The sequence below is a fragment of the Pan troglodytes genome, chromosome 1 (genome assembly GCF_028858775.2).
Source record: "Pan troglodytes isolate AG18354 chromosome 1, NHGRI_mPanTro3-v2.0_pri, whole genome shotgun sequence".
Taxonomy (NCBI): Eukaryota; Metazoa; Chordata; class Mammalia; order Primates; family Hominidae; genus Pan; species Pan troglodytes.
In genome coordinates this window covers 153,329,917-153,777,500 of record NC_072398.2, presented here as the reverse complement: position 1 = coordinate 153,777,500, position 447,584 = coordinate 153,329,917, and the positions used below count along the sequence as shown (strand labels likewise).

Here is a 447,584-nt window from a genome sequence, read left to right as displayed (position 1 = left end):
AATAGTGACTGGTCATATAGACACTTTTTAAATCTGCTTTGCTGGAACTTTTAATAAGGAATCTCTGATTAGACTTTTAAAAGCCTCTCCATTCCAGACTCAATGGTGCATGCCTATAGTCCCAGTTACTCAGGAGGCTGACGCAGGAGGATTGTTTGAGCCCAGGAGTTCAAGACTAGCCTGGGAAACATAGCAAGACCTCATCTCTAAAAAAAATACAATAAATATATATACATAAATAGTTAAACATAGAATTAAAAAATAAAATAAAGGCTGGGCCCAGTGGCTCATGCCTGTAATCCTAGCACCTTGAGAGGCCAAGGCGGGTGGATCACCTGAGGTCGGGAGTTCAAGACCAGCCTGAGCAACATGGAGAAACCCCATCTCTACTAAAAATACAAAATTAGCTGGGCGTGGTGGCGCATGCCTGTAATCCCAGCTACTCGGGAGGCTGAGGCAGGAGAATCACTTGAACCTGGGAGGCAGAGTTTGCAGTGAGCTGAGATCACGCCATTGCACTCCAGCCTGGGCAAGAGGAGTGAAATTTCATCTAAAAATAAATAAATAAAATAAAATAAAAATAAAAGCCTCTTCAAGCTATAAAGCTAAGCTAGGGACTTTGCATTAGACTTCACCTACCTATAGATTTAGGTGAATTCCTCATTTCTCAAGGCTCTCAAAATATTATCAGCCTCCTAGGCCTACCAGGAAGTGATGTTCCTTACTCACCTGTAAGGTTGGAATCCTTTGAAGCCAAGTACTAGTCTTTTTTTTTTTTTTTCTAAGTGGCTTTATTGGGTTCATAAAATCAACCTTAGTTCATTAAAGCTGTCTGGTTATATCTGATCCTATGCATATAATTCTCAAATATGACATTCTAGTCAAAGCCTTGGTAATATAATCAATGTTTCCAATTATATCATGTTACAAAGAAAATATATTCTTATTGATCTTATGTAAATAACTATATTGCCATGAAAATAATACTCAATAAGAGTTTCTGAATTTTGGAGGGATCAGGTAGGGAACAGATAAATGCTTCAAATCTGTTTCCAAAGTATACCTTACTAGATTGCTGCAAGCTATAACTAGCTTAAATAAAAACAGAAAAAGTGTTCTTCAAATCTGGAAAACAAAATATTAAAGCATTAATATAATGGTTTAATAAAGTCATAAAAATAATAATCATCCTCATCAGTTTATTTACTCCCACTAATTACTTCTCGTTGTGCTTAATCCTGGGTTAGAAGTTTTATGAATCAATCAGTTTATCCACTTGATTTTTAGAAATTCTTATCAAGCTCAGTGGTATGATCTTAAAGTTATCAGAAGCCTGCACTTGTCAGAGTCTTTTCTGTGAATCTCTTTAACGATAAAGCAGTTTTGTCTGTAGTTGATTTCAGGAAAACATCAGAGTAAAACAACTATCTGTGAATGACAAATGCTTTTAAATGGCCATGGTCAAAAATCTCATGAGAGATCATTACAATGCAATTGATAAGAAAATTTGGTTATTTCTGTGACATGCAACATTTTAAGATAATAACTAGGATTATGACTGATGACATTATACCAGGACATATCAGATTTCTAGAAATTTTATATAATTTCTTTAACACTTATATTAATAATATATATTCCTACAAATAACACATAACCCTAATTATTTTAATATCTCTCTTTCAGAAAGATAAAAAACAAATCTTTTGAGATTTTCCAGGGGCTCTCTGGAAAATCCCAAAGTTACTTTGAGGTCAAAAGCACTTTAGAATTTGATCCTGGGAGTTCAAATATTGTCAAAAATGTCAAAAGGTTTAAAACTCTTGATAAAATAGGATCACAGATCACTTTGAAACAATACTCAGTTATCTATTGTATTAGTCTGTCTGTGTTGCTACAGAGGAATACCTGAGACTGGGTAATTTATAAAGAAAAGAGGTTTATTTTAGCTCGTGGTTCTTCAGCCTGTGCAGGAAGCATAGTGCTGGCATCTCCTTCTGGTGAGGGCCTCAGGAAGCTTGCAATCATGGCAGAAAGTGAAAGAGGAGCCAACATATTACATCATAAGAGAGGGAGCAAGAGAGTTGGTGAGGAGGGGGGCAGGCTTTTTAAAGAACTAGCTCTTGCATGAACTCATTACCGCTCACTACCACAGGGAGGGAACCAAGCCATTTATGAGGAATCTGCCCCCATGACCCAACACCTCTGGCTAGACTCCACCTCCAACATCAGGGGTCACTTTTCTTTCTTTCTTTCTCTTTCTTTCTTCCTCTCTTTTTCTTTCTTTTCTTCTCTTTTCCTTCCTTCCTTCCTTTCTTTCTTTTTCTTTCTTTCTTTCCTTCTTTCTTTTTTCTGAGACAGGGTCGAACTCTGTTGCCCAAGCTGAAGTGCAGTGACACCATCTCAACTCACCGCAACCTTTGTCTCCCAGGTTCAAGCAATTCTCCCACCTCAGTCTCTCAAGTAGCTGGAACCACAGGCACATGCCACCATGTCCAGCTATTTTTTTTTTTTTTGGTAGAGATGGGGTTTCACCATGTTGGCCAGCCTGGAGGGGGTCACATTTCACCATGAGATTTGGATGGGACAGATTTCCAAACCACATCATCTATTTAACCACAGTGACAAAGATTTCAAAGACAAATACACAAAGTTGCATACTTGTAAAAATAAAACAAAAACTTTGCTCTTGTAATGTCTTTTGTGTTGTTGTTGAGACAACATCTCACTGTTGCCCAGGCTGGAGTGAAATAGTGCAATCATAGCACACTGTAACTCTGAACTCCTGGGCTCAAGCAATTCTCACACCTTAGCCTCCTGAGTAGCTGAGACTACAGGTGTGCACTATCATGCCCAGCTAATTTTTCATTTTTTGGTAGAGACCAGGTCTTGCTATGTTGTCCAAGCTAGTCTCAAACATCTGGCATCAGGCATTCCTCCCACCTCAGCCTCCTAAAGCATCGGGATTACAGGTATGATTCACCATGCCTGGCCTTCTTTCAATATCTTTTAATATTTTGTTTTCTTAAGTAATCAAAGACCTGATAAGGACAACAAGGAGCACAAAAAAATTATTTTGATAATTTGATTATTTGACAGGTAATGAAAACTCTTGTACAAAAATCAAGAAAACTTTGTTCTTTTAACAGAGAAAAGACCAAATTCTAGTTTGCTCTTGGCTCTCTCTCTGCTTCTCTCTTTTCCCACCTTTCTATATTCACTTAATTTTTGTCTTTTATTCTTCTCTTTTTAAAATTACAAAACAATCTTTAAATAACCTCTAAACTAGGATAAAATTATTCTCCTTTTCCCTCAACAAAATTCATCTTTTTATACCTCACAACTTTTCTTGCCAAAAACACATCCTACTTTCATTACGTTCTTTGCATACAGAGTTTTGTTTCTTGTTATTTCCAGTAGTTTTATGACGTATTTTTGTTTGAATTTTAACCTTAATAACCCTAATTCCCAGTAACAAATAGAAATAAGCAATTGTGAACTTCGTGTTGTGTACTAGCATTCTGTCATAGATTAGGCAAGTTGTGAACAAACCATTTCATAATTTCTGGAGGCGTAGGCCTCTTTCATAGCTTAATTTTTTTAATGTAACAAGAAGAACACATTATTAACAGGTCCAAATATCTTTTGTCTTTGTATCAATTAAGAAGCTCAAGTAGATGAACTTATATTCAGTAATTAATGTTTTGGTATTTCATCTTATTTGTAAATGATCTAAATATTCAATTAATATTTATCATTTAACTTAACATAGTATAACTTTAAGATTTCAAATTTCCAAAAAGATTTTGGAAACTATTTTTAAGCAGATATATTTTTATAAAACATAATCGTTATTATAAGGTTTATTTGTAAACTTTTATCCTATTTACATGTATTTAATTGACTTATTCTTTAAAATTATGTTTCAATTACTCATGAAAATTCCATGAGATATTAGACAAAGTTAGTCCTCATTTTAAGCTCTTTTTCTTATCGGTAATTTTTATAACCTATTAGGCAACCATCAAACATCATTGAAGCAAAGCACCAGAAAATTTAAACATATAGCTTTTTTCCCCTTTACCATCACTCTAGACATACATTAAGAAATTTACTTTTGTTGTATGTTTCATTTTTAAGTTGAATTTATAATCTTAAAAACTTAAATGTCAAACAGAGATAACATGGTTTGTTTGACTAGTAACCCCAGGTAGAAAAATATTATATATTTGAATTATATTTGACAACCTGAAGACATGCCTGTTTTTATTAAACCAACAAACTTGAGCTAGCTTTATTTACCAAAAATTATCCCACCTCATATGAGCTTGGAAAACATGTGAGTTAGTCTCTATATTTCTCTCTATATAAGCATTTATGTTTTTTTCTTTAAGGCAATTAAATAGAGCTCTTTTACAAGTTACTTTCGGCAATACCATCCAGGGGTAGAAAAAATATTATATATATCAACAATCACACTCATACATAAACGCATGGCCCAGATGCAAACAGAGATATTATAGCTTTCATTCTAAAATTTTAGCCATGAAGCAGGTATAATAACACAGAACTCACTAGTTTATCACTAGTTTATAAAAGAAAAGTTGGTGCTAAACTGTGTTTCAGGCAGATGGAAAAAGTTAAGTTCACCTGCTCAGATACAGATGACTTTTTAAAAATATTTGTGGAGAGACTTTTAAGATTTTTTATTTGCTTTTGATAGGTAATCTCATAGAGGCTATGAACTAGATTGGGGGAAAGGAAATGTTCCTCATGGTTCGGAGTTGTTTGGTTTTTAAGCCACTTTTTTCTGTTGTTTTTTTAGTTCCAGCTGGGCTGGGCATAGAAATTGTTTTAGTTAACTCCTCAGATGTTTACATTGTGAAGACATAGTAAGGTTTACATCTCCAGGGGACTGAGAAAAGATGTGGGTTTTCTCCAAGAAAGACTTTTGGAATATATTTGCCTATTATTAGGCATATAGGGTAATTTTTTCTTTTTCTTAAATATTTATATTACTTTGAGTGTAATGAGATGCTTCTTAGTGTTTCAAGACGGAGAGTGAATTGGTGTTGAGAAAAGGGGAATTGCTGAGGAGCAGTTGAGTATTATTTCAGAACGAGTGACTAAGAAGATGATGCTGTTTTTATCACAGATGGTGAATACAAATTGGGTTGTGAGGGCTAATAGTGAATTCAGTCTCAAACATTTAGAGTTTGAATTACTTACTTAACCTCCAAGCTAAAAACATTGGTCTATACTGACTTACTAGTAAAAGAGTCAAGGGCAAGCATCAATATTTGTAAGTCATACGGTGATCCATAAGTGATAATTCCATAAAGGGAGCACCTGCAGATCAGGGCTTAGGCAGAGAAACATCAAAAGCCAATGTGAGGCCGGGCATGGTGGCTCATGCCTGTAATCCCAGCACTTTGGGAGGCTGAGGCGGGCAGATTGCCTAGGTCAGGAGTTTGAGACCAGACTGGCCAACATGGTGAAACCCCGTCTCTACTAAAAATACAAAAATTAGCCAGGTGTGGTGATGGACACCTGTAATCCCAGCTACTCGGGAGGCTGAGCCAGGAGAATTGCTCGAACCTAGGAGGTGGAGGTTGCAGTGAGCTGAGATGGCGCCACTGCACTCCACACTCCAGCCTGGGTGATAGAGTGAAACTCAGTCTCAAAAAAAAAAAAAAAAAAAAAAAAAAAAGCCAACCTGAAAGGAAGCATTCAGTGAGGCAGAAGGACCAAAAGGGAGGTGGGAGGTGTGCTGAAGAAAACCGAGTAAGAAAAAAATCACAAGGAGAGAAGGAGTAAAGAGAGTACATACAACAAATGTCAGAAAAGGAGAGGCCTGGAAATCAGGGCTAGATTTGGGGATTCCGATGTCATTATTATCTTTGCAATTAAAAATCATTCTTCATTTTCCACAGAAACTGATGCAGAGCCTCATCAGTTTAACTTCTGCAACAACCAATAAAATTACTTACATGCAACTGGTATAGATAGATGTTGTTTTTATATTTTATGTTTCTGTTTTATGATTATAACAATTCCTTGTTTTACTTCCTGTTATTATTTTGTGTTTCCAATAGAAAAGGTTCAATTAAGTGGTTGAAAAGCTTCAGGAAGAAATTTAAGCTAAATTGAAATGAGGGAGTAACATCAGCAAGATAATGAAATGGAGGATCCCCTACTATCACTCCCTCCATAAAAATACAACTAGAAACTACTTAAAGACAAGAACACAACCCTGAGTTCACCACAATTCAAGGGAGAATTGAAGAAACCTCCGGGGCCCTCAGAATTGAGAGAAGCTGTGACAGGTATGAAAAATGGCTGTTTCAGACATTGCAGCCCCCTCCATCAAGCTGGCATAATGTCGCTCATAGAGAATTTTCCTAGACTCATGGTTTCTAAGGTAAGAAGAGGGAGTTGGAAGTGGACATATGATCTCCCCACCAGTCTGGGAATCTTCTCAGGAAGCCCACTTCTGCCCCATCCCATGGGAACAATTGGGAGTGTCAGAAGGGCTGACCAACCTGGGATGAAATGAGACAAAGAGTGGGACACTGATCATAGTGACTGGCACGTGGATCTTGGCAGTTAACTCTTCACTCCAATCAGTATGGACACCACATTGAAGAGACTGGCTGGCACCATAGTGCTATAGGGGACACAGTCTGTGAGAAGGCCTGAATCCCTGGACAGATTTCAACAAAGACTAGGTGTTCCCATGGAGCCTCCACTGGACCAGAAACAACTAGAAACGTTGGGATTGAGTTCCAGTGACTGCTTAAGTCTTCCACAAACTGGGAGACAGTGGCAGGGCAGCCACATAGCTCCAGAGCATTGTTAACTTAGTACTCACTATAAGTTTTCCCCACACTGGGAAATAGTGGCAGGGCAAAAGTTAGTTCCAGTGCAGTGATTTAGTTCTGGTACTCACTATAAATTCTCCCAAAAAAAAAAAAGAATATCAGCAGTTAAGTTCTGATACTAAGTAGTAAAGGTCAAACACCACCAAAGAACACCTGCAAGTAATGGAAGAGGTAGCTATCTCCTAAAATGTGCAGGTATTAAGGCAAACCCACAAGAATTGTAAAAACTCAGGGAAATATGACCTTACCAAAAGAAATCAACAAAGCTCCAGCAATGGAGCTAGAAGAAGTGAAGACCTAGGAAATGTTAAACAGACAATTCAAAATAATCCTCTTAAACAAATTTAGAGAATCATAAGAAAATATGGATAGAAAAAAAATAAAATTTGGAAAGTAACCCAGGAACAAAATGAGATATTTGACAAAGAAATAAAAGAAATAAGAAATAAAAACAAACAAATCCATTATTTCTAGGGTTTCTAGAAATAAAGAAACTGTAACTAAACTGACACAATAACTAAACTGAAAAACTCATTGGAAAGCTTCAACAGCAGACTTGATTAGAGAAAAGAATTAGCAAGTTTGAAGACAGCACATATGAAATTACCTAATCAGAGGAGAAAAAAAGAAAAAAGAATTTAAAAGCATAAAAAAGAACTTTTTAAGAATTATGGCACATGATCAAGCAAACTAACCTCTGCATAGTAGGAATTCCCAAAGGAGGCAAGAGAGAAAAAGGCCTAGAAGACATATTTAACAAAACAATGGTGAAAATTTCCCAAAGATGGAGAAAGAGGACACCATTCAGATACAGGAATCTTGGAGGTCATCAATCAAATTAAACCCAAAGAGGAAATCCCTAAGGCATATCACAATCAAATTAGCAAAAATCAGAGACAACAAAAATACTCAGTGCAGCAAAAGAAAAAAAATATTACATTAAACAAAGCACCAATACAGCTTTCACTGGATTTCACAGCAGAAATCCTACAGGCCAGGTGAGAATGGGAAGCTTGAAAGTGCTGAAAGAAAAAAAAAAAAAACTGTCAACCAAGAATAATGTGCCCAGCAAAGCTATTAAAACAAGAAGAGAGATAAAGACTTTCTCAGACAAACAAAAACTGAGGGAATTTGTCAGCACCAGACCTGTGTTACAAGACATGCTAAAGAGAGTTCTTCAATCTGAAAGAAATGGATGCTAATGTGTAACAAGAAGCAATCTGCAGGTATGAAACTCATTGGTAAAAGAAAGAAAACAGACCAATTCAGAACACATCAATAGTGAAATTAGGGTAAGTAAATGACCTATATCTTAAATATGAAGATTAAAAGACAAAACCACTAAAAACAATAACTACAATTTATTAAGAGATGCACAATGTAAAAAAAGTAAATTGAAACACGAAAAAGTCAAAATGTGGTGAGAGGATGGTATTAAAGTGTAGAGTTTGTTGTTTCTTATCTTTTCTTTGCAATAATATATAAGTTACTATCAGTTTAAAATAACTTATTATAAATATAAGAGGGTTTTTGTAAGCCTCACGTTAACCATAAAGCAAAAACCTACAATAGATATATAAAAATAAATAGCATGAAATAAAAATGTACTACCAGAGGAAATCACTTAACCACAAAGGAAGAGAAGTGAGAGAGGAAAGGGAAGAATTCACAAAACAACAAGAAGTCAAGTAACAAAATGGCAGTAGTAAACCCTTACTGTGAATAATAACTTTGAATGTAAATGGATCAAATTGTCCAACCAAAAGACATAGAGTGGCTGAATGGATTTAAAAAACAAGATCCAACTGTATGCTATCTACAAGTACTTCACTTAATCTATGAAGACATTCACAGACTAAAAGTGAAGGAATGAAAAAAGATATTTCATGCAAATAGAAACCAAAAAGGAACAGGGATAGGTTTACTAATATCAGATAAACTAGACTTGAAGCCAAGAGTCATTTTTAAAATGACAAAAAAGAAAGCCATCATATAATGATATAGGGGACAGTACAGCAAGAATACATAACAATTGTAAATATATATGCACCCAATACTGGAACACACAAATATGTAAAAAAGTTAATAGACTTAAAGGGAGAGATTGACTACAATAAATAGTACTAGGAGATTTCAACACCCCATTTTCAGTGATGACCAGATCACTCAGACAGAAAAGTAACAAAGAAACATTGGAGTTAAAATGAACTCTAGACCAAAGGAACATAACAGATATTTTATGTTATGTTATATTTTATTTTATTTTATGTTACAGATATTACAGAACATTCCATCCAACAGCTGCAGAATACACATTTTTCTCAACAGCACATAGAAGATTATCCAGGATAGATCATATGTTAGGTCCCAAAACAAGTCTTGACACATTCTTTAAAAATCCAAATCATATCAAGTGCATTTCTTACCACAATTATTCCAATTATTCTACCATTCTGGAATAAAACTAGAAACCAGTTTTAAAAAAAGGAACACTGGAAATTGTACAAACTCATGGAAATGAAACAACATACTCCTGAACACTGAATGGGTCAACGAAGAAATTAAAAAGGAAATTTAAAATTATCTTCAGACGAATGAAAATGGAAACATGACATACTAAAGCCTATGTAATATATCAAAGCAGTTCTAAGAGCAGTTCTGTAGCAATAAATGCCTACATCAAAAAAGTAGAAAGACTTCAGATAAACAACCTAAAGATCACCTCAAGGAACTAGACAAGCAAAAACAAACAACACTCATAATTCAGATAAAGTATCTATCTGAACAATACAAAAGATTGACGTAGCAAAAATTGCATTTTTGAAATAATAAATGAAATTAACAAAACTTTAGCTAGACCAAAGAAAAGAGAGAGGACTCAAATAAATAAAATCAGAAACAAAAAAGGAGATATTACAATGGATACCACAGAAATAGAGAATCATTAGAGATTATTATGAATAACTATATGCCAATAAATTGGAAAAACTAGGAAAAAAAAAGATTAATTCCTGGGCCCTTACAATCTACCAAGATGAAACCAGGAAGAAATAGAAAACCTGAACAGACCAATAACAAGTAATGAGATTAAAACAGTAATAAAAAGTCTCCCATCAAAGAAAAGCCCAAGATCTGATGGATTCACTGTTGAATTCTACCAAACATTTAAAGAAGAATTAATGCCAATTCTACACAAACTATTCAAAAATCTTAAAGAAGAAGGAATACTTCCAAACTCATTCTATAAGGCCAGCATTACCAAGATACTAAAACTAGACAAATATACAATTAAAAAAGAAAACCACATATCAATTTCATTGATAAACATAGATGCAAAAATTCTTAACAAATATCATCAAACTGAATTTCACAACATATTTTAAAAGATCATTCCATCATAGTCAAGTGAGATTTATCCAAGAGATGCAATAATGGTTCAACATATGCAAATCAGTAAACTTGATACACCACACTGACAGAATCAAGAATAAAAATTGTATGACCATTTCAATAAATGCTTAAAAAGTATTTGATAAATTTCAACATTTTTTCCATGATTAAAACTCTCAACTAATTGGGTATAGAGGGAACATACTTCAAAAAAATGAAGATGAATATGTGAAAAACCCACAGCTAACATACTGAATAAGGAAAAACTGAAAGCCTTTCCTCTAAGATCTGGAACACAGCAAGGATCCCCATTCTCACCACTTTTTCAATAGAGTACTGGAAGTTCTAGCCAGAAAAACTAGACAAGAGAAAGAAAATAAAGGACAACTAAATTGGAAAGGAAGAAGTCAAGTTATCTTTGTTCATAGATGACATGATTCTAGGTTTTGAAAACTTTGCAATTCCATGAAGAAACTATAATAACTAATAAACAAATTTGGTAAAGTTTCAGGATACAAAATCAACATATAAAAATTAGTAGCACTTCTACATGCCAGTGGAAACAATCTGAAAACAATCACTAAAGTAATCCCATTTATAATAGCAACAAAAAATTGAAATAGCTAAAAATAAATTTAACTGAAGAAATGAAACCTCTCTACAAGGAAAACTATAAAACACTGACGAAAGAAGTTACAGAAGACTCACAAAAAATGGAATGATATCCCATGTTCATGGATTGGAATAATCAATATTGCTAAAATGTCCATACTACCCAAAACAATCTACAAAGTCAATGCAATCCCTATCAAAACACCAATGATATTATTCACAGAAGAAGAAAAAAACAATTTTAAAATTTGTTTGGAACCACTAAAGACCCCAAATAACCAAAGCAAACCTGAGAAAAAGAACAAAGCTGGAGGTATTACACTGATTTCAGAATATACTGCAAGGCTATAGTAATAAAAACAGTGTACTGGCATAAAAACATACACTTAGGCCCAATGGAACAGAATAGAGAACACAGAAATAAATCCACATGCTTATAACCAAATCATTTTTGACAAAGGTGCCAAGAACATACTTTGGGGAAAGAACAATCTCTTCAATACATGGGAAAACTAGATATCCATATGCAGAAAAATAAAACTAGATTTCTATCCTTCACAATATTCCAATACCAAATATAAAGGGATAAAAGATTTAAAAATAAGACCTGAAACTATGAAATTACTAAAAGAAAACAGCAAGGAATCACTTCAGGACATTGGTGTGGGCAAAGATGTATGGGGTAAGACCTCAAAAGCACACACAATAAAACCTGGATATAGACAAGTTGGATTACATCAAGCTAAAAATGTTTTACGTAGGAAAGAAAACAATCTATAAAGTTAAGAGACAACCTACAGAATGGAAGAAAATATTTGCAAAGCATCTATCTGAAAAGTGATTACTAAACAGAATATATAAGGAACTCAAACAACTCAATAAGAAAAAAACAAATAATTCCATTTTTAAAATGGGCAAATGATCTAAATAGACATTTCGCCAAAGCAGACATACAAATGGCAAAGAGGAATATAAGACAAGTGTTCAGTACTGCTCATCATCAGGGAAATATAAATCAAAACTACAGTGGGATATCATCTCACCCCAGTTAGAATGGCTATTATCAAAAAGACAAAAAATAACAAATGCTGGCAAGGATGTGGCGAAAGGGGAATGGTCATATACTGTTGGTGGGATAGTAAATTAGGCTGCCTCTATGGAAAACAGTATGGAAGTTTCTTCAAAAACTTAAAATTAATCCGCAATATGATCTGCTGAGTATATAGCCAAAAAAGAAAGGAAATCAGTACACCAAAGAGATATTGGAGGAAGAAGCAAAGCAAGATGGCCAAATAGAACCCTCCAGTGATTGTCCCCACTACAGGAATACCAAATTGAACAAATATCTTTGCAAGAAAACACCTTCATAAGAAACAATAATCTGTTGAGCCTTCACAGTGCCTGGTTTTAATATGGTATCAAGGAAAGAGGAACTGAAAAGGATAGGAAAGACTGTCTTGCATTGGCTACACTACCCATCCCCCATCCCGGGAAATGCATGGAAAGAAAATCTATGTGCTTGGGGGAGGGAGAGTGAAGTGATTGTGGGACTTTGCATTGGAACTCAGTGCTGCCCTATCACAGAGGAACCCAGCACAGGGAAGAATTCTACCATTGCCCATGGAGGGAGAATATAGAATAGCCTCAGCCAGAGTAGAATCCTCTGCCCCAAAGAAGTTCCAGCTAGCTCCACCGTGGACTCACTACAGTGACCTAGAGTCCTGAATATATTTGAAAGGCAGGCAGGCAGGCCACAAGGACTGCAGTCTCTAAGCAAGTCCTGGTGCTGCACTGGGCTCGAAGTCAGTGGACTTGGGGTGCAGCAACCCAGTGAAACATCAGCTGCTACAGTTAAGGGAAGGCTTACATCACCCCTCCAAAAACTCCAAGCAGTACAGCTCAAGTCGACTCCTTCCACTTGCAGAAAAGAGAGGGAAGATTACAGAGGACTTTGCCTTGCAACGTGGGTACCAGCTCAGCCACAATGAACTAAAGCATCAGGCAGATTCCTGAAGCCCCTGATTCCAGGCCCTAGTTTCTGGACAAGCATTTCTAGACCCACCCTGTGCCAGAAGGCAACCCAATACCCAGAAGGCAAAGACCCAGTCCTGGCAGGATTCACCACCTGATGACTAAAGAACTGTTGGTCTTTGAATGAACAACAGTGATAGCCAGGCAGTAGTAACCATGGGCCTTGGGCAAGATATAGCAATATGCTGACTTCAGGTGTGATCCAGCACAGTCCCAGCTGTGGTGGCCAGGGAAGTGCTTGCATCACAACTTCCCCAACTCCAGGCAGCCTAGCATGGAAAGAGGCTCCTGTTTGGGGTAAGTGAGGGAAGAAAATGAGAGATCCTGCTTGGTAATCCAGGGGATTCTTCTGGATCTTACCCAAGCCCTCTTTGAGCCTGCAAGTGTCACAGTGTTACTGGGCTCAGGGTGCTCTCTAGTCCAGATACAGCTGCAGTGACCAGAGACTTAGATGACAACATTCAATTCTCTTTGAATATCCCAAAAGTCTTCTCAAGAAAGATTGGTACAAACAAGCCCAGACTGTGAATATTAGAATAAATACCTAATTCTTCAATGTCCAGGCATCAATAAACATCCATAGGCATCAAGACTATCCAGGAAAACATTACCTCACCAAACAAACTAAATAAGGCACCAGTGACCAATCCTGCAGTGACAGAGATGTGTGAACTTTCACACGGGGAATTCAAAATAGTTACTTTAAGGAAGCTCAACAAACTTCAAGATAATACAGACAAGGAATCCAGAATTCTATCAAAAATTTTTAACAAAGAGATTGAATCTTTTTTAAGAAATTAAGAAGAAATTCTGGAGTGGAAAAATTCAACTGACAAACTGAAAAATGCATCAGAGACTCTAAACAGCAGAATTGATTAAGCAGAAGAAAAAATTAGTGAGCTTCAAGACAGGGTATATGAAAATATACGGTCAGAGGAGAAAAAATTGAAATGAATAAAAAAGAATGAAGCATGCCTACAAGATATAGAAAACAGCATCAAAAGGGCAAACCTTAAGAGTTATTGGCCTTAAAGAAGAGGTAGAGATATTGAGCTAGAAAACTTATTCAAATAAATAACAGAACTTTCCAAACCTGGAGAAAGATACCAATATTCAAGTATAAGAAGGTCATAGAACACCAGGAAGATTTAACCCAAATAAGACTATCTCAAGATATTTAATAAAACCTCAAAGGTCAAGGATAAAGGATTCTAAAGGCAACAAAAGAAAAGAAGCAAATAACATACAAAGAGCTCCAATGTGTCTGGCAGACTTCTCAGTGGAAACCTTATAGTCCAGGAGATAGTGGCATGACATATTTAAAGTGCTGAAGGAAATAAAACTTTTATCCTAGAGTAGTATATCCAGTGAAGATTCCTTAAAACATGAAGAAGAAATAAAGACTTTCCCAGACAAATAAAAGCTGGCTGATTTTGTCAACAACAGACCTGTCTACAAGAAATGCTAAAGGGACTCCTTCAATCTGAAAGAAAGGGTTGTTAATGAGCAATAAAAAATTATCCAAAGTTACAAAACACTGGTAAGAGTAAGTACACAGATAAATGCAGAATACTCTAATACAGTGTGGTGTATAAACCACTCATTTACTGAGTAGGAATACTAAAAGACAAAACTGTCAAATACAATAACTACAACAAAGTTTTAAGAGGCAGAGTGTATAAAAAGATAAGAAACAACAAAAAGTTTAAAAAGTCAGGGGGATGGAGTTAAAGTGTAGAACTTTTATTAGTTTTCTCTTTGCTTTTTTGTTTTTGTTGTTTTTCTGTAATCAGAGTTAAGCTGTTATGAGTTTAAAATAGTTATAAGATATCATTTACAAGCCTCATGGTAACCTCAAATTAAAAAAAACCTACAACAGATACACAAAAAATAAACAGCAAGAAATGAAAGCATACTACCAGAGAAAAATCACTTTTACACAAAGAAACCGGGAAGGAAGGAAAACCAAAAATCAACCAGAAAATAAATAAAATGGCAGTAGTGCCATGTGGTCCAGCAATCTCAATGCTGAGTTAGAAAAGATAGGAAATTGGTACATCCAAGAGATATCTGCACCCCCATGTTTATTGCAGCACTATTCACAATAGCCAAGATTTGGAATCAATCTAAGTATCCATCAACAGGTGAATGGATAGAGAAAATGTGGTACATATACACCAAGCTGGTCCAACCCATGGCCCATGGGCCACATGTGGCCCAGGATGGTTTTGAATGCAGTCCAACACAAATTCATAAACTTTCTTAAAACATTATGAGATTTGTGTGTGTGTGTGTGTGTGTTTTTTTTTTTAGCTCATCAGCTATCATTAGTGTTAGTGTATTTTAAGTGTGGCCCAAGACAATTCTTCTTGCAATGTGGCCCATGGAAGCTAAAATGTTGGACACCCCCAAATGGAATATTATTCAGCCTGTCATTTGCAACAACATGAACGGAACTGGAGGACATTGCGTCAGGCACAGAAAGACAAATTTTGCATCTTCTCACACATATTTGGGAGCTAAAAATTAAAACAATGGAACTCATGGAACTAGAAAGTAGAATGATGCTTACCAGAGGCTGGGAAATGTAGCAGGGAGTAGAAGAAAGACTGGGGATAGTTAATGGGTATAAAAATATAGTTAGAGTGAATAAGATCTAGTATTTAATACCACAACTGGGTGACTTTATTTTTTTTTAAGTTCAGAGGTACATGTGCAGGATGTGCAGGTTTGTTACATAGGTAAATGTGTGTCAAGGGGGTTTGTAGTACAGAATATTTCATTAGCCAGGTATTAAGCCTAGTATCCATTATTTAGTTTTCCTGATCCTCTCCCTCCTCCCACCCTCCGAGAGGCCCCAGTATGCATTGTTCACCTGTATGTGTCCATCTGTTCTCATCATTTAGCTCCCACTTCTAAGTGAGGACACATGGTATTTGGTTTTCTGTTCCTACATTAGTTTGCTAAGGATGATGGCCTCCAACTCCATCCATGTTCCTGCAAAGGACATGATCTCATTCCCTTTTATGGCTGCATGATATTCCATGGTGTATATGTACCACATCTTTTTTATCCAGTCTATCGTTGATGGGCATTTAGGTTGATTCCATGTCTTTGCTATTGTGAATAGTGCTGCAATGAACACACACGTGCATGTGTCTTTATAAAAGAATGATTTCTATTCCATTGGGTATATACCCAGTAATGGGAGTGCTGGATCAAATGGCATTTCTGTCTCTAGGTCTTTGAGGCATCATCACACTATCTTCCACAATGGTTGAACTAATTTACACTCCCACCAACAGTGAAAAGCATTCCTTTTTCTCCACAACCTTGCCAGCATCTATTATTTTTTGACTTTTTAATAATAGCCATTCTGACTGACGTGAGATGATATCTCATTGTGGTTTTGATTTGCCTTTCTCTAATGATGAATGATGCACAACTGGGTGACTTTAGTCAACAATAATTTATTGTATATTTAAAAATAACTAAAATAGTAGAATTGGAATGGCACTAATATAAAGAAATGATGAATGTCTGAGGTGATGGATACTCCAATTACCCTGATGTGATTATTACACTTTGTATGCCTATATCAAAACATCACACGTACCCCATAAATATATATACCTATTATATACCCACAAAAATTAAAAATCGATTTTTTTTAAAAAACTGGTGCAGTGGCTCATTCCTATAATCCTAGCACTTTTGGAGGCCAGGGTGAGAAGATCACTTGAGATCAGGAGTTCAAGACCAGCCTGAGCAACATAGCAAGACTTTGCCTCTAAAAATAAAAATAAAAAATTAACCAGGTATAGTGGTAAGCACCTGCAGTACCAGCTACTTGGGAGGCTGAGGGAGGAGGATCACATGAGTCCAGAAGTTAGAGGTTGCAGTGATCTATGACTGCACCACTGCAATCCAGCCTCAGCAACAGAGTGAGACCCTGTCTCTATGAAATTTTTTTTTAATTTACAGAGGTATCTGCACTTCCATGTTTATTGCAGCATTATTCACAATAGCCAAGATGTAGCAGCAACCTAAGTGTCCATCAATGGATAAATGGATAAAGAAAAAGTGGTATATATACACAATGAAATATTATTCAGCCATAAAAAAGAATGAAATCCTGTTATGTGCAGCAACATAAATGGAAGTGGAGGACATTTTGCTAAGTGAAATAAGCCAGACTCAATAAAATAAATATTGCATGTTCTCATTCATATGTGGAAGCTAAAATGTTGATATCAAGAAGAAATAAGCCAGATTCAATAAGACAAATATTGCATGTTCTTATTCACATGTGGAAGCTTAAATGTTGACATCATGAAGATAGAGAGTAGAATGATGGTTACCAGAGGCTGGGAAGGGTAGGGGCAAAGGGGATATGAAGAGAGGTTGGTTAATGTGTACAAACATACAGTTATATAGAAGGAATAAGTTACGGTGTTTGATAGCACAGCAGAGTGACAAAAGTTAATAATTTATTGCATATTTCTAACTAGAACAGAAGATTTGGAATGTTCCTAACACAAAGAAATGATAAATGTTGGGGGTGATTATCCTAATTATCCTGATTTAATCATCATGCATTGTATGCTTGTATCAAAATATTACATATACTCCATAACTATATACAATTATTATGTATCAATAAGATAAATAAACAATAATAAAATCAAATTGGAAGTAAGTGTATATTTTCCCAAGGGAAATGGGGGAGGGGGTATGGTGGAGGTACTTCAGATATCTGAAAAGACAGATGTCCAAAAGCAAAAAGTAGTGGAGAGGTGGTAATTAGACCAATTTAGTGGACTGGCTAAAGGTTCTTTTATGAATGTTGTTGGCAGTAAAGCTAGAAAGCTCATTAGTGACAGAACACAGAAGAGCTTACATGTAAGACTGAAGATTTTTGTTTATTCTCCTGCAATATACAAACATGTTGTATACTGTATATATACATGTTGTATATACAAACATGAGGGATCCGCACAGACTAGGAAGTAAGGAAGACAAAGAACCAAACTACCATTAATGTGAGGATGGTGTGCAGTAGATTGCGGGCAGCAAGGCAAGTTCGTCTGAAGCCTTTTCCCAGTTAGAGAGAGGTCAGGTGAGAACTAGTCTCTATCAAGTGGAAGTTTCATCAATCAAGTCACATCTAGAGTTGGGACAAGAGACTGAAAAACAAATACTCTGTGAGACACTTAGACCCAGAGCCAGGCTAGAACACCCAAAATCTATTTACCCATCTAAAAAGCAAGTTGAAATGTGGAAACCAAGGTGTAGAGCCAAAACAGGGTAAAAGTAACCGAGAGATCCAGCCAAGATGGACAGGGCAGAAGGTGGCAACAGTAGGAAATTCCTAAGTCAGAGTGCAACTACTGGGCTAATAGGCTGCCACAGGCCCTTGGGGAGAGTCAGAATGCAGATGGGGTTGCAAATATAAGAGATATTTCAAAATAATAATGCATGAGATTTGATGACTGTTAGGAGCCAAAAGTGAGAATAATTGTCAATACCATGACCAGAAAAATGGTAATACCATTAACAGAAAGGTGGAAGGAAAGTGAGAGTTAGTTTTGAAAGGTGGGGAGAAGATGAAGAGTATGTTTTTGGACATGTTACTTTGAAGTGATGCTAGGTCCTAGTAAAAATGTCTTCATGGTCATTGAAATGTGAGATTGGAGGTCAGGATGGTAACCAGGCATTAGTTTGTATAGATATACCACAGGATCGTATAGAAATGCTTGAAGTTTCAAAAAGACAGAGGGTAAGAAGGGAGAACAATCAAGAGCCAAAATCAGAATCTCACTGGGACAAAACAGAGAAAAAAAAGTAGAAACAGAGAAAAAAGAAGTGACTGAAGTGACTGAAGAGGTAAGAAAAAACTTAAAGCAGACTGATGAAAAAGGTAGGAAGAAAATTAAAATAGATGAATGTAGTAGAACCTGGAGAGGAATATACAAATGGCAGTGTTCACTAGGTCAGAGTAGATGCCGTGGGATAATAGCTTCAGGTACTCACCAATGTGTCTTCCAGTCCCTTCTACATCCTCATCCTCTGCCCATTCCCCAGCACTTCCTCACATAAGTAGATCCCACTACTTGGTCAAGACATCATTGCCTCCAGGGGGTAGCAGAAAGAAATGGTCAACACTCATATTTTGAATTTCAAAGTAGGCTCTTGAAGTTAATAAGTTTTTGAGTTTTAAGAGACTGAGCTGTAGAACTGAGGTCTGGGATTTCTTCTTATAAAGAGCCAGAGTAATACGCACTTGCCGTCCTCTCAGAAGTTTCAAGAGCAGAAGGAGAAAGCTTAGTCCCTGACAGGTCCATATGGAAGGTCTTTTTCCGGCCCACTCCAAGAATTGGTCTTCGGGAAGTGTGGTGGATACCAGGCCCACCATAAAACTTTGGGGGATTTCCATAAAGGAATTTGTGTCTGCTTCATATGTGCAACTCTGAAAATGAAACACAGATGACCTCAAAGAAGTGCTTTGAACACAATGAGAAGAAGTAGTGGGACAGATAGCCTGATGGCAGCTCTGGGTTGTTCATAGCCCCAAAGAGGGATGAGGCTGACCAAACCTTCCCTTCGCTCCAGAGAATAACTTATACAAAGGAAACAGCGAGAGGCCCAAATATCTTATAGTCCATGAAGACCACATCTGAAGATACCAATGTGGACTGTGCAAATAGGAAACCAGATGCAGACCCAGTGTATGTGAGCATGCACAATTATCAGCCACCTCAGTAAATTCCAGAGCAGAATTCTCTGCTTATCCAATGCCATAATGCCATATGCGATGTCCCCAGTCCCTGCTCCCTCGCTAAAGGAGATGCCATCCTGGGAGAAGGGAAGAAAAGAAAGTGCTCTGAACTGGACTACATTTAAACCTAAATAATTGGGAAATTACTGTATTCTCCTGAGTTTACCTCAAGTAACAAGATAAAGCTTTCTGCCATCAGGAGGAAACAGGAGCTAGAAGTAGAAATGAAATTTAGTTATGGGAAAATAAAGTGAGTTGCCATTTTTGCACACATGAATTTGTGTCTGTGAAACTTGTATCTGCTACACATACAAGCCTAACAACTATATTGATCCATGAAAAATCACAATATTCTATTTTTGATACAGACAAAGGCAAAAAATGCTAAAAAAAATTAAGGACAAAATTGTGCTTAAGCAATATGTAACAGTGCTGCAGCATTATATATAAGGTTACGGGTGTTGGTGAAAAATAAATTTGCATTCTGTTGTATATAATTGATACATTCACTCAGTTTTTTATTACTGCTCTTCCAGCGATGGCTATAAAGGGTAGCAAATATCATTTGTACAGCTTAAGTATATGAAATACCATTCAATTTCTATTCTATGAATATATAAATGGAATCTCCCAGAAACAAGTCAATAGAATGTTTTTGAAATTACTTGAACAAAAGATCAGTTTTTACCTCAAAATATCATATCGTGGAAGAAGGTGCTTTTAAAAATTTATTCATTATTTCATCTGAGGGATGTAAGTAAAGTGTAGTGTAATTTAGACTAATGAAAAAAGCTTTATAAAGAAAATCTAACTCCATTTACTACTCTGAATTAATGTCATAGAATACTTATTAAGATAAAAGGAGCAGTGTGCTACTTCAGTGTCAAGCAGTGTTAGATTTAATCAATTTCAGATGTATACAACCCTGGCTTTCCCAGGCACCCCAACCAGATAGCAGAGAGGCAAGGGGGTGAGTATAGCAAAACTAGGTAATGAATGTAATCTTTGGTGCTGAACTTTTACCCAGCAGAATTACTGAAATTAATCGGTTTTGCACTGCAAAATTTCTCAGGAACCTCAACTCTCTTCTATTTTAGTGTTAATTCCTTTATCAGACAGGGGACTTACAGAGAGGTTCAGGAAGTCTTTGTTCCCCACCGTTTGCTCAAGAGTTCTAGTCTTACCATGCCATTATCAATCTAGATAGATCCCATCTAAATTTCTGATTAGTCCTTTCAGGTGTCCATTACAGAAAACCCATAATGGGTATGTGGATTAGTTCTACTTCTAGGTGCTTCCTATAGTAGACAAAATGTATTAACCCTAAAATACAAAAGGCATTTCCACTGCAGAAACCCAAAATCCATTCTCTGGCACATGCCATGATTCATGATTTATCAAAGCCTAGAAAGCTCATGCCTGCCAGGGGGCTCTCAGAATAAGACCACCATGCTCTCAGCCTCTACTTATCCAATGGCAAGAGTAAGGAGTGGAGGCAGAAAGACTTATGTCCTCTTGAACTCACAGTCCAACATCAGCAAACTCTTATTTTCTCAGTCTCTTCTGTCAACATTTCTCTCACCTTCTTGCTTTACTGTAAACTTGGCTCTCCCCAGAGCCCTCTCATGTGGTAGCTGTTTTTCTTTCATATTCTGAAAATATTATGCCTGCAGGTAACACAGAAGTAGGCGTCCTCCTTTTTTCACTCCAAATAATTCTCTTTTCATCCTCCCTAAAACTCTCTAACTTTGAATCTCATATCACCTGACTAGACAATACCATTGCCTCTTCTTGTTGCAGGCATCCACCAGATTTCAATTACAGCTCATGGTCACCCTCTTCAACATTATTACTGTCTTAATTCTTAGTGATTTCAAAATCCACATAGATGATCCTTCCAATACTCTAGCCTCTAACTTCCTTTACCTCCCCTTCTCCAGGATCCTGTTTATCACCACCATTGCTCATTCTTATGGTATATCTTAGACTTTAAAATTACCAAAAATTGCAACTCTTCCTTAACCTAAATTTCCACCATCCGTCTTCCCACCGCCATCTATTTACCTTCCCTCCCCTCCTATCCCCTGCCCTCCCCTCCCCTCCCTTTCCCTTCCCTTTCCTTCCCTTCCCCTCCCCTCCCCTTCCTTTCCCTTTCCTTCCCTTCCCCTCCCCTCCCCTTCCCTTTCCTTCCCTTCCCCTCCCCTTCCTTTCCCTTTCCTTCCCTTCCCCTCCCCTCCCCTTCCCTTTCCTTCCCTTCCCCTCCCCTCCCCTGCCCTCTCCTCCCCTCCCCTCCCCTTCCCTTCCCTTCCCCTCCCCTCCCCTCCCCTCCCCTTTGCTGACAGTCTCACTCTGCATCCAGGCTGGAGTGCAGTGGCACAATCTCTGCTCACTGCAACCTCCTCCTTGTAGGCTCAAGTGACCCTCCCATCCAGCCTCCCAAGTAGCTGGAACTATGGGTGTATGCCACTACACAAGGCTAACTGTTGTATTTTTTGTAGAGACAGGCTCTCACTTTGTTGCCCAGGCTGGTCTCTAACTCCTGGGCTCAAGTAATCTGCCTGCCTTGGCCTCCCAAAGTGCTGGGATTATAGGCATGAGCCACCACACTGCCACTATTTTTCTTAGAACCCTGTCTCCAAAGGTAAGATTTCTGACCATGTCAAAGCCAACAATCTACTGACTCTGCCACCTTTTCACTTTCCCTCATCTCATCAAGGTCCCCACAGCCCTCTTCCTGTAACTTAACGTCTGTGTTCAATTATTATAATCAGTTCTCTTATATTCATGCTTACTTCATCATGCTTCAGCATACAGCTTACATGCTTGGCTAAAGCCTGAACCTTGTTAAATCCAACTCTTGATTGATAACATGGTCACATCCCATATCGAATCCATTATCAAACATGTCTTCAGAATATAATCTAAATACAACTGATTTTTATCACCTCCACCATCAACAGCCTGGTTTTTATCACCTCCACCATCAACAGCCTGGTTTTTATCACCTCCACCATCAACACCCTGATCTAAGCCACCATCATCTCTCTCTGGATCTTTGTAATAGCTTCCTGGTTTCTCTGCCCTTGCTCCCTAGACTCTGTGCTCCAAACAGTAGCCATAGTCAATCTGTAAGTCAGATCATGTCATTACTCTGCTCAAAACACTCCAATCACTTCCATCTCACCCAGAGTAAAAGCTAAAGTCTTCAGAGTGACCTATAAGGGCATATCAAACAAATATTTGCAGTAAGTAAATATTTGTTGAATGAATGAACATGTATGCATAAGGGACCATTCAAAAACTCATCCATAGCATCTGGGGATGCCTTCTCTGTGCTCTCCTCCCTTCAAGGCTAAGAACTGCAGACTCAAAATGCATCTGACAGGCTCAAAATTGACATCTGATATACCCTCCAGACCATTAGTGGAATTTTTTTTTTTAATTCGACTTGAACTCTGTGAGGTCAAGATTCAAATGTTTACTTTTATAGCCCTATCACTTAACATGGTGCCTGGCTCAGAGTAGGCATGCATATATTTGCTGTGTACACTGCAAAATAAGATATGTTGGGGAGGAAAGGATCTATATAGAATTGGCAAACCTGCCCAGAGTGGTTGGAGAAATTTAGGAACCAACATTACATAAATAAATCCCTGTTGCTACTCCTCCTAAAGAGTACTGCAAAAAACTCTCACCTGAGAAAGATCTTCATCAGAAATTAGCAACTGCAATTTGAAGGGCCTACCCCTATGAATTTCCCATTGGGATCCACATCTGAAATTCTAGTCTGGTTTCTCTGTCCTTGATCTTTTAATCTGTGTGGAACTTCTTCCAGTTGGCAGTACAAAACAAACTTCCTGTACGTCAGTGTCAGTTGCTTTAGAGGATAACTGCCTACTCTTTTGGAATGACCCATTGGCTTCTCCAAAATGAATTTCATCTCTGTTACACAGTCTGTATTTTAAACCAACCCATCTTAAATGAATTCCTCTCAAGTGTGATGGAATATCGCCTAGGTATTTTTGTATGATATGGTAACAGAGACAAATAGATAGAAACTTCATTCTATTTACATAAAATAAAAGCATATGCTTTTATATTTATAGATACTTTCTGTAAAGAAAAATAAGACCCTACTAATAGTAGGTACCCTTTCGCAATGGGATAAAATGTTGGCATAGAACGTGAAAAAGTAGAATTTTCTTTTTCACTTCTATATCTTTTGAAATTTTAAATCCTTGAGTCTATATTCTTGATTTGTTAATTTTTTATTCAACAAATATTTATCAAGCATATAATGTGGGCAAGGTGCCTACTTGGCTAGACCAAAAGATAACTATCATTCAGCAGAAAATATAATTTCAACAATAAAAATCACTTAGTGTGCATGGACACTGGAATGTTTGAGAGGAGAGGAAGAAATCCCAGGATACGAAGAACAAGATTCTAAATTCAGTTTAGCAGAAGTTCCAGAAGCCAATAGATGTTAGTGAATATTTACCTGCTGCCACTGATGTGGGGTAGTAACTTGAATTTCTTCATTCACCCTTCACAGTGACATGGAATGTCAGGCTAGCATCTAGCCTGTGCTAGACCACATGCTGGATTCTTCTTTTGACCTAATAGAGTAAGGGGCCACCTGCTGCTCCAAGGAGGCAGGGGGACTCATGGTTCTCCTGCAATCAAACCCCGCTATTGCGTCCCCTTCAGCTTTACTGGGAGTTTTCACCTCCTGCAGATTCTCAGCACACTGGGCATACATACTATATCAGCTGGATTTACACTTTTCTTTTCCCCTAGAATAACACACAGAGGGGAAGGTCAAACTCTCATTCAATGGTGCCTTCTCCCATTAAATCCTCACAGCAGGTGTGCAGAGGAGCTCAATATCATCCCTCCCAGCCACACTTAGTGGTCACTTCTGCTTCTCAGCCTGCATGTCCTTGCTATCTGAACTCCTCTTCTCCTGCTAAAGCCCCTGCCTAGAGTTCTCTTCAATTTGGGAAGAAAGTTGTATTATTTGTATATTTTGAAAATAGCTTAAATTAAGAAAAATCCTGAATTAATCTTTATAGAAATTCTGCAGATGTACTTTGTTTCTGTGTTGCCTTGTCCACTGGTCTCACTGAAGCCACTTCACAATAATAATAACAGCTAACATTTAATGAACACCAATTCAAGCTTTGCATGTATTAACTCATTGAATACTCACAACAACTCTCTACAGTAGTACTAATTTTATCCGCATTGTTCAGATGAGGAAATTAAGGTATTGAGAGCTTGAGTCACTTGCCAAAGAGCATACGTGACTTGCTATAAAGGGCAGAGCTGGGATTTAGATCCCATCCATCAGACTCTAGAGTCTGCCTTCTTAACTAGTATACACTGCTTCTTCTTATCCAAAAATTAAAAAGAGATTTTTCTAAGAATAAAAAATAATGAAGTGGACTTTAGTTCATTGCAGGTTTTCAAAGTAAAATTTTGGCCAGCTAGTTTCTATTCCACATTGGTTAAAATACAATGACATATATATTACAAAGAAATTATTAATAAAAGATCCCCAAATCCTGCACAGGGGTGCAGGACAGTTTTCTCGGTGAAACTGCTTTGCGAAATTGGCACAGAGAGAACGGTCTGGTCTGGCAGAATCATGGCTCTAGGGCAAAGAAAGATGGGCAATACCACCCATACCCAGCCCAGAGGAGAGACACCAACCTGGGGCAACAGGGGCTGTACATGAAGCTGAATGATCTATGGAGAAGAAAGGGTGATGAGTGGGATGTAGAAACAGGATCTTGCTATGTTAACCAGGCTGGTTTCTAACTCCTGGCCTCAAACAATTCTCCTGCCTTAGCCTTCCAGAGTGCTGGGATTACAGGCATGAGCCACCATGCCTGGCCTGGAACTTAGCTTTTTACAGGGAGAAGGCCATCCAATAGAAACTATAAACAACAAACTGTCAAACTGTATAGTTTGTTAGGTAGTGATCAGCAGTATATAGAAAAATAAGACAGGAGAGAGGAATAGGAAGTTCTGGGGCAGTCAGGGAAAGGAGGTTTACAGTTTAAAATAAGGTTGTCAAGGAAGGGAAGGAACCACTGAGAAGAGGACATTAGAGCAAAGGCATGAGGAGGTTAGGGAATAGACCACATGGTAATTTGAGGGAAGAGCAGTCCAGGCAGAAGAAACAGCAAGTGAGAGGCCCTGAGAAAAGAACATACCTGGGGGGACCTGGGAATCACAGGGAAGCAGAATAAAGAAGGCAGAGAAGGATGGGAATAGTAGGACATAGGTCATGAGGTTAGAACAAAGGAGTGGAGAAGTATAGTTGTGTGTGTGTGTGTGTGTGTTTAAGGGTGGGTTACATAGGGCACTTTTGGCCACTGTAAAATAATTTTGGGTTTTTCTCTGATGTGTGATGGGTTTTGAGTAAAGAATGACAGGATTGGACTTAATTTTTGACAGCACCACTCTAGTTGCTGAGTTGAGAATAGAGGCAGGCAGCAGAAAGTGAAAGCAGGGAGACCAGCAGGAGGCTACTGCAAAAATGCAGGTGAGAAATGATGGTATTTGGATCGAGGTGGTGGTAATGATGACGGTGAAGAGAAGTTAGATTCTGGATACGTTTTGAAGCTACAGTCAACAGGATGTGAGTGATCAAAGAAAGATTCAAGAATAACCCCAAACTTCTGGCCTAGGCAACTGGCAGAATTCACTTGCCATTAACAGAGGTGGAAAAAACTTCATAAGGACTAGGAGAAGAGGGGATGATCAGGAAGTTGATTTAGGAATATTAAATTGGAGGTGCCAATTAGACTTTAGAGTGGAATTATCAAGTAGGCATTGTATACAAGAGTTTCTGTAGTTTGAGTAAATGTCTAGGCTGAGGACATAAATTTCTAAAGACTAAGGGCATATAGATGGCATATAAAGCCATGAGGCTGGATGAGATCACAAAGGGAGTGAGTCCATACAGAGAAAAACAAGGTGTCCAAGGGCTGAGTGCTGGTGTCTTTCACAATTAGCAGTCAGGGAGATGAAGAGGAAGCAATGAAATAACAAAAAAGGAACCATCAGTGAGGTAGAGAAAAATGTGGGATGTATTATTCTGCTGACACTTGAGTTTATTGCTAATTTGAGTATTAGATTTCTACATGATTCATATATTGATAATGTAAATCAACAACTGATTCTGAACTCCATCTGATTTTTTTCATCTGCTTTTAAAAAAGCAAATATGACACAAAGACAAGGTGAGGCAGAGCCTATAGCTAGACAGCACTCAGTGCTCATAGATGAGTGGGGAAGAGGGACTGACAACAGAACATTTGAATTTGCAGGTGTCTCAGAACATCCCGGAGTATGATTGCTATAGTTGTAACATAGAAGAGAGAGTCATTGTAATCACAGGCAGCAGAAACATCGGGGCAGTATTGAAATTGTGAGTACACATGATTAGGAGATCAGATCTGAACTAAGAAAATTCAGACAGAAATATTTTTATTTAAATAATAAACGATAGATATCTAGGTATAGGAAATATCTGGATGCTTTACAGCTTCTCTATTTTCATATCAATGGTGTGGGTTTGCATACATTATGTCATCCTGAACTAGGAAGCTTGAATGATGTTTTTGCTGTTTTTTATTTAATGGATGTTAGTAAACATCTTTTTTGGTGTAGAGAAATGCTATGGATAAATAGGAAAAATAAATTACCAGAACAAAATCTCAGTATCCTTTGTTATTTATGCGATTATAGAATTGGTAAATTATACTATTTTAGGAATACATTCTTGTTATTTGTTATTCTTTTCACAAATAGCCTGTTTTCTCCATACTTTTTCCATCTAGACATGTACCTATTCAGCTCTTTAAAAGGAATTAAAGTAATTTTTTGATGTTTCAGGACAAAATACTCCTACTAGTTTGGAGGAGAACTGGGAGCTAAAAATAATCTAATTGGCAACCTTTTGAGAATTAAATAAAAAATTCTCATCTCTCCATTTCCACTGTCTAAAAAACAAGTGTCAAGGATTTCATTAATGTCTAAAGTTTATTTTCACATTTTATTTTTATTTATTTTCCTATGATTTATTAAGGAAGTATATTTTAGCTTAAAGATTCTACAAAGTAATACCAATAACAAACAGACTTTAACCTCAGTGTGGTTCTTGGCAATGCAGGCTGTCTATAATATATAGTAGGAAAATTGGCTAAGAGATTCATCAAACCTTATTCATACAAAGCAAATAGTAAGCAGGGACCAGAGATTCTGACTTCCCTGTTACAGAAAAAGTAAGACTTGAGGGAAAGGTGGGGGAAAAAAGAGAAAGAAAAGTAACACAGCCACAGCATATAGTAATCATACTAATAGTAATTGCCATTGTTTATGTGTCAGGAACTGTATTTGAACTCTATGCACGTTATTTTTAATCCTTATACAATCCAACAGGGTAGCTATTATTTTATCTTTTCTAAAGATAAAGAAATTGAGGCAGATAGATTAAGCAATGTGCCCAAGACCACATACGTAATAGGTGACAGAACTGAGAAATGAAGCTGCTCCACTTCATTTCAAAATAGGCTCTATCATAGATCGTTTTTCTGCATCACACTACTTCTACAATACATTGCTTCTTAAAACAATGTAATTATTCAGACTTTTTGTGATCCAATTTTTTCTTTACTCAGTAATAATGTGTAGGGAGTCAGAAATCCAGACTTGAAAACCCAGCTATACAACATCAATATACATACTTTATTTTGTTTATGACCGTTCTAGACTTCCCCTGAACCCCTCATTCATTGTCTTAAAGCTTAGTGTCATATAATCATTTAAATACCCATTTGGGTAGTACTCAGTCTTAGATAAACATATATCAGCTCTTTGGCGGCCTTCCCTTGCCTCCCTTCCTGAAATCATCATCATGTGATGAGGGCAAGATGTGGCCTGGTGAGGATGTGACAGAAAAAACTTCTCAGACACCAGATCCTCTGCCTCCTCTGGTCTGCTGGATGATGTCCTTTGTTTAGCTGTTGCTTGACCTAGAGCTATTAGAACCCAAGATCTGAAGCTCATACAATTCATGATCTGGAATCTACTGGCTTAGTTAGGGGTCAGTCTCCCCAACTAACTCTGCCTCATCTCAGGGAAGGGAAAGGGATGAATGTATTCTTACTAGACTACCCAGGGTTACTGGATTGATGCAGTCTTTCCTGGATGTAACCACTGTGCTCTTTTATGACTGCTTCCACCAGTGTGGTGGCAGAGTTGTTGTCCCCTTTCTGTGATTTTCACCATTGATCCAGCTTCTGACCTACTGTCTCAGTATGGGATGAGTGGGGACCCAACAGACTCAGATCCCTAAAACTCTCCATGGTCACTGGTGGTACTTTGTGAGACTGGGCCTGCTCAGTTGGAGAATACCTATTTAGCATGAGGCTACATCCTTTTTATGCAGGGCCCCTTCCTTTTATGCTGCAGCAATCCCCAGCAAGCCTGTGCTCCCTCCCATCTCATAGACTCTCTGCTGTATCTCTTGGGAGTAGTGAGCTTGCAGGGAAAGTTCTTCTCTCAGACCACCTGGCTTACTACAGTGATACCATCTCTTGCCAGTGATCTCTCCCTCACTCCAATAGCCCTAGGGCAGAACAGCAAGCCCTGGGTCAGCAGACAACCACCAGGATTTGAGATGTCAGACTTTTCTTTTCTTTTTTTTTTTGAGATGGAGTCTTGCTCTTTCGCCCAGGCCGGACTGCAGTGGCCTATCTCGGCTCACTGCAAGCTCCGCCTCCTGGGTGCACGCCATTCTCCTGCCTCAGCCTCCCGAGTAGCTGGGACTACAGGCGCCCGCCACCACACTCGGCTAATTTTTTGTATTTTTAGTAGAGACGGGGTTTCACCGTGTTAGCCAGGATGGTCTCAATCTACTGACCTCGTGATCCGCCCGCGTTGGCCTCCCAAAGTCCTGGGATTACAGGCGTGAGCCACTGCACCCGGCAGAGATGTCAGACTTTTCTTCTGCTAGCCCCTCCGCAAACTTTAGGAGGGCATCTCTTGGCCTCCCTTCCTTCAGCTTCAAGAAAGGGAAGCATTTGAGTGTTTCCTTCTTTCCTCCATGAAAGAGGAGGAGATAATCCCTAAAACACTCTACTCTCCCAGTCCTCCGGGGCTTCTTATCTTTCTCACTGGTAAAGATCATCAGTTCAGTTTGGCTTCTTTCACCTGGGAATAAACCAGAAGTCTCTTACCAAGAACAGGGCCTCTGTTAAAACTCAGCACTACAAAGTTCAGTAATTTTATTCTCAATCAGGTGTTATCTCTTATAACCCCACACTATTTGTCACCTGGAGCTGGAAAAGGTCTCCCATAATACTTCACACTGTCCTGTTAGTCATCCAAAATGATGTCAAGTCATTTAAGATTCAAGACATTTTATTCATTTTTCTTCAATTCTTAATATAACTGTGTTTTTGTTTGTGTTTTTTTGTTTAACAGATTTCTTTCATTTCCCTTCATGTGGTGGTTTCCATTATGGTCACTGAAAGTTTGAAAATTTATAAAATAACTGCCTTCTGATCGTTACTGGTATTTTTTTAAGGAATAATTTTAATCAGATGCCGTTTGTACAAAACAGTTTTTCACAAAGCAAGCACAGATCATAAAACTCAGGTGTAAAAGAGATGTTACACATCAGCTGAACCAAATTTCTTCTTTTACAAATGAGAAAACTAAGACTCAGAGGGTTAAGTAATTTGGCCAGTGCCATATTGCTAGTTAATTAGCAGAGTTTGGTCAGGACTCCCTAGTCCTTCAGAACACATATAAATCTTGTGGCTGGAATTATTTGTGTAATTATGAATGTATAGTCTGACTTACTCCACCCCCAAACACACATACACACACACACTTAAGCTCTTTCCAGGGAGGAATTATCTGTTTTGTTCTCTGCTGAATCCCCAGTGCCTATCACAGGCTCTTGAATATAAATATCTGTAAAATAAAGGAATGAATGAATGAGTGGATATATTCAACAGATATGTGTGCAGATACTACTATTATGTAGACAGCAGTGCTTGGTTTGGGAGATGTAAAGATGAATAAGACAGGGTCCAGAAGAGAGGCAGACACAGAAACCAAGGGCACAGGAGCCCAGGGGAATGATTCATTCTGGGAAATTGTGTTTCTTCTGGTCCTGCATTGGGAAGACAGCTCTAGGGAATATGTATAGAGAGCTGCAGCCCTGAAGACCTTCATCACCTCCTGCAAGATCCAGCACATAGATCTCCACTCAAGACCTTGCACACTATTTCCTCTTAGACAATTGCATATTGCATTTCTGTTCTGTTTTATTCTAGAAGAGTGGCTCATAGTAAGTTAAAAATATACCAATGTGTCCACAATTTCAGTGGAACAGATGACTCACAGTTCAAATCACATGAAGGGAAATGATTATAAGTCAGCTGTGAACTTATTGGTTCCAGAATAATTTAAGGCACTAGCCTGCCTAGTTCAATGAAGACACTGGTGGAATTTTTTCCATATGTGGTTCATAATCACATGTAGAATTGATTTCCCAGTCTCCTCAGGAGCCTTTTGATGTTGCTATGTGGTGCTATAACATTAGAGAGGCTATGTAATAGGTTCAATATTTTTTCCATCAGTGAGGGCAGTGAAGGAGAGAGATGAGGTTCCTTCTTTTCTGTGTTCACATTCAAACTTCCAGTCATGGGGTCGTGAAGAAGGGAGTGCTCTCAGCTCATAATAGCCACTCAACAAATTATTACCAGATCCTATTTTCCTAACAACTAATGAGAAAGTGGTATGTGCCACTAATAAAGAATGGTGAACACTTCCCCAGGGGCATAAGTTATGCTCATCTATTAGATTTACCTTCTCTCTCCAGGAGGATGCCCAGGTTGGGCACTCCACCCTATGACTGAGGTAAAGGTGAAGGTGCAGCTGCTAGATGTAGAAACGGTTAAAATAGGAAACAAGTTTATATCACCAGTTCCCTCGTGCTAACATGGGTCAAGTATTTCAATGTGAAATGTCTCATATAGAAATTTAGCAGTGGGCAATGGCAATCAGCAGACTGTTTTCCAAGGGTCATTTGGGTAATATAAGCCTTCTGTATAGAGTAAAATAACTAAGAATGCTGGTTAAATGAAGATAACAGATAAATAAAGAAAAAATGCATATCAAATCTTAGAGAATATGGGAAATATGCAGCAGAGATATTCAATAAAAAATCTTTTGTTAATAAAAGATATACAATTCTAGAGAACCTGGAAAGTAAAAAATAAGTTCTTTGGCAGTATTAACAACAACAAAAAGGGGGTATTTATGCTATATAGTGTGTTTTGGCTGGTAGAGAGAGATAAACTGACCAAGATCTTGAAATTGAATGTCTAGAGGTGCTAAATCAACAGTGTTTTAAAACTCCTGCTAATGACCAATGCAGAAACAATACAAGAAAGCAAACAAAAAGACCTTTTGCTTCAGTGCACAGAGTATGAAAGTATATCTGTGAATTGGGATTAATACGGTAGAGTTGTTCACAGAGTTCATTGGAATCATTTGTACATATTCATATGTAAACTCATATTATACATAATTCAGAGTAGAGATGATAGTTTCTCCTGTGAGAGGAGGTAAGATTAGCAGTATCGGTGGACATATAAAACTATCTGCAACTGTCTACTGGTTTGGTTCCAGTACCTGTGCTCCTTGCCTAGTTGTTGATGACTGCCATGAAAGTGGCGATAGTTCACCATAAAATCATATTTACTCCTCAGAGAGCCTAGGCATTTAGTAGAGATCAATGACATTTACTAATATTTGCACAAACACAGAAAGTGAAGTTATTTTCGTAATAAATAATTTAAATTATTACATATTCTCAGTCCTTGAAATCAAACTTTCTAACAACAATGAGTACCAAATTGCTTCTATAAATAAATTTTTTATGAAGATTCAACATATTTGTTGGATGAGTGGTCTAATGGCATATGAAGCAAATTAGATTACAGCGAAATCCACTCTTTATTCAATAATTAAAACATTCCTAAGCTGTAGATGCTAACATATTTTCAAGCATTCAAGACTTTAGAGATATGGTTCAAACAAAAATAAGCCAACAAACCCATGTTTACTAAGAACCAGGGTAACAAATACAGCTTAAAAACACCCACTTTGAAGTTGCACATAAGGACTTATATCAGCTGGTTTTTATATCTGGTTCATTATCACCATTTCTAATTTGCTTTAGAATCAGCTTCCTGAAGAGAATGAGAAGGTAAATGTGGGGAAGTAGAAGTAGCAAGGGCTGACTGAGGGCTGGCCATGGAGAAAACTGATCATCCCTTTTCCACACTCCCTTAGGTTCTTTTCATTTCAAAGTGAAGATTGCATCAACACATCTTTCTCAAGCTCAAATGACAAACTATTGCTACAGTTATAATGTTTTTGATGCACTGATATTAATTACCATTCTTATTCTAGTACTCCATGTACCTTGCCTCATAAAAGCATATTTTTAAAAAATGCTACAGGATTTTATGGGAAGCAGTTATTTCATGATGCAGAAGCCAAGAAAGCTTTATGAAGAAGATGATATTTCAACAAGATCCTTGAAGCAGGAAGAATTTAGCCACGCAGAACTGGGGAGGTATTCCAGGCAGACAGACTACTCAGAGCATCAGACAAGTGCACCCAATCAATTCAACATGCATTTACAACGAGGGAGAGGGAGTAATGGTTAATGAGGATCAGGGTCTTCCATGATAGATTAAGAAATTCAGTAGGCAATGAATTGGAATTTGGAGGCTGAGAATTAGGTTTAGTTTCAACTCTGCACTTACCAGCTCAATTAACCCTCACAACAATTCAGTGAGCTAGGGATTAATATGCTCATTTTCATAAAGGAGAAAACTGAGGCTTGGACTCGTTAGTAAATTGTGGACATCAGATAGCTGAGTAAGAATGAGACAAGGCTAGAAATTATGACTCCACAGCCTATGCTGTTTCTACTCTGTTTTTATAGTCTCTTTAGTTTAGTAGCCTTTTCCTTTGGGGAGATCATGAGCATTTTGCCACACTGGCTATGACTTTGTTTCCTAAAAACCTAGCACAGTGCTTGGCATATAGTATGTGATCAATAAATGTTAGCTAAATGAAAGTATGGATATCTAGCAACCCATTGTCACGGCAGAACTGGAGCACAGAAAAGCCAAGGCTGAAGATAAACAGGTAAAAACGTCGCCTTCTGAGAGGCCATTGGTGTAACTATAAGATAGATGAGTTGAAAGGTGTTTAGAATACATTTAAAAAGTATTTAACGAATACTTCAGACTGAGCATAAGAATACTTTTTCCTTTTACTCTTATCAAATTGTAGATATGAAATGCCAGGGTGATTGTCCCCATGAAGCCACCAGGGCCATGTTAGGAAACACCTTCTTTTGAAAGTGGGTGCTCAGGATAACAGAGATATACAAAAACTTCTCTTCTGCTTTCATAAAAGTGACAGAGACGGGAGATAACCAAGGATCCCCGGTGAAATCCCACCTTCAAGCCTAAAACAGCCTGAAGGCTGACAGACCAGACTGCCGGTCCCAGATGAAACCCAGACCCAGAGGGAGAACTGCCCCTGTTTACCCACCTTTTCTCAACTAATTCTTTCTGAATAGTGCCCACATGAGCACTGGGGGGATGGGGTGGAGCCACAGGAATCCGTTCCTCGCGCAGCAGGGAGGAGCCTGGCCTCTTCAGCTCATGGGTGGTGGCCTGGCGTTCTGTTCAATCTGTGAGGTGGGAGCCTATTACCAGGACCTCTTCGTTTTTTGCTGAGAGCTTTCTTTTAATAAATTCTGCTCTTCTCACCTTTCAATGTGTCTGCATGCCTAATCTTTCCTGGTTGCAGGACAAGAACCTCGTTTTAGCTGAACTAAGGAGCAAAAATGTCTGCATCAAAAGTAGTTCCAACACTGAGACTTCCAACATTTCATTAGCATGAAATAATCTTAACAAATAGCACCTTCCAATTTCTGAAAATTACAAACAAGGATATTGTGGAAGACAAGAGGAACACAATACAACATTTCCTTAAAAGGAATATGCCATGGGCTTGTGTTATATTTTCTGGAGGTGAGATGATTAATGACCTCTGAGAATCTATTTGGAGCTTGTAATTTGAAAATAGATTAACTGATGAGAAGGTTTGTTTTGATCCAAATAATGGAAGTGTAACAACAGGCTAGTTTTTAGAAACGGCACGAACAAGCTCATAACAATCTTTTTCTGTCCTAATGATTGCGATTCTGTAAAACTGGTGACCAGGGACAGCTGGATGGGAAGGACACCTAGCACCAATTATCAGGGATTAGTAGGCACTCTATTTGTTTGATTTAAATTGCATCCTGTTTGTTAGCTACAGGCATGAGAGATAATCGTGAAGGCAATTCAAATACTCGAGCACAAATCCTAGTCATGAATAGAGAAACTTGGGTCTATAACTTGCTGCAATTAGTCTTCTTTTCCCCAACATCTCAAGATTAGTTAATGTTGATAGAATTTGAAAATGATAACCCTAGAAAATAATGGAGCAAATACATTTACAAATTCAAAGCACATCAAGCAATGGGGCTGCATATGCTCACAAAACAGAAGTAATATTTAAATGTATTATAAATTACTCAAATCATAATTTTAGAGTATTTATTATGTACATGATAAACTGCGTAAGGGTAAACCATGAAGACACATTTTTGGGTCAAGGCAGATGAGAAACACAAAGGTACATAAAGAAGAAGGCAGGATAGAGGTACAAGTAACATTCTAAAGAGGATAAAGGAAGAAATCACTTAAATCCATTAGGGCTAAATAAAGATGGCTTTTAGAGAGAAGGTTGCCTTCAAATGGAGCCTTGGAGGTATGGAAATATTTGACTAAGTACAAAACAGGAAACTAATTGTATTTATCAGGTTGGTGCAAAAGTAAATGTAGTTTTTGCCATTAAAAATAATTGCAAATGGCAAAAACTGCAATTACTTTGGCACCAATCTAATATTTAAGTGTAAATAGCCATGTGACGCTAGTGAGTACCATAATGGATGGAGAAGAAAATGGTGGCCACTCAACATTTTTGCACAAGAGAGGGACATTCTTGGAGAAATGTTTTAGTATTAGTTTTCCTCTGCACAATCTAAAATGTTGATTTATTTGGGGAAGGGACCTCTTTAACTTAATCACCACTCATATATCTCCAATAGATCTTTAATTTTATGATTTCATCTGATTAGAAAAACAGTGTAAATGTTAATTGTATTGCAGAAGGACAATTAATAGAAGAAACGTGGTTAAACAGACTAGCTAAAAACAGGAACAGATGGTAAATTCTGGTAAGTTTTAAAATTTTCCAGCACATCAACATGAATGCCTTGTGACTACTGAGAAAAAACACATTTTATTCCTTGGATGGAAAGATTTTATCTTACTCATCCTAGGCTGATTAGTGTATGCAACACTAATACATTGTTCATGAGACATATAGTAAAGACAAAAATAAGCAATGTAAACAACTCAGAAGGGCATACTGGTCCTGATACATATGTATGACTTAGAAATTTTAGGCCTCTAGGCTCAACAGAATTGCTGCTTGTCAATAATGATAAAAATAATAATATAATAAAAACTTAAATGTGTTATTTGCATTCTGTGAAAACAAATTTTAAAAAATCTGTTTTAAAAAATAATCTGTTAAAAATGATCTGTTCGTTTTTCTCTAAGACCTCCAAAAGCTTTTAGTTCTAAGCATATGTTAGAATATTTCTTTAAATCAAAACAATAATGTTTCTCTCTGTATTTTACCTGCAGCTTTGAAACTTAGAGGGTCTTTGGAGTTCAAGTTGCTCCCTTATTTATATCTATCATAGCCAAGTTAGGATTACTGGTTGATAGATGAAGACTAGATTTGATGGAATTACAGATTTCGCATGGGCAGGTAAAATATTCGTGCAGAATGGACACTGAAGTTCTAAAACATTTAAGTTGCAAGCATATCCTGAAGCAAGTGTAAATTCCCCTCTTCTACTTGCACAGAGGTTGTACAATGTGTGAGTCAACCTAACATGTAGGTTACCTTTAGAGCTCAAATGGCTGCTATAAGCCAAGGGTTGCAGATGAAAATGAAGAAATACGGTCAGTAAGCAGTAGGGAGAACCTACCATCTGCCAGACTCCCTTCAGAGCCAGTTGTCCTGTTGCTTCTCTGGGTTGCATAGAGTTCTTTACCATCTAACTATTAAATAATTTTGTAAGTTAGTAAGCCTCTTGAGGCCAATTAATTGTCTCCACACTATCCTCAGGCCAAAAACCATGAAGTCATACTTGAGGATTTCTTTTTCTCTCATATACTACATCCAAGCTGTCAAGAAACCCTATTTGTTCTATCTTCAAAATATATCTAGGATTTAACCAGTTCTCATTGTCTCTGCTGCCAATATTTGAGTCCATGCCTTCGTCACCTCACACCTGAGTCACAATAGCCTTCCAAGTGTTCTCCCCACTCCTACCTTTTCTCTCTTACCTATACCTAAACCAGCAGACAGAGAAGCCTTTTAAAGTGTAAGTCAGATCATATTAGTCTTGGCTTGAAACGTTTCTCTAACTTCCCATTAGAGAAGAACTGACAATGGTTTACAAGGTCCCAAGTGCTTTGGCCCCATTCCTCTCTGTTCTTCTCCTTCCTCACCCTGTTCCTGCTACACTAGCCTCCTCGCTGTTGCCAGAAAGTGCCAGGAATCTGCCCTTGCTAGAACATTTGAAGTGGTTGCTCTCTCACTTTCTCAAACCTTTGCTGGAATTTCACCTTCTCAATAAGGCCTTCCCTGACCACTCTGTATAAAACTGAAGCCAGCCTTCTAGTTCTCCTTACCCTCCTCTACTTTTTCTTTTCCCATGGTATTTATCACCATCTAACAACAATTTCATATACTTGTTTATTATATCTGTTGCAAATTATCTCCTGCTCCTAGATAAATGCTCCATGCATGTGTTTTATTCACCTACGCGCCTGACAGCACAGCAGTGCCAGCGATGCCTGGCACACAGGAGATGCACAAGAAATATCTGTTGACTGAATGAATTATCATAAAACACTATTTTCATTGTGACTCGTAAATCATGTATTTATACACCATTATATTTCTAGACATTACGAAGACATTGCTTGAGCTAGATTTTCTCAGCACCTAAACATACTCCTACATGGTAAATCAGGAATCTCTATATATGGCATTTACTCTTTCAAGCCATCATGGTGTAATTTTTAAAGACTTCAACATATTTGTTTTTTTAAAATAGAAAGTTTACTTTTTCCTGCTAGGGTACCTTTCTAAATTTCTTTGGCTGAGTCCTAAGCATTCTATAGATACAGCTATAGATATTTTATTCCTCCATTCATCTGTACCTATCATGACTCAGGGAAACATTCCCACCAAGAGTCTGAAGGATGCCTAGCCCTTTGGAAGTCCTAGTCATCATCCCAATGGTTATTCCTTTTTCTTTTCTTTCTTTTTTTTTTTTTTTTTTTTTTGAGACGGAGTCTTGCTCTGTCGCACAGGCTGGAGTGCAGTGGCGCCATCTCGGCTCACTGCAAGCTCCGCCTCCCGGGTTCACGCCATTCTCCTGCCTCAGCCTCCCGAGTAGCTGGGACTACAGGCGCCCGCTACCACGCCCGGCTAATTTTTTGTATTTTTAGTAGAGACGGGTTTTCACCGTGTTAGCCAGAATGGTCTTGATCTCCTGACCTCGTGATCCTCCCTCCTCGGCCTCCCAAAGTGCTGAGATTACAGGCGTGAGCCACCGTGCCCGGCCCCTAATGGTTATTCTTACTCCCATTTCCTCAGCTGCTTCCACAGAACAGACCTGGAGCCTCTGCCCCCTTGTTTCAAATCAACAACTCTGATTTTCGTCATCACTTATCACTAACTGATATGTTCTTGTTTATGTCCTTTTTTGTATTTTTTAACCACTATGTGATGTTGTCTATGCATTTTTATTTGCTTATTGTTCATCTGCACTTCTTACACACACTCTTCATAGAATTTAAGTTCCTTGACAGCAAGGATCATGTCTGTTATTCACTGCTATATCTCAGAACCTAGCACCCTCTCTCAAGGCGTGATGACAAGAGAGTCTATCCGAAGACATCCGACATGCAGTAACCATTTTGATTCATTATAGCTTGCAGGAAAGCGTTCCCAAATAAACAAAGGGCCAAGGGCCATGAGCCTTCTATATACCCACACATAGACTTTCATCACAGGGAATGAGAGGCCAGCTTTCCCACAGCAAGGATGTATTTAGTGTTCCTTGTCCTTTCTCTTTCCTCTCTTTTGAACCATTAGCTTGGCTTTTAAGCATTATATCTCTCTCATGTAGCCCCTCCCTACAAAGCCACAACTTCCTTTGCAAAAGTAATTATGAACATCTTCCTCTTTCACGCATCTCTCTCCACCCTGGCACACACCAAAATACACTAATTGTCTCTGCATAAGGCTACTTGAAAACTTGCCGTATCACCATTTACTACATTTTTCAGGCTATCTACAATTTTTAGTGCAGTGCAGTCTTTCTTATCCATTCTCTTTTGACAAGCAAGTTGCCAACACTTGTCCGGTAACACTAAAGAACACTTAGAATTATGCATTTCTTCAAGGGAAGACAGGTGAGCCATGCTCTGCCAGATTCTTGTCTGCAAAGGATGACCTTGAAAAGTCCTGGAGAAAGTGGCCTTTTCATTCCTGCGTGTTCACCTCCACTGTGCCTGCTCACAAAGGAAGCCTTAATGCCACGGACCATTGTACTTTTCAAGCATCATTGCATAGGGAAGAGACACTGCCTTCACTACTGCCATAGCCAATCTTAAATAAGCTAAAGAAATACTAGAAGTTGGGACTGTAAGTGAAATGGCATATTCTAAGGGCAAAAACCAATTTCCATGGAACTGAATTACCTGCCTCGTTTAAGGCAACCATATGACACACGGGTTCACAAGTGCTAAAACTTCATTTACTCCCTCAGGTAAACCAAAGCTGCACCTGTAGTTAAGGCTTGAGCTGCAGTTGTTTCCGGAACAAGAAATAGAACCAAGAAAAGATCTGCAAAGATGCACTTGAAATGGACATTCAGACTCTATAGTTTTTTAAAGCAGTGGCAGCGTTGCTTCTTTCTCCAGCCAGACCCCAGATACCAGTGCCTACCAAAGTGTCCTCTCTCACACACCCTCCTACAGTGTTAGGCTTTGTGGGAAGTTAGAGATCATATTCTCCGGGGGCAAGGACTATCTCCCAAATAGGCAATGTGAAGACATCTTAGCAGGGAATTGAGTCATCTTGGGAGCTAGGAGGAAGATGGGTTACACCTTGACAATGGTCTGCAGCAGGAAGATCCATTAACCATTATGCCTTAGCGCACCCACTCATACTCACTCATATTCCCCCAGGGGTGCTCTGATACGACACTGTCCACGGACTGCACACTCTTCAGGTCTAATTAATGCTGCCCACCCTCCCCACCTACTAAACACATTTGCAATTTAAGCATCTCTAGCTCTCCACTACCACCCACCTTTCTCCTCCACTGTCCCTTCTTCTCCATGGAGATAATTAACTAGTTGACTACTTATTAGTCCTTCAGTTGATTAGGATTTCAGGCTCACACTAAGGCCTTATCCTAAAGTCTATAAAGATTTGTGACACCGACAGGGTAAAAATTCGAAACCAGCTAGCAAAACTTTCCTGAAGGATAGAGATACTCAAGATCTAAAAATTATCTGAAGGGTTGGATTCCACACCATGAATCCCCTTTTCCCCCTTCCCCACAGCTCCCTATAGTGAAAGATCGGTAACCTTAGGAATAAATGATAAATCCTGTGACTATTAGGTTTTTCCTGGGAGTTCCTCGGGGACCCGGAGGTAACCGTGTATGTGCGTGCGAGTGTGTCTGTGTGTGTACAAGGTCCGGAGAAGCGAAACGGTCGCAGGTTCCTACAGACCCGGACCCTGTTCCCTTGGCCACCTGGTCCCCGGTAGCTGCATCCCTGGGCGGCGCACGCAGTGAAGCGTCGCGCTCTGGCGCCGGTGCCGCACCGAGGGGTATGACTACGACCCCTTGCGCGTGCCCGCCCCCACCTCCGCACCTCGCGCCAGCCCGCGCAGCGTGACCGGCAGCCGCCGCAGACCCGGCTCGGGGAGGCGCGGAGCGCCGCGCGCTGAACCGGAGAGGCGGGCCGGCTGCTGCCTTGCGTTCGCCACGCTGTCCTCCCTCCTCCGCTCCCTGCGCCCCACCCCTGGCGGCCGCGCTGCCTGGCAGCCCGGGAAGCCGCCGCACAGCTGCTCGGCGCCTGCAGCTCCGGCTCGGGGGCTGGAACCGAAGCGGGGGCGGCGGGAGCGCGGAGACCACAGCCCCCGGGGAGAGACGGAGGGGGTCCCTGGCCTGGGCGGAGAGGCTGAGCTGAGTGCGCGTGAGAAAGAGGGCTGCACCGCTGCTCGGCGCGGACTCTGCCAGCCCCAGCTTCAGCCCCGGCTCAGGTCGCCGCAGCCCGGGAGCCTCCCCGCTTGCGCCCCAAGGCACGCGCGGCACAGCCATGAACACCAACGATGCCAAGGAGTATCTGGCCCGGAGGGAAATCCCTCAGCTTTTTGAGGTAGGGCTAGAGCTGGCCGACGGGCGGTAGCATCCGGGGACTGCATCTCAGGGGTTCGGGTTGAGGCAGCCGCGCCCCGTCCCACCTTCCCCACACGGGGCATGTAATGAAAGGGCTTGCAGAAGCGCACTCGCCCGCTCCCCCGAGGGTAGTCGCCTTTCCCGCGGGTTGCCAGGGTCCTTGTCAGATGGCTGGGCTTAGAAGCCTGCATCTCACAGATCAAGTTTCAGTCTTCCAGCAGGGTTCTGAAAGCAGCCTGCTCCCATCGCGCCCCTCGGATGTGGACACCCAGGGTGGGCTGCAGACCGCGGCCGGGCCGCACTCTCTGGGGGCGAGGGCCAGGTCAGGTGGCTGCACTGTCGCCCAGCAGCGAGTAAAGACTCGAAACTGAGGGAGCCAGAGCCCTGGTCACTCTGCTTGTCGAGGGTCGGAACCCCTGGGGGAAAGAGGAAATGTGGACGAAGGCAGCCCTCCCTGGAGACAGCTTGGAAGAGAGGGATGAAGATGCAAAAAGCAAAACCCAACCTATCAAGTGCCACCTCCCCGGTGACAGGCCCCCAGCCTTGCTCTGCGCTTTCGCTGAATGAACTCCTGAGCACGTTTTTTCCGTTGCCTAGGAAGGGTTGGGCCGCAGGTTTCGCCAGTGCTCGACAACCCACCTGGAGATAGCGGGTCGGGGAGGGAGCTGCGAGGGGGGCGGACTCCTGTTGCTCAGTCTTCAGACCGCGGCGCAGCATCATCTGCACCGGGACCCAGGAATGGGGGGACACTTGGAGACTGAGAGAGAGGAGGCTCGAGGAATGAACCTTGGTCTGTTCTAAGCCACAACCCCTGTCTCAGGTCGTTTGGCTTCCTTTCCTTCTCTTTGTATTTGAATTTAAAAACATTCCTGAATCTCAAGTGCTTTTGCTTGAAGTAGGGGGGAGGAGGAGAAAAGAATAGAAGCAAGCCAGGCTTCCTAAGCGAGCTCTGAAAGGGGAAATCCATTCACTGCAAACCTCGTTCCCCATTTCTGAAAACGGATAGACTGATATCGTAAACTAAAGGTCATGAGGGTTTTTCCCCCCGGTTTGGGGGATTTGTTCTGTTAAAAAGAATTTTAAAGCACCACTTGAGAAAATAATTTTGCCTCAGTTTCCCTAAACTGTCTTTAAAATGGGTTGCCATAATTACAGATCTTCTTTTCTCTCACCTCTATAAGCCACCGTTTTCAGGTCATCTGAAGTCAAGATTTCCAGGTAAACCACTCACTGAACTCAAGCGTGGTATGTGAAGCCCAAATCTAGCAAATGTGTTACTCCTGCGTGAAAATAATTAGGTGGTGTTGCATAAGGACAGGTCTTGAGAATATGTGGGAATCTTAAGAGTTGTTCTTTTTTTGTTTTTATTTTCAAAAAGTAAATATGGAAATTAAGAGGCGAAGGTTTTTCTCACAAAGATTACTACTGAGATATATTTCATTTCTACGCTTCTAAAAGAATCATTAAAAACATCTGTAGGAGGACCACGTGATTGCAAAAATTCCTACATAGTACATCTTTTTTTCTTTGTAAATGTGGGTACTGTTTTTCCTCCTTGGTGGAAGGTAACCACAGAGAAGTTTGATAGTTTATTAAAATCTACACTGTGCATGCAAATAAGTTATGGCAGGCCTTTTTGTTAAGGTTTTATGTTTTTTATTTACTTTTCTGCATATGAATGGGATAAATAATGCACACCCAGAAAAGGAAGTCAACTTGCTTGGGTGAAATACAGTAATGGACTTAGATTCACTTCTGGACAATGAGAAGATGGAAGTAGACTGCTGGTGACCTCCAAAGGCTACATCCTTCAGTAAGACGAATCTGTGCTATGCGCAGCTCAAGAGGGAAGGAAAATCTGGCAGTTCTCCATGTGATTAGTGTAGACTGTAAAACTAAAAACTTTAGGTTTTTAAAATGGATTTTGCCTACCACAATATTCTAGGTGTACAAAGTTTAACAATTAGCTGTCTACTAAACACCAAGACATTGGCCCCAGCTGTGGATTTTAGACGCTGTTATAGACAAACTGACTGATTATTATATTGACGTATTGTCAGACAAGTAAATATATCTAACTGACCTTTTCAGATTTTTTCCTAATTTGAGACATCATGTAAGCTAAATGGAATATGGGATATCTCTGGTACGTTCATGTTTGAAATGTGTTTCCAGTTTTAGACTTTTTAAAACCCACTTTCTTATTATTTTGTCATGAGTTCTTAATTCTGGCTAACCTTATGGTGTGTATATTGATCTTGTAGCTTACAGCAGAGATTTGGCAATCAATTTGAATACTGTGGAAAGTCAAATTAGATTATTCAAGGTCTCAAAGGGTTCACTCAGAGACTGAGCAATAATATGTGCTGGTTGTCTTCAATCCCTGATAGTGGCTGGCTATTAGAAGAAAAGATTTGAATTATCCATGAAGGAATGGAGCTCATTGTCCCATTTTAAAATCAGTGCCCTTTGGTGAACCAGTATTGTTTAAGGACGCTGGAAATGTATATTTTCAGAAAAGAGTCATTGAGAGTGTTCACCCATTTCAGGCAATAGTAGGGATAAAAAGAGGGCATTTTGCAGAGGGCACAGAGAATCTCATGTTTTCTTTTATCTCATATCACGTTTCTGCAACAGGTACAGAGAAGAACATATGGGTTTTGGAATTGGAAACATTGAATTGAAATCCTGGGCCTAGGAGTTTCTAGTTGAGTAAACTAGAGCCATCACTAATATCTCTGAGCCATGATTTCCTAATCTATAAAATGGGGATAATAAAGTCACACAGGGCTGAGAATGCACTGGGTATGCAAATAAATATATGACACAGAGGCTTTTATTTATTAATGAGGCTAATACTGGCTTGGCGTATGGGAAGAATGTGAGAAGCTCAACTGCAATGTGTGTGTATATAGGACAGATTTTGACAAACAAACTGAATTGGATGCCCGGGTAATTTTTTCTGCTCCCTCTGCAATTGAACTTGGCTGATGGAGGTGCACACTCTAGCTTACTCTATTTAGGATTTCAGAAAACAAATGTACTTAGTGAGAATTGCCTACCATTCTGAGGAAATTACACAGGAAATAATTGAAAATAAAATACTGTATTTAAACAGATGTCAGCCCTTCAAAGGGTGTTTTGTATACTAACAATGTATATTGGTAAGAATAATCCTTTATGCATTTTCCATGAAATACTCTAAAGGAAAATATTTTGCACATCAGTCCAGCTTCCAGGAATCAGCATTTCCAAACTGGTAGCACTTTTAGAATCTAGTGCCAGTGACACATCAGACACCATGAACCAAAAAAGTAATAGCAAGATCATGCTTTGTTTCTTTTCCCCTCTGGAATCTCAGTGGATATCATAGTGACTTACTCTATGTCAAATAGTAATTTTTTTTTTTAGTCTCAGACCTAAATTTTTTTGAGTCTCAGTTAGACTTGAGCTTTGAGGGATTTTTTTTTTCCAGTTGGAAAACAGTTAAATATGCACCTACCAAATGCCGGGGAAAGCATCAGTATCTGGGGATTGAAAAATGAATTAGACTCACTCTGTGTTGTTGAAGAGCTTATAGTTTAGAAGAAAGACTATTGCATAACCGAATGGTTTCAGTATAAATGACAAGTATGATGTTTTATGCTGGATACCATGGGAACACAGAAGAAGGGGTTCACAGACAAACCTAGGGATTCAGAGAAGACTTCCTGATAGTAATAATAACTAAAACCAACAAAGTTTATTGGGCACTTACTATGTGCCAAGCACTTAATATGCACTGTACAAGTATGAAATTATTTAATTCTTAAAAAACTCTATGAGGTATTTATTATTACCCCCATTTTCTAAAAGAAGAAACTGAGGCTTAGAGACATAAAGGGTGGGTAGGAGTGAGATAAATAATGACCGGGGCATTTTCACATGCTGCATTTTATCTCACTGTGATGAAGTGAATGGCTCTTCCATTTTAAACTATCTAGTTGCCTGAATTGCTTAAGAGGCAGAGAATGCTGAACTGAAAACTAATTAGGCAAGAATTTAAGGGATTATTTTAATGACTCCATCAGATCGTAATTTCAACTCTAATTGTTTATTAAAAGACAAATGCAAAGGACAAAAACAACCAGAATTCAAAGATGAGCCATAATACTATTTTAACAAAGGTGGGTGGGGTCACGTGCAGTGGCTCATGCCTGTAATCCCAACACTTTGGAAGGCGGAGGTAGGTGGATCACTTGAGGTCAGGAGTTCGAAACCAACCTGGCCAACATGGTGAAACCCTGTCTCTACTAAAAATACAAAAAGTAGCTGGGCATAATGGTGTGCACCTGTAATCCCAGCTACTCGGGAGGCTGAGGCAGGAGAATCACTTGAACCAAGGAGGTAGAAGTTGCAGTGAGCCAAGATTGTGCCACTGCACTCCAGCCTGAGCAGCAGAGTGAGACTCTATTTCAAAAAAATAAATTAATTAAATTAAAGAAAAAACAAAGGTGGGTTTAAAAGATATTTTATTTGTACATATTTTGTTATATTTCAGAGCCTTTTGAATGGACTGATGTGTTCTAAGCCCGAAGATCCAGTAGAATACTTGGAAAGCTGTTTACAAAAAGTAAAGGAACTGGGTGGCTGTGACAAGGTGAAATGGGATACATTTGTAAGCCAGGAAAAGAAGACCTTACCTCCACTAAATGGAGGACAGTCACGGAGATCCTTTCTAAGAAATGGTAATGTATATGGAGAATAATAGACAGTTTTATAGTTATAGCAATTCTCTTTAAAACATGCCATATAGACTATACACAGTGATTTCATTTTTTGAGTTTACAAATGCCTGAAGTCATTGGATCACGATTAATTTTTCTCTGCTACTAATTCTAATCACTTCCATAAAAAGACAAACAAAATTACCTACCATTGTCCAACAATTCACTAGAGGCTTAATGAAATTTTTTATTACTGACTTTATTATTTTGCAAAATACATTACATTAGCAAACCATACATACATTTTCCTTAAAATTGCAAATAAGATTTCTCCAAATAAATGAATAGAATACGGGTATAATTGATAGTTATTACATAGCAGTTCAGCATTTTTTATTAGCTAGAAATAGATTTGGCTTACTAATATTTCCAAGTTCAGAGTTCATATTAATGCATCTGCATAAATGCATGTAAAGTTTATACTAGTGATAAAAGAAAACCTTCAGCCAAGTTAAATCTAAAGGAGTTTAAGTGAGCAATGAACAATTCACGAATTGGGCAACCCCCAGAAACACAGCAGATTCACAGAGAAGCCAGCGCAGCCACGTGGTGGAAGAAGATTTATAGACAAAAAAAGGGAAATGACGTATAGATATCAGAAGTGAGGTACAGAATGGCTGGATTGGTTACGGTTCAGCATTTGCCTTATTGAACACAGTTTGAACACTCAGCAGTGTATGAATGGTTGAAGTACAGCTGCTGGGATCAGCCAAGACTCAGCTATTGTTACAGGCGCATACTCCTAAGTTAGGTTTTCAATCTTGTCTACCTATTAAGCTAGGTTGCAGTTTGTCCACAAGGACTCAAATATAGAGGTACAGAGTCCTTCTCAGGCCATATTTAGTTCACTTTAACACTAGTTAATTTAATAAAAGTGTATTAAGCATCTACTGAATGCAATGTATTAATCTAACACATTAATCTAATCTAGGCATTTGGGTGCTATAAAAGAAGTTGGAGAAGTAAACTTGTTTAAATTTTAGGAGTTGTTTAGAACTGAAAACTGCAGTTCATTAGAGAAGATTTATGGTGTTTTGATCTCTTTCTGAAATATGTGCTTATCAAAATTAGGGGTTCAACATGAGCCAACCAGCCTTTCAGGCTCTAGATGAATTTGAGACGTATAATAGTATGTGCAAATTAGAATCAGTTCAAATCAGGGGGAACTAAATTCTGTTCTAGTGGCCAAAATCATTATATTTTCAAAACTGAAACCATTCTCAAAAATTGTACAACAAAAGGTTTATGCTATACAGACAGAACCTGAAATGGAGACAATTCTATCTGCAATGAATATAAGCAGGAAGCAATCTTGGTTGCTTAACCTTATTAGTCATGACCTACATGGATTTTATTTGAATGCAGTGTGGGAAAAAGCCATAGTGTGCTAATTTTCAAGGAACACAAGCAAAAGAAGGCAAACAGAAATAGCTTTTCCTCAGAAACATCTCTAAAGAAAAGAGTCCTTCACCATTCATGCAGAAGTCAATGATACGACTCTGACCAAATTTCCCACTGCTGCTGAGAAGTAATGAGATGTCTGAAACTGCTATTTAAAACTAATTTTAGAAACTTTCAAATGTTATAACGGACCAAAAAACAGAGAAATAGAAAATTTTTGATGTGACTATAAGGTAATAAGATTAGCATTCTGAGTCTTAGAGAGCAATTAATCCCATTAACGTACACGGTCTCTCACCACTGTCCATCTTACATAGGCAGGAGGTAAAATAACACTCAGCACAAAATAGCCATGTGGTTACATTCTATGGGAAGTCCTAAGGTAAGGTTGTGTCTTTATATACTTACTAAATCAAATTTACACCAAATATTTTTATTTGACCCTTAGAAACCTTACAATACCAAAGAGATTTTTCTCTTACCATACAATCTATTCATAGACCCACTTTCTGGTTTGATAACCAAGATGAGTCCCAGGTATAAAGTTCACGCTTTGTAAATCAGCAGGATTTCTGGTTCACTGAGAACAGCCTGGTACACAGAGTAGCAAATGAGCAGAATTGGAGTTTAGGACTCCAAACTGTGCAGACACAGCTTAGATGTGCCCTCTTTGTGGGCAGCAGGTACTCATGGTTGTATCTTTAGCCAGTTGCTGCTGCAGCACACCACTTAATACATTACTGCTTTAGTGAATAAATGATATTTTTGTGGGCTTGAACAGTTCATACACATCCCCAGCATACGGGAAGCTTACTTCCCAGGTTGTCGTCATACTTAATGTCTGGCTCCCTGTTAAATACATACCCCATACTTTTGTTACATCAAGGGGGGTAAATATGGGGATCTACTTTCTAAACCTTAAAGTACTAATAAACCTCAGGTATACATTTTAAAAATTAAATCTAAGAAGTTATGACATCTACTTAGTCGGAAAGCTGCTCTGACTGGGTGTAAAAGTGACTGCAACAAAATGAAATCTTGATGCTTCTATTTGATACTATGATTGTACACAGAAGATAGGCATGTGTCAATAGAGAATGGTAAGGACTGTGGTCAAACTAGAGAGAAGAACTAGAGAGAACAGTCATTGTTTAAAAACAGTCAAGTACACCTGTAGTCCCAGCTACTCGGGAGGCTGAGGCAGGAGAATGGGGTGAACCCGGGAGGCGGAGCTTGCAGTGAGCTGAGATCGCGCCAGTGCACTCCAGCCTGGGCGACACAGAGAGACTCCGTCTCAAAAAAAAAAAAAAAAAAAAAAAGTCAAGTACAAATTTTGTAAAAATGTCCAGCTGAACAAAACACATCTGTGGGGCTATATTGGGTACACAAATTGTGAGTTTGGAATTCCTGATCTAGCAGGATAAGCTAAAACAAGAATGGAAAATGTAGGCTTAATTTTCATTAAAATAAGATTGCATGTTAATTTTAGGTTCTCCATACCTACTGATACTTTACCAAAATTCCCACACAGGGATCTTTTAGTTAATCATCAAATACAAACTTTTCGTATACCTATGGTGGTAAGAATGTTGCATCACACGGTCTTGTATCTGAAAGGTATGCTAAAAAACGGAAAATGATTTCTAAACTGGTTGGTCCTGTAATAATACAATTCTGTTTCATGAAATGCTTTCTTCATTTGTGCTTTGAAGGTTTTAGCTATAATGTGTGGAATAGTTTATTACATTCAACAAAATTGCTAACTGCCCAGTATCTTAAAGCATACTGATTATTTCTAGAAATGAGTGATTCATGCATTTTTGAAAAAATATTGTCATAGCTATGTTAATGTGTTATTACTATGAAAAATTATTCTGTGAAATGAAACATTTTCATCATCTAATCAAGTTACTTTCCTAAGTTAAAATATGATAAAGCAAGGATTAAATTATTGGCTGACTGTCTTTAAAGCATTAAATATGAGGTAAGCATCCCTTTCTTTCTGCCACATGCATACAGTTGAATAATTATCTGTGAATAAGAGTTCTAATCCCATAACCCCAAACATTCATAGAGCCTGTCTTCCAGAATATCTCATTATCTTATATTCAACATGTCCAAAACCAAACACACTATATTTACTTCAAAACCAGCACTTACTTCTTTTCCTGTTTCCATGAAGTTAGCCAATAAGTCAGTTGGGCAATAAATTAACCATTTATTGAGTACTACTATGTGTCAGACATTCTTTTAGGACTGAAAATACAACCACCAGGAAAGAACAGACATGGCACCTTCCTTTGGGGACCTTACAGTCCAGCAGTGAAATCAAGCAGTAGAAATATAAGGAGGAGCACAATGGCACTATAGGAAAATCATAGGTTAAGGAATTAACCATGTTAACAAAGGGCTGAATCTAACCTAGCTTGGGGTTCAGGGTCGGCTTTCTGTAAGAGGTGATGTGCTTATACTTGGAGCAGAAAGCTAAGTGTGTGTTAGCTAGAGAAGGATGAAAGAGATTGTACCAGGGAACAGAGAAGAGAATTTCCTGAGGCAGACAAAGAGGCTGTAATTTGGTCAGGAATGAGAGAAGTCCAATATTGCTGGAGCAGAAAAGAGAGAGCAGAAAGATACTATATGAAATGCAGTATGGTCCTTATCCTTTTAGACTTGAAACCTGGAAATTGTTTTTGAACTGTCACCTCCTTTCATTTCTCATATTCCAACCCTAATCATATCCTTCAGATCTGGCCATCCATTTCCATTTCCCCTGCTGCCACTCTAGCCTAAGCCTTCATTTCTCATCTGTTGATTACTTTAACAGCCACCTAGCTGCTACTTTTTCTGCTCTTAGTCTTTCCCTGCTCCAATTCATTCTAACTAGCAGATTAACCTTCCTAAAACATATATTTCATTTCATTGTTTCCTTTCTCTTACCAACCCTCCCCTGCAAATCCTCCACTGGCTTTCTACTAGATTAAAGCTAAACCCTTTACCATGGTAAAGGATTCAGGGACCTCCACATTGAACCACGCTCTGCCCACCCATTTTATCTTCTGAGTTTTCTCTATGGGAAACTATTTCAGTAAGACGTTCTTTTTATTACTAATTCAACAAATATTTATTGGACACTGACCATCTGCCAAGCACAGTTCTAGATCCCAGGGATACAGAGCTCCAGACCGTAGGTAAGGCCCCTGCTCTCATGAAACTTATAATCCAATAGGAGAAGACAAACAATGAATGAATGGATAAATGAAAAAACTCTCAGATGGTGAAGTAGATGCTGTGCAGAGCATTAGAGTGATGTCCCTGAGACTCACTAGGAGGCTGCACTGGATTAGGAAGTCAGCAAAGTCCTCTTGCAGGAGGTGGCCTTTAAGGTAAAGTGTCAATGACAAGAAGCAGTCAGCCATGGGAGCAACAGGGGAAGAACATTTCAGGCAGTTGATTGTGGTGGCAAGCATGGAAGCAGGTAGATCAGTAAATAGTCTATTGTGATATTCCAGGTAAAATATGATGATGGCTTGGGAAGAGTTGTGATAGTAGAGATGGAGAGAAGCATATGCATTTGGTATATGTTTTGCAAATAAAGTCTTGTGAGTAGATGTGCAGAGAGAGGAAAAGAAAGTAATCAAGGATAATGTTTTGAATTTTGTCTAATGTTGGATGAACTGATTAAATTTCAAGGCAGAATAGGATACTGTTGTTGGTGCTTTTCCTGATGTAGCCCTTCCCAGCTCTTTCTAAAAGAGATCTACTGTCATCTGCAGACTACCCAGTGCTTTTCATGAAGCTAAAATGAATCTAGTGGGTCTGTGGTCAATGGCCTTATTTATTGTATCAACAGAGAATGGAAAGTTCTAACAGATCAACATCCCTGGGAGGAGATGTGAGCCTTATGCCATGCTAAGATACAGTAGTCATCTTAGCAGAATTCCTCATGGAAGGGCAGGTGGCCTCCTGTTTGCTTTGTGCAAGTGCCTTTTGGGTAGTTAGTGCTTCTCTGTGCCTCCTGGAATACTGACCCCTGAGGTAAAGAATAGGGAGCCATAAACTATATATCGACAACAGGTTGAGACCATCTCCCTGGTTTGGACTTGCCAGCCCTGTCTTCCGGTCCTTTTGAGTATGTCATTTGAATTTCTGACTCAGAGTCTTTGTACTGTTCCCACCAACTGTGTTATATTTCCTGCATTTCATCACCTGTGCTTGTCTTTCAAAGTTCAGGTCCTGCCTCCTTTGCAAGTCCTTTCTTACCACTGCAGCCCAAATGTAATTCATTAAATTACCGTGGTGCTTATCAGAGAGATATTCATTTTAACACTTATCGTGGCTGGTGTTCATACAGCTATAAGATATAAACATATAAGCTCTAGTTTATAAGCACTGAAGGGACAGGTCTACATCTTATTCTTATGCCAAATTACTCTTAACACACTAACGTATTGGCATGTTATAAACGGCAACAAATAGCAAATATTTGTTGCCATTGTAGATACAAACTTAAACTTTTACATCTTTTAATCAAGTAGATTAAAAATAATAAGTAAATTGATAAAGTAAAATTAGATGATGTTACAAGATATTCCAATTGTAGGAATTGTTTGCACCCTCCTACTGACCGTGACAGTACCTTAATTTTTTATTCATTATGCCACCAAGCCATTCCATTGGACCACAGTAGCATTTCTGGGTCGTAGTAAGCAGCTTATCTATATTTGTTGAATGAATGAAATACACAGTATATAAGCATTAGCTTTATGGACAGGCAGCTGCATATGCTTGTGAAGGTTATGTACTACATAACTCCAGAGAGCACCATTTGCAGAGGCCATGATGTATACAACCTACCAAACAAGACTAGGCAGTATCTGAGAAGGTTCCTCTTAGGGCAGAGGGCGGCAAAGTTTCATGAGCCAAGTTCATCTCACTGCCTGTTTTTATAAATGAAGTTTTATTGGAACACAGGCACACTCATTTGTTTATTATGTTGTTTATGACCACTTTCATACTACCATGGCCAAGTTGAATAGAAACTGCACGGCTCTCAAAGCCCAAAATATTGACTATCTGACCCTTTACAATAAAGCCTGCTGACCACTTAGGGAGACTTCTTCCAGTTAAGAAAAAAACAAACCCATTTAATTTTAAAATTGCTTTTACTAATTGTTTAAGTGTGAAGAGTGTTTTATTATGGTGTTTTTTCCTTTTCAAAGTTATCTTACTCTTTTGCAGTAATGCCTGAAAACTCAAACTTTCCATATCGGCGGTATGACCGGCTCCCTCCAATCCATCAATTCTCCATAGAAAGTGACACGGATCTCTCTGAGACTGCAGAGTTGATTGAGGAGTATGAGGTTTTTGATCCTACCAGACCTCGACCAAAAATCATTCTTGTTATAGGTATGAGGACAGAAAGCAAAAATTCTCATACCGTTGCTACCTTTGTTTATATATTTACATTTCAAAAAAGTAAATCATATATTATATGTGCAAATAGTTGGATAATGACAAGCAATAGAAACAAAAGCTCAAGGGACAATAAATGGAAATATTCTTAGTATAAGTTTCAATAAAATAGAAATTGTTATAATTATATAATCTAATGCCTATTGCATTTCATAGATTCCCAATAAAATGTCATAGAAATTCTCTATAATGAATCGAAAGTAATACCTTCAAGATTTATTGTCCTGTGGTTTTATTTATTTAATCTTGATCACAGATAACTGAGCCAATTGAAGTTTTCTGAGAGCTGAATGTGGTGGTAGTCCCAGCTAGTAGGCAGGCTGAGCCAGGAGGATCCCTTGAACCCAGGAGTCCAGCCTGGGCAACCTAGTGAGACTCTATTTCTAGAAGAAAAAAAGAAAGTTTTCTAAACATGATGTGATTTTTCCCCCTTTAAATCAACAAATTAAATTTTTACTCACTATTAACTTTAGAGGGAAAAATAAATAATAATATATTGGTAAAGATTCATATAAATGAATCTTCTTTATGGAAAATTGGCACCTATAATAAATCCAAAGTTTCACTGTTAAAAGACAAACAAATCTAATAGAATAGTGTTTTGCATAGCACATAACATCTGAGTATTAACCAAAATAACAATGATAATAGTTCATTTTAAAAGTTGCCACTATGAATCTTATGTTAAATATGGAATTATCGGCCCCGTGACATTTCACAAGGAATAGAAAATGAAAATGTTTTAAATATTTTTGAAAAATTCCTTTTTGGTCAAGGAGGGAGGATCACTTGAGCCCAGGAGTTTCAGACCAGCCTGGTCAACATAGTGAGACCCTGTCTCTACAAAAAATTTTTAAAATTAGCTGGGCGTGGTGACACACACCTGTAGTCCCAACTATTTGGGAGGCTGAGGTGGGAAGATAGCTTGAGCCCAGGAGTTCAAGGTTGCAGTGAACTCCACTGCACTCCAGTCTGGGTGACAGAGAGACCTCATCTCAAAAAAAGAAAAAAAAATTGTGGCTATTTTTGCAAAGTCTTTCTCAAAATCTATAACAATCATGAAGAGACCTGTGAACATGCAACATGTAGTCATTGTTTTCACATTCCAGTTAGAATCACCTTTCACAGAGATGACCAAAAGCAAAACTCTGGCATGAAATATTCAAAGCTGTTCTAGCCGGTTGCATTAACAGAGTGTCAAATTTATGGAGACCCCATGCAAGGAAGTAGTGCTTCAGAGGACATAGCAATGTTGGCAACTAGGACAAAAGCATGCAAATAAACACACCAAGCTATAACAAGAATTTAAGCTCACCAGACTAGAACGAATGACATTTGTACATTTTAAAGTGAAATGAAAATGAAATTGTAAATATATCTACCTTGAATTGTTAAAAACAGAATTACAGAAAGAGAGTTTAAAGTCAGTTTTTGAAGAGTTAAAATATTTTTATGGCTTTATGGTAGCCGCTGTTATGCCATAAACCTCTATTCTTGCAAGTGGAATACATTCTTTTTATGCTTAAAACTTTCAAGTCCTTACATAGAAGACAAGGAAACACTTAAATAAATGATAGAACTACAGATGAAAAATAATCGGGAATTATCTCATCATTTTATGATGAGATTTGTATGTGGACAGAACACATTCTTTCTATTTTGTTGTTCTTGCTGCTAGTAATAAAGTATTGGTCATTATTAACAGGATGAACAAATGGAAGCTCGATTGTTCATGAAAATGGTTTGATAGCAAATTAATCTTGTATAAAAGAGCACAAATATTTTTTGTGTGTACTATGAATTTTATATGAAAATGATTAAAATATTTCAGTAAACTAAGATCTTCGGAGAATATGTAAATACTCAAATCTCTCCTACTTCACATTTCTTTCTATTCAGTGAAATCAACTTGTTTCCCAAAGTTATGATTCTTGTTATAGGCTTACATGCTGTGTTGTAACATTTTATATATTACAAGAATGATGAAGAACCAATAAGTGTAAATAATTTCAAGAGGATTGAAACAAGGGAAGAAAGGAGAGGGTGGATCTTAGGTTGTCTGAGAGAATTGGGACAATTTTATGACTTTTATGGAATTATAAAATAATTGTACCTGAACCTTACAAATTTGTATTAGTTCCAACCTAAAAATGTGAGAGTGAGGTATAGATGCCCACGTGGTTTCTCTTCCAGCACTGCAGAATTTTTTTAAAGCTGGCTCTCTTGGAACAGATATGAATCTCTCTTATGTTAACGTAATCATAAAATTTCAGTGAGATGGACCCTAATATTTATAAGTTTTAGAGATAAGTGAACAGAACAAAATTAAGCCCATTCTGGCTTTAGACAGAAGTAAAATTAATTTGATAGAAACATTCAGTAATTAAGCTCATCCAACAAATTAATGGCAGAGAATATCTCTGTCAATTGTGCCAATCATATTTTTTGTTGTCTACTATTGCCTCCATTAGTTGACAAAAATTTTTTTTTCTTGAAAGTACAATAACATTCTCAATGTGTCTGAATTTTTTAAATTAATGGAGTATATAATCTCTTAGTTTGGTGGTTGTGATTAAGTGTGGAAATATAGTTTCTGAAAGATACCTGATTCTTCAAGGAATAAATCAGTTTGAATTTGCCAATGGAATTGGTCAGATAATTTTTTTATTTCAAGCCAATTCATGATTTGCCCATATATTAGTAGGTTAAAGCAGCTATTTAAAACCAAAACTTACTTTTGATTTAAAAAATAATCTCATAGAAGTCTTTAATCCATTTTAATTCTATTTTGCATATGACAAAGAGATAGAGATCTAGTTTCTTTCCTCTGTATATGGATATGTAGTTTTTCCAGCATCATTTATTGAAGAGACTGCTTTTTACACAGTGTGTGTTCTTGGCATCTTTGTGGAAAATGAGTTCACTGTAGGTGTGTGGATTTGTTTCTAAGTTCTCTATTCTGTTCCATTGGTCTATATGTCTATTTTTACATTGCATAAAACTCTAGAATTCAAAGGATATAAGGCAAGGACAGGCATGAGCAAACATTTCAAAAAAGATTTAAATAAGCTGTGTAAATACTGGTAGGCCTTTGTCTAAAAATAATGGTTACATTTCACCGAATTACACATTAACTCTGTTGGCATGGAATCTATTATTGTTATTTTGATCATTGTTTTTTATATTCCACTGATTTTTCTTTGATTACAGAGGGAAAAATGTTAGATTTTACATAGAAAAAAGTCAAGATTTCTTTCAACTACACTGTTCAAAAATTTTTTTAATTAGCTATTTGCTCAAATAGGTAGAGGAAAAACCTGTATCTCTCATTTAATACAGTTGGTCAAGACAGTTCTTTCCTTGACAAAGTCTCTACTTGCTTTACATTCAAAGGCAGCACTGAGAATGCCACAAATGGAACTGTTAACCACCCTGTCTTGGTGACACAGAATTTGCATCCCAGATGAAGTAGTAGTTGTATAAAAGGGAGGTCCTTATTGTATCAGAAGATCACAGTTTTGCCTGTTTTAAATACTAGGTGGTCCAGGAAGTGGAAAGGGTACTCAGAGTTTGAAAATTGCAGAACGATATGGATTCCAATACATTTCTGTGGGAGAATTATTAAGAAAGAAGATCCACAGTACCAGCAGCAATAGGAAATGGAGTCTTATTGCCAAGATAATTACAACTGGAGAATTGGCCCCACAGGTACTGCTGTATAATTATCTTTTATTCTGCAAAATGTTTTCATACCGATTGAGTATACCAAGTTTAACTGTGGGGTTTTTTTTGTCATCCTTTCTGTTTGTAAAAGGAAACAACAATTACAGAGATAAAACAAAAATTGATGCAAATACCTGATGAAGAGGGCATTGTTATTGATGGATTTCCAAGAGATGTTGCCCAGGCTCTATCTTTTGAGGACCAAGTAAGAATGTCTCCTTATATTTTAAATGAACTACTTTTTGCTTAAAATTTTGGGAATAAAAACAAAAAGACTTCTTGGAAGACTTGTGATGCTTTTGAATGAATTCTGGTCTGAAAACAGGCAAATACATCAGTATGGGTTGGCAGAAGGTCATTTCTTTGGCAAACACTTAAAAATTAAAGACAGTCTCTGCCAAAAGGAAAGATAACTAATAATAGAATTCATTTTATTGAAAAATGCAAATCTCTCTAAAATTTATTTCAAAATACTTTTCGTACAATTGTTTTTTATCTTGAATTACTAAGAATAAGCCTTATTCAGTACTGTCCAGGGATGCAAAACATTACCCTGTACTTATATTCATGCCAACTAAGGAAACTTTCTTCAGGTTGTGAAATACTGAACCACCTACGTAGATTAAGATAGGGTTCAGTTGCCAAAATTTGAGTAGGCTATGCCTGCTCAACCCCCAACACATCTGTTTTAAAGGAAAATAAATCAATTAAAATATTTTATATATCTATTTAAGCTTTGAAAAGCTTATGTTAATTGATTTTTCATTAAAAAAAATTAAGGCTGGACTCAGTGGCTCACGCCTGTAATCCCAACACTTTGGGAGGCTGAGGCGGATGGATGGCTTGAGCCCAGGAGTTCCAGACCAGCCTGGGCAATATGACGAAACCCCATCTCTACAAAAAAAAAAAACACACACACACACACACACACAAAATTAACCAGGTATAGTGGCGCACACCTATAGGCCCAGCTACTCAGGAGGCTAAGAGAGACTGAGAGGCAGGAGAATCACCTGAGCCCAGGACGTCAAGGCTGCAGTGAGCCAAGATGGCACCACTGCACTTCAGCCTGGGTGACACAGCAAGACCCTGCTTCAAAAAAATTTTCTTTTAATTACAGAAGTAATATATGCTCATACAAATTTTAAGACTATCTGTAAAACGTGAAAGTCCATCAATACCCTCCCATTCCGCTGCTCCTCCTTTCCTGAGAAATAGGAGTACTGTTAGGTTTGTTATATATTCTTCCAGACCTTTTTCTATACTTACATGCATACATACATGTATGGACACATGTGCACATGCTCATATACAAATGCATTCTAAATTTTTATAATGACTTTTCCAAGTTATATCAATGTTGAATGAGAGTATCTTTTTCTACAGACCCTTTCCAACCAGATACGATTCATGTTTAAAATTTTTGCAAACCTGATAAGTAAATGGCATTTTGTGTTTTAAATTTGCATTTCATGGGTTACTATTAAGGTTAAGTATATTTTCATACACTCATTGGCCATGTGTATTTCTTCCTTATGTGAATTGCTTGTTCTCCTTTGCCCATTTTTCTACAGACTTTTTAATCTTTTTCTTATTTATTTCAAGGAGCATTTAACATATTACAGATATTGTATTAAACAGTATTAGGTAAAATATGATGTCAGTTTATGCATCACATGAAAGAAGCCTGGAGTTGGGCAGTTCACGGCCAGGGGTAGCTTTACAAAACATTTTTTTGAATGTTCCCATTAACGGTTTTGGATCACCTATTGTGCTAGAATGTCTGCCTCCCCTTCTTAGGTTTCCTCTCCCACCATAAGTCCAGAAACTCTGGTGCTCAGTCAGCTTAAAGGCTTGGTTCTAATTGTTCTGGCTTTGAAGAGAGAAAAACTGGAAAATATCTGATGAAGTTTTGTTATTGCTGTTGCTACCACATTATATTGCTGTTGAAAGCGGGTGCTATAGCAGCCATTCCATGTGATTCTTGATTATTGGTAGAAGTGTGATAGGCAGGGAGGCAGGCATTGCCACCCAAACCTGGTTCTCCCACCCACATATTGAATGTGCTAAACTTGGTAGGTACAAGCAGATGAAGCTACTTGATTTTTTTTAATTGCTTTTTAAACATGCTATGTTGAATATCTTTCTTTTTTGTTGAATCATAACTCAGGAAGAGTCCCTGGCTTTTCTGGTGACTTAAAAAACATTAACAAAATATCTCATTTTCAGCTCTTAAAAAGTTCAGTCCAATCTAAATCAAAACTTTAATTTCTTATTCACTTTATATATCTGCTGTCCCCAGCTTGGACCAGATTCAGACTCAGAAAGCTAAGGTGGTGTATCAGAATCCTGAAATTCCTACTCATGTGACTTGCAGTAGGTGGGAGAGGGAGGGAAGAGAGGATTCCCTCCGAAAAGCATAACCCTCTGGTAACTCTCTGGATACCTGATCAATCTACATCTTCTCTTATGTAGCCTAGTCACGGGTAACAGTACCAATTTGGGGTCTGTTAGCAAATTCTATAGGATGGTCTGTTATCTCTATGTAGAATGAGCAGTAACTTACATTTATTGTTTTCAACCACACTTCTGAGGCTGAAAAGTTCCAATTTAACATCTTCTTAGGTTGACATTCCGGCAGCCTAGAGGTTCTTTGCCACTGTGGGCAGTACAGAGGTGTCTGAGGTCAATGTCATCTTTGCTCATCCTGCGGGAGTTAAGCGGGTGTGGAGGCAAAGCTGAAATGTTTATGTAAAGCAGTGTCAGGGTCAGCCCTGATTATTCTACACCCTGTGTAGGCTTAAGCTTCTGGGGTGTCTTTTTTTCTGCTACCACTTCTGAGACCAAATGTGTGGGGTCTTCCACACCAGTTCTCCAATTCTCCAACACCAACTGGGTGCCTAAGAATTCAGTTCAACTTGGACACTATCCAGAGTTAGTTCAGACCCCACAGGTTAAGAGCTTAGTTCCACAAGTCTGTTCCTGCTTCAGACATCAGTTGCAAGTCCCAGCAACCACCTGTACTTCTGATTGACAGTCTATAAATTCAAGGTTTCCATAACACTCTCCACAGGTTGTATAATTCACTGCAGTGACTCAGAACCCAGAAAAACACATTTAGTGGTTTATCATAAAGGATACAACTATATTTTTTTATTATACTGCATCTCCTCAAGGTTTTGCTTTAACTTAGTTTTTGTTTGTTTGTTTGTTAGTGCAAATGTAGGCACATACACACATGCCAACATTTTCCCCAAGATTTCCTCACAGATCGGGGGTGTGAGAAGAGGTGAATTTCTGGTATCAGCCATATATGGGTGATGGTCAGACCACTGTAACAAAAGGGCCTAACACTTAAATGGCTTTTAGGATGAAGAAGTGTATTTTTCTTCTTTTGGAATAGTCTCCATATGAACAGTCCAGCTTGACTGGGCAGCTTTTTCCTTGAGGTCATTTAGGGACCATGGTTCCTCCCAGGTTTTTCTGCCATCTCCTAGGACACTGTCACTGGCCGCGTGGTTGAAAAAGTGTTGTCATCACATATGGGTTCCAGCTGGAATGGAAGGGGAAGAGAATGTGAAGGTCTGAAGTCTCAGATCTGGAAGTGACATCCATCGCTTCTGCTCACAAGGCATTGCTGAGAATTTAGTCCTGTTGGAACTGAGAGGAAGGCTGGGAAGTAGAGTCCAGCTGGGCAGCCAGGTGCCTGGCAGCAATGCTATTACTATGGAAGTCTGGGAGAACTAACTAGCATCTTCTCCCACAGTTTGCCTCTCTGGCCATGCAAATGCTCGCCTGCTCCCTTCTTCCCACACATACAATGTACTCACTCACTCCCCAAGTAAAACAACCAGAGTCCCATCATTTAGTTCAAAAGTGGAGAATCTCTACTCTATATATAGTTTTCTTCATCAGATCTAGCTTTGACTTCTCATACTCAGCCACCTGGAAACTGAACTTCACGTTATCTTCCTTGTCTACCACTAATAAAGAGTGGAGGAGCAAGCCCAGGACAATGAAATAAAGGCTCCTATTCAAAAAAGGAAAGTTTGAGAATATACACAGTACTCACTGAACCATAGTGAATCCTGTTAGGCAGGGATTGCAAAGGTCCTTGCCCTGGCAGTTCCTCTGAGAAGTTCTTCCTTGTCCATTATCTGCATGACACATTGAAGTAGTATATTGGAGACTAATATGCTATCCTCTCCTTTTTTTTTTTTTCCTAAGTGACAAGATCCTTCTCTGTCAGCCAGGGTGGAGTGCAGGGGCACCACTGTAGCTCACTGCAGCCTCGAACTCCTGGACCACACTCAGCTAGTTTTTTAAAAACTTTTTGTGGAGACAGGGGCTCCCTGTGTTACCCAGGCTGGTTTCAAACTCCTGGCCTCAAGTGATCATCCTCTCTCAGCCTCCTAAGTGCTGGGATTACAGGTGTGAGCCACCGCAACTGGCTGAGACCTATTTTAAGTTAAAAAAAAATGCCTTTTTTGGCTAGAATTATGTTTATTTTGGTAAAAACTGTTTCTTTCCAAATTTGGTAGATTTCCTCTCAAAAAGAGGAAAAAGCAAAAAGCTTCCAGTCCGTGCTAGTAACTATATCATAAGTCCTTTTCCAGAGATAGTTATTAAGCTGCTTTCTTTTTTATCTTCCCGTTTTTCCTTTTTCTGTTCATTTTTATAGATTGAGGGTACAAGTGCAGTTTCATTACGCAGATATATTGCATAGTGGTGATTTCTTTGCTTTCTCATTTTAATGACAATTAGCTTGAGGCCATCTAAAACAGCAGGCTTGGGTAGAAAGGCAGCATCCTTAGTCTAGGTTTTGCTTCAGGGCTAGGTGCCCTTTTTTTTGGTGGTAGTCGTGGGTAAATGGGAATTCTTTTTGCAATAGCCTAATCTCCTGCTGTTTGGAGGTATACAGGCAGTTGGCTTTTTTAACCTTGTGCGGTCTTAAATTAGTGCATACTTTCTTTTTTCTTATATCTGCTCGCAAAGCAGTCAATTCTTTCTTGAGTTAATCTATTTCTTGTAATATGTTGCTAAACGCAGCAAAGAGCAGTCAGCGTACACAGACACTCTAGCTCTTTCCAGCCATTTCTTTAGCTATGGGCTCCATTGGAACATGACCTGCTTCCCAAGTTATCACAGTAATAATGATGTTATGCAATGACATAACAGGGGTTATCAACTTTCCATCCTAAAATGTCTGTGCCCTTACTACCCAAGCAAATCAACGTCACATGTTTTAGTTTTTTTGATATAGTAGCATGCCCCCACTTATGTAACTATTGGCTGTATTATTTAGAGTAAATCCCAGGTGCTATAATAGAAAGACACAATGACACAGTAGCATAATACAGAAACTTATTTCCCTTTTATATAATGGATGGCCTCACTGTGAATGAGGGGAGGGCAGTTTCAGTCCTCACATTCATGCAGAGATGCGGGGTTTTTTCCAGCTCATTGTCTTTCCAACTCTAGAGCAACAGCTCTAAAATTTTTGGTCACAGGACCTCTTTACACTTTTTAAAAATTATTAAGGACCTCAAAAAGCTTTCATTTATATGTGCTATATCTATTGATATTCACCATATGAGAAATCAAAACAAATTTTAAAATATTTGTTAAGTCCTTCAAAATAACAATAAATCCATACAAGTTAACCTGAATAACATATTTTTAGAAAAGTAATCATATTTTCTGAAACTTAAAAAGTGTTGAGAGAGATATTGCTTTATATATTTGCAAATCTCTTTAACTTCCAGCTAATAGAAGAGAGTTGTATTCTCATATCTGCTTTTGTATTCAAACTGCTGTGACATCACACTTCCTGTCGCCACTGCGAAACTCCACTGTACCTTTGTGAGAAAGTGAGAGTGAAAAAGGCGCATAATGTCATAGTGTTAGTAGGAAAATAGTTTTGACCTATGACCTTCTGGAAGGGGTCTTGACGATCCTCAGAGGTTTAAGAGCACAATTTCAGAACAACTGCCCTGGGACATTGTAGACATCTGCATGTTGAAAGCTAGGTCACTGCCATGGCCAGGTTCCAGCTGATTGGAAGGGGAAGAGAGTGCAGAGGATCTATGCTCAAATTCTTTTTTAAACTTTTTTTATTTTAACTTTTGTGGGTACATATTAGGTATATATATTTAAGGGGCACATGAGATATTTGGATACAGGTGTGCAGTGTGAAATAAGCACATCATGAAGAATGGGATATCCATCCCCTCAAGCATTTATCCATTGAGTTGCAAACAATCCAATTACACTCTTTAAGTTATTTTAAAATGTACAGTTATTATTGACTATAGTCTCCCTGTTTTGCTATCAAATAGTAGGTCTTATTCATTCTTTCTAACATTTTTTGTACCCATTAACCATCTCTGCCTCCACCCCCCGACACATCCACAACCCCTTATTACCGACCCTTCCTGGCCTCTGATAACCATCCTTTTACTGTCTATCTCCATGACTTCAATTGTTTTGATTTTTAGATCCCACAAATAAGTGAGAACATGTGATGTTTGTCTTTCTATGCCTGTCTTATTTTACTTAACATAATCACCTCCATCCATGTTGTTGCGTATGACAGGATCTCATTCTTTTTTACGGCCAAACAGTACTCCGTTGTATATATGTACCATATTTTCTTTTCTTTTTTTTTTTTTTTTTTGACATGGAGTTTCATTCTTGTTGCCCAGGCTGGAATGCAATGGCACAATCTCGGCTCACCGCAGCCTCTGTCTCCTGGGTTCAAGCGATTCTCCTGCCTCAGCCTCCTGAATAGCTCAGTTTACAGGCATGCACCACCACGCCCAACTAATTTTGTATTTTTAGTAGACACGGGGTTTCTCCATGTTGGTCAGGCTGGTCTCGAACTCCAGACCTCGGGTGATCCACCCGCCTCTGCCTCCCAAAGTGCTGGGATTACAGGCATAAGCCACCATGCCCGGCCTTATGTACCACATTTGCTTTATCCATTCATCTGTGGATGAACACTTAGTTTGCTTGCAAATCTTAGCTATTGTAAACAGTCCTGCAACAAACATAGGAATGCAGATATCTCTTCGATATACTGATTTCCTTTCTTTTGGCTATATACCCAGCAGTGGGATTGCAGAATCATATGGGAGCTTCATTTTTAGTTTTTTGAGGGACCTCCAAACTGTTCTTCCTAGTGGTTGGACTATTTACATTCCCATAAACAGTGTACGAGGATTCCCTTTTCTCCACATCCTCGTCAGCATTTGTTGTTGCCTGTCTTTTGTATATAAACCATTTAACTGGGGTGAGATGATATCTTATTGTAGTTTTGATTTGCATTTATTTGATAATCAGTGATGTTGAACACTTTTTCACATGCCTGTTTGCCATTTGTATATTGTCTTTTGAGAATGTCTATTCAAATCTTTTGCCTGTCTTTTGATTAGATTTTTTTCTATAGAGTTGTTTGCACTCCTTGTATATTCTGGTTATTAATCCATTGTCAGAGGGGTAGTTTGCAAATTTTTTTTGCAACCCACCATTCTGTGGGTTGTCTTTTTACTTTGTTGCTTGTATCCTTTGCTGTGCAAAAGCTTTTAAATTTGATGTGATCCCATTTGTCCATCTTTTCTTTGGTTGCCTGTGCTTATGGGATATTGCTCAAGACATTTTTGCCCAGACCAATGTCCTGGAGATTTCCCCCAGTGTTTTCTTTTAGTAGTTTCATAGTTTGAGGTCTTGGATTTAAGTCTTTAATCCATTTTTATTTTATTTTTGTATATGGTGAGAGATAAGGGTCTAGTTTTATTTTTCTGCATATGGACATCCAGTTTTCCCAGAACCATTTATTAAGGCAGAAAGAGACTGTCTTTTCCCAATGTATGTTCTTGATACCTTTGTTGAAAATGAGTTCACTGTAGATGTGTGGATTTATTTCTGGGTTCTCTATTGTGTTTGATTGGTCTATGTGTCTGTTTTCATGCCAGTACCACGCTGTTTTGGTTACTACAGCTCTGTAGTATAATTTGAAGTCAGGTAATGTGATTCTTCCAGTTTTGTTCTTTTTGCTCAGGATGGCTTTGGCTATTCTGGGTCTTTTGTGGTTCTATATACATTTTAGAGTTGTTTTTTTCTATTTCTGTGAAGAATGTCATTGGTATTTTGTTAGGGATTAGATTGAATCTATAGATTGCTTGGGTAGTATGGATATTTTGACAATATTGATTCTTCCAATCCATGAAAATGGAATTTTTTTTCATTTTTTGGTGTCTTCAGTTTCTTTCATCAGTGTTTTATAGTTTTCATTACAGAGATTGTTTGGTTAATTCCTAGGTATTTAATTTTATGTGTAGCTATTGCTCTAGCTAGGACTTCTAGTACTATGTTGAATAATGATGGTGACAGTAGGCATCCTTGTCATGTTTCCAATCTTAGAGGAAAGGCTTCAGTTTTTCCCCATTCAGTATGATACTAGCTGTGGGTCTGTCCTATATGGCTTTTGTTATGTTGAGGTATCCTCCCTCTGTCTCCATTTTTTTGAGGGTTTTTGTAATGAAGGGATGTTTAATTTTATCAAATGCTTTTCAGCATCAATTGAAATGGTCATGTGATTTTTACCCATCATTCTATTGATATGATGTATCATGTTGATTGATTTATGTATGTTGAACCATCTTTGCATCCCAGAGATAAATCTCACTTGGTTATGAAGAATGATCTTTCTAATGCATTGTTGAATTCAATTTGCTAGGTTTTTTTTGTTTTGTTTTTTTTTTTTTTGAGGATTTTTGCATCAGTATTCATCAGAGACATTGGCTCTTAGTTTTCTTTTTTTTGATACATCTTTCTCTGGTTTTGGTATCAGGGTAATACTGGCTTCATAAAATGACTTTGGAATTATTTCCTCCTCCTCTATTTTTTGGAATGGTTTGAATATGATTGGTAGTAGTTCTTCTTTAAATGTTTGGTAGAATTCAACAGTGAAGCCATCTGGTCCCAGGCTTTTTCTTAACTGGGAGATTTTTTATTGCAGTTTTGATCTTGTTACTTGTTACTGGTCTGTTCAGGTTTGGGATTTCTTCTTGATAAGTGGCATGCATCTCGGAATTTGTTCATTTCTTCTAGATTTCCCAATTTATTGGCGTATAGCTGCTCATATCAGCTAATGATCCTTGAATTTCTACAGTATCAGTTGTAATGTCTTCATTTTCATTTCCAATTTTATTTATTTGGATCTTGTCTCTTTTTTTTCCTAGCCTGGCTAAAAGCTGCAAATATTTTCTTTGTCAATTTCATTTTACTTTTCAAAAAACCAAATTTTTGTTTCCTTAATCTTTTATTGTTTTTTCATTTCAGTTTCATTTATTTCTGCTCTGATCTTTATTTCTTTTCTTCTACATATTTTTTTTTGTTTGATTTGCTTTTGCTTTTTTAAAATTCAGGATGCATCTTTAGATTATTTATTTGAAGTCTTTCCTGTTTTTTGATGTAGGCACTTATAGCTATAAACTTCCTTCTTAATACTGCTTTTGCTGTATCCCATAGATTTTGGTATGTTTTGTTTTCATTATCATTTGTTTGAAAATTTTTTTCAGTTTCCTTCTTAATTTCTTGATTGACCCACTGGTCAATCAAGAAATTATATTTGTATAATTATATAATATATCACATATATTTGTATTTTTTCCAGAATTCCTCTTATTATTAATTTCTATTTTTATTCCATTTTGGTTAGAGAAGATGCTTGATCTTATTTCAATTTTTTAATGTTTTAAGACTTATTTTGTGACCTAAAATATTGTCTGTCCTTGAGAATGATCCATGTGCTGAGGAAAGGAATGTGTATTCTGCAGCTCTTAGATGAAATGCTCTGTAAATATCTATTAGATACATTTGGTCCATAGGTGCAGATTAAGTATGAAGTTTCTTTGTTGATTTTCTGTCTGGAAGATCTTTCCAATGCTGAAAGTGAGGTGCTGAAGTCTCCAATGCTTCTTCTGTGTTCTCCCTCCCCTGGCACCCAGAGAGGCTCTCAGAACTACACCGCCACTTCCAGGGATGAGGGAGGAGTGGCATCTGCAATTTAGGACTGTTTTTTCTATCTTGTCAGTACTTCTTTCAGCAATATGAAGTTAAAACCAGGTACTGTTAGTGCTCACCTGGTTTTCGGTTTTCATGAAGGTGTTTTTTCTATATAGATAGTCGTCAACTTGGTGTCTTTACAAGAGGGACGATGGTGGAGCTGTCTATTCTGACATCTTGCTCCGCCTCAGGTGATGCTCAGTTTCTTAAGTCCCAGACACATCATTTCTCATGCTCCATTGATGAGAATTTAAGTCACATGGCTTTATCTCGACTGTAAAGGAGGTGGGAAATGTGATCAAGTGGTCAGTCATGGGTCTCTACAGAGCTGTTATCATGGAAGAAAGGAAAACAGGTTTTGATAGACAACTAGGAGGCTACCACAAGCCGCTTGCTGTGCATAGCGCCATTTTTCCTTACTTCTCAGCCCAAGAGCTGGACTCTCCCAGTCCCCAGGCCTGTCATTTTAAAAGAAGAGGAGGAGATAAGACTGTACTTATCTACCATAGTAGCCACCTGGCCCTACTTCTTGGCTTTGTATAGTAGTTTCTCCAGGAGATGGAGCTTGCAGTGAGCTGAGATAGCGCCACTGCACTCCAGCCTGGGCGACAGCGAGACTCTGTCTCAAAAAAAAAAAAAAAAAAAAAATCTTTTTCTCATCTTTTGGCCTGATTGTTTAAAGGTTAGTGAGGGGAAAGGAATCAAGATGGGCAAGCATGGGAAGTCTAAGATCTTTTCACTGCCAACTAAACATGCTGCTAGCCAAGATTTCACTAGATAGCCCAGAGTCCACAGTGACAACCTAAGCGATGTGTTTTTAAAAGGTTATAGAATTTCATATTTCATGGAATGGAAGTGGGGCGAAAAGGTGGATTTCCATAGGGAGGTTTTATTAACCAAGCAGTAAAGCTGAAACTAATAAGAGCTCCATGACGTTATTATTGAAAATGGAGTTCAAGGCCAGCCTGGGCAACATGGCAAAATTCCATCTCTGCAAAAAATACAAAAATTAGCTGGGTGTGATGACGTGTGCCTATAGTCCCAGCTACTCGGAAGGCTGAGGTGGGAAAATTGCTTGAGCCTGGGAGGCTGAGGCTGCAGTGAGCTGACATGGTGCCACTGCACTCCAGCCTAGCTGACAGAGTGAGACACTGTCTTGAAAAAAAAAAAGACAACCGAGCACCACATGTTCTCACTTATAAGTGGGAGCAGAACAATGAGAACACATAGACACAGGAAGAGGACCAGCATACACTGGGGCCTGCAGGGTGGTGGGGTCGGGGGAGGGAGAACATTAGGAAAAATAGCTAATGCATGTGGGGCTTAATACCTAGGTGATGAGTTGACAGGTGTGCAAAGTACTATGGCACACTTTTACCTATGTACCTGTGTAACAAACCTGCACATCCTGCACGTGTCCTGGAACTTAAAATAAAAATAAAAATTGAAAAAAAGAAAGACAATGAAGGAGGGAAGTCTATAGCAAATCTATAAACACACACGAACACTCAAATTGATCGTGATTAACAGTATATTCAACTGTCTGGTCCCAACTAATTTTCCAGTTTTATACACCTGTCTACACATTCGACATGCTGTACCACTTCCTGTTTTTCACAGTGATCTGCTCCTGCTCTTTCCTCAGTGCTATTTATATAATTCTATAACTTGCTTTTATCACTGTGCATTCTGTTTTTGAGCCTATCTGTGTTGATACATATAGACCTAGCTCATCCTTATAACGATTTCATGTTACACTCTATAAATACATTATATTTTATTAGTGAACTTTCATGTTGCTTTAAAATTTGTTTTATCATCAGTACTTACCTTTTTATTTTAGGTTATCTGATGGATTAGAAGTGTTTCTGTATCACTATTTTAATTTGCATTCTTCAAATTACTAGTGAACTGAAACATTTAGAAATGTGTTTTTTGGCCACTTGTATTTCATTTTTTGAGAATTTCTAAAACATAACCCTGCCCCCACTCTTTTCTTGTTAGATTGTTTGAGTTTTTAAAATCGATTTGGATGTTCTAGATACTAATCCTTTGCTACATATCTTATAATATTTTCTTTCATTTATATTTTTTCTCAGTCATGTTCAAGATATGTTTTGTCCTGCAGAAATTTTAAATTGGAATTGGTGTATTTTTCATTATTTTCCCTTTGGCTTTTGCATTTGGATCTTAAGAAAGTGTTCCCCATAGTCTCATAAAAATCTTCTATAGTTTTCTAGTTATTTTTAGTTTTGTTTTAAAGGTCCAGGTATTTATTCTATGTGCACTAATTCTTTTGCATAGTGTGAGGTAGCAATATAACTTTATTGCATGTTTTGAATGGAAATGAAAAATGTATTCAGTGGTCCAAAGAACGTTTGTTGACTTGCGCATCTTTTCCTTCATTGAAATGACTTATTCCTGTATAGACACTGGTCTGTATATGGTTTCTCTATTCAGTTCTTTCATCTGTTTATATATTTCTGCACCAATATCATGGTTCTAGTTGAAGAAATCTAAATTATATCCTGATATCCAAAGAACAATCCCACCCCTTCTGTTTTTTTGTTTTTTATTTTTTTTTCTTTTGAGACAGAGTCTTACTCAGTCGCCCAGGCTGGAGTGCAGTGATGCGATCTCGGCTCACTGCAAGCTCCGCCTTCCGGGTTCACGCACTCTCCCGCCTCAGCCTCCCGAGTAGCTGGGACTACAGGCACCCGCAACCACGCCCGGCTAATTTTTTTTGTATTTTTAGTAGAGACGGGGTTTCACCGTGTTAGCCAGGATGGTCTCAATCTCCTGACCTGGTGATCCACCCGCCTCGGCCTCCCAAAGTGCTGGGATTACAGGCATGAGCCACCGCACCCGGCCCTGTTCTTTTTTAAGTTAGGTATGCCTATACATTTATTCTTCTTTATAAATTTTAGTATCAGTTTGTCAGATTCTGCTGAGATTTTGATTTGAATTTCAATATAGATTATATTATGTATATAGATTAATTTTAAGAGAACTCACATATTCCCATCCATGAAGATTGTCATGTCACTCTGTTTATTCAAGTCTAGCTTTATGTTCTTCATTAAATAAGGTTTTATAATTTTTCATATAAATATCTTGTATGGTTTTGTTAGTTTTGTTCCTAAATATAATCGTTTATAGGTTTGCTACTATTGTGAATGAGCTACTTTTTTCTAACCAATTCTTAATGCTCCATCTTTATAGAATTATTGTTTGTGTTTGTGGGTATGTCTGTTTGTCTCCCTAGACAGCCTTCTCTTCTGTTCTCTTTACGGCACAGCTGACTCATTCATGTTGTAAACTTCCTTCTTTTCTTCTTCCCTTCTTACCACTGCCACCTTCAGGACCCTCACACCTGCCTGCCAACTTAGAACATTCCTTTACTACACTGAGTTCTATTAAATGTATGTTGATTTGAAGTGGCAAATAAATATTTGTGTCATGGGTATTCAGAAAAAGGAAAGATTCAAGTGGCTGCATAAAAAGTGATCTTGAGTTTAATTTCTGAGATTCTTATTTCTCAGCTCCTCATATAAATCAATAGAGTTAATTATAGCATCAGCAAAGTATAGTAGTTTGACTCTCATTCAATGTGTACTACTGGCTAATTTATGGACCCTCTTGAAGCCTCGGTGTTTGCCTTTCAAGAATGAGAATAATAATGTCTCACAGGATTATTGTGAAGATTAAATGATATAAAATATCTATAGTTCTAGTACAGTTTGTGGCTCATGGTAAACACTCAATAAAAGAAAGTCGTTATTGTCGTTAGACCATATTAAAGATAAACACTCCATAGACTTATAAGGAGAAGAGCCAACTCTTCCCTTTCTTTTGTCAGAGCTTTTTCCCCCTGATACTGAATCCATTACTCATTGTCAGAGGCTTTGAAGGCAGAAGAACCAGGTTCCTTCTAGGGACTGTTTTTCAAATTGGTTGATGAAACCCTTAGAGGCCACTTTGAGGTGTTAAAGGCTGCCCAGAACAGTTCTGATTTTGTTCTGTTCTGAGGTTCCATGTAAGACTTTGAAGAAGGTTTTCAACTGCTAAGAATGGCTGGAAACCACTCTAGTGATCTGTCAGCTGGAGTCCTGGGACATTCACACCGCTGGGCAAGAAGCATTTAGAAGCCCACTAATGAGCACATCCCATTTCCCTCATCCCTTCCTCCCCTACAGCTCCTGAAGCAAAAAAGAAATAATAATTCATTATTTGCGGCCAGAAGGGATGATAATCCAGAGTTCCAAAATAAGTCCATGGTAGCAGAAGTAATATTTAGGAAGTACGTGCCAAGTGCCAGGCACCTAGCTGTGGTTTAAATACATGATTATAATTCACGTCAATTCTGTGAGGAAGTTGTTGACAATCCCGTCTCTAAATCAGCATTGGGTGGTCTCACTTCTTCTAGGTACATGGATATGGGTTGAGTTGTATGGTCGCTGTGCCCTTCGCCATAATCTTCTATCAACTCTGCCTTCTAAGAATTGGTTCCTAAAGCAATCTAAGGCTGGACATGGTGGCTCATGCCTGTTATCCCGGCACTTTGGGAGGCCGAGGCAGGTGGATGACTTGAGGTCAGGAGTTCAAGACCAGGCTGGCCAACATGGCAAAACCCTGTCTCTACTAAAAATACAAAAATCAGCCATGCGTGGTGGCACATGCCTGTAATCCCAACTACTTGAGAGGCTGAGGCAGGAGAATCACTTGAAGCCAGGAGGCGGAGGTTGCAGTGAGGCAAGATTGCATCACCACACTCCAGCCTGGGTGACAAAGCGAGTCTGTCTAAAAAAAAAAAAAAAAAAAAAAAAGTCCCTTAAGCAATCTGGTTCATTCACATCACCACGGATGCAATCAGCACAGACAACCACAGAGCTGAGGGGTTCTTAAATATGCATCTTGGTTTTATATATTTAGTGTAACCCAAAGTCCCTCCATTACACGTACTGTCTTTTTTTTCCATCCAGTTTTTCTTCCAGTTTTTCCCTCTGAGGGGTTGATCCCACAGTGCTGCCTTCTTCCCTGTCCTAATTAGGCTTGTATATTCACTTCCATGTGATTTTCATGTGAGGAGTGGTTTGGTGTCCCCAGCTGCCTTTTAAGAACCTATGCAGACCTTCCTTCATAATGATGCTGGCTAGTTCTCTTCCAAGTGTGTACCAAAAAAATTATTTCTGTGACCCCAAATGTTGCAAAGATCCAGACTTCTTCTTTCTATTGTATTTATAGACACTGATTGATGTTAAACTGATCTGGTTTTTCCACCATTTCTGTATTTTTTTTTCTGTTTTTGGTACAAGCAAAGTATATTGTTTCTACAATAGTATTTATATTTGAATGTATACATTTTATTCCTGATTTTTATCATGTTATCACTTTACTCCCCAAGATTAGCTGTCATTATTCCACTTTACAGGTAAGGAAACCAAGGCTCAGATGATAACTTGCTTAAAGCCACCAGCAGGCAAGAACAGAGCTAGGCTTCCAATCTTGGAGGGCATACAGACTCTAGACCACTAGCTTTCTCTAACCTTGAGGTCACAAACAGGCAGCCCTGAGGCTGAATGTGGGCTGCAGACAATTTTTTAGGTGTGCACCAAATTTTAAAATTGGGAGGTTACCAATTCAAAAGCAGACTTTTGCTTTTCTTGAAAATTTTGGAGATTTGGCAGCTTTGAGTCTACATTCCTACATGTGTGTAGTGTCTGTTGTTAGGCAAGGTAGGTGCTCCCCAGTTCACAGCAGCTTCCCTCCCTCCCTAGCCCGGCCCTCTCTCTCCTTTCCATCACCAACCTGGTCCTTATAAGGCGATGGAGTCCATACTCTACAGCACACCCTGTCCTCCCCTGTCTCAGTTATGGCCCTCTGCTGGCAGAACTGGGTTTGTGGGTTTGCTTTCCGTACCCTGTGGTACCATGGCAGCTGCTGCCGTGATTCTTAGGATCCTGTTACTTCTTTTACTTCTTTTTCAGTACAGCCTACGCCCTCAGACAAAGATGCCTGTGCAGTCAGATCCTCTCCCTTACGCTGCTCCCTGCGGGGTATGTCCAGTCCGTCAAGATTCCCCCTAAAGACACAGCCTGTAAGAAAGCAGAAGTCTTTGCCTCTGCCTGCCACATATCTTCCGTGAGGCAATGAAGTACAGAGCTGGCTATTTGCTTGATGGACAAAGGGGAAGAGGGGGAGAAATAATAAAATAATTGTAGTCATAGTAATGACAATATTGAACATATATTGAGAATTTGCTATGTGCCATTGTTCTGAACCCATATATGTTAATATATTGATGTTAATCCTCAAAACAATCTTATGATATGAATAGAAGAGTTGTTCTAATTTTATATGTGAGGAGATGGAGGCTACGTTTTCAAGGAGGCTGGAGAATCTGCTCCAAGTCACATGTATCAAGAGGCAGAGGTGGTATTTGAACCAGGCTAAGCAGGTCCTGAGGCTTCAGTCTTAACTACCACCTACTTTTTTAGAAACATAGATTAATATGCCGGAATATTCTCTAGCTACAATTGTTGGGCTTTTATAACCTAAAATCAACTCATACTAAATGAATCAAACAAACGACAACCAAAAAAATAAAAAAAAAAAAAGACCAGGAGAATGGACCAAGAAATACAGATGATATAAACACAATACATTTAAAGATATTATTTTTTGTACTTTTTAATGTAGCTTAATTTTTTAATTGATACACAATAATCATATATTTATGGAGTACAGAATGATGTTTCAATACATATAGTGCATGGTGATCAGATCAGGGTGATTAGCATATCCATCATCTCAAACATTTATCATTTCTTTATGTTGGGAACATTCAATATCCTCCATCCTCCTTTTAGCTATTTGAAACTATATATTTATTGTTAAGTATAGTCATCCTACAGTGGCATAGAACACTAGAACTTATTTATTCAATCTAGCTATAATTTTGTAAAGGTACTGTTTAATTCTAGCAGTAGAATAAAGTGAATGGGAGAGAGGCGAACACCTGTAAGGTCCATAGTATTCCAGATTATGAAATGACACAGGTATCTCAGGAGAAGATGAGAGCTTTTCACATAATCATTCCAAGAAGTTTCATTTAACAACAGATATTTATTGAGATGCTATCATGTTCTAGGCTATTGTACTTTGTCCTGGAAACACAAAGATGAATGAATAATGTACCCTTACGGTAAAATACGTGTACATATAATCATGCATAATAGAGTATAAATACATACAATGATTAGCATATGGTCTCTCATTTTTTTAAACTTTAATTTCAAATAGACAACACATTTAGGTAGCTGAATATTTTAAGGATATAAAATTACATACACTGGAAACTCTCTCTTATTCTTGTCTCCAGGTACCTTCCCAGAAAGCAGACACCTTATCCTTCCAGAGATATTTTATACAAGGAAGCATGTGTATAGATTCTTGCTCTCACATTTTTGTTTTTTTCACTTAACACATTTGGATATTATTCGCCATACTTTTTTGGTCATGCATACTACCAGTAAGTTATTTGAGCCCTTAGTATACATTAGAAAGTGAATTATAAAACATACACAGAGAATATTTAAGAAGGAGAAATGAAGGTGAAATAACCAATAATTTTAGCAATTTATATTCTATTTTAGTATAAAAATGATTTTATCTCACTAACATTTTAAGCACAATGTGATTTAAAATGAAACTACTTTGAAGAAACTTGGTTAAAACTTTATGAAATAGGATTCAAAGATTTGATTAAAAACTTTATGAGACAGGATTCAAAGGTTTGATTAAAACTAAACTGATTGGATAGTGATACTTGATTTTATTTGTTGTTTTGTCACAAAAAATAAAATGTGTCACAAAATATGTAGATCCTATGTAGGCGACAGGTGACTGATACAGTGGGCGCCACAATGTCAGTCTTTATGCCGAAGACTGGTGAAGCTTAATTTATTCTGCTTGTTAAATTTAAAAAGTCAATTTGAACAGAAGATCTAATATTTCTTTTTGCACCCCAGTTTATCATCTCGAGCCATCCTCCTGGATGTGTGCACCCTACTTAAGGAATCCCGGGCTAGGGAATCGAACATGTCTGATACCAAACTCTCAGCAATCTTGTGGGGAATGACTGAAGGAATGGTTTCTTTAACACAAATTCAAACTCCTGTTGAAAGCAGCAGTTCATGGTGGTGCTTTTGTTTTCTAAGGTGTGAAGTATGCTGTTTATAAAAGTACTGATGCTTGGTGCTAGCAGACACAAAGCATTTTTACTACGATCATAGTGGAGTGGTCATGATGGGAAGGGACTTTAAAGCCCCCATGACCTCCTAAATGCCACTCTTACTCAGTTGCATTCCTTCTGGCTTCTTGAGTAAGACAGAAAGGACTCCAGGAATTGTGCTTAGGAAGGTTGTGGCCCTGGAGCAAACACAGCCCTTGTGAACTCCATTTGTCATGCATGCATTGTGGGATGAGAGACTGAGGCCTGCTGAAGCATGTAGAATGACTATCTGTTCATTTTTTTTTCTTTTTCTATTTGTGATTTCCTCTAGGATCTGTAATTTAGCCTCAGCATTGCCATTTAAGGAGTCTAAAATAGAGTAAGTTCTGAGTTTGAGTGAGTGAGAGTGGATATATGAAAAATTCTCAACTAGATAAATATGGTTTTTAAAAAACGTTAGAGATAAAAGAAAATTAACCCTCAGAGGGCTATCATCCTACTTGCATAGTGAATTGATTTGACAAACTCATAATTTGATTTGCTGTGCCTAAGGGAGACAAATTTGATTTCCTCCTAAGGGAGAGTGATTTAATTTTAATTATGCAATATGTTTTCTAAGCATTAGCACTTTCATGAAAATATTAAAAGAAAATGTTGATGCTTTCTCCTGGAACTAATGACTTAGCTTGTTTATAATTATTTAATAATTAGGTTTTGAAATTGATAATATGTTAGTAGAAGATGATTATTCATTTATTTTTATTGCAATTTGCTGTGATGCTACAAAAGACCATTAAAGTTAAAAGGCTGATGAGATATTTATAATTGCCTTATGCCAAGTGGAGAGTCAATATCCAAACTTTGTGTAAAGATAAAATTAGAGTCATCTTTGATTTTGCCATGTATATCAAGGCATGGTTGCTGCATAACGAATCAACCCAAAAACTTACTGGCTTAAAACAACAATATTTATAATTTCACGTGCTTTATATGGGTCAGGAAATCAAGAACTGCTCAGCTGATTGGTTTCAACTCAGCATCGCTTTTGAGGTTGCATTTAAATGGTGATTGGGATTGCAGTAATCTCAAAGTCTTCTCAATCTGTATACCTCATGCTTGGTTTGGGAAGACTCCAGCTGTTGAGTGCTGGAACAGCTGAGGCTCCTCAGGCATCTCTTCTCATCTCTCTGCATGGAAGTCTCAGGGTAGCTGGACTCCATAGCAGCTCAGGGCTCTAAAGGCATTAACTTGAGAGAGCCAGAAGGAAGCCCTATCACCTTTTGTAACCTAGCTTCAGGAGTCATACAGTGTCGCTTCTATCACTTTCTATTTGTTAAGAATGAGCCACTGAGACTGGCCTATATTCAAGGGGAAGGGAATTAGAATCCACTTTTTTTTAAAATAGGAGGAGTGTAAAAAAAACACTTGTTGACATGTTTTAAACCCCCACACCATAAAGCTCAATAAATAATAAATACCTGCCCATTTTTCACTTTGCTTATATGTGTCCCTTCCCTTAATTTTGTTTCTTGCTCATCTTTTCATGCCAGATGTTCAGTCCCATCTATTTGAACTTTTAGAGTCTTCTCTTAACTACCTTCCCTGTCCTCATTCTTTCCACATCTAGTCTGTCTTGTGTCCTGTGGCCAGACTAATCTTTCTGAAAGACCACTGCCATTAGTTCACCCCTTTGATTGAAAACCTTTCATGACAATTATTGTCCACAAATATGTTTCTCCTTCTATGGTTTGATTCAGAATCAAGTACATGTCTTGTTAAAAAATGTGTATTGTCCAGTCTCCCTGAGAGAATTACTGAATTAGAATTTCTGGTGAGCGGAACCCAAGAATCTGCAAGTTTACAAATCAGCAACTTTTAGTAAAGTTTATTCTTAAACACATTAGCATGCAAACTTTAGTCTATAATGGCACACAGCAAAGATTCTCAGCCATAAGCATGTTGTCATAGTTATGAAACAAGTGGTCTGTTGCGAATAATAGTGAAGCACTGAAATTGGAGCACATCCATCATTATCCCAATTGTATTAGTTCATTCTCACACTGCTATAAAGAAATACCTGAGACTGGGTAATTTATATAGAAAAGAAGTTTAAGTGGCTCACAGTTCCACAGGCTGTACAGGAAGCATGGCAGCATCTGCTTGGTGTCAATCATGGTGGAATCTTAAAGGGGAGGATGGCACTTCACATGGCTGGAGCAGGAGGAAGAAAGAGAGGCGGGGAGATGCTACACACTTGTAAACAACTAGATCTTGTGAGAACTTACTCATTATACAGGAGCAAGGGAGGATGCTGCTAAACCATTCATGAGAACTTTGCCCCCATGATCTAATCACCTCTCACCAGGCCCCTTCTCCAACACTGGAGATTAAAATTTGACATGAGATTTGGGCGGGGACATGATTCAAATCATAACATCAGTAATGTCACCTTCACTAGTCTTCACACTTTCTGACTGGAAGAGAAATTCCTTAGACTATGAGGAATTTCAAGTAAGATGGGTTCCCAGTATTAATGTCATTAGGTGCATGAGTCTCCATGGAATCACTACCCTAAACAATCTGATTTGAACAATCCGATTTGAGCAGGACCCGGCTTGTTTTACCAGTGTGCCTTCAATACACTTTGTTCTTGCTCCCTCACTGCTTGTCTCTCTTCAGTGGGTCTTTTTTTTTTTCTGCTTGTCCAGTCTCTCCTTCTCTTGGACATCTTCCTTTAGGACCCTAAGCGTTGGAGATTTCTGTCTACTCTCCACTTCTTCAGCAAATTATGTTACAATTTACAATATTTATATGATCCTTATCGTATAATGCTTTATATTGCTAATTATTAGTTCATCATATTGCTGTGTCAGGTTCCAGCAGGAAAGCAATGGCATACTCAAATAGGCTGAACAGAAGAGTGTTTAATAAAGGTGTGCATAGGACATGAGGAAAAAATGGAAAGGTATGCGTGGGACAAACAACAAAAGATAGTTCAATACTACAGGGCTGCTGGAAGTGGGTTCTGTTTCCATCCCAAGGCCTATAGGTTCAAGGAGGAGGAGTAGTTACTTGAACCTAGAAAAAGACAGATGTATGAAGAAAGGTTCCTTATAGGGGCCTTGACCTTTAGTAGAGAGAGGTAGCCAGCTCATGATGATTCCACAGGATGAGAGCCAAGGGAATAAATTTCAAGACTCTCCTTTCCTCCCTTCCTCTGATCTCCTACTGATGCTTACCGTTGGTCAAAAACAGCTGCAAGCCAGAGATCAAGAGAACTGATTTATACATTTCAGAAGAGTCATCAGGGCACAGAATTGGGGAGAGAATGGTAGAGTAGAGCTAGAGGGGCAAAGGGAAAATGGATAACACAATCAGATTTATTAAGGGCTGAAACTCTTTTATCTACTTTTTGTATTTCTCATGGCTCTGCAAGGCACTGCCCACAGCAGTTGTTCAATGACTGTGTCTTCATTCTTTTATGCCAGCACACACTGGTTTGATTCCTCCAGAATGCCTCATAAGGATGAGTGACAAAAGGCTGCCCAGTGGTAACATTTTGTATTTTCTGCACCAAGATTCACTCAAACATAAACTATTGTATTTCCTTAATTTCCAGGCCCAATTTCCTTAATTTCTTTAATAGAAAAGACCAGTTTCTTGAGAAAATGCAGAGACAGTTATAATTTGGATATCTTAAGTAATTGCCAAAAATATAAATTCAAATTAAACTGGCTGTCATATATGTTGGAAGTCCAAGATACTATTCTCAGATCCTACTGATTTAGTCTCACTGACTATAAGCACATTGCATTCTGTGAAGAATGATTATGTGTACAAGTGTGCCCCACGTTATGAGAAAAATGTTAGAGATGCTGAATTTCTAAAATGAACAAACAGGGTAATTGTTTATTCTACAGAAGGTGTATTAGTCCATTCTCATGCTACTATGCAGTAATACCCAAGACTGGTAATTTACAAAGAAAAGAGGTTTAATTGACTCACAGTTTTGCATGGTTGGGAAAGCCTCAGGAAACTTAAAATCATGGCAGAAGACAAAGGGAAAGAAAGGCACCTTTTTCACAGGGTGGCAGGAAGAAGTGCTGAGCAAAGTGGGGAAAGCCCCTTAGAAAACCATCGGGTCTCATGAGAACTCAGTATCATGAGAACAGCATGGGGGTAAATGCCCCCATGATTCAATTACCTTGCATCTGGTCCCTACCTTGACATGTGGAGATTTTGGGAACTACAATTCAAGATGAGATTTGGGTGGGGACTCAGCCAAACCGTATTGGAAGGATTTCTACCATAACGGAAAGATTAAAATGGGATTTTCATTATGTGGGTAGAAATAAGCATACTTCATTTTTACAAGAGACACTTTTTAAACAATTAAAACGCAGATTGAAAGTAAAGGATTAAAAAGGTATAACCAAGCCAGGTGCGGTGGCTCATGCCTGTAATCTCACCACTTTGGGAGGCCGAGGCAGGTGGGTCACCTGAGGTCAGGAGTTTGGGACCAGCCTGGTCAATATGGTGAAACCCCATCTCTACTAAAAATACAAAAATTAGCCAGGTATGGTGGTGCATGCCTGTAATACCAGCTACTCAGGAAGCTGAGACAGGAGAATTGCTTGAATCCGAGAAGCAGAGATTGCAGTGAGCTGAGATCATGCCATTGCACTCCAGCCTGGGTGTTGACAAGCAAGACTCTGTCTAAAAAAAAGGTATACCATGAAAACACTACACATAAGAAAGCTGGAGTGATGTTACTGACATTAAAGTAGACTTCAGACAGAGTATCACCAGAGACAGAGGAATACTCCATAGTGGTGAATGCATCAGTTCATCAGAAAGACATACAATTTATAAATGTGTATATACCTAATAAAAAGTTTCAATATCCGTGACTCAAAAATTGATAGAAATAAAGGAAGAAATAGACAAATGCAAACTCATAATTGGAAATGTTAACAATCTTCTCTCAGTATTTAATATTAACAACTAGGCAAAATACCAGTACAGACATAGAAAATCTAAAGAACAATAGACATGTCTAGAACACTGTATCAAACAACTGAATAATGCACAGTGATTTTGAGTGTGTATGGTACATTCACCAAGATAAACCATTTACTAAGCCATTAATACAAGTCTCGGCTGGGCGTGGTGGCTCACTCATAATCCCAGCATTTTGGGAGGCTGAGGTGGGCGGATCACCTGAGGTCAGGAGTTTGACAGCAGTCTGGCCAACACGGTGAAACCCCATCTCTACTAAAAATACAAAACAGCCAGGTGCGGTGGTGCCGCCTGTAGTCCCAGCTACTCAGGAAGCTAAGGCAGGAGAATCACTCGAACCCGAGAGGCGTAGGTTGCAGTGAGCTGAGGTCTCGCCACTGCACTGCAGCATGGGCAATAGATAGAGCGAGACTCCGTCTCAAAAAAAAAAAAAAGTCTCAATACATTTTAAAAGCTTGATGTTCTTTTTGATCATAGTAGCAGAAAAAGCATTTGACAACATTGAACATAAGTTCATTAAAAACCCAGCAAATTGGGATTGGAAGGGAATTCTCCTCTAATAGGGAGCATCTACAAAAACCTATATAGCTAACGTCATACTTAATGGTAAAATGTTGAGTGCTGCCCCCTAATATTGGGAATTGTGAGGGTGTCGGCTTTTACCATTTCTATTTAACATTGTTAAATAGAAGTAGTAAAAATTCTAAATAGTGGTCTGAGAAGTTCTAAATAGTGCTCTGAGACAAGAAAAAGAAACAAAAGGCATAATACAGGAAAGGAAGGACTAATATTGTCTATATTGTTGAAATACATGATTGTTTACAAAGAAAATCCTAAGGAATCTACAAAATGTGTACCAAAACTATTAGTTAAATTTAGCAAGGTCATGGAATACAAGGTCAATTTACTAATCAATTGTATTTCTATATATTAGCAGCAAATTTTTATGTACTATGAAAACAGGGTGAGCCGTGTCTAGCTTATTATTTAACTTTCCATGATGATTATTTCCTAAAATATTGACTGAGAAGAATAATATCTTTATTTTTAAAATAGCATTGTTTGAATACATAGTCATGGGTATTTGTCCAAATACGTGGATGGGATAGAGGGTGATATGCTTATGTTTGCATCAGAAGAATGAATAGTGACTAATTTACTAATGTGGTGAGTAGCCCTTGATTATAGGATTTAATCTGTTTGTAGTCCTTGGTTCTTTTTTTCTTCTTTTTTTTTCTGTGAGTCATGGCCTAAAGAAATTCTTTCCCTTCATTCTTTAACTAATGGTTTCCATGAGTACATTGATTCATAGAAGAGTAACTCAAGCACAAATTTTACCGGCTACTTTATCCGGCTTCAGGTGACTGGTGGTTCCTCCCTCTGGGGGTTGCTGAGTCATTGCAGAGGAAAGCAAACCTAGGCAAACAGAAGCATTTTCTCAATCAACTGATGCCAAAAGTACAGCTTTACCATGTGGAGATTCTTGGGATTTTAAAAAAAGCAAAAACAAAGACAAAAAAACTTTAAAAACGGTCTTTGAACTAAAAAAGATTGGTAGCTACTGATCTCATTTTGTAAATGAGAAAATTGAGTCCCAGAGAGATTAAATGACTGGCTGGAATTCACACATCTAGTTAACGTGAGAGCTAAATTACGCACCTTACTGTCTTTTCTCCAGTGCTCTCTCCACCCAACTATACTATCTCCCTAAGCAATGAAAAAGGTCGGTCTAGTCTCAAAGGACTGCGGTTTAGATTCAAAAGATCCTGTCTGAAGTTAGATCCCAAAATGCTCTGAGCAGTGGACAACATATTAAAGTGAATTTTTAATTTTCCAACTGCCCTATTTTGTAAGAGAGAATGCATTTAGTTTCACAAGTTCTGCGCTGTTTATTTCAAAATCTTTGTTTTTCTTTTCTTTTTTTTTTTCTTTTGAGACAGAGTTTCGCTCTGTCACCCAGGCTGGAGTGCAGTGGCACAATCTCGGCTTATTGCCACCTCCACCTCCCAGGTTCAAGCAGTTCTCCTGCCTCAGCCTCCTCAAGTAGCTGCAACTACAGGCATGCACCACCACGCCCGGCTAATTTTTTTTGTATTTTTAGTAGAGACAGAGTTTCGCCGTGTTGGCCAGACTGGTCTCAAATGCCTGACCTCAGGGGATCTGCCTACCTTGGCCTCCCAAAGTGCTGGGATTATAGGTGTGAACCAACGCACCCAGCCTGTTTTTCTTTATAGTCATCTCCTTATAACTGTTTCCCATGCATGTAAAAGAGTTTTTAAATAGCATATTGTCTGCTTCTTTTCTGCTGAGTAAATAAATTTGCATTTAAGAAAACAATTTTGAATTTATATAGGAGAAACATCTCCTTAAAAGTACCATAAACATTAGAGCAAATTATTAGAGCCAATCATTGATTCTTCTTGTCTGAAAAGTTTTAGGAATTCTTTAATATTATTTTTGTACATATAAACACTCAATATTTACTGAATGAATGATCGAAATGAACGAGCAAATGAATAATTAGAATGAATAATGGTTTAAAATCCCTAGCAGGCCTTTCCATATCTGAACTTCTTTGCTTTCTATTATAATTTAATAATAAGCCTTTTGGAAATTAACTCAAATATATTCCACTTGAACTACCAAATATTCTAATAAATATCATTCTTTAGTCAGTGTGTGTTTATGTATGTGTATGTGTGTGCATACATACACGTGTGTGTAGATAGATATAATACACACACAGAGAAAGAAATAGAGGAGAGAAATATTTGGAAAGGGTTTCCAGTTCAGATTAGTTTCTGTCCAAATCACTCATACATTTCCAAAAATAAGGAAACAATAAAGCACCAAATCAATAATCTAAAAATATCCTGTGAGAATGATTACATTTCAGTGCTCTGGCTCCCTGCTGGAGCAGAAGACCAGGGTGAAAGCAGCTGCTGCTGCTGCTGCAGCCAACAGAGACTCAAAAGTCTGGGTTCAACTCAAGGCACCAGCACAATTTGAAAAGACCCGTTCTTATAATAGCTATTGCCTTGTAGAGCCTTGGCAATCTACCCATTTACTAATGAGAAAGTAGGGTGAAGATTAGCCTGCTGAAAATGCCGAACATTAAGAAATGGCATGAACAATGTTAGGAAATAACTTCTCTGATTTTAATGAAAAATGTCTCTTCTGTCCACCACTGCTTTAAAAATTCAATTAATTAAGTGTGGAACATATTTTTAAAAAGTTCACCACCATTTGCGTGTGTGTGTGTGTGTGTCTGTCTTACTCATGGCTATAGAATAAGACTAAAACTAATTTTTGTGTATGCCTATAGAGCCACCTCATTTATGTGTATAAACCAATGGTGGCAAAAAGATTTCATCTTGTGTACCACATTCAAATTGCAACGACTGCCTAACCCAGTATGCTGAGAAGGATTCTGAAGCCGTATCTAAAGTGCAGTGATAATTAGTAATGATGATTCTCTGCTCATCCCAGATATAAACCCACCTGAATGGGGCCACACCCCCCAGGATGTAGACCGCAGAGTTAAACCATTTGAATTCTCATCTCAGATGTTCTAGAAACTCTGAATCTACCAAGACATTTATTAGATCTTTATAGGGAAAAAAAAAAAACCTCTACCCTCCTCCTGGAAGTAGGGTTGTAGTTAAAGGGGCATGGGGCGAGATGGGGAAATTGTTGAACAGAGACTGTTCCTGATTGTCTGAAGGAGACTTGATTTCATGTATTCTGCAGATCGTTTCATTGGGTAGTCTCTCGGCTTAGCTTCCTCTTCTGGATGTGATGGTGGCTACCAGGCCATCAGCCTCTAACTTGAAGCTTGAATTCATCATTCTCTGTTACATCAGAGCAATTTAGAGCTGGATGCCAGATTACGAGCTACTTTTTTTTTTTTTTTTTTTTTTTTTGAGACGGAGGCTTGTTCTGTCATCCAGGCTGGAGTGCAGTGGTGCAATCTCGGCTCAGTACACTGCAACCTCTGCTTCCTGGGTTCAAGCAATTCTCCTGCCTCAACCTCCTGAGTAGCTGGGATTACAGGCACATGCCACCATGCCCGGCTAATTTTTGTAGGTTTTTTTGTAGGTTTTTTTTTTTTTTTTGTATTTTGTATTTTTTGACAGGGTTTCACCACGTTGGTCTCAAGCTCCTGACCTGGTGATCTGCCCACCTCGGCCTCCCAAAGTGTTGGGATTACAGGCATAAGCCAATGCACCTGACCGCCACTTTTTAAATACAAAATGCAACTATTATATTTCTGGTAGTAGTAGAATAAAATCTCACTAATGAGTGATAGAAAGGTAATTTGATTATATCATCAGGATTTCTCACAGACCCATTTTTGCCTGCCAGGACACAACCTTGGATGTAACTCCTTATTTTCTTCCTCTCCCTACACAATTTTACGGGAAAAGCAGAGTCCTAAAAAGTTGCTGGGGAAAGACAACATGCCATATGATCATGTGCTGCTCACGTCGACCACAAGTTTCCAGACCTCAAGGCCCTCTTCTCTACCTCTGTTACACCCTGTGCTGGTCTCCATTTTGGAACTATATTCCAATATAGTGAAACTTCCATACAATTCCACTGTATTGAAATAACATTTTATGTGTCTGCTTCTACAATGGATTGGGAGAACCTTGTGGGGAGGGACTATATCTTGCCCATTTTGCATCTCTTTCATCTAGTGTGGTAGTTGGCTCATAGCAAATGCTTAGTAAATGTCTGTTGAACTGAAGTGGACACCTATCAGTGCATTTCCAGGTGGTTTTAGAACCATACTTGTCAGAAAATGTTTAAAAAGAAAAAGAAAGGAATGAAGAATAGTGAGCTAGTTTAACCTGTTAAAGGTACATATTAAACAATTAATAAATGTTTATGGATTGGAGTGGAAAAATGAGTGATTCTTCCTTAATGTTTCTTATATGTAGGATGTGCAAGAAAAATTTGAGAACAAGATGCACTAAAGATATATTATCAAATTATGGCTGGACTTTAGGTGTTACTTAATGCCTCAAATATTGGCTGATGATATGTTTAAATTATTTTTTCATTACCAATATGAAAGAGGAGAGTTATTCTGAGATAACTCTCTGAGATAAGCAGAGAGATCTGGTTAAGACCTAATGAATAGAGTGCAATACCATCACTCCTCCATCCATTAATAACTTAATAGCCTTATGAATTTCTTTGGAGACAGTCTTTGTGTTTGAGTGCTAAGAAATAAATGTGGATAAGTGTGAAATAGAACTATATTAAGCATGAATCTTCTTTTGAAGTGTTAGCTTCTTTCAGCTACGTAAATCAAAGTGACTTATTCCTAAAAAAAAGATACCAGTTTGCCTTTGGAATAACACCAAAGTTTTTTTTTTTAAAGTACTTTCATGTAAGTTTCAAATGGAAATCTTTAATAATGACATTTTGTGTCAAGTTTTTAGTCTATTTTCCATTCAGTAGGTTTGTGCATGAAGTATTAATGGTGCTATCACATAATTTCTCACTCTTTTGTATTCTCCCATTATCAGTTCACATTTAATATACTCTGGAGTTTTATTTTCCTCCAAGAAATGCTTTTAAAAGATTTGAAAATGTGCTTCTTCCTTTAAGAATGTCTAAATCACTTTTCTAATACTTCCTTTGAATGGATGCAATATGTCTGAAAGTATAAAATCCAGTTGTCCAAAGTAGGTAGATCAAGGAGAAATAACACTGTTATTTCTTTTTTAAATGAATACAATGAAACTAAAGATACATATTTTTAGTTAGCTCCAAAATTTTTTTGAAGATTAATTGCTATGCAGATTAAATAGGAATTTGGACCACATGATCTTTAAGGATTCTTCTCAATCTTTGCTTCCATGAATTCATGAACATAGTTGTCAATATAAGTCAGGATTGTGTTCACATACCAATAACAGAATCTCATGGGCAATCATTCCTATAGTCAATATCATGAATTTAAATGTTAAATGTTTGTAAGGAGGCAGGTAGAGAGAGCTGGCTTAGAAGTTTGCTAAATGGGGCAGGGTGCAATGCCTCATGTCTGTAATCCCAGCACTTTGAAAGGCCAAGGTGGCAGGATTGTTTGAGGCCAGGAGTTCAAGACCAGCCTGGGAAAACCAGGAAGACCCTATCTCTACAAATACATAAGTAAATAAATAAACTGGGCATGGTGGCATGCACCAGTAGTCCCAGCTATTCAAGAGCTGAGGTGGGAGAATCACCTGAGCCAAAGAGTTTGAGACTGCAGTGAGCTATGATTGTGCCACTGCATTCCAGCCTGGGCAACAGAGCAAGATCCTGTCTCAAAAAAAAAAAAAAAACACACACACACAAAGAAATTTGCTAAATGGTGACATTAACAACATGCTGAAGAAAGTCTCTGCAGTGATTTTTCTTGGCTGAGTCTGGCAACATCGGCCAACATTATCGTCCAGTCATTTGACTGCTTCTTAATAGACACTGTTTGCAGTTTATTCAATCATGCATTACATGCACTAGTAATGAGGAATCCATAAACTGATCACCATGAACCAGGCAGGCATAGCTCACCCCACAGGTGTAGAAACAGCTGATGTATTTTTTAACTTTACTCATTTGCCTTCATTTCTCCCTCCCCTCCAATTTCAGAAAGTTATTTTGTCTTATTGCAGTGCTGTTTGCCTAGTGTTCGCACTTACGGTCATAAAGATCATGTTTTACATTATATATTATTTGCCCTCTATTCATAAAGGGCACATGATTATAGACAGTTCAGGCTCATTAGCTCTTCCAGATGATCTGTTTGCCTCTAGTTTCTCCCCATCCAGTCTGCTGCCTGCACTGCCATTAGCACTCTAAAGCACAAAATAAAATATATTACTCCCATGTATATGAAACAAAACCCCAGCTGCTTAGCATGGAAGACAATGCCAGCCCATCTAGTCTCAGTCTACCTTTCCAGAACTTCACTTCTAGCTCATAATAGGATCCTAGTAAATACTAGCTGAATAAATGTATAAATAAATGAAATAGATGCCTGAATAATCAAGTTAGCAGTGAGGAAAAGACATCTTGGGGAAAAGAAATAGCTTTGTAACTTTACATTCATTTCCTTATTGTCAACCTGGTATATACTATTCATTAAAACTTCAGGCCAGGTGCAGTGGCTCACGCCTGTAATTGCAGCACTTTGGGGTGCTGAGGTGGGCAGATCACGAGGTCAGGAGTTCAAGACCAGCCTGACCAACATAGTGAAACCCTGTGTCTACTAAAAATACAAAAAATTAGCCGGGCGTGGTGGCGGGAGCCTGTAATCCCAGCTACTCAGGAGGCTGAGGCAGGAGAATTGCCTGAACCCAGGAGGCGGAGGTTGCAGTGAGCCGAGATCGCACCGTTGCACTCCCAGGTGACAGTGTGAGACTCCATCTCAAAAAAAAAGAAAAAAAAAACTTCAACCTTTTCCTCTTTATTAAAGTCCTATATCTTGAGAGCCTAATGTACCCCAATCACTCTTATTGAAATGAAGATTTGAGCCATAAAAATGAAGCCACAGAAATGTATGTTTCATAAACTAATTTTAATGATATATTTTTGAATCCACTAACGATATACTCTGTTCAGCAGATATGATTAATTAGGCTTCTGAAAGGACAGAGTAACTTAGTAACTAACTTATTTACTAAAGTAGTAGAACAATATGCATTTGGGGCTGTAAGAGATTACCACAGGATCATGGAAATTGATAGTGTCTTAGTTCCTTTTATGCTATTATAACAGTACCACAGCCTGGGTAATTTATAAAGAACGGAAGTGAATTTGGCTTATGGTTCTGGAGGCTGGGAAGCCTAAGAGGCTGTTGCCAGCGTCTGGCAAGAGTCATCCCATGGCCGAAGGGTGGATGAGAGAACACAAGACAGCAAAGGGGGCTGAACTCCCACTGTAATGGTATTAACCCAATTGCCTCCCAAAGGCCCCACCTCTTAATACCAATACAATGGCAACTAAATTGCCAACACGTGAACTTTTGGTGGACATACTCAAACAATAACAGATGGAGCGCAGCTTTTCAACAGGAAATGGCTAAACCACCAAAATAAAGTTTCATATACTAGTTGTCTCCCTCAGTGAAAAAAAAAAAAAAGCTTTTCTTTTTTCATTTTCATGGTTAATCATATTGATACACTTTGGATTTTTATTGTTGTTATTATTTTACTTTTAAATACCCTACAACTTCACTAAGGTCCCATCTTGACCACTCATTTCTGTGTAGAAAGTTTCTTATAATATAAAGAAGAGGTTAAAACACACTTTCATGGGTCCCATTTCCAGAGATTCTGGTTCAATAAAGCAGAATGGAGCCCATAAATTTGCATTTTTTAAATGGGGTGTTTCTGTGTTGCCCAGGCTGGTCTCAAACTCCTGGGCTGAACTGATCATTCCACCTCATCCTCCTGAGTAGCTGGAATTACAGGTGTGCCACTGTGCCTGGCCATATGAATTTGCATTTCTAACAGGCTTCTAGAGGATGCCTGAACAAGGGCAACTAGTGCAAGGACTACCTTTTCAGAAACAAAACCATTCCTTTGCTGTGAAACTTTGTTATCAAATCCAAGGGGAGTCCCAAAATGCTATCTGAACCACATGAAGAATTCCTTTTATCTGGGCTGGGGATAGCCTGGAGCCTGGGACCAAAGCTGACCAAAGCCTCCTCCAATCCTAATTTCACCCCCAGTCTCAGGTTGCCCTGCTATTGTCACAAAAATGTTGATTCAGGCAATGCTAGTGGAGAAGAAGCCAGGAACTGGAGCCAGAGAACCATGAACTCTGTCAGCGCTTAGCTGCCCAACAGAGGTCTTCTGAGAATTAAGTCAGGCAGATCTCACTAGCTGCATAGAAAAAGCAAGTTCAAAATAGAAAGATGAGCAGCAGACAGAAAGAAAGATGGATATTCTCCAGCCTCTTGGAGATAAAAGAGAGGCAAACCATACCTCTGCTCAGAATTGTAGCAGAGTGAAAAGTCTTTCTGACCAACTGTAGACAACTATTTTCTCCTCAAAAATGAAGAGAGGGAATGAGGTTGGTTATACGTGTGGCAAACATCTCCTGTGCAGCTGACATTTTCTTACTCTTAATGGAGTATTTTAATAATAAGAGTGTTTTTCTCTATTTTAAAGCAATCTATTTTATCAAACTTTTCTTTTATGGTTAGAGTTTTCTAGGTTCTGTTTGACAAATCCTTACCAACCCTAAGATATAGAAACTATTTTCTTATGTATTATCTTCTAGACTATTTATCATTTTGTCTTTCACATTTAGATCTGAAAATCCATCTAGAATGAATTGTTTGCATATCATATAATGTAGGGAGTCCAGAGTCATTGTTTTCCATATGGACATCCACTTTACCCAGTACCATTTGTTGAAAAGACTGTCCTTTTCCCTACTGCATTGCAGAGCCACCTTTGCCGTAAATCAGACTCCCATATATTTGGGCAGTGAATCTGTCTCTAGGTTCTCTCTTCTGTTCCAGTGTTCTACTAGTTTTCCTTACAGCAATACCACACTATCTATTGCTTTATTCTTTTTCCTCAAGATTGGCTTGAAGATCACCTTGGTTATTCTTGATCTTCTGCATTTCCAAATAAATTTGAATCAGCTTTTCAATTTCTGTATCCCTCCCCAGAAAACCTGTTGGAATTTAGGGATTACATTGAATCTACAGATCAATTTGGGAAAAAATGACATATTTTATGATATTAAGTGTTCCATCCATGAATATGGCACATGCCTCATTTTAAGTCTTCTTTAATGTCTACCAAGATTAGTATAGTGTTTTTGTACCATCCTTCATTAGATTTTCCCCCTAGGTAATTAAATGACTTTTTAAAATTTAATATTTTTATTTCCATTTTAAGTTATTTGTTGCTAGTACATAGAAATAAAGTTGATTTTTGTATATTAGCCTTATGCTAATATACAAAAATATAATATGCTAATATACAAAAATATAATATAATTATGCAGACCATGCTAAATTTGCATATTCTAATAGTTTTAAATTTTTCATTTTTATATATACAATCATATCATATGCAAATAACGGCAATTGTATTTCTTTCTTTCCAAACTTGTGTTTTATTTCTTTTTTGTGTCTTATTGAACTGTCTAAAATCTCTATTACAATGTTAACTAGAAGTGATGATAATGAGCATCTTTGTTTCAGTCCCGATCTTGAAGGGAAAGGTTTCAACATTTCCCAATTAAGTATGATGCTTACTATTCATTTTTTGTATTTGTTCTTTATCAAATGAAAGAAGACCTCTTGAATTCCTAGTTTGATAAGAGTATCATGAATGAATGTTAAATATTACCAAAGCTTTTTCCATATTTATTAATTTATTAAGATTATCAAATGATTTTCCCCTTTATTCTATTCATTTCATAAACTACAGTGCTTGGTTTTTGAAAGGTAAATCAATTTTTCACCCACAGGTTAAATCCAAATTGGTCATGATATGTATAATCCTTTTTACATATTGACAGATTCATTTGCTATATTATTAGAATTTTTGTGTCTACGTTCATGAGTGAGATCAGCCTAAAATTTTTTTTTCTTCTAATGTTGTTCTCAGGCTTTGGATTATGGTAGCCTCATAAAATGAATTGGAAAATATTCCCTTTTTTTGGTATTTTACAGAAGGCTTTTGTTAGATTGGTTTCTAGTACATTTCACCAGTGAAGCCACCTAGGTCTATGGTTTTGTTTTTGTGAGAGTTTTGAATTATGGATTTAATATCTTTCATAAATATAGAACTATTTAGACTTTCTGTTTATTCTTTTGTCAGTATGGAGAAGTTGAGTTTTTCTAGAAATCTGTTCTTTCTTTTTGAGACAGGGTCTCATTCTGTCACCCAGGCTGGAGTGCAGTGGCACCATCATGGCTCACTGCAGCCTTGACTTCCCCAGGCTCAGGGGACCCTCCCACCTTAGCCTCTTGAGTAGGTAGGACTACAGAGCACTATCATGTCCCACTGAAATCTGTTCATTTTATATAACATTTCCAAATTGTTTTCATAAAGTTATTCTTAATATCCTCTTTTAGCATCTTAAACTTTATAGAATATTTAGAGATTCATTTATTTTTATTTGCAATATTATTTGTGCCTTTTCTCTTTTTCTTCATTAGTTTTACCAGGGATTATCAATTTTATTAGTCTTTTCAAAGAACCAACCCTGTAGCTATAATATGCTTATTTTATATTTTATTAATTTCTACTCTTTATCTTTTCTTCTTTCTACTTTTTAGTAGACCTTAAAAGGTCTAAATTTTTCTTTTTTTTTTTTTTTTACCATTTTGACACAGATAGATCACTGATTTCAACCTTGCAAATGTTTTAGAATGTCACAATTTTGTTATAATTTAATATAAAATATTATTTTTTGCCATTGTGATTTTTCAACCCAGGAAATATATTATTAGTGTGTCATTTAATTTCTATACATGGGGATTTTCTAGTTATATTTTTATTATTTATTTATTTATTTATTTATTTTTATTATTTATGCAGAGCTTATTTCTACTATAGCCATTGATGATTATATGATTTCAATCATTTCAAACTTGTTGAGGCTTCCTTTATGGCTCAGAATATATTCAACTTTTATGACAACTTCTCTGTGTGTTTTTGAAGACTTTATCCTCAACTGGATGGTTGCAGCGTTATAAATAAATGTTGGTTTGTTAATTGTGTTGAAATATTCTATGCTCTAACTGATTTTTTTGCTACTTATTCTATCAGTTGCTCAGAAAGATATATTAAAATTTGCTACTATGATTGTGGATTTGTGACTTTCTCCTTTTAGTTCTGTTCAAGTTCGGCTTTAAATACTTTGAGCTAGCTTACTAGATCATGCAAATTAAAAGTTATTGTTTCTTCCTGGATAATTAAACCTTTTATCATAATGACATGGCACTCTTTAGCTCTAGGTAATACTTTTCTCCCTACAGTCTACTGCTGTGTTTGATATTTGTATAGTTTTACGAGCTTTCTGTTGTTTACTGTCTTCATGGTATGTTTTCTCATCCTTTTACCTTTAGCTTTTTCGCCTCTTTAAAGTGTACTCTGTATCAAACACCTCTGAGGCCCCACCTTATAACCTCTGAGTCCACCTTTTACTTAGCCGTTTTTGCTGTGACTAGCTTTGTGCCGGTGTAATGCGCAGAAACTCATGGTGTATGTTTGGCTTTCTGCCCTGAGGCACACATGCACAGGAGAACTCAGCCTAAGACACTCTTATGAAGAGCAAGTAGTTGAGTTTTGTTTTTGTTTTTATCCAGTTCATATTTTTTTAATTAAAATATTTATTCTGTTCAAATCTAATGTAATTACTTATATACTTGGGTTTAAATCCAGTATTTTACAATTTACCTTCTATTTGTTCCACTTGTTTTGTGTTTCTTTCCGCCTTTCTTACTTTTTTTGAATTAAGCAATTTTTATTTTTAAATCTCCACCCCCCCATGCCAGTTGATTGTATCTTATGTGACAACTTTTTTTGTGATTATTCTAGAGCAGGGGTCAGCAAACTATGGCCCATGTGCCAAGTCCTACTGGCTGCCTATCCTCGTAAATAAGTTTTATTGGAACACAGCCATGCCCATTATTTTGCTTATTGTCTGTGCTACTTGCACGCTACAAGACCATATGGCCGGCAAAGCCTGAAATATTTGCCATCTGGTCCTTTACAGAAAGAGTTTACCCACTCCTCTTCTAGAAATTATGGCATATTATCATTAACTAACTTATTAATGTCTCATAGAAATCAGTACTTTTACAGTGGTAAAGGTACAATTCCTGAACAAGTAAAAGATTTTAGAACAGTTGAACTTCATTTACTGCCTCATGATTTATGTACTATCTTTATTTGTAAATACTACAAGATACTTTTACTATTCTTTTATATGGTTAATATTTATTTAGGTTTACCTACATATTTACCATTTTCATTGCCCTTCATTCATTCTTCTGGGCCAACTTTCTATCCTGGATCATTTTTCTTCTACCTAAAGAATACTCTGTGATGTTTTAATTACTATAGAATTTCTGATGACAAATTCTCTCAGTTTTTGTTTGTTTGGAAATGCTGTATTTAGTCTTCAGTTTTGAAAGATTTTTTTGCTGGATATAAAAATGTAGGTTGGCAGTTATTATATATCAACACTTTAAAAAAATAGTGTCATTGTTTTCTGACTTTCATTGTTTCTTTTGAAAATTTAGCTGTCAGTCTAATTGTTGCTTCTCTGAAAGTAATCTCTCATTTCTTTTTTGGCTGCTTTAAAGATATTTTTTGGTCTGTCTAGGTTTTCAATTTTACTATGATGTGCTTAGATCTGAGTTTTCTGTTTATTATTGTTGGTTTTTGTATTGCTTCTTGGATCTGTGACTTGATGGCTTTTGTCAGTTTGGAAAATTCTTAGGTATTATATTTTCAAATATTGCTTCTTCATTTTCTCTCCTTTTCTAGAGCCTTCTAACCATGTCTCAGGTGTCTCTTTTGCTCCTTTCCATATTTTTTCTACCTTTTTCTTCTTTTGCTTCATTCTGGATTATTTTCTTCTGACCTGTCCTTTTTGTTCTCTTTTCATTTGTCTCTGTTAAACACATTCAACCACCTTAACGCAATAAGAGTTTGAGAGTATCCTAAATGAAATTTAGTTATCTAAGGGTGGTTCACACATACTCTGATGGTATACCATTTTGGAGTCCAACAAAAGCCTGGGGGTGGGGTTTGGTGTGGTTACTTTCTAGAGCCTCTTCCCCTGGGTGGGCCCCATATACCACTTTTTGTCCCCTAACCCTGTGGTCTGTTGAAAGCTCTGCCCAGAAATTATCTCCATGTTAAATGATAGCGAAGTCCAGTTGTCTGTCTTTTTTCCTTTTTTTAGAAAGTTTTTGTTTCAACTGTGATTTTCTCTTTTCTTTAGTACTTTACTTTCTGGTTTCTGACCGTTCAGCTTATCTGAATTATGGAGTCTAGACCTTCTAACACTTCTTCATAAAGAATAGGGCAGTCAAAAGTACTGACAGTTAAGAACAAGGAGCATTAAAATGAGCTCACTTTGCAGTCTGACACAATGAATATGTCTTTGCTTATACAAAGGCAGTCACAGGTTCTTTTAACAGAACAGTCATTCAAGTAAAGGCTTTAAAAATGGACAGAGGAAGATTGAGTTGTCTGTGTAATGAAAGAAGAAAAAAAGACTGAATTTGTTGATTCCACAGGAGAAACAATATCAATAATTTGAAAGTTTACTTCCGTGTAGACAAAAGTGATGCCTCAGTTTTTTTGGGTTTTTTTTTTTTTGTAACTTATTTATTCACTCATTCAATCAGCACATATTTTTTGAGAACATACGCTAAGGAAAAGGATGCAAAGGATCTTGTGACCACTGTTTTGTTTGCTGATACTTCTCAACATTTCACAGTGAATTTCTTAAAAACTTTCTGGGGTCTTCACATCTTTTAAAATAGAATGATGTCTGCTACTAAAGTTTTGGGAAAACATAAACAATTTAAGTATATTTTCCCTTTAAAATGGAGCACTATTGGAGAACATCAGGCCATAATGTATGCAGGGGTTACAAGGAATCCCATGAGCATCCTTATGGCTGGGGTGGAGCAGTCAGCTGATTACGCCTACCCGCTGTGGTGATCTTGGCTATTTTGTATTTTAATTTTTTTTATTCCCAGTCATATGTTAATTATCTATTTATCCAGGCCTAAAAACAGTGGAAATTTACTTCTCACAGTTCTGGAGGCTAGGAAGTGCAAGATCAAGGCACTGGCATATTTGGTGTCTAGTGAGGGCCTGCTTCCTGGTTCATAGCGGTCTTTTCTCTGTGCACTCACATGGTGAAAGGGACAGGGAATCTCTGGTTTCTATCTTATGAGGGCACCAATCTCATTCATGCTTTTTTATTTATTTGTGTATTCATTGTATGTTTTTTGGTTTGAGGTTACCATGAGGCTTGCACATACTATCTTATAACCCTTTTTTTTTTTTTTTTTGAGATGGAGTCTCACTCTGTTGCCAGGCTGGAGTGCAGTGGCGTGATCTCATCTCACTGCAACCTCCGCCTCCCGGGTTCAAGTGATTCTCCTGCCTCGGCCTCCCGAGTAGCTGGGACTACAGGCGTGTGCCACCACGCCCAGCTACTTTTTGTAATTTTAGTGGAGACAGGGTTTCACCATGTTGGTCAGGATGGTCTCGATCTCTTAACCTCATGATCTGCCCACCTCAGCCTCCCAAAGTGCTAGGATTACAGGCATGAGCCACTGCACCTGGCCATAACCCATATTTTAATCTGATAACAACACTGTTTGCATAAACAAACAAGCAAGCAAAAAGACAACTAATAAAAACTCTATGCCTTAACTTCATCCCATTTTTAAACTTTTTTGTTGTTTTTATTTATATCTTATGTCTTGTAAAGTTATCATCGTTATTATTTTTGACTGGTGCATCATTTAGTCTTTCTACTTAGGATAAAAGTAGCTTACACACTACAGCTACAGTATTATAATATTCTGTGGTTTTTTTGTGTGTGTGTACTTACTATTGCCAGTGAGTTTTCTACCTTCATATGATTTCTTATTGCTCATTAACTAACTTTTCTTTCTGGTTGAAGTACTCCCTTTAGCATTTCTTGTAGGACAGGTCTGGTGTTGATGAAATCTCTCAGCTTTTGTTTGTCTGGGAAAGTCTTTATTTCTCCTTCATGTTTGAAGGATATTTTTGCTGGATATGCTATTCCAGGGTAATGGTATTTTTTTCCTTCAGCATTTTAAATATGTCATGCTACTCTCTCCTGGCCTGTAAGGTTTCCACTGAACTAGTCATATGGCATTAATTTATACCAAGGAAAGACAGCAAATTAATCACAGTTATAACATTAAATAGCTTAGCAGATTCATTTCAAGGTCATCTTTTTCAGGCCTGAAGTTGCATTTATTGATCAAAAATCTTATGTATTCCACTCAATTTTTCTGTAAACCTAAAACTGCTTGGAAAAAGTCTAACTAAAAACATACATAAACAAAATGCAATTTTATTCAAAGTATTATAAAACCACATAAATTTCAAGCTGTCGCTAGTGTTTCAAAAGCCAATACCTGTAGTAAAAGACAAAATATAGTGATGATTGTAATTGTTGTAGTAATCCCACATAGGTAGAAGGCTATCCATGGCCTTACTGTGTCAAGGAAAGAGAAGCACTTACATTAACAGACTAAAATAAACACAAAATGTATTAAAGTAAAACATTTCAGTGCAAAATGCAAAAATTTAAAAATGCAAGTTTTTATCTGCATTCAATGCTGAGTTAGAAGTTTTTTCTTATATTTTAATATGCGTTATCACCAAACCAAGCACAATATATCATTTTGTTTGTCAAAAAAATTTCTTATGTAATTTATTTAAAGTAAATTTTAAATTATATCTTTTATTATAGTGGCTGAAGCTGGATGTTACTGATAATTATGTTAACTATGAATTTTATAACATAATATTTGATAAAAATAAAAGCTTTAACTTCAGGTAATCTCTTTATCATATGTCATACAAATACTACAAGTGATTCTCTAATTTTTTAAGGTTTCTCAAAAATGATTTGCATGTTGTTTAAAAATTGGGAAATACTAACTTCTGAGTTGGGAGTTTATTCCTTACTTTGCAGTGGGGAAAACTGAGGTTCAAAGGGATTGAACAATTTGCACAAGGACAAACAACGAATAGAAGGCAGATTCTAGATTCAAACTCAGTATTGTCTGATTCTACAATCCATGCTCCTAATCACCTTTCCTAGCATACGCCTGTGCTTACACAGTGGCAATGAGAATTGAAGACGAGACGCCTGAACAATGTTTTCTTTTTCTTTTTCTTTTTTTTTTTTTTTTTGAGACAGAGTCTTGCTCTGGTCACCCAGGCTGGAGTGCAATGGCACGATCTCAGCTCACTGCAACCTCCGCTTCCCGGGTTCAAGTGATTCTCCTGTCTCAGTGTCCTGAGTAGCTGGGACTACAGGCACATGCCACCGCACCCGGCTAATTTTTTTATTTTTAGTAGAGACGGGGTTTTGCCATTTTGGCCAGACTGGTCTCGAACTCCTGACCTCATGATCTGCCTGCCTCAGCTTCCCAAAGTGCTGGGATTACAGGCATGAGCCAATGCACCTGGCCATTTGAACAGTGTTTTAAAGACAAAATCAATAGGCAACAGTGATAACTTGGATAGATAGAAGTTTAGATGGGTAAGGGTTAGAATAGATACTAAGTCTTCTAGCTAAGAGATTTAGGAAAGGAGTGTTGCTACAATAAAAATAAATAAGTTGAGGTTTTATTTAGGTGGGAAGTTGCTGAGATTAATTTTTGGTCTTGCTGAGTCACAGGTAACATTCAGATGTAAATAGAGCTGTCACATAGACATTTGAAAACATAGAACTGGGTACTATTGAAAGTCAGTGCTGACAGTGTAGATTTGAACTTTATCAGCAAAAGGTAGTGGTTGAAACCAAAACAGTGGAAGGGCACTGAAAGAGTGAGAACCTGGAGAGGGAAGAGTATGATCTAAGCCTTGGAAAACACCCCCACTTCAGGGATCTGAGGAGGAACAAATGTGAGCAGAGGACAAAACAATAAAATAAAAAATAAGAAGTTAAAGGAGAACCAGGACCACATAGAATCATGAAAACTAAGAGATAGTAAATGTGGCTAAAATGTATTGAGCACCTGCCATGAAACATACATGCTGTGTATTTTATATTATTTAATCTTCATAATAACTCAAGGAGGTAGGTTCCTGTATCTCTATTGACAGATAAGGACATAGAGGTTTAGCAAGATTAAATTATGTGCCTGTCGTTCAGCTAGTAAGTCCTGGGGCAAAAAAACTGGAATCCATGTCTTCCAGCCTCCCAAGTCCATTTTTTAACTAGTGGTCTCCAGAGTGCACAAAGCAAACCACTGTGATATGGGAAAAAAATCATTAAAATTACAATAATAGAATCCCATCCTTTAAAAATTGTATTTTCATATATATATTTTACAATGTGCATTCTGCACTAGTATAGTAATACATGCATATCATATGTACATGCATAATTTGTAAATTAATAAGTAATTGCGGTGTATGCTTAAAACATTTACTAATGTGAAGAGGCAGTAAAACACTTTGGAGATTATTGCTTCAAACCACTATGCAAACTGTCTTTTTGCCTCGTCCCATTCTCAGTTATAAGCTGCATTCACTTCATGTAGTCGTGCTATGTTTTAAATGCAATGCTAGTTCTAATTTAGTTAAATAGAAACTTTTTACTTCATAGGTTCTTTTCATCCTACTTCTTAGTATTTTCTGAAATTTATGAAGACCTTTGGGCCTTTTAGTGCTTTGTGATAGTGAAAGGAACAGAGGCCTTAGACCAGACAGACTTGAGTTCAAACATTAACTTTTACTTTACTGACCATGTGATCTCAGACAAGTACTTAATTTCTCAGAGCCTCAGCTCATCTATGAAATGGAGATAACATTTACCTTGCAGATTGTTGTAAAATTTAGCAATATCTTTTTTTTTTTTTTTTGAGATGGAGTCTTGCTCTGTCACCCAGGCTGGAGTGCAATGGCACAGTCTCAGCTCACTGCAACCTCCACCTCCCAGGTTCAAGCAATTCTCTTGCCTTAGACTCCTGAGTAGCTGGGATTACAGGTGCGTGCCACCACCTGTAGAGACGGTTTCACCATGTTGGTCAGTCTGGTATTGAACTCCTGACCTCATGATTCTCCCGCCTCAGCCTCCCAAAGTGCTGAAATTACAGGTGTGAGCCACCACGCCCAGCCAGCAATATCTTAAGGAAACAGCATTGGGCCTGGCATACAGTAGATAATTTTTAAATGGCACCAAATAGTAATAATAACAATAGTACTTGTTTGCTGCAGAGAACATCTGTGGCCCAGTAGTTCCTCCCATCTAAAATCAAGTTGCATATATAATATTTTTAGCAAAGTTTGGCTGAGACTGTTCTTAATTCAACTTGGAAACTTATTTGAGCATATATAAAAAGTGTTGGCTACTGCATATGGCCACATGAGTTAGAGAATGCTATTTACATGGACTACAGTGGGAATGGCTGCTCCTGGCCTTGGGTAGAGCAGCAGCCCTGGAAATACACTGTCAAAAACATAGAGGGCCAAATATATGGCAGCCTCCACAGAACAAAAGGAAATGAATGCAGCTGCCCACACATGCATTAGTTGGTATGTTGAATGCCTCTCTATTTGTTGATGCTCTCCACAGATCTGTACCCCCGATTTGGTGGTATTCCTGGCTTGTGCTAATCAGAGACTCAAAGAAAGATTACTGAAGCGTGCAGAACAGCAGGGCCGACCAGACGACAATGTAAAAGCTACCCAAAGGAGACTAATGAACTTCAAGCAGAATGCTGCTCCATTGGTTAAATACTTCCAGGAAAAGGGGCTCATCATGACAGTAAGTTAGCTCGACTTTTACAAGTCCAATACAAGAGCGCTCTTTCAGATTTCTCATTAGCCCATGTTCTCATGTAGAAATCCTCTTTACCTTAAAAAGTGGCTTTTGGGGGGTACAGAACCAATGGAAAAAAATGTATCATTTTGACCTGATTTGCCTTTTTAAGCCATCATGTTTTTTAAAAAAACTTTCATTTTAATTTAGTTGATTTTTATGAAAGAAGATAAATTTTAACCTTGGCCAAAATTCTGTAGTCCTCAAGTAAAAAAGTGTTTTAAAGTAACTGTCTGGGTGATTGTAAGCAATATTTGTCCAGTCTCTCCACTCTTCTGTCTGTCTTTGGAAGCCTAACAAGATTGATAGACTTATAACCACACAGTTGATGTGGGTTTATAATAGATTTAAGCGTTGTTTGTCATAATGTACTACATAAAGAAATGAGATTCTGACTTCACAGAAAAAGTTTCCTAAGGGTTTGACTTGTCATAAAGAAGTGATAATGTATCAAAATGGGAGGTAGTCACCCTTCTGCTCCTTTGATACAATGCAAATATTAATGTTTTCCTAAATTTTTAGTTTGTTTTATGGCTAATGATATTCAATGTGCCAATGAAAGATGACACTGAATCATTAGTTTGTACAGTTTTTAGAATCTAGAACATTAGAGGTGAAGGTTCAGCTAAATTTATGATAATCACAACATCAGATTCCAGCATTAAAGCGTAGAGGAGACAAAGAGGATAATGGGTCATCTGAAGAAAGCACTTTCTGCAAGAGGACACTAAAACCACAGCAGCTGCTTGACAGCTAGATGGTGGCAGACCTTGGCAGAATCCTCATCTCAGCCCTCGGGCCCGGGCCAGTGGACCAAAGAGTTTTGTGTAATTGGGTTACAAGCCTCTGTAGAGAATCTAATCAAAGCGATCCATGCCCATCCCAATAAAAAGCACATAAAGACTTTTTTTCACAAATTTTAGGTAAATCAGCTGAAGCCCATCCAGAGAGCTCCTGTGATCTTGACAATTCCTGGGTTAAAACTCTCTTCATTAGACTAGGATGCCCTTAGGCCTGAAAGAGACAGACATGACATTTGAAGAAGAATTTCTTTGCAATCTTTTTAGCACCATAAAGAAATATTTAACGTGATTTGCTCTTTGAGTCAAAGTTGTCATGTCGCAGAGTTGTAAATCTGATCTGGAAATTGTTCACAATGCCAGGGTTCATATTTTGATCTAAAGCAGGCATTGAGTAATTGAAAAGATTTGGGAAAATCAGGGTGGATGCTTCTGTGGCTATGTTTTGTTGGGGTTATTGTTTGGTTTTTGTTTTGTTTTGTTTTGTTTTTTTGAGTTGGAGTCTTGCTCTGTCGCCTGGGCTGGAGTGCAATGGCGTGATCTCAGCTTACTGCAACCTCCACCTCCCGGGTTCAAGCGATTCCCCTACCTCAGCCTCCCAAGTAGCTGGGATTACAGGTGCACGCCACCATGCCCAGCTAAATTTTTGTATTTTTAGTAGAGATGGGGTTTCACCATGTTGGCCAGGCTGGTCTTGAACTCCTGACCTCATGATCTGCCCACCTTGGCCTCCCAAAGTGCTAGGATTACAGGCCGTTGTTTGTTTTTCTCACCAGTTACCAACACTAACTTCCACATTGTATCATAAAAAAAGAAATTTGCCCTACAAACCAAACCCCAACTGTAAGGTGCAGGGCCAGATTTAATTGATGTTTGTAAGGCTCAAAGGTGTTACCAGAGTGTCTCTGATTACTCCCTGCTTGTCACATTCGTCATCACAAGCAGAGCAGATTTCTCAAATGAATGCGGAGTGGATATTGTTAATTTACTAATATTTTGCATGGAGGTGAAATGCCATTGCCTCTAATTGAGGGAGTCAATAACAATGTGGATGACAGCCTGTAACCTCACTGCTAAAACCAAATGAGCTTTAAGATAAATGCTTCTAATTACTGACAGAAAACTTGCCTAGTAAAGTCGCCTTTTGGAAAGCAATGAATGCAAACACAGGCTAAGCTCTGGGGAATATAATTTGAAAAAATTTGACAAAGAAGCAAAACATGTGTCCTCTTTTAGAACCTGGATCATAGTTTACTGCTGGAATTAAAATATATTTGGTGACACTTCTGCTTTTAAAGATGAGTTAAATAACAAAAATGATCATTTGTATTAATAATAAGCATGTTAAGATTTTAATAAAAATCTGGGGGTTAATAGATCAAACCCAAATATTTCCTTTTCTCTGTAGTTTTTTTTTTCCTTTTCTCCCACCTGCCCCTCCTGATTCATTCATTACTCATTCAGTAAATATTTACTGAAAACCAGGATACTCTGCTAGGGGACGGGGTGCAGAGCTAAATAAACAAAGGGTAAGGATCTTTATTTTGGCACTGACATATTGCAGACACCTAGAACAGTACCTTCTCACTATATAGTAAGCTCCAGGAAATGAACAGAGCTTGCAGTGTGTGGAGAAAGAGACATTAAGCAATCAGTTATTAAGTGTGATGACTGTTGAGTTATGTGTGATAATTGTGATGGATTATTAAGTGTGAAAATGTGCAGGGTGTCCTCACATATGTCATGCACTGTTTTAGGGATTGGGATTCCCTGTGATGAATAGAATAGACTGTCTCCACACTCCAATAGCATTAATCACTTATCTCTGCACAAAGTTCTTAAGGGCCACAGAGACCATGTCCCTGTTTAGTCCAGTTGAGAAACTTCATGTTGGTACCCCTCTTCTCTGGGGCTTTGGTGTCTGAATCCTGTCACTTGGAATCTCAGTTCCATTGCCATTTAATAATTTCATGATGCCCTACAAGGTATAGCCTCTAGGACTTGATCTCTCTGTCTCTAAATTGGAGACAGTGTTACCTACCTCATAATATTGTTGTGTGGGTGAAATGAGAGAATATGTGTAACATGGTAGATGATGGTAATGCAGAGAGCGTGTTTTAAGATGCTCCATGCAGCCGCTTTGCCTGATTCAGATTCCAGCTGCACCACCTACCACCTGTGTGACTTCCTGCAGGTTACTTATCTGCTCTGCAACTCGTATGCCTTACCTGTAAAATAGGTATAATCATCAATCCTGCCTCAGTGTGATTATGAGGAGTAAATGGATGTCAAGAGCTTAAAACGGTGTCTAGAATGTTTTAAGGGTAAATGACATGATTGATATTATTGTACAGTTTTTATATTTCTTTGTCTTTCTTCCTTCCCCAACAAATGCTCATCTTTTAGAATCTACAGTAACCACTAGCAATTCTGTGCCCTTTGAGGGAACTCTGTTGCCTTTTCTCCAATACATAGGTTATTGAAGAAATCCAAAATGAATAGGTTGTAAAAACTTTAGACATAATTCACCTTTTTCTTTAAAAGTGTCTATTAATGAGTTATAAGTTTGACTCAGTGTCTTCTTTAGATTCTACATTGTCCGTGTAATCAAGCTACATAGTGGCTGTGTCTGAATAGTAACAGACATCATTCCACTCTTTTCTTTTTTACCTCATTGACTATATCTGTTGGCATATTTGACTAGAGAACAAACCCAGTTTGACTGAAAAGAAAGCCTAATCAGATTAGCCAAGAAAAACATGCTGTTGCTTGAATACTGTATCTTACTGACATAGTTCCCATTACATGGACTTCTTCATTTTTGTTCTTGTATTATACATGTCCATATGCAGTCATGTGTGCAAATATGAATGAAAATAATATGAAATCTTAAGGCTAGTATATTAGAAACTTCTTCATAGAACTTTCTCAGACATATTTATATGTTGTCTTTAACTTACCCTGAGGTTGGATGTAATTTCTCAATACATCTTTTACTGCTTTATGCTTGTGATTAAAGATTAGGATGCTGTGAGTTCCCAATGTTTGGCAGAAGATTTTTCTTGTAGTTAGTTTAGATATTGCTGGATCAAGGAAAGCTACTTTTACTATTGCTGAGTAAGCTGTGTCTCTTGACATTTTGGAGCACTTGGACTTGAAACTGTATAACTCTTGAATAATAATTTCCCTTTTATAGATTTTTACAGTTCCAAAAAATGTCTGTTTCATGATAATTTTTAATCTTTCTTGTAAAAGTTTTTTTTCAACTAGTCTTCATTTCCATCAGTCTCACCAAGTTGGAACACTTTTTTTCTTTTTTTTAAATTTATATTTATTGTACATGAATAAGTTCTTTAGTGGTGATTTCTGAGATTTTAGTGTGCCCATCACCTAAGCAGTATTTACTGTACCCAGTGTGTAGTCTTTGATCCCTCATCCCCCTCAGGAACCCTTTTCTAAGAAACAGAATTAATTAAGACAAGTCAAGTTTTTGTAAGTTTGATGAACTTTTTAAAAAATATATGCAATTTTGTTTATTTTTAAAGAAAAAGGTCTTCTTAAATTGTGCGGGAAAAGAAAGCTGAGATGCAATGTATATGTTATTTTTTCCAAAATGCATTCAAAACTTTGTGCCATTAGATGTTCTATTCAGCCAGAAAAACATGGATTTCACCAGGGAAATGGATATACACTTGTGTGCATTGAAAAAATGCTACTGAATATTGGTAATAATCATTAAAATCCATATTTAGCTTTAGACTGTGAAGTAAACAAATAGTCATTTTCCTTCTGGACTTTTTGTAGGAGTATAACTTGAAATCAGAGGTAAGCTGTGGTCACAGGATGTATGAAGAGGCCTACTAATTCATACGCAGGTTTACCAACTAAATCTCTTCAGCTGGGAAAGGCAGAGGCTGAAAAAAGGTTAAAATCAGGATTATTTATTGTTCACCAATACCAGGTTTCCTGGGAAGTGGTCAAGGAATGTGGGAAGGGCTACACTGGTATTTAGCAAGGCTGTATAGACCAATGTTTCCCTAATTTTAGTACTTACTAGACCAGAAAAAATATTTTTTAAGTAGGGGTGAGATTACTTTTTAATTTTACGAAGTGAAGGCATTAGAAAAAAACTCCCAATACTTGCCTTATTTTTCTAATTTTGCTGTGGATTGGGAAACACTCATCACAAACCAGCATCAGTGCTGGGAAACGACTGACATAGAGAGCACAGGCCTGTCAAACTACACCATTGTTTATTACCAGACATTGTCCCCAAGTCCCAGATAACCCCATTCACACTACAATTGCTTCATTTGCCCCATATCACTTCCTTCAAATTTGAGAATCCCCGCATTATGCATTTCAAATTTACCACTGAAACTATGCACAGTTGACCCTTGAATAACGCAAGGATTGGGGTGCCAGCTCCCATGCAACTGAAAATCCATGTATAACTTTGACTCCCCACAAATAGAACTACTACTAATAGCCTACTGTCAACCAGAGCCTTATCAATAACATAAACAGCTGATTAACACATATTTTGTATGTTATACGTATTATATACTGATTCTTACCATAAAGTAAGATAGAGAAAAGAAAATATTATTAAGAAAGTCACAAGCAAAAGAAAATATATTTATTATTCATTAAGTGGAAATGCATCATCATAAAGTTCTTCATTCTTGTTATCTTCACACTGAGTAGACTGAGGAGGAGGAGGAAGAAGAGGGGTTGGTGCTTCTGTCTCAGAGTGGCAGAGGTGGACCAAAGTGGACCATGCCCTTCAAACCCCTGTCGTGAAGGATCCACTGTAATTCCCATCCCATCAGATACTCCTAGCCAAAGGAAAAATAAGTAGGAGTAGTAAAAGTTAATTTAGAGAGAACTGCTGAATAATTATTTGTTAACTGACTTCACATTTCATAGGAACCAACACTAACATTTAAAGTATAATAATACATTTATCCCTAAACTCTCGACGTACAGCCATTGGTTAATTATCACCAACTCCACTTAGCATCACTGCACATATGGTGGAAATGGAAAGAAAAATAACCCAAAGGAGAAAAGAATTTTTTTGTGGGGGATAGGGTCTGGCTCTGTTGCCCAGGCTGAAGCGCAGTGGCGTGACCTCAGCTCACTGCAACCTCTGCCTCCCAGGTTCAAGCCATCCTCCCACCTTTGCCTCCCAAGTAGCTGGAACTACAGGTGTATGCCACCATGCCCACCTAATTTTTCATATGTTTTGTAGAGACAGGGTCTCACTTTGTCCCTCAGGCTGGTCTCGGACTCCTGAGCTAAAGCAATCCACCCACCTCAGCCTCCCAAAATGCTGGGACTACAGGATGAGCCACCACACCCAGCCAGGAGAAAAGAAAACTAAACAGCATAAACACTTATCAGCAACCCACCTAAACATAAGAAAAGCAAACAAACATTTGATAACAACTTGCCCAAACAAACCCATTCTCCTAAAATTACTAGGAAAAAAATTCTGTTACAGCTTCTCAATAGGTAAGGGGTTGATGAGTTTGTAATGTGTGACATAATGAAGCTGTATTTCCTTTGAGTACCATCACTTATATCCTGTTTGAGCATCCATTGTCATATAACCAAAAGCTCCCACTAATTCCTATTTCTGGATTTAGTGACTAAGAAAATAGTCGAGGAAGGGTTTTTAAAGGTTAATAGGAAAGGCCATGGAAGTATTCTGGAAGATATTTACTTAGGTGACAATGATATCTATATTCACATGGATATATGGTCCCCTAAATTGCTTTTCAGTTGCCAGAGTGTGTTTAAATTAAGTAAACAGTGCCTTCTGGCACAAAACCTGCTGCTGATAGAACCTCAGTGAGAGCCCTGAAGCAACATGAGAAATACCGTATCCATTTTTGACTGGAATAAAGAGCAGCTTAAAAGGAATCATATCCTCTGGGCAACAAGCACTTATCAAATCTTAACTGTGTGTAGAGCTGCCAAGATGGTGCCACTCTCAGAAAAGTCCTGTTGCTTCCCTAAGGAGCTTGCCATCTCTGGGGATTACCCAGTGTTGCCCACTTAATTTACCTATTTACATACCTATCTGTAATTTTGGTTTTAAAATATCCAGAACTAAATTGAAAAGTGAATCTGATTACTTTCATATACTGTCATTATTGTGGGCTCTAAAACCTAAAATACCGTGATCACAATTTCTCTTTCAATCTTTTGGATAGAAAGGAAAATAAAAGCACAGAGATAAAGCCATTTGCTCACAAAATGGCAACCCGCATATAGCAAAGTATATCATCCACTGTCCTGGGCAGCAAATTCTGCTGGTTCCTGAACAGCATCAAAACAACAGGAAGAACAAGCAGATACCACATTTATAGCTCATCCTGGCAATCTGTCTCTGTCATAAGCAACGCCCTGACTCACAACTTTTCCATCCCCAAAGCTCCCTCACTTCCAGTCGTCTTCACACCCCGTAGACAGAAAGCAAACCAAATGACTCAGCAAATGCCTCTCTCTCGAGGTTGGAAACTGCTGCTGATTATATGGCAGTCCTACTGTCAGCATCGGATGAGAAGAGCTCTTGCACCAAAAATGCAATATTTTATTGTGATGTTTTATACAGGTATTAACAGGAAAAATAAGGAAGAACTTTAAAAATGAACAACTTCCTCCCCCAACAGAATGTAAAATATTTTTCTGTTGATTTTATTATTACCGACACTCATAAAACAGGGTCTGAAGAGCCCCATGAACAATTTTTTAATCATCTTAAGTAAAAAGCAAGGCTCTCACATGATAACTATAAAACAAATAATGTGGACAAAATCGAGATAATTCAAGTGAAGACATTTGGAGGTTCACATTAAGAAAATTCTGTGTGTTCTCACTGTTCAATTCCCACCTATGAGTGAGTTTTGTCCTTGCGATAGTTTGCTGAGAATGATGGTTTCCAGCTTCATCCGTGTCCCTACAAAGGACATGAACTCATCATTTTTTATGGCTGCATAGTAACATGGCACATGTATACATATGTAACAAACCTGCATGTTGTGCACATGTACCCTAAAACTTAAAGTATAATAAAAAAAAAAATTCTGATTCCAAGAACTGTTACTGACAGGTCTATCTACAAATACTCTAGTTAAGGTCTGTGCTGTTTCTATGGGACTGTCTTCAACAATAGCTTGTCTTTTTAATTTTTTTAAAGCAAAAGAAAACAAATTACTAAATAGTTGGTAGCTGAATGTCATGTCATACTAACAACTTCCTATAAACTGCTGTTTCAACCCTACAGGTTCTATATGTATACACACCCACACACCCACACACCCACACCCACACACATATTTTTAGCTGGTTGATTCTCCAGGAGACACTCTGTGATCAGAACAATAATGCTGACAATAATGTCAACAAATATTCCAGACTTCAGAGTTAGGTCTTCATTTACTTTGAAATGTTTTACTAAGACTTACTGAGAACATGTGTAAGAAAATAATACTTTTGGTAATGTCCCTAGACTAAATTTTTTTCAGGTTTAAGGCCAAACTAATTGGAATTAATCAATATCTTTTAAAGAGACCTGGCACTATAGTTAAATTAAATGTCCCCCCCCCAAAAAAAGAAGACAAAATAAAAGAAAAAGAATAAGCATTTAAGGCTTGCCCGTCAGGAAAATACAACAAAATATTATGAATAGATGGTGCCTTAGGAAACAATAGCTAACAATTCCTGAATGCTTAATACGTGCCTAGTACTATTCGGAATGTTTCTGTTCTCACTTATAAGTGGGAGCTAAACATTGAGTACAATTACCTATATAACAAACTTGCACATGTACCTCTGAACCTAAAATAAACATTAAAAAAAACTAAAAAACAAACAGAAAATGTTTCACATACGATAACTCGTTATTTCTCACCTAATCTTGTTGGGGCAGATACTATTATTATCTCCATTTTGTAAATGAGAAAAACGAAAGCACATGAAAGTGTAGCCTACCAGGATCCCACAAGAGCAGTGGAGTCTCAACCCAGATCACACTGCTGGCCCCAAAGGCTGTTTTGTGATCATTCTGTTGTTCGTTCATCAAAATGCTTTCTCCAGGCACTTGTCATTTGACAGGCATCTCTATGCAGCTGTAATCTCTTCATTTCTGTTTTTTAGAAAAGAATAAATGGGAAAATTAATTATATTGGTACATTACATTGAGAAGTTTTTAAAGTAATTTTTGCTAGGTAATAGATGTAAAATAATTAAAATAAATCATAAAATTGATTAAGCACACATTAGAAGTGAAGAAATTATACTACAAATGGCCAATTGTTGGACCTTGTATTTTTGTTTATCTATACTACTATCTCTTTCTTACCTATCTCCTTCTTGCTCAGTCCTACAAATCGAACGTAAAACCAAGGCTTCAGTTCTGGGACAGGCAAAGCACTGTCCTTGTCTCCCTTAAGTCTTACGTTCCATTTCCCCATTATGATAGTCCTTTTATAGTCATTCATTCAAACCATTTTATTGAGGGCCTATGTATTCATGGCACCCTTTTCATCAGACAACAGTGATCCTCCTTTTACTCAACAGCTATCTGTTGACATGCCTGATCATGACATTTTCCCATATCCAGGGTACAACAGCAGGCACTGCAAGGAATACAGAGATGATGTGGAGCCAGATCCTGTCTTCAGGGAGTTTGTGATGCAGGCACAGAGATGATAGAAAGATAAATAACTTGAACTCAGCTGGAGAAGGGGTACGAGCCACCACACCGAAGTAATAGAACAGGCCAGGAAGAATAAAGGGCAGGGAGTGACTTCTTCCTGGAAAGATTAGGGAAGGCTTTCCTGGAAACCTTGACCCTTGAGAGGCAGGAAAGAGTTGGAACCCAGAAATAGGAAAGAAGGGCATGATAAGCAGACACGTGTAGAACAGAGTAGTGAGAAGTAGAAACCAGGGGACAGAGGTGCTGTCATCAAACTGAGCAAGGCACTGAAGTGCTAGGCTAAGGAGGAAGGGTTTTTCTGTTGGCAAGGGCCACACGGAAAGGCTTGGAGCATGGGAGTGACACAGCTAGAAATATTAAGCTGGTAGCTGTGTGTGAAACAGTGAATGGAGGAAGCATCTGGAAGAGGCGTGACAAGGGCCTGGACTGGAATAGTGACTGACACAAGGTTTTATTTCTCCTTAGGGCAGATCGGCAACCATCTGGCATGGATGGCAAACATGGGAGTAATTGAAAAAGTTCTCTGAGGGAAAATAGCACTCAAAAATCACCTGCATCATAGGCGTAACATACATTTTCCCAGTTTAACCATTTTGGTTTACCCTTTGGATAGTGTTCATGGCAAGGCTGAAAGGAAAGGAGATAGGGAAGGAAAGAGAATGTAATCAGGACTCTGACAAGCTAAAGCATTATCAAGTGACATTAAAATCCAAGCAAAGGGAGAGTAGAGTCAGTTGAATCACCAATTTTTCTTTCCACTAATAACTGTTTCAAAATAGTTCATTAAGTAAATTAATGAATTAATTCAATCATTATACATGGAACCATTTATTTTCATGGCAGACAGCCCTGCACATCTTGCAGCAGTGAGGACATAATTCCATTAAAGCACTGTGCAATAATTGGTCTTCACCAAAAATAAAAGGTTTGTTTCATTACAATAAAAGAATAACTGGGCCGGGCGCAGTGGCTCATGTCTGTAATCCCAACACTTTGGGAGGCTGAAACAGGTGGATTGCTTGAGGACAGGAATTGAAGACCAGCCTGGGCAACATGGCAAAACCCCATCTCTACCAAAAATACAAAAAATTAGTTGGGCGTGTTGGTGCACACCTGCAGTCCCGGCTACTTGGGAAGCTGAGGTGGGAGGATCACTTGAGCCCAGGAGGTGGAGGTTGCAATGAGCCATGATTGCAGCACTGCACTCCAACCTGGGCAACAGAGCAAGACCCTGTCTAAATAAATAAATAAATATATGAATAGCTATGGCTTAAATAAACAGGTTTATTTGATGTGTGTAAAAATATGTTCAGAGATGGACGATCTAGGAGTGGTACAGTGACTACATGGTGTCATCAAGGACCCAGGCCCCTTCTGTCTTTCTGTTCCAACATCTTTAATGCTTTCTCATAGTGACAAAATCATCCAGTCTACCTTCCACACAGAAAAAAGGTGAGATAGTAAAGATCTGGGAAGCCACAGCTATTGCCTTTCTTTAGGAAAGCAAAAGCTTTCCCATAAACCCCCTCTCCCTCCCTCATTGACTGGCACCTGTATCTCATTGGTCAGAAGTGGAGCATGTGTTTCCCCTACCTTCAGGGGAAGCTGCAAAATGGAGTTTTTAGCTTTACAACCTCTGATGTAGAAGAAGATAAAGGAGAAAGGAGCTAGAATAAATGAGTGAGCCAACCTACAATAACCACCAAAATGTTAAAAATAATCCTTTTTTCTGTTGGAAAAGATACGTAAAATACATCTGCAAGTAATTCTTTTTTTTTTTTTTTTTTTCTTGAGATGGAGTTTCGCTCTTGTTGCCCAGGCTGGAGTGCAGTGGCGCAATCTCGGCTCACTGCAACCTCTGCCTTCCGGTTTCAAGCAATTCTCCTGCCTCAGCCTCCGAAGTAGCTGGGATTACAGGTGCCTACCACCATGCCCGGCTAATTTTTGTATTTTTAGTAGAGACTGGGTTTCACCATGTTGGGCAGGCTGGTCTCGAATTCCTGACCTTGTGATCCGCCCACCTTGGCCTCCCAAAGTGCTGGAATTAAAGGTGTGAGCCACCATGCCCGGCCCATTTGCAAGCAGTTCTATGAAAAACGGTTAAAATAGAAAATGTGCTTAATAATATTAGCTACTTTTCAGTAAGCACTTTCAATATACCAGACTCCTTATTCATCTTATATCTAATTCTTCCAACAGTGTTTTAAAATTAATGAAAGAAACAGAGGCCCAGAGAGGGTCAGGAACATGCCATAAAGCCTGAAGCCAGTAAACAAGGGAGCTGAGGTTTGAAATAGATTCTATGTTAGAGGATCCCTCAGTTAATGATAGGGAATTCAACCAGAACTTATGTCCAAGTAGAGTTAAACACCCCTCTCAAAACAGCCAGAAAATATATTGATAATGCCTGTTAATGTGAACCTGCAGGTTTTTGCTGTTTGAGAAGCAATGATACCTGTTAAAAGGTGAACTGAGGCACAATAACATTTGAAAGAGTTTATTTGCACAAACAGCGACTGATAAATTGAACAACTCCAAGCTGGAAGTGGTTCAGGAGATCCAACCAGGGAACACCAGGGGAAGGCTTTTCTAGGGCAAACACAGAAGGAAGTAAAGAAAAGAAAATATTTGATTGGTTACTGTTATACAGTTGCCTTATTTGATCTATCTTGCTGGAAAGTCCTTAGTTAAATAAGTTATTTGGCAGCTTCTGATAGGTTAGTCTTAAGTTTCATTTTTTCTTTAATACAGGCATTTACAAGAAGTAGCACAAGTTTGGTTTATGTTTGCAAATTGAGCAAAGTTAAGGTCACTTATGAGACCTAATTGGCTTTATCTGCTCAGAGATTCTTCAAGTCTAGTCTCCATTTTAATTTACCTTTACATACTTAACTATTTTTTTTAAAAAAATAAGAAATTTGTTTCTAAGAGATGTGAAGAACTAACATACTGTATCCAGTGCAGCGCCAACTGATTTACACATTTTTAACTATTTTAATCACTCACCTCTGTCATGTAGGTATTAAAATTATTTAGTGCCAGCCAGGCATGGTGGCTCAAGCCTGTAATCTCAGCACTTTGGGAGGCCAAGGCGGACGGATTGCCTGAGGTCAGGAGTTCAAGACCAGCCCGGCCAACATGGTAAAATCCTGTTTCTACTAAAAATACAAAAATTAGGCAGGCATGGCGTTCCATGCCTGTAATCCCAGCTACTCAGGAGGCTGAGGCAGGAGAATCGCTTGAACCCAGGAGGCTGAGGCGGGAGAATCGCTTGAACCCAGGAGGCGGATGTTGCAGTGAGCCGAAATCGTGCCACTGCACTCCAGCCAGGGCGGTAGAGCGAGACTCCGTCTCAAAAAAAAAAAAGTTATTTAGTGCCTTGTGTGTGCCAGGTGTTTCTATTTAGATTATCTCATTTCAGGTAAAGATAGGGACTTGCTACCTTTTCTCAGATAAACTCTAAACTGTGCAGTCTTACTCTTGCCTCACCCAGTCTGCGTCTCACTCTGACATTACTCCTTGATCCCAGTCTGCCCTGCTTCACCCTTCAGACTCAACTGCTGTTGTCTTCCTCACTATAATGGGCTTCCCTTGTCTGTCTTTTTGCCTCCCACTCAGCTGGCCTCTGGAGGGCCCTTCCCCAGGCACAACTGCAGGATGCTTCCATCTAGTTTAACCCAACCTGGCAGGTGGGACACAGGCAGGTACGCAGACACGCGGCGTGTCTGCCGCTGCTCTGAGGGAGCCCATAGAGAAAAGGGAGGAAAGGAGATCAGTGAGTGGCCTCATTGCATCTGACCATTGTAATGATAGGAGGAAGGATGTACAAAAGGCTGCAAGAGGGAGTAAATTGCACCTGCCTTTCCATGATAACTCTGGTGGGACTGGATGAACTTGACACTCTGGAACAGAGATTATTCCATGCATTCAAGAAGAAATGAGGCATCTGAAATTTCTAAGTGGAGTTACAGCCGTTACCAAGTTCAGGATTGGAAATGGGAGTAAGTGGTGGGAAAGACAGAATCAAGAGATAAGCAGCCAGGGAAGGGAGTGGGGAATAAAATAAATTTTATCTAAACCATTCTAATTTCTTGTTGCTCTCTCCCTGCTCAACAACCCCACTGAGGAATTTAATTTAGCTCAGTATAAAATAATCTACAAATATATTCATTCATCAATTTCTTTTTAGGCAATTATTCTGAGATTTCTAGCTAATGGGGGGGGGTACTGAAAGATGTATGAAAATGTTGATTTTTGGCTTTAAGAGCTCCTATATGAAGTAAGAAAGCCAACTCTGAATTTAAAGGGATGTCTGTGGAAAGGAAGCTTGAATGTGTGTAAGTTGTAATGTGATGCAGGCTATTCTTTTCAGTAGTCCACTTAGTAGGGACTGTGCAGCCAGCGCAGTGCCAGACTGTAGTGGGTGCTTTGAATTATTTGTTAACTTAATGCATACATTAATGAATTGGACTACATCCGTTCATCCTAATAAGCTGAGAGCGAACAAGAACTTGTTTAGACTTCGTTCACTAGGATTGAATAAACAGCTTTTCAGTAATGCTTCAAATTTGAGCTTTCAAAAATTCATGCTTTCCACTGTGGCCTAGTCTCTAACCATTGCCAATTCACAGGTTATTTGAAGGTGTCAGCAACCATGAGAGATTTCTCAGAAAATACCACAGAGTGTTGCTTCAAAGAATTTCCACAATTGCTGTCAAGTTCAAGATCAAGGAGGAAAAATAGAAGTAATAGATTTTTTTGTAAAGAAAAAATCTTGTATCTTACCTGAAAGTTTAATTTCAAAAGATAAATAGTGCGGTGTATTATAAGATATTATTTTTCCTCTATTCTGAAACTTATGCTTAAAATCACTTGATATATACTTGATAATGTTTATTTTTCGTTTTTTTACCAAAGCTTTATTTAGAGTTCATATGTTCATGACAAATGAATTCTAGCAGAAGCCCAAAAAGATGATATGGTCTCATACAACTGAATGATTAATGCAGCAGTAATTTCCAACTAAATTCTGTCTGTCTCAGAAGATTTTGTAAAGCCTTAGGTGAAATCCTTTTGGCTCAGTGAGCAGTTGCTGGATGACTGCAGCGTACTTGTGATTGCTGGCTCATTTCATCGGTTCAATCTGAATTCTTAAAACAATGAAATTTGATATTAAAAATATCAAGTAGTGCATTTTCTAAAATCCCATGGATAGGTAATTCCACAGTTGTACTGCTCCACTTCATATTCTATGAAATGATAGCCCTACTTTAAAATTGTAAGAGAAGAGACAAAACATAGGAAACTTCAGTTATCTCAAATTTTCCTCTCTTACTTGTAGTTGTTCAAAATGGCATTCTCTGCAGCTAAGGACTTTTCCCTCTCCCTGCAGTCCTGATCAACCTCATCACCCTGTCTTGACCTGGATTCTTCTGGGAAGCCACCCTGATGGGGACAGATGCCCCCATTCTGAGGTCCCATAACACCCCATTTTGAGTCCATTCATGGCAATTATGTTATTTTATAATTCTACTTCTTTATGATTCTACCATCTTTCTGCTATAACTTTGTCTTTATAATACCACTGTCTGCTCTCCTTTTTATAATTCTGCTGTCATCATCAATATTTTATTTCCAGCAGCTGGCTTGCAGCCCATAAATTCACCTTCAATATATATTTACTAAATGAATAGACATTACTGGACTGTGAATTTTTTGATGACCCTCATTAAATACACACACACACACACACACACATATATATATACACACACTTAATATATATAGTTAATATATGTGGGGGAAGAAAGAGCAAAAACAAAGCCTGAAAAAATGTTTCCACTTGAAAACCATTTTTCAAATCTTCTCTGCAGTTGATCATAGGTAACACCTTTTAAGGTCTCTAGTCTTTAAATTGCTGTAAACATGCTTTGTTTTCATTTTAAGACTTAGATCTCTTGGTTAAACTGCACATCAAATTTTGACATTTTTTGCTTCTACACTCGCATAAAGTAAATTGAGATTCTTCAAATAGTGCAAATTTCAGAAATAATGTGTAATGTCACTGAAACAAAAGCTCTATAAGAGAAAGTATTTTGACTGAATTCTTTACTATTGTTTCTCAATCTCCTAGAACACTTGGTACATAGTAAGTGCTAAATAAATATTTGTTGAGCAAAACATAGATTTAAACCAACACCCTAATCACAACCTGGATTTGGAAACATAAAGAGAAGAATCTAGAAAAAATGAACAGGACTAGACAAGTGAAAGCAACTCTTGTCTATCAAAGGACAAAAACAGGGCTGGTGATTAAAAACTCAGAAGTCAGGGGCAAACAGATCACAGTTCTAGGCCATTCACGAGTTCTTGACCTCTTGCACAAGGTTTTGAAACTCTTAGGGCCTCAGTTCTACCATCTGAAAACTGAATCTCATAATGACTGCCTCTTAAGTGGGCTGTGAGGACTGAGTGAGAAAAGGTAATTAAAGAACTAAGCACAGTGCCCAGCACAGAGAAAGCACTAACAAGACACAGATATTCTTATTATTTTGATGAGATTGGCCTTGGTACTGTCCAGAAGAATTATTAGTGCTATGGTAGCCATATGTGCTATGTACTTTCACATACTGATTCTTTCAATGTATTGGATTTCTGACAAGAGAGAAATTCCCATAATCCAGTGGTATTTTTAAAATCTCAGGAAAGTGGCTCCCACAGCGCCTATGAAATCATGAGCTGAGAAAAGTGAACACAGCTTAACAGTCAAAAGAAGTGTTGCCAAGCCTGTCACCAGCTATAAAAGCCCTTCAGAAGCTATTTGATAAGCTCTTGTGTTGATTTTTTCTCTCTTCTGTCTTCTTCCGATTTGGCTTCCACTGTCTATTGATTTTTTTTCCCTTCTCTCTCTTTGAGCATGGTCTCAGTAGACACCAAGGACATTGGGTAGGACTGCCAATTTCATATTTTGTTCATGCCTATGTTATTCACAAACCTTCTCAATTTTTATTATATTCAAATAAACCTTATGCTGGTGAAATGTTGCAAGGGACTCAATGATAAATATTACATTAAGCAAAATGTACTTTGGTATGGTGATCCAAGGGCTGACTTTGAAGTCACAAAGACGAGGGTTTGAATTCTGGCAAGTCTCTTAATCTCTCTAAGATGAAATGTCCTCATCTGTAAAATGGGAATGAAGGTAACTGACTTGCAAGATTAATTAATGATTATAGATAATATATATAAAGCTCTCATATCACATGAGTGGTGAAATAAATTATATCTGTGGTTATTAGTGTAATCTATAATAGCATATACTCCAAAACATAAATGATCTAATCAAAATATGTGCTAAATAATGACAAATAATACCTTACATTCATTGAGCACTTCACTGAGCTGGACAACATCATGCAAATATGTTTTAGGAAGATGATAGGTACCTGGTGATCAATTCTCTTCTACTGCATGCTCAGTTATATCTAAGATATATCTATTCAAAGTGATGGATTCCATGAGAAACCTGAAATCCAGTTCTGAGAGCTACTCATTACTTTTCAAAATGACTAAATCAGAAGACAACACCAACAGCTACTTATTTTAATGAAGACATTTTTCAGAAGAAATGTCAACCACAAATCTGTCTTGGCAGTTGCACGCCATGTTATTTTCTATCATTTTACTTTTCAACATTGGCAAGCGGGAGCTGCCTGAAGGATGAGCAGCTTTCAAGTTTCTATCAAGAGGAGGAAAATGGAGTCTGTTTACTTCTGTTTTTAGTTCTTTCTATCTAAAAATCTTACAGTTCCTTTTTAAAACATGTAATATTTATGGAGAGTAGTGTGTGTGTGTGTGTGTGTGTGTGAGAGAGAGAGAGAGAGAGACAGAGAGATCAAGCATGTGCTCATCTATGGGTGGGTGCTGCTGAGGGTCAAGAATGCAGAAGAATGTAAGAAGAAAGTAAAAATCACCCATTATTCTGAAGCCCAGAAATAACCATTGTTATCATTTTGAGTCTTTTTCTGTGCAGTGTTTTTCTATGATATTTTGACAGTATGATGGTTGAAATCATATTGTACTCTGCTTTAAAAATTTTTTAACTTAAAATTATTCACAAGCATGTTTACAAGGCATCAATTGGGCAATTTATTTACCCCCAAAAGCCTCAGTGGTAATGACCCAGTGTTTCTACTTCACAGAGTTGGCATGAGGTTCAAATTAGAAAACACGTGAGAACCCTTTGTAAGTCACTTACAGAACACACAAATGAAATTATTTGTTCTCATCTCCATGTCTTGAGGAGTCAAAAGGTCCCCATTAATTAAGCAGCTGCAGAACCCTCTGCAGATCACTCTGAGGATCTAGAAAAGACCAAGACAACTATTGGTCTGAGAGTTTACAGAATGATCCCAGAGATAAAGCCAAAACATGAGAACATTAAGGAAAAAAGTAGAGGCTTAAACTCTCCTTTTGACACAAGTAGAATTTTGTCTTAATTACTTAAAAAGATTATCCAATACTGAATTCCTTCTATCCTTAGCTCTTTCAATTTGAAAATGAGTCATGCTTCAAAAAATTATTTTTTCTTACCTCAGACAAAATTATAATTTTACCTGCAATAATGTGATTTGTCAGTTGAATAGTAAGTTTCCTATCCCCTGAAAAAAAAAAAAAAGAGGAAAGAAAAAGCCTATTTTTGTAAATTCAGATTATTTATAAGGATTGGTTTAAATTAAAACCAGTGTTTTTACTGAGGAAAAAAAACTTGAACTAAAAAAAAAAAAAAAAAAAAAAAAAAGAAGAAGAAAAGGAAAAGAATAAAAGAATTACAGGCAGTGCATGGTGGCTCACACCTGTAATCCCAGCACTTTGAGAGGCTGAGGCGGGCGGATCACGAGGTCAGGAGATCGAGACCATCCTGGCTAATGCGGTGAAACCCCGTCTCTATTAAAAATACAAAAACTTAGCCGGGCATAGTGGTGGGTGCCTGTAGTCCCAGCTACTCGGGAGGCTGAGGCAGAAGAATGGCGTGAACCTGGGAGGCGGAGCTTGCAGTGAGCCGAGATTACACCACTGCACTCCAGCCTGGCGACAGAGCGAGACTCTGTCTCAAAAAAAAAAAAAGAATTATGAAAGAGAACCCATTAAGATTCTATTAATTTATGTTATAGAAAAAATTAAAACTATTTGTTTTCACCACAAGCATATAAAGAATATTTTTTCATAATTAACATGTTACTATGGAAAATCCATATGTAGTATGTTAATGCCTGGAAGTTAAAATGGTTTTTATATTTTTTCTTATCCTTTTCTACAAATTTTTTATATGTATTCTGTAAACTTTTTTGTAAAAACTTTTCTGTAAATTTTTAACATGTATACTGTTGATAATCTGAAAAAAATGGATAAAAATGGTTTAAAACAGCATATACTTCAAAGTAAAACATAACAGTAAGCCAGGCAGCTGAAATAAATGAGGAATGGGAGAATTCAGCTCAAACAGACAAAACATAGCAATATGGTGTCTGCAGGAAACCAATCAAATATTTGCCATAAGGGAAAGTGCATACATAACTTATTCAAACTTTTTATAAATCCTCTCCCTATGTAATTCGCTAGCTTTACTTCACATTATTTATTTGGTTTCATAGTATGTCAAACAGCTGTCAAATACAATGGCAGTGTTTTTTCCTGCCTTCATGAAGTCTACCAGGAATATAAAATATCAGAAGTTGTCCAAAGTTAAACAACTTTGTCAGAGCCAGGAATTGAATTAATAGGCCAAGGGACGAACCTTGAGTTAGCTGGAGCTGAGAGATAGATTGGTAAGGGACCAAGTAGAGTTTACCAATACTCAGAAGAAGATGAAGAATAACACAGGAAAAAAGGTCAAATGAAGCAGTCAGCACAAAGAGAGGGAAATGGATTTTCTTAGGGGCCAGCCCATAGAAAGCACTAGGTTGTTTTCCCATTCATTAATTCGGTAAGTATGCATTACCATTGGTGAATAGATTAGAGTTGAATAACATTGACTAGAGAGCAACAAAACATCTGAGCCAAAGCAACATCTTAGGACTGATAGAGGAAGAAGAGTTGGGGAGGGGAAGAGAAGGTGGTCAAAGATGTGAGAGAAAATGAGAACTGGGATATCATAGATGCTAATTTTAAAATGTTCCAGGGAGAGAAATGTCAACTGTCCAAAGTTGCTTCTCTGAGAAGTCAAGCAAGATGAGGACAGTAAAAGCCTGTTCATTTCAACAGCTGGCAGGAAGTTTGTGAGTTTTATCATCTATTGCTTGTTTGGTGGATTGACAGAGACAGAAACCAGGATGGAGTAGGCAGAGAAGTTAGGGGGGGTGGATGTCAGAAAATGGAGTTGGATGAGCAGATGCAGAAGACTAAAGACATCTGACTGCAAAGGAAAGAAAAAAACTAAGGCAGCAGTTAGAAGGGGAAAGGAGGAATGGAGAAAAGAGTTTTTGGTGTGTTTGTGTGCTTGTTTTGGTTTTGTATTACATTGGTTTTGTTTTTGGGAAGGAGAGACTTGAGCATGCTTCAGTGCTGGATGAAGGTACACATTTGAGAGGGAGAGACTGACTTTTAATCTGTGACTGTAAGCAGCCTTGTTGAAAAGTCTAGAATAGATCAAAACCAGCAATTCAACTAACTTCAACGAATATGCATTGTTCTTATGGGCCAGGGATCAAACATGAACAAGATAAACTCCCTACCTTTTAGAAGCTATAGTTTGGGGAAAACTTGCTCATAGGAAGGATATTCAGGCAATGGGCAGGAGGCCACATAATTAAAATGTGACAAAATACAGTCCAGAAGAAAATTACCAGAAAAATAAAGACCAATGCAAGCCCACAAGCCACCACAAACTCTCCCTTCTAGCTTGGCCTCCTAATGCTCCCTGTCCAGTTTTCCCATCCAGGCTTTGCTGCTCACTTGAGATGCTCTGGCTCTTCTATTCTACCTTTCAGATCCTATATTTTACCGTCATTCATTATTTCACCTATTTTCCCTGACTACTCAAGCCTCTACCAGTCTCCTCTGTTTCTAAATTCCTTTACTACTTAATGTTCGTACCAGACATTTTGGTTCTTAAGTATTTCCTGAGAGGCAATGTCGTATTAAGGGAAGGAGCTCTAACTTTGGTCTCAAAGTGACCTGGTTCAAATCCAGCTTCTATCACTTACTACCTGTAGGACCTGACAAGTACTGTATTTAGTTTCTCCATCTCTAGAATGGACAGAGAAGTTTACTTCTGACGGTTACTATTAAGACTAAGTGAAATAATATGTATAAAGCAACTATTAAGACTAAATGAAATACTATTAAGACTAAGTGAAATAATATGTATAAAGCAACTTATACAAAGTTTGGGCAACTTATACAAAGTTGTGTGTATCATGAGCCCGGTGTATTAGTCCATTTTCATGCTGCTGTTAGAGACATACTGAGACTGGGCAATTTATAAAAGAAAGAGGTTAATTAGACTCACAGTTCCACGTGGCTGGGAAGGCCTCACAATAATGGCAGAAGGCAAAGAGGAGCAAGTCACATCTTATGTGGATGACAGCAAGCAAAGAGAGCTTGTGCAGGGTAATTTCCATTTTTAAACCCATCAGATCTCATGAGACTCATTCACTATCACAAGAACCGCGCAGGAAAGACACCCCCACCCCCGCCATAATTCAGTCACCTCCTACCGGGTTCTTCCCAGGACATGTGGGAATTGTGGGAGTTACAATTCCAGGAGAGATTTGGGTGGGGACACAGCCAAATCATATCACCCTACTCTACTGTGGCATCTTGGGTAGGTGACTTACCATGACTGTGCCCCAGATTCCTCCTTATAAAAAATGATTCCTAATTGGTATCCATCTCATAGAGTTGTTGAGAAGAATGGGGCAATAAGAAGAATGAGGGAATACACATATGGTGCTTAGAACAGGACCAGGTTCTTAGGAAATAAATGTTTGTTGGATTTTTTTTTTTTTTACTGCCATTATGTTATCACAGTAAAGGATAGTTTACTTAAAATGTTTGCAACTCACCCTCAAGCAATATTGACATTCTTATTTTCAGATCATTTCACTTCAGTGAGCACAATGTTTTAATTTTTAAAAACGTTTTTGCATTCTTTTGATTTTTCTCTTATGTGGTTTAAAAAGTGGGCTTTATTATATATGCTTCATCAATTGTAGTTCAATACTTTAATACTTTAAAACCGCCATTATCTGTCCAAGCATATATTAATTAAATGACCTGGTCATTTAAATATATATCATTTAATGTCACAACTCATGAGCCACTGGAAGGATCACTATGGTATCAACTAATCTTTCTTCATAGCCTATACTTCCTTATTGTATACCAAAAATCCCAAACGATTATAAATAATTAAGACTCATAAAGTTACACATTATGCAAATCACAATCACTTTTTAAAAGCACCCCAACAGAAAACTTTCTCTAAGCAGGACATGAAGCATCAATGCACAGAAGAAATAGAAATAATCATCAAACAAATTATAAAAACTTGTTTTACAAGTCATCAGAAAAATCAAATCAGTAGTAAGACTCCATGTTTATATGTGTCAAATTAAAAGAGATTGCTTTAAAGCATAATGTTCAGTGTTGGCTGGTAATATAAATTGTTGCCACTTTGAAAAGTAATTTGGTAATATGAATCAAAATCCTTAGCCATGTGCATACCCTTTGACCCAATAATTTCACTCTTAGAAATCTGTCTTGATGCAATGACCATAGATAAGGATAAGTGTTTATGAAGAAGAATATTCAAACACATAATCACTTCCTTGGTGATCTCATTTACCCTCATGTTTATAGACATCCCTACACAATGCTGACTCTCAAATTTATATTTCCAAGCTTGACCTCTTCCTTGAACTCTGGACTCCTATATGCAACTGCCCATTGACATCTCCACTTGGATGTCTAATAGGTGTCTCAGGTGTAACACATACAGACTGACCCCCTGCCTTCTCAGCCCCCAACACATACAACCCTATGCTACTCCCAGTCTTCTCCATTTCTGTTGGTGGCACCTCTATCCTTCTACAGGAGTCTGAGCCAAAAGCTTTGTGATCTTTTTCAATAAATCCTACTGGTTCTTCCTTCAGAACATATCCAGAATTCCACTGCTTCCCACAGCCTCCACCACTACCACTCTTGTCCAAGCCACACCATCTCTCTACTGGATTCTTGCCATGGCCTCTTAACTGGTCTTCCTGCTTTCGACCTTGCCCTCTTGCAGTCTAGTCACATAGCAGCCTAAGGAAACATTTTTTAAAGTTAATAAGATGATGTCACTTTCCTATTTGAACCCTTCAATGACATTCACTCTCACTCAGAATTAAATCCAAAGTCATTCCCATGTCTCAGGAGGCCTTCTGTATGATGTGGTATCCTGTTCTCTCTATGACCTTATCAGCTCCTGCTTTCCTCTTTGTTTATCCCACTTCTTTCAGTGTCCCCCCCGCTGTTGTTAGAGGCCCCATGCACAATTCCACCTCAGGGCCTTTTGCTGTTCCCTCTGCTTCTATGCTGTGCCCTGATAGTCACATGACTTGCTTCTTACTCTCTTCAAGTCTTTGTTCAAATGTTACCTTCTCATTGAGATCTTCCTTGACCCACTATTAAAAATGCAACACCCCTTAACCACACTCCTGATCCTTCCTACCTGCTTTATTTTTCTCCAGGACATTTATTACTTTCTAGTATACCATTTCATTTATATTATTCTTTGTCTACCTCTTCTGGTTAGATTGTAAGCTCCATGAAGGCCAGGAGGGATTTTTTTTGTCTGTTTTATTCATTGCTGTGCAATGCCTAGAGTGGTGCATGGTACGTGGAAAGTGTTCAATAAATATTTGTTGAATGAGTTAATAAATTTACAAGAGCAAAAAAAGGAAATAAAGTCCAACAATAGAATTGTCAATTATATCATGGTACATTCAAACAATGATATGTTAATGGACATTAAGAATTAGTTTTCAGAGACTTTTAATACCATAGAAATGTATGGAACTAAAGATTATCTTAACACATTATACTTTTTAAGTTTTATTTTTTAATTGACATATAATAATTGTACATATTTATGGGGCACATAGTGATATTTCAGTACATGTAAGGTGCAATGATCAGATCAGGGTAATTGGGTTTTCTGTCATTTCAAACATTAATCATTTCTTTGTGTTGGGAACATTAACTATCTTCCTTCTAGCTATTTGAAATTGTATGGTATGCTATTGTTAACTATAGTCATCCTATAGTAGTATGTAACTCTAGAACTTATTCTTTCTATCTAGCTGTAATTTTGTAGCCCTTAACAAATCTCTGTATCATCCCCTTCCCCCTACTCTTCCTGGCCTCTAGCATCCTTTGTTCTTTTTACTTTTGTGAGATCAACTTTTTCAGCTTCCACCTATGAGTGAGAACATGTAGTGTTTAATTTTCTGTTCCTGGCTTATTTTACTTAACATAACGTCCTTCAGTTCCATCCGTATTGCTGCAAATGACAGGATTTCATTATTTTTTGTGACTGAATAGTATTCTATTGGATGTGTATAGCACATTTAGTTTATCCATTCGTCTGTTGATGAACACAGGTTGATTCCATATCTTGGCTTTTGTGAATAGAGCTTCAATAAACATGGGGGTACAGCTGTCTCTTCAGTATACTGATTTCTTTTCCTTTGGATAAATGCCCAGTAGTGGGACTGCTGGACCATACAGTACTTCTACTTTCAGTGTTTTTGAGGAGCCTCCATACTGTTCTCCATAGTGGCTGTACTAGTTTACATTCCCAACAACAGTGTATGGCCTACCCCTGTTTTTGCACCTTCACCAACATTTGTTGTTTTTTTTATCTTTTGATAACATTCATGCTACCTGGTGAGATGATACTTCATTGTATTTTGTTTTGCATTTCCTTGATGATTAGTGATATTGAACATTTTTTCATATATTTGTTGGCCATTTTTCTTCTTTTAAGAAATGCCTGTTCAGGTCAATGGCTCATTTTTAAATTGGATTGTTTGTGTTTCCGCTGTGGAGATGTTTGAGTTCCTTGTATATTCTGGATCTTAATCTCCTGTTGGATGAATAGTTTGCAAGTATCTTCTCCCATTCTGTAGGTTGTCTTTTTACTCTGTTAAAAAAAATTTTCCTGTCACCTGGGCTGAAGTGCAGTGGCACGATCCTAGCTCACTGCAGCCTCAAACTCCTGGGTTTGGGCAATGTTATACTTTGTTTCATCTTGAAGGAAATATAGCAAATTATTAACTCTGGTGTTCTGTAGGTCAGCAGTCCCCAACCTCTTTGGCACAAGGGACCAGTTTTGTGGAAAACAATTTTTCCATGGGGTTGGGGGATTGTTTCAGGATGAAACTGTTCCACCTCAGATGGTCAGGCATTAGTTAGATTCTCATAAGAAGCACACAACCTAGATCCCTTGCATGTGCAGTCCACAATAGGGTTCACGCTTCTATGAGAATCTAATGGCACTGCTGATCTGACAGGAGATGGAGCTCAGGCAGTAATTCTCCCTTGCCCACTGCTCTTCCTGCTGTGCAGCCCAGTTCCAGCAGGCCATGGACAGGACCAGTCTGTGGCCTGGGACTTGGGGACCTCTGCTCTAGGTGATGTTTCCAAGAGGTTTCTTTTATCTCTTTTGTAATTCTCTTTTATTTCTAAATATGCACATTGCTTTTATAATCAGAGTTTTCTTTCAAAAGCTATATAATTCATGTTTCTTTTCAAAAAAACATATAATGGCACTGCTTGGGCGATGGGTGCACCAGAATCTCAGAAATCACCACTAAAGAACTTATCCATGTGACCAAACACCACCTGTTCCCCAAAAACCTATTGAAATAAAAATAAGAAGACTGGAAAAAATGTAATGGAAATTAAATCATAATAATAATTATAGCTACTATTGATAAAGGGTATCAGAGACTTTATGCACAAGGGCTAGGTCTTCTATGCCCATTATGAAAGAGACAGAAAAAAACAAGTTTTATAGTCAGGTCCTACTTAGTTTCTTTAAGCCTCTATTTGCTCATCTGTGAACTAGCCTAACAATACCCCCAGAGAATTTCTCTGCAGATTAAGTGAGGTTAGGCATATAAAATATTTGGTCCAGTGCCTAGCACATTATAAGCCCTTGATAATTTGTAGGTGCTATTCCTATTTTTGTTTTGGTTGCCATCATTATCTCCCATATGTTTAACAACCCATAATTATAATATGGATAAGACTATTATATTTATAGAGATAAAATAATTTGTCCAAGTTCACACAGCAAGTGAGTGATAGATCCAGAATTTGTTTCATCCCTGCCGAGATGCAAAGCCCATGCCTGGTCTCTCTACCACACCATTCTACCTCTACCCCAGGAATAAGGGTTGCAAAGCTTTATTTTCACAGTGAGCACCAAAGTGTATGGTATCAAGTTATTCGTACTCAGCTGCCTTATTTTTGACATTCTCCTCTGGATGAATGTGTGAACATGAACCATATGTCTTAGAGTTAAACTTTCAGGAAAGAACATGTGATTTTCAACTTGTGGACAATTTTTAGTTTATAGTATCTCTACTCTTCAGTAAGGTCAAATCATAATGACAAGAGGTTGTCACTGGGCTAAAATGCTGGTAAATTACTCAGTGACTTAAAATTCGCTTTTAACTTATATATACCTTAAGCAGAAGACTTAGTATTTTTTCCATCTTTAAAATAAAGGTTTTTGACTCATATTAGCCTTCACCCATCATTGTTAAATGTCAACGGTCTACCTGTGAATAGTATCATCTTCACTTCAGAAATGCCAAGGCTCTGAAGCTATTTTCTGTTGGTCTTTGTTTCCGAAATTAATCATTCTCAGGCAAACTTGTGAGGTGTATTAAAGGAGGCTCTTTATTTCTTCCAATTGAATCATGAGTTCATTATTTAATAGTTATACATGCATCCTTAAGGATTAATATAGTATATGGGTTGAGTATCCTTTATACAAAATGCTTGGGACCAGAAGTGTTTCAGATTTGGGGTTTTTTTGGGGGGAGGGTGGGATTTTGGATAATTTGCATATACATAGTGAGATATCTTGGGCATAGGACCCAAGTCTAAACATGAAATTTATTTATGCTTTTTGGATTTCTGGTTTTTGTTTTTTGAGACAGGATCTCACTCTGTCACCCAGGCTGCAGTGCAGTGGAGCAACCATGGCTCACTGAGACCTCCCAGGCTCAAGCCATCCTCCTACCTCAGTTTCCCAAGTAGCTAGGAGCACAGGCATGCACCACCGCACCTGGCTAGTTTTTTTGTTTGTTTGTTTTGTTTTTTTGTAGAGACAGGTTTTCCCTATGTTGCCCAGACTCATTTATGTTATACATATATATGTTATATATATGTTATATATAATATATGTTATATATATGTTATATATAATATATGTTATATATATGTTATATATAATATATATGTTATATATATGTTATATATATGTTGTGTATATATATATATACACACACACACACACCTTATACACATAGCCTGAAGGTAATTTTATGCAATATTTTAAATAATGTTGTACATGAAACAAGGTTTGTGTACATTGAGCCATGAGAAAGCAAAGATGTCACTATCTCAGCCACCCATGTGGACAATCTGCGGTTGTTGGCATCACCATCATTCCTGACTCTGAATTCATATGCTAATGATAAGCAATCATTTTCTTACACTTACTCACACATAAGGACTTAATGGTAAAAAATATAGCATATCATTAATACAGTGAAAAAATAATGTGTTCCGTGTAGCTAAGCAGCACAGTAGCATCACCAGAATCCCTGTACGGGTTGAGCCTTCCTAATCTGAGTATCTGAAATCTGAAATGTCAAGTGTGGAATTTTCCACTTGTGGCATCATGGCAGCCCTCAAAAAGTTTCAGATTTTGGTCATTTCAGATTTTCAGATTAGGGATGTTCAACCGGAATATATAATCTTAATTTTATGATCCAGCTCCATTTAACAATTAAAGGTGGTTATGTATCACTCCTTAGTCAACCTATAATATTTGCAGTTTATGTCAAGTCTACCAAATGCTTGATTTATTTAAATGGTGCTCATTCATCCTTATTAAAACCCTTATTCAAAATGTTTGAGATGATGGATATACTGATTACCCTGATCTATTCACCATAAATTATATGTATCAAAACATCACTATGTATGCCATGAATATGTACAATTATTATTTGTCAGTAAAAAATAAAATTATATTTTAAAATGTTTTATTAAAAAATTATATTCAAAGGAGTTTTTGTTATCCACTTTACAGATCAGAAAGCTCAAGTTCAGGGAGGCTAAATAACCTTTCTAAAATCAGACAGTCAGTGATAAAGCCAGGCTTCAAACCAAGATCTGTCTAATTCCAAAGCCTCTGCTCTCCCCAGTCCACAAGCTCAAAATTATTGAGAAGAGTATACATTTTTATCAAGATCCAGTTTTAAAATATAGAGAAATATCAAACATTTTAGAGAAGTGTTGTATTAGAAAATTGTTTTTTCTTATGAAAGCAGATGCTCCTATTATTTTTCCCTAATTTTCTTCTTCAAATAAATAATACATACTTCTCTCTTGGAATGTTGTAGGTTTTCCCAAATTATTCATAGTAATACAGTCCTCTGTTGTCATCTTGATCTGCCATCACATGTATTAATCTTTTTGTCTCCTGTATCAACTGATCATGAGAGTTATATTAATTATGGCCTCTTTATATAATCCGAAGATAAAAATGGGACCATACTTCCTTTTGCATTATATACATTATAGAAAAATGGTAAATGTGAATTCTTTAAAATAAGAATGTACAATATTAGAATTACTTGTATTATAAAGAAATAGTATTTTACTTTAGAGGTAACCATTGCTTTCTAAAGGTAGGAAACATTTGAGTAGTTTCAAAAAGTGTTTTGACAAAAGCATTAAGGATAAATTTGTCATAAATTATTAAAGGAAAACAAACAAGTTTTAGAGTTAAGAGTGGAGTCATGCCCTTCCACAAAACGCACTTTAATGCCGCTGCCAATAAATGGCATTTGCAATATGGCATTTGCTATTAATGTGAGATAGCAGTTATATCTGCTTTGAGAAAGTCATATAATTTCTCCATGTTGCTTTCCTTCCCAAAGCAGCATCCAATGTTGTAGGGAGGAACTTTTCCCCGCAGCTCCTGTTCTGTCCTTGCAGAACAAGTCCAAAGTGGCAGGAGCTGCCTGCTGTGAGCCTGGGAGTAGAGACTAGACAGGTGTCTTCTAGAGGGTTCTGATCCCACCCTGCTGGTCCTCACCTGCTCACTCCTGTCCCAAGCCACGGGTACACAGCTTTTGTTTTCACACTTCACCTCCAGCTCCGTGGAGAACTCCAGCAGTGAGCTTGGCTGCCCTAACACTTTTCCCCGTAAGTCATTGAAAAGCTCAAATCTCAAAGCTGAAAGGAAGCAACTAACAGACAAACTCTGTCTCACAAACTCACACGCAACCTCAAAGCCCTACAGGCTCTCTCAAAGTAAACTTTCACACCATGCAGAAAAAACTACAAACAGACTTGAGGGGACTTGGATCACAATTTATTTTCCAACTTTTTGCATGATTACTAGATAATCCACCACATTTTAATGAAAGGGGTTTAAAAACTTTAAAGATGAAAATAAAAATGAAAATTAAAAAAAACTTTAGAGATGGATCAAGATTCTCAAAGGGGACAATGGATAGAATGGAATGGACATGACATTCTTCCTCTTGGCTGTTCTCCCATTTAGTACAGTCTCTTGTACTGGAAAGTCACAGAGAGTGGAAGGAAAGAAGTCTTTTACCGCACTGTGGGTAAAAAGTGAGTGCCAGACTCCAACCCCAGCCCAGTCCAGCTGGGCAAACCTGCCAAGCAGTGCCAGGCCAGCAGCTTGGGAACCAGATTCTGGGATCCTCCATCCCAGCTGCACATAGCTTCCAGACAGGCCAGGGCCTCCTGAATCATTCAAGTGCTCCTGAAGTTATTCTGGCTGTCCATTGCTATCCTAAGTTGACAATGAGTGCCGTACTTTGTTCTACAGCTTCTTTTGAAGTCTTTCTTACCAGTTATGCTTTCTTCTTTCTAAATCATTTATGTGTGGCTGGATGTCACATTTCATTACCTACTGACTCCATCCCATGCTGACCCAGAGAGGATGTGGGTATGAAAGGAACTATAAATATTTACACTCCCTTTCCATTTGCATGTCTTCACACAGTTAAGGCACATCCCCCTTGCAGTCAGAATTCTGCTTAGGCTCTGATTCATGGTAATGTGCTTTTATTCCTAACCACAGTTCTCACATGACCAGGACCCCTTCTTGGCACCATTTAGAGTCTTCCAAGGATATATTTATATGGGTTATTTAAAGGAGCAGTCCCACGCTGTCCAGGAGCTGGTTATCTAGTCTATCTATTCTGTATGCAAGAGGACAAAGGGGCTCAATATTATAATTTTCCCTGAAGCCAGGAGATCTCCAGGTGGAAGGAGTACTTTACAGCACTGGAGGTGCTATTTGGAAAGGGGGTTTCAACCCAATGACTCTATCAGGCCTGCTGGTAAGTCCTTCCCTATCTTGAGTACCTTAATCTGGTTAATTTTTTTTTCTCATGGCCACCCACCTCACAGGCATTTAATGGTTCACTTGAGAGTATAGTGCAAAGAATGTAGGCTTCCAGGTTGGGAAGATGTAAGTGCTGACCTCTGACTCAACTGACACTGGAGCAATTTACTGTCCATCTGGGTCAGCCTGCTTCTTTACAGGCAGAAATGAATAACTCCTCCTCTACAGGTTATTAGAAGGACTTAAAAAGATAAAGAGCTTGGCATTTAATAAATGGAAGTCTCTATGATTTCACTATTCCATAGATAGTATGCAGACTAAAGAATAATGGAGGGAAAAGAAATTAATAGTTATTAAGTTCTGATACTTATTAACACTCCTTGGAAAGATCCATCATGGGAGAAGGAAGAGGGAAGGAAGTAACAGAATTAGGTGATTTGATTGGTCAAACTGCTTGACCTCTCAGAAGTGATCTGTAGAAAGACTTGCACTTCCCCATGAAGGTGTGAGTTCATCTGAACTTTGGGGTTTCTTTTATCTGCTTCTGATTTTGTTTATCAATCTTTTTCCCAATTCTTACTAATGCAACATGTGCTGTTAGCATGTCCTTATCTTTGGTAAACCACTTCAAATAATACCACATACTTCTCATACATTTTTAATCACTGTCACTTACCAGACCTTGAATAATAACACTAGATTTAAAACAACAAAAAAATTCCTTGGAAATGTTACAGTGAATTTTAGAAAAGTGCTTAATGAAAATCTAACAACAAAAATTGCACAACAAATAGAAATGGATGCCATTTTCTCTTTCACAGTAAGTTATGAAAATGCAACCATTAACCCAATCATGATAATAATTTTTATGAGCCCTTGAACACCAAAATTTAGACATCCAAAGACTTCCCATACACCACTCTCACCTTTTTAATGGAAAAACAGTTATTACATTTCAACACTCCAGGAAATTAAAAGAAGAGGCATCCTCAACAAACTAGGCTTGTGGTTAAATCTGTATGTTTAATATTCTGAAAAAGAAGTATGACTCTTAGTCATTCTTAATACATTTAACTTACAGTGTCAAAATATCAATGTTTCCTAATGAGCTTCTAAACCTTGTGTTTTCTTTGATCAAGAAGAAGTATCTACCAAATCACTTTGGATATATAAGGACTCAAAATTACTCATGCAAAAAGTAGTATTGGGTAAAAGAGACTGGAAAGTCTTGTAGTCACCTGAATGTCACAATTTTCAAACATTTTGGTGTTCTTTCTAAATAAAATGTGTGTGTGTGTGTGTGTGCGTGTGTGTGTGTGTGTGTACATGTGAGATGAAAGCATCTTGTATATATGAGTTAGTGCCAAATATTTGTTCTTAGAATTTTAATGTGAGCATTGACCAGTGACAAATCCCACATAAACACCACTTCAGTGGCTGCCTTGTATTCTATTATAGGGATCTATGTCATTTGTTTCACCATTCTTTTATTCTTTGATGTTTAGGTTTCCAAGTTTTTAACCATTATAAAAATGTGACAAGCATCTTTGCTTTCTTTATGTCCACACTTTTAATTATTTTTTTGGAATTGTGTCTAAGAAGGAAATTTCAGATTATTTTTTATCCTCTTGATACATATTGCAAAATTACTTTCCAGAATAAGCTTGTAACCGTTTATACTCCCACCAGTTGTGTAGGAAGTTCCCACTTCATAACATCCTTGCCAGCATGGGCACTCTCATTTAAAAAAAAATATTTTACATTTGAGGCATAGACTTCAAAGATGAGAGTCTTAGATGCCATTTAGTGTAACCTTTTATTCAATAATTTGTCCTCCCAATGCTCTAACCGTAAATTCCTTGAAGAGGATTCCATGTTATCTATTACTATAATCCCCAATTGCTTACATATATTAATAGTAATACAGTAATATTTGCTGAGGTAGTGAGTGAATATGTGAATTAACATATGATTGAGGCCAGCTGCGATTGCTCATGCCTGTAATCCCAGCACTTTGGAAGGCCGAGGCGGGTGGATCACTTGAGGTCAGGAGTCGAGACCAGCCTGGCCAACATGGTGAAACGCTGCCTCTGCTAAAAATACAAAAATTAGCCAGGCATGGTGGCAGGAGCTTGTAATCCCAGCTACTCGGGAGGCTGAGGCAGAACAATCGCCTGAACCCGGGAGGTGGAGGCTGCAGTAAGCTGAGATCGTGCCATTGCACTCCAGCTGGGGAGGCAGAGCAAGACTCCATCTCAAAAAAGAAAAAAAAAAAACAAAAAATCATATGATTGAATAGATGTCCTTAACAGATAGTCATCTAATTGTGAGATCATTATTCAAAATTTAACTGTGTACTCCCTGAAGTAAATTGTAAATTTACTTTTGCTTTTGAAGTTACCATATTCTTCATTTTTTAAAATTATTGTGAAATCTTAAGCATTACACTGCAATAAGTATATCAGAAAAGCCTACTTAAAATATTATCCTAACATCAAAAATTGCCCAAGAAACTATATGTATGCCTTTCAGCCCATAAAATACATATATGGAGTAAATGTGTCATTTCTGAGATTTTCATTTAGAACACTGTCATTTCCCAACGGAATTAATTCTAGCTCATAGTCTGTAAGAACTCACCTGAAATTAGATTGGTATCTCAGCTTCTTTACTGAGGCATGTACCAAAAACATAGAATTAAGTTTTAGCCTCTTAATTTGCACCATTCTCAGTACTATCTCATAATAATTCAAAGTGGGTTTTTTTGTTCTCTTGGCCAAGCAAAATGCCCTTGGGCTTGCTTTTACTCTTTCTCTTTTACCTTACTTGATAGCAAAGTGTCCAATTAATTCTCCAAGTAGTTATCATGAAATCCTCCCAAATAGAATTTCCTTCAGATTGAAGTTCTCATTGCATTTCAGTTCAGTCCTTTTATGCCAATTGAGGTAATGCTTTTTTTTTTTTTTTTTTTTTAAGAACCAAGAGAAGGAAGCCCAAAGGTCAGGTTTAGTAATACCCCTTCCAAATATGTTTTATATTCCTGGGTCTCTTTTTCTATAAGTACGACTTTGTTTTAAAGAAAGAGTATATAGTAGAAAAACTTAAAAGTTGTCATTGAGGCTGAGGTGGAAAGATCACATCAGGCCAGTAGCGCGAGACCAACCTGAGAAGCACAATGAGACCCTATCTCTACACAAAATGTAAAAATTTAGCCAGATGTGGTGGCACCTATTTGTAGTTCTAGCTACTCAGGAGACCAAGGCAGAATGTTGCTTGAGCCCAGGAGTTCAAGGTTACAGTGAGCTATGATCTCACCACTAATCTCCAGCCTGGGTAACAGAGTGAGACCCTGTCTCAGAAAAAAAAAAAAAGAAGAAGAAGTTATTGAAAAATCAGTTAAATATTCACTACAGTTATCTGATTTTCTGATTTGTCCATTTTAATTATATTAGTAAATGCATTCTTACCAAGCTCTTAAAATTAATTATTTTCCTTTTGACACGGGCCTATGTACCCTCAGTAACAAGGTCACCATTTATTCTGTGCTTATTACGTGCCAGGCAATGAGCTAAGTGACTCATATTTATTATCTCATTTAGTCCTCTCAATAACGCTGTACTATAGGGTATTATTAGTTTCACTTTATAAATGAGGAAACAGGCTAGAGACACTTGAAGATACTTGGCCAAGTCACTGAGCTGAAGAGCAAGAGTGTTTTAATTGAGTCAAGCCAGGTCAGACCTTACGCTCATGATACTTGGAGGTAACACAGAGTAGTGCAGATCGTCAACCTAAAGCAGGAATTACAAAATAATTTTATCTGGCATGCCAAACTTGATCAGTAGCCCATTTACGTGCTGTGTTGAGGCAGGTGAACAATTTGAGTTCTATCAGAAAGAGTGTCACATACTGCAGTAAATGCAGGAAAAGGACATCAGGGCATGCATGCTGGGGATCTGCCATCCCAGGCCTAAAAGAAACAATATCAAGTGGAAATAAGAACAGCCTCAGAGCTGTACTTCCCTAGGTGCTGATGCTCCATGCCCCATCTCCTACCTTCTCCTTGGGCTTTGTTAAATGTGCCAAGAGATTTTCTTTTTACAATCTATAGGTTACAAATGTTTTGATGGACTGGATCTTCAGCTATTCTGCAAGTCTTCCTAGGTCCCTGTCTAGGAGTATTTGCAATATGTCATCTGTAGAGCTGGGAAACTGAATCATCTTAGTGCTGCACTCGGCCCTTTCCTCCTACAGCCACACAATAGAATGCAGCTCTTCAGAGACGCTGTGATAATCAAATAGATTCAAAGCATTGGTTGTGTATGGGAGATGGTGTAGTGCAAAGGATCATGGTTTGGAATTTGGAAGCCTGCGACTGACTCTTCACCCTGCCACTTGCTACATGTGTAACCTAATGACTGAACATCTGAACCCCTGTTTTCTCATCTGTGGGAATAAATAAATCATGTTAATATTTATTTCCCTAGGCCGCTGTGATGCTTAACTGAGAGAATGAAGGTACAAATGTATTGTAAACTATCAAGACCTCGTTATTAGAGATTGGTGTAGTAGCTAATGCTGATATTTTTAAAATGTTTAACAGTTTCTTATGCAAAATACAGCAGTAAAATTTATACTGCAGTGTCGAACACATTCAGCACAGCTTCAGACTCCTGGCTGTGCGTGAAAACTCCAAGAGGATACCACTGGTTTATGTCACTTGAGACTCCAGACATTGAACAGTAATTAGGGAACATGACAGTAATTTGATTTAAAGTCTGCAGCCACAGAGTTCAGGCTCCATCCCTCTCTCCATCATTCTCCCTGAGTGCAAATCCAGAGGGAGGGCAAGTAGGTCGAAGCAGACTCTGATGGTGGTTACTTACTTGCCAGAGATTAGAGAAATTGTGCCCACTAGGTCTACAGTAGTGCAAAACCAAGCCAAAAAGTGAGCACTTCAGTGCACTCAATGCCAAAAAAAAAAAACAAAAACAAAAACATGTCTTACTTTTTTTGTCATTACTGACTTCATGAGTAGTGCATGTAACTATTTCTATGGGTCTTCTCTTTGATTTTTTTTCTCTTTGATTTTCAAAAAGAACCATTAACATTTTAATGTTATATTTACTGAGAGGTTGCACGATATCAGCCAAAGTAAAAGGGATATGGATGAAATAAGAAATACAGAAGTCTGGCCAGGCACAGTGGCTCATGCCTGTCATCCCAACACTTTGGGAAGACGAGGTGAGAGGATCACTTGAGTTCAGGAGTTTGAGACCAGCTGGGCAGCACAGTGAGACCTCCTGTCTACAAAAAGATAAAAAAAATTAGCTGATCATCGTGGCTCCTTGGGAAGCTGAGGTGAGAGGATCACTTGAGTCTGAAGGTTGAGGCTGCAGTGAGCCAAGATGGTGCCACTGCACTCCAGCCTGGGCAACAGAGTGAAACTCTGTCTCAAAGAAAAGAAAGGAAATACAGAAGTCTCACTTTAATCATTAAGTCACACCATTAAATAACACTGGTCCGTACTAAAGCTGAAATAAGCAATTATATGACTCTACTTGAATACTTAAATAAATATGACAATAATTTGCCCCAGAAGTATGAAGCAGCTCCTCTCCCATCTTTTGTGGGCTGTTTCTCCCCTCAGATTCTGTGTTGTCTTTCTTGGTTTCTCTCTTGACTCTCGTCATACTCTTTATGGAAGCTCGAAACACATATACCAGACTCCCTGTCAGTGGGGTCCTCTCTACTTGGGTGTCACACAACCAACTGAGTTTAACACAGTTTATCCAAGACTGAATTTATAGTTTCTTCCCATCCCCAAACATGCTTCTTTCCTATGTCCCTTACCTCAATAAATGTCAACACCATCTCCTAAGATGCTTATGTCAAAAACCTCAGTCATGCTAGACCACCCTCTCTCACTTAGGCCCAAGTTCTCATCACCCCAACCTCTTGATGTCTCTTCAGGTCAGCCCCTCCTCATTAGTCCTGCTGCCACTGTTTTGATTTAGTCTCTTCCTCCCTCCCATGCCATCTTTTCTTGCTGATATTACTACAATAACTCACTGCTTTCCCTTTTTCTAGCCTAGTCCTTTCCAACCAATATCCACATGCTTCATGGGCAATGTGTATGATCATGTCACTCAACTGCTTAAAATCCTTTAGTGCTTTCTTATTGTCTCTTGGGTAAAATGAGGATCTCTTAGCATGACACTTAGGGCTACTCTATCATGTTATCTTCTGACTGTATAGAAATACTAATGGTTCCTTAAGCGGGTGATATAGTTCCATACTTCTGTGCTTTAAGAGATGTTCCTTTACATGCCTTGTTTCTTTTTTTATTTAATTTTTCTTGTTATCCTGTTAGCATCCCAGTATACCTTTGCATGCCTTTTCCCCTAGGAGAATGCCCACTGACTCTTTAAGCCTTAACTTGAATATCACAATCTTTACGAAACTTTTCTCCTTTGTGTTCCTATAGCAACCTGTAAATACTTCCTTGATAGCACTTATCATGTTGTTTTATTATGAATGTTTTTTTCTAAACATCATGAGACAATTTTATTCAAATTTCTTATATGCATCTCTAACATCGGGTATATGTCATCATAAAAGCCACTCTTTAAGTTCTCTTAGTTTTCCAGAATGCATGAACCTCACTTCCACGTAAGCTGTTTGAGACACAGCGCTTTAAAAATCCATGTAGGGTGTTATGAAAATTTTATCCCAAGTCTTGAATACCCATTTGAATAACATTTAATTTTTTTCATTCTTCTTATATGTGCATATTGATAATCTCTGCAATGTGATGACTTACATTGTAAGGTCCTTACACTACAGGTGAAGCAGTATAATAGTATTTTTTTTTTAGATGGAGTTTCGCTTTTGTTGCCCAGGCTGTATGCAATGGCACGATATCAGCTCACTGCAACCTCTGCCTCTCGGGTTCAAGTGATTCTCTTGCCTCAGCCTCCCAAGTAGCTGGGATTACAGGCATGCACCACCACGCCCAGCTAATTTGTATTTTTAGAAGAGATAGGGTTTCACCCATGTTGATCAGGCTGGTCTCAAATTCCTGACCTCAAGTGATCCACCCGCCTTGGCCTCCCAAAGTGCTGGGATTACAGGCATAAGCCATCGCACCAGGCCAGTATAATAGTATTTGAAGGCAGACTCTGATTAACTAAAAATTCATATTAAAGCAAGTTTGGATTAATAAAAAACCTGGAGAGAGAATATGTGAAAAAATATGCAGATGGAACTGAGAGAGCTCTCCAGGGAAGATAAAGGAGCTATTAAGGTAACAAGAACTAAGGTTGATGCAATTAAAATGTCAGGAATGCTTACAATCTCTAGGCTGAGGGGAGTTTTAGATAGGCAGGACAGCAAACTGCCGTCAGTCTGAATAGAAAAGAGGTAAAATAAACAGTATTGGAAGTGGGTTATTATTCCAGCTGTTATGTTTGAGATGGGCCTGCTTTCATAATCTTGGAGGTCTGGGCAGAAACACACCACAGCAGGCACAAGAGACAACATGCTGGGTTGCTGCTCTGTAAAAATCATGTTTCCTAATCCTGCTCCCCAGGCCCACAGTTTTGTGGCCAGAACCTGTCATGTGTTCTTTGATCTTTGTGGGTCTGGGGTGATCCAGCATGAGAGGAACCAGCGGTTGAACAGGAAGGAGCACTGTGTGGCAGGGGTCCCTTGCTTTGGGTAAGCCCTGGCAGAAAGCTTCCGATGGCTGTCTTCCCCATAGATAAATACCTCCCTTGCGATGGATGCAGTTGGCATCTTCAGCACCCCTTCTGGAGACTTGCCTACTGTGGTTCACAGAGCACATTAATCATCATCATTATCGCAGATCCCAGAAAGGAAGAGGCTTTAGGTTTCTTGCTTCCTTTCTCTGCTGGTAGCAGGTGACAGCAGAATTATTTATCCTTTGGACTTAGGAGTCCCATAGATTAGCGTCAGAGATTTGGCCTAGGACTCTGCACAGATTTAAAGGGCCACTGGTTGTTGTATTTAGTGTCCTTTGTTCCTAGTAACCCAGGTAACCTTCATGGTGGCAGTATGATCCCCTGATACTGCAGGAAATGTGAGGGTGAAGGAGCATGTTCTGTGTTATAAATTTATGACTTAATTAGTTACTTTCTTAACATCTTAGGTAGGAATTTGGGCTTAAGCAGGGCACATCTATCTTTAAAGAATACACAAGTTTTCCAAGTTGAAATTTGAAAGTAAAATAAATGTAAGGAACAGAAACAAGAGAGATTACATACTTCATTACTGCTGTTTGATCTCCATGCTTTCATTGCATGGTAATTTTTCTCAGATTTTAACTTGTATATAACATGAATCTAACAAACATAAATAACGTATCTGGGTCAGTATTTAACATATACATTTCGTAAAGGTCTTGAAAGCCAATGGGGTCTAAAACATGTTTGATTATTTATTGTAAGAAGGCTGGATTTTAAATCTGCTTCTGTAGCATCTCAACAGCTTGCAGGGTTCCAAGGAACTCATAATTATTAATGATAAATCCCGAAGTGTCCCACTGAGCCCACAGAGTAAAGAATGCTTGAGTAAAGAATACTATTAAGAAGGCAGACACTGAATGAGCCAGCTGAAATGCAAAGACACGAGAGTGCAATTTCTCTTTGGCATCCTCCTCGGCAAGGTGGGATGCCAGAAACAACTGCTGAGTACACCATCACGCCAGCCCTGGAGGTTGGAAGGATAATGGGGTGACAGGCAAAACCCAAGCCTAGAGCCCCCAGAGCAGTAATAATAGCTCACGTTTATCAAGCACTTGCTGAGTACCAGATTCTGTGCTAAGTACTTTATAGCCAATCCTCTCAAAACACCCCCATTTTTGAGACTAGAAAGGATAGGTAACCGCCTCAAGTCACACAACTAGTTAAGTGATAGAGCCAGGACTCTAGAGCCTGCATTTCCAACCAGTTGCACTCTACCATTCCCCACATTTCATCTGGAGGAGTCTCACTCAGTTCCTCAAATATTTATTGACATTTACAATGTACAACACATGTGCTATGCCCCAGTGGAAAACTGTGAACATATTTACTGATTTAATCAACAATCATTTATTAAGCATCTTCTCTGTACCAGGCACTGTGCTAAATAAGCACTGGGGAGTGCAAATATGACTAAGACATGATCCCTAACCTCAAGGAAAGTATAGACTAGTGTTGGGCACAGACAAGTCACTCAACAGTCCTGGGTACCATGTGCTGTCAAGATGTGTGCCGCAGAGACAAGGCCATCTAAGAAGGTCAGAGAAAGTCTCCAAAGAAGAGGTGGCCCTGAGCTGAGTCATGAAGGGAAGATAGGAATTAGCTGGGTGAAGTGTGGGGACCAAGGCATCCTAGCCAGAGAGAGCATGGAGGTGAAAGTGTGGCATGGTGAGGAAACTCCATTATGGCTGGAGTTTAGAATGAGGTAGGACTTTGAAGAAGTGACTCTGAAAATCCTAACTCCACTTTTCATTTTAATACTGTTAATGCTTTAAGCTTGAGGGTCTCTCGGAGCATTAATTCTCTCTTTCTTAAGCAAAAGATTCATTTTAGCACATGCTATAGATTGAATGTTTGTGTTCCCCCCCGAATTTGTACATTGGAACCTAGCATGTAATGGAATTAGGAAGTTGCTTCCACATCAACAACCTTTGGAAGGGGCTAGAGAGACCTTTGGGAGGTGATCAGGTAATACCCAGATGGCTCACTTTACCCTTCTACCCTGTGAAGTTATAGCAACAAGAATGTTTATGAACTGGAAAGAGGGCCCTCACCAGACACTGAATCAGTCAGTGCCTTGATTTTGGACTTCTCCTCCACCAGAACTGGGAAAAATAAATTTATGTTGTTTGTAACGGACCTAATCTATGATATTTTGTTATACCCAATGGGCTAAGACAGCCCAGATTCCAGTCACTTATTTATTTCTTCAACAGATATTTAACACAGGCCAGCTATGTACAAGACACATGTACAAGACACCATGCTTGGCACCAAAAGAACAAAACATGGTCCTGCTTTGAAAGACATCGTGTACAGGAGGGCAAGACAGACATGCAAACAAGCAGTAGCAAAATATTACTTTACTAAGTGCTCAATAGTGGGATATCCTTGACTTCACAAGGGTTTGCTTAACAGGTCTGAACAAAGGAAATCTGAACAATTGTCTTCAGCTTATAAATATTTGGGGTTCCCAGGTAACTCTATCTTATCATTACCACTCTTCTCCTACTATTACCCACTAGAGCATTCAGAGTTCTCTATTTTGTATATTCAGCTAAATTATAGAGACACTTACTTAAAAGTAACTAACATCTTACTAGGTGAAATAAATTCCACATTGACATGGAAGCAACCCTAATAAGGATGCTAGATAGCATGAAAATAAACAAAGTAGTAGATTAATGAGAAAAAACTTAAATGCATTATTGCTTGCCAGACCTCCTCCGCCATGCACATGCCACACCCCTCCACCCACCCTCTGCACAGGGAGAGGCTGCACAGGTCAAAGGTGGTTGCTGCATTGCCTGGAGATCTCGGGCAACCATTTTCACCAGTTCCTCCATGAACTTTTATAAAAAAGATTTTCAGACATTCTTTTCATTAAGAAATCTTTTTCTGCATTAAAAATGATATTAAGTCCTTTCAATCTTTTTCCCATAAAAGAACCCAGATCCTTTTACATTTTCTCGTAAGACCCATTTTATAATCCTTTAATTTTTTTTTTTTTTTTTGCTTATTTCTGTTTATAAATTATGCTCAAAATGCAAAACTGGAGCAAATGATATACCAGATTTAAATATTGCCATTTCCACTAAAGATGTAAAACACTTTTTTAAATTTTTCATTTGTTTTAGAGACAGGGTCTCACTCTGTCACCTAGGCTGGAATGCAATGGTGTAATCACAGCTCACTGCAACCTCAAACTTCCAGGCTCAAATAATCCTCCCATCTCAGCTACCTGAGTAACTAGGAATACAGGCACGCACCATCATGCCTGGCTAATTTTTAATTTTTTATAGAGAGAGGATCTCACTCTGTTGCCCAAGCTGATCTCAAACTCTTGGCCTCAAGTGAGCCACCCGTCTCAGCTTCCCAAAGTGTTGATATTACAGGCATAAGCCACTGCGCCCAGCCTAGAACACATTTTTGTATGTTTTTATTCTATTTTATCCCACCAACCATCTGTGGATTCTTGGGCAAGTCATTAACATCTTGGGGCTTTGGTTTCCTCAACTGCTAATAAAGAGTTAACATGGATACTAAGTACTGTCTAACAGATCTTCTAGCCTTCAAACCCTATAGTGATGGATGTTATTGTTAATAATAATACTCTTTCATCCAGAATCACAGTATTCTTGAGACACCTTTCATCTTGAGCCTAAATACTGCCAAGTTGATTGCTAAAAGTAAAGCTTGTTCAGACAACCCACTTATGGTCCTAAATAAAAGAAATAGAAAGAGAACAAATGAATATGTTCACAAATTCATTTGTTATACCTAAATAAAGTGTATCCCTAGAACATAGTTTAGTACCATATTAGAAAAACCATTATTATGATAAATGTCAGCAGAATGGTTCAAAAACATCATAATGAGTATTTGAATAGATTGCTTTAAAAGACATTTGATTAAAGTCGTACATTTTTCTGGAGTTTTTGAAAAGTAAAGTTTAAGCATAAAATTACTCTTAAAGTAATATTTACTGAAAATTAAGAGTCACTATACTTAACAAAAATATATTACACACATTTCCAAACAAAACAAGAGTACACTTTAGTGCACTCAAGTTATCTATATTATTAAGGATTCCTGCCACTGTGAGAAGTCATAAAAAATGGGGGATTAACACAGGAATAAAGAAAGACAAAGATTACCATTTGCAAACCATTTATGGTTAGGAAATCCAGGGTAATAAACTAAAAGCTATGTGTGATGATCTAGAAAATCTAGTAAAATGATCATAAAATGAACAATAATGAAGGAAAAGAGATGCCATTCCCCGTATCAAAAAAATGCTAAATATCTGCTACTTATGCTAATGTGGCATTCTCTAGCACTGAATAAAAAATATTATGAAACCTTCATGGGAAAAGCAAAGGACTATTTGAGTAAAAGCCAATGTACTTCTTGTTTCTGACCCTAATGTTGAAGAACCGTCAAAGTTACTACAATTCCAATTAAAATATCAAAATGTAATATCAACATGTAAAGAACTTTATAAAATATGAAATATAGAGATATGTTAAATCAAGTGTTTTTAAGTGATAATAATGCTCTATGAAATGAGTAGCTATCAACATAAAGAAAAATAAGCCACAATGAACTCTAGTTGAATGAAACAGTTAAATATATGGGGTTTTTCAATTTAAAATGTAATATAATTGCTCCAGTTATTAAGGAAAATGTATTTCCCTTCACTATTGAGCAAATAGAAAAAGGGTGGATGAATTTCATTATTAAAAGATTAAAAATATGTTATATTAGAGATATAATAAAACCACCATGAATATGACAGTTTCTTCATATCTAAATTTCACATTTTTAAAAAAAGCCATAAGCATAATAGCAGGCCCTTATTCTACAGATGGGCACGAACAGACATTATTTAGAAAAAAGTTCATACTTGGCTGTTAATCAGGGAAATATTAAGTAACTCAAACGTGCAGTACCACCTCACAACTACTTAAATTATCAAAAATAAAGAAACTCTACAGCGACAGAGCTGTAGAGTATATTCATACATTGCAGGCAGCAGTGTTTTACACTATGGTTGTAAAAGATAGTTGAAAGAATGTAACAAAATCTTTCAAAATCCTTTTTATGTGCAATATTTCTAGAACTATGTAGTGATGGTGATAATTATATCTACTACACTTACTGGAAAACTAAATTAAGCCCTGCACTGGACACTTCATAGATATTATTTCATATCCTTACTGAAATGCTACAGGTGGACATTACTGACTGTGTTTTAAAGATAAGGAAATTGAGACTCAGAAAGGGACTCAGAAAAGCTACATAAGTCGATCAGATCAGAGAGATTCAAGTCTTGGTTTACCCAAGCTCTTTCTACCACCCCATGCTGCCTCTGAAACAGTGCAAAAGAAAAACAGAAGAGAAAATAAGGAAAAAGAAAGATGAAGGAAAATAAAAGAAATAGGACACCTTTCTGAACTAATCCACATGCCTCATAACAGAAACTAGAAATAATTCAATGCCCAACAGTCACTATGGAAGTGAGTTCAAAGTATATAATAGCATCTATCAAAATGGACACACCCCTCATATGCAGCATTACTTCTAGGATTCGGTAATGATGACACTACTACTACTACAAATGATAACCAATTAGTGAATAGCAGGACTGAGGGTTGTTTGGTAGTCGTGGAGTGAGAGGCAGAATGGTATAGTGGAAGTACATCGCATGGGTGCAAGTCCTAGCTCTGCCCCTTACTACATGTAGAACAGTAAGTTTAACTCTTAAACTCTATTCATCAACAGCCAAAATTTGTTGATTAATATATTGCTATTAAGTGGGTGAGATGCTCAGGACAGGGCAGTTTTCTTCATGTATCAGTGACATTTTGGGTAGTCTGACTTCATGAAGGTAAATTGAGACTTTACAAAGTGTTTTTTTGTTTTTGTTTTGTTTTGTTTTGTTTTGTTTTTGAGACGGAGTCTCGCTCTGTCGCCCAGGCTGGAGTGCAGTGGCACAATCTCGGCTCACTGCAAGCTCCGCCTCCCGGGTTCACGCCATTCTCCTGCCTCAGCCTCCCGAGTAGCTGGGACTACAGGTGCCTGCCACCACGCCCGGCTAATTTTTTGTATTTTTAGTAGAGAGGGGGTTTCACCGTGCTAGCCAGGATGGTCTCGATCTCCTGATCTCGTGATCCACCCACCTTGGCCTCCCAAAGTGCTGGGATTACAGGCTTGAGCCACTGCGCCCGGCCAGACTTTACAAAGTTTATAAGTGTGTGTTTCTGTTTCTGTCTTCTCCCCCTTCTCTGCACCCCTCTCAAAATAATAAATATTTTGGCTACATTTTACTATTAGGCATCAAATTCCCACTGTTCATAAATATGTGTGGTCAACGAAAAGGCCTTTTGAGGAAAGCTTTCAATATGAATGCAGGTGCAATATACACAACAAAAAGCAATGAACCTGGAAGAAATGGAGGTAACACAGGAAATGCGAGAAGACATTAGCAGCAGTCTAGTTACATCTTCAGAGAAATATGAGAAAGTAGTGTCACCACAGAACAGGAACAGGATTCCATGAGAGAATGAATCATGTAGTAGAAAAGAGTGGCATAATAGTATTTAGAGATCACAACCATAGGAGGTGAAAAGTGGTATAAGAGATAAATCCTAAAACTGAGAAATCAAGAAATAGCAGTCAAATATATTGTTTATAATGGCAATAACTTCCAGCGGAAACAGCTAAAATAAAAATGAGTTTGCCTGCAAGAGAGTAGACTGCTATTTTTCATGGAGCCTTTTGATATCATATTATCTTTCTTTTCAAACTCTGTGTATATATTACTTTGATTTAATTATTTTTAAATTTTTAAGAGGCTTGGAATAGTCATAACCTTGCTTAGTATAATAGTTGTGTTCCTGGCAATCACAGAGTAATTTTTAATAAATCAATATTAGTTTTCTTTGAGCCCTTAGTAAATCAAATACATTATTTTAGGCTGTGTGTGAAATTTAGAGACTTGCAAGAAGTCCATTCCTTCCAAGAGTCTATCATTTATTCAGGATGGCAATATTATAAGGCAACATATTCCAAATATTAAATAAGAGTAACAGACTGACACTGTCTGTCTCTGGACTTAAGGGTGGAGATGATGTAGGCTTCAGTTCATGGAGAAGGGGGCTAGAGCTGAGTGTTTAAAAGAACCTTGTGATTACACAGAGGAGTGTGGAGGACTTTGGGGTGAAAGGGAGCACACAGGAGCAGAGGCAGGCAGCTCATATGACACTGTGAGATGAGTAGTGAGCCAGGTTGGCAGCAGCATAAGATATGTATTGAAAGGGTGGGGGAAAATCATTATGAAAGGGCAGCCTGAAGATACCATGTCAGGGGCGGATTTTATCTCACAGGAAATAATAAGTCCCTGAATGTCTTGTATGTGTCGCAAATTTCTGGAGTGTATGATAAAAGCTGTTACATATGTATAATGTGTAGTGATCAAGTCAGAGGTATTCAGGGCATCCATCACCTGAGTACAATACATTTTTGTTAAGTATAGTCATCCTACTCTGTTATCAACATCATTTAATTTATTCCCTTTATTTTAACCTATTTCTCTTCATCCTCCCCTCTCCCTGCCTGCGCTCACCCTTCCCAGTCTCTATTATCTATTTTTTTCACTTCCTACCTCTATGTGTTCAAATTTTTTCTCTCTCACATGTAAGTGAGAACATGCAATATTTGTCTTTTTGTGTCTGGCTTATTTCACTCAAGATAACGACCTCCAGTTCTACCCATGTTGCTGCAAATGACAGGATTGCATTCCTTTTATGGCTGAATAGAATTCCATTGTGTAAATATGCTACATTTTCTTTGTCCGTTCATCTGTTCATGGATGCACAGGTTGATTTCATTTCTTAGCTATGGTGAATAGTGCTGCACCTGAATGTTTTTGAGCAAGATATAGGCAAGATCAGCCTGCTGGTAATATGTGGCTTGCTGTGACCAGAAGACTAAGCCAGAAGTCAAGAAGGAGTTAAGCAATTATAGCAACCTTTCAGCTAGGACATGAGCATGACTTTAACTTGAACAATGGCATTGGCAATGGAAAGGAGGAATATTAGAATGTTAAAGATACAAAAACTTAGGGATACACAATTTTTTCATCTCTGAGGAACATTAAATATTATTTTACCCCAATTGTCACTGCAAATTTCTAGAATGTCATTATAATCAATCAGAGCTTTGACCAGCATGAGTTAACCACTATTACTACTAAGTTGACAAGGCCAAGCAAAGAAACTCAAGGTTTTAGCTTACATTTAGAGCATCTTCGTGACATAAATACAATTCCCATTAGGCATTCTGAAATGCAAAATATTTTTTAAAGTAACTTATGGATGCTTATCACTGCTTTCCTAAACCCCAATCATACTCCCAGGCTGGAAACCACTGACTGGACCTAGAATGTCTTCATTTATAGGTGAAGAAGCTTAATCACATGTGTCTGAAAACATACTCCAAGTGATGAGCAGCATGGAGTCAAAACAAGCCTCTTGCATCTTGCTTAAAGTTAGCTACATTCTGCTGGGAATTAACAGGACTTGGTATCTGATTAGTAACATTTTTAGGGAACAACTGAATCATTTGAAAAGCAAATAATCATCCTTTCATTTATCTTTTGTTTAAGACTGGCTTTCCATTAGTAAAGGTTTGCTCAGAGCAATGTAAACCATTATTTCTGTGTTAAAATTGGCTGCTAAAACCACCACCTGGATACTTTTGTCTAACATTGATTTCTCAGCTGCTTATTTTCTTATTATCCTGCCATTTTAAATGACAAGCATTACTGTTTCTTGATCCATTATGACATAATGCCATATTAACAATCATATTGTTTGAAAGTTCCATTGTCATGCACATATATAAATGAGGCTTTAAGAGACTCAAGGTTTGAATTCCTCTTATTCTACTCTGTAACATTTTTTCTTCCATAATTCTGCAAATACAATATCACAAGTGTTGGGCATTAATTGCTTATTCAGATCAATCTCACTGGTCTCCGTAGTGACATGCATATTTTATGATACAAGTCAAGCTGCTAGATTAACAGATGTTTGTCTTTAAAGGAAAGGAAAAGTGAAACAGCAGTCACAGCATCTCTGTCCCTGTATGCATTCAATGTTAAATGCTACATTTAGAGAACAAATTAATAGGTGTATTATCTCTGAATTATCATCACCCCAAGCACTGTCCTCTGTCAGTAAGTTATTTTCAGCATTCAGGTAGTCTTTACCACTAAATCTTTAACATCTGAGAAACCCAAAGCCATGTAAAAGAACCTGGTCGTTCTTTTGGTTGTTTTGTTGTTGTTGTTGTGTTTGCATTAAGCGTTCCTCATGTATGGGAAACTATGATAATTCAGAATGAAAAACATGGGAGAAATACCTTTAAAATGTTATCAGCTACATAAAGCCTGACATTTAAGAAAACTATTATGCTCTACTGAAAACAATGTGGGAAGCATAAGCTCTACGGAAAAAAAAAAAAAAAAGATTAATTACAGCCTCGAACTTTCTCCACTTGGCCAAAAGGAGAATAAGAGAATGTGAAGTGTGAAAGCTCTTTTGACGTGGTGACTGGAAGGGCTGCTGTTGCAATGGACAGTCTGAATCACAGACCGCAAATGAAGGAAGCAAATTCAGAATATCAGAGAAGTGGAGGAAAGTAGAAGAGAAGAACCAGGAGACTGGATGGAAGCAGAGCTAGCTCCGAAATGAGAACTACCCTGTCTGGAAAAAAGAAGGCTTACTGATAGCTTGACGCAGCATAATTAAGGATCAGTGAAGCTTACAACGTTGAGAATAGTAACTGACTTCTTTGACTAGAGAGCAGCCTGAATTGGAGGGGACTGTACTGTGGGACCCTGTGAGGTATGAAAGTGGATATCCCAAGGCTGCCTTTCTGATGTCTCCAGAGAGAGACCGTAGAATTACTTTGATGTGATACACTATTGGTAAAAGCCAAGACCACATCTGCCTGAGAAAAGAAAATGGTGGAAATGAGGGAATAGAAACATTCCATTTTCAAACGTGTAGTTAAGATGTTTGCAAATTCTTGTCCCAAACGCCAGGAAAGAAAGTGGATGAATCAATGGCTACTGCAAGAATAGTTTCTGTGCCTTGCTAATAGGGAAGAAGGAAGTATCATTATCTGGGCCACTGAGGCTGCCTGAAACAGGAGAAATGCTGGATTACATAAGTTAAATACAGAAAAGTGACAGAAGGATGTAGTGAGGAGGAGAAGATGACTGCAGAAAAAAGGAAGATGGAGGAAATGAATACAATTTTAGCTTTTCATAGAAACTGATAGTGTGATTAATAGGAAATTTGTGAAAATTTGGGAGGTTAAATAATTGCAAATTATTTTATGCATAATATGACACCACAGTGTCTCTAAAATTTGTTTTTTAAGGCTGGGCACGGTGGCTCATGCCTGTAATCTCAGTACTTTGGGACGCTGAGACAGACAGATTGCTTGAGCCCAGGAGTTCAAGACCAGTCTGGGCAACATGGTGAAACCCCATCTCTACAAAAAATGCAAGAATCAGCTGGATGTGGTGGTGAATGCCTGTAGTTCCAGATACTTGGGAGGCTAAGGTGGGAGGTTCACTTGAGCCCAAGAGGTGGAGGCTGCAGTGAGCCATGATCTCACCACTGCACTCCAAGTTGGGCAACAGAATGAGACTCTGTCTCAAAAAGAAAAAAAAATCTTTTTTAAAAAAAGAGTATAATTTCATGGCAGGCAGACTTCAAGCCTTTGGTCTGTCCAAATTCAGGAGTGAGAAGAGGGTCTCAGCTGGACATTCAAGGTCTATTTTAACCCTGTAATTCTGTGATTTGGTGAAGAATCACCAGTTATGAAGGATAATTAGCCATTCAGTAAGAGACCTGCAGAATATTAAGAAATTCATTCTGTTCATTTCTGACATTTCTACCCAGGTAAAATCAGTTATGTTTAGTTTCTTTAAAAAGCCACATAAGCACAGTTCTAATGGTGTGAAATCCCTGTACCAGGCATTCATCTATAATTATTTATAATTGCATTATTTGTCATGGTTTGCAAAACACAGATGCAAAAGTTTTTACTAGAGCACATATTTCACTATGTGAAAATTATTTCCCTAGACTACTGCATATATGGTGGATGGCCTCATTACTCACTATCAGTAAACAGTTAACTGATAAAAATGTTATTCTGGACACTCAGGTGAGAGGGGAGAAGCCCATTTTAGCTCAAAGTTGATGATGCTTACGACTTACTCTTACACAGAAGGACAAACCCAGACCACTTGTAATGAGTGAATGAAAAAAGGCAATAGGAATAAACATGGAACCAGGGAGATCATCAAAATCACCAATCTGTTTTAAAAAGTAGAAAGGATTTTATTTCAACTTTGGAAGAACATAGGAAATAAAAGCAAACACAAAATGTTTAAAAGTTCTTAAATAATATTTTTGTTCAACTTAATTTACATCTTTTTATGTATATAATACTATATGTAGAATAGCATGATTTTTTATGTTTAAAGATGAAGGAGCTCTAAAAAAGCTAAAGTAACAAAGAAAGGCAGAGGCACCTTAATAAGAATACTTAAAATGTATGTGTACAATCACTTTGGAAGAACAATAGATTATTTGTGTCTATGTATTTTAAGGAAGCTGTAGAAAGATTTGGTTAGCCATTATTTATTTACTTGAAACCTGTATTGCTATCAAAATTATTATCAAAATAATCCATGGACAAACATTGTCTTGGGTTAGATCTCCTGGCAGCAGACCCTCTGACAAGGTCTGTTGAGGGAGTTCTCTCAGAAGACACCTGTCATTGAGCGAAGGGAAAAGCAGAAGGGAGGAAAAGGAGTCAGACACAAATAAATGGGTTCAGGAGAAGTCTAGCCTCAGCCTGGTTGCACGGGCAGGTAGGATGATTATGGAAAGAGCCCCAGGGGTTGAGTCCTGCTCCCAGACAGCACCCATTAGCTAAGAGCAGTCCTCCAGAGAAGGGTGCAGAAGTGAGCTCTTAGCTCTTAGCTGCCAACACTCACAACAGCTGAGGCATAGGCACATCAACCTGGTATACATTTATTTGTCTCTCTCAGTACTTCATGCAAAAAAAATATATATATATACATATATATGTGTGTATATAAATATACATATATGTGTGTGTGTATGTATGTGTGTGTGTGTGTATATATATATATATATATATATATATATATATATATATATATATCTCCTCAGGCTGTTGTTGCAGTATCTGTCCATCCCAAGTGTTCAATTAATAGCTAATGGGTGAATGAACAGATGGATAGGTGCTACAAAAAAAAGACACTGAAGAACCAGATTCTAAGAAATAAATCATAATAATAACCAGCATCTAGAAAACATTTCCCATGTGCAGACACACTGCTTGGATTATTTTCATCAGGTAGGAATTGTTATTATCTTGATTTTATGCCTGCAGAAACTGAGATGGATGTTTTCCAGAGCCACATGGCTGGAGTGACATCAGAGCTGACACATTTAACTTCTTCGTTACACCAAATGCTCAGAAATCAGGAAGGTGAAATAAATGGGGTGAAACAAATATTGATAACTACTTATCCTGAGTCATTTATAGCTTCATAGAGTGGCTTTGTTTTCCTTTTAGAAGATAGAATTAACAGCTGCATTTTCCTCGTTCTATAACAAATGGACAGGTATGTAGACTCCAACATACTCCTTGAATAAAAATGAGAAATTCTAGAATCCCTGGATCATGCAGAGTACTTGAAACATCCAGAAGATTCTCAGTATTTTTGTCTCTGCTATGTTACAGACTAACCATTGACTGTGAACATATATAATTATACAATCTAAATTGATTATGTTTAGGCCTGCCTGTAGTTTAAAATATACTATGAGTATTATTACAAGGCATGAGATTAAAATGGATGTTAATTTTTCAGTATTCCTCCTAAGCACAAGTTTCCAAGCCCAAATCTCATGAATGGAATGTGAAACAGCCTCTGATGCATTTGAGGCCTTTCTAATGAGTTGCTTAGCTCTTCTTCAGGGTAATTACTCATTTGTTCTGTGCTGTATATGAGATAACTGACTTAAAGTTTAAGCCAAAATCCCTCTGTAATTCACTTGACATATTAGAGAAAGAAATAAAATAACACATTTTAAACAAACACTAATGTTTTCTTAAAGTGAGATAAGTATCTGGCTACTTGCAAATCATTAAAAATTATGTATCTGGATTTTAGAAAGAGAGAACCTATATTGGTTTCTCTTCAGTGTGTGCCCCGGGAGTTGTGTTCAACTCTCTCGGCTGTCATTCAGCTGTGTTAATTGTGACTGGCAAACACAGAATCCAAATCCGCACATTCATAATAATAGTTCTGACTCTTCTGACAAGACAGCTAAGTAGGTCATGATTTTATGCCAAAAGGAAATGGCCTTTTGGTGGCCAAAGGAATGATTGCTGGGTTTTTTTTTTTAATATAATTCTTGGAAATCTATTCTGCAATCTAGTGTTAATGTCATTGTTGTGGTTTCTCATTCCAAATTCATCACTTTGCCCACCATGTCCCATTTTGCCCTTCCAACCAGGACATAGTAGTGGGATTTCCTTTAAAATATTTTATTTATTTATTTATATTTATATTTTTGAGACAGGGTCTTGCTCTGTCACCCAGGCTGGAGTGCGGTGATGTGATCACAGCTCACTGCAGTCTCAACCTTCTGGGCTCAAGCAATCTTCCGACCTCAGCCTTACATTTAGCTGGGACTGCAGGTATGCCCCACCACACGCAGCTACTTATTTTTATTTATTAATTAATTTATTTTTTGTACAGACAGGGCCTCACTATGTTGTCCAGGCTAGTAAAATCTTTTAAAACTGAGGAAAGCATTTTGTGATACTGTAACTATAGTTATTACTATTTCAGAGTAAACACATCAATCTAGCTAGTTGTCAGGGCATAATTTTTGTAATATCTTTTACTTCTTTTGGAGGAAAAGCCATTGAGACAGCAATTCATTTATTCACTTGCAGGGCATCTCCTTTAAGTTAGTGTCTGCTTGATTCAAAAGCGATTATGGAAATGTGAAAGCTAGGCACAGATTGGGACAATTTGTTGCTATTGTGGCTTTTCTTTTATCATTGTTATAATGGTATTTATGAAATAAGTGTAAAACGGGATTTTTAAAAAGTAGTGATCATGAGAGCTAAGAAGTTGTCAGAAAGATATGTAAGTCATTTTGGCCTTAAAAGAATTTATCCCACCTCAAATACTTCCAGAAAACGTGATTCTACATAGACAACCACTTGCCACTTCCCAGTGTGGTAATTGGCAACACTTAGATTTACTACATGCAAAGTTCTGTACTAATAATGGATTTTCTACCTTTCAGCATTCCATACCCACATGATACTATTTTCTAGATGAGGAAAGAAGCTTAGAGAATCAGTAACTCCTCCAGAGTCACATAGCTAGTAAGGTGTGCCTGGGATTTGATCCAGGTGGTCTACCTCTCCACCTCATCACTTCCCTTGAGTGTGACCTGTGGTCAAAGAGAAACAATGCATTATTGTTGATATTATTAAGAAACTGATTTATCAAGCCAGATTTTAAAATAATGTAAATCTTGGCCAGGCACAGTGGCTCATGCCTGTTCATCCCAGCACTTTGGGAGGTTGAGGTGGGCCTATCACTTGAAGTCAGGAGTTCGAGACCAGCCTGGCCAACATGGTGAAACCCTGTCTCTACTAAAAATACAAAAATTAACTGGCTGTGGTGACGTGTACCTGTAGTTCCAGCTACTCGGGAGGCTGAGGCAGGAGAATGGAGTGAACCCGAGAGGCAGAGCTTGCAGTGAGCTGAGATCATGCCACTGCACTCCAACCTGGGTGACAGAGCGAGACTCCGTCTCAAAAAAAAAAGAAAAAAGAAAAAATCTGGTGAATCTGAATGTGTGCTTTGTGATTCATAAATTCTTGTCAGATAAAGAGTATGTGGTGGGGCAGCCACAAACTCAAACAAGGATCTTCATGGGCCTGGAATATTGTGGGCTCAAATTCTCTCTCTCCTATGACACTTTCTTTAATCCTCATTCCCACTTACTCCACAAAACCTTCTTAATCCTTCTTCCCTCTCTGAGACCAGTTAATCCTTCTTTCTCCTTTGATCTCCTACTGTAGTTCTCTATACAGCTCTGTGACAGCCCTTATTTTGCATTAATGTTAGGGTTAAGTAAAAGTCTCCCTCACTGGATTGTGGACTCTTTAAAGGCAAGAGTCCTATTTTACTGAACAATGAACTCTAGTGCATGGCATATAGTAGGTGCACAACAAGTTTTTGTAATGAATTAATTAATATAAATGGCCACACAGTAATGTCACTTTCTCACTCATCTCTAATGGAAGTTCCTACTTGGACAGGGAGAGGACATTCATAAAAGGTCAAAACATAATCTATATTATATGATACTAGAGAAAAACATCTTTTCATACTATCCGCAACAAATGTATGTACTCTATAAATATTGGTTGAGTCATAATCAACTGTTAAAAACTTCCGATGAGCTTGCGAATTCAAGAATTTACTGGGAAGTTTACCAAAAAATTAATTGTAACTCACATAGCTTTTAAGAGACACAGGATCTAAGAATACTCAGGACAAGAGACCTTTAAATTTGCACTCCCCTCAGTAATTTTAAAAGTGAATATGAGGGCCCTCCTCTCCTTCAGTTGTTCCTGCAGTGAAAGAAGATCACTTTGGGAGAGTTCAAACATGATATTGATCTCCTACACTGCTGGGAGACATAATGGATTCTTTTTTTTTAGGATAAGAATGGAGCTTTGTTTGGAAGAAAAGGGGTCCTGCAAAATGTGATAAACTTTCCAAATATCCTACAAAGTCTCTTTGTCATTTTGTAAAAGTGGACATACTGCCTTTGTTTTTGTGTGATCAAGTTTGACTTATTCTGCAAAGCCTGAGGGCTGCATTTAAAATTGGCATTAATTTTGTTTTTCACAGGCTTAGCTTTTTTCCCTGAGGCTTCTAACAAATTCTAGTTGGCTTCTGTCTCTATTATTGACCATGTGTACCAAGTGGAATATTGTCTATAAAAATTTGAAGGCATCTGTTGCTTTGCAAAGACTATGTGCCTTTTATGCCTTAGGTAAGCTTATCAATTCCAGTCCCCTTTAAGAGGAGGCTGACCATGCCCATGGTTGCAGAGGTGAAAATATAAAGAGAAGCAGACGTGGCTTGAGGCAGCAGAAGGCTAAGAGGCTCTTCAGAGCCTGTGCTCACTTTGTCTTTGAGTGAAGCTGCATCTTTGCAGAACAGCATCTCTCATTGCAAATGTCTTTGGAAGGCTCAAGCATATTTGAAAAAAATAAAAGAGGCATAACTAAACAAAACATAACCTCAAACAAAAGTGATAGAGAAGGTCGAGCCAGGACACATATAAACAGGCTTCGATGGGATGAGAAGTTATTCGAAGGCCTCCAAATAACTGTAGGAAGCCAGAAAGAGCATCGTCTATTTCTTCTCAGAAGGATAATCCCAAGATTCTTATCTATATCCCCTGACTCACTCCTCTTCATCCCCTCTATCAGCCCAACTCAACTACTGCCTGAAAGATCTATCAATACCATTCTTACTCAACAGGATCAACAATAGGCTATACATGATTTTGAACTTGCTGAGTTCATAGTTCATTGATATGTGGCTAAAAAATTATTTTTCTCTATGATCCACAATTCAGAAAATAAAATGTAGGTATGGATGGCAGGTAATCTCTTTTTCTACATGTTGCTTCCTGTCAAAGCCAATTCTTCTGCCATTTTAGTGGAAGAATAAGAAGAGTAACTACCCATAGAGTTGAGTCAGCTAAATTCACATAAAGTCTTAGCATCAAAAGCATTTATAAGGATTTTTAAATCTATTTGCATATTTTCTTCCTCTGCCCATGGAGGTAAATGTCAATTCCATTATTATAAATCTGATTTCCAGTCTCATAATTTTCTTTGTCTCTCCTGCTTCATTTATACTTTTCCTAAAACTTGGGGAAAAATTGTTCAATTACACAAAGAGCCCAGTAGCCCAGTGGCTATTAAGTTGTTAAACAAGCCCCCATTCTGTTTTCATTCTGTAATTATTTCTTAAATCAAGCCTGTCATAGCCATCTTGCTAATAAGTTAATTATCCTGAAACAAAGATCAATTTGGTGTTTTGGGAACTTGGCACAAACAATACTAACACAAAGTTATAGACCTGGGAATAGTGAGTAAGGGAAAAAATGAGGATGGTTGTTTAAATGGCTCTGAATTTGGAAATGACCCTCAAGCTAAAAATAGGAAGGAAAAACAAATGAATGTGGGATAACTAGGAACATAGGATTTGTTCTTGCAGAGCTGAAATAGCTTAATGCTTAAGAGCACAGGCACTGTAGTAAGACAGATTTGAGTTCTTATCCAAGATGTGTTCTTCCCTAATTGTATGACCTTAAGTAAGTACTTAGCCCTTTAAATTCTTTCCTTGGGAAAGTGTTACGTTGTGATTGTTCTGGGATTTAACTGGGATGTTTGCAAGATGCTTTGCCTATTACCTAGCATATATAGTAAATGCTTAATAAATGGTAACTCGTGCCATGCACATGAGCCCACCTGTCACATTCCTGTGTGCACAACACAGCACCCACTCACTACAGACACATGCCCGGGGATTTCTGGTAGAGAATAGTCAGCTACCAGGTGTTAAAATCCCAAGAAAGCCTTCAAATAACTGTAAGAAAAGGACATCTCCCCTTCTCAGAATAATCCCCAGATTTTAAGGCAGAGGCACCCTCATCTTCTTCAAAGAAGTTACATCTTTCTTACCTTCATTTCTTCTCACGGCACTTCCTCTCCCTGGTATGCCCTTCCTTTCCTTTCTTCACCTGCTTAGTCTCACTTGTTCAGAACCTCCCCGAGCCCCACATTGCCACACGTACCCACCGCCTGGCCCCCAGGACCTCCAAGCACACCTCCATCACAGCCCTTCCCACAATGAAGTAATGATTGTCTTAGCAGTCTCTTAGGGCTTCCTCCGTCGTGAGGGCAGAGATGTTGCCGTGTTTGACTGAATTAAATTATTTCCCCCACGTCATCCTTACTTTGAGTCCACTTCTCCAACAGGGGGAAACATTAGCACAATTTTTCTAGCAGCTACTTTACTATCCAGAACGATTGTCCACTAATCCAATTACTTTTTTTTATAAACATTAAGCTTCTCACTACTGGCAACATTAAATGTGTGTATTAACTAAAAAGAAATTTGGGCTGGGAGCACTGACTCACATCTGTAATTCTAGTACTTTGGGAAGCCAAAGCAGGAGAATCATTTGAACCCAAGAGTTCGAAACCAGCCTGGGAAACATAGTGAGACCTTGTCTCTACAAAAAATTTAAACATAAAAAATTAGCCAGGTATGGTGCCACGTGCCTGTAGCCCCAGCTACTCAGGAGGCTGAGGCAGGAGCATCACTTGGGCCCAGAAGTTAGAGACTGCAGTAAGCTATAATCATCCCACTGCACTCTAGTCTAGGCAACAGAACAAGACGGTCTCTAAGTAAATAAATAAATAAAATTAAAATCTAAAATCCAAATGCTTTTTCTACTTTATTAGTGGTATCTCTCATCATAATGTCCTGTCTTCCTACTGCAAGATGCATTCCCCTTAGTTTTCCATCTTCTAAGCTGTTCTTTTTGATTCCACTTGATCTCTATTGAATCTTACAATAATTATGAACTGACCATATTTGGCCATGGTAGTTAACGTCAACATTGCAGGAGATACATTTTTTTAAAGGATGAATCACATGGACTTAAACAAGTAATAATAAAAGGAAAGAGAAGGAAAAATAATAAAAGAAAATAGAATGAGCCTGATCTTCCCAGGGCCTAAATTAGCCCCTAGTCACACATCTGTTGCTCAGGCAGCACAGCGGTTTTTTTTCAGGCTTTCAGGGTACCACTTAGAGCTCTGTAGCAGGGAGACACTCGAGCATTAAAGAGAATGGAGCCTGTAATTAGGAGAGGTACCAATGTCACATAGGCTGAAATTTGACTTCTGAGGCTCTAACGAATTTCTTTAGTTTGGAAGCTTTCTTGGCAAAGCTTTAAATCTCAATGCCACTACTTTGTAGTTTTGCAAAGCCTCAAATTGCTGGAATGCTGGGAGGAGAGAAGAGAAAATAGAAAGGGGAAAAGGGTATGTTAATTAATTTAATTTTCTGGTTAATTCAGCTTGACGAGTATTTGTCTAACTGCTGGGCTCAGAATGCTGTAGGTGCAATAGAGAAAAAATGAGAACTGCACAGTGTAATTCTTGCCTAGAACGAGCATATCATTTTTCTCCATTTTCTCCCTTTAATGCTTTCTTTACCAAGTCATTTCCAAGTATTTTAGTCCTCACTAGTGGTTTAATAAGTACAAAAAAGCCAATATGATTTAATCTTGCTTCCATGCATCCCCAATGATCAGTCTAATACCTAGAACAAAGTAGGTGTTCAATATATCTATATTGAATTGAATTGCATCATGTAGGTGGTATACGAGATTGGGTCCAATCTATATGGATCTCAAGAGATATTCTAAAAGTTTATTTATTTGACGAAATCTATTAATCACCCTATTTTCTGGGCTACAGATCCCTTTCTTAAGCAACTTTTGATTGAGAAGCAATGCATTATCTAGTCAGTATCATCTTAATGAAATCTTAAATCCTCTTGGTATTTACTACATTGGGGTTTATTTCAGCTACCCCCATTAGAAGTAAGTGCTTTCTGCAGCAACTTAATTTTAGAAGTGTTCTGTCATAGTACCCAAAGATTAGCGAGCAGAATATTGGGCACTTGATATCTGCTCATGATCTGGACATTGGTCAAGCTAAGGATGTTTGCTCTGGGGCTGTACCTGAATCTATAAAATTTAGACAATCGGCCACTGCAGCCACCCTCCCTTCAGCTAAAGAATTGTTCCGAACCCCGATTACCACCACTGACTTGGATTCTTTTCTCTTGGGCCCTTTTCTCTCAACCACAACCTCCTGCATGGCCTGAAACCGAGCCTCTCCCTTCTTATTGTTAGTGGTCTGGCTTTGAATCGACTGTCTCCTAATTAGACAACCAGATCAAGGGGCTCTGGGAAAGGAGTCTGGAATGCTTTCTCTCAGTCAAAGGGGATAGGGGGCCAAAGCCCTGGTTGGGCTGTGAGGGAGGGGCAGCTAAGCCGGGCCCATGTGTGTGGGTGCTGGTGGCTGGAACTCTGGGACAGAACCAGAGCAGCTTCTTTAGGAAGTGCCAGACCAGACATGGCCCATATCAGAAATCCATTCTCCCATCTCAGAGAGGCTCTTGGAAGGAGGCTAGGCCCACTCTTCCTTTGATTCCTGAGGGAGACCGAATAGTGATGAGAGGAGAAAAACAGAATCCATGCTAGATGACCTCAATCCTCTCAGCAAACTAAAAGGCAGGTTTATTTGCAAAGAGGTTTTAGAAGGCTGCTGTGGGGTGCAACTAGAGTCAACAATAGACAAAGAGGATTGCTGGGCAGTAGCCAGTTTCCCTGTAGCTTTAAGCTACCAACCCACAGAGACCCATAGGAGTTGGGAAGTCATCTGCCTCTTGCAGTCAACTTTGCCTGCCCTTGCTCCTTCTGATTTCCTGGCCAGTCTGCAGGAAGGTTCTTCTGCCAACAACCACAGCCACCCAGCAAGGTACATGCATCATGCAGAGAAACAGAATCACCTACTAAGGTCCCCAAATGGGGAAGAAGATAAAGAATATTTCAGTATATTGCATATGGACCTGGCTTGGCACAGTTTCTGAGGATTCTTGGGGGTCCATCCTAAGACTACTTCCAAAAGCCCTGCTTTGTTCTGCAAGTGCCCAGCGAAGATCTGATCCTGCCAGCCTTGGCATCTGCATCTGTCTGATGCAGACAGATGTGGATTTGGATCCTGGCTCTGCAATGTAGTTACACAACCTGGACAAGTTATTTAATCTCTTTGAGGCTCAGTTTTTGAATCTTTAAAATGGAGATAATGTTTTATAATGTTATTGTAGGAATCGAATAAATCCATATAAAATCCAAGTGATAAATTAAAATTGATAAAAAATATATAAAGAAAACCTCTAATGCAGTGCGTGGCACATAGTAGTTGTTCAATAAATGGCGTTACCTGGTGCTCCTGTTGTTGAGTGCTGATGAAGATTCCAAAAAATATTCTCTGAGCTAATGTCGTAGGAATAATCAAAGTTATCTTAAGTTAACCTTCTCTGCTAGGTTTCTATAGCAGAATAAATCAAAGTCACTATTACATTGTTAAGCTTCAAGTTCAAGGAGTTTTTCATAAAACAGTTCATAAATATCACAACAATTTTCTCTAGTATCTCTTTATTGTGTTGACTTTTTCCCCACAAAGTTCTCTGGGTGCTGCCTATATCCAGTGAAATAAAGATTCTGTACAGAAGGCTTAGAAAATAAGCGTTTTACTCAGATATACACAGCCTTCAAGTGTTCTGTACTCATCCCTTTGCATACCAATCATGTCTGTTTTTAGATCTGTCTTCTTTCATGATTTGTCCTTCTTTCATTCTGTTAAAAAAAAAAATTAAAAAAGTATGTTCCGCCGAGCTTGGTTCAGCAGGGCTGTACCACAGGAATTCTCATCAAAACATGGGACTGACTCGACTTTCTCAGAGAATTGTTCCCACCCATCTCACTCACCACGTCCACTTAGGTGTTTCTCTTTCAAATTTTGTAGTTAATTATGAGGCTTTACAAATATGGTTCTGCAAAGTAGTCTCAATGGTTGTTACTCCATTGCTGATAACTTCACTCCAGGAGCCATGAGTTTTTAAAGTTTATTACTCTTTTAGTGCAATCTTCAATTTTTAGTTGAAGAAAAACAAAGTCACTGCAAAGAAAACACCAATCAATCAATCTTTTGGAGGGACATCTCCAAACATATAAAAGAAATTTTGAAGGGCCAGTTATTTGCATGTTGAAGGAGCTTCAGTAACAAACAAGAAATGCCATTGGTGGAGAGCCTGCTTAATTGAAATCTCTTGCATGAATCAAGGGAGAAGTAAAAATTTCAAGAAGCTCATTTGGTTCTTAGAGAATGACACTTATGGGATATATAACACTGAAACAAAACAGCCAATTTATTTCCCCATCAAGAAGGAGAGGAAAAAAATGGGAGACAGACCTAAGTTTAATCAAAAGCAGAATCTCAGAGGAAAGATTGAACTGGTACCATCCCTTTTCAGTCCATTTAGGGTGTCTCATAGACATAACATTGCTCATTATGTGGCAAGCCCTATCTCCATTGCAGTTTGAAAATCAGAGCCAAAAGAAAATAAAAACAAAAACTCATTTCCGCCATTAAAAATGCAAACCATGATTATAGTTTTCTCCTCAGATGGTGCATAATTCTCCTCCCTCTGCTATAATTCCCTTTCCTAATCTAGATATATTTTGTAGACTTTTGAAAGTTGTTACTGCATTTGTTATTCAAATTAAAACATGTGTTGTGAATGAACTAGGGAATTTGGTGAGCATTTCATTTTGAAATTTCCAATTGACCTCTCTAGCCCTCTTATATTAAATGACATAAAACAGATTATGCAGACCACATCCTCTGCAAATTCTGTCCTTAGGAATAAGAAAAGGATTTTCTTAAGATTCCTAGACATTAAATGACAATTACCTAAAACATAGCATCCATCTAATCACAGAATTTCAGAGCTGTGAGCAACTTTAGACATCATCTGGTCTATTGTCCTGCAATTATATCTCCCTGGATCCTTTTCTGACCCATGAAATGTAAATAAATTTTTATTCCTAGAAACTCATCACTCTACCTATGCTACCACTGCAGCACTATCACTCCTGCTACCCTTTGTATTTTGAAGTTAACATCCAAGGTTCTTGTAGCTGAAAACTTTTTCTTTTTATTATTATTATTATTATTATTATACTTTAAGTTTTAGGGTACATGTGCACAACCTGCAGGTTTGTTACATATGTATACATGTGCCATGTTGGTGTGCTGCACCCATTAACTCGTCATTTAGCATTAGGTATATCTCCTAATGCTATCCCTCCCCCCTCCCCCCACCCCACAACAGTCCCCGGTGTGTGATGTTCCCCTTCCTGTGTCCATGTGTTCTCATTGTTCAATTCCCACCTATGAGTGAGAACATGCGGTGTTTGGTTTTTTGTCCTTGCAACAGTTTGCTGAGAATGATGGTTTCCAGCTTCATCCATGTCCCTACAAAGGACATGAACTCATCATTTTTTATGGCTGCATAGTATTCCATGGTGTATATGTGCCACATTTTCTCAATCCAGTCTATCATTGTTGGACATTTGGCTTGGTTCCAAGTCTTTGCTATTGTGAATAGTGCCACAATAAACATACGTGTGCAGTGTCTTTATAGCAGCATGATTTATAGTCCTTTGGGTATATACCCAGTAATGGGATGGCTGGGTCAAATGGTATTTCTAGTTCTAGATCCCTGAGGAATCGCCACACTGTCTTCCACAATGGTTGAGCTAGTTTACAGTCCCACCAACACTGTAAAAGTGTTCCTATTTCTCCACATCCTCTCCAGCACCTGTTGTTTCCTGACTTTTTAATGATCGCCATTCTAACTGGTGTGAGATGGTATCTCATTGTGGTTTTGATTTGCATTTCTCTGATGGCCAGTGATGATGAGCATTTTTTCATGTGTTTTTTGGCTGCATAAATGTCTTCTTCTGAGAAGTGTCTGTTCATATCCTTCGCCCACTTTTTGATGGGGTTGTTTGTTTTTTTCTTGTAAATTTGTTTGAGTTCATTGTAGATTCTGGATATTAGCCCTTTGTCAGATGAGTAGGCTGCAAAAATTTTCTCCCATTCTGTAGGTTGCCTGTTCACTCTGATGGTAGTTTCTTTTGCTGTGCAGAAGCTCTTTAGTTTCATTAGATCCCATTTGTCAATTTTGGCTTTTGTTGCCATTGCTTTTGGTGTTTTAGACATGAAGTCCTTGCCCATGCCTATGTCCTGAATCGTATTGCCTAGGTTTTCTTCTAGGGTTTTTATGGTTTTAGGTCTAACATGTAAGTCTTTAATCCATCTTGAATTAATTTTTGTATAAGGTGTAAGGAAGGGATCCAGTTTCAGCTTTCTACATATGGCTAGCCAGTCTTCCCAGCACCGTTTATTAAATAGGGAATCCTTTCCCCATTGCTTGTTTTTGTCAGGTTTGTCAAAGATCAGATAGTTATAGCCATGCGGCATTATTTCTGAGGGCTCTGTTCTGTTCCACTGGTCTATATCTCTGTTTTGGTACCAGTACCGTGCTGTTTTGGTTACTGTAGCCTTGTAGTATAGTTTGAAGTCAGGTAGCATGATGCCTCCAGCTTTGTTCTTTTGGCTTAGGATTGACTTGGCAATGCAGGCTCTTTTTTGGTTCCATATGAACTTTAAAGTAGTTTTTTCCAATTCTGTGAAGAAAGTCATTGGTAGCTTGATGGGGATGGCATTGAATCTATAAATTACCTTGGGCAGTATGGCCATTTTCACGATATTGATTCTTCCTACCCATGAGCATGGAATGTTCTTCCATTTGTTTGTATCCTCTTTTATTTTGTTGAGCAGTGGTTTGTAGTTCTCCTTGAAGAGGTCCTTCACATCCCTTGTAAGTTGGATTCCTAGGTATTTTATTCTCTTTGAAGCAATTGTGAATGGGAGTTCACTCATGATTTGGCTCTCTGTTTGTCTGTTATTGGTGTATAAGAATGCCTGTGATTTAAAACATCACTATTTCAATTTCAAAACACTATTTAAAAATCCCAAAGCCAAGAAAACCTAATGTATGTAAGGGCTTCACAATTTTTTCACTACTGACATTTTATGAGATGGGATAAATCTTTGTTGTGAGGATGGCTGTCCTGGGTACTGTAGGATATTTAGCAGCATCCCTGGCAAGTAGCCCCCCGACCCCCTGCAAGTGTGACAACCAAAAATGTCTCCTGCCATTGCCACGTTTCCTTGGGGGACTGGGGATCGTTTCTGCTTGTTAAGTATCAACATATGTTGTTTATGAAAAACAAGTGAGAAAAAAAGATTGATGATCTAGAAGCCAGTTCTCCCTTCACCATACACACAACCTCTCCAACACTGAATGTCGTCATTTTGTAAAAATCTTTACCAATTAAGTGGCAATTATGATAATATTCAATCAGAATGCTCTTCAGGGTTCAGTGCCATAATATTTGCTAAAAGAATTAAAAGAAAAGTCCCATGCCACTCTGGAGCTGTAGAAGTGAGATGTTGTAGAAAATGAAATCTGACTTAATTCTGTGGTCCTGATATGAGAGTAAACTGGCTTCAGCAGCATCTGCGCCATCCCATGGCTGAGTTGACTATATGAATGTTATCTTCATTCCTCATGGCTCTACGTTTGTATGTCCAAAGCTTAAGTGGTCAGTTGAAGAATCTACATGTGAATAGCTAGTACATGGTAGTTATTCAACAAATACTTGTTAAATGATTTTATGAATTGTGCTTTATCTTTTCCTCTTGAATTGGACAATCAGCCATTTTAGTCTATGCTGGAAATAAAAATATTCTTGTTCAAATTACTCGGAGGATATAAGACCCCCTAGAAAGTCTCAACGTTTCTTATATTCCTCACTCTACATCCCCAAGTTTAAAAAAAAAATGTGTATGTGTTTGAGAGAGGGAGAGATCATATGCATGTATGTTACAGAAGCAATAAAAAATATATGGGACATGGTCTCTCAGCCATAGAGTCTCAAAGAGAGAAATGAAAGTGACAATTTGTGTCAGGCTTTATGCTGGGATATTAAATAGACTATCTCTGTAGTCCTCACAACAATCCCTTGAGGTGGATATTATCACCACTATTGTATAGATGCTGAGAAATAAGTTGCTCAAAGTCAGACAGCTGCTACACAGGAGAGCAGAAACTCCAGTTAAGCACTAGCTGTGTTTTCAGCTGTCTGAGCCTGGTTTACAAGCCTCCCATGGCTCACTTGGCCTCATGTGCCCCCCTTGGCCTCGGTTGCTTCTTGAATGGAGAGCTCTGTCTGCTACTGCCCTGACTGTCACCGCATATCCTAACCTTGGTGATGGCCCCAGCCAGCCTCTTCAAGGTTGAGGGCTGGACCTCATCATTCTCACCATTGTGGGATCTCCTGCAGAGCCAGTACCTAGACCCCAGCAGACCAGACTTACAGAGGCGCTGGCTCCTTTCAGCACTTCTAGATTCAGGGGCTGTGCTGCTCCCTGAGCCCTGGCTTCCCAGTGGCTGCTCAGAGAGGCTGGGCAGTGCAACCAAGAAGTGGGGGGACCCAACTCCCCCTAGGAAAACTTGGAGCAGTGAAAGACAGGAGACTGGAGGAACCAGCAGCTGAAGTCCCCTCGCTCCCTCCCCCTACCAGACTGGCCTGAGATAGAGTAGCTCCATGTAGCCTTTCTGGAGACCATGTTGCCGGCTGTGTTTATTAATGAAGCTGGGGTGCAGCTCATAACATTGCCCTCCTTCTTTGCCTTACTCCCCTTTTCCACTTCACGCTTAATGCCCACACACTGTTAAAATGTTAACGGGAAGTTTTGCCTTAGTTTCCATTTTCTAGGGAACCCTGGCTAAAACATAAATCTTTAATTTATAAAATGACAGTGCTGCTGCCCATCCCTCAAAAGTTCAAGGAAAAATAGAAACAAAACCCCTGTTAGTAGATATTGCCCCAGACTGATGATAACTAACAGATATCTGAAAAGAAAAACAGCCAGCATATGTAGATGTGAAAAGCAGTGCATTGAGATGGCACTCACTGTACCTTTGTGGCCACCTTGTATCTGCCCTAACACTACCTGCTTTTCTCCCCTTGCTTTTAGACAGGAGGGCAGTGTTAACACATACTGGAGCAGAATGGCTGTATTTGTCTCACTGTAATGACCATATGCCACGTGGTAGGAGGAAGGTGTCAGTCATCCCAAGTTCAAGTCCTAACTCTTCTGCTTATTAGCCGTATGACTTGAGAAGGTCATAAAATCTCTGGGTAAATATTTCCTCTCCTATAAAGTAGAAATAAGGAGGGTCAGAGAGCGGTAGGGGAAAGAGGAGCAATAAAGAAAACTTTGAAGGAGCAGCCATTGACTTAGAAGGAAATCCAGGAAAACATTTCTGTCCAGGAAGCATGAGAAGAAACTTTTTCAAGGCAGAGAGAGCTCCTGATGTTTCAGAAGCCCCTGATAATTCAAGACTTTGCTGAGGTAAAACCATCTGGTGCTGAGAATTTTTTTATTTCTAAATATCAAACAGGCCAGGCATGGTGGCTCACACCTGTAACCCCACACTTCGGAAGGCCAAGGCAGGTGGATCACTTAAGGCCGGAGTTCGAGACCAGCCTGACCAACATGGTGAAACCTCATCTCTACTAAAAATACAAAAATTAGCCAGGCCTGGTGGCATGTGCCTGTAATCCCAGCCACTCGGGAGGCTGAAGCAGGAGAATCACTTGAACCTGGGAGGCGGAGGTTGCGGTGAGCCAAGATGGCACCACTGCACTCCAGTCTGGGCAGTAGAGTGAGTGAGACTCCATCTCAAAAAATAAATGAAAATAAAACAGAGCCTCTAAAAGAGAAGACCCAAAACAAAACAATCATAAGCCTAAATCAGCAAGATGGAAGGTGGTGATGACTTCACATAATTAAAAAGTTGGACTTGATTTTATTCCACAGATCTTGTTATATAGAAACAACCAGCTATGCCTTGGGATCAAAATCCAGAGAGATCAAATAGAGATTACAGTGAAGATGAATGAAAGGGAAAGCAGAAATGGAGAGAAGGAGGAAGAGAAGCAGGTGAAAAGAGAAGACAAAAAGGAGAGGACATGGAAAAGGAGCTGGAAGATGAACAGGAAAAAGAAAGGAAAAGGGAAAATGAGGAACAATAGCTCAAGAAAAGACTAGTCAGCAAATCCCTCATGGACACTCTCCAGGCAAAGTTTAAATTAAACAAGTACCCCACAATACAAGAGAGTCTAGCACTCTCATTTGAATTTGGCATGACATATAAACAGATAAGTCAATGGTTTTGTAAAAAGAGGAAGAAATACAATAAGGAAATGTCCAAGGGAAAGCATAAGAAAAGACATAAGAGATGGGGTCTCGCTCTGTTGCCCAGGCTGGTCTCGAACTCCTGCCCTCAAGCAATCTTCCCACCTTTGCCTCCCAGAGTGCTGGGATTGCGGGCATGAGCCACCGTGCCTGGCTGAGATGTTTTATATAACACCATTCTCACCAATAAATCGAGTTCTGAAAGGATAAACAGGAAAATATTAACCATTGTTAATTCCGTGGAGTAGAACTAAATGAGGGAAGTGCAAAGAGTTCCCGAACATTCTATTTTTACCCTACTGTGGATTTAAAGCTTTTATAATGGACATTAATTGATTTTATTTAAGAAAAAAATAAAATTAGCAACCTCTGGGAAAAAAAAATACAGTAGAAATAACACTGTCTGCCTCACCTTTCCCAGAGGTTGATGTGACACAGTGAAAGCACTTTGAAGCATTATACAGATGTGCTTTAACAATACAAAGGGAAGTAGGGAAGTAACTTTCTAACTTAGCTTTTCCCTCACTAGCTTTTCCCAAATAATGAAATAGTTCAGTAGGAAAATATAAAGGAATAAATTACTTAAATATTCTGAAATATCTTCAGGATAATAATAAATAAGAATAAAAGCTAAAAGGTTGAGACTTCCACCTCTCACCAAGTTGAAATAGAAAAGACTGGATTTTTCTCTTCCACATGAAACAGTCAAAAAAATAAACAGAAGAAAACCTATTTAAGAAAACAGTTTTCAAGACACTGGACATCAAGCAATGAAGTGGTCCCTGGTAGAAGGGAAACAAATGCAGTGAGCCCTGTGATTGCTTCAGAGCCTGGAGATGTTTCCAGGCCACGGTGCAGGAAAAAGGAAACCCTTTGGAGGCTGGTGGACTCCATGAGTTGAGGAGATGGAACTGAGTCCAAGAAATCAAGGTGGCTAGAGTTGCAGGACAAAAGTATCAGAGATGAGAGAGATACACAGATAACTCTGGAAATATGCAGAGGGCCTAATCAGACATTCAGTGGCCACCTTGTATCTGTCCTAATGATTTCCTGTTTTTTCCCCCTTGCTTTTAGACAGAAGGGCTGTGTCAACACTTACTGGAGTAGAATGCCTGCCTTTGTCTTACTATAATGATCATATGCCACCTGGTAGGGTGGAAAGTGTCAGTCATCCCAAGTTCAAATCTTAGCTCTTCTGCATGCACATAAGGAAATTGCCTGATGCTGAGAAGAAAAAAAAAAAAAACATACAAAAGGATTAGAGAAAACAGTACCTGGTGCTCACACCAGGCTTGGAATAGTGCCAGTGTCCTTCAGGCAGACTGGAAAACTTCATAATTCACAAAACATGGGGAGAGGCTTTGCTCAACAGTGGGGAATAATTAGCCCTAAACACTGCTCTGATCCAACCTAACAAATCTTAAAAGCAAGACCTGAAAGATGAAACTGTTTCCAAGTAACTAAACTGCATTCCAGAACAAAGCTCAAGAATATTTATAGAAATACAAAAATATCCAGCATCCAACAAGGTCAAATTGTCAATGTCTGGCATCCAGTAAAAAATTACCAGGCATGCAAAGAAACAGGAAAATATACCCCATAATGAGGTAAAAAAAAATCAACTGAAACTGACTCAGAACTGACACAAATGTTACAATTCACAGAGAAAGACATTAAAAGTAACTGTAATTTTATTTCAGATGTTCAAAAGCTTAAATGGAGACATGGAAAAATTTTTTAAAAGGCTCAAATCAGACATTTAGAGTTGAAAACTACAATGTCTGAGATGACAGATATCCAGGATGGGCTTAATATATCCACACGATGGAATACTAATGAATAATGAAAAGGAATGAACTAAGGATATAACAACATTGATGAATCTCAAAATAATAGTACTGAGTGAAAGAACCCAGACACAAATAGTTGCATATGGTATTATTCATTTTATGTAAAAATCTAGAAAATGTAAAATAATCTGTGGTTACAGAAAGCAGATAAATGGTTACCTGGGGAGAGGAGAAGGAAAAGGGATTCCAAAGGGGCATGAGGAGTCTTTGGGGGGTGATGGGTATGTTAACTATTTTTATTTTTATGATGGTTTCACGGGTGTAGACATATATCAAAACTTATAATTTGTTTTTTTAAATATAATTTCAACTTTTATTTTGATTTGGGGTACATGTGCAGATTTGCTACCTGGGTATGTTGCATGCTGCTGAGGTTTAGAGTATGATTGACGCCATCACCCAGGTAGTGAACACAGTACCCAATAGACAGTTTTTCAAACTTTGTCCCCCACCTTCCCTCCCCTCTCTAGTAGTCCCCAGAGTCTGTTGTTCCCATCTTTATCTCCCTGCATAACCAGTGTTTAGCTCCCACTTATAAGTGAGAACATGTGGTATTTGGTTTTCTGTACCTTTGCTAATTCACTTAGCATAATGACTTCCAGATGCTTCCATGTTGCTGCAAAGGACATGATTTCATTCTTTTTTATGGCTGTGTCTTATTCCATGATGTATATGTACCACATTTTCTTTATCCAATCCACCATTGTTGGGGACCCAGGTTGATCCCATGTCTTTGCTATTGTGAATAGTGCTGTAATGAACATATGAGTGCATTTGTCTTTTTAGTAGAATGATTTATTTTCTTTGGATATATACCCAGTAATGGAATTCCTGGGTCAAATGGTCAAAGAACCTGTTTTAAGTTCTTTGAGAAATCTCCAAACTGCATTCCACAGTGGCTGAACTAATTTGTATTCCCACCAATAGTAAAAACATTTCCTTTTCTCTGCAGCCTCTGCAGCATCCATCTTTTTTTGTCTCTTTAATAATAGCCTTCTGACTGGTGTGAGATAGTATCTCATTGTGGTTTTGATTTGCATTTCTCTGATGATTAATGATGTTGAGCATTTTTTCATGTTTTTTGGCCACTTGTAAGTCTTTTTTTGAGAAGTGTTTATGTCTTTTGCCCACTTTTTAATAGGGTTATTTGTTTTTTACTTGTTGAATTGTTTAAGTTTCTTGTAAATTCTGGATATTAGACCTTTGTTGGATGTGTAGTTTGTGAATATTTTCTCTCATTCTGTAGGTTGTGCGTTTACTCTGTTGGTAGTTTCTTTTGCTGTGCAAAAGCTCTTTGGTTTAATTAGGTCCCACTTGTCAATTTTTAAAACTTATAATCTGCATACTTTAAATATGTGCAGTTCATTGTATATCACTTAGAACTCAGTGAAGTTATTTTTATTTTTGTTTGTCATGTTATCTATTTTTTTCTTTTTTAATTTTTATTTTTGGTTTGGGGGCACATGTAAAGGTTTGTTACATAGGTAAACATATGTCATTGGGGTTTGTTATACATATTATTTCATCACCCAGGTATTAAGCCCAGTATCTAATAGTTATATTTTCTGCTTCTCTGCCTCCTCCTACTCTCCCGCTCAAGTAAACCCCAGTGTCTGTTGTTTCCTTCTTTGTGTTCATAAGTTCTTATCGTTTAGCTCCCACTTACAAGTAAGGACATGTGGTATTTGTTTTTCTGTTCCTGCATTAGTTTTCTAAGGACAATGACCTGCAGTTCCAACCGTGTTCCCACAGAAGACATGTCTTCATTCTTTTTTATGGCTGCATAGTATTCCATGGTATATATGTACCACATTTCCTTTTTCCAATCTGTCATTGATGGGTATTTAGGTTGATTCCATGTATTTGCTGTTGTGAATAATGCTGCAATGAAGATTCACGTGTATGTGTCTTTATGGGAGAATGGTTTATACTCTGCCAGGTATATACCCAGTAATGGGGTTGCTGGGTCAAATGGTAGTTCTGCTTTTACTCTTCGAGGAATTGCCGTACTGCTTTCCACAATGGTCAAACTAATTTACACTCCCACCAACACAACCTCACTACCATCTGTTATTTTTTCACTTTTTAATAATAGTCATTCTGACTGGTATGAGATGGTATCTCATTGGGGCTTTGATTTGCATTTCTCTAATGATCAGTGATATTGAGCTTTTTTTTCATATGCTTGATGGCTGCATGTATGTCTTCTTTTGAGACATGTCTGTTCATGTCCTTTGCCCAATTTTTAATGGAGGTATTTGTTTTACTCTTGTAAATTTGTTTAAGTTCTTTGTAAGATGCTGGATAGTAGACCTTTGTCAGATGCATAGTTTGCAAATATTTTCTCCCGTTCTGTAGGTTGTCTGTTTACTCAGCTGGTAGTTTCTTTAGCAGTGCAGAAGCTCTCAAGTTTAATTAGATCCCACTTGTCAATTTTTGCTGTTGTTGCTATTGCTTTTCTTATCTTTGTCATGAAATCTTTGCCCATTCCTGTGTCCAGGATGGTATTGCCTAGGTTGTCTTCCAGGAATTTTATAGTTTTGGGTTTTACATCTAAGACTTTAATCTATCTTAAGTTCATTTTCATATATGGTGTAAGGAAGGGGTTCAGCTTCAATCTTCTGCATATGGCTAGCGAGTTATCCCAGCACTATTTATTGAATAGGGAGTCTTTTCTGCATTACTTGTTTTCATCATAGTAAAGCTATTTTTAAAAACTAAAGAGACAAAAATGTGTTAACAAACCACTAAAAAACTCGGAAAATAGAGAATTCATAAATATAACTATGTCATTTTAAAATATTTAAAATTTTATAAATTTTAGAGAATTATAAAATAAATATTTAAATCTATAATTTTTGTTATATCTAAATCCATAGAATCCACAGACCACATCTATAATATTGTATCTAGTATAGTATCTGAAATTTGGTTTGGAGGTTTTGTTGTTGTTGTTTTTGGAGACAGAGTCTCAGTCTGTCCCCCAGGCTGGAGTACAGCAGCGCCATCTTGGCTCACTACAACCTCTGCCTCCCGGGTTCAAGTGATTCTCGTGCCTCAGCCTCCCTAGTAGCTGGGACTACAGGCACATGCCACCATGCCTGGCTAATTTTTTTGTATTTTTAATAGAGATGGGGTTTTGCCGTGTTGGCCAGGCTGGTCTCAAACTCCTGGCCTCAAGCAACCTGCCCACCTCGGCCTCCCAAAGTGCTAGGATTACAGGAGTGAGCCACTGCACCCAGCCTCTTTGTGTTTTTGTTTTTGTTTTTTTTTTAACAATAAGTTTAGAACATCTACTGTTTAGAACTATATATTTTCATGTTTTTCAAATTAGAAAAATGAAGTCAGAAAGCCACAAGATAAATTTCAGTTACTTTTTCCAAACGTGCTCCATAAATTAAGAAAATATTACACTTTTTTTTAACCATAAGTGACTGTACATTTATTCCCTAATACTCTTCTCTGTTCGATAGGAGGTCTGGGCTTAAAACCCTCTAAATGTCTGATTAAAGACTCAAATGCTTTAATTCCTGTTGTTCTGCTTCATTAGAGATACAGTTGTGTGATGGATGCTCATTATATTTTTGAATTAACTAATTTGTGTATTCTCACATTCCAAACTTGTCTGTCCTGATTTCCCCCAGTTTGATGCTGACCGCGATGAGGATGAGGTGTTCTATGACATCAGCATGGCAGTTGACAACAAGTTATTTCCAAACAAAGAGGCTGCAGCAGGTAAGTCAGTGTGTCCTTTAGACAACAGTACGTCGTGATCACCTGCCAAATGTCTGGGGCTTTGTATTAATGGTTGAAGCTCAACAAACTGCTGCATGTTTTGAAGGATGACAAAGTCTTATACTTTCTGGTATAAAAATAAAAGTATAAAACAAAGTAGAGAGGAAAGGCTATAAATCTGTTCCTTATAGTTGCTGCTTTTCTTCCAGTCATTGCACATGTAAATTACCAGGTAGTCACAATGTAACATAGGGCATATGTTACTATAATAGAAAAATATCTAACCTAACCCATACTTTTTACAATTAAAATTTACAATATCTCCAGGACCCCCTAACTCATACGATAGGTTTCTCCCTCATTGCCTGGAAAAAAGCATCCCCTCCAATCTGGTAGCCACTCCCATCCCAACCCACAGCTCCTGTGTGACCCTACCTCTTCTCTTCCTAAGTGCTCTTGCCTGGAACTTTGACTTTGGACTCTGATGTAGAGTAATCATACCTCCTAATGTAGGCAGTACTCATGGTTCTGTCCTGACCCCCCTCTCATTCTCTCCGTACTCTGACCCTGAGTCAGCTCATTGTCACAGGTGGCTTCAACAGCAATTCTATGTGGATGACTCTCCAATCTTAGTCTCAGTCCTGACCTTCTTTCTTCTGAGTAATGATCTCAAAGGGTAAAAACCAAAAGCTTGGGGCCACAAAGAAAAAAGGCTAAACACTTAACATTTTAAATCACTATTTGAAGCCACCTAAGAGTAGCTTCAAAGAAAGACAGAATTACAAGGGTAAGGTGGTAGTCTTTCTGGGCAGACCCTCAGAACACAGATAACCGATGTAAACTCATCTGCCTAACTTTCTGATGAGATTTATAAAAAGTTGGCCTATTGCAAGAAAGATGAAATATTGAGAGTCATTTAAGATTATGAAAACATGACTACTGCTGCTCTGAAAAATACTATGACTCTGTGCTTTTCAAGTTAATATTTTATTTAGAAGATGCTTTAGAAGTGACTACCTCTAACGACAAATATCCAACTGCTAGATATCCTCAGTTTGCTAATACAGTGGGATGGAGGGGCTGAGTTAAGCCGCCCCTTCTTTGGGACACCCCGCACTTCGTGGCTCGCTAGCGGTGTTTCTCCACTAGGGAGCCTTGTGCCCTGCGGTGATGCAACTGTGCTGGTTTCTGTACCAATAGGAAACCGCCTGAGGACACGTGCTGTGTCCTCATTCTCTTAAGGTCCCCTTGGTAAAGTGCATAGTGCCTGAGCCTTAGCAGCAGTTTCCAGGTGTCTACTTTCTCCTCTCTATACCTCAGAGCTCATAAACAGAAGACTCTGTGCTTGCAGCCTCAACTCCCGCTAACTCTTCCACTCCTGAGAACCCCTGAAAGCTGGCTTCTGCTTCAGCCTTAGAATAAGTTTGTTTTCTCTAAAACAGCCCTTGGTGAATAAAGTGCAGTAAACTAGAAGTAAATGGTGCCTCCCCTGCAGGAGGCAGATACTGTGTAGCTCCAGGAAACTGTCGCTGTTAAGGAACAATGGTGAAATCTCCTGGCTTATAAATGTTGATGACTCACCCAATAAATAAGTCATATCCATGGCCTCTGTTCTGTGAATTGTCAGCCTCCAGGTTTGGTCCCTCCACTGTTTTTTTCTCTCTCAACTCTCTTTCTGCAGAATCTCAGCTGCCCCACAGCTCCCATATCGCCTCCTATGAATGGCATCCAATTCTCTTTCTCTCACCTTGACCTTTCTCCAGGGAGCCAGGCAGAAATGTTCTTGCCCTCACACTCCACACTGATCATCATTCCACGGGGGCACCTTGGGAGTCCAAACCTTTGTCTCTATTCCCACTGCAGTCACCAAACGCTTTGTCATTCCTCATCCCTGGCCTCTCCTGTCTGTCATGAATGTCCTGCTGCCATGGGGATCTTCACAGAATGCAGCTCTAATCATCCTGCCTTTCTGAAAAAAACAAAACAAAACCTTCAATGACTCCTGCAGGCTGGCCACGAGTACCCTTAGCACAGAAGAAAGCCCCAAATCCTTTGCTTTCCTGCAGTGGTCCTGTTACTGCAATAACATCCCCTCCCCAACGTCACTGGCATCAGCTTCCCCCAGTTCTCTGAATACCTCAAGTTCCTTCCTGCCTTAGGCATTTTCCACCTGCTCTTCTCTCTGCTTAGAAAACGCCTCTCCTCATTTGCATCCCTCTCACTCTCCCAACCCCATAGAGCCCCATCCTGCACCTGGCCAGATTCTACTTTGTGCCTCAGAGTAAACGTGGTGATTTTCTCAAGGAGACTTTCTCAGACCCCACCCCAGACTAGATTAGGCCCTTGAATAGCACCCTGTGACCCACAGGTGTACCAGGACTTTTCTTAGAGACTACCATTGCTCTGATCGTCTGCTTCTTCAAGGCCTGTCTACAGTGTCTCCCCCTCAGTGAAGCCCTCCACCCACACTTCTAGCAAAGCCATCTGGCTGCGTCACTCAACTGCTCTGGGCCTCCATCTCCTTATCTATAAAGAGGGGATAATAATAGCAGCTACCCCAGAGGATTGTTCTGAAAAATAGATGGTTTCTGTATGCAAAGTATGTGGTTGTCACATTGAAAAGGCTATCTATGGGTTCCTGTCTTTGCAGCAGATTTGAGGGCTCATGGGGAGAAACCACATCTTACACAATACAACTTTCCCCACTTTTCCTGGATCTACTTCTTCTCTCTTCTCCTTCTCTGCCCTCCTCCGTGCCCCAACCCTGTCCTGGAGTAACTGAAAAACTCCCCACTTCCCCTTCTCACCCAGAGCAACCCACTAACACCCAGATCCCTCAAAGAGTTCTAGTCCCAAATACCGTCAGAATATTTTTCCAAGTAAATACAGTGCTCTTCCTACACATTGTAATGAACACTTTCCATGCCTGTGGAATTCGAGCTGGCCTCTCAGTGCTTGATGCAGGTCAGGCACTTATAGGAGACATTTAATGTTTGTAGCGTGGATCAATGAGAGCAAGACCTGTAAAGGTAAAGTGGAAGTGTCCTCTCATTTTTAGTCATTTGGTACATATGCATTGAACACATGTACCTTCTAAGTTTTGTTCTTAGATTCAGAGATGAAACACAACCCTTACAGGTTTAATTTTCGTTAAAATTAAACTGTAACGAAACTGTTAATGAAAATTAAACTGTAAGCTACGCTGTAAGGGACAGGACAAGGGAGAAACTGCTTTCCTCAGAGGGTGCAGTTTAAGGGTTGGAGGAGTTTTATTTACAGACACCCTTCACTGCTTAAGAAGCCCTGCAATTGTAGGAGTGTCTTTATGGGGTACTCAAAGTGGAAGGAGGATTTTCCTAAAACTTTGAGTTAAAGATCCACTAGGAGGAAAAACATCTGTAACGCTGTCCCAGAAAGTAATATGGTTAGCCTCTGGTACCTCTAAAGCTAATTTGTATCACCTTCCCACTTAAATTTAAGGAGCCAACCTGAAAATAATATTTCTGAAGGCCATTCTAAAACTAGCAGCACTGGGTGCTTCCTCTAGGGTTCTGTATTTCAGCGCATACCTTTCTCTGTCATCTATAGAAATAATATTTTTAAATCTGTAAAGAAATTGAAAAATTCAAAATGGGGGAAATGAAAGCTACACTATCACTTTTTCGTAACATCGTAATTTTCCTGTCTTTTTTGAGTAACAATATCATTGCAGTTGTTTTATGTGTTAAATTATCCAACGAAAGAAGGCAGTAATGTGTACATTTGTCTATATTTTCCCTCTATTTTTTGTGTCAAACCTTAGAGTATTATTAAAGGTCCCATTTTCAGCAAACCAAGAAACCAATGCTAAAAGAAAATGAAAGCCATTCAATCATTATCCAAGCTGATAATGATATCCTTTGTCTGTTGCCTCCTATGATATATTAATACTGTTGCCAGGAGTAACAATGTTTCAAGAAATTTCATCCCTAATGATACAATATAATTCCTGTTGAAAACATCTTATTGCAACAGAGGGAGACTCTGTCAAAAAAAAAAACATATATTTTATTAGGAAATCCAATCTCTTCTTACTTATAAGCATGAAGCTTTCTTTTAAACAAAGGTATTTTCATTCTACCATTGCTGATGATAGTTTTCTAATTATCTTGCTCCGTTTTCAAGTATTAACATGTAATATCCGTTAACTGAGTTGTTTAAGAGCCTTTCACATTGTCGTTTTTGAAAACAACGGAAAGAACACTTTGTAATTAAATAAAATAAGTAGGACATGGGTACTAAAAGCAGCTATATGTTTAAAAAGATTTCATGTTCAGATCACAGTACTCACTCCACATGAATCACTCTAAGTACAGGTGAAGCAAAGGTATCATTTGAATCCAATAGCTATCACCACTTCCACCAGTCAATGGCAGATAATAATCATATTGTGGAAGTAAAGAAAGCCAGCTAAAATTTGTGTTATCTTTAATGATGCTGTCAATAGCAGCCACCTAGAAGGGAGCATTGATTGTTACCAGCTTGAATGAGACTCCTTAATTCCACTTCTGATTCTTCCATTTCCACAGCCACCCTATGACCTGCGTCATCATCAACCATTCACTGTTCCTCATTTTCTCAGCACATAGACTTGACAGCATGCTCCTCCAGGTCCTTTCCTGCAGAGCACTGTAGCGAAAGAGGGTCTGTATAAACCCATTTCGATTGCCCTTGCTTAGAATTTGGAGTCAGCATGGTGTGTTATAAAGAGAAGTAGGAGCTACTGGCTCTGCCTTTGGTCTCAGGCACTTTCTACATGACCTAGGCCAAGTTTTTTAACTTCTCTGCATCTCATTTTCCTCTTTTCTAAAATGAGAAGTGGGATTCTGTGAAATAGACGTTGAAAGTAATGGCAAAAACCACAATTTCTTTTGCACCAACCTGATAGTTCTAAAATGTCTATTATCTTATAATGGGAAAAATACATATATAGATTTTTTTTTTATTTCTGATACTTACTGCCTCACAACATAAGTGCGAACTGACCTTCAAACTGGGCTTTAAGATGGCTGAGTATTTTGGCCCCAAGATACACCTTACAAAATTCTTTATTTGAAAAAAATACCAAAAGTACAAAGGTAGAAAAATTATGTATAATCCCACTAAAGTTAAAATACATATGTAAATTAAAGTTTCCCACCTCTACCTTCTAATCTCTGTTAATAGTATGGTGGGTAGTCTTGCCAACTCCATTCTAGCAGCCTTCTTATGAACAGTGGTCTGGCAAGGGCTGTGCTGACAGCGTGACTACCATCACCCAGGGTTGTTCTGAACACACTTATGCAACTGCAACTCTTCATGGCAACGCTATGATTACTTTTCCAAAATGGTTTGATGGTTTAGTATGTCCATTTTGAAAAACTTTATCATCCTGTAAAAAATGTAAAGATATAAACACAGTAAACACTGGCATTACTGCTTAGAATTTAATCAATTTGGTAATGGCTATTACTTTGTCAAGTTGGTAGACAGCAGGGACAATGATAAGAGAAGAGAAGGGGGAAAAAAGAGAAGAGATGAGAAAAGACTGTGTAAGGACATACCCCGACTCATTTTGAAAGAAAATATGAAAGCAACATCGGGGACAGGTCTATATCTGAGAAGTGTATGAGATGCTTAACATTTTTTACAAATTTATATTCATTATGCATTACTCATTGGATATTCTAAGAATTATTTGCCAAGGCCAAGTTTACAGTGAAACAATGTTTTTTCACAGGATATATAATATTTTATGGGCAGCACTGAATTCAGTCTTTCTGGGTAGTTAGATGATATATATTTCCTAGCAGGAAAGAGTTATTAAATGAGAATGATGAATCAGTTGTGCTTCAGAAGTCCCATTGTAAAAATTACCAGTTTAAGTCTGAGCCTTGGGGATTAATGGGTAAGTGATTTAATGAAACCTGTAGTACCTAAGGGAAATAATCTCTCTATTCATACATTAAGTTAACCCGATTTTTCTTACCTTCAGCAACTAAGGTGACCTGAAGGCTTAAGGAAAAACTCGAGTTCTCAGGGAGTATGCAAACTTAGCCCTTCCTATTTCTGGAAACCCCTTACTCTCCTCCCACTCTGTACTTTGCTCATGGTGTTCCTTCTACTTCCATTATTATTGCAAATCCTGAAACTGCTCCCCCTCCTGGACAACCTGTATTCACCCTCAAAATTCAGGATCATAGATTAGTACCTAGTGAAGAATCTTAACTCCACCATCACCTCTACTACTAATCAGAATTAGTATCTCACTCTCTTGGGTTGCTGAACCTTTAATAATAACTCTTGTTGACAAATTATTCTTCCTCACAGTATTTTCTTCTTCTTAAGGATGCAGACAGTACCCAGAGTCTCTGCATTTTGGATCTCCAGCAAAACATTGTACCTGGCAGATGAGAACAGTCTAGAAATGTTTGTGAATTTAATGTAATATAGGAAAATATGGAAACCTAGTGAGAGACTGTTTGCTTTAGAAACATACATAGACAACCTCCATCCACTTATCTTTTCTTTCCTAATCTTAGGTTCAAGTGACCTTGATCCTTCGATGATATTGGACACTGGAGAGATCATTGATACAGGATCTGATTATGAAGATCAGGTAATTAAAATCTGAAAATAGTTCTCTATTTAAATGTTTTTAAGTTGAACCTTTGTAAATGTTTTATGAAAATTTGAATTATAAAAACTCATTTTGTGAAATATATACAGATAACTAATAACATATTACATGATAAATTACAGTAGTCTACAGCTTTCATTCACTAAGTTTGGCTTTTTTGGCACTCCCTTGTCCAAAGATTCAAAACACAGTGAATTAAAGGAAGGTTTATCATCAAAAGTTAACATGGGATAAAAATGAGGTTCTCTTGCCTGAGAATTTGCCTGTGTCTCTATGCCTTCCCACTAATAAACTAATAATATTTACTGAGCATCAGCTACAGGTTCAGGGCTCTGCTATTTTATCGCTAACTGTATTAGTCCATTTTCAAGCTGCTGATAAAGACATACCCAAGACTGGGCAATTTATAAAAGAAAGAGGTTTAATGGAGAACTCACAGTTCCACATGACTGGGGAGACCTCACAATCATGGCAGAAGACAAGGAGGAGCAAGTCACATCTTACATGGATGGCAGCAGGCAAAGGGAGAACTTGTGCAGGGAAACTCCTGATTTTAAAACCATCGGATCTTGTGAGACCCATTCACTATCACAACAGCACAGAAAACACCCGACCCCATGATTCAGTCATCTCCCACTGGCTCCCTCCCACAACGTGTGGGAATTATGGGAGCTACAAGATGAGATTTGGGTGGGGACACAGAGCCAAACCATATCACTAGTCTGTGGAAGGGAATGATGAACAAGGAAAGCATAGCCAAGAAGTTAAATACATTTTCTCTTTGAATAAAACTGAAGACATTTATCTGGGTCATTTTCCTCTCAGCAGAAGAACTCTCTCTGCTGCTATATTTTAATGAACCAAAATAGTTGGCAAATGAGCCAACCCCCTAATTAGGCTTTATTTTTAAAAAAGAAAAATGTCCAAAACTTTCTTCCGCCTCTCATCAGTGCTCCTCAGCAATGGCTAAAAGCCAAGTGAACATGTTCTTGGGGGAGGCTTTGTTCCCATCTTTAACTAATATTCATCACAAATAAAGCAAACAGATCTGACCAGTGTCCATGTGTAATGGCTGGCTGTATATTTCATATACGTATTCAGGAGCTATTTTCTTGAGTATAAAGTTCTTTCCTTATAGCACAAAGCAAGGAGATGATGTTGGCAAGTGCTATAATAGCTACACATGTTTATAGTAATTTTTAACATCTATTAAGCACTTATTACATGCAAAACGTTGTGCCGAGTTTCTTATATTAACTCAGCAATTCTTCACAACATCTCTAGGAAGTAGGAATTATTATCTCTATATCACAGACAAAAAAAAAGGACTAGAAGAGTAATTTACCCAAGGTTACATAAATAGTTTCACAATAGGGATGTGAACTTAGGGCACATTCTCTAGCATACCCAAGACTGGGCAATTTACAAAAGAAAGAGGTTGTACTGCCTCTGCCACAATGTACTGCCTCCCATCCTAGCCTCCAAAGACAGGTCATTCAATGATATGTATTGGGAGCCTTTTCAGTTGCTGACCCGTAAGACTCCAGCAGAGGCTAATGCAAAACAACCACTTACAATCTAAAATTACAGACTGCACAAAGAAATGATTCACAACAAGGAAGCCAGCTAGTTAAAGAAATGGAAGACTCCACACCCCCAAGAACTAGAAAGAACAGAAAAATCTAAAAGAAATCATAATATAAGGATATTCAAAATATTGAAAGGGAAGATTAGAAGCCATGAAACAAATACATGAACAAATGGAAAAGAAGAAAGAAAAAGGGAAGAAACAGGCATTGTAGGCACACACAAAAATATTGTCAATTGAAACAGATATTCAATTAACGGTTGAATAGTAGACTAGATGCAGCTAAAAAGGCACTTAATGATAGAGTAGAGGAAATTGCCATAGAATAAAACACAGAGCTAAATAGTTGTCAAATATGAGAAAGAACTTAGGAGACATTGAGGATAGAATGATTGGTTCAACATATTCTAAAAGGAATTCCAGAAAGAGAGAATGGAGGTGATGGAGCCGAGGTTATTTTTTAACAGATAATAGTTGAGAATTTTACAGTTATTTTTTAACAGATAATAGTTGAGAATTTTACAGAGATGAATAAGACAAGTCCCAGTCCCAAGATGGAAGGAACATATCCAGTCCTGAGCAGGATTTTTTTTTAATCCTCATCTACTCTTTTTTCATTTAATCATGCAACAAGTATTAATTGGACACCGACTGTGTGCCAGTTTCTGTTTAGGCACTTAGAATATAATTACATAAAAGAAGCAAGGGCTCTTGTGGCAAGGAGCTTACATCAGAGTGCAGAAGACAGAAAGTAAACAATAAACATAGTAAATTAGTCAGTTTTCTAGATTGTCAGAGGTGATAAACTCTATGAGAAAAGAAAGTAGAAAAGGTAAGGGGGTTAGGAATGCTGGGGGAGGAACAGATTACCACATTAATCAGGATGGTCCATATTAAATGGTATGCCCTCATTAAAGAGTGAGATTTGAGCAGTGACTTAAAATATAACGTAAACCAGCAGAAGATGGAAGAGAAAACTAAAATATTAAAAGTGAAAATATAGTGTTACAGCTCTTTTAGAATTTGTCTAGCAGGCTTTCTAGTTTTTGCTGGAAAGCCCAGAAAAAAAAATTCTTTTAAAAAATTAAAAAGTGAAAATGCAGTTACTATAAAGGAATGACAATTTTGTTTGCAGCAGATTAAATGAAACAAGAACTTGCATTTATTTAGCACCTACTCTAAACCAGGAATGTGTTTTATGGTTTACATGCATTATTGCTGATCCTTACAATAACTCAAGAAGTAAGCTCTGTTAATCCCTAATTTGAAGCCAAGGAAATTGAAGCTCACAAAAGTTAACTGACTTCCCAAGACCATAAAGCTAGCAAGTTGTAGAGTCAGGAATCAAACTTTGATTTGCCTGGCACCAAAATCTATTCTCCACTTTCCCCACTCCAATAAAGCCATTAACAAGCTCACTAGTAATCTTTTGCCAATTCCAGTTAACCCTTTTTAGTTATCTTTCTTGACCTTTGCTGCATTTGACACTGTAAACTAGGGATCACCACACTTTTTCTGTAAAGGACCAGGCAGTGTAAATATTTTAGGCTTTGTGGGCCCATATGTTATCTGTTGCAACTAATCAAACTCTGCCATCGTTGAGCAAAACAGCCATAACAATATGTAAACAATGAATGTGGCTTTGTTGCAGTAAAACATCATATGTGGATACTGAAATTCAAATTCCATGTAATTTTCATGTCATTTATTTCTACCATTTAAAAATGTAAAATTCATTCTTGCTGAAAGGCCATATAAAAATAGGCAGCAGAGTGGATTTGACCTGCAGGCCATAGTTTGCTGACTCCTGTCGTGAACCATTCCCCCATTCCTGACATTCTTTCCATTAGCTTTCAACATTTCTAGAGCTTTTAATACTTGTCTGTGTGCTTCATATTTATTACCTCATTTTATCCTCAGACAACTATATTATTATTATCCCAATTTTACTGATGAGGGATCTGAGGCACAGAGAAATTAAGAAGTTTACTCAAGGTCACATGGTTGGCAAGAGGTAAAGCCAGGATTCAAAAGGTAGAGCTAGGATTCAAATCCAGCTGTGTGACTCCAGAGCCAGGCGCAGGAAAGATAGGCTAGGTTATGCTGGTATAATTAATAAAACTCAAAATCTGAGAGCTTTCCTTCCAGAGTTCCTTTTACATGTGATCTCCAAAGGGATTATGGATGGGAAGGAGAAGAACTTGAGGAAGATGCACCTGCATTTAATTGCACATTACCTCATCTCACATTCAGTAGCAACCCTAGTCACTGGCTCTACCTAAATGCAAGGAGGCTGAGAAATGGAGCTTATTTATATGCCCAGGAAGGGAGAGATGGGTTTGTTGAGCACCAAGCCAGTCTCAGCCACAAAGCTTCTGCTCCTAACCACAGGCTGCAGCACCTGCCTCCATGTGATCCCTCCCTCTTACTTCTCGCTTCACTCATTCTTGGTTTCCTTGCTGAACTCCTCTCCATCAGTCTATTATTTAACTGTGAACACTCCCCAGCATACTGACCGTGGCCCCTTCTCTCCTAACTGCACATGTTCTCCTGTGAGAGGCTCAGTCACAGCCATGGTTTTGACTTCACTTAGAGCTTCCTGGAGAGCTCCTGTTGCATATGTCTGACTACTAAGTAACACCAGTTGGATTTCCCATGTGCATCTTGAATTCAACATGTCCAAAACCACGCTCACCATCTTCCCCCACAAAATCTGTTCTTCCTTCTGTTCTTCCTATTTCTGTGAATGATACCACCATTCTCCAGCTGCCCAAGCCAGGCACAAGGGCGTCTTCCTAGCCTCCTTCCTTTCTCTCTCTTCCTACATCAGTTTGATCAAGAAACTACTCAGTTCTCCTGTGCAGGAATTGCTTCTCCCACTCCACTGCCCATGCTTTGGTTCACACCCTCAGCCTTCCTCCCTGGGACCATAGGGCCAGCCTCCTAACCAGTCTCCTTCCCTCAGTCTGCTCACCCATCAAATTATCTTCCTGAAAGCACACACAATCATGGCATTCCATGGCTTAAAACTTTTCTTGGCTCTTCATCGATTTCAGAATTAAACTGGAAGCTCTTAGAAGATTCATAGAAACTTTCAAATCTGAATATGACCCCTACATTTTTCTCCAAACTCATCCATTGCCACTTATCAAAACACACTGACTGCTCCAGCCACACAAAGCCATTCTCAGGTCCCTCAAATGGGTCATGTTTGCACAGTCCCTTTCCTCTATATGGAAGTTTCCTCAACCCTATTGCTTCTGTCCCGTGTGACCTCTACTCATGCACCATCAGGACCAAGCTTCCCCTCTAGGAAACCCTTCTCTTGTCACAGGTTTGGTTCACCTTCTCAGGGGGCCCATGATACTCTGTGTTGTAATATTATCTTGCATTTCAGGTACTATGTTCTGCTCTCTGTATCCTCAGTGCCTGCCACGGAGCCTGGCATATGGCATATGCTCAATAAATGCCCATTTGTTTAAAGCCAAGAACATGAATTCCAGTTCTTCTACTTAATGTGTGATGTTTTTATGCCTTACTGAGCCCCTTTTGAGCCTCAATTTTCCCTTCGAGAAAATGGTGGTGACAACCCCACTTAGAAGTACTGTTGGCTGGGTGCGGTGGCTCACGCCTGTAATCCCAGCACTTTGGGAGGCCAAGGTGGGTGGATCACGAGGTCAGGAGATTGAGACCATCCTGGCTAACATGGTGAAACCGTGTCTCTAATGAAAATACAAAAACAAAAAATTAGCCGGGCGTGGTGGTGGGCACCTGTAGTCCCAGCTACTTGGGAGGCTGAGGCAGGAGAATGGCGTGAACCCGGGAGGTGGAGCTTGCAGTGGGCCAAGATAGCACCACTGCACTCCTGCCTGGGCAACAGAGCAAGACTCCGTCTCAAAAAAAAAAAAAAAAAAAAAGAAGAAGTATCTGTTGTCAGAGGTAGGGAGTGCAGGGTACCTTGTACAGAACAAATGCTGCATAAATGTGAGTTCCCTACCTTCCCTCTTTCAAATATGACTGAGCTTTTCAAGATAGCCTTCTATAGCTGACAGAGGCCACCACTTCTTCAACTAAGTGAATGCCAGTTGTCTGAGCACTTCTGATTCCTGGACTGGCATGTGAGGCACTTAGAAGTTGCTGCTCTATCCTAACAACCAGTAAAAAGCTGAACAACTGAAAATAAACAATCACTCTTAGATCTGTCAGAGAAGTGAGGTTACAGGACAAACCCTTACCCCAAAGATTGGAGAGACAATCAGAGAATCACAACTTACCCAAACAGAAGCCCTCAAGCAGAAACGTCTGTAGAAGCCTGTACCAGGGCTGGAAACACTGAACAGTGATAATAGCTGGAGGTTCAGTGTGGACAATATGAGAGTTAAAAATCCCAGAGAGATCCAGTCATGGGACCCCACACTTCTGTAAGTTTTACCTCCAGGAGCTTTGCCAGGTCCTCACAGTGAATATCTGGAAAAATTCCCCTCCGTCTTCTGGCCGTGGGAGGAGAAAAAAAAAACACTTTGAAATATGCTAAAGCATTCTGCTCTTCTTAACAAGGCCTGCCCTCAGAAGAAACTACTTTACCAGGGCATAACATTCCTAGAGCAAGAGAAAACCCAACTCTAGCTGCCTCTAGCCATCCTGTCCCACCCAAAGGGAGAAAAGTATCGAAAAACACTGGCAGAGTTCACAGTCCAGGGCCACAGGCTCACCAAAAGACTGAGACCTAATTATAGGACTGTAGAACAATTCCCCGGCCCCATACTTTATCACAGCATTACTAAAGGTTATTTACTGTGGTTCCTTTTATTCAGTATATCAGGTCCATCTGTCAAGGAAAAATTACAAGGTATGTCAAAAGGCAAAAAACATGATTTGAATAGACTAAGCATCAGAACCAGTCATATATAGCAGGAATGTGGGTCATCAGACCAGGCACATTTTATTTTATTTTTTAGAGACAGACTTTTGCTGTGTTGCCCAGGTTGAAGTGCAGTGGCATGATCATAGCTCACCACAGCCTTGAGCTCCTCAGCTCAAGCAATCCTCTTGCCTCAGCTTCTTGAGTAGCTAGGACTACAGATGTACACCACCATGCCTGGCTAATTTTATTTTTTGTGTAGATGAGTCATGCTGTGTTGCCCAGGCTGGGAATTTTTTAAAACTATGATTAATATGCCAAGGACTTTAATGATAATAAGTAGACAACATGCAAGAACAAATGGATAATGTAAGCAGAGAAGGAAATTCTAACACAGAGGCAAAAAGAAATTCTAGAGATCAAAAACGCTGTAATAGAGGTGAAGAATGCCTTTGATGGGTACATTTAATAGACTGCACATGGCTGGGGAGAGAATCTCTGAGCTTGAGTATATGACAATAGAAACTTTCAAGGCTGAAAAACAAAGGGAAAGACTGAAAAAACAGAACTGAATATCTGAGAAACATAGGACAGCTACAAAAGATGTAACATATGCATAATGGGAATACCAGAAGGAAAAGAAAGAGAGTAATGAACAGAAGCAATATTTGAAGCAACATTAACTGAGAATTTCTCCTAGATTAATGAACAACACCAAACCACAGATCCAGGAATCTCAGAAAATATCAAGCAGGATAAACGCCCCAAAACAAAAGGCCTTTATATTCAAACTTCAGAAAATCAAAAATAGAGAAACAAATCTTGAAAGAAGCCAGATTTTAAAAATGCCTTACCTGTAGTAGAGCGAAGATCAAAATCATTTTTACTTTCTTTTCAGAAACTTTGCATGCAGGAAGAAAATGGAGTAAAATATTTAAAGTGTTGAAAGAGGGGAATAAAGCACCAACCTAGAATTCTGTACTCGACAAAATTATCCTTCAAAAATGAAGGAGAAATAGAGACTTTCTGAGATCAACAAAAATTGGGGGAATTTGTTGCCAGCAGACCTGCCTGGCAAGAAATGTTAAAAGAACTTCTTTAAAGAAGAAAAAATGACATAGGGCCAGGCGTGGTGGCTCACGCCTGTAATCCCAGCACTTTGGGAGGCCAAGGCAGGTGGATTGCTTGAGGTCAGGAGTTTGAGACCAGCTTGGCCAACATGGTGAAACCCCATCTCTACTAAAAATCCAAAAAATTGGCCGGGTATGGTGGCACGCGCCTGTAGCCCCAGCTGCTCAGGAGGCTGAGGCAGGAGAATTGCTTGAACCCAGGAGGCAGAGGTTGCAGTGAGCCAAGATCATGCCAGTGCACTCCGGCCTGGGTGATAGAGCAAGACTCTGTCTCAAAAAAAAGAAAAGAAAAGAAAAATGACATAGTTCAGAAACTCAAATCTATGTAAAGAAAGGAAGAGCATGAGAGAATGAATAAGGGAAGATAAAATAAAGAAATTTTTCTTACTCTTAATTGATCTAACAGATGAGTATGTTCAAAATAATAGCAACAATATATTTAATTATATATACTTATGATTCTGTATACATGTTTATGTGTAAGTGAAATAAATGAGAGCAATGATACAAAGAACAGAAAGGAGGAATTAGGAATGTTTTGTTATTACAAGGGACTTGCACTACCCATGAAGCAGTAGAGTGTTATTTGAAAGTGAACTTGAAATAGTTGCAAATGTTTATTGCAGATTTCAGGACAACCAATTTAAAAAGTGAGAAAAGAAGTATATGTGGTGTGCTCATAAAGGAGAGAAAAAGACTCATAATGCTCAAATAAAACTACAAAAGGCAGAAAAAGTTTGCAAGACAAAAATAGGAACAAAGAACAAAAGCAACAAATAGGAAACAGTAACAAATATGGTATATATTAATCCAAGTATATCAATAATCACTTTAAATTTCAGTGATCTAAGCACACCTATCAAATGACAGAGATTGTCAGAGTGGATCAAAAATCAAGACCCCACTATATGTTGTCTACAAGAAACCCACTTTTAAGTATAAAGACACATATAGATTAAAAGTAAATAGAGAAAGCTCTACCACGCTAACGCTAATCAAAAGAAAGCAGGAGTTGCTATATTAATTTCAGACAGAGCAGAATTTAGAGGAAGGAAAGTTATCAGAGATTTTTTAAAGCATTACATAATGATAAAGAGGTTAATTCTCCAAGAGGACATAATAATTCTTAATGTGTATGTGCCTAACAACTAAGCATCAAAACACGTAAGGCAAAAACTAGTAGAATAGCAAGGAGAAATAAGTGAATTCACTATTATAGCTGGAGACTTCAACACTCCTCTATCAGAAATGGACAGATCCAACCAGAAGAAAATCAGTAAGGTTGTAGCTGAACTCAATAATACCACCAAACACCACCAGTCAACTGGATATAACTGGCATCTATAGACTGCTTTATCCAACAACAACAGAATACACATTCTTCTCAAGCTCACATGGAATATTCACCAAGACTACATTCTGGGTCATAAAACATACCTTAACAAGTTTAAAAGAATATAAATCATACAGTGTCTGCTCTCAGAACACAGTCAAATTAAACTAGTATTCAATAACAGAAAGACAGAAAATCCTCAAATACCTGGTGATTAAACAGCACATTTCTAAATAACACTTGGGTCAAATAAAAAACCTCAAGAGAAATGTTAAAATATTTTGAACTAAATGAAAATGAAAATTTAACAAAATTTGTGAGATGCACCAAAAGCAGTGATAATGGGGAAATTTATACAATTGAATGGATATATTTGTATATACATTGAATTCATATATTAGAACAAAAGAAAAATTAAAACTAATAAAAGCCTCCACTGTAGAAAACTAGAAAAAGAAGATCAAATTAAGTCCAAAGTAAGCCAAAGAAAAAAAACTAATAAAAATTAAAGCAGAAATCAATGAAATTATAAATAGGAAATCAAAACAGAAAACTAACAAAACCAAAAGCTGGATCTTTGAAAAGATGCATAAAATCAATGAGCCTCTAGCCCGGCTAACCAAGGAAAAAATAGAGAAACACAAATTATTATCAGAAATAGAAGATGGGAAATCACTACAGATCTCATGGACATTAAAGGGATAATAAAGAAATATTATTAACAATGCTATGCCCACGAATTTGATATGGAATGGACCAATTCTTTGAAAGACACAGCCAAAACTCACACAAGAAGAAACAAACTATCTGAATAGGTATATATTATTAAATAAATTGAATCAATAACTAATAATCTCCCAAAACAGAAAGCTCTAGGTTCACTGGTGAATTTTACCAAACATTTAAGGAAGAAATCATGCCAATTCTCTATGAGAAGATAGAAGTAGAGGGAATATTTTCTTACTCATTCTATGAACCATTCTCTATATACCAACACTAGACAAAGACATTACAAAAAAAGAAAACTGCAGACCAATATCTTTATAAGTGCAGATGTGAAAATCATCAACAACATATGTAAAAAGCCTACAGCTAACATCATACTTAATGATGAGAAACTTGAAGCTTTCCTGCTTTTCTGCTAAGAAAAGAAATAAGGCAAGGATGTCTCCTTTCACCATTGCTTTTCAGCATTATACATAGAAGCCCAAGCTAATACAATAAGACAAGAAAATAAAAAGCATATAGATTAAGAAGGAATAAATAAAAGTGTCCTTGTTCACAGATGAACACATAAAATGGGAACTCACTTATTACCACAAGGACAGAACCAAGCCATTCATGAAGGATCTGCCTCCATGACCCAAACACCTCTCATAGGCCACATCTCCAACAGGGGAGGTCACATTTCAACATGAGATGGGATGGGACAGAACATCCAAATCATATCAATGACAGTGGCTTTTTAGATATAACACCAAAGGTATAATCCACAAAAGAAAAAGTGCATAATCTGGACTCCATTAAAATGTAAAACTTCGGCTAATGGTCTGAGCAGAGTGTGTAGAGTTGCTGAGCCCACACACTAAATCTGAAAATGACACCAGATAGACAAAGTTCACACCAAGGAAAATGTGTGCTGTTCCTCTTCTCTGTGTACTTTTTTGTCCATTGAAAATACCTGCTCAACACAGGGAAAACTATCACTTAGGTTCTCAAAACCTGAAGCCACACTTCTGCAGCTTCAGCTGTCCAGAAGAATAACTGCCCCATCAATAAAAGTACTGACTTTTTCCCATAGGATGAAAAACCAAAACCAAAAACACTGATGAAGGTGATAGCCCAGGCCTTCCACTCCATCATTAGGCTTATTTGTACCTTTGTCCATTCAACCAGCTTCAAAGGAGGAGGTGTGCAGCTTGTCTTCAGGTTTATGCTCTATCCAAGTTCTTTTTTTTTAAATTTTTTTTATTATACTTTAAGTTTTAGGGTACATGTGCACAACCTGCAGGTTAGTTACATATGTATACATGTGCCATGTTGGTGTGCTGCACCCAGTAACTTGTCATTTAACATTAGGTATATCTCCAAATGCTATCCCTACCCCCTCCCCTCACTCCACAACAGGCCCCAGTGTGTGATGTTCCCCTTCCTGTGTTCATGTGTTCTCATTGTTCAATTCCCACCTATGAGTGAGAACATGCAGTGTTTGGTTTTTTGTCCTTGCGATAGTTTGCTGAGAATGATGGTTTCCAGCTTCATCCATGTCCCTACAAAGGACATGAACTCATCATTTTTATGGCTGCATAGTATTCCACGGTGTATATGTGCCTTTTCTTAATCCAGTCTATCATTGTTGGACATTTGGGTTGGTTCCAAGTCTTTGCTATTGCGAATAGTGCTGCAATAAACATGTGTGTGTGTGTCTTTATAGCTGCATGATTTATAATCCTTTGGGTATATATCCAGTAATGGGATGGCTGGGTCAAATGGTATTTCTAGTTCTAGATCCCTGAGGAATCGCCACACTGACTTTCACAATGGTTGAACTAGTTTACAATCCCACCAACAGTGTAAAAGTGTTCCTATTTCTCCACATCCTCTCCAGCACCTGTTGTTTCCTGACTTTTTAATGATCGCCATTCTAACTGGTGTGAGATGGTATCTCATTGTGGTTTTCATTTGCATTTCTCCAGTGGCCAGTGATGATGAGCACTTTTTCATGTGTCTTTTGGCTGCATAAATGTCTTCTTTTGAGAAGTGTCTGTTCATATCCTTTGCCCACTTTTTGATGGGGTTGTTTTTTTCTTGTAAATTCAATGTGCCAGACTCTATAGGAGGTGCTGGGGATACATTGGTGGGCAAAAGATGGCACAGTTCCTGCTATCATAGAGCTTATAGTAGAACTAGACAAGAATAGAATAGTCAGAGAAATAAAGTTAAAACTGTGAAGTACTTGGGAGAATAAGTGCATGGTGCTGTGTGTAGATGTGGTCAGTGAGGTGAGGAAAGTCTTCTCCAGGATGGTCTAGATCTCCTGACCTCGTGATCCACCCACCTCGGCCTCCAAAAGTGCTGGGATTACAGGCGTGAGCCACTGCACCTGGCCAGCAAGAGATTCTTGAATTGAGATCTGTAAGATTGGTCATAGGTAACCAAGTATGTATGAGAACAGGAAAGAATTGGGGAGAAGAGAAAGGGATGTTCAAAAAGAGGAAATAGCAGGATGAAGCAGGAAGAAGCATGGCATCCAAAAGAAGACCAGGATAGCTGGAGTGCAGATGAGCCTGGAAAGTAGGGCTTTGTAGAGCAGGTTAGGGGTTTTGATTTTATCCTAAGAGCAATGGGGAACCTTGAAGAGTTGGGGTTTTTGAGGAGGGAGGAGAGTGTGTTGACATAATTATATTTGTGTTTATTTTTTAAAACATTTTTCTGGCTGCAATGTGGAAAACACATTGGAGAAAAGCAATCTATGGAGTTCAAAAAAAAAAAAAAACAAGGCATCTATGGAGTCCAGAGTGGGAGGCTGCAGTGGTCCAAACAAGAGTTGATGGTGACACTGGAGTAAAAAAGGGGACAGAGAGAAAGAGGTGTATTTGAGAAGAACTTGTGACGAAAATCAACAGGACTTCATGTTGGAATGGATATGGGAGCCAACAGGGGGTGAGCTGTTGAAGATGACTTCTGGGTTTTCAACTGGTACAGCTGGGTAGACAGTGGTGGCATTCACTGAGAAAAGAAGAGTTCTGTAAAGATAGGGCATGAGTGTAATTTTAGACATGCTGAGTTCAAAGTGCCTTAACATATCCAAGTAGAAAATTTCAGTGAGCAATTAAATATATAGGTCTGGTGTTCAGAGGAAATATCTGAGCTGGAAATACAAATTTATGAGCCTTTTTAATATAGATAGAACTTGAATTTGTGAGTGGAGATGAGATAGAGAAAGAAAACAAAATTGAGAGGAGAAGAGACTCTATAGCTGAACACCGAGGAAATTTAAAGTCTTAGTAGAGAAAGATGAAAGAGCAGAAAGACGTAGAAGAAGCCATTAGAGAGATACGAGGAAAATCAGTAGAATGTGGTGTTCCAAAAGCCAGAGAAAACAGTATTTCAGGAGGCAGGGAGTGCCAAATGTGGCTGAGAAGATAAGGAAGAGAGAGACTGGAAAATAATCATTGAATATAGAAACACGGAGGAAATTGAGAACTTTACAAAGAGCTATAAAGTGAAGACACTTAAGCATGTTTTAACTCACAGGAAAGGTCTACTTGTTTGTGAAAAGGAGAATATACAAGTATAAGAGAGAGGAAAGTCTATCTGAATGTGGTAGGACTGGGTTCTCCAGCCCTGGTGGAGAGACTGGCATGAGACCAAAAGAGTCTCGTGTGGGTTAAGACAGAAGGAACATTGATAGGATAGGAGGATGGGTTTGTATATTTAATGGTGGGAAGTCAATGAGTTCCTGTAAGATGACTTCCAGAGGCAAAGCCATCTGTTGAGATTTCAGGGTTTCAAGAGAGTAGAAGCCTGAACTGTTGTGAAATCTAGCAGGCAATGTGCTAAGGAAACACAACAGGATTACCAAGCATTTCTTTGATATTAGTGAATTAAGAGCCCATTTGACATTAGTGACTAGAAATTTATTTCGACGAATCAATCATTTTCATTTTTTTTCATTCCTTTAGCAAATGTTTATTGGGTGGCCTTAGGTGCCAGACACTCTTGTAGGCACTATACTGAGTGTTGTGGAATTCTAACAGGACACAGAGAAGGTCAGTAATTTGGTTCACACAGTGATGGAATTTTAGCAAATATGTGGTTCAGAAAGGCAGAGAGCAAAGCATTAGCAGAGTATAAGTGGTAATGAGCTGAGGATTCTAAGCAGTTTAGGAAGGAAGTGGGTAGAGAACAGTTAGGAGCCAATGCCCAAAAGCGCTAGAAGCATATTTGACTTCTTTAAAAATATAACCCTATGTCACTCTTTTAAATCAAGAGTGCTATCTCTTGATTTAAAAGAATATTTGATCCTAGCAATTGTGTCATTCTAAATAACAGAGAGGGAACTTCTCTAACAGAAAATGATATTCATTCAGAAATGGGCATTGCAATAGGAATATGGGTGCCATTGTAAACTATGTGTGTATTCAGGGAGGTAAAGGAAGACAAAGGTCTTGTAAGAAAAAAATGAGGAGGATTACATAATAGTTTTGAGATAATTATCCTTGGCTACAAGGATAAGTAACAAAGGTGGTGTCAGTCCAAGTTTGGAAAGGCAATTGGTGAGCAGATGTCCTCAAAGAAGTGTTTTCTGTGTAAGGTTGTGATGGCCTTTGTGTGAAGTTGTAGTTTTTGCAGAATCTTTTGTGGTAGTTTTGTTATCAAGAACTTGTGTGTGAGAATCCTCCCTTTATGGCCTTCCCAAGCACTGTTTTTCAGCTGTTTTTGTTTTTTTCTTGTTAACACAAGTGACTCTATTTTGATTCTCATAACTTTCACATTTCCCCCCTTTTGATCAAGATCTTTTTCTGAAAGTATCACCATTCAATCATCCTGTAGTTAGATTTTCATTGTCCCTTGGTGCCAGGATGTGTCCCAGATTGTTGGTCTGGTCCCATATCAGAAGAAGTGATTGGTGAGTAGGAATCTGTGTCAAAAGCGTTCTAGCCACATTTGAGCAACAAGGGAGGCTTGGAGGAAATGGCTTTCAGGCTAATTCTACCTGGAATTTATTGCTATGTTCAGTTTTGTCTGTTCCATAGTATTTTGGCCACAATCTCAAAGCACTGGGCCAGCATTATTCTGTTAGGAGTTGTACTTCTGCAGAAATTTAACAAGCAACAGGTACAAGTTTTAAAAACAAAAATATAAAATAAAATTAATAGTAATATGATAAATCCAAGTTTGTATAATGGTTTTGAGCCATGAATCCAGTCTTAAAGACAAACAATTGAATAAAGCAAATGGCCATTGAGAATTAGATGACATCTGTTGTTACTGTGTGACCCATTTAAAAAATTCTGTGGATATGGGCCTCAACTTCCCCAGAGGAATTTACCCAAGTATAACATGTACTATTAGTGGAAGCGTAGACTTTTTTTTATTTAAACAATAGATACCTAAGAGGTCATGTTCTTTTAAGTTATGAGCAGAAGCTGCTGATTGTGAAATCTGAATTACATCATTATCTTGCCAAAGAAAAAGGTAAGCATAAGAAAGGAAAAATTAAGAGGGGCAAGAGTCTCATTTTGATGGAGTGTCTTGGGAAACGCTGCCTATAGCATGAAGCCATCAACCTCTCTTGGCTTGCAGTTTGAATTCTCTGCTATGGTATCAGGTGGATTGGTGAGCTTTCTGTGTGGCACAAGACTTGTCCTTCTTTTTTTGGGTATGAGACTTGTCTCTTGAAATTTATATCAAGTTGTCTAGCTTCAGCTTCTAAGGCAGCAAGCACAGAGCAGTTTTTGCTCTTAGTTGGAGAGTTGCAGCCAAATATTGAAGAAAATTAGGAGAATTCAGGTTCTGATCAGATCTACAGGTAGAAGAGAAGAACTTGAAAACAATGCACAGGGGCACAGCCTAATAATAGGTGTATTATAGTTTTTTCTTTAGAAACATAATGTTTTCTCTCTATAGTCATCCTTATTTTTACCAAAGATAATCACAGTAAGACTAATTTGTTTGTAAAATATGTTTAGTTTTATCAGATTTTGCCAGCAAGAATAGTGATTTGACCATATGGTAATCTCAAACTTAAAAACTTCTTGAGGGTAGGAAGCCAAACCAAAGCTGACTTCAGACTTTATCTGTAGTACCTATAAACAATTTAAATATGACACTTTAGTCAAAACTTTGGTGATAAAACCAATGTTTCCACTTGTATCCCATAATAAAGAGAACAGATTCTTACCAAACTTAAGTAAACAATCATATTGTCGTGAATAGTTTTCCCATTTTGGAGGGATCAGGTAGGAAGAAAAAGTAAATGCTTTCATTTTTGTTCACAAATGTTTACTTTACCAAGCGGCTGTAAACTATAGATGGCTTAAGACAAAAAGTTTTCTTCAATCTGGAAAACAAAACATTGAGGAAAAGAACGAGCAATGTTTCAAATAAATAGGCTATAAAATTCTTTTTATCAGTTCATTTAATTTCATGTAATTAATTCTTGTCCTGCTTGAGCTTGATCATTAGTTTCATAAATTTATTAGTTTCTTCATTAGAGTTCTGAAAAATTTTATTTAGTACATAATTTTTATTTATTTTATTATCTAATAACTTTGATCTTAAAGTTATTAGAAACTTATATTTAAGACTACTTCTTAGAGTCTTTTCCATGAATCTGATTGAGTATGTCTTTAGAAAAGAACTCAAACCAGTAACCGTGGATGACAAAAAGATAGAAAACAACCATGGCTTAAAATCTGATGAAATCAGAAAAATAGAGTGCAAAGCAAAAATAAATAAATAAATAAATAAAATTTGATGAAAGTTCATGATAACCAGAAATTGACAAGGAAATTTGGTTACTTTGCGGCATACAACATAATAAGAATTCTGACTGATATATTAGATTTCTAAGAGTTTTATATGATCTTGGAACATTCCTATCAATAACATACTCATAAATGTAACTGAAAAAAGATCTAGCATCACTTATCGTTTGACAGTGCTTCCCATACAATTTACTAAATAAACCTAATCATTTAATATCTCTATACAGTCTTTGAGGCTCTCCAGGGCCCAACTGGAAAAATCACAAAATTAGTTTTAGGTCAGAAAGATTAAACTTAGAACTTGATCCTAGGGAAAACTTTCAAAAACTGTCAAGAGGCTGAAAACACTTGATCAAAACTGGATTACAGAAAGACTTCAAAAACAATAAAGTTCCATGGATATAAAACAAACCAACAAAAATCCTTAACCTTTCCAAAGCTCAGTTTTCCTAAATAATCAAAAAACATAATAAAGACAATGTGAAGCACAGGAACTCACAAAAGTCTTCATCTTAGGCCAATTACCAAAAGAGGGAAAGAAAGAAAAAGCTTCCTGCAACATAATTGCTTCTTATTGGAAGCCCGTTTAAATAACCTGGAAGTCTAACCTGATGAAAAACTACTTGAATTTAATCAGACATAAGAAGAGTGGGTCCAATGGTATGAGTTTACATCATATCATAGAAGAAGTAAACAAGAAAACTAGTACCTTGAGCAGAGGAATACATGGCTCTTAAAAAAAGTGAAAACGTGAAATTGCCTGGTTAGATGGAACAATTCAAACATATCAAGAAAAACCAAGATTGCAGAATCTAGATATACTGGAGGGGAACATTGCTCTTCTAGGGCTTCAAGACAAACATTTGAGCATCAGGTCATAACAGCAGAGCTTGAAGTAGAGAAAAAAGTTTCAGGAGCTGACGAAAAAGTTGAAGGAGCAAGTTATCAACCTAGCCAAGCAAAAAGATGTATCCTCTCAAGGAGGGACAGGAAGAGCAGAAGGCAGTGTTGTATGACCTCAAATCCTGTGCTGCAAGATACAGCAAAAATTGTACTTCTGAGATATGAATCTGAAAAGCTTCAAGAGGAAAACTTTACCTCAAGAAATGAAATTACCATCCTAAATGAAGAATATAGCACTTTTAATTTGAAACTAGGGAAAGTAAATAGACTGTAAAACAGAGGCTGGGCATGGTGGCTCACGCCTGTAATCCCAGCACTTTGGGAGGCTGAAGCCAGGGGATCACAGGGTGAAGAGATCGAGACCATCGTGGCCTACATGGTGAAACCCCATCTCCATTAAAAATATAAAAATTAGCTTGGCATGGTGGCGTACACCTGCAGTCCCAGCTACTCAGGAGGCTGAGGCAGGAGAATCGTTTGAACCTGGAAGGCAGAGGTTGCAGTGAGCCAAGATCGTGCCGGCACTTCAGCCTGGTGACAGAGCAAGACTCTGTCTCAAAAAAAAAAAAAAAAAAAAAAAAAAAAGAAGCTGCAGTTTAGAAGATGGCTGAAATTTTACAGAATTAAAAATCAAAGACTTTCACAAATTTTACTAAGAGCAGATTAGTACTTCAAGAAAACTCTGTTGTTCTAATATAAGGAACCAAAATCTTAGTTTTATATCTTAGTTGTAAATTAAGTTTTAACTTATAAACTAAGTTATGTATATAATCAAAACTTAATCCTTAGAAAGATATACATAATTCCCTTTTATTTATAGCAAACTTGATTACACACACAAAACTCCTTTTATAAAATTCATCCCTCAAAAACCTTTCACGATCTGCACAGACCTTTGATGGCATGCTTAAGCCGTTAGTTTTGTCCTATACATTCACTTTTTAAAATAACAAGTCACCTTAGGATAAAAATTTACTTTTCCTTGTTCCCTTATTATTTTGAAAAATTATTCACTTCTAACATTCCATGCCAAAAATACATCTTCACACTTAAAACTTTCTTCACATCTCTGTTTCCTACTTACTGGTTCCTTTCTGTCTTGTTTCTATTTCCTTTCTAAATTCATATTTTGAAACAATCTTTAAATAACCTCTAAATTAGACAAATTTTTCTTTTTCTCAACAAAGAACATATTTTTATCCCTTTCTTATAACTTCTCCTCCCAAAATACATTTTACTTTTATTGGTATGCTTTGTATACAGAATTATATATATTAATTAAAATTCAAACTCTTAGTAACATTAATTTCTCATGCAAGTGTAGGAAGCAAGAAATTTTGAACTGTTCCATATCAGTATTTTATATATAAGAATGATTTTATAATTTTGGAAACATGTTTCCTCATAATTTTAATGTGTATTAATGAACCCAAATATATTTGTTTTTCTATAAAATTTAAGAAGCCAAGAACAAACTTATATTTGTGTCCAGCAATTTGTTTCAATATTTTATCTTATTTTGAAATGACCCAGATACTTAATGAGTATCTGTTACTTAATTTAACATAACTTTAAAATTTTAAGTTATCAAAAAGATTTTTTGAAACTAAGAAGAATTCATTTATAAATGACTATACCATTTACATTCACCTAATTTGTTTATTTTTAACAATTATAACTATATTACTTATGAAAACTAAGATATTAGACAAGGCTAGTAATTATTTCAGGCTAATTCCTTGTTAGCCATTTTTACAGGCTGTGACTATTAAGCATTCCTCACCCAACTAAGAACCATAAAGTTAAATACTTCAGTATCTTGCCAATAACTCAGAAAATACAGCTGCTTTCATTAAATCAACAATATTAAATTAGTATTACTTATCAAGGAATTACATAAACAAAGATCATTCTCTTTTTAGGATGGATTCATAGTTCTATGACATTCATGTCAAACACTGACTCCTTAAAATATCTAGCAAAGATAAATATAAAACTGCCTGACCAGTAAACACAGGCACAAATCTTTGCTGACAATTCTTAAGACATTTCTATTTTTATTTTATCAACAATTTTAAAATCAGTTTACTTATCAAACATGTACCCAAGTCAGGTGAACTTAAAAACTTTGAGGTGGCTATTATGTTTTTGATAACATACTTGATTGAAGTGCTTAATTTTTCCCTTTAAGTCAATTAATTAATTAATTAGCTCTTTGATATATTTTGGTAGAAAAATACATACATGCAACATAAAAACATACAGACAACATGAATACATCGAAGCAGATTCTTTAGCTTTCATTTTGAAATGTTAATCATGAGACAGCAAAACATAGTAATTTAAACTTACCAGTTTATAAAAGGACAGTTGAATCCAAATTATATTTCTGACAAAATGGGACCTGTTCACATGGCTAAATTTTATTTGCCCTGATAGGTGATCTTATGAAGGCTGTGGACCAAAGCTTTGGGTAAAGCAGTTTCCACAGCAGTTTGATCTTTAGAAACCTCTTTTTATCCTTCAAGTTTTAAACTGGTACAGGGGTTAAATATTCAAACATTTTCATTTTAGATAGCACCGACTAAATTGTGTAGAAAAACAAAATATCCCAGTGGCCTTGAATTCCGGCAATAAATTTATCTTTTTATTTGTTTGTCTGATTTACTTGATTAGTCAATGCAGGCAGGAAAGCATTTTAGAAAAAGGTATTTAAAGGGTTTTTTTTCCCCCTCAGCTTTTCCTGGCTCACATACAGCAGACAAAGCAAAATTTTTATGCCAAAGATACCTTCTATTATTCCCCTGAGCTCAAGATTTCGACCTGTTTGATCTGAGAGCCTAACTTTTGTAAACCTTAATCTAGTTCTTTCCTTCTTAGACTATCTAGCTTTTAATTAACTAAAGCAATTGTTAAAATCACCCTAAGCAATTGCTAGTCAATCAAAACTAAATTAACATTTCCAAAAGGGATGACTCTTAGGTGTACTGGATAGCTTGTTGGCTGTCATGGAACTACTGTAATTTGAAAGCCCTCTCTTTTTTTGTTATCTTGGCTGAAATGCCCTTTAAAAAACTTGTAAGTAGCTTTGGAAACTAGCAAAATTAGGTTATTTTAATACAAGTGAAAAAGTCAGCAGATTCAGAGAAGCAGAGACGGGGAAAAAAAGGAGAAAAAGAGAAGTTGAGAGCCTCTACATACCAGCATTTTGTTTTAACCCTATATTTGGTACAAAAAAAAAAAAAAAAAACAAGCTTGGGGAGTTCAAATAATGCCTAAGACGGCCATTGGTTTAAAAACATGCATGAGGAAAAACCATGTAGCTGGCTGGAGTCCCAGAAAAACTGGCATGCCTTAATGTTTGAGAATCTCGTTTTGTTTCTTATTAATCTCTTGAGAGAAAAGAAATCTATGCATTCTATCAGGGAATGTCAGGAGTTTGGTATTTTAGATAGTGGCTTTTAATTGGCCATCTCACACCTACCACTTTGTGTGTTTATTTTTGCTCTGGGAAGATGTTCAAAAGCAAGCAAGAAGAGAAAAAAAGTACAAGATTCAAATTATTTATAGATGTGCATAACCAGACCAAAATGAAACCAAAATTAGAGTGCTCACAAAAATGTTAAGCCAGGCATGCTAATCAACCAAAATATCAAACTAGGCATGCAGACCAAAAGTGAATTCACCAGAAAAGACATGCATCACAAACAAAGTACACGTTCTATAAAAACCAGAGTACTCGAACCAGAAGAACATTGTCCTTAAACCAGAAAGGGCTTGCCAGAAAAGACAAAAGTTTTTATCATTCCAGGGGGAATGCAAGGTCCATTATTAAGGTGGCCTTACAATCAAATCAGATCCCAAATAATGTCCAAAAAACTCACCAAAGGGAGAGAGTCAGAAAATCTGAGAAGAAATTCTCCAGGACCAAAAAGGCGACTCGTAGAAACGAAGAGCACAAAGGGCTCAGGTGATACTGCTCTCCATTTCAGGGGCTGATAATCTATCTAAGGTGAGCTGACTTAGATCTCACTTCTGACACCATTTATATAATCCTAAATAAGAGAGAGAGAGACTCTCTGAAAGAAAATAATATTTATTTGGGAATGTACATTGCCATGGGAATACATTTGCTGTAGTAATCTATGTGCATATTTAGGGAGGCAAAGGAAGCGAACATTTTCTAAAGGAAAAATGAGGAAGATTACATAATTTTTATTCATACATATTGTACATATGGGGAACAGGTGATATTTTGGTGCACGCATACAATGTGTAATGATCAGGTAATTAGGATATCTATCACCTCAAATATTTATCATTTCTTTGCATTGGGAACACTACAAATCTAGCCATTTTGAAATACACAATGAATTATTAACTATAGTCACCCTACTTTGCTATCAAAAACTAGAAATTATTCTTTTTATCTAACTGCATTTTTATACCCATTAACCAACCTCTCTTCACCTCCTCTCCCTCATCACTCTTCCTAGCCTCTGGTAACCAACATTTAACTCTCTGCCTCCATGAAATTTACTTTTTTAGCCCTTGCATATGAGTCAGAACTGTGATATTTATCTTTTTGTGCCTGGCTTATTTCACTTAACATAATGTCCTCCAGTTCCATCCATATTGCTGCAAATGACAGTATTTATATAAAATTTGGCCATAAAAAAGAATATGTATGTACATACATACATATATGTATGTATGTATATCTCATTTTCCTTATTCATTCATCCATTGATGGACACTCAGGTTGATTCCATATCTTTGTTATTGTAAACAGTGCTGCAATAAACTTGGAAGTGCTATATCTCTTCAGCATACTGTTTTCTGGGGTTTTGTATATCCTTTGTTCTTGCTTTCTTATTTATTGTTATTGCAGTTATTGGTGGGTTTTTTGTAGTGATAAGCTTTGATTCTTTTCTTTCTCTTTGGTGTATCTATTCCACCAGTGAGTTTTATACTTTCATGTTTTTTCATAATGATGATGATGATCTTTTTGCTTCCAGGTTTAGGGCTCCCTTGAGCATTTCTTGTGAAGCCAGTCTAGTGCTGTTAAATTTTCTCAGTTTTTGGTTGTCTGGGAAAGACTTTATTTCTCCCTCATTTCTGAAGGGTAGTTTTGTTGGATATGCTATACTTGACTGACAATTTTTTGCCATTCTTTGAATATGTCATCTCATTTTCTTCTGGCCTATAAGGTTTCTCCTGAGAAATCTGCTGTTCCTCTAATAGGGATTCCCTTATAAGTAGCTCTATGCTTTTCTCTTACTGTTTTTAAAATTCTCTCTTTGCCTTTGATTTTTGATAATTTGACTATAGTGTACTTTGGAGAGGACTTTTTGGGTTGAATCTGTTTGGGGACTTTTGAGCTTCCTGGATTTGAATGTCCATATATCCCCTCAGACTTGGGAAGTTTCTAGCTATTACATCATTAAATAGGCTTTTTTACACCCTTTACAACATCTTCTCTTTCTGAAACTTCCAGAATAAAAATATTTGTTCACTTAATGGTGTCCCATAAGTCTTGGAGGCTGTCTTCAGTCTTTTATCTTTTTCATTCTTTTTTTTTCTCTAACTGTATAATTTATAATGGCCTATATTCAAGTTCAGAGGCTCTTTTTTTTGTTTGTTTTTTGTTTTTTGAGACAGTCTCACTCTGTCACCGAGGCTGGAGTGCAATGGCATGCAATCTCAGCTCACTGCAACCTCCACCTCCCAGGTTCAAGCTATTCTTCTGCCTCAGCCTCCCAAGAAGCTGGGATTACAGGAGCCCACCATGCCCAGCTAATTTTTGTATTTTTAGTAAAGAGGGGGTTTCGCCATGTTGGCCAGGCTGGTCTCCAACTCCTGACTTCAGGTAATTCACCTGCCTTGGCCTCCCAAAGTGCTGAGATTACAGGCGTGAGCCACCGTGCTCAGCCAGAGGTTCTTTGTTCTGCTTGATAAAGTCTGCTTTTTAAGCTCTCTATTGCATTTTTTATTTCATTAATTGAATTCTTCAGCTGCAGGATTTCTGTTTGGTTTTTTAAATGATATCTCTGTTGTACTTCTCATTCATATCATGAATTGTTTTCTTGATTTTATTGAATTGTCCATCTGTATTTTCTAGTACATCATTGAGTTTCCTTAAGATAATTATTTTTTAATTCCTTTTCCATCAATTCATTGATTTACTTTTTATTGGGGTCTCTTACTAGAAAGTTATGTTCCTTTAGTGATGTTAAACTTCCATGCTCTTTTATGTTTTATGTGTCCCTGCTTTCATGTCTGTGCATTTAGTGGAACAATCACCTCTTCCAAACTTTCTAGAGTGGCTTTCATAGAAAAAGACTCATCTACAGTTGGGTCCTGGTGTGCTGGTTGGGAAAGATGTGGTGACTCTGTTTCCAAGTAGGTGCCATTTTATAGTCTCTCTGCAGCTTCTCTGGCTGTGTTGAACATCAGTAATAACTGTGGGCACCTCAGTGGTTTAGGCTGTAGGACTTTGTGGTAGCTGTAGTGGCAGTGTTTATTGTTAATATCCTCAGTGGCAAGGGCTTCCGGGGTCTTCCTATTCTTATTTTCCCCACAATGGGGACACTTAGCTGAGAGGATCCTTCTTGATGTCAGGTCTGACACAGCCTAGAAGCAATTGCAGTGGCACTGGTCACAGAGGCAGGTGCCCAGAGTGGCTGTGGGGCCAGAGTTCTGTGCTCAAGATCTCTCAAACCTATTGTGACACTTGGGTATTGGGGTGCAGATTTGCTCTCTGTGGCAGCGTTGGAGGTAGGTTGTTCACAGAGCCAGAATCTATGACTCTGAGGTACCCCCTAGCAGCTTGGGTCCAGGAGGTTGGGTTGTAGCTGTGATTCTGCCCTGGGAGGCAGGGCACAGCCCTGGCCTGACTCCAAGAAATAAAGGATACTCTGGAGGTTTTAGCCCAGGGCACAGGATATGGCTGCAATTTGGAAGCCTGAACCAGTAGGGCTTGGTGGCAACTCGGGTCCCTAGACATGAGGCACTGTGTAGTGGTAACAGATGGGGAAAGGTATGACAGTGGCTCAAAAGTCAGCTTAGGGATGTCAAGCCATGGGCAGGGATGATTCAAAAGCAGTTTAGACTCAGGGATGAAGGACTGCCATGGCTACTCGCACCCAGAGCAAGATACACTCCAGCAGTAATTCCATTTCCAAGATGGTGTGTAGGGCAGTAGCCATGTGGGCACAGAGGGTGGGGCTCCTTCTCTAGAGGGAAGAGAGCTATATGGACTCCAGGCAGCTCCTTCAACTGGGCTTAAGTGCTTGTGAGGGCTGCAGAGGACCCCAGTGGTAAGGACTGTAGGTATCCAAGGTGCTGACAGGGGCTGCTGCGATCCTCTTGCTTACTTTTTCCCTATGGAGAGAAGTTCCTCCAGGTTCCCAGCTTTTCCTAGCTGGGGGATAGGGTGGTGGAAGTCAGGTGTTTCCTTCTGTTCTCTGTGTGACCATCCTGAGTTTCTGTGCTCCCCAGAGTTTCTGTTATTGTTTGGATGTACTTCAGTGCCCTCCTTCAGTTATTTTTATTAAAATGTAATTATTTCTTCATTGTTTTATCTGTCTTTGTTGAGGGGACAAGCGCTAAGGACTTCTAGACAGCCATCTTGCTGATGTCACCATCTGCATAATTGTTTTGAGATAATTATCCTTGGCTGCAAGGATCAATAACAAGGATGGTGTCAGTCCAAGGTTGGATGGGCAATTGCTTGGCAGATGTCCTCCCAGAAGCATTTTTTGTGTCAAGTAGCAATGGCCTTTGTGTAAAATTGTGGGGTTTGCAGAATTTTTTTATTGTTTTATCAGGCATTTGTGCATGAGAACCCTTCCTTCATGACCTTCTCTGTCTCCATTTTTCAAGGTTGTTTTTAACACAACTTACTCCATTTTGATTCTGACAACTTTCACACCTACCGGGATTTAAAATTAAATTCTGCATCTTCTGACTTGAGATCCTCTGTAATAATTAAACATTAATTTCCTGCCACTGAACTCCTAAAGCATTAGAGGCTCATACCTTAAGTCTTAGCACTTGATTATACATGTTGAGTATCCCTTACTCAAAATTATTGAGACTAGAAGTGTTTGGGATTTCAGATTTTTTCTGGTCTGGGGTGCTCAACTGGTATTTAATTTTATACTTCATTGTGTACTGACTCGTATTACTCCCTAACTGTCTCCTGTATGCTATATGCATCCATTACAAACAAGAGCATGGAGTCTTAACCCAGATAGACCTGAATCAAATTGCAAGGTGCAAGATACTTAACCTCTTCAAGCCTGCATTTGTCTGTAAAACTGACATAACTTGCAGACTATTTTGATTAAAAGAGATAATCTATGTAAAAGCACCTAGCACAGTAGACCATCCAGGAAGTATTTCTTCTTCTCTCTTTCCTTCTTGAGAGGGAGGGCCTATCAGTACTTCTTTTGTGTCCACTGCACTGTGACAGGGACACTGTAGAGATCCAAATAGATTTAATGAATAAAATAATAATGCCGCATTCCATGGCCAGAACAGAGTTTACTGTGGGGAGTCTGTGTGTGTGTGTGTGTGTGTGTGTGTGTGTGTGTTCAACTGAATTTCCATAGTGATATTGAGCAATATTTTTTTCTAATTTATTTTTTAAATATTTTAAGTAAACTTTATTGTATATGTCTAAGGTATACAACATGATGTTAAGAGATACATCTATATAGTAAAATAAGTATTATAGTGGAACAGATTGACACATATGTCATCTCACATAGTTACCTTTTGTCCTCCCCACCCACCCAAGACATGAGCAGCTATAAGATACTTATTTAGAAAAAATCCTGACTGCAGTACACTATTATTAACTATAGTTCTCATGTTGTACATTAAATCTTTTCACTTATTCATCCTACATATTTGCTACTTTGTATCCTTTGACCTATAGCTACCCATTTCCTGTCCTCTCCCTGCCACTGCCCAACCCTGATCCTAGTAACTGCTATTTTATTCTCTCTCTCTCTCTCTCACTCTCTCTCTAAATATGTCAGATAAGTGGTATATATATATATACCACTTATGTGTATATATATAGTATATATATACACAATATATGTGTATATATAGTATAAATATATACTATATATAGTATATATAGTATAAATATATACACTATATATAGTATATATATAGTATAAATATATACTATATATAGTATATATATAGTATAAATATATACTATATATAGTATATATATAGTATAAATATTTATATATTGTATAAATTTATACAAATATATGTATATATTTGACTTTTCTGTAGAGATTTGGGGGGGGGTCTCACTTTCTTGACCCCAGGGGTCTTGAACTCCTGGACTCAAGCAGTCCTCCCACCTTGGCCTCCCAAAGTGCTGGGATTATTAGGTATAAAACACCATCGCTGGCCAATATCTGATCTTTATTTAAAGATTCCACATATAAGTGAGAGATCATGCAATATTTTTCTGTGTCTGGCTTATTTCACTTAGCAGAATGTCCTCCAGATCCATCCATGTTGTGACAAATGGCAGGATCTCTTTCTCTTTTACAGATGAATAATATTCTATTGGTATATCTGGATTGTTTCCATATCTTGGCTATTGTGAATAATGCTGCAATGAGCATGGCAGTACAGACATCTTTATGCGGTGGCGATTACATTTCCTTTGGGTATGAAAGGAAGAGATTGCTGCATCATATGGTAGTTCTACTTTAAATTTCTTTAGGAACCTCCATATTGTTTTTCATAATGACTACAGTATTATACATTCCCACAAACAGTATACAAAAGTATTCCCTTTTCTTCACACCCTCACCAACACTTGTTATGTTGTCTGATAGTAGCAATCCTAACAAGTGTGAAGTGGTATCTCATGGTGGTTATTATTTGCATTTTCCTCATTATTAGGGATGTTGAGTACCTTTTCATGTACCTGTTGGCCATTTTTAATATCATCTTTGGAGAAATGTCTATTCAAGTCCTTTGCCCATTTTGTAATCAGCTTATATATTTTCCTGCTACCAGAGTATATGAGTTCTTTACAAATCTTGAATATTAACCACTTATCTGACATATGGTTTGCAAATACTTTTTCCTAATCTGTAGGTTAACCTTTCATACTTTATTTTTTTGAGACAGAGTCTCACTTTGTCACCCAGGCTGGAGTGCAGTGGCATGATCTCAGCTCACTGCAGCCTCTGCCTCCCAGGTTCAAGCGATTCTCCTGCCTCAGCCTCCTGAGTAGCTGGGATTACAGGCACCTGCCACCATACCTGGCTAATTTTTGTATTTTTAGTAGAGATGGGGTTTCACCATGTTGGCCAGGCTGGTCTTGAACTCCTGACCTCAAGTGATCCACCTTCCTCGGCCTCCCTAAGTGCTGGGATTGCAGCCCTGAGCCACCACGCCTGGTCAGCCTTTCCTATTTTTTATTGTTTCGTTCACTGTGCCGCTTTTTAGTTTGATGTAGTTCCATGTATTTATTTTTGCTTTTGTAGCCTGAGCTTTTGGTGTAATATACAATAAATCATTGCCAAGGCCAATGTCAAGATCTTTTCTCCTGTGTTTTCTTTTAGGAGTTTTATTATTTCAGTCTTACTTTTGGGTCTCTTATCCATTTTGAGTTGAGTTTTGTATCTGGTGTAAAATAAGAGTCCAATTTCATTCTTTTGCAAGTGGAAATCTAGCTTCCCTAGCACCATTTATTGCAGAGACTATCCTTTCCCCATTGTGTCTTTTTGGTGCCCTTGCTGAAAATTGGTTGACCATATATGTTTGCAATTATTTCTGGACTCTATTCTGTTCCACTGCTCTATATTTCTGTTTTTATGCCAGTATCCTACTGTTTTGATTACTATAGCTTTGTAATATAATTTCAAATCAGGAAGTGTGATGCCTCCAACTTTGTTTTTCCTCTCAGAATTGCTTTGGGTATTCAGGATCTTTTGTGGATAAATACAAATTTTAGAATTGCTTTTTCTATTTCTGAGAAAAATATCTTTGGGATTTTTATAGGGATTGTGTTGAATATATATATTGCTTTAGGTTGTATGGCCATTTTCACAATATTAATTACTCTGATCCATGAGCACTTATTTGTATCCTTTTAATTTCCTTCATCAATATTTTATAGCTTTCAGTATACAGGTCTTTCACTTCCTTCATTAAATTTATTCCTAAATATTTTACTTCTTTGATGCTATCATAAATGGGATTGCTTTCTTGTTTGTTGTTATTGTTGTTGTTGTTGTTATTGTTCAGGTCATTGGTCAATAAATATTACATTTAGATGAAGCATGTGTTAGCTTATATTTGTAAAGCCGATTTAAAATTAAAATAGTGCCATTCCCAAGGCAGTATATTTCAGTAACACAGTGCTGATTATAATTTGAGGACTTAGCAAGTTGTAGCTGACACACTGAGTCCTGTTCCAATAGGTAAGTCGAGGGTTTGGGGCAAGTCCTATGAGGATCAGCTGGAGCCAGGAAGCTGGAATGGCCGGGTTTGCCTCCCGGCTCTGCAGGAAACACTTGTGCTTGATGTTGAAAGTCATTGGTGGTCTACTGCAAAAATAAGAACAGGGATATTGAAGAGGAACAGAGGTCAAAAGGATGTAAGTCCAGCTTTCCCCAAAGACTGAAATAAAAATACTTGCCACAGTTGGTTCAGGCAGCCAGCAATTCCTGGCTATCTCCATTGGCCCTGGGGCCTTAGGGCTAATTGATTCTGTAAGAAGAAAGACAAGTTCCACTTTTAAACCTCATAAATTCATATGGATAAATTTTCATCATTCTTGACTAAAAAGTCAGAAATGTCCTTCATAGCTTCAGTATAAATATTAAACAGTGTCAGTATATCACTTAGGTTGCCAATTCTGAGCAAGGAATTCAATAGATTTCCACTCTGAAGACATAAAAGTGAATGCCTCATCACTATGCATAGCTGGCATGCTCTGTCACAGGAATATAGGAGAAACCTTTGCAGAAGGAAATGAAAACTCATAGAATTATTTATTTCAAAGCAACAGGATATACTCTAGGGTTAGAAAACATATGAAGGACTGATCAGTAGAGACTGTTTTCTTTTTAAAAACCCTGTTATTCTAGTCAGACAGGTATTATAATTAATTTCGTGGCTTCTCTAACATCTTATTAACCAGATGACCTTGAATGCCAAGTAATTCTGAAGGCAAGATGAAATCATGTGTGATAACACAATAGTATCACTGCCTAATAAAGAAAAGGAATTAGAACTCAGGTGTAACCCATCATCTGGTATGTCTTGGAGCCTTAAAAGACAGGAAACTGTTGTTAATGAGAAACCAAATAACCTCCTGGGATTATTGTGTATTTACAAAAGGGTTGGGTAGTATGCAAAAACCTGGAAACCCAGTCTAAAAGCAAACATAGGCTTATAGGCTTATGCAAACTTAAATGTGGGTGGTAGGAGAGAGATGTGATGAGGTTGCCCTTTGTTCCTCATAGGTAGTTGCCAAGGAGCAGAAGTTACCATTGTCTAACCATTGTCCATCCAGGCTTAGGGCACCGACGAGCATGGAAGGGAGGCTGACAGGGGGCTTAGGGCTGCTCAGCTGAGGCCTACAGGTCCCCCTCGACATGAACAGCCTGGGCACTGTGGACAGCGGGTTGATGGCAGTAGGAAAAAGACATGCCCTTGGGTGGAAAGGGGTGGGTCCTGGTGAAGCCCCACCTTCACACCAGGGATGGCCTGAAGCATGGGGGCCAGGCTGCCAGTTCACAGACTGGAGTAAGAACTTGTGGTGCTCTTTTCAGGCCCATCCATGGCTTCCCATGGGCCAATCAGCATGCCCTTCTTCCCCTCCAAAGCCCATAAAAATCTCAGACTCTGTCAAACTTGGGCAGACGATAGGACAACCTGCCTGCAGTTAGGAAATACCCACTCTGGGTCTCCTCTCCGCTGAGGGCTGCAGAGACATTGGGATGACCTGCCTGTGGACAGCAGCTACCCACTCCAGTCTCCTCTCCACTGAGGGATACAGAAACATCAGGACAACCTGCCTGTGGATAGGAACTACCCACTTCAGGTCTCCTGAGAGTGGTATTGTTGCTTAATAAAGCACCTCTTTGCCTTGCTCACCCTCCAGTTTTCTGCATACCTCATTCTTCCTGGTTGCAGGACAAGCACTTGGAACCCGTGGCAGGACTGAAAGAGCTATAACACAAACAGGACTGAAACATGCCCTTCACTCACCACATTGCAGACAACAAGAAGGAGGGAAGAAAGAGAGAAGAGCTGTGGCCCTCTGGGGAACCCAGACTTAGGAACTCCCTGAGCCAGGGCTGTAACACCCTCTTTGAGACTCTGTGGTTCCAGTGTCTCCGAGCTTCCAGGTGCCACCATGTTCCCTGGTGCCCACAGTGGAAGCCACTTGCAGTATGCCTGGTCCAGCCACAGCAGAGAGCTGGCAACAAGAATTGAGGTTTGGGAACCTCCGCCTATATTTCAGAGGATATATGGAAATGCCTGGATGTCCAGGGAGAAGTTTGCTGCAGGGGCGGGCTCTCATAGAGAACCTCTGCTAGGGAAGTACGAAAGGGAAATGTGGGGTCAGAGCCCCTACACAGAGTCCCTACTGGGGTACCACCTAATGGAGCTATGAGAAGAGGTCCACTGTCCTCCAGACCCCAGAATTGTAGATCCACAGACAGTTAGCACCATGCACCTGGAAAAGCCACAGACACTCAACACCAGCCCATGAAAGCAGCCAGAAGAGGGGGGTATACCCTGCAAAGCCACAGGGGCAGAGCTGCCCAAGACCATGGGAATCCACTTCTTGCATCAGTGTGGCCTGGATGTGAGACACAGAGTCAAAGGAGATCATTCTGGAGCTTTAATATTTGACTACCCTGCTGGATTTCAGAGTTGCATGGAGCCTGTAGCCCCTTCATTTTGGCCAATTTCTCCCATTTGGAATGGCTGTATTCACCTAGTGCCTATACCTCCATTGTATCTAGGAAGTAACTAACTTGCTTTTGATTTTACAGGCTCATAGGCAGAAGGGACTTGCCTTGTCTCAGATGAGACTTTGGACTGTGGACTTTTGAGTTAATGCTGAAATTAGTTAAGACTTTAGGGGACTGTTGGGAAGGCATGATTGGTTTTGAAATGTGAGGACATGAGATTTGGGAGGGGCCAAGAGTGTAATGATAAGGTTTGGCTATGTCCCCACCCAAATCTTATCTTGAATTGTAACTCCCACAATTCCTGCCTTTTATGGGAGGAACCCAGTGGGAGGTAATTGAGTCATGGGAGGGGTTGACATGCCCTGGAGACATTTTCCCCATTGTCTTGGGGATTAACATTCGGCTCCTCATTACTTATGCAAATTTCTGCAGCCAGCTTGAGTTTCTCCTTAGAAAATGGGATTTTCTTTTCTATTGCAATGTCATGCTACAAATTTTCCACACTTTTACGCTGTTTCCCTTTTAAAACTAAATGTCTTTAACAACACCCAAGTCACATCTTGAATGCTTTGCTGCTTAGAAATTTCTTCCACCAGATACCCTAAGTCATCTCTCTCAAGTTCAAAGTTCCACAAATCTCTAGGGCAGGGGCAAAATGCTTCCAGTCTCTGCTAAAACAGCAAGAGTCACCTTTGCTGCAGTTCCCAACAAGTTCCTCATCTCCATCTGAGCCCACCTCAGCCTGCACCTTGTTGTTCGTATCACTATCAGCATTTTTGTTAAAGCCATTCAACAAGTCTCTAGGAAGTTCCAAACTTTCCCACATTTTCCTGTCTTCTTCTGAGCCCTCCAAACTATTCCAACCTCTGCCTGTTACCCAGTTCCAAAGTCGCTTCCATATTTTCAGGTATCTTTTCAGCAATGCCCCACTCTACTGGTACCAAATTACTGTATTAGTCTGTTTTCACACTGCTCATAAAGACAAACCCCTTCTAACCAAATGAGAACACACTTAAAATGTCCAGTTTTTCACTGAATATTCATACTCTTTAAGAAATATCAGATGCAACAGTTTTTATTAAGTGCCTATCCTGTGCCAAGAGTTCTCATGATCTGGTTTAATCTTCACAACAGTAAAAAAAAATTATCATTATCCCCAAGGTCACACAACTAATAACGTCCTCACTCTAAGTTCATCACTTTCCAATAAGGCATGCTGCTGCCCCAGAATCTATAATAACTATCCTCAACAACCTTCTGCTAACCCCCTCAAAAAACTAGCTTGATCTTAACATCATATTTGCAATCATGTAAGTTAATTTCTTCACAGGTTTGTAAAATGAGCAAGTTATATAAACATATGCCTAAGATTGTAAGAAATGTCAAGTTTGTGATTGCTTGTCTTTCAAGCATAATACTCTTTGATTTCCTTATTTTGTTAAATTTAATAACTTTTTTCTTATTTGTAAAAGCAAAACTAAGCTGGTGCAGTGGTTCACACCTGTAATCCCAGCACTTTTGGAGGTCGAAGCAGGAGTATCATTTGAGCCCAGGAGTTCAAGACCAGCCTGGGCAACATAGTGAGCCCTCATCTCTAAAAAACTTTTTTTAATTAGCCAGGCATGATGGTATGTGCCTGTAGCCCTAGCTATTCAGGAAGCTGAGCTGGGAGGATCACTTGAGCCTGGGAGGTTGAGGCTGCAGTGAGCCATGATTCTACCACTGCACTACAGCCTAGGCAACAGAGAGACCCTGTCTCGAAAAAAAATAAATACATAAAGACATAAAAGCAAAAGTACATGCTATGGAAAATTTGAAAAAAAAATACAAAAAGTATAAAGAAGAAAATTAACATTGACATTATGAAGTATTTCCTTGATTGATAGACATTTAATAATGTTATAATCAGATTTTGCATTTAATAATATAGAATTTCCCATGTCATCAAATAATTTTTGTAAACACATTTTAATGGCACTATAAAATATAATTCTATAGGAACACCATATTTATTTTCATCATTCCCTTATTGCAGAACACCTGTTTTTCCTTTCATCTTTTCACTGTTATAAATAATGCTGCCCTGGCACATCATGGCACATAAACTTTTCCTAAATCTCTGAATATTACTCTAGGAGTAAATAAGGACCAAAGCGTATAACAGATAGCATTTTCAAACCCTCTGAATCTCAATTTGCACATGTAAGTACTTGGGTACATAGGAGCTGCTTAATAAATAATCTTGAATGAATAAACATGACAGTAACGTCAGTCTCTCAGGGTTGTACTTGCAGTTTTCCAAATCATTCTCTTTCTCTCAACCATGCTTTTGTATATTCTATATTCTGTCGGCGATTGCCTTTGCACCATTTCACCTGGTTAACTGGTGCCTGTCCAGAGAAATCTCTCCTGACAAGACCCTCCTACCCCAGGGACCTGAAATCTGTAAGGTACCCACTTGAAGCAGTCTGTGCTTACTGAATTAATCATGTGGAACAATCACATGTTTCTACCTATGTCTGCCTGCCAGACTGTGAGTTCCTTGAGGACAAGGACTATGTTTTATTTCTTTATTTATGTACTTTTCTCAGGTGCAGAAGGCCAAGTTAAACATATCTTTCGGTTCAGGGAAAATTGCCATTATTTCTGTGAAAGTCCATTTCGTATTTTCCCCCTTTGATATATTACTTTTTAATTTATTCTTTTTTGTATCCCCATAATCATCTTCCATTTTTCTCTCCTGCACAAGCATCCATTATAATGCAATTATATGTATCTTTTTGTTTGTATGTATTTTCAAAATGAGCTATGTTGTTCCATATATGTGTGTCTTACTTAATTTTAATGAATCGACATACTTCTGTATCAACACTTGTTCATGACTGGCATATCTTTAATTTTCAATAAATGCCTGTGGAATTATGAAGAAAAAAGGATAGCATTGCAATATTCTCCTTCTTTCTTATCAGATATACTTTAATAATAAATCAAGGATTATTGATTGGGTAAAGGACTCCAAAAAGGAAGATTTTAAGATAAGGCTGTTTATTTAAATGTTTGGAATAAGAGCTGTCAGATTGGATCCAATTTAGTCCCACATGACTCATGATGCAGAGTATATTAAATGCTAAAATATCTGCAGTCTGTTGATCAATAAGGTAGTTCTCCAAAATGCCAGTCACCTATGCGGCCAGGCTAGATTAAACGGTACCACAAGAACATGCATTAGAACCTCTCATGCTTTTCCATGGAACAAGTTCACTCCACATTCAGTCCTTCATTCAGCCAAGCATAGATAGAACAAACAAGTTTCACTGGGCCTGGCTGTCTGCTAGTGCTTCCATGAGCTTCTAGAAACAACAATATTATTCAAAACATCCAAGAGTTCTTGTAATTTCCAAGCACACATGCTTTCTTAAATACCTACAGCCAGAGCCCAGAACATATCCATTTATCTTCCTATGTTTCATTTGATCTCATTTTGTCTGTGGAGGCAAATGTGTTTTTATTAAAAAGAAAAGAAATTTGTGGACACTAAACTAGGAAACAAAATTAAATAGATTGTATAAAATATTTCATACAGACTAAAAGCTATAGAGAATGATATAACAAACATCATTTATCCACTGCCCAGCTTAAGAAATAAAACATTGCAAATAACTGAAAACCTCTGTGCATCCCCTCTTTAGTCACATTCCTCTGGCCTGTCCCCAGAGATGTCCCCGTTCTGAATTCAGTGTTTGTCAATCCCATATTTGTCTTTCTATTTCTGCTGCATGTGTAGGTATGTCTCTAGAATGTGAGTTCCCAGAAAGCAAGTACTTTTCTCTGTTCACTGATACATCACCAGCACCTAGAGCAACACATGGCACATGGCAGGTTTTCAAAAAGTATTTATTGACTGTTGAATAAATAATGTATTTGTAATAATGTCAGGATTTTTTCATATTTTAACCCCTTATAAAGTGTTTCATATTGTATATATCCTTCTGCAACTTAATTTGTTTGTTCAATGTATGCTGATAATGTAACTTGGCTCCATTCATTTCACTGCAGTATAGTATTCCAATGTAAGATTAGAAGACAATTTATTTATCTGTTCCAATGATGGGCATCTAGGTTATTTCCAATTTCTAATATTGTAAATTTGTTGCAGTGAATGTCCTGATACTGTTTTTTTGCTCCATTGTGTAAGAGTTTTTCTATATAAACAGCAGGGGAGAAAGTGGGAAGGGACTGACTCTTGCCTGTACTATATTTCTTCCTCTTCTAAATCTCTAGGTGAATGGGAAGTTGGGAAATCAGCTCAGCCCTCTGGGCATCAGCTTCCTCACAAATAAGATGAGGCCAGTTGGTCAGCCAATCTTTTAATGGGTTTATGTATCTTCAACTTTATTATTAGCAACAACGGTATAAGTAGTTAGGAAAGGACTAATTTCCTCCATGTAAACTTTCTGTATTTTTCTGAATCAGTTTCATTCCATAGCCCTATTCTTATTGGTAAAGGAACTTTCATTCTCAGTCATTGTACAGGGAGCCCCTTTTTCCTCTTCTCCAGGGTCTTAATAGGGTCTGGAAAGACTCACCTGGTCCAAAAAGTTTGAGGAAGAAGCTTCTAGTCTTCAGCTCTGTAGGGTCAACATGAGATGCTTATTGTTCAAGCCTGTGTGATCCACCCAAAAGTAGGCTGCTCTACTACAGCATCCATGCTGCTGTGACCGGATGGACCACAGGACAGTTGAGACCCCAGCTAGATATCTGCCAAACCCAGAACTGTCAGCAAGGGAATAGGGTTCAGGTCTTCTCCATTTATAAACTACCAACCCCTCTTTACTCTGGAATATTCTCACTCTCCTGGCTGGGATAGACAGTGTTGGCTCATTCCACTCCCCTCAAATCCTACTCCATCTTGGTCAGTATTACTCCATCCACCCCAGGAGCCCAGAGCCTAGCCATTCTCTCTCTCTCTCTTTCGTGAACCAACAGCAGGAAAAGAAAAAGATATGGTTACTTTCTCATCACATATCTAGCTAGCTTTATTTCTAGATATTTTAATTATTTGTATTTTCGTCAGCTTTATTTACTCTGAAAATGATTGCATTCTAACAAAATATATTTAAATTCTGTAGACCAGACCATGGCTATTTTGTTTAATTTATACTTTCCAAAGAGAATTAATAGATTTACCAAAATAGGAAATTAATGTTTATCACCAAAACAAATCATTATCAGGCAAAGTCAAGTTGAATATATAACACTTATACCCGCAGCTCTTCACAATGGAAAAGTTTTAACTGATTTCATCTGGCACACAAATAATTTGATGACATTAGTCTTACACATTTTCTTGAGTGGGTCTAAGTTGCCATTTAAATGTATATGTTCTCTCTCAAGTTTTTTTTCTTTTGCGGAGTTTAGTTCATAAATTACAATCCTTATCAAGAGTTAAAACTTCAAGTGTCATCTTCTCTCTGGACAAAGATGTTGAGCAAGATAGTTAATCATGTTGCCTTTCCTTTTTTGCTCTATGATAAGAAGCTTTTTCCACTATCCAAGCAATGATGATTAACAGCTCACTTTTGCTGAGCACTCAATTTGGGTCAAGTATTAAACTGAGTGTTTCACATACTTCTTTATCCACACCAGAGCCCTATCTAGCGGGCATTAGTAAGCCCGTTTCATAGATGAGAAAACTGAGACTCTGAGTGTGAAATTACTTGGCCAAAAACATCTAGTATATCGCTAACGCAGGAATTGAACCAAATCTCCCTGACTTCAAAACTGCTGTAATCTGAATGATTGTTTTCCCCCAAAATTCACCTGTTGAAACCTAATCACCAATATGACCATGTTGGGAAGTAAGGCCTTTGGGAGGTGATTAGGTCGTGAGGGCAGAGCCATCATGAAGACATGAGTGCCTTATAAAAGAGGCCCCAGCTTGCCCCAGCAAGCTGCCTTGCCCATCCCACCATGAGAAGGAATTCCACCATGGCAGGCAATGTTTGTTGAGAAAATGAAGAGGGGAAGCCCCTAAAACAGCAAGTAATTCCTCAATATAAGTTTTGAGATTTAATAGTGAGGGCACAGCCAGAAGGCATCATCTATGAACAAAAAAACAGGCCCTCACCAGACACTGAATCTGCCAGAGCCTTGAACTTCTACTTCCCAGCATCCAGAACGGTGAAGTATAAATTTCCATTGCTTATAACTCACCTAGTCTATGATGTTTTATTATAGCAGCCCAAACAGATGAAGGCAAAAACTACTGCTCTGTACCCAATAGTCATTACCCTAGCTGCACATTAGAATCACCGGGTGAGCTGTAAAACCTCCCCACGTTCACGCCCCACCCCCAGAGATTCTGAGAATGAAGGCTGAGCAAAGTTAGGTTTTGAAATCTCCCCAGGTGATTGTAATGTGTGTCTGGCATGAGACCCACTGTAACTAGCTAGGAAGGCTGACAGCTGAAAGGGATCAAGTCTTCCAGAATAGAGCAGATCAAAAGCACCAGGAGTGGTGGTCTCCAAAATGTGAGAAAGTATGATTTTTAAAATTCATTTAAATGTGAAGGAAATGTGCTAATTCATGAAAGTAACCCATAAAATCAGAGAAGAGTACCTGAAGTGCCTAGGATTGTGCAGTTTCCATGCAGTTATTCAGCTCGGATTTGTCCACTCTAAGGCAATGTCTGTTTGGAGAAAATGAACAGTGGAAGCCCCTAAAACAGCAAGTAATTCCTCAACACTAAGAGTGAGATTTCATAGAATTTAGAGAACTGTAATGATAAGACTCTACTACCGCAGTTGTTTCCGCAGCTGATTGAGCCCTGTGGCAGATTTTATCTTTGTTTTTCCACCTGCTTAAGGACACTAGTTTCTGATCTCCCAGGAAAGTGGGAGTAAACCCCACCCTGACTGCAGCTCTCACCTCAGCATGGAGAGGTTTCACTTGGCATCTGCCTGAATACAGATGTCTCTGAAGGTTAACAGCCTGTTCTGGTGTTACACCTTGCTAGAGAAGAGAGCCATCTTGACCTGGATACATTTCTCCATCTCCAAGCTTGGGCTGGGGCTCAGGGGGAGAGTAAGAAATGACTGGGCAGAGAGCATGTGCCAGGGAGCAAGAACAGCACCTTCGAAGGCACAGACTTAAAAGAATGAGGATGGGCCTCAGTTCCAAGTATGGAGACCAGCTGTCCCAGCTTACCTGGTAAAATGCCCCATCTTAGGAAACCTCTTCATCCTGAGCAAATGGGATGGTTGGCCACCCTAGTTCCAAAGAACCATGCAGAATGGGGAAGGAGTGACGTGCAGGGCATCACTGAAGCCTAAAGCCTGCTCTTCTCACCTGCCCCATGCAGCCTTTTCTGAAAACCAATTAACTCCTCTGTGTGGGCCTGGTTGAGCCTCATTCTAGTATCTGGGGTCTGTTGTCTTCCTCTCTATGCATCACTTCACTTTTCTGGAGCACATCCTGTAGTAGTTTCCTAAAAAAAAAAAAAAAGTCAATGGGAGGTACATTTTCTAAAAGTCTTCCATTGCAAATGGCTTTATTCTTTCCTCATAATTCTCTGACAGTTTGCCTGGGTTTTTAATCCTTGTGTTCGCAAATCAGTTTTCCTCCAACATTTTGAGCCACTGTCTTCTGCCTTGCCATATTGTGGTCAGGCGTTGTTCTGATTTTCAGTCCCCTATCCTTGTGACCTGTGCCCTCCTCTCTCCTCACATTCCTGGAAGTTTTAAAGATCCTGTCTGTGTTCCTGGTGTTCTGAAGTATCCCACTGATGTACCTTGGTGCAGATCTTCTTTCATTCACTGGGCTGCACACCTGGTGTGATCTCTCAATGTGGAGACGCAGGTCCCTCGGGCTTGGGACATTTTACAGTTGGTTTTTATTCTTTGCTCATTTTCTACCCTCTGCTCTTTCTGTTCTTGCTTTTTAGAATTGGATATAAGGCTTTCAGAATTGATTCTCTCCTTCTCTACCTAAATTTTCTCTCATTTTCTACCTAAATTTTCTACTACCTTCTGCTTGCTGCAGACTTCCTTAACTTCACCTTCCATCTGTTCTATTGAGTTTATTTCAGCTATCATAGTTTTAATTTTCAAGAGCTCTTTCTTTCTTTAACTGTTCCTTTTTCAAACCATATGTTTTTAGTTTTGTGGGTGTAATATCTTCTTGTATCTTTCTGAGAATAATGTTTAAATTGCTTTCTAAATTTTCTTTGTCTGTTGCATTATTTTTGTTTCCTTTGGATTTTGTTTATTGGGACCTCTTTCCTTTATATTTAAAAGTTTTCTCCTAAGTTTTGAGATTCCTGGCTGCCCATTTGTATTCGTGTGTGCCTGGGGGCCACTGGAGTAGGAGGCTCAGCCAGTGGTGGGCTTTAGTCCAGCATATTTAGGCCGTCTATTAGCTTCCTATTTGCTATAACAAATTACCACAAACTTAGTGACTTAACACAAGTTTATCATCTTATAGTTCTGGAGACTGGAAGTCCTAAAGTCAAGATGTCAACAGAAACCAGGCATGGTGCCCAGCCCCTGTAGTCCCAGCTACTCAAGAGGCTGAGGCAAGAGGATCACTGGAGCCTAGGAGTTAGAGGCTGCAGTGAGGTATGATTGTGCCACTCCACTCCAGCTTGAGAGGCAAGATGAGGCCCCATTTCTTAAAAAAAAGGGCAAAACAAAACAAATGTCAGGGGTGGTTCCTTCTGGAGGCTCTAGGGGAAAATCCATTTCCTTGCCCTTTTCAGCTTCTAGAGGCTACACACTCCCTACTTTATGGCTCCTTCTGTCATCTTTAAGGCCAGCCTTTTCAAATCTCTCACTCCTCTATTGTCCCCTCTCTTCCTTGCTTTCTCGCACTGCTTCTTTCATTATGTCTCCTCTCTGACAGTGACCCTCCTGTGCACCAAACCTGAGTAGTCAGTATCATCTCCCCATCTTAAGATCCTTAACTCAATCACCTCTGCAAATTCCCTTTTGTAATGTAAAGTGTATTCATCCATTTTCATGCTGCTGATAAAGACATACCTGAGACTGATCAATTTACAAAGGAAAGAGGTTTAATGGAGAACTCACAGCTCCACATTACTGGGGAAACTTCACAATCATGACGGAAGGCAAGGAGGAGCAAGTCACGTCTTATGTGGATGGCAGCAGGCAAAGAGAGAGCTTGTGCAGAGAAACTCCTGTTTTTAAAACCATCAGATCTTGTGAGACTCATTCACTATCAGGAGAACAGCATGGGAAGACCCACCCCCAGGATTCAATTATCTCCCACCAGGTCCCACCATATGGGAATTATGGGAGCTACAAGATGAGATTTGAGTGGGGACACAGAGCCAAACCACATCATAAAATAATGTATTCACAGCTTCTGGGGATTAATACGTGAACTTCTCTGGGAAGGGGAGTGGCATTATTTAGCTTACCACAGGCAGGGACCGGTCATTCCTGGTAGACCTCCAAAGCCAGAAGAGAGAGAATTTGCTGTCTTTTTCTAAACAGGGAACTTCTGGTATCTTGCCCAGGGAGCAGGATCCTGGCTGTTGGTTCCTCACTGCACAGGGAGTTGGTGGTCTGGTTGCCACATAAGCACATTTTAATCTCATTTTCAGCCTCTGGATTCCCTCAGAGGTCCTGGGACCTGGGGCCTTTGTCTTCCACATGTATCCTATGTGGAAAATGTCCACATCACACTTCCACACTTTTCTCCGAAGGACTCAGTCATCTTATTTTTAAATAGATCTAAATTTATTGCTGTCTTCCTTAAAACCCTTTTAATGGCTTCTCACTGCCCTTAAGATGAATTTCAAACTCCTTACATGGATTATACTTTTCTAAATGGTTAGGCCCTTGCTCACCTCTCCAGCCTGTAACAGTTTTCCAAGCATTCTTTACCTCCCCTGCTGCAGCCAGTTTTGGGGTTTGTCTTTGCCAATTTATTTCTCTGTGTGCCCCACCACCACCACTACCCCAGTGGACTGGAAGATCCACAAAGGCAGAAACCACTGTCTTCACTCATCTGTTTAACCCAGTGGTTCTCAAGCTTTAAGGAGCATGAGAATCATCTAGAACACTGATTAGAACACAGTCTGCTGGGCCCCATCCCTACAGTTTCTGATTCAATAGGTCTGAGGTAGCCTAAGAATTTGCCTTTGTAATGAGTCCTCAGGTAATGCCGATGGTCCAGGGACCACACTTTGAGAACCACAGATTTAACAAATACTTATTAAGCATTATCTTGTTCACCTCTATACCCCAGCAGCTATCATAGTATCTGGCCCATAGTAGAGCCTCAGTACATGGCGGCTATCATTATTATCATGACCAATAAAAGGAGTTAGAAAAGGAAGTGGGAAGAAGAGCTACTGTGTACATTTTTCTAGAGTTTCTTGAACTAGAAAATAGTTGCTTAACTGTGACTTCTGAATCATTAAAATACATTTTATAATATTTTAAAGAAATGCAATTTATAATCTTTAATCTAGCATAATGCAAGTACCAAGAAGAAACACTGACATTCATTGAAACCTGTCAAGGCTCTAGATCTTATGGTCTTAATGAGCAGAACAATCACTTCAGGCTCAAAGTACATCTGGTATCTCAGAGATATGACACACTTCCTGAACTTGCACAAGAATGCAAATTTCATTAATAAAGGAGTCACTGAGGCATCAAGACAAAAATAAAGAGTATTTTAAAACACAAGACTGTGTCCAATCAATGCTGATAAAGTGATTCAGACCTCACAGAATGGGTCACCATAGTCACAAATTAAGCAAAGGTGTAGATAAGAGATTATATTATTGCTAGCTTCATTACAAAAGATGAATCAAATGAAGAGCATTTAGAATAGTAGCAAATGTCACAGGAAATACACAAAGCAAGACAAAGAAGGAATGGATATTTGTATATAAACACATTCCTTCCTCATTCAAACAGATCTGCTATTGAATCCAAATTAAAATTAGAACATACATTTGTTTGTTCATAGACTTTGGCTCCAGTAAAAATGAAAGAAATATAATCTCCACTGTCTTTTAGAAGTTAATTTGCCAGTCCTGAGAATGCTCTATATTTCAAATTCGTTTAAAATGATTCAGAAGGACAATCAAAATGTTGTATGCATACACAATGAAATACTATTCAGCCATAAAAAAGAACTAAATCCTGCTATTTGCAACAATATGGCTGAACATGGAGGACATGATCTTAAGTGAAATAAGCCAGGCACAGAAAGACAAACACCGCATGATTTCATTTTATGTGGAATTTTTTTTTTTCTTTTTGAGACAGAGTCTCACCCTGTCACTCAGGCTGGAGTGCAGTGATGCAATCTCGGCTCACTGCAACCTCTGCTTCCTGGGTTCAAGCTATTCTCATGCCTCAGCCTCCCAAGTAGCTAGGATTACAGGCACGTACCACCATGCCTGGCTAATTTTTGTATTTTTAGTAGAGACAGGGTTTCACTGTATTGGCCAGGCTAGTCTTGGGCTTCTGACCTCAAGTGATCCACCTTACTCAGTCTTCCAAAGTGCTGGGATTACAGGCATGAGCCACCACACCCAGCCTGTATGTGAAATTTTTTTTTTTTTTTTGAGACGGAGTCTGGCTCTTTCGCCCAGGCTGGACTGCAGTGGCGCTATCTCAGCTCACTGCAAGCTCTGCCTCCCAGGTTCACACCATTCTCCTGCCTCAGCCTCCCGAGTAGCTGAGTCTACAGGCGCCCACCACCGCGCCTGGCTAATTTTTTGTATTTTTAGTAGAGATGGGGTTTCACCGTGTTAGCCAGGATGATCTCAATCTCCTGACCTCGTGATCCACCCACCTTGACCTCCCAAAGTGCTGGGATTACAGGCGTGAGCCACCGCACCCGGCCCTGTATGTGGAATTTTTAAAAGTTGATCTCATAGAAATAGAAAGTAAAATGTGGTTACCAGAGGCTGGGGTGGTTAGTGGGGAGGGGGGAATGGGGAGATGTCAGTCAAAGCATATATAATGACAGAAAGAATACATTCAAGAAATCTATTGTGGCCGGGCACGGTGGCTTATGCCTGTAATCCCAGCACTTTGGGAGGCCTAGGTGGGCAGATCACGAGGTCAAGAGATCAAGACCACCCTGGCCAACATGGTGAAATCCCGTCTCTACTAAAATTAGAAAAATTAGCGGGGCATGGTGGTGCGCAACTGTAATCCCAGCTACTCAGGAGGCTGAGGCAGGAGAATTGCTTGAACCCGGGAGGCGGAGGTTGCAGTGAGCAGAGATCGCGCCATTCCACTCCAACCTGGGCAACAGGGCAAGACTCTGTCTCAAAAAAAAAAAAAAAGAAAGAAATCTATTGTACAGCATAGTGACTATAGTTAGCAAAGATATATTGTATTCTTGAAAAATGCAAAGAAAGTGGATGTTAGTGTTCTCACCACAAAAATGATAACTATGTGAGATGATGTATTTGTTAATTAGCTAGGTTTAGCCATTTCACAATGTATATATACTGCAAAACGTGTGTGATGAATACATACAATTTTATCTGTCAATTTAAAGTGTTCTAGGAACATTATTTGAAGAATGAAAAGTTTTCTTTATAGAAAGATAAATAGTAGTCTTTAGAAAAACATTTCTGACTTTATGCTTTCTAAAAAGATTTCCTATTTTTCCACAAGCTCTTATCCTACTCGAAATTCATACACAGGAGAGCCAATGGTGTATATTATACACACCATAAACTTTTAGCATTACAACTTCCACACAAGAAAGTGATCAGGCCAAGGAACCCTCTCACTGCCTTGATCCAGCGAGGCTGGGCCCGGCATGTTGTAGATGCTTAACAAATATTTGTTGGATAGATGGATGGATGGATGGATGGATGGATGGATGGGTGGATGGATAGGTGAATAGGCAGATGAATGGATGATTTATATGTGAGTCCTGAATTTTCCATTTAAATTTTTTTACTTGAGCAATACATATTCATTTTATAAATATTATAAAATATAGATATTTAAAAGGAAAAGCATCTATAACCATGCACTCACATTTAAGCTATTTAATATGCTAACATCTTTTTATTATAAATTCTTGTGAATATATATATACAGTTTTATAAAAATGGGATCACAGTATATCCACTATTTAGTTACCTGTCTATTCACATAATATGTTATGAATCTCTTTCAGTATTAATACATATGCTTTCTCACTATCATTTTTAATAGCTGCATAAAAGTAGGAAAAATAAAATAATTTGGGTATTTTCTGGGCTTCCTAAGCCTCAATTTCAAAATTATAATCAATAAATATGGTGGTACTGTTCCCTATACTTTAAAACAATAAAACCGAGTTTGTTGAAAATACCATTGAGATAGCTAAGAAGACAATTATTACTGATAACTTGAACCCTGCTTTACTGGAGAAAATAATTTGTCTCAATTCTTCATAAAGTGGAAGCTCTGCAATCCTTAAAGTTATCTTAAAATTCATTCTAGCTTATTGTGACTAGCTTGATTATACCCCTGCTGCCTTATTTGCAATTTAGTACCAAATCTTTCTTTTTATGATGTGCAAAGAATCTAGATTCTAATGGGATTCTCATAAACATGGATTACTTGGGTATGGATTAATGAACCATTACAAATAAATTATAGAATTTATAGACGTTGGAGGGGGGAACTTCTTCTCTCCTAATGTTTAAGAAGGGCCCAATAACAAGCACCCCAACTCCTCCCTGACTGACTTCTGAACAACTGAGAAGTCTCCAAATAATCTCTCCTTCTCTGGGGAGGAGTAAGTGAGGGATCAGAGCACAGCACAGTTAGTCTGATCATGATCAGCTTGGTTCACATTGATTTAGAGCTTTATGGTTTTTGTACATCTCACTTAATTCAAGAAAATGTCAACGTGTCAATTCAACAAGCACATACTGAACATCTACTAAATGTCAGGCACTATGCCAGATTCTGGGGTTACAAAACTTAATCAAGATTTACCTAGTCCTTGCTTTCAAAAATCTCAGTCTCTTGGGAAAGACAGGCAATTTTAAAACATTCCTTCACTATGTGAGTGTCTTGGTTAAGATTCTTTAGGTTGTAAGACACAAAAACCTGTTTAGCTTTAAAAAAAAAAAAGGTAAATTTATTGTAAACCTATGGAGACCTCTCAAAAATCCAAGAAAGAATGCATCTGAACCCTAGGAACAGTGTGGAACTGGGTGTGGAAAGGTCATTAAGAATTTCCCTCCGTTGTGTGTCTGTTTCCCTCTATTTTTCCCTTATTATAGGCCTGTTTCTTCCCTTAGTTACATAGTAAAAGCATCTACCAACTGGTACAGCCCCCAGCAGGGAGGCCAGTCTCTTTCAGTCTGAATTCCTAGAGAAGGATGCTCATTGTCCAAGCTTGGTTCAGGTACACTCCTCATCCAATCACCTGTGGTCAGGCTCACATGATAGGGGTAGGAGGGGTGCTTAAGCAGAGTCCAATAGGTATCCAGTATATTGAGAATTATAAAAGTGCTATGGGTTAATGAGGAGGGAGCCACTTACTCTGCCTTCTACGTTCAAGGCACTATGAAAGACGAAAAGTTGAATAAAATACACAACTAATTCTGACATAGGACAGAGTATTGTTGTAGCACTTTTGCTTAGTTCAGCTGAAGACAGGGTCCTTTGTCCCACAGCCATGAAAATTCAGGCTTGCAGACAATTTGAATGGTAAGACAGTTTTAATGGGTGAAAAGGAAGAAAAGGGGGAAACAGGGACTCTCTCAAGGCCAGAGTCCCCTGCTAGAATGCTTCCCACCTGGCAGGTTGAATCCCAGGTTCCACACAGGAAGAGGAGGGGCCAGGCTCCTTTCTGCTGCAAAGGGTGCCAACTTCCCCGAGGCTCCACCCCAGTGCGCAGGCCGGTTGGAGTTTTTCCGGAGACCTCCTCCCACCTGGCTGTTTCAGTACGATGTGACGTGCACAGTCACAGAGATGTAACATGCTCAGTGAACACATTGGAGGGGAGATTGGTTCCAGTGGGGGAAGAAGAGTGACTTGAGTTCAGTCTTAAAATGAGTCTTTTAATCAGATGAGTTGGGTAGGTAGCTAGGCAGATCATTCTAGGTGAAGATGATAGGCTGAACAGAAGACAGGGCATATTGAGGGACAGCCGGGAGGATGTCTGGGCTCATCAGTGGCAAAGATAAGCCTACGGGATAGGCCGGCCCAGATCAGAAAGAGTTTTGCATACTACAGTAGTGTAAAGTCCCTGGCAGCCTTGGAGCAGAGCGATAACATGGAAACATGACATTGCCACTCATGTGGAGAATGGACTGAAGTGGAGAGACTGGTTTCAGGGATGCTAGTCAGAGGGCATTTTAATTATTAGGCCAAAAGAGATGATGGAGGTGCAGCCAGGGGAGAAGCAGGGGGAATAATGAGAGAAGAGAGAGATTTAGGAGAACAAGGGAGAGCGAATATCCAGTACCTTTTATCTAATTCCAGAATTAAATTCTGATGGCAGACTTTGGGAACTCTTTGCCAAGAACCAGGGTGCTAACTCTGTGGTTGCTCTTGGAAAGAGGGAGCAGCCTCTTCCCTTTGCTTCTCTGCTTCTCACTGTGCTTGCCCTCCTGCTCTGCACACTGCTTAAATATTGTTAGCTGGTGCAAGGTTTGAATCCTGATGAAATTTCCAAACCCTCTCTTCCTGGGATATAGTTTTCTCATTCATGAAATGGAAGTGCTGCCACTTCAGGGTCCTGTAAAGAGATAATGCTGATGCCAGGCCAGGGAAAAAAGCAGTACTCAAGATCACCTTTTTTTAAAGTTCACTGCAACATTCAGTAGATGAAAAATGTGTAGCTGTAATTCATTGAAGGCAATGAGTAGTCTGTTCTTGAGTTACCATGGCAACTGCTCAATTAAGTGAAAAAAATGAAAAAATAAATATACTACAATTTCTCTTGAGCTTAACATCCTTTAAAAAGGAACAAAAGAAAGTAATATGCTTGGTGAGATATTTTCCCCAAAGCTTTCCTAGGACTTTGCATTTCTTTGCTTTACCTCTTAACCGGGACGTCTTATTCACCTGCTGCATACTGGGCTGAATGCTAGAGTTGTTGTTCATGGTTGGGAACACACACACCTTAAATTTTCCCCTCAGAATGCTCTTTGGTAATGTTTCCTTACACCGATGCTTAAACAGAATTCTGAGGTGGTGGAGTGGAGCCTGTATCAGAAGGGTAAGTGGGAGTAGTGGCTGGGTTCTAGCACTGGATGTGACCCCAAACTTTCTTTGTAACTTTAAACAAGCAATATGACTTCTGAAAATATGAACAATAGCTCCTGCCTTGACCGTACTAAGAAACAAATGATATAATGATAACATCTTACATTTGTACAAGAATTTACAAAATTCTTGCGATCATCTCATTTCCTCTTAGTAGCCACCCTCTGGAGTGAACATTGTTCTTCCCACTTGAGACAGAAGGAAACCTCCAGGCCATGCTTTACACAGAATCTAGAGTGATCTTTTTTAAAAAGCACAAAACTGATCATGCCACTTCCCAGCTTCCAGCCCTCTAATGTCTTACTTCTCGTTGCTCCTGGGATAAAACCCGACTCCCTCACCATGGCCCGTGAGGCTCTGCTGGAGTCCTCTGTGCAGCGTCTTCCCAGCTCTCTGAGCCCCAGCCTCACTGGCTTGCTTTCAGCTTCTCTAAGGCATGTGCTGCTCTTCCTGCAGCCCTTTGCATCCGCTGGTGCTCTTCCTGGGTCATGCTTGTCACTCCCCACCCATTCACCCTTCCTTTTCCTTCCCTTCTCCACTTGCCCAACTCAGAGTCTACTCCTCAGCCCAATCCAGATCAGAGCTCCTGTTTTAATCATCCTAGAACTCTATACTTCATATACACCCATGTTCAACATACATTTACTTATATCGTTACCTAATATCAGTTAGCTAGACACTAGACTTCATGAGGAGAGGGACCATGTTTGTTAATCTGCCATTGCACCCCCAGTCTGGGCACAATACCTGACAGATCAGGACAGATCACACCCTCAAAGCTGAATAAAGACCTCATTGATGTTAACAAGAGTCCACAGCAGAATTTGACCCAAACCTAGTGACTTAGCCCATTTTGTGCTGCTGTAACAAAATACCACAGACTGGGTGATTTATAAAAAACAAAAATTTAATCCTCACACTTCTGGAGTCTGGAAACCAAGATCAAGGTGCCAGCATCTGGTGAGGGCCTGTTTGCTACGTCCTCACATGTTGGAACACAGAAGGGCGGCAGAGAACCCACATCCACAAGCCCTTTTTAAGAGGGCTCTGCCCTCATGATCTAAACACCTCCCAGTGGTCCACACCTTCTAACATGGTTGCGCTGGGGATTAAGTTTTCAACACATGAGTCTTGGAGGGGACCAAAACATTCAAACCATAGCAACCATAGCACCCAGGGTAGGGATCTAGTGCTTTTGCCAACATCCCACACTGCATTGCAGGTAGCAGAAATGAAAATATTTTCCATGTATAAAGCAACATATACATGCAAGACACTGAAATTTAAAGAAAATACAATAGCTTCTATGGGACCACATTAACTTAGATGTGAACATGCATCAAATTGTAACTCTCCCTGAATTGTAACATACTCCTGCACAGAAAGTAATATCAAATTGCCTCTTTTATTCATTCCTGGATAGGGAAAAATGTATGGAGTCTTTGGAGTTCAGTCCCCTGGGTCAAGGTATCAGCTCTCTTACATACCAGGTGTGAGACATTGGTCCTTGTGTCATTCCCTCACCCAAGCCTCACTTTCTTTCCTTGTAAAGTGGAGGCTCCTAATTTCTCCTTCATGGGTTTCTGTGAACAGACTCACACAATGAATGCATTCACAACAATGAGAATTTCTCCTTCCACCCCACAGACTTCTGTTCTGTGCAGAGCCTGCTGCTCAGTAATAAGTAGAAAATGAATAGGAAAAACACTTCGGAAATCCAAGGCTGATGATTTGGAAATGTGCCTTTGTGAAGCTGATGTTCAAAAATAAAAACTGTTTTGAGCATAAAATAGTTATTTTACGGTCCACTTAGTTCTCATATGGTAATTTCATACCTGATTTTTTTTCTAAAATAGATACTAATGTGTCAAATCCATGGCATAATCTTCTTCGTATTTACTCCTCTTTAAGGCTTTTAATTCTTCGATTTTAGTACACATAAAGAAAAGCCATGAAGAGGCATTGATGACAAGTATTGATTCCAGCCTATGAAATATTCCCACTGTCCTTTAAAGTTTTAGGTCTTTACAACCTCAGGGGAAGGAGGAGAGGAGGCTGCTCTGAATTCATACGGTATATCTGAGAGGACCAGCCCTGTCCTCTCTCAAGGTGGACTGGTTTCAGAAGCAGTGAGCGTGCCCTGCACTTACATCATCCCTTCCTCATCATCCCTCACCCGGTGCTCACAGCAGTATCATCATGTAAGCACAGGAAAGGAATGGCTGCTCTATTAGGAGTCAGTGAAGGCTGAGACCAGCAGCAGCAGCAGCTCCAGAATGTTTACAGAAGAGGGGCTTAAGTGCTGGGGTAGGGTTAAAGGGGGTCTTAGAGGACTGGCCTGAGGCCACTTTAGTACACCAAGCCTCTTGGCTTATAAATGGAGGCATGTTTATTTGAACTCTTGAGGGGATGGGAGATGTGGTTGCAGTGTCTGACTGATACCATTGAAGCAGCATTTGCAAAATCAGTAAAATTCTGCTTTGCTTCTTTTTCCCTGTACTCTCTTTCCTTAACATTTAATATGGAAAAAATTGATAAACCTTCACCTCAAGTCAGGCCACTGCTAGCCCATATGGTACTTTTGTGCAGATTAGAAAAAGATCCCCGTCTTGGCAGACACATCAGTGAGACACACAGGTTGGTAACTGGATTCAGTCCCTACTCAGCTCCTTAGCCAGGAATATTTGTGAAGTGCACAACTATAGAGCTGTACCTGGCAGCCGTGCCTCAGAGGCAGGCCTGTGGCTTCAGGCCCCAGGAAAGGGCTGCCTTCACTCAGTGGCAAGGGTCCAGCCCTGGATTTTGAATTTCCCAGCTTTTAAGAGTTAACTCTCATGCTTGCTTTTCTGACCTGAGCCTCTTTCATTTCTGCTTTTGGCAGTTTTCTTTTTTCTATACCACATTATATATGATGGACTTTCAGAAGTAGAAAAGAGCAGGCCAGTTTCCTTGGCTCTTCCATCTATTTGTGTTTGGTACTTGGTTGAATGTGTGCTTTTCCAGATGATGTCACCATGTCTTTAAATAGTCCTCAAATACTCTTTGCTAAAGGCTTTTCAAAAGACAGTAAAATGTTTCTCTTTACCTGCTTTGGAGCTTAGTACTGTGATTTTAAGACAAACAGGAGCTATAAAGGCTGGCTTTTGAGTTCAACATGTTTCCAGGAGGCACAGAGCTAGGCTAGGTCACTCTAGAAACCAACCTGGTAGCTGTCTTCTGCATTGTCTTGGGGAAATTATAGCAGACAGCCAAAATAGAAAGGGTAAAAGTCCTTGGGCTAAAGGATTTTCGAATATTGTTTCAAAGTAAGAAGTGCTGCATATGCAGTTAACTGTTGCTGCGTCACTGCCTAGATCTTAATGGCTTAAAACAACATCCATTTATTATTCCTCTTGGTTACTTTTGGAGGGAGGGAGGGTTGGCTGAGCAGTTCCACTGATCTAGGCTGGGCTCTATTGATCTCAGCTCACTCACACATCTGCAGTGGGATGGACAGTTTTGTGTGTCAACTTTGCTAAGCTATTGTACCCAGTTATTTCATCAAATACTAATCTAAGTGTTGCTGTGAAGGTGTTTTGTAGATTTGATTAACATCTACAATCAGTTGACTTTGAGGAGAGTTCCTCGATAACCTGGGTGAGCCTCATCCAATTCATTGAGAAGCCTTAAGAACAAAAGTGAGGTTTCCCAGAGGAAGAAGGAATTCGGCATATGGCCCGCAGTGAGAGCTCTTGCCCAAGAGTTTCCAGCCTGCCTACCTGCCTTACCTAACCAGCCCCTACAATTGTGTAAGCCAATTTCTTGCAATAAATCTCATAGGCATAGACAGCAACATAAATAAACAACAGGTTCTGTATCTCTGTGGAACCCTAACTAATCCATGTGGTCAGCCGCTGGGTCAGCCAGAGCCTTGCTGATCTGGGATGGCCTCAGCTGGGATGACCCAAACTGTGCTCCATATGGTCCCTCATTTTCATGTCCTCATGACAGTGGCAGGAGCCTAAGGGAGGAAATGGAAGCATGCAGGATACTTGAAGCATAGCCGTGGAACTAGCATACTGTAACCTCTTCCTCATTCTATTGGCTGAACAGCAAGTAACAAGACTGGCACAGGTTAAAGGGTTGGGGGAAAATAATCACCTCTGGATGTGAGGATCTACAAAGTGACACTGTAGGAGGCAAGAATGCAAGGAAAAGTGAACATCTGAGGCTACAGTTGTCATTGATCTGCCATAGACAGTTTGGTACAATGGTGCAGGAAAGGACAAACATCGGAATGTTTTGTAACTTCCAATATGCCTTTTTCCTCTCCTTAAGGGAGATAAAACTATGAAGTAAAATACTCATAGTCTTAATTTTCTCACTTACAAATAAAGGATAATGAAGCTTACCTTGTGGTGTTAGCATGAGAATAATGAGATAGCTACAAAAGCGTCTGTTGCACTACCTGTCAGGAGCTCAATAAATAATGCATCCCTGGCCGGGCGCAGTGGCTCACACCTGTAGTCCCAGCACTTAGTGAAGCCAAGGCAGGAGGATCACTTGAGCTCAGGAGTTCAAGACCATCCTGGGCAACCTAGCAAAATCCTGTCTCCACAAAAAATACAAAAATTAGCCAGGCATGGTGGTGTGTGCCTGTAATCCCAGCTACTCGGATGGCTGAGGTGGGAAGATCACTTGAGCCTGGGAGGCGGAGGTTGCAGTAAGCTGAGATGATGCCACTGCACTCCAGCCTGGATGACAGAGTGAGACCCTGACTCAAACAATAATAATATTAGTAACAACACATCTCTTTACCAGCAACACTTGAGCATGTACTGCATGTAAGAATAAAGAAGACAAAATCAACTGGAGGCACAGGACTGGAAATTTTATTTAAGTGTCTTTGTAGAATCAATATTCATAGGCAAAAACTCTGTTCAATAGAAAATATTTGTTTGACAAATAGTTTAGTCTTATGTGGTAATTCCAACAAAGTTTTGAATTTATAGGCAAAAAACACCTTATGAGCACAAACACAACCCAGTCCCCATAATTTGTCTTCATGATTTTGAATTTTCTCATTTTAATGGCACATTTAGAATATATATATATATATATATATATATATATTTTTTTTTTGAGACAGAGTCTCATTCTGTGGCCCAGGCTGGAGTGCAGTGGCATGATCTTGGCTCACTGCAACCTCTGCCTCCTGGGTTCAAGCAATTCTCCTGCCTCAGCCTCCTGAGTAGCTGGGACTAAAGGCGTGTGCCACCATGCCTGGCTAATTTTTTTTTTATTTTTAGTAGAGACGTGGTTTCACCGTGTTAGCCAAGATGGTATCAATCTCCTGACCTCGTGATCCACCTGCCTCAGCCTCCCAAAGTGCTGGAATTACAGGCGTGAGCCACAGCGTTTGGCCTAGAAGGCATATTTTTTAAAGCTGGTGCCCAGGTTTTGGAATCAAGCAGACCTGAATTCGAACTCTATCTCACACACTTTCTAGCTCTATGATTGAGGCACATCCCCTAAGCCCTAAGACACAGCTTTAGATCTGTCAAATGGGGATAATACCTCCTTCAGTTGGCTGCTGTGGTAAGCAAATTAAATAATACAAAGTAAATGTAGTTATTGTTATTGTAACCATATAGTATGATGACAGAAACATTCATTCAGGGTTTATAGTGCACTGACATGCTTTCTAAATTGTTTCCACTGCCCACTTACTTCACCTGTTCATGCTTTTCCCCACTGCAATAGTACTGACCTTTATTAAACTAGCACTTTGGGGCTGGTTAGAGACCTATCTTCTGCAACTGGAGTAGTATGGAGTTTCATCTAGAAACCATAGAACTTGTGGGTCTTAAAGCCTATCCCCAAAGATATCCAATGCAAAGGAAGTATCTGTCATTGGAGTGCCAAAGGACGTATGGAATGCCACATAAGGTGGCATTAACACCCCACAGCAAATTAAATTGGTAGTAATGAAGATAAAGTCATCATAATTAATAATGAAAAAGCAAGAATAGCAGCAAAATGCATCCTTCCTGAAAACTGTTAAGATTGCCAGTTTCAGTATGTGTACACATTCTGTAGGAGCATTGAACATTGTCGGCCTTGTACAGTGGCCAGATTCTTAAGAGAATGCTGAATTGGAGTTCTCCAAAGCTCTACAAACATGCCGAGTTAAGTTATGGATTCCAAATATTCTTAACCCTTAATAACTTATTTATTAGATTAATGATAAGTGCCTTTTAAATGTAAGCCAAAAATGAAATTGTATATACTCATACCAGTATTCACCCAAGAAAGGATTTTGCAATTGTGCATAAGTTAAGCAGTATTCAGTGAACTTGCTGCCTGCCACCTGCAAGTAACCCAGCTAAAATTGTCATAAACAATTAAAAATGTTATTTTCTTCCTTACCCACATTTTAAAGGTAGATGATCCCAGAGTTGGTCCAGCAGGGACACAAGGTCACATGGGGCCCAGGCAGTTTCCCTATTTCCATCTGCCCTCCTTAACGCGTAGGGGATGCCTCCTTTTATGGTCGCAGGGTGGCAGTGGTGGATCCAAACGTGGCATCTCACACAACCACTTGTAAAACCAGAATGGGAGAGTGAGGCTGATTCTCCCATGTGTGTCTCTCTTTTTTAATAGAGAAAACCTCTTTCTCCCAAAGTCCCCCAGAGGATTGCTTTTTCACATCCTCTTGGCCCTGATTTGGTCACAGACCCATACCCATAATGCAAGGGAGGATGGAAATGCAAGGATCTGGCATTTTCTGCATCCAAAAAGAGAGGTGGGCTCTACCTGCAAGAAAAGAAGAGGAGGGAGGGAGGGCCGGGCACAGTGGCTCATGCCTGTAATCCCAGGACTTTGGGAGGCCAAGGCAGGTGGATCGCTTGAGCTCAGGAGTTCGAGAACAGCCTGGACAACATGGTAAAACACCATCTCTACTAAAAATGAAATTTTTTAAAAAAGACTGGGCGTGGTGGCACACACCTGTGGTCCCAGCTACTGAGGAGGCTGAGGTGAGAGAATCACTTGACTCTGGGTAGCAGAGGTTGCAGTGAACTGAGATGATGCCACTGCACTCCAGCCTGGGTGACAGAGTTGAGACCCTGTCTCAAAAAAAAAAAAAGGGAGGAAGACTGAGGAAGACTAGGCATCTAGAAGTGTCTGCCAAAGAGGTCACTGAGGGAGGAAGAAGAATGGCCCTTGGCAGGGCTCTGGAGCCACCCATTCCACCTTCACCAATAGTAGCCCCCATTCATATCAGTCTAATATGTTACACTTCCCTGTGAGATTGTGTTTGACCAAAAGCTTCCATGGATAAAATCATTTGCAAATCTTGATTTTGGCACACACTCAAATACCTAATAAACTCAGTGACTCAAAACTGACTGCTCCCCATTCCATTCCCAGCACCTGGAACAGTTCCTAGCACGTAGTAGAAGTTTGTATGGATTTCCTATCATTGCCATAGCAGATTGCCACAAACATGGTGGATAGAAGAGCACACATTTATGATCTTACAGTGCTGGAAGTCAGGAGTCCAAAATAATTTTCACTGGGCTAAAATCAACGTGTCAGCAAGATTGCAATTCTTCTGGAGGCTCTAGGGAGAAATCCATTTCCCTGTCTTTTTCAGATTCTAGTTGCCCACATCCCTTGGCTTGTGGCTCCTTCCATCAGTGGCATCATTCTGACCTCTGCTTCTGTTGCCACCTCTCCTCTGACTCTGACCCTCTTGACTCTTTCTTAGAAGGACCCTTGTGATTGCGTTGAGCCCGCCCAGATAATCCAGGATGATCTTCCCATCTCAGGATCCTTAACTTATCCACATCTGCAAAATCCCTTTGGCCATGTAAGGTAACATATTCACAAGTTCCAAGTATTAGGACATGGACATCTTTGCTGGGGGTGGGAGGATTATTCTACCACAGAACTCAGTAAATATTGGTTGAATTGTTGCATGAGCAGTAGAATCTCAGCATTGGAAGCTTCTTGGGGTTTTTTTTTTTTTTTTTTTTTGGTGTTTTGTTTGTTTTGTTTTGTTTGAGACAGGGTCTCTGTTGCCCAGGCTGGAGTGCAGTGGTACGATCACAACTCACTGCAGCCTCAAACTCCTTGTCTCAAGCTATCCTCCCACCTCAGCCTCTCAAAGTACTGGGATTACAGGCATGAGACACCATGCCCAGCCTCAGAAACTTCTTTAGACAGCACCTAATCTAACCTCCTACACGGTCTAAGAATCTCTTGACTGCCAGATAGTTACTCTGCCTCCACCTGAATACCTCTGGTGCTGGGATCTTCCAAATCTACCCTTCCAGGATTGGACAGCTACGGACATTAAACATTTAGACCTTTCTAATTGCCTATGCACTGATATTACTTCTGCCCTTCTTCCTTCTGGAGAAATCTACTGATTGTATCTTCTCTATCACTATTTTTACTATATTTTGAAAAAAAAAACTGTCTTCTTATATTCATCATTTACAAATCTTTACTTAGCACGTCTCTGTTAGTCATTTGGGTGCAAAAAGATAAAAGACAGCCCCATCGTTGAGAAGGATTTTGGAAAAACGAATTCTACACATATGTAGTTAAGTAGCAATACAATTAAATGAGATCATCTACGTAAAGAGCTTAGTGCTGTCCCTGGCATACAGCAAATGCTCCAAAAATGCTCTTGTTGCTCTTCTTACCACTCACACATGCTCTGAGCCAAATGGATGATTCATGGGGAGTTTGGTGAGGGTAAAGTGACTGGCAAAGGCTCAGGGAGGAGGGGATGTGGAAGAAGGGGCAGAATGTAAACAAGCTCAAGGCAAAGGGGAAGGCATTCCAGGCTGGACAAACAATAAGCAGGGGTCCAGAAGGCAGATTAAACGGGTCAAGCTCTGGGGAAATTAATGGACTCATTTGTCTCATGTGGAGTTTATCTTAACTAGCTTGGGCAAACCAGCCAGTACTTTATAAATATTGTCAATAGTAGCTATAGATAGCAACTGCTCAGCAGTCTCTCCCGAATGTCTCCTCCTGAGCCCTTCTCAGGCTGGTAGACTCAGAGTAAAGCCTGTCACCTCAGGCCCCCATATTGTTTCTAATGGGAAGAAGACTTCTTTTGACCTGCCTCTTTGATTCCCAACTCCGACCTGGATATCATCTTTCATTCCTCCCTGGCTCTATGTCCCACTGCCACTAACTAGCTCTGTCTCACTTTCCACTCAGGCTTACCCTCTAGAGCCTTGGGGATTGAACACAGACATTCATGTTGAGGAATAATGAAAGCAGGAGAAGTAGGGCCCAGGTCAGACTGTAGGCTTCGGAGTGGTTGATGGAAAACTGTTGCTTCTATGACAGTGATGATCAAGAAGTGCTTCAGGCTGCAGGGAAAGCATTAATTAGGGTACAATGTGACCAATGGAGGAACTCAGAAGGAAGAGGACTGGAGAAGGAGTTGTCAGTCCCTTAAGCTCTCCACTGGCTCACCTCATCTGGACCCACCTTCCCCCAATCTTACTTCCTTCTTAAAGAAAGGTGATGTGACAAAGGATGATGCCTCTGGGTGATCCTTTTTCTCCCTGAAAACACACAAACACACATATAATGTGTTTTATTCTTTTATTTATTTATTTTTGAGACAGAGTCTCTTTCTTTCACTCAGGCTAGAGCACAGTGGTGCAATCACAGCTCACTGCAGCCTCAAACACTTAAATTCAAGTGATCCTCCCACCTCAGTCTCCTGAGTAGCTGAAACTATAGGTGTGCACCATGTCTAGCTATTTTTTTAACTTCTTTGTACAGACGGGGTCTCACTATGTTTACCAGGCTGATCTTGAAGTCCTGGCTTCAAACAATCCTCCCACCTCAGCCTCCCAAAGTGCTGAGATTACAGGTGTGAGCCACTGTGCTCAACCTAGTGTGTTTTATTCTAATAATAAATCTGATTTTCCATTTTGCTAGGAGTATGTGTGTGTGCATGTATATATATATACATATATATGTGTGTGTGTGTATTCTATATACTCCATATATAGATATATAAAGGCTCCATATACAGATATAGAGAGAAATATATATATTACTCAGGGAGGTGGGGAGGTAGAAGGGGCAGAATGTAAACAAGCTCAGGGCAAATGTATATATATACATATATATTATATATATACAAATATATATTATATATATGTATTACTCTCTCTGTATATCTATATATGGATCCTGTATATATGTATGGCACCTAATAAAAGTTAAGAGACAAGCCAGCGTGCTCTGTAATTCCCAGTGACTGAAGCTCAGCTTTGCCATTTTATTTCTGTTTTACAAGGAATTAGAAAACAAAGAGGTAAAGGTCAAATAATTCCTTGGCAAGACTAGTCAGATGTGACTTTATGGCCAACATTAACTTTACATGAAATTAAAATGGGAACTTTGCCCCTTCCTTTAAACCACCAGCCTGACAAAGCTCTTCTTAACAATGGTGCTACATTTGGCATCTGAAGACAAGATCAAAGTGTTTCATAATCTTCTAGCAGAGAGTTGAGTTGAACACGTATTTGAGATGATGAGAAAAGGAACTTAGAGAAAAACAGTGAGAAAATTTTTTTCTTTAAAATTTCTTATTAGAGACACTAATATTGCAATTTATATGTAAGAGAAGAAAAATACCATTTCTCCTAGAGAACTAGGTCTGTTAAAGCAGTTTATATAGAGAAACTGCAATTTAATACCACTGGAAAAAGGTTAGCCTAGCATCCACCACATTTTTTTCAACTCTGTTTACTCAGTTATACAAGTACTTTACAGCAAGCAGACCTCTAATTGTGTAGTTCAGTGAATGAGAAATGGGACTTGCTGCGGAATAAATTCTGGGGTGTAACTAAATTACACACCATTTCCCATACTTTTTTTCTTTCAAATTGCCCATTACTTTAAATGAAAACATGCTTTAGAAAAGAACTGTAACCACTCAAAATTTCTCAAGGACCAGTCTCCCTTCTCCCTGGTGATAAAATATACTTATGTTTGTATTTTTCAACATTCTCCTGCTGAAGTTCCAAGGGATTTCAAAACTTCATTCACAGTTTTCCAGTAAAACCTGTAAAATTCATTTTCAGATCATTGGTTTAGCATGATCCAGCTTCAGCTCCACTTTTAGCAAATGAATCCATCTTCGTTTCTATTCATATGACACCAGGAGCATTTCTAACGATGCCCCTCCCTGCTCACCATACTCCGTCATCCTGCACTTATGTATCATCTCACGCCAGCCGGGTCAGCCGGAGGAAGGCAGAACATGGGCTTGGGGAATTGGGAAGCCCGACCCACCAGGGCATCCTGCACAAGTTGCATAAGCTTTCTGAGCTTCAGTTTCCTCATCTGAAAAATGGGAAACATCAAACTTGCCTACTTCCTAGTTTTTTTCTGAGATCAGATGAGATTGCACATGCTGAAAACACTCTAAGTACTACTGAAATAATAGTTCCAGTAATCATTTTCTAAAATTGTTTAATGTGTGAGGTGTTTTGCTGTTTTTAAAAAAAAAAAAAAAAACAGGTATAAGGAAAGTGCAAAAAAATTCATTTTCAGGTAAAAAGATGGGGAAATAGCCTGATCTATTTTTGATTGTTCTTTTTAGTGTGTGTGTGTGTGTGTGTGCGTGTGTGTGTTTCTGAGACAGGGTCTCACTCTGTCATCCAGGCTAGAGTGTACTGATGCAGTCATGGCTTACTGCAGCCTCAACCTCCTAGGCCCAAGCCGTCCTCCAGCCTTAGCCTCCTGAGTAGCTGGGACCACAGGTGCACACCACCATGCCCAGCTAATTTTTAAAATTTTTTGTAGAGCAGGGTCTCACTATGTTGCCCAGGCTAGTCTCAAACTCCTGGGCTCAAATGATCCTCCCTCCTTGGCCTTCCAAAGTGCTGGGATTATAGACATGAGCCACCACATCTGGCCTGGTTGTTCTTTTTAAATTATTATTCCATCCTATTAAGATTCTGCCCCTCAATGAAGTGAACCCTTCCAAGAACTTACACGATATTTTTTTGCTCCACCTCTATCCCCACCACCCTGCTATTACTTCCTGTAACCAGACAGAAGTCACTAGACCAATTTAAATAGAAATCTAGGAAAATCCTCATATGCTAGCATTTCATGGTTCATGATTCTTCCAGAATTTGAGTTATTCTATTTAGTACTCATTGAGGTAAGAAAAATTTAGAAAAGACTGCTCCTTACATTGTCTTAGAGACTAAGGAATCACTTTTAAATCCTTTTATCTTTTTTTTTTTTTTTTTTTTTTTTTTGCATTTTGAAGTTATCTATGTTCAGTGTCAGAAAAACAAAGTCTCCTTTTTTTGCAGCATTCATTTGTGAATTTTAGAGCAAGAAATTAATCTTAGCTGTAACATTTTAATGTCAAGTAAGCCCCTTTCTCATAACCCCATTTGAAGTTACACATTTTGCTACCATGAAACACACATGCTGGTTAATACAAACAAGTTACTCTGAACTGGGAATACACCCCCAAAATGACCTATTACTTCTTTCTCCTTCTCAGGAGAACTTTAATTTTGTGGCCTCCAAAAGCATTTTTAAAAACCAAAACGGTTTGAGGAAGGACGGTGGGCATATCTGAATACATGATTGTCATCTCCAAGAGCAGTAAGAGGATGCTGCTGAGGAAGCAGAGGTTAGTGTCAGAGAGCTGACTTCAAAGTTCAGCTCACCTCTTGTGCCATGGGAAGCCCAGGCACATCCCCATCCTGTGCTCCCTCAGAATCTCAACTACAAGTTCCTCATCCATGAGGTTGCAGTGAGGGTCCAGTGAGATCATATCTGCAAACAGGCTTGCAAGCTGAATTATTTAAATGTCAGCTTCTTATGATGAGGTGATCTGTGATATGGTTTGGCTCTGTGTCCCCACCCAAATCTCATCTTGTAGCTCCCATAATTCCCACATGTTGTGGGAGGGATCTGGTGGGAAATGATTGAATCATGGGGGTGGGTCTTTCCTATGCTGTTCTCATGATAGTGAATGGGTCTCAGGAGATCTGATGGTTTTAAAAATTGGAGTTCTCTACACAAGCTCTCCTTGCCTGCTGCCATCCACATAAGATGTGACTTGCTCCTCCTTCTCTTCCGCCATAATTGTGAGGGTGCTTCAGCCACGTGGGACCATGAGTTCTCCATTAAACCTCTTTCCTTTGGAAATTGCCCAATCTCAGGTATGTCTTTATCAGCTGTGTGAAAACAGACTAACACAATCTACTGTGGCAATGCCACAGAAATTGGTTCTGTCACCAGGAGCAGTCACTATGCTGTAATCAAACCCAGTTGAAGAAGATAGTTTCTTAAAATTGGTGAACCCATCTGTGAGACTAAGTTGTTCTATTTTGATCTCCCTCATTTAAAATTCAATAATTCAAGGAAATGGAAATGACTAGACATGAATATCTTAAGGTGGTGATGATAGGCACCCTGATCCTAAAGGAAAGCACATACATACCCCAATTAGCTACTCTTCGTACAAATGATAGTACCAGAACCCAGCCTTGCAAAAGTATTTTTTTTTTTTTGCATATACACCTACACAGGGAAATAAGGTTGAATGTGGGTTCCTTTTGCCCTCCTAATGGGTCTTGATTGACTGGAAGATGAGGGATAGAGACCAAAGCAAGTCTGTAATCCAAATCTGCAGTTTTCCATAGCCACTAATCCCACTTTGAAATTTTAAATGTGTCCCTTCAATAGAATGCTAGATTTCTCCTCATCAATTACCAACATGTTACCCAATCTATAGCATCAAAATGAGGTAGCAACCTGAAATTGTCTTTTTTTTTTTTTTTTTTTTTTTTTTTTGAGGCGGAATTTCGCTTTTGTTGCCCAGGCTGGAGTGCAGTGGCATGATCTCAGCTCGCTGCAACCTCCGCCTCCCAGGTTTCAAGGGAGTCTCCTGCCTAAACTTCCTGAGTACCTAGGATTACAGGCATGCGCCACCATGCCCAGCTAATTTTTGTATTTTTAGTAGAGACGGGGTTTCTCCATGTTGATCAGACTGGTCTCAAACTCCCAACTTCAGGTGATCCGTCTGCCTTGGCCTCCCAAAGTGCTGGGATTACAGGCGTGAGCCACCGTACCCGGCCTGAAATTGTCTTTTGGTGTTAGTGGGTTTGCTGCAGCTTCTCCCACCTTAACAGTATTAATCACAGCATTGCAGGCTGTGCCTTGGCGCCCCATACATGTGAGTCTTAAAGGGCACTTAAATCAAATGTGTGACTATATTTATACTCTCTCTCTCTCTCTTTGTCAGTTCAGAAGATTTAGTATCCCACTTCATGTACCTCAAAACCTAGTTTAATACTATGGAAAGTCACCTATGTCCCGTTGTGCACACAAAGCCTAACTCCATAATTCAGACTTAAGGTGACAAAGGGTGGACTAGATGGAGCCTCAACACAGAAAAAGGCCAGAACACAAAGAGGCACCCACAGACACTCAGAGTGGTGGCTAATGGGTTGAGTCTTCTCAAGTGATGCCTCATTGAAGAGGAAGCTCCAAGGCGACTGAGCATAAACACCTGATCAGACGTCTCCTGAATAAGGCTACAGCCTTTGGTTCCTTGTCCAAGTGACATTCTGAAATTAATGCCTTTCATGCAGAACACACCCAACATTTGAAAAGTAACAAGATTTAGTGCTTACAGGGGCTGTTTGGTATCTTTTTCACCAAAACCAGAAGTGTTTCCCATTCACCCCGAGTGTGTGTGTGTGTGTGTGTATAAGATGCCAGATTAATTTTGTTTACAAAATATTCACATTGGAACCATGAGGTTTATTGAGAGTCCCTGGTTACACCCTCCAATCAAACATCTCATTCACCTGGGCTTTCATGTCAGTGCACCGCATTCCTGGTGAGAGTTGATGACAGTTGCATCTATGTCCCAGCAGCCTGTTCACTATTGATGAATTAATGAAAATAGAGCTGGGGCTCATGTGAAACATTTGAGCAAGTGTAATAGAAGGCTGTGAATAAGAGCTGTGGATACAAATAGGTCAGACTCAGGAAGCCTGGCAGAGGTCAGATGGGCCCTTTTACAGTGGAATGCACTGTTTCAGGAATTCACATTAACCACGATCAGACTCCCCAAACATGATAGCCATGTAGAAGAAAGATCTAATACAGCCTAGCCTATAAGGTGGGTATAAGTCTGATAATGTAACAATAATATTAAAAATTGAGGGAGAGGACTCCATGGTTTCCTCTCAACATTACCTAGATAGATTCAATAGCTGTTTGACAAATAATAAGAAGATTTAGATTAAACAATCCTTTTCCAGGAAATACTCTTGAGCCTGTTCTATGCAGCTGCACCTTAGGCAAACTTATTAATTGCTTCAAATAGGTCCCTGTCTTGAATCCAAAATTCCCTGAGAATTTGGGAACTCCTCAAGGTCCCTGTCTTGAGGAGTAATTGATATTTTTCCCCTAGAAGCAGAGCCTGAGACAAGAATTCTCATGCAAGTGCATTATTAGGGAGCCCTCTGAGGAGAAGCAGGATAGGGCAGGGGTAAGAGCTAAGCAAAGATGTGGTCCTGGCTCCATCCTAACTTCAGCCTGAGACCACGGTGAGCTCTGGGGCCCAGCTTGCACCATGGATTCATCCCAGCTTGAGGCAGGGAGCCAGACTGTACTGGGCCCTTAGCAGCAGTTCGGTGGATGGGTGCCTGGCCAGGTGAGCAGAGGAGAGGGGATGCCCCTACACTGATGAGACCAAATGCATAGCAGCCATGCAAAGTGGTAAAAGAAGTGGTTCTCGTCCCATCCTGACGTCACTAAGGACATGACGGCATGGCCATGGGCCCCTCGCATGACCTCTCTGAACATCAGTTTCCTCATCTGTAAAATGGAAGAGTGGGTGGCAGGATTGGATTAGGTGATCCCTAAACTCCAAGCTCTGAATTGCGGTAATTTCAACAAGGGAAGTGGTGGAGAGGCTTGTTGAGGAATAATTGATGTTTTTTCTATTCACAGAAGAGAATTCATTAATGTAAATGTGTCCCTGAATGACCACTCTCTTAAAAGCTCTTCTCTTACCTGGAATAGCACTGAATGCACAGGCAACTCTAAGAAGATGAGCAGTAAAATTTCCCTGAAGGCATATATTCTAAACAGGACGGCAAGAATCTGTCTTTAAATAAAGTGTTTTGAGGGCGGTTTACCTCAAGGGAGTGTTAATACAACCAGACATCCTCATTTAACTGACTCAGGCATCAAAGTGAATTAGAGGCAAGAGGCCAGCATAAAGCACAAGCCAGAGGCTGTCCCTTCAAAATGGTACAACCTCTGTGGGGAGCAGTTTGGCAAAATTCGATCAAAATTATAAATACATTTACTCTTTGACCATGCAGTCTCCTCTCTCGAAATTTAGCCTGCAGTATGAAATGATATTTATGCCAATTTACTCACTGTGCCACTTTTTCCAAAAAAAGTTTGAGACTGGAAACTACTCACTGATCCATCAATAAAGGACTAATTAAACAACAACAATTATGGTACCACACATACAATAGAATGCTGTGCAACTGATGGTATTTGGTACTGAGAACATTCTGTACTTATATGGAAATTTCTCCAGGATACATTGATCAGAGAAAAAGCAAGTGGAGGAGCAATGTATTATAGAATAGTATTATATCGTAAACACATATGCATGTATAATAAAAGTATAATGCTTTTGTATAAGAAATGGAGATCATAATATCTATTTATGTTCACATGTATCCCTGGATATCTAGAAGTCATTTTTGTTTGCCTCAAGAAAAATCTGTATAAGTGGTTACCTATGAGGGGTGACAGAGTGGAGAAATGATACAGGTGAAGACATAGGTGAGAGTGAGAGTTCTCACCTAGTGCCTTTTTATAAAATGTTTTTCTGAATTTTTTTCCAACCACCATGGGCTACTCCATAAGGAATAGAGCATCTGTTTGATTAAATTATTTTTTAATGAAAACTTTAAGGTAGGAACCAATAAAAACTGATCACCCCTACTTCCTTTATTTCATGCTTTGGTTCGGGGATTGGCAAATTATGGCTAAATAGTTGCCCTGTAGGGGCCGGGCATGGTGGCTCATGTCTGTAATCCCAGCACTTTGAAAGGCCGAGGTAGGCAGATCACTTGAGGTCAGGAGTTTGAGACCAGCCTGGCCAACATGGTGAAACTCTGTCTCTACTAAAAATACAAAAATTAGCGCAGCACGGTGGTACATGCCTGTACTGCCAGGTACTGGGGAGGCTGAGGCCCAAATTGCTTGAACCCGGGAGGTGGAGGTTGCAGTGAGCTGAGACTGCACCACTGCGCTCCAGCCTGGGCAACAGGGCGAGACTATGTCTCAAAAAAAAAAAAAAAAAAAAGGTAGTTGCTACAGGGGACATGTTGCTCACAATGATGAAAATAGTTACTATCTGGCCCTTTACAGAAAACTGTTTCCAACCCCAGCTTTAAAATTTGGAGTTACTCATAAAACCGCTGTGATCACACCTACCACTAAGCTTCTGATACCAAAGGATTTTGTCTTCTTGAAGTCAGCCTTCCTGTCCACAGATAGTTTTTGCACTTTAAAAAAAAAAAAAAAAAAAAAAAAGAGGTGAGATACTGTACTGGTTAAGAAGAGAGCATGTACTTGGGACAGATGACCCAGGTTTAATTCTGAGCTCTGTCCCTCACTACCCTGTCACCTTTGGAAAGTTAACTTTTAGAATTCTCAGTGTCTTTGTCTGTAAAATGTTGTCCCTCATACAATTGTTTGGAAGTGCCTCCCTCTTACAGTTGTTTGGAAGTTCAAGTAGGCCAGTGTTGCCAAGGAGTTCAGCAAAATACCTGCTGTTATTATTATCTAATATTGTGATTTTTTTAACAGGGTGATGACCAGTTAAATGTATTTGGAGAGGACACTATGGGAGGTGAGTTTTCCTTACTGATCAGATCAAAGTTGTCATTTTAGTAACTTTGACCATGCCTTTTTAATTAAACATCAACTTAAGAGATAAAATATTAACAGCATCACTTTTTCCTTGGCCAGGGAGCATGATTAAGAGTAGAACTCTTTGGGTCTTTCCTGCCTCCATCCATGTAAAGAACCAAAGGGGTGCATTACTAAGTGATGCATTTCTTAACTGCCCAGAGAACATGATTCCCGAGAGGCTCAGCGAAAAGAGGATGCTCTACTCAAATATCTTTGAAACATGCTTAACACCAACTCCCCACTGGAAGATCCAAGTATATAATAGCATCCAAAGCTCCCACAAGTCCTGCAGTAAAAAGAGTTGTTAAACTTTAATTCAACATTCGTTGAACATAATTGAAACACAAAAATATTTTTCCTGCCTGGTAGTTACTATTCCACGTGTAGCTTTGGAACTCAACCTACCCTACACCAGGGTTATACTGCTTTGTAATTTTTGTCATATTAAAAGTTTTGCAAATGGCCAGGTGCAGTGGCTCACGCCTGTAATCCCAGCACTTTGGGAGGCCAAGGCGGCCGGATCACTTGAGGTCAGGAATTAAAGACCAGCCTGGCCAATATGGTGAAACCCTGTCTCTACTAAAAATACAAAAAAATTTAGAAAGGCATGGTGGTGCACACCTGTAATCCCAGCTACTCAGGAGGCTGAGGCAGGAGAATTGCTTGAACCCAGGACGATGAGGTTTCAGTGAGCCAAGTTTGCATCATTGCACTCTTGGCGACAGAGTGAGACTACGTCTCAAAAAAAAAAAAAAAAAGTCTTGCAAAAAGTAAAAATTCCACCCATAATTAGCTATGCATGTAACTGAAAATAGATATGATTATGTGAATTTGGGACTATCCAAAAAAGAAAAGGTTCATAATTGTCCTAAGTAAAAATACCTTCTAACATATCTACCCTGTAATAAAAGTTATAATATAAGTCATGGAAATATGTTTATAGTATTGATTCTAAACACATATAAGTAAGTGATTTAGCTTTTTAAATAACCCCAGCTCTAATCCTGCACAGATCCATGAGCACAAGGTGGTGGGTAAAGTGTCATTTGATGATAATGGCAAGAGCAGTATGTGAAAATCACAGTCACCAAATGACATCTTGGTGATTCATGAGGAGAGGTACAAATATATGAGCCATAACTTAGCTGTCACTTAGCTAAGTGCAAATAATCAACTTGGTCTCAACTGGATAGGGGATGACTGATTGCCTAAGAAATTTTCTCTTTTATTCTAGTTATAAAATTAACACATACTATAGAAATTTTTTAACGTATAAAATAAGAGCCATTTAAAACCTTATGACTTATAAATTATCATGGTTAACATTTTGGTACATTTCATTCCAATGCATTGCCTATATATCTATTTTTACATAGTTGAGAATGCATGTGTATATATAAGTATCTCCAAATGTTTTGTATATATCACAACATAAACATGTTCCCATGTCATTAAAAACTACATACTTAATTTGTAATGACTACATTAGATGAATGTCATGTACCATCATTCATTTTAAAACAACTATTTTTTAAAACTGAAATAGGATACAATCATACCAAAAAAAATCACGATAATAACCAGGACCATTTTCCTAGATTGCAAATAGGCTCAGAGTTCCTCAGCTTCGTAAATGTAAACTCACAGGCTAGAGAACCTGAGATGACCATCTGGTCCCACATGTTAGGAACACCAGTGTATCTGCCTTTAATAGAAAACTCCAAACAATGTAAGGTGTTTCCTGTCACCATGGGTTATTCTGTAAAGAGACTGGATTTGATTTAAAAATTCTCTTTGTTTGTTTGTTTTTTGTTGTGGAAACCATATGGTTTCAACGATCCCAAACTTACTTCTATCCTCTGTTTCCAGCTCTTTCTCCTCTCTTTGTCCCCAACCCAATTCATCATGCCCCATGCTCTCTCTTTCTCTGGTAGAGTTGGGGCTTCACTCAGCTGATTGTGAATTCCTACAAAATGTGGTATCGTGCATATAAATGAACTACCCCAATTTCACTAAAAAATGTTTCCTGTCAGAATAATGATCTAACTTTCAAAAGTAGTTATCTACAGAAAATATGAACTGCTGTTACTCAGATACATTTATTTTAAAAGGAAATTTTATATCACTACCTTAAATGTAAAATAACATTATTTGCTCTAAGTGAAACTATTTTTTAAAATATTATTTTCCAGATACTCTACTTGTGTTTTAACCATCTGTATATAAAGGAAGCTTAGCAAATGTTTTAAATGTGAAATAACACCAAACTGAGATAGTTAGGATGATTTAAAAGTAATTTTTAAAAATAGCTTTCTTCATGATTCATGCTATTAAATGACGTAAATTTTTGCCACCAAAAGTTGATCGTGCATGTTAAAATAAAAATACATTACCGGGGTGGGGGAATAAGACTGAAATGAGCAGGGCACGGTGGCTCACACCTGTAATCCCAGCACTTTGGGAGGCCAAGGGAGGTGGATCACTTGAGGCCAGGAGTTCAAGACCAGCCTGGCCAACATGGTGAAACCCCCTCTTTAATAAAAATACAAAAAGTAGCCAGGTGTGGTGGCATGCCTATAACCCCAGCTATCCAGGAGCCTGAGACAGGAGAATGGCTTGAACCTGAGAGGTGGAGGTTGCAGTGAGCCAAGATCGAGCCACTGCACTCCAGCCTGAGCAACAGGGTGAGACCATCTCAAAAAACAAACAAACAAACAAAAACACTGAAATGGTCATTGGTGCCTACTAATTGTAGCCTATTCACACATTTATTCAACTTCAAGCTTTTTATCAAATAAAACTACAAGGTTTGGGTTTTTATATAATATGAGTAAAACCAGGGCTTCAGTACAGTTTTTCTTGCCAATAACTTAAGTTATTCTTATTTTAAAGGTTTCATGGAAGATTTGAGAAAGTATAAAATTATTTTCATAATTGGTGAGTAACAGCCCTTGCATTTTCTAACAATACAATTGCTAATAATAAGAATTTGGTAGTGGGCCAGGTGCGGTGGCTTACACCTGTAATCCCACCACTGTGGGAGGCCAAGGCGGGCAGATCACGAGGTCAGGAGATCGAGATCATCCTGGCTAACACAGTGAAACCCCGTCTCTACTAAAAATACAAAAAAAATTAGCCGGGCATGGTGGCGGGCACCTGTAGTCCCAGCTACTCGGGAGGCTGAGGCAGGAGAATGGTGTGAACCCAGGAGGCGGAGCTTGCAGTGAGCCGAGATGGCGCCACTGCACTCCACCTGGGTGACAGAGCGAGACTCTGTCAAAAAAAAAAAAAAAAAAAAAAGAATTTGATAGTGAAAGAGACTATTTCTCATCCTGTTTTGAAGTCTTTTTGGTCAAAATAGTACCCCAAGTTTTCCGGTTATTTCTTTCACATATGCAGTTTTATATTGCTTTGGGATTTGTATCTTTTCAGCATGGAAAAAGTAGGGCTTGAAAGAATGTCAAACTTCTGAGTTTAGCTCTACAATAACAAAGTGCATTAAAAAGGTAAGAGGTTGTCATGTATTAAAATCTAACACACATCTTTTCGGTTTAAACACTGACCCCCTCCTTCCTAAACTGAATGCATCAATTGCCTCATGTTCAAATATACCTCAATAGCCAGATCCTGATTCTATACAGCAAACAGTAAAAACTATCTAATTTGCTCTTTGCTCTAGTACAGTGAAACTTATTGATGGATTAATTGTGGGAGAAAATGTGTTTGAGGTTTACCAACATTTTCTGAGCACCCACTATGCTCCAGGTTATCTCAATTAATCCTTATACAATCCCATTACCTAGTCTATTCCTATTACATATCTATTACATAGACAAGAAAAATGAGACTCACAAAGGTTAAGGAATTTGTCCAAGATTATGAAGCTAATGAGTGTGTGAGAGCCAGATTTCCAGTTTTCCTCATGGAAATAAAGGGAACTAGTTGTGCAGTAGTTAAAAATGCACAAAAAAAGGACAAATATTATCCTTTCAAAACTTAGTACTTTTTCCTCTAATCATTCAAGTGCCTCAGAAAATTAGTACACCTACCTGTACATTTTCCAGAAAATGTCTATTTATATTCAGAAATAATGAAAAGGTCCACACCTCCTCAATGAGTGGGAAAAGAATGGTTGTCAACACTACGGAAATATAATCAGATAAACTTAAGACTCTTGCAAGTTAAGATCAGAGTGCCTCCTTGTAAATCTCTGGGTAAAGTTCCCTCATTGTTAGATGAGGAAACTGAGGCCCAGAGAAGTTAAGGGGTCTGATCACAGTCATTCAATTAACTGGTATCAGGGAGGGGACCAGGGTCTCTGACTGTAGTTCCTCACTCCAGGCTTCTCCCTCCTCCGCCACTCAGTTGTGTTGGTTGTTAACCTGAACGCAAGCTGTCTCACACATTCAGCCATCTGACACATGCTTATTGACTGTTGGACCCCTGCTGGGCAGTGAGGAGTCACAGAGCTGCCATCTTAGATGAAGAGAATAATGGATATATCATTAACCTTGAAAAGTATTAGGAAGGAACCAAAGAGCTGAAATAGGGAACAACCTGGTCAAGTGTTTGGAGTAAAATTAGGTGATTACTTTAGAGAGGGTGACCAGGGAAGGCTTCCCTAAGAATGTAACATTTAAGCAGAGAGATAAAAGGAGAGATGGGCCCCGTGAAAGGATGAATGGGAGGTGAGAGGAGGCAAAGAGAACAGTATGTGTCAAGCAGTAGGAATTCTTGAGACCTACCTTAGGTCCAGTTGTCATCTGCTTTCCTCTAGCTGACCTTAACTGTGGAAACTGGATGGACTCTTCCCACACTTATTTTACGTTTTTTTCAGAAAGTAAAACTATATATTGCTTATATCTCTTATTGAACAGTAACCCAATGTCATAATTGCAAAGGAAAATTAGTTGTGCTATAGATTACTAAAATTCCCTTTTCCACGTAAGTTTTAATAATCAATTTTCCTGGCATCCAGACCATACACAGAGTCTTATATTTTCTATTCAATCTTTATATTAGGAGCCAAGTTAGGAAAAGTGGAGACCCTTTAAACTTGACAGCTAGGAATTCACAGTAGGAGCCTGTATTAGTCAGCGTTCTCTAGAGGGACAGAACTAATAGAATACATATATACATATAGGAATTTATTAAGTATTAACTTACGTGATCACAAGGTCCCACAACAGGCTGTCTGCAAGCTCAGGAGCAAGGAGAGCCAGTCCGAGTCGCAAAACTGAAGAACTTGGAGTTTGAGGGTAGGAAGCATCCAGCACGGGGGAAACATGCAGGCTGAAAGGGTAGGCCAGTCTCTCCTTTTCACATGTTTCTGCCTGCTTTATATTTGCTGGCAGCTGATTAGATTGTGCCCACCAGATTAAGAGTGGATCTGCCTTCCTCAGACCACTGACTCAAATGTTAATCCCTTTTGGCAACAGCCTCACAGACACACCCAGGATCAATACTTTGTATCCTTCAATCCAATCAAGTCCACACTCAGTATTAACCATCACAGAGCCCTTTATTATCACATAGAAATCTGTGTTTTTAATAATGTGGTCCAAAGAAGCTTCCAAAAATAATACAGTATGTTTTGTGGTGGTTGTTACTGTCTTGGCAGTAATATTACTTCAGATTTATCCATTGTTTAACACTCACAGTTGAACTGTGAAATGCGTTGTCAAATGCCACTTCCTTCTCTCTAGGCATAACTAAAGACCTCACCTGTTACTAAGTCCTGTGCCCTTCAAAATGTCAAACAGCACAGTAGAAGATCTTTGGAATTAGACAAAGCTCGAGACCTCCAAGGGTCCACAGACCACCCTCTAAGAATTGCTGCACTGAGCAAAAGATTTTTCTTCTATCTAACAAAACTCTCCTGTATTTCAATTTACTGATCAGTCACTCTTCTAGTAAAAGAGATTTCAGCTTGCTGTTTGGGCCATAGAAGGTACAAAGCCACTGTGATACAAGGGAAAATGACTGCTCTTCTTCTACTGTACATACTGGACTCTGAGAATTAAGGCCTTAGTTCTAAATATGTCCTTGACAGGTGGCAGAATGGTATTTTGGGACTGCTTTATTGTAAGTTAATTTAACCTTATAAAAATATTCCAGATGTCATAGACACATCCATAGCTGTTTTGATGAGTTCACTTTCAGTGAAACAGAGTGGTTTTGTCTATTTGAGAAGATGACTGGATTGTCACTTTTCAAATTATTGTCTTGGCATATACCCGAAAAACACTGGGGCTGCAGTATTAGCCAGAGTCTAGGTTGACATCCTCACTATTCGCCTTAAGACAAAATTAATATGCCTAAAGCATTCTTCCCCTGTTTTAACATATCCATTAGATCCTTTTTGTCCACAGAAAGGTCCAGACTTCTTAGACTGGCCTTCTGGTCTTTCCCATTTCCCACCACACTCCCATGTCAATCTTTGGCTCCAGCCACACCTGCATCCTTATTATCGCTTGAGCTTGTCGCACTTTGCCAGCCCTTTCACTTGAAATGTCTTCTCCCCTATTAATCATGCCCCAAGGTCAGGGTTAAGTTCTAGCTCCCCGAGAACTCCGCTGTAATCACCATCCTTCCTCCTCTGTGCTCCTCCTCCCTTGTGTCTACATCATTCATTTGGGTACTACTTAATGACTAGAACAACAAATATTTGTTGGAATAATGAATTCTTTAAGAAGCAGTGTGGTGTGTTTCCATAACAACCAAAATTGCAATTGGAATTCCTGGCCTAGAACTGACAAGCAGCTTGTTGCTGCTGTGGCTGTTTCTTGCAGGATGGTTTTCATGTTAATTAGGAGCCTAATCAGATGCTCCTTTCTCCATGAAGCTGCTACCCTCTCACTGAGAGCAAGCAAAAGCAACTTTTCCCCTGAGCTGGTGCTGTTTCTTGCTCATTTGCAGGGCAGTAGTCACAGGTGGGAGCAAGTGATAGCCCTGATGGTCATCTGAGTGGAAAAAATGTTCAGGGCAAGTGTACCATCTGCACCAAAGGGGAAGGTGGCAAGGACGGACCCAGTCCACCCTTTGAATAATGTGTGACTATACATTCTTGTTCCCGAAGAAAGCAGCTCAGTAGCTGTTTATAAAGAAATACTTTTCAAAAAACAAAGAAGGGATTCCCACAGGGTAGGACCAGATGATCGAAAGGATTGAAAAAGATTCTATGGACTTCGGTTGTTCACATACAAGATATAAGAACCTGCACTGATATACAAGACAGGAGCTCAATCACTTCTGAAAACTGAAAATTATTTGGAAAATGGAAAAATATCCTTTAAAGGGCCTCATTATGTCCCACTAACAGGTTCCTACAGTTTTTCACAACCTTTCCTGGTACATTTCTTTCCTTTTTTCTTTTTTTTTTTTAATCTCTTGATCATTATTTTGCTATGAGCCCATTTATTCTGGCGTCTTTTTCCCTTCTCCATTTTTCATTGCCTGCCTATGCCCAAAATGTGACATAATCTAAATTCCTACTAATTTATATCCAAAGCTTGGGTAGAAGTGCTCCAATTTGGGAAACACATCTGACTTTTCAGGTGAGGTATGGTATTAACAACATAATGATCAAGACATCATTCAAAGGCCATAGCTTTCAATGTGTCAGGGACACACATGGCCTGGTGTACATTGGCATTGATGCTGTGATAAACTGTTTTTAAGTAGTGAACTTTGGGAGGTATTTTAGCAATATTTTATGTTAATTTGTGCATTTTTAACCACTACAAAAATAGTCCTATCTATTTTCCTAAGGAAAACTGGAGAAATAAGAATTTTTGCTTGAAACTCAATATTGCAATGCCTGGCACTATTTCATTATAGCCATGTTGCCATTTCATTATTGCCTTATTATTAAAAAAACATGAATTGAATTTTTTTTTTTTTTTTTTTTTTTTTTGAGATGGAGTTTTGCTCTTTCTCCCAGGCTGGAGTGCAGTGGTGCTATCTCGGCTCACTGCAACCTCCGCCTTCTGTTTTCAAGTGATTCTCCTGCCTCAGCCTCCCGAGTAGGTGGGATTACAGGCGCCTGCCATGGCGCCCGGCTAATTATTGTGTTTTTAGTAGAGACGGGGTTTCACCATGTTGGCCAGGCTGGTCTCGAACTCCTGACCTCGTGATCCACCGGCCTAGGCCTCCCAAAGTGCTGGGATTACAGGCATGAGTCACCGTGCTCAGCCATGAATTGATTATTTAAAGTATCTACCTGCTGCTTAACATGAGCACTTTTGATGGAATTGACCCACGTATTTGGTTAAATTAAATATGAAAGAACTCGGATTATTTTAACTCAGTGTAGCTGTAATAGCAGTCAACATTTATTGAGCAGTTAACACGTACCAGACACTACATAAAGCACTTTATAATGTTATCTTATTGAATGCTCCTATCCATCCTCTGGAGTAAGCACTATTACTCTCCTGATTTTTCAAGTAAAACATTAGGGAGTTCAGTTATTAGATACTAAGTGGTGGATCTGGAGGTTGAAAGCATGGATTTTTGCAAAAAACACTGCCTGTTGTTTTTGTTTTTTCTTGAAGTGACAGGCTTTATTTATTTTCAAGAAAATTTCTGCCAGATTCTCAAGTCTGAAAAAAACCACAGTTTGTTTGTTAGATGCTCTTTCAGAAAGTAGATACAGTGTTCACTTTTAAAAGCAACTGATTCAGCTACTTAAATAATCACACAAGTGCTTTTCCCAAAACAAAAGCAAAAACCATAGGTGTGCTAAAGGGCCTTATGCGTATTTCCCATTTTGTCACACAAAATATTAAAATGATGTGTGCTTAAGGGTAAAAATTAAATAAAATGTGTCTTTTTTACTGCTTCATCAAGGGCATTCTTATGTAACATTGGCATTTTCTTTCTTTTCTCTGTTTTTTACTGTGAGTACATGGTAATGAAGCACACAACTAGTACAGCAGGACTAATAACACTGCTGCCGTGCACCACAGGTTTACAACCATTGCTTCTGCACCACCTCCGAAATGCTAATAACCTCTTAGTGTTATAATGAATATAGGGGACCTCTAATGTCTGTGGACCACACTTTGAGAAGCACCACCGTGGGGTTACTTGGGGGTTGGGGTGGGTGTGTTGAGCACATACGTAGGACAGAGAGAAACCCCAGATTTAGCACTTAGGGATCTCAAAGGGAAAAAGTTCCTTGTGCCTTTCCAAGCAAATAACCTCAAAAATGTGAGGAAGATGTCAGGGGGAAAATAGTGCATCTGCTGAAAGCCCTGTTTCTCTGGGCTCCTGTAGGCCCGGAAAAAGTTCTGAGTGTTTCTCTGTGCCCAGTAGTGCAAGGGATAACTAAAAGGAAAGTCTGTGCACTTGTCAGAAGAAGACAAAGAGGACTGTAGCAGGAGGTCCCAAAGCAGGGGGCTGGATGGAAGGTGGAGGGGGTACAGCCTAGGGGAGCAACAGCACCAGGAAGAACGAGAACTGAAGGGAGGGCAAAGAAAACCTGCAAGGTGGGAGAATGGCCCTGACATGGAGACTGAACTTTGAACTGGACTATCAAGGTTATCAGAAATCACTGGATTGGACTAAGAAAACCCAGACTGGATTTGATTGTGTTTCCACTCTGAAGTGAAATCGGGCAGCTCATGAGCTAGGGGCAGGTGTGATGGTTAATTTTAGGTGTCAACTTGACTGGGTTAAGGGATACACAGCTAGCTGGTAGAGCATTATTTCTGTCTGTGTCTGTGAAAGTATTTCCAGAAGAGATTGGCATTTGAATCAGTGGACTGAGTAAGGAAGATCCACCCTCACCAGTGTGGGTGGGCACCATCCAATCTGTTCTGGCTCAGCTAGAACAAAAAGGCCGAGGAAAGATGAATTTGCTCTCTCTCTTCTGGAGCTGGGTCATCCATTTTCTCCTGCCCTTGGACACCAGCAGCCCCCCCCACCCCAGGTTCTCAGGCCTTTGGACTCAGACTGAACTATACCCCCCCACCTTCCCTGTTCCTCTGCTTATAGAAGGCCTATTATGGAACTCCTTGGCCTCTATAATGGAGTGAACCAATTATCATAATGAGCCCATATGTATATATGGGCTTATAATGGGAATAATAAGCAACAGGATATATACATCCAGTCGCTTCTGTTTCTCTGGAGAACCCTGACACATACAGCTGGGATCACCTACAAAATAAGTTGCCATCTGACTCTCCAGCCTTTGGCCTGGCCCAACTGGAGCACTGTTCCAGCTCCAAACACAGGCACCAGATCTCCACAGTTCTTTCTCTCCTGAAGGGATGCAGACACAAGGGCCTCTTTCACACTCTTCCAGGCCCGACACCTGTATTTTCAAAGTCCAGGCCATTCAGGATGGTAGAGTAAAGAAAAAGAGACATTGGACTACTTTCCAAGAGAGCCTCAAATGCATTTACCAACTAATGAGATATCTTCCTAATGTTGGAGAAATGTGGGCATTTTGTGGTGACAATGAACCTACTTAATGATACAAACCTTTTCACTGCAAAAGGGCTCCAAGTAATGTTGAACTAGAATGCAATGCATTCTTCATTTAATCAAAGCAAATTAATAAGCCTTTATCAAGGGCTTATTATGCTCAAAGAACCGTGAAATTCAAAAAGACATAAAACAGCCCTTGCAACACTGCATGACATGGCAGGAATTTAGGACTCATCTAGAAGGGCAAATTACTGCTAAACAGAAAAGAGCCCAAGTACATGAGGTTACCAGTAAAGGGAATGGAGGCCTCATACTCATTGTGTCCCTACCCATTGGTTGAAATCTTTGGAAGCACTATTAATTCACCAGCTGAGTCACCTGATGAAGTTTTAGGTATCTGGCCTGTTCACTAAAGGCTAAGTGTATTCAAGGAAATGGCCAATGTTCCTTGTCTGTGTTATCCTGGTTACTGATTAGCAATTGAGTTAAGGGACTTCTCCAGGCTGACTCACTGAGAGCCTCTTTTGCTTGTTTAGAGAGCCACTCTGAATGATCAGGGGGCAGTAGCAGATGCTGCAGGATCTAGCAGGCCCCAGCACTGGAGAGGAGAGAATACCCAAAGTCTTGTGTTTGTATCCAAGTTCTGTGTACCCTTGGGCCAACCCCTTATCTCCTCTGGATTTCTTTTAAAATAATAAAATCTCTGTCAACTCCAAATTTGAGCGACTAACAAGTTAACACATTGTTAACTGTTCTCTTAATTGGAAACTTGTACAACAGAGACATAGCCCAAGGAAGTGAAGCATGAAGGCAATTAAATAAGTCAAAAACCCCATCCTCTAGCCTAAAATATTCATTTTTATTACCTAATAGCAAGATTAAAACTAACATATACTGGTGACTTACTGTGTTCCAGATACTGTGCTGTCTTCATATGCATTATCTTTTTTTTTTTTTTTTGAGACGGAGTCTTGCTCTGTTGCCCAGGCTGGAGTGCAGTGGCTCTATCTGAACTCACTACAAGCTCCGCCTTCCAGGTTCACGCCATTCTCCTGCCTCAGCCTCCCGGGTAGCTGGGACTACAGGTGCCCGTCACCATGCTCGGCTAATTTTTTTGTATTTTTAATAGAGACGGGGTTTCACCGTGTTAGCCAGGATGGTCTCAATATCCTGACCTCGTGATCTGCCTGCCTCGGCCTCCTGAAATGCTGGGATTACAGGTGTGAGCCACCACACCCGGCCCCCATATGCAGTATCTTATTTAATCCTCACACCAGTCATCAGCACTCATATTCTTCCCCATTTTACAGGGAAGAAATGGAAGAAATCAAGGCTCAAAAAGGTTAAATAACTTTCCCAAGGTTACACAGTTAATAAGTGACAGAATTGAGACTCAGACCCAAGTTTCTCAGACATCAAAGCCCATGCTCTAAAAGTGTCTGTAAAAGCAAGGAAACCAAAATGTAGGTGAAGTTGTGGGAATATAGTGGGTGAGAGACGTTTGCCATAATTATTTGAATAAGTACTGCAATTTTCTGTTTTACTTTGCTCCTATGTATCTAGCCATTGGTGTCTGAAAACAAAGGTCAAATACGATAGCAAGTGAATATTAATGACAAAGACCTCTGTCTACCCCAGCCATGTTTCTCTCAAGTATGTAAAATTCCATTTTAACTTCAAAACAGGAAACAATTTGAACCCATAAAAGTACCCTAAACCATCACTGAAAGTACAGTGATTTTAGAATTTATGCTATGTCTTTTACCGTAAAGAAATAGCATAGGCACTTGTTTTGTGAGCACTGCCAAAACTACTTCTGAGGGCCATTGGCAGCAATCAGCAAGTGTTTGAGCGTGTGATGCTGGGTGGGTCTGAGGGAACCTGGTCATGCTGAGATTTTCTCTGTGGGTGGGATGGAGAAGCTCCCCTGTATACTGATCTCAAACAGTGGCCTAGTATGGAGGTGGAGGGGAAAAATCCTACACAAGCAGATATATAGACTTAAAGGGGGGTGCTTAAACTCCCCACATGATAAAGATATTCTCTCTCTGCTATAGTACATTCATCCATTAGGTATATATGGCTTTGGGTGAATTTTGTTAGTTCATTTGACACATTTATTGAGTTTCTACTATATATCAGCAAAATGGCAGCCTAAGGATACAAAGATGAAAGGCAAGGCTTCCCAGTCTAAAGGAGCTCATGTTGTAGGGAGGAAGCCAACAAATAGCACAGCTTGGCACACGCAATGGCAGAGGCACAGGCAATGGGGAGCAAGACTGAAGTAGGGATCAGAGTTGAGAGAGGAAGTCGGAGCTGAGTCCAAAAGAAGAAAAGGAATTGGCCAAGTGCTAAGTGGGAAGAAAGTGGGGGTGAGCCTAAGGCAAGGACTGAGGGAATGGTGTGTGCAGGAGGCAGCCTCAGAGATGAGATGGATGGGAAGTGGTAAGAGCAGAGCTGAAGACAAGGCAAAATCTGGATCATGAGAGACTGTGATCCCAGGAGAGATAGTATGAACTTCATCCTGTGGCAGTGAGGTGCCATGAAGGCTTTTACTCAGTGACACATCATCAGCTTCCAACTTCAGATGGAGCACTCTGCCAACCAGGACAGGAAGCCTAGGCTTCAGCAGGAGGTCAGCCAAGGTCATCAGAATGGTCATTCAGGTAAGGAAAAAGGAGACAGTTGAGGTCAAAAAAGAAAAGCAGATCCAAGAGATTTAGGAGGCAGAATCAATGGACCATAAAGATCCATTATGGGAACAGGTGAATGAAAGGACCTGAGCATGTCTCAGAAGCAGCTGGTTTAGACAGCCACATGGATGGAAGTGAGAGGTGAAGCCAGCTGGGCTTCTGGGTTGGGTGGGGACTTGGAGAACTTTTGTGTCTAGCTAAAGGATTGTAAATGCACCAATCAGCACTCTGTGTCTAGCTAAAGGATTGTAAACGCACCAATCAGCACTCTGTAAAAATGCACCAATCGGCATTCTGTAAAATGGACCAATCAGCACTCTGTAAAATGGGCCAATCAGCACTCTGTAAAATGGACTAATCGGCACGCTGTAAAATGGACCAGTCGGCACTCTGTAAAATGGACCAATCAACAGGATATGGGCAGGGACAAATAAGGGAATAAAAGCTGGCCACCCCAGCCAGCAGCAGCAACCCACTGGGGTCCCATTCCATTCTGCGGAAGCATTGTTCTTTCGCTTTTCACAATAAATCTTGCTGCTGCTGATCACTTTTTGGGTCTGCACTACCTTTATGAGCTGTAACACTCACTGGTGGCTTCACTCCTGAAGGCAGCAAGACCACGAACCCACTGGGAGGAACAAACAACTCCGGACGTGCCACCTTTAAGAGCTGTAACGCTCACTGCGAAGGTCTGCGGCTTCACTCCTGAAGTCCCCGAGACCATGAACCCACCAGGAGGAACAAACAACTCCGGACGTGCCACCTTTAAGAGCTGTAACACTCACTGCAAAGGTCTGCGGCTTCACTCCTGAAGTCAAGCAACACCACAAACCCACCGGAAGGAAGAAACTCAGGACACATCCGAACATGTGAAGGAACAAACTCCGGACACACCATCTTCATGAACTGTAACAGCCACCACGAGGGTCCGTGGCTTCATTCTTGAAGTGAGTGAGACCAAGAACCCACTGGAAGGAACCAATTCCAGAGACAGAAGTGCCATGAAAAGAGAAGGAATTTGCAGAAGAAATAGAGTTTGAGAGACAGATGAGTTTAGTTTTAAACTTTTTTGTTTGCTGTTGTCAGCCTTTCTCACCCAGGCTGAAGTGCAGTGGTGCAATCATGGCTCACTGCAACCCCGACTTCCCAAGTTCAGGTGATCCTCCCACCTCAGCCCCCGGAGTAGCTGAGACTACAGGCATGCACCACCACGCCCGGCTTATTTGGTAGAGTATTTTGTATTTTCACCATGTTGCCCAGGCTGGTTTTGAACTCTTGGGCTCAAGCCATCCACCTGCCTTGGCCTCCCAAAGCACTGGGATTACAGGCATGAGCCACTGCACCTGGCCAGTTTTAAACATCTTAAGATTGAGATGCTTATGGGATATCCAAGCAGTGATGTACATTAAACGAGATTTTTCACAGCTGACACCAAAAATACAAGTTCTGGCTATAGACACAGATGTGAAGCCATGTGTGTGCAAGAAGTCACCCAGTGAACTTAGGGAGGGTGAGGCTGGAAGAGAGCTAAGACCTGAAACCTTCCCAAGAGCCCTGCCAGAGCCAGAGGAGAAGAGCACAGGGAGGAAAGGGGGATATCTAGAGCAAATGGCATCACAGCAGGCAAGGGAGGAAAATTTTCTTCTGGGAAAGGTTCACTAAAGTATAATGAAAATTGTCTGTGGGGTTTGGCAACAGGTGAGTTATTGGTGACTGGTGACAGCCGTTCCAGAGGAATGGGAAGGGGTAAAGCCAGACGGTTACGGGTGACTAGGAAGTAAGTAAATGGGGATCTGTACAGACAACACTTTCAAGAAAGTTGACTCTGAAAGAGTCTGAAAGAGACTGTTTAAAGCAAAGTGAATATTCAGGGTGGAATATTTTTAAAACGAGAGACTCAAGGTCATTTTTATAAAGAGGGAGGCATTACAGGCTCTAGTCAAAAGCAACACTACATGAGTTCGAATGTCAGCTCCTACATGTACAGCTGTGTGACCTTGGGCATCATCCTTCCACTCACTGTTCCTCAGTTTCTTCACCTGTCATGTGGAAGTATTGATTGCATCTAGGTCATGGGGTTGATGGGAGAGTGAAATGAGTTAGCACATGCAGCAGGGCTCCTAGTGAATACAAACATTACCTGTCACTGTAGGTACTCTATGCAGAGTGAAGGGAGACATCCAATGAGAGGGAGAGAGTCTTGAGAAAAGGAGGATGAGGATGGGTTCAGAAGTGAATTGGAACAAGGAAAGGAACAAGATGAGGAAACCGTAACAGAAGTTTAGAGGTTAAATTCCTGTTTGTTTCCTCAATGTTTCTTCCTCAACATTCCTTGTTAAAATTAAACACTCCCTAAGGGACTGAGCTGTTAAGTGGTGTTTCACCTACAACCAGCTGTAGTTGGCTGAGATCAATCAGTTGAAATGAGAATGTGTCTCTGAAGCCCTGGGCTTAAACTTGCCTATATGCTGCCATTTCCTCTAGCTGACACATTCTTGCAGTTGTTTACAACAACCCAGCCCTGTAGGAGACCATTTTACCATAGGAGATCATTTTTTGCCTTGAAGAATGAAGCAGAGTAACAAGCCAGTGATTAAGGAGTCAGTGACTATTTTGGCCCTCCAAATGTAACACTCACAAAGTATTTCCTTTCCAACTTGCTCCAGGCTCCTCTGAACCAGGAGTCTGAGTGTTTTCTTAGCTGCAAATGAAAACATATTTAAACCAACCATCAGGTGGTTAAGGCAAAAAAGGACTCTTTCCTCTTGTAACAGAGTGTAGCTGTTTTGCTTTACTGTGACATGTTACTGCGACTCAGGTGATATTTTTTCTCATATTTGTCTGGGGCACTGACTCTGAAGATGTTCCTCCTGGTTCTGCCAGGCTGCAGGGAATCCCTTCAACTAGGAAGTGGATCACGCGTTACTGCCACGCATCCACCCATCACCACCGGCCCAGCGACCTTGGTGTAAAGTGCATTGAACCTATTTGGGCCAGTTGCGTATGACCCTGTTTGGACTATTGTAGTCAATGCAGGGAAAGCTGGTGGGGAAGAGCCACAAGCAGAACACCCTGGTTTTTTTGGAAGTCCTCAGCATGGTCTGGGTGGAGCCGTTGAGGCGAGCACTGAGACTGCCTCTCATTCCAACATCTGCTGTTGAGAAAGGAAGAGAATGTTCAGCAGTGAGAAACCTGGCCGAGGCCAGCCATCAGACTCCTAGAGAGACCCCCTTGGGAACCTCTTCAGAGGACGATTTGCTAGAAGGCAGTGATAGCCAGTTGATTGGAGGGTGACCTTTACTAAATCTCCTAGATGACAGAGACCATGCCCTTTTTCCTTTTTCTTTTTTTTTTTTTTTTTTTTTTTTTTGGTTTGCTTCTGCAGCACCTATCAGGATGCCTGGTATTTAGTAGGCATTCAGTATATGTCTTTAGAATGAATGAATGGAAAATGATGAAAGCTCAGATTAAGTTACTTCCCCCCAAGTTCCTCAAACTCAGGTGTGACTAATACAGACCCATTATCAGAAGCAAATGTACTAATCTGTCTTCCAGTAATAACCATCTCAGAGCCATAATGATAAGAGCAGAGGTTTGAGGTAAAACAATGAGGCATGGCTATTTTTAAGAACCAACCGTAACTAAGAAACTCTTCCTCTGGTCCTGAAGGATCAATGCGGAGTCTTTATAAAGTCCTTATGGCCCCTTCCCACAAAATAAATAAAACCAAAAAAAGAGATACAGCTTTTGGTAAATTTGGCTTAGTAAAGTAGCACATGGTTTCCGTATTAGACTCAGGTTTTAGTCCACCATTAGGTAGCTGGCACCATGAGGAAGCAAAGTCAAAATACGAAACAGATAACAGTTACATTGAGGATACAGGTCCCAAATGTCACCATCCTTCAAAGAATGGAGTGTGTACTGGAGTTGATGTGTTGATAAAGTGTCCATTAAAGACAAAAGAAGGCAAGGCACGGTGGCTCACTCCTGTAATCCCAGCACTTTAGGAGGCCGAGGCAGGCAGATCACCTGAGGTCAGGAGTTCGAGATCAGCCTGAGTGAGCAACATGGTGAAACCCCGTCTCTACTGAAAATATTTAAAAATTAGCCAGATGTGGTGGGTGCCTATAATCCCAGCTACTCGGGAGGCTGAGGCAGGAGAAACTCTTGAACCTAGGCGGCAGAGGTTGCAGTGAGCCGAGATTGCACCACTGCACTCCAGCCTGGGCAACAGAGCGAGACTCCATCTCACAAACAAAAAAAAATGAAATAAAATAAGCAAAGGCTGAATTATCCATTGTTGTGATAAGTACAGTGAAGTTCGTTTTTTGTTTTGTTTTGTTTTGTTTATGTTCCTACCCATCCCAGAACCTATAATCTGTTCAGTGAAGCCAGAATTCATGCTTATGAAAACTTCAGAGCCCATACAGCGCAGTGTAGAATTAACTGAAAAAGAGCCACTTGGTGAAGGTTACCAGAGGTGAGAGGACAAAGAAACCACAATGGTTGGAGTCTCTTCCTAGAAAAGCTGAGAACCGAGGGGAGTCTCAAAGAATGGATGGGATTCCCTAAGTTTGAGAGAGGGCTGAGGAGAGAGGGATTGCAAGCAGGGAGATTCCAAGTTAGGAGCAAATCACAGCAGTAGGGCTATGCCCCTCATAGCCCAGGAACGGGAAGGAGATGGGCCAAACCTTGAAAGGCCTGGATGCATGAATGTGATGTTGACTGAAGACCAGTCCAGAGCTGGTGAGCAGGGCAGGCAAGGAAACACCAGGAGGACAACTGCCCTCCACGAATTCTCCCATATACAGTCATGCATCACTTAACAACAGGGGTGCATTCTGAGGAATGCCTCGTCAGGCAATTTCCTTGTTATGAGAGCATCCTAGTGTGTACTCACACAAACCTAGACAGTGTAGCCTACTATGCGCCTAGGCTATATGGTATAGCCTATTGCTCCCAGGCTACAAACCCATACAGCATGTTACCATAACAAATAGTATAAATACATAGTAACACCATGGGTAAGTATTTGTGTATTTCAACATAGAAAAGACACAGTAAAAATACAGTGTATTATAATATCACGGGACCATCCTTTATGCAGTTCATCATTGAGCGAAATGTTGTTATGCAGCCCTTCTCCTTTTACTTTTTTCTTTTAATACTGCCCATGAATGTAAGGGTGGAAGGATGCAAATATAGAAAAAGGTTTACATTTAAAGTAGTGGCTCAGGTCAAACAAAATTAGAGCCCTTGTCTTCTAGTCTTCTCCAAAGAAGAAAGAATCCTGAACTAAAATATTAGCCCCAGCACTGCACAACATCACTAGATAGTGTAAAATCAGAGACTGTGCCTATTTCACTCACTCCTGTTTGGCAGGAGGAGCACAGAACTCAAAGAGAGGTTAGTCTAGCTTAATTCCCTAATCAAGTCAAGAAGTGAGTCTTGAACATCACTGACAGATAACTATCTAGTCTTGACTTCAGTACTTTGAGTGTCAGGATATTCACTATCCTATTAATAATAGATGACTAATAACAATTGCCCCACTTGGAACTCTGAATCAGTTAGGATTTTGTTTGGCTGAAAGTTTTTAAAAAAATAACTGCAGTTAAACAAGGTAGAAATTTATTTTATGTAAATTTTAGGTACAAGCAGTCATAGCAGTGGTATGACATGCTATGGCCTCAGAGACTCAGGTTCCCTATATTTTTCTGCTCCTTTGTGTGGCTTCTCCAGAGTTATCTCATGTCCCAAATGGTTGCTGAAGCTCCAGCCCTTATGTCCTAAGCCCATTAAAAAGGAAAGAGGAAATGGGGCAGAAGAACTTGCTTCTTCCCTTTAAGGACCTGCCTGGAAGTTGCATTCACCAGTTCCACTAACATCTCATTGGTCAGGAGGACACTTTTACCTGCAAGGGAGGCTAATAAATGTAGTCCGTATTTCAGAGAGCCTTGTGCCCACAATAAAAATCATGAGGTTTAATTTTTTACAAAGAAGGAGAAAATAGATATCATGTTTCTATGACAGAGTCTAATGTAGGCCTCCTCCTGGAAAATCCAGGAAAAGTGGATTTGGCTTTAAAAAAAAAAGTTTTGGTTTTTAATCTTCCCTGGTAGGACCATGCTCACCAAAACAATAGGAAGAAGATGCTCATCTGTGGAGTGGCTGTTACCAACAATGTCCATGGCGGCAGCAGAATTTAGCTGCACCTCCCAGAGGCCTACAGTTTACTCTCAAAGTGAGAACATAGCAAGTAGGCAGAAGCTGCACCCCTGCTTTTGAAGTCCTTATTTTGGAGCTGCCCAACAATCCCTCTTGGACTACTCACCAAAGCCCCAGGAATGCCACCCCCTCTCACACCCTGCTGTGGTATAGGTGAACTCAGGTGGCACTGTCCTAGCCTTGAGCCCTAGTAGAAGACGCTGGCTGCATCCACTTGGTCTCCCCAGCAGAGGAGATGGTGTGTTTCTATTGGGCATCTGTTGTCCACAGGAAAGTCTTCCTAAGACTGAGTCAAAACCTGCTCTGTCAGAAATTCCAATATTTAGGCATTTCTGTCTGGTGTCCTAGGCTCTATATCTAGTACATAATTAAAATCACCTATCAGGTTTTTCACCAAAGATAAAAATTGCTGAGAGTTAACATTGTAACATGTAATTAAGACTACTAAAAACCGTCAGTTTCACATGCCAGGCCTGTGAGGAAGTGAAATGTGCTTTTAGTAAAAGATTATAAGAAGATACGGGAATGTACATTTTTGCCTAGTTTAGAGGGCTAAAGGATTGTTTTAAATTAGATATGATAAACCTAAATGTTTGAGCAAGTTTTGGAAGGTTTGTGAAAAATTAATTGTAAAAGAGATTCTGTGTATGAACATATTGGCTAAATTTAAAGGGGTATTATTCAGTTTTTTCCATGCTTTTGGAATAAAGCACAACATGGTTTTCTTAGAGCATGGATCTGCTCTTTAACAAGAATTTGTAAAGGGTTATAAAAGGTTTATGAGAAGCTCACCTTATGGTTAAACTGATTAAGACTGGATAGATTTGTTTATAAGGTTTTATTAAAAATTGGGGTGGAGGCCGGGCACAGTGGCTCAAACCTATAATCCCAGCACTTTGGGAGGCCGAGGCGGACGGATCACCTGAGGTCAGGAGTTCAAGACCAGCCTAGCCAACATGGTGAAACCCTGTCTCTACTAAATATACCAAAAAAATGAGCCAGGTGTGGTGGCGGGCGCCTGTAATCCCAGCTACTCAGAAGGCTGAGGCAGGAGAATTGCTTGAACCCAGGAGGTGGAGGTTGCAGTGAGCCGAGATTGTGCCACTGTACTCCAGCCTGGGTGACAAGAGACTGTCTCAAAAAAAAAGAAAAAAAAATGGGGTTGAAAAAAAAATTTCACGTTTAGTCTAGTCCTGCCATACAGAGAAAATTAGCTTTCTCTCCACCCTGCCAATTCAAATATTTGAAGACATATACACTTTTCTTGTGATTTATGTCTTCATCCAATTAAAAACATGCAGCTTTTTCTGTTGTAAATTGCAGGTTCCTCAAGAGCAGAGTGCTATCTTCTTGTCTCTGTGTCCCCAGTCCTTACACTGCCTAGCGCATTTGGATTCCTCACATTTTCTTGTGGAATGAATGAATAAGTTCTACTTTTATTATTTCCCCCTAAGTCATGTCTCTTTAGACACATGCAGCCCAAATCTCTCCTAAAACAGATTGGCGAGAACATTTTTAAATTTAAGGATTTCTTTTCTTTTTACAAAAAATAATACATCTTCATTCTAGAAAACGTGTATCAACAATAACAAAATCACAAACAGCCCAATACCTGGGAATGAATACTATTAGTATTTTGATTTATATTCCTCTTAGTTTTTTTCTGTGTATATATATATTTTTTAATATACATTTTTCATCAGAATGAGATCATATAATTTAAAAACCTACTTTTTATACTTAACAAAACCTCATGGGCATCTTTCCAAGATAGTATTCCTGAATATGCCATGTCATTTTTTAAAGTTCTTTTGTAATTCAACCGAAATACAAAAACAGAAAAGTGCACAAGTCTTAAGTATTCTGTTTGATGAAATTTCACTAATTGGACGCATGTGTCTTACCAAGATGAAGATCAGAAAATTGAACGTGACCAGAACCTCAGAAATCTCCCTTGTGTCTCCTCCTCATCACTGCTCCCTGCAAGGACTACCATAGACATTTTTTAACTTCCATAGATGGAATCACACTATATAACTGTATATATTATTTTCTAGCTGTCTTCTTTCAGCTCATCATTTTAATGACTGCATCCTATTCCTTTATTTTGCTGTAATAGAATTTATTCAGTTTATACCTATGATTGTGTTGTCATAATACATTATTTTTTCAACTTTTGCTTTTATTAAAAATTCTGTAATGAATATCTGTGTCCTAAAACAGTGATTTTTTTCTCTTACGGTAAAATTCACAGATATGAATTAAACTTTTAAGATTTGTTTACTTATATTGCCAAATTGCCCTTCAAAACAGTTGTGCCCGTTTTATGTTCCCATCACAATGTGTAAGACTTCCAGTTTCCGTGATGTGGTCTAGAATTGAACATAAAACCTCAGATGTAATCCAGCTAACATTTGCCCTGAATGTCTCACTTCCCTTTACTGTGCACAAATAGACTGCAAGCACAGATAATCTCGAAGTTCTCTGACAAAGACAAAAGTTAGGGTGATAGTGCTGGAAATGACCTTGGAACAACAAGGTACTTATTTTCCATCAACAAGCTTATTTTCAGATGAGAATCCAGAAGCCCAAAGAGGTGAGATATCAGAGCAGACAGATTCCCAAAGAAAACCAAACTAGAAAACCACATGTAGGAAAAAAGCAGCAGAGAAACAAAACAAAATGTGTCTTTAGCAGTTACCTATGGGGAGCGAAACTATCTTTCTTCTTCTTTTTACTTTTCTGAATTATCTAAATCTTCAGTAAGGAGCATATATTTCTTTCCCAGTGGAGAAAAAAGTATTTCTTTAAAACAAGAGGGCAGACATGGTGGTGCACACCTGTAATCCCGGCACTTTGGGAGACCGAGGCAAGTGGATAGCTGTAGGCCAGGAGTTCAAGACTAGCCTGGCCAACATGGTGAAACCCTGTCTCTACTAAAAATAAAATAAAGTAAAAAAAAAAACAAAAATTAGCTGAGCATGGTCTTGCATGCTGCATACCTGTAATCTCAGCTACTCAGGAGGCTGAGGCACAAGAATCACTTGAACCTGGGAGGTGGAGGTGGAGATGGCAGTGAGCCAAGATCAGCAGCCTGGGCAACAGAGCAAGACTCCATCTCAAAAAATAAAATAAATAAATAGAAGGAAAAATAGAAAGGAGGAGGTAAATTTGTAATTTCCTATTCTATACACTTAATATATGCCTAAGACCTAGTACAAAGTAGGCTACAAAGTAGGAAAAACGGTGTGTTTAAAAATCTGGAAGAGGCAGGGCACTCTAGAACAATGAATTCCAAGAATTCAGAAACCCAGGCAAGCAGAACCTGAGTGAAGTGACTTTTGAAAAGCAGCTCTGGTCTGTCAATTTGGAAAAATAAATGTGCTTGATGAGCTGGGTCTGGAACAGGCCCTGGAGACCTCTGGGTGAAGAAACAAAGGATCGGTGTTTGGTTGGTTGGTTGGTTGGTTGGTTGGTTGGTTTTTTTCATTTTTGGGGGGTTTTTAAATTTTTCTGTAGATTCATATTCAGCTGAAAGGACAAGCGATTTAATGGTGTTTTCTTATGAGCAGTTTGGAAATCTTGTCTGTGTCTCTGTTCAGAGATGGGGGTAGGGTGAAGATGGGGTTAGGGTGCTGTGAGCTGTAGGAGGTCACCAGCTTCATGGGGTAAAAACATTTCAGAACCACCACCAACAGGAACCAGGAAAGGTATCTGCCCTTTCCTGTCACCTGAGACCTGAACCTTCCTCATTTTCTGTCCGTGTAAGAGCTGGAGTCATGGCATTTGGTTTCAGAGTCTTAATTAATGAGGGATTTCACATCTCGCTGTGGCTATGGTTGGTGTTGGCTGAATGAATTGTAAAATCATAGAGTGTTAGTTAGAACATAGATGAAATCACATCCCTAAAGTCTACTATTCATTGTTAATAAGTGGGCCGGGCACGGTGGCTCACACCTGTAATCCTAGCATTCTGGGAGGCCGAAGCGGGCAGATCACCTGAGGCCAGGAGTTCGAGACCAGCCTGGCCAAGATGGCGAAACCCCATCCCTACTAAAAATACAAAAATTAGTTGGGCTTGGTGGCACAAGCCTGTAATCCCAGCTATTCTGGATGCTGAGTCAGGAGAATCGCTTGAAGCCAGAAGGCAGAGGCTGCAGTGAGCCAAGATCACACCACTGCACTCCAGCCTGGGTAAGAGGTTGAGACTCAGTCTCAAAAAAAAAAAAAAAAAAAACCAGTTAATAAATAATGGGGCCTGATAAGGTTGCCAGATTTAACAAATAAAAATACAAGACCCATAGTTAGATGTGAATTTTAGATGAACAGTGACATGGCCTTTAGTCTAAGTCTCATGCAGGATTTGACTGGGTGTCCTGTATTTTATCTGGCCACCTGATGGGGCCATGATGAAAGCCCAGCTCCCAGTGACCATTCCAGTCAACTGCAGGCTGTGCAGTGCATTTCCCAAAGGAGGTCTGTCTGATTTCCAGAAAGACAGGCCAGAAGTGCCCCACACATGAGAGGCTGTAGAGTTTAATGGTACCAGGACACAGTTGGCCCTTGGCATGGTTTCTTCATCTTGTTATAGGATTACAAACAGCACCTGTTTCAAATAGCTGTTGTAAGAATTAAATAATTACAAATAGAACACATAAAACAGGTATTTATTAGATAAAATATCAAGCCAAAAGTATTGTGACTTTTATCTGAGTAGTCTGCAATGACTTCTCAAACATATTTGGTCTCTCAACTATACCACTGGTGCAAAATAGGCCACAGTTCCCCTACTATTCTCTCCAGCTTTATGCTGAGAAAACCAAAAATTCCCCTCATCTGCAAGAGAGAGGTATGGCCCTGATTTTGATAAGGCAATAAGGATTTTTATTAACCATCATAATAATTATTCATTTATGATAGAACCATTATCTTAGCATTATTACATTGTAAATATAAAAAGAAAAATCAACAAAGACTTCCTGCAGTGACATTGGAGAGTTCACAGCAAATTGCCTTCCTTAAATTATCTAATCTAGAAGTTCCAAATCAGGCTAATCATCAGAATCACCTGGGGAATTATCCTTTTTTATTATGAAAATATTTCAAACATACAGCAAAGCTGAAAGAATATTACAGTGAACACTTGTATACCCACCACCTAGTCTTCAATTAACATCTTACTATAAGCTGAGTATCCCTACTCCAAAAATCCAAAATCCAAAATGTTCCAAAATCCTAATCTTTTTGCATGCCAACGTAATGCTCAAAGCAACTGCTCATTGGAGCATTTGGGATTTCGAATTTTAGGATTTGGGATGCTCAACTAGTAAGTATAATGCAAGTATCCCAAAATAAAAAAAAATTAAAATATAAAACACTTCTGATCCCAAGCATTTGAGATAAGGAGTGCTCCAACCTGTATATCTTGTCTTATTATTTATCTGTCCCTCTATTCATCCATCAGTACATCTCTTTTTCCTGTACACTTCCAAGTAAATTGCAGATGTCTGTACACTTTCCCTGGGGAATTTTCTAAAACTATAAGTTCCCAAGCCTCAGCCCAGAGATGTACAGATCTGCTAATTCAGGAATTTTTCCAAACAACTCCCCAGCTTCACTCTGGTAACCATGCTGATGGAGCCCTTATTAGCCGAAACATTACCAGTCTCATGGCAAAGGGAAAAGACCTGGCACACCATGTGCGGGGAGTAAAAACCTCTGCTCCAAACCAGTACACATCCGCCTCTGCCCACATTTCATTGACCAAAGCAAGTCCCTTGGAACTCTTAACTTCAAGAAGTTTGGGGCAGGCTGGGCACGGTGGCTCTCGCCTGTAATACCAGCACTTTGGGAGGCTGAGGTGGGTGGATCACCTGAGGTCAGGAGTTCGAGACCAGCCTGGCCAACGTGGCAAAACCCCGTCTCTACTAAAAATACAAAAAACAGCCAGGCCTGGTGGTGGGTGCCTGTAATCCCAGCTACTCGAGAGGCTGAGGCAGGAGAATCACTTGAACCCTTGTGGCGGAGGTTGCAGTGAACCAAGATCATGCCATTGCACTCCAGCCTGGGCGACAGAGCGAGACTCCATCTCAAAAAAAAAAAAAAAAGAAGAAGGTGGGGATGAGTAACCCTTCCACAGGCACAGGGAGAAGCACTATGGAAGGAAAGCTGGAATATTTAAGAAAGTAATACAATCTAACACAGGAAGCCACTCATTTAATTCAGCTTCTTCACTTTACAGACAGAGAAGCTAGCACCCAAAGAGGCAAAGTGACTCTCCCAGAATCACTCGACTAGTTCAAAGCAGGAGTGGTCAAGAGCCAAGGTCCCCTAATTGACTTTCTTGTCATGTACAGGGTTGCCTCTGTGAAGCTCACAGATGGTCCATCATTCATTCATTGATATACTATACACAGGCACTGATAAATAAGGCACGGTTTCTGCTATCAAGACATTCCCAGTCCCATTTAAAGTTTTTCCATATAACCTTCAGCTGACCCTGGCATATTTCCACATATTCACCAAATAACCTGAAGCAGTCAGTGCATTTCAGAACTAATAAAGATGTTGTCTTTGAGGATAAAGATCTATTTATCTCAATTGTTTTCGGTCCAAGAGTGTCAGTTCCCAGCAACAGCCTGCTGAAGCTTGGCACAGTGATGCAGCTGTTCCCAGATGGAGAAGGTTTCAACTGACCCATGGGCCCAGAATGGTTGAGGATCATTCTTAGGGCACAGTCAGTTCATGATCTGATGGATAATAGTTTTTCTCAGAAAAGAGTCATTCGGTCACAAAAACCTTAACCCAACATAGGGACCTATTTTCATTTAGGGAGAAAGAAATATTTCAACAGGCAGAAATATGATAGATTTCTAAAATATGAAGATTAGAAATAAGATAGTTTGATTTGCAAAAGATATTTGATCCTCTCACAAGCTGTAACTGGGAAGACTATGCACCTTTAAAGGTGTTAAAACAGTACCAGGATATAAAACTGCTGTGTCCAACCTTTGTAAGCTCATGGAATTTTACTGGGAGTAAGTTAGAAAGAGTTAGAAAGACTTTTAAACATCACCAACAGTAGCTGCCTCGTTTTGCAGATAATAATTATGATGTTTATTGTGTGTTTCACTTTGCCGGCTACCAATCCAAGAGATTCACATGCATTATTTTGTCCTCACAACCAACAGGTATTGTGACCACCCCCATTTTGTAACTGAAGAGGTTGAAGCTCAGAGCAGATATGTGACTTGATCAAAGTCATCTAACCAGATGGAGAATGGCCTGAGGTGTGAACCTGGAACTCAAGCCCTTTGGTCCAGTGATCCTTTTATGTAAAAGGAACAGAGCTGTCATTTTTGTGGGGCCACAGGCTCCTGGACACTGGCTCTTGTTAACAATTGTCTGTGACACTGGGCCAGGTTCTGTGGGGATGCCAGCCTAAGTGAAGTGGTTTCTGCCCTCTGCGAGCTTCGACCTGGCAAAGAAAGGAAGAGAGCATGAGCAAACTGTGTGTGCTAGAGGCCAGAGAAAGAGAGAATTTTGAGATGTTGGTCGTTGGTGTTACAGAGTCAAAGGTATCAAAGACTAGAAGCAAGCCAAAAAGTAATATGACAAATATGCAATCGCTGTTGAACTATAAAAGAGCAATTTCAGAGTGTGATGAGGTATGAGATAGTTTCCAAGAGGATAGGGAGTCAATAAATGAAGAGGAAATGGAAACAGGCAGTTTTCCCTGCTAAAAAAAAGAAAAAGAAAGAAAGAAAAAGAATACAAAGATAACTCAGAGGACACACGCAATGGTAGAAATATTTTCATTTGGACTAGGGAGAACCGAGCTGATGTTATACAGAAGAAAAGATGCCAACTGAGAGAAATATATTTCATATGGACAAAAAAGAGAGCGTCAAGTTCTTGGAACAGGCAGGAGAGGATCCATTTATCATTAAATTTTTTAGTCTTTCAGCTGCTATTATAAAGTGTCTATTATATTTCAGGCACTGTGTTTGTGCACCATGACGAGCAAAGCAGACCCAGATCCCATACTCAGATACCATAGAGCCTAATAAGGAAGACAAAATTTTAAGTAAATAATATATATCATACATATAAACTAGATACATGTATCTGTACATACATATGCTTTATCTATTAATATATTTTATATGTATATAATTTCCCTGCTTTGTCTCCTGTAAAATATAATATATATATTTACATTATATATATTTCTATTTTATTTATATTCATATTTATATTTTACAGGAGCCAAAGCAGGGAAATCATATATATAGTACCACAATAGCTGGTAAAATAGTACCACAGTATAAAAAAAGCTGCGTCCAACCTTTGTAAGATTATGGAATTTTACTAGGAATAAGCTAGAAAGGTTTCTAACCATCACCAACAGTAACTGCCTCATTTTACAGATAATAATTCTGATCCTTATTGTGTGGACTGGGGAAAACTGAGCATGACGTTACACAGAAAAGAAGCTGCCAACCAAGAGAAATAAATTTCATCTGGACGAAAAAGAGGGTATCAAGTTATCTGTAATATATGTATGTATTTTACGGGAGCCAAAGCAGAGAAATTAGCCTTAAGCTAAATGGCATAAAGTTTTCCAAACAGGATAAAGAAGGATGGAGGGAAAAGGATAGAAACATCAATGTTTTGAAAATGCTGAGGAAATGAGACAGTCTTCATCTTAGTGAGTAAGAGGGTTAAAAATGTTAAGAGTGAGAGGAATGAGGATGTGTTGAAGGACAGTGGGAAATATTAGCATCCATTCATGGACATCCAATTGATGTCCAACTTGATACCAGGAAAAAAGAAGGATATTTGCCAAGAAGCATTAAAAACTATTATGAAATTAGATAGCATGACTCAGTTGGCTCAGTTTTTGGACTCTCTCAAGGGAACTCTTAGCAGCCCAGAGTAGATGCAAATAAAGCCTATGGTGGCCTGGGCAGGGAGAGCAGGCTGATGGTGACACGGCAGGTTCCATAGAACTGAAGTAGGGCAAAGGATTCAAAGTTGCTAGAAAGGGGCTGGCGTCCAGCTAGCTAGGGAGGTAAGTGGAGCTCAAAGGGAATGGGCCAACCCTGTGAGGTCATAATGACAGCAAGGAACAAGTTGAGAAGTGAGGTCAAGGGAAAAGTGAAAGGGAGAGAAAGATGCTATCAGAGTGGGAGAATAGATCCAAATAATGAACGCTCAGTTTCAGCTAGAGCCGCAGGGGGCTGAAATTGGGTTAGTGATGAAGGTCATTGGTGCTGAGGAGGCTTAAATACCTCTCAGACTGGGGTGGAATAGGAATTAAAGCCTGGAAAGCTTTGCTGACAGCAATTAAACCCAGACAATACTGTTCTCTCTGCTTTGAAACTTAGAGAAAATAAACGTTGAGTTCTAAACTAGATACGTATATCTTCACATACGCTGTCACATATATACGTGTGTGTGAGAGAGAGAGAGAGAGAGACAGAGAGAGAGAGAGAGATCGTGCACACATGGGTATATCTTAAGTACCTGCAAGTGGCCTGGAAGTCTGGAAGTAATGGCTAGTTCCCAAATTCATTACTGACTTTGGATTATGTTTAATTTAAACCTTGATGTGCCAGACAACATAACTCAGGAAGAGCTATAGAGGTGTATAACCCCCCTTCATTGTAAATAGCTTTTGCCAAGCACCAATATTTTAACAGAGAGATGGGAATAGGAACATTTTTGTTGACATTTGGGGGAATGGGACAAATTTCAGAGACTTTTTTTTTATTATACTTTAAGTTTTAGGGTACATGTGCTAGTTCAACCATTGTGGAAGTCAGTGTGGTGATTCCTCAGGGATCTAGAACTAGAAATACCATTTGACCCAGCCATCCCATTACTGGGTATATACCCAAAGGACTATAAATCATGCTGCTATAAAGACACATGCACACGTATGTTTACTGCGGCACTATTCACAATAGCAAAGACTTGGAACCAAGCCAAATGTCCAACAATGATAGACTGGATTAAGAAAATGTGGCACATATACACCATGGAATACTATGCAGCCATAAAAAATGATGAGTTCATGTCCTTTGTAGGGATATGGATGAAGCTGGAGACTTTTCAAATGTAGACTTGACAGAGCTTGGCAACTGATCAGGTATGGGAGATGAGGAGGGAGACCCTAAAGTGGAATGAGGCAGAAAGTTGGTGATTATTTCCCCCCATTTTACAGATAAGAAACTAAGATTCAGAGAAATTAAAAGATTGCTCTATAACCACGTGACTAGTAAGTGGTGGAACCAGTGTTGATTGTCAGATCACCCATCCTGTGCCCTTCATGATACTTCATACTCCTCCACTTCCACCCCTGTGCAGATGCAGAGCCCTTTCATGCTCCAAGTTCCATTACTGAAGACACCAGGCTCAGCCTTATGCCATCTTTCCCACACTTTCCTTGTGCTGGCAAAGGTGATTAATTACCCTTCCCCTTCCTAAGGAGTCCCAGCCAGTGCTTCTGCGATGGTGTTTACAGGCCCCACTCATAGAACCTATCACACTGCTGTGATGATGGTTCCCCTGTCCATCCTCCCCACTAGATTGTGACCTCTCTGATGGAAAAGACCCAGTTCTGGGTCTTTTTATTTCTAGTGCTTAGCAGTGTCAAACCCATTCTAGCTGTCCAATAGATGTTTCTTTAAAAAGAGCTGTGTTAATTAACTTCATGCTTAATTCCAGGTAACATCCTGGAGTTAGTAAGATGCAATAAAATGTCAACAAAAGTCATTTTAGGCCAGGGCCAGTGGCTCACACCTGTAATTCCAGCACTTTGGGAGGCCGAGGTGGGCGGATCACTTGAGGTCAGGAGTTCGAGACCAGCCTGGTCAACGTGGTGAAACCTTGCCCCTACTAAAAATACAAAAATTAGCCAGGAGTGGTGGCACTCGCCTGTAGTCCCAGCTACTCAGGAGGCTGAGGCAGGAGAATCGCTTGAACCTGGGAGGCGGAGGCTGGTCCTTATCTTAAGGAGTCCAGCTCAGGATGCTGAATCCAGGAGCTATCTCACAGGAGAGGATTGCTCCTGTCAGTACAAAGCAAACTGGAAAAGGTGACCCACGTGGGCATGCCGAGGTGATGCAGATGGTTTCAGTTCTACTTCTCAAAGAACACCAGGTACCGAAGAGAAGGCAGACTTAGACTCCCTGGGCTGGCAATTCCCATGCAGTCTCTCCCCTCCCTTCCTTCTGTGGCAATGCTGTCGAGACCTGTAGGGAAATGACTTACTCAGATGCAAATTGGGCGTTCACAGTACATGCACTTTTCACAATATATAGCACCTTTGGCCTCACAGGGAACGCTTTTTACATTTTTCCACCTTTTTTTGAGGTATTCACAGACAACTTCAAAATAGAATCTCATATTCCACAATCTCTTTGTGAATCATATCACGTGGTATGGTGTATGGGCTTGTTCAGGGGTTCGAGCCTTGGGTAATGGTACACTAAAAATGAGTGAGATGACAGTAAATGTGACAGCTCCTGTCTGTCATCAGTCATCTTGCCACCAGAGGACACGGCCCACTCATTCTGAGATGTGGTTCCTCAAAATATCTTTTGCCGGGTAACAAATTATCCTGGAGGGATATCAAGGCCCCATTGTTTTTTATTTAAAAGTCATAAGTTAAGACCTCAAAGATATGTCGGTGGCAGTATATGAAAATTTATGTTTCTACCAGCAGTTTTTGTGCTTTCACTGCAGTGATAAAATCACTTTGTTCTTCAGTTTGGAGCCAAGGGAAGAATCAAGCTATTGTGTAGATTACTTAAAATTCCACAGTGCCTGCGCCATTTGGCCAAAGAATGCTAAAAATTTGCAGCTGTTGCTCCCACGAAAGTTTCTAACTGTGGCAGCGGCTGCTGTTCAACACACAGCTGTTGTTAATTTGAGCTGAAGATTTTTAATTGCCTTTGTGTCGAGATTTATTAAATAACATTTTAGAGGAACAAAAACTGTAATAGTCATATTAGCAGGATGCTAAAGGAAGAAAATAATTGGAACATGGCATTTTTGCCTTGTAAGCCAAGTCTGAAAATATCTTTTCCACATGGAGGGCTCCCAACCATCCCAGGAAAAGCATTTCCAGGTAAATCCAGCCACAGAAGCCCTGATGGCCTTTTCAGGAGCTCAGCCACTTGCACCCCTTAGTCATTTACCTGGAAGCACCACTTCTCCAGAGTGGCCACCTTGTTCCCACACTCTCCATTCCTATTATACTGAGAGACGGGAGGCATAGTGCTTACAGTAAACATAGCATTAGCTGGCAGTTGGCTGCTTCTTTAAGTGGTCTGCATTATTTTGGGGAGCCTCCATAATTGCTGTTTTCCTATTACATCCAGCCCATCCCTGACTCCCTGACAATACTATGAGGGGTCTGACCTCCTCCCCATTTGGCTTAGAGCAGCTGTATAGATGAGCAGAAGATAGAAAACTCAGACCTTTCCTGGATTTTCTGGCAAGGCAAAGAAGGGGGAAGGAGGGGCCCTTCTATTACAAAGGGTCAACAACTAATGTTGTCCCTTAAGAGGGAAGTTGCCAACCGCACAAAGAAAGGAGTTTTAAGTATGAGAAAAGGCAAACCAGGAAAACCGCAGAATGAGTTGTAAATCCTCATTACCATACTAAAATTTCAATCATGTTTTGCATGCTGATGGTAAATGTTTCCTTTTAGCAAGAAAACTTTGTCAGGCATTTATGGTGCACTTACGATGTGCAAAGTGCTGTGTGATGTGCTCAGGGCACCCAGAGAAGCTTGCAGGGCCGGCGACCAGTGAGGGAGCTGCAGCCCAAGAGTAAGACAGGCAGGGAGCACCCGGCGCTGTTTACAGCATTGGCTCCAACAGAGCTGAGGGTGAGAGGTCTGGCTCCTGCCAGAAGGGGGAAACATGTAATCTGGACCTAAGGGCTGAGGAAGACCTTGATCATTAGAAAAAAGGATGAATGTGACCGGGCACAGTGGCTCAGGCCTGTAATCCCAGAAGTTTGGCAGGCTGAGGTGAGAGGATCACTTGAGGCCAGGAGTTCAAGACCAGCCTGGGCAACATAGCAAGAGACCCTGTCTCTACAAAAAATCTGAAAATTAGCTGGGTATGGTGATGTGCACCTGTGGGATCCGTAGTCCCAGCTAACTCAAGAGGCCAAGGCAAGAGGATTGCTTCAGCCCAGGAGTTTTGAGTTCAAGGATGCAGTGAGCTGTGATTGTGCCACTGTGCTCCAGCGTGGGGACAGAGCAAGACCCTATCTCAAAGAAAAAAAAGAAAGAAAGAAAAGATGAATGGGTAAAAAAATGTGCTAGAATATAGAATATTATTCAGCCATAAAAAGACAGAAATCCTGCCATTTGTGACAACATATTGGAAGACATTATGCTAAGTGAAATAAGCCTGGCACAGAAAGACAAATACTGCATGATCTCACGTGTATGTGGAATCATAAAAAGTCAAATTCATAGAAGCAGATTGTAAGAATGGTGGTTGCCAGGGGCTAGGGAAGTGAGGAGATGTGGTTCTGGAGACCTCATGTACAGCATGATGGCTACAGTTAACAACACTGTATTGTATACTTGAAATTAACTAGAATAGATGTGAAATGTCTTCAGCACCAGAAAAAAAAAAAAAAGATTATGTGAGGTGGAGGTTTATTAACTTGATCGTGGTAATTATTTCACAATATATATGTATATCGAATCATCACATTGTACATCTTAAATTTATAGTTTTATCAATGATACCTCAATAAAGCTGGGGGAGAAAACAAAGAGAAGAGGAGGAAGGAAGGGCCTTTCAAGCTGAGGACCAAGAAGAACAAAAGCGTGGTAGCCTGGAAAAGTCTGTGTGGGCATAGGAGGCCATTGAATGCTATGGAGGTGGGAGTGCCCTCCTTTCCAGGCACATGGAAAGCATTGAAAGTCCAAGAATTGTGTTAGTTGGACATGACAGTGCTGGAGGAGGGTAAGAAATGGGGAGAAGGGCCCGGCACAGTGGCTCATGCCTGTAATCCCAGCATTTCAGGAGGCTGAGGCGGGTGCATCACTTGAAGCCAGGAGTTCGACACCAGCCTGGCCAACGTAGTGAAACCCTGTCTGTATCAAAAAATACAAAAATTAGCCAGGCATGGTGGTGCGTACCTGTAATCCCAGCTAATTGGGAGGCTGAGGCAGGAGAATCACTTGAACCTGGGGGGTGGAGGTTGCAGTGAGCTGAGATCACACCACTGCACTCCAGCCTGGTCGATAAAGCAAGACCATCTCAAAAAAAAAAAAAGAAGAAGAAGAAGAAATAGCGGGGAAAGATGCTGGAGAGGTAAAGTCGGACTAGATTCTGGAGAGTTGGGGTGCTGCTGTAGGGAATTTGAATTTTACTCTGGGAGCATAGGAGGCCATTGAGTGCTATGGAGGTGGGAGTGCCCTGCTTTCCAGGCACATCATCCTGCTAGCAAGTCTGTGGGGCTCCAAAGTCCCTCCGATTCTGACATGCGGAGGTGGAGTGATTGCCATACGCCAGGCGGAGAAGATGAGGACCTGAAGTGTGGCCAGGTCAATGTGGCCACAGTGGGGAGGAGAGAAGGGAACACCTCTGAGAGTCAGAGCCCAGGCTTCAAATCCTAGGCTTGCTACTCACTAGCAGTGCAGCCTAGGCAATGGATTTAACTTCTCTGTGCCTCTGCTTCCTCATCTGTAAAATGGGAATAATAACAGTGCATGCCTCTTAAGGTTATTTTATATAACCTTGTACATAATACCTAAAATGTTTAGAATAATGGCTGGTACAGTGAGCGCTTGATAAAGGTCAGCTATTATTATTATTTTCAGATGTAAAATCCTATGACATACTATTATGAAAGGGATATGGCAGATACTCAGAATTGATAATAGCTAAGGAAAAAAATAAGATAATAAAACATATTGAGGGACATTCTACAAAATAACTATTCATAATCTTCAAATGTGTCAAGGAAACCCACAGAAACTGTTCTATACTGAAGGAGAGCAGAAGGACATGGCAACTAAAGGCAATGTGTGATCCTGAACTTGACCCATTGACTTCAGAGGACATTACTGAGTCAATTGGGACAATTCAGTTGAAATTTGGAGGGGTCCAAGGATATCATTATGATGGAGGATATGCTTGTTTCCTTGTTTGTAGGAAATGACACTAAAAGGTTCTGGAGTAAAGAGGCATCCAATTAGCAACTTATTCCCAAGTGTTTCTGAAAGTTCTTTGTCCTCACAACCCTTCTGTAAGTTGGTGATTGCTGAAAATAAAAACACTTATTTTTTTAAATTAAAAGCTAGCATTTGTTGAGCATTCACTAAGTATCAGGAATTGTGGCCAGTGCTTTGCACATGAGTGGGTTCGGTTCTCCAAGGAAACTTTTCTGACTTTGCATCTCTACCAAAACGGAGCCAAGTACCCCTCCTCTGTGCCCCGATAGTAGGCTGTACTCATCTTCACTAACTGCCTGTGACCATGGGTTACAAGTGGTCTATGAAAAGTAACTGCTTGTTTTTCTGTAACACCTGCCCCCTCCCACTTCATGGATAATCTAAGCTCTTTAAAGGCAAGGGCTGCATCCCATTCTCCACTTGCATCCACCACTCTCAGCACAGCTCCTGGTATAGCAAATCTCAAGTTCCCAATACATGCTTAGTGACTGGAACACTGAGGCTTGCTCACCATGGTGACTACCATTAAAAATGAGGCACCAGACTTGGAATGCATGTCTGACACACGACTTCTTTTCAAGGTGGTCCTGGCTCTGGCAAAGGCACACAGTGTGAAAAGCTGGTGGAAAAATATGGATTTACACATCTCTCAACTGGCGAGCTCCTGCGTGAGGAACTGGCATCAGAATCTGAAAGAAGCAAATTGATCAGAGACATTATGGAACGTGGAGACCTGGTGCCCTCAGTAAGCAACATGGCCTGACCCACATTACTGGCTTTCCTGTCTGGGGAGACCTTTGGGGTTTTTGTAATGAATCTGAGCTGCTGGAACTAAGAAACCCAAAGAAACAATAGCTGTATATTATTTCCCTCCTTTGCAGCAATCCAGATGCAGGCAGGTCTACAGCAGACAGACCTTCTACCCAACCAGGTCGAGCTGGCCCAGGCTCCTTCCATCTTGTTGCTCTACCAGGCCCTCAAATGTTGGCCTAATTTCACATTTTTCCCCTAAATTCATCCCACTTTAGAATTGGAAAGGCTTCAAGATAGAAGTGAGTGTGGTGCAGCAGAGCCTAGAATTAGAAACCCCCAGAAAATATAAAATAATGCTTTGGTTTAGTTCTGGGAGGTATGATTATCTTGAAATTTGGTATCTTCTTGTGTAATTTAAGAATATCCCCTTTTCTATCTTTTTTCTTCTTAAGTCACCATCCATCTCTAAGAAGCTGAATGGTAGGGATATCAAGAAATATTCATCCCTGCCACACTGGGTCCCATGATAGGCTCTGTAATGAGGGCCGTATGATACAGTCTCTGTTAGCAACAGAGCTGTCTGATTCCTCTATAACCAGCTGCACTCTGTTTCCCACCTGGAAGCCAGAATGGTCCTCATGAAAGGAAAACAGACCATTACAGCTGCCACTTAGCTGGCCTCCTGGAGCCCACTCTTTTCCCTAAAGTCTCCTCTTTTCACAGCAGCTGTTACCAGAAAGGGGTCCCAATCCAGACCCCAAGAGAGGGTTCTTGGATCTTGTGCAAGAAAGAATTCAGGGCAAGTTGTAAAGTGAAAGGAAGTTCATTAAGAAAGTAGAGGAATAAAAGAATGGCTACTCCATGGACAAAGCAGCCCCAAGGGCTACTGGTTACCCATTTTATGTGTTATTTCTTGATGATATGCTAAACAAGGGACGGATTATTCATGCCTCCCCTTTTTTACCATATAGGGTAACTTCCTGACATTGCTGTGGCATTTGTAAACTGTCATGGCGCTGATGGGAGTGTAGCAGTGACGACAACCAGAGGTCACTCTTGTTGCCATCTTGGTTTTGGTGGGTTTTACCCAGTTTCTCTACTGCAACCTGCTTTATCAGCAAGGTCTTTATGACCTGTGTCTTGTACTGACCTCCTATCTCATCCTGTGACTTAGAATGCTTAACCTGGCAGGGCGCAGTGGCTCATGCCTGTAATCCCAGCACTTTGGGAGGCCAAGGCAGGTGAATCACGAGGTCAGGAGTTTGAGACCAGCCTGGCCAACATGGTGAAACCCCATCTCTACTAAAAATACAAAAAATTAGCTAGGCATGGTGGCGGGCACCTGTAATCCCAGCTACCTGGAAGACTGAGGCGGGGGAATTGCTTGAACCTGGGAGGCAGAGGTTGCAGTGAACCAAGATCACGCCTCTGCACTCCAGCCCAGGCAACAGCGTGAAACTCCATCTCAAAAAAAAAAAAAAAAAAGAGAGAATACCTTAACCTTCTGGGAATGCAGCCCAGTAGGTCTCAGCCTTATTTTATCCAGCCTTTATTCAAGATGGAGTTGCTCTGGTTCAAACACTTCTGACACAGCCAGAATGATTTCTTTGAAACATTTATCAAAGTGTGTTATTCCCTTCCTCAAAACCTTCCAATGGCTGCCCGCCGCACTTAGGATGAAATCAGAGTCCTTTCTGCAGCTCTGGCCTCCAGCTCCCTCTCCAGTGTTATTTCCCACCACTCTCACCTTGCTCACTCCCACCCACCACTAGCCTCCTTGTTCCTCCCACAAGTCAGCCTGTTCCTGCCTCAGGGCCTTTGCATTTGCTGTGTCTGCAGCCTGATGCTCTCCCTTCATACAGTCACATAGTTTGGTCCTTGACTTCATCCAGATCTCCACTTCAGTGTTACACTTTATCAGATGCCTTCCCTGACCACCCTATAGAAAGTAACACCTCTAGCATTCTGTACCTCTTTGTCCTGCTTTAATTTTATACCTATCAGTTATCTTCGCTGACTCTTCATTATATATTTATTTGTTCATCTATTGTCTGTCTTCTTTATTAGAATATAAACTTCATGAGGACTTCATTCACAATTATCTAGGGATAGATTCTAACCACACTCGCAATGGCCGCATTCCCCAACCCCCTGCCAAAAGCCAGAGAGCCCACGAAAAGGGAATTCCTCCACTGGCAGCTGATTGCGTTTTTCCTTTACCAATTTCCAGACTCTGGTGTATTTCTCCTACTTCATTTACCATAGCACTTGCTAAATACAAATTTTCAACAAAGAAAGTGATGTTACTTGAAAATGCTACTTTACATCTACCTAAAGTCTTTTAAGTCAGCAGATGTCAAATTTTATAAAATATTTACTGGAAAAAAAGTTAACAGTAAGATACCTTTTTTTTTTTTTTTTGAGACACAGTCTCGCTCGTCACCCAGGCTGGAGGGCTGTGGCAGGATCTTGACTTGCTGCAGTTTCCACCTCCCGAGTTCAAGCGATTCTCCTGCCTCAACCTTCTGAGTAGCTGGGATTACAGGTGCCCACGGCAATGCCCGGCGAATTTTTGTATTTTTAATAGAGATGGGGTTTCTCCATGGTGGCCAGGCTGGTCTTGAACTCCTGACCTCAGGTGATCCACGCACCTCGGCCTCTCAACATGCTAGGATTACAGGCATGAGCCACCGCACCCGGCCAGTAAAATACTTTTTATACCATGTTTTGTCTAGTTTTAAATTGCCATTATGCCTAATTCATGGAGTGCTACCATATGAAATACAGCTACCTTACCTCATCTAATCTAAGATGCCAATATTTTAAGACAGATAACTGGTAAGAATATACCAGTAAGAAAAAAACACTAACAATTAAACTATGACTCAGAACTGATTATAAATACCTGCCAATTTCATAGATATTAAAATATGGGGTGGAGGTGGAAGAGTGAAATGAAATATGGTCAATTGCTGTCTGCTGTTAACCTTACCTGAACCTTCCTCCCTCCCTCAGTGGATGACTGAAGGAGACTTGGGGTACTTCTAGTGTTCTGTGAAAGAGCTCAGGTCCTGACCACTCTCGCTTTGCTCCAGGGCATCGTTTTGGAGCTCCTGAAGGAGGCCATGGTGGCCAGCCTCGGGGACACCAGGGGCTTCCTGATTGACGGCTATCCTCGGGAGGTGAAGCAAGGGGAAGAGTTCGGACGCAGGGTGAGTGGTTGTTACGGGCATCCTTCCAGAAGAAAAATAGGGGACATCATTGAGGTTGGGTGATAATTCAAAGTCTATTTCTTTCCCAATTACATTAATGAAAACTTTAAGGGGCAGAAACTTGACTCAAACTAGAAATTTAAAAAAAGGAGTAGATTTATTGACTTAAGTAACTAAAACACCCAGCAGTGGTTTAGATTTGGTTGACTCCAGATATCCAAATGTGTTCATCAATTGTCTGACTCTCTCTCTCTCTCTCTAATTCTCTTTCCTTTGTGTTGGTCTCATTTTCTTCCTGATCAAGGCTTACCTTCTACCATCTAAGTGGCTTCATAGAAAAGTGTTTCTGTTTCCCAGTGGGTCCAGCAAAAGACCCAGAGTTGTGTTTCCTTATCCTGGATTTGGTCACAGTCCCATCATCACTGAACCAATTACTGAGGCCGAGAGGGAAGAAGAGGGAATATGCTGGCTGGCCCAGCCTGGAGGACCAAGGAAGGATGGGAAGGGAGGAGGGGGCAAGGGCACCACACCTGAACCACACAGGGAAGGAAAATTACCCCCAGGAAAAGTAGGGCTGCCCTTACAAGAAGACGGGGGAATGGGTGCTGGACAGGCAGAATCAGAACTACACACCACCCTCCCACTATCCTCCCACCATCCCACGTCCCTGCCCACCCTCTCCTAGTGAGGAGGGTGGGTCAGGGATACTCACAGGGGAGCAGCACTAAGTAAAAACCATTGTGGCTGCCACGTATTGAACCTACTCTGGGCCAGATCCTGTGCCCACACTTTACAGAGAGTACCTGTAATCTTACAAGTCCAGGCAAGAAGGGTACAACTGGCCTCATTGTTAAACAAATACTGACTTGAGAACTTAAAAGAAATTCATATTTATAGAGATATCTCTTCAGACTAGTTTTGAAACATTTTTCATATACAGTTTTCTCGTTTTTTTTTAATAACCTTTTTAGATAGATAGGGGAAGTATTGTCCTCATGTTAAAGGTGATGAGTGAAGCCCAGAAAGGGTTAATGACTTCCCCATGGCCACACAGCTGGTGACAACTTACTGGTAAGTGCCAACTGCTAGCAGGACTAAGATTTTGCGGGACCCATCGCCATCCACTTCTAGTAACATTGATTGAGGTGAATTATACTTGTGTGTCTCTGGGGGTTTACTTTGACCTCCTTCTGAGCCTGTTTCATTTAATTTCCTTAGTGTCAAAATACTTCAAGCTAAATTGCTCATCTTCCCCTACACTTCCTACATGAAACTAGAGTCAAAGAAAACATGTCTAGGTCTAGTTGGCATGGGTGGACCCTGGACCCATTCTGGCTGTCCCTCGACTCCAGAGCTTCCATCAGCAAGATGGGGGTGGGCAGGGAGAAGTGGATTTGCAGAGCAGAGCCCCATTACTGTGGAAGTTTTAGGCAGTTCTTGATGGGGGACACTCACATGCCCAAGTTCTAATGAGCTTTTTCCCATGAAAAAAATCACTTCAAGAGCACAAACCTCAATATAAATTAACTAGTTTTTTACAAGATGGAATTGGGAGCATTGTTCTACTTTTTAAATAATTGTGGTAAAATAGACATAACAAAATTTGTCATCTTAACCATTTTTAAGTGTACAGTTCAAGGATGTTAAGTACATTCATATTGTTATGAAACCATCACCACCATCTTGAGAACTCTTTTTATCTGCTAAACTGAAACTCTACCTACTATTTATTTTATTTATTTTTATTTTTGGAGACAAGGTTTTGCCCTGTTGCCCCAGCTGGAGTGCAGTGATGCAATCATTGCTCACTGCATCCTCAACCTCAAGGCCCAAGCAATCCTCTCACCTCAGCCTCCTGAGCAACTGGGACTGCACCACCACACCCAGCTAAACTTTTTGATTTTTTGTAGAGATGGGGATCTCACTCTGTTACAAGGGCTGGACTTGAACTCCTGAGGTCAGGTGATCCTCTCACCTCAGCCTCCCAAAGTGCTGGGATTACAGGTGTGAGCCACCGCACCTGCCTGAAACTCTACCCTCTCCCTCCTTTCCCCAGCTCCTGACAACCACCATTTTTCTTTCTGTCTCTGTGAATTTCACTATTCTAGGTACCTCTTATTTCACTTAACAAAATGTCCACAAGGTTCATTAATGTTGTAGCATGTGTCAGAATTTCCTTCCTTTTCTGGGTCAAATAACATTCCATTGTATGTATATGCCACATTATTTTTATTCATTCACCTATCAATAGAGACTGGGGTTGCTTTCACTTTCTGGCTATTGTGAATAATGTTGCCATGACTACGTGTGTACAATATCTGTTCAAGTTCCTGCATTCGTTCTTTTGGGTATATACCCACAAGTGGAATCGCTAGATCATATGGTAATTCTATTTTTAATTTTTTGAGGAGCCACCATACTACACATATACATACATACTGCCAGCCATAGTGGCCACACCACTTTACATTCCTACCGACAATGCGTGAGAATTTCAATTTCTTCTCACCAACACTTGTTATTTTATGGGTTTTTTTGATAGTGGCCATCCTAATGGGTGTGAGGTGGTATCTTATTGTGGTTTTGATTTGCAGTTCTCTAATGATTAGTGACATTGAGCATCTTTTCATGTGCTTTAAATGAAGTTGTTTTCTTTTTGTTGTTGTCTAGTTGTAGGAGTTCTTTATATATTTTGGATAGTAACTCCTTATCAGATATATGACTTACAGATATTTTCTTTCATTTGATAGGCTGTCTTTTCACTCTTTCGATTGTGTCCTTTGATGCACAAAAGCTTTTCATTTTGGTGTAGTACAATTTATCTATTTTTACTTCTGTTGCCTGTGCTTTTTGTCCTGTACAAGAAGTTATTACCTAATCCCCATGAAGCCTTCCCTCCGTATTTTCTTCTAAAAGCTTTGTAGTTTTAGCGCTTATATATTTAGGTATTTTGATCCAGTTTGTTTGTTTGTTTCTTTGTTTGTTTGTGATGGAGTTTCAGTCTGTCGCTCAGGCTGGAGTACAGTGGTGAATCTTGGCTCACTGCAACCTCTGCCTACCAGGTTCAAGCAATTCTCGTGCCTCAGCCTCCCAAGTAGCTGGGACTACAGGCACATGCCACCACGCCTGGCTAATTTTTTTGTACTTTTAGTAGAGACGGAGTTTCACCATGTTGCCCAGGCTTGTGTTGAACTCCTGGCCTCACGTGATCCGCCTGCCTTGGCCTCCCAAAGTGCTGGGATTACAGGCGTGAGCTACCATGCCCAGCCTTGATCCATTTTGAGTTAATTTTTTATATATGGTGTCAGATTATTTTGCATATGGATATCTAGTTTTCCCAATGCCATTTGTTGAAAGAATATTTTCTCCTACAGAATGATCTTGACATTTATGTTAGTCCGTTTGCATTGCTATGAGGAATACCTGAGGCTGGGTAATTTATAAAGAAAAGAGGTTATTTTGGCTCATGGTTCTGCAACCTGTACAGGAAGCATGGCATTGACATCTGCTCCTGGTGAGGCCTCAGGAAGCTTCCACTCACAGCAGAAGGTGAGGGAGAAGCCAGTGCATCACATGTTGAGAGAGAGATGGCAGAGGCCCCTGACGCTTTTCTATAATCACATCTTCCATGAACTTAGAGAATGAGAACTCAGTCATTACCACGAGGATAGCACCAAGCTGTTCATGAGCAATCTGCCCCCATGACCCAAACACCTCCAACTGGCCCCACTTCCAACACTGGCGGTCACATTTCAACATGGGATTTGGAGGGAACAAATTCCAAACCATATTAGCATCCTCGTGAAAAATCATTTGACCATATATATGTGAGAGTTTATTTTTGGACTGTCTATTCTATTGGTCTATATATCTGTCTTTATGCCTGTACCACATTCTTTTGATTACTGTAGCTTAGTAATAAGTTTTGAAATCAGGAAGTGTGAGACCTCCAGCTTTGTTGTTCTTTTTGGTGATTGTTTTGGCAATTCAGGGCCTCTTGAGATTCTATATGGTTTTAAAATGATGTTTCTATTCCTGGAAAAAAAAATTAGGATTTTGTTAGGGATTACATTAAATCTGTAGATCACTTTGGGTAATATCGACATCTTAGCAATATTAAGCCTTCCATGGATTGTTTTAGATTTTGTTTATTCTAATCTTCTAGCCAACATCTAGGCTGTGGATAAGTCCCTAGGGATACATTCTAAGTAATTGAGGAACAGGAGTATTTTTCTTACACCACCTTAGAATCAAGGCCTGTGCAGGGCTGGGGGGTTGGAGGGGAAAGGAAGAGGAAGGTGTGGTACAACCGTTGAGAAGCTTCCTGTCTATGAGGATTGGCAGTTGTGTAAACATGACACTAACATACAATTGTAGATGTGTAATAACTGCTGCAGGGTCAACAGTGTTTCAGGCTTTCCCCACTTACCTTGCCCTTGAACTTAAGGTTAGAAGAGCTCTGAGAGACCCTCCAGGAAAGTCAGGACAGGTCCTGCGCGTGTTTGGAAGTGATGGGAATAAAAGTCTTTTTTTTTTCTTTTTTTTTTTTTTTTTGATACGGAGTCTCGCTCTGTCACCCAGGCTGGAGTGCCGTGGTGCGATCTTGGCTCACTGCAAGCTCTGCCTCCCGGGTTCACTCCATTCTCCTGCCTCAGCCTCCCAAGTAGCTGGAACTACAGGCGCCCGCCACCACACCTGGCTAATTTTTTGTATTTTTAGTAGAGATGGGGTTTCACCGTGTTAGCCAGGATGGTCTTGATCTCCTGACCTCGTGATCTGCCCTCCTCAGCCTCCCAAAGTGCTGGGATTACAGGCTTGAGCCACCTCACCCGGCCAAGTCTTTTTTTTTTTTTTTAATTGCTCTGAGAGGTGGTAGAACATTCTTTTGAAACCCTCAAATGATCGAGGACAAGATGTATAGTAAATAAATAAGGTCTCTCTCTCTCTCTCGGTCAACAACAAAATTAAATTATAATCCTTATTCTTCTTTGGGGAATTTTAAAATTGAGTCTGAAGGCAAACCCCAGAACTTAGGCCTATGGGGTTCCACACCATTTTGAGCAATGACAGCCCTGGAGCTTCCCAAGGTGGAATCATTAAAGCATGTCACTCATGTACTCTGGAGTCAGAAAATCTAGGTTTTCACCTGTCATTTATTATGGAGATAATAATACCTGTTAACACCTATTTAAAAGGTTTTGTAAACATCAGATCATATAACATGCATAAATGTCTTCTAAGCTATAAAAGTTTATAAACTATTATCAGTTTAGCATCACTCATTTGTTGATCACACCTCATACAAGCCTCTAAAATTCCTGCTCCATCACCACTTCCTCCTTTGCTTAAAACCCAATTAGGGTGAGCTCAGAGCTCTACGCAGCCCATTGGTCTGTCCTCTGGCGTAAGTATGAATTCAAATGGTCCATGTGATCTTCCCTAAAGTAAAGCAAAAAACTTCCTCTCCCACTGTGGTCCCCGTTCAGACCGGTTTTAGAATGTGGCAGAGAAGAAGCCTAACTAGAACTAAGGAACAAGAAAGTCATCAACATGGTGACTGGACAGTTACACTCAATGCTAAAATTCATGATTCCATTTCAAACAACACACAGGTGACACATTTCATTACTGAGCATACAACCCTTAAGTGAGATTTTAGACATCTACAAAGATGATTTCTTACATACTGCTAGGAGGAACTTACAGAGACCAAGAGTGACATTGATTTGTCCCTGGGTACAGTAACTTTAGAAGATTCTAGTATCAATTAAGCAGGTGTGCAAGAGAACACATCCAGCCCTCCAGAATGAGCTCCTGCTTTAAACCTGACCCGATGGCCGGGCACGGTGGCTCACGCCTGTAATCCCAGCACTTGGGGAGGCCGAGGCGGGCAGATCACCTGAGGTCAGGAGTTTGAGACCAGCCAGACTAACATGGCGAAACCCCATCTCTACTAAAAATACAAAATTAGCTGGGTGTGGTGGCACATGCCTGTAATCCCAGCTACTTGGGAGGCTGAGGCAGGAGAATCGCTTGAACCCAGGAGGCAGAGGTTGCAGTGAGCCAAGATCGCACCACTGCATTCCAGCCTGGGCAACAGAGTGAAACTCCATCTCAAATAATAATAATAATAATAAAACCTGACCAGATGAACAAAGATGCTACAAACACAGAATGAGCTACTGTTGACTCCTTAATGCCCTGCAGGGCCCTTCATTTGTAGCTCCCCTCCAAATTACAAGCAAGAAATTCATTTGAAATTTGACAAAGACAAATGCAGACATCTGATTTTCCCCAGAGATTCAAAGTAATCAGCTTGGTTGAAAGCATAGTATTTCCCCTAGTGCATCACGCCTGCAACTATGTTTGAGGTCCATTCAAGCCTGGAGAGGTTTTAACCAGCCCGCAAAAATCTCACCAGCCTTTCTGTGTCACCGAGATTGATGCGTCCGATGCATTGGACCATCAGTTCCTTAAAAATTCAGTTAGTTAGGCTGACACTTGCATACCTGTAGCTGAGTTCTCCGAGATACAAGGTCCTTTGAGGATTTCCTTGGACACTGCATATGACATCGCTAAAAATCAAATGCAAACTAATGTCCACAGCTTAAGGGTAAGTCTATGTGTGGTTTCTGTTACCTTCCTATCTTCTATTCCCCAAGCTGGTTTTATTCCTGTTGAATTACAACCTATACCTTCAGTTTACAGAATGATTACTGGGGGAGGGGCTGTGTATATGTACATGTATGTAATGCATGTATGCATGTAGATGTGTGTAACGAGGCAGAAGGAATATTAGGGAGGAGTCAGGGTTTCTGATCACCATCCTCATTCCCCACTCCAGCTGAGAACCCCTGGTTATAGTGACTCTGGTGTGAACAGGCCTGTATTTGGAGCCTGGCTTTGTAATTCATTGGCTGGTAAGCAAGTCAGCTAACTTTGTAGATCTTCTCCTCTTCTACAAAATGTTGGTTGGAAATACATACCTCAGTGATTGTTGGGAAGATTGGATGGGATCCTTGACAAGTGCCTTTACACACTTATAAGCCTACATATGGTGTTCAATAAGTCTTTATAGTTTTTTTAATAATGTGTATTTTTTCTGACTATAGAAATAAAAATTATATAGTATGAAACAATACACAAAAATATAAAACAAAGAATAACTAACCACCCAGTGATAATACCTATTAACATTTAATGTATGTTCTCCCCAAACTTTGTTCTGCCTGTTTTTGCTTAGTTAAAATCATACAGAACATAGGAATAGTAATTATTTTTTGAGTACTTACAATGCACCAGAAACTGAACTTGATGCTTTACACATTTCATTTGATTAATTTTTACAGTCCTACTTAATAGGTGTTAGGACCCCCATTTTATAGGTTTTTTTTTTTTTTTTTTTTGAGACGGAGTCTTGCTCTGTCCCACAGGCTGGAGTGCAATGGCGTGATCTCAGCTCACTGCAATCTCCGCCTCCTGGGCTCAAGTGATTCTCCTCCCTCAGCAGCTGGGATTACAGGTGCCCACCACCATGTCCAGCTAATTTTTATATTTTTAGTAGAGATGGGGTTTCACCATGTTGGTCAGGCTAGTCTTGAACTCCTGACCTCGTGATCTGCCCACCTCGGCCTCCCAAAGTGCTGGGACTATAGGCGTGAGCCATTTTATAGATTCTTACCATCTTCAGAAGGGCTCTGTGCTTAGCCTGACTCCCTGGTGTGAAATTGAAATGCTTTCCTGTATTAAGCCAATCTCATACTCAACACCAGCCAAATTAACCACATATTAACAGAAGTCATATTAACAAAAGTCATATTAATGGAAGTCATATTAACAGAAGTCATATTAATGGAAGTCATATTAACATAAGTCATATTAATAGAAGTAGAATGCATGGGTTTGCTCTTGGCTTTTCCCTCCCAAAAGACTCTTAGCTGAAATTCTGCCTTTAGCCAGAATATGTACATAACTCTCGTGGAGGTGGGAATGATGGCTTCACAGTGATCCCTCTGCCTTACTACTCTCAACTATCTCATGACACTTCATTGACAGAACCAGTGTTTCTGTTTATAAGTGTATTCTAATCTTCAGAATGAGCTCTTAACACACACACACGTGCACATATGCACACATACACAAGGTTTGAGTCTGGCCAAGGGAATGTCCAGTTGGTGTGTTCTAGTTGTTTAGAATTGTGGGGAGCCCTGGAGGCCACATAGGATTTTTCACTTGAGATGTTTCTGCTCTCTTCTGATTCCCGGTTCACTGCAGAACTTAGAGCTGCGTAATGGTGTGTGGGGGGAGAAGTTATATATCAATTGAGTAGTATTACTATCATTAGGGTTGTGTATTCAGGAATGCTGGAATGACCCAGATATTCCTCCTCTAGTGAGGTTCCCCCAAGGGGACATACCTCAAGGTGAGAGCAAATGAGAAATAGGCATGCCACTTTCTTTTCAGCCAGGGCCCTTTCCTGCCAGCGCAGGGAGACTCTGGTAAACATGCTGCAGCATGCGACTTAGGCTAAAAGCCTGAGTGAGGCCGCTGACTCTTTCTAGACCTAAATCTGACCAGTGGGATACTTTACAGGTCAAAAGGATGACTATGTTCCCAAGCCCACCTTAAATAACATTAGCTCGCATTTATGTAGTGTTTGAAGTGAGTCAGGCGCTTTACATGTACAAACTCATTTAACCCTCACAATAGTCCTATGAGTCAAACACTGTTATTATCCTCATTTTTAAATGAGGAAACTGAGGCATACACCAAGAATAAGATAGTTGTTATTCTCAACAAAGAGAGTTCCTGGATGGCATGGAGAGCTCCTGCCCACTGGTAAACGTGGCCTAACCCCCATTCTGACTTAATCAGAAGAAAACTAAGGTGGGGGTGGAGTCAGAGGGCAGGAGGGCAAACTTCTCCTCCCGCTCCACTTGCTGGAAGGACCAAAGCAAAACCATGATCACAGTCCACAATGCTCATGTCCTTGTGCTGGTGGGCTGCCCTCATGCCCTGAGGGGTGCAAGGATGAGTGTGGTCCTGTGTCCGGAAATGGTGGGTTCTTGGTCTCACTGACTTAAAGAATGAAGCCGTGGACCCTCGCGGTGAGTGTTACCGTTCTTAAAAGCAGCGTGTCCGGAGTTTGTTCCTTCTGATGTTCAGATGTGTTCGGAGTTTCTTCCTTCTGGTGGGTTTGTGGTCTCGCTGGCTCAGGAGTGAAGCTGCAGACCTTCGCGGTGAGTGTTACAGCTCATAAAGGCGGTGTGGACCCAAAGAGTGAGCAGTAGCAAGATTTACCGCAAAGAGCGAAAGAACCAAGCTTCCACAGTGTGGAAGGGGACCCCAGCGGGTTGCCACTGCAGGCTCGGATCTGTCCCCACCCACATCCTGCTGATTGGTCCATTTTAGAGAGCTGATTGGTCTGTTTTGACAGGGTGCTGATTGGTGTGTTTACAATCCCTGAGCTAGACACAAAAGTTTTCCAAGTCCCCACCAGAGTAGCTAGATACAGAGTGTGGACACAAAGGTTCTCCAAGTCCCCACCAGAGTAGCTAGATACAGAGTGTCCATTGGTGCATTCACAAACCCTGAGCTAGACACAGGGTGCTGATTGGTGTGTTTACAAACCTTGAGCTAGATACAGAGTGCCGATTGGTGTATTTACAATCCCTTAGCTAGACATAAAGGTTCTCCAAGTCCCCACCAGACTCAGGAGCCCAGCTGGCTTCACCCAGTGGATCCTGCACTGGGCCACAGGTGGAGCTGCCTGCCAGTCCCGCGCCCTGCGCCCGCACTCCTCAGCCCTTGGGTGGTGGATGGGACTGGGCGCCGTGGAGCAGGGGGCTGCGCTCGTTGGGGAGGCTCGCGCGGCGCAGGAGACCAGGGGGAGGTGGGGGGGAAGGCTCAGGCATGGCGGGGGCTGCAGGTCCCGAGCCCTGCCCCGCGGGGAGGCAGCTAAGGCCCGGCGAGAAATCGAGCACAGCAGCTGCTGGCCCCAGGTGCTAAGCCCCTCACTGACCGCGGCCGCCGGGCCGGCCCGCCGCTCCGAGTGCGCGGCTCGCGGAATCCACGCCCACCCGGAACTCTGCGCACGCGCCTGCAAGCGCTGCGCACAGTCCCGGTTCCCGCCTGCGCCTCTCCCTCCACACCTCCCTGCAAGCTAAGGGAGCCGGCTCCGGCCTTGGGCAGCCCAGAAAGGGGCTCCCACAGTGCAGCGGCGGGCTGAAGGGCTCCTCAAGCGCGGCCAGAGTGGGCGCTAAGGCGGAGGAGGCGCCGACATCGAGCGGGGGCTGTGAGGGCTGCCAGCATGCTGTCACCTCTCAGTCCCACTAGATCCCAAGAGACAGCAGAGGCGGCTTCTGAAAAATAAAGTAAGTGAGTAGGCACCCCACCCCACTCGCTCCCTTTCCCACGGCCCCACCCTCCTCTCCTGGTTCCATTTGGCCCACTCAGCTTCTTGCCCAAAACCTCATTCTGAAGGTGCTGGCTCTCTCCATCAGGGTGAGGTCACCAAGCTTTGGGGTTACATATATCTGCTTCAGGCCTGTCACTCACTAGTCCCTAGTGACCTTGGGAAGGTTAACCTCTGAGGGCCTCCATTTCCTCATCCTTAAAGTGGGAATAATCATACTTCCCGGCAAGGGCGCCAGAGGGCTTATGGGATGGCTGTTTGTAAAGCCCTTAGCACAGTGAAGCATAGCCAGCTGCTGAAATGTTGCTGATGGCATCTCAGCAGTCCTTCCAAGGGCACTTGTGCTCTAACTAAGGTCCCCTGAAAACCAAAGGCCATGGAGAATCCAGTGATGCTGGTGCCAGAGCCCCAGGGTGCCAGCAGGGTGACGTTGGGGGCAGGCCAATGTCCCCAAGTCTCTGATTCATTCAGCCAAGGGCAGAGTTCTCTGCTCGCCTGCTTACTTGATGTTGAAGACTAACCACAGTCTGGTGAAAACAGAGCAGAGCTAGGAGCCAGACAGCTACTCCAAGGGACTTTCTAATGATACATAGCGAAGCATTTTGAAAAAAATTAAATAGTATCTCATTGAAACATTTCAAAAAATTTTAGGTATTAAAAACAAATGGTTCAGGTCACTTCCAAATAGAATAACTGATCGATAGCTTTTTATATAGGAAGAGAGTGCTGATTCCAGGAGAGAGAGGTTAGGTCAAACCCCCTAGTTTTGGCACAGGAAAATGGCTTGTCAGAGTAGCTTCTCAAACTATGATGCTGTGAAGACTCACTTAGGGATCTGGTTAAGATGCAGACTCTAGGCTGGGTGCGGTGGCTCACACCTGTAATCCCAGTACTTTGGGAGGCTGAGGTGGGTGGATCACTTGAGGTCAGGAGTTCATGACCGGCCTGGCCACCATGGTGAAACCCCATCTCTACTAAAAATACAAAAATTAGCCGGGTGTGGTGGTGCACACCTGTAATCCCATACTTAGGAGGCTAAGACAGGAGGATTGCTTGAACCTGGGAGGCAGAGGTTGCAGTGATCACATCACTGCACTCCAGCCTGGGCTGCAGAGCGAGACTCTGTCACCAAAACAAAACAAAACAAAACAAAACAAACAGATTCTGCTTCAGCAGGTCGCATGTTGTGCCTGAGAGTCTATATTTCTAACAAGCTTCCAAATGACATGCTGCTGGTCCGCGGGCCACACTTTGGGAATCAGTGTGGAAGAAAAAGCTACCTCTCTGCCCCGTGCTTATTTTGGTCTAAAAGGTCATTTGCTGCCGGCTCCTGCTCAGTGACATATAATCTCTGTTTGTACCTGTGTCCCTGAACTATCTTTCCTGTCCCCACGAGTGGCCTGAAAATGACCCAACAATTGGAAAAATCGCCTGGCTGCCTCATGCAACCCTAACCCAAAGTTGTTTCAGGGAGAACATTAAGCCGCCTCCCAAGCTCGCCCTCTGCTGGTAAACAAGGGTCATTTTTTTCCTAAACCCTCACCCAGCCTTTCTTGCTACACAAATGCTCTTTTTTTTTTCCTTCCAATTAATACAGACAGAAAAGTCGCATGACCTATTCCAGAGGTTTATTGCACTGTTGTCAATTTTGGAGAATGTTTCCACTCTGTTCCTTAAAGTACACCCCTCAGAGGAGGTAGATAAATGTTTGACCAACACTGTCTGGCAACTCACGATATTGTGAGTTCTCCGTATTGCCTAAACATCCTCTTCTTGACTGAACTTTGTTCTCATCCCACCCCACACACTTTCTACGGTGGTGGCAAGCCTTCATTTACTCACAGCTCGAATGTGGCAAGGTCAGGGGGAGTAATGGTTTCCTTTGATCCAGGGTTGGAGGAGGATGCAAAGTAAGCATGTCCCAGAGACAAAAGAACATTTAAGAGAAGGATATGGAGATGGGGAGACTCATACCACAGATCATACCACCATCACTCATTCATTAAAACATTTCTTCATCACCTACTGTGTGCAAGACTTGGGACTAGGAGCAGAGAATTCTTAATCCCTGCACACAGGGAACCTAAGCCTCATAGAGGAAATAAGCCTAACAGTGAATCGTTAGTGAGTGTCTGCCGTATGCCAAGGAGCATACGTACGTTACCTTATTTAATTTTATTTCATCCTCACAGCAATCCTATGATCATCCTCATTGTATGAATGAGAAGACTCAGATGCAGAGAAGTTGAGTCAGACTTCTAGTTAATGAGGAAGTCAGTTTAAATGAACAATATGTAAGTCTGGCACAGTGGCGTGTGTGTGTAGCCCCAGCTACTCCGGAAGCTGAGGCAAGAGGATCACTTGAGTCCAGGAGTTCAAGACTGTATAGTGCACTATAATTGTGCCATGAATAGCCATTGCACTCCAGCCTGGGCATCAGAGCGAGACCCCATCTCTTACAAAAGAAAAGAAAATAAAAACTTTAAAGAACAATTTGTTATTATCTCTCGTGGTTCTGGAAGTTATGGGGCTCAGCGGGCTGGTCCTCACTTGGGGTTCCTTATGCAGTTGCACTCAGACAGTGGCTGGGGCTGAGATCCATTTCTGGAGCCAGGGCTGGGATATCTAAAACAGCTGGGGGCTGGTAGGGCATCTCCGTCCACATGGCCTCTCCACATGGCTAACTTGGGCTTCCTCTCAGCCTGGCAGTCTCAGGATAGTTGGACATCTTAGATGGCAGCGGACTCCCCACTGCAGCAAGTGTTCCACAAAACCAGACAGAAACTGCAAACTTTCTTGTGACCTAGACTCTAAAAGCATGGACATTATTTCCGCTACAGTCTGTTGGTCAAAATAGTTACAGGTCAGATTCAAGGTGTTTCTGTGTCTCAGTGGGAGAGTAGCTTACAAGTAAAGTGAGATAACGAATTGATGAAGCCCATCCTGGAGACAAGTCATGACACCAGGGTTTGACCCTAAGCAGCCTGATTCCAGCCCCTGTGTGCTCAAGCATTATGCCCCACTCACCTGACACAGTACAGGCACAGCCACAGAATGCCACCTGTGGCTGTTATAAGATATCACGGTGGCTTGAAGGAGAAGTGATTAGCTGTGCCTCAGGTGGTCAGGAAAGGCTTCACATTAGAGGAAACACCCCCTCACACATACATACTCCTTTCTTCTCAGTGCAGAAGAAGACAGATAGTGGCTGCAGTGGGTGGCATATACGCGTCTGCATCACGTGAGGTGGCCTAAAAGCTGAGGGCAAGAGACAGCTCTGAGGCAGTGTGTGGAAGGGAACTGACCTGGAAGGGGGGAGCTATGGAGTCCAGTCCCAGCTGCACCACAGTGTAATGCTGGGACCTTGAAGGGAACCAGAAGGCCAAGAAAGGAAAAACCAGAGGCCCTGGGCCTTTCCAGAACATCAGCAGGGTGAGGTTTCTGACTGTGTTGTGCTCCACTCCCATCTCCAGATTGGAGACCCACAGTTGGTGATCTGTATGGACTGCTCGGCAGACACCATGACCAACCGCCTTCTCCAAAGGAGCCGGAGCAGCCTGCCTGTGGACGACACCACCAAGACCATCGCCAAGCGCCTAGAAGCCTACTACCGAGCGTCCATCCCCGTGATCGCCTACTACGAGACAAAAACACAGCTACACAAGGCGAGTCACTTCACTTTCTCCTCTGAAATGAGCTGCTTACCTTTTTTTTTTTTTTTTCCCCAAGAAAAGAGAAAAAGCTGAGAACATTTTAATTAAGGGATCTGGGAATTAGAACTCTGTGCAGCTGCAGCACTGGGGCCAAAAGGCCCAGCACAGTGGCTCATGCCCGTAATCCCAACACTGTGGGAAGTCAAGGCGAGTGTATTGCTTGAGCTCAGGAGTTCAAGACCAGCCTAAGCAACATAGTGAGACCCCTGCCTCTGCAAAAAATTAGCTGGGTATGGTGGCACATGCCTATAATCCCAGCTACTCAAGAGGCTGAGGTGGGAGGATTGCTTGAGCCCCAGAGGTGGAGGCTGTAGTGAGCTGAGATTGTGCCACTACACTCCAGCCTGGGCAACAGAGCAAGACCCTGTCTCAAAGAAAACAACAAGAATTTGGACAAAATTATGAATCCCTTACTCTTCACTTCTATTTCAATCAAAATTAAATATCTGTCATATAGACCATAAAAAGGTGGTCATATAATTTTCACAGATCCCCTTATAGTTGCTGAAAACAACTCCTTTTTCCCAAAAAAGAGAGAGAGGGAGAGAGGAAGGGAAGAAGGCAGGGAGGGAGGGAGGCATGGATGAGACATAGGCTCTGCCACTGAATCTGGACTGTGAGATTATTCACTAGAGCTAAGATTCAATGACTTTGAATTTCTATAATTTTACATCATTCACATTGGTTCTTGGCTCCTTTGCCTCAATTTCTTGTGATAACCAACATTTTTAGAAGAAGCTGCTTATGGGGCCAGGAGAGCAGGTAATTAAGTAAAACAATGAAGATAGTGTGAGGAAATGAGTGTATCAACCTAGTGATCATGAGCTCTCTGCTGAGTCACCATCCGTTTTATGAATTTGGGAAAACTGCCCAGTCCTCATCCTTCCACTCATCCCATAACTATGTATCAGGCACCCATAGTCCATCAATTGCACTAGTGGTTTGGATGCAAATAAATAAGATTCTTGAATCCTTGCAAAGCTTAGGGTTTCAGTAGGGGAGAGAGACAAATGTGTGATCACACAATGAGATCAAAGCAAGCACAGAATGTGTGGCAAGGGCCCTTTCCTCCAGTGTAAGGGGAAAGGAAAGGATCCAGGAAGGTGGCCTGAGGAGGACTCGGCTGAGTCTCTGAAGTGGGGGTGCACACCACTCCAGAGAAGCCCCAAGTGGAGAAGGTCAGGAAAACCAAGTAACTCCACGAGACTGTGACATAAAGTGCCAAGGCAAAGAGGGATAAGAGATGGAGATGGAGAGGCAAGCAAGGACTAGATCAAGATGGATCATATGTAGGAGCAAATAATTGTCCTGTGAGTGATGGGAACTACCAAAGGGGCAGGAATAATCAGGATTTCAATCTAGAAAGCTCAATTCATCATCCTTATGCGGAATGGATGCAAGAAGGTAAGGCTAGGAGACCACTGAGAGACTAGAACAGTATCCAGGAACAAATCCATAAGGATGACAGAGTGAGCTTTTGTCCAGGAACAAAATCCTGAGGACTCGAACCGGAGAAGGGAGAGTGGGATCTCTTGCTGTTCACAGGATAAGAGACATCATCAATAAATAACAAACCTGTCTCTGAGGAAGCTACGTTACTGATTCCTTGGGGGGAAAACCATTGATAATGAATTCTTATCTTCTAACTCTGTTAATGGTCCGCTTTCCAGAATCCTAAGAAACACTGGGTATAGAAGTCTGAAAGATGCCTCTGCATTTAACTGAGTGTCAAATATGTGGCATGAGAGACATCATCCCCTACTTCCGCATCCATGGCCATTGCTAGTTGATCCCAGCACTGTTTCTCAGTAAGCAGGTGTGGCCTGAGAATGTTTGTCAACACAGCACTCCGGGCAGCTACTGCCAATTAATAGGACTTGATGTGCAACATGAGACTTATTTGTTGTGCTTTGTATAACCTCTGGCTGCCACATTTTTAAAATAAAGACTTCGATCTTTAATAACAGGGCCAAGTGCAATGGCTCACACCCGTTATCCCAGTTCTTTGGGAAGCCAAGACAGGAGGATTACTTGAGTCCAGGAGTTTGAAGACCAGCCTATGCAACATTTCGAGACCCTGTCTCTCCAAAAAATGCAAAAATTAACTGTACTTGGTGGTATATGCCTGCGGTCCCAGCTACTTGGGAGACTGAAATGGGAGGATCACTTGAGCCTGGGAGGTCAAGGCTGCAGTTTGCCATGATCGCACCACTGCACTCCAGCCTGGGCAACAGAGCAAGACTGTCTCTCAAAAAAAAAACAACAACAACAACAACAACAAAAAACATAAAACAAGCAAAAGTGTTTTTGTTATATAAGAGCAATGTCTTAAGAATTCAGGGCTGCAAAGGCCTTTCCAAAATTAGATTGTCTAGTGATTTCCACCTTTTGAGCAGCCTGGAACATACACAGAAGTTATCCAGGTAGAAAGATTTCTTCCATCTGGGCACGGTGGCTCATGCCTGTAATCCCAGCAGTTTGAGAGGCCAAGGCAGGCTGATCTACTGAGGCCAGTAGTTCAAGACTAGTTTGGCCAATACGGTGAAACCCCATCTTTACTAAAAATACAAAAATTAGCCGGGCATGGTGGTGCACGCCTGTAATCCCAGCTACTCGGGAGGCTGAGGCAGGAGAATCACTTGAATCCAGGAGGCGGAGGTTGCAGTGAGCCGAGATCGCGCCACTGCACTCCAGCCTGGGTGACACAGGGAGATTCCATCTCAAAAAAAAAAAAAAAAAAAAATCCTGGTGTGGTGGCGCGTGCCTGTAATCCCAGCTACTCAGGATGCTAAGGCAGAAGAATTGCTTGAACCCAGGAGACAGAGGTTGCAGTGAGCTGAAATCGCGCCACTGCATTCCAGCCTGGGTGACAGAGAGAGTCCCTGTCTCAAAAAATCAAAAAAAAAAAACAAAAAAAAAAAAAAGAAAGAAAGGTATTTCTTCCACTTTTAAGATTTGTAAAGGTGGGAAAATTCCTAAGTAATTCAGGATTTAACCACTTTTAGAGTTGGAAAATCCCTCTTAGCTCTCTGTTGTATTATTCCAACCTGAATTCTACAAACTCACAAATGACTGCTCGTGAGTACAGGATTGAGTTCTCAGACAAATCTGATTTCTGGAATCTTCCTTAGAGCTTTCTAAGTTAGTGGTGTCCAAAAGACCAGATTACAACACATTTAGAGATCTTCATTGGCTTTTATTCATGATTCTAGAATTGGGCAGACCTCAGGACCAGAAAAATGTTTGAAGAATAAGCCACATGGTCAAGCAATATTTATGTTTAGAAAACAGAAGTGAGGAACTGAGGTTAATTAGTTACAGCCTTATGTGAATCAGCTGGCTACCTACTATTGACTTAAGCTCAGCTGCTGGAACTACCAAAACTCAGCCATCTGTTACAGTGTGTACATCCAAGTTGTTTGTTTCATTTAGCACGGATGACTCCACGTTGGTTCGGTCTGTTGGGCCCAGAACGGGAGCCTAGTCCAAACCAATGGCCTCCTACAAATTTTATTTAATGGTGGAAAAGAGGTTTGCAGTCCCCTGGCTCATCTCTTCAACTTCCCCTGCATTTTGGAGATGCTGGCTGCTGGGTGCATGGTGAGGTAACATTATGATCCACTGCACAAATATGTAAAACCTCTCCAGCCCGGACTGCAGAGCAGCGTGAGCTTCAGCCTTCAGGACTCCCAGAGAGCCTCAGGGAGGCTGCTTCATCCCACTGCCCCTGCCCAGGGCCATCCCCTACCCACACAGCTGCAAAGATGAACAGTCCCCCCTACACATCTAGCACAGAAACAGTGTGTGCTGGGCCCAGGAAGCTGAGATTTGTCTGCAGGTACCTGTGGGGTTTGCCAGTAGCTAGGGTGACAAGAGCGGGGACTGCAGGAGAAGCAGGGGAGGGGACAGGATTGTTTGCCGCTGGAGAGGGAGAAAGCCGCTGGCCCACTCTGTTGTCTGGCCTCTGGGTTTTTGCCCAGTCCTCCTGCATCAGCTTAATCTCCCTTGGTTTCTAAGTAACAGCTTGTGGCCTGTTCCTGTGATGCTGTTTGGATTGTTTGCCCCTCCTCCCTGTTGTTTTACTGGACCCAAGACAGGGCTGCTCACCCAAGAGGACCTCTGGGTCACTTAAGGAGCTTTCTTAAAACTAGGTGGGGCTGGTGAATGCACTTCAAGAAAGCAAGTGAGATGAATCAGCAGTTCTGTGAGATTTATTTAGGAATTAAAGCCACAGTGGGGGCCAACCCATGCAGCCCACAAATAGGCCACAAGCACCGCCCTCAGGCCTCTACCCAGCAATGCTGACATTGAACCCATCAGCTGACGCCCTCCATCCCCCACTCCATGACAGTCAGCCCTTTGGCCACCAGCTAGCTAAGGAAAGTGCAGCAAAATTTCAAACAAAGATAATTTTTAAAGCAAAGCAGAATTTATACAGCCACTCCCTTATTCTTTATGTCATCATAATGCCATCCTTGTACAATAAAGTTAGAACTTCTTGTAACGTGCACACCAGAGATGGAAGTATATGTGATACAGGTGTATCCCTTTCTGCCTGTTTTCCTCCCTCTCATAAAGCAGAGGTTTGCCCTGCATCTGAGAAAGAATTAGAACAGAACTTTCCTCCATTTCATCCCCCACCTCCCTACACTTGGGCCAGGCAGCATTCACCAGTCGTGGGACTTCCTACCAAGTCTGAATGCTGCCTCAGAAACTTGCTCAACACAGCAGTATGGACCATCACCCCCAACTGACTAGAATTAGCCTACAAGAAGAAGTTTTCTTTCACCTTAGTGAGATAATTTATTATGGCATAAGTAACAGAAATGTAGCATTTGGGGATGAAAAGCACAGCTACCAGCCAAAGACTCCCTGGGGGATGGCGGGGGGAATATGGGCCTGTGCATCAGAAAGCCCCAGGCACACTTTCATCAACTTCGGTGAGTCATTTTACTGCTTCACCTCTCAGTTCTTCTTCCTAAAGTGGATAGAACACGATCTACTAGAATTGACCAAGTCTATTATTATAAAAGTAACACATACTTGCTTTATAAAATATAGAAAACTGGTCAGGTGTGGTGGCACATGTCTATAATCACAGCAGTTTGGGAAGCCAAGGAGAGTGTGGGTCACTGGAGCTTAGGAGTTTTTTTTTGTTTGTTTCTTTTTTTTTTTTTTGAGATGGAGTCTCGCTCTGTCGCCCAGGCTGGAATACAATGGTGCGATCTTGGCTCACTGCAACCTCCACCTCCTGGGTTCAAGCCATTCTCCTGCCTCAGCCTCATGAGTAGCTGGGATTACAGGCACCCACCACCACACCCAGCTAATTTTTTGTATTTTTATTAGAGACGGGGTTTCTCTTATGTTGGCCAGGCTGGTCTCGAACTCCTGACCTTGTGATCTGCCTGCCTTGGCCTCCCAAGGTGCTGGGATTACAGGCGTGAGCTACCACGCCCAGCCAGGAGCCTAGGAGTTCTTGACTATCTTGGGCAACATGGCAAAACCCATCTCTACAAAAAATACAAAAGTTAGCCAGGCGTGGTGGAACACATCTGTGGTCACAGCCACTCAGGGGACTAAGGTGGGAGGATTATTTGAGCCCAGGAGGTTGAGGCTGCAGTGAACCAAGATAGTGCCACTGCACTCAACGGGCGAGATCCTGTTTCCAAAAAAAGAAAAAAGAAACAAAGAAAATATAGAAAACTAGGTAGTCCCACCACTCAGAGGCAAACACTGTGGAGCGTTTTCACCACATCTTTTTGCTGTGAATTTTAAAAACATGATTGTGATTGTAGGTAATACTGAGCCAGACTCTGGTTGTAGGTAGCAGGTGCCAACTCCCGCTGGCCTAACCTGAAACACAAAACTTCATTATAAGGTTAGAAGACTCAAGGCTGAGGCACAGCAGGCCCTAGAAGGCGTGTGGGATCAGGCCTAAAAGGCTCACAGTGCTCCCCACTGCTTCACAAACACTGTTTCCTTCTCTCTAAGCTGGGTTTTTTTTCTTTCTCTGGCTTACAAGCCAGAATATGCCCACCTGACAGCTTTCGCATTTGCACATTACCACGGCACTCTGATTCCCAGCTCCAGATTCCTGAGAGAAATGAGGTGGTTGGCCTTGCTTTGCTCAGGGTCTCCTTGGCCCTCTTAGCTATGGACAGGCAGCTGGGGTCACAGGGAGCTTTTTTGTTTTTTTCTGTACTTTATTGAGTGCATATGGTATGTGTGGGACACGACACTTGGTGCTGGGGACACAGCAGTCAACGTGACAAAGCCCCTCACTGAAAAGAGAAAAACAGGCCAGGCACGGTGGCTCACACCTGTAATCCCAGCCCTTTGGGAGGCCAAAGCAGGCAGATCACAAGGTCAGCAGTTCGAGACCAGCCTGGCCAACATGGCAAATGTCTCTACTAAAAATATAAAAATTCGCTAGACGTGGTGGTGCGCATATGTAGTCCCAGCTACTGGGGAGGCTGAGGCACGAGAATTACTTGAACCCGGGAGGCGGAGGTTGCAGTAAGCCAAGATCACGCCACTGCACTCTGGCCTGGATGACAAAACGAGGCTCGGTCTCAAAAAAAAAGAGCAAAACAGTATACAAGAAAATAAAGCAACCGCTAACAAGTTCTGTGGATAAAACAAAACAGAATGCATTGTTGGGAGTGAGCACCGTGGGCAGCTGTTTGGAAAGTCTGAGGAGGTAGCATTTGAATTAGGACCTGACTGATATAAACATGGTTACCTGGGACTCTTCCCTGTGAAGCAGATGGAGGACAAGGAATACCCAGAGAGAAGGGCTCGTTGTGAGCTGAGAGAAACCACAGAAATAGCTATCTCAAGTGGCATAGGCAGAATTGTATCAAATGATATTTAAAGCCTCTTTTTTTCCTAAGTATAAGTAACAACTACACATTGTTTAAAAAAGAAACAAACTAGAAAATTTAAGACTACAAAGGTAAACATTAAAATTATTGAGAATTATTCCACCCAAAGATAATCACCAATGAACATTATGATATATTTCTGTACATTTTGGGTTTTTTTTTTCCGTTTTTTATGTACATTTTGTTCATGGCATAATTAGCCCAGAAACACCCCAGGCCATAGATGAAGAGGGCCTGGTAACAGATTATTTCTGTCCCTGCGTTATTTGCTACTCTTAACTGATTAAAAAAATAAAAAGAGAGCCCAGTGACTCATTAAACATGAGTTTTGCAGACACAGAAAATCAAGTTCCTTGGCAACTCTGCTTTTGTAGAGGAGATAATAAGCTTTTTTCCTCAGCGATTCTGCTGCTGCAATGTCTCAACTTTGTAAATAGTTTGACCGTTTCCATTAGGTCCTGAAATGCAATGGTCCTCATTGTTCAGGTCACCATGCTGTCAGGAGAAGCCCTATGAATTGAGGCAAGAAGAGTGAGAAGTTTCTGCAGTTTCTGGTATTACTGAGGAAAGTGGAAGCAGAAGGTACCATAAGGTCACATTTCACCGCTTGGTTGCAAAATCTACTGGGTAATTCATAACTGACTGGATCCCCAAGTTTGGAGTCTAACACAAGTAAAGGAAAACCCAAAATTACTTTTATACCTTGAATTCTCTGTACTAAATTCTTAATTTTGATTCTTCTTTCAGTTGGCTAAAGTAACTCAACTAATTTTTAGTTCAATTTCTCAGTGAATATCTGAGAATGCCATTATAGTGGCTTCACACACAAATGACAGTTTCACTGGAGATAATTTAAGTCATAATAATTATTTTTCTACCAAAAGTCAGTAAACATTGCTCTGTTTTTTTTTTTATTGTTTGTTTTGAGACAGGGTCTCTCTGTGTTGCCTAGTTGGGTTTGCAGTGGTGCAATTACGGCTCATTGCAGCCTCAACTTCCCTGGGCCCAAGTAATACTCCCACTTCAGCCTCTCAAGTAGCTGGGACCATAGACATGAACCACTGGCGATAGGGAGCAGTCCAAGTTTTCAGAATTCTTGTGACTATTCTCATTTATGGGGGTCTTTAGGAGTATTTTAGTAGGAAGCTGGGAAGCTGTATTGGGATGCTGGCCAGATTCCATGCGAGGTAAGAGCAGGGACAATGGAGGGAATATTTTCCATCTCTGGTTAGTTGAATCTGCAGGTGCAGAACTTTGGATACAGAGAGTAGACTGTATATATTTATGTGTGTATGTGAGAGTACATACACACACACACACACACACACACAGTCATGCATCATTTAACAGTAAGGATACGATCTGAGAAATGCATCATTAGGCAATTTTGTCATTGTGCAAACATCAGAGAGTGTACTAACACAAACCTAGATGGTATAGCCTACTACACACGACAGCCTGTCACTGTATTGAATACTGTGGGAATTGTAAGACAATGGTAACCATTTGTGTATCTAAACATATCAAAATATGGCAAAGATACAGTAAAAATACAGAATAAAAAATTTCAGTGGTAAACTTGCTGTATAGAGTGTTTACCATGAATCCAGCTTTCAGGACTGGAAGGTGCTCTGGATGAGTCACTGAGTGAATGTGAAGGCCTAGGATGTTACTGTATACTACTGTAGGCTTTATAAACACTGTACAGTTAGGCTATGCTACATTTGTAAAATATTTTTCTTTCTTCAATAATAACTTTGGCTTACTATAACCTTTTTACTTTATAAGCTTGTAAAATTTTTTCACTTTTGACCGTTTCATAGAACTTAGCTTAAAACACAAACACATTGTACAGACATACATAAATATTTTTTCTTTATATCCTTATTCTATAAGGTTTTTTCTATTTTAAAAAAAATCTTTTTTTTTTTTTTGCTTTTTAAGCTTTTATTCTTAAAAACTGAGATGGAGACACACACATTCGCCTAGGCCTGCCTACACAGGGTTAGAATCATCATGCCACTGTCTTTACCTCCGTATCTTGCCCACTGGAAGGTCTTCAGGGGCAGTAACATGCATGGAGCTGTCGTCTGCTTTGATAACAAGGCCTTTTTCTGGAACATTCCTGAAGGACCTGCCTGAGACTGTTTGACAGTTAGCTCTTTTTTAACAAGTAGAAAAAATGCACTCTGAAATAATAATTGAAAGTATAATACAGGAAATACATAAACCAGAAACATAGTCATTTATTGTCATTATCAAGCATTGCGTACTTTACATGATTGTACGTGCTATACTTTTCCAACACCGGCAGCACAGTGGATTTCTTTACACCAGCATCACCACAAACACGTGAGTAATCCATTGCGCTGTGACATTGTGATGGCTACCACATCACAAGGCGCTGGAAAATTTTCAGCTTCATTATAATCTTATGAGACTGCCATTGTATAAGCAGTCTGTCATTGACCAAAACATTGTTATCAGTGCATGACTATATATACCCACACGCCCGCAATTAACAATGCCCCTCACAACCTTGCCTCCCTCAAGTAACCAATGTGAACAGCTTATTGTGTATCCTTCCACCTCTCCTCACTTCCTCCTTTTCCTCCTCCTTCTGTTCTCTTTCTCTCTCTCTTTTCTTCTTTCCTCCAGCCCCTCATTCTTTCTCTCTGAAATCAAACTTTTTACTACGGACACACACACACAACCGTGGTGGGGGAGGGCTGATTTCATGCAAATACTCCCAAACTGTACGCATTTCTGTGAAACACCTCCAGGTTAACACATCACAATATTGTTTTCTTTTTAATAGCTATATAATATGCCACAATATAGATATTCTATAGTTTATTCAACTAGGTTGTTTCTGGTTTAGTTTGGTTGTTTTTACCTACTACTAACAACGATGCAGTGGAAAGACATGCTTAATTAGATTTTTTTCTAGTAGGAGCGACTGCTGAGCTATTTTAAGCAAAGGCTGATTTTTTTTAACTCATTCATTTCTACTCCCCTGGCTCTCCATGTTGCCCTGGGAAGAGTTCTTTGAAGTATAACAAGTAAAACAAGGAGCTTTGGAATTTCCCAGCTCCTTGATGCTTAGCCTCTTTTAGCAGTGCCCCACCTTCACTGGGGGTGCCTATCGGTTTCAAGTCTGAAGCGTCCCTGCATTTCATCTGGGCCTGCCTTGGTTGACAACTAGAAACCTAGATTTAGATACAGCCCTCCCTCCTGCTGGTGCAGTGAAGAGAAAGGTGTGCCTGAAGGAGAGAGTGACTTAGAGGAACCCTAAGGTTCTATCCTCTCACTTGACAAATGAAGCATAAATCTTCCATCTGGCTCTGAGAGACTTAAGAGACTTTTTCTTTATGACTCTGCTTAAAATAGTCTTCTCTCCACCCCCTTTCCTTCCTGATTGTCAGACCTTCACCAGATTCCCGCAAAGACGTTTTGATTCGATGCAATACTGTTTGCACCCCTGCGGTCCTGCTGAAATGAGTTGTGCTTGCTGCGTGTGTGTCTCCTCCCCAAACAGCAAGCAGAAGAGAATTCCAGGCCCTTTTGACTCATCTGTACACACTCTTGATTTCTTCCTCTGTGGTTGCTATAATCACGTAGCAGATTTTGCCTTTGCCCATGTTAGGGCACCCCCTTCACTGAGGTCCACTTTAACTCAGAACCCCTCCCAGAGTCTCTGACATGAATTCTACCAGCAAAGAATTGGCGCCATTCTATGTGAGGTCTTTGACATGCTCAGCAGACATTTACTGGGCATCTCTAAGGTCCAAGGCATGCCACTTAATGTTGGGAATTCATAGGAAAAAGACATGTGCTTGTAATCCCAGCACTTTGGGAGGCCGAGGAGGGCAGATCTCTTGAGGTCAGGAGTTTGAGACCAGTGTGGCCAACATGGTGAAACTCCATCTCTACTAACATTACAAAAATTAGATGGGTGTGGTGGTGTGCGTCTGTAATCCCAGCTACTCGGGAGGCTGAGGCACAAGAATTGTTTGAACCCATGAGGCAGAGGCTGCAGTGAGCTGAGATCGCGCCACTGCACTCCAGCCTGAGCGACAGTGTGAGATTCTGTCTCTACACAAAACAAAACAAAAAAGACTTGTGAAACTCTGTGACACATGAAACCCCAGAGAATTAGTAGGCGCCATAATAGGATCTACAGAATGCTCCAGGCCTTTGGGAGCACAGAGCTCGGGCCTGGGAAGGCAAGTAAATGCTTCAGAGAAAAGAGGACATTTGAGCTGGGTCCTAAAGGATGAAGAGAAACTCAAGCCAGTTGGAGGAGAAGGAACAAAGCCACTGACACGTGAAAGCGCCAGGAATGCTGGCCCAGATGAAGTGCCAAATAGATGAATTAAAGTCGTGGCAGATGAGACTAAAGAGCAAGATTGAAGCAAGTGGTGAAGGGCTTTGAATCCATTCATTTATTCATTCTTCCTGCATTCAGTAAATTTGCTAGATCAGCACTGTCAAAAGAAATAGAATGTGGGCCACATGTATAATTTAAACTTTTATAGTAGTCACATAAACAAAGAAAAGTAAAAAGAAACAGGTGAAATTAATTTAACAATATATCTTATTTAACCTAATGTATCCTAAGTATCATTTCAACATGTAATCAATATAAAGTTCTCTTTTTTTTTTTTTTTTTTTTTGAGACGGAGTCTCACTCTGTCGCCAGGCTGGAGTGCAGTGGCATGATCTCAGCTCACTGCAACCTCTGCCTCCTGGGTTCAAGTGATTCTCCTGCCTCAGCCTCCCGGGTAGCTGGAAGTACAGGTGTGTGCCACCACGCGTGGCTAATTTTTGTATTTTAGTAGAGACGGGGTTTCGCCATGTTGGCCATGATGGTCTCAATCTCTTAACCTCTTGATCTGCCCGCCTCGGCCTCTCAAAGTGCTGGGATTACAGACATGAGCCACTGTACCCAGCCATAAAATTCTTAATGAAATATTTTTACATTTTTTTATGAACTATGTATTCAAAATCTGGTACTTAGGGCTTTACCTCAAATTTAGTTGCTAAGTTTCCATAAAAAATACTGGAACTATATTTATATTTCATAAAATTTACAGTTGAAAAGTAGATTTCACATACCCAAGTCATTCCAAATATAGTTCTTAATTTTCCAAAAATTGGGTCAAATGCCAGGTTTAAATTTTAGATTAATTTTAATTAAACAGTATTAAAAATCAGTTCCTTTCTTGTGCTAGTCAGATTTCAAGTGCCCAGAAACCACGTGTGGCTAGGGGCTACCATATTGCATAGTTCTAGACTACCCAAGGATGTTTGGACTGAATACTGAAAGTACTCAGTTCTAGGAGGGAAGCACTGAGTAACTTTAAACAGGAAAATGATTGAGCAGGTGTTTTAGAGAGGTCATTTTTAGAAAGGATGTTTTTTTTCATATCTGCTAAAAGATGTTATTCAAAACTTTAGGCAGAACGGAGAGGAAGAGAAAAGGAAAAACAGTTACTTAAAACATTTAAGTGGACAGACTGCACATACTATGGGAAGTCCTAATTATAGACAGGCCATTAATGTGCTGATTATAAGTCATCCTTATATTTTTGCTGAAGTTTGTCCTTAAATCTCTCTAAAGTCAATGTATATATAGTCCTCCTTCTTTCTATGGCTTTGATAACGAGGAGAACCGTGTGGCCTGACTGGATATGTGAACTGGATGACCCCCATGAGCAGTCTTTTACATAACCCCGACTTTTGAAAACTGCATTTGATTATTTTCCCCAGATCATGCCCAGGTTCTGCACACTGAGGTCTACCTTGCTGAGCCGCTGCTGTTATCCTCTGGCAGTGAGGGATCCCTGTGGTGTGAGGCTGTGTCTTGTTTGACAGGGGACAAGATTAGAAAAGGAAGGTGCTGGCACACAGGCCGTGATCCTAAACCATGCTGTAACAGCTTGGCTTTGTCCCAGAGGTTCCATGGTGCCAATACATGAAAAATAAAATGAAACTCAAGCAATGGTTTCCACAGTGTGGGAAAATTCAGGAAAAACACAACTAGACATAGGCAATGTTTGCACCAGCCAACCGTTTTATGATTTACAAATCCATGGAACTAAAGAGGAAGAGTAAACAAAATGTGTAATTCCCAAAGCAGTGTAATTGCTTTCCTCATTTAGTCATATGTTCTGTTGACTGCTGGGTAGAAATATTATCACTGACTGCTCTACTTTTCCTTCAAGAAGTCAGGTAAAAAACTCAGAAATTTACTATTTCCTGTTCACTTGCTTTTAGCTTTTTTTTTTTTTTTTTTTTTTTTTGAGACTGAGTTTCATTCTGTCACTCTGCTCACTGCAACCTCCGCCTCTCGGGGTCAAGCGATTCTCCTGCCTCAGCCTCCCGAGTAGCAGGAATTACAGGTACCTGCCACCACACCCATCTACTCTTTGTATTTTTAGTAGAGACTGGGTTTCACCATGTTGGCCAGGCTAGTCTTGAACTCCTGACCTCAGGTGATCCGCCCTCCTCGGCCTCCCAAAGTCCTGGGATTACAGGCATGAGCCACCGTGCCTGGCCTGCTTTTAGCTTTTTAATAAAATATTTTGCTACACTGGTCAGAACATCACTTACTGTGGGATTTTTATATTATGTCTCAGACCAAAAATGGTAAATTCTTTTTTTTATGCTTATTTCTTCCTTAAAATTTTTAACTTTTGTGGGTACATATTGGGTGTATATATTTATGGGGTACGTAAGCTACTTTGATACAGGCATGCAGTGTGTTAGGATCACGTCAGGGTAAATGAGGTATCTATCACCTCAAGCATTTGTCCTTTCTTTGTGTTATAGATAATCCAATTATAGTCTTTTAGTTATTTTTAAGTGTACAATAAGTTATTGTTGACTAGAGTTACCCTCTTGTGCTATCGAATACTAGATCACATTCATTCTATCTACCTAAATTTTTGTATCCATTAGCCATTCCCACTTCCCCCTCTCCCTTCCCAGACACTGGTAACTATCAATCTACTGTCTGTCTCCATGAGTTCAATTGCTTTAATATTTAGCTCTCAGAAATAAGTGAGAACATTCGAAGTCTGTCTTTCTGTGCCTGGCTTATTTCACTTAACATGACCTCCAGTTCCATACATGTTGTTGCAAATGACAGGATCTCATTCTTTCTTATAGCTGAATAGTACTCCATCATGTATGTGTACCACATTTTCTTTTTTCTTTTTTTGAGACAGGATCTCACTCTGTCACCCAGGCTGGAGTATAGTGGCACAATCATGGCTCACTGCAGCCTCAACCTCCTAGGCTCAAGTGATCCTTCCACCTCAGCCTCTTTTATTTATTTATTTTTTTTTTTTTTTTAAGGGACAAGGTCTTACCCTGTTGCCCAGGCTGGAGTGAGTGCAGTAGCTCCATCACAGCTCATTTTAGCCTTGAACTCCTGGCCTCAAGCCATCGTTCACCTCAGCCTCTCCAGTAGCTAGGACTACTGGCATGTGCCTAGCTAATTTTTTTATTTTTGTAGAGACACTGTATTTCCCAAGCTGGTCTCGAGCTCCTGGGCTGAAGCAATCCTCCTACCTCAGCCTCCTAAAGCATGGGCAGTTTACAGGCGTGAGCCATTCCATCGAGCTGGTAAATTCTTGAAGTCAGAAGCAAATCTACTTACCTAGTTTCTAACTAAATTAAATACATTAAGACCTCATACATTCTGATTTTGCTGACTCAGAATTGCAGATCTTTCGGAGAAAGGTCACGATGAAACTTACTTTTGACTGTTCATGATAAAAGAGGGTTACTATAAATTTAATATTATAATAATTGATTATAGAGGAAACACACCCTATGTTGCAGGACGTATTACTTTTAAGTTTACACAATTACTGAGGAAGTCTCATTCACAGAAAACAGTCAGTAAGCTGATTGTGCAGGATTGTTCTCTGTTTGCTAAGGACATTAAACACCAGCACCCTTATAAGCTAACTGGTTTAAATTTGCTAAAGCTCTAAGCACAAAGAAAAGTTCCTGTAACTTTGAAAGCATTTAGTAAATTGGTTCTTTTCCACTTCTTTTGAGTTGCAGTTATATACAAAAAGATAAATGCCACTTATTCTCGTAAAATACTCTACACATGGGAATTAGATGAGCAAAGAGAATCTACTTTGAGACTTAGGAAGAGTCGAGCTAACCTGTAGAACGAAAGGAGAAATTTGGAGAGTAGACAAAAGGCTTTGTTCCCACCCAATTCAACTGGGCTCTCTTTTCCTCCTTAAAAATATACTTCAGGCCTGGGGCAGTGGCTCCCACCTGTAATTCCAGCACTTTGGGAGGCCAAGGCAGGCAGATCACCTGAGGTCAGGAGTTTGAGACCAGCCTGGCCAACATGGTGAAACCTCGTCTCTACTAAAAATACAAAAATTAGCTGGGCGTGGTGGCGCATGCCTGTAATCCCAGCTACTCGGGAGGCTGAGGCAGAATAATTGCTTGAACCCGGGAGGTGGGGGTTGCAGTGAACTTAGATCATACCATTGCACTCCAGCCTGGGCGACAAGAGCAAAACTCCATCTCAAAACAAAACAAAACAAAATTGCACTTCAGGAATCCAGGCCTTTCCCAACACACACACACACACACGCCTTCTATAAGACAACAGAAATTGCCTCACTGACTTTATTCTCAAAACTTGGCATCTTGGTCCTAAGGAGGATCTCAGATAACTTCACAGAGTTTTCTAGTCACCCAAGTAAAAGACTGCTTTTCCCATCTAGAAAGCCTTATCATTTGATTTTGTCTTTAAACCTGCCCATATCTTTGGGCTCCACAGGGGCAAGCACTACAGTATATGACTCTGACTGGTTGGCAATAAGCAGGTTTTTAATTTCATTAATAAACCCCCATATTTAAGCCACACAACAAAATGAGGAGGGGGATTGGGGTTGGAAATAGAGGTGGGCAATGGTCCACTGAGAGCTCTGGGACCCTTCCCAGCTCTCCCCAAAACATTAGCTCTGGCCTGATTGACAGAAAATAACTAGCACTGCCCTTGAGGTGCTGTGTGCTGAGTCCTCTGTGCTGAAACCAAGTCGCCTTGTTTTTAGAAGGCAGAATCCCTTCTCCTTCCATAAAGCCCAGACTACAGAAAATGGGCTCTAAGAACATGTTTCTTCCCCCACAACAATTCATTTCTATGAGGAAAGGAAGAGCAAATGTGGGAATAGAGGATACATTCTTTTGTTTACCTTTTTTGTTTTTTGCCTTTCTACCTAGAGCCAGGCACGGGGGGTTACTACGCTGAGTAATGACCTCGTGCTCATGGAGCTTACTGTCTAGCTGGATGTTGACAAAGGTTCTCTGCTGACCAAACTTTAGTCAAACTCTTAAACCTTCTCCTAGGCCCATCTGTGCACTTCCTCGTAAAACCCAGTTTTAGCAAAGAACTCTGCTAAATCACTTTAGCAAGATCCCCTACCCTGAATATCTGATTGGGGTGCTCATCCTCCATCATCCCCAGGTGCTGTCTGATCATATTGGTCTGTCTTCAGCAAGAGTCCTGTTAGGTCGGTGTAGCCAGAACTTTCCTTACTCCTGATGTTATTACCTCTTAGTAATTTTCCATCCACTGACTCCCAGCCTGCTCTTTGACTATAAATTCCCACTTGCCCACGCTGTATTCAGAGTTGAATCCCATCCCTCTCCCCAACTGCAAAATTCTGTTGCCATAGTCCCTGTACCCATCGTAATGGTCCCCAATAAAGCCTCCCTTACCGTGCTTTAACAAGAATCATTGAACATTTTTTTCTTTAACAATATACAAATACTTGGGTTAAGACTGGGTTTTATCTGGCCAAGAAGTGAAAAGTTAAATGTTGCAGTGAATTGCAACGAGTTAATGGCCACTGTGATAGTCAGTGGGGAAGATAATACAGAAAGAGCCTTTAGTTCACTGTGATAGTAAAAGGCAGAAGGTAATAGAGTGCATTCAAAGGTTGTTGTAATGAGCAAATGTGTTTTTGTCAGAGTCTAAAAGAAATCCTGGACAAGGATCAACCCAATTTATGTGAGTGTAACACTGGCATTATGTTGAATGACCAAGTTATCAATTATGAAACACAGAGGAAATAGAACATAATACATGTGTTCTTGGCCAGGCACAGTGGCTCACACCTAAAATTTCAGCACTTTGGGAGGTTGAGGTGGGAGGATTGCTTGAGGTCAGGACTTCAAGCCCAGCCTGGGCAACATAGCAAGACCCCATCTCTACAAAAACATACAAAAAATTAGCTGGGCATGGGGGCACACGCCTGTAGTCTCAGCTAATCAGGAGGCTGAGGCAGGAGGATTGCTTGAGCCCAGGAGTTAGAGGTTACAGTGAGCTATGATCTCACTACTGCACTCCAGCCTGGGTGAGAGAGCAAAACCTTACCTCTTAAAAAAAAAAAAAGGGTTCTTTAAAAAAATTTGTATATTAACAGTGTTAAAAGACACATTACGAGTATGAGAAACATAGGTATGGTTTTCTTTTGAAAAGAAGATAAATTTGAAAAATCATATATAAAGTTGGGAATGTTAAGTAGTATTGGTTGCAGAAGACAGATTGGAGGAGAGAAACGTTTCAGGGCCAAGGAGCAGAAACAGACCATGCTAAGTCAGTTAAATGCAAGGGACTGGTGGAATTCAGCAAGAGGCTGGAGAACAGATAAATAATGAGGAAGATGCTGCAAAATATCTACCACTTGGTGAGGACAAGAACGGGCCCTAGAACACAGTTGGGTTCGTACAGATGAAGCAGAGGGCGTAACTGAGGCTGAAAAGTCCCACTACACATGTGCCTCAATTAGGTAGTGATATTGTAGTGAGAAAATTCACATGCATTTGAAGTAGATGGTCACTTGGGATCATTCCGTAGGCTAATTATATTCCTCTTCTGGGGAAGATATGGAGCTGATTTGGGGCAGTTTGTGCCAAAGACGAAAAATTGGATCACTAGGGTGAAGAACTTACATTATGCACAGAAGAGTTGTATTTGAGTCTGTCCTCATGGAACTTCTTGGGGACCCGTGACAGACCTGATGCATTTTCCACTGATATGATCATGGACAGTGTAAATAATAAATCACGTGTTTGTGGATTTACACCTTCTTACCCATCCCTGCTACAGGGGAGGAAACTTGAGAAGGGGCGGGAATGTGAGTTAGCAACCCCTTCCTTTCCTCCCTCCTCCCAGCGTTTGATAAGGTAAGGTCAGGTGACTGTACAGTGGGCTGTGGGCAGAAACAGATTTGCTGAAAAGAGATGAGGAAGGCAGATATCCCAAGGCATGTTTGGAACATTCGGGTTAAATGCAGCATAGCATTATTCAGCAATAAAAAGGAACGAAGTATTGATATCCACTACAACATAAACGAACCTTGAAAACATTATGCCAAGAAACCAGTCACAAAAGACCATATATTGTGTGATTCCATTGATATAAAATGTCCTGAGTAGGCAAATCTATGGCGACACCTCATTCCAACCTATTTTTCCAGCTTCCTCTTTTTCTCTGCCTGCCCCCATCACCCCATGCAGCATTTGCTCTGTCCTCAACAAATGACCCACTGTTCACTGAAAAATCTATGTGCTTTCAGATCTCTACACCTTTGCCACCTTTATTATCTTCCAGTACATGTCTATTCTTCTAGGCCCAGCTTAACTGGCAACACCAAACTAAACAGAACAATCCTGACACCTGCTGAGAGGAGCTCATCCCCACTAAAAAGTGAGCTCAGATTTGGAATAGCGTAGAACATCCAGGCTGGAACCAGACCTGGAGGTTATCTAGTCCTAGTTCAGTCCCTTCATATGTTAGAGGAGGAAACTGAGGCCCCAAGAGGATGAATGGCCTGTCAAGTCCTGAAGCACACTGAGGGCAATCCCAGGCACGCCTCATACAGGGCTCTTTGCCTTGCACTTCAGCCTTTCTGCAGTTTTTTTGTTTTGTTTGGGTTTTGTTTTTGTTTTTGTTTTTTGAGACGGAGTCTCACTCTGTTGCCCAGGCTGGAGTGCAGTGGCGCGATCTCGGCTCACTGTCAGCTCCACCTCCCGGGTTCACGCCATTCTCCTGCCTGAGCCTCCCGAGTAGCTGGGACTACAGGCGCCTGCCACCATGCCCGGCTATTTTTTCTTTTTTTTTTTGTATTTTTAGTAGAGACGGGGTTTCGCCATGTTAGCCAGGATGGTCTCCTGACCTCGTGATCCACCCGCCTCGGCCTCCCAAAGTGCTGGGATTACAGGCGTGAGCCACCATGCCCAGCCTCTGCAGTTATTTTTGATGGAACAAATATTTATCAAATATTTGCTGTGTACCCATATTTTATGATGTCAGCCCATTCCTTAAAAACTCTTACATGGGCTGGGCACCTGTAATCCCAGCACTTTGGGAGGCTGAGGTAGGCAGATGACTTGAGGCCAGGAGTTCAAGATCAGCCTGGCCAACATGGTGAAACCCCATCTCTACTAAAAAGACAAATGGCCAGGCATGGTGGCGCACACCTATAATCCCAGCTACTCGGGAGACTGAGGCAGGAGAATCGCCTGAACTTGGGAGGCAGAGGTTGCAGTGAGCTGAGATCGTGCCACTGCACTCCAGCCTGGGTGACAGAGCAAGACCCTGTTTTAAAAAACAAAAAACAAACAAAAAACAATTCTTACGTGGTTCCTCATTATCGTCATGCAATAGGGTACATAAGCCTCTTCATAGCCCAGCCTGTCCCTACAATTCCAGCTTCACTCCTTGCTACTCCCCCTCATATCTGGCCATCCACCATTTTGAACTGGTCAGCATAGTGTAATGTAGTCAACACGTGCAAAGACTTCAGAATCAAAGGCCTGGGTGTGAACCAGTTCTCTCCACTTACTTAACCACATTATCTTGAAAAAATTTAATTCATCTTTCAGAGCCCCTGTTTCATCATCTGTAAAACTGGGATAACAATACTTCTAAGATCATTGATAGGATTACTTTGGTTATTTAAAAAGCATTTCTGTGCCATTACTAGTCATACTTATCATTTTAAATGATGACAATTATTACTTTCCTCAGAAAGCTTCTCTGCCCTCCCCACATTATGGAAGGTGCCCTTATAGCTCCTGTGTTTATCTCCTAACAGTGTAAATTCCTGTTGAATGTTCATCTCTACCACTGAGCGTGAGCTCTTAGAAAACAGGACCATTGTTTCTCGTTCAACTTGGTTAACTGCAAAACATTGATGATAACCAGGAAATGCTTGTTGGTTGAAAGGAAAAGAAGAAAGAAGTAAAGCAATAAGCAAGGTGCTGTGGGGGCCATGAACGTGGCAAAGGCAAAGCCCCTACCATCCAGATGCAGAACATCTAGCTGGACAGACAAATTGCAGATTGCTGTCTTTGAGTCTCCTGTAAGGATAAAGTATATTTATGAGAGGGGAAAAAGAACTTTAAAAAAACTTATTTTTTCCTTATTGTGGGCTATATCATACATACAGGAATGCATAAAAGTAGTATGTAGAGTTTGAGGAATAAAATGAACACTCAGGTTAGCACCATGCAGGAAAAGAAATAGAAGAGAGTTGCAGAAGCTCCACCCTCCCCATATGTCTCCCCTGTCACAGCTTCCTTCCTCTCCCCAAGAAGTAACTCATGTCCTGGATTTCATGATAATCATTTCCTTGCTTCTCTTTATGACTTTATTGCCTATGTATGGATCCCTAACCAATATAGCTTTGTTTTTGAACCTTATATAAACTGAACCATACTGTATTCATATTCTTGAGACTGGCTTGTGTCTCTCAAGTTTGTGAAATTAATCCATGTTGAAGATAGCTGTGGTTCTTTTTCTTTTAATTACTATAGTATTCCATTATATGACTATGTCACAATTTATCCATCTATTGCTAATGGACATACAGGATTTTTCCAGTTGGGGAATGACAAACAGTGCTTCCGTTAATATTGTTGTATCCATTTTCTCCAGTATCTGAACATGCAGCATTCTTTTTGTTGATATTGTTGAGAATTCATTCTACCTCTGGAAGCAGTGAAAGCCCTAGGGGAAGAAAAATTCAAACTAGTTTGCACAAAGAATATTTAAATAGGTAGACAAGAGTCTCAAAGTGTGCTTGAAAATGTGTGTTTTAAAACTTTGTGTTTCTCAAAGTGTGCTCCAAGATGGCCCACAACAAAATCATGTGGAGAATTTGTTAAATATACAGATTAAAGACCCAGCCCAAACCCACCAACCAAGACCCTCTGCAGTTATGGCCTGGAAAGCTGTGTTTTAGCAAGCTTACCACCCCCCGCCCCCCACATGACTCATGTAGATCACCAACCCTCTACCTTTTTTTTTCCTTTTTTCGTTTGTTAGCATTTAGTTAAGCTCCCTCCTTGTGGCTTCAAGCCACCAGAACACAGCCTCCCTACCTCCCCCCACATATACACCCTTAATCTTCTCCCAGCTCTCCTGCCGAAGAACTTGGCCTTCGTGACAGCAGGCTACTTTGGGAGTTTCCCTTCCTCAGAATTCTGCAGTAGCCCATCGCACTCCATCAATGATGGGAGCAGCTCCAGCCTGTTTTATTTATTATTATTATTTTTTTGTCAGCGTGTGATTACTCATGTCTCCTGACTGACCAAGGTCCACATTTGTCAAGGTCAAGAGTTGGGCAGAAGCTCTGGTTTCTCTTTAAGAGGTAATGCCTCATAACCAACTTTACCAAAGTAACCTGGGTGACACTCGTGGAAGTTGATGCACACCACCAGCATTTCCCTGGCCTCCCAGGTGCTTCCCGTGCTTGGCCAGGCCTTTACTTTCTGTAGATGATACAGGTGTAATGGAACAAATCTCAGCGGTGGGTGCAACGTTAGGAGAGGAGAAGGGGCAGTACTTTCGTGCCCAGAAAATCAGCTTCCCTTCATATGTCCTCCTTGGGCTAGCATGCCAACAGTCTCCAAGCGGACTCTACCTTAGCACACCTACACACTGCGGTCCTAGCCTTTTGCTTTCTTCTCCACATCTCTCTCCCTCATCCCTCAATCTCTCCCCTATTCCCAAATGCTGCAGAACACTCAGAAGTCTCATTTTAAGTAACTCCGAAGTCTTTCCATGACCCCTAGCAATGTTTTACCTAAATAGGCACTTATTGTTTTAAATAGACTTTCGTTTTTAGAGAAGTCTTAGCTTCACTGCAGAATTGGGCATAGAGTTCCCATATACTAGTTACACTGCTCTAAAAATCCTGTACTCTACCTACTCATCCCCCCCCCCCCGCCCTCTGTTCATCGATCATTGATCTTTTTAAACCTGCCTCCAGTTTTGACTTTTCCAGAATGTCATATAATTGGAACCATACAATATGTACCCTCTTCAGAGGAGCTTGTATCACTGAGTAATATATATTTAAGTTTAGCGCTGAATAATATTCCCCTGTCCATCTGGATATATCAGTTTATCCATCCATTAAAATACTGAAGATCATCCTGGGTGCTTCCAAGTTTTGTCAATTATGCATGAAGTTGCTGTCAACATCCATATGCAGGTTTTTGGGTAGATGTTCAGGTTTCAGCTCATTTGGGTAAACACCAAGAAGTGCAATTGCTAAAAAGTATGGTAAGAGTATGTTCAGTTTAAGAAACTGCAGTGTCTTCTGAAGTGGGTGTACCATTTTGTGTTCCCACAAGCAATGAGTGAGAGTTCCTATTGCTCCATGTCCTCGCCAGCATTTGGCGGTGTCAGTGCTTTGGATTTTGGCTAATAGATGTGTAGTGTTCCTTCATTGTTGTTTTAATTGAGACACCTAGTTTTAAAACTACTCTTCACTTTTTTCTCTGTGTTTTGGGGGGGGGGTCTTGTGTTTTAAAATTTTGCAGAGCAAATTATGAGCAAGTGATAGTGATCTTTCATTATTAAACATGATTTACAAATATTTCAGACTAACTCTCTTTTTTTCCTTTTAAATACAGATAAATGCAGAGGGAACACCAGAGGACGTTTTTCTTCAACTCTGCACAGCTATTGACTCTATTTTCTGAAGGCAAAAATGCATGTTAGAATGGAAACAGAAAAACATTAAAAAGTTCATTCCTTAACACAATGTTTCAAGTTAGTTAAACCTTTTGTGTCACCCCCCCCTCCCCACCAACCACCACCCCCTAAATCCTGACAGCACTGTTTGCTTCCCAGCTAGACCTGTGTGAGAGGTGTCTGGAAATCATGCATGGTGTATTTGGGACTATCAACCTATTCTCCACACTTCAGACAACTGTCTGCACTCACAGCACGCACACTTTGTATCATGCAGGCCACACTCAGAGCTAGTCAGTACATGAACAGTGGTGCAGTGCCAGTCTGTGTCCGTTGTGATCACAGGCCTTGCTAGACCCTGATCATCTGGTTCTCCTCTCATTAAGCATCCCTAACTCCCAGTCACACCTTCCTCTCCCCAAGATTTACATACTGTTCCCCAATGGACGCCCCTGGCATAGGGGACAGCCCTGGGCATCTTCCTTTGGTGTCTGGCTGTTTTGTCAACTCTCATCCACTGGTGGCTCAGAGCCATAAGGTGGGTTATTACACAATGCCTTGTACATGATATAGAGGCATCAAGCAAGTAAAACTTGACAGAAATTTTAAAATATGAAGATGTATAGCTTTTCCAAGATGGTAAAACCCAGGTTAGTCATCAGTAACATTCTCTATTATTATTTTTTAGAAACTTGGAATACTGTCATTATGGCTAAGAGAACAAATCTGATAAATTGTGTAACCTAGTCTCTTCTCTACATGGTGATGCATTTCAGCAATTATAAATTAATATAAATGACCAAAAGTAACTTAAAAGCATGAGATATTTGCTATTTCATTCATTGGGCACATATCAAATTATAATTTTGATTTTAAATGGTCACCCATGTATTTGTTGCCAAGCAAGTAAAAAAATACCATAACAAACCTGATGTGGGTGGGAGGGGCATGTCAGTAAGTGGTGTGTTCAATGTGTTTGTTTCATATGGGCCCTTTCCAGGAGTTTGCAAACCTTGTCATACCCATATGCAAAATTGTGTTTCCTTGCATTAAACTAGTGAAGTTTGGGTTCTCTTTTGTGCTATCAATCAGTTGTAAAATCAGAGCTTCTTATATATTCTACTGGAATAACTGCATCTTCCACTCAGTCACTGCAAAAAAGCATAGTTTCAGTTTGCATGAATTTTTTTTTTTTTTTCTTCAATGGTTGTGCAGATAAGGATCCATTTCTGGGATAGAATTGTATTTTTTAAGTCTTTTTTTTTTCTTGAAATGGATATGTACAAATAAAATAAATGGAAGACAGGATAACTCTTTTTCTATTTATTTGTAACTCACATCATTCTGGAAAGCATTTGAAGCCTTATTCCAAACAATTAGAAGCGAACACAGAAATAGTCAAGATTTACGATACGCTTATATGGTTTTAATTTTAGCTATAGATCAGTTTTGAGTTATTACAGAGAGAACTCAATGTATTCATGATACATGGTAACTGTCATATTTCCTCTTTCTCTAGCACTCATTCTGAAACAGAAATGTTAGTGTTTGCTAAAGAAGAAATTAAATTTCTTTGGTTACAATTATGCCTCTATTAACAAAAAGGGGCATGTTCCCACAACTCCCAACAGTTGTCAAATACTTTAATACTACCCCAAGTTGTCACACTCTCTATCGGGGGAGCATAATAAGTACTTGAGCAAACTGGAAAAAAAAAGGTTACAGGATGAAAATCATCAGTTGTGCCAGAAAACATAAAATGACTCTTTGTAGGGATTGACATTCTTGAAACACATACCATATACTGGCAGACACAGTCCATGCCTAGCACAGCTCTGACTGCACAGGTAAGGAAAATGAGACAGCAGAGGGGCAGAAAGGTCCAGCCATCTTTTACAGGCTTCTACGGCTGTAGCTGACAGCCACCTTGAAAAATTTAGCAAGGGTAAATGGCTTTGCCCCTGAAGAGTATCTAGAAGTGCAAATCAACTCTTCTCTAGAACACATTACTGATTTGAATGGCTTGAAATGATATCACTACTTTAAAGTCATAAGATTTTAATACTGGAAAAGACCTTAGAGGTCTCTGTCTAGCAAAAGACCTGTGTGTATGTAGAAGACATCAGAACACAATCTAAACTCCTTTACAATGATGTGTATTCAAGGCCACATCTGAGCTGGCTTGTGCCCTCTTCGATGCCATCAACTACTACTCTCCTCTTGCTCATTTGGCTTAAGCTACTCTGGCCATCTTAATGTTGCCAGAACAAGCCACGGTCTACTGGCTCAGGGCCCGTGTGCTACTGCTATCCTTCTGCCCCTTCCTACAGATTATTCATGCAGCAAATTCCCTTGCTCTATTCTGGTTTCTATTTGAATTTACCCTGGCCAATAGAGGATTTCTTTGCTTATTCCATCTAAAATGGCAGACTATTCCCCATTCTCCCATTATTATTTTTCTCTGAGCGTTACTTATCTTCAAAGCATTTATCCCTGCCTGAATTGAAGTAATAGTTTTTATTTACTTACTTATTGCTGGTCTTCTGCATTAGATTATAACCTCCATAAGGACACGGCTTGGTATCTCCAGTCCCACACACAGTAATTATTATTGAGAGCTAACATATTTAACATACTCTCTGCACCTCCAGTTTTCTCATGTATACAATGGAGAACATAATAGTAATGAACCTCATAGAGGAATTGAGGATTAAACAAAAGTTAGTAAGACACACGAATCATTTACTAGCTCCTAATGTGCAATGAAAGGTAATTCTTTGTCAACACTTACTGAGTGCTTCACTTCCACAACTGGGACTAAGACCCAGAATTTTCACTCCAGTGTCCTTTCCATTACCTTGCTTTTTTTTTTTTTTTTTTTTTTTTTTTTTTTTTTTTGAGACAGCGTTCTCCCCCAGGCTATTATGCCATGGCACCATCTCGGCTTACTGCAGCCTCAACTTCCCAAGTTCAGGTGATTCCCCCAAACTCAGCCTCCTGAGTAGCTGAGACTACAGCCACGTGCCACCATGCCCAGCTAATTTGTATTTTAAGTAAAGACAGGGTTTTGCCATGTTGCCCAGGCTGGTCTCAAACTCCTGGGCTCAAGCAATCTACCTGCCTCGGCTTCCCAAAGTGTTGGGATTACAGACGTGAGCCACCATGCCCAGCCCCATTACACTACTCTTAAAAACATGGAAGAGAATCAAGATACACAGCCTATCTAGGGTCCCACAGAGAACCAAAACCACCTCTGCCACCCAGGGTTGAATCACAGCCTTCGGGTAAGATAGAGTCCAATTCCCCTGTCCTCTCACAGAACTGTCAAGATGACCTTCTGATGCAAGGCCTCTAAGGATCTCACAGACACACTCAATCATAGGTGGTGTCTCTTAAGTTCCTGGAGGAAAAAAATGTAAACTCACCAAAATGTTGGTCATAACAACCAACACATATTTATTGAGAATCTATTAAATGCCAGGCCCTAGAGATACAGACAGACATGGATCGTCTCTGTTCTCATGGAGCTAAATGTATTATAACTCTGAAAAGTCTAGTTAACTAGCTACATTAACTGTAGAAAAAAAAAGTTGTATCTTTTTTCTGGGATCATATAAATAGAAGAACATTTTTCATCAAGAAATAAAAACAGTTTACAGCCTAAATAGGACAATGTCTTCATAAGCTTGTAGAAAACCCTACTGAAATCTGAAGACTTCCAATCCCATCCAGTGCATCTATAGATGAACAACAGGCTTCAAACTTCAATATCCACAATAAGAAATAGTTTTATATAGCACACAACACTTATATTTATGATTGAAAAAGACATTTCACAAAACAATATTTATCTTTATTACATGTGATGTACCATTTTCTCTATTTTTTCAAATGTTCATACCTAGTAAATTTTTGTGTTCTGTGAATCAATTTAAACAAAAAGGGGAAGGGGGGAAAACAGACAAGGCATACTATTAGGTTAAGTGAGAAGCACCCAACATGCATAGAAGAAAATCCTACCCAAGGCAGGAAACACAAGCCTTAGTCCCAGCTTTGCCTGAGACTTTGCAAGCCTGGACATATGCTCAGGTTTTTACTCTTAGGAAGCACACCACGTCAGGAAAACAGAATGTAAGGCAACACCTGCACACCTCCACTCCTAACACCTAGTGTTGCCTGACACAAGGGGAAATTCCTGCTCAGGAAACAGGATAGTAAGGCAGACACTGACTCTGAAGTAATCTGCCTAGGTTAAAATTCAAACATCACCGCTTTACTAACTATACGACCTTGGGCAGGTTAATTAACTTCTCTCTGGCGAGATTTCCTCATATGACAACAGGATAATAAATGACCCTGCCTCATAGAGTTGTTAAGAATTAGTTATCATAGCTTGCTTGGCACATAGTAAACACTGTATCAGTGTTTTCTATTATTATGCATCACACAAAAGGAAACCTCCTCTACCTAAATCTTACAGCAATGGTTTTAGATATTAAAAGTTTCTTAAGATGTGCAAATAACTTGAGCACAATGTATCAGGAAATAGATCTTATCTACTGAATACCACTGAATAAGCAATGCTTTAGCAAGTAGGTCTTTTACAGTCTGTTTTAGCTTACAGTCCAATAATTCTATGTAGGCAGATGGTAGCCTACTGGCAAATGACAGCTCTGCCCATTATTCCTGCAACTCTCAAATTAAAACAATAACAAAACACTACCTACTACTATCTGAACTTCAGGGCCTTTTAAAGCCATGGGAGCTATTTGCCTGGAGCTGAAAAATGCAAAACAAACACATCTTCTGCTCAAGCCGAAAAATCTTCTTAACTCAAAAATCTCAAAAAAATGTTTGCCCTTGAAAAATGCATTCAAATGGTTTGTCTATTCCATTTATATAACAATTGTATCACTCATATCCCTCTTCCAAAGCATACATCATACTTTATGGAATTTTTGAATGGATCTGAATGGCTTTCCAAAACTAACTGGTATTATTTCTACACAAACATAGAAGTTACCATCAAGCGTTACTATCTTGCCTAATTACAAGTTGAAGGCAGATCTTCTGGCATATTCACAAAACATTTAATATAAAAATGCCCAGAATGCTAATGATTCCCCTCTTCACCCACTAATAATTCCAGGGTGAGAAGTTAAGCTCAAGTCCATTTACTTTTCCTTCCGTTATGATATATTATATCTATATCATCAGTGATCTTTAATCAATATATTACTTTAAAATTCTCATATTTCTATATTTAAAATTCTATTACTTTTCTCAATTAAAAAAAAATCAGGGTATGATTTTGGTACCCTGCTATGTACTGAAGAGAACTAGTAAATAATGTTCCCTTGATTTAAAATAGGAAAAAACAGGTGATTCTAAAAATTGGGTCAAAAATAACAATCAATCTTAGAATATTTATACTATCTTTTCCTATAGTTAACAGTAATTTCCAGGAAACAAGGTGATTTTTCAAAAGCCATCTGTTTAAATACATGGGGGCTTATCTTCATGAGACACAACTAGAAAAAAAATTTTCAACTTTAGTTTTCACACCTGAGCATTAATAATTGCCTTTTTCTTTAACCATGGTCCGTGTTTCCTTTTTGTAAGCTAGTTTAATTTAGTGTTTCAGCACACACTGAGTAAAAAACTTTACCATTTTTTACAGGGTTGCTTAAGATCACCCTCTATTCCATAATATATTCCTTATTCTTCATAAACGACAGAAAGAAAACTCTTAAATATGTGAAGCAAACCATTTTAAAAAATACCAATTTCTGGTTTTAACACTGGTAAAAAAAAAATCCAAAATCTAACCAAAAGGAAGTCACAACAAGCATTCTATAATATAAACAGACAGTATCCACATAGTTTATTTCTCACAGTTCTCCTGACAAATGAACATCATTCAAGAACATACTGTATACACAGATAAGAAGAAACATACAAAATGTTTTAAATGATGCACAACAAAATCCAGCAGTATAAAAGAATGCATGTGAACCCTTGCTCACTGTGCAGACTAAATTTAATCACTTGTTTAAATAGTAATAAAAATACAATCTTTTATGGATCTTGTGCAGACTACAAAAGAGGGAAATTATTACCATATATATGATTTTTATATTAGGCAGTTTTCTTTGATGAGTTGTACTGACAACTCCAAATACAGAGGCAGAAGGCTGTGTATTTTAAAGGAATTAATGTTGTGAATTAGAAACTTTACACAGTTACTACCACTGGCACTTCTCACCATAGTTTGTACACATCACATGATCATCTTATATAACATTACATTTAAAAAATATATCTGAGTGACAATTTTATAACATTCACACACCATGAGCTGGTTAAGGAAGCAATGCCACAGTTGCCTCCTGTAGTGCTTCACTGTTGGTAATTAAGGACAATTCATTGTGGTTAAAAGAAATTAGATATCAATATGATTAAGCAGCTCCAATTTACTAAAGGCCATCAATGACCACCACTGGGACAGTGAGTTCTTTTAAAGTGTATATCCTAGAAGCAAACACCATCATTGGTTAAAACTTTGTCTAAAGAAGTCAGTTTCTGTGCTGAAAACTATTTTCACAAAACTGAAGGCTACTAAACTGTTTTAATATAAATACTTTGTCTTCTCATTATCATATTTATGACCAAGTTCTTTGAAACCTTTGGAATTTACTCTCTCTTTAATGTGTGCTCTCATTCCATCTCACCCATTTAAGATCACCACCTAAAACGCAGTGGTGAAAAATTCACCAGGGAAACCTTTGCTCACCAGGAATGTTCAGCTGCTGAACAGTGATCTAGAGCCACAACGGTGCAGAGCTGTACTTGACGAGAACACTCAGGAAGCTCTCATGCTGTGAGTGTCATTTCTGGGAAAGCAGAGAATCTTTCCAAACTGTGCACATAATTAACAATGATACCATTGCTATGTGTTGAAGAGGACTAGTAAATGATGTTCTCTTCCATGTCATCTGTTTGCTGGAAAGTAGTTTGGGTCAAGGTAATTGTAACTGGTGCCCTGAGACACACAGTAGTCTCTGTCTAAGAATGTCTCTGACCTATAAATAGGTTCTAATTGGTGATCTTCCTTGTGAATATCTGTTTCATGTAGACTGTAAAGAAAAAAAGACACACATCATTACATGGTAGTGGATGCATTTTAGTCTGTGTATTACAAAGCTTCCTCACAGCTCTCCCTGTTTAAATCCATTAATCTATCAAAATCTCTAACGGAAAGTTACTTGACATGTGGTATGATTACAGAAAAAAATTAATTGCCTAGAACAACAAAATTTAATTCACTAAGTGTGGGTATTAATATTTTCTATGTTTGGAAATCAAATTCACTAATGGCTGAGAAGCTCTTTTCTTGTCTAAGTTGAAGACTGACAATGAAGAAAACACTTACCAGTCTGAACAAGAATCACAGAAATCCAAAGACATTTCTGGAGGACAATCCTGGCAATGCCACCGAACACCCTGGATGGGTTCTATGCCACAGTTATCACACTATAACAGATTCAGAGAGAAAATGTATTAAGTTATACTGTTCCACGATCTTTTTTATTTTCCACAAGGAAACACATGATGTGCACACAGACATCTTCTCTTCTCTCTCCATGCACAGGACAGTAATATAACACACAAATGGTTATCTGTTAGAGACAATTTCTAGCAAACTAGGTAAAATTCCATCCACTCAATATCAAGATATGGGTGAGTGAGAGGAACATTAGAAGGGATAATCTTCAATCAGCTTAAATTTATTTAAAAATTTTTAAAAGTAAATCATCTCCAACTTGGGTGTTTTGTTATTTGTAATCATCTACTTGAAAGGTACCTCAGACCACTGTATGATGACTATGGTTGAGAAACAGAGTTAATACCATAGTTAAAACTATCCAAATACTGGTTAAGGAAGCAATGCCACAGTTGCCTCCTGTAGTGCTTCACTGTTGGTAATTGATACAGAATTGTTTTAGCAGGTTCTCTTGGCTAACATAAACCCAGGCAACAATGAAATTCTGTCTAAACTTTTATCTTATTGAATCGCTCTCCCAAAGCCTAAAGACTCCTAATAACCAATGCCCATCATGTCAAAAAGGCAGATCTAGCTCTTTCTCAGCGTGGTGGCATTGTGACAGTCCTCAGTGTGTTCTGTGCACTTTTGGAAATCAAAGGATCTATCATTTCTAGTTTCTTTGATCATCTGGTCAACTATAGTGGCTAATAGAATGGCAAACAAGCCATGGCTGGGTTTTGCAGCAAAATTAGGAGAAGTGAAGCAAGTTTTTCTGAAAGGCCAGAGCTGCCAGTTAGGAAAATCTCTATTGGAGAAGCATGGTCACTGAAAGATCAAGAGGGAAAATCATTTAATATAGTATGGTTACTGGCTACTCTAGAGGATCAAAGGTATAACTTTGTTTTTAATTTGGTTTACCAGTCACAGCACACATCAGTACTTTCATGTGCACCCACCAACACCACCAAGTTTATGGTCTCATTATTACTTCCTCCAGTCCAACCAAGTCAATTCTAATGCCTAAAGGCTTCTCAAACTTGCCAATCTTTATTTCCATGGCCACCAGTCAAGTTCAGGACACCCTCCTCTTTTGTCTAAATTATCAAAAGAATCTCTAACCAGTTTCCTTGACTCTAGTCTTGCCTTCCTCTAATTAAGTTTCCATACTATGGCCAAAATGATGAGGGGAAAAGCTGGTCAGTTCCAAACCCACTGCTTTCCTAAAGATCATCACCCCCAATAGTTTAAGTAACTAGAATGATTCTTTCCAAAACGTAAATGTCATGTTACTTTCTGCTTAAAATCATTCAATGGTTCCCCCCACCAACCTCTCAGGATAGTGTGAGCTCCTTGGCAAAATTTATAAGGCGGTGCAAGCAGCCTCTAACTACTCTCTAGTATGTACTCTAGCCACGCTCAACTATTTTGTTTAACTTCTCTAAATTCCTTATGAGAATGAAAACAGAGTAAGGGCAAGAACTGAGTCTGTCTTGTTTACTGCTGAATCTCTAGCACTTAGCAAAGTGACTGGAACATAATGTGTATTACAAAATTCTGCAGAATGAGTATATGCATTTCTATTAGCCTCTCAATCAGAAAGGGAAAAAGACCCATTTCTGACCCATGAACAACAGCAACAAAAAGAGAAACGGCTAAACAAAAGCCCCTCACATTTTACCTCAATTGATAGCTACCTGTATGTCTGTCTTCACTCTACTAAATAATAAACTCTTCACATCAGGAACGATGGCACCACTGCTTTGCATAAATGAATGGGATAAAAGATAACTTTTTCCTACATGCTTAGCAATTCTGGAGTTTAACACTACAGAAACCACTTTAAAGTATCTCTTATCACCCTTTTAAAATTAAATGAATACTGCAGCCTGGCCAACATGGTGAAACCCCCATCTCTATTAAAAATACAAAAATTAGCTAGGCATAGTGGCACACACCTGTAATCCCAGCTACTTGGGTGGCTGAGACACGAGAATCGCTTGAACCCGGGAGGCAGAGGTTGCAGTAAGCTGAGATCACGCCACTGCACTCCAGCCTGGGCAACAGTGAGACTCTGTCTCTAAATAAATAAATAAATAAATAAAATGAAATGAATCCTAAAATTAAATAGAACTTACCTTAAAGCCCACATGTTGCACAAATCCACTTTCAGCTTGCATTTGCTGAAGTTTCTGCTTCTTTAACTTTTTAAACTGTAATAGTTCTTTATATTCAGGTAAATTCCTATACATGATAGGAATACTTTCGTCATCCTATCAAAAAAAAACAAAACAAAACAAAACAAAAATGTTGGTTTGGTAATTAAAATGAATTAAGTGTAAGTAATACTGATACAGAATATTTTTCTACTGATATTTTTCATTTTTAAAATATCTCTTAGTACTCATAGAAAATTAGTGCTGTTATTAGCAGTATTTTCCACTAATGCTTTTGGACAGTTTTTTTTTTTTTTTTTTTTTTAACACAACAGTAATTCTGAATTGTAGCAGACTACTTCAATGCAGGTAAAAGGGAAGCATGGCCATGATTACCACCTCTGTCACACACTATTGCAAACCCAATCCCATCTTTATATTTTCACGGTTACTTGAGTGACTTGTAATCTACTTCTCCCTCATTTAAGGAAGTTCCTCTTCTCCAATCTAACAGATTTTTACATTTGCTCCTGTAAACATGACACTTTCTTAATAACAAGCAAACCAACCTCTGCTCTTGTTTTTTGCTCTGTACTCCCAATGATCAAAGTAGAACATTTCTCTCCTACCCAACAAGATGAACTGAGTTACAAAGATGACTATTTAGAATGGACTGTAAGAGACATAAACAATAAAAATTATATAAATGTATTAAGTAGGCTAGGTGCAGTGGCTTATACCTGTAATCCCAGCACTTTGGGAGGCCGAGGTGGACGGATCACTTTAGGTCAGGAGTTCAAGAGCAGCCTAGCCAACATGGCAAAAGCCTGTCTCTACTAAAAATACAAAAATTAGTTGGGCATGGTGGCATGCACCTGTAATCCCAGCTACTCGGGAAGCTGAGGCAGGAGAATTGCTTGCACCTGGGAGGCGGAGGTTGCAGTGAGCCAAGACTGTGCCACTGCACTCCAGCCTGGGAGACAGAGTGAGACTCCGTCTCAAAATTAAAAAATAAAATAAATGTATTAACTTGAAGTATCCCTTAATAAACTGGCCTTCAAGGTATAAAGTCTATTTATGATTCCGAACTTTTAGATACATATGTTCGGGACCATCCCCCACCTCCCAAATTGACAAGTAGTTTTCTACTCAAAGTATTAACATGCAAAATTTGTCTATTTAAAATTGCTGACAACACTGTGGTTCATCATCCTAGACAACTTCAAGATTATCACAGATGCCCAACTCGCTATTTCTGGCCTCTAATCTTACACTGATTCTACTGAAATGATCTTCATCTTCATTCCTTCTCAGAGTCTCCCACTCCAACAGCCATACCTTGGACCTTGCCTTCAACTATAAGTGTTTTACATCCCAAATATTAAGCTTAGATTTCCTACCTCCACTGTTATTCCTACTTCTCTCATATTCTCACCCCAAATAATCAGCTTATTTTTTTAACCTCATTGAAATTTCTAATCACTATTCTGCTTCCTATTCTCCCAATTCATTTGTGCTCTGCCACCCAGGTTCCATTTCTTTTCTTTGCTACCTCATGACTGATCCCATGCTCACTTATTTCCTAAAAGCATCCCCAATTCTCTGATCCATGTTCTGTAAATTCCCAATCCCGGACCAGACAAGCCCTACCCCACCCACTCCTCCTGCTACATTAGGTATTAAGTGCTATGTTTATTTTATATCAAGTAAACAAAAGCTTACACAAAGCAGCCCAAGTCAGAAATCTAAGTGTTATCCTCAGTTTTTCTTTTTTTTCTTTTTTTGAGACAGAGTTTCACTCTGTCACCCAGGCTGGAGTGCAGTGGCGCGATATCGGCTCACTGCAAACTCCGCCTTCTGGGTTCACGCCATTCTCCTGCCCCAGCCTCCCAAGTAGCTGGGACTACAGGTGCCTGTCACCACACCCAGCTAATTTTTTTGTATTTTTAGTACAGACGGGGTTTCACCGTGTTAGCCAGGATGGTCTCGATCTCCTGACCTCGTGATCTGCCCGCCTCAGCCTCCCAAAGTGCTGGGATTACAGGCACACCACACCTGGCCTATCCTCAGTTTTTCACTCTGTCCTATATCGAATGTAACAAATCCTGTCATTTCTTAATACTTTCTACAATCGCTTTCAAATTGGTCCTCTAGTATCCACCCCCTCCTTTGCCCCTACCATTACTTAAAAGTTCCCAATGGTTTCCTGACTATCTACAGCATCAAGTCCAAAGTCTTTGGCTGAATAAAAGATTCTTTACAATTTCACACTTCATCTATCTTATCTCCCACTTTTTCCTGTTATTTTATTTTTATTTTTATTATTTTATTATTATTATTATTTTTTTTGAGAGAGGGTTTCACTCTGTCACCCAGGCTGGAGTGCAATGGTGGGGCTCTCTGCAGACTTGACCTCCCAAGCTCAAGTGATTCTCCCACCTCAGCCTCCTCAGTAGCTGAGATGACAGGCGCACACCACCAAGCCTGGCTAATTTTTTTTTTTTTTTTTTTTTTTTGTAGAGACGGGGTTTCGTCATGTTGCTCAGGCTGGTCTCGAACTTCTGGGCTCGAGTGATTTGCTCATCTAGGCCTCACTTATTGCTGGGATTACAGCATGAGCCACTGCGCCTGGCCCCACTATCCATTTCAAATTCTTGTCAACTAAAGATGTTTGATGATTGTTATTACCATACTATGTCACCACTGAGAAAGACAACATTAAGTAATGCTATACACTAATAAATAAGTGACCCGAATAATTAGATAATATAGTAAGAAACGTCTTAATGAAATTTACTTAATTCAGGTATTTTGCGAATGCAAAGAGTGTAAACACTTTTAAATTTTTAGATTTGCATTTAAATGCTAAGGATATTATTAAATGTGATCAGCAAGGCTAAGATTAAGAAAAGTTAAATCACCTCACACCCAGTAGGTGGCTACTACTGAAAATAAATAAATAAATAAATAACCAGTGTTGGTAAGGATGTAAATAAATTGGAATCCTTATGCACTGTTGGTGAGAATGTAAATGGTACAGCTCCTATGGAAAACAGTATGGTGGTTCCTCAAAAAATTTAGCATAAAATTACCATACAATCTAGCAATTCTACTTCCCAAAAGAACTGAAAGCAGGATATTTGTATACCCATGTTCACAGTAGCATTATTCACAATAGCCAAAAGGTGGAAGCAACCCAAGTATCCATCAACAAATGAATGGATAAACAAAATGTGGCATACAATATTGGGAATATAATGCAGCCTTAAAAAGGAAAGAAATTGTGATACATGCTACAAAATGGATGAACCTTGAAGACCATACGCTGGGTGAAACAAGCCAGTCACAAAAGGACAAATACTGTATGCTTCCACTTATTTGAGGTATGCAGAGCAGTCAAATTTATAGATACGGAAAGCAGAATAATGACTGCCAGAGGCTAGAAAAAGGGGTGCTGGGGAGATGTTTAATAGGTACAGAGTTTCAGTCATGTAAGCTGAGAGCTCTGGAAACCGGTTGCACAATAATGTGACTGTACATAGCATTGCTGAACTGTATACTATAAAAATGGTGAGGATGGTAAATTTCATGTTATGTGTATTTCATCAAAATTAAAAGAAAAAATTTTTAAAGCCTCATAGATTTCCTAATCATAATCACTTTAAACTTACTTAAAGGGGACTAATATCAAATGGAGCTAAAACTGTATACAGATTTCGAAGCCACGGGTAAATAACATGTAAGTAAGTGTTCTATCTATTGCTTTTTGAAAAGAGAAACTAAAATCTATAAACTTTTCCACCAGATGCTTCATAAATATACATCTTGAGTAGCTATTTTAAAGTGATCAGAATAATTTGAACTGGCACTCATTTTTAAATAAATAAACTCAACAACAACAAAAATTACATCAAATCTAATCCACTCTACTATATTTTGCCAATTTGTCAAACTGTACCTTTGGGTTTTGTTTTTTTGTGGGTTTTTCTGAGGGTTTTGGGTTTTTTTGTTTTGTTTTGTTTTTTGAGATGGAGTCTCACTCTGTCTTCCAGGCTAGAGTGCAGTGGCACGATCTCGGCTCACTGCAAACCTCTGCCTCCTAGGTTCAAGTGATCCTCCTGCCTCAGCCTCCCGAGTAGCTGGGACTACAAGCATGCACCACCATACCTGGCTAATTTTTGTATTTTTAGTAGAGACGGGGTTTCACCATATTGGCCAGGCTGGTCTCCAACACCTGACCTCATGATTCATCTGCCTCAGCCTCCCAAAATGCTGGGATTACAGGTGTGAGACACTGTGCCCGGCCTTTTTGTTTGTTTTTTTAAGACAGAGTCTCCCTCTGTCGCCCAGGCTGGAATGCAGTGGCGTCATCCAGGTTCACTGCAGGCCCAATTTCCCAGGCTCAAGTGATCCTCCCATCTCAGCCTCTTGAGCAGATGGGACTTCAGGAATGCACCACCATGCCAGGCTGATAATTTTTTCTTTTTTCTTTTTTGTAGAGATGGGGTCTCACTATGTTGCCCAAGCTGGTCTTGAACTCCCAGGCTCAAGCGATCCTCCTGCCTCAGCTTCCAACGGTACTAGGATTACAGTTGTGAGCCACCACGCCTAGCCAAATTGTACTTTTTTTAAGTACTCCACCACCACTCTTCATCTGGCCAATTTTTATCCATACTTCAAGTACCATCTTCACTGTCACCCTCTCAGGTCTTCCCCTGAAACTCTCAATCTAAATTAAGTACCTCTTAAATAATTATGTTAGCATCTCTTTTTCCTTTGAAGCATTTTTTAATTTATTTTTTTGGAGATGGAGTTTTGCCCTTGTTGCCCAGGCTGGAGTGCAGTGGCACAATCCCAGCTCCTGGCAACCTCCGCCTCCCGGGTTCAGGCAATTATCCTGCCTCAGCCTCCTGAGTAGCTGAGATTACAGGCATGCACCACCATGCCCAGCTAATTTTTTTTTTTTTTTAAGTAGAGATGAGGTTTTACCATGTTGGCCAGGCTGGTCTTGAACTCCTGACCTCAGGTGATCTGCCCACCTCAGCCTCCCAAAGTGCTGGGATTACAGGTGTGAGCCACAGTGCCCGGTCTGAAGTACTTTTTTAAATGTGTGATTTACTGATGTGATTACACATTTATCTCCTCCCATAGACTAAAATTTATGAGCACAAAGATCAGACATATTTTGTTCATAACTATGTATCTAATCCCTCGCAAAGCCTGATAAATAGTAAGTTTAAATAAATATTTCTCAGATGTACAATTCTAATAATCACAAAGTATGAAATTATACACAAATGCTGTTTAAAACACAGCAATGATAGTAGTCATTTTTCAAAAGACAAGTTTAAAAGGAAATTTAAAAATTTTTATGAATAGTTATTAAGGTAGTTTGATGCCAAAGTATACAATCAGTATTTGATTAATCTAGCTATAGAACAAAGGAGCTTACTTTTATTTGATAACTTTTCATTAAAATATCCTTTTCCAATTCTATATAATCAGAGTATTAAGGAAGATGTAGGGTGATCTTTATGTCCTTTTAAGCAAGGAATCAGAATCAGGTTAAGTATTGAGAAAATAATTTCAGGAATAGTAAATAATAAAAAATATTAACAGCAACAAAAAGAAATCCCTATATATGTAAAGTAAAATAAAGTGAATTAACCTAAATTAATATCCAACCATGGCAACAGTGAGAGGGATTATTTATTCCAAGATAATTTAAAAACCAATTTGACTTTACTTCTGTAGTGGGATATATATATATCTATAGATATAGATATAGATATATAGATTTATATATAGATATATATATATTTATATAGATATATCTATATATATGGCAAAATAAAGAACTGAAAAACAAACCGTTTTCAGGAACCATATTAATAGTAGTGTTGGTTATTAATATATTCTGAGATTGTTCTGGGCAGTGTGAGACAAAGGAAGTAAGTATTACATTGATGTCATTGAGAACTATGATTTTTAACCCGCAGAAAGGAGATACATATTTAAGATCGATTAGGGTAGATAAAAGTCCTAGAGTTCTTAAGTTGAATTTGCAATTAAAATATGAACTTAATGATGTCTTTCATCCTTAAATAAAATAAAAATGTATCATATTTCCCAGCTCTGTCCATTAACAGGCCTACAAACAATGATGAACCCAGCAGCAAGTAACATTCCTACAGTCAGGATATAGTCTCTAAATACCATTTCCCAGTAAAAAGAAGGACTGACTCTGGGTCTGAGGCAGGAAATATACAAGATGAGCCTGGACTTTCCTTGTTAAAAATGGGTATTAAGCTATTAAACACTATTAGAGTCTTATCAAAAGAACTTATAAGCCAACTTAAATAGGCTACAACAAACCAAAGATGGGCCACTTTGAACACTAACAAAGGCAGTAACATCAATGAATTGAAATACATTAAATACATTTAGGGCCAATAGTTCATAAGAATACAAAAAATTTTTAAACCTCATTGGTCATCTTTGAAGGATATGAGAAAATGAACTCATTATTTTAAAAACCAGAAAACAGGCCAGGCGTGGTGGCTCACGCCTATAATCTCAGCACTTTGGGAGGCCGAGGCAGGCAGATCACGAGGTCAGGACATCCAGAATATCCTGGCCAACATGGTGAACCCCCGCCTCTACTGAAAATACAAAAACTAGCCGGGCATGGTGGCACACGCCTGTAGTCTCAGCTACTCAGGTGCCTGAGGCAGGAGAATCACTTGAACCTGGGAGGCAGAGGCTGCAGTGAGCCGAGATTGCACCACTGCACTCCTGCCTGGGCGACAGAGCGAGACTCTGCCTAAAAAAGAAAGAAAAAGAAAAAAAAGGGAGAATTGAGCAATTATCTCACCTTTTCTGTATGTACCTCAGAGTAACCAAATAGTTGACTAGGGGGCAGGGGGATTACTTTTAGAATAGTCCATCAAGTAAATGAAGAAATGATAGCATAATCACTATTCTGTAACATCTAATGAATTAATCAATTTAGGCAATGATCAGTGGCTGTTATGCCAAAAAAAGAGACAACCAGGCTGATGAAAGTAAACGTGAAGCAGTCCTGCCTACCCTAACAAACAAATACATCTGAATCTCATCAATGCTCTTGACCTACTATGAATTTACAGGAAGTTCAGAAAACAGAGGAACAGATTAAATGACAAGAAGATGTAATCAATAAAATCCATACTGCAAAATTCTATAAGACAAATGAACCAGTTCTTCAACAAAAACATTGGGAGAGGGAAAAAAGGAAAGTGAAAGAGGGAGAATGAACCTATTGTGATTTATGGGCTTTATTTGGATCCAAACCCAAATGAAGAAATTAGAAAAAAAATCATTAACAGTGACTATATATTTCACTGTATAACAAATTACCTTTTATAAACATGATAATTATATTGTGTAATATCTGGGACTTGCTCCAAAATAATGCAGAGCAGAGTTGAGGTGGGTAGGGAGGGAGTAGAGATTAAAATAAGGTAGCTTCATGTTGATAATTGTTAAGGTTCATTATACTATTCTCTCTATTTTTGTATATGTTTGAAATTTTCCTCACAAAAGTACATTACTTAAAAACTATACATTTGACTTGTTCATTAAAAGAAACCAACACTCTCTGAAGAGTGGAAACAATTAGAAAATCCTACTCTCTTCTATACCTTGATGTGTATAACAACTTGATGTGTATAACTTACTGATGCATCTTCAACAGCAGTGTTCATGTGGCTATGAAAACAAGATCGGTCATCATCTTCATCCATATACACTGGCGGTTCATGTGAAGTCATGAAAGTGGAAGGCTTAAAGAGATGCTTATTAAGAGGGTGCTGTCGTCTGCTTGTTGAAGACTAAGTAAGAAAACAAATTTTTAATTGGGACAGTGAAAAATCATTACAAGAATCAAAAATATAAAAATACAAATGTTACTTCCAACAAGTCTATCAGAAGAATTTCACTCTATCCTTTAGCATACTCTTACGTTGTTGCTTTTTCTGTTTTCTGTGTTTTTAAAGCATAACTAGCTTTAAAAAAATTTTTTTAAATGTAGGGGAAATACCCCAACAACGGTAAAATGGACCACATGTTTAATATCTAGCTTATATTTGTATCCTCAGCATTTATCATACTCTTGGCAGTCAAATGCTGGCTGCACGGAATTCTTATGATCATCTTATAGAAGATCAGACAGGATGAAGTGGCCTATGCCAGACATAAAACTATCCAGTAAAAAGTAAAAGGAAAATTTCTATAACATTATGAATATCTGAAAATACTTATCTAACATTGATTGACTGCTTATTCTATGCCAGGGGTGTCCAATCTTTGGCTTCCCCGGGCTACACTGGAAGAATTGTCTTGGTCCACACATAAAATACACTAACACTAAAAAAAAAAAATTTCTTGTAATGTTTTAAGAAAGTTTACCAATTTGTGTTGGGCCACATTCAAAGCTGTCGTGGGCCACATGTGGTATGTGGGTCATGGGTTGGACAAGCTTGCTCTATGCCAATGTCATTTAATCCTTACAACATTCCTATAACGTAGTTATCATCACCTCTAATTTAAAAATGAGAAAACTGAGGACAGGGAGGTTAAGTTTCTTGTTCAGTGTGTTGCAGCTAGATAGTGGTAGAACCAGGATTATAAACTAGGCCTATGTGGTGCCCAAATTCTCACTTTCCACCACTATGCAGCCTGCCTGTCTTGATCAATAGCACAGTCACAAAGAACACCCTCAGCTACATGAAGAACCATCATTTCACCTGTTTCCAAATTTAAACTCTAACAATGGCAAGCAATCATTGTAAATATAGCTGTACTAGATCTTCACAGTCAAAATACAGTACACCTAAGGGAAAAAAACACATGTAGGTTCTCCAGTATTCCTTTTGTTATCATTATCCAGTGTTAATGATGAAAACATATGGTTACATCTATAAAATTAGCTTAGAAATTAACCATGAAAATAAGAGCTCTTACATTAAACACAGGTTAATGTAAGGTTCCAATATTCCACAGTTATAGGATGAACTCTACAAATCTACACAGCTTGTGCTATATTTGGTGGGAAACCCAAAATATTTAAAACAATTGGCAAATTAAAACAAGCTTCCAAAGCTTGGTTAAAAAAAAATTTTTGTTAATGTGTAAAACATGAACAATATTCTTAATGTAAAATTACATGAAATAGCTTCAGTATGGAAGGGTAACAGCACTAGATATACTCTTAGCTTCTCTTTATGAGAAAGATGTCAGTGGTGGGGAGGGAAAAGTAACAGGATAACTTATTAAGAAAATTTAAAACAGCCAATTAGGTGTCTTTATTTTTTGCGATTACAAGAAATTGGCTACTTTTTTTTTTTTTTTTTTTTTTTTTGAGACGGAATCTGCCTCTGTCGCCCAGGCTGGAGTGCAGTGATGTAATCTCGGCTCACTGCAACCTCTGCCTCCCAGGTTCAAGCGATTCTTCTGCCTCAGCCTCCCGAACAGCTGGGACTGCAGGTGCGTGCCACCACACCCGGCTAATTTTTGTATTCTTAGTAGAGACGGGGTTTCACCATATTGGCCAGGCTGGTCTTGAACTCCTGACCTCGTGATCCACCCGCCTCGGCCTCCCAAAGTGCTGGGATTACAGGCGTGAGCCACCGTGCCCGGCCGAAACTGGCTACATTTTAATGTAGTGTCCTGTTTGGGAAAGAAACAGTAGCTTCTCCACTGTAGAAAGCAACAGAGAAAAGTGGAAAAAGTGTGGCATCAGAATGAGAGAGAATCAGTGGTTCCCAGACTTAGCAGCTAAGCAACTAGATAATTCACTCAACATACCTGAGGGCCCAGTTTCCTTACCAAATAAAAGGTTATAGAACAGTAGAGTCTGGCTCAGAGCCAATATAACAGCTAGCTATTAATATTATGTCAGTAAAGTGAAGATGATAAGACTATTTATATTTCAAGAATTGTAGAAAGGATTAAATACAATATTTTATTTTTTTAAAGATATGGGACTTCACTATGTTGCCTAAGTTGGACTCAAACTCCTGGCCTCAATTGTTCCTCGTGCCTCAGCCTCCCAAGTAGCTGGGACAACAGGTGCACACCACTGTGCCTGGCTTTAGAATATCATAATAAACCTTTCTATTCTTGGATTTATGTAGCATTATCTACAAAACAGAAATTGATTTATTAAATTTATTAAATGATTGATTTATTAAATAATCAAATATCCTAAAAACTTTACCCTCACAAAGGCCTTTCTAACATATTTTGAATCTAAAATCTTTCAAGTAGCAGTCATTCACATTACTCCAAAGAAAATAATGAAGAATCATGAATTTCACTGAGCAGCAATAATGGAGTCCTTACCCTCCACTTTTGCACAATATAAGGAAATGCTTAGAATGAACAGAAGTTTTAAAATACAACACTATTCTGTCAAATGTGTAGATTTTTACATAGCAATTCTTACTTTAATAAATTTAATCTACAGTTTACTTTCATGTATTTTCTTTTACCTTTTTGGAGTATATATATAAGTTTGGTGTTCTGCCTGGTACTGGAATGCCAGCTTTAGTTAGCTTTATGAAATACTTCTGTACTCGGCTGGCAACCTAAGGAAACATGACAAGTCTTTTAACACAATGAGATGACATACAATACCTGAGTCGTTTTTAAAAATTAAAACGTACATGAGTATCTAATGAATGCTAAGAATTCAATACTCATCATGAATCTAGAATTAACAATAAACTGCCACCAAATACACATATATTTTAAAATCTAGGCCAAACAAAAATTATTCAAGTAAATTTAAATTTGATTCTAAAGCTAAACACATATTTCAACTTGTGAACACTTACATTTGTAGTATAAAAACACATCTATTAATATAGATGGGAATATGAAGGAGTAAACTGCAAGATACATTTTTAGAAAGACAACCAGGAAACACTAAGGCAATGAAACAAATCTGTTTGCTCAGTATAACCAAAAAGTATACAATTAGTATATTTAGTAAGCATTCAAGAGAAACTAAGTCCATTATATGTTCATTTTTTAATATTTCGTAACGATCCAAAGCAGAAGTATCTCAAGTTGTTTCTGAAATCAACGAAAATATATACGATTTTTTTAAAAAAACACCACATACTACAGCACTCTGTAGCTGAAAGTGTTATGGCAGATCGCCCAATGTCAGCTGCATTATTCTCCTTTATTAAAAAACTACCAAAAGCATACCAGCAATCTGCAGTCATCTCCTCAATTACCTGTTTTGCTGTCCTGTTGCCCAATTCATCTGCTATCTTCTGCCAGCGTCGAGATTCTACTTCTTCAGGAGGGTATTTGATGAGTAGCTGTTCCAGCTTTTTCTAAGCCATACCCAAGACCAAATTTAAGAAAATATGTATTTAATTTTAAATATTGAATTTCTAAATAAATACATTCACATTTCATTTCAAAGTGTAATACTCTCTCCCACCTTTGGGGGTTACATAATTAGAAATCCTCATGGTAGGAAAAATTTCTAGTTAGAAACTTAAGACTTCACAGGGAACAATGAAATTAGAGAATAAACTTATGAAAGAGCTTAGAAAAGTTTTCTATTCATGTAAGTAAAAATATCTCATAAGAAAACAGAAAATAAGTAAACAAATTGGTAGATTACACATTTTAGTGATTTCCACTGAAATCACTAAATCCACTGAAATCCAAGAAAAGATGGACAATCTTTTCTTACTTTTCTTTCCCCTACAGTTTTAACAAAAACGTGTAAATTCACTTAAATTTTGACTATTAAAAGAGGCTTTTCCTTCTTTTGTATGGTCCTTTATTCAAATATTTGATTTTAATATTCCTTCTTGTCTCCTATATCTTCTCATAGTCCTAAAGATGCAGAAAAATCTGGATGCTTGAAATAAATAGATTTCCCAAAGCTTTTTATAAACTGTTAAACGTATAGCTGTGGGGTTAATAGCCATATGAGACAAAGATGTGCCTCAAACTTCACCCACTAACAACCCTAGCCATTAGCCAAAAAACAATTCTAACTGTATGCCAAAACTGACTTGACTTCCTCACCTCCCTTCGACAACAAAAATAAGAATGCACTTTAAAGCTCAGCTTTACTGGCCTCAGGTTTTTCTCTCTCCCAAAGCTACATTACAAAAACATCTATTTTATTCTATCCACTTCTACTCCCCTCTCAAAACCCAGGTTCCTTCTTTTAAAATTATCCCCAAACAAAAGTTTACACATTCTCAAAATCCAAAATTCTTGACGTATGCAAAAAGGTATACAAAAATAAGCCTAAATATTTAAAACTCATGGCTAACAGGCATCACATACAACAATATACACCTGACTCAAAATACAGGCTCTTTTCTTTTTGAGATGGAGTCTCACTCTGTTGCCCAGCCTGGAGTGCAGTGGCATGATCCTGGCTCAATGCAACCTCTGCCTCCTGGGTTCAAGCAATTCTCCTGCCTCAGCCTCCCGAGTAGCTGGGATTATATATGCACACGCCATCACACCCAGCTAATTTTTGTATTTTTAGTAGGGTTTCACCATGTTGGCCAGGTTGGTCTTGAACTCCTGACTTCAAGTGATCCACCCATATCAGCCTCCCAAAGTGCTGGGATTACAGGCGTGAGCCACTGGACCTGGCCTCATAATACTGACTCTGATGTTAACTGTTTACTTGTTTTTTTAAGCCTACACGATTTTGAAATATCTATTACCTGTTCTTCAACAGTCCACAATTGGTTAAATGTTTCAGGTTTGGTATCATCACACAAGCGTCCTCTTATCATCTGCACATAAGACAAGGATTTTGTCAGAGAGAAAATAACAACATCTATCCTTTGATATAGCCAAATAACACGCAAATTGTGGAATTTTTAAATTAATTTCAAAATATTTGAGTAAATTTGTTTTTTAATGTATATGCTTTTTTTTTTAACTGTTTACAAAATGCCTTCACATTATTTTATTTTGTTTGGTTTTATACTCTCAGCAATCCTGTGAAATACATAATAGTACTGTAACTTCATTTTTTAAAAAAGGGAAAGGAAATGTGGGCTCAGAATTGAAAAGTAACATGTCCACTGAGGTTCATCTAACTAAGAGTGGCAAGGCCAGGACTCAAATCCTGGTCACATTTCACTACACACAAAGGAACTACTATTTTTAGAGTAAATACTATGCGTCGGATACTGTACTAGGCACATTGCATATACTACCTATTTAACCCTCACCAACAACCCTACAAGATAGGTAATATCAACTACATTTTATACAAAAGGAAACTGCAGCTTAGAGACTTCAACGTAAATGATGTCTGAAGGTTCACGGCTAGTAAGTTAGGACTCCAACCTAAGTTTTTCTTAATTTCAAAGTTCTTATCTCCTTTATCTTCCAGTGAAAGACTGCTTTAATTTTAAGAACACAAACCAGCAAAATGTTAAATTGTTTTGTCTAAAATTCAAATTCTCCTACTCCAGTATTTCACACTGCTTACCTGAGGACGACTGCTTGAGCCTTCTGGACCATCACTCAAAGGCAACATAGAATATGAAAGGGACTCTCCATCCTTCTTAGGATCTAAAGGACTTTTTGGTCTAGCAGGTAAACCTACTAAAAAATAAGACCACATACAGAACTGTTAAAGCAAAACATTGCCAGATATTTTTCTACTTAAATTCTTATCATATGATTTCTTACCTTTATCAAAAACTAGCTTAACTCTTCTAGTATGTCTTTTACGATTTTTAAATTCTCTTTCAAAATTCCCAAGGCTATGGGTATATTGGTCCCATACGATCTCAGGCAATTGAACAACTCTCTGTGGATATGGAAGCCCAATATCAGCCTGGAGGCAGGGGAGAAAAAACAAAATAAAGTAAAAGTCTAAATTTAATTAAAGAAATAATCCACCACAGTCAAATTTTCAGATGACTCCAAATCCAAATAATCAATGGGGCATTTCTATTCATGTTTAAATCCAAGAGACAATAAAGTTAATTAATATAGTCTAAATATTAAATGCTAAAGATGATAAGTAAAGAAATGAATTTAGCAAAACCTAAGTACGACTTCTAGTTGGAGGGTAGTGTCTTTTAAAATAATGATAGTAATATAAAATAAAACTAACAACCCATAAATGTTCTCTGCATTCCATATACCAATATATATCACCAGTTTCATTAATATGAACTAGGAGGAATTTTTTATATGTCCACTAAAACAAACATGTTACCAGTCAACAACATAACTAATATGATAAACCTAAATAAAATAGGCAAATTGAGTTGGCATGAGCAAACCCAGAAAAATAGAAGAATCAATCTTTTAAATTAAATCTAGTAGGAAAATTTTTTTCCAAAGAACACAGGACTTCCATGGTAATTTTTTTCTTTTTTTTTTTTTAAGTCCCAGACACTGATAACCTCATGGTTATTAAAATATCTTAATTTAATATATTTCCGTGTAATTGTATAAAAAATTATTAAGATGGTCAACATCACATCTTTATTTCTGAAATAAAGTGAAAAGAAATTCCATTCTAGGCTGAGCGCAGTGGCTCATGCCTGTAATCTCAGCACTTTGGGAAGCCGAGGCTGGTGGATCACTTCGGGTCAGGAGTTCAGACCAACCTGGCCAACATGGTGAAACCCAGTCTCTACTAAAAATAAAAAAATTAGCCAGGTGTGGTACAGTGCATTTGCAGTCCCAGATACTCAGGAGGCTGAGGCAGGAGAATCTGTTGAACCTGGGAGGCAGAGGTTACAGTGAACTGAGATCAGACCCCACTGCACTCCAGCCTGGGTGACCTAGTGAGATTCCATCTCAAAAAAAAAGAAAAAAGAAAGAAATGAAAGTCCGTTCTAAACTAAACCTGAAAGTGAAGAATCAGGAAATAATCAACTGCATGCAAATCTAGTAAATATGCCTAATTGCATTTTTTGCCTACCCGGGAAAGTAAATGAAATGAAATTAAGGTTAACAAATTTTTCATTAGTAAAGTAAAAATTTCGTTTCAAATTTTTACTTTACTAACACCATCTGTTTTAGTTGAATCCATTGTAAATAACCATTATAAGTCTTATATCTTTTTGTACCAGTAAATTATTTAATAACAGCAACGCAGAATCAATAAACACTTAAAGGGGCCTCATTTTAACACAGAAGGTACACCAAAATTCTAAAAACCTTAGAAGTTTTAACAAATCAACATATAGGCTCTATATCTATTACGATATTCAATGTTTTCTAAAAGCATGAAGAGAAAGAAATGTTTACCAACTAAATAATATACCTAGGAAAATTCAAATAATAAATTAACACAACTAGTGAAATAAAGTCCCCAGGGCTGCTCTCCTAACACCTGGTAGACCACTTTTGTAACTCACTAAAAACAGGTAACTCATAAAGATACTAAAGTTGTCATACAAGATAAGGTTTCGTTTCTTTTTTAAGAAGAGGATTCTTTTTCATCATTTTTCAGTTTTAATCTTTTCATACAATGCTGATTAATATTATAACTCTCAAATTTAATGAACAATTAGTGGGTCCCTATTACAGCACAAATGCACATCAAGATCATCTCCATATTTACACACCAAGAAACTCATTATAAAAACCTGTATCGCTTTTAAGTGGTTAAGTGTTAAACACGAAAGTTCTGTTTTCAGAAAAACAAAATTATGGAGAATTTTCCCACTTAAAAAAAGCATTTTAAAATTAAGTAAAATTTATACTTCTTCCTCATGGACTTGGCTATCGTAACTCTAAAGATATTTAAAATAGATTTTGTTTTGATCACCATTGTTTTCTCTCTCAATATGCACAAAGGTACTAGTGTGCAAAAGTAGCCCAGAAACAGAAGTAGTTAATCAATTCTGAAGTACTTTTTTCTTTTAGCTTTATTAATCCCTAAGTCCTGAAACAGAGGAGGAAAAATACTCAAAGAAGGGGAAGATAACAGGAAAAGCTAGAAAAAAAATGGCTAAGGAATAGGACAAGTTCCCATACAAATATCCAATAAAAGCTTCTAGCTATTTTCATTTGGATATATTTTATTGTGTGCCTGGTGGAGGTGGAAGAAGTTGGTATCTTGCCTTAAGTAGTACGGCTAATTATAGACGAAAAAAATTAAACATTTTAAAAAGTATATACCCATAAAAAAGAATTAACCAAATTCTCTTAAGCTATTCCCAAATAGATCTTAGTAAATCTTAAAAACAGTTCAATGTATACCTTCTTCTGGAGTTTTTCCACAAATCCAATGGGATTTTTCAGTGCTTCTCTCTGGTGCCTGCCTAAACTTTCAAGGTCTTGGACTGCTTGAGAACGCTGAGCCTCGAGTACAGCAATCGTCTGTAATAGTCTCTGATAACTACAGAGACAAAGAAAAATATTTCACAAAAATTTTCTAGTAACAACAATAAATAAAAACTGAGTTCAAGCCATGATCTACTATTAAGTCACACAGTCTTTTAAGAGTTACCTGAAAGAGTTTAGTAAAACATATTACTGGGAATAAATGAGGTCTTCCTGAGTTACGAAGTACCTACAGAAAATAAGAGTTAGAGAAAGCAAAGCCTTCTTCCCCCATCTTAAGTTTTTAATTCTTGAACCTGAACAAGTACCAAAATAAAAGAGCATTTTGATCTTCCAACAATCAAAGTCGTTAAGAAACTGCTAGATAAAAAAAAAAATAATTAAAATGATAAAATCTTAATACTAGGAGGAATCACTCAATTCAAGCACTTGGTTGTACTCTGTTGAAATAGGGAAATCTGAGGTATGTTTTCTCGCCCAGAGACACATGACACTGTCACATAATTCCAATGTGATTTTAGTCTCATGATTTCCATTTGCTCTATTATACCCTCCTTCCTATTTTAAAGATTTACTTTTCCATCAACAAATCTGTTGTTTTTTTCCTCTGCATGAAAGATAAAGACAAATGTTCAATTCTTAAGTATTAATCATTTAAAGAGAAGAAAGGCCATAAAGATATTTATACTTTCCTGCTTGCAAAGGTCCATTTGGCACAACAAACATATAGTTTTACCCACACAAATATATTACATGTCATTATCCTGAAATCTCACTACAATACATCTATTCTAATATTCTCCCTGTTTAAATTGTCCTGCCTAATATTTAACTTCACATTATCAATACACATAGAGAAATACATTAAACCCAAAGCTCTGAATGCTCAAATACATTTTGCAAAACAACTCAAGGAAAAGTCACTCCAAGTTCACTTTAAAATAACTGGTTAAATCCTTAAAGTATAAGCAAAGCACAATTTTTCTATATGGCTTCAGATAACTTTCATTTTGTTTCCTACTAGACTAAACTCCATAATGGCAAGTTCATCTGTTTTGTTCATTGTTTTGTTTAGCTAGTATGCAACATACTTCCCAGCACATAGATGTTCAATAAATATTTTCTAAATGAATAGATATTCTGCGAATCTTTTAAGTTCAGAAGTAAGCAAACAGCAGAAGTATCAAAGGTGAAATACTGCAGTTTTGAAGTTCTCAGGCCATCATGGCAACATGATGTTCTCTATCAGAATACTTTTCACAGCCTCCTCTCTAAAACAAATCTTATTCTTGTTTTCAAGTCCTTGTTAACTAATCCTTGATGAAATTTTTAATAATTAAGGTAAAACTGCTAACATTGAAGGGCAAGACTCCTCTCCAGCTAGAGATATTTCATTTAAAACTAGAACTATGAGTGGGAAAGGTAGAGCTATACTGAGTCACTACTGGATAAATTACAGAGGGTAAATCTAAATTCACTTTCACTAAGCCTTCTTTTGCTTTGAGGTGTATGCAGTGTACAAATACTGTCTCAGCTGGCTGTTTCTACTAAGCAGGCTCACACAGGCTCAATCTTAGGGTGATGGTAGTGATCTGAATGCTAGAAGCTGTCCTCTCTATACAATACTCTTAACTGTCATATTTCACCTTCAGAATTCCTATCCCACCAGCTGAATACAACCAAAGACTTATATTGCCTCTATCCCTGTTTTAAGCAGGAGTTACACACTTCGGTATCACTTTAAAAACAACTGTGAATCTATTAAAACTTCAGTAAATGCTGTAGGTACAGTAACAACTAATAAGGCACAAGTAAAAATAGGGTTACAAAAAAACAAGCTTGAAAAAGGTGCTACAGTCAATTACACTGGCAGCCGTCTTTTTGTTAGTTTTGGAGCAAACAGACACTGGGAAGAAGGGCCTCTAATTTGAAGCCAACGAATTACCACAATTTTACAGTATGTAAATTTTTCCACAATAAATCTGACTTAAAAAATAATTCCAACAAAGATGGCAAATAAAGTACAGTTCTTCAATTCTGCTTCCATTTAGTTAAGAAAAAATGATTATCAGATTGGAAGGCCTATGATAAACATTGGTAAAGTCTTCAAGCTCAAAATAATGAAGACTCTAAGAAAATAGTAAATTCAAGTCTTCTATCCCAGATAATTGGAATTATTTCCCAGCATACTCAGACACTGCACCAGTAAGATTACCATATATATCCATGAGCAGATATGGAAGAAATTATTTAAACAAAACTGGGGTGACATCTAAAAAACAGTAAATATAGACAAATCTATTTTCAATCCTGCTCACCCACCTACACAAGCAAACTACAGAAGCTGATCCAGGCATAAATCCAAGGCAAGATTCAATTTTTCATTAATTCAACAATTATCTACTTAGAAAACAAAGCATTATCCTAAAAGCATTAGTAATTATCAAGATAAACCAGGCATGGAGTCTAAGTGTAATAGAGGAGCTACAATTATACCACGGAGGAACTAGATGAAGTACAAATAGGGCTGGATGGTTGTGTTGCTGGGGATGGAGGATGGGTGTATGAGGGTCCATCATACTAGTCCATCTAGTTTTTTTTATGTTTTAAATTCTCCACAATGAATGTTTAAAAATCAACTCCAACTTTGACCCTTTTTTTTTTTTTTTTTTTTTTGAGACGGAGTCTCGCTCTGTCGCCCAGACTGGAGTGGGCAGTGGTGTGATCTCGGCTCCCTGCAAGCTCTGCCTCCCGGGTTCAGGCAATTCTCCTGCCTCAGCCTCCTGAGTAGCTGGGACTACAGGCACCCGCCACCACACCCGGCTAATTTTTTGTATTTTTAGTAGAGATGGGGTTTCACCACGTTAGCCAGGATGTTCTCGATCTCATGACCTCGTGATCCGCCCGCCTCGGCCTCCCAAAGTGCTGGGATTACAGGCGTGAGCCACCGCACCCAGCCCTTTGACCCATATTAATGGGGGAGGTGCCGACTGTACTACTCCTTCTGGGCTGATCAGATCGCAGCTGTCACTGCATTCAGCTACGCTTTAAGAAAGACAAACAGGTTCATAAATAGACAAGATGGATGAGAAACAATGTAAGATGAAATAACAATACAGTTGGCCCTTGAACAACACAACACAGTTTGAACTGCGTGGATCCACTTATACACAAATTTTCTTCTACCTCTGACATCCCTGAGATAGCAATACCAACCCCACCTCTTCCTCCTCTACCTCAGCCTACTCAATGTGAGGACAACGAGGGTGAATACTTTTAGGTTGGTCCACTTTCACTTAATGAATAGTAAATGTATTTTCTCTTTATTTTGATTTTCTTAATAACATCTTCTGTTTTCTAGCTTACTTTGTTGAAGGAATACAGTATAAAGTACATGTAACAGACAACATTTGTGTTAATCAACTGTTTATGTTATATAGTAAAGCTTCTGGGTTAACAGTAGGCTATTAGTAGTTAAGTTTTAGGGGAGTCAAAAGTTATACGTGGATTTTCAACTACACAGGAGGTCTATGCCCAATCCCTGTGTTGTTCAAGGGTCAACTGTGGTGTCTAACATTTACTGAATGCGTACTACATGCCAGACAAATGTTGTATTTTAAATGTAATAACTCAATCCTCACAATAAATTTATGAGCCCAGTACCAACATTCTTAATTTTAAAGATAAGGAAACCAAGCACAGATTAAGTAACTCCCCAAGATCATACAAGGTATTTATGGTGGAGCTGCAATGTGAGGAATGGTTAAAGACCCTGAGAATATTTAGTCAAGAAATGAAAACCTCCACTAGAATACCATTTCCATTTTTACTTAACAAACAGCTATGCAGGAAAAAAAAATAGACTTGTTTTATAGAGTATAAAGGGTCAAACCAGGAGCAAATTGTGATAAAGACACAATATGAAGAAAAACCTTGTCTCAGTCAAAACTAATAAAAGATGGTAGGATAGCACCCAATCACCATAGATGTTCAGACAGATATTTAAAAGAAATTCAAGCACTAAAAACCTGAAACTCTTTAATTCCAATAAATATCCTACTTTTACTTTTGCTACTCACTGAACCAAGCAAGAGAATAGAATAACTCAAAAAAAAAAATTACACATATTTTTGCCTGGATAAAATCATAGTTATACCTTTTCCGTAAGGATAGCTTTGTATTAAATCTATTAAAATTATTTGTTATTTATGTCTAAATCTAAATCTTACACAATGCTAACAACAGTGAACTTACTTGTGTCAAAGAATTAGGGTTTTCTTATTTTCGCCTTTTGAGACAGGGAGTCGCTGTGTTACCCTGGCAGGTGGGCAATGTCAGATCATGGCTCAATGCAGCCTCTACCTCTCGAGCTCAAGCAATCCTCTCACTTCAGCCTCCCACGTAGCTGGGACAGGTGTGTACCACCATGCCCAGCTACTTTTTAAATTTTTTGTAGAGAAAGGGTCTTGCTGTGTCGCCCAGGCTGATCTCAAACTCCTGGCCTCAAGCTTTCCTCCCACCTTGGCCTCCCAAAGTGTTGGGATTATAGGCGTGAGCCCCCACACCCAACCAGAACTGTTTTTACTTTTACATCTCAAACAGAAAGACATTTTAGCTTTATATATTTGGCCAAAGTATAAATGCCCCTTCAAGTCCTTATCTAAGTTATTTTTACTACTTTTCAATATCCAAGTCCTCTTGAATTATTTACATTCATGAATATAAAAACATTTATATGAAAGAGTATACAGGTAAAAATCCTGACATCTGAAGAGAACATCAAGGAATTAGCAATCTGGAGGTTGATTTTATTTATTTATTTATTTATTTATTTATTTGTTTATTTATTTGATGGAGTCTCACGCTCACCCAGGTTGAAGGGCAGTGGTGCAATCATAGCTCACTGCGGCCTCAAACTCCTGGGCTAAAGTGATCCTCTCACCTCAGCCTCCCGAGTAGCTAGGGCCACAGGTATGCCACCATTCCCAGCGAATTTTGTTCTCTGGGGTTTGGTTTGGTTTTGTTTTTTTTGTAGGGACAGGGTCTCGCTTTGTTGCCCAGGCTCGTCTCAAACTCCTGGCTTCAAACACTCCTCCTGCCAAAGCCTCCGAAAGTGCTAGGATTATAGGCATGAACCACTGTGCTCGGCCTATAAGTTAATTTTACTGTCCAATTTCTAGGCAGTAATATTACATACACAATAATCAGGGAGGGATGGAAGGAAGGCATGCAGGAGGGAGGCACAGACAGGCAGACAGAAACAGAAGGAAAGATTTTATATTCAACTGCATCAGAATCTTTTTTAAAAAACTAGATTTCCATTTCTACTGTGGTAATAACCCTTAAGATTCCATGGGCATTTGTAATCTAAAAAAACTAATGGAGAAACATTTTTAAAAATCCGTATCAAGGACACTCTGCCAAAATATCAGCCTGATTCTTCAAAACTCATTAAATAGTGTCATTAAAAACAAAAAAGAGGGCCAGGTGCAGTGGCTCACGCCTGTAATCCCAGCACTTTGGGAGGCCAAGGCAGGCGGATCACCAGAGGTCAAGGGTTCAAGACCAGCCTGGCCAACATGGTGAAGCCCCTGTCTCTACTAAAAATACAAAAATTAGCTGGACATGGTGGTGCATGCCTGTAATCTCAGCTACCTGGGAGGCTGAGGCAGGAGAACTGCTTGAACCCGGGAGGTAGAGGTTGTTGTGAGCTGAGATCATGCCATTGCTTACTCCAGCCTGGGTGACAGAGCAAGACTCCGTTTCAAAAAAACAAAAAGAGGGACAGCTATTTTACAATAGGAGTCTAACTAAAGTTTTATTGGAACATAGCCACACTCATTTGTTTACATAATTTCTATGGCTGCTTTCTAGCTATAATGACAAACAGGAGGAGCTGCAATAGAACCACATTATCCACCAAGCCTAAAATATTTACTATCTGGTCCTTTAAGAAAGTTTGCCAAGCCATGCTCTAGATTAAAGGACACAAGGACATGACAAGCAAATGTAATGCATAATCTTGGGCTAGATCCCCCCAGGGGGTTAAACAGCTATAAAGGATATTTTTGCAGATAAATGGAAAAATTTAAATATAGATTGTGCAGTATACAATTTTATTGTACCAATGTTAAATTGCTGGAGTATAATAATGGTATTTAAAGTTATACAGGGAAATGCCCTTCTTTTTAGGAGATATTTGCGGAAGTATGAGTGATGAGTCTACAACCTACTTTTAAATGACTCAGCAATTTTAAAAGTACATTGTACCAGATGGGAAGGAGAATAAGGGTAAAAGGAGAGAAAATGCATTAGAAAATGTTAAATTGTTAACAACTGGTGAATTTAGGTGAAGGTTATGCAGATTCTTATCATATTACTGTTTTAGTTTTTCTAAGTTTTATACTTTTCCTAAATAAAAACCAAGGAACAAAAAGTCTTCATTATACTTTGCTACTCAAAAAGAGCAGCTTGATTTCCCTACGAACACTGAGCCTCATTAAACATACTGAAAACAACCAGAGGACATAAGGTGACGTAACAATAAATATATGTATGCAGCACGCAAAATTTTAAAAATTATTTAGTGAAATAAGAGCTGTATAATAAGATGCTTTCTCTTCCTTAATGAAGGGCTCAAAGAGTTTACAGGAAGTGCAAATTCAGTAACTCACAAATAATCTCCCACTTTCTTTCTCTTTCTTTTCTTTTCCTCCCTCCCTCTCTCCTTCTCCCTCTTCGTTCTTTTCTTTCATTAGAGATGGTGTCTCACTCTGTTGCCCAGGCTGGAGTACACAATCATAGGTCACTGCAGCCACAAACTCAGGGCTCAAGTTGTCCTCCCACCCCAGCCTCCCAAGTAGCTGGGACTACAGGCGCATAGCACCATGCCTGGCTAATTTTAAAAACATTTTTGTAGAGACAGGTTCTTGCTATGTGGCTCAGGTTGGTCTTGAACTCCTGGCCTCAAGGGATCCTCCCAGGTCAGCCTACCGAAGTGCTGGGATTACAAGGCATAAGCCAGGCCCATTCACTTTCAATAAAACTCCAGAAGTCAATGGTGATCAAAAGCCTTTTATGATATTCTGTGTTAAGACATAAACTAATACCTCAGCTCCCAATAATATGTCTTCCAGGTATAAAGATCAACTCTGTATTGAAAATAAGTAAAACCCTGAATTTAAAATGAGCAAAGAAAAAAACAGGTACTTGTTTATTTCAGAAGTCTGGACAAATCAGCAAGATACTAAGCCCAAAATCTAAGTGAAAGAATAAACTGACAGGGGCAAAAGGAGAACTAAAATTGCTTTTGGCTTGAGGACAGGTACTGAACCATGCAAGCTTGAGCTCAATTTTCTAGACTTCACTTGGCCAAGGAACGTAAGACAAAGCCACCAAGATAGATAGTCTCTCCCCATTAAGCTGGGACCCTATCCCTCACTCCAACCCCCAAGGAGAGTTGCCTTGGGACTGAGGAAAGAATACATATTTACTGCCCCAAATTATATTAGCTGGGTGGTCCCCAAAACCTCAACCCATGACTACAGTTTAAGTCAATGGCCCTGGACTGGGACACAACTCCCTCCCACCTCCAACCCTGAATCAAGATACCCACAGAAGCAAATGCAATCCTGTCTAGAGAAATGTGTTTTCATCCTGGGCCTCAAAGATAATCCATAAGTAGTTTTCCAATGAAAGTGAATAGCTCACATTAAAAAAGTTTCGCTCTGTCCCCCAGGATAGAGTGCAGTGGCGTGATCTCAGCTCACTGCAACCTCCGCCTCCCGGGTTCAAGTGATTCTCCTGCCTCAGCCTCTGAGTAGCTGGGATTACAGGTGCACACCACCACGCCTGGCGATTTTTTGTATTTTTAGTAGAGACGGGGTTTCACCATGTTGGTGAGGCTGGTTTCGAAATCCTGACCTCAAGTGACCTGCCCACCCCGGCCTCCCAAAGTGTTGGGATTACAGGCGTGAACAACCGTGCCCAGCCTGCTCACATTAAAAAATTATCAAGCATGCAAGAAAGCAAGACACAAAGAATAAGAATAAAAGCTGAGCTCAAAAATATTTATGAGGTATAGGAAACTACAAAAATTGAGCATGTAGCTTCTAAAAGGAAGCAAATAAAATATTTAAAAATACAGTAACTAAAACTAAAAGCTCAGTCGGTTCAAATTTTCACTTCTGGAAAACACAGACGAGGCAAATTCAGAACAAACTCTTCCCTGAAGACAACCAATATAAAGCTGGAGAAAATATTTGAAAGTTCTTAAAAGCATCAAAGAGCTAACAAAATTGTGAGTTATTACGAGGTAAAGATCCACAAGAAGATGGAAACCAGAAAGATAAAACATGTTTTTGGGGCACTTTTGCCTGGAGCAATTTATTGATCCAGAAGAGAGGACTGAGAGGCTGAGCAGTCCTTTTGACAGCTTAAAACAGTAGAAGATCAGAGTTGGAGTCTAGGGCCTATCAAGAGAGAACTTTGAAACCAGCCCAGCCCTTGGGTTGGGATCCTGAAAGGCTATACCTTAGAACTAAGGGTGAACAGGAAACAAACAGCTTTCTCAGAACAGACTAGAATATCTCAGTTTGGAATTAATTAGTAAAGTTGAAGATGTACATACCCTAACATCCAGACATCCCATACCTAGGTACGACCTCAAGAAACTCTTGAATATACACAGTATAAGACATATGTTCATAGCAGCCTTATTAATAACCCCAAAGTCCATCTAATACGAATGCTTAATATAGCAATGAAAATGGACATCTATTTATATAAACACATACAAATATCACAAACATAATGTATCACAAATGAACAGATACAGTACAGTTCAAAAGCATGAAAAACTAAACTTTATTGTTAAAAGGATACACATATAGGTGGTTAAAAGTTTTTAAAACAGCAAAGAATTATTTTCTCAAAAGTAAGACCATATTTACCTCTGGGAAGAGGAAAGGGGCAAGGTATAACTGAAGAACTATTCCTAGGAGACTTGTGAAGTGCTATCAATATTTTATTTCTTAACCTGGATAGTGATTAAACAACTATAGGCTATTTGATTTCATAAGTACTCTATAACTGTGCATAAATACTTCATTAGTCTTATATGCATAAGATATTGCACAATTTTTTTTAAGGGAAAATAACTTTTCTAGGAAGAAAATGTTACAAAGAGATCACCTGCACTCTTTAGAACTAAGATTCACTTAAGAGTCCTAGTTCAAGTCCCAGCTCTACCAGCAACTAACCATGGAACTTCATTCAAGTCATTAAACCTTGGGTCTTGCTTCTTTGTCTTTAAAATGAAAATGGACAAAATGGATAATTGCAAAAGCTTTTTTTCTAAGCAAAACATTCAAGGATCCTAAGATACTTGTACCACTCAGGTCACTCATTACTATATATTCTTTCTGAGTTGTAAATGGATTCCATTTATGTTGTATACACAAATACAGCATTAAGTCTCCACTTTCTTCATACAGAATCGTATCTGACAACTGGGCTTATTGGCTCTGCCCACAGCTAGAAGTATGCAAAGTTACTGCCTTCAAAGAGGAGAATATTTAAAAAGACCTATGTGATAAGTTTCTCCTACTTTATAGTGTCTACTCATGAGGCATAATAACTTTTCTCTCACAAAAGTCACTTCTAAAAGGAAATTATCAGGAACATTATGGCTGGTTTATGAAGAGACTGGCTGTTCCCTAGGTCACTAAACAGTATACTGCCTGAAGGCAAAAATTTTTAGGTACACCCATCCCTTTAGTTCTTAAAATGAATGTCTTATTTTATTATATTGTGTGATTTTTTAAGAGGAAAGCCATTTTTCTACATCTTTAATACTGTCCCATAGCATAGTAAGGTTCAAGAAACAGAAAGTGCTCATAAAAATGAAAACAGAAACTACAAAAGAAAATAAGAGCTGAGTAGTTATACAGATGGATGACTCTTCAATGACGACAGTTCAGATATAGTTCTAGACTATATTTAGAACACTGTTTTAATATTCTGTTTATGACATCTTGGGAGTTCTTTAAGTATGCTAAAGGAACATACAAGCCTCAATTCTTTTCAACACTTAACACTTAAATGAACACATAAAAAACAAACTTGCCAAATTTATGAACATGAAGCTGAGAAGGATAGCAAATACTATAGATTAAAAAAATCAGGATTAAGAAATAACAGGCAAGCTAGAAAACTAGACCAACGACAAGATAACATTTAACTACATAAACAAAAAATACGGCATTGAATTACAAAACAACCAGATAAGTATAGGATGGTATGAACTTGCCTTGACAGGCCCAAAAAAAAAAAAAATTGTGGTCCTCTCAGCTGGATCATTAGCTTACTATGAGGCAAAGTATAAAGTGCTGCTCAACAAACATTATTTGTAATATTATCTTGAACGTGCATCAACCCATTCAAACACTTACCATGCACATTCACTGTATGTTCTGTTACATCAACCATTCTAAAGGAGGCACATATAACCAACATGCAGCACTACCTTCAAGATCATTACAATTTAGGGAAGAAGATGTGACTGTGTGAACAGTAGTTGTTTATTTAAATACTGAAAAATAAGAAAGCTTATAAAATTCTTAGTGAATTCCTAGAATTTGCCAGAGTTTTAATGATTAATGTACTCTAAGAGAAATACACATATGCAAAATTTAACTAGCCATGATGAATGCATAAGCATGTTATGAACAAAATGATCATTTCAGGGAGATACAAACAATGCATCATATAAGAAGTAAAAAGCAAGTTGAATTCTGAAAAATAGATGGGATTTCAAAAGGAAAGGCAAAAAGAGGTTAAGACATTCTAGACAGAGTATCAAATATTACACCTTATCAGGCTTTTAGTTTCCTCTTCTACAAAATAGGAGACTCTCTAAAATCTCTGTCCAATTCCAGAATCCCCAGGAAGTAGAGCATCTATATATTTTTTAAAACTCCACAGATTATTGTGAAGCATGCCCTTCACAAATTATTGTAAAGTGTACCATTCTAATGCAATACGGAGTAAATGCAAGTTTTAAACAATTAAACGATGATACAAGCAAACATTTGCATTTGGAAGGCTAATATGATCACAATGTATAAGATAAACTGGAGAGAGATGAAAATGGCAAAGGAAACTTCAAAGAAAACTATGTAGCTGACGTATAAAATTACACTCTGAGCATCCTATTTAGCACCGAAGTTGTTAACTAACTGAAAAGCAGAAAACTTAAAGAAGAGGGTATACTGAAAAGCAAAAGAGGGTATACTGAAACTGCATTCAAGATACGAATACTTGCTACGTAGAAAAGAGAACAGACCTATTTCAAGTCATCCCACAGTCAAATCCAAATCACTGGGTAGAATTTCTGGGGAGGAATTTGAGGCTGAATACCAAGTAAAGAATTTCTGTTATAACAAACAATGGTATGTGCTACTTCATAAGCTAGTGAATTCCCTAGAACTAGATAAACTGAAACAGATATTGAATGACTGACCATCAAAGGATGCTGCAGAGAGGTGGTATATGAGATGAAAGTTTGGATTAGACTTTAATCAAAGTTATTCTAAATCAATGTTTCTAAAGATACTAGGAAAGAACATTAAAAAAATTTTCTTCAGTCTAAAAGGCTGCATATACTTTATGATTCTCATTATATGACAATTCATAAAAGGCAAAACTACAGAGACAATAAAAACATCAGTAGTTCCTAGAAGTTCAATGGGGTTGGAGGAGGATTGCATACATGAAGCAAAGGGAATTTTTTTTCAGACTGGTGAGGTGAAACTATTTCATATAACACTGCAATGTTGGGTATATAATACCATGCATTTATCAAAACCCATAAACCTTTTAAGCACAAAGAATTAACCTTAATGTATACAAATTTTTTAAAAGTCATTTACAAGTTCAGGAATAAAAGAATCTGACTATATTACGAATGTCTCAAACAACCTCACTGAGGGGCAGGAAGAAAAGGCACTGACCTATGTAATTGGAAATGAGTGGCATCTGTAAGACCAAAGGCAAGAGGAACTGTACATAGCACTGTATTCTAGTTGATAGAGTTTTTCACAATTCACAATTAACAATTCTGATACTGATGTCCATATATAATGAAATTAAATAATTAAATAGTTGACAGGTGGCCACGATTGCCACTTCTGGAGTGGAAATGTACAGATAAACAAGGGAAGGAGGCTAGAATGATCCATGTGGTGATGGATTAGAGTTGGGAGTCATTACATGAACTCAGGTTTAGATATGTGCATATACATGGGTTCATATACACAATTTTCTTGCTCTATCAGCTGAGACAGCTAAATAAAAGCAACAATGCCCCAGCAGCAATAAGCACATTTGGCACTCAAATTTTGGTTTTCTAATACCATTCTCCAATAGGAACTAGGGTTCCCTGGACAGATGGCCGATTCTAGAACTAAGGGAGGAAATATACAAAATGAGCGTCAAGTATTTTATAGTGTCAAAAAGTAAGAAGCACTCAAAAAACAACAAAAAAAGACATCACCTTGATGGGGTTATATCACAGGGACACAAAAGCCAATAGAAAGGTTCCCAACAACCAAAAGCTGGAACAATTTGAGCAACAATAAAGCAGTACCACATTATAATCCAAAGTATAAAACAACTGTCAGTCCACACTGATATAAATAAATGAGTAAATAAATACATGAGGAAAAAGAGAAAAAGTCTCCCTTGAAGAATTCCAAATAACTTATGCAGACACTCTGCCCTCAAGAATAGGGAACGCAGCTCCCCATTCCTTCAGTGTGGCCTGTGCATAGTGACTTCCTTCCAAAGAATACAGTATGAAAAGGGGAGGAAAAAAGAATAACCACAGTGGAGAAACCTGACCAACACTACCCTCAGCTGGGTGATTAAAGTCACATCAATAGCAATAAATCTTATTGCTAGTATGCACCCTGGTAGCATGTGATAGAAATGGCATTTTACTTCTATTGTTTTCCTTTCAAAAACCCATAACCCCAGTCTAATCATGAGAAAAATATCAGACAAATTCAAATAGAGAGGCATCTGTAATACCTGACTAGTACCCCTCAGAACTGTTCAGATCAACAACAAGGCAAGTCTGAAAAACTGCTCCAGCCAAGCGAAGACTCAGGAGACATGAAAACTAAATGTAATGTGGTATCCTACATGGGATTCTGGAACACAAAAAGGACATTAGGTAAAAACTAAGGAACTCAATAATGTATAAAGTTGAGTTAATAACAATGTTGATTCATTAATTGTAACAAATGAACCATACCATACTACTGTAAGATAGTAATAATACAGGAAATTGGGTACAGAGTATACAGTAACCCTGTAATATGTTCTAGATATTTCTGTAAATCTAAAACCATGCTTTTTTAAAAGTCTATTTTTAAAAATAAATAAATACAGTTGACCCTTGAGCAACAACAGGGGTTAGGAGCACAGATGCTCCCACTGCAGTCTAAAATACTTTTGACTCCCAAAAACTTAACTACTAAGACTACTGTTGACCCAGAAGCCTTACCATATAACATAAACAGTCGATTAACAGATATTTTGTATGATACCTATAATACATACTATATTCTTAAAATAAAGTAAGCTAGAGAACAGAAAATGTTATTCAGAAAATCATAAGGAAGAGAAAATATATTTACTACTCATTAAGTAGAAGTGAACCATCCTAAAGGTCTTCATCTTCATTATCCTCACGTTGAATAGGCTGAGGAGAAGGAAGAGGAGGGGTTGGTCTTGCTGTTCCAGGGGTGTCAGATGCAGGAGAAAATTTGCACATAAGTGGACCTGCGCAGTTTGAACCCATGTACTGTAAATATAAATTTATCAACCTTCCTTGTAGCCACTATTGCTTTATCTTGGAACAGCAAATGAGAAAGTATTTAGTTAAGGTACATATTTAAGATTGCACCAGTTGAAATATCACAATTTAAGAGATCCCATCTGATTAATTTAAAATTTACCTTTTTATGTTAGCAAATTTATTGCCATTTATTTCTGGTTAAACATTAAGACATAGTGCAATCACGCCACCAGTTCCGGAACTCACCAATTTGTAAATAATTCTCAGCTGCTATCTAGACTCAATGGAGAGATTTATTCGAAATACCTTTTTAGATATTATCTCTATTTTACTTAAGAGTGACAGTTGCTAAAGCATTTCCCATGTTGTAAAACCTTTCTCAAACAAATCTAATCTTTAGACCTACTGTAGTTATATAACTTTAGCTATTAAGTAAGTACACTTCTACTGTTTCAATTTTAGTGCCTTAGCACAGTAGTTAAACAGGCCCCGTTATATCTGGCACAGCTACTATATATTCTTAATACATTCTGATGAGGAGGCTGGAGAGACGACAAATTCAAGGACAACAGTTCCTTCAATTTAGTAATGGTAGTCCTTTTATAGAATCATATTAGACCAACTTAAGCATTTACATGACAGTGGTTTTTAAAGAGTATTTAAATAAATAAATAAATAGTAAAAGTAGTATTTAGGTATATGAGCATTTGGTAAAGGCTCAGTTTATATAAATTTTAAAATCACAAGACAAAATTAAAACTTGTAAAGAAAGTATTATATAGCTATTTGCTACCTTATAATATTATTCATTATACTTTTACAATTCTATTAATTTTATTCTTTATACTGGTATTACCTAACTTATACGCTCATTCCACAAATATTTATTGAATATACATTAGTTATGATTACATATGTAATCATACTTATACTTGATGAAAAACCCTTTGAAATAGGTATTATTACCACTTTACAGATGACATAAACAAAATTCAGAAAAGTTAAGTATGGGTGGAAGATTCTTGCCATACAATTCTTTTCATAATATAATTATTTACAAATACTAATTTATCTGTAATACTGAGCTCAGATTTTATACATTGGGACAGTTAACCTACATCTAAAACTCAGAAATGATCCAAAACCTAAATGAGGCCTTAATTTCTTGCCTTACTTTTAAATACAGCAGAACAAGTAAAAAAATTAGTCTGTTTAACAACTCTTCCTGCTCTTATTCATCTGCTAGTACAAATACTAATTCAGTAACAGAATACAAAGGCAGAGAAAGAAGAGTACTAGATTTTTTTAAAAATTAAATGTATATATATCAGAGTAGACAATCTTCTAACAAAACATGTCATCATAATTTAAAAGTTTTTATAACCTCAAACAATTGTACAAAAACACTTGCCTCTTTCCAAAAAGTCTTCATTATATATGTTATCTATGTTAGCCCTCAGAAAGAAGTATATTTTCTAATGTGTTTCAGATGTTATTTTCTTTTGCATGAAAGGTTTCATCAACAATCCTGAAAATATAGCCATTCTTTCAATGGCCTCTATTACAATGGTTACCAGGTTTCTCTTCCCAGAATCTATCCTAATTTGGAAGGTAGACTACATCCACATTAGAGTGCACAATATGTATATGTCCCTACAAGACTTAAAAAAAAAAAAATCATGTTTGACAGCTAAGCTGTATTTTCCTTGTTTTGTTTATTTGGCTTAAAACTGTAAGAAAAGATTAGCCACTTGGTGTGGTTTACATAGAAGGCTTAAATAAGCCAAACATATACTCAGGCTAAAGTAAAGATGTTTAATATCTTTTTTCTTAGTTCCAAATACCTGAAGAACCAGCAAGATTTCACCCATTTATTCATTAATTCATTTTTACCTATTAAGCTAAGGTACGGTACTAAGCACTGGAGATATTAACAGTGAACAAATAGACAAAGAACTTTTCCTAACAGGGGTTATCAGTCAAAGGAGAAAGCTGAGAAAATTATATTTATTTGCACAGTTAAGTAAATAAAATACGAGGTGTTAAGTGCTAAAAAGAGAGAAGCACATAATTTAGGAGGGCATCAAACAAAAATCTCTAAGGGTCAGGGGTGGCTTCCCAAAAGAAGTTCAACAGAGATCAGGCAGAAGAAAGAGAATTAGCTAAGAAAAGGTAGTAAAAGGGAAAGGGTTCCCGGGGTTGTTCCAAACAGAAGAGATAACATGCAGAAACGTTTTTAGGCAAAGCACAGGACTTTAGGACCACAAACAGGTTTGGCGTGACTTGGAGTGAAGAAAGAGTTGAGGCTCAAGAGGAAGAAAGGAATCAATTACACAGTGCTCTATAAAACCAAAACTGTACTCAGACTACACTAACTAGGACGGAGTTTTAAAGACAGGAATCAATTACACAGTGCTCTATAAAACCAAGACTGGACTCAGAATAGACTGAGTTTTAACCTGAGTTTTCAGTCAGACTAGGATGGAGTTTTAACCTGGAGAATCACAATAGTTTTGCATTTTACAAAGATCATTCACATCAGAACAAGAAGAATGGATTAGAATGGAACAAGACTCTAGAGGAAGACCAATTAAGGAGCTGTTGTGATAATCCAAGAGAAAGTGGACTGTATTAAGGTAGTGGGGATGGAGACAGAAAAGGTAAGTAGGGTGAATTTGAGAGCTTTGTAAGATAGGCCCTATAGAACTTGGTGACTGTCTAGACAAAAATAATACCACAGAAACTGGAAAAATGTTTCAAGAAGCAGGGTATGACCTACCAAACTGACTACTAATGAAGAATCTAAGGTAAAACAATGAGATGTCTCCACTGGACTTCACACAAGGAAATCACTAGTAAGTCATTTCAGCGGAGTGATGAGGGTCAAACCTAGATTTCAATGGTAAGAGTAAGTGAAAGATGAACAAAACAGAAATAGAAAATAGAATCAAGTTATTCAAGAAATTGCGATGGAAAGAAAGTAAATAGAACAGTAGTTGCAAAAGTATATAGGATATAAAAAAGAGGATTTTTTAAATAAGAAAAAATTGTATCATGTTTAAATGCTGATAGGAACAGGGCCAATAGAAAGGTTGATTTTGAAAAATCAGTGAAGAGTAAGAATACAGCAAGGTCCCAAAAGGGATAGGACCCAATTCTCTGGCAGTAGGCTTAGCTTAGAGTAAAAGAGAGAAAGAGATCCCTTCATTTCCCTGTTTAAAAGATGGTTTACATTATCATCATCATTTTGCATTGAAAATTTAGTACTTATAAGATACTATGCTAAGCCCTTTACAACCTCTAGGAGTCCTATAAGTATTACTGCCCTCACTTTATAGATTAGGAAACCAAACTTCAAGAAGGTTAACTAACCTTGCCTAAGGTTTCAAGGGTGGATTTGAACCCACCTAAGCCTGACTGCCAAGAGCATAATCAATAGGCTTCCTTCTCAGGAAGGATGGGGACAGATACAGACAAATTAGGTTTGGTGGCAAGATGCTGGCTGAGGAAGTTCCGCTCTGCTAATCTGCTGAATGAGGATATGGCAGCTTAATGAAAGTGAAAAAGATTTTAAATAAACATAAAGAAAAAGCTGGTTAGAGAAACATGGAAGGTACAGGGCACCTGAGAGGCTCCCAACTATAATTGGAAACCATGCATTTAGAGTTGTAGCAATATGCAGAAATATGTGATTTTTCCTCAACAGGAGCAAAGACAATGGGAGAAAGGAAGAAAAACTGTTGGCAAGAAAGCTATGCACTTAAAGAACAGACAATCTAAGCCACATAAGTAAAGGAAGCAAGTATAGGTAAGGGGAAATACAGAAAAGGTGCAGCTGTAACAAAATAAATAACTTCATGTATTCTCCTATGTATTTATCTCTCAATTATTACTTGTCCACCTATTCAGAGTAAACCAACAGCAGTACAGAGTGCATATTTGTTTGATTGATAAAATTAAAGAATCTATAATCTAAACCATTGGCGTTGACCAAAGGTAATTACTCTAGCACTGAAATATTATACTTGGAACCCTAAATCATAATGCCAGTGACCAACCAGAATTTCATTTATCATTAAGAACACTAAATAAGAGAAAACAGATGCAGGTCCAGACACGACCATTATTTTTATGGATTTTTTTTTTTTTTTTTTTTTTTTTTTTTTTTTTTTTTTTGAGACTGAGTCTTGCTCAGCTGCTCAGGCTGAAGTGCAATGGCGTGATCAGGGCTCACTGCAACATCTGCCTCCTGGGTTCAGGCAATTCTCCTGCCTCAGCCTCCCCAGTAGCTGGGATTACAGATGTGCATCACCACATCTGGCTAATTTTTGTATTTTTAGTAGAGACGGGGTTTCACCATGTTGGCCAGGCTGGTATTGAACTCCTGACCTCGTGATCTGCCCACCTCGGCCTCCCAAAGTGCTGGGATTACAAAATGAGTCACCACGCTCGGCTACATGAGTTATGAGTATGATGAACAGGGTACTGCAATTTTTTTCACTCTATTTTCAAGGCAGTTTTAAATTAATTAGTCAGACCTAGGACTCTGAACTTAAATAAAAATTGCCATATCTAGCAGTGAAAAAAAAAAACTTCTGAAAACCAGAACATACCTATTTCTTTAAGAACCTGTCAACTTTTTTTTTTTAAACAGAGTCTTGCTCTGTTGCCCAGGCTGGAGTGCAGTAGGATATGATCATGGCTCACTGCAGCCTTGATCTCCTGGGCTGAATCAATCCTCCCACCTCAACCTCCCAAGTAGCTGGGACTACAGGCGCAAGCCACAATGCCCAGCTATTTTTTGGATTTTCTGTAGAGTCAGGGTTTTACCATGTTGCCCAGACTGGTCTTAAACTCCTGGGCTCAAGTGATCCTCCTAACCTTGGACTCCCAAGTGCTACGATTATAGGAATGAGCCACCATGCCTGGCCCCAACTATTAATACAATAGAAATCATACCACAAAAAACCATACCTGTGTTTTCTTTGCCTCAATAATTTTCTTCCAAGCAAAGTGAAGATTGTATTTCTCTTCCACCTGCAAAAGTAGGGTCATGGGAATCTCTTAAGAATAAAAGAAAAAGCTTCTAAGGGTCAGGTTTCCCAAAGCGGTGTAAGGACTAGATTACGTGCATGAATATCCCCAAGATGCAAAGTTAAACATCCGGGTGCCCATTTCCTGTCCCTAATCTACTAAAACACTCTCTAAATGCAGACCTAGGAATCTACATTTTTAACAGGACAAGGCAAAATTTTTTTATACTCAAGGTCTAATACATAAGGTAAGTTTTATATAAAGATTATGAGCCACTGATTCGAAGAGCTTCTTAAAAAAAAAAGAGGAATATTTCAGATCTCAGATCTTATTTCTGACATAAAACTTTTAACAACAAAATTATTATTTCCGACAACAAAATTAAACTAAAATATCAAGCAGGCTGGGTGGAGCAGCTCATGCCTATAATCCTAGCACTTTGGGAGGCTGATGCAGGAGGATTACTTGATGCTTGGATTTTGAGACTAGCCCAGGCAACATAGTGAGAACCCATCTCTACAAAAAAAAAAAATTAAAAAATTACTGGGTATGGTGGTCCACACCTGTAGTCCTAGCTACTCAGGAGGCTGAAGTGGGAGGATCGCTTGAGCCCAGGATTCAAAGCTGCAGGCTGCTATGTCTCCAATTATAAGTAGCCACTGCACTCTAGCCTAGGCTAGAGATATTGTAGTGGGACGCCGTTTTAAAAAAATTGGTAATAGAGATGACTGAGGCTTCACAGATTAATTAAATTAGATTCTCTAAGGCAGGGCTAGGCATTCATATATTTTTATAACATCCCAAGTGATTCTAATGTGCAGCTAGATTTGAAAACCACTACACTATATCATTCTTAAAAAGAAATAGATTCATTAAGAATTACTAGTAATAGAGAACAAACTGCTATTCATAAGTAAAATGAAAGAATGAAATAACTCTAAACATTAAGGTACAAAGATAATATATAATTGCAACACAATTTTTTAAAAGTATTTGCAGGCTAGATTTCTAAAATCTTCGTAAATCAAGAAAGTAAGAATTACCAGCATCATCTACTAGAAGTAATATTTCTAGTAAACTACGTGAGAACAGGCAACTCAAGCATCCCCTATGTTCTAAATCCATTCCCTTAGATCGATAACCTTGTTGAATGGCTGTATACTTTTGAATGTAAACATGTTTAAATTAAGGCTTACCACACCTCAAAATATTTCAATAAGCATTTGATAGTATCAGTTTACACTTAACCTATTCTTTTTCCTTTTTTTCTCTGCCACTGTAGTGCAAAATACACTTAACCACATTCCAAAGTTTCCTATGTTGTATCTGATTAAATTTTCTAAAAGAATGCTTGTCATTGTTTATAGACCAGCTCCATTATCCATTTATACACGTATCCCCGCCAACACACAAATTTTTTTTAACTGCAAAGTGTAGGAGAAAATTTTTCACTTAGAAGATTTTGACTGAAAAAAATCCTAAAGAGGGGCAGAGCAAGATAGCCGAGTATAAGGCTCCACCGATGGTCCCCCCAAAAAGGAACACTAAATCTAACAACTATCTACCCAAAAAAACAGAACCTTCATGAGATCCAAAAATCAGGTGAACACTCACAGTACTTGGTTTTAACTTCATGTTGCTGAAAGAGGCACTGAAGAGGGTAGGAAAGACAGTCTTGAGTTGCAGATGCCACCCCTTCCCTATCCCCCAGCAGTGACCACAAGGCACAGAGAGAAAATCTATGATTAATGACAGAGAGGGCACTCATCATGAGACTACATCAAATTCCGTACTGCCATCACAGTAGAAAGCAAAACCAGGCAGCTAACGCCCGCTCACACCAGCCCTAGCCAGAGGGCAATTGTTCATTCAGTTCCAGCAACCCTGGCCACCTGGACTAAAGTGCTCTGGAGCATTAAATAAACTTGAAAAGCAGCCTAGGCCACAACTGCAGTTCCTAGGCAAGTTCTAGTTGTCAGCTGGGCTCAAAGCCAGGAGACATGGGGGCATGTGACCTACTGAGACTCCAGCCAGAGCAATTAAGGGAGTGCTTGCACCACCCTTCCCCTAACCACAGGCAACACAGCTCGTGACCCCTTTCTTTCACTTGAGGAAAGGAGAGAAGAGTAATGAGGACTTTGTCTTGCATCTTGGTTATAAGCTCAGCCACAGTAGGATAGGGAAACAGACAAGGTCATGAGGCCCCCATTCCAGGCCATAGCTCCCAAATAACATTTCTAGACACACCCTGGGCCAGAAAGGAACCCACTGCCTTGAAGGGAAGGAACCAGTCCTGGCAGCATCCATCACTTGCTGACTAAAGAGCCTGTGGGCCTTGAATAACCAGCAGTGACACGCAGGTAATACATCATGGGCCTTGGGTGAGACTCTGAAATGTGCTGGCTTCAGGTGAGACCTAGCACATTCCCAGCTATGATGGCTATGGTGAGAAACTCCTTCTGCTTAAGAAGAGCAGAGGGAAAAGCAAAGTGGACTTTGTCTTGTACCTTAAGTATCAGCTCAGCCACAGTGGGATAGAGCACCAAGCAGGCTCTTGGGGTCCCCAATTCCAGGCCTTAGCTCTTAGATGGCATTTCTGGACTTGCCCTGAGCCAGAAGGGGGTCCACTACCCTGAAGTGTTACTCCCCAACCTGGCAGCATTGACTACAAGTTGACTGAAGAGGCCTTGGGTCTTCAGTGAAAATTAGTGGCAGCCTGACAGTACTCCCCACGGGCCTGTGGTGATGGTGGCCATGGGGTGAGGCTCCTCTGCCTATGGCATGCAGGGAAAGGTGGGAAGCACCATGTCTCGTGGTTTGAGTGCTAGCTCGGCTGCAAGAGAATAGAACACCAGGTAGATATCTAAAGTTTTTTACTTCAGTCCCTGGCTCCGGGATGGCATCTCTAGACCTCCCCAGAGTCTCAGGGAACTCACCGCCCTGAAGGGAAGGACACAAGCCTGGCTGGGGTTGCTACATGAATATAAAGCCCTAGAGCCTTGAGCAAACATAGGCTGTAGCCAGGTAGTGGATATAGCGGGCCTTGGGTGAGACTCAGTGCTGTGCTGCCTTCAAGTCTAACCAAGCCCAGTCCCAGTGGTGGTGGCCACAGGGGTGCTTGTCACCCCATGCCCAGCCCCAAGCAGCTCAGCACAGAGAAAGAAACTCTATTTGAGAGAAAGTAAGGGAAGAGAAAAAGAATCTTTGCCTGGTAATCCAGAGAATTCTCTCAGATCTTATCCAAGACCACCAAGGTAGTATGTCTGTAAGAACTACAATGTTACTGGGCTTGGGGTGCCCTCTAATACAGATATAGCTTAGATCACAACACTCAAGTCTTTTCAAATACCTGGAAAGCCTTCCCAAGAAGGACAGCTACAAACAAGCCCAGACTGAGAAGACTAAATACCTAACTCCTCAATGTCCAGACACTGTAGTAGATGTCCAAGCATCTACTACAAGCATCAAGCCAACACAGGAAAACAGAACCTCACCAAATGAACTAAACAAGGCATCAGGGACCAATCTTGGAGAAACAGAGATATGTGACCTTTCAGACAGAGAATTCAAAATAGCTGTGTGTCTGTTCTCATGCTACTAATAAAGACATACTCGAGACTGGGTAATTCAGACAGGAAAGCGGTTTAATTGACTCACAATTCCACATGGCTGGGGAGGCCTCACAATCATGGCTGAAGGCAAATGAGGAACAAAGTCACGTCTTACATGGGGGCATGCAAAAGGACTTGTGCAGGGGAATGTCCATTTATAAAACCATCAGATCTTGGGAGACTTACTCACTACTACAAGAATAGTATGCAGGAAACCATCCCCATGATTTAATTATCTCCACCTGGCCCTGCCCTTGACACATGGGGATTATTACAATTCAAGGTGAGACTTGGGTGGGAACACAGCCAAACCATATCAAACTGTTTTGAGGAAACTCAGAGAAATTCAAGATATCATTGAGAAAGAATTCAAAACTCTATCAGATAAATTTAACAAAGAGATTGAAAGAAAAAGAAACAGAAATTCTGCAGCTGAAAAATGCAACTGATATACTGAAGAATGAATCAGAGTCTGTTAATAGAAAAACTGATCACACAGAAGAAAGAATTAGTGAGCTTTAAGACAGGCTATTTGAAAATACAGAGAGGAGGCCGGGCACGGTGGCTCATCTGTAATCCCAGCACTTTGGGAGGCTGAGGCAGGCAGATCACGAGGTCAGGAGTTCGAGACCAGCCTGGCGAACATGGTGAAACCTTATCTCTCCTAAAAATACAAAAATTAGCTGGGTGTGGTGGCACGTGCCTGTAGTCCCAGCTGTGGGAGGCTGAGGCAGGAGAATTGCTTGAATCTGGGAGGCAGAGGTTGCAGTGAGTTGAGATCATGCCACTGCACTCCAGCCTGGGTGACAGAACAAGACTCTGTCTCAAAAAAAAAAAAAAAAAAAAAAAAAAAGGAAGGAGGGAAGGGAAAATACACAGAGGAAACAACAACAAAAGAATACAAAACAATGAAGCATGACTACAGGATCTGGAAAATAGCCTCACAAGGGCAAATCTAAGAGTTATTAGCCTTAAAGAGGAGGCAAAGAAAGAGATAGGGGTAGAAAGTTTATTCAAAGGGATAAGAACAGAGAACTTCCCAAACCCACAGAAAGGTATCCAAGTACAAGAAGGTTCTAGAAAACCAAGGAGATTTAGCCCAAAGAAAACTACCTCAAGTCATTTAATAATCAAACTCCCAAAGGTCAAGTATAAAGAGAGGATCCCAAAAGCAGCAAATGAAAAGAAACAAATTACAACATAGCTCCAATATGTCTGGCAGCAGACTTTTCAGTGGAAAGCTCACAGGCCCAAAAAGAGTGGCATGACAAACTTAAAGTGCTGAAGGAAAAAAATTTGACCCTAGAATAGTATATGCAGTGAAAATATGCTTTAAACATGAAGGAGAAATAATGACTTTCCCAAACAAAATCTGAAGGATTTCATCAACATCAGACCTGTCCTACAAGAAATGCTAAAGGAAGTACTTCAATCAGAAAGAAAAGGACATTAGTGAGCAATAAGAAATCATCTGAAGGTACAAAACTCACTAGCAATAGTAAGTACCCAGGAAAACACAGAATAATATAACACTGTAACTGTGGTGTGTAAGCTACTCTTAAGTAGAAAGACTAAAAGATGAACCAGTCAAAAATGACTATAACTTTTCAAGACATAGACAGCACAAAAAGATATGAAACAATAAAAAGTTAAAAAGCAGAGGGACAAGGTTAAAGTGTAGAGTTTTTTTAAGTCTTGTTTTTGTTTATTTGTTTATGCAGGCAGTGTGAAGTTGTTACCAGGTTAAAATAATGGGTTAAAGATAGTCTCTGCAAGCCTCATGGTAACCTTACCTCAAAGGAAAAAACATATAACACATACACAAAAAATAAAATGGTAGAAATTAAATCACAACACCAGAGAAAATCACCTTCACTAAAAAAAGACAGGAAGAGAGGACCACAAAACAACCAGAAAATAAATAACAAAATGGCAGGAGTAAGTCTTTACTTATCAGTAATAACATTAAATGTAAATGGACTAAATTCTCCAATCAAAAGACACAGACTGGCTGAATGGATGAAAAATAAACAAGACCCATGGATCTGCTGCCTACAAGAAACACACTTCACCTATAAAGACAGACATACACTGAAAATAAAGGGATGAAAAAAGATATTTCCTGCCAATGGAAACCAAAAAAGAGCAGGAATAGCTATACTTTTATCAAACAAAATAGATTTTAAGACAAAATCTATAAAAAGAGACAAAGAAGGTCACTATGTAATGATAAAGGGGTCAATTCAGCAAGAGGATATATCAATTAGAAATATATATGCACTCAACACTGAAGCACTCAGATATATAAAGCAAATATTGTTAGAGCTAAAGAGAGAGATAGACTCCAATACAGTAACAGCTGGAGATTTCAACACCCCACTTTCAGCATTGGACTGATCTTCCAGACAGAAAAATAAACAAAGAAACAGCAGACTTAATCTGCACTATAGACTGACCAAATGGACCTAACAGATACAGAACATTTCATCCAATGTCTGCAGAATACACATCCTTTTCCTCAGCAAAAAGGTCATTTTTGAGGACAGAATATGTTAGGTCACAAAACAAGTCTTAAAACATTCAAAAAAACTAAAAATAATATCAAGCATCTTCTCTGATCACAATGGAATAAAACTAGAAATCAGTAAAAAGAGGATTTTGGAAACAATACCAACACATGCAAATTAAACAATATGCTCCTGAATGACCCGTGGGTCAATGAAGAAATTTAAAAGGAAATTGAAAAACTTTTTGAAACAAATGATAATGAAAACACAACATACCATAACCTATAGGATACAGCAAAAGCCATGCTAAAAGGGAAGTTTATAGGTATCAGTGCCAACATAAAAAACAAAAAACTTCAAATAGATAACCTAAAATGCATCTTAAAGCAAGAGCAAACCAAACCCAAAATTAGAAGAAATCATATAGATCAGAAGTAAATGAAATTGAAACAAAGAAAATAATACAAATGATCAATTTGAAAAGACAAACAAAATTGACAAACCTTTGGCCAGACTTAAAAAAAAAGAGCACTCCAAATAAAATCAGAGATTTAAAAAAAAAAAGCAGATATTACAATCAACACCACAGAAAGTCAAAGGATCATTAGAGCAACTAATTGCTCTAATTGGAAAATCTGGAATAGATAAATTGCTAGATATAATCTGCCAAGACTAAGCCATGAAAAAATCCAAAACCTGAACAGACCAATAACAAGTAACAAGATCAAAGCCATAATAAAAAGCCTCCCAGTAAAGAAAACCCTGGGACCCAATGGCTTCATTGCTGAATTCTACCAAACATTTAAAGATGAACTAATACCAATCCTACTCAAACTATACCAAAAAATAGAGGAGGAGGGAATACTTCTAAATTCATTATATGAAGTATTACCCTGATACTCAAACCAGACAAAGACACGTTAAAAAAAGAAAACTACAGGCCAATATCTCTGATGACTGTTGATACAAAAACCCTCAACAAAATACAAGCAAACAAAATTCAACAATACATTAAAAAAAAAATTCATCATGGCCAATTAGGATTTATCCCTGGGATGAAAGGATGGTTCAACATATGCAAATCAATGTGATACATCATATCAATAGAATGAAGGACAAAAACTATGATCATTTCAATTGGTGCAGAAAAAGCACTGGCAAAGTTTGACATCCCTTCATGATAAAAAAAAAAAAACTCTCAACAAATTAAATACAGAAGGAATGTACCTCAACACCCTCAACACAATAAAGGCCATATACGACAAGCCCACAGCTAACATCATACTCAAGGGTGAAAAGTTGAATGTTTTTCCTCTAAGATCTGAAAAAAGACAAGGATCCCCAAACCACTTCCATTCAACCCAGTAATAGAAGTCCTAGACACAGCAATTAGTCAAGAGAAAGAAATAAATAGCATCTAAATTGGAAAGGAAAAAATTAAGTCGTCACCATTTGCAGATGACATGATCTTATACATAGAAAACCCTAAAGACTCTACCCAAAACACTTTTAGAATAAACAAATTTAGTATTAGTAAAGTTGCAGGATACAAAAATCAACATACAATAATCAGTAGCATTTCTATACACTAACAATGAATTATCCAAAAAAGAAACCAGGAAAACAATCCCATTTAAAAATACCTACCAAAAAAAAAAAAAAACCCACACGCAAAAAAACACAAAAACTCTTAGGAATAACTTTAACCAAGAAGGTAAAAGAACTCTACGCTGAAAACTATAAAATACTGATGAAAGCAACTCAGGAAGATAGAAATACATGGGAAGAATTAATACTATTAAAATGTCCATACTACTCGAAGCAACCTACAGATTTAATGCAATCCCTATCAAAATTCCAATGTCATTTTTCATAGATATAGAAAAAACAATCCTAAAATTTGTATGGAAGCACAAAAGACTCCAAATAGCCAAAGCAATCTTGAGCAAAAAACAAAAACAAAACCCAAAGCTGGAAGCATCACACTCAATGATTTCAAAATATACTACACAAAGCTCTTACAATCAAAATAGGATGGTACTGACATAAAAAACAGAAAATGAAATAAAACAGTGCAGAAATAAACCCACGTGTTTGCAGTCAATTGGTCTTTGACAAAGGTGGCGAAAACACACAATAAGGGACAGTCAGTTCAATAAACGATGCTGGGGAAACTGGATATCCACAAGCATAAGGACAAAATTAGACCTTTATCCCATACCATATACAAAAATCAAATGAAAATGAGTGAAAGACCTAAATATAAGACCCAAAACCATAAACTAGAAGAGAACATAGGGGGAAAGTTCCTCAACACTGGTGTTGGCAATGATTTTTTGGGTAATACACAAAAAGCTTAGCTACAAAGGTAAAAATAAATGAGACTAGCTCAAATTAGAAAGCTTCAGCGCGGCAAAGGAAACAAACAACAAAATAAAAAGGCAACCTACAAAGAAGGAAAAATGTTTGCAAATCAAATATCTGATAAGGGATTAGTATCTAAAATTTAAAGACAAATAATCTAATTTAAAAATGAGCAAAGGAGTTGAACAGATATTTCTCCAAAGACATAAAAATGGTCAATGGGTATACGAAAAGGTACTCAACATCACTAATCATCAGGGAAATGCAAATTAAGTCCACTATATGATATAACCTCACACCCATAAGGATGGCTGTTAGCAAAAAGACAGATGATAATAAATACTGGTTGAGGGTATGGAGAAAGGAAACCCTAGCACACTGTTGGTGGAAATGTAGATTGATACAACCATTATACCAAACAGTATGGAAGTTCCTAAAGACATTTTTAAAAGAACTACCATATGACATAGCAATCCCTCCTCTGGGCATTTACCCAAAGGAGATGCCCAGAGGCATAAAGATATCTGCACTCCCATGTTCACTGAAGCATTATTCACAATAGCTAAGATATGGAAACAACCTAAATGTCCACTGACAGACAACGGACAAAGAAATGTGGTACATATATACACAATGAAATACTATTCAATTTTTTAAAAGGAGATACTGCCATTTGCCACAACACCAACAGACCTAGAGGGCATTATGCTACATGAAATAAGCCAGACACAGAAAGACAAATATTGCGTGATCTCATCTATATGTGGAATATTAGAAAAGAAAAAGAGCTCTAATACGCAGAGATAATGAAACAGTGGATACCACTGGCAGGGGGGTGGGGAAAGAGAATATGAGGAGACATAGGTCAAAGGATACAAAATTGTAGATACCTAGGATGATCAAGTTTAGAGAGCTAATATACAGCATGAAAACTAAAGTTAATAAATTATATTAGAGATTTTTATTAAGTAAGCAGATTTCAGTTGCTCTTGTCACCAAAAAGGTAACTATATGAGATGATAGATATGTTAATGTGCTTCACTATAGTAACCACTTACTACCTATATGTATCCTATAGCATATTACTAACTTCAAATCTACACAATAAAATTTATTATTTTGTAAATAAAGTGTCTGATAGTCTTTACTTCCACCAATTCTTTAGGTTGTAGTTGACACATTTTGCCTTCAGTAAATCATTTAAGACATCATATAGATGTTGGTAACTTCTTCATGGATTATTAGTCTTTAGTATGAACCACAGAAACACTAACAACATACAATACAGGGATTACTCTTCCATTTGCAGAAAAAATGTAATCATAATTGAGATTTCTCTGAAAGAGAAATTTGTTTTCATTTGCATTTAGTTGAGTTACACTTTCAAATCCTAACCACACAATTAACCTGTGAAGACTAGGTCTTAAAAAGCAAGATATTTACTACATTATTTATTAGAACCAAGATAAATAAAACTCATTATTCTTCACTGCTATTCCACGCCTTTAAAAAAAAAAAGCATCTATTTTTAAACCCTGCTTCTCAGGTATCTATAATTAAAGAGTTTCTTGGTATATGTTTATATGGTAGGTAGAGACTGAGGAACCAAAATGTCTCATCTCTAGTGTTGCTATGCAATTGTAAGGAAGAGAGAGTAAGTAAAGAGACTTTTTTAAAGGAGGAAATAAATTAAATTATCCATTTATTAGAATAAAATAAAGACATCCAGCCAAGGACCTTTCTCTTTTCTCCTGACCTTCTCCATTCCTTGCCACACACATACCAAGAGTGCTATTCCTACCTGATAAACTAAACAAGTTATATCCTACATATTGACTTTTCCCCTAGGTCGAATATATATTAAAATTTGAAAATCTAGGATCTCTTTAAGCATAGTCTATAATACATTTTTAATATATCAAAAATTTCAAAGGGCCCTTAGACTGAATGCCACAATAACTTAATAACAAATACAAAACAGTTAAAGCTCTGCAGTGCTACCTCTGATGCAGACTGCAAGACATCTTTTTAAAAACATAGCAAGCCCTACAAAACATAGCTATAAACAATAAATAGAAAATTATTTTAAATGCATCTCTCAACTAAGGTCTTCCAGTAATACATACAGATTAATGACATGACACTAATATAAAATATTTTTTAAATATGCTTTTTAAACATATGCAGATTGCTATCAAGACTTAAACACAACCCTTAAATTACTTTAGCCACAGAATGTTTCTGACAGTAGCTTATCAAGACACATCCAATGCTGTAAAACCCGATGCCTCTCCTAAGCCGACTCTAGTGGAACAGCAACTACAATGCCACGTAATCATAGAGTAACAAGGCTAGAAGTTACCACCTCAAGGATAAACACAACCTCTTCATCTCACAATTGAAAAAATGAAGTTCAAAGAGATTGACTCCTTCATGATTACCCAGCTAAGGGCTAAGACCCCCATTAACGTCTCTTGATTCTGTAGCTTAGTTCTGTTTCCTCATCAGCACAAGAAAACTAAAGTTGGTTTCTTTTTAAATCCCCTATAATATCTTTATGAGACTAAATTTTGTTTTTCATTATGTAAATATTTTCTAATTATATTACAAGACAAACTCAGTGCAAAAATGTAAAACATGAAAAGAAATAAAGTTCCAATAATCCTAACACTATATATCACTTTCTTAAGCTTTGAGAAAAAATAAATTTTAATAAGTTTAATATACTGTAAATCAATATACAGGGGAATATGTTACTAGATAAATTTCTTGTTCTAAAGGTTCCAAATCCCACACAGTATTTATCTACTTTCAAATCAAAACAGGACTTCAGGTTCTAACCATGGACATGAAACCAGATGTTAAAATCTATTTCTAATATTAATGAAGAAAATATAAATAGAACATTCATGTTTATGGCCATACCAACCCGAATGTGCCCAATCTCATCTGATCTCAGAAGCAAAGCAGGGTCAGGAGTGGTAGGCTTTAAAAAAAAATAAAAATTCATTCTTCAGAGAAGCATTAACTGAATGGGGTAGCAGGAGTGCAGATGACACAGTGGTGGCAGCAAGAGTGGAGGAATCCAGAGCAATCACTGCCTCCACACTGGTACAACTGCTCACTCTTTTCTCTATGCTTTTACAATGGATGATCAATAGACCAAATAATTCAAGGAAGCTTTCTTCCTACCTAACAACAAAAATGGTGACATCACAGTAAATGAATTTTGGATAGCCAAGGGTCATTCAAATTTCAACAGATGCAGAATTACAAAATATAATCAAAGAAGGTTATCAATAACAGTATGAATTCCCAGAATGCTTTTTACCAATATGTTTAGAAAAAGACACACAGAGGGGAAAAAATATCCACAAAATATTCTGAATCTTTAAACAAGTATGACAACGGTTAAAATCAACATGGAGAAAGTACATCATAGAAACAAACTTGGCATCTAGCTTCAAAAATCTCACAATCTAGGAAAAAAGATGGTTAAATTAACAGTCCACTAAGTGTTACATGCTATATGGTGCGTATGCACAATGCCTATGGAGTTGCTCTGCTAGAATTCTTTAGAGCCAAATTTATGAGTCACATTTAGTTCAGGTTAGTGAGGCATGAAAGGACATAAGTTTCACTACTTATAATTTCATTTTTGACAAAAAATATATTTCTCCATGTTACATATTTCTGCATAATTAAAAATTCTAGTAAAAATTAAATATTCTTTAAAAGGAATTGCCACCACTGAGGATATTCTGCAAACTGTTCCAAAAGTTGAGTTCCAAATATATTTTGAACAACAAGGATTGAGTCCAGTAAAGTGAGGCACTGATTCTTATAAAGAGGAAAACATTCTATTTGGTTTTATTTTTTAGATAAAGCTTGGTAATTCAGTAGTGCTACCTTACAGGCATATGCTACCTAATGTAACCACTACATAATTCCTGTGTGTCAAAGGGCCCCCCCACCACACACACACACACACACACACACAAAATTAACTAGTTTTTCTTTTTAATCACAATTTTAAAAGGAAATAACCACAATGACATGGAACACACTGTGTATAATGTTTATACACATTATACACTCTGAGTTATTTTTATCTAATAATTTGTCTCTTAAAGAATTCTCATTAATTAGTCAGACACGCTTCTTACCCCTGCTCTTGAGGAAATCATGACTCTTTCCCCCCTCAATCGTTGATTTTTCTTTAAATGCCAAATGTTCATACTTATTATCATTAGTGTTATTGGCTTCATAGTTTCTGAGTATAAAGAACATTAACAAGTTTCTAATGCCCAAGAACACTCTAGTGCTCTTCTTAGGAACACCTGCCACATTTAAAATGTCAGTGCAGTTTTAATAGATGACACCATTTGCTTAAAAGCAACCCAAGTTATTTTCAAGACTGTTAAGTAAATGTCCATTGAACCCTGTAGTTTCTCTAAATGTGTTACTAGGATTCTGTAACCTATATACTTGAAGAGAATCTGGCACTGTGTTTAAAAACTTCCCCTAAATGCTGAAGTAAAAAATTATTGAGCAATAGGTGGCTTTTCCTTATTAAAAACAACAATTTTCACACTTTTTGCTCTATGCATCTCTACTGGTAAAAAATTAAAATTGTCAGCCGGGCGCGGAGGCTCACGCCTGTAATCCCAGTACTTTGGGAGGTCGAGGCGGGTGGATCACGAGGTCAGGAGTTCAAGACCAGTCTGGCCAATATGGTGAAACCCCATCTCTACTAAAAAAAAATACAAAAATTAGCCGGGGGTGGTGGCACCCACCTGTAGTCCCAGCCCAGGAGGGAGACTGAAGCAGGAGAATCGCTGGAACCCAGGAGGCGGAGGTTGCAGTGAGCCGAGATGGCGCCACTGCACTCCAGCCTGGGAAACAGAGTGAGACTTCGTCTCTAAAATAAATAAATAAATAAAATAAAAATAAAAATAAAAATTGTCAGGCATGTTCCCAATATATGTATACTTACTTATAAACTATATGTTCCACTATACTTAAATGCATTACAAATATATGTTATAATGTATTTCAAAAAACCCAGACATTCTTAAAATGAGCAAAAAACCTCTAAATAGTATTTTCTTCTGTCTCCCAGTGGATGATCTTGTGCATACCCTGGTATGCACATAATCCCCCCACGCTTTAGTTTCGTCTGTCTGTGGTAAAAATCACATAAAATTTACCTTTTTAACCATTTTAAAGTATATAATCCAGTGGCACTTAGTACATTCACAATGTTGTGCAACCATCACCATTATCCAGTTCCAAAACATTTTCATCACCCCAAAAGGAAATCCTATACACATTATGCAGTCAGTCCTCATTCTACCCTTCCCCGACCCCCTGGGTAACCATTCATCTGCTTTCAGTCTCTATAAATTTGCCTCTTCTGGATTATTTCATATAAATAGAAACATATATGACCTATTGTGTCTGGTTTCTTTCATTAGTACAATGGTTTCAAGATTCATTCACATTGTAGCTTCATTCCTTTTTACAGTTGAATACCATTCCATTGTATTGATATACCTTGTTTTGTGTATCCATTCATCAGCTGATGGACACTTGAACTGTTTCTACCTTTTGGCTATTGTGAATTGTGCTGCTGTGAACATGTGTGTACAAGTTCATGTTTAAACACCTATCTTTCATGATTTGGAGTATACATCTAAAAGTGGAATTGCTGAGCCAGGCATGGTGGCTCATGCCTGTAATCCCAGCACTTTGGGAGGCCCAGGTGGGTGAATCATTTGAGGTCAGGCATTGGAGACCAGCCAAGCCAACATGTGAAACCCTGCCTCTACTGGAAAAAAAAAAAAAAAAAAAATTAGCCAGGCGTGGTGACAAGCACCTGTAGTCTCAGCTACTTGGGAGGCTGAGGCAAGAGAATCACTTGAACCCAGAAGGCGGAGGTTGCAGCGAAACAAGATTGCACCACTGCACTCCAGCCTAGGTGACAGAGCAAAACTCCATCTCAAAAAATAAATAAATAAATGTGGAATTGCTAAATCATATGGTAATTCTATGTTTAACTTATTGAGGAACCACCAAACTGTTATCCACAGTGGCTGCACCATTTTACCCTGCAACCAGCAATGTATTAGTGTTTCCATATCTCATTTTATAAACAATTAATTGACCAAGAGTACAATTTTACCCAAAAAGCTAAATGGTCTATAATGGGCATGTTTTGGCAGCCTACCAACCTGCCCACATACCTTTTTGCTGGAAGATATACCCTTGCTCTAGAAGAGTAGATCAATGCAGTCTTTTTTTTTTTTTTTTTTTGTCCAATAATCCCACCCCTGACAATTGATAATTCAGCCAGGGACGGACTGACGAAGGAAGCCAATCTATTGGATAGTCAAGAACCAGGTTCTCTTTAGAGACTGTGATGAGGCTCTGGGAATAAAATGTCATATAAAGTTGGGATCATGACAAGCACAGTAGGAAGCCAATGCCATCTGCAAAATGAAATTTCAGGGGAAAGGAAGAAAGTGTGCAAAAAACATTAATAAAATAAGAAAAACTAACCTGTACTGTACAAAGACAAGCAGTGGTGAGAGAGTATATATAATCTTGAATACTGACAGGTTATAATTTCATGAGGTCTGCCTCGAATTTGTTTTCTGATCATGAGTATTCACAAGATTGTTTGCTATCATTTATTTAAAATAAACCCCTTTGTTGTTTGAGATACTCCGAGTGAACTTCTGATTCCTGCAACAAGCTGCAAACAAGTTCTGATTACCTTAACTTTATTGTCCTTGTTAGTTTTAAATAGCTTAAAGAAGTTATTTACTAGTCACTGAATTTAAGTAACTTGTACAGGAAATTTTAGAACAATCTGTCAGTGTTTTTTAATCACATTATCATAGCCTTCAAAAAACGGTCTTTTTCCCCTGAAGACTCAAAGATTCTTATGGGAACAGACCTTAAAAGATGACCTTTTCAATTTATCCCTAGGTTCTGCTTTTCTAAATATATGCCACAGAATTCTTGAGTTTTCTCTCTTAAAATAGAAAGCTAAATGCAACTATATTATAGCTAACAGAATAAAAATTTCACAATCATCTAGAAGAAAACCCCTGACAACCAGTCAGATCAAGATTCCCTTGATATTTCCCTACTCCAGAATTTTAGATTACCTATTCTATGAAACAATCCACTGTAAAATCTAAAATGTTTACCTCTTATTCTAGTATTACAAATACATAAAAGTTTCATATAACAGAGACAAGTTAGTATAACTTCTAGTTAAAAACTAATACTGTAACAAACAACATACCTCAAATATAGCCCAAACTACATGTATGTTAAACTATATGTAGGCTATCATTTCATAGTAACTCCAAAGACACAGCACATGTCATTTTAAATTAATTGTAGCATCTACTCAAAATTATGAGTTTTTACCAAGAAAGTTGAGTACTATCCTCTACTGAAAATCTTTAGTAGAACAGACACACATAAAAAGGCAAGGACACATATTTTCTTTCAAGTCCTTCAATTCAGTAAAGACAACCACAATCAAATTCTTAACCATTCTGTAGGCTTCTAATGCCTACTGGCAAAACTCTAGATTGTAAAATTGTATTTACAATCATATAAAACATTCTGATAATACCAAACATAAATTTATTTTATAACACAATGACTTCTCTTTGGGAGTCTGGTATTATTAAAAACTGAACCTACATTTCTTATATGACCATGTAAAAACATGATTTTGCCACTAGGTAACAAACTCGGACAACTCATCTGTAAACATGAGACTCCTCTTATATGTCTCCACATAGCTGAGTTAAATTAACCATATGAATGATGATATTGCATATTTATCTTTTCTTTCGAAAATTTAAATGTTAAAAAAATCACTAACACTATATAAAATTCAGAATCTTGAAAGTCAAATAATGGTATTTAAATTTTTCTACTATGAAAAGCATGCTAAATTTTTCTCTGACATTTTCAAAGCAGTATAATGCTTGAAATTTCACCACCGATACATCAACCAACCAGACAGACATGATTCTCTCAAAGAGCTTATGGTCTCTTGTACACATTTACAGGCAATTATAACTACAACACAGCACACAAGGAGCAACTAATAATCAGTCCTGAAGATAAGAAAGATTTATCAGAGAATATGATGTCTAAATTCAGAAAGGCTTTGTAGAAGTAGCACAATAACCAAGAAAACAGGGAAAAGGTAGAGCAGGCAGTTAGGCATATGAGGAGGGCCTAGAATGAGAGAACATAATTAAGGAACTAAGGAAATCAAGATTCAATTGGAATAGAATGTAGAGTGAGAGGCAGACAGTAAAAGACATGTTTAAAAATCATGCAATGATTCATTTTAAAGAGTCGATTTTATTCTAAGACATTTACTCCAGCTACAGTATAAGAGTTCATTGGCAAAGTAAACTAGCACCACAGAAAGCAAATAAGGAAGTATGTTAAGTAATCCAGAAAAGAGATGACAGTGGCCTACATTAGAAAGAAAGAAAGAATGAAAGAATGGAAGGAAGAAAGGAAGGAAACTGAGCTGAATCAGTAAGAACAGTAGGAGAGGAAGGTGTAGTAAACAAGTAGTTGAAGAATACTTTGCTTTTTCTGGATTGGGCAAGTAAAAGACTCCACCAAATTAAGGAAAAAACGTGAATATTCAATGTGAGTATGAAAGAAGCAGTAAGTTCAGTTTCAGACATGTTCCATTGGGTATACTATGGGACATGGAAATGCAGCTATCTACTAAATGGTCTGATACTCAAGAATAATTTAAGCTGGTGATAGGCATTTCAAAATTCATCAGTATATAGATAGTAATTTAAGCCACAGCAGTGAGTGGGAACACCCAGAGAGAGGATGCAAAGGAAGAACAAAGCCAGTAACTAAAGCCTAAGCAGTGCCAAAAATAAGGGCAAGAACACAGAAAGAAGTGAGTCCAAAACCATGTATATAATACACTAATTATAACTACAGAAATCAAAATAAAGTTTTTTTGTAGAAACAAAAGCTTAGCATCATACTGCCAGCGAAAAATAATTGGAAGGCAGTTGTAGAGTTCCTCAAATCTAGCCCAATCACCTTGATTTGGTAAATAATTTAAAAATAAAGTTTAACAATATAGTGAGATTCTAGATCTAAATAATATAAGCATCTTGAAAATAAAAACATTATCTAGTTATAATTAGTGTCTCAAAAAAACACTACTGGCCAGGCACAGTGGCTCGTAACTGTAATCCCAAGACTTTGGGAGGATCACTTGACACCCAAAGCTCGTGACCAGCCTGGGCAACACAGAAGGAGCCTGTCTCTACAAAAAAATTAAATAAAATTAGAAGGCTGAGGCGGGAGGATCACTTGAGCCCAGGAGGATCACTTGAGCCCAGGAGTTCAAGGCTGCAGTGAGCCATGATTGTGTCACTGCACTTGAGCCTGGGTGACAGAGTGAGACCCTCCCTTTAAAAAAAAAATCCAGTGAAGAAAGAGTTTGGGAAAAAATTTAATAAAAATTTAAATTTAAATTTAAGTTAAAAAAAAAAAAAAAAGTCCAGGCATGGTGCCTCACACCTGCAATCCCAGCACTTTGGGAGGAAAAGGTGGGCAGATGGCTTGAGCCCAGGAGTTTGAGACCAGCCTGGGCAACATGACAAAACCCCATCTCTACAAGAAAATATAAAAATTAGCCACATGTGGTGGTACGCACCTGTAGTCCCAGCTACTTGGGAAGCCAAGGCAGGAGGATTTCCTGTGCCCAGGAAATCGAGGCTGCGGTAAGGCATGATCACACCACTATACTCCAGCCTGGGGAACAGAGCAAGACCCTGTCTCGAAAAAATATAAATAACGATAAAATAAAAGAAAAAAGAATATACTTCCAGTTTTTATTGTAATCTTATCTGACATCTTACACTTTTTCAATCTCACATCTCACATGTTAAGACAGTAACATGATCCTTCCCTCCAACTAAAAGTTTAAGCATAATCGTAATTATGTTTTGAGAACCTTTAGTTAAAATATATGAATGCGTTAATAACTGAAGGGTCGGGTGTGCTGGCTTATGCCTGTAATCCCAACACTTTGGGAGGCCAAGGAAAGAGGCCAGGAGTTCAAAACTAGCCTGGGCAACATAGTGAGGCCTTGTCTCCACAAAAAAAAAAAAAAAAAAAAAATTAGCCAGGTGTGGTGGCACACACCTGTAGTCCCAGCTACTCAGGCAGCTGAGGTGGGAGGATTGCTTGAGCTGGAAGGGCTGAGGCTGCAGTGAGCCTAGACTGTGCCACTGCACTACAACCTGGGTGACAGAGTGAGAACCTGTCTCAAAAGAAACAAAACAAACAAAATAAACTAAAAGGAATGATAATGTAAAACAAGTGAAAAATAGCAAAAAAAAAAAAAACCCTAATCAAATTTTTCCAACACAAATGGTAAAAATTAAAGTACAAGGAAAAATAGATTTCTCCAAAATACTTTACATTTAAATTTATTTAAAAAGAAAACCATCTACTAGAAACTGGATTGCAAAAGAACATATTCACCATGGCTTTATTAAAATATTATACAGCAAATCTGGTACAACAAAAATCCTTGAAATATCTATGAAAAATAGCTAACAAATACGTAATTTCTTAGACTCTTAGAATTACCATTTGAAACCTAGTAAAAAAGTTTCATATCTTTTTGTATGTCACCTTCTCTCTTTTACCCATCCTCAAGAACTTTATCTCACCAGTAACCTAATTTTTATTTCTGTTCCAACCTCAGCAATACCTAATCATAACTAAAACAAGTAGGTAGAAGTTACCGTCATTCTTCAATTAAAATTCCTACTGTTACAATTTCTGACTTCAACTTCTTTAAAAAAAGAAGTTGCTGAAACTATTTTTTAAGGTATAAGTAAAAGCTCGCCCACAGTAATCCCCGGATAATCAAACTGCAGGCTTGGGTTTGAGTATCATAGGAAGAAAACATACCCAGTGCATACTAAAATTACATCAGAGACATCCACTTACAGTCATAACAGAGTAACTGACACAGAATGGCCATCCTGCCATCCACAACTACAAAACTGGAGAAAATATACAAATAATAACTATTTCCAAACATTAGACAACAGACAGCATGTAACTGTGATCTGTGAGAGAAAGCAAACAGATGAAATATGCCCTATTATCACCCTCTCTTTCTACTTAGAAGTACTGTCAGTACTATAGAACAGGGAGGTGTGTTGCTGAGCAGAGAGACAGAAAACAGTTTGGGGAAGCTGAAGCGGCTAGAATTTGTGGGACGGAGTATCAAAAAGGAAGAAGCAACACAGAAAGACAAACAATGCTATCTGCATAGAGGTCCTCTTGAGTCTAGCTGAATATAATGCTGCACACACATAAGATGAGACTCCACAAACCAAGCAAAGAACAACTACCAAGGAGCTATATAAAGAACAACTAACAGTGTCCTCATAAGGCTAGAAACATTCATGATTCTATGAACCATAGTAAATTACCTCTTTAAACAAGATATCACTAAGACCATACTATAGAAGGCTAACCGAGATCTAGAGAACAGGCTACTCTGTACTTCCCCTAACAAAGGTAAGCATAAGCCTTAACAGGACCAAGTTTATCCCCAAATTAACTGCCTGTCAGAACAAATGTCAACATTTTTTAAGGAAAGAAAACAAAATCCTGACCCTCAGCAACATATACACAATGTCTATAATCCAATTCCCAAGATTAGTAGACATGTGAAAATTCAATCACAGCACACCACAGAAAATCTTGCCTGAGAGGGTCCTGCACAAATTATTAGTCTCTGGCCACATTCAGATTTTCCCTATGTTAAAATCAGAGAATAAAGAGACAAACAAAAGCAGCTTTCCACAGTAAAAGAAATAAAAGTTAAACAAACAAAAAGATTCCACTGAAAAGTAAGACCAAAAAAAAAAGAGAGAAGTAGATCACAACACAGATCTTCCCATTTATTACTATACATTACAATATCTGATAACATGAAACAACAGAAAAAATAGCATATATGGCATACTCTTCTTACTAATATGTAAAAACACAACATTCCTAAGCCTACTTGTGAAATAATAAAAAGTAAATATATTGGTCTCTACTCCCAATTCTGGGCATAGAGCTCCTAAAACTCTTGTAAATAGGGATGCTAGAAAAATCTTTGTTCCTAATAGTTGGTCTTTGATCCCAGTTCCTGACACAGAGCTCCTATGACCTCTACAATTTCCTGAGTGACAGGAGTGCCTGACACAGAGTTCCTGAATCCCTTAGAATTTCCTGGATGATAGGAGACCCTTTTGTTCTAATAAAGTCACTCTGGGTGGAGTCCTGGGTGGAGGATGGTCATTACAAAGAGCAAGCCATCATTACAACTTACAAGCCCCAACCCTTGTGTGCTCTGGGGAGGTTAGAAGAGCTGGAGATTGAGTTAATAATCATGCATGCCTGAGAAATGAAGCTCCATTTTGAAAAACCCCTAAAAGACAAAGTTTAGAGAGCTACTAGAATGGTGAACACATCTACGAGCTATGAGGGTTGCTGACCCAAACTCCACAGGAAAAAATGCTTCTGTGCCTGGGACCCTTCCAGACCTTGCCGTACATATCTCTTCATCTGACTCTTCATTTGGATCCTTCGAAATATCCTTTGTAATTAATCAGCCGTAATAAGTAAATTGTTTTCCTGAGGTCTGTGAGCCACTCTAGCAAATTATCAAATCTGAGGAGGGGGTGGTGGGACCCTCCAATTTGTAGCCAAGTCAGACCGAAACTGTGGGTAACCTGAGGACCTACCATTTGTGATTGGCTTCTGAAGTGGGAGGCAGTCTTGTAGGATGGAGAGCTTAACCTGTGGGGTCTGCACTAACTCCAGTTAGTGTCAGAATATTGAATGGAATCATAGGACATTCAACTGAGTCAGAGAATTGGTCAGTGGGAAAAACCACCACAAATCTGGTCACAGAAGTGTTGAGTGTGAGTAGAGAGAAAAACAGTTGAGGTTTCCTATAGATCTGGTGTCAGAAGTGAAGTACTGAGACAGAGTGAGTATAGAAGGAAAAAAGTTGGGTTTTCTGTACACTTCCATAAAAAATTACCAAAATTAAGTTTCTGCAACTAAAAGCTAAGCTTCAATTAGTGTCAAAATTGTAGATAAGTAATTGTTTTAGATGGGGTTTATTGCTAAGTGAGTCTTTCTTACCATATATGAGGAGATAATTATTGTTTCTCTGTTCAGAATTTAGATCTGGTAACTTACATGAAACACAGCCCCTAAACCGGAAAGCATACAAACAAGAAAACACAATCAAACATCCCACACACTAACACATATTCATTCAAAGATAAACTCCTCAATGTATCAATCACTAAAGAATCATGAGACATAATTCTGACAAGTGTTATTCTGATATCCAATTTCAGAGAAAACTAAAAGCAGTCAATTAGAAGGAAAGTCTTAGTTACTAAAGGAAGGTGACTCATGAAAGCCAACAAAAATGAAGAAAACAATAAAAAAGTCACAGAACTTAGAACACAGAAAAGAAACAGATTATAAGAACATAAAAAACCAAGTAGCCCAAAATCATTTACCACAGGAAAAAAACAGACCTATTCTGGCAATGATGCCAGAAAAGTATTACTTCATAACCTCTGTCAAAAAGATGAACCTAAATCAAAAAGAAAAGGTTAAGCCAGGCATGGTGGCTCACACCTGTAATCCCAGCACTTTGGGAGGCTGAGGGGGGCGGATCACTTGAGGTCAGGAGTTCGAGACCAGCCTGGTCAACATGGTGAAACTCTGTCTCTACTAAAAAAAAAAAAATACAAAAACTAGCCGGGTGTGGTGGCACGTCTGTAATCCCAGCTACTCAGGAGGCTGAGGCAGGAGAATCACTTGAACCTGGGAGGCAGAGGTTGCAGTGAGCTGAGATGGCACCACTGCACTCCAGCCTGGGTGACAGAGGGAGACCCTGTCTCAAAAAAAAAAAAGAAAAAAAAGAAAAGGTTAAATTATACTTGGGTACAAATATACTTGGATTACAGCAGAGAATCACTTTTAGATACCATCTACAGTAGTTGAAACAAAACAAGTTGGTATTCAAAGGAAAAAGCGAAAAATTCACGTAATGTTTTGGTTAGTCAACAGCTTACTCTACTTACAAGCAAAAATTACATATTTTAGAGCAGCAGTCCCCAACCTTTTTGGCACTGGGAACTGGTTTCATGAAGGACAATTTTTTCCACAGACTGGGTGATGGGGTTGTTTCAGGATGATTCAAGCACATTACATTTACTGTGCACTTTATTTCTATTATTCTTATTATTCCATTGTAATATCTAATGAAATAATTATACAACTCACCATAATGTAGAATCAGTGGGAGCCCTAAGCTTGTTTTCCTGCAACTAGACGATCTCATCTGGGGGTGACAGGAGACAGTGACAGATCATCAGGCATTAGATTCTCATAAGGAGCGTGCAACCTAGATCCCTCACATGCATGGTTCATAATAGAGTTCGTGCTCCTATGAGAATCTAATTTCACTGTTGATCTGACAGGAGGTGCACCTCAGGGAGGAGCAGCTGTAAATACAGATGCAGCTTTGCTTGCTTGTCCGCTGTTCACCTCCTGGTGTGCAGCCCAGTTCCTAACAGGCCATGGACTGGTTGGGGACCCCTGTTTTAGAAAGCTACCTCTCTCTTCCCATTAATCTTTGTGCCAGACCAGAGGGGTAAATCCGGCTATTATTCTACAGCCTTTTCTGGTGAGTTGACAAGGTACACCAAGCATGAGTTTTCCTTAGTAATCTTTGACTTTAATACACCTACCGCATTCTAAAATACCCCAGAGTATTCTTTTCAAATTATTCAAATCCTCTATTTGAAATCAAGCTACAGCCATAGTTTTATTTCACCAGTTTATTCTTCACAAATAAGACGTTCTTTAAAATAATGAACATGAAAGTATTTCATTCAATAAATAAAGCAAAGTACTTACCTATAATGCTGATTCTGTAACAAATAAAAATCAGATAATCATGACTACAATTACAGAACTTAACCTCAGGGTAAAGAATTCCTGACAACTGAGTCCCCAAGATCTGCTCCATGAGGGTTCTCAACATAGAAACCCAAAAGTCCATGAAGTAAGTCCTCACTGGATGAGATAACCAAGTATAGTTCAAACTAGTAATTAAAAGATAGAAGTTTGATCCTATTTAGTAATTCATTATATTACTTAAAATTAATAATCTAAAATTCTTAATTACGAGTTAGGAAATGGGGACTGTATAACGGTGCCTATCCTGTCTACTTTCAAACTGTCATGATAGTCAAATGAGAAACTAATGAAATTGCTTTGTAAACTACGAAGCACAATACAGATGTAAAATTATCTTATTCAGGGCAGGATGACTCCTCTAGTGATTTTTAAGCAAGATCCTGGAGTTTTTCTGGCCCCTTGAAAGAAATTACTTTGACCGACAGTAAAAGTAGACTCTCAATAAGTAAATCTCCAAGAACTGATTAAGATTTTCTCTATGCAGCTTCCAAAATTGATGAAAATATCAAATGTTTGTTTAATCAACTATGAAATAAGCATGGTGCAATAGGACATATTATAATTATTTACTATCATTAACGTTTTCCAAAAACCAAGTTTAACACAATTCTTAGAAACTCTTAAACGTGACTTGAAAATAATATTCTCACCTGCAGAGTACCTGAGCAACACTCTTAGATGAGCAAGAACTATCTTACAAGTTCATTATCTAGAAACTTAAGAACTGATATAAATGTTAGCAATCTGTTATCAATGAGTTAATCTTTGTAAGATCTCAAGAATCTAGAATCCCTAAATTTGACTTTTCACCCCCTTATCTGTTCATGAAATGTTATAATACCGAAGATCCTCAAATGAAGATACCCAAGGTCTTTCAAACACAAATTTATTTAAGTAATGTTGCACAATGATAATTCAGAGGCAGCTGACCAAAGCACATTTTCATTTAGAAGTTTATTTTCCAGTGATTACGTTTTGAATTGGAAGAAAAGCTCTGAACATTAAAACCTAAGACCTAAAATCTTCCACACTTGTGCTTCCTAGAGCCAGACCTTCAAAATTTAGAGATCTGTTTCAGTGCTCCTGATTCAAAAATTAGCAAGAGCTCAATTCCGAAACAGAAAAGGCAATCACAGTTAAGTAAATAATCTCATTCAGTGAGGCTATTTAAGCCTAAAAAGAAATCATTAGGTACTGTATTATCTAACACTTTAACAGATTCTATCAACCCTGAAGATCAAAGAGCCTTCAGATAAAGAATATTTATTTTGATCCTCCACCCCTAATCTTTCAGAAGGCATGTCTAATAAAATAATCCACAGATGGAATCTTGCCAGAGAAAAAGATATTCTCTGGTCCCTTTCTCACAGTGGAGTTCTCCATTTGGAAAAATAAATATATAAAAGCACACTGTGGATTTATGCGCTAGAGAAGAGGGACGGCATCTAGAGAGGCATCAAGCTAGTACCCAGAACATCCACAGATTTGTTTCCCTGGTCTAATGCCTAATTTACTATAAATCACATCTAAGACTAGGATTCTACACAATACTTTTGCAAACATTTACAAGTGATCAGATGACCTTATATGGGATATCTTTGCACACAAGACAGATAAACTATAAGCTGAACACTAGGATAGAAGGCTGTTGATCACTGTTAGGTTAGAGGAAAAGTTTCAACTAGAATAACACAGAGTTATGTCCTCCTGGCTCTAGACAAAGAATTATGCCATGCTCAGTATCTTCTATTAACAACTTACTTTTAAAACTGGCTATCAAGAAGTATTCATTCCCTACTGGTAGACATATTCATATTTAGGCTGGGCAATGCTCAACCTCGGTTTCAAAAAGCAATTACCTGGAGAACGTTTCTAGCACAGGGAGAATAAGGAAGAGAAGTAACATTTGACAAGGTATGTACATATGTGTGTACAGGAGGAGAATAAACCATCTCCTTCAAGTGCCTTTTTTTAAAACCCAAGTGCTTTTTAACATCATTTTCAAACTGCCAGAAATTTACTTGAGACTTGAAAGCACTAGACAGGTGTCATGATGCTACTTTTAGCAATGGCAACTTGGATTAAAAAGAGCCAACATTATATCCAACCATCTCTTGGCTCTAGACAATGAAGGTATGGGGGAGGAAAGAGACTACTGAAAGAGATTAGATCTGACATGATCAAACACCCTCTCCCAATTTTCCTTAAATTAGCTCTGAGATGCTAATCATGATACTCCATCTCATTTCTGATTTGCTTCCTTTGAAAAAAAAGAAAAAAGAGAAAAGTCTCAAAAGTGCGATCCTAGCCAGGTACAGTGGTTCATGCCTGTAATCCCAGCACTTTGGGAGGCCAAGGCGGGCAGATCGCTTGAGCCCAGGAGTTCAAGATCAGCCTGGACAACATGGCGAACCCCTGTCTCAACTAAAATTACAAAAAATTAGACAGGTGTGATGGCGTGCACCTGTAGTCCCAGCAGCAACTTGGGAGGCTGAGGTGGGAGGATAACCTAAGCCTGGGAGGTAGGTCAAAGCTGCGGTGAGCCATGACTGTGCCACTGCACTCCAACCCGGGTGGCAGAGTGAGACTCTGTCTCCAAAACAAAAAACAAAGAAAAAAAAAAGTGCTGTCCTTCAAAAGATCTGGAGCAAGGCAAAAAGGCAAGAATCAGTAATTTTTTCCCCAATGTCACCCAATGAGGCATTAATTTGAAAACACTGTTCTAACAAAGCAACTAGCATCCAAATTCCAAAGGAGTCTCTATATCTTAAGGAACGCATGAAAAATAAACATATAAAAGCACACTATATAAAATGTATAAAAGCACCAATTAAGCTGTATTGTTCTCATCCTCAAAGGGTTATGAATGTGGAATATCAATGTTATGACTGTATCTTTAGATAACTGTTTTATGTGAACATCATCCTTCAGAATTATTATCAGGCAATCTCTTACAAAAAGTAATACTGTAGTGAATTACTAGAAAAAAAATTTCCACAATCAATAACGAGTCAAGACTAAAACAATAAAAAGCAAAGAACAGAACTAACATATATCATTTTATAAAAATTCACATTTCTTTAGTTTTTGGCATTTTCCTAAGACATATGCTCTCCTTCCCTGCACTGCAGATAAACAGGTCTACTTTTAAAAGCTGATACTAGGCCAGGTGCAGTGGCTCATGCCTATACTCAATACTTTGGGAGGCTGAGGTGGGAGGATCAATCGAGCCCAGGAGATTAAGACGAGCCTGGGCACCATGGTGAAAACCTGCCTCTACAAAATACAAAAAAATATTAGCCAGGAGTGGTGGCATGTGCCTGTAGTCCCAGCTACTTGGGAGGCTGAGATGGGAGGATTGCTTGAGCCCAGGGAAGTCAAGGTTGCAGTGAGCCATGATTGCACCTGTGTACTCAAGCCTGGGCAACAGAGTGAGATGCTGTCTCAAAAAACGAAAAACAAAAACAAACAAACAAACAAAAAAACTGACAGTATATATGAACAGCAGAACTCAACTTATTTCTAATACAAAAAAAACTTCATTTATGAGTTGTTTTGCTATCTAAAACTGGACTTCAAATATTCCAAATACTCGAGACTCCTAACATTTTCACAAAATTGTAAAATGCTCAGATGACATGAACTATCAAATACAATATTAAGATAGTGTTTCAAAAGAAAGCAGAAGAAAACTTTTCAGAAGAGAGGCCTATGCTGAAAGACCACTGTATTACCATATACAAATCTACACTATCTACAATGCATGGCAAAAAAAATATTATGTCCCACAACCAGGATTTGATACTTTGATCTGACACATACCAGGGTCTGGCAATTGTCACAACAAAACCACTAGAAATGTTCCTCAAATCAAAGTATTTATGTACAGTCTATATAATCTGATTGTGATATTAATTCAAAAGCCTACCCTGTAGCAATAAAGGTAATTAACTTATTACATAAGTCTGTCTTTTATTGTTGCTAATCATGATATTTATGATGAGCACTGTGTGTTCTAGTTCCTTTCAGGATTATCTAGACATAGTAAGCTCCAAATCTTTTGTGTTATGGCCCTGAATACTTTATAGGAAATCTAAGCAAGTAATATTGTGAAAAATTTGGATACAGAATTCTTTATTTACAACAGTGACTTAGCAAAGGTTGAGAGCTGATAATATTTTAAGATACAGTCTTCCTTTATATCTAGTATCAGGAAAAGCTATGTCAAATGTTTTATGTAAACTATCCAGTAGACTAACCCTTGCTAATATGCTAATTACAATATACTGTCATAGTGTTAATAGTAATATCCACTTCTCTAAGTCAAAGTCAAAGATGATGCATAAAGCACATTTTTTAATAAAAGATTTTAATTGGGAATTAAATGTAAGTAAGATAAAAGTAGATGTCAAGCCTGCCAGACTTCACATATCTGGATGATGTCTAAGCACTCATTAATTGTCCTGTGCTATCTAGAACTATAAATCAAAGCATACTGTGGTAACTCAATGTGTTTCCATTGTATAAATTAACTAAAAATGATATAAAACATATTAAAAAAACAAAAACACTACCAACCATGTCTTTTCTAATTGAGACATGAAATATCAGAACTGGAAAGACCATGTTGTTATAGAACACACGTGGAAAGTTGAGTTTAAGTCTTTTTTTGGAGTTTTTCTAAGAGTTGAGAAAATCATATTGAACCTAAAATTTTAGTGAAAACATTAATTTTGGCTGTAATAAAAACACTATGAATAGATACTGAAAAACTTGGGGAATAATAAACAAAGCAGAATTCATGGTTACCATATTTACACATACTCTTTGTTGTGTTTCAGTGCCACATGATCTGATTCAAAGTAATAAACATCAGGATCATCATCTTCCTCTTCTGTAATGTGCTGACTGGCACTCTCTTTGGCAGATGGCAAATGTCCAATATTGAGTCTTGCCTCTGAGGGTGGTTTACTTACTCCTTCACTTCCATTATTTTGAGAGTCACAACATATCCCTTTTTCATTTTGAGAAATTTCACCAGGATTTGTAGGAGATTGACTTACATTATCACTAACAGTTGCATTTGTTTCATTAGGACTAAGATTATTCTCCTCAAATTGTCCATTTTCTCTGTAAGGAGAACTGTTTTTAGTGGGACTACCTCTGGTAGGGGCTGCCCTTCGTGGTGAGGTTCTCAGAGTATAACGATGTTCTTGAGGTTCTGATAAAGACATCATTTGAGCTGAAACACAGTCTAGAACAGGAGATGGTTCAGGTTCTCCAGAGGCTGGCATACTCTCAAGACTTGTGTCCAGGTCGTTATTGGTGTTTTCTTTACACTGCTCTTTTGAGGCACTGCTATCTCCCACCACATCTACTTCCTCCTCAGAATCCCTTAAAGATGACTGAGTTTCAGAAAAGGGCCCTGTAGCTGGCTCAGTAGTCAGCTGATTAACATGTTCCACAGGCAAGCAGGCAGTTACTATTTTGTGGTCCTCCAACTTGACCTGCACTTGTGAATTTGTGCAAGGCACGTTATGGTCTATATAACTGTCCTCCTTCCTACTATCAAGGAACATTGAAGTTTGGGTATCCGTATCCCCATTTTCAGCTACTGATTTTTCCTGTAACACATAGGAACCAATGCTATTTTGTTTAGTGTTCCCATCAGGCTGACAGTCATCACAGTTTATAACAGCTGAATCACTGTCATCAACACCATTGACAGCCAAATAGCCTGTGATTTCTTCAACTACTGCAGAATTAAGTGGCCCTTCCTCACTGACATTCACCTTTTTAATTTCCCTTTTCTCACAATCATCCAGTATAAGACATCGACAAGCTCGTTTAGTCCCTTGAAAATCTGCATCATTGTCCACTACTGTACTCCTCTGTTCTACTGACTCCTTGTCTGATTTTATAGGAGAATCTTCTTCTGAACTGTTTGGTGCTTCAGATCTAAGACAACGCTTAATTCTTTTTAAAACTGGTGAAACAGGTTCTGTTTGCCTTCTCTCACAATTTTCTATAGCCTGCCTTTCTATGTTATCCTTTTCTGAAGAAGAAAGTCCTCTTTTCCTAGGGCTTACCCATGATTCTCGGGTACTCTGCTGTTTTAAATCAGTGGTTCTCCCATTATTATTTCCTTTCTGAATTGGCACAGGCTCTGGTCTCTTCTTTGGTGATCTTGATCGTACTTGAGAATTAGAAGAGATTTCTTCAGGATGCGCAATGCTACGATTCCTTAAAGTTCTACCACAAAAAGATTCATCCAAGCCGTTTAACCCCACTGTTGATCTTGTAACACGAGTAGATCGGGAAGCAGCCATACTATGGCAAGTCCCTACAATACGGTCATCATGATCCACTCATTGGGAAACCTTCAAAAATGTAAACAAAATAATGAGAAAAAGGTAATAGTTAATATACCTAGAACGAAAGTATAAAGCTATAACTTTTTAATCCAAGTATACTTGGACATTATAGTCTATAACTATCTATATAACTGCCAATATTAAATTATGTGATAAAAATTCTTTAACGTTTCCAATAATGATATAAATTATAGCTAACAAGCATACAGTACTTAATATGTTCCATGAGTCTTTCTATATGCCTTACATACATTAACTCACTTAAGTCTCACAACAACTCAGATAGGTGCTACTATCATCCCTACTTCACGAATGAGATTAAAGCACACTCTGAATATTCTATCCAAGGTCACAACTCTAGTAAGTAGCAAGGCAGGGCTCTAGAGACCATAACTGCCTCACTGTGTATCTGCCTCTCAGGCATAAAACACCCAGAAGAGATCTATCCTAAAGATGTGATTTCATTTTGGTCATTAAAATAATAATCTTCGGCCGGGCGCAGTGGCTCACACCTGTAATCTTAGCACTTTGGGAGGCTGAGGCGGGAGGATCATGAGGTCAGGAGTTCAAGACCAGCCTGACCAACATGGTGAAACGTTGTCTCTACTAAAAATACAAAAATTAGCCAGGTGTGGTGGCACAAGCCTGTAATCCCAGATACTCAGGAGGCTGAGGCAGGAAAATTACTTGAACCCAGGAGGCAGAGGTTGCAGTGAGCCGAGATCATGCCACTGCACTCCAGCTTGGGCGACAGAGTGAGACTCTGTCTCAAAAAAATCAATCAATCAATAAATAAAATAATAATCTTGAACTTATATAGCAGCTATCTTTCAAAAAACTATTCCAATCATTTCTCCTGTTCTTTCAAAATGTTTCTGGTATACAGAAAGGCAGGCTCTTTTCTTTTTAATTTACTTTTGCTAAAATGAGTTTCAGATCAAATCCCTTAATAACTAATAATCTGGCATCCAAAAATTTTTTATTGCAGTATAATTTTTCATAACTAAATAGACAAAAATCACAATGCTAGCTTGCATTGGCTAAGAACAAAACAAAGCAAACCCAAGCCTTCCTAGTCTCTAGAAATAAAGCCATAAATTAGCAAGTGAAAGGGAGTGTTCCAAAGACCAGAAAAGAAAATGGGGAAGAAGCCTCTGAAGCAAATACTTACATTTAAGAAATCAAGACTACTCCTATAATCCCAGCCTTTCCTTCTTTGAACTCCTGTGTATAGCATATGCCAGTGCCAGTTTTAATGTGTGGTTTGGGAGATGAACAGGTATTCTGGTGTGGATGCTTGAGGTTTATATGACAGAAATGTAAGGGATATAGAAAAATGCCTTGATTGATCCATTTGGGTAAACTAGTGATTTGGTGATATTTTCCAGAGGCTCTCCCATCAAGCAGAATAAAGGAGCTGTTAATATTTGAAGTCTCTATTCCCCCACTCCTCTTCTGTTTAGTTTTCACAAGGTACCCTGTCATTTTATTTCCTAACTTTGAATGAGATGCAGGATGATTAGTTAGAGAAAGAGGCCAGTGGTGGCAATAGTGCAAAGTTTCACAGTCCCTTCCTCCTGCCTTTGGTCATCAACAGTCTCCCTTCTCATGTAAACCTCCAAATGCCATTCTGACTCCTACCCCTAAAAATCAAACACAATTTCTCCTTGCTTCAACTAGAACTATCTAACAGTGGAAAGTTTGGAAGAATTATAGAAGACACAGCAACATGCTACCACATATAAAAAAGAAACACTACAGGAAATAATCTCCCTGTTCCTGCCCGCTGACAAGTGAATTAAGTGAGAAAGTACCCTGTAAAATATTTAAGTTGGCTGAGTTTAGTGTTGTCTCAAAGTATGGCATACTTTTAAATTTTTAATTAACAATTTTTTAAAATCTTATAAGAATCACAAAACTAGCCCTGGAATTAAAGCACGGTTATTTGTTCTACAGAATTTCATAGCAACCAAGTGAACAATAAGTACAAGACACTAATCAGAACTTAGAAACACATTTCTTACAGTAGTAAACTTTCATTGTTTGGGGGATTCATTAAAAGAACAGCTGACATTTAATTCTCGTTTGCTAATATATTATCATGAAGATTACAATCTGTTTCTTTCATGGGTAACAAACACTGAGTGTCCCATAATTTTCCACTTTTAATTGTAAAACATTTAAGTTAAACTTCAAATGATGTTTTAAAAGAACACAAACTGGCCAGGGGCAGTGGCTCATGCCTGTAATCCCGGTACTTTGGGAGGCCAAGGCAGACGGATTACTTGAGGTCAGGAGTTCGTGACCAGCCTGGCCAACATGGTGAAACCCCGTCTCTACTAAAAATACAAAAACTAGTAGGGCATGGTGGCACATGCCTGTAATCCCAGCTACTTGGGAGGCTGAGGCAGGAGAATCGCTTGAACCCAGGAGGCAAAGGTTGCAGTGAGCCGAGATCGCGCCACTGCACTCTAGCCTGGGCAACAGAGCGAGACTCTGTCTCAAAAAAAAATAAAAAGAAAAGAACATAAACTGAAATGCATGAAAAGCAACTTATTTGTTTCATGTATCCAAATCTGGCACTCTAAAGGGTTAAGATTACTTATTTTTAAATATTAAATATGTATGTAAATGCACAAAAAAAGCATAAGGCTAAGTTAAATTTAATAACTAAAATGCCTACAAAATCTAATACATATTATCTTTAATGTAAATTCAACTATACTCATAATTTATGGTTCAAAAATAATACTGACAATAGAAATACTTTATAAACACACAAAAGAATCTGTTAGTCTTTACTTTTTAAAATGCAATCCCAATTAAGGGCATACAAACCTCTTAAATTATTCCAATAATAAGACTTCCTTAACCTTTTCTTTCCACACCAATCTGAATGGGAGCAAAATTTGCCAGGCAGTACAAACTTCTCAAAGAGAGACTATTTTGGATGAAATGAACCTATTATTAGTAGTACTAAAAACCTTTTTTTTATACATATATTCTTTACTATAAAATATCACCTATAAGCTGATCATGGTGGCTCAGGCCTGTAATCCCAGGACTTTGGGAAACCGAGGTAGGTGGATCACTTGAGCCCAGGAATTCGAGACCAAACTGGGCAACATGGCGAAACCCTGTCTCTACTAAAAATACAAAAAATTTATCCAGGTGTAGTGACGCCTGCCTGTAGTCCCAGGTACTAGGGAGGCTGAGTGGGAGGATCACTTGAGCCTGGGAAGTCAAGGGTGTAGTGACTTCTGTACCCTAAAAATGCTTTTATTTCACTCAATAACTAGAACAAAACCCTAGTTCTAGGATTGTCAAATTCTGTGCTATTGGGCTGTATTGAAAGAGAACTTGTTTTATAACAAGGATCCTTGTGGTACCTCAGGCTCTTGCAACTCAATCACGGGCATCTCCTGGAAGCTTGTTAGAAATGCAGAATATGAGGCTCCGCCCCAGACCTACCAGCGAATTAGGCTCCTAGGTGATTCATGTATGTATTAGGGTTTGAGAAGCACTGCCTTAGGCTAGTGAACCCAGACAGAATTCTAATAAGATAATAGTCATCAAGTTTCAAACTAAATTAGAACTATTTATAAAATACCCTTTAATTTCTTACTGGATCCTAATAATAAAAAAAATTTATAAATAAGACCAAGGAAGCACCAAATGGAAGACTATAAAAAAATCTTACCTGAAATTAACGTGATGTGCACTTGAGGTAATAAACTGGTTAAAATTATTAAGATCAGAGTTAAACAAAATTTTGCTAATCTTCCCTCTGATCATTTTTTTCTGTTCTAACCTTTTTCTTCATATCTTTTCTATTTTGGATAGGCATATATAAAGGTACACACTTTCTATAATTATCTAATAAACTGAGTGCAAAATTCAGTTAATAAAAAGGGACCAAAAATGTCTAGATTAGCCAGGTGCAGGGGCAGGGAAGTGGGGGCACCTACAGTCACAGATACTCAGGAGGCTGAGGCAAGAGGATCACTTGAGCCCAGGAGTTTGAGAACTGCCTGGACAATGGTGAGACCCTTTCTGTTAGAAAATAAAAAATAAAAATCTGTAGTATCTCAACCAAGTCTCAACATTGTTTTGCCAAGCTTAGCAAAATATTATAGACTAAAGCAGTTGTTTTCCTCATTTTAGCTGCATCGCAAAATGTTTCTTAAGAATACAATAAAGAAGCTTAGAGTACAAAATTATATTTCTGCCAAATATTGTTAAGGAATAAAAATGAATTTATTTACAAATTATCTCAGGAAATAACCCTGTTGGCTAACAAAATAAGAGGTATATGGTAAAAACCTTAGCCAGCATCCATCTGAAATTAGAAATGCAATCAATCTAGTTTTAGAAATAAGGGAAGCCATTAATTAACATATTCATATGGGCAAAACGCAATCTAACTAACAACTACACTGGAGTTTTTCCTATATGTTATCTACCAAATAATGAATGGTCGCACTTTCTAGAATTCAGAGAAAAAAGAGTGTGGTCAGTAACTAGAATTAACCAGACTCCCTCCTTCTCTTCCCCACCTTCATAAATTCTCATCCTCTTGGAGGCCATATCTGAGAAGGACTAGTCAACCGAATTTCAACTTGTCCATTCATATTAAGCCCTCAATCCTACCTATAATTTCACATATCCTACCCACATATTTGCTGCTGAATTGCCCTCTCATAAATTTGAATCTACTGTTACCCAAATATAACTATAGGATTCTGAAAAACACTCTTTGAAGCATTATCAGCTACATTTCAGGTCATAAATTTCCAGCTCCTATGATCATACCTGTAGAACTGTATGAATAAGAACTAAAACAGATAATAATTATAAACAAAAAAGGCCCACCTAATGACACACTTCTCCAGCTATTTACTTAAGAGAAAGAAATTTCAAAAAGATATTTCAAAGACCTTGCCTATAAGCTTTTGTTCCTACTATAATCACCAAAGTGGTACAGTTTATTTTGGGAATTGAGCAGCTGGCAATCTTCCATCACACCAATGGTCCAGCTGATATTTATTATCATAATATTTAGTTTTATTAAGTGAAAAATTTTTAGTAAACTGGTCATGGTACCAGAATATATTCACATAGACAAACCAAAGTAAAAGGAAAAAAGAGCAAATGCAACTGGAAAGTGTAACCAATATGATTCTTTTTCTAGTTGTCTAAACATAAACTATTTAATAACGTTGAGGCCATGTTTGTCATATAATTATTTTAAGACAATACCTCAGCAGTGCAATTACCACCATATCTATAATGTTAAAAGTAGAAGAGTAAAACCTGGCTGGTAACCCACCCATGCAATTCAACTTAAGGTTCTTAAATAGTCACCTCTTTGAAGTCTGGGAACTCTATTATGCATTGTTTTACATAAAGAGACTTCTTATTTCTTTCCCATTAAGAGAAACTGATATATGACAGATGGTCAGTAGGTAGGTAGGTAGGTAGGTAGGCAGGCAGGCAGATAAGCGGACAGTCAGACAGACAGACAGACAGATAGACAAAAGTAAATGAAAACACACTTTAAAAGACAATCAGGAAAAGGAAGTCAAGGAATTTCACAATGCCTCCTGAGTAAAAAATTCCAACATAATCAGTCACTTCATTTATACCTCATTGAAAAAAAAAGGGAGGGAAATATTTCATTCCTAACCCATTCCCTGCAGCTCCATACTCCTATAAATAGCCAGCCAAACTACAAGTTGCCACCCAGAGGATGTATGGAAAAATAACAAGTCTCCCCATCTCAAAAAAAAAAAAAAGAAGAAGTCAAACTATAGTTGTCTTCACTACTGCAAAACTAAATAACTTACCTGTACAACCAAAGATCTATCATTGTGGAAATATAATCTCTTTTCCTTATATCCTGAAGGAGTTGGAGCTATGATCTAGAATGGAGCTTAAGCATCAGGGTTTCAGACTCTCTCAGCTTCAGCCATGAAGAATACTAGAACCTCCTAAATTTCTTTCTTTAAAATAAAATAATGAAAAAAAAGGATTAAAGAAGACGATGAACTTATGCTAATAGATTTACTCCTTCTATAATAAGAAGAAATACAGGTACAGAAACTGTTCATAGTGACATCTTTCATGCTTCTCGGTAACTCTGTAGCCTCAAGAATACTAAGAAACTGAAATAGGATTTTTAGAAATCAACAAAAGCAAACCAAAAAGATACTAAAATATACCAAATCCTTACAACTCAATATTAGTTTGAACTGAGTCAAAATGTGACTTGCTCTTTTCTAGACATTGCTCTAAGGCAGTATTTTTTTTTTTTTTTTTTTGCGGTGATAAAGGTTGCCCTTGATAGCATTTCTCATAACAGAATTTATAATATCATCTCGTACTCTTGTCCTAGAGGACTTCCCAAATTCTCAACATCAAGTATACATAACCATTTAGGTTATGCATAAAAGAATCACACAAATAATCAACCAAATCTTCTATACCTATAGGAAAACCTTGATGCTTATTCAAGTGCTACAAAATTCAATTACAAAAGGATATTTCTATTATTTTTGGCATATGTATTTTTAACAAGAACAAGAACAACAAGGATTTTCCAGTTTTAGTACCCAATTAGCCAGACAATTTAATTAATCTAATTACATTCCATTTCTTAGAACAGTCTGGTTAATTTTTACTATATAATAATTTATTATGATATCCTTTTCAAAGAATGTACAGGCCAGGCGCAGTGGCTCGCACCTGTAATCCCAGCACTTTGGGAGGCCAAGACAGGTGGATCACAAGGTCAGGAGTTCGAGACCAGCCTGGCCAACATGGTGAAACCCCATCTCTACTAAAAATACAAAAAATTAGCTGGGCATGGTGGTGTGCGCCTGTAATCCTAGCTACTCAGGAGGCTGAGGCAGGAGAATCGCTTGAACCTGGGAGGCAGAGGTTGCAGTGAGCCAAGATCACCCCATTGCACTCCAGCCTGGGCAACAAGAGCGAAACTCAGTCTCAAAAAAAAAAAAGAGAGAGAATGTACAATCTGCTAAATGGGTTACTATGAGTGCCCATCTGAAAACAAGGAAGAGGACTAAGAAAACGACCAGCAGATGTTTATGACAGAAACTGTCACTTTATTATAAGCATAAAACTAGATATTATAGTAGTGATACATTTTGGGGAAAGCATTACAACTTAAAGACTGATATAATTACAAAATCTTGTAATTACTAGGCAGACTTACTGCGTAATAAAAATAGGTTACTGCTCTAGTCAGCTAGAAAGGGAATAGGGATAATAATATCTAATATCTATAGATGCCACCTCTCCCAAACATGCCCTGGAAATGCTTTAAAAAGCACAAGGTAGGAAAATTGTCTAATAACCATTTAATACTACAGTACATTAAGAAATGTTCTAAGTTAACATGGGGAGAAGCTCAGTGAAAACATGATCCTACATAAAGTAACCCTTGACTTGAAAACCCACTCTTCTTATAACAGACTCCAAGTGACAACTCCTTTGTACCAAACACTGAAGCCTTTCACAAACATGGCAAAACATTACGTTTTACAGTGTGTGATGGTAGTAGCAATCATCAAAAGCAAAGAACATCTACAACTTAAAGTATATCTCTGAGCATACTGGAATGTGCCCTAGTAGCACTCTATCAAGTTCTAATCAACCACATAACTACTCTATTTGAATAGAGTTCACTATAGGAAGATTATCCACTACGATATTTAGCAGGCAAGAACATCTGCAACTGTTATTTTCACAGAACTGATACTTACAGCTGAGCTCTATCAGCATTAAGATAGACAGGATCCTGCAGTGTTTCTTAAAAGCCTGATACACTGAAAAAGAAACTTCAATTACTTCTAACTAAACCCCACATGGCCTTAATTAAGATTACATTATTTCTTACCTTTTAAAAAGCGTTTCGCCTAGTATTTGATCCCCATGCGTCTGTATTTATCTGTCATCACTGTTAATTGTCCATGTTACACTGAGACTTCAGGTATTATTTATTTATATGGTTGTACTAGAATAACTTGATATCTGTGAAGAGAAACCATAATATAGTCACTATAGATGTGTTACCATTTACAAATTTGTGAATAAAATTGGTAATATTTCCAAACACTTATATAGCACACTTCATTTTCTACTAAACTTCACAAGTAATTCCTTACATTTAGCTGTGAAATATGTGTCTTCAACAAACTAAGATGATTGGCTAACACTTCCAAGTTCTTCTCAGAGAGTACCCACATACAAATATTCTAAATTTAATTCTAAACTTAAACCCTTACAAATTGAAGAGCTCCTCAGGTTCCTTTTCTTACTACCAATATAGACATATGTCATTTTCCTTAAGTCTATAATTACTCTCCATTAATAGAAAAGTACTTTTTTGTGTGTTTTATATTTTAGGGAATAAATCTATAATGCTTAAAAACGAAGTAAAAAAAAGATGACTGTCCTTTAAATGTCACTTTAAACATCTGATATCTTTCTTAAGTAATTTTGGAAGTAAACAGAAAATAAATGTTATTTAAAATAAACTGACATGTAGGTATACAAACATTCCTTAAAGGTAAGCTTCTTAAAAACAGACTTGGTTGATGGTTACAAGTCGGAGAAATAGATCTACACACTTACATTGATAACCAAAAGCACTGTACAGAATTTTAAGTCATTTTAACCAGTTTATCAGTGAAAAAAGAGCTACAAAAGAATGTTCATTCATACATATCAAAGAAAGCAGCGTATGAATGGCATTCCAAAATGTTTCATCATGCTGTACCACTCCACTACACAGTAAAAAGAGTACAAATCTACGTGGAAAATACAGATAACCTAGCGAGGCATGGTGGCTCATGCCTGTAATCTCAGCACTTTGGGAGGCCAAGACAGGAGGATCCCTTGAGCTCAGGCATTTGAGACCAGCCTGGGCAACATAGTGAGCCCTCTTCTCTAAACAAAACAAAACAAAAAAAAAGAAAATTAGCCAGACGTGGTTGTGTGTGTCTGTAGTCCCAAATACTTGGTAGGCTGAGGTGGGAGGATCATCTGAGCCCAGGAAATTGAGGCTGCAGTGAGCCATGATCGTGCCACTGCACTACAGCCCAGGCAACAGAGTAAACCCTATCTCAAAAACAAAATTTTTTTTAATGAAAATGCAGATAACCTTACACATGCTTTCTGGATAAAACTTGTTATTAGGGGTGTCAACCATTCAGATATTCTCAGTGAGAAGTTTCATTAACAATAGAGCGATTAAGAAACATCTATCCTCAAACACAATTCCTTATTCACTTGTTTTCAAACATTAAAACTATATAAGTAACACCATAAAAAAATTAACACTTTGGGATGCCAAGGCAGAAGGATCGCTTGAGCCTAGGAGTTTGAAACCACCCTGGGCAACAAAGTGAGGCCTCATCTGTACAAAAAAATAGAAAAAGGTAGCCACATGTGGTGGTGTGCGCCTGTAATCCCAGCTGCTAGGGAGGATCCTTAGAGGGGCAGTGAGACCTGATTGCATCACTGCGTTCCAGCCTGGGTAACAAAGAAAAAAAAAAAAAAAACTGATCTAAGTATTTTTTAAGTTTAAAAATTGTCATGACCTCTCTTGTAACAAAAAAGCAAGGAAATTAAACTAGCCAAAACTCTTGTAGCCCCTGTATTGTGTTCTTCACCTCATTCAATATACATTTCAAACTTAAGCATTCTGCAGAACTGTTATATGCTTTTTGCAGCAGAAACACTGCTTTGAATTATGACAATACACAGTAATTTTTTCATTTGAATTATTTAACTACAGTTACTTACTTCTAGAAGTTTAAAAAACAGCATTTTGTCTTTTAAAAAGCATACAAAATAGAAAACAAACTATCTAAGTCCTATTCCTAAAGCCATCTTATTTATTCCCTTGGAACAGAGCTTTGCTTGTTTTCATGTACTAATAAAATTCATTCACTATTCAAGCATTCCAAAGCAAACCCAAAACCAATCTTCACTGAAAAGAATTACTTTTCCTACTTCTTGCAGTCTTAACACTGGTACTACTGTGTTAAATAGATCACGTGATCTCAGATTCACAGCACACATGTAATCACTTCAAAAGACTACGTAAATCTCACTAGAAGATACAGCCCTAGTGATATAACCAGGGTATAAGCCACACAACTTACTATTAAAATAAAACAATGAAGTTCAAAGTTAAGCACAATCCCTAAATTCTCAGGCAAATTATTTTTTAGTTTTATAAGAGCTTGGAAAAAATTCAAAAGGAAGGTCATAGAACAGAGTCATATTTATTACCTGATTCTTCACTTGTTGTAAGTGAAAGTATCACATATAGGCACTATACTATGATTTTAAATGATCTTATAAGAAAGAGACATTCAACATCAGTTGTAAAAAGCATAAAGATATGGTCAAAGACAGAAATAACTTTTTTTTTTGAGACGGCGTTTTGCTCTTGTTGCCCAGGCTGGAGTGCAACGGTGCAATCTCGACTCAATGCAACCTCTGCCTCCTGGATTCAAGTGATTCTCCTGCCTCAGCCTCCTGAGTAGCTGGGATTACAGGCGCCTGCCACCACGCCCATTTAATTTTTGTACTTTTAGTAGAGATGGGGTTTTGCCATGTTGGCCAGGCTGGTCTCAAATCCTGACCTCAGGTGATCCACCCACCTTGGCCTCCCAAAGTGCTGGGATTACAGGCATGAGCCACCACGCCCAGCCCAGAAACACCTTTCCTAGACAATTAAGCTTTCACAGCTACTTGCTATAAAGAGCTGAACCAAATTTTCATTTGGTACAATAATCAAAGAAGAGTACATTTTCTGCTCAGAACCACATGTTCAGTGTCTTGGATGCCTTCTATAGATTTTCAAAGATAAGCCTATTTCACAGCCAATAGAAAGACAATAGGAAGAATACAGGATTTGGTGGAAGGAGACAGAAATGTGATTCTCTGTCATCAATAATTATTTCACCACGAGCAAGTCACTTTGCCTATCTGTACTTTATCTATAAAATGAAACACATAATACCTGCCTACTACCTCTCAGGGTTATTGTGAAGTTCGAAAGAGATCACATCTGTGAAGTACTTCAGGTTACTGACTCCCAAATTTTAGTGTGTCTAAGAAATCCCTGGACCCAATCACCTCATAAATTCAGATTCAGACGGCCTGAAGACAAATGCATAAATTTTCATTTTCAATTAAGCACTTCAGGTCATTCCAATGTATGGGCTCCCAGTGATGATCATACTTTGAAAAAACTACATCAGTTTCTTCTAAAACTTTAGTGTTCGGGCTGGGCACAATGGCTCACGCTGGTCATCTCAGCTCTTTAAGAGACCGAGGCAGAAGGATCACTTTGAGGCCAGGAGTTCGAGACCAGCTTGGGTAACTTGGCAAGACCCTGTCTCTACAGAAAAAAAAAATGCACACAATAAATTAGTGGGGCATGGTGGTGTGCACCTGTTGTAGTCCTAGCTACTCAGGAAGCAAGAGGCCTGGAGTTCAAGGCTACAAGCTACAGTAAGTTATGATCACACCAATGCACTCCAGCCTGGGCAACCAAGTGAAGCCCTGTCTCTAAAAAATTAACTAATTAATCAATTAATTAAAAGAAATAAAACTTTAGTGTTCATAAGCATTAAATCTAGGTACATGTTTAAAATACAAATTTCTAGCTGGGCGCAGTCACACATGCCTATAATCCCAGCTACTTGGGAGGCTGAGGGAGGAGGATCGCTTGAGTCCAGGAGTTCTAAGTTGTAGTGCACTATGTCAATCAGGTGTCTGCATTAAGTTCGGCATCAATATGGTGACCTCCGGGGAGCAGGGGATGACCAGGTCGCCTAAGGACGGCAGAATGGGCCAAGGTCGGAAACAAAGCAGGTCTAAACTTCCATGCTGATCAGTAGTGGGACTGCACCTATGAACAGCCACTGCACTCCAATTTGAGTAAAACAGACCCTGTCTCTTAAAAACAAAATGAGAAGAAAATGAAATAAAATACAAATTTCTAAACCTCATTCTTAAAAATTCAGATTCAGGCGAGGCGCAGTGGCTCACGCCTGTAATGCAGCACTTTGGGAGACTGAGGTGGGCAAATTACCTGAGGTCAGGAGTTCAAGACCAGCCTGGCAAACGTGATGAAACCCTGTCTCTACTAAAAATACAAAATTAGCCAGGTGTGGTGGTGTGTGCCTGTAATTCCCAGCTACTCGGGAGGCTGAGGCAGAAGAATTGCTTGAACCTGGGAGGTGGTGGTTGCAGTGAGCCGAGATCACACCACTGCACTTCAGCCTGGGCAACAGAGCGAGACTCCATCTCAAAAAAAAAAAAAAAAAAATTCAGATTCAATAAACTTGGAATGGAGTATACAATCTTCATTTATCATCATTTAGGAGATTCAGATGTAAATGAGTTATGATACACCCTTTTAGAAATCCTAAACTAGATTCTTCCTCCTAAATATTTCTCAAATTGTTCCTACCTCTGTAGTATCATCACCCATGACCAACCTTAGGCTCTCATTTGAACTAACCCAAATGCCTTCTAATTAGTCTAAGTTTTTTGTTTTTTGTTTTTTTTTTTTTTTGAGACAGGGTCTCACTCTGTTGCCCAGGCTGGAGTGTAGTGGCTCAATCACCGCTCACTGCAGCCTTCGACCTCCCAGGCTCAAATGATCCTCCCGCCTCAGCCTCCCAAGTAGTTGAGACTACTGGTGCATGCCACTATGCCCAGCTAATTTTTGTATTTTTTGTAGAGACAGGGTTTCACACCATGTTGCCCAGGCTAGTCCTGAACTCCTGGGCTCAAGTGATCCTCCCACCTCAGCCTCACAAAGTGCTGGGCTTACAGACATGAGTTACGTCGCCCAGCTCTGCTTTCGTTAAGTCTTATCCTTTAAAAATGCATGCTCTACAGAATGATATGTCATTCTCCTACCTAAAATTCTTCCAAGAGACTTATGCTTCTTGCCAAGATAGAGTAACAGGGATGAAACTTATGCTCCCACCTGAAACAACTAAAAATCTGGACCAAAAAAAGTATGAAAATTATTTCTGACAAAAGAAACAAGACAACACAGGACAGTGATCAATGAAAGAGAAAAAATAAATGAAGTAAAGCCTACAATTGTCCCCAGTTTACTTACTGGAGAATTTCTAAGCTGCAGAGAAAGGAAGGTGTCCCAAGCAAGCTCAGTGGTTTTCTGGAGTTAAGATAATGAAGTGAGGAGTTTAGGGGAGGCCAAGGTAGCTACAGTTTCCCAGAACATAGTACCACAGAGGAGAGAGCAGAAAGGAGAGGCAAGATCTCAGATAATCTGCAGGGGACCTCCTTAAATCTTGAGCTGAGTATTGATCAGTAAAACAGGGAAAGACATCCATAGGCAAGGGTATGCCAGAAAACATGTAATAACTGAAGGGTAAGTGGTATGTAGTTCCTAGTTTATAGGGTTACTAATGTTTGTGGTATATATACTTCCACCATAGCCACTTTCAAGCTACCGACATATCAGTGAATAAGAATCTGAAAAAAATACATGGCAACACATTATACATCACATAGTGTTTCTACCATAAGGACATAATAAGGCTGGCTGCAGCAGCTCACATCTATACTCCCAGCACTTTGGGAGGCCAAGGCAGGCAGATCACTTGAGGCCAGGGGTTCAAGACCGGCCTAGCCAACATGGCGAAAACCCATCCCTACTAAAAATACAAAAATTAGCAGGGCTTGGTGGTGCACACCTGTGGTGCCAGCTACTCAGGAGGCTGAGGCATGAGAATCGCTTAAACCCGGGAGGTAGAGGTTGCAGTGAGCTGAGATTGCACCACTGCACTCCAGCCAGGCCAACCTAGTGAGACTCTGTCTCAGGAAGGAAAAAAAAAAAAAAAAAAAAACAATACCCAATAGATATGAATTACCATGAGTGCACAAAAACAGTAATATAAAATAATATAATTATATCAGGTAATGAGTTTTGAGCATTTACTACCTTTGTTCGTAATAAGTGATTTAATTATGCTTATATAACTTAATTATCTTAAGAATTAAGCCAGCTCACAAACTTCCTGATATTTTAACAATCGGCTCTCATGAGCCAGCTCGAGCATAACACCACACGTGGCTCACATATAGTCAGGAATAACTGGTTAACCTACTAGCCACAGTAGACAACCTCATAATTCGTGGGACATGAAGTACAATGCTCAGTACCACACTGCATCAGTAGTGGTGCAAACTGAGCTCTAGACTAAAGACTATTCTGGTCTCACCTAACAAAGATGAAAAGCAAGCCTCAAAAGGATAAAGCCATTTCCAGTGAACTCCACTGTGTCCCAGAACACAGGTCAAGAATATTTATGGGAATTTAAAAAAATCCAGCTCCAAACAAGGTAAAATTGAGAATGCCTGGAATCCAATCAGAAATTACCAAACAGGCCAAGTGTGGTGGTTCACACCTGTAATCCCAACACTTTGGGAGGCCAAGGTGGGCGATTGCTTGAGCCCAGGAGTTTGAGACCAGCCTGAGCAACATGGCAAGACCCCATTTCTACAAAAATTAGCCAGATGTTGTGGCACATGCCTGTAGTCCCAGGTTCTTGGGAGGCCGAGGTGGGAGTTTTGCTTGAACCCAGGAGGTTGAGGCTGCAATGAGCCACGATCATGCCCCTGTACTCCAGCCTGGGTGACAGAGTGAAATCTTGCCTCAAAAAAAAAAAAATCATATAAAGAAGCAGGAAAATATCACTTAAAATGAGAAAAAGCAATTGACAGAAAAAGAACTGTACATGACAGTCACTAGACAAGAATACTAAATCAGTTATAACTGTAGTTCTTATGTTCAAAGCAGTAGATGGATATATTAAGCAAGCTAAGTAGAGATACGTAAGTCTTTTTAATGTGAATTGATTCTTCTACTTAGAAAAACACAGAGTTTGGAATGAAAAATATGCTGGGATTAGACACTGAAAGAAAAGGTCAATCAATCTGATGCCATAGCAATAGAAACCTAACAGAGAGAAACAAGAGTGGAAACAAAACCATGAATGAGATATAGAATATCATCAAGACGCCTAAAACATGGGTAACTGAAGTCCCCAAAAGACTGAAAGAGAAGCAGAAAAAATACTGGAAGAAATGATCCCAAACTTTCTAAATATGATGGAAATGACGAATTCACAGATCAAAGAAGCTCAATAAGCTAGGCATGGTGGCTCAGTGCTGTAATCCCAGCACTTTGTGAGGCCAAGGAAGGTGGATCACTTGAGGTCAGGAGATTGGGTGGGGTTCAACATAGTGAAATCCCATATCTACTAAAAATACAAAAATTAGCCAAGAGTGGTGGTGTGTGCCTGTGGTCCCAGCTACTTGGGAGGCTGAGGCACAAGAATCACTTGAAGATGGGAGGCAGAGGCTGTAATGAGCCGAGATTGCACCACTTCACTCCAGCCTGGGTGACAGAGTGAGACTCCATCTCAAAAAAATAAAATACAAAGAAGCTCAATAAACCCAAACACAAGAAACATGAATAAAACTACAGTAAGCCAGCTCATAACCAAACTGCTTAAAAATCAATAATATAAAGAATATCTTAAAAGCAGAGAAAAACGACACATTACAGGCACAGAGAGAAAAATAAGAATGACAGCAGACTTCTCGGTGGAAGCACATGCCAGAAAACAGTGAGGTATATCTTTGACGTACTGAAAAAAGTTGTCAACCAAAAATTCTATACTCAAAAAAATGTGTTTCAAAAAGTAAGGTGACATAAAAATTATTTCAAACTTAAAATAGTAAAAAACCTATCATAGACAGACATGCATTATAGGAAATGTAAAAGAAGTTCTTTAGGCAGAAGGAAAAGACACTAGAATGAAGTCTAGATACATCCAAAGGAATATAGAGCACCAGAAATGGTAAATATGAAGATAACTATAAAAAACTTTTCCTGGCTGGGCGTGGTGGCTCATGCCTGTAATCCCAACACTTTGGGAGGCCAAGGTGGGCGGATCACCTGAGGTCGGGAGCTTGAGACCAGCCTGACCAACATGGAGAAACCCCATCTCTACTAAAAATACAAAATTAGCCGGGTATGGTGGCGCATGTCTGTAATACCAGCTACTCGGGAGGCTGAGGCAGGAGAATCACTTGAACCCAGGAGGCAGTGAGCCGAGATTGCGCCATGGCACTCCAGCCTGGGCAACGAGAACAAAACTCCATCTCAAAAAAAAAAAAAAGCTTTTCCCCTTAGTTTTTAAACATAAATAACTGATGAGCAAAAAAATACCAATATACTGTACAGTTTATAACATAAATGGGAGTAAATGTAATAGCACAAATGTGGGAAAGGGGACATACAATGTAAGATTCTTATACTACATGTAAAGTGGTATAACAGCACTTCAAGGTATGCTAAGATAAATTAAGATGTATATTATAAATCTTAAAACCACCACTAAAAAGCAGATGAACAGAGAAAAAGTAATAGTAAAAAAGCTAACAAAAGAAACAAAATAAAAACATGTTTAAAACACTCAATCCAAAGGACAGCAACATAAGAGAAGAAAGGGAACAAAAAGCATATAGAAAAAATAAAAAGCCAATAGCAAGGTGACAGATTTAAACTTTATCAAAAATCACTTTCATACAGCCATTTCAACTATAAATAGTCTAAAAATAGTTTCAAGCAGTTTAGTTATTTGGAAGCAGTTACTTGGAAGGAATAACAACAAATGAACATTAAAAGATTCAAGTCATTTAAACTGTGACCACGATGAAATTAAATCAGAAATCAGTGATAAAAAATACAACTCAAAAATCCTCAAATACCTGGAAATAAATAACATGCTTCTAAATGACCCATAAGTCAAAGAAGAAATCAAAGGGAATTAATGCAGCATATCAAAATCTCTGGGGAGCAGCAAAAGCAGTATTTACAGAGAAATCCAAAGCAGTAAACATGTGTTAGAAAAAAAGGAAGGTCTCAATGATGTCAGCTTCTACCTTAAGAAACTAGAAAAAAAAAAAAGGATACTATAATCCACAGAAAAAGAAGAAAAAATAACAATGAGCAGAAATCAATGAAATAGAAAACAAAAAAGCAATAGAGAAAAATCAATGAACCAAAAGCTGATTCCTTAAGAAAAATCAATAAAACTGACAAATCTTTAGACAGACTCATGAGGAACAAAATTATCAATATTAAAGAAAAAAGAGATGTTGCTACAGATTCTATAGATGTTTTAAAAAGATGGTTCTATAGATATTTTCACAACAAGGGTACCAAAACAATTCATTGAGGACATAATAATCTTTCCAACAAATGCTGCTAGGACAACTGGATATCCACCTACAAAAGAATGACATTGAACCCCTACCTCACACCATATACAAAAATTAACCTAGGATGAACCAAAGACCTAAATGTAAGCACTAAAATGATAATGTTCTTGCTGAGCATGGTGGCTCACCCCTGTAAACCCAGCACTTTAGGAGGCTGCGGGAGGAGGATAGCTTGGGCCCAGGAGTTCACGACCAGCCTGGGCAACAAAGAGAGACCCCATCTCTACAAAAAATAAACAACATTAGTTGGGCGTAGTGGTGTGTGCCTGTGATCCCAGCTACTTGGGAGGCTGAGGTGGGAGGATCACTTGAGCCCAGGAGGTTGCACTGAACCAAGATCACGCCACTGCACCCCAGCGTGGGTGACAGAGAGAGAATCTGTCTTTAAAAATAAAAAAACACTAACAAATCTTTGTGCAAATAGGTGCAAATCTTTGTGACCTTGGATTAAACAAGTTTCTTACATATGATGCTAAAAGCATAACCAACAAGGACAAATGTGTGATTCCAATTACTATGTGAGTTTATCTAAAATTGTCAAATAAATAAAAACAAAAAATAGAATGGTGGTTGCCAGGGACTAAGGGAGGGGGAAATGTCACGTCATTGCTTAATGGGTACAGAGTTACAGTTATGCAAAATGAAAAACATTCTGGAGATGGACCACAGTGATGGTTACACAAAATGTGAGACTATATTTAATGCCACTAAACTGTAACCTTTAAAAATGGTTAAAATGGGGCTGGGCACAGTGGCTCAGGCCTATAATCCCAGCACTTTGGGAGGCCAAGGCAGGCGGATCACAAGGTCAGGAGACAGAGAACATCTTGGCCAACATGGTGAAACCCCGTCTCTACTAAAAATAGAAAAAATTAGCTGGGCATGGTGGCGTGCATCTGTAGTCCCAGCTACTCTGGGGCTGAGGCAGGAGAATCACTTGAACCTGGGAGGCAGAGACTGCAGTGAGCCAAGATTACACCACTGCACTCCAGTCTGGGCGACAAGAGCAAAACTCCATCTCCAAAAAAAAAATAGGTTAAAATGGTAACTTTTACGTTACATATATTCTGCCACAATTAAAAAATAAAAATTCAAAAAGCACAAGCAACCAAAGAAAAATACAGATAAATGGGGATCATCAAAATTAAAAGCTTTTGTGCTTCCAAGAACTCAAGAGAATAAAAAGATAACCCATAGAATGGGAGAAAATATTTGTAATCATCTCTCTATCTATAAAAACCCTTACAACTTAATAAAAAGATAAACCTAATCTAAAAATGGGTAAAAGACTTAAACAGATATTTCTGCAAATAAAATATACAAATAGCCAATAAGCACATGAAAAAATGCTCAATATCATTAGCCCTCAGGGATATGCAAATCAAAACCACAGTGAGATACTTCACACCCACTAGTATTGCTATAATAAAAAAGACAACAAAAACGTGTTGGCAAAGATGTAGAGTTATTTGCACCCTCATACATTGCTGGTAGGAATGCAAAATGGTGCAGCTGCTTTGGAAAATAGTTTGGCAGTTCCTCAACAAGTTAGACATAGAATTACCATATGACCCAGAAATTCCATTCTTAGGTATACACCCAAAAATAAAGGAAAACATATGTCCACACAAAAACTTGTACAAAAATGTTCATAGCAGCATTATTCATAATAGTTATAAAGTGGAAGCAACTTAAAGGTCCATCAACTGCTGAGTGAATAAACAAAACAAGGAATATCATATCAACACAATGAAATACAATTAAGCCATAAAAAACAGTGAGGTATTGACAAATGCTGTAACATGGATGAACCTTAAAAACATTATGCTAACTGAAAGAGGTCAGTCACAAATGGTTACATACTGTAAAATTCCCATTTATATAAAATACCCTGAATAGGCCAGGTGCAGTGGTTCACACCTGTAATCCCAGCACTTTGAGGGGCCTAGACAGACAGTAGGATCACTTGAACTGCAGGAGTTCGAGACCATCTTGGGCAACATGGTAAGACCTTGTTTCTACAAAAAATTAAAAAATTAGCCAGGTATAGTTGCACATGCCTGTAGTTCCAGCTACTCAGAAGATTGAGGCAAGAGGACTGCTTGAGCCTGGGAGTTTGAGGCTGCAGTGAGCCACGATTGTGCCACTGCACTCCAGCCTGGGCAAAAGGGCAAGATTCTGAAAGAAAAAAAAGGCAGGCAGGCAGGCAGGAAGGAAGGATCCAGAATAGGCAAATCCATAGAGACAAAAAGGAGATAAGTGATTGCAGAGACTGTGGGAGGGAGGAAATGGTAGAAAGTGAGTGCTATAGGTATGGGGTTTCTTTTTAGAGTGATGCAAGTATTCTGCAATTAGGTACTACTGATGGTTGTCCTATTTTGTAAATATACTAAAAATCACCAAATTGTATACTTTAAAAGGGTGATTTTTATGGTTAAGTGTATATCTCAATGTTTTTAAAAGATAAGAGAATCTGCCAGGCACGATGGCTCACGCCTGTAATCCCAACACTTTGTGAGGCTGAGGTGGGTGGATCACCTGAGGTCGGGAGTTCAAGACCAGCCTGACCGACATGGAGAAATCCTGTATCTACTAAAAATACAAAATTAGCCAGGCGTGGTGGCGCATGCCTGTAATCCCAGCTACTCGGGAAGCTGAGGCAGGAGAATCACTTGAACCTGGGAGGCGGAGGTTGCGGTGAGCCTAGATCGTGCCATTGCACTCCAGCCTGGGGAACAAGATTGAAACTCTGTCTCAAAAAAAAATTAAAAAAGATAATATTACAAATAACTTCATGTCAATAAACCCAACTATTTAGATGAAATGGACACATTCCATGAAAAACTGCAAATTCCCCAAAACTCACTCAAAAAATTATTTCTTAAATATCCTTAAAGAAAGTGAAGCTAGGCTCACGCCTGTAATCCCAGCACTTTGGGAGGCCAAGGCAGGCGGATCAAGAGGTCAGGAGGTCAAGACCATCCTGGCTAACACGGTGAAACCCCGTCTCTACTAAAAATACAAAAAATTAGCCAGGTGTGGTAGCAGGCGCCTGTAGTCCCAGCTACTTGGGAGGCTGAGGCAGGGGAATGGCGTGAACCCAGGAGGCGGAGATTGCAGTGAGCTGAGATGGCGCCACTGCACTCCAGCCTGGGCGACAGCGAGACTCCATCTCAAAAAAAAAAAAAAAAAAGTGAAGTTATAGTTAAAAACTTGGCAAAAAATAAATTCCAGGCCAAGGTGAGTTCACTGGTAAATTTTAACTATGCCACTTGATATACATTTAAGGAAAAAAATAATCCTAATTCTACCCAAACTCTTCTAGAAAACTGAAGAGGAAGATTTCCCAACTCATTCCATGAGGCCAGCATAGTCTGATTTCAAAACCAGACAAAAACATTACAAGAAATTTGAACTACAAACCTATATTCCTCATAAACATAGATGTAAAACTCCAAACAACTTTTTAACAAACCAAATCTAATAATATTTTTAAAATAATACACCATGACCAAATGATGTTTATCCCCAAAATGTAAGACTGGCTTACATGTACATAAGGTTGGTTCAATGCAATTCACTCTATATTAACAGACTGAAAAAACAAAACCGAAAAGAAAAAATAGGAAATAAACATAACTGGCCCTTTTGACATCAGGCCTTACATATTGCCTTATGTTCGGTACCCACGCCTCTCCATAGATAGATGGATATCTTTTCCATCTCTATGAAGCTTACTCCTTTTTCTATGCTTATAACAGAATACCAGAAATTGGGTAATTTGTGGAAAATAAATTTCTTCCTTTCTTTCTTTTTAAATAGAGACAAGTTCTATGTTGCCCAAGCTGGTCTCGAACTCCTGTACTCAAGCAATCCTCCCACCTTTGCCTCCCAAAGTGCTGGGATTACAGGTATAAGCCACCACACCCAGCCAAGAAATTTATTTCTTACTGTTACAGGGGCTGAGAAGTCCAAAGTCAAGGAATTGTCTCTGGTGAGAGCCTTCTTGCTCATGAGGATTCTCTGAAGAGATTTGAGGTAGCACAGAGCATCACAAGGTGAGAAGGCTGAGCAAGCTAATGTGCTAGCTCAGGTCTCTCTTCTTCTTCTTATAAAGCCACCAGTTCCCCTCCCATGATAACCCATTAATCTATTAATCAATTAACCCATTAATCCATTCATGAGGGCAGAGACTTCATGATCCAATCACGTCTCAAAGGCCCCACCTCTCAATAGTGCCACACTGGGGATTAAGTTTCAACATGAGTTTTGGATGGGACATTCAAACCATAGCATATGATAAGCCAATAAAAGAGTTAATATTTATATAATGTGATCAAGTAAAGGGTTTTTAAGATCAAAATTAATTTTCTTCTAGAATTACCTTTACTTTGATTGGGTTTAGTCAAGTTTAAGCCCCTTCAGCCATGTGAAGACACAGTGAGAAGATGGCCACTTATAAACCAGGAACTGGGCCGTTGCCAACACTTAATCTGCCCTTGGACTTTTCAACCTTCAGAACCATGAGAAATAAATGGCTGTTGTTTATTTGCTACCCAGTCTATGGTTTTCTGTTACAGCTGCCCAAACAGACTAAGACAATAGCTAATGAGACAGACAAACAGACAAGGCAGATAGATAAAACTCTCCTTCAGGTAGCAACAAATAAAGCTGAATTTGTCAGCAGTAGAGCAACAGAAGCAGAGCACTAATATGACATCATTTAAATGTACTGACTTAGCTCAGCCTGAACCAGACAAACACCCTGGACTTTTCAGTTCCATAAAATCCCTTTTTGATCTATGACTTAGAAGAAGAAATGAGATGAGAAGGCACCATATATCATTCTTAGGTCCAAACCAGCTTGTTAAATCCTGGAACAGACTAACTTGAAAATGATTATTGGACTAGCAAGACTGATTCATTTCAAGATACATTAGTTTAGCACACACAGTGTACTATGTACTTATCATTAAGACATAATCTCAGCTCTGGACAGCCATTCATCTTCAATGGACATTCATAAATGAAGCATAAATAATTCAGCAAGGCCTAGGTGAAATGCCTGATGTAAAGATCCATCTATATATTTAATTTTTACAAATGTTTCCCTTTCATCAACTTACAGTTTTCCTCACAACGATATATTTTATAGCTGCCTAACCATATACTGCATTTTGAAAATGCTTACAAAAAAATTTAATTCTTGGCTTGCTTTAAATATTTTTTAAATTTGTCAATTAGTTAAATTTAGGAAAAAAGTCAAAATTTCCATTAATTTTATTTAGTGATATTTATCCTTAAGGATGTTATTTAATGTCAATTTTTTTTAAGGCCAGTGACAGGTAATAAATAAATGACTACTTAATCCTCTCTAAAAGCCATGCTCCATCTGTCTTAAGAATGCTCAATGGTTTCTGTCAACACAACAATCAAAAAGACTAGGAAAAGTCTTAAAAGCAAATAAAATAATCTAAAGGAGACGAATCAAGGTAAAGATTCATAATGAGTTAGGATATTTTACCATTTCTCATGGGACAGAGTCCTCCCTGAAATATCTTTTGATATCAAAGTCAAGGTCTGAATATCAAAATATTGAGAACTTGAATCTTATCAGATATGCACCATTGCTCTAAATTCTTGCATTTGTACTGTCTTCAGAGGGCACAAAAATTTTTACCAGCGTATTAACCAACCTCTAAGCTGGATTCTCCGTCACCTCTAAGAATCTACAGGACAGGTAAAGCAGTTCCCAAGCTAGTTTCAGTATTTCAAAATCCCTAAGTGCCATAACAGATCATATATAGTTGATTCTCATAAAGTTGCCATGAGCACTGAATTATCAAATACTCAATACAAGGGAAATTCAGAGTGAAGTTCCTGCTAGCCTCTGACTAAAACACTTTCAACAGCCTAACAACACATATCCTTGTTTTATCTGTACTTTTATTTAAAAACACTTTTATTTCTTTATTTATTTACTTACTTTTCGAGACAGTCTCACTTTGTCGTCCAGGCTGGAGTGCAGTGGTATGATCTCGGCTCACTGAAACCTCCACCTCCCGGGTTCAAGCGATTCTCATGCCTCAGCCTCCTAAGTAGCTGGGATTACAGGTGTGCACCACCACGCCCAGCTAATTTTTTCTATTTTTAGTAGAGATGGGATTTCACTGTGTTGGCCAGACTGGTCTCTAACTCCTGGCATCAAGTGATCCACCCACCTCGGCCTCCCAAAGTGCTAGGATTACAGGCATGAGCCACCGCACCCAGCCTAAAAACACTTTTATACTGCTGATTCATAAACACGGAACTCACAGTCAACAGCACTACAACTTTCATCACAGCCTTCTTGCACTTAGGAACACTATAGACAGCACTTTAGCACTACACTTAGGGGCAATTTTAAACAGTGAAACCACCTCTAAAAACAAAAGTGGGAAAGATGTAGCACTAAGTAAATAGACAAGAGAGCTAGAACAAGGCAGCAGAGAGTCATTTTGTTTAACCTCATTTGGAAATGTGTACATCAAGCAACTCAAATTTCACCACTCTGAACATGTCCGCAAATGACTGCGAAAGTGCCAGACATATTGATTTGGGGGTTACAAACAAATTTTAGCCAGTAAATGAGTTCACAAACGTGGAATCCAAGAATAATGAGAACAGACTACAGTCATCCCTCAGTATACGTGGGGATTGGTTCTAGGACCCCAAGTATAGGTATCCAATAAATAATTGTTAAATTATTTAACAAGCATATAGTATCCAATAAATGTTAAATGAATGAATAATTATACAAAATACAATAATTTAGACACATCCACAATATAAAGTACAAATATAGCTTACCCCATTTCAACAACCACTTAACATACTAGTGTAGGTCTGGGCGCTGTGGCTCATGCCTGTAATCCCAGCACTTTAGGAGGTCAAGGTGAGTGGATCACCTGAGGTCAGGAGTTTGAGACCAGTCTGGCCAACATGGCAAAACCCTGTCTCTACTAAAAATACAAAAATTAGCCAGGCTCAGTGGCACACACCTGTAATCCCAGCTATTAGGGAGGCTGAGGCAGGAGAATCGCTTGAATGCAGGAGGCAGAGGTTGCGGCGAGCTGAGACTGCGCCACTGCATTCCAGCCTGGGCAACAGAGCGAGACTTTGTCTCAAAAAAAAAAAAAAAAAAAATACACAACATACTAGTGTATTCTCTTCCATTCTTATTTCAACGTGCATTTTTAAAATCAGAATTCACACAACACACACTTAATTTGGCATCCTGGCATTTATTCCCCACTTAAGCCACATAATTAAGGGCTAAATTGTCTGGGATTTTTTTATTTTTTAGAGATAGGGTCTCACTCTGTGACCCAGGCTGGAATGCAATGGCGAGATCACTGTTCACTGCAGCCTTGATCCCCCCGGGCTCAAACGAACCTCCCAGCTTAGCCTCCCAAGTAGCTGGGACCTATAGTCCTAGGTGTGTACACTACCACGTCTTGGCTTTTTTTTTTTTTTTTTTTTTCTTCTTTTTAGTAGAGACAAGGTCTCCCTATGTTGCCCAGGCTGATCTCCAACTCCTGGGCTCAAGCGATCCTCCCGCCTTGGCTTCCCAAAATGTTGGGATTACAGGCGTGAGCCACACCGCCCAGCCTAAAATTGTTAATGGCCATATAAAAACTGTATAAATAGTTTATAATTTGACCATTTCCATTCTGTTAGGACATTTAAGCTGCTTCTGATATTTTACTATTTATTATTTAAAATGCTGTGATTAACATTCTTGTATACTCTATGTCTGCATTTGATTATTACCTTAAAACAGACTTATTGGGTCACAGCATACAAATGTTTCCATCCTTGAAGGACACTGTCAGGTGGCTTTTAAGATAAAGCTTCATTTGTTAAAAATTCTAAATGCATTTTTAAATGACTATGCAAGAAAGTTCATTAAAATATACTTCTTTGGGAGGCCGAGGCGGGCAGATCACCTGAGGTCAGGAGTTCGAGACCAGCCTGAACAACATGGAGAAACCCCATCTCTACTAAAAATACAAAATTAGCCGGGCATGGTGGCATATGCCTGTAATCCCAGCTACTAGGGAGGCTGAGTCAGGAGAACTGCTTGAACCTGGGAGGCGGAGGTTGCGGTGAGCCGAGATCATGCATATATATATAAAATATATATTTCTGAATCATACTTTACATAGAAGACTTAATAGGCTTTACTAATTTGCTATCACTCAATGTAGCTTTAAGTGTTTTAATATTACTAATGAAAGAAAAATGTTTTAGTTTAACTAATTCGATTTATTATCTCATTGAATTTTTCTAATATACTTAATCAATTTTTAAATTTAAAAAACCAGTTGATCCAGGTGTGGTAGCTCACTCCTGTAATCTCAGCACTTTGGGAGGCCAAGATGGGTGAATCACCTGAGGTCAGGAGCTTGAGACCAGCCTGGCCAACATGGTGAAACCCGCCTGGCCAACATGGTGAAACCCCATCTCTATTAAAAATACAAAAATTAGCCAGGCGTGGGGGCACGTGCCTGTAATCCTACTCAGGAGGCTGAAGCAGGAGAATCACTTGAATCTGGGAGGTGGAGGTTGCAGTGAGCCGAGATCACGCCACGGCACTCCAGCAGCCTGGGTGACAAAGCAAGACTCCATCTCAAAAAAAAAAAAAAAAGAAAGAAAGACACCAGTTGAATCCTATGTTTTGATTACCCAAAAAAAAAAAAAAAAAGTTCCTTTTAAAGTATTACTAGAGGAGTGAGGATTGGGGGAAGGCAGAGCTCAGCTGTTGTGGGTTTGTTTGTTGTTGTTTTTTTTTTTTGAGACAGGATCTCACTCTTGTCACCCAGGCTAGAGGGCAGTGGCAGGACAATAGCTCACTGCCACCTCAAATTCCTGGGCTCAAGCGATACTCCTGCTTTAGCCTCCCAAGTAGCTAGGACTACAGGGGCTTGCCACCACACCCAGCTACTTTTTAAATTTTTATAGAAACAGGGTCTCACTATGTTGCCCAGGCTGAAGTGGTACTCCTGGCCTCAAGTGATCCTCCAATCTCAACCTCCCAAAGAGCTGGGATTACAGGCATGAGCCACTGTGCCTGGCTGACATTTCATTTTCTAGCAGGTAAAGAAGAGTATGCCTCGTTAGTGAGAGGTAAGTTACTTCTCCCCTCCCCAATATTTTTTTTATTGTGGTAAAATACACATAACATAAAATTTGTCATCTTAATCATTTTTCAGTGTATGGTTCAGTGTAATTCAATACATTCATAATGCAATTATCACTACCATCCATCTCCAAAACTCCATTTTGTAAAACTGAAACTCTACGCTCCTTAAACATTAACTCCGCATATCCCCCACCTCTAGCCTCTGGCAACTACCTTTCTACTTTTTGTTTCTATGATTTTAACTACTCTAAATACCTCATATATGTGGAAACATACAGTATCTTTTTGTGACTGGCTCATGTCACTTAACATAATGTCCTCAAGGTTCATCCATGTGGCAACATGTCAGAATCTCCTTCCTTTTTAGAGGTAAATAATATTCCCTATGCATATACCACATTTTGCTCATCCATTAATGGACACTTGGGTTGCTTTCACATTTTAACTATTGTGAACAGTGTGGCTACGAACACAGGTGTACAAATCTCTCTTCAAGACCCGGCCTTCAATCCTTTCAGGAATAACCCAGATATGGAATTGCAGAAGGCCACATTACTTCTATCCTATTATTTTAGGCCCCAACTCTCAGACTGCTTCTCTCTACACTTCATACTACCATCATGACCAAATTCAAGCTTTCTACCATTCTGGACTAATTTCTATTTCTTCCAATTATATACAGAAATAGTTTATCTAAAAAGAATCACACATTTATGAACACACAATCAACACAAACATGTATTTTTCATTTATAAATATTTTTCTAGGAAACTTCAAACCCAAATTCCTAATTTACTCTAAGTGCATTTGTTACCCTAATTTGCCATCATTAAATTGAGCTTTAATTGCTTTAACGCAAAAAAAAAAAAAAAAAAAAAAAAAATCACTGAATGCCCTTTATGAAAATCACTCAGAACACCATACAGTTAACAATGGTACAGAAGCCAGGCGCAGTGGCTCATGCCTGTAATCCCAGCACTATGGGAGGCTGAGGTGGGCAGATCACGAGGTCAGACCTCGAGACCAGTCTAGCCAACATAGTGAAACCCCGTCTCTACTAAAAAAACAAAAATTAGCCAGGCAGAGTGTCGGGTAACTGTAATACCTGCTACTTGGAAGGCTGAGGCAGGAGAATCGCTTGAGCCCAGGAGTCGGAGGCTGCAGTGAGCCAAGATCACGCCATTACACTCCAGCCTGGGCAACAAGAGCAAAACTCCAACCAAAACCAAAACAAAAACAAAAACAAAAACAATGGTACAGAAAAACCAAGTAAATTTCCAATGCAATGACTAAAAGGGCCCTCAGAAGTTATTTAGCCTAGAAAACATACCATACTGGCTTTTCTGACACTTAGCTGCCCTGTCACAGAGGAATGATTAAGGGCATTGCAGTTAGATACCTGGTAAAAAATTACAACCTCTCTGAGGAGAGATTAACTACTTTTCTCTTCCATGAAAGAAAAAGGCACACCAATCTTGAATAATTATCATTCCATATCAGATTATGGAATGTCTGGCATAAAGTGGGCACTCAAAATTGCTTTCTTTTTCCAAGTTAGAGGAGTCTCTTAAATCACAAGACACCCCCTTTTCATTTCTTGATTATAGTTTCAAATTGCCAACAAGGAATTTGTTTTGTTTTCCAGACAAGGTATTGCTCTGTTGCCCAGGCTAGAGTGCAGTGACACAATCATAGCTCACTGCAACCTTGAACTCTTGGGCTCAAGCAATCCTCCCACCTAAATCTCCTGAGTAGCTAGGACTACAGGCACAGCCATGATGCCTGGCTTTTTTTTTTTTTTTTTTTTTTTACTTGGTTTTTCTGTACCATTGTTTTTGTTTCTGTTTTGGATGGAGTTTTGCTCTGTCGCCCAGGCTGGTACAGTGGCGTGATCTAGGCTCACTGCAACCTCTGCCTCCCAGGTTCAAGCGATTCTTATGCCTCAGCCTCCTGAGTAGCTGCGACTACAGGCACACGCCACCACACCCGGCTAATTTTTGTACTGTTAGTAGAGACGGGGTCTCACCATATTGGCCAAGCTGGTCTCAAACTCCTGACCTCATGATCTGCCCACCTCAGCCTCTCAAAGTGCTGGAACTACAGGCATGAGCCACCGTACCCAGCCTGGCTTTTTTTTTGTAGAGACAAGTTCTCGCTGTGTTGCCCAGACTGGTCTCAAACTCCTGGGCTCAAGGGATCCTCCTCCCCTGGCCTCACAAAGTGCTGGGATTACAGGCATAAACCAATGCGCCTCACCCAACAAGGTATTTTTAAACATGAAGCAAAAAAACTTAAGATATCACAAATATGGAAGGGTGGGAAATTTGAACATACCCTGTAGTGACTAGTATTGGAAGTATCAGTGTACTCACCCTGAATCTAACCACAAGAAATTCAAACTGAGGGACACTAAATACCTGGCCTAATCTCTTAAAAAATGTCAAGAAATTTGAGGCCAGGCCGGATATGGTGGCTCAGGCCTGTAATCCCAGCTACTTGGGAGGCTAAAGCAGGAGGATCACTTGAGTCCAGGAGGTCAAAGCTACAGTGAGCCAAATTCATGCCACTACACTCCAGCCTGGGTGACAAAGTGAGACCCTGTCTCAAAAAACAAATACATAAAATAAAGAAATGTGAGGCCAGGTGCTGTGGCTCACGCCTGTAATCTCAACACTTTGGGAGGCCAAGGCAGGAGGATCCCTTGATCTCAGGAGTTGGAGACCAGCCTGGATAATACAGTGACGCTCCGTCTCTACAAAAAAACAAAACATTAGCCAGGCATGGTAGCATGCACCTGTAGTCCCACCTATTCGGGAGGCTGACGTGAAAAGATTGCCTGGGGCTGGCAGGTGGAAGTTGCAGTGAACCATGATCACGCTACTGCACTCCAGGCTGGGTAACACAGTGAGACCCGCTCTCAAAAAAAAAATTAATAAAAAAAAAAAAATTTGACTAACTGTTCCAGATTAAAGGAGACTGGAGAGACATGAAATCAAATGCAATGTATGATCTTCGATTTTAAAAAGCTATAAAAATAATTATTAGGATAATTGACAAAATTTGATTGTGGACTGTAAATTAGATAATGGTATTAATGTTAAGTTTCCTAATTTTGATCACTGTAACTGCAGTTAAGAGAATATCTTAGTTCTCAGAAAAAAAAAGTCTGGTGGTATCCTGGATCTAATTCTACTCTGTGGAACAACTCATTACAGCCCTGCATTACCTGAAAACAACTGTCCCCTTCCCTCCTTCACTCATTCCTGTCAAGTCTTCCTTCTCCACAATAAGCACTCTCAATTCCTTCAAAGGTTCTCATGGGTTACCCTCCTCTTGACATATCTATCTTTTCATTTACTTTTCTTAAAGTGTAGCTTTCAGAAATAAGGCCAACATTGTAAATGTGTCCTAACCAACATGGAATGAATATCATATCCCTTATTATGGACAAAATCCTATTACTGCAGCCTGGTAGTTCATTTGTTTTTTCTTTTTTAAGCAACTCACCAGTTGGATGTCTGAGACTATATAAAACTAAACTCCTAATAATATACAATCAATAAACCCTATTTTTTTTTTTTTTTTGAGACAGAGTTTCGCTTTTGTTGCCCAGGCTGGAGTGCAATGGCGCGATCTTGGCTCACCGCAACCCTCCACCTCCCGGGTTCAAGCGATTCTCCTGCCTCAGGCTCCTGAGTAGCTGGGATTACAGGTGCGTGCCACCACGCCTGGCTAATTTTTGCATTTTTAGTAGAGACGGGGTTTCATCATATTGGTCAGGCTGGTCTCGAATTCCTGACCTCAGGTGATCCACCCGCCTCAGCCTCCCAAAATGTTGGGATTACAGGTGTGAGCCATGGCACCTGGCTAATAAATCCTACTTATTCTATCACCAAAATGTCTTGGGAAAAAAAAAAAAAAAACTATCTACTCTTTCTGTTCTAGTGTTATTGCTCCAGCTCAGGCCATCATCATTCTATTTAAACAACTGTAGTAGCCTAATTAATCTCTCATTCCAATCTACTCTTTATTTGCCCACAAATATATCTGTCTTAATAAACACTGTCCTGAATCTGATTTTTCAGTACCTTAAAGAAGAATGGGGAGGGAAAGAAAGGAGATGACTTTCTCCCCTCTTCAATTCCTAGAAAACTCTTATTCCTCAAAGGCCGATTCAATGATCCATCAGAATTAACTACTCTCTCCTTTGCTCCCATAATGCTTAATAATCCTATCATAAAATTACAATGTATAGTTTGATATATCTATATTCCCCATTCAGTTATAGGCTCCTTGAAGGAATAGAGCAATACATTTTTTATTCTCTTAGTACATACAGTGCCTTAACATTAATTGAACAAAATTTTACTCATATAACTTTTTCTATCTGAATTCCATATTTTTTTAATTCCACACTTTTAAGCAGCTCACACTATAGGTTTCTGCCTGTAGTTTCAGACAGAACTTACAAGTTGTTTTAGTTATCCTTGCCAGCTAAATTGTTCTGACATTTTATAAGCACAACTGTACATTTATTCAAAACATTAATGAAAATATTAAAAATGGACAACAAAAAGTACCTTTTTAGATACTTCTCTCAAAGTCTGACATTAATTCCTTCTAACAGTATTTAAGAAAGTTTATTTTACACTATTAATGAAATGTTCTTAATGCTGATGAGCTAAGCCTGTACTTCTCTGCCTCTTCTCCAAGGCATACCTAGGAAAACAATCTCCAAAACTACTGCTTTCCTTTTTAAAAATAAGACCTTATGCTGTTTCTAGTCTTCTGGCATACTTTTTGTTACAACAAATTAACAAAAGCTATCAATACCTCTCAGTTCCTTAATGTCTTTAAATGATCTAAAACCTGTGCCATCGGCCAGACAGAAAATGGATTCCTGGAATCCAATCAAGTGGTGAAATAATCTGGGTGAGGTTTACAAAACTTGATCTGGCAATAGAGTTAAAAAGCAATTACAAAACAATTACAAAAGGTCTTAAACTTCAATTCAGAAGAAACCAACATCAACTTAGAGTTCCACTGTTACCATACAGACAATTTTTACTAACAGTTCATTATGTCCATCTGTGCCATGAGAAAAACCACCTAGACAAAGACAGCTTCCAAGGCCAATGTCAAGCTGATAAACAGCCTGTCAAGAGATGGTAACTGAACTGTGGACATAAAGTATGTCACAGGAATCTCAACTTGCTGAAGACAGCAAAACTGTTCCCGAAGGTAAGTGACTGCCCAACGTCCATGATTAATTAGAATACTGAAATTACGTATATCAAACTCATGATACTAATACTGTGTGGTTTAAAACTATCCTAAATATTTTTAAGTTCCTATAGACAATGATAGTTTCTAAATTTAAAATAGTAACTGACTTCACACTTATGATTTTAAGTTTAAAAGTGTATGAATATTTAGCTTGGTTAATAAGAATATTGGAATGTTTAAGAAAATTTGTGATTCACTGTAAGTCTCATTCATTAAATTTAAAATTTTTATATTTACCAATTATAACTCAATAAAGCTAGAGAAAATATAAAATTTTAAAGTTTTAAAGTATTTGGGAAGCCAGGTGTGGTGGCTCATACCTGTAATCCCAGCACTTTGGGAGGCCGAGGCGGGCGGATCACCTGACGTCAGAGTTCAAGACCAGCCTGGCCAACATGGCAAAACCCAGTCTCCACTAAGATAAAAAAATCAGCCGGGCGTGGTGGCACACGCCTGTAATCTCCACTACTCAAGAGGCTGAGGCAGGAGAATCGCTTGAACCCAGAAGGCGGAGGGTGCCGTGAGCCGAGATTGCGCCAGTACACTCCAGCCTGGGAGAGACAGCGAGACTCCATCTCAAAAATAAATAAAGTATTTGGGAAAATCCTACTTGTTGAAATTTACTCCACAAGGAATAGTGCTTAAAAATAAAACAGTATATCAAACGTATATACGGAATGTAATTAAGTTAAGCAGCAGTAGCAGTGGTAATAGCTAATATTCACACTGCAATGTTCCTAGGGCTCACAACCTTGTTCCAACACTTTACAGTATAAATTCATGCATTCTGGCACGTTGGCTTATGCCTGTAATCCCAGCACTTTGGGAGGCCAAGGCAGACAGATCACTTGAAGTCAGGAGTTTTAAGACTAGCCTGTTCACCAACACAGTGAAACCCTGCCTCTACTAATAATACAAAAATTAGCCAGGTGTGGTGGTGCACACTTGTAATTCCAGCTACTTGAGAAGCAGAGGTGGGAAGATCGCTTAAACCCAGGAGGTAGAGGTTGCAGTGAGCCAAGATCGTGCCACTGCACTCCAGCCTGGGCGACACAGAGCCAGACTCCATCTCAAAGAATAATAATAATATAAATACTTATATGGACTAAACGTGTGTGTCCCCATTCATGTGTTGAAATCTCGCTAAATAAATAAATAAATAAATAAATTCAGCAAGTATTCACTGACCATCTCCCATGAACTAGGCATCATTCCAGGCTCTAACAACTGCAGCAAAAAAAACATAATCCCATCCTTCATGGATATTATATTCTTAGAAGAGACAATAAATATCAGGTATGATCATTACTATTAAGAAAAACCAGGGAAAGTGAAGGAAGAAGATACTATTTTAGGTAGTAAAATGAGGTTCACACCAAAGAGCACCATTCACATTGAAGTCTATGTAAATGATGTCCCTTAAAAACTCCCTCAGGGAAAACCTTTCTAGCTGAGGTAACATTTGAACCACAGAAGTGAGGGAACAGGCCATGAAAATATTTGAGAAGAGTATTCTAGGAAAATAAAACAAGTATAAATGCCATTTTACTCAAGGATATTTTAAGGGAGACTTACTGTTCAATTATAATTACTAGGCTATTAATCAAAGTCCTCTCTCACTCAGAAAAAGCATTCTTAGTTTATAATGTGCTAGTTAATAGAATAAGAAAATATATAAGTTGAACCTGAAGACAAGTTTTTACATTGATGATTTTAATTACTCAATATTATTTTAGAAAAGCAAACATTGTAAACAGCTCTACAACCAAAAGCAGCCACTGACATCAATAAACTCAAACTGACACTTCACTGCTCTAAGTATTTTACTGGAATTGGAGCTCTAAATTTCTTTAATGAAAGTAGATGCTTTTTATCATGTAACATACCAAGGAATAAAACTTTGTCTTTACACAGCTTTTTTTTAACCGTCTCCCTTCCAGTATGAAAACCCTTCTCCTACACTTAAAGTAAAACAGAATTTGGGTATTTCTCATTATTTAATGTTATCTCCCTAATCAAAAGGCTTCTTTCTTCTTTATTGACTAGCCCTTTTTATTGTCCTTAAGCATTTTTACAACCCTTACCTCATTCCAGCTCTATCTAGCCTACCTACATTCCTAATTATCTTCTTTTTTTCCTCCCCATTTCCTCTTCATACATTACATAGATTGTGAATGGTCTATTAAGTGAATGAAAGAATGTTTCCTAGCCCTAAACACTACTGTTCACATCACTTTAAATCCTATCAATAAGTCAAATGATTTTTTAAATTAATCTTATATACCATTAGTTAAATGGGTATTCTTTTTTTTTTTTTTTTTGAGAGAGAGTCTCGCTCTGTTGCCCAGACTGGAGTGTAGTGGCATGACATTGGTTCACTGCAACCTCCACCTACTGGGTTCAAGTGATTCTCCTGCCTCAGCCTCCAAGTAGCTGGGATTACATGCACCTGCCACCACGCCCAGCTAATTTTTGTATTTTTAGTAGAGACACAGGGTTTCGCCATGTTGGTCAGGCTGGTCTTGAACTCCTGACCTCAGGGGATCTGCCCACCTCAGCCTCCCAAAGTGCTGGGATTACAGGTGTGAGCCGCTACACCTGGCTAATGGGTATCCTTGATATGTTTTTCTTTTGAAAAAATTTACTTATGAGGAAGTCATATTAATTTCTTTAGATTAGTCATGTTTTTCTTCCCCAATGGAATTTTTTTTGTAATTTAAATAACAGGTTTCATTTTTAATAGCCTATCAGTATTGATTGCTTAAACTATCTGTGGTCATTACCAGTTTCTTTTCTGAACTTTCTGAAACCTGCTTTTCTGGGAATTGCTACCTAAGGTAAACTCCAAGACAGCATAGAATGATCACTGTCTTTTGATTCCCATCATTTCAATTTCTAGCTGGGAGGCATGGAAAACCATGGGCTTTGGAGTCAGATATTTGTCAGTTACTAGCTGTGTGACAAACTTCTCTGAGCCTCTGTTTCCACATCAATAACAAAGAGCACTTACTGAGCATCTATTTTATATCAAGTACATTATATACTCTCTATATAAGTAGAAAGTACCGTATCTATTTATAATAAGGAAAACAAAGCTTAGAAATAAGTAACTTGCTTAAAATTACAGAGCTCATATGATCGCACCACTGCATTCCAGCCTGCGTGACAGAGCAAGACCCTGTCTCAAAAAAAAAAAAAAGTTACAGTGCTCTCAGTGCTAGAGCCAGGATTTAAATCAAAGTCTATCTGATTCCAAGTCCATGTTCTTTTTACCACACCACAAAAAAATGACTATAAGAACAGTCCATTTGCCCAAAACAGATGTTCGATAATGGTTAATTCTATATCTAAGTGTTCTTCCTTGTTCGTAAGAATCAATTTCATATCAGCAATTCTCTTCAACTTTTAGGAGATTAAACTACCAGCAAAAACAAGAATTTATCAGAAGCTCTGATCTTTATTATTAGTGAATTATTTAATTAATCAAAACCAAAAACTGTATCAAACTATGCCAAACATATTCTTCAGATATTTTTGTGTTACAAAAAAAAAAACAGCCTTATGCACAACGATATCCTAAGTCAGCACACTGTGTGATTATTCATCCCCAGAGTTCTTAAAACACATAGCTTGTAGAGATAAAGCTCTTAAAAGAAAGTGTCATTCTTGAGAGGCATTCAGATCAAGACAACAGAAACACACAGTAGTTTTCCAGAATCCAAATAACCACCACAGACAAGAATTCTGAGGTTGTCAGTATCATCATGGAACTATAGATATTAAGTTTCTCTTAATTATCTTCTCTTTCTCTTCTCCCCATTTCCTCTTCATACATTACATAGATTGTGAATGGTCCATTAAGTGAATGAAAGAACATTTCCTAGCCCTAAACACTACTGTTCACATCACTTTAAATCCTATCAACAAATTAAACTGATGTTAAGTGAACAGAAATTAAGAGCTAGAATACCATTAAACTTTCTTTCTCAGTTTTTTTTTTTTTTTGAAATGGCGTCTCGCTCTGTTGCCCAGGCTGGAGTGAACAGGCGCAATCTCAGCTCACTGCAACCTCCGCCCCTCTGGGTTCAAGCGATTCTCCTGCCTCAGCCTCCAGGGTAGCTGGAATTACAGGCACCCACCACCATACCTGGCTAATGTTTGTATTTTTAGTAGAGAGGGGGTTTGTCCATGTTGGCCAGGCTGGTCTTGAACTCCCGACCTCAGGCGATGCACCCACTTCAGCCTCCCAAAGAGCTACTATTAAAGGCGTGAGCCACTGCGCCCCGGCCTCTCCATTTCTTAAAAGTTTAAAAAGGTTTATAGATTAAAGTCTATAGGTTGGTTTTATTACTAAGAACTTCTAAAATGCACCAGCTGATTTAAAAAAAAAAAGAAAAGAAAACGGTAATAGGCTGAAGGTGGGAATGACTTAAAACAGTAAAAGAGATCATTTTGGTGTGACAGAAATGTTCTAAAACAGGATTGAGGTAATAGTTGCATGGCACTGTAATTTTACTAAAAAGCACTGAATTGTGCACTTAAAAAGAATTAATATGACTAAGAAATTCCCCCAAAAAACCTATTAATATAATAAATATTGTGACCCCCCCCCCCATATTACTCCCTTGAAATTAACACCAGCATTTAGGTCTATTATCAAGCAAATCTCCATGTTTTACTTGAATTAAACTCCAAAGCATAATTTTAGTACATGGGAGCCTCCAGATACTGAATTGCATTGTTGTCCTCTTTAATAAACCAATACAGTCCTTGAACGTACAACATGCAATTTTTTTTTGGGGGGGGGGGGCAGAGTCTCGCTCTGTCACCCAGGCTGGAGTGCAATGGCATGATCTCGGTTCACTGCAACTTCCGCCTCCTGGGTTCAAGCGATTCTCCTGCCTCAGCCTTACCGAGTAGCTGGGACTACAGGCACACTCCAGCATGCCTGGCTAATTTTTTGTTTTAGTAGAGACGGGGTTTCGCCATGTTGACTGGGCTGGTCTCGAACTCCTGACCTCAGATGATCCGCCCACCTCGGCCTCTCAAAGTGCTGGGATTACAGGCATGATGAGCCACTGCACCTGGCCTAGCATGCAAATTTTTACCAGAAACATTAACCAGTAAGAGCTGCCTTACTGAAATTACACACAAAAACAAAATCTATTAAGGCAACAAAGAGTTTGGATGGATAACAACACCTTGATGAACAGACTTATATGAAAGTTATCAGAATCAAACTGGAGTAGTAGTAGTGTTTGTTCTGTTTTTTTTTAAACAAAACAAAACACCCTGACAAACAGCCAGGGAAGGCTATGAAGGAAGGGCTGTCATGCAGGTATGCGTGATAAAAACTATCACAAAAGACTCTGCAAAAACTACAACCTTATACAAAACGTGAAACAAAAACAAGCCAGGTGCATGGTACATACACACCTATAATCCCAGCTACCCAAGAAGCAGGAAGATTGCTTGAACCCAGGAGTTTACATCTAGCCTGGGCAACACAGTAACACTGTTTTTTTTGGGGGGTGGCGGGGGTTGTTTTCTTTAAAAAAAAAAAAAACTTCTGTGAGGACATCTGCCAGCAACTGCCGGTCCAACCTCAGAATGGAGGCACTTTATTGACCCTTGTAGCCAAGAATAATTATCTCAAAATAATTATGAAATCCTCCTCATTTTTCCTTTAAAAACTTTGGTCTTCTTTTACCTCCCTGTATATGCACATGGTTTACTGTAACAACAGAATTCCCACTGCAAAGCCCTATTCCCAAATAAACATTATTTTCTTTTAGAAAGCCTCTGTTATTTAGGTTGACAAGATCAAAGTATTCAAACCACAGCTATTTCCACTTCTGATTGTTCTGATGAATATAAGACTTGAAAGAAAATTCAAATGTCACTGTAAAATGTGATACCAAAAAAATTCATTAGAATATAATCTATGGCACTGGAACAAGGAAGGACATACATGCACACAAACAGTACTGAAGATACATATGAAGATAGCACCTCAAACTCCAAAACTCCACAGTTTGAGTGCTTAGGTTCAAATCCCAAACCCTCCATTTAGCACCTGTGCGACACCGAGCAAGATATGAAACCCCTCTGCTTTGATTTGCTTATTTATAGAATGAGGGTTACAGTAACCCTCTGTATAAGGTTGTAGGGAGTACTAATAATGAATAGAGTATCTAGCATGTATCTGGCCCACAGCAAATGTCCAATAAATTTTAGTTATTAGTATTACTTCTATAAGAGTTTTTAAAATCACCTAAAGCAGCTCTTTTCAATCTTCAATATACATACAAACCACCTATGAATCTAGTTACAGTAGTTCCCTCCCCACATCCACAAGCGATACATTCCAAGATCCCCAGTAGATACCTGAATATGAGGATAGTACCAAACCAGATATATACTATGTTTTTTCAATCTGATAACTGAGATGGCTATTAAGTGATTAACCAGTGGGAAGCATACAAAGTATGGACACACTGGACAAAGGGATGATTCACATACCAGGCACGACCAGAGGGACAATAAGAGATTTCATCAGGATACTCAAAAGGGCACACAATTTAAAACATGAATTGTTTATTTCTTGAATCTCCCATTTAATATGTTCAGCCGAAGGAAAGCGAAACTGAAGAGTGCAGTAGAGACTACTGTAAAATGAGATTCTGATATTCAGAATCTGTTATATGAGAGCTCCGAGTGCAGTGTGAAATTTGAATTTCTAGTAAATTCCCTGATAGGTGCTAGGGAACTATAAAGTTACAAGGATGGTTGTCAAACTTTAGCACACACCAGAATCCTCTAGTGGTTTAGTTTAAAACACATATTTCTGGGTTCCATCTCCAGAGTTGGAGAAAATCTGCATTTGTAAAATTCCCAAGTGATGCTCTGCTGCTATGCCCAGAACCATATACTGTATTGAGAACTATTGATCAAAGGTTCTCTCATCTAGGATATGTAACAGAATCACTTGTAGGGTTTTTGTCTGTTCATTTTGTTTTTTAATGCAGAAGTCCTGACTATACCCAAGTAGTGCTACTCAAAGTGTGGTCTCCTGACGTACTAAATCTGAAACTCTAAGGGCAGAGCCCAGCAATCTATTATTTAAAACAAACAACTTTCAGGCGATTATGATGAATGATAAATACTGAGAACCACTGCCATATAGCTACAAATAAATCAAAATATCCTTGGTGAAATTCTCTTAACTACAGAAAGAGAAGTAGCTACCCATGTGCTTGGCTTAGGTCAAAGTGGAAAATGCTCTGACTAGTTCACTAGGTAGAACAGCATTTATTCAAATTTAGAAGTAACTCTATAACCATTACAAAAGTTAGTTCATCTCTCCCCCATTCTTCAGGAGATAATGTTCCCCTATTGCATGATGTTTCCCCAAAGTCAGACATTTAAACTCTCCAGATTAAAAAACAAGTGTTTTTTTTTTTTTTAGAAAGTAGGCTAAAACTTTACAATCATTTAATTTCCACAAAAGCTCAGCAAATAAAAGATGACTGAAGTACAGGACTGCTAAGTATACACGTTACTCTTAAGCATGACCAAAATACCTAATTTCAACAACTATTGGCCATTTATAATATTCTGGCCCTAACACTTACTGACTGAAATAACTAAAATTCACTTAAAAAGGAAATTAAGCATATCATCCAGGCATATCATAACCATAGGACTTATATGAAAGAAAAATTATGTGCAGGAATACAGTCATAAATCTTTCACTATGACTTTCCTTAAAATTAAGAAAGTGAAATGAGAGGAAAATACAAAAGGAGAACTCCTGAGAAGAAAGTTGCACTTTACGGCCAGGCAGGGTGGCTCACGCCTGTGATCCCTGCACTTTGGGAGGCTGAGGAGGGCAGATCACCTGAGGTCAGGGGTTCGAAACCAGCCTGGACAACGTGGAGAAACCCCCGCCTCTACTAAAAATACAAAAATTAGCCAGGCATGGTGGCAGGCAGCTGTAATTCCAGCTACTCGGGAGGCTGAGGCATGAAAATTGCTTGAACTCAGGAGCTGGAGGTTGCAGTGAGCTGAGATCGCGCCAGTGCACTCCATCCTGGGTGACAGAGTGAGACTGTGTCACACACACACAAATAAAAGTTGCACTTTACACTTGAAGCTAGCTTGAAAGGGGTTAATAAGCAGGTAAGTCTCTTAGCTGATTCCCAATTTTTTACCAGCCTATTTGATTTTATAATCTACACACCACAATGTTGTACTGTTCATAAATATAAAAGTTGTACTGTTCATAAATTTAAGTATTTTGAAAGTAAAGTGGCTTAAACTTAAATTGGGATCTTTTTCTTGGTGGAGAGGCTCACAACATGCTTTGAAATAACTGAAGATACTACATGGTATCATAAAAATTAGAATGGGAATCACTGCTTGAGGAATTCAAAGAATGAAAAGAAAGCTACCAAGTCATAAGATAAAAGTCCAAAATGCCATTAGCTGGCCAGGAATCCTGTACCATAGTTTTTAAAACAAAATTTTTAAGTAGGAAAAAAAAAAAAAGCAGCTGAGGTACTGCATAAGCCATCAGTGACATAAATTTTAAAATATACTGTTTACCCAAATAGCAATAAAACACAAAAAAGGTCATTAAAACACAAAAAAAGGTCTACCACAGAGTTTAAAACAAAGAAGGCTTTTATTTGATGTCCCCTCCTAGGAGTTCTTGAAAACCATGAATGCCATGAGAAAAATGTCTAAGTGTTGAGATCTCAAGGTACAAATCAGGTTGAGTTATAGGATTTCTCAGGTTACTCGTATCAGAACAGGATGAAGACACAATAAAACAGCTGAATCTCACAAACATTGAGCAAAAAAGGCCAAACACAAAAACAATACATACTGTATAAATCCTAGGCTCAAAAGCAAATAAAATAATTCTGTGGTACTAGACATCAAAAGAGTGATTTCTCTTGGTGAGGGGTGGCACCTAGGGACCATTAATGACCGGAATAAACACACAAGTTTCTGGAGTTCTGACAGTGTTCTTCTTAGTGACGATTACACCAGTGTGCTCACACTGTGAAAATTCACTGAGGTGTACATTTATGAGAACTTTCTGTGTGTATTATACTTTAATTGTATTTATCTTTACTTAAAAAGAAGGAAAAAGAGGAGATTTCTCCTTAGGAAAAGACACATTGGCCGGGTGCAGTGGCTCACACCTGTAATCTCAGCGCTTTCGGAGGCCGAGGTGGGCAGATCACTTGAGGTCAGGAGTTCAAAACCAGTCTCCCCAACATGGCAAAACCCCGTCTCTACTAAAAATACAAAAATGAGCTGCACATAGTGGCATGTGCCTGTAGTCCCAGCTACTCAGGAGGCTAAGTCAGGAGAATTGCTTGAACCCAGGAGGCAGAGGTTGCAGTGAGCCGAGATCACGCCACTGCACTCCAGCCTGGGCAACAGAGTAAGACTCGGTCTCAAAAAAAAAAAAAAAAAAAAGAAACATTACTGCAAAAACACCATAAAAATCTACATATAGTGAAGACAGTTCAGGTAAGAATTATAGGTTTGGGGTGGAGAGTGGAGAGTTAATATAGAGAAGTATTACATCCCCAATAATCTATGGAAATAAAAAAAATGTAAATAAAAAAAAGAGAGAAGTATTACAAAGTTCTTCAAGGGCTATTAGTGTATAAATCTCACACACACCCCTTTGCCAGGAGAAATAATCTTGGTAGTTCCCTCTATAATACAGCCAAGCCACCTAAAAGCATTATTTCATTTTATTTATGAAACACATCAATCTGCTTTCCAACGGGAAAGTGTGTAACAATGGCAGGATCTATTTTCCTTTAACTTCTGACCAATTAAAAAAAAACTTTAAAAACTAGTAAGGAGGGTAAATAGTGCCAGAATATAATTAGCAACGCTATTTCCTGGACAATTTCAGTGACATTTTGAAAAAGCAACTCATCTCTCATGCGGCAGCAGAATTCCAGTAGGAAAAAAAGGTGTTATGTTCCAATCCCTTTAAATCTCACCATAACCCAAGATAGAAGGAAATTACATCACATCGAATTGTTCATCTTCAGTTCTCTGTAGGTGTTCTTCAAGCACAGGACACACTTTTTTTTTTCAAATATTTATTATTTTTTCACACTCAAAGTTACTTAAATCTGGCTTTTCTTACTAGCATTATTGTAACCAGAAAAATCTGTAAACAGAAAACATTAAAGCCATTTAATAAAATTAACAGCTTTGTAGCCAACACAATTTCAAAATGTAAACAAACATAAATACCTTTTTTCAATTATTTTGAGATCACAAATTATTTCATAACAGAAAAAAAGGCATCATAGTAAACAGTAAGCACTCTCAGTATTAAAAATGCTCTTTGACACAGATACCTTCCTAAAGCTTACCTGAATGTCTTATGCTATTAAATTTCAGTAAATGTATTATATTGCTATCTCAACATTTGAAGAAGAAAGGTATTGTGATTCTGTAACCTGAGTCTTACAGCTGTTAAATGAAACTTTTTCATTAAATATATTAGAGGTATATGATATCAAGTTGTATACTGCTGTTTAACACTTTAAGCATACATCCTAAACTGTTAATCTTAGGAGTTAATTTCTCTAATTCCCCAAAATCTGCCAAAGTAGTTTTACTCCTTACAGTCTCTAGTACTATACTTGTTGGTTGGGGGTTTTTTGACAAGGGTCTCACTGTGTCACCCAGGCTGGAGTGTAGGGGCGCAATCTGGGCTCATTGTAGCCTCAACCTTTTGGGGTCAAGTGATCCTTCCACCTCATCCTCCACAGTAGCTGAAAGTACAGGCGCACGCCACCACACCAGGCTAATTTTGTGTATTTTTTGTAGAGACGAGGTCACACTATGTTGCCCAGACTGGTGTCCAACTCCTGGGCTGAAGCGATCCTTCCACCTCAGCTTCCCAAAGTGTTGGGATTACAGGCATGAGCCACTGTGGCCAGCATAGTACTTTTAAGTAGTTTCACATTTTATCTCTGTTCAAGAAGGGGGAAATTTTCATTTAATGCAACTAAATTATGTGGTATGGAAAAATCTTATTTCAAATTCTGGCTGACAAGAAAAGGAATTATAAAACATTGTTTTGTTAAAAAATAAACTTTATTATCCTCAACTTACAGTAATCTTAAAAATAAATAAGGAAACAAACACCACAATAAGAAAGCCAAGGCAAAAGATATTAAACATATCACAGAATCATCTAAAAACAATATGAATGTTCTTAAGGCTTGGGGTAAAAATAAACAATTTAAAATAAAAATGATTAAAATGTAAAAATGAAGCATAACAAAAAAATGAGAAAAATTTAAAAATTAAATAAAGCATTATTTAACAGAGTTGAGAAAATTACCAATTTGGAGGAAAACATTTAGATTCTCATTTCACACCAATGCCAGATGAGGTAAAAACTTAAATTTATTTAAATCCAACTTAGAAAAACTAAACAAACAGAATTAAACCAATATTGTTTATTACAGTTCTGAAAAGGGAGGAATTTCATAAAATCAGCAGAACAAAATTATATCAAGATGTTTGGGCCAGGCACGGTGGCTCACCCCTGTAATCCGGCACTTTGGGAGGCCGAGGTAAGTGGATCACCTCAGGTCAGGAGTTCCAGACCAGCCTGCCTAACATGGTGAAACCCCATCTCTACAAAAATACAAAAATTAGCCGGGCGTGGTGGTGTGCATCTGTAGTCCCAGCTACTCAGGAGGCTGAGGCAGGAGAATTGCTTGAACCCGGGGGGTAGAGGCTGCAGTGAGCCGAGATGGTGCCACTGCACTCCAGCCTGTGCAATAGAGCAAGATTCTGTCTCAAAACAAACAAAAAGATGTTTGACTGCAATAATGTTAAAATCTATTTATCTTCAAAGTTCACAAGATAAATACATCTATAAACATGCTTCACCTCAGTAATTAAATAAATAAAGCACAATATGTCATACACCCCCATTAAACCTTTATAAAAAATGTTAAATGTTGATGAGTATAGGGTAACAATCACTTGAAAGGAATACAAATTTATCCCTTTTGATTAATATTGTTCAGTATGTTTTAAGAGCCTTCAAAATGTACCTAAAAAATCAATTCTGGCAATATATACAAGAGAGAGATAATACTACATACAAGAAACATGTATAAATATGTTCTTCACATAGGGGAATAACATATGTTCACTGCACAGAACATTTTACAATCATTTATAATGATAGTTATTAAGATGCATTGTGAGAATGGGAAAGTGGTACCTAACAGTAGGTTAAAAAGCAGGACATGAAATTAAATGTTTTTACCCACAAATACATTAAAAATATACATTAAAATAATGGAAGAAATATATCAAAATGCTAATAATTGTTATATTAATTCCCAAGATCTAATTCCTCAAACCAGCTTTCAAAATCATTAAAATACATATACACCCCTTATACACAAGTCAAAGACTATCTACTTTACCACTAATGGAAGCATAAGGTTTAAATTAACATAGTAAATGAGACAGAGGCCAGCAATGCAACGAAAAAAACTCACTACAAAAACCTGGCACCTTAGGACACTTGAGCTAATAGACTCAATACCAGGATTCAAAACTATACAACTGAATCATATGCATAGGTCATTTACTAATTCTAATTATCTGCCTTACTATCTTCTCCATTAGCAAATGTGCTAATCTTTAGGCAATTGGTTGTTCATTACTGATATCAAATATTAAATGTAATAGAGCCTTGTTTGGGAGTAATTCCTTGAAATATTAAGTAGAAAGATAAATAGGTTAAAATAATAAAATAAAACAAAGGAAGTTCCATACACGATAGCACCATTTTTATTTGGTGTCATCTGATAAGGAGAGATCTACAAGTAAATTTTCCAGAAAACTGAAACTTAACATTTAATTAACAGAGTTTTGAAAATGGTTACTTTTATAGCAATCTCAAAAGACACCAATTTCTTACTTCCTTAAACATAGTACACAGAATAAAAGTTCATTATTAAAGTTATCATTGTGATGCATCAACTTACTAGGCTGCTCTATGATACTGTCATTCCTTCAGAAGTTAATGATTATAGGAGTGTATGTCTTTATGTAATGGCCTTAAAACACTATTCTACTATAGTTCCACCTACTTTTTAATAGTTCTTCCTTTTCCCCTGTAGATGACATTTCAGCTGCCAATGTCCCTAACTCCAATGGCCAACACTGAAGATTTTTATCTGTGGACTAATTCCAATTAGTAGTTTCCTAATAAAGGCTAATGGCTTATTATACTTGGTTGCATTCATTTTGAAGGCTTAGAGATTTTTTTATGTCCAGGATTGCTGTTATGTTTCAAATGGCTGAGGTCATTAGCAATAAATGTCAGCTGAATTACTGACTCTAACTTACAGATATACTGAAGTTCCAAAACAACAGTAATAATAATATCTGAATAGTTTGATTAATCACAAAGTGATATTCTCCTCAGGGCAAGTTACTCAACTCACTCCTCTCTAATAAGACAAAAATTACCTACATAAATGATAAAAATCAGCTGAAAAGAAAAACAGAAAAGTGAGAACGAAAGGGTCAAACAAAATAATCAAGACTTTGGGAAATATTTACTGAGAGTGGTTTTCAGAGTACAATTACAGTGGTTATCAGAGCATTAACTACAGAAATTTGCACCAGAGTATATACCAAATCTCTAGTAAATACTAGTATAAAAATGAAACTCTTCTAGCAACTATTTCTTGTAGGTAACTCCAAACTGAATTTTCATATGAAATTTAGGTGTTTTTATTTTATTTTTGACACAGGGTCTCACTCACTCTGTTGCCCAGGCTGGAGTGCAATGGTGCAATCACAGCTCACTGCAGTCTCAACCTTCTGGGTTCAAGCAATCCTCCCTTCTCAGCCTCCCAAGTAGCTGGTACTACAGGCGTGCACTACCAGGCTAATTTTTTTTTCTTTTTTGGTAGAAACGTGGTCTGACTATGTTGTTGCTGGTCTCAAGCAATCCTCCCACCTCGGCCTCCCAAAGTGCTGGTATTACAGGCGTGAGCCACCAGGCCCAGCTTAAGGTAACTTAAAGTTACAGGTCTGTGGAAATTGGCATGGTGTCAGACCTTAAGGAAAAAATTCAAGTGAGAATAAATCAGTATTATTATATTATCACTGTTACTAGTTTCCTCTGATCACTAAAGTTCATTAGCTCTCATCATTTATATGACCGTAATAATTGAGAAAAGTGAAAATTAAATTTCTTGGTTATTTAAATTTTACTCAACCAAACACAAACCATGTAAAAATACATTTTTCTTCTTCCTTGGATTTTTCTCAGTATATTTCTACCAAGTACCTCAAATAATTTCGTGTCTGTAAAAGGCTGGTATTTCCCAAGACCCATTATTGAAAAGTTTATAAAACAAAAGTTCTAAGAACAAGGAACATATATTATTTCATAGATCAGATGCACGTGGACTATTAAAGGCCCAGTTACCAAGCTAAACTTATGTAGATACCTTTGCAAAGGCCATTGTAGAACTGTGACCTTCAAACTCATTGTCATTTTCACAATTTCCCACTTCTAAAAATAATAATAAAACGTACTTAACAAATGTTATTTAACAGAATAGCTTTATCTAAAGTAAAGAATTCACAAGGTTTCAATTAAGTATAACCTTAAGCTGCTGACTTTTATGACAGGAAATATCTAGCAATTCTGTGAATAGACCCAGAACTATCTAAAAAAAAATAGGAGGAGAAAGTTGCCTCAAATACTGACTCGGGCTGTCCTCCAACTATTATGAGCCTGACTATTCTTGCACCATGGCTCTTGCCTCACTGTCAACCTTCTACATTCCTCTTTTCTCCCCAACTTGTCCAATTCCATTTCAGTATCAACCTCTACACTCCCAATGTCCCCTTTTCCTCTTTCCAACATCATACCTCTCAACACTCACTTCTATTCCTCAACATTTCTACTTGCACTGTTACAACAAAAAACCACATTGCCCAAAGAGTGGACAATTCTCTTATGTGACTGGTCTGATAAATATTATTACTGGTAGGTTTGGCGGGGGGAAATTACAAAAACAACACTTACAAAATGATAGCCGCTTAGCAACTTCAAGTATATATACCTTTGTTTGTACTAACTACTAATGTCTACCACTCTCCAATTGAGATCACTAAGTTGCATGGTCAAACTATCATTTTAATCACACTGATAAACTTTTAAAACGTCTGAAAAACTCCTATATAGTTAGGTTACAGTTTAGAATATATAATATATAAAGTTAAATACATAACACACATTAAAGATAAAAATATAAAACTCAAGTGATAAAACATTAATTTATTTAAATCTTGTTTTACATGTACTTTCTTTCTGTGCAAAGCTACCAAGCACAATAAATCAACTTTACTGCAAAAATAACACTGTTACTTGTGATATTTTCACAAGATTATACTACCAAAAAAATCAGTACAAACAAAAAAAAATCTGTGTAAGTATGCATACGTAAGTCTTGACAAACAGGCATATATCACTAAATAAAAATTTAATTTAGTTAGAAATGTTTACTGATTGCCAATATTGTGTTGGTACCCCATTAAAACAACACTTTCTCCCCTTCATTTAACAAACAAAAACTAAACCAAAATATGGAAATATCTGGAATGATACACAGCAACCACAAAGGCTGGTTACAGAGATTTAAGACTGAGGAATGGAACTTTGTGGTACCGTGAAACAAGCACTGTGTTACTCTATACTATATACCTCTCTGTATTATGTATAGGAAAAAAAAAAAACACTTTTGTAGTTTTAAAAAACAAACTATGAATGAATTAACTAGTCACCTGATTCGTTTTGTAATTAACTCCCCACTCCTTATTTAGTACTGCAACTACTAAATAAAATCCAAATACTACTTAAGAATACGAAAACACAAAGGTATACTGTAAATTCATTTCTGAGACATTAGGGAATTGGAGAGAAATATTAAATTGATTTCAAACTCATTTAAGAAAAATAAAGCTCAAACTCTGATGCCAAAATTTATGAGTTTGCTCTTTACTAAAAAGTTGACCTGAGGCCGGGCGCGGTGGCTCACGCCTGTACAGTGCTGAAATCCCAGCACTTTGGGAGGCCGAGGCAGGTGGATCACTTGAGGTCAGGAGTTTGAGACCAGCCTGGCCAACATGGTGAAACCCCGTCTCTACTAAAAATACAAAAATTAGCCGGGCGTGGTGAAGCGCGACTGTAATCCCAGCTACTCGCTACTCGAGAGGCTGAGGCAGGAGAATCGCTTGAACCCGGGAGGCGGAGGTTGCAATGAGCCGAGATCGCCCCACTACACTCCAGCCTAGGCGACAAGAGCGAGACTCCGTCTCAAAAAAAAAAAATCACATGAAACAGTCTGTTACCTTAAATAAATAACCTAAAACAACCATCCCTAAACTTCAAAGATGGCAACCTCAGTAGCACAGTAGTAATTAAAACCCTACCGATAACTGAGTTAATAGGCACGTACAAAATGATGAAAAGCAGGATTTTATTCTGACCACAGGTGTTGTCAGAGACATAATGGGCCCTCCAAATACTGCCAAAAGTTACTGAAAATACGAAGTCAGGGTGATGAGTAAATGACACCCAGAGAAAATAGATGGGAGGAGTTCTGTTTCAGGAGACTGGAGTCAGGTACTGCAGCAGAAAACGCGACACAATAGTTAACCGGTCTGGAATACTTTAGAAAATGGCAAGAAGGGAAAAACTGACAGGAACATCTTAAAGTAAGAGGAACGGTATCCAATGGAATCATCAGGTCTGCGCGAGCACGGCTCCCGGACTTCCAGTGAGTGGGACAGGGTGGAACTATCACTGCGTGGGGAGAAGGACCTGGCTGAGGGGTGCATATGCTTTTGCAGGTGGTGGAGCGCCCGCAGGGGGATGGGGAGGGCAGTGTTGCCTCAATGGGGTTACTGTATTCCCTTCAAGACTATGGGACGCTGATGCAGCACGTATCCCGGCACCAAGAGGCACTCGCCCCGGGCCCCTCCCTAACGACTTGCCTTGTAGAAAGAGTTGCAGGTCCCAGGCCCCCGGAACCCAAGGCTCCGCCATCCAGGACAACTGCTCTGCCAACGAGGTCCCGCGAGAATCGAGAGATCTCGCGATACAAACCCACTCGCATCTCGCGAGCTTCCTCTAGACCCAACATGGCGGTACAGAAAAAAATCAGTATTTCGGAACTTAAAAAGCACTTCACTAACGGAGTAGTGAACATTTAAAACAATGAGACAGTAGGAAGTCTTTCCGCTTTATACGTCTCCTCCTTTCCCCTTGTACAGAAAAGCAGAAATCTTAAAAACCTCCCATTACCACGGTTATACTACATAAACAGAGCGCAGTGCGCTGCCCCAGGCAGCCTCCCTGTCACGTGGAAACATTTTCGGCGTGCCCGTCACGTGGGCCGCTACTGAGCGAGCGCGCTCCCGACGCCCTCCCAAAAGCCCTCCCCGCCCCCCTTTCGCCCGCGCACACGTGCGCGCGCACCCCCGCCCCACGTGGGGGCTTCGCCGTCGCAGCCGTCGCAGTCGTCGCCTCCAGCCCACCCCCGCCCGGTACTTGGCTCTAAATCCGGGTCCCAAGCCGATCGTTTGCCACCCCCATTCCCTCCCCCTTCATTCTCCCTCCCCCGTGTCTGGCCCTCACCACGTGTCCCGAGCTCTTGCTCACCTTTCACGCGGGGTCGGACGCAACGGGCCACTTGGGGAGGCGCCGCCGCCGTGGCCGCTCTCCGCCCCCGCCACGGCACTTGCTCGGGTGGCCACCGCTGCAGGAAGCTCGATAGCGGCGCCGCGGCGCTTCCAGGTGGGTCCCCGCCTCCCGCTCCTGCCACTTCCCGCAGCACCAGCGGCTCCTTCCGGTCCCCTCCTTTCTCCTCGTTGGGACTGGCGGGCGGCGGCGGCGACCGCTGCTGCTGCTGTTGCTGCTGCTGCAGGCGCGCTCACTACACCGCCTGCTGGTAACCGCGGCCCGTGCAGCGCCCGCGGGTCGGGCGCCGCCGAGGCCCTCCCCGGCCAGTCCCTGCCCCTGGGCGAAGTTTGGTCTTCCGAGGGCGGGTTGCAGTCCATCCCTTGCAACCGTCCAACCTGGCCCTAGCAGAGGAAAGGCGTCCTCGTAGCTCCGCCATTGGAAATCGGCTTCATCCTGCCCTTTGTGGCCTCCTGAGAGATTTGTAAACCCCACCTCCCTTAGCACTGTGGTCTCAAGCCAGGAGAACATCCATACATGTATTTATGATCATTCTTCTGCCTCGCCTCGTTCACCTCTGGCTTTCTGGCTGGTACCACAGCACGCAGGCTCGAACCACTTCGGGCCTTTGCGCTTGCCGATTTCTCTGGCAGAACATTTCCTCCAGATTTTTTTTAACTCCTCGATGTTCGATGCATATTTCAGGTCCCTTCTCAGAGGGCTGCCCAGACCACTGTATCCAAAAAAAGTACACCTGCACCATTGCTTTAACTCTTCACCTGCTTTTATTTCTTCATAACAGTTACAACTTCCAGACCTTATTTATTTGTCAGTATCCTCACCACCAGGAATGTAAAATTTTTAAAAGCAGGGACTTAGTAAACTGTTTTGCTCATTGCTGTATCCCCAGAATTGTGTCTGGCACAAAGCAGTGCTCAGTAATATCAAAACAGATCTACCAACTATATTGAGCATGTAGGAAAATAAAGCCCAACACACATTAATGAAGATAAATAACTTCATCATTTATGAGCTGTGGAAAAACAGCTAAACCTCCTTCCGTGGCTATAAAGATTATGTTCCAAAAATATAAAATCCAGTGGTAGAAGCCATTAACTGGGGCTCTTCTTTGACAATTGTCCAGTGCTGTTTCATTACTTTTGTTTTCCTTTGCAACACTATTTTTTTTCGGGTAAGTGGATACGTGTTGTGCCTTCTTTTATGTTGCTAATAAAAGTTATTAAATGTTTTAAACGGTGTTTTGTATTTTAGCTTTGAGTTCAACTCAAAGTAACATCTACTTCAAGAAAAAGGGTTACATGTTTTTAACACATCAAGTATTTATTGAACATACTAGTGTTTCTGGGTGGCAGTATGTCAAAAAAAACGGGGGTGGGGGAGGCCGGGCGCGGTGTCTCAAGCCTGTAATCCCACCACTTTGGGAGGCCTTGACAGGCAGATCACCTGAGGTGTCAGGAGTTAAAGACCAGTCTGGCCAACATGGCGAAACTTCGTCTCTACTAAAAATAGAAAAATTAGCCAGGTGTGGTGGCACACGCCTGTTATCCCATGTAATCCCAGCTACTTGGGAGGCTGAGGCAGGAGAATTGCTTGAACCCGGGAGGTGGAGGTTGCAGTGAGCCGAGATCGTGCCACTGCACTCCAGCCTGGGCGACAGAGCAAGACTGTCTCAAAAATAAAAAAGGAAAGATAAAACATACTTAGTGCCCTATACTAAGACTAGAGATACAAAAATAAACACGTTTCCCTACCTTGCTCTTTCTACTTATAGAGCCAAATTCTATTATAATAACCATACTTAGCATGCTTTTGATCCCTATGTGCCAGGCCAAATGCTGTGTACTTTTCTGTGTTACCCTATTTTAGGCTTCTGACAATCCTATGAGATATATACTATTTGTGGTAGGCCTTGAGATGTACTTTTCAGACCCCACTTCAGGAATAAAGAACTGAGCTGCTGCTGCCAAGAGTCATACCCACAGCCAGCCATCGGTTGTCAGCCCCTTTCAGGCACGCCAGTGTCACAGAGTCATAATGTTCTCAGAGAGGCCACATCCAGTGACTGATCAATGCAGGGATAAAAGGCTCAGCCCTCTCACCTCCATTTGGTACAATTCTGATGGATTTTCTCCTCCTGCAGAACAACTTGCAGGATCAGCTAAGGCATTCCATTGAGACTTCACTAAAGTCCAACTTCTGCCCAGTTCAGCTTTTCTTCCCTCCCACAAGTGATGATCCCAAGAGCATTCCCTAATAAATCTCCTGCACACTAGTCATGTAAGAGTGTGCTTCCTGGGAACCCAGCCTGTAATATTATTTGTATTTTTCTATTGATAAAGCAAGTAACTTGCCCGTTTGAACTGCAGAAGTTTCTACGTAGATACATAAAGTACTGTGGGAGGGGAGGAGGGCTTCTGGGAAGGGCTTCTTACAAGGATTGACATTTAAGTTACAGGATGACTTTGCTAAGAAGAAAAAAATAATTCTTGGCTGAGGGAACTGCATGAATGAGTATGTGAATGGGAGAAAACTACAAGTAACCCCAAATGGCTGGACTGTAGGGTCTTCGGGGTAATCCCTACAGGATAAGGAGAAAGCAGTTCATGGATGGTAAAGAGGGTAGCCAAGAAAAAACTCTAGGCCTGAGAATAACTCTTAGCCAAGTGGAAAGGGATGGGAGCCCCTGAGATCCTCAATTAAGAGTAGGAAAGAGAAGCTTCATTGCTCCTGGAAAAGGGAACCACTGCCAACCTTGCTGGCAAATACCACTCCCTAATTATGACATATATATTCCTACATGGCCTTTGTTATTTTTTTTTTTTTCTTTTGGAGACAGGATCTCGCTCTGTCGCCCAAGCTGGTGTGCACTGGCACAGTCTAGGCTCACTGCAGCCTCCTGTGTCCCTTGTAGCTTGAGATACGCACCACTGTGCCCAGTTAATTTTTGTATTTTTTATAGAGATGAGGTTTTGCCATGTTGCCCAGGCTGGTCTCAAAACTCCTGGCCCCAAGCTTCCACCCACCTCAGCCTCCCAAGGTACTGGGATTACAGGCATGAGCCACCACGCCTGGCCCCCTTTGTTATTTTGACCTAGGATCACATTATATTGAAGATGGAAGATACATTAACATCAACTAATTCAGCAGTTTGTACAATATTTTCTGAAGCACTGGAAATTTCTTGTATACTCATATTCTTATGCCAGGATCCAATATTTGAGCCAAATAAAACAGGACCTGGGAGGAGGCAACCAGCTGACATTTTCCTCAGTCCCTTACCACGACACATAAGATGCTACCTCAGAACACACTTTGAAAATCATTGATGTAGATCATTCTTTCAACAAATATGCCAGGTGCCATACAAGGTGCTAGAGATACAGTGGTGAACAAAGCAAGCACAGGCCCTACTCTGACAGAGCCCACAGTCTAGGGAGGGAGGCTGACATTTAAAATATTATCACATAAATTCAAACGTTAGTACCATTCATGAAAAGTGCAGGTCACTCGTCTGGGAAGTGAGGAGCGCCTCTGCCCAGCTGCCGCCCTGTCTGTAAAGTGATGAGTGCTCCTGCCTGGCCGCCCAACTGTCTGGGAAGTGAGGAGCGCCACTGCCCGGCCACTGCACCATCTGGGATGTCAGGAGCCCATCTGCCCGGCCCGCACCGTCTGGGAAGTGAGGAGCACCTCTGCCCCGCCGCCTCACCTTCTGGGAAGTGAGGAGCCCCTCTGCCCCGCCCCCAT

General features: G+C 39.0%; 2 protein-coding genes and 1 non-coding gene across 23 annotated transcripts; 2 read left to right on the top strand and 1 right to left on the bottom strand.

The window, feature by feature from the left end:
* Positions 1-40,897: 40,897 nt before the first annotated feature.
* Positions 40,898-320,585, top strand: AK5 (adenylate kinase 5). 2 transcript variants are annotated; one of them, XM_001168689.8, is made up of 14 exons: positions 40,898-41,402; positions 45,963-46,149; positions 52,828-52,995; positions 56,600-56,769; positions 56,876-56,989; positions 99,446-99,637; positions 171,366-171,456; positions 178,017-178,093; positions 243,589-243,631; positions 246,586-246,630; positions 278,847-279,010; positions 282,114-282,230; positions 296,118-296,309; positions 319,214-320,585. In XM_001168689.8, exons 1-14 carry the CDS (start codon positions 41,343-41,345, stop codon positions 319,280-319,282), a joined length of 1,689 nt encoding a protein of 562 aa, XP_001168689.2. In that variant the 5' UTR covers positions 40,898-41,342; the 3' UTR covers positions 319,283-320,585. The 2 variants fall into 2 exon arrangements, with proteins under 2 accessions (XP_001168689.2, XP_054523347.1); XM_054667372.2 differs by having other exon boundaries at positions 41,247-41,402; positions 52,900-52,995.
* LOC112207096 (U7 small nuclear RNA) lies at positions 180,703-180,764 on the top strand. Its single transcript, XR_002941567.1, has one exon. It is a non-coding gene; the product is annotated as a U7 small nuclear RNA (small nuclear RNA).
* Positions 320,586-325,130: 4,545 nt separating the features above from the next.
* ZZZ3 (zinc finger ZZ-type containing 3) lies at positions 325,131-444,079 on the bottom strand. 20 transcript variants are annotated; one of them, XM_001168851.8, is made up of 15 exons: positions 443,802-443,939; positions 402,110-402,243; positions 401,976-402,038; positions 400,038-400,193; positions 392,642-394,197; positions 345,246-345,384; positions 342,711-342,858; positions 342,508-342,623; positions 341,729-341,800; positions 340,259-340,360; positions 339,506-339,601; positions 336,692-336,844; positions 328,956-329,090; positions 326,707-326,807; positions 325,131-326,410 (listed from the first exon to the last, which is right to left on the bottom strand). In XM_001168851.8, exons 5-15 carry the CDS (start codon positions 394,144-394,146, stop codon positions 326,266-326,268), a joined length of 2,712 nt encoding a protein of 903 aa, XP_001168851.1. In that variant the 5' UTR covers positions 394,147-394,197; positions 400,038-400,193; positions 401,976-402,038; positions 402,110-402,243; positions 443,802-443,939; the 3' UTR covers positions 325,131-326,265. The 20 variants fall into 20 exon arrangements, with proteins under 20 accessions (XP_001168851.1, XP_063673181.1, XP_063673170.1 ...); XM_063817111.1 differs by having other exon boundaries at positions 342,508-342,620; XM_063817100.1 differs by lacking the exon at positions 443,802-443,939 and adding an exon at positions 443,135-443,225.
* Between the last annotated feature and the right edge of the window lie 3,505 nt (positions 444,080-447,584).

Excerpts from the sequence above, each read along its gene's own strand:
- AK5 (XM_001168689.8), top strand. The coding sequence starts at position 41,343 with ATGAACACCAACGATGCCAAGGAGTATCTGGCCCGGAGGGAAATCCCT. Across the intron at positions 279,011-282,113 it reads GTGGAGACCTGGTGCCCTCA|GGCATCGTTTTGGAGCTCCT; the intron begins GTAAGCAACATG and ends GCTTTGCTCCAG. Across the intron at positions 296,310-319,213 it reads CAAAAACACAGCTACACAAG|ATAAATGCAGAGGGAACACC; the intron begins GCGAGTCACTTC and ends TTTTAAATACAG.
- ZZZ3 (XM_009423715.5), bottom strand. The coding sequence starts at position 394,146 with ATGGCTGCTTCCCGATCTACTCGTGTTACAAGATCAACAGTGGGGTTA. Across the intron at positions 345,385-392,641 it reads GCACTGAAACACAACAAAGA|TTATCAGAGACTATTACAGA; the intron begins GTATGTGTAAAT and ends TTGTCTCTGTAG. Across the intron at positions 326,808-328,955 it reads TGCAACATGTGGGCTTTAAG|TGTGATAACTGTGGCATAGA; the intron begins GTAAGTTCTATT and ends AATCTGTTATAG.